The sequence below is a fragment of the Mustela putorius genome, unplaced genomic scaffold (assembly GCF_011764305.1).
Source record: "Mustela putorius furo isolate JIRA1106 unplaced genomic scaffold, ASM1176430v1.1 tig00000788_pilon_pilon_pilon, whole genome shotgun sequence".
NCBI lineage: Eukaryota > Metazoa > Chordata > Mammalia > Carnivora > Mustelidae > Mustela > Mustela putorius.
Window position 1 is genome coordinate 10472011 of NW_025421481.1, and position 576716 is coordinate 11048726.

A 576716-nucleotide genomic window follows, 5' to 3' on the forward strand; every position below is an offset into this window, starting at 1 on the left:
TCTCTCTCTCCCTCTGTCCCTTCCCCCTCCTCTGAAATAAGTAAATACATTTTTTTTTTTTTTTAAAGAAGATGTAGAAGGTGGGACACCTGGGTGGCTCAGTCAGTTAGGCATCTGCCTTTGGCTTGGGTCATAATCCCAGGGTCCTGGGATTAAGTCCCACATTGGGCTCCCTGCTCAGTGGGGACCCTGCTTCCGCCTCTGCCTGCGTGTCCCTCTGCTTGTGCTCTCTCTCTCTGACAAATAAATAATCTTGAAAAAAAAAAAGTTACAGAAGGTACAGAGATTCCCCATCATCCCCATCCATACACCTGCATAACCCCCTGCTATCGGTGCCCCCCCACCCGCCGAGGGTACATTTGTGAAAGTGATGGCCTGTAGCCTGCACGGATGCGTCACTGTCACCCAGAGTTCACGGTCTGTACAAGGGTTCGCTCTTGTACATTCCATGGGATCGGACAAACGTATAATGGCATGTGTCCGCCAGGCCATTAGTATCACACACACCAGTTTCACTGTCCTTAAATAATTCTGTGTGCCACCTGCTCATCCCTCCCCCCTCCACAATAGCCCCACCACCCTGTAATCAATTTTTAAACTAACTTCCAAGTCTGTTGCATAGAAAGTTGTTGGTGTGGGATGTACGGCCCATTCCTTAATCCCCGCGAGGAAAGAAGGCTGGTTCCTTCACAGGGCCCGGAATGGTAGGAAATGTGACCCAGTGTCGTGGAAGCGGGGAGCATGGAAGGATGCTGAGGACAGGGCAGGAGCCTGCGTGTGTTGGAGTAAGGAAGAGGGCGCAGCTCGGACAGCTGTGTGCACAGCGAGTGGGGGAGGGGCAAGCAGACTCCTCCGGCTGAAGCAGTCTGCCTAGTGGGGTCTCTCGTGGGTGTGGTCGGCTCATTTGGACCAGTCCTATGATGTGAGGACCATCATCCCCATTACCTGGATGAAGCTGAAGCTCAGGCATGTGAGCTTTCCCAGAGACCATAGTTAGCGAAATCCGGAGTCAGGATTCTCGTTGCTTTTGCTTCGGATCCTGCCTCGTTAGCTCTCTGCTGCCAGTTGGCTCCGGGGCTGGAGCCGTTTTCTCCTGGTCATCCAGTACCCACCCTCTACAAACAAAACAGAATGCTTACATGATGGAAAAACCCGGAACAGCTCAGCCCATCCCCTACCCTAGAAAACAGAGCACGCTTGAATCTTAGGAAACCTTACAGGGTACACCGCTCTTTGGCACAGCTGTTGCTATTTGATCTGAAGATGGAAAGACGGGACATGGGAGTGATTGCATTAATGCGCGTCCAGACCAGCATATTCCTAAATGTTGCTTTAGGGAAAACACCTTACCAAGTCTGTATTGCCTTATAAGGGAGATTGAGAGAAAGTTTAATTAGTGGATTTTAGCTAATAATGAAAATAATGCTATGGAATAAAGCAGTGCTTTCTAAGGTGGAGTAACGTGTAGACTCCCACCCCCAAATTTGGGATGTCTGGGGGGTGTGCAGAGTCACAACTTGATGAAGTTACTTAAAGCCTAATAACCTTCCATAAAAGCTTTTCTTTTCCAGAAGTCCTACTTGCAAACTTACTTTTCTTTCTCTTTTTTTAAAATTTGTTTTAAGATTTTATTTATTTGGCAGAAATCACATGTAGGCAGAGGCAGACAGAGAGAGGAGGAAGCAGGCTCCCTTATGAGCAGAGAGCCAGATGCAGGGCTCGATCCCAGGACCCTGGGATCATGACCTGAGCCAAAAGCAGAGGCTTTAACCCACTGAGCCACCCAGGCGCCCCTTTTTCTTTTCTTTTCTTTTTTATTTTTTTGAAAAGTTACTTTTCTTTTTAAATATTTTATTTGAGAGAGAGGGGGGCAAAGGGAAAGGGAGAGAGAGAATCTTGAGCCCGATGCGGGGCTCCATTCCGCACCCCCTTGCAGAGATCATGACCCGAGTTGAATCCAAGAGTTGGACACTTAACCGACTGAGCCACCCAAGCACCCCACAAAGTCACTTTCTCATAGGTATGGCTATGAGATGGAGAAATTTACAGGACAACAGGACGAGAGCCAACAGCAGCTCTCTGGGGTTTCACGGGCTGGGAGGACTGCTCACAGCTCAGGTTCTCTGAGCATTCACCGTGTACTATGATGCTATGTGCCGAAGGCTTTGCATGTAATATCACACGTCATTTTTCCAACAACCAGTGAGTTAAGCGCCATTACCCCTGCTTAACAGACGGGGAAACAGGTTCAGAGTGGCTATGACAACTAACCATCTCTTTGGCCCCACGCTCGCGTGACCTGAGAGTCTATCCGGGGAGCCACTACTCCGTGCTGTAATCAAAGGGATTGAGCAGTCAGCTCGCAGCCACTCACTAGCTCCCAGCTCTGCGAGCCGTGGGAGTCACTTGGACTCCTAGGACCCAGCAGTCTACATGGTGGCTGCTGACCGTGCATTTACACGTTCGCCTTATTGGCACGCCGTGTGGAGGGCAGTGACCTGGGCTGACGGATCTGTGGCTTAAGAGAATGGAAAACTGCTAATTAAAGAAACTTCTACACTCCTCTGGCTTCCTGAGCTGCTTTCGGTGTAATACAGGCAGTTGGCGTGGCTGAGTATTTATCAGCTTTTTTGCTTAGCTTTGAGACGGCAAGGCCCCTGGTAGCTTCTGCTCTGTGCTCCGTGACATCTGCTGCTGCCTTCGGTGACTACCTCTTGCCACGGTTTTCCGTGCAGAACTGGCCAGAATTTCTCTCCTGCCAGTCCTTGAGCTTAACTAAAACAGCTAACGGGAATGAGTGTCGGCCACGTTAACAGCTGTTTTGTTAGTGGTTGTTTGGCTCTGGCCCAGGCATTGGGAATTGGATTTCTTTCTTTCTTTTTTTTTTTTTCCCCCTGTTCTGCTTAAAAATAAGCTACTGAGTAGTAGAAAAAAGCAAAGTCATGCCTCGATCTGTATGAACAGTTAAGGGACTCCAGTTAGCAAAGAAACTCATGGACACCTGGATTCTTCTCTGATTCTCGGGCCGTCCATTTACAAGCAGGGACGCTGACTGACTGAACCCCAGGTGTGTTCCCTCCCCAAAGTGACTTTGACAACTATTCACTCATCAGACTTCCCCCGTAGTTTGAAGCCCAAACCCTCTAGCTGTGGGCAACAGACGTATAACACAGACAGCCAAAATTGAGGTCTCCGTGGGGACAGGTACACCCCCCACACACACAGCGGCTCAAGCCAGCAGCAGCCCAGACACAGGCCCAATTCCCTGAGCGGTGGCCTTCCTCCGATGGTGTGGTCAGAGTCGTTGCAAGGTGACTTCCCGCTGGATGTCAGGTCTCCCCGTGTCAACAAGACACAATTACCAGAGAGACCGGAGGAACACTGTGTGCAGAGTTGGAATGAAGGAGCCCCATTCAGCCGCTCAAGTCTTTTTCCTAAAAGGAGGAGCTGGAAGGGTGGAAGGAGACTGCAGGCTGGTGGCTGGCTCTCTCGGAGAGCTGGGGAGTGGGCTGCAGGGACCCCGACAGGCCACCGGCAACAGGTCTTCTGTGTGTCCAGTTCGCGGAGCTGGCGCACGGGCTCCTGGAGTGTACTCGGCTGTGCCGGCTTCTGGCCACCCTGAGGGACATTTGGCTTTGTGAGTGACCCTGTCCTCCCGGGGACGGACTAGGCTGGCCAGCTGGCCAGAGTGTTTCAGCTCCTTGGAAGCTGTTTATGTTTGAGTGGAAATCAGTACATTTGTCTTCTCGTGTCAGGGATGTCCTTGGCAGGGTTGGGTTAGCAGGAATCGGTTTCACGGGAGGAGTCACCTAATAAACTCTGAAGCTGTTTCTGAACGACAGCACGACCGTGTGGGAAGCCCAGCTTGAAAAGGCAGGAGGCTTCCCCCTTCCCTGCGATCTGATTAACCCAGGGAAATGTTCCACCTCTCACGATCTCCCTTTCCTCAGCGGTGAGGTGCTGAGGCTGGGAATCATCAGAGAAGGTTCTTGCAAGCGGAGTCGTCATCATTTCATGTGTTTCTTAAACAACGGTCGTGTGTCAGGCTCCGTTCTAGGCACAGGCTTACCAAGAGTGTTCCTGTCCTCGTGGGGCTTACGTTCTGGCAGGAGAAGATAGGTGATAAACAGAAATAATACTTGACAGTGGGGGAAGGCTATGCTCGGAGCACTTAACCTGAAATTAAAATTGACCTCTGTATTTTTAGAGCGGAAATGAACTTCCTGAGTGTGTGGGTTTTTTTTTCCTTCTCAGCTCAATTTCACAGACAGCCATGTGGGCTTGACTGAATAGAGCCCTTTAAAAAGGAAATATGTCTAAGTCAGAGAGACTCAGCCCAGCAGCAGGCGCACTCAGAAGATCTGGGGTGGTTCTGTTTGGAAAGGGGGTGAGATGCTCCCGATATTCCTGCTCATTTGGGCTTGAAATGAATAACATGCAAATGTGCACCTGGGTCTGAGTCAGCAGTGAGTAACCCCCTCTGCTGGGTGCTGAGCTGGGAGCACACAGGGCCTCCCTGCGGGCTCCTCTGAATCCCCAAGAGCTACTGTCCCAACCCCCGCCCCATCCCGGACTCCAGCCCTCACCCTCCCACACCCTCCACGCCACACCCCTGCACAGCGCCGCCTCAGGCCACCTGCTCCCCGCACCTGAGCCCAGGCCTCTGCTGGAGTGATTCATACCTGGGAACCCTGGGCCTCTTCAACACTGGGGCATGGGTGTGCCCTCAGGCAGCAAGTGCCAAGGATAAGGCTCACTCCCAGAGCTTCCTTCCCTATTAGCTCGCCCTCCACAGAGGCTGGGAACCCCGCTCCTGGGGCTTAAGCTCTCTCAGCGGCTCCCTCCTTCTCCCCTTCTTTGCTCACTCCCAACAGTGGTCCCGCCTCCTGCCTCCTCCTAGAGCTCGCAGGAGAGTCAGCCCGCCCCCAGCCACCCTGCTGTCATCCCCGAGCCACTGCCTCCGGCCCTTCCTCATCTGTCCTCTTCCCCTTCACCTCCTTGTCCCAGCCCCGTCTTCCAAGACGTCTCCGTCCACTGAAGCCTCGCGTCAGCCCCCGGAACTCCCCTGGAACTCGCGTCAGGGGTCACCAGCGACCCGTTTCCGGCTCTGGCCCCCATCCCACAGCGCGGATCTTCACTTAGCGCCTGTGCCTTTTGCCTTTGCGCCGCTCCCGTCGGTCTGGGGCCTCCTGCTCCGGTTGGTCTCCCCGCCGCCGTGCTTCTGGCTCTCCCCCCACCCCTTGACCCCTCTGCTTTGTGTCCCCTCACCTCCTTTCTACCGACCTTCATCATTCAGCCGCCAACCTTGAGACCAATAATCACCATCTCAGGCAGTGAGTACCTGGCTCTTTTCCCAGCCACAGACCCATCTTTCCAAGATGCACCTACCCCTCGTTTCTACATTGGTACCTGCAGGGCCCCTCAAAATATAAACCCCAAACCGTTGTTTTGCCCTTGTGTCAACTCTGCTCTTCCTGTGCTGCTGTTAACAGCCCCACCCACCCCCCCACTCCCCTACCTGGACTAGGACCCTCAGAGCCATCTGTCCTCACTAGCATCAGCCTTCCAAATAAACCCCCAAATCGCCCCCCTCGCTCTACCCCACCTGCCAATACCATAGTTCAGGGCACCATTATTTCTCCCTAGGACAGCCATAATAGCCAGTTTTGCCCACACCCAGTCCATCCCCCTTGTGCCTAGATCTTCTAGAATACAAATCGGAAGGTCTTGTTACACTGCTGAAATCCTTCCATGGTGTCCCACCGCCCACCGCCAAGTCTGAATTTCCATCCAACCCAGCTTCATCCTGTTCTCCTGCCCCACGCCCCGCACGAGCCCTTGGAATCCAGTCTGCAGTGTCACTCCCAGTGCCGCCTCCTGCCTGGGGTCCCACGTCTCCTGATTATCAGTCTCCTGGACCCTCTCATAGTTTCCCTCCTCGAGGTTTCCTGTGAGGGAATGCTTTGGTAGAAGACCTTTATCCTGAGGCTTGGGAGGTGTCTGTGTTCTGTCTCTCTCCTGTGGTAAACCGTGAGTTTGTGGCCAAGCCACACCCCACCCCGAGGACCTCACCCAGTGCCCGGCGCAGGGGTGGTGGTCAAAGACGAGACGAGTGTAGGGATGGAAACTCTCTGGCGCTACCTTCCCTCCCCTCTATTCTGGGAGCTCTCGGGCTGGGACTGTAGCTCTTTCTTCTTTATCTGCCATTCCTAGACTGTTGTTCCATAGCCATTGTTGAACCTGGACTGGGTTTGCTCAAACTTTCGACCAGAAACTCTTGCCAATGTGAAGGAATAAGGATATCTCACTAGAACAGTGACACTTCTATTTTTTTTTTTTTTGAGATTTATTTATTGATAAGGGAGAGAAAGAGAGAGGAGGGGCAGAGGGAGAAGGAGAGAGAGAAGCACACTCCTCGTTGAGCACAGAGCCTGATGCACGAGGCCCGGAGCTCGGTCCCAGGACCCTGAGATCATGACCTGAGCCGAAAGCAAGAGTCGGCCACCCAACCAGCTGCGCCACCCAGCTGCCCCGGAACAATGACACTCCTTAAAAGTCTTCCTTCAGCTTCACTTTCCCTGATACTGACCTTTACCTCACCCTGTCCCAGAAGAAAGTCTAGGACCATAAAGCAGATCTCATAAAACCTCGCTGGGGTCAGAAGTTGCTCCTGGCTGAAAAGAGAGCACACCTCGGAGCCAGGCCTAGGCTTCTCACTTTTATCTAAATGGCCAGCCACATTTCTAGACCTAAAACAAGGAGATGTGAACTTTTTTTAATTTAAGATTTTATTTATTTATTTATTTGTCAGAGACAGAAAGAAAGAGAGAGCGCACAAGCAGGCAGACTGGCAGGCAGAGGTGGAGAGAGAAGCAGACTCCCCGCTGACAAGGAGCCGGATGCGGGGCTCAATCCCAGACCCTGGGATCATGACCTGAGCCGAAGACAGCGGCTTGACCAGCTGAGCCACTTGGTCATCCCAGGCATCCCAGAAATGTGAACTTTTAACTGATAAAGAAAAACAGTTCCTGTTCTTAGACCTTGTCATCTACCTGACTCAGGGTGTGGGGGCTTTCCGGTTTTGTGCTTTCAGCAACCCCCTGCCATGGCCCTGGGAGAAGCAGTTGCCCTTCAGTGTGAAGTGCCAGAGGCACAGCCCCAACAGGGTGGAGCTGGGACGCAAATCCTTCGCTGTTGGCCTCTAACCCCTCAGGCCACCGGAAGAGCACGAGGCTATCTGTGTCCTGAGTTGGGGATCCTGAAATAGGAGAATCTTTGGGATTTCAGTGACTTCTGAGGACCATGGGACAGAATGTTGGAAATTTTGAATTTATGATAGTTCTGAGTTTTCTAGGATTTTTGGAAGCCTTCAGAGGTGGGTGTCTAGGTGCTACAGCAGGGGCCAGCCTCCAGCTGCAGTCACCTGGCCCTCCCAAGACCGGCCCACCTCTCTAGAACTCTGGAACCGCAGGGGCTTGCCAGCCACTGTTTTCTCACCAGGAGGTCCAGGTCTGTCTCCAGGCCCCAGAACTACATGTTTACACATGTAGCATGTTCTGAGGCTATCAGTGTGTTAATATGTAGTATATAATCATATATATTACATATTTAGGGGTATTTAATTCAAATATGTACATAGAAACACTTTCTATGTTTTAGAAATAGAAAACACTATTTTTGTGGGGTTTTTTGATGAGAGAAATTTTTTTTTTAAGATTTTATTTATTTATTTGACAGACAGAGATCACAAGTAGGCAGAGAGGCAGGCAGAGAGAGAGGCAGAAGCAGGCTACTTGCTGAGCAGAGAGCCCAATGCGGGGCTCGATCCCAGGACCCTGGGATCATGACCTGAGCCGAAGGCAGAGGCTTTAACCCACTGAGCCACCCAGGTGCCCCGAGAATATTTTTTTTTTAAAGTAATTTATTTATTTGAGAGAGAGAAAGCACAAGCAAGGGAAGGAGCAGAGGGAGAAGCCAACTCCCTGCTGAACAGGGAGCCCAACACAGGACTCGATCCCAGGACCCCAAGATTATTTTTTTATAATTTTTTTTAAGATTTTATTTATTTATTTGACAGACAGAGATCACAAGTAGGCAGAGAGGCAGGCAGAGAGAGAGGGAGGAAAGCAGGCTCCCCACTGAGCAGAGAGCCCAATATGGGGCTCGATTCCAGGACCCTGAGATCATGACCTGAGCCGAAGGCAGAGGCTTAACCCACTGAGCCACCCAGGCACCCCAAATTTACTGTGTTTTTTTAAAAATATTTTTAAATTATGAAAGGATCACAAACTTAGAGAAAAGTTGGATATTTACTACAAAGAATTATATTTTTCCTAAACCTCTTGAGAATAAGTTGCCAACCTGATGTCCAGTCACCTACAATACTTTAGTGTGTAATTCCTGAAGATAAAGACATTCTCCTCCATACAAACATCAACAATCAGGACATTAGATGCATATATTACTGACATCCAACTCTCAGACCTCAGTCAAGTTCAACTATGTCCTTCATAGCCAAAACATCCCATTCAGAATTATGAGTTGCATTGGGTTTTCACTTTTGTCCTCTTCCTATCCTTGATTTTTGTGATTTTGGCACTTTAAAAGATGACAGGCCAATTACTTTGACCAATGTCCCTTCTGGTGGGTTTGATTCCATTCAGGTTATCTATCTTTGGCAGGAACATCACAGAAATGGTGCTGTATCATCGTATCCTCTCATATGGGCTGCAATTTTGGTTTGTCCCATTACTGATGATTTCACTTTGATACCTGGATTAAGGTGGCATCTGCTAGGCTTCACGGCAGAGACGTTTTCCCCTCTAGTAATTAATAATTACTTGTGGGAAGGTACTATGTTCCTCCTAGTCAGTATCAAACTTTCAATTTATTCACTTCTTATATCAGTATGAAATCATACTTCCTCTTTGAATCTAAGGGTTAAAACCCATGATTATTATTATTATTATTATTATTATTATTTTGACAGAGAGAGATCACAAGCAGGCAGAGAGGCCGGCAGAGAGACAGAGGAGGAAGCAGGCTCCCTGCTGAGCAGAGAGCCCGATGCAGGGCTCGATCCCAGGACCCCGAGATCATGACCTGAGCCGAAGGCAGTGGCTCAACCCACTGAGCCACCCAGGTGCCCCAAAACCCATGATTATTAGTCTTCATCACAATGGCCCATTGTCCCCTGTTCCCAGTGAGAACTCACTCAAGCTGTCTTTTGTGTCCTTCTGACAGTCCTTTTGACCACACCTTGCTTTTCGCTCCAGGCTCATTTTGTGCTTTCCCTTCCTAGAGCTGGAAAGGGCCATTTTCTGCACGGAATCCGGCTTTCGTAGAGTAGAAAATTATGTAAAAGCCAAGATTTGGGTGATAGCTTGGCTCTTTGCTACTGAGGTAGGCCCCGTCATTGTCGGGGGGCAAGGAACCCATGTGGTGCCTGTATATGGATTGAGGCATGGTATGTAATATAAAATATGATATATGTTCACGCCTATACATCTGGTGGACTGAATGTTGGTGTTCATATGTTGAAGCCCCTACCCTCCAGTGTGATGATGTTTGGAGATGGGGCCTTTGGGAGGTAATTAGGGCTAGATGAGACCGTAGAGAGAAGCCCTCCGGATGGGATTAGTGGCCTTATCTACACCAGACGTGAGAGATCTGTCTGTCTGCACCTGGGTATGCTGAGGAAAAGCCAGGTGAGCTGAGAAGGTGGCTGTCCACATGCCAAGAAGGGCGCCCTCACCAGGAGTCAGGTCTGCCACAGCTCACCCTTGGATTCACAGCCTCTGGAACTGAGAAGGAAACGCCCACTGGTTAAGCCACCTGGTCTGTGATGCTTTATTTTAGGATCCCAAGCTAAGCTACATCTCTGTTTGCTTAAACACAAATTCGTATAGATACACACTTAGTTCTAAGCTTGTTTCTGCCTCTATCTGAATTTTGAAAACTACGAGCACACGCCCACATCTCTGATCCCCATAACACCCGTGAACTCCTTCTCCTCTTCTTTTTCCTGTTTGCAAGTCCCTTCTCCCACGGTGAGACGCAGGCTTCCATGGCCTCTCCTATACTCGCCCGCTTGCCCACCCCTCTGCGTGTCCCTGATTTCTGTCTCTGCTCCCCACACCTCCCCCACGGGTGGTTTTGGGTGCTGACGCTCCTTGACAAGCCGCCTCACCCTCCCACCCCCTGCACTCAGAGCACCCTGGCTGCCCACCCCCCCACCCCCCCCCACCCCCGCAGGGATGATCCCTCCCTTCCCGGGCAGGCTTTGAAATACGAGGAAGCTGTCTTCACCTCCTGGGCTCTTGTGTCCTCCACCAGTCTACCGCCAGGCTATGTCCTCTCCCTCTGCTTGGGCTCTGCTGCCCCACTCAGGGCCATCCACCCCCCGCATCCCCATCCTCTCTGGTTTTCTGCCTCTCATGGCTTTAGGACTCAGTTGTTCAGTTCCTGAATGGGGCTGGGGGGACAGTTTTATCGTGTGTGTGTGTGTGTGTGTGTGTGTGTGTGTTTATTTTAGTAGTACATAATGATTTGGAGATATAGAAGAAACAAAGAAAAAGACTTTTTTTAAATGCCCCTTAATTCTTCTACCAAGGGGAAAAAAAAGTTATTATCCTTTTCCCTCCAAAAATGTCAACTTAAGAAAAAAAAACAAAACCCCAAACTCACTGACCTTTTAGTTGAAAAAGGAACACTTGTATAACACCTGGGTGACTCAGTCAGTGAAGCATCTGCTTTCGGCTCAGTTCATGATTCTGGGGTCCTGGGATCGAGTCCCATATCTGGTTCCTTGCTCAGTGAGGAGCCTGCTTCTCCCTCTGCCTCTGCCTGCCGCTCTCCCTGCTGGTGCTCTCTTGCTCTATCTCTCTGACAAATAAAAAAGTAAAATCTGAAAAAAAAGAAAAGGAAGGAAGGAAGGAGGAAAGGAAGGAAGGAAGAAAAAGAAAAGAAAAAGGAATACTTGTATACAGTTGAGAACTTGGGAGGTGAGAGTCACCTCCCCCATATACCCGGGCGGGGCAGGTGTCCACCCTGCTACTTTCTGTGCAGATAGAATGCACCTGTGTTACACTTGCCACCAAACTGGACTTTGAACTTTTTTTTTTTTTTACGTATTTCCTGTTAGTCTTTTTCCTCTGACTGTATGTAATTTAACAAAATGTGAACCTCGTCCTAGGTCCCTGTGTTTAGATACTTCCGAAATATTGTTTTAAATGGCAGCGGAATTTCCCATCCTATACATGTTTCGTTGGTTTCATCTCTCGTCGGACACTGACCGTTTTCCTCCTCTTACAAGCTACCAGCTTCGACTTGACTGTGTCAGGAGTGTCGTGCAGCCGCTGGGCCTGGCAAAGTTGCTGGGCGGCTTTCTGGGCAGCCAGGTGATTAACGCGAGCTCAGACACTAGGGGGTTATTTTTCTCAGTAAGAAGCATTTCAGAGGGGGGTGGTTAAACCCCAATTTTGAGCAGGACACCAGAATACAGAAGGTCACACTGCAGAGCCCGGCTGTCATGGGCAGAGCTTCCAAAGAGGGTGGCGGAGGACCTCTCCAGAAGCTCTTGAGCCACTCCCAGGATGGAGAACACAGGAGGATTGAGAGGGGAAAGACAGAGCATTCTTGGACAGTTTTTCCTTCAGATTTTTTCTGTGGTGGCTAGGGTAGGGGTTCTACCATTTTTACCTTAAAGCAGGTCTCAAAGAGAGTTTTTTTTTTTTTTTTAAGATTTTATTTATTTATTTGACAGAGATCACAAGTAGGTAGAGAGATGGGGGAAGCAGGCTCCCCGCTGAGCAGAGAGCCCGATGCAGGGCTCCATCCCAAGACCCTGGGACCATGACCTGAGCCGAAGGCAGTGACTTAACCCACTGAGCTACCCAGGCACCCCTCAAAGAGAGTTTTGACTGACAAGTGAGAAAGCAAAAGAGGCCTGTGGCTGGCAGAGGCTTGTGCTGGGGTCAGCCACAGGGTGCCCAGGGCTTCCCCTCGGTCTGCCATGGGCCCCACAGGAGGCAGATTGGCCTGGGCTGACTCAGACTGGGTGATGTGGTGGGTGGGGGGAGTCACAGTGAAGGAAGCTAGAGGTGGGCACAGCCTTGGGGCCGAGGAGAGAGACCCCAGCACTGATGCCTCTCCTCAGGTCAAGGGGACCCTCAAAGAAGAACCCTCAGATAGGGGAATATTCTAGGACTATTCCGCCCTCAGAGGCACCTGCAAGAAAGTCAGCTTTCACATCTGCCTTGACCAGAAAGCCTCAACCTACTTATGGCAGGACCTGTTCACGAAAGACCCTCCCATTCCCTCAGGGATCAAATGCACCTGTGAAGGCTGGTAGAGGCGAGTCGGATGCAAAGAGGAGAAATAAGAGGTAGTAAAAGAGAGAAGCCAGCGATGTACCCCTTTCCATCTTAGGCTTTGGGCCTGACACAGGGCTGGTGGTGGAGGGGAGATTTGATACAAAATCAGGTTGAGGTTTTTTTTTTTTTTTAATATTTAAATTAATCTTGGACCATGTGAATTCCAGAATTGTGACTGCATTTGTTGAAAGTGACTTCAGACTGTCTGTCACCTAAGGGTCTGCCCTAGTTTTCATCTAGGAGTATGGAGATGTGCTCTCCTCTGAGTAGTTTCCAGGGATGCTGAGAAACAACTCTAAAGTCCATTTTTATCCCATCTCATGCACAGTACATTCAACACACCATTCATAAACAGAGTAATAGGGGCGTGAACAACAGGGACTTATTTTCCTCACTTAAAAAGAAGCGGGGAGGCAGGTGGCTGCAAGGTTAGTTCATCAGCTCAGTGAAGATCAAGGATCGAGCTCATGTCATCCTTCTCTGCGAACCTCAGTGTGTTAATGATGTCTCCCCTCCCGGTCACAAGATAGCTGCCCCAGCTCCGATCATCACATCCTCACGGAAAACCACAATAGGAGCTGTAGGCTCTCCTTAATCCTTGCCTTTTACTGGGGGGGGGGGAAGATCTCTTCTATAAGACCCTCAACAAGACCAACCTTACAATCCCTGGGCCAGAATGCTCATGTGACCACACCTCTCATGTTTCCCGAAGAAATATGTTCTACTATCTCATTTCCTAAGACGTCTCAAACCATTAAAAAGTAGAATCAGTGCCTCCTTCCCATCAGTGCCTCCCTCCCCCAAAGAGTGAATTTTTTGTTGTTGTTGTTGCGAAGTAGTGTGTTTAAGAGATAACGGACCCATCTCTTGATATGAACCTTCACGCAGTCCCTGATTTGTCCCTTTAACTTAAAACTGCTTTTAAGTTTTAAGATAAAGCAGCATTTTGAGTAATTTCATAGAGGGTGTTATAAAACAGCCCCATCTCGTGGGTCAGAATGGTCACATGGAACAGGCCTCCCTCAAATGCGCCTTTGAGGTAAAGACGTGCAGAGGCAGGAGTGCATGGAGTCGGTTAAGGCTGTAGCGAGTTGTCCCCTTTGGCCAAGTGCACAGGCCCTGAACCTGGAGAGTGGGTGGGGTCCTGAACCTGGAGAGTAGGGGGGGTCTATCTGCACTCAGAGAATAGGTTATCTGAGGGTAGGCTGGGAGTAAACTATGCGGAAAGCAGGGCTTGGGAAAGATAGAACCCTGCTTTCCCAAGTGGGGTGCGTTCTTGGGCTCCATCTCATTTAGCCTCTCTGTCCTCAGTGTACCTCCTACTTGACTTCTCCCAGGTCACCCATGGGACACCTGAAATGTGGCTGTCCCCGTGTCACGCAGGGACCATGTCAATCTCCTGCACAAGGTCTGAAGTCCAGCTTGGGGTGTAGGAGCGGTGATCTGGTCAGGAGCAGGACTGAGACTTATCTTGAATCTCTCGATGTTTCTGGAGGCTGCTGTTGGTTGCTCAGGGGACGCATCAAGCAGAATCCCTACTGCACCACAGGCAGAGGAGATGCAAAGCTGACATCCAGCTCAGGGAGAGAAGAGAAGCAGCAGAGGCCACTGGGGACAGTGCAGAACTCTGAGCCCCTTTGGAAGCACGCCTGCTCATATTCAGAAGTGTCGATTGATTCGAGTACGTGTAGATAAAGATGGTGGGCTGTCCTGGCATCTTTACCGATGCACGAGATTGGGAAGAGAGAGTGAGGCCTCCATCACACAGTACAGAATCTCTGGGGCCAGCAGACCCCTCGGTCCTAATCACGAGACTGCCCCCCCCAAAGACAATGGTCCTTGTCCCCACACTTTACCACTCCTCAAACTGCTCTGGCCACGTAGCTGTTCTGGCCACAGTATTTTCCAGGCTTTCTGAGGCACCACTCATTGTGGCTGGTTAGTTATTGCTGAAGAAACTGTTTCGAGTGCCAGTATTGAAGAAATGCCCTTGAGCAAACGGAGAGAAGTACACTTAATAAATGTTCAGTTATTAAACGTTGTACAGTTAATAACTGTTGGCCACTGGAGAAGTATCATATTTGTTCACATCATTTCTTCTATTGTTTATCTTCCTCTTAGAGAAGGGTGCTCGGGGGATGGGTATTTCCCCCTTCAGACCCGCCCGAGCGAGAACTGCATGCGTGTGTAGACTGTGCGTGATCTCGTCCCGGCTCAGCCATTTCCGTGTCTGGGGAACCAGTGGGTTCTCTGGGCACAGCCGTCCTCATAGCTGAGCTTGCAGCAGCCTCTAGGGGTTGCCACGGGCTACTGAGTGCTTGGGACTGGTGTCTCCGATGGGTTTGAAGCAAGAACTGTCAATCAGTGTCTCCCCCTGGTCTCCCCAGGGGGCAAAGCCGATCCCATGGCTGGACCACAGGACCATCTCCGCTCACTGACGGGGCCTGGACCTGGTTAGCAAAGGTGTAAAGGAAGGAAATAGGCAGAACCCATGGACAGTCAGCTCGCCAAGATCCACCTGGGAATTACTCCAAATACACGTGCATGTGCCACCCCCGTCCCAGCACACATGCACATATACATAGACATGCACACATGTACACGCATGTGCACACACAGGCAGGCACACACGGCATTGTGCACATACAGCAACCTGCTCTGAATGGGGCACACATTCAAGGGTCACCCCTCACCCCTCCCACTGAGGCCCCTCGGGCTTCCCCAGTTCCTCCCCACCCCAACCCCCCGGGATGCCAACCTCCCCATTCTCCAAACACAGGCCGGCGAGGCTCCAGAGAGCTAAGCAGAGGGGCGTTGAGCTGTTTCCTGAGTGTCATTCCTGGGCTCCAGTTTTTGTTTTTGTTTTTTAAGATTTTATTTATTTATTTGACAGAGAGAGATCACAAGCAGGCAGACAGGCAGGCAGAGAGAGATGAGAAAGCAGGTTCCCTGCTGAACAGAGAGCTTGATGTGGGGTTCCATCCCAGGACCCTGGGACCATGACCTGAGCCGAAGGCAGAGGCTTTAACCCCCTGAGCCAACCAGGCGCCCCCTGGGCTCCAGTTTTTATGATTTGTATGATTCATCTCAGAGTCAAATCTAGTCCTGTCCCTCCATGCTTAGGGGCCTTCAGGACTGTCCCCTGCCCACTGGGATGGCAGTGAGGCTCCTCAGTGTGACTTCTGAGACCCATTTTCCCGACCCACCTACCTACTGGGCCTCTAGTCTCCTGACACCATCTCCACATCTGAGTTGCTCTCCTTCCCCGAGCCTCCGCAGCGCAGCCCCCTTTGCTCACGGCTCCATGTGCTGCACAACGTTATCATTATTAGGGGCGTGTGTGTGTGTGTGTGTGTGGTGTCAAATATTTGGCAGGACACCTGTGATTTGCCCACTGCAGAGTCCTGAGCACCTGCTCTAGTAGATATGAAAGGAATTTTGTGTTTTATTAAAGATTTTATTTATTTACTTGACAGAGAGAGAGAGAGAGAGATTGACGGAGTACACAAGCAGGGAGAGCTGCAGGCAGAGGGAGAAGTAGACTCCCCACTGAGCAGGGAGCCTGACTCCGGGGCTCCACCCCAGGACGCCAAGGTCATGACCTAAGAAGGCAGATGCTTAATAGACTGAGCCACCCAGGTGCCCCCAAAAGGTGTTTAAGATACAGCTCCTGCTTCCATAGAATTTCACCTCCTTGTTGTGTAAATAAGATATGAACACACGAAACAACTAGAAAAACTTAAGTGTTAAACCAGGGATTGCAAACTGGTAGCCCATGGGCTCCACTGAGTCCTTAAATGTGTCTTATTTGGCAATAACAATTGCAGCCAACAAAGTCTCCCCCACCTTTTTTTATTCTAATAAAATATACATACCATACCATAAAATTTACTATCTTAACCGTTTTTAAGTGTACACTTGATCGCTATTAAGTGCATTCATAATGCGCAACCATCACAGAACTTTTCTGGTCTTGCACAACTCTGTGTCCCACTAAACACTAACCCCCCATCCTTCCCTCCCTGCCCCAGCCCCTGGCAGTCACCATTCTACTTTCTGCCTCTATGATTTTGACTACTCTAGGGATCTCACATAAATTGAATCCTGTAGGAGTTGTCTTGTTGTGAAATAAAATAATAAGCCCAACTCATTTCACTCAGTGTGTTGTCTTCCAGGTTCATGCATGTTGTATTCATCCAAATGGATGTGTTCCTCCATCTCCTTCCTTCGGAAGGCTGAAGAATATTCCATTGTATGTATACACCACATTTTGCTTCTCCATTCATCTGTCAGTGGACACTGGATTGCTTCCACCTTTTGGTTATGAACATGGTTGTACAGATATGTCTTTGAGACCCTGCTCTGCTCTCAATTTTGAGTATATAGCCAGAAGTGGAATTGTGGGATTATATGGCTGTCTTATTTTTAATTTTTTTAAATGTATAAATGGTTTTACTTTTAATTTATCTTTTATTACATTATGTTAGTTACCATAAAATACATCATTAGTTTTGGATGCAGTGTTCCAGAATTCATTGTTTATGCACCACACAGAGTGCTCCATGCAGTACGTGCCCTCCTTAACACCGACCACCAGGCTCAACTATCCTCACACCCCCCGCCCCTCTAAAATTCTCAGTTTGTTTCTCAGAGTCCACAGTCTCTCTTGTTTGTCTCCCCCTCCGATTTCCCCCAACTCACTTCTCTCCATCTCCCCATGTCCTCCATGTTATTCCTTATGCTCCACGAGTAAGTGAAACCATATGATAATTTCTCTGCTTGACTTATTTCACTCAGAATAATCTCCAGCCCCATCCATGTGGATGCAAAAGTTGGGTTTTCATCCTTTCTGATGGAGACATAGTACTCCATTATATATATGGACCATATCTTCTTTATCCATTCATCTGTTGAAGGGCATCTTGGCTCTTCCCACAGTTTGGCAATTATGGACATTGCTGCTATGAATTTTTGAGGAAGCTTCATGCTCTTTTCCTTAGTGGCTGCACCATTTTATATTCCCACCAACAGAGCACCAGAGTCCCGAATTCTCCACATCTCTGTCAATACCTTCGTCTTTTGGTAGTAGCCATCCTAATGGGTGTGAAGCAGCTAGCACAGGTTTTAAAATTTTTGAATAAGGTGTCAATATTAAAAAAAAAAAACAGATTTCCTGTGTTTTGTTTTGTTTTGTTTGAATGGAAATTTCTAGCTTCTTTTGAAAAACTGGAATATTGGGGCGCCTGGGTGGCTCAGTGGGTTAGGCTGCTGCCTTTGGCTCAGGTTGTGATCTCAGGGTCCTGGGATGGAGCCCCAGGCTATCTGCTCATTGGGGAGCCTGCTTCTCCCCCCAACCTGCCTGCCTCTCTGCCTACTTGTGATCTCTCTCTGTCAAATAAATAAAATCTTTAAAAAAAGAAAAAAGAAAAACTGGAAAATTCTAGCAGCCCTGGTGACAACTGGTTGGAGCCGAGCAGTGCCTGCCCCTGTGCCTGGCTCACCTCGGCCCCTCCCACGTGCCCCTGCACCTGGAGGATGGGAGAAGGGCCCTTGCTCCCCTCCTTCTGCGGCTTTGACCCACAGCACTGCCAGGGAAGGAGAAGAGTGTTTCTTGTACCCGTCCTCAATGGGAGGTGAGGAAATGGAAGGCAGACGGGATGACTGGGAGCAAGCTGCTTTTTGTGACCATGTAGATCACATAGGTGCGAATTGCGCACATGGCAAACACCGCGTTTCTTGTACTTGGCCACTTTACTTCCTGGCCCCTGTAGGTGATCCTTGTGTTAAACTGGGGTGACTCTCAGCCACCAGGTTTTCTGAGACAACAGTGTCACTGTGATCTGGGCTCCCCAAAGGCAGTTTGTGAAGGGGGTAGAACGTCACTGCCCTGGAGGAAGGTGTATCTGTTTGCTGCCATAGCAAATACCCAGATTGGGTGACTTCAGCAACAGAGATGTCGTCTTGCACCGTTCTGGAGGCTGGAAGTCAGAGAAAAGGTGTCTGCAGGGCTAGTTCCTTCTGAAGCTTCTCTCCTTGGCTTGGAGATGGCTATCTTCCATGTCCATTTTCATATCACCTTCCCTTTCTACGTGTCTGTGTCCTAATCTCCTCTCATTGTAAGGACATGTGCCTGGCACGAGGGGCCACCCCATGACCTCATTTTACCTTCACTCTGTCTCCCAGTATAAGCCAAATACTCCATATACAGCTTTCTGAGGGACTGAAGGTTTGAATTTCAACCCATGCATTTGGGGGACACAATTCAGCCCACAGCAGGTGGGTAGGACTAGCGGGGAGCAGGGAAAAGGCCCCGTGGGCTTGCATTTTATCATCTGCTCAGGAACTCTATTAGTTTCCTTCTGCTGCTTTAACAAATTGCCACAAACGTGCTAGCTTAAGTGACATGCATTCATTTTCTTACAGTTCTGGAAATCGTAAGATCCCATGTTGGCAGGGCTGCAGTCTTTCTGCAGACCATTGGGAAAAATCTGTTCCCTGGCTTTTTTCCAGGTCATGGCAGCTGCCAGCATACCTTGGCTCAGGGCCCCATTCCTCTGATCTCTGCCTACAGCAGCACATCCCCTCCTCTTTAACTCTCCCGCCTCCTTCTTATAAAGACCTCCTGGGGGCACCTGGGTGGCTCAGCTGGTTGGGCCTCTGCCTTTGGCTCGGGTCATAATCCTGGGGTCCTGCTCAGCGGAAAGCCTGCTTCTCTTTCTCCGTCTCCCACTGCTTGTGCTCTCTCTCCCTCTCTTAAATAAATAAATGATATCTTAAAAAGAAAAAAAAAAAAGAGACCTGATTCTATTGGGCCCACCAGAATAACCCAGAATAATCTCCCCATTTCAAGATCTTTTGCTTAATCTTGTTCACAAAGCCCCTTTGCCATATAGGGTAACACATTCTCTGTTCCAAGAATTAGGGCTTGGACATCTTCAGGAGACTGTTGTTCTCTCTACCACAGCACCCCCTCCCTTCTTCCCTACTCCAACCTTGAATGTCTACTCGGGAGCTACCTCTCACTGTCCTGGAATGGCCACGTGATCCACGCTGGCCGAGTCTGAGTCCCTTGAGGGTTTCCCTCTAGTGGCCGTGCTCTGGGGTTGCTGGAGATGAACGGTCCTCTGAGGGCGAGGCATGAGTCTGCGGTGGTGGAGACAGAGACCGAGCCGTGGAGACAGTGCTGGGAGCATGTAATCCCTGGTTCTTGTTGTTCCCGAAGCCCGAAGTTTAGGAATCAGTGTATCCTTTGTTCAGTTGGTTTCAGTTGGATTACTGTCCCTGGAAATCAAAACCGTCTTGACATGTACACAAGTTATTTTGCATGATGGCCAGACAGTGGGGGCTGGGGGTCCAGCAGGGGCAGAAATGCCTCTCTCTGGAAGCTAATGTGGTGTAAGCTATAAGGCCTCTCATTCAGGGGAGACCCTCCACAGCCCTGGCTGGGACCCCAGTTCATGTGTTCCTGCACCACTTTTAGGAGATACCTTAGCTGCAGTGAGGAGGACCTCGTCAGTTTCCATCTCCACTTCCCCGCTAGGAAATCCTCCCTCCCCCTAGCTTGGCCGTGACCATGGGCATTTTTGAAAACCAAGGAAGAGGAAGTTGAGATGAGAATACATTTACTGTGTGTTAAATGCTATATGTTTCTATGGCCTCCAGTTGTTTTGTTAACTTTGCCTGTTGGCCGGGTGTAGGGATGGTTTTTAGGGTTACTCTCACGGCACTGACTCCCCCAGCCTGGTGACAACAAGGAGCAGGGCTGGTGGTGGCACTGTGATATCAGGGTGTACCATTGGCAATTGCCACCAGAAATATGTGGGGTGGGGAGGAGAAACAAGTTGGAAACAAAGAGCCAAATGTTAGTCCTTTGAAAAACTCTTCAAATCATCAGATGTGTAGAATCATAAAATGAGGGACTGAATTCTTGACTTCTGGCCAAAATTTAAATTCTCCTCTATCAGGAATATACCACATAAAGCTACATCAACACACTATACATGCTTTGCTTTTTTAATGGAAATTGTGGAAGAATGGAATTTTTCAGGATTCCTGTGGATTTAATCTTGCAAGATTAAAACAAGAGTGAGCGTGCATGACTCATGCATTCTAACGTATTGGACCTGGTCTTGGCAACACATCACCAAAAAAGCACTTTTCTAAATGATTAGCCATGCTGGAAAAAAGCCAAAAGTCTCTCTCTATGCTTCCTACTGATCATGGTATCTCACACTTACTGTCATTGTCATACAAAGAGACAAAGAGTCTGTAGCCAAAAGGGAGGGGGAAAAGTGTTTGTTTGTTTGTTTGTTTTAGATTTTATTTTATTTATTTGACAGAGAGAGAGAGAGAGACAGTGAAAGAGGGACACAAGCAGGGGGAGTGGAAGAGGGAGAAGCAGGCTTCCTGCTGAGCAGGGAGCCCAACGTAGGGCTCGATTCCAGGGTCATGGAATCATGACCTAAGCCTAAGGCAGACACTTAACTGACTGAGCCACCCGGGCACCCCAAGAAAAAGTATTTAAGAAGCATGTCAGACAACCAGCAAAAACTAATATGTAATTCTTCTGCATTTGGTATTTTTGTGGGTTTTCCAGCTTTTAAAACATTATGGTTTTTGTTATTGTTCTCCGCCTATGTATTTTCATACTTAATTTTGGACTGGTAATTGTATTCATCTTCTTTAAAAGAGGAACATGACTCAGACCCCAGTGAACCTGGGTGAGCCCCTACGCATGAGGAGATGGAATGGCCAGCCAACTGAGGGCAGAGGCTGCGAATGAGGGTCGCAGCAGGGAGAGAGGGGGAGGGGGGAACTCCAATGATGGAGGCTGTGGAATGCCAGGCACGGGGAGAGTGGGCCCACTGAGGTGACAATAGGTGCATGGTGTGTGCCTTGCATGGTGTGTCAGGGAGAGTGACGTGGCGGGTGGGGGGGATCCTTTTCTCTGGGAACAGATGCTCTCCAGCTGCTTCAACCTTCTGCACCTGTAACGACTAGAGAGATGATTAAAGACCAGAGCAGGTGGTACATTCTGGAATCCTGAAAAAGAGTAAAAAAAAAAATGTCACTTTCTGAAACAGAGATTTATAAATGCTAACATCAAACAGATGAGAGTTACCACAGGTTGGGTACTTTCCAAAATCTCAAGATTCTTCAAGATATAGAGTTCTCAGTTCTTCAAGAGTTGAGAATCCTAAACCCTATCTGGGAAGCACCAATTTCAATGTAATTAATAAAAGACGCAGCTTTCAAGAATACTGCTAAACACAGAATGACACCCAGTCAAGGATTTAAAAGGTAAACTAGAAGGGAGAGCTCTCTCACACACACACCTATGAATGCAGTAGGCCCCAAGTACTCTGTAAGACAGAGAACCATGGCTTTATCCGAAGGCACATGGCATCTGGGGGAAATATTTGTGTCCTCTACCACAGCCAACGTAAATTTTTCTAATACGTCAGTGTTCCTATCGATTGATTTTTTTTTCCCAAAAACCAGCCGTCTAATAGAAAAATGGGCAGTTCATAAGAAAGGAAATACAGATGCCTCTCAGATAATTGGAGAAATAGTGACCCTACTCAAGAAGAAAATGCAAAATAAGATTACACTGCAGTATTTCTTATTCAACTATCCAACTGGCACAGATCAAAGAAAGTTCGGTGAATGTGAGGGGAAACAAAGTCCCTCGTGAATTGTTGGCAGGAGTATGGATAGAGTTTCTGTCCAGAGCACTTTGGAAATATCTATCCACATTACAGGTACACATGCCCTTTGACTCAGCAATTTGACTCCTAAAGATCTATCCTATAGATGTGATCATATGTGCACAATGTATCATCTATACAAGATTATTTGCAACATTCTGCAACAACAAAAGATGAGGGACAGCCTGTGTATCCATCTGACCAAGCACAGAAATTCCTGCACTGATGGGCAGGAGTGAATTCCATACACTGGAACATTGCTCAGCCATAAGAAAAAAGGAGGAAGCTTGATTTGAGCTGATGAGAAATGATCTTCAAGATATACAAAGTGAGAAAATCCAGATGTAGAAGAAACATGCAGTACTCTACTATTACTTTTTTGGAAAGGACAGTTGGGAAGAATATAGCTCTGTATGTGTGTTTGTTTGAATAAACATAAACTATCCTTAAAGATACACCAGAAGCTCCTGCATCAGCTCCTCCAGACTGAAGCTCCAGGTGCCTGGGGCGTGCGGATGGAAGCCTTGCGCCTTCCTGGACCAGAACAGAAGCACAGGAATCGTGACTGACTCCACAAATGTGGGTTGAGGGCTGGAAGTGGCCGTGCTCCGGAAGGAAGGAGGGAAGGAAAACTCAGGGACTTTGAAGAATGTTAAAAATGGCATGTGGGGAGAGTAAGTGGGGGTGGCCGATCTGTTATTTCAAGCAGGGCAGGGTGAAAGAAGCTCTCATGTCCAGATAACCCAGGTAGGGGCATCAAGGGGACACGTGCCAAGGCCTGGCATGGGGAGTTTTGAGGAACAGTAAGGAGGCCAGTGTGACATAAGCAGAGCAGCGGTGGGGGGGAAGCGGGGGGCAGAGGGACAGCAACAGGTAGTTGAAATGTGTCCCCCCTTCAGGAGCAGCACAGCCCACCTGGCCTGCCAGGGGTGCTGCCTGCCACTCAGGGATCCCCAAGGAAGACAGTTCCCCTTCCAAGCTTCAGACATGCGATCAGGACAGCTCTCAGACTATGGGAGATAAGTGCCTTGGTGGTACAGTCCACATTCTGGGGCGATGTCTATCTTTTCAATGCTGGGAATGACTTTTTTTTTTTTTTTCCTGAAATAGATCAAGGCAGCCCTTTGACCACTCCAGTTCCACATCCCAAACCTAGTATTTTGCCTTCATAGCACCAAAGCAGTCCTCTGTCATCCTCGAAGTCCTGTGTGCCTTAGAAGGAAACAGATGCAAACATGTAGTACAATGGCGGCCGGCCGTGAGCCCGTGCATGGTGCGCAGATGCGACAGCCATCTGCGCTTCCAAAAGATGACCAGGCCCCCGTGGGACCGCGGCATCCCCAGTGGGAGCATTTTCCCTGTAGGACACATGCTGTGTAAACTCTCTGGTCACACTGGGTCCTTGCTCTTAAAGACAACAAATCCCCAGAGGACGAGGCTTACATCTCGCCTAATTGGACAGTTGGCTGTATCCGGAGAGAAGTGTTTGCAGAGCACGCTGGAAGGCAGCCCGGGGACCCACATGTTTGCTCAGCATCCACACGGCAAACAGCGAGAGCCTTCCCTGAATGCAGGGGTCAGGAAGGGATTTTCCTCAAATCTGAGCAAGCCTCTGGGGTGATGGCTTATTCAAAAGGCCGTAGTATAGGGAAGGGTGTTCTGGAATATTGGTGCCAGGCCTTCCACCCATCTGAGATGGACACAAAGAATCTTTTCTCATTTTGCTTTCTTGCAGCAGAGTCCACCCTGAATTACTGAGGGGGATCCCGGGCCTTTTCCAAGGTCCAGGTGTCTGGAATCAGAGCCCAAAAGCTGGCTGTGGGGAGCGGGGGGTGGAAGGAGGGGGGTGGCCCACTGGCTGTGTGGAAAACGAAGACCCAGGGCTTTTATGCTCATGATTAGTGATGAGGAGCTAGTTGCCTGGCAACGGCAGCCCCTTCCTCCTCTATCCGTACCCCTCAGGCTGTGTGTAATGTTTGGTGACATTTTTCTTTTCATAGCAGAGACAGGGAGTCGCCCCCTTAATTAGCTGAAGATGCCCCCCCCAACTAGCTTATTGATCAGACTCCTGTTTAGAAATTATCCCCCCAAAGCACTTAATTATTAATTGCACATTAATAATTGCTGTACCCGGATAACTCTACAGATAGCTGTTCATATAAGTGAAGAGCTTAGACTAAGACCTGACACATGGAAATGCTGTTAAAAAAAAAAAAATTAGCTGCTCAAATAATTAACATTGTCTCTTTCTTCTAGGAGGTTCCAGTAGTGAAACCTACACAGGGCAGATTTTGCTGTTTTCAAAGAGCTTTGCTATTTTCTCTCAGACTCTCAGAATGCCACAGTCAGAAGGGCCCTTAGAGAAACCCTCCCCCTCCCCACCCCTGGCCCAGCTGCCTCCTTTTGCAGCTGGGGAAACCGAGGCCCATTGAGGTGAAATGACTTTGCCAAGGTCACACAATTCACGATGCCACAGAGACTGAATCCAGACCTCCTGGTCCTCAGCCTCTGTCCACTGCTCCTCTGGCCTTTCCAATCCAGTGCTATGGAGAATATTGCCAGGAGTCCGTCAGGAATGACCATGTGTGGTCACCACCTTCCTTCCCTGGCCTTCCCTGGCCTTCCCTCAGGGACTCTGCCCCTGCAGCAAGTTCCTGGACCCTGCCGTGTGTGGGGAGAAGGCTAGAGCAGGCTCAGGGGGCCACCGCTAAGTCTCGCTCAACCTTTGCAAGTCAAGGATGCAACCACCAGAGCAAGGTCACTGTTTCCATTTACAAGATGGGAAACTCAGGGCCAAGGAAGGTGAATTTCTAGTCTGAGAGTAGGACTTGAAAGCCACATCCCTCTTCCCACACAGTCCAGGAGAGTCCACCCCCTTCGCTTTCCCACAGGGAGGTTTATCCTAACCAATCTGCTGAGAAACACTTTTTAACACATAATAAGATGGATATGCTAAATTAATTTCAAATACACGAGCCAGAAGCAACATCTGAGCCTTTCGGTCGGTTATCTACACAGAACAGGCTGATGGGGGTTAGGGGCTGGAGAAGACGGAGTGTGGAGATGACAGGCCTTCTCTGCTCATGTCCTAGGAGGAAAAAAAATGACAAAGGAGACTCTGAGGCGCGGGTGCCCGAGTGTGAGAGTGAGCACTAGGGGGCGCGGTTAGTCCAGGAATGGGAGCGCCAACGCACTTCTTTGGTTTTCAGGGAGGTTTTGAAAGAGCATGCTTGTAGCGTGAAGGGTCATTGCCTTTAGTACAGCCTTAGTCAATAGGTTTCTAATTGGGCTATTAATCTGGAAATAAGTGTAAAATAAGAAACCCAGAGGGTGGGTTGAGCGTGGATGCAGTGTGAATAATGAACACCCCAGGAATGATTTTTTTAAAGGGTCAATAGTCCCATAATCTTTGTTCTTCTTTAATGTGAACTGACTCCTGACCACCACTTGGCAATCTGTCATAAAGCAGTAGGTCTAAGTATGAAGAAACACGAGATAATATTTTAAGAGTTTTCTGGTACATGGTCTCTGCAAGTAGAAAACATAAACGGTAATTGTTTTTTTTTTTTTTTGGCAAAAGTAATGTGTTTGTACCAATCCGTAGCCACTCCTCCTCGAATCTGCTCCCACCCTGTCTCACCATCAAGCAGGTGGTGAGAAGAGGTGAGCAGAAGGTCACCACAGAGGTGGAAGGACCTCAACAACACACCAGGTCCCCCGTGAGGGAGTTAACCCCGGGAATACGACTCAACCCTCTGCAAGGCGGTGACATTTGGACCTATGTGAGTTCAGCCATGGCCTAAGCATAGTTGCTTATTTAGAACAACAATAACTACTATATAACTATAGTTAATAATATTGTATTGCATATTTGAACATCGCCAATAGAGTGATGTTCAAATATGCAATACAATATTATTATCTTTAAAGTCCTCATCAGGAGGGGCGCCTGGGTGGCTCAGTTGTTAAGCGTCTGCCTTCAGCTCTGGTCATGATCCCAGGGTCCTAGGATCGAGCCCCGCGTCAGGCTCGGTGGGAAGCCTGCTTTCCCTCTCCCTCTCCCCCTGCTTGTTCTTGCTCTTGCTGTTTCTCTCTCTGTCAAATAAAAAATAAAATCTTAAAAAGTCCTCTTCAGGAGGTTTAAATCATAACTATGTATGGTAACTGATGTTACTGTGGTGGTCGTTTGGCAGTATATACAAATATCTAATTACTACATTGTACACCTGAAACTGATGCTATGCTGTATGTCAATTATGCCTCAACACAAAAACAAAAGCCAAAATGAAACAGCTGCCATCAGTGAGAACTCATTAGGTGTCAGGCCTGGGCTTTGCTTACGTGGTCTCGTTTAAGCAATATAAACCTATAAGACAGATACTGTTGTTATTCTTCTGATTTTACAGGTGAGGAGACTGAAATCAAGTTAACTAAGTTGTCCAAGATTGCCCGGCTAGATAGTAGTAGTTCATCCAGGACTCAGATGAGACCTGACAGCAAAGCCCAGGTTCTCAGTTCTGATCCTTCTGGAAGCCTGACCAATCCTATCCTGATGGAAAAATCCTGGGTTCTATACTCTGACACTAAATCCTTTTTTTTTTTTTAATTTAAAATTATTTATTTGGGGCACCTGGGTGGCTTAGTAGTTAAGCGTCTGACTTCAGATCAGGTCATGACCTCAGGGTCCTGGGATCAAGCTCTGAGTCGGGCTCCCTGTTCAGCGGGAAGCCTAGTTCTCCCTCCCGCTGCCTATGTTCTCTCTCTCACTGTCTCTCTCTCTCTCTGTGTGTCAAATAGATAAATAAAATCTTTAAAAAATAAATAAAATTATTCATTAATTTGAGAGAGCACGCGAGCACGTGCCAGAGCGTACAACCCGGGGAAGAAACAGGTAGAGGGACAGGCTGACTCCGTGCTCCGAGGCTTGGGGAACTTGTTCCCAGGACCCTGTGATCATGACCCGAGCAGAAACCAAGAGTCAGTTAACCAGCTGAGTCACCCCGGCAGCCCCCTCTACTTTTTTAGATTATTCATTTATTTATTTATTTGAGATAGAGACAGAGAGCAATGACACCACGTTCTAATCCGAGCATGGCACGGATTGGGTGGGTGGTCTTAGGAAAGTGACTCCGCCTCTCTGTCAGATCTTAAGATCTTATAGTGAGTTACTTAATCATGCAAGTTGTCAAAATCAATGTACTGTGGAGACATTTAGAGCATCAAGAGCCCAGATGAATGTACAGAGCCTGGGGTTACCCCAGCTCTGGGATCTGCGGGAACCTGGCGCCGGCGTCTAGCGGATGGAAATGTAACAGGATGGTGTGAAGCGACTGGGGTCACCCTCTCAACCTCCGGGCTTCAGAATAGGGATGGATCCTTCTGCTCACAAGCCCTAGAGTTGGGGGCCGTAGACATGCAGGAAGACGGCCACACGCTGGGCAGAGCCGTGCTCATCGGAGCAGAGCTGCACAAGGCTGTGTGCTGGGGGCAAGCTGGGAGAGGAAGCCACGTTCCTCAAGGGACAACCGGAAGCTGCTCAGCACTGAGGGGACCACTTGGTGAGCCATGGGGGCTCACAGTTCTGCCACAGACCACAAAAGGCCATATTCAGCTTTCCCCAGAAGCCAGAGGGGTAAGCAGGAAGGAGAGGAGTGGGAGAGAGGAGGCCATGACCTCACTCCCCTCCCCACCCCCAACTCTCCTAAAGCCTGCAGCCTCTCCTGCACTGGAGGCAAAGAGGAAAGCTTTGAATCAAATAGAAGACTGAAATTTTAAATTGGACAGAGCTGAATCTTAATAACTGGGGAGAAACCGTTTTGATAACTAAAATGATGAAAAGTTGTAGAACCAGACTGGGAGATACACACACACACACACACACACACACACACACACACGTCATGACCTGGGGGCTGCTACCCAGCGGGAAAGGGAGGTTTCACAGAGCATAACGGATAGATTTGAGGGGGGGAATCTATTTCATGTTTATCCCCCCAGAGAACTGACAATCTTCACTAAACCTGTTACTCAGAGGAAAATCAATAAATATTATATATTCTGCCACAGGTGAAAGACTGCAGTGCGCTGCTAGGTGCTGGGCGGACAGCGGTCACACGGCTCGCTGGGACTCCAGTCTGGCCGGGGTGCCCCGGGTGCATCAGACAGCTGCGGGAAAAGCCGTGTTTCTCTCCTTATCAGGATTGTAATTATGGCCCTTTTTTCTGTTCTCCCAATAAATGCTAGGTGAGGATACTCATCTTTTTTTTTTAAAGATTTTATTTATTTATTTGACAGAGAGAAATCACAAGTAGGCAGAGAGGCAGGCAGAGAGAGAGAGAGAGGAGGAAGCAGGCTCTCCGCTGAGCAGAGAGCCTGATGCGGGACTCGATCCCAGGACCCCGAGATCATGACCTGAGCCGAAGGCAGCGGCCTAACCCACTGAGCCACCCAGGTGCCCTGATACTCATCTTTTTAAGTGCTCTCCCCCTGCTCAAAGCCTTCTGCCCTCAGAGAGGTCTGGATGGATCCCCCCTGTGACTCCCTCCTGAACTTTCAGAGCTCATCCGGAGTCTTCAGAGAAGCTATGCAGTATGACCTTCACTTGCAGACAGAATGGCGATGATCTCACCCAACCCTGAGTTCCTTCCACCCCCTGCCTGGGTAGGTTTGGGCCATGCAAGAACCCACAGACAGATACGTCAGTGGAGCAAAGGCAAGAACCGAGAACCAGACCTGAGGACTGTATCACAATCCACTCTGTGATAAAAGGTGATACCACTAATCCACGAGAAAGGGAAAGAATATTCCATTAATGGTGCTTGGATAATTGGTTAACTACATGAGGAAAAGCCACCATTTAAATTCTTACTTCACATTCATCAATTTCCACTGGATTAAAGACTTAGAGATAATAAATGCAAGAATGGAAATCTAGAAGAAAACCCAAGAGAATATGTATCAGACCTTGGAACTGGGGAAGAACTTTAACAGCATGACAACAATAAAGAAATCGCATAGGGAAAAAACAATAGCTTTGAATATATAACACAGTTAAATGTAAACCAAAAGACAATAGAAATGCAATTAAAAAAAAAAGGGTATGGTAGTAACACTAGCCAATAATCCTCATTGCACCAACTGGCAGCGAGCCAACAGCTGATATGTGAGTGAGACCTTCCTGGATCATCTGTTCCCTACCCATACCACCAGCAGACAGCAGATGTGTGAATGAGCCCAGCAGAGATCAGCCATGCCTGGTCCAGGTCATCAGACCCATCCTGCTGACACAGATTCATAAGCCATAATAAATGTTTTTTGGTTTAGAACACTGTTTTAAGGCAATTTGTTATGCAGAATTAGATAAATGATGCAAAAGGGAAATGATAAATTGGAACAAATAAGTGTAACAAATATGAAAGATAAAGATTAAAATCTTCAATATGTAATAAGGCCTTATAAATCAACAAGAAAAACAAGATCTGCCTTAGAGCAGTAGATAGAGGACATGAGCAGACAAGTCATTAAGAAAGAGAAATGGCTAATAAATGAATAAAAAATATTAAATCTCACAGAAGTAAAAGAAGTGTAATCCAAACATTAAACCACACACACACACACACATATACATATTTATATATATATTTTTTACTTAGGAAATAAGCAGCACTATAAAAATATTCAATAAAGATAAATGTGGCAGTGTGACAGGCACTCTCAGATCTGGGGATGGAAGTCAAATTAAACCCTTCTGGAAAGTGATTTAGCAAGATTTAGAAAAAGCCTTTGGGGCAGATGTCGTTGGTCGGCGTGGAATATTGTGGTATTGTTCCCAATTCTTCATCATGTTCTTTGCATGATTCTGCAGTTCCTTTCCCTAGAAACAAAGTGTATTTTCTGGCAGGTTGATGTCGTCCTTGGCTTTATGGCTGTTTTTGGGTGAAGCAATGTTAGTAGATGTGTGCTGCAAGCAGAGGCTGAAGCATCCTCTGGCTTGCAGTTTGCTCTCCTGCATTTCTGCTTTTACCACAATGGCCTGTGGGTTTCTCCGTGTATATTCCCGCCCCTCAGCCTGGGCGCCAGAGTGAACACAGGGATTGGGGAAGACGAAGGGGTAGGGTCAGAATAGTGTTTAGTACTTGCCTAATCTCCACAGAAAAAGAACAATTAAAGAGCAAAACCAAAATCCACAGGTATGGGGCACCTGGGTGGCTCAGTGGGTTAAAGCCTCTGCCTTCAGCTCAGGTCATGATCCCAGGGTCCTGGGATCGAGGGCCCCCCACCCCCCGCCCCGGTCTGGGCTTTCTGCTCAGCAGGGAGCCTGCCTCCCCCTTTCTCTCTGCCTACTTGTGATCTCTGTCTGTCAAATAAATAAAATCTTAAAAAAAAAAAAAATCCACAGGCATTTCCAATAGAGCCAGGTGGGAAGGGGTTCCTACGAAGTCTGAAATACAGGCAGGTGGGGCTAAGTCATTGACGGTCACAGGAGCCACGTGGTCTCAGCAGCCTTGTGCCCGAGGAAGCAGAGGGAAGCAGCGGGCCATCTAACAAACCTGTCAACAACGCGCCACGACCCCCCCCCCCCAAATATCCAGGACACATTCCCTGGAAAGCTCAGCAGGCTCATTTTAGAACAACAGCTGAACCCATTTTGCCTGCTCCAATTAGCAGGTGTGTGCAGGGGGCCTGCGGTAAGGTCTAGAAGTCTGGAGCAGCATAGCCCCAAGGAGCAATCAGAATTCACTCGCTAGGGGAGCTGGCCTTTCAGGACGCAGCCCGTCCCCGAGGATGCTGCTGGGAGCCGAAAAGCCATGGTGGAGATGAAGGAAAGGAAGGTCCCAGTAAAAGTGGCAGAGGGGAATATGGCCAGGAAATCTCACAAATGTTGCGCTACATGGAACGCAACAGAATAGGTAACTTTATGGAGTAGAAAACTTATCCTGAACGAGGCTTCCTTCTGAAAGTTCGTACTTAATTCGTACAAAAATGATCAGCAGAAATGTATTGAGACTAAATCTCATACAAAGTTATCCTAAGAAAAATGAGAATAAATAATATCACCACGGATAATGAAAGCAGGCATAAAGACTTGCTTTAAAACATGAGACAGAAAAAGGAAAAATGAAATTAATGAAGTATTTCAAAATGAGCTGAAAGACTAATATCTTCAGGAAAGAAATGTCCTTAATAAAACATGAAAGAAAAAATTAATGAGAAATAGAGAAACTCAGAAGTGAAGGGAGAGAGATCAAGAAAAATACAGAAAAAAAATGGGTACTAAAGTATGAAGAATCCAGTGAATAAACACACAGATATGGCCTTAAGAGAAGTAGAAGATGAAAAGAAGGGAATTTTTAAAAAAACATTTTATTTATTTATTTGAGAGAGAGTGAGAGAACACAAGATGGGGGAGGGTCAGAGGGAGAAGCAGGCTCCCCACTGAGCAGAGAACCCGAAGCAGGGATCGATTCCAGGACCCGGGGATTCATGACCTGAGCCAAAGGCAGATAGATGCTTTATGGACTAAGCCACCAGGTGCCCCATGAAGGGAAATTTTAAAAATAAAAGATAAATTAGAAAGCGATAAAGAGTTGAAAACCAACACAACTATTGAATGAGTTTGGGAAAAGAAGATCCAACATATGGTGAGCAGAAGTTCCTGCATAAGCAAACAGAAGCAAGAGGATTGAACAAATACTACATGGTATTATCGGAGAAAATTTTTCTGTAATAAAATAGATTTGAAAGCACATATTAAAAATGCACACTAAGCATATGAAAATATTGGACTGAATGGTCAACACTAAGACATAGTCTAGTGAAATTTCTAGACTTTAAAGAAAAAGGCTCTTTAGACATCTAGGCCAAAAGAACATTTGGTTTATAAAGGAAGGAGGGAAGACTTTAAAAAGATTTTTTAAAAAAGATTTTATTTATTTACTTATTTGACAGAGAGAAAGAGATCACAAATAGGCAGAGAGGCAGGCAGAGAGAGAGGAGGAAGCAGGCTCCCTGCTGAGCAGAGAGCCTGATGCGGGGCTTGATCCCAGGACCCTGAGATCATGACCTGAGCTGAAGGCAGAGGCTTAACCCACTGAGCCACCCAGGAACCCCTAAAAATTTTTTTTTAATTTAAATTCAATTTAGTTGACATAGAGTGTATTATTAGTCTCAGGGGTAGAGTTTAGTGATTCATTAGTTGCATTTAATACCCAGTGCTTATATCAGGAGCCCTCCTTAATGCCCATCACTCAGTTATCCCCCCCCCCAACGGCTCTCCAGCAATTTTTACTTTGTTTCCCAGAGTTCAGCATCTCTTACAGTTTGCCTCCCTCTGAATTTTCATCTTATTTTATCTTTCTTCCCCTTCCCCTATGTTCATGTTTTGTTTCTTATATTGCATATATGAGTGAAATCATATGGTATTTGTCTTTCTCTGACTGATGTATTTCGCTCAGCATAATACCCTCTAGTTCCATTCATGTCATTGCAAATGGCAAGATTTCATTCTTTTTGATGGCTGAGTAATATTCCATTGTGTGTGTGGGTACCACATCTTCTTTATCCACTCATCTGTTGATGGACATATCAGCTCTTTCCATAGTTTTGCTATTGTGGACATTGCTGTTATAAACATTGGGGTTCGTGTAACCCTTTGGATCATTACATTTGTATTTTGGGGGTAAATACCTAGTAGTGCAATTGTTGGGTTGTAGGGTATCATTAGACTTTTTAATGTGATACTTTGTCAGAAAAAAATATTTGGATACTTAAGAAAATGTGACATTCAAGTATAAAGGACACAGACAAGCTGTTATGAATATGCAGGCACTTAGGGAATATTATTCCTGTGAGTACTTCCTGAGGAATTTATTAGAGAATAAGTTTTAGGCAACCAGGATAACTAGAGAGTTTTTTATTTTTTAAGTAGGCTCTACACCCAATATGGGGCTTGAACTCATGACCCTGAGATCAAGAGTCACATGCTCTATTGACCAAGCCAGCCAGGCATCACTAGAGAAAGTTTGAGAGAAGGAATTGAACTGGCAAAGTTCTATTTCTTAACCTGGTTGGTAATTACATGGATGTTTATCTTATAATAATTCATTAAGATAGATATAGCTATATCTATATTTGTTTTGCATTGTTTTCTTTGTATTTTATTTCACAATAAAAGGTAAAAGCAAAACAAAGTGACCATGCATAGAACAGACCTGAGCCCAACCATAGACAAGTTTAGCAAAACCCAGCCTAGTTTAGTCAGTTTTCAATTGTTCCAAGATGTGAGCAAGAAAAAAAAATGCTTATTATTTTTTAACCCTAAGTTCATGGTGATTTGTTATCCAGCACTACTGTGAGTTTTGCTATCTAATGTAATTGAATCTTCAGCAGCTCTATCAAACCTCTTATTTCTTTATTGAATCTGGAAAGGACCAGGTCCTTGTTTTCCTAGATTCCCTAACAGTTAATAAAGGTTATGTGACAAATATTGGAAATAATCCAGTAAGAGAATTCTTCTAGGTTTATAGGGAAGGTTTTCTTTCCTAATTAAGGATAGTGGTGTATGAGGAGTATTGTCTCTATTTCGTCTTCGTACACCTCTGCTTTCCTGAGTCTTGCTTATGTGACCATGGGAGAATTGCAGCCGTCTTGCTACCATAAACAATAAGCACATAGATAAAAAGTCAACATCCTGAGGATGCTGGAGCAAAAAAACATGAAATTCTGATTTCTCTACCTTCTTTCAGACTTCTTGGTTATGTAATAATAAATATCCCAGCTGTTAGCTAGCTTTTCTGTTACTTGCAGCTGGCTTTCTATTATTTCCTAACTTAGCTTTAAAAATGATTGTTGTCAAGATGTGGGGGGGCTCAGTTGGTTAAGCATCTGCCTTTGGCTCAGGTCATGATCCTGGAGCCCTGGGGTCGAGTCCCATATCAGGCTCCCTGCTTGTTGGGGACCTGCTTCTCTTTCTACCTGCTTCTCCCTCTGCCTGCCTCTCCCCCTGCTTGTGTTCTCTTTATCTCTCTGACAAATAAATAAATAAAATCTTTTTTAAAAGTTTATTGTCTTGAAACCATTATTTCTGGATCCATCAACTTAGATTAAAGAAGGATTCCGAGATACAGTAAAAAAATATTTATCAAAACATTATCTATAGAAAAGCAAAATAGGAAATGATCTAAAAGTTCAATATAAAAGGATGATTAATTAAATAAAATCAATTCAGTGATACATTAAGCATCTGTTAATATTCATGTTTTTTGGAGAATATTTGAGTATGGAAAATGGTCATGCATAATAAAAAATTAATATTTAAAACTGTATAGGTGAGGGGTGTCTAGCTGCCTCGGTCAGTAGAGTATGTGACTCTTGATCTTGGGTTTGTGAGTTTAAGCCCCACAATGGGCTTAGAGCTTATTTAGAAAAAACAGTAAAACTGTATGGGGTGATACCAGAGAAAATGGCAGAGTAAAAGTATTCAAAATCTTCTCTTCCATAAAAGCCATGAAAAAACTGGCAAAATTGTTAAAATCAACCAAATAATGCTAGTTCAAGAAAAATGATTGGATTGCAATAAAAGCAGTGAGCTTTGTGGCATTTTAATTTGCCCGATTCTCATCCTCCTCTTCCTAGTTCTGCAGTTGCCTTGAAAATGAACACCCACAATCATGTTGAAAACCAGCAGACTGGCAGCCACCAAGGAGAGCAGAACAGTATTGGAGTTCCTTCATAGACCCAAACCCAGAGAAGTGACATTATTTGACCTGTCCGGTGGTTCCCTGGAAGATACTACTCACAAAGCTGTGTGATGTGACCCAAAGGTAAACCATTGTTAACAGCCTTTTCCCCAGAGGCATTTGTCTAGAACAATCAGAGATAATTGCTTAACATCTATGGGTGCCTTAGTTGGTGGATTAAATTGGGCAAACAATAGGCTAACCAAAAAGCTTAAAAGGAAAATCTAACATATGAGATTATCATATGGGACTTCAAAAAGTTCCAAATATTTCTGGGAGTCAAGAAGGCTGTATTCATGCATATGTCTGTGCATATGACCAGGGCTGTGTGCATGCTCAGCAAGACACAAGAAAGGCCTAAGCTCTCACCTCTGGCTAACCTTAAGGCTCTGTGAAAGCAGGAAGTGAAAGCTGAGGCAAGAACCGTAAATTGCCTTTCCACTGTTTGAATGTTGAAAGCATTCTCCCCAATATACACACAGAGACCCTCAACAAAAATTGGGCAATGTGTTGGTTTCAGGCATTTTTGGGGGGGGGGCATGTAAAGATTTTTTTATTCATTTATTTGAGAGAGTCAGAGAGAGCATGAGCAGTGGGGAGGAGCAGAAGGAGAGGGACAAGCAGACTCCCTGCTAAGCAGGGAGCCTGATGCGGGGCTCTATCTCAGGACCCTGGGATCATGACCTAAGACAAAGGCAGAAGCCTAACCCATTGAACCACCCAGATGCGGTTTGGTTTCAGGTACGTCAAGAAATTGACCATTAAGCTAAGCAGACATTGCAGTGGTCACACACAACAAAGAAATCAGACTTTACAGAATTAGGTCACAAAGCCACTAGACAAACAATAACAATCAGAAGCAATGACACCAACAAAACTTGGGATTTCCAGAGTTATCTCATTATATAATTTTGAAGTATGGGTTTGGTTATCAATAAAAAAGGAGAAACACAAAAAACACACCTAAGAAAATATAGCACTTTTAGATATATACTTAAAAAAAATGAAAACATACGTCCACATAAAATCTTGTTTATGAATGTTCATTGCAGTTTTATTCATAATAGCCAAAAAAGTAGAACAGCCCAAATTTTCCTCAGCTGGATGAATGGACAAATGAAATGCAGAATATCCTTACAATGGAATACTATCCACCCATAAAAAGGAATGAAGTACTGATAAATGGTATGGCATGGATGAACCTGGAAGATACTACCCTTAGGGAAGGAAGCCAGATACAAAAGGCTGCATATTGTGTGATTCCATTTATACAAAATGTCCAGAATGGGCAAATCCATAAAGACAGAATGTTGATTAGTGGTTTCTGGGGATTGGAGGGGAGGGAAAATGGGGTGTGATTGCTGATAGATATGGGAGTTCTTCAAATTGATGAAAATGTTTTGGAATTAGGTAGTGGCGCTGGTTGTACCACTTTGTGAATACACTGAAGACCATGGCACTGTCCACTAAAAAAGGTGAATTTTATGGTATGTGAATTATATCTCAATGATGTAAGTAACCTGTGTGGTATGGTCCCAATTTTGTTTAAAATACTGTTTTTGATACAAATCTTGTGCAACTTCTGAAAATCTCCTGACTGCCTTCCTTCATTTTGTTGATTGGTTCATGACACGAAGTGGCCTCTTCACTTCCAGACTCTGTTGAAATGTCACACCATGAGACATAGGATCTGGTTTCACGTGTAGCCACTAAGGGGTTGTTTGATGTAACTTGGAAGTTGTGGAAAGTTTGTTTCACATGAGTGGAGCTTGATCAATAGGAATTAGGTGACAGAAAGGAGTGAGGCAGTAATTTCCCACATTTCTCCATTCCTTGGACTACTCTGAGGTGTAAACCTTTGCAAACCTCCCAGAGTCCCTCATGCCGTGTGAACACATCTGCCAAGTGACAAGCTGGGACTCTGTCATGGCTTGTCGTGAAGTGGTGGCCAACATGATAAGGCCTCACAATGAAATACTTCACAACTCCCCTTGCCTCACTCATGTCCCCTTTTCTCTTCATCCTGCAACTCTTCCAAATAAAATGTCAGCATTTCAATACTTGTTTCTACTTTTCAGAGTACTCAGACTAAGAAAAATGCATTAAAAACTTACATTAAAAAACTCGTGTTTATCTGTGTGTGTGATGTAGGAAAATGATCCAGTTTCATTCTTCTGCATGTGGCCCTCCCATTTTCCCAATACTGTTTGTGGGAGAGACTTTCCTTTTTCCATTGGACATTCTTTCCTGGTTTGTCAAAGATTAGTTGACCATAGAGTGGAGGGTCCATTTCTGGGCTCTCTATTCTGTTGCATTGATCTATGTGTCTGTTTTTGTGCCAGTACCATACTGTCTTGATGATGACAGCTTTGTAATAGAGTTTGAAGTCTGGAATTGTGATGCCACCAGCTTTGGTTTTCTTTTTCAACATTCCTCTGGCTATTTGGGGTCTTTTCTGGTTCCATACTAATTTTAAGATTATTTGTTTCAGCCCTGTGAAAAAAGTTGATGGGATTTTGATAGGGATTGCATCGAATGTGTACATTGTTCTAGGTAGCATAGACATCTTAACAATATTTATTCTTCTAATCCATGAGCATGTAAGGTTTTTCAATTTTGTTGTGTCTTCCTCAATTTCTTTCATTAGTGCTCTGTAGTTTTTAGAGTACAGGTCTTTTACCTCTTTGGTTAAGTTTATTCCTAGGTATCTAATGGTTTTTGGTACAATTGTAAATGGGATTGACTCCTTAATTTCTGTTTGTTCTGTCTCACTGTTAGTGAATAGAAATGCAACACAAAGATAAACTCAAAATGGATGAAAGTCCTAAATGTGAGATAGGAAACCATCAAAATCCTAGAGGAGAACACAAGTAGCAACCTCTTCGACTTTGGCCACAGCAAATGCTTGCTAGACATGCTTCCAAAGGCAAGGGAAACAAAGGCAAAAATGAACTATTGGGACTTCATCAAGAACAGCCTTTGCAGAACAAAGGAAACAGTAAAAAAAACTGAAAGGCAACCTATGAAATGGCAGAAGATATTTGCAAATGACATTAGATAAAGAGCTAGTATCCAAGATCTGTAAAGAACTTATCCAACTCAACACCCAAAAAACAAATAATCCAGTCAAGAAATGGGCAGGAGACATGAACCATGTGGACTTTTGGTGGTGGGAGTGAGGATGGGGGAAATTCTAGGCAGAAAGAATAACAAACACAAAGGTCCTAATGTCGGACAGTGCTTGGCACGTTTGAGAGGGAGTGTCAGTATCTTAATTGAGAAATAGCAAGGAGGTCAGTGTGACAGGCAGAGAGTGGTAACCGAGGAGGTCAGAGTGGTAGCAGGAGGTAAGGTTTTGTAGGCCTTGATGAGGACTTTGGGTTTGACTGTAAATGAGATAGGAAGCCATTAGAGGCTTTAGAATTTCTTGAATAAAATTTACCATTCTCACCATTTTACAGTATACAGTTCAGTGACATTAAGTACATTCCCATTGTTGTGAAACCATCATTACTATTCATCTCTAGCACATTTTCATCATCCCAAGTTGAAACTTTGTACCCATTAAGTAAAAACTTTCCATTACCTTTCCCCCCAGTCCCTGGTTACCACTGTTCTACTTTGTGTCTCTATGAGTTTGACTATTCTAGCTACCTCCTATAAGTGGAGTCCTACAATATTTGTCCTGTGTATCTGGCTTATTTCACCAGGCATGATGTCCTTAGGGCTCATTCTTGTTGTAGCATGGGTCAGAATTTCACTGGAGGGTTTTGAGCTAAGGAGTGGTAGGATTTTATTTACATTTCAGAAGGATAACCTCTGGATGCTTTGCAGGAAGAGATGGTAGGCAACAAAGGTGGAAACACAAAGATCAATTATAAGGCTGCTATGATCATCTAGATGAGAAAGGACAGTGGACTGGGCTTGGGTGGTAGTGGCAGAGATGGTGAGACATTTCAGAATCAAGCTCTTCTGAAGGCCGAGCTACCCAGATTTGCTGATTGATTGGATATCAACTATGAGAAAGGGTACAGGTGAGCATGACCCAAGGAGTTGTGCCTGACAACTGGTAGCATGGAGTAGTAATTAACAGAAATGGCCAAGAATGCAGGTGAAGTAGGCTTTGGTGGAGGTGGCATGTGTGTATGTGTGTGTATGTGAAAACTCAATACTAAACATACCAAGTTTGGAACAGTGATTAGGCCTCCAAGTAGAGATAACGAGTAGACAACGGATATACAAGTGTAAAGGTCAAGGAAGAGGAGAGAAAAGTTAGGGCTTGAGATACATAACTTGGTGTCATCCGCTCATAAAAGCCCTGGATCTGGATAAGATCCTTTGGGACTCGAGAACAAATCTAGACAACAAGAGGCCTAAGGATGAAGGCCTGGCACCATCTGTTGCTCAGAGGCCAGGGAGATAAAGATGGAGTGACCCAATGAATGAGACTGAGAAGGAAGGGACCATTCATTAGAAGCACAACCATGAGAGAGAGAGGGTCAGTGAAGAGAATGTGTCAGGAAAAGGGAGTCATAAATAGGTGAGAATTACAATGAGAAAGTCTTCTGGGACCTTATCAGGAATGGTTATTCATTACGATTCCACATTCCTCATGAAGCCCTTTTGGGAGCTTTTCTTCATTCTCCTACAGCATCTTCAGAGAGAGCTGAAGAGGGTGATAAAATGTCCTAAATCTAATGAATGCTACTTCCAAAGGTCCCCCCACCTTGCACCCACTTTGAGTTGCTTGAGACCTTGCTGCTGAAGTCAGCAGTTGCGTGATTCCCTCAACTAGGTCACCTAGCTTCTCCTTCCCATCACTCCATGGATCACAGACTATCCAGTATGTCTAGAGCTTGTCTTTGTGTCCCCTGCCCCTTGCCTTGTCAAGTTTGACCTCCTCCAACTCTGTCTTCTTGGCTATTTACATCCATTCAATCTTTTCTCCTCTCTTGCCTCTGACCAAATGTCTTCTCATAATTTAAATTGTAGTTTTGCATTCATCTCTATTTTCTGCCACCCACTGCCAAACTCGGAAATGTCTATTAGTCATTCTGTGAAAATGTTTGAATGTCTACCATACAGAACCCTGTCATAGATGCTACACACTACACCAGTGATTTTGACAGTCTTTGTCTTCAACTTCCTTTCAAGGTAGTTTGGGAAAGCAAAAAATTAACATGTAAAATGAGAGGTAATAAAACTAGACAATAAATCATGTTTTCCAAAAATTACCATCAATTCATATTGATACCAAATGAGAGTCAGGGAAGATGGCAGTTGAGCTGAGACATTGAAAGATGAGAAGGATTTGAATAGTAGGAAGGAAAGGGGTGGGCAACCTCAGAGAAGGGTTTTTACAGAAGTAAAGCCCTGTTGACAGGAAGGTGCAAGGAATGGTATATTCAGTCTGTATTGTGGAGCTGGAGGCGAGTCGCACAAGATATTTAATGATGGGTGCTCAGGAGTTCTTGAAGCAGCGCTGGGAATAACTGTGGTCACCACAAAGAGGAGACAAGGGGACTGGTAAAAGGACTAGTGTGGTGGTCCATCTCTGACAAGATAAGAGTCTGGGTTTGGACTGGTATAGACTGAGAACACCTCTTTTCCTCAGAGCTCAGCACCCATTTCTCACTGGTCAGGATTTGGTCATGAGCGCATCCCTGAATAAATCTCCGTGGCCACAGATATGTGGTGATCTGACGGGCGAGATGCTGGACCTGGAGGTACGGCCAGCTCTACCCAAGCAAGGTCTGAGAGAGGCCTGATCCCAAAGGATAATCAAGATGGTGTTTCCGGAAGGGAAGATAGATGCTGAGAATTAAAACCAGTCCTCCTCACCATCCTCCATTCATCCTTCAGCTACGCCAGGCGAACCCACACTCCACTGAAACCATTCTCACCAAGATCACTCCTAGTTTACAAAGCCGAAAGACCTTTCCAGGCTGCCAGAGGACCTTTCATAATCTGACTTCTGGGCTGCATTTGACGCTGTTCTGCCCTCTATTTCCCAAGTTTCCATTTGCGGCTCAGGCAGTCTTCTCCTGGTCTCCCCATTTTTCCGTGCTTGCCTCCCTTGGAAGAATTAGGACACTCCGTCCCGCCATCTTGGATAAGCCTCTACTGATGCACATTGCCCACTGTATTGTGATTATCTCTGTGTTGCACAGTGTATCTTTGTAGCTCCAGCACCTGGCAGCAGGGGTAGAGTCAATGACTAGAAGTGGGGTAGGCAAGCAACAGGGTGAATGAAAAGACAAAGACGATGTCACGATTTTGAGCCTGGGACTCACTACCAGAAACAAGGAAGTCAGTTTTGGAGAAAAGAGAGTGAATCTGACTTCAGAAGTGTTGTGTCAGGGATGGTGGCCCCACCAGACAGAAACAAATGGATCGGAGACCATTGGTGATCCTGTGCCAGGAGCTGCTGCAAGTTTCCTGAGAGTAGAGAACTTGTCTATCTTCTTCTAGCTTCTAGAACATGGCACAGAGTTAAGTGCTTAATATACATTTGCTGAGTTACCGAATATATACATTTGCTGGTAACTGGTGAAGCCACGTGAGTGACTGAGATTTCTAAGAATGGGCACAGAGCCAGGCCTGGCACCAGGGGAAGCCCTGAATGGAAGGGATGAGGACAAGAGGCTCCCAAGGCATCTCCTGCCGCCAGACACGTGTCCAGCAAAGAAGGAGAGAAGCCTTTCTTTCCTTTATCCATCGCAAAGAAACCTTTCTTAGATGCCCTCCGTCAGATCTCCCCACATTGCACTGCCCGGAATCAGGTCACATGTCTGCGCTCGGCCCCAAGAGAGGCTGAGGAGGCAAACGCATCTGAGGCATTTTCAGACTCTGTAAAGACTCCACCCTTTGGTTTGGAAAGCCAGGAGGAAGAGGGGAGGTGCGGAGATGCCGGAAGGGTTCGATCTGCCTCCCAGAGAGAAGGCAATTTTTAAATAAGGAGGAGGAAGAGGTACAGAGTTTTTAAAAATACGGACCCCCTTTGGGGACATTCTTGCAGTTTCAAAGGGTTCTTCCAAATGACTTCTCCTCCAGTAGACCACGTGCAAATGACCCAGGGGAAGAGACCGCCTCTGCTATTTACATCCTTCTGATCCGGGGCATCAGGGACTTCGTGGGAACCCTTAAAGCAGCACTACGATGTTTGTTTTCCTCCAGGTCGGGGAGAAAGTTGAATTTAAATATCTCCAGTTTGGAGCAGTGGTGCACTACAGAGGAGTTGACTTAGAGATTCGCCAGATGGGTCAGGCCTATTTGCAGTCTTGAAAAGGCCCGAAATCCCAGCCTCGTCGCAAAGCTGCAGGGAGTAGCGAGGACAGGCTTCCGCTCCTAAAAACAGCATTAAATAAAACCTTACCGCAAGAGAATTCATTTTCCTATTCCTTATCCCAGCTTGCGGTTGGGTCTAGACTCCTGTTCCTGGGGGACCTATTACAGCTGTGGAACATGGGAAAAGGAGAGGAGCCAATGACTTTTTAATGCTGTATTTATGAACCGAAGAAGGCTATGATAATAGCTAGAGACAAGAAAAAGTGCCGGCCGCAGGAAGCAACCAGGAGAACCACCGGCCTGGCTCAGGCTGGGGAGAAGCCACTCCAGACTGACAGCAGGACAGGAAAAGTCCTCTGACCCCGCCAGGGAAGGGAGAGACAAGCAGCCATCGTCAAGGTCAAGGTCAAGGGAGCTTTCGCTCCCATCATATATGTGGAATCTTAAAAAAAACAAAAGCTGAACTCATAGAAACAGAAAGAAGAGGGGACATTACTGGGGGCTTCTGGGGGGTAGGGGGAAGGGGGAGATTGGTTAAAAGGTACAAACTTCCAGCCATGACAGCAAGTCCTGAGGCTCTAATGCACAGCATGGCGACCGCAGCAAATAATACTGTAGTCTACGCTTGGAAGTTGCTAGGAGAGTAGATCTTACATTTTCTCACCATACACACACAAAAAATCATTACAGGATGGGATGGGGGTGCTAGCTACTGGTATGGTCAGTCATTTTGCAGTATATTAGTGAATCAAGTCAACATGTTGTACACCTTAAACTTACAGGATGCCGTATATCAGTTCTACCTCCGGAAAGCTGGGGGAAGAAAAGACGGCCTCCACAACGTCAGGCTTACAGCGGAAATGTCTGCCCAACGCAGCAGGCTTCACTGTAATAGCATTTTTGGAGCCCTGACTATGCCTGGCACCGTTCGAAGTTTTTACTCGTATTATTTCTCTTACTCAGTAGGTAGTTTTATTTCTCTTATGTTGCAGATAAAGAAGCAGAAGCAGAGAGAGGTTAAGAAGTCACTAGCTCCAGGTTTCCTAGTTACCGAAAGGGGGAAGGCAGGCTGGGAAGGAAGGCTGTCTGACTCGTGTTAGCACTTGTGAACAGCTCTGCGGCACTGCTTCCAGCTTGGTGGCGAGGCCTCCTTATCACCTGACAGAGGCTTTGCTGGTCACTGGGGTCGGGGGCTGAATTCCAGGGGGGAAATGAGCATCCCCCCTGCCGGTCTGCCTTCCTTGCTTATGGCTGTGGAAGGGCAGATGGGGACGCCAGTGCCTCCTTCCAGACCAGGCGCAGAGCGCGGGCTCACGTTCCGGATCTCACTTGACCAGTGTTTGTACGGGAAGAGGCTCCAACGTTGTGCTCAGGGACACGGGCTCTGGGGCCACACCGCTCAGACTGAAGGCTGCCTCCACCCTCCTTAATTCTGTACCCCGAGCAAGTTCCTTAAGCAGCTGTTCCCTAGTTTCTCATCTGTAAAATGAGGTTGATAATAAAATCACCTGCCACATAGTGCTGCTGGGAGGATGGACTCATCTATCTCTCCATATTTTATAGAGATAAAATGATACATATTTTATATACTGTATATTTATTAGTTTAAACATATATATATGAAATATAGAGATTCTACATATAAAATCTATTTATATGTATATGTATTAAATTATATTTTTATATACGAATATATATGTAAAAATTCAGAACAGGACCTAGCACATTGTAAGTGCAATGTAAGTATTAGGTTTATCATCACTGGGACATTCTTACTCTGAAGGGACCAACATTGTGGAGGAAGCTTGGAAGTTCCTGCACGACCCAAGGACCCCACTTCTCTGAGCCCCTGAATAGTTTCTTCAGCAGACGCAATGTGGCCGCTGTATCGTTGCACGAGGATTCTAAGTGACTCTGAGAGTTTAGCTGGTTTGTGTCTCCGGCAGAGGTGCTAATGGTAAAAGCACAGACAGGATTCTCTCTGGTATTTGCTCCTACGAATTCATGTTTAGAAATTAGTTCTTCAAGATGGTGACTTCCCAGGCATCATTCACATTCCAGGCCCGGCTCTAACACCAACGTTTCCTTCAAAGCTTTCCTGATTCTTGCTTCGAAAGAAACTTTCCGTATTCGGGGCTTCATTCCTTACATCTCTTGTGGCACCCATTATCATTTTAAAGGAAGCTTTGAACATTTTTATACATCCTTTGAGGTTTAGGGAGGTATCCTTTGGGTACAGGTAAAACTCATCCTTTTTAGCAGACAGCTCTGAGTTTTGACAAATACCTACAGTTGCCAACAGCAGCAGAGTCACGTGGTGGCAGGCATCCAGGGCCCCAGAATTCCCTTGTAGGGAGTTGAATATAATTTCTTTTGTCGTCAACCCCTCCCACAACCTGCCAGCTCCAGGCAGCCAGGGATCTGTTTTCTGTCACTGAAGTCTTGCCTCTCCCAGAACGTCATAGAAGAGGAACCGTCTAGGGGGAGCTCTTCTGGGTGGACTTCTTTCACGTGGCCTGGTGCCTGAGAGCCCTCGCGGTTGGTGCAAGCTCTAGCTCCGTGCTGAATGGAATAGTAGCGCGCTCCGCCGGGTGGATGCATCACAGCCCGTTTACTCACTCGCCTGTTGAAGGGCATCTAAGTTCTCTCAGGTTTTTTTAAGCTAATGAGTAAAGCTGCTCGTTTGCAGACAAGTGTTTGTGTGAATACGTTTTTCTTTCTTTTGAGGAACTCCTTGGAGTGGGATCGCTGGATCACGTGGTCAGTGTATGTTTCACTTGGTAGGAAACTGTCAAACCATTCTCTAGAGTGGTCCTACCATTTGGCAAGTCTGTCCAGCCCAGAATTCCAGTTACTCTGCGCACTTGCCAGCACTTAGCATTAGTCACTGCCCTTCCTCCCTCCCCCTCCGACTCCCTATACCTCTCCCCTGCCCCCTCCGCTTTCCTCTCTCCCTTTCCCTCTCCCCCTCTTCCCATTTCCTTCATTGACACTGTACTAGGTGTGCCCGGCAGCAAACTTTGTAGAGGTATAATATACATATTATATGTACATATATGTATTACATAAAGTGCACACATCGTGTGTCAAACTTGATGAATGTTTGTGGAGTGAATCCCCCCTCTAACCACCACCCAGATCAGAAACCAGAGCATTACCAGTACCCCAGAAACACCCCTGTGCCCTCTCCCAGTGTTATGGACTGAATGTTTGTATTCCTCCCCCCAAATTCATATGTTGAAATCCCAATTCCCAAGGGGATGGTATTAGGAAGTGGGCCCCTTGGGAAGTGGTGGGGTCATGAGGGTAGAGCTCCATGAAGGGGATGAATGCTCCTATAAGAGATGCTACAGAGCTTGCCTCCTCTCCCTCTGCTCCATGCCAAAGGCAACCTTATTCAAACTTCTGTCACCATAGATTAGTTTTTGAACCCCCGAGAAATGAAATCAGACACTATGTACTCCTTTGTGTATATTCCCTTGTTCAATATTGCGTTTGAGAGATACATGCCTATGGTCCCGTGCAGTTGTACTGTTTATTTTCTTGCTCTAGAGTACTCCGCCGTACGAACCTCCAAGTTTGGTTTATATATTCTACTGCTGATGGTCATTTGGGTTTTCCCCCCAGTTTTTATCTGTTACGAATAATGCTTCTGTGAACATTCTTGTTGCTCTCTGAGAGGTACCCCAGACCCTCCTTGGGTTCAACAACGCACTGGCAGAGCTCAGAATTCGGAGAGAAAGCTGTTATATGCACAGTTATGGTCTACAACAATGAAAGAACAGAGACTAAAATCAGCAATGGGAAAAGGGTTAGAGGGCAAATCCAAGAGCGTTCCCGGTGGGGGCTCATAGTTGTCCTTTCCCAGCACTTACTTCTCTCAGCAATGACGGATAACAACAGGCATGGAATATAGCCAGCCAGGAGGCAATAGCCTTTGTGTCCAGGAATTTTTTCGGGGGGGGGGGCGGATAAGTTATGTAGATATGGTGACTGCTGTGTGGCTCTTCCAGATGTCAAGCTGATACCAGGTGGCCTAAGGCCCTAACCATAAGTCACACTGCTGGCATAAGCAAGCTGGTGTGGTCCAAAATCCCCAGGAGAGCACAGACACTCTTCTCAGGCAGGACATTAGCGGAGCTTAGAGGTTACCTTCCAGGAGCTGGCGAAGGACCCAATCTTTCTTTGGGCAAGGTCAATCCTTCACTGCACACTTTTTTCTATGTGTCTTTTGGTGAACACATCCAGCATTTCTGTTGGATGCACACCTAAGAATAGAGTGTGTGTCATAGCTTAAGCATATGTTCCACTTTAGTAGTTCTTATCACCACTTTCCCAAAGTGGCTGCATCCATCTACGTTCTCGGCAGCGAGTGTGAGGGCTTCAGGTGGGCCGTGTCTTCTCTAACACTAGCTATTACCGGATCTTCATTTGATTTTTTTTTTAGCCATTCTGGTGGGTGGGTGGTAAGTTCTCACCATGCTTTTGATTCACATGTCTCTGCAGAGTCATGATGATGAACATGTTTCTGTGTGTTTATTAGTCATTTGAATATCCTTGGCACTTATCAATTTCCTGTATTATAATTTGTTTCTTTTTTTATTTTTCATTTTTATTAACATGTAATGTATCCTTTGTTTCGGGGTACAGGTGTGTAAACCACCAGTCTTACACAATTCACAGCACTCACTACAGCACATACCCTCCCCAATGTCCATCATCCAGCCACTCTATTGTAATTTCTTTTTTAAAATGTTTTATTTTTTTTAAGTAATCTCTATACCCAACATGGAGCTCGAACCCACACCCTGAGATCAAGAGTCACATGCTCCACCGACAGGCACCTCTCCTATATTGCAATTTAATTAGAGTCATTTTGTCCCTGGCATGTGCCAGACCCCCTATGAGGCAATGAGGAATGTGACAGTGAACAAAATGTAGCTCGGGCCTCTCACCCACATGCACGCGCGTGCACACACACACACACACACACACAGACATGCACACAGAAGCAGCTCCTTATGTATTGGTATAGAAAGACCCCAGAGGGACTGGGTCGATTAGGTGACCAACTCTTGGATTTGGCTTGGGTCATGATCTTGAGGTCATGAGCTTGGGGTCATGGGATCATCCCCATGTCAGGCTCTGTGCTCAGCAGGGGGCCTGCTTCTCTTCCTCTTCCTCTCCCTCTGCCCTTTCCTCCACTGTCTCTCTCTCTCTCAAAATAAATAAATAAAATCTTAAAAAAAAAAAAAAAGAAAGCTCCCTGAGACATTCTAAGTGAAAAAAGGTACAGCAAAATGTGTATGGCATGCTAGCATTTGTGTGAAATGTTTATAGGAGAAATGAATACACACGTAGTCTTGAATATGCATAAACAGTTTCTAGGAGAGAAACAGAAACTATAATAGCTTCTTGTAGAAGAAGAAAACTAAATGCATGGGAAGTGGTGGGAGGAGGGGAGAGAGACTTTTCCAGTATGTAGTTTTATACTCTGATCTGTAAGCACTGTCAATTTTCTTTACCTTTTAAAAATCATTGTATAGAAATATTTAAGGAAAAAAAAACAAATATTGCTTGTGTTCGGGTTTATAGTACAGTTGGAAATGGTTTGTGGTCCAGTTGGGAGGGATTGTGATGGAGTTATGCACGCTAGTGTGCTGAGTCCTGCCGAGGGGAGAATTCAGGATTCCTTTGGGAAAATAGATACGGGCCACCTAATTCAGGATTTTTTGGAGGCAAAAAGTTCCCAAAGGAATACACGTCTAAGGTGGGACTGAGGGGCCAGTGGGACTGAGTCTGGGACAGGAAGTGGGAAGAGGAAAGGGTGCTGTTGATGGAGAACCCACACAGGTCTGAAGCTGGGGTGCAGGTCTGTGGGCTCCAGGCCGGGAGTGTCCCAGGTCAGGTCAGCCGTTGAGCGGGGAGGAATGCAGGCGGGGGAGGGGTAACAGTCAACTCAGGCCACGTCTTCACAGTTCTGTAGACTCTGGAGGCCGGAGGCTTAGGGAGCCACTGTAGGGTATTTAAGCAGGAGAATGACAATGACAGAACTGTGGTTGCAGAGAGCACAGATGGTAGGACAACGGGTAGGAGAGGCTGTCGGGAGTGTGGCATCGCAGGGGAGTGGGTGGGCTTTGCTGGCAAACCCACTTCCCCTGCTTCTGTAGGTGGAAAAAAATAGCAACTTCCTCAGAATTATTAGGGAAGTAGAATGGGAAAGTACTTACAGGGCCATTACCGCAGTGCCTAATACACAGAGTGAACTTACAATGAATATTAGCTATTACTGTGATACTATCCTGAGTCTGACCCCTTGTCACCATCCTGACCCTCCATTTTTAATCCCAGCTGGCATCTTCTTTCACCTGGAGCATTAGCGTGGCAGTCGGCCAGCTCTGCTGGATGCTTTGCGTGGCCCCGTCGGTCTGTTCTTTACAGAAGCCAGACTGATTTCTTTCAACGCGTGATTCAATCACAGCCAAAGCCTTATTTTCTGGTAGGTGAAGAACTACAAAACGACTGACAACGCAGCAGAAAAGTAGGCAAGTCACAGAAAAGAAATCCTATTGGCTTTAAACTAGATGAACAATTGTTCAACCTCACTCATAATAAGAAAAAGGCAAATTAGGGGCACCTGGGTGGCTCAGTCTGTTAAGAGTCTGCCTTCGGCTCAGATCATGATCCTGAGATCCTGGGACTGAGAGCCACATAGAGCCCCACATCAGGCTCCCTGTTCAGTGGGGTGTGCCTCCCCCTCTGCTCATGCTCACTTCCTCTCCCTCTGTCTCTCTCTCAAATGAATAAGTAAAATCTTTGAAAAAAAAAAAAAGAAAAATTAAAACCATCTTTTTGGGGCACCTGGGTGGCTCCGTGGGTTAAGCCTCTGCCTTCAGCTTGGGTCATGATCTCAGAGTCCTGGGATCGAGCCCCACATGGGGCTCTCTGCTCATTGGGGAGCCTGCTTTCCTCTTTCTCTGCCTGCCCCTCTGCACACTTGTGATCTCTCTCTCTCTGTCAAATAAATAAATAAAATATTTTTTAAAAAACACCATCTTTTCACCTATCAGATTGGCAAAGACCAATAGCTTAATAATAACCCTATTTGTTAATTGCAAGTAACATATTTTACCAGTGGGATGATAACTTGTTACAATTTGGTAATTGTAATTAATACCAAAATACCAAAGGGCAACCCTTACGTAGGATAGCACAGATCCTCAGCCACCTCTTTGACCTAATTTCTTATTGCTCTTTCCCCTGGAGCACTAAACTCGAGCTACTCTGACAAACTTACTATCGCCGAACTTGCCAAACATTCTGCCTCAAAGCTCTTCACATGCTTCCCTCTGCCTGGAATGTTATTCCCTCCCCCTGAAACTCTGTTCCCTCAGAGAGCCAAATGGTTTAATCTCTCTCTTTGTGCAGCTCTCTGTTCAGATGTTCTCTCTTCAAAGAGGCCTCCTCATCACTGTTGATTTCACTGTAACACTCTCGCAGCTAGCTTTTGCCATGTAACAAAACATAACCCAAACCTACTGGCTGCAAACAACAAATATTTATTATTTTTTTAAACATCCTGTGGCATGGCTGACAGTTTTTCTGGCTTGGGCTGGCTTGGCTGTGCCTGGATCATCTAGGGACCATATTCACGTGTGTAAGACCTTAGGACAGCTGAAATGGCTGGGACAGTTGGGACTAGTTGACATGGTGGCAGAAGTATTCTCAGAAGCAAGAGAAAGCAAGTCCAATATACAAGTATTTTTTAAGCTCTTGCTTGTGCCATGTTTGGTGATGTCACATTGGCTAAAACATGTCCAGGAGTTAAGCCAGAATCATTGTGGGAGGGGGAATACCTAAGGCATGATTGGGGATCATTACTGCAATACTGGGCCAGTGCTTGCTCGTAGCACTGATCACTGTTAGACGTTATATTATGTGCTTGTTTGTATATTTATTGTATCCTTCTATGACAATGAAGTCTTCATGAAGGAAGGGGCTTTGTTTTGTTTACTGTTTACCTCTCTAACACCTGAAAAAGTGGTTGGTATATCCTGGGCACTCAGTACATACTTACTGATTAACTGAATTAATGAATAGAGTTAGGAGGCTTTTGCAATCAAAGAAAAGGGCTGGAGAGGTATTACGTGGAAATATAAACAAAATGTTGTGATTGCTTGTTTGTGGGAAGTAAGAGAGAGAAATCAAAGATATGCCACGCTTCTGACATGGCCAGTATATTTATTAATAAACGCCCTTAAATGCCAATGACACAACTCCATCTTGAAAAGTCCAAGCAAAAGGGAAACCCATTGGGAAGATACTGAGGCAGATCAAATCACTGAAGGTCTTATAACCATATGGCAAAGGGGAGGGGATGAAATTGTGTCTTGGGAAAACTGGATGTGGCTTCAAACATAACCATGCCCCTCTAATTCTCTTCACTGTATGTGTTTTTGGGTATTTTCTCTCACTGCCAATTGGTTCCCTCTTGATTGCCACTGGCAGTTCCTATGTTTCACAATGTAGGGACAAGGGCTTTTTCCTACTTTCAGTTATAAAGAATTCTATGGTAGAATTCTTACTCTCCTATTCCTCCACCAGTCAGCTGTGGCCAGTGGGCTGGGGTATCATGACAGGCCCAACATAAGTCAGTCACCCACTGCAGACTAACAAGGGCAGGGGGTTGGGACCATGAAGAATTTGGTAATATAACTGTAACCATATGGTTGGTGTAAGAGGGAGAATTTCACTGAAGAAGGGGCTGCCATGTACAGGCTCAGGAAGCTCAGGAGATTTTGGATAATATATGTGCACACTGAAAGACTATCTGATGCTGGGCTCTGAGGCAAATTCTGTGCCTAATTCATTCCTCACAGAATCTCTCTCTCACATACACACACATGCACACTCTTCATTAAAAAAGAAAACTTAGGGGCGCCTGGGTGGCTCAGTGGGTTAATCCTCTTCCTTTGGCTCAGACCAAGATCTCAGGGTCCTGGGATCGAGTCCTACATCGGGCTCTCTCCTCAGCAGGGAGCCTGCTTCCCCCTCTCTCTCTGCCTGCCTCTCTGCCTACTTGTGATCTCTCTCTCTCTGTCAAATAAATAAAAATTTACTTAAGTAATATTAATAGTAATAGCAGTAAGTAAATTTACCAAAGTAAAATTAAGAAAATTAATAGTGATAGTAATAAGTAAATTTAAAAAAAAAAAGAAATCTTATTGTCTTAGTTCTTGTTTCCTTTTTTAAAAAAGTAATCTCTACACCCAACATGGAACTCAGACTCAACCCCAAGATCAAGAGTTGCTTGTTCCACCAGCTGAACCAGCCAGGCACCTCACTTGTTCCCTAGGATACCACTTAAACATTCTTCTGTAGGGTTTGAATGGCAATAGTATTCTAAAGTGTGGCTATACCAGAATTCATTCTACTCATTTTCTCTTGTTTGACAGGCGGTCTCTAAGTTTTGTTTGTTTTGCTGTTATAATATGCAATATTATGTGCAATGTTTGTGGCTTCCCAAGGCCACTGTCACTTCTGATAGCAACTGTAAATTTGGGAGCCCACAAAACTACTCTCAGTTTCAAGAATTTGCTGGAAGGACTGACAGAGCTCACTGAAAGTTGTAGTACTCATGGTTACAGTTTATTACCATGGAAGGATGCAGATTAAAAACAACCATGGGAAGAGGTGCGTGCGCCAGAGTCCAAGAGTGTTCCAAGTGGGAAGCTTCCAGCTGTCCTTCCTGGTGGAGTCGTGGGCAGCCCTAACTCCTCCCAGAAACAATGCACATGATAATATACATGGAGTGCTGCCAACCGGAGCAGCTCTCCTGAGTCTTCGTGTCCAGAGTTTTTACTGGGGCTTGGTCACAGAGATATGGTTTACTGCCTGCTTGGCTGACCTTAGCCTCCAGCACCTGCAGACTGAGCTGATTGCATGTGGCTCCAGGCCCCCTACCATCAAGGCATAGATGATCTGGTGTCGCCCAAAGCCCCAGGTGAACAAAGACGCTCTTAACAGACAGGGCATCCCGGGAGCTTAGAGGTTACTGCCCAGAAGCCGGGATCAAAGGCCAGACCTCTCTTTGGTTATGGTTAATTCTTTGCAGCACAATATGTAATATATTAAAAAGTATACATATAACACACACACATATATATATAAACATCCTAATATTTGTATCTTTAAAAAAAACAGCTTTGTCTTTATAATAAAAGAACACATGCCCTTTATAAGAACAACCAACATAGTAAAGTGAAACAATGAGCAAAGTCTATCCAAACTCAGTCACTAGGTAATCATAGTGATCAATACATTAGTGTATGTCCTTGCAGACATTTTATATGCTGTTCATATGCACAAAAGGTATAGTTTCATGTGAACAAAATCATTCTATTTATGTTGACTAATGGCTGTTTTCTGGATTTTTAAGTTCTATCGTTTTTTTTTTCAAGATTTTTACTTATTTATTTGACAGAGAGAGAGAGCACAAGCGGGGGAACATCAGGGAGAGGGAGAAGCAGACCCCCTGCTGAGCAAGGAGTGGATGCGGGACTCCATCCCAGGACTTTTGGGATCCCATGATCAGAACCGAAGACAGACACTTAATGGACTGAGCCACCCAGGTACCCTAACTTGTTTTTATAAACCATTGACTAGATACAAAAAAATTTTATAAAGTAAAAAGAAGCACTTTTATCACCAAACACCCTTAACTTAACACCAAGGGGAAAAAATTAAACATTTTTGTTACCTTTAGAGCCCCCTGCCTGCCTCCTCCTCCCTCCCCTTCCTCAGGGGGAACCTCTATCCTGAGTTTATGTGTCTCATTACCTTGTTTTCAGTTTCACCACATATATGTTCCTATAAATAACATATGAATGAGATTTGCATGTTTCTGAACTTTATACAAGTGGAATCGTGCCGTATACATTATTGCTGCTGCTTGTTCCTGAGGTCACCTGTGTCGTTGCCAGTGGATGTAATTCACTCTGTGGCATTGTTGATTGACAGCTGGGACTGTTTCCGTTTTCTTGGTCTTACAGTGGGGATATGAGCACGTGTGCAAAGGTTTCTCTTGACTGTGTGCCCAGGCGTGAAACTGCTGAGTCATAAGAGAGGCACGACTTCAGCCTTATCAGATCATGTTTGGAAATGGTCATGCTAGCTTATCTTCCTGCCAACGGTGTAAGAGGGGTTTCTTGTCTTTGCATCCCGAGTGACGCTTGATATTGTATGTTTGTAACTTGATGAACTACCATGCTGTTCAGAGAAAAACTGGAAACTTATGATAATTATTTCTAAATTGCTCCTCAACAAAGTCTTACCAGTTTATACTCCCATTAATTATATGAAAACCTGTTTCCTTATACCATAGCCAATGCTGAAATTGTAATTTTTTAATATTTGCCAAATGGCGAGGTGAGAAAGTTACTTAATTTGAGTTTGTGATGAAGGCGCGGGAGGCTGGCTGAGGACAAAGCAAAAGCTGGCACCTTGCACCCCCTCTCCACCCACTCCCCTCAGTAGTATGTGTGACATTCCCAGGCACCTTTGGCTGCCCTAAAAGAAAAACAAATAGTTAACTTGCAGAGATCGCAGTCCTGCAAGACAGGAGTCTCCCTTGGTTTACCAATGTCCTAGAGATTTACAACAAAGAAGCTATCTAATAATAGCACAAATAACTCAGTTCCTCAAGCCCTAAATAAAGTTAAATTTCTTCTAAACCCAAATCTCACTAACAAGGACACTTGATAGGAGAAATGTGAAACTTTATCTCTAGATCTCCAAGATAGTGTCGAGATTCATTCCCAAGCATATGGCCCACGGACAGACATCTAAAGGGTCTCAGAAGAAGATTTTTACTACTAGTAATAAATAAGCTTTCTCCCAACAATAGCTAGCCCCTCAAGGTCCTGGAGACTTTGCTTCCAAAATTCCTTAGAGACTAACATCACCCTCTTTGTCCTCACCTACCCAACTCCTGTGTATATAATCAGCCACTCCTCAGGATAACGGCGCAGCATCTCCATCTGCCCATGGGTCCTGTCCCCGTGCTCTAATAAACCACCTTTTTGCACCAAAGACGTCTTAAGAATTCTTTCTTAGCCGTCGGCTCCAAACCTCACTCCATTGAACCTCACCTAGGTTCAAGAACTTCATCATTTGCATTCTTTGTTTACTAGAGAAATTATACAGTTTTAATGTCTTTGATGTCCTTATTTCTTGTGATACATCTATTCATATACAAATGTGTTTATAGATCCAAGGTCAGGGACATGAGAATTGAACCCCCTGAGTAATGAGAAATTTTCAGGCAGAGAGTTAAGAGTCATGGTTTTGTGCAGCAGAAAAAGACGCAAAATTAACTCTGGAGACTTCATTATTTCAGTTTTCCTATGGCTCTTTCACCCTAATTGAAAGGAAACTAGAGATATTAGATTTTGACAAACTAGCAAATTAAATTTTGTTTTCACTGTATGAAACTTATAAATCATATAGTACAGAATTAGAAAGATATTTAAAAATAGCATTTACATAATTGGATTTGATATGAGTACATCTACAAATAATCTAGACTTATCCATTTTCTCCAGTGATCCCAAAATAATCTCCACATTATTTTTATGTCTTAGAATGAAAAGACTGAAAAAAAGAAGATAAATGATCTTTGCAAGGTCACAGCAGGTCAATATCAAGGTCAAGGGTAAAGTTAATTTTCAGTCTATCACTATGGTCCAAACTCTTCCAAAGCCTTGCTTTTTTTTTTTTTTTTTTTTTACTTATTAGGAATTTAAGCGCTTTGAAAATGAATGATGTCAGCCAAAGAATTGTTAGTTAAAATAGAAAACAAAAACATTAGCATTGAGAGTTTCTAAAGTGTGGAAAGCTAAGTGTTTTAATGCTAAAATCCTTGACATTTAAGATGCTCAGGAGCCAAGCTTCCTGAAAGCCAACTAACATGCAAATTATAACAAATTATTTCTCTCAGGTCTTGGCATGCTTCTTTTTGGTGCTAGAAGTAGAGTGAGGTATTTGAGATTCAAGCTCTTTGGAAACTTGTGTAAATTGGAGCTGTATTCTCTGTGGAAGAACCTCTTTTTTCCTATTCCCTCCTCTAAGGAACTGGAATTTACAATCAATTCTGGGTCAGTATGGAGTGCTCAGCTGTGAGCAAAGTCCATGATGAGGTCTGGAACGTGCTAACGCAAAATATAGTGCCTTGGCTCATTGACTATTTTAAGCTGCAGAAATGTGAGAAACAGCCTGTGCAGGAAGGACTTTCTAACCTTCTCCAGAAGCAGGTCATAAAACCCTTATGTGGAAGGTGCCTTCCCTATTATATCATAAGGAAAGGATCATCCCTGTCTCTGAAGACAGAGGGACACAGAGGAATGGGAGGGAACCACTCTTGCTCTCTTGTCATCCCTTTCCTCACTGACCACAGTTCATCAAACCTGAGGTGAGAACACTCAGGTTTAATCGTTTTGTTGGCTCTTCATTTTCTTTTGAAGGCTCTTGTGTCATGTAAACCGTATTTAATATACATTGATATGCTTTTCTTTTGTTAATCTGTCTTGTTCCACTCCCCCCCACCAAAGAATTTAGAAGGGTACAGGAGAAAAAAAAAAACATTTTTCTTCCCCTCCATCTAAGTTTCCTCAGGCTACCCTCCCAGTGCTTCCGGTGTGAGTAGCCTGTGCTGCGGCCTTCTGTCCTCCTTCCTTATAAGTTCCTTAGACATCATCTTAGTGCCAATAATTAATGAGTGACAATGAGATGCAATGTCGATTCTATCCCAAGAGCTAACGTTTTGGAATCATGTTTGCTCTAAAACAACTTTCTGAACATCTTGAGGACTTGGTGGGCAAGGATGTGACCGGGAGTATGTTTTCCTACTTTCCAGGATTTAACCGTCACTCCTGAGGGAGTCAACACCATGCTGTAGTGGTCTCTATCTTTTGTCCTCTCCCCAAAGCTAAAGGAGTTTGCAGGAGAAGGTAGGTTTGTGGTTACTGGGGGACCCTTCCAGTTCTATTCAATCCTGGCCCATCTCTTCTGCCCTCATCTCAAACTTAAGGTCTTGGGAAATTCAGGCATCAGTCTAGAGTCAGAACGAAATCACCTAACTTGGAATCATCTCGAAAAGCTAAAAATAAGGAGGTAGTTAAAAGAAGTTTGGTGCAAAATAATTCTGGGTTGGGAACCTGGCACTAAATTTCTTTCCTCCCTCCCTTCCTTCTTTATCTTTCCTTCCTTCTCTATTCGTGAGTGTTGATTAAGCACCTCCTATAGGCTCCGAAGCTTTGAGAATGTAGAGATGAGAAAGAAAGGTATGATTCCTGACCCTATGAAGCTTCTAGTCGCTGCGGGCGGGAGAAGAGAGTAGATTACGGAGGCCATAAGTGCTTTTAATAAAAATGATATGATCAACTGAGAGATCCAACAGGAGGCCACTTTAGATAAGGCAGTCTCTAGGAAAAATGATATTTGAGCTGAAACCCAAAGGATGAAAAAGAGCGAGCTAAGAAGATGAGCGGAGAGAAGTTTGAGATAGTTCGTACTGTTTATGCAGCAAAGTCCCCAAGGCCAAAAGGAGCTTGATGTGTTTGAAGTGTTGAAGACAAGACAGCAGGTCTCAAATGGAGTCCATTATGGTGGGCCCTATGTCACCAAACCAAGACTTAGCTGAATTAACATTTTTGGCTGCTCCCAGAAATGGAATCTTAACCTAGTCAGTTAGGAATTAGCTGATCAGCACTAGTGAGGTCATCAGCCCAACGGACCCCCGACATCCAGCCCCTAAAGGAAAATGACCTCGCTGCAACCAGCCCACTTTTTGCTCATGTACTTCCTTGTCCTGTTCCCTTCTGCCTCTAAAAGTCTTTCATTTGGTTCAGCTCCTTGGAGCTCCTTTCTGTCTGCGAGATGGGATGCTGCCTGATTCATGAATCACTGAATAAAACCAAAGAGTTCTTTCAAATGGACTCTGTTGAATTTTGTGTTGAACAGAGGGGAAGGAAAGAATATTGTGAATATTCCAGCAGAATAATGGAGAAGCTGGGCAGGAAGGAGGAGCTAGCCCACGTCGGGCCTTCTAGGCTGCTGCCACGAGTCCAGATTGTATGTAAGCAATAGGGAAGGCATTGCTAGCTTGGAAGCTAGGAAAGTCCAGTGTATGGTTTCTGAAAGCTCATTCTGGTTGTTCTCTGGAGAGTAGAAGCAGGGGCCTTGGTTGGGAAGTCACTGACTAGGAGTCGAGGGGTAAGACAGTGGTCTTCATTACAGTGGTGGTAAAGGAGATGAAAAGAAGTAGATTTAAGATAGATCTTGGATATAAATGTGACTGATTTGTTTCTACATTAGCAGCTGGGGCGGGAGTGGAGCGGAGGAGAAATCAAGGAGCACTCAGGGATTTGGGTTCCTGTATCCATTTGGATAATGCTGCCATTTACTGAACAGGAAAGACTGAAGGACAGGAGTTGTACAAGATTTATTATCTTTGAAATATTTATCAGATATCCAAGTGTCAAAGAAGCAGTTGTAATGCATGGGAGATGTCTGGGGTGGGATATATACATTTGGGAATTAGCAACACACAGAAAGCATGTAAAGTTGCCGGACTGGAAGAGATCATCTGGGGAGAGAGTGCCCAGGCCTTAATCCTGGGTGTGCCGGCATTTACAGGTCAGGCAGAAACAAAGGAGCCGACAAAGCATTTGCTCGGTAAAGTGGGAGGAAATCCAGAAAATTAGAGAAGTGTTTTAGCAAGTGGTCAACCGTGTTGAAGGCTTCAGTTTGAGTACTTCTTGCGTAGCTTACTGTAAATGGCTTCATCTCTCTCTCTCTCTCTACACTCAATTTCGTCGTCAGTAAAATGTGGACAAAAATAGTATCACACTTGTAGTATTGTTGGGAGTATTTAAAAAAAAAAACACCCAAATGTATGTAATGTTCTATGTGTCTCTCGTCTAGTAAATGATAAATGGTAATTGTTATTAGTCTACAGCTGTTGAGTTCTGAGATCTAGAAGGGGAAGTCTGTGTCAGGGAGAAGGGTACATGTATTTAGTGGGCAAGTTCTGAATAAGGGATACCCAGTTTCTTCATATCCTGCAGATCATTCTTTCATGTTCCTTTTAGTCTTTGTGTCTTTTTAGCTCTTCTGGAGTCGGGCTTAAGATATGAGAATTCCTTCTTCTCCGGGTAGTCAAAAGTTGCTATGACAACTGCCTGGAAATGAAAGTCCTGCACTTTATTTACTTATCTGAGGGTGTTGGGCTGCAGAAAGAGGGAAATGTGATTGCCACAAACATTGCCTCACAACCTGTAGAAAGAGGACACGCAAGGACCGTGCTCTCCTGTTACCGTCCGTGTCCTTTATTATTTATGTGAGATTTCCTGTCTTGCTCTTTTTCCACAAAGTATTTGAAGTCGTTGATGATATTGAGTTACATATAAGTTGAGGCAGTTTAAGAAAGATACATCAAGAAGATTAAGGGCTATTTGGAGGAGAAGTAATCTGTAACAAACCTACCAAAAAACCCCAAATCTAACTTCAGGTATTCTGGAAGTAAAAAATGGAAAACATGACGGTTTAAGGAACTGTCAGTTAAAAATCCGCTTCAAGGTCACAGGCAGGTTCACCGGGAGAGAGAAACTTTTCAATGGATACATGTTGCTACTTCCTGCCCTAATAATGGCTGACACTTGCATTCTACATGACAGTTGATAAAAAGCACTTTCATGCTTTAGGGAAGCTGGGGTTGTAATGGTCTTTTTTTTTTTTTTCCCCAAAACCATACAACGGGTTAACACAGATAAAGAGAACTTGAATCATTAATTTTTTTTTAAAGATTTTATTTATTTATTTGACAGAGAGAAACACAGTGAAAGAGGAAACACAAGCAGGGGAGTGGGAGAGAGAGAAGCAGGCTCCCTGCTGAGCAGAGAGCCTGATGTGAAGCTCGATCCTCGGACCCTGGGATCATGACCTGAGCCAAAGGCAGACTCTTAACAACTGAGCCACCCAGACACCCCGAATCATGAATTTTTACTTCCAAAGCCTTGCTCCTTTTAATAAGCAAGGAACCAGCTTCCTTAATAGCAATTTTAAAAATCATGAAATACAACATTTACAAAAGTATGTAAAAGTATTATACATACTGTAAGAAATAACTGCAAAACAAACATCCATGTAGCCACCATAAAACTGAGAAATAGAACACTTCTGGAATTCTAGAACATGCTCAACATGTTTGGTCCCGAGATCCCCTTAAGCTTTTACAAATTTTGAGACCCTCAATGACTATGATGCCCTGGGATCATGACCTGAGAGGTAGACAGATGCTTAACCCACTGAGCCACCCAGGCACCCCCTTTTAAGACCTCATTAATAGTTTATTTACTTTTAGGTAAGCCCTATGACCAATGTGGGGCTCATACTCATGACTCCAAGATCTAGAGTCAGATGCTCTACCAACTGAGCCAGCCTGACCCCCCTTTAATATTCAGTTTAAGAGGAGACAACTGGGATTCTAATCCCCGATTCTGCATTCTGTCTAGTGTGATGTGTTGTTTGGTTTGGGGGAGGGGGGTCTGGGGCAGGCTGCCCTAGAATGTGCCACTTTGGCCTGGATTATTTAGACCTAAGAACAGACTCAGGGAGAGCTACTCATTTCCTCCTTAACTGCCTAAAAGAATCCAGATAGGGAACCTCTACCAGGAAGACAGCTCTTACCAAAAATAACTTTTTAGATCTGAAAGACTTGTCTGCATGGCCCGGCATGGCAGACATTTGTTTACCGAACATCTGCTCTTTTCACCTTCCTGTGAGTTATCTCCCTCCCCTTTTCAATCCCCTACTCCTTGGCTCAGAATGGTATATAAGCCTCAATTACCAGCCTGCTGGAGGGTCCCGTGTCTTCGTGTGGGCTCCTATAAGCACAAAATTAAATTCGTTTTTCTCCTGTTGTTTTTCTTCTGTCAATTTCTTGGGCCAAAGAATCTGGATGGGAGAAAGGGAAAGGTTTTCCACTCCTGTAGGTTAAGGTGTATGAAGAAAATCTGGCGTACAGCTATGTAGTTGAAAAAAGGGGATGGGGTATTTTAGTGGCCTTTTCAGCTATCTGTGGATATTCTTCGTGCTACACCAGAACTCCATAGGTAGTGGTTTTGTTTTGTTTTGTTTTTAAGGTTTTATTTGAGAGCGAATGAACATGAGGGAGCGCACAGGGCTTGACCCTGGGCTCCATCCCAGGACCCCGGGATCATGACCTGAGCCAAAGGCAGATAGATGCTTAACTGACTGAGCCACCCAGGTGCCTCCATGGGTGGTAGTTTTTGAAGGTTAGTCGCAGTGTGGAATCTGAAACCTTACAGTACCCTGTTACCTTAAAATCAGTTGGTCTAACTCATTCTTTGAATGGTTCTATCATCCATACATGATTTTGTAACATGATACACTATTCATCTGGAGAATACTGGCTGAGTTATATGAATCGCCAAGTGTTAACACATTTGATTACACAATATCTCCCAAATCACATTTATTAATATCACTACCAATTTACCACAGAAATCTCTAATATTGGTATGGAGTCAAGCTCATTATGGTAGATACAAGTTTTCCAAATTTCAGTTTTCCCTTGAAAACTCAGATTTCACCATTGGCATCTAATATTGTCACTTGTTTTCCTCAAAGTGACTGGCTCACTTTATTTTTGAGAGGCTGTCTCCCAAATACCCAAGTCTAAACAGCCACTGTGTCAGCATTCTTTCAAGTAAAAAATGGTGTTCTATAAAAAAAGTGACAAATTTAGCAGTTCTTTTTTTTTTTTTTTTAAGATTTTATTTATTTTAGAGAGAGAACGCAGGCTGAAGGGCAGGGTTAAAAAAGGTAGACTCCCTGCTGAGCAGGGAGCCCAAAGTAGGACTTGATCCTGGGACTCCAAGATCATGGCGGGAGCCAAAAAGGTGGACATCAACCAACTGAGCTACCCAGGCGTCCCTACACTTGATTATGAAATCAGAATCACAGGGTGGGGCCCAGACTGTCAGTATTTTCCTTCCCTTTGGAGTCCAAAGTGCAGCCACTGCCTTCGGCCATCTTTCTCAAACCATTCTCTTGTCTGGTACTGGGCTGCAGTTCAGTGAAATGGAGATCTCGGACAACTTCGCCGAATGTTAATAACTAGTCTACTGCTGGTCGGAGAAAAGTCGATGTGTTTTCAGACTCATTTTCCCATCTTGAATACTCAGGAAATCCCAAACGGTGAACAAGAACATGTTCTAGGAGGATTCAGGAAGACTTCGGATTAGTTAAGCTTCTCTATTAGGGAAAGGGAACTCCTGGTGGGCCTGGGTCTCTGATTTGGTTCGCACCGATCCCCCTTTTCAGCCATGGGGGCTTGCTTTTCTCCATAGCCTTCATTTTCCCACAGACTGTCTTGTACTAGCAGTTTTCACCCCTCCAGGACTCAATATTTCCACTTTATCATAAATATTTGTAACACTTCTTCACCATCCTCAAATGCAACAAGTATATATAAAGCAACCTACCTCTAATCATTAATATATATGCATATAAAATGCCCTAACTGTAGTATAAGGGATAAATAAAATGAGGTTAATTTGTAATAAAAATTCATATTGCAGTATGTAAATTCATGGGGAAAATTGGCAGACATAATGAAGTTGTCAGGGGCTGGCATATGAATTTTATAAAAAAATTTTATTATGAAGAAGGTTAAGCACATGCTGAAGTAGGAAGAAGAGTATTGTGATATTATGAGATAGGGTTTCTGGCATAGAGCTCCTAAAACCCTTGGGATTTCTTAAGGGAGGAGGGCAGCGAAGGTGTCTTTTGTTAATATTAATGGGGTGACTTTGGCAATGCATCTAAGGATGGTGGTTGGTCACCAGAGGAACTATGTGATCAGAGAGTTGGAACTTACTTCATTCCCACCGCTCCCTCCTCCCCAACCTCAGGGGAGGGGAGAGGTGCTGGAGGTTGAATCGATTGCCAATGGCCAGTGATTTAATCAATCATGTCTATGTAATGTAATAGAGCCCCCACAAAAAGGGTGGGGTTTGGAGAGCTTGTATGTTGGTTGAGGGTTGAACATGTGAAGATTCAAGGTGTGGGGGCCCTTGAGAGGGCATGGAAGCTCTGTGCCCCTTTCCCATGCCTTGCCCTGTGCATCTTTTCCATCTGGGTACTCCCAAGTTCTATCATTTTGTGATAAGCCAGTAATCTAGTAAGTAAAGCATTTCTCTGAGTTCTGTGAGCCACTATTGCAAATTAATCAAACCTGAGGAGGGAGTCATGGGAACCTCCAATTTATAGCCTGTCAGTCAGAAGCACAGGTGATAGCCTAGACCTGTGATTGGCATCTAAAGGGGATGGGGTTGGGAACTCAGTCTCGTGAGACTGATCCCTTAACTTGTGGAATCTGAAGTTGTCCCCAGGTAGACAGCGTCAGAATTGAGTTGAACTGTAGGCCACCCGGTTGGTGTCTGGAGAACTGCTTGGTGGTATGGGAGACCCTGCCCTCCCCCTCCATATGCATGTTGGTTCAGTTATATTCAGTATAATGAGCTATCTGCTGGGGGTGCCTGGCTGGCTGAGTTAGTAGAGCATGTGGCTCTTGATCTCAGGGTTATGAGTTGGAGCCCCACATTGGGCACAGAGCTTACATTTAAAAAAAATTAACTGCATGCATAATACCAGCTTTTTCCGTGATCACTTATCGATAACCAATCTTTTTCGGGCACCTGGGTGGCTCAGTGGGTTAAAGCCTCTGTCTTCGGCTCAGGTCATGATCCCAGAGTCCTGGGATCAAGCCCCACATCAGGCTCTCTTCTCCGTGGGGAGCCTGCTTCTTTCTCTCTCTCTCTGCCTGCCTCTCTGCCTGATTGTGATCTCTGTTTGTCCAATAAATAAATAAAATCTTAAAAAAAAAACCAATCTTTTTCATCCTCCAAAATGAGACCCTGGGACATGCAGCATCAGTGTCACATGGGATATTTTTAGAAATGCAAATTCATCGGCTTCACCCCAGATTACTGAATCAGAATCTCCAAAGTAGGGTCCAGGGATCTGGGTTTTAACCATCTATCCAGTCGATTTGTACGTCCACTAAGGTTTGAGAACCACAGATCTGTATAACATCCCACTTGTTCCGATTATTTTAAGACAAATCCCAGATAGTACCCAGATGTATTATTTCATTCATAAATAATTATTTCAATTTAAAAACAACCACACACCACTGTATCACTTAACAAAAGTCTATAATTCCTGAATATAATATGTTCAGAATTTAAATAATTTTCTCAGATTTTCATTTTTTGTTTTTTTACAGTTGTTTGAATCAGTTTAAACAATTGCTTTGGTTGATATATCTCTCAAGTCTCTTAATCTATCGTAATTCTTCCCTTTTTTATTTCCTGCCATTTATTTGTTGAAGAAACTGGGTCATTTGTCACATAATTTCTCGCATTCAGGATTTTGCTGATTATGTCCCTATGTTGTCATTTCGTCATGTTCTTTTTACCTTTGTAATATTTACTATTATCTGACTGTTAGATCTAGAGGTTTGAAGATATTTGAATTTTATTTTGGGGGGGCAGGAGTTTTTTGAAAGATTATAATTATTTATCTGACATGTAGAGATATTGTGAGAGAGAACACAGGCAGGGGGAGCTACAGGCAGAGGGAGAGTAAGAGGGAGAAGCAGGTTCTCCACTGAGCAAAGGAGCCCGGCTCGGGGCCCGATCCCACATGCCCTGAGCTGAAGACAGATGCTTAACTGACTGAGCTACCCAGGCACCCTGTGGGGAGCAGGAATATTTCACAAATGTCGCTATGCCCTTCTCACTGCATCGCAGCAGTAAGCACATCAGTATCTGGCTTTTTATTTTTTTCTGATGTCTTAGCAGATACTGACAATCTTTGCCTTGGTCCATTATTTCATTAAGAATTGAAAAATGGTGGCATCCCAAATTTTATATATTTTTTTCTGTATTATTTGAGATCTAAAGAAATTTCTTTGGGGTACTTGGCTGGCTTAGCCAGTAGAACATGTGATTCTTAATCTTGAGTTGTGACCTCAAGCCCCGTGTTGGGGTATAGAGATTACTTAAAAAAAATCTTTGGGGGTGTCTGGGTGGCCCAGTTGATTAAGGGTCTGTCTTCAGCTCAGGTCATGATTCCAGAGTTCTGGAATCAAGTCCGCATTGGGCTCCCAGCTCCATAGGGACTCTGCTTCTCCCTCTGACCTTCTCCCCTCTCATGCTCTCTCTCTCTCAAGTAAAAAAAAAAAAAAAAAAAAAAAATATATATATATATATATATATATATAAAACTTTTAAAAATTCAAATTTTAAAAAAATATATTTACTTATGTTAGAGAGAGTGCAGAGGGAGAGGAAAAAGAGAATGGGAGAGAGGGAAAAAAATCTTAAAAAAAACTTTTAAAAATTCAAAATTAAAAAAATATATTTACTTATTTTAGAGAGAGAGTGCAGAGGGAGGGGAAAAGAGAGTGGGAGAGAGAAACGTAAGCAGACTCCAAGCTGAGTGCAGAGCCCACAGGAGACTCAGTCCCACAACCCAAAGATCACAATCTGAGCTGAAACCGAGAGTTGGACGCTTTACTGACTGTGCCTCCCATGTGTCCCTCTTTGAATATTTATGTAGGGAATATAATTTTCAAGGATAGGCAGTGTAAGTGCTCAGTTTAATTCCTTTTACTTTATAAACTAGTCTTCAAATAAATTTGTACGATAAAATTTTACTTTTTTTTAGAAAATATTTTATTTATTTATTTGACAGACAGAGATCACAAGTAGGCAGAGCGGCAGGCATAGAGAGGGGGCCGGGAGCAGAAAGCCAGACACGGGACTCGATCTTAGGACCCTGAGACCATGACCCGAGCGGAAGGCAGAGGCTTTAACTTACTGCGACACTCAGGTGCCCCCAATTTTACTTTTGAATATCATTATGTGTTTAAGGATTTTATTATTATTATTATTTATTTATTTTTTAAGATTTTATTTATTTATTTGACAGACAGAGATCACAAGCAGACGGAGAGGCAGGCAGAGAGAGAGATAGAGGGAAGCAGGCTCCCCGCTGAGCAGAGAGCCCGATGCGGGACTCGATCTCAGGACCCTGAGACCATGACCTGAGCGGAAGGCAGCGGCTTAACCTACTGAGCCACCCAGGCGCCCCTGTGTTTAAGGATTTTAAAACAATTTATATTCTTAATTTACTTCAGTCATTATTCATTATGATGCTTACACTGGCTCATTTTTTGGTCAGATGGAGCCTCTTTAAGTTGGCTCCTGAGTTTTTCTGAGGTGACTTTAACAGTCTTCACTGCCTCCCTTGCTTTCGGGGATGAAAAGGTATTTCAGGCTCATTTTACTTTTCCCCCAACCTGGAGTCAACTGTTTCTCAAAAGAGTCTTGGTTCTACAGAGAAGGATTTTCCTCCGCTTGTCTCAGGTTTCTTGGCTGAGGCCCTGCAAATTTAGGCAAAAGGTTAACAGGAGTAAGACAAGTTTATCAACAAGTCTGCCACACATCCATCCTCAGTGGGAGTACTCAGCGGCGAGTAACTCGAAAGGATTGGTTAGAATTTGAGTTTATAAATAGCATCTTAGCAAAGAACGATACTTTCACAGAAAAGTGACAAGACAAAGGAAAAGGACTTTAAGCTTCTAAGGGTGGCAAATTGTGGGAAGGTATTTATGGGGAAGCTAATGGTAGATAAGGGCTGGTTTTAGCAAGGATTGTTCTATATGATACTTCTGGTGCCTTCTTTGGGCTGATAAGGGTCTGGAGTTGTCTCTGAAGATTAACTGAAGACGTTTTCTTGGTAGAGGAGCGGGGAGGGGACACCTTTACAAGTTTATGTCCTGCTTTCAGACAAATAGGGAAAGAGCAGAGAGCTTTTCTCATATCGCCTTTTTCTCAGTTGTCATCAGGTAAAAATTATCCTTATTCTTAAGTAGCATATTTTGGGATGGCATATTCTGCTATTCTTCCTTTTATAGGAAAATAGTTTTTAAATCATAACCTGGGTGGTGGGAGGGCTCATTGAAATAGGCTTTTTCAGTAGAAGGAGCTAGGAAATATATATTTTAAAATAGGAAATTATATCTTAAGAACATACTAATGCTTCTAATTTAAATGTAAGATTACAGAAAATTTTCTCCTCTTTGATTTTATATTTGTATATCTTCCCTAACACCAAAATTCTTAGTTCCTTTTAAAAGATTTCATTTTATTTGAGGGAGTAAGAAGGGAGGGACAGAGGGAGAAAGAATCGTAAGCAGACTCCACACTGAGCCCAGAGCCCAGTACGTGGGGCAGGTGGGTGGGGCTCTCAATCCCATAATCTTGAGATCAGGACCTGAGACAAAACCAAGATTTAGACCCTTAACCAACTGAGTCACCCAGATATTCCCCAAAATTCTTAGTTCTTTTAATGATACTAGCATAATCACTTATTTGCTTTATATGTATATTTGCATAGAACTATTTTCTAAACAACATCAGTATTGTTAATAAAAGTATAAAAGTTAATAAAAAAAAAAGGAATACACTACATACCACTGTTCTGTACCTTGCTTTTTTTTTTTATAACTTATCATGTTCTAGGATCATTCCATAACAATACATATAGTTATTACTTTGTAATAACTGCATAATATTCCATGTGTAGATACATTACAATGTATTTCAACCAGTCCCCCACTGATGAACATCTGGATTGAAAGAAGTCTTAGACTATAAACAAATATCACTGTAATAAATATCCTTGCATTTTTGTAATTTGGTATTTTTTGTCGTGTTTTCTTTGGGATAGATTCCTAGAAGTCGGATTCTGGGTCAAGGTAAAAATTAAAAGGTAATTTTTTACCCTTTAAGGTAAAAATTTAAGGTAAAAATTAAAATGAACTTTTAATTTTGCTAGATATTGCCAAATTCCCTCTCTGGAAGTTATATCATTTATATGCCCACCAACAAGGGTGAGAATGCCACATGCTTAAAATAATTTTAGAGTTTAGAGAAAACAATATTCAAAGGAATATTGTTAGCAATTTTGTTTATGTTTATATCTTGAAGTAAAGGTTAAGAAAGCATATTCACATGTATACATGAGACAGGCACGAATTCAGATAAGGCATATTGTATTGGTGATTCAAATATCAGATCAGTGTTGCCGCTGATGTAATTTTTCAAAATGGGAAAATAACTGGTAAAGGACAACAAAACAAACCAGTTTTCTCCTCGTGTGGGGAATATCCTTGCCTGTATAATGATTCAGGTGTTTGAAAGACATGGGGAGAGCAATGCTTAGAAAGACAGTGGAGTTGGTCAGTTATTACTAAGTCATACTGATGCCCTGCAGAGAGAGATGAACAATTGGGGGCTGGACAGCCAAAGCCCAGTTGTGACAGCAAGAGGACCTCTCTCATCTTACCTTGGGGGCAAAATAGATAGGCAAGAATGGAGGTGCGGTAATCTCAATAAAAAGTCATAATGTGTTGCTGAGTTTCTGAATTTGAGCCAATTTTCAAATCTGGAGTCCACTGACTGTATAAGTGACTGGAACCCTAGGAGAAGGACTCTGCGACATCACGAAAACTACATATTTTAACTTTTCCTCATTCCCCAGAGGGACCCAAGACATTTATTTGAGTGGGATACTGAGCATGGGTAAAGGGGAATGCCCAGTCATTTCAAGGAGCTTTAGACTTAGGTTCTGAGCAGAGTCTGATAACTGGAGATCCAAAGTGTCATCAGCACGCCACGGGGTCCATGTAAGGCCTGGCTTACAGAAGCAACCAGTAGAGTCCTGGTTAAAGTCTGACCCACCTCCTGTTCGTTTCCCTGGTACCTGAATATATAATTGCAACAGACGTAATTGACAGTTGAAGGATTGGGTCCTTAGGCTGTTAGATAAGAACTAACATAGTGAGGAAGGCCAACGAGTATTTGAAACTGTTCCCCACCTCAGTTAACCTAATAAAAAATGATATTGTGTCCCAGGGTTGATGGGGGTGATTAGTGCCACTGTGTATCCTGCAGCACGAAGGTAGACTGGCACAGCAGGCTTAAGTGAGCAGCAGTCCCAAGTCGGGCCGTGCTGGGCATGTTGTAATTGTGGGGGCAGATTAAGAAGGACCCAGGTATCCTGGGATCAAGTCCCAAATCGGGCTTCTTGCTCAGCAGGGAGCCTGCTTCTCCCTCTGCCTCTGCCTGCCGTTCTGTCTGCCTGTGCTCGCTCTCTCCCTCTCTCTCTCTGATAAATAAATAAAATCTTAAAAAAAAAAAAGGACCCAGGTACATGGTATGTGGTCACTGATTTGGTGAAAGCATTCCTTTATATTCCAGTCAGAAATAAGGATAAGAAGCAATTCACAGTCGGGGCGTCTGGATGGCTCAGTGGGTTGGGCTGCTGCCTTCAGCTCGGGTCATGATCTCAGGGTCCTGGGATCGAGTCCCACGTTGGGCTCTCTGCTCAGCGAGGACCCTGCTTCCCTCTCTCTCTCTCTGCCTGCCTCTGTCTAATTGTGATCTCTCTCTGTCAAATAAATAAATAAAATCTTAAAAAAAAAAAAAGAAGAAGAAATTCACACTCATGTGGAAGAGGTCAAGTAACACTATGTTACTTCTTCTGCCCTCTGTTGTAATACAGTCCAAAGATCTGGACGGTCTGGGTATCCTATAGAGCTCTACACGGATATATTATACCAATATATTTAGGGTCATCTACTCGGGGGTAGGATGAGCAAGAAATGGCTTGCACGCTAGAGGCCTTGGTAAGATAATATGCCTCCCGAGGGTGGGAGATAAACTGTAAGAAGATTCGGTCAAGTTTTCAGAAGTCCAATAGTCAGTGACATGTGGAGATATGCGCTCCAGAGTAAAAGACAAATTTCTGTATCGTGCCTCTCCTTCTATAACAAAACACAGTATCTGGTGGGCCTCTTTGGGTTCCAAAAGCACAAATTCCACATCAAGGAATACCACTCTGGCTCAGATCCTGGGGTGTGTGGAAGGTTGCCAGTCCTAAGTGAGGCCTGGAACGGCAGTGCACTCTGCAGCAGTCAGTGTGGAATTTAAAGCAAGTCCCAGTAGGAGATCGCAATATAGTCCTCTGGGATTTTGGAGCAAGGCCAGGCCATCTGGAGCAGAAGATTTTACTCCTCTCAAGAAACAGCCGCTGGCATTCTTCTGGGCCCCAGTAGAGGCAGAAAGCTTGACCATGAGGCACCAAGCAAGTTACCATGCGTCCAGGAGTGCCACCGTGAGCTGAATTCTGTCAGACACACCCTGTCGTAAAGTTGATGGGCCCAGCAGTGGTTCATCATAAGATGGAAATGATGCATTCATACTCAAATCTCAAGGCATAAACAGTAGTCCCCGCTCCACATAGCCCACTATGCTTGTACCAGCACCCCTTCCTCAGGCGCTATGGCCAGCTGAGGAGAAGAAAAAGTTCAAGCTTGATTACCAATGAGTCATCTTGGTACGTGGATGGAAACTAAAAAATGAATGGCGGTACATTATATCCGTATTCTGGTGTCCCCAAAAGACAACAGAGAGAGAAAAATCTTCCTAGCGGGCAGAGCTTCAAGCAGTATAGTTGGTCATCTGCTTTGTTTGAAAGAAGCAGCACCTGTGATGGGGATTTTGAAGGAAAAGCCTGGCAGATTGGAGACAGGGAGGTCTGGAGTAGAGGTGTGTGGACAGACATAATAGAGTGGTCACAAGGGTAAAGATTCCTACTTCACATGCTGATTCCAACATTGGAAAGGGTATGGAACAGTCAAGTAGATATCAAGATTCTACCAGTTGATGTTAGCCAAGCTTTGTCATGGCCTACCTCAAAACTGGCACAGTGGGCACATGAATGGAATGCTCATGTTTGCAGAGACAGAGGTCACGCATGAGCCCAACGGCACGAATTCCCACTTCAAGGCCAATCTAACTGCTTCTATCTCTGGAGGTCTAACTTGCTAGCAACAGAGACTAACACTGAGTCCCTAAGAAGGCATTTTACTTAAGATTAGCGAGCCATTTGGTGGCAAGTCAACAACACTGAGTGCTTTCCATTCTGTAGTGACCAGTAGTTCATCCTCACAGGGATAAATACCTATTCTGGGTATGTGTTTGCCTATGTTGGGGTCGATTCCACGTTAAAACATGTTAACCCCCTAGGGCCTGCCTGGGCCTACTTAGCCATAGGGACTCCATGTTGCCTAGGTAGACATTTTGTTGTTTAATAAATGCCTCAACAGTTATTGATATCAGTTCCAGGTAACTGTTACTAAAACACACACCTAAAACAAGGCCATTTTGTTGTTTAATAAGCACCCCAACAGTTACTAGTATCGGTTCCAGGTAACCGTTACTAAAACACACAGGTAGGAGACATCCAATCAGCCAAAGCCACATATGCAGATGTCTGCGATTGTGCCCTATAAAAACTAGCCTGTAAGACCAAGGGGCATCGCTCTCTTCCGAGGCGGCCCTGGCCACTCAGTCTGACTTCTAATGCTTGGCATAGAATAAAGCTTTACGTAACTTTTACTTTGTCTCAGCCTCGTTCCCTGGCTGGTCAGTCTAACTTCTAATGCTTGGCATAGAATAAGGCCTTGCATAACTTTGTCTCAGTCTCGTTCCTTTGATAACGGACCCAACACCTATTGTGCTTGCATAGCCTCAACATCTACTACTATCTAGGAGCTCACAGAAGGCCATATCCACTGGCATGGGATTCAACTCAACATAGCATCCCAACAGGAAAACCACTTCACAGTAAAGGTGATGTAGGTATGAAGCTCATGTCCAGGGCATCTACTGGTTGTACCACCCACTGCACTACCCAGAAGCAGCCAGCCTGATGAGAACACTAGACACCCTACTGAAGGCACAGCTAAAGTGGCAGTTTAGAGGCAATATTCTGTGAGGATTGAGTACCTTCCTTCAGGATGCAGTACATACACTAAATCAGAGAACTTTGACGGGCACCGCCCCTAATAGGAAGAACATGTGCGTCCAGGAACAAGTGGAGGGAGCAAAAGTGGTCCCACTTACCATCTCAGTGAGTCCATGGGAGATGTTGTGCTTCCTGTTCTCAAAACTCTGTGCTTTGCAGGTTTAGAATTTCTGGTCCCCAAAGGAAGTACACTTTTGTCAAGGAACACAGTAAGAGTCCCACTGAACTATAAGCGATGGCTACTGTTTGGGCACTTTGGACTTCCTGTGTCTGGCCACCAGCAGGCAAGAAGAGGAGTCCCCATTCTTGGTAGGGATAAATGACCCAGATCAACAGGAAGAGGAAGGGTTGCTTTCCTATAAAGGGAAAAATACATGTGGATCCTTGGTGATTCCCTTGGAGGCCTCTGGGTATGTAATTGGAAATGTAGAAGGGCATGTGCCGCAGTTCCTGCCTGAGAAGGGTATAGTTGCCAATAAACATACATTCTCACTAAGAAAAAGGATTTGGGTCACATCCAGGTAAGCTACTAAGACCTGCAGAGGTGACAGGTAGAAGACAGTAGGATTTGGAATGGGTAGTGGAGGAGGAGGAGGAGCAGATGTAGCCCTGAGACTAACTGAGTGATGGGGGTGTAGTTTGTCCTCGGAATCTCCTTCTAAGCGTTAGCTCAGGAAGAGAAGTCTAGGGGAATTTTAGAGGAGCCGCTCCCAGAATGTGAGTGGAGAAATCGATCAGTGTGGTGCAAGGGGTATTTTATGGTGGTCATGGGATACACTGCTCGGATTTTTGAGAGGGAACTTGCTGGAAAGACTAGAAAGAAAAAATAGGATCAAAGAAATCATAAAGAGGAGAATCAATAATAGATACAAGTTTTTCCAAATCTGCAGAAATATCAGGAAATGATACTTATGAAGAAGATGAAGCAGATGACAAATATAAAGGAACCAAAAAGGAATCCTTTGACAAAATGCCTCGGCAGCAATTAAAAATAACATCAGTTTACCTCCAAAAATCAAGATACAAATTAAAAATCATGCCAAGAAAATTCCTCCAAGCTGGCCTGTTCAGAAGCACCTGCTAGCCACATAAAGAAACCTGTAAAGTATTTGTTAATGATGATGTGAAGATTCCCACCCATAGTAACTCTGCCTATAGCTCAGGCAAAGGGTTGCAGACCATCAACTAAAAAAATGGTCAGCTGCAGTGTTAAAACTGTAAACGTGAATGAGGTTGACAGTGAAGTGAGAGCCTCAGAGTCTGAACAGAAACCACACGGATGGATCTGTGATAAGATTATTGATACTGTAAGCCAGATGGTACCACCTCTTTTAAATTTTGATGCTATTCCTCTTGACGACCATATGTAGAATTTTAAAGATGACATATAGTTTTCCCTAAGTTCCCCAACACCTTTTGAGGTCAAAAGAAGAAACAAACCATTGCGAATTAGAAATGCAAATAGTCAGGCAGCCTGGGAAGTTAATTCATCTTATTTTCCATGTTAGATCTCAACTTTCAAGACTTGTCTCTCCAAATTTATTCTCTGTCCAACTTTAACCTGGGGAAAAAAAAAAAAGGAAAGAAAAATTGTCAAAATCATCACCTAAGCATGTCTCAGAGATGTTCTTGTTTATATCATCTTGTTTTCTTGCTTTACAGACAAAGATTTCTGGGTAGTATTATTTTTTTTTTCTTTATAAAGGAGAGAGCAAGAAATAGCGAAAGCAAGCACCCTTGAGTGCCTACTGTGGGGCTTGTAGTCCGTGGGCCATCTTCTAGTGCCATACTTTGGCGATTCACCCCAGCATTTATGCTACAGTCTTACCTTCCTTGAACTACCCCCTGCTCCCACTAGTGGCTGAGCACAGGAAGGTTCTAGAGCCAGGCCATGCCTGCCCAAATTGGGACCCCTCAAATGAGGATTAGATTTTGCTCCAAGGTTCCCTATTGGCATGGCCAAGACTTTCTCAGAGCTGTATTGCAGCCTGAGGCTCTTCCTACCTAACCTTGATTCCTTCCCTCTCTTTCATGAGTAGCAGAACTACATCAGCATGAAGGCACTCCTGGCCTACTTCTTCCTTTCTCCTTTATTCTTAACAGCCATTCTCCTCAATAAATCTCTTGCTCATCTGATTCTGTCCTGGTGTCTTCTTTTCCAAGGACCTGAACTGACCAAAGTCCTGTATATTATGGGATGTTTAGCATTCCTGGCCTCACCCACAAATGCTGGTAGCATTGTCCCCCTCATCTTGAGGCAACTAGCAACATCTCCACAGATTGCCAAATGGTTTTATTTTGAACCACTCAGAGCATAACCATCAAGATCACAAAATTTTAGAGCTAGAAGAGCTCTTACAGATAAAAAAAGAAACAGAAAAGTGTAACGACCTCTATTTCTTTTTTCTCTCTCCCACAGTGCCTCCACTTTCTTTTCATCCTCTAATGTTTGTACCTCAGCTGAAACTGATAAAATTGAATAATGGAATAGAAGTACCAAAGATACTTATAGCATCAGAGATACAAAGATACTTATAGCATCAGAGATACAAAGATACTTATAGCATCAGAATTTAGTGAAGAATTTAGGCAGTGATCAGTATCTGAAACTGAAACTAGGAAAAGAACATTAATTATGATAGATTAAATTAGCTGTGTAACTAACCCACCCTCAGAACCGGCTGCAAATGCACTGCTTTTGTGACTAGAGTGCTTTCCAAGTTTCTACCAAGTCACAAGGATATAGTCTCAGAAACACATTCTTGGAATGTGGAGGCATTGTTCAGTAATCAGCAGTAGGTAGCATTGTCTAAAAAAAGATCCAAGAATATTAGTTTAGTTGGATGATAAGTTTGTAGCAGAGATCATTTTTCACTTTTTACCCAATGAGTATTCATCTAGTATATTTATTGATTCCCTACTATGTTCCAAAAATTATACTAAGCTCAAGAGTGGACAGAGGTAAACCAAACATGATTCCCTCAAAGAGCTTATTATATGGGGCATGCATTCTTGATGGGCAAAAAACCCCGAGATATTACAATGGTTTGTGGTCCTCCAAAGAGCCGCTGTATATAAATAGACATTTGAGATATCTGTGCTTTAAGATCTCATAGGGGGCAGAGGAAGCAGTTAGGAAAAGAAATATCTAAACTGGCTTCTTAGGGAGTCAAAAAAGGAAACTAAGGTTGAGAAACCTGATCTTCAGGAAGAAGAAAAAATGAAGGTGATGAAACAGAAGAAGAGGGAAAAGTAGAATGATAAGAGGAATAAGAGAGGAGGAGAGATGAGAAAAGGAGAAGGTATGTGAAATTTTAAGAGACAAAAATAGTTTTGTCTGCCACTGAGCCATATGACATATAGCTTTTTTTTCTTGACATTCTGAAATACAAGCTTATTTCTCTACATCAGTTCTGGCTCTGGCAACAAAGTATTAAATGTGAAAAGCAATACTGGAATGCTTGTTCTTTATTTAAGGAATTCCCGTATCCTAGAGCATTTTTTTCTTGCTCAAATACTCCAAACAGATGTCCTCACTTTTTCTCATTTTAAATTTAAACTTGTAAACAATTTCCTATTAGTTTCCTAAAGACCCCATTATTCCACTTACTCGTAATGTGAACTTTGTTAGCTCCATAATACCCAAACCTTCAGTTTTACGGTAATTCTTTCTTTCATTTATCTGCCACGGCAGACAAACCCATTTGTTGTTTGACAGCTTATGGAGCTTTTCTGCAGTTTGGATTTTATCCCTCAGGATCATATACCTGCCTTTGTTCTGAGTGTGGGTACACTTTTTGATTACTAGTTGCGTTTCCAATTCTATGTTGAATAAAAGTGGTGAGAATGGGCATCTTTGTTTTGTTTCTGATCTTAGAGGAAAATCTTCCAGCTTCTCGCTGTTAGGTATGATGTTAGCTGTGGGTTTGTTATATGTGTTATTATGTTGAGATATATTCCTTCTGCACCTACTTTGTTGAGATATTATCTTCAGTGTGTTATTGTTCATAACTTAATTTTTTACTAACTTATAGGAGTTCTTTATATATTCCAGATACAAGTTCTGTGCTAGATACATGTGTGGTACAGATTTCTCATTCTGTAGTGTAATTCTGTCTTTGAAGAACAGAAATTTAAGTTTTGATGAAGTCTAACTTTGGTCAAATTTTTCTTTTATGATTAGTGCCTTTTGTGTCCCATGCAAGAGATATTTGCCTACTCCAAAGTTATAAAGATGTTCTTCCATGTTTTTTTTTAGAAGTTTTACAGACTTGGGTTTTATATTAGGCCTATGAACCATCTTTAATTAATTTTTGTATATGGAGTAAAATAAGGCCCAGGTTCTTTTTTAAAAAAACAAATAGATATCAGATTGTTTTAGCAATATATTTTTTTAAGACAACAGGAACAACAACTTTCTTTCACATTTAATTGCTTTAGTGCCTTAGTCAAAAATGAAATGACTGCATATGTGGAGTTCTATTTGTAGACTTGGATCTGTTTATTTACTAGCCTATCCTTATGTAGTAACACACTATCTTGCTTACTATAACTTTCCAGAAATCTTATAATCTGGTAGTATAAGACTTCAAACTTTGTTCTTTTTACTTATTGTTTTGGCTATTCTATGTCCTTCAGCTTTTAAGATACATTTTAGAATTAATTCATCTATGTCTAAAAAAAAAAAACAAAAAACTAAAGAGAGCCTGCCGGAATTTTGATACAGATTGGGTTGAATTTACAAATCAACTTAGGAAGAATGGAGAACTTAATGATACAGTTTTACCATCCATGGATATGACGTATTTCTCTACTTATTTAAGACTTTAAAAATTTCCCCAGCTAAGTTTTGTGGTTTTCAATATAGAGGTCTTACACATCTTTTGTCTCCTTTATCCCTAGGTTTCTGATGTTTCTGTATACATTATAAATGGTATTATTTTCAATTTCAATTCCCAGTTGTTTGTTGCTGGTATATAGATCTAGAATTGATTTTTGTATATTGGTGCTATAGCCTATGACTTGCTAAATTATTAGTTCTAGTAGCTCTTTTGTGTATTACATAGGTTACCACATAACCTATGTGGTTACCACATGTACCCTGTGTATGCACTTATGATAATAGGTATTATCATATTGTCTATGACTATTATTGATATAATCCATACACCATAAAATTCACTTTCCAAGTGAATAATTCAGTGGCTTTTAGTATATTTGCAAAGCTGTGCAACCTCATCACTATCTGATTCCAAAATATTTTTATCACTCCCAATATAAACCCTGTATTCATTAACAGTTACTCCCCATTATCCCCAGCCCCAGCCCCTGACAACTACTAATCTATTTTCTTAATCCCTATGGATTTTCCTATTCTGGATAGTTCATATAAATGGAATCATGTAACATGTAGCTTTCACTTAGCATATAATGTGTTCAAGGTTTATCCAGGTGGTAGCATGAATCAGTACTTTTCAGTTTTATGGCTGAATCATATTCCATTGTATAGATATACCACATTTTGTTTATTTATTCATTAGTTGATGGTGATTTGGATTGTTTCTACCTTTTAGTTATTATGAATAGTGCTCTATGAACACTTGTATCCACATTTTTGTGTAATCATAGGTTTCCAATTCACTTGGGTATGTATCTAGGAATCTTTGGGTCATATGGTAACTATATTTTAACCTCTTGAGAAAATGCCAAGTGATTCCCAAAGTACCATTGTACATTCCCACCACTGGGGTATGAGGGTTCCTATTTCTCCACATTCTCACTAATGCTTGTTAATGTCCACGCCATGGGTATAAAGTGGTATCTCATCACGGTTTTGATCTACATTTCCCTAATGACCAATGATGTTGATCACCTTCTCATGTGCTTATTGGCTCTTTGTATATCTTCTTTGGAGAAGTCTCTGTTCAAATCCTTCATCCATTTTTAAATTAGCTTTTCTTTTTATTGTTGAATTGTAAGAATTTTTGATATATTTTGAATACAAGTTCTTATCAGATGTGATTTTCAAATATTCTCCCCTATTCTATAGGTTGTCTTTTCACTTTCTTTTTTCTCCCTACATTCTTCCTGTTTATTTCATATAAGTTTCTGCAGAGGATGAAATCTGTGAACAGATCGAAAGGAAAAAAAATATACGATTTTTAAAAAAAAGCTTTTATTTAAGTAATCTCTACACTAATGTGGGGCTTGAACTCATGACCCCAGGATGAAGAGTCTCATGCTCTTCTGAGCCAGCCAAGTGCCCCCAAAACATACAACTTTACACAATATCTAGCTATCAACTTGGATAGGTATACAGGTACAACATGATACAGAATAGGATGAAAGAAACTGAGGCTGCTAAGGCTTTAGAACATGGAGGGCTTAAGGACATCATCGTTTATGCTAACAAAATCCAAGTGCTTTGAAAACCCAACACCAGGCCATTTCAAGGATGTCATTCATTTCAAGGATGAGTCCTGATGTGGAGTGCCATGATTCTGTAGATTTCTGGCTGCTTGCTAGTCCCTTCTCTTTGTGGTGCACTCACAGGAGCGGTGCAGGCTGCAGGATGAGAGGGTCCCTCAAGAAACACAGGTAGGGAGGAGGCAGGACAACAGCAGATCAGGAGGGTCTTTTGCTGCTAACCCCACTGGGGAGGAATTAAGGTAACTCCTTCCTGAACCCACAGCCTGGCCTAAGCAGGGCAGCCCATCTCTACCCTACATGCTTCTGTCGGTAATAACTGTCACCCTTGTCAGACCTTCCCCGCCTCAAGGTGGGTTCACCATAAGGCTGAATATAAAAGTATGAGTATGGGGCCCCAGCCACAAATACCCACAGGGTCCCCTCGTTAGAGGGCTAGTCCCAGGAGGAGGCTGCTACTGTACTCTGGCAACCACAGCACTGAGGAATGTGGCCCACTGTTGTCAGAAAAGCTGGAAATCCAGATTTGTATATGAGCCCCTGATTCCCAAAGGTTGCAATTTATTCATGTTCTCGCAAAAACATTTTCAGGAATGATGTAAGTGGGTAAAAATTAGAGCCAGATCAGGTAGACTGTGGAGTGTGACCCCACAAACCCTGCAGCCTGCTTGCTTCCTATCTTAATTTCCACATCAAATCTGAGGTACATGAATCTGAACTTCTGGGGTCTTATCTCCTCACAGGACATTTTTGGGATTTTTTTAGCCTAAAAGATAGTAATCTACATTTATTCTTGTTCTTCAGGATAATTTTTGTCTTTTTTTTTTTTTTTTTTTTTTAAAGATTTACTTGGAGAGAGACACAGTGAGAGAGGGAACACAAGCAGGGGGAATGGGAGAGAGAGAAGCAGGCTTCCCAAGGAGCAGAGAGCCCCATATGGGGCTTGATCCCAGGACCCTGGGATCATGACCTGAGCCAAAGGCAGATGCTTAATGACTGAGCCACCCAGGTGCCCTATTTTTTGGTCTTAAGCTAAAAGGATACTTAACTTGGGGCAGTCCTTCTCTTATTAAAATATTCCAGTCACACATTATTACAAAGGTAGCACCAAATCAAACTGACCGAGGGAGCCACCAACAATTAGGGGGTAGAGAATTCTGAAAAAACAAAAGTGATAACTGAGAAGCTGAGTGGTTTTCCTCCTGGGTCTTTGATGCCCACACTCAGCTCTTCCTCCCTCCTTGGGCAGCTGATAGGACCTGCCTCCCAGCCTTTTCGACCTTTAGCTCTTGATGTTTCCGGTGACGGCAGAGAGCCCTGGGTCCTGCTACATTGTGTGCAGGGCTTCCTGGGCTCCAGGGGAGTTGGCCCTGTTCAGGCGCTCCTGGTATAGCTCCTGCATGTGGGCGCTGATATAGGGGCTGCACGACGAGGTCAGTGTTGATACCTTCCATCTGCCACAGCAGCACCTTGTCTGCATGCCCATCCTTGGTCTAGGCTGGACCTCTGTCATTTAAACATCCACTGGTCCAGGCAAGCACTTCCACCAAGTGGCATGGCAACTTGCCCTTCTCCAGCTCCAGAACCATATCCTGGATGTTTCGAAAGCAGTACCCAGAAGCAAAGCATAACAAAACCTCCCCATTCTTTTCAGCGGTGACCTCCTGGAAGTCTTTGCTCCTCAGGGTGCAGCAGGTGACCTCCCTCACATCCTCATGAAACAGCTGCTGGGCCACAGGTCTGAAGCTGTGTGCCAGATATCTGCTGGTCCCAGCTCCATCGTGGTGTCAGTGCCTCACCTTCTCCTACAGGCCTGAAAACGGGGTATACGTGGCAGTGTCATTTCACCAGAGGTCACTTTGCTCCATTATCTGAACAATTTCACCTGAGATTAATACGCACTCAGTCAGTACCCCAGGAACCATGGGAAGCTATGGGAAAATCTTCTCGAAGGGCCTTCAGCTTATTATAACAGAGACCATAATAATGTGGAAAATCTTGTCTGAAGCCAGGTTCTGCTGTCTGGTGAAGTAATCTTTCACCAGAGAGCTCATGATCTGATGGGAAGACTTGGTGGTATAGAGGTGGTGGTGGTGGTGGGGTGACAGGGTGGCCCAGCACACGTTCCAAGTAGGGGACCCAGCTGGGATAGGTGGAGGTGAGCTTGGGGAACACTGGCTCTTCCTCACTGTGCTAGTGGTATTGAGGCACAGGTTCTTTCTGACTCTCCAGGAAGCTGAAATCCCCAGCTATCCTATCAAAGACAGTGCACACCCCCAGACTTTTGAGGAAGCCATAGCATCTTCTGGATGCATCAGTCACACTGATGCAGAATTTACTAGCAAAATAAGGCAGAGGCCGTGGATATATCGGCACTGCCAGCGCCTTGGGCTGTGAGATATCACATTTCTTAAGGTTCAGAACGCAAAAGAAGTCCTTGGTGTTCTGCTGGGAAACCTGGATCCCTTCCTCCTCAGTCACACAGTTGTCACACACCGATTACTCAGAAATATCTTGGTATCAACCAACTTATGGAATCTTCTTCCACATATGGTGTTCACACTTCATTGGTAGCCGGGCAGGTGTGGGGGCAAGGCTTGGCTTGAGAGGCACACCAGGAAATGTGGTTTTTTCACTTTCTTGATAGTGTTCTTTGAAGCACAAAATTTTTAAATTTTGATAAAGTATAATTTTTTTTTCCTTTGGTTGTTTGTGTTCTTCGTGTCACATCTAAGAAACCATTGTTATGCCATGAAGATTTATGGCTATGCTTTTTTCTGAGTTTTAGTTTTAGTTCTTACGTTGAGATCTTTGCTTCATCTTAACATTTGTATTATGTATAGGGGTCCAAGTTCATTCTTTTCCATGTTTTCCCAGCATAACTTTATGAGAGGACTGTTCTTTGCCCTATGGAATTGTCTTGGCACCTTTGTCAAGGTCAATTGACCATAAATGTAAAGGTATTATTTACGGACTCTGAATTGTATGTATATGTATATTATATGTATATATATGTATATGTATATTATATTGTATTATATGTATGTTTTTGGCAGTACAGCTGTGTTGACTACTGTAGTTTTTTTGTAAATTTTGAAATCATAAAGTCCAAGTTTTTCCAATTTTTATGCATTTTATTATTTTGTTACATTGATTACATCAATTATGTTTTGTTACATTTTTACATTGATTAAGACCTTCAACATACCCCTGAATAGAAGTGGTGAGAGCAAACATTCTTAGAATCTTACATTGTTCCTGAACTTAGGGGGAAAAGATTTACTATTTCAACACTACATTTTTCAAAGATGATTGTTATACTAAGGAAGTTCCTTTCTATACTTAACTTGCTTAAATTTTTTTTTTTTTAAGTGAATGGGTTTGAATTTTGTCAGATGCTTTTCCTGCATCTACTGAGACCATTGTTTTATTTTTCTCTTCCATTTTGTTAGTGTAGTGAACTAACACTGACTTTTCAGTGCTAAACCACACTTTCCTTAGCATCACATCCTTTATATTGCAAGGTTCAATTTGCCAATATTTAATTAAGCATTTTATCATCTATATTCATGAGGGTTATTGGTTTGTAATTATTTTGTAGAATGTCCTGGTCAAGTTTTGATATCAGGAGTATATTGGCTTCATAAAATGAGTTTGGAAGTGTTCATTTCTGCTTTATTCTCTGAAATCTATAGGATTAGTATTTTATCTTCTTTAAAAGTCTGATAAATTTACTGGTGAAGTCATCTGGCCCTGGAGTTCTCTTTGTAGGAAAGTTTTTGATTAGAAATTGCATTTCTTTAATAGATATCGGTCCATTTATCTTTTCTTTTTCTTCTTGTGTCGGTTCTTTTTATCTTTTTAGGAATTTGTTCATTTTACTTAAGTTGTCAAATTTATTGGCATAAAGTTGAACTATCCCTTAATATTATCTGTATAATTCATTAGCATTTTGACTGCTTTAAAAGTAAAATTTCTGCATAAAAAATAAAATAGATGACAAATAATGTATCGGGGAAAACAAATATATAACATATGGCAGAAAAGGATACATATTATAGGAGCAAATAGTCTAGTGACAGAAAGAAGGAATTATAATTCAGTGTGACAAATACCATGAGAAGTACACAGAGAACAAAACATAGCATGGATACAGTGGCCAATTTAAGAAGTCGGAATCATCATGTCCAAGTGATGAGTTACATTTACCAACTTGAGGTAAATTAATATCATCAAATGTAGGATACTTAAAAAGCTGAGAATTTAGCTCTCAGATATAATTATTTCACATTGGTCATCTAACTATGGGCGTCTACAGTCAACTGGCTCCCCCTTCACTGGCTTTAATTAAAAATAGGGGCGCCTGGGTGGCTCAGTGGGTTAAGCCGCTGCCTTCGGCTCAGGTCATGATCTCAGGGTCCTGGGATCGAGTCCCGCATCAGGCTCTCTGCTCAGCAAGGAGTCTGCTTCCTCCTCTCTCTCTCTGCCTGCCTCTCTGCCTACTTGTGATCTCTCTCTGTCAAATAAATAAATAAAATCTTTAAAAAAATAAAATAAAAATAAAAGTTTTTTTTTTTTTGTAAACATGATACAGACATAAAAAAATTCAAACGAGATAAAAAAAATCCAAAAGACAAAATAAAAATCACTTGTTTTTTGGCCAACATCTCTCCAGATCTTTTTGTATATTTATACACACATATATATTCATGTCAAGAAGATGCTGTTCCTGCTGATTTATAGTCTACTTTTATGGGAGGGCCTATATGTTATGAACATATTTTCATGTAAATAAAGATTCATCATGTTATTAATAGCATAAGGGTATTCCATTGTGCACATGCACGGTAATTTAACTAGCATCCTAGTGATGGCACTTATATTGTTTCCAAAAACACTTATTACAAAAAAGAGAGTGAGGAACATCCATATGAATGTTTTCCTTATGAATGGACCAGGAAATGAGATTTTGGGGCAAAGGCTAATGAAATTTTGGTAATTAAGACTGTCCCAATTTCAACCTTAACATCAATAGTGCACAATAGTAGTTGTAACCCCATATCCCTATATATGCAGAGGGACAAAAAGGATCTGTTTGGAATGTAGAACATCTTTTTCATTTAATTAGATGTTTGTTTTTCTTGATTTAAATATGTCCTATTGATTTCCTTTGGTAATTTTTTTGTGGTGTTTTGGAAGCTTTTTTAAAAATTAAAGATTGGAGACAGCACACATGCATTCATGGGGTAAGAAGGGGGTGAGAAGGAGAGGGAAGAGGGAGAGGGAGTGTTAAGCAGACTCTGCACTGAGCACAGAGCCCACTGAAGGGCTCAATTTCACAACCCTGAGATCACAACCTGAGCTGAAACCAAGAGTGGGATGCTTAATAGACTGTACTACCCAGGCACCCCTTAAAATTGATATTCTATGAGCTCTTTGTATATTAGTATTTTTCCTTCTTTTTCTGCAAGATACAAATGTAGTTTCCGGTGGTTCATTATTTGTATATAGAAGATTACAACTTGTATATAGATTATCATCTTCATGTTATTTTTTGTTATGATTTCTGTTGTTTCATAGTTAGCAAAGGCTGTTCTGTTCTTCATCCAATTTTTTCTGTTATGATTTCCGTTTTTCATTTCATAGTTAGCAAAGGCTTTTCTCACCTCAAGATTATACAAATACTCTCCTTGATCTTCTTATAGTGTTTTTTATGGCTTCATTCTTTACATTTCTTTAAATTTTTGATTCATCTGGTATTTATTTGAGAAAGGAGATCGAGGGCCTGTCTCCATTGGTTGTTATTTCTCAGATAATCTTTTCCCCACTTAGCAGTGATTTATAGCATATAGTTTACTGATGACCACCAAGACTTCTGGAGTTCAGAAGTCTGGCGTCAACATTTACCAGTAATGGCTCTGGGTAATGTTCTAAAGTCAGATAATTGCACCTGGCTTAGTGTTAACTAATACAACCTGAAAAAGGCCTCTTGTACTTGATACCTAAATGCTCAGCAAATGTGAGCTCGTATTATTAAACACTTGTACAAGGTACAGCAGTATGCTTCTGGATTCTATGTTCTGTTCACGGATACTGTATCCCACACCTTTGTAATCCATGTGCTGACACTCCATTAGCCAGCGCATCCTCTCGTGGAATGGCTCCTCTTTCCCCATTTCAAAAAAAAAGATGGTCCCCCCCCAAAAGGTCCTATCTGAGTTGCCTTTCCAATCACGGCTACAGCCTATGTAAAAATGAGCTGTGCTTTACAATGCAGGAGAACCGCCACCCCAACCCAGGTCACTGAGCAAACGTGGGAAAGGAAGAGCGCCTGTTTCTTCCACTACATATTCTTAGAGACTGAAACCACCTTATTTCAGCCCTTGGCATAGAACCGACGCTCTCAAAAACTGGTACCTTCTCTTCCAACTTTAGTTTGCAACCTCAAGATAAAGAGCTCACAATGTTATCCCCAGTGGGCACCCTCACTCCCGAGCAGGATGCGGGGGGCGGGGAAGTATTCACCCCGGGGGCCCTGGTGCTGACCCGGCCGGTTCCTCCAGGCAAGCTGAGCGGACTCGCCGCTCGGGAGCTCCTGCTCCCAGGCTGACGTGGCAGGCAGGCGACTCCAGAATCATGAAATGTGCACGATCGGGGACGAAGGCAGAAGCAGGACCTCCTGCTCTGGGCGAAGAGCCGGCAAAGGGAAGCGCGAAAAGGGGGGAAAATCCCCCTAGAAACCTAGCGCTGCGAGGAGGCGAGGGAGACCGGCTCCTCGCTCAGCCACGCACTTCAGTCCGGCTGGTTGAAGCACGTGCCCGCTCTCGGCTGGAGGGATCTCTGTGGCCCCCCGGCGCTCCGCCGTAGCGCTGCCTCCACCCGGCGTTCCCGCCGTGGTCGGCCGTCGCTCCCGCTCGAACTCCGCTCGTCTCCTCCCTCTAACGGCTGCCGACCCGGGCCGGCGTCCGCGGCGCCGGTGACGTCGGCGTAGGGGCGGGACTTCCTGGCTCGCGCGCCCTCAGGACTCGCGACCGACGCGCTCCGCGGGGCTGGACGGGCGGCGGGCGGCGGGCTGAGGGTGGCGTGTCGGCCGGTCGGCAGCCACTGGGCCGCCTCGCTACCCGGAGACAGCCCGTCCACCCGGGCGCAGCGAAGCTCTTCCCTCCACCGCCGCCCTTTCGGTCCTCGGAGCTCTCCAGGGAAACCTCACCTTTTCCCTGGAGTGGGAGTCCGAGGGGCGCGCTCGGCCCTGCTTTCCCTGCTCGTCCTCTTCAGCCTGCGCCGCGAGCGGCTGCCCGCCGGGCCAGCACCCCGCGTGTGGAACTTCACCCCTTAGCCCCAATGCCGGGGCGAGGAGAGTCGAGCGGGTGCCGGTGGCTGGAGCTGTGCCGGTGTTCCCAGGTGGCGAGCGCGGCCACAGCCCCGGGCGCTGTTAAGTTTTACGCGCGCAAGTCGCAAGGACTGTGTGTGAGTCTGGTACGTAACCTCTTTTTGTGGGGACGCTGTCTGGTCCGTAGTTTTTTGGGATGCTCCCCTTTTCTAAACAACTTGGCTTTGAATGTTGTGTTGTTACTTTTCCTGTAAAGTAATTGGAGCGGGTGTTAGAAATGGAGGCGCTGAGACATGTTCGGTGGCGAGTTAAGTGCACATGAAACTTCTTAGGGACATTTTTTTTTTTTTTCCCTTCTCCTTTGTTTCTTAAGTTTATGTATGTATGTAAATAATCTCTGCACCCCGTGCGGGACTCGAACTCACCACCCGGAGATTGCGAGCCGCGCGCGTGCTCTTGGACCTGAGCCAGCCAGGCGCCCCTTTTGGGTGTTTTTGGATGCACTCTAGCTTGGCGCTTGTGTAGCTAGTTTAAGTGACTGGACGTGTGGTACCACCAGTTTCATTTGTGATGAAAAAACTGTGCTACCGTTTTCCAAGACCCCGCAGACAATTTTAATTCCAGAGATAAGGTCTAGACGGAGTAAATGAATGCCTGGCTTAAATGGACATTTCGATAAATCCTTATACCAGCTTTTGACCGTAATAAATGGGCACTTAGCTCTTAAAAATGCCCACTGCCAAGTATTTTTAAAGCCTTAAGTTACAGTTACATTCCTTGTAAAGCTGTTTTGGTTGTGAAGCTGTTTCAGTGAAGGCTCAGAGATGTCTAGGATGGCAAGAAGCTTGTTCTTAATTTCTTATATATGTTACAGTTGATAGTGTTTAGACTCTGAGCAGAGAATACTTGAGATCTAAAACTGAGTAGGTTGTGAAAGCAGTGCTTCTGTCACCCAGCAACGTCTCCGTAAACAAGTCCAATACTCAACTAGAATATAATTAAATGTAACTATCCTGCAATTAACCGGATTCAGAATTCTGTAAATTCATGGGTTTAGCCTGTAGGTGGTTTTAGTTAATACGCACCTTCTGTATTGAGTTTTGATTTCAAAATCATTTTGTGTGGAATTACTAGAATGTTTTGAATATTCGTGTCATACAGGACTCTTCAAAGTGGCAAGTAAGTGGCTTTGAGTTACCCTTTGGTTATATAGGACAGTGTATGTCCAGTATTCTTTCTTTTGAGTATTTTCTAACCAGATGAAGTGTGCAGGCTATATTCAGGAATTTTTCAAATAAGAAGATAATACCAATTTAGGGCATAGTGTGTTGGGAGATTGAAACACAATCTACAAGTGGCTTTTAAGCCTTGGTCAAGCCAATAACCTTACTCTTTCCCTGCTCATTGAACCCTTATTGATACAATTTGTATGACTGTATGGCAGTAGTTTTCAGAGCACTTTTTCATGATTTTTTTTGAGTTCTATAAACTTTCAAGTATGTAAGAAAGGAAGTGAGAACATTTGAGACACTATGAGACTGAATGACTTCTTTGAAATCAAACCATTGGTAATGGGAATTGGAACTTGAAGTTGCATGTCTTACTACATTGCAAAAATCTGTTGACTTCATTATAGTTTCCTCCCCCTTTTTCTTTTCCATATGCTGATGTTGAAGTAATGAAATATTCAAGAGTTGGGCAAGACAAGCAGAGAAGAAAAATCAAGAATGACTCATGTTGTATAATAAAGTTCTTAGTAATCGGAAGTCAGTATTTTGTAACATGGAAGTTCTAATTCAAGAAGTTTAGAAGAATGAAATCTTAACGGAAAGATTAGTTAATTGTCAGAATTTTTTGTGTGTTTTCTAGGTACTATCTCTGTCTAAAGTAATTGAATTTTATTTTAATTTTGTCATACATAATGTATTAAGTTCAGTGATTTTTTCAGATTGTCTAATCTGTGTGTACTTGTAGGGCATGTGTGTATGTACATTTGTAAAAAATTTCCTGAAGTACTTTTTTCTACCTAAAGTTCACATTTCTTAATCTGAACTCTTCAAAATTTCCTCTCAGTCTGCCATTTCATGTTCATGTTCTTCATAGAAAAACTGTGTGTCCAGAATGACTTCCTCACTATCCTCTAAAACTCCTATGTGCTTTCTCCCTTTCTTCCAAGCCTTTGTGTTATTCTGTCTACCGTCCTGATTTCTTTCCTTCTTTCCTAAAATCTGAATTGTTCCTTTTCTATGAAGTTCAACTCCACTGTAATCTCTGCCGGGGAGGAAAAGTTCTCTACTCTTAGAGTCTCTAGCTGGCCTAAGAGTTAAATTGACATAAAACAGATTAACAGAGGAAAGCATACAAGTTTAAAAAAATTTTTATGTGTACTTGGGGGCCTTCACAGGAGAAAGAAGACTTGAAGCAACCAGAGCAGAAAGCTTTTTTTTTTTTTCTTAAAGATTTTATTTATTTATTTGACTGAGAGAGAGAGCACACGTAGGCAGAGAGCGGTGGGGGTAGAGGGCAGGCTCCCTGCTGAGCAGAGAGCCCGATGCGGGGCTCTGATCCCAGGACCTGAGATCATGACCTGAGCTGAAGGCAGAGGCTGATCCCACTGAGCCACCTAGGTGCCCTGAGTAGAAAGCTTTTATATCTTTTAGATAAAGAAACAATAAATTTGTGTAAAAAAGACAAGTCATGAATTGTGGGGAAGTGACTAGGAAGATAAAGATTAGTTTAATAAGGCTTGTTTGTACATATTTCTTGGCTTTGATTCCCTATCTCTGGGAATAAGAATGTCTTCTTCACTTCTGGTACAGAGTTTTTTTCTTCTGGGATATTTATTTTCTATTTTCAGGAAGAAAAAGAAGGGTCAGAGTGCCTCTCTTGCATTTGCTGTTTGTTAAGTTTTTTTAACTCAAAATAATGTGCCAAAGTGGAATATTTTAGGGTAACACGTTCTGAACTCTTTCTTCTCTGAAATTCTATAGGATGTTTTTATTAGCCATTCTCATCTGAAACTTTATATTGCATTTTATCATTTTGGATATATATGCCTTACCTTCCTAATTAGATTGTAAGCTCCTTAAGGGCAGGATACCAGATCTCACTGATGTGTATCCTTAGTATCTTCCAAATAGAAGTTGCTGAATAAATGTTTCTTAGAGATGAGGAATGCGCATTTGTACTTTTTCCCCCTTTTATAGTGTAGTAGAAGTAAAAGACAATCTTTGAGAGAGTAGCTGAGAGAGGAAGGGCAACTGTAAATCACAAGAAAGGGAATTAAAGAGCATGAATTCATGGGGATTGGAAGGAAAGTTTGTATTCCTAGAAAGTGTGATATTTGAGAATTTCCCATGACAGTATCAGCAGTAAGAACTCTCTCAGGAATGCTGGCACTACTCTCAAGTGGGCTTGGGGAGTTTGGTCAGTTTCCTGGTTCTTCCTTAGTAGAATCTTGATTTTAAAAACACTTCCCCAACTCTCTCCTCTCTCTACCTCCTCTACCTCCCTTATATAATCCCTTTCTCCCTATCTCTCCATTTTCCTCTATTCTATTTTACTTTTTTCCTGGTCAGGTCTGATTTATGAATTATGTCAGTACTTTTATTTGGCCCTCATAAAGTAATAGTTATCTTAATTTTTATGTTTTTCCATTGAGGCTGCCTCTGTAGGTCATGGAGAGATCACAGGCTGTATAGTCTAGCTAGTCTAGCTAGTCCAGCTTTTTTTTTTTTTTTTTTTAAAGTAACTGAGATATAATCCAGTAGTAAAGAAATTAAGAAAGCAGGATGTGCCAGTTACTTGTTTTCTGTATATTATAACTTTAAATTTATTTTGCACTAAAATTCATAGAGATGGGAGGAACCTAAACCTATCCATTTCATTTTGGAATGTGCCCGTCACTTCCAAAATATGTCTTTAAATAAATTCTGGGTAATTTTTGTAGTCTTGCTGTAAATCCTATGTCTGATGCTTATGACAGGAATTGTTTCATTTAAAGGTATAAACAAGTAGAGTCTCAGTATTTTTATAAATCCTGGTTTGGGTCATTTGTTTTTTTGTAAGCTTGCTATCCTAGCTTCTGAGTTGTTGCCCAGTAACACAATTGCAGGATAACATAGCAACCACTGAAAACGTTAGCAATGGACTATAGGGATTTTTCTGCTAAGTTGAAGTGCTTATCTTTAGCATTCACGTTCAATATGTTTTTCACCTCTGAATCACATTTTGGTTTAAGGCAGACGCTTGAGATATTGTTAAAGAGCATATGATATAATTAGATATTTTTGGAGTGCTGACAAATTGTAACTTGCACATTATTTTTCACATACAGATGTGTGATATATATTGAATTATATATGAAGGATATGTGAAAAGACTGGTTAAATTAAAGATTAGTCTATGTTGAACAGAACAACTATTAAGTAATAATTAATATCTGAGTTACCTACAGCTGACAAAGCCAGCAAAAGCTGGGGTGGATGCATTTGAAATGGTTCTTCTCCAAATAATATTTTTATGTTACTTTTGGAGGTTAATGGGAAGCTTAGATCAGTAAGCATGAACTAATAGGCATTATGATTTTGGGGAAGATTCAGGAGATGAAGACTTGACTGAGTTAGTCACTTAACTTTTTTTGGCCCGTTTTCTCTTTAGAAAAAATAAATTACTGAAAGTGTTTTTCAGAGGTAGTGTGTTTACAGTTTATTTTTCATTAATTTTTTAAAGGTTTGTTTTGGATAGTGCAAGTGCATGTGTACGTGGGGGAGAAGTGGCAGAGGGTGAGGGAAAGAGAGCCTTAAGTAGACTCTGTGCTGAGTGCAGAGTCCAACATGGGGCTCAGTCTCATGACCCTGAGATCACAACCTGAGCCAAAGCCAAGAGTCGGACACTTGACAAATGAGCTACCCAAGTGCCCTATATGTTTACAATTTAAAGCACGTTTAATTTCTTCTGTTTATTGGTTTAGTCAGTATTTGAGTGCCTGTCATGGGTCTTGCACTATACTAGGTACTGGGAAGATTGTTAATAAGACATAGTGCCAAGTCTCAAGCAGTGCCTGGTGGGAGAAAATGAATGGTTATTTAAAATTTATATGTAGTTATTTGTAATATAAATCGAAGGTGCTATAAAGATAAATGAGAGTGTAATTGGTGGCATGTTGGAAGGACACCTGACCTAGAACTGCAGAGAGAATACATTATAATTAAGGAAATGTCAGATTAGAAGTATGTAAGTGTAATCTGAGTGTATACAGGTAAGTATTAAACCTAACCAGGAGGGAGTTAACGAATCAAGTAAAATTGGGGAGAAGTTTCTCTGAATTGGAGAGAGAGAGAGTCAGAAGTCATCAGCAATACTGGTAATTCAGATCCTGGGTGTAGGTGGGATTGCTAAAGAGGATGTGCGGAATCAGAAGAGGGCTGGTGAACATCACATGTAGTGGGTAGGTGGAGAGAGAGAGTATGGAGGAAAACCAGGAAAGGGTAGAATCCTGGAAGCCAAGAGAAGAATGCTTATCACCTTTAGTTTTTTGATTAAATGAAAATTGTTAGTCAAGAAACATTGTGTAGCACTATAAATGTAAACCCATCTATACAAAGATACTCTCTACAGAGATGTGAACTTGCAAATGGTGATAGGTCAAGTCTTTGGTTAGCATCATAATATAGAGAAAGAATCTATGGTTGACCTTTGAACAACATGGGGGTTGGGGGCTCCCAAAACTCTACTTGTGATTTTAATTTGCATTTCCCTAAGTATGAATGATGTTGCATTTTCTGTGCTTATTATTAGCCTTTTATAAGTCATCTTTGGTGCAATTCTATTCAAATCTTTTGCCCATTTTTAACCTCTGTTTTTTTTGTTTTATTATTGAGTTGTAAAAGATCTTTATATATTCTGTGTTAAAGTCTTTTATTAGAGATATATTTGCAAAGATTTTCTCCCGGTCTGTGGCTTACTTTTTCTTATATTTGTGTCTTTGAAGTACAGAGGTTTTTTTTTTTTAAAGATTTTATTTATTTATTTGACAGACAGAGATCACAAGTAGGCAGAGAGGCAGGCAGAGAGAGAGGAGGAAGCAGGCTCCCCGCTGAGCAGAGAGCCCGACGTGGGACTCGATCCCAGGACCCTGAGATCATGACCCGAGCCGAAGGCAGCAGCCTAACCCACTGAGCCACCCAGGCGCCCCAAAGTACAGAGGTTTTTGATGAAGTATAGTTTATAAGTTTTTCCTTTTTGGGCTTAGGATCTTGATGATGTGTTTAAAGAACTTTTTGCCTGATCCAAGATCACAAAGATTTTCTCCTCTGTTTACTTTTAGCTCCTTCATTTAGATCTAGGACCCATATTGAATTAACATTTGTGTATGGTCGAAGTTTTAAACATTTTTTTTTTTTAAGATTTTATGTACTTGAGAGGGAGAACAAGTGTGCGTGCATCCATGCGCACAAGTGGGGGAAGGAGCAGAGGGAGAAGAAGCAGATTCCTCACTGAGCAGGGGGCCCTACCTGGGGCTCAGTCCCAGGACCCCAGAATCATGACCTGAGCTGAAGGCAGATGCTTAACTAATTGAGTCACCCAGTTACCCTAAAGTTTAAAAAAAATTTTTTTTATACCAACTGGACATCAAATTGCCCTATCATTATTAAAAAGGCTGTTCTTTTTCCCTTGAATTCTATTGGCATCTCTATTAAAAAAATCAGTTGCTTATATCATAAGGGTTTATTTATAGTCTCAATCCTGTTCTATTCATCTAGATTCCTATCTTTACTCCAGTACCACACTGCCTTGGTAACTGTAGTGTTATAGTAAGTTTCAAAGTGTGTAGTTCAGGGTGTCTGGCTGGCTCAGTGGAACATGCGACTCTTGATCTTGGGGTTGTGAGTTCGAGCCCCACATTTACTTAAGAAAAAGAAATACAAATAAAAATTCAAAGAAAAAAACTCAAAATAGGTAGTGTAAATCTTTCCAACTTTTTCAAAAGTGATTCCAGATTCTTTCCATTTACATACAAAATTTAGGACCCACTTGTCAGTTTCTACAAAAAACATCTGTTGTGATTTGATAAGATTTGCATTGAATCCATAGATCAGTGTGGGAAAAATAGCTAACTCAAGAGTCTTCCAATTCATGAATATGTTATGTCTCTCTATTTAGGTTTTTAATTTCTCTCAATTTTTTTTAGTTTGCAATATATAATTCTTGCACTTTCATTGAATTTCACTGAATTTATTCTGAAGAATTTGGACACAGAGGGAGAGGGAGAAGCAGTTTCCCCACTGAGCAGGGAGCCCTGTGCAGGGCTTGATCCAGGACCCTGGGATCATGAAGTGAGCTGAAGGCAGACGCTTAACTGACTGAGCCACCCAGGTGCCCCTACTTTATGTCATTCTTGATGTCTGCTGGTTTTATTTATTTTTTTAAACCTGGCTTCCTGTGTCTGCATACCTTAGTGTTCAAGGATTGGTCAGAAGTTGTGTTCAGACAATTTGACTATTACAGGGAATGCTTAATACTAATATGGCTAGTACTGCTGATGGATCTAAATGAGGGTAACAGAGTGCGTTCAGACACCAGTCATTTTTAGGCTTGCCCTGGCTTTTACTTTGCACCAGCCTCTCTTGCCATATGTATAGCTTTGTTGGCCAAGGATGTGTGAGTGCCATGGACCTGCTTCAGTCTCCAGTACACAGTCTTAGTGTAACCTGTAGTAGTAATATTTTATTGAGTCTCCCTTGCCCCCCCCCACCCCCCAGCTGTCTCAACCTCCAGAATTCCTGTAAAATCCCCAGCTAGCCTGCTAGTTTGTTGCTTGCCACATAGAGTCCTACAGACTCAGGCTAAAGGTGCCACTGGCTCTCACAGTTAGGTGACCACAGAAATCTCCACTTTAACTCATGGTGCATCAGATCAACAGATTACCCTCCAGCAGTGGTGATCCTGCTCTTCCCAGTTTGCCTTACCCTTGTTAAAACTCCTACACTTACAGAGGTGGGAGGAGATGGGAGTAGCCAAGGGTAAGATTGCTGTAGACTCATGTCCTACCCAGTTGTTTCATGAGTAAACACTTTTCAGTTTGTTGAATGCCTTTGATTGAATTCCACATCACTGAAATGGTTGTTGTTTGACTCTTGTGAAGAGTATTTATCAACCTGCTCATTCTCTCATGCTGGAAGCAGGAGGTCTTTTTTTTTTTTTTTTTTTTTTTTAAGATTTACTTATTCTAGAGAAAGAGGAGAAGGAGGGAGAGTGTGAGCAAATATGAGTGGGGGAAGGGCAGAGGGAACGGAGAGAGAGAATCTCAAGCTGACTGCCTGCTGAGCACAGAGCCCAACTCCAGGGTGAGCTTATGACCCTGAGATCATAACCTGAGCCAAAACCACAGGTGGGACACTTAACTGACTGAGCCATCCAGGTGCCCCAGGAAGTCAGTTTTCATGATTCTGTATGGAACTTTTCTCTCTGAAGGATGAAACTTGACCTATACTGCCTCTTTTTTTTTTTTTTTGGAGAGAGAAGGAGCATGAGTTGTGGGGAGTGGCAAAGGGAGAGGAGAAACAGACTCCCTGCTGAGCAGGAAGCCTGCTTGTGGGACTTAATCCTAGGACCTGGAGGTCATGACCCAAGCAAAAGGCAGATACTCAACTGACTGAGCCATCCTGGCACCCTGACCCATACTTCCTTTATATCACTCATTAATCCTTTGCACAATATTAGGCATTTATTAGTTACTCCAAATGTACTTGTTGAGTTAAATTCCATGATTTTCCTTAGGCATCAAATTATAAAGCTTTTGGGGTTGTGGAATCCCAAGACTTGTGCAATTTCTTGCTTTTACTGTCCTTTTCTTAAATGGAAGAATGCTTAATATTCATTCAACATGTGTTTATTGACTACCTGACATGTACCAGCTATTATGTAAGGTTTGGGGGTATTAAGATGACTAAGATGTAATCTTTGCTCTTAAGGACGATTTAGCCTAGTGTAGGAGATCGGAATACAAATGGCTGATTAGAATATAGTGAAGTAAATAAATTGATATGGATAAATACATGGCATTATGGAAGAGCTCACAATGACTCTTAACTCAGAATGGATTAGAAGAAAATAAGGGAAACATCTAGAAAAGACTTTCAGAAGGAAGTAGTGACTGAGTTGAATATTAAAAATGACTGAAAGGTGAGATTAGGAGATTGCATTCTAGGCAGAGGGATCAATATGAGGTGAGCAAATGTGAGTTCAGTGACCTACAAGCAGGTTAGTTTTATTAGGGTGAAAGTATATATCATAGAGTTGTGAGAGATGAGAATAGAAAGGTAAAGAGGGCTTAGATTGTGAAAGCTTTTGTATACTATGTTAATAAGCTTGAAATAATCATTATTGACGAGTTTTGCAAAACTGTTGAGTGGGATATACTTTAAGATTCTGCCGAATTTTGTTTTGAATGTTGTTTACCTATATCTTCAACCATTTTAAGTCACAATAAAAGATAAATATATCCAAATGGGCTGTAAACTGTATTTTAAAACATTAGAGACCTCCAACATATTAGCTAAAATGGAAATAAAGATCTGACATATATCTTTGGTATAAAATACTCTGAATTAATATTTTTATTTTTAATATACATGAATAAAATGACAGTCTTTTAAATATCAGAGTTCTATAAGATTTAATTTTGAAAAAGATCATTTGCTAAAATTGTTTGAATACTGCTGTTTTATTTATTTTATTTTTTCAAGATTTTTTTCTTTTATTTATTTGTCAGGCACACACATACACACGCACAGAGCAGAGGGAGAAGCAGGCTCCCTGCTGAGCAAGGAGCCCAATGCTGCACTCTATCCCAGGAGCCTGGGATTATGACCTGAGCAGAAGGCAGATGCTTAAATAACTGAATAGTGCTGTTTTAGATAAAACCGGATTACACTGATAAGGCCTTTAAGTGATGTCGTAGATGGTGATTTTGTAGAGTGGATTTGGGGCCAACAACAACCAGTTGTTTTTGTTGAATATGTTTTTGAGTATTGCATAAACTTGTGTGAAAAGGAATGGAATTTGAGGACTTCTGGGTTATTTCTTGAAGTGGAGGCTTTAACTTCAGTCTTTTTTTTTTTTTTTTTTAAAGATTTTATTTATTTGACAGAGAGAGATCAGAAGTAGGCAGAGAGGCAAGCAGAGAGAGAGGAGGAAGCAGGCTCCCTGCTGAGCAGAGAGCCCGATGTGGGACTCGATCCCAGAACCCTGAGATCATGAACTGAGCTGAAAGCAGAGGCTTAACCAACTGAGCCACCCAGGTGCCCCCAGTCTTAACTTAAGTCTCATTTTCTTTTGTATTTGGTCACTGTTTTCTGATGTGCAAAGGACAGAAGGAACCCTTTTACCTCCTCCATTGGTCTTCAGGTGGGCTTGACATTTTTCCCGTGGTTTTAAATATAATTTATGTTTGTTGTAAAATAAGAAAGGTACAGGAAATGTACAAGCAAATGATAAAATCACACCTGTCTTCCATATATAATATTTTAGTGCTTATCTTTTGTTTTTTTTCTATGCATATATAGGCATATAAATAGGCTTTTTACAAAATAAGGATTATATAATGCTGTATTTTGTAGTCTGTGTTTGTGTTAGTAGGCTTCATGCCCAGCATAGAATCCAGCATGGCGCCTGAACTCATGACCCTGAGATCCAAGATGTAAGCTGAAGTCAAGAGTCAGACACTTAACTGACTGAACCACTTAGGCACCCCTGCATTTTCTACTTCTGTAACAAACATTTCCGGATGTTATTAAGTACCCTTCCATAACTTTTTTTTTTTTAAAGAAAAACTTTACTGTGACATTTGGACCTAAAATTCACTTTTAGGAAAATTTTTTTTCCTGTAATTTACAATGTTTATTTTTAAAAACAATTTTATTGAATATAAATATAATAAATAACAAATTGTACATTTTTAAAATTAAGTTTTGATGTATGTATATACTGTGAGACTATCACCATAGTCAAGATATTGAATATATCCATCACCCGCAAAAGTTTTCTTATGCCCCTTTGTGATCATTCCCTTTTGCTCCTACCCTCTCCAGCTGCTTACTGTCTTCCATTTCCAGGCAACCATTCATCTCATTTCTGGCATTTTGACTGGTTTGCATTTTGTATAGGTAAAATCATGTAACAGGTACTCTTTTTGTTTAGATTTTCTTCACTTGACATAATTATTTTGAGATTCACTTATGGTGAGAAATTCATGATTATTGAATAGTGTTCCATTTTATGGATATACCTCAATTTGTTTATATATTCACTTTTTTCTTTTTTCAGTGTTTAAATATTTTTAATTAAAATTCAATTAATTAACATTTAATGTATTAATTGGTTTCAGAGGTACAGTTCTGTGATTCATCAGTTTTATATAATAAACAGTGCTCATTATATCCATGCCCTCCTAATGTCCATCACCCAGTTCCCCCATCTCTCTACCCACCCTCCCCTCTAGCAACCCTCAGTTTGTTTCCTAAGATCAAGAGTCTCATATGGTTTGTCTCCCTCTCCGGTTTCATGTTGTTTTATTTTTTCTTCTCTTCTCCTATGCTCCTCTGTTTTGTTTTTTAAATTCCACATATGAGTGAGATTGTAGTATAATTGTCTTTCTCTGGTTGACTTACTTCACTTAGCATAATACTCTTTAGTTTCGTCCACTTCATTGCAAATGGCAAGTTTTCATTTTTTGATGGCTGACTGATATCCCATTGTGTGTGTGTGTGTGTGTGTGTGTACCACATCTTCTTTATCCATTCATCTGTTGAGCATTTTGGCTCTTTCCATAGTTTAGCTATTGTGGACATTGCTGCTATAAACATTGGGTACACGTGCCCCTTCAGATCACTACATTTGTATCTTTTGGGTAAATACCCAGTAGGACAGTTGCTGGGTCATAGGAAAGCTCTATTTCCAACTTTTTGAGGAAACTCCATACTGTTTTCCAGAGTGGCTATACCAGCTTGCATTCTCCCCAGCAGTGTAGGAGGGTTCCCCTTTCTCTGCAGTCTTACCAGCAACTGTCGTTTTTTCACTTGTTAATTTTTGCCATTCTGACTGGTGTGAGGTGGTTTCTCATTGTGGTTTTGATTTGTATTTCCCTGCTGCCGAGTGATGTGGAGGATTTTTCCCTGTGTCTTGGCTGTTTATGTCTTCTATGGAGAAATGTCTGTTCATGTCTGCTGCGCATTTCTTGACTGGATTATTTGTACGTTGGGTGTTGAGTTTGATAAGTTCTTTAATGATTTTGAATACTAGCCCTTTATCTGATCTGTCATTTGCAAATATATTCTCCCATTCTGTCAGTTTTTTGTTGTCTGTTTCCTTTGCTATGCAAAAGCTTTTTATCTTGATAAAGTCCCAATAGTTCATATTTGCCTTTGTTTCCCTTGCCTTGGAGACATGTCCAGCAAGAAGTTGCTGCAGCCAAGGTGGAAGAGTTTGCTGCCTATGTTCTCAAGGATTTTTTTTTTTTAAATTTTATTTATTTATTTGACAGAGAGAGATTACAAGTATACAGAGAGGCAGGCAGAGAGGCAGCGAGAGAGAGAGAGAGAGAGAGAGAGCAGAGAGCCCGATGCGGGACTCGATCCCAGGACCCTGAGATCATGACCTGAGCCGAAGGCAGCAGCTTAACCCACTGAGCCACCCAGGCGCCCAATGTTCTCTAGGATTTTGATGGATTTCTGTCTCACGTTTAGGTCTTTCATCCATTTTGAATCTATTTTTGTGTATGGTGAAAGGAACAGGTCCAGTTTCATTATTCTGCATGTGGTTGGCCCATTTTCCCAACACCATTTGTTGAAGAGACTGTCTTTTTTCCATTGGACATTCTTTCCTATTTTGTCGAAGATTAGTTGCCCATGGAGTGAAGGGTCCATTTCTGGGTTCTCTATTCTGTTCCATTGATCTGTGTGTCTGTTTTTGGGCCAGTACCATAATGTCTTGATCTTGATGATGACAGCTTTGTAGTAGAGCTTGAAGTCTGGCATTGTGATGCCACCAGTTTTGGTTTTCTTTTTCAGCATCCCTCTGGCTATTTGGGATCTTCGCTGTTTCCATACAAATTTTAGGATTATTTGTTCCAACTCTGTGAAAAAAGTTGATGGTATTTTGATAGGGGTTGCATTGAATGTAAGATTGCTCTAGATAGCATAGACATTTTAGCAGAATTTGTTCTGTTCATTTAACAGTATATGTTCCAGGAGTTATATGAGGTTTTTCCATTTCTTTGTATTTTCCTCAGTTTCTTTCATGAGTGTTCTGTAGTTTTCTGAGTACAGATCCTTTGCCTCTTTGGTTAAGTTTATTCTTAGGTATCTTACGGGTTTTGGTGCAGTTGTAAATGGGATAGACTTTAATTTTTCTCTCTTCTGTCTCATTGTTAGTAACAGCTACTGATTTCTGTGCATTGGTTTTATATTCTGCCACTTTGCTGAATTACTGTATGAGTTCTTGCAATTTTGGGGTGGAGTCTTGTGGGTTTTCACATAGAGTATCATGTTATCTGCAAAGAGCGAGAGTTTGACTTCTTCTTTGCCAATTTAGATGCCTTTTATCTCTTTTTGTTGTCTGATTGCTGAGGCTATGGCTTCTAGTACTCTCTTGAACAGCAGTGGTGAGAGTGGACATCCCTGCTGTGTTCCTGACTGTAGGGGAAAAGCTCTCAGTTTTTCCCCATTGAGAATGATATTCACTGTGGGTTTTTCATATATGGTTTTATGATACTGAGGTATGTTTCCTATTTTAATCAGTAAAGGATGCTGTACTTTGTCAAATGTTTTTTCTGCATCTGTTGAGGGGATCATATAGTTCTTGTCCTTTGATTTATGCAGTGTATCACATTGATTGATTTACAGATATTGAGCCAACCCTTGTGGCCCAGAAATAAATTCCACTTGGTTTTGGTGAATGATCCTTTTAATGTACTCTTGGATCCTATTGGCTGCTATTTTGATGAGAATTTTTGCATCCATGTTCATCAGGGATATTGGTTTGTAATTCTCCTTTTTGGTGGGATCTTTGTCTGGTTTTGGGATCAAGGTAATGCTGGCTTCATATAAAGAGTTTGAAAGTTTTCCTTCCATTTCTGTTTTTTGAAACAGCTTCAGAAGACTAGGTATTCTTCTTTAAAAGTTTGATAGAGGGGCGCCTGGGTGGCTCAGTGGGTTAAAGCCTCTGCCTTCGGCTCAGGTCATGATCTCAGGGTCCTGGGATTGAGCCCCACATTGGGTTCTCTGCTTGGTGGAGAGCCGGCTTCTCCCTCTCTCTCTGCCTGTCTCTCTGCCTACTTGTGACCTTGTGTCTGTCAAATAAATAAACAATAAAATCGTAAAAAAAAATAAATTAATTAAAAAAATAGTTTGGTAGAATTCCTCTGGGAAGCCATCTGGGCCTGGGCTCTTGTTGGGAGATTTTTGGTTTCTGCTTCAATTTCATTGCTGGTTTTGGGTCTCTGCAGTTTTCTGTTTGTTCCTGGTTCAGTTTTGGTATTTTTTATGTTTCTAGGAATGTATCCATTTCTCCCAGATTGCTTAATTTGTTGGCATATAGTTGCTTATAATATATTCTTATAATTGTTTGGATTTTTTCAGCATTAGTTGGGATCTCTTCTCTTGCATTCATGATTTTATTTGTTTGGGTCCTTTCTCTTTTCTTTTTGGTAAGTCTGGCCAGGGTTTTATTGGTCTTATTAACTCTTTCAAAGAACAAGCTCCTAGTTTCATTGATCTGTTATATGTTCCTTTCTGGTCTATGTTACTTATGGGCTCTCTCTTTGCATAGAAGATCCCTTTTAATATTTCTTGTAGGGCTATTTTGGTGATCACAAATTCTTTAAGTTTGTGTTTGTCCTGCAAGCTTTTTATCAGTCCTATGTTGAATGACATCGTAGCTGTATATAGTATTCTTAACTGCATATTTTTCCCATTTAGCACACTGAATATATTATACCATTCCTCTTTGGCCTGCCAGGTCTCTGTGGATTGGTCTTCTGCCAGTCTAATGTTTCTCTCCTTGTAGGTTACTGACCTCTTGTCCCTAGCTGCTTTCAGGATTTTCTCTTTGTCTCTGAGATTTATAAGTTTCACTATTATATCTTGGGGTGTTGACCTGTTTTTATTGATTTTTGAGGAGGATTCTGTGTGCCTCCTGGACTTTGATGCCTGTTCCCTTCCCCAGATTAGGGAAGTTCTCCCCCACTAATTTGCTCCAGTATACTTTCTGCTCCCCCCCCCCCTTCCTTTTCTTCTGGGATCCCAATTATTCTAACATTGTTTAATTTTATGGTATTACTTATCTCTCGAGTTCTTCCCTCATGATCCAGTAGTTGTTTATCTCTCTTTTTCTCTGCTTCTTTATTCTCTATAATTTGGTCTTCTGTATCACTAATTCTCTCTTCTGCCTCATTTATTCTAGCAGTTAGAGCCTCCATTTTTTATTGCAGCTCATAGTACCCTTTTTTAAATTTCGACTTTGTTAGATTTTAGTTCTTTTATTTCTCCAGAAAGGGCTTCTCTAGTGTCTTATAGGACCTTTTTAAGCCCAGTTAGTTTCTTTATAATCATTATTCTTTTTTTAAGATTTTATTTATTTATTTGATAGAGAGGGAGGGAGCACAAGTAGACAGAGCAGCAGGCAGAAGGAGAAGCAGGATCCCCCCTGAGCAGAGAGCCCAATGTGGGGCTCAATCCCAGGACCCTGGGATCATGACCTGAGCTGAGGGCAGATGCCCAACTGACTGAGCCATCCACATGCCCATATAATCATTATTCTGAACTCTAGTTCTGACATTTTATATAACGTCCATACTGAGTAGATCTCTGATAGTCAGTATTACCTCTTGTTCTCTTTCTTTTTTATTTTTTAATTTATTTACTTGACAGAGAGAGCACAAGCAGGGGGAGCTGCAGGCAGAGGGAGAGGGTGAGGAAGAAGCAGACTCCCCGTCAGGCAAGGAGCCTGACATGGGGCTTGATCCCAGGATCCTGGGATCATGACCTGAGCTGAAGGCAGATACTTAACTTAATGAGCTACCCAGGCACCCTTTTGTTCCTTTTTTTTTTTTTTTTTAAAGATTTCACCTATTTATTTGCCAGAGAAAGAGAGAGAGAGAGAGCGAGCGCGAGCGCGCACAAGCAAGCACAGGCAGACAGAGTGGCAGCAGAGGCAGAGGGAGAAGCGGGCTCCTGGCCGAGCAAGGAGCCCGATGTGGGACTCGATCCCAGGACGCTGGGATCATGACCTGAGCCGAAGGCAGCTGCTTAACCAACTGAGCCACCCAGGCGTCCCTTTTGTTCCCTTTTTTGAGGTGAGTTTTTCTCTCTTGTTATTCCGTCCAGAGAAAAATAGATAAACGAGAGGACAAAATACTAAAATGGCAACAACTAACCCAGAGAAATATGTTCTCAACAAATAAGATGAGACCCAAAACAAGGGGGTGAGGGGGCTGGGGAAGAGATTATAATCAGAAATATGAGCATGATAGAGCAGTACACTGGATTCTGTGTGTATTTTGGTCTCTTTTTTTTGAAACTAGATCTCATAATTTTTAAAGGAAAAACTTAAATATGTACAAAAATAAAATTAAATATAATGAAGGATAGACTGTAACTGTGAAAATGGAAATTAAAAGACAAGAAAGAGCAATAAAGAAAAAAAAAACAACAAAAGCAAAGGAAGGGATATAAACAGGTGAACAGAACGGAACAATACACTATCTTGTGAGTATTATATGGTCAGTTTGCTAGAAGAAACTATATCTCAAAATAGTAAGGAAAGAAAAACATATATATACAAAAATTAAATACATTGGAATGATAGAATGTTAAGATGAAAAATTTAAAAAGACTTTAACAAAACAAAACAAAAAAGGAAAAAAGGGAGAAGAGAAGGGGAAAGAAAAAAGAAGAAAAACAGTAACAACAAAAAAGTGAATATGATCATACAGGAGTCATACACTAGATTTTGGTTGTATTTTGTTGCGGAACCTGGACTGGATCCTCGCAGAAGAACCAAATAGCACTCGGAGACCTTGGAGGATTGGAGGTTTGTTTAACACCGGCGGTATCAGAGGAGAATGATCTCCAAAGGATTGAGCCCTGAGCACAGACAAAGGGGTAATTTATGCCCTTCCATTTCCGCATACTTGGTACTTTTGGCATGTGTGGGACTAGGTTAGGGAGAAGAACCCAGAAGAACCCTGCAGCAGGGGCTAGGACTCCTTTGCTGACTCAATCGGCCATTTTAGAACACACATTTTCCCTTATCATTCCCCCCCTTTGATGACTCTTTAAACACCTAGTTTACAGGTTATCATTATCATCTACTATGGACTGATAGCCCTGTGAGATTAATATCTGGGCAGTGGCTTGCCTGGTAAGTGTTTTCTATGGACTTAAAGTCCTGACTCCTGAGGGATATTGTGCCGATGTTAGGCAGGGACCATGGTGAACAGATGTCCATCAGTCAGTGAGGTCTTGCTGAAGGTGGAGCTGGAGCGGGTCCATAGGGTCTGGTTGAGTTTTCTGCTGATGTGATTCCTCTTCTGACTGGGGAGACTTCTTTACTCTGGATTGGTGGACCAACGGGGTGACATCTGAGACCTTGAGGACATTAGGGGTGATTAGAACAACAGTGTGGGGCCTGGTCCACTGTGGTTTGAGGGTGTCCTTTGTCCAATCTTTGACCCAATCTGAGTCTCCTGTTTGGAGTGAGTGTACCTGAGACCCTAAGGAAATTGGTGCCCTTTTGGTGGTATATTTCTGTAGCTTATTTAAGATGGGCCCCAGTGCCTGAAGCTTTTCCCCTATTTCCTTACCTCCAATTTGATGTAGGTTCCCTGAAAGGCTTCTAGGCACGGGGGAGGCTGTCCATACACCAGGTCGGAAGGGGAGAAGCCTATTGCTGCAGGCATGCAGCAAGTGCCTAGGAAGGCTGGGGTAGCAGATCTGGCCATGGAAATTTAGTAACCTGGCTGAACTTTGCTAAGGTTCCCTTGAGGCTATGATTCATCCATTCTACTTTGAGCTTTGAGGCCGGTAGGCCATGTGGAGCTTCCAGGTGATGTAGAGAGATTTGGTTAAGGTCTGTACAATATCTGCTGCAAACGGGGGTCCCTTGTCACTGTGGATTGTTAATGGCAGACCAAGCCCGGGCACAGTCTCTCGCAGGAGGACTCTGGTTACTTCCCGGCTCTGTTCCGTCCTGGTCGGGAAGGCCTCAGTGCAACCAGAGTATGTGCACGCTGTCACTAGGAGATATTTGTACCCCTCGCTGGGCTGTATCTCTGTGAATTCTATTTCTAGATCTTCAGAGGGGTTGCTCCTATTCTCTGGACCCCAATGGGGGCCGTGGTATAGTTCAAGCATTATTCTTAGCACACGTTATGCGCCGTTCACTCGTTGCTCGGCATAGTGCCGGCAGCTCGCTGATGTAGGAGTGCTTCTTGAGGAGGGCCTCTACTGCAGTTTTTCCTAGATGAGTAAGTTGGTGGTACTCCTTCACTAGATGCCCTCCTGTTGCTGTTGGAACGAAGACACACCCGTCTGGCATCACCTCCCATCCCTTTTTAGTCAGGGTGGCCCCTCAGCCATGGCCCATTTTCTTTCTTTTTCAGTGTGACTGGGAAGAGGGACTTCTTCCAGGGGTGTCAGGGCCATTGTGAGGGAAGGAACCTTGTCCCTCCTGGCTGCAGTCTTGGCCGCTTCATCTGCTAGACGATTTCCTTGTGCTCTGGGGTCATCTCCTTTCTGGTGTCCCTTACAGTGCAGGATTGCTGCTTCCTTTGGAAGCCAGACAGCTTCAAGGAGTTTTAGTATCTCCTCCTTGTTTTTGATAGCTTCCCTGCGACAGTAAGGAGGCCTGTTTCCTTAGAGATGGCCCCATGCATGTGCACAGTAGTGAAGGGAGACGAGGAGTCAGTATAGATGTTGACTTGATTGCATCCATGAGGGTGAGGGCTCGGACTTAGGCATACAGCTCAGGGTGAGGGCTCGGACTTAGACATACAGCTCAGCCCATTGTGCTGACCATCCAGCAGTTAATGCCTGGGCTTCTAGGACTTCAGTGGTTGTGGTCACTGCATAACCCACTTTCCGGGTACCCTCTTTTAGGTAACAGCCTCCATCCCTGCATAGTGTGAGCTCTGGGTTCTTTATGGCTTGATCCCATAGATCCGGATGGCTTGCATGGACTTCATCATTTACCTCGGATCAGTCACGATTTGGCTCCCCATCTTTCATGGGGAGAAAGGTTGCTGGGTTTAATGTCCTTACTATCTCGAGGCTGACCCTTGGGTTTTGGCAGAGGCGCCCTTGGTATTGTGCTAGCCAAGAGTTGGAAAGAAAGCAGTGCCCCTGTGTGTTCATGAGGGACACAACCGCATGAGGGACTTTGACGTTAAATTCTTGTCCCAGGGTGAGCTTGTTGGCCTCCTTGATGAGTTGGAGTGAGGCTGCAAGTGCCCTGAGACACAGTGGCCATCCTGCTACCACAGGGTCCAGTTTCTTTGACAGATATGCAACTGGCCGTTGCCAGGGCCCAACAGTCTAGGAGAGTACCCTGAGCACTATCTTTTCTTTCTCAAGTACAAAGAGATTTGAAGGGTTTTTCTCTATCTGGTAGGGCCAGAGCTGGAGCCTGCCCCAGAGCAGACTTCATCTCAGTGAAGGCAGCTTCTGCTTCCTCAGTCCAGGCAGGGGGTTTGCGATCTGGACCTCCTACAAGATCATAGAGAGGTTTCGCTATTGCTGAGAACCTAGGGATCCAGATGTGGCAGAATCCTGCAGCCCTTAGGAATTCTTGTACGACTTTTTTTGTCCAAGGCCAAGGCAGAAAGATGATGACTCTCTTTCTGTCCGGCCCTAATTCACTCTTCCCTTGGGTGAGGGGGAAACCAAGGTATTGGATCTGTCTTTGGCAGTTCTCTGCTTTCTTCCCTGAGACCCTGTATCCCCAGTCTGTCAGAAGCTGTAGGAGGGCCTTGGTGCCCTTATTACAGTCTTGTGTGTCACTGGCAAGGAGGAGGTCACCCATGTACTAGAGGAGGGTATACCGTGTGGCCTTTCTTGGGAAGCTGGTGAGGTCTGCGATCAGTACTTCGCCAAAGGGGGTTGGTGAATTCTTGAGCCCCTTAGGGAGGTGTGTCTAAGTTGTTTGCATCTGATGGCCCACATCGGGTTTAGTCCATTCAAAGACAACTAGTGGCTGGCTCTGGGGAGCTAAGCGGAGACAGAAGAAGGCATCCTTCAGGTCCAGGCAAGTGAACCATCTGGCTGATCCCGGGATTTGGCTGAGGAGGGTGTATGGATTTGGGACCATGGGGTGCAGAGGCATGGCCACCTTCTTGATGGCCCGCATGTCCTGAACTGGTCGGTATCCCACTCCTGGTTTCTTGACTGGCAAGAGTCGGGGTATTCCAGGCTGATTGACACTCAACCGGGATGCCTGCCTCCTTTGAGTTTGGCTGGGTGTTCTTGGATGCTGATCTCAGCTTCTTGCGGAAGGGGATATTGCCTTTGTCTTTGGGGTTGGGCTCCCGGGATCAGTTCAACAATGATAGGGGCCCAATTCTGGGCTAGTCCAGGTGGGTTGTCCTCAGCCCATACTGTAGGAAAGGCAAGTCTGAATTCCGGCGGGCTGTTCGCTTGTGCCCGAGCACAAAACAACTTTCATTCTTCTTCTCTTGGCATGGTGGTCGCTAGTACCAAAGACCCGCCTCTTCTTGTCTTGGGTTTAATCAGAGGCTAGTATGCCTGGTGGGTTCAAAAGTTATTTGAGCCCCGAGCTTAGAGAGTTATGTCTCTGCCCAGGAGGGAGATAGGGCAATCAGGCAAATAAAGGAACTCATGTCGGACCTTGTGACCTCTGAGTTCACATTGTTGTGCTTGGCAGGAGGGTTGCTGTATTGCTTTCATCCCAGTGGCTGCAATGATAGTCGCAGTTCTTGTGCCAAAGGGGGCCACCAAGGAGGGGACAACAGAGTGTTTGGTCCCAGTGTCAACCATGAAAGTCATTGATTGGCCCCCTACTTTCATTCTCACTGTGGGCTCATGAGGGCCAAAGAGGAATGAGCCCGGTTCCCTACTTCTGCCAGGCCTATGAGGTCCTCTTCTTGTAGGAAGAGGCTGGGCTTTGGAGCCTTTCCTCTGTCGGGACATTCATTTTTCCAGTGTCCCTTTTCCTTACAGCAGGCACACTGGTCTTTTGCCAAGGGGCTTCTGGGCTTCCCCCCTTTTGGTGGAGGGAGCCTTCCTGTCTTTGCATTGTCCTTTTCCCTCAGGGACGAGGAGAGGAAGCTGACTTTTTTCTTCATTTTCTTTTCTGCTTCCCTCTCGGCTGTGACCTCTCTGTTCATGAAGAAGTTATCAGCAACCTCTGTTAGCTGGGTGATGTTCATCCCTGCAAATCCTTCCAGTTTCTGGAGTTTCTTCCTGATGTCTGGGGCGGCTTGAGCCATGGAGGAGGGGTTTACCGTTTGTTGGCTGTACCGTGCCTCGGGGCTGAACGGAGTGTACACCTGATAGGCTTCACACAGTCTTTTGTAGTAGTCCCCGGGGGACTCCCCTGGTGTTGAGTGACTGTGGATACCTGGCCATGTTCGTGGTTTCTTTGCTGCTGCTTGGGTTCCCTGGAGGAGGGCTTCTTGGTATCGGCGGACATGGGCCTGTCCTTCATCCTTGTTCAAGCCCCATGTGGGGTGCTCCTTGGGTGCTGCTGTTCTAGCCCAGGCAGCAGAGTCAATAACTCCCACTGGTGCGCATTCCTCTAGGGTACTGTGTGTTCTGTAATGCTTTCTGGGATTTTCAATGGCATTGCATTGATTTTGGGAGAAATGAACATCTTAACAGTATCTTAACAATCAGGTTACTATCTGATCCATGCATATGGCATAATTTACTATTAAACATGCTTTTTAAAAAAATCCCATTTTCCTGTAATAAATAGCATGCTGATGTAAGCACCGTGAAGGCAGGGTGTCTTCCACTTCTAGCTGGCCCTTGGAATGTACTCAGTAAATATTCACAGAATGATAAATGAAGGTGATCCCTCAACACAAACGTTGGTACGCATACCTGATTAGTTTCTTAAAATTAATTCCTACATGTGGAAGTGCTAGGTCAAAGGATCTGTTCATTTTTTTTTTTTAAAGATTTTATTTATTTATTTGACAGAGAGAAATCACAAGTAGATGGAGAGGCAGGCAGAGAGAGAGAGAGGGAAGCAGGCTCTCTGCTGAGCAGAGAGCCCGATGCGGGACTCGATCCCAGGACTCTGAGATCATGACCTGAGCTGAAGGCAGCGGCTTAACCCACTGAGCCACCCAGGCACCCCGGATCTGTTCATTTTTAAGGCTTTTGGCTACCATACTGTACCCAGAATTTTTTTCAGCTGCAATATGTTGATGGATAATTGTTATAAGGCATGCATAATTGATTTGCAAACATTGTTCTTGGTTACATTCCTCCCCATCTCTGAAATTACACTGTAAGGCTGCCGGAAAGTAGGATTCACATCAAAGGAATTTTATGGTTTGCTTTTGTCATTAACTAATTTTTAAAAAAAGATTTTATTTATTTACTTGAACAGATATCAGTAGTAGGCAGAGAGGCAGGCTGGGGTGTGTGTGTGGGGTAGTGGTGGAGAAGACTCCTTGCTGAGCAAAGAGCCTGATGCAGGGCTTGATCTCAGGATCAAGAGATCATGACCTGAGCGGAAGGCAGGGGCTTTGACCCACTGAGCCACCCAGGCATCCCTCACTTACTAATTTTTAAAAGAACATTTTATTTATTTGACAGAGAGAGCACAAACAAAAGGAGGGGGAGGCAGAGGGAAAGGTAAAGTAGGCCCCTTTTTGAGCAAGGACCCACTGCATGGCTCATTCCTAGGACCCTGGGATCATGGCTTGAGCTGAAGGCACACACTTAAACGACTGAGCCACCTAGATGCCTCATTGTTTGTTTGTTTGTTGTTTTGCCAAAAGCCTTTTTAATTAAAACCTTTCAGTGGAAATACACTTACTTTCCATTTTGGAGATGGTGAGAAGGATATGAAAAGTTTGATTCTACTCAGGGCATTCCTGTTTGTTGTTGTTGTTTTTTTAATTTCTTTTAATTTTTCATTTTTAATTTTTTATAAACATATAATATATTTTTATCCCCAGGGGTACAGGTCTGTGAATCGCCAGGTTTACACACTTCACAGCACTCACCAAAGCACATACCCTCCCCAATGTCTATAACCCCACCCCACTTCTCCAAACCCCCCTCCCCCCAGCAACCCTCAGTTTGTTTTGTGAGATTAAGAGTCACTTATGGTTTGTCTCCCTCCCAATCCCATCTTGTTTCATTTATTCTTCTCCTACCCACTGAAGCCCCCATGTTGCATCACCACTTCCTCATATCAGGGGTATCATATGATAGTTGTCTTTCTCCGCTTGACTTATTTTGCTAAGCATGATACGCTCTAGTTCCATCCACATTGTCGCAAATGGCAAGATTTCATTTCTTTTGATGGCTGCATAGTATTCCATTGTGTATATATTCCACATCTTCTTGATCCATTCATCTGTTGATGGACATCTAGGTTCTTTCCATAGTTTGGCTATTGTGGACATTGCTGCTATAAACATTCGGGTGCACGTGCTCCTTTGGATCACTACGTTTGTATCTTTAGGGTAAATACCCAGTAGTACAGTTGCTGGGTCATAGGGCAGTTCTATTTTCAACATTTTGAGGAACCTCCATGCTGTTTTCCAGAGTGGTTGTACCAGCTTACATTCCCACCAACAGTGTAGAAGGGTTCCCCTTTCTCCGTATCCTCGCCAGCATCTGTCATTTCCTGACTTGTTAATTTTAGCCATTCTGACTGGTGTGAGGTGATACCTCATTGTGGTTTTGATTTGTATTTCCCTGATGCTGAGTGATATAGAGCACTTTTTCGTGTGTCTGTTGGCCATCTGGATGTCTTCTTTGCAGAAATGTCTGTTCATGTCCTCTGCCCATTTCTTTCTTTTTTTTTTTTTTTAAGATTTTATTTATTTATTTGACAGACAGAGATCACAGGTAGGCAGAGAGGCAGGCAGAGAGGCAGGCAGAGAGAGAGAGAGAGGAGGAAGCAGGCTTCCTGCTGAGCAGAGAGCCTGATGTGGGACTCGATCCCAGGACCCTGAGATCATGACCTGAGCCGAAGGCAGCGGCTTAACCCACTGAGCCACCCAGGCGCTCCTCTGCCCATTTCTTGATTGGATTATTTGTTCTTTGGGTGTTGAGTTTGTAAAGTTCTTTATAGATTTTGGACACTAGTTCTTTATCTGCTATGTCGTTTGCAAATATCTTTTCCCATTCTGTCAGTTGTCTTTTGATTTTGTTAACTGTTTCCTTTGCTGTGCAAAAGGTTTTGATCTTGATGAAATCCCAATAGTTCATTTTTGCCCTTGCTTCCCTTGCCGTTGGCGATGTTCCTAGGAAGATGTTGCTGCGGCTGAGGTCGAAGAGGTTGCTGCTTGTGTTCTCCTCAAGGATTTTGATGGATTCCCTTCTCACATTGAGGTCCTTCATCCATTTTGAGTCTATTTTCGTGTGTGGTATAAGGAAATGGTGCAATTTCATTTTTCTGCATGTGGCTGTCCAATTTTCCCAACACCATTTATTGAAGAGGCTGTCTTTTTTCCATTGGACATTCTTTCCTGCTTTGTCGAAGATGAATTGACCATAGAGTTGAGGGTCTATTTCTGGGCTCTCTATTCTGTTCCATTGATCTATGTGTCTGTTTTTGTGCCAGTACCATGCTGTCTTGATGATGACAGCTTTGTAATAGAGCTTGAAGTCCAGAATTGTGATGCCACCAACGTTGGCTTTCTTTTTCAATATCCCTTTGGCCATTCGAGGTCTTTTCTGGTTCCATATAAATTTTAGAATTATTTGTTCCATTTCTTTGAAAAAGATGGATGGTACTTTGATAGGAATTGCATTAAATGTGTAGATTGCTTTAGGTAGCATAGACATTTTCACAATATTTATTCTTCCAATCCAGAAGCATGGAACATTTTTCCATTTCTTTGTGTCTTCCTCAGTTTCTTTCATGAGTACTTTATAGTTTTCTGAGTATAGATTCTGTGCCTCTTTGGTTAGGTTTATTCCTAGGTATCTTATGGTTTTGGGTGCAATTGTAAATGGGATTGACTCCTTAATTTCTCTTTCTTCTGTCTTGTTGTTGGTGTAGAGAAATGCAACTGATTTCTGTGCATTGAATTTATATCCTGACACTTTACTGAATTCCTGTACAAGTTCTAGCAGTTTTGGAGTGGAGTCTTTTGGGTTTTCCACATATAGTATCACATCATCTGTGAAGAGTGATAATTTGACTTCTTCTTTGCCGATTTGGATGCCTTTAATTTCTTTTTGTTGTCTGATTGCTGAGGCTAGGACCTCTAGTACTATGTTGAATAGCAGTGGTGATAATGGACATTCCTGCTGTGTTCCTGACCTTAGCGGAAAAGCTTTCAGTTTTTCTCCATTGAGAATGATATTTGCGGTGGGTTTTTCATAGATAGCTTTGATGATATTGAGGTATGTGCCCTCTATCCCTACACTTTGAAGAGTTTTGATCAGGAAGGGATGCTGTACATTGTCAAATGCTTTTTCAGCATCTATTGAGAGTATCATATGGTTCTTGTTCTTTCTTTTATTGATGTGTTGTATCACATTGACTGATTTGCAGATGTTGAACCAACCTTGCAGCCCTGGAATAAATCCCACTTGGTCGTGGTGAATAATCCTTTTAATGTACTGTTGAATCCTATTGGCTAGTATTTTGGTGAGAATTTTTGCATCTGTGTTCATCAAGGATATTGGTCTATAGCTCTCTTTTTTGATGTGATCCTTGTCTGGTTTTGGGATCATAGTGATGCTGGCCTCATAAAATGAGTTTGGAAGTTTTCCTTCCATTTCTATTTTTTGGAACAGTTTCAGAAGAATAGGAATTAGTTCTTCTTTAAATGTTTGGTAGAATTCCCCCGGGAAGCCGTCTGGCCTGGGCTTTTGTTTGTTTGGAGATTTTTAATGACTGTTTCAATCTCCTTACTGGTTATGGGTCTGTTCAGGCTTTCTATTTCTTCCTGGTTCAGTTGTGGTAGTTTATATGTTTCTAGGAATGCATCCATTTCTTCCAGATTGTCAAATTTGTTGGCGTAGAGTTGCTCATAGTATGTTCTTATAATAGTTTGTATTTCTTTGGTGTTAGCTGTGATCTCTCCTCTTTCATTCATGATTTTATTTATTTGGGTCCTTTTTCTTTTCTTTTTGATAAGTCGGGCCAGGGGGTTATCAATTTTATTAATTCTTTCAAAGAACCAGCTCCTAGTTTCGTTGATTTGTTCTATTGTTTTTTTGGTTTCTATTTCATTGATTTCTGCTCTGATCTTTATGATTTCTCTTCTCCTGCTGGGCTTAGGGTTTCTTTCTTGTTCTTTCTCCAGCTCCTTTAGGTGTAGGGTTAGGTTGTGTACTTGAGACCTTTCTTGTTTCTTGAGAAAGTCTTGTACCACTATATATTTTTCCTCTCAGGACTGTTTTGTTGTGTCCCACAGATTTTGAACCATTGTATTTTCATTATCATTTATTTCCATGATTTTTTTCAATTCTTCTTTAATTTCCCGGTTCACCCATTCATTCTTTAGAAGGATGCTGTTTAGTCTCCATGTATTTGGGTTCTTTCCAAACTTCCTCTTGTGGTTGAGTTCTAGCTTCAGAGCATTGTGGTCTGAAAATATGCAGGGAAAGATCCCAATCTTTTGATACCAGTTGAGTCCTGATTTAGGACCAAGGATGTGATCTATTCTGGAGAATGTTCCATGTACACTAGAGAAGAATGTGTATTCTGTTGCTTTGGGATGAAATGTTCTGAATATATCTGTGATGTCCATCTGGTCCAGTGAGTCGTTTAAGGCCTTTATTTCCTTGTTGATCTTTTGCCTGGATGATCTGTCCATTTCAGTTAGGGGAGTGTTAAAGTCCCCTACTATTATTGTATTATTGTTGATGTGTTTCTTTGATTTTGTTACTAATTGGTTTATATAGTTGGCTGCTCCCATGTTGGGGGCATAGATATTTAAAATTGTTAGACCTTCTTGTTGGACAGACCCTTTGAGTATGATATAGTGTCCAGATGCCTCATTGTTAACTAATTTTACTGGAACTGAGAGTTAGGAAGATGACCCAAAAAGTAGAAGATTATCCTCTTTCCTTCGAGGTACTTACAGTTTCTTTAAACTTACAGTTTCTTTAAAAAGATAGTTTACATAATTATAAAGCACTAGTGGAGAAAAGTGCAGATGTGATAGAATACAGAATAAATATTCTGAAGTAAGCACAAGGAAAGCAGAAATCAGTGGAGCAGAAAGACAGGGAGAACCTATTTATGTTTACTTTTAGAGTAACTATAAGCCCTGAAAGTAGTATCTTGATTGTTTAGACATAGGGTTTCACGTTAGTCTGATCTTGCTTTGTGGATTAATGGAAGAGATTTAAGAAGGTATTTTAATTTGGCATAACTATTTGAACACAGTTGTCAAGGTAAAAGTAAGCGACGTGTATGAGGGACTGTTAAGCATGCTTAACTTAATAGACTCTAGCAGAGGAGTGTTAGGAGGCAGCAAAATGAAATGTTTGCTTTTGTAGGGGGAGTTGGCTAATCCAAGGTTTTGAGTTTGAGAAGTTTAGCTTTGATCCAGTAAACAATAGGAGGATTATAAAAGTGCAATTATAGTAATGGACACAGTGTAGGAGAAGGATTGTCGTGGTGGATATTTGTAGGTTATATAAGAATGAGGAAAGACCAAAATCTGGCACATGTTTAGGAGGTTTCTCTTAAATCAAGTGTAAAATATTTGCGGTTTTGCTCTAGAGGGTGATGGCTCTAGAAATGAAGAAGAATGATTAAAATCAAGAGACAAACGAAGAAGAATCAGCAAGATTAATAATTTATTACTAACAGGAGTCGGGGAATGAGTTGTGTACTAAGAAATAAGGGGAGGATAGTGGTAATTTTTTTTTAAAGGAGGCAGATGGAAATTTGCAGTTAATGAATGTAATTCTTATGTTGAGCTTCCGTTGTGGATGGGACATGTGATTAGAGTGGGAGTTATGTGCTGCATTAGGAATGTGGGTGTAAATTTGAGTGTCATTCAAATAGGTGTAAAAAATGAAGTAGTCAGAGAAAACTTGACTTTTCTTATAGAGATGCATAGTGGATCAGAGATTCTCATGGTGACTGAGAGAAAGGGAACAAATAAAGGAGAGAGGTCAAAGAGATAAGAGGTGATCATGGTACTGTAGGTGCTGAGGGAGAAGAATATTTTGGAGATTCATAAAGGTGATTGTGTGCAAAGTGTATTAATAACCTTTCTTTATGTTTACTAGTGTTCAGCATGGTTTAGTAAACCAAGTCTTGATGAAAGATGATTGTAAGTTCTGTTAATTGGATTAATCAAGATTGAAATTTTTAATGTATTATCAATTGAGAAGAAAGGAGTAATGACAAAATTGTTTTCATAGTTCATAAACTGTATGTCAGTCAGTATTGTCATGTAAAAGGGTTGCCCCAGATTTCAAAACTAATTTTAGCTTAATTGAAAAGAATAATATAATACTTTATAGTTTGTAAGGTGCTTTACCCTATATAATATGATGTTATGTTTTTATGATTTTATTTATTTATTTGACAGAGATCACAAGTAGAAAGAGAGGCAGGCAGAGAGAGAGAGAGAGAGAGGAGAGGGGGGGGGGAAGCAGGCTCCCTGCTGAGCAGAGAGCCCGATGTGGGGCTCGATCCTAGGACCCTGGGATCATAACCGGAGCCGAAGGCAGAGGCTTTAACCCAGTGAGCCACCCAGGTGCCCATAATATGATGTTATTTAAAGTTTGTTTTTGTTTTTTTTTTGTCCTTAATTTTCTTTTCTTTTTTTTTTTTTAGATTTGTTAAGTAGTATCTGTACCCCACATGGGGCTTGAACTCAGAACCCTGAGATCAGGAGTCACATGCTCCATCAACTGAGCAAACAGGCGCCCCTTCATTTCTTTTTTTAAAAATTCAGTTTATTTAAACAATAAACACAGGTCATTCATTTTTCCCCAACCTTCATCTCCTGCCTCTGGTAACCACCAGTCTTTGGGGTTGGGGTGTCTTGTATGTCGGGGGTGGGGGGCACTTATTTTACTTATTCACTTACTTACTTCTGACTTACTTCACTTAACATAATGCTCTCACAGTCCTTCCATGTTACCACAAATGGCAAGATTTCATTCTGTTTTAATGGCTGAATAATATTCCATTGTGTGTTTTTGTGTGTCTGTATCAGTTTTCTTCTCCATTCATTTGTTCACGGATACTTAGGTTGTTCCTGTATCTTGGCCATTGTAAATAATACTACAGCACATGTCAGGGTGCTTTTATCTTTCCAGGTTTGCATTTTCATTTCCTTCTAGTAAATAGCAAGAATGGAATTGCTGGATAATATAGTAGTTCTATTTTTAATTTTTAAAGAGTCTCCGTTACCTTATTTTTCCAAATGGATTATGTTACATGTTAATTCCACCTCAGCATATGATCTTGGTCTCTGCTATTTTCCAAACCAATTTTATTTTATTTCTGGTTTAAAAATATTTTCCAAGGTAAGTTGTTGTTTAAAAAGCCTTACCACAAGGTGTCATTGTAACCTATAAAAAGAATTTCCATGTAAGTGTGTGCAATACCAATTTTTACATTTCCTTGTATTTTTAAGTCTATTTTTTTGTTCCATATTTTGCAGTTATCTTTATTTTGCAGTTAGGGTGTATTGTGAATCTCTTATATTAAAGGGAAAAATAGAGTAGTCGTGTTCTTGAGTTCACATATTTTTGCAAAAACATATGCTTTCCACCCACGAATTTCTTAAGAGTATGTTGCTATAGAGATGATTGTTTGAAGGAAAGAATGAGGAGGAGTTACAGGAGGTGGACATTTAAAGAACAAAATACTTATTTTATGTCTTTGTTCCTGACAGAGCAAGCTTTAGTGTTTATCCCTCTGCTGGTGAAATCCCTATGGAAGAAAGGTAGATATTTTGAGTGTTGTACTATGATGGTATTTGCGTTTACTAAGATGCTTTTGCAAAGGTTCCTTGCTTGATTCTTTTTTCATATGGAGGATTAGTGCTTGTAATCTTTGAAACAACCTTTCTTCACTTTAACGGGATTCCATTTTGCTTTTGCTTTTGCTTTTCTGATTTTCTGATTGGTCTTTTAACTAATATTAAAATAGTTTTTATTTTATTTTATTTTATTTTTTTGAGGGAGGGGGTATCAATATCTAACTACTAATTTATTTTACTGCTACCTCTAAATTTATTTTCAGGACCATCCCTGTTGACTGCTTGCTGCCGGTATTTCAGTTCCGATCTTTATCATTACTTTCCCAGCCTTTCCTTTTCTCTTAAGGTCTCCCCTCTACCCCACCCCAGTTTATTCTACAAACCTTGGATAACCTAGTTATTTTTCTTAAGTACAAATCTGAAATCACCCTATACTGTCCCTCATCCACCCACAAGCTTAAAACCTTTCATTGGCTGTTTGAGACCCGAGGAAAAACTTGAGTCAGTGTACATTGCATTGCCTTCAAGGCCCTGCCCTACCTCTGCAGGCTTGTCTGCTCCCCACCCCTTTATTCCCTACCCACACAGTTGTCTTCCATCTCCATGCCTTCCTTACTGGATATTTCTTCTCTGCTTCTTTCTTTATCTCAGGATTACCCTCTTTGTGACGTCTTCTTGACAACTTCTCTAGCAGAATTAGGCCTCTCTTTCCTGTCATCTATAAATACATTACATTGCTTTATACTTTATAAACTTTCCAAATTTATGTATTACTTAGAATTGGTAATATATGTACATGGCAAAAAAATTTTAAGTACAAAAAGAATTTAATAAATAGTAAAATTTTCTCTTACCCTTGTTCAGTCAGCAATTATTGGTTAACATGTATGTTTCACTGACCAACATGAACTCATTGAGGGCAAGGATTTTCATTTATTTACTACCGCATCCCTATACCTAACAGTGTCTAGCATTTAACAGACACTTAGAAAACGTCTGTAATCCTTTTTTTTTTTTTAAAGATTTTATTTATTTATTTGACAGAGAGAGATCACAAGTAGGCAGAGAGGCAGGCAGAGAGAGAGAGGGAAGCAGGCTCCCTGCTGAACAGAGAGCCCGATGCGGGACTCGATCCCAGGACCCTGAGATCATGACCTGAGCCGAAGGCAGTGGCTTAACCCACTGAGCCACCCAGGCGCCCCTTGTCTGTAATACTCTTAATATGGGCAAGCTCTTCCTTGCTAAGTCTGCCTGACTTGATGGTCTGCTTATTTCTGTATGCCCCTTAGAGCTCTCTTAGTATAAGTGGATCACTCAGTAAATATGGTGTGGTGACCTCTCCATTCAATAAATACTGATTGTTTAATTGCATTTTTTTTTTTAAGGTTTTAAAATCAATCTGTGTCATGAGAATGACTTTTATGTATTTCCCTTTTCTGGTTCTGAAAAATTTTATACTTTCTGGTAGATCCTCAAGGATGGAAAAGAGAATGTGTTAACTTGAGCAAAAATACATTACTTTGCTTTATGTAACTCATTTGAACTCATCAATTTTTTTTTCCTTTTTCCTTTTTTTTTTCTTTTATTTAACTTTTCAGACTAAGGCATAAAGTTCATGGAAATAATTCAGATTTATTTAAAAAAATAATTCCCAGGATAAGTTGTCAGATCAATAAAAGGGCTTCATTTTGTATTACAAGCTGTATGGTAGCTTTATGTGTTTCAGGTGTATGGGCCTATTAGCAAAGAAGCCTCTACAACTTGCACAAAGGTAGTAAGTACTGATAAATCTTTTGGAAAGTCCCATGTTATATTTAAGAGAGCCTACACTAAGAAACATTAAAATGAGTTTGAAGTATAGTTTAGGCAACAGTCATCTTTGTTTTTCTGATCAGAACTTTTCAGAGACTTGTGTAACTTATTTCTGAGGTTGACTGGTTACTATATCCTGTTTTCTAGAATTCTTTTGTATGAATTAAGCTGTACAGAGGCAGACAGTGCAATTATAAGAATAACATAACATTTTAATTCAGAGTGGTTGGTGGCTGATTGCTAGCCACTCTAATACATATCTTCTTCCCTTCCTCTTTCCTTGCCCTCCTGTTTCATTCTAAGTCACAATTACATTCTTAGGGCCTGGCACCTTACCAGGGTTTTGAAGGGTCTCTTCTCAGCTGCACTTGAGGTTTTGGCAGGGTGTCAAGTTGTGACATTTTTTGGTATACAAGATACCCTGGGATGGCTTTCCAAAGGCTGTTTCGGTGACTGTTGTAATATTCTTTCTGGATTTCAAAGGCATTGATTTCTAACATTTTGTTATAAGTGCAATGTAAGCCTGATGTAGTTCTCCTTAGACTTCTAATGTTTTTAAAAAACAACAATCACTTTAGGGGCATGTAGTATTTAAAACAATGTTTTGAAATGTTCAGAGGCATAGCATGTGCTTTTTAGTGGAGTGTGTTTTGGAAGCTTTCCATGAATATCAGCAGCTGTGCTTTTAGAATATTTTGAGTTTCCATCCTTTGGGGTAGACTTTGTACCACTACTTAAGAAATACAGCCCCTGTGCAAAGAAGATGTCATAGGTAAGTCTCTAGAGCTGGGACTAGTCAAAAGAAGTGATGGGAAGGACAAGTGGGTATGGTTATATGATAGTAAGAGCTGCAAGGTGAGGAAGATGAGGTATTTGGAGAGGGGTTGTGCTGAGTCTTTAAAAAAAAATTTTCACAGAGACTAGTTCATTTAATAAGTGCTCCTTGATTAACAGGCTGATCAAAGTAATCTGTTTAACCAGCCAATCTCCCTCCCATCTTTCCTTTCTCTGTAAAGAGTTTATTTATTTGAGAAAGAGTATGAGCTTGAGAGAGAAAGCACAAGTGGGAAGCGGGTTAGAGGGATTAGCAGACTCCCTGCTGAGCAGGGAGTCTGCTGTGAACTCTATCCTTGGCCTCTGGACTCTAGGATCAGGACCTGAGCCAAAGGCAGACCCTTAACTCACTGAGCCACTCAGGCACCCTGACCTTTCTTTTTTAAAAGTTTGTTTCAACCACGTACTTTTAAAAAAATTTGTGTTGTGAGTTCATTTGGTAAACTCTGTACAATAAGAGTTGTTTCTTTTATTATATCGTTTGAGTGCCTAATAACATTTCTATGTTTTGTAATTTATACATGTATGTTGACTGAAATCAGAAAAGCCTAATTATGGTAGGAATTTAAATTTTTGATAAAATTCTGTTTTTGGGAATAATAGAGAAAAAGGAAGCCAGTGTATTAGTTACCTGTAGCTATTGGAACAGATACTGACTGGGCTTAGAACAACAAAATTTATTCTTTCACAGCTTGGCTACCAGAAGACTGAAATCAAGGGCTGCACTTTCTCCAAAGGCTCTAAGGAAGAATCGTTTCCCTCCATCTTACAGCTCCGAGCATACCTTAGCTTGGGGCAGCATCTCTGCCTTTTTGGTCACATTGCTGCCACCTCTTCAGTCTCAAAACTTCCTCTGCCTCACTCTTAGAAGGATACATATGATTACATTTAGGGCCCACCCATACCCAAGATAAACGCCTCCTTTTAAATCCTTAATTTAATCACATCTATTGGCTATACAAGATAATATCCTTAGGTTACAGAGATTAGGAAGTGACATTTCTTCCTCTGGGCCAGCATTCAGCCCGCTACAGTCTGGAAGCCACAGTTATGAAAGTAGATGTAAAAATTTTTGGACCTAAAGCAGTGTTAGAATGGTGAACATAACTTTTTATACTTAACATAATTATTTATATTTAATTACATATTTAATTTAACATAATTATTTATATTTAATTATATATTGTATATTTAATTTATAATTATATAATATATAATTATATATTATATTGTATAATTATTTCTATATAACATGATTATTTTGATATTTTTGAGCTGATATTTTTGAGCTGATATGTGCCTGTGTTTGTTTTAGATGTGGGGTTATAAAGATGAGTAAGACCTGTTTCTTGCCCTGGAAGATGTTACACTGCATGTGTTATGCATACTAAAATATAGGATAGAAGACAGAATGGTTACCTAATTATGTTTGGGAAAGTCAGGAAGTACTTCATGGAAGAAGTTATGTGTTCCTCAACAGGGTTTTGAAGGCTGATGAGGAATTCACTAGAACAGATTACAGAGGGATAAGAAAAGGCCTTCCCCACAAGGAAATTAGTATGTGCAAAGACATGGAGGTAAAAAACAGCAGTATGTGCTCAGGAAGCTACAAGTATTGCATGAGATAAATTTTAAATTCGTATTTGTTTCTAGTATACAAATCACTATTATTTTACCAGTTGCAAAGTAAACATTCTTTGTTGCAAACATTTTTAAAGCACAGATCTTTTCCTAGATTGAGAAGATCTTTGGCCATTAAATATGGGAGTCGGGGTTGGGAAGTATTTCAGGGAAACGCAAATTGCAGCCATGATGTTAATCACTCTACATCCCTTAGAATGGCTAAAATTAAAAAGACTGTTAAAGTAATTAAACGAGGACACTCTTGGGCTGAGGTGGCTCTAATTCCTTTAGCCTTTGTGACCAAACCAGAGCCTAAGCCAGAATCCATGCACTCGAATTCATGAAAATGAATCTTAAGAACAACTAATCACAGCCAACTAAGCTTTCTTGATTAAGGCAACTCTTTAAGCTGTATATTCATCACATAATTTCCTTCCTTTACTTCCATATTTTCTGTATAAAAATCACTCCACTTAATCCTTTTGGTGGTGTGCTTCTAACCACTTTCACTCTGGCACTGATTGAAATTGATGTAGATGCTCAAATAAACTCTTGAAAATTTTGTTTCTCTTAGATAGGGATGTCCACTATCACCACTTTTATTCAACATAGTAAAGAAGTTCTAGCCACAGAAGTCAGAGAACAAAATAAATAAAAGTCATCTAAATCGGCAAGGAAGTAGTAAAACTTTCATTATTTGTAGATGCACATGATGCTATACATAGAAAACCTGAAAAAGTTCACCAAAAAACTGCTAACCTGATAAATGAGTTCAGTAAAGTTGCATGATACAAAATCAATATACAGAAATCTGTTACATTTGTATACACCAATGATGAAGCAGCAGAAGAAATTAAGGAATCAATCCCATTTATGATTGTACCAAAAACAGCTATCTAGGAGTAAAGCTAACCATATACACAATGGAACATCTATCTATCTATAAACCATATAATCAGTGGAATATCATTCAGCCATAAAAAGAAAGAAAGCTTGCCATTTGCAACAACATAGATGGATTTAGAGGATATAAAGCTAAGTGAAGTAGGTCAGAGAAAGACAAATACCTTATGATTTTATTCATATGTGGAATTTAAGAAACAAAGCAAATGAGCAAAAGAAAAATTTAAAAAGGCCAACCAAAAAAAAAAAAAAAAAAGACTCTGAACTATGGAAAGCAAACAGATTGTTACCAGAGTTGGAGGTTGAGGGGAATGGGTGAAACAGGTGAAGGGGATTAAGAGTATATTTATCTTGATGAACAAAGAGTGATATGTAAAATTATTGACTTACTGTATTGTATACTGAACCTAATATAACACTGTATGTTAACTACACTGGAATTTAAAGAAAGTGAAAAGCAGCTGGTGAACTTTTTAAAGAAGATGGTATTTTTTAATTTTTAAAAAGTTTTATGAGAGTTCCAGTTAACGTACAGTATGGTATTAGTTTCAGGTATAGAGTATAGTGGTTCAGCACTTCTATACATCACTGGTATTCATCACAACAGGTACACACAGGTAATTGGTTTTTTCAAATTTTCTGTTTCTTCCTAATTCAGTTTTAGGAGGTTACATGTTTCTAGGAATTTACCAGTTTTTTTTAGGTCGTCCATTTGTTAGTACATAATTTTTTTATAATATTCTCTTACAACTGTTTGTATTTCTATGGTGTCCCTTGTTATTTATCCCCTTTCATTTTTGATTTTGTTTATTTGAGTCCTCTTTGATTCTTTTACCTTTTTTTATGAGAGTGGCTAAAGGTTCATCAGTTTTCTTGATCTTTTCATTGAACTGACTCCTGGTTTCATTGATGTATTGTTTTTTTTTTAGTTTCTGTTTTCTTTATTTCTGCTCTAACCTTTACTATGTCATTCCTTCTACTCAGTTTGGGTTTTGTTCTTTTTCTAGCTCCTTTAGGTGTAAGACTGTTATTTGAGACTTTTCTTCCTTCTTGTGGTAGGCCTATACTGATGTAAACTTTCCTCTTAGAACAGCTTTTGCTGTATCCCAAAGATTTTGGATCATTTTTTTCTTTTTCATTAGTTCTCTATGTATATTTTATTTTCTCTTTGAATTCTTGGTTGACCCGTTGTTTAGTAGCATGTTATTTAATCTCCATGTATTTGTGCTCTCTCCAGATTTTTTCTTGTGGTTGTTTTATTTTTTCATAGTATTGTGGACAGAAAAGATGCCTGGTATGAATTTAATCTTTTTTAATTTGTTGAGACTTGTTTTATTATATTATGTGACCTGTTCTGGAAAATGTTCTGTTCCAGAGAATGTGCACTGGAAAGAACATGTATTCTGCTATTTCAGGGTTGAACGTTCTGAGTATATCTGAATTTATCCATGTGGCCCAGTGTGTCATTCAAAGTCTCCATTTCCTTGTCAATTTTCTTTTTGGAAGATCTGACGTTTGTGTAACTGGGTTGTTAAAATCCCCTACCCTTGCTGTATTACTATCCATTAGTTCTTTTCTATTTGTTATTAAGTGTTTTAATGTATTTGAGTGCTCCCATGTTGGGCTTATAAATATTTACAATTGTTATATCTTGTTGGGTTATCCCCTTTATGATGATATACTGTTTTTCTTTGTCTCTTATTAGTCTTTGTTTCAAAGTCTCTTCTGTCTGATAGAAATATTTCTCCTCTGGTATTTCTTCTCACATCCATTTACATGATAAATGCTTTTCCATCCCTTCATTTTAAATCTCTGGTATCTTTAAGTCTGAAATGAGTCTCTTGTAGGCAGCAGATAGATGAGTCTTATTTTTTTAATCCATTTCATCACCCTGTGTCTTTTGATTGGAGCATTTAGTCTATTTACATATAAAGTAATTATTGATAGGTATGTACTTATTGCCATTTTGTTATTCGTTTTATGGTTGTTTCTGTATTTGTGGGACAGGGTGAGCTCTGGGTCCTCATACTTTGCCATTTTCCCCAGATGTCTTGTTTGTCTTCTGACAACTGGCAACACAGTTTTTGGCAAAATTTTGGCAAAAATGTGGAGCAAACAACTCTCATATTTTTGGTTGGAACAGAAAATAGTATAACCACAATGGAAAAAAATTTGTCAGTTTCTTATAAGCATATACTCCATGATGCAACAATTATTTACACTTATATTTTTACCCCCTCTCCAACTGAAGACATGTCCACAAAAAGTTTTGTACAAGAATGTTCCTAGTAGATTTATTTGTAATTAATATTCATAATAACCAGAAATAATCCAAATGCCCATCAGTAAGAAAATGGGTAAAAATATGATACTTAAACAGTAGAATACTCTTGGATTCTTTGTGAGCTCATGGAATTATATATTTAAACTTGTGTATTTTATTAAATGTAAATTTTACGTTGAAACAAAAAGACTAAACCTAGGAGAACTGGTGGATTAATGGTCTGTTTTCTGGAACCATGTGATGTCTGAAGTTGTGATAGCTTCAGAACCATAAGGAGAGTTAAACTTAAGGATGTGCTGGCAGAAGTATGGTGTCAACCTTGAACATAAAATATCCAGTCATTTCACTAGCAAAAAGAGTTTATTCAGGAATAGTAGAACAAATACCCCCAAATGCAATTCGGGATATAGAAACTATATCCCAAGTTCATAAGCAAGCCCAGAGAACAAAGGAGAGGAGTGTTATTTTATACAGGAAAGGAAGGATTTGGGAGAGGTTGTTAGGAAAGAAAGTCCATTAGAGAGGAGTGAGAGTTTGGGGTTGTGGTAGCTTTTCAGTGGCTGAGTTGTAATTCTCATTGGTTGTTGTGTTGCTGGAAGGAGAAGATCTTGTTTCCTCCTGCTGAAGTAGTAAAGTAAGCTTCTTCCCATTGGGAAGAACAGTAATATATAAATATATAATATATATTATAAACAACAGTGAGTGGTGGTGTGTGAGATCTCTCCCTTCCAGGCCTCCTATTTCTCTCTTAAAGGAGGTTTTCTGTACTCATTTTCAATGAAAAAGACCAGGAATCTTGATGATACTGAGCCCAATTTTTGAATAAAAATTTAAAACTTTGAATTTTAGAATTCCGGATTCTGAATGCTTTAAAAAACAAACAAACCTGAATTATAAAAAGCAGAAAAGTGCACAGAAACTGTCCTTTTGAATGATTTACAAAGTAAACCCCCATGTAACCATGAGTATTAAGAAGTAGAACACTGCCAGCCTTTCTCAGGTTATACTATCCTGACTCTTATGTTAATAATTTTCTCTCTTTATAGTTTTATAACCTAAACAAACCTAAGCATGCATCCACTAAATACTAGAGTTTTGCCTGTTTTTAATTTTTTCTGCACTTTATGTTTAGAATAATTTTATATGCTTTTGTGCCTGGCTTCTTTCATTTGCACAGTCTGTGTTTGATGTTCACCTGTGTAGAATATATATGTAGGTCCTTTTGATTGCCGTATAGTGCTAGTTTCATTGTGCCACAATTTTTGTCATCATCTGTTTTAATGGACATTTGGTTTTTTTCTAGGTTTCATTTGGGAATACTACTGTTATTAACAGTAATATTACAACAGAAATCTCTTGGTGTACTTGTACTAGCATTTCAGTTGAGTATATTTCAAGTAGAGGAATTGTTGAGTCATAGTATATACAGATCTTTAACTTAAGTAGATAATGCTCATTTTTTTCTAGCGTGGACATGCCAGTTTACAGCACAGCTTGTTGCTTCCCATCTTCTTCAAATGTGTTATTGTTAGTCTTTTTGGCTTTCTCATTATTATTTTAATGAATATGTAATATGTATACATGAATATGCAAACAGTTTGATAAAAATAATTGGGCAAAAGGTTCAAATACACATTTCACAAAAGAGGATATCCAAGTGGCCTGTCAACTTTTTCTTCTCCTCCTTCTCCTTCTTCTCCTCCTTCTCCTTCCTTTTTTTAAAAGATTTTATTTATTTATTTGACAGAGATCACAAGTAGGCAGAGAGGCAGGCAGAGTGAGAGGGGAGAAGCAGGCTCGCCACTGAGCAGAGAGCCCGATGTGGGGCTTGATCCCAGGACCCTGGGATGCCTGAGCTGAAAGCAGACGCTTTAATCCACTGAGCCACCCAGGCGCCCAGCTCAGTCTTATTTTACAGGGAATTGCCTTTTAGCTTTCTTTGTTTTTTTTCCCTGCCCTGAGTTATTGAAAATACTCTCTAGCTTTGTTATTTTGCTTTTTCATGTTTAAAGCTTCAGTCCAACGACAGTTAATTTTAGTGTTGCAAAGTTGGGCCCAGGTTTCTTTCTTTCTTTTCTTTTTTTTTTACATAAAGTGATCTGGTTGTCCCAGTACCTTTTATTGCAGACGTCTGTTTCTTCGCTGATGAGCAAAACTGCCTGTGGTTTTAAATATCTTACATCGGTGGATGTGTTTCTGGGCTGTATTCTGATCTGTTGATTTCTTTGTCTATAATTAATTCAATGCCATAACAGCTTAATTACTGTAGATTTAAAATGTCTTGATATCCAGTAGGTTAAGTCCTCCCATCTGGTTTTTTTAAAATTGTTTCTGCTGTTCTTTAAAAATATTTCTGGCTTTTGCATTTCCATGTAAATTTCTGAATCAATGTGCTTAATTTCACATGCACACACACACATCCCTGCACACACATGTGCACACATACACCTACTTGCTAGGATATATTGATTGGTGTTACATCTATAGATCAGTTTGGGGGAGAATTTATATCTTTAAAATATTATTTTCCAGTGTATGGTACATATCTGTTTACCTAGGTATTTTTTAGTTTTTCCAATTGTATCTGTATAATGGTTTGCACATCTTTTGCCTAGGCATTTGTTGTGTTTTGATGCTGTTAAGAATGTCTTTAAAATATTTTGTTGCTGATACATAGGTACAATTAATTTTTTATATATTCCTCTACCTAGTAATCATATTAACTTACAATGATTTCTCTACAAGTTCTTTGGATTTTCTACATACACTGTTAGAACATCTATTTATAAGGAAAGTTTCATATTTCCTTTTCCAATTATTTTTACCTTTTATACTTTTGTTCCACATTTTTTGGTACAGTGTCAAATGAAATTGGTGATAATGGACATCCTTGTTGTGATCATGTTTTGAAAGGAAGGCACTGAAGATTTTAGAATCAAGAGTGTTTCTTTTTTTTTGTTGTTGTTGTTCTTTTTGTTGTTGTTGTTGTTGTTCTTTTTTTTTTTTTTTTTGATTAAAGATTTTTTTTTTTTAATTGAGAGAGAAAGCAAGAGATTGGGCGGGGTGAGGGGTGGTGGGTAGGGAAGGAGAGTCCTAAGCAGATGCTGCATGGAGCCCGACGCAGGGCTCAATCTAATGACCCTGACATCACGACCTGAGCTGAAACCAAGAGTCTGACACTTAGCCAACTGCACCCCTCAAGTGCCCCAACTATATTCTTTTTGTATACATCTTTCACGAAATTGGTGCCTTTCAGTTCCCAGTTTGCTGTTTCTTCTTCTTTTTCTTAAATCTTGTGGTAAAATTCATATAACAAAATATAATGTTTTAAAGTGTGCAGTTGGGTGGCATTTTGTGTGTTCATAGTGTTGTATGTCTACCACCTCTGTCTAGTTCCAAAACATTTTATCACCTCCAAAGATAACTCTTGTCCATTAAGCAGTCACTCTTTCTGTCTCCCTGCAGCCCTTTATAGCTACCAGTATACTTTCTATCTCTGTGGACTTGGGATATGTTGGATATTACCTATAAATGGAACCATACTCTGATGACACAAATGGTAAATGTTTTATTCTAGTCCAAGTTTATGAACATCTATTATTTACTTTTTATGTTTCTTTTCTGTTGTTCAGGTTCGGTAATCTCTATTCTGTCTTCCAGTTCATTAATTCTTTTCTGTTTCTGCTATTGAGCTCATAGTTAGATTTTTATTTTGGTCATTATATTTTTACAGTTCTATAGTTCCTACTTGGTTCTTTTTTATATCTTTTATTCTTTGCTGACACTTGTATTTCTTTGCTGTGTTTCTCTCTCTCTCTCTCTTTTGTTTATTTCAAGCTTATTTGCAATTGGTCATTGAAAAATTCTTTTTAAAGATTTTATTTATTTGACAGAGAGAGAGAGATCACAAGCAGGCAGAGAGGCAGGCAGAGAGAGGGGGGAAAAGCAGGCTCTCGAGCCACCCAGGCGCCGCACTCATTGAAATATTTTTTAACATGACTTGTTTAAAAGCTTTGTCAGCTAACTTTAATACATCTGTTGGCTCACTGTTGATATCTTTAAGTTCTTTTACATTCAATTTGAGATCTTCCTTGTCGGTCTGTCTTTCTTTGTTTCTTAATTTCTAATATTTATTTGAGAAAGGGGAGAGAGGGAGAGAGAGAGAGACAGAGGAGAGAAGGATGTGTATGGGAGTTGGGAGGAAGGGCAGAGGGAGAGAATCTTCAAGCAGACTCCCTGCTGAGTGTAGAGTCTTACTGTTCCATTGCGTGACCAATGAGGTCGTGAGTCGTGATCTCAGCCAAAACCAAGAGGTGAACAGTTAACTGACTGAGCCACTCATACGCCCCAAGATCTTCCCTATTCTTGGTTTGGATAGTGATTTTCTATTGAAACCTGGACATTTGGGAGTATAATGTTATGAGACTGTGTTTCCTGTTCTGGCTTTTCCTGACATTTCTGGCACAGGAAAGAGGGGAAATGCTACCTCATTATTGCCAGATGGGGGCAGAAGTCTAGGTTCCCCAGTTGGCTTCTGTTGACACCTGAGTTGTGGGAGATCATCATCATTGCTGGGTGGCATGGAGTTTTGGCTCCTCATGTGGTCTCCACTGTCATTCCCTAGAAAGAATAGCCTTGTTACTGTTGAGTGACAGTGCCAGACTTGTCTCTCTACTGATGGTTATGATGGTACTTCAGCACGGTGAGGTAGGTGTTTTTCCTTTCTCTTGGTAGGGGTGGAAGTTCGGGTGTCCAAGTAGTCTCCCCTGATATTGCAGAAGCGTGGCGCTGCATTTCTGCTCAGCAGGGATGAGAGTCCCAGCTTTCTAGTTGGCCTTCTTGTATATCATCCAACCAGGATATTAGGGTACCTCATTCAGTCTGGCCTTTGCTGGCATGGTTGGTGGTGGAGTCATAGTGTTTTCTGTAGTATTTTCCTGGAGTAGATCGTTATTGTCTAAAACATTTTTGTCTTGCTACTTGCTTGTTACTTTGACTAGAGAGCAGACTTTTGTTAAGGCATTTTTCCCCCCAGTCAGAACCCATTGCTAGCTTCTTCAGCTCCAGGTTGGAGATCTTGTATTAAAAGATTACCCTGGGAACCCACCGTCTGTCAATTCTTATATTCTGAGGCTATTAGCTGGTTTGCCTCTGGTCTCCCATTTTTCAGAGGAGAGGTGTTATATATGTCCTGTACGTGCGCGCGCACACACACACACACCCCATTCAGGACTTTTATTTGTATTAGTGGTATTAATATGGAAATGTACCTCTGCTTCATCATCCCAGAAGTAGAAGTCTTATTCCAAAAGTTTTAAGTTGTATTATCAGTTATCATTTACTTCTGGATATTTTCTGATTTCTATTGTGACCTTCTCTTTAATTCATGTTATTTAGAAATGTCTTCTTTGTAAGCATATGTAGCTTTTTCTGTTACTTTTTTTGTTTTGAGTTTTAGTTTAATTGCACTTTGGTCAGAAAAATAGTTGTGTAATTTTGGTTTTTAAAAATGTTTTAGATTGGGACGCCTGTGTGGCTCAGTTGGTTAAGCAGCTGCCTTCGGCTCAGGTCATGATCCCAGCGTCCTGGGATCGAGTCCCACATTGGGCTCCTTGCTCAGCAGGGAGCCTGCTTCTCCCTCTGCCTCTGCCTGCCATTCTGTCTGCCTGTGCTCGCTCTCTCCCCCCCTCTCTCTCTGATAAATAAATAAAATCTTTAAAAAAAAATGTTTTAGATTTTTTGAAATACCCAGTGTGTGGTCAGTATTTATAAATATTAAGTGTATGTTTATAAGGAATGTGTATTTTCTAGTTACTGGAAATTGTTTTCTAGATATATCTTTATATTTACAAATTTTACAAATGCCTTTTTTTATCTTTACAAATGCGTTTTTTCATCTCTAGAACTGTTTCTATTTGGGTTTTTTTTTGTTGTTTTTTTTTGGTCTTAAAATCTACTTTATTTAATATTAGTGTAGTTCTGTTATCTGTCTTTAGATTAGTGTTTAATTATGTTTTTGCTTTTTTTCTTTCAACCTTTATGCCCTTCCCTTTTAAAAATCTGTTATAAAAAGTTATATAGTTGGTTATATTTTTCTCTTAAATTTCTGATTATTTGAAGCATTACTGTATATAATTTAATGTAATTATCCATGTATCTAAGTCTATTGCTTTACTCTTCCTATTTCCCTACTTATTTATGTTCTATTTTATCTCCCTGCTTCCCTTCTTTTAAATCGAATTCTCAATGGAGGGATGATTCTCAAAGGAGGGCCGGAAGTGATTTTTGCCCCCCTAGGGTACAAATGTGGAGAACTTTTGTTTTTCCTTTTGGTGGGTGTGGTTCTACTGGCATCTAAGGGGTAGAGACTAGAAATGTTACTAAATATGCTACAATGTATAAGATAGGCACCCCCACCCTGTCCAAAGAATTATCTGGTCTAAATGGTCAGTAGTGCAAAGGTTGAGAAACCCTTTTTTCGAGTGTTTTGAGTAATGCGAATTTTCCCTCTCTGTCTGCATTCTTCCATGGTTATCCTATAGGAAGGTTCAGCATATTTTATGTTAAGTATTTTAGATTCTTCAGGTCATGTAGAGTTTCTGTTATGTGTTCTTTCCATTTTTAGAGCTGTTTTAGGTTTACATAAAAATTGAGCAGGAAGTACAGGGTTCCTATATACCTCCTGCCTCCACACGGGTACAGCCTCCCTCACTATTGCATCCCACAGCACAGTGGTAAATTTGTTACAGATGATGAGCCTACACTGACATGTCATTATCACTCATAGTCCATAATGTACATTAAGGTTCACTCTTGGTATTGTGCATTCTGTGGGTTTTTTTTTTTTAAAGATTTTATTTATTTACCTGACAGAGAGAGATCACAAGTAGGCAGAGAGAGAGAGAGGAGGAAGCAGGCTCCCCACTGAGCAGAGAGCCCGATGCGGGACTCGATCCCAGGACCCTGAGATCATGACCTGAGCCGAAGGCAGCGGCTTAACCCACTTAGCCACCCAGGCGCCCCCATTCTGTGGGTTTTAACAAATGTGTGTTGTTATGTATTCTGTGATTATAGTATCATACAGAATAATTTCACTGCTCTAAAAATCCTCTGTGCTCTGCCTGTTCATCTCTTCTTCTTTCCTAACCCTTGGCAACCACTAATTTTTTAAATGTCTTTATAGTTTTAATGTTTCCAGAATGTCATAAAGTTGGAATCCTATAATATGTATCCCTTTTGAATGGCTTTTTTTCATTTAGTAATATGCACTTAAGGTTCCTTCATGTCTTTTCCTGGCTTGATGGCTCACTTCTTTTTAGGGCTGAATAATACTTCACTGTTAGGATAAATCACAGTTATCCATTCATCTGCTGAAGTACATCTTATTGCTTCCAGGGTTTGGCAATTATGAATAAAGATGCTATAGCCATTCATGTGCAGTTTTTTTGTGCGGTAATTTGGGTAACTATGAAAGAGTGCTGTTGTTGGGCTGTATGGTAAAACCAATGAATTAGAGTTCCTATTGCTCCACATTTTCACCAGCATTTGGTGTTGTCCTAATAGTTTTGTAGTAGTATCCTAATAGTTTTGTAGTAGTATCTCATTGTTTCAATTTGCAATTCCCTAATAACATATGATGTTGCATATCTGATTTTCATATGCTTATCTGCAATTTATGTATCTTCTTTGGTGAGATGCCTGTTAAGGTCTTTGAGCCAGTTTTTAATTCCATTTTTTTTCTTACTCAATTTGACTTTGTATATTTTGGTTAACAGTCCTTTATCAAATACGTCTTTTTCAAATATTTTCCTCCCAGTGTATGACTTCTCTTCTCATTCTCTTGGCAGTGTCTTTCATAGAGTAGAAGTTTTAAATTTTAATGAAGTCTAATTTACCAATTATTATTTTTTTGTGGATCTTGCCTTTGGTGTTGTATCTAAAAAGTTACTGTCATATCAGAGATTTTTTTATCTTCTAGGAATTTGATAGTTTTGCATTTTACATAACCCATTTGAGCTAATTTTTGTGAAGGGTATAATGTCTGCCTAGATCCACTTTTTTTTTTTTTTTTTTGGCATGTGCTCCTGTGTCAAAGATCAGTTGACTATATTTGTTTTAGTCTATATATGGACTCTATTCTATTCCATTGATCTATTTGTCTGTTAAATTGCCAATAGCAAACGCTTTAAGGATTTGTTCATTTAGGGTTAGGTGGCTCAGTGAGTTAAGTCTCTGCCTTCGGCTCAGGTCATGATCCCAGGGTCCTGGGACTGAGCCCTTTGTTGGGCTCTCTGTTCAGTGGGGAGCCTGCTTCTCCCTCTCCCTCTGCATATCTTCCTGCTCGTGCTCTTGTTCACTCTCTCTCTCAAATAAATAAATATTTTAAAAAGAAAATTTTTAAAAAATTTATTTATTTGAGGGAGAGAGAGAAAGAGAGGAGAATATGCACACAGTTGGGGTAGGAGCAGGGGGAGAGGGAAGAATGTCAAGCAGACTCCCTGTTCCTGATGTGGGGCTTGGTCTCATGACGCTGAGGTCATGACCTGAGCCTATACCCGGAGTCAGATGTCAGTGCTTACCTGGTGGAGTCAGATGTCAGTGTTTACCTGGCAGAGCCACCCAGATCTCCCAATGTTATACCGTCTTAATTACTCTTGCTTTTATAGTTAAATGTCAAAGTCAGATAGTGTCAGTTTTCTGACTTTGTTCTTCTGCAGTACTGCATTGGGCTATTCTGTGTCTTTTGCCTCACCACATAAATTTTTGAATTAGTTTGTTGATAAGCATAAAGTAACGTTTGGGGATTGTATTGAAACTGTAGATCAAGTTTGTAAGAACTTACATTTTGACAGTATTGAGTCGTCCTATCCATGAACATAGAATAAATACCCTTTCATATATTTAGTTTTTTGATTTTTCCTTGTATCAGAGTTTAGTAATTTTCTTCATGTTAAAAAAGCACATATTAAATTTAGAGCTTTTTCTTTTTGGGGGGTTACTAATGTAAATGGTATCATAAATCTCAAATTCCATCTGTTCGTTGCTGATATATAGGAAAGTTATAGACTTTTTGTATATTAACTCTATATCATAAAGCCTTGCTGTAATTGCTTATCATTCCAGGAGAATTTTTTTGGGGGGAGGGGGTCTTCTACACATACTGTCATGTCATCTACAAAGAAAAATGGTTTTATTCCTTCTGTATTTACATGCCTTTTATTTTATTTTTTCTTACTTCATTAGCTAAGACTTCCCACTATGATGTTAAAAAGGAGTGGTGAGTGGAGACAGTCTTTTTTGTTCTTGATCTTAGAACATTTCTACTTTCTCACCACTAAATACAATGTTAGCTGTAGATTTTTTTATAGATGTTCCTTATCAAGTTGAGAAAGTTCCTCTCCATACCTAATTTGTTGAGTTGTGTTGAATTTTGTCAAATGCTTTTTCTGCATTTATTGATAAGATTGTGTGATTTTTTTTTGCTTTAGTCTTTTCATGTAATAGATTGCATTAATTGATTTTTCTAATGTTCAACCAGTCTTACTTGCTTGGAATAAATTCTACTTGGTCATGGTGTATAAATCTTTTTATACATTGTTGGATTCGATTTGCTAATATTTTGTTGAGGATTTTTGCATCCATAAGCTTTTAAGAGATATTATTCTTAGCTTGGGGCCATTCAAAACAAGGCTGCAGGCCAAATTTGGCTTATGAGTTATAGTTTGTCAGCCTCTTTCCTAGAGATTACAATATGCATTCTTGATTTATCAAAGTGTAATATTTGTTGATACTTTTAGCCTTTTCCCATATAGTACAAGGGCTCTATAACACTTGTAATTCTACCTTTACTGACTTATAAGCCATTTCTTTATTTATTTTAAGTCTATATATGTTAAAAATCCCCAAGATACTATTTTATGCAGTCAGTATTCAATTAGAATTATGCACATATTTCCAGTTTTCATTTATCTTTTGTATTGTCCACATCTAAGATAAATTTTCCTTGTGTATGAAGGAGTCCTTTATTGTTTCTTTTATTGTGCATCTTCTGGGATGAGTGTGTTTTGTTTATCTGAAAATGTCTTTATTTTACCAGTATTCTTGAAAGATTATTATTATTATTATTATTATTATTATTATTTTGCTGTATTTATAGAATGTTAGTTTGGCAGTTATTTTCTTTCAGCACTGTAAAGGTAATATTACATTTGTTCTGACTTTCACTGTTGAAGTCTGTTTGTGTGTGTGTGTGTGTGTTTAAGATTTTATTTATTTGAGAGAGTGAGACAAAAAGTAGAGAGCATGAGCAGGGGGAGAGGGAGAAACAGGCTCCCTCCTAAGTAGGGAGCCAATATGGGGCTCGATCCCAGGATCCTGGGATCATGACCTGAGTTGAAAGCAAATGCTTAACAGACTGAGCAACCCCAGGCGCCCTAAGTCAGTTCTTTTTGTTGCTTTTTTTTCAAGGCACTTTGGTTCTTTAACTGGCTGATCTTAAGATTTTCCCTTTTTCTTAATAAAATCTTAAGATGATGTTCTTAGATGTGGATTTCTTAATGGGATGCATGTGATTTCTTTTTATTTATGTGCTTGTGGGTTATAGAACATTTTTGGGGGAAGTTGGCAAGTTTTTGGGGGGAGGGCAGGTATTGTTTCTGTACTGTTCTCTCTCCTTTCCTTCTGGGATTCCAATGGCATATCTGTTAGAATGACATTTTAACTTTATTCTTTGTATTCCTTTCCTTTTTTGTATTTTTCTTATTTATCTATTTATTTTTATTTAAATTCAAGTTAGTTTACATTTAATATAGGATTGGCTTCACTAGAATTTAGTGATTCATCACTTGAAAGTAACACCCACTGCTCATCCCAACAAGTGTCCTCCTTAATGTCCATCACCCATTTAACCAGTCCCCCACCCACCTGCCCTCTAGCAACCCTCAGTTCTCTGTATTTGTCTCTTATGCATTGTCTGCCTCTCTGTTTTTTATTTTTTCCTTTCCTTCCCCTGTGTTCATCTGTTTTGTTTCTTAAATTCCGCATATGAGTGAAACCATATGATACTTGTCTTTCTCTGACTTATTTCATTTAGCTTAATACTCTAGTTCTCTCCATGTTATAACAAATGTCAAGATCTCAGGGTCCTGGGATCGAGTCCCGCATTGGGCTCTCTGCTCAGCGGGGAGCCTACTTCCTCCTCTCTCTCTCTCTGCCTGCCTCTATGCCTACTGATCTCTCTCTGTCAAATAAATAAAGTCTTAAAAAAAAAAAAAACCTTTAAAAAAAAAAACCTTTAAAAAAAATGTCAAGATTTCATTCTTTTTTTTTTTTAAAGATTTTATTTATTTATTTGACAGACAGAGATCACAAGCAGGTAGAGAGGCAGGCAGAGAGAGAGAGAGGAGGAAGCAGGCTCCCTGCTGAGCAGAGAGCCCGATGCGGGACTCGATCCCAGGACCCTGAGATCATGACCGGAGCCGAAGGCAGAGGCTTAACCCTCTGAGCCACCCAGGTGCCCCAAGATTTCATTCTTTTTGATGGGGGATTAATATTCTGTCACACACACACACTCCATGTCTTCTTTATCTGTTCATCAGTTGCTGGACATTTGGGCTCTTTCTGTAATTTGGCTATTGTTGATAGCACAGCTGTAAACAATGAGGTGCATGTGTCCCTTTGAATCAGCATTTTTGTATCCTTTGGATAAATACCTAGTAGTGCAATTGGTGGGTCATAGGTTAGTTCTATTTTTTTTTTTTAAAGATTTTATTTATTTATTTGACAGAGATCACAAGTAAGCAGAGAGGCAGGCAGAGAGAGAGAGGAGGAAGCAGGCTCCCTGCTGAGCAGAGTGCCCGATGCGGGGCTCCATCCCAGGACCCTGGGATCATGACCCGAGCTGAAGGCAGAGGCTTTAACCCACTGAGCCACTCCGGCTCCCCCAAGGTTAGTTCTATTTTTAACTTTTTGAGGAAACTCCATACTGTTTCTCTGTACTAGTTTGCATTCCCACCAACAGTATTAAAGGGTTTCCCTTTCTCCATATCCTCTCCAACATTTTTTGTTTCCTGAGTTAATTTTAGTCATTCTGACAGGTGTAAGGTGGTGTCTCATTGTGGTTTTGATTTATAGTTCCTTGATGATGAGTGATGTTGAGTATCTTTTCATGTGTTTATTAGCCCTCTGGATGTCTTTTGAAAAGTGTCTATTCTTGTCTTCTGCCCATTTCTTAACTGGATTATTTGTTGGGTATTGAATTTGTAAGTTCTTTATAGATTTTGGACACTAACCCTTTATCTGTTATGTTATTTGCAGATACCTTCTCTCATTCCAGTGGTTTTCTTTTAGTTTTGTTGATTGTTTCCTTCACTGTGCAGAAGGTTTTTATCTTGATGAGGCCCCAATAGTTCATTTTTGCTTTTATTTCCCATGCCTCTAGAGACATGCCTAGGAAGAAGTTGGTGTTGCCAAAGTCAGAGAGTTTGCTCCCTGCTTTCTCCTCTAGGATTTTGATGGTTTCCTGTTTTACACTTAGGTGTTTCATCCATTTTGAATTTATTTTTGTGTATGGTATAAGAAAATGGTCTAGTTTCATTCTTCTGCATATTGCTGTCCAATTTTCCCAGCACCTTGAAGAGACTCTTTTTTCCATTGGATATATTTTTTTTTTGAAGTTTTTTTTTTTTTTTTAAGGTTTATTTATTTATTTGAGAGAGAGAGAGAACATACATATGCTCATAGAGGAGCAGAGAGAGAGAGAAAGAAGGAGAGAAGCAGACTGTCCACTGATCATGGAGCCTGAAGTGGGCTTGATTCCACAACGTAGATCATGACCTGAGCCAAACCAAGAGTCAGATGTTCAACTGATTGAGCCACCTAGACCTCCCTCCACTGGATATTATTTGTTGCTTTGTTAGAGATAGTTGGCCATATAGTGTTGGGTCCTTTTTTCTTGTATTTTTCATCCTTATTTCTCTTTCTACTTCAGCTTGAATATATTCTTTTAACGTATCTTCTAATTACTTCTTTAAGCTATGTCTTATGTAGGCTATTATACTTGCTCATTGAGGGTTTTTTTTTTTTATTATACTTTCTCATTTGGTTTGTAGAATTTTTCAGTTTTAGAGATTTCCTTTGGTTTCTTTTTATGGTTTCTTATTCTCTCACAAAATTCTCAACCTTGTTTTCTATTGTCTTGTACACAATAATAAGAAAATTTCTTTTAGAATCATTCTCTAATAACTCTAATAGTGAGGCCCCTTTGTCTATTGTCTTTTTGGTTCTTGTGACTTTAATTCATGTCACTTTATATTCACTGGGCTTGAGTTTTAAAATTAAAAAAATTATTGCATCACATTTATTTGTAAAATTGTTTTTTAGAGCAAGTTGCAGCCTATTCTAGTATCATTCGTCTGAATTATCCTTGTTAGGAATAATAAGGCTTAAACCTTTAAAGTCTATATCCAAAATGGAGGGGGTGTTCACCAGGGCTTCTTGACTCCTTGCTGGTCTAATCTGTGTATCTTTGAATTTGAAGACTGTCAGAAGGCATTCAGTCTTCCAGCCACCTCTCTGGAACTGGCAGATGCCTGTAGGGGAATAGTGGTTCCAAATCCAAGTTTCATCTTTCTGCATCCATAGCCTCTCCTGTTCCCATTTCAGAGAATATTTATTCTCTTGTTAGTTTTCCAGTGTCTTTAAGCAGATTATTAAAACACATGTCTAGCTTTTCTTGTCCTAAGCAAGAGGCTTTATCTAAATTACCTTTTCCTCTAGTACTGGAAGTGAAGACTATCTTCAGATTTCTTGGTGTAAGAGATTGATAATACATTTCCCACAGCGTTTAAGGTAACTGGGGTTTTTGTTTTTAACCAAAAGCGTCTTTATGTAATTCACATAAAAGATACAAGTTTTTTCCTTGTAAGCTTAAATATAGAGTTGTGGAACCACATTTGAAGGTCAGAGAAAGAATTGAGTTTTATGAGGCCTTTCTTTATGTTACTAGCTATCTCTTTGGAGGATACTATATTTTCCAAGATTATCATTGATAAATTAATCAGTACTGAACCAGAAAACTGAATTTATGTGCAAACCACCTAAAAACAGATACAAAATTTATCCTGACCTTGCCAAGAGTTTTGGAAATGGACAGATAGTTTTCTGTGATTCTGAAATATTCCTAGAGGAGAAAAGTCTGAAAATGACTATTGGCATATGCAACCCAGGAGTTCATAACTTTGAGTTAAGAAGATCCTGGAGGGCAGTACACCTGTGTTTATAATGGAACTAGAATTGGCAATGAGGTTGTGAAAATTAATAATGAGAAACCTCATTAAAATGGAGTTGGGAGATGTAGCACGGGGAGCTCTCACTCCTACCACTCATAGTCAATTGTAGACCCAACAGGAAGATATGTACTTCATCTTGCACCTGGATGCTCCTTTACTATCCCATCTGGAGGAAGAAACTTTTTTTTTTTTTTTTAAGGTTAATGAGGTAATGGTGGTGGTGATTGAGAAATGGATATGCTGCAATTAGTCCTGGAAAGCACTTGTAGTAGATTTTAGTGCAAAAAGGGGAAGGATTTAAATCATTTTTAACCGTGTTTTCCTAAAATGTCCAGGTCTTAGTGAATTTTATCTGCATGGGGACTGAACTTCCATTTTAAAGTAGGAGTTAGAATATTTACTGTCAACTGGAATAAAAAAGAAAAAAATTATTCATTTTATCTAGAAAATCTTTGTTTCATTAGTAGTGGGACTAAAGGATATCTCTTGGTTGTTTCTTATGTAGTTTTAGCTTTTAGCTAATTAAAGTTAAAACCTTATAATACCTTTTGGGGGTATTATTAGAAAATATGAGGTAAGTTTATTGTATGTTTCTATCTTCTAAAAATTAATTTGGATAAAAAAGCAGAGCTGGGGCGCCTGGGTGGCTCAGTGGGTTAGGGCCTCTGCCTTCGGCTTGCGTCATGGTCCCAGGGTCCTGGGATCGAGCCCCGAGTTGGGCTCTCTGCTCCGTGGAGAGCCTGCTTCCCCTCTCTCTGCGTGCCTCTCTGCCTACTTGTGATCTCTGTCAGATAAATAAATAAAATCTTAAAAAACAATGCAGAGTTAAAATTACATGCCATTTTTATGATCCAGTTAATTAATTCCCTGACAAGTAAATACTTTTGATAGGATAATGTTGTGGCAGCTGTTACAAACAGTGCACTGTTGCACATTCAACATGAGTAAGAAGTAAAGTTTTCGTGGAAGACGTTGTCCCTTGTATTAAAATGTGATTTGACAGGAAACCAGAGTAACTTCAATTTTAGTTTAAAAGTCTTCTTAGGTAGTATTTAATTTGAAATTTGATGGTTGGTTTTCATGTGCTAAAGATCTTGTAGTAGGAAAAGGTATTTCATGATGACTCATGACTAAGGGAAATGCTATTAGGAAAAGATACATGTAATAGTCTTGACAAAGATTAATGAAGCTAAAGGGGAGAGAATTATTTTGATGAAAACTTTTGTCTTTATTTACAATAAGAACACTGTCATCGTTTTTTAAAAATTCTACATATAATAAACATTTAGTTACTTTCATAATTCTGAATCAGTGCTTTTGGGGATAGCTGAGGTGAGTTACTTTCCTTTTCTTAGCACAGTGCATAACACATAGGTGATTAACATCTTTGTGTTGACTGATTCCTCATCTGAGTCTGCAGTCTACCTTGTGTCAAATAAAAGAACGCTTTGTAGCATTAATCACATAGTTAACTTGCTGAAGATCATCTTTGTGAAGATTATCATTTTCTCCAACCACTTGTCAAGTGCTAAATGGCTTTTCTCTGATTTCAGAGTATAGATTTTGTACTAGGATCATTCTGTGATGTTTACCCCAGTAGCTTCAGGAAATATCCAAAGTTTATGAATCCGCGAGTACCTGAACTAGAAAAGTCAATAATTCTAGTTAGGTTAATACTTGATGTGATGTTGAGGGTCACAGAAACTTAGTGTGGAGAAGAGAAAATGTGTTAAGGTGCAATTCAACTTTGTTCATTTTGTTTGATGAACAATTAAAAAATCTGAAAATTTGGGTTTTGTTATAGAAAGGATAGACGAATAATAAGAAGGGATAAAAAGAATAACACTGAAGGAGTTTAATTCATCGCTAACTAAGTGCATTTCTCTGCAGGTATAATTTGGCATCCTGAGAGTCTGTCTTAGCAAGAAGGAAGTGGAAAATACCCTTGAAAAGAAAACTAAAACAAAAAGGAAGCCAAACTTACTTTTACATGGTTAATTGCTCACTTGCCAATATGGACACTTTTCCCACGATTTTTCCTTCTGGTGGAGACGGTGGGCTGACAGATTCTCAATCTGAGTTTCAGAAAATGTTAATTGATGAAAGGTCACGATGTGCACATCATAAAACTAACTATCAGACTCTTAAAGCTGAACATACAAGGTAAATTGCTTAAATTTGGAGGTAAGGGGCTTTATTAAGAAATTATTTTTGTCTGGACATTTGCGCTGGAACATACAGTATAATTTTGTTAGTTTGCAGTATATATATTTAAAACTTCCTTAATACAGTGAAATTTTTGCTTTAAAATTATTTTATTTAAAATTAAACATGGTCTCAAGTATGCTATGAATTTGTAAGTCTTGCTTTGAAAGTAGCAAAACATATAAAATTAAATGTATCTAGGTGGTTAAGTGTGTTTTTCCTTACCCCTAAGTAAAATTGTATTAATAAAATAGTGTTAATAATTAAACTCCATAAAGAAAAGAGGTTTATGAATTTAATGGAGTGTATGAAATTGGTCTTGTTCTGTAGTGTTGGTTGACTTTACATTAAATAATGCAGTTGGCAAAGGAAGTCCTTAACATTGAATTTTTTCTTTTTTAAAAAATCAGATTGCAGGATGAGTACATAAAGTCACAACATGAACTAAAGCGCCTGTTAAATGAAAAGCAGACTGACCAGGAAAAATTTCATATGCTTCTTGAAGAGCTAAGAGGGGAATTATTAGAGAAAGCTAAAGACTTAGAAGAAATGAAACTGCAGGTAAGTAAATATATTTCATTTAATACTCTCGGTGGAAAAAGTTTTCCTCTGCTCTTCAAGGTCCTTCTAAACCAGACTAAGAATCAAATTGTCATGAGATAGATTAACAAGAGAAAATAAAATTAATTTTGGAAGTATGCAGAATCCACACAAACATCACAAACATGAAATTGCAAAGATAGGGAACAATAGGCTTGTATGACATCCTGAGCTAGGGAGACAGGCAGAGTCTAGGGATACAAAGGGAAAGAAGATCATTAGCAGGATGGTTGGAGGAGATATTTGGAAAACAAATGTTGCCCTGTTAAAAGCAGATAGATTTCTTAGGTAAACAGATTAATAGCTCTATTCTTGATGTAGGCTCTCCTTTCCAATTAAATTAAGGCAGTTGAGAGGGAGGTAAAGAGCTTTTCCTAAATCTGCTGGGTTTTGATTGCTTTTACCTCAAAGTAATCTTCATGCCAAAGCAACATATCCCAAGAAGGGGAGGCCTGCCTTTTGCCCCTGTGGTACAAAAGTGTCAGATGTTGGTAAATTTGGCAAATTCTGCCTATATTCGTAATGAATATTTTGCTGTTGTCCATGTGGTATAATTTAATATTCTTTCATATATTCTGGAATACTAGCTACCATGTGGAATTTAGCCATGAAGTTGTTGTTTCATGTAAATTTCTATTAAAGTACCTGTTCTGATTTAAGTATTTCACTATTCAGAATAACTGGGGGAAAGGCCAATTTGAATTGATGCATATTCAGAGTTAAAAATATTTTTTTAAAGAAAGTTTTACTAATTTTCCTTTAAGTATTATAAGTGAAACTGAGCTAAAAAAGACTGATATTTATTTAAAAAATTTATTTATTACTGTGGTATGGTTGATAAGACTGATAGTTTTTTTAAGGGACTTCTTGAAAGACTATAAAAATAATATGTGCACATAACTTATGTGTGCATTGTAGGGTAAATGGAGTTTCTAAAGCAAAGTATAGTACTGACTATTGTTTCATTTCTCATTTGCCTGGAAAGGGGACCAAAGCTAAACTTCGTGTAGCACCAGTCAAACTTATTATAAATTTCAAATTAGTAGATATTAGCAGTTATATTTTCCTGTATTCATTTAATCTCTAAATGGCGCCAGCTGTGTATTTCTGTTTATCTAGTGCTTGGCACAAATGATAAGGTATTTTTAATACTGGAGTCATAAATTGATAAGAGTAAAAAGCTATGTTTTCAAGTCATCTAGTATGACATATCATCCAATTCATGGATTCCTTTCACAGCAGTGTTAGAAGTCGGTTATTCAGTATCTTCTTGAGCTGTTCCATTGTTTGGAAAAGTACCACTAAGCTTAGGTTAGAGCCTGTATGGTGGTGTTTTATTCCTAAGTGTATTGGGGACATTTTAAACAAACAAAAATCTCAGAAATATGAGTTGAATAGGCAAATGTAATGTAAGCCTATAGAATTGGTAGATATATATGTACTGCAAAAATTGAGAGGCCCATAGAAATGGGAATCTGTGAGTACTGACCACAAGGAATTCAAAGTATTCTTTTGGCATTGTAGATATAAACACTGTAGTCTTCTTTAGCTTATTGTTTGCATGTGCTTGGTACAAATAAGCATGTCTACTTGTTACTCTGAAAAAACAGAGTAATTATGCTAATATCAGATAAAATTTACTTCAAGACAAAAAATGTCATGTAAGATAAAAAGGTCATTTTTATACAAAAAAAAGGTCAGGTCACCAGTGTTGAAGTGAAGACCTTCAACAAACATCTGTTTTTATGTCTTAGTTTTGTCATGTGGTAAAGAGGATAAAAGTTGTTAACGGCGGTTTTTGTAGGACTAATGAAATAACATGTATATTTTTAGTACAGTGTCTGACACATGTCGATACTCAAAAGTGGTGGCATTTATTCTGTTTGAATGTGTGCTCCATAAGGGCAGGACCTCTTTTCAGTGTGTCTCCAGTGCTCAGGTATATTTGTTTGTATTTATATATTTTATAATATATTAGCAAATATTTGTTGAATGAATGACTTGAAGAAATAGAATAAATGAATGATTCGTAATTGTTGTTCTCTTCATATGTATAATAGTGTTATTTCTTATCTCATATCTACCTAAAGCTTAAGCATCTTAGAGTCAATGATGTTGTTTCCTATCTGTAATGAGTTAACTTGTGTCTGCCAAAAAAATATGTTGAACTTCTAATATCTAGTATCTCAAAATGTGTTTGAAAATGGTCTTTGCTGATGTAATTAGTTAAGATGAGGGTCATACTAAAGGATGATGGGCCCTTAATCCAATGTGACTGGTGTCCTTCTGGAAGAGAACAGAGACAAAGACAGAAGCACAGGGTGAGGGGCGAGGGGTGGGGGACCGAATGTCCTGTCATGACAGAAGCAAAGATTGAAGGGCTGCAGCTGACAAGGAAGAACAGGGATCAGCAGCACACTGCCAGAAGCTAGGATGAGGCAAAGAAGGATCCTTCCCTTTAGGGCGTGTGGCCTTGCGGACAACTTGTTTTGGGACTTCTAGCCTCCAGAACTGTGAGACAATAAATTTCTGGATTTTTTTTTTTTTTTTTTTTTTAAGATAGCCAGTTTATGGTATTTTGTTGTCAAAGCTCTAGGAAACTCATACACCATTCAAAGCCGAATTCCTTTTTGGAACATTTGTCACACAGGATCTTTATTCTCTGCTTCAGTGCTTTTGGTGGGAGAGAACCTCATAAATGTTTAAAGTGATCCAGTTCCATTCATGGATTGGAGTATGTGAAGTATTTTCCCTCTCATGTTGAAATGAAATCATCTTCCATGTAGCCTCTCTGTTGGTTTTTACACTGTTCCTTGGGTCTACACAAAATAACTTTGGACATTTCTCCATGGGGTAACTTTGCCGGTGTTTGCTGACAAATCTAATTTGTCTGGTAAAGTTTCTTTTTTTCAAGATAAACCATAAGTGGTTTCTCTATGATATTTATCTGGGAAAGTTAAGCTAAAATAAAGATTTATATATTTATATATTCATGTTGGAACTAAATTTAGCTATTTGCTCTATGGGTGTTAGCAATTTATACAAATTGCGAATTGAATAAAATTAATTCAACAAAGTAGAATCAATAATAAAAAATAATAAATGTTTATGAAAGATGATTATTTTCAGATGATTTTCAGTTGAAAGATGATTATATTTCAGATATCAAAGATGATATACATGTATTATCTTTTTTACCTACAAAATGCCTTTTCTGAACTTAGATTTAATATCCCTTTGGCATTTATAGAAAAATGATATCAAAGATAGTCAGTTAAAGAATATTGCTGTGTCACTGCTGTAGTTGTAGTGAATGGAAATAATAATAGTGCCTAACTTAGAGGGTGATGGTAAAGATGACATGAAACAGTGCATAGAAAGTGTTAGTATAGTGCTTTGATGTAGAAAATGAATAGAACATGTTAGCTATTTTTATATTGTTATTATGTACCATGTTAGCAGAACCTTTTTTTAAAATATGAGTTGTTTGATAATATTTCTGTTACAAATTTTAAAAGTTACTTTACCAAAAATTCATATGCTTTCTTTGTGCCAGGCAATGGAAACTATATAACCCAGTATGTTTCCCATTTTCTTTGGCTGCCAGGAAGCTCAGAACTAAATTTATTATTCAGTTTTTCATTTTTTAAAATAATCTCTGACACAACAATATCTGCCTTCTTAGATTAAAATGTTCTTTGAGGGACGCCTGCGTGGCTCAGTGAGTTAAGTCTCTGCCTTCAGCTCAGGTCATGATCTCAGGTTCCTGGGATCAAGCCTTGCATCAAGTTCTCTGCTCAGCGGGGAGCCTGCTTCCCCCTCTCTCTCTGCCTGTCTCTCTGCCTACTTGTGATCTCCCTTTCTGTTAAATAAATAAATAAAATCTTAGAAAAAAATTCTTTGAAAAACAGTGGTCTATTTTATATTCTTAACATGATAATTGTTGGTGTAATATAGATTTAGTATAGGTCATGACACATGGACTATTGTATGATAAAGTATTCTTATAAGTTTCTTTTGAGATAAGTGGTGGCAGTATTCCATTAGAAGTCTAGGACACAGTGTACTTTTCTCCTAAAATGACATGAAGAAAATAATCTAATTTTTTGTCTTTGTTGTATATGTGCTTTGGCAGGGGTTTGGAGGGAAGATGGATTTTTCTTATGCATGTGTGCTTGTTTTTTGTAAGATTCTTAGGAGATTAAAAAAAAATCTTGTTGAGAGTCTTTTTTATCAGAGACCTTATAGATTATAAGACTTTTGGTTAGTTACTAACTTCAATTTTCTTTTCTCCTTTGTGTTGATTTATATTTCCATTGGTACATTTTCCCTGTTGACTTAAGGACTAAAGTAAGAATACATATAAGTTTTGCTTTCAATCTTTTTTGTCTCCTTGTTGCATTTTGGGTAGATTCTTTTGACATGTCTTCAAGTTCACTGATCTTTTTCTTCTGCAGTATCTAATCTTACATTAATCCCATATAGTATATATTTTTCAGCTCAGAAGTTGTAGTTTTTACACTTGAGGTCCGATTTAGGTCTTTTTAATAATTTCCTTATATCCACTTACCATGTTCAGTCTTTTCTCTAGCTTTTCGAACATAGGGAATTCAGTTATAATAACTATTTTAATATCTTTGTTAATTCTAACAACTGTATCCCTTCTGGGTTGGTTTTGGTTGATTTTCCTGTTTGTTTTGGGTAATATTTTCCTGCTTCTTTGCATGCCTGATAAATTTTTATTGGAGGCTAGACATAGTAAATTTTACTATGCTAGATATTTTTGTATTCTGATATTCTTGAGCTTTGTTCTGGGACAGTTACTTGGAAACAGTTTCATGTTTTGGAGGTTTGCTTTGAAGATTTGCTAAGTGAGAGCAGAATAATGCTTAGTGCTCATTACTTGCCACTGCTGAGAACCTTCTGAGTACTCATTTCTCAATGAAATGACAGTTTTCAGTCTGGCTTTTGGAAAAAGGAACTATTCTTGGCTCTGTGTGAGGTCAGATTACTCACCTAATTCTTTCAGGTCATTCTTTTCCTGGCCTTAATTAAATATTTTCCTTACATGCATATGCTGATTTGGGTACTCTTCTGAATGAGCCTTTGGCAGATCTTCATAATTTTGTTTTTGTGCCACGTTCTTTTCTGCTACCCTGCTTGTGATTCTAGCCGCATTGCTCTCCCTGGATTTGTAGTACCATTTGCTTAAATCAGAGAGTCATCAGACCCTGCTTGGATATCCCTTCCTATACATGGCCTGGAAGCTTAGTTCTCTTTGTTGTTTGTCTCTCAAAGATCTTTGCTGCTTAATTATGCCCAGTATCTGGAAAACATTTGATTTCTGTTTATTCTTTTGTTTGTTTTATGTAGGAGAATAAATCTGATCTCTATTATGCCATCTGTTGGAAGTGGAAGCACTTTTATTTCTAATTAACCTTTAATTACAGAAATCTCAAACAAGTACCAAAGTAGAAAGGGTGGTAGTGTTGCATCCTCACATACCCGTCAATACTTACCATCTCTTAGCCAGTCTTGTTTTATCTTCTGACATCCCTGCTCTGTCTTTCAACCCTTCTGGATTATTTTGAAGCAAATTGTGTTATCTCAGCTCTAGTAGTTTAGTATATGTATTTCTATTATATAGCAAGACAGTCTTTCCTTTAAAAGCATAGCCACAGTACCATTATCATACCTTAAAGTATTTATTCCCTAATATCTTTTAATACTATATCTTTGTTCACATTTCCCTAATTATCCCACAGTTTTACTTATTTTTTTTTTAAAGATTTATTAATTCAAGAGAGAGAGAGTGAGCAAGAGAATGAGAGAGAGCACTAGCATGGGATATGGGCAGAGGGAGAAGCAGACTCCCCGTTTGGTAGGCACCCTGACCTGGAGCTCCACCCCAGGATCAGGATCCCAGGATCATGACCTGAGCCAAAGACAGATGCTTAACCAACTGAGCCACCCAGGTGCCCCCAGTTTTGCTTATTTTAAAAGTTGGTTTGTTTGAAACAGGATCTAAATAAGGTTTATCTTGATCTTTATTATTCTTTAACTTTTAATTACTACCCCTTCTCTCTTTGGACTCTTGATACTCTCACCCAGACTCTTGACATATTAAACCAGATTTTAAGAAGAGCTTTCTATCTGATTTCCCAGCTCCATTCACTGCCTTCCTCTGCCTCCTCCTCATCACCTCCCACCCCAGTTTACTCTCACCATGGTTTTGATCCATCAAACTTCTTCCTAAAATATAGATATGGTGATGCCCTTCTTAAGCTTGAATACCTTCAGTGAATAAGCAAGGTACAGAAGAAATAATGTGTATAGTATGCCTTTCTTTATGTAAAAATTAAAAAGTGATATATATATATATATATGCTTATATATTGTTTCAAGAAAGATACATAAGAAATTTAAGCTATGATTGTTTCCTAAAAGGGAAACTGGATAAATGAAGGAAGATGACTTAGTTTTTTAATACTTCCTTTGTTTGAATTATGTATCTAATTATATTTATTCATTTTAAGTTAAAAAAAATTTTAAGTAACTACTGTTGAATACTAAGTAGTTTATAAGAGTATGAACGTGATACTTGGGAATCCTCTGCCTGTGGCTCCCACCTCTTTCCCTTTTTTCCCGGCCAGGATTTAGCTCTGGAGCTAAATGACATTTGGAAATGTTTCAGCGCAGCCTTGATTGTCACAGTATTTAGAGAGCGATAATGTAGAAGGATCCAGGATTCTAAATTGTCTGTAGTGCTTAGTGCAGTTCAATGCAAAATGCCTGTAAGTTACCTTTGAGGAACATTTTTTTCCCCAGAGAATTTAAAATGTTTTCCATTCTTAAGTTTCTGTTCTACCTAAACTTTAGTTTTCCCATTCCTTTCATGTGCCACTATTTCTCTACTTAATATCTTTTCTGTTGGTCTTTACCAGTCTGATAAGCCTATATTAGTTATTTTTATAGTTATTTGTATGTATGTTATTTTCACATGAGTTTGAACTTCTTATGGGGCAGAAATGCTTCTTGTGAGTTTTTGTGATCTTTAGAAAGTAAGACTCTGTGTATGCTTCCGTTTCTATAAAAAAGGGGGATGATAATTTAGCTATGTTGAGGATCATTGCAGGGATTAAATTAAGTTAGTAAATGCATGGAAGGTATTTAGAACAGTATGTTATATAGATTATATAGTAAGTTGCAGAATGCTTTATATATAGCAAGTATTCATTCAGTGAAGTTTTTGAACTATTTGGAGTATTGATGAATAAATGTTTTCAGAGGTTAGTATAAGTACAAACCGGATTTTTGTTTGTTTTTTTTTATAGCCAGTATTTGATAATTGAGTGAGCCAATGTGCCAGGCAGTAGTGTGAGGTGTTGGGAACACATCATGGTGAATAAAGACTGTGTTTGTCCTTCAGGAGCTTATGTAAATACTTAATCACTTTTTGAAATATGAGTTCTGTAAGACAGCTTAATAGGGAGGAGCCTTATTTTGGTGGCTAGAGTAAAAGTCAGCCTTTTCTGATTGAAAATAAGTCTGAATAATTCTCTGTGGTGTACCAAATTATTATACCTTTATTTTGATTGCTTTAGGAAATGGAAATATAATTAGCCATTATATAAAACATGATAACCTTAGCTGCCAACATAGTTATCTCTAATAATAATAATAATAATCAGTGACTATCTTTATCTCATGTTAATGGAATTGTTGATGTCTCTTGAGAGCCTGAAATTGAGGCCTTCAAGTATTCTTTCAAATGATGGTTCTGTTTATATAGTGTTACTGTAAAATTAGGTATATAGTGAAATTTCTATGAATTGGATTTTATTGTTATAATTAAGCATTAAAATTTGGTGAATTCTTTAATATTGTGATTTTATATTTAGAATTCTTTGTTTCTCTGCATTACTAGGTATTAACTCCACAAAAGTTGGAGTTGTTACGAGCCCAAATACAACAAGAATTAGAAACTCCAATGAGAGAACGTTTTAGGAATCTGGATGAAGTAAGTAATTTATATAGAAGGAACTGTGCATTTATCTTTATGTGACTGATCAAAAGCACCATTCCCCTATTCAGAAACCCTGCAGTAGCTCCCGTTCTAACTTAAGGAGCTTTTAGGGCTGCACAAGATCAGATCCCATTATCTGTCTGACTTCCTTTCTTCCATTCTTATTGGCCTCTTTGATGTTTCTTTGGCACTCCAGAAATGAAACAAATCAAGAATCTTTGTATAGGGGCACCTGGGTGGCTCAGAGGGTTAAAGCTTCTGCCTTCGGCTCAGAGGGTTAAAGCTTCTGCCTTCAGCTCAGGTCATGTCCCAGGGTCCTGGGATCGAGCCCCACATTGGGTTCTCTGCTCGACAGGGAGCCTGCTTCCTCCTCTCTCTCTCTGCCTATCTCCTCTGCCTACTTGTAATCTCTGTCTGTCAAATAAATAAATAAAAATCTTAAAAAAAAAAAAAAAAAGGATCTTTGGTATAACTGTTACCTCTGACATGAATAGTATCTTTCCAGGTATCTCTAAGCCCATTTCCTCTCTCTCTCTCTCTCTCTCTCTTTTTTTTTTTTTAAAGATTTTAAAAATTATTTATTAGAGAGAGAGTGTGTGAGAGAGCACAAGCAGGGGGGTAGAGGGCAGAGTGAGAGGGAGAAGCAGACTCCCTGCTGAGCAGGGAGCTCAACTTGGCCTAGCCAAAGTCAGAGGCTTAAGCAGCTCGGCCACCCAGGTGCCCCTTCCTCAACTTTTTTAAGTCTTTGCTGAAATATCACCTTCTCAATGAGGCCTACTTTGTGAACAGTGTGTGTCTCTATTTAATATTGCTTCCTGCCTCTCCCTTCACTTCTTAGACCTTTGGATGTTCATTTACCCTGCTATACTTTTTATTTTTCTCTATTACTTATCCTCTAATATGCTGTATATTTATTGTGCTTATTTTTTATTTTCTTTATTACCATCTCTAGAATGTAAGTTGCATGAGAGAAGGAACCTTTATCTGTTTGGTTCACTGTATATTCTAAGTTCCTAGCATACAGTAGGTACTCAATATTTGTGGAATGAAAGAGTGTTTTCATGCAACCCTAGAAAAATAGAAAATTGTTACAGTTTTCCTTCAGACTGAAATGTTTCCTTCCTCTTATGAAATTTCATGTTTGTAAAATATAATTAACTGTTTAATAAATGAAATAGGAAAAGATGGCCTATATTAAGTACTATGCCAGACATATATATATAATATATGTATATATATAATGCAACTTTATTTAATGAATAGCCTGGGTCTTATATATAGCACATGAATATTGTCCCCTTCAAAATGGACCTCCTTTGGAAAGCTGTAGTCTAGTGATGCTGCCATTGCACAAAACAGGTTTGTTATGTAGATTATATAGTATGTTGCAGAATGCTTTGTATAATAGAAGTATTCATTTGATGAGGTTTTGGACTCTTCCCGAGCATTGATGAATAAATGAATGAATTAAACTGAATATTACTCTCCATTTTTATAAATTTCTTTTTATACATGACTTTTATAAATGACTTACTGGTTTGTAAGGTCATCGTTTGAATATCCTCCTGGTGGGTAACCAAAGCATTATGGTTGGGAGTAGACTTAAATTTTGGATTTAAAGCCACTTAGACCTAAGGTAGGTGATCTAGTTAAATAAAAGGTTTTGTTGTTGTTGTTTAAGTATATTTTTAATAAAATCATAAAACCCATTTTCTTGGTTTGTATACTGGCTTAGAGAAATCATTCAACCAAAGATTTACAGTGAGCTGAATATTTTAGAAGGTGTTTTTATATCTTAATTTCCTGATGAATGCTGAAATAGTGTCTCCTTCATCTTCTCTACTGCCTAAGTTCTTACTGACTTTAGAATGCCAGCAACTTTTGTAGTGTTAGCAGAATTGGGGCATATCAGAGATCTGCATGTGTTCCTAGTTAGTCAGGAAATTTGGTGCTACATATATTCTTCAGACTGGTATGTTGAACTATCATTATAATACTTGATTGAACCTTAAGTTGTTACACTAAATATTCAAATAGTCTTTTATCTACTTAGAATTCATCCTGTCTTTTAGGAGGCTATTTTATATTTTACTATAGAGTTAATTTTAAAAAGTTAACTAATTTAGAAAGGTATACTACATTATTAAATATTATTTTATTAGGCTTACAGGTCAAAACTTCTGATGTGCTATTCATTTTCATTATTATGAGAATCAGTGAGGAAATAGGGTAAATTGAATGGTAATGTGTTTTATTGGCACCTTCTCAAGAATGTACTGATTCTGTATGTAGGATACTTGTCATAAGAATTTTCTGGGATTTATTTATATTTCTGTTGAGCTTATTTTTTGCTTTTTAGAATGGCTTTCAATATAATGTACTTCAAAATTGTATTTGCAAAAGTGATTTTTGGAGTGAGTACAAATTTCATTTATAAACTTGTCATAAATTATAGTCTCCTTTTAATTTAGGAAGTGGAAAAGTATAGAACTGAATATAATAAGCTTCGCTATGAACATACATTTCTCAAATCAGAATTTGAACACCAGAAAGAAGAATTTGCACGTATTTTAGAAGAAGAAAAAATAAAATATGAATCAGAGGTGAGTGGTTATACTGGTTTAGTTATTCTTCTTCTAGTCAATAAAATTTTATGATTTTTTTGTAAATTCTAAGTTAGTTAATTGCATAATTAAGTTTCATTAATTAGTGGTGAAGTATTTGGCATGATATTCATCTGTTCTATATTAAGATTTTTATTGGTGAACTTTCTTTTTGGCTGTTAGCTTTTCCTCTTTTGTTCCTCCTTTATTTTGCCCCAGTCAATGGAGGTAGACAGTCTCTTATCTTCCATAGCCAGAGAGTTAAATTTCTTTTTGCACATATAGTTTGTTTATATGAATTTTTATGTAGCACTGTCCCCCTCTACTTTTTTGGAACAAAACCACATGAGGAGAACTCTGGCTATCAGCCCATGTACCTTGTTTCTACTGACAGAAATAAGGGGCTTATACTTTAGAGTGTGCCCATCACATTCAAGAAGTGTATTTTGTTCTTTCTGATTTCTACAACTGCAGAATTTTCTCTCTGCTGCCTGTAGCATGTTCCCCTACTCTATCTCTACTGCTTGGGCAGCCTTTCTACTCATTTTATGTTTCATTTCCTAATTTTTGTCAAAAATAAAATTTGTGTTTATCATTCTTTATGGACTTTTATGTGATTTTTCAAGAAGAAAGAAATATATCAGTTCTGTTATATTGAAATAAAAAATCTAATACTAGTGGAATATGTTAAAAAAAGCTTAGTATCTATAGTTATGTGAAATATTCTATGTGTAAACACACCTGCATTATTTATTTATTGCATCATCTTTATTTGGAATTAAGAATGAGAATATACTCACCTTTCTTTACTAATTACTAATTGGATCAAACAGATCTATTCTTTTTATTATTTTTGAATTTAAATTCAGTTAGCCAACATTGAACATATTAGAACATTATTAGTGTCTGATGTAGAGTTCAGTAATTCATCAGTTGTATACAACACCTGGTGCTCATCACATCCTATTCGCTCTCTTTTTTTTTTTTTTTTTTTAGTCATGTGGCCTCCTTAATGCCCACCACCCAATTACCCCACCCCCCACTGCAGCAACCCTCAGTTTCTCCCCTATAGTTAATTAAGAGTCTCTGATGGTTTGTCTCCCTCTCTGATTTCTTCCCATTCTGTTTTTCCCTGCCTTCCCCTATTGTCTTCTGTGCTGTTTCTTAAATTCCTCATATGAGTGAAACGATAGGATAATCAACTTTCTTTGACTTACGTAGCTCAGCATAGTACCCTCCAGTTCCATCCACGTCAATGTAAATGGTTAAGATTTCATCCTTTCTGGTGCCTGAGTAATATTCCGTTGTGTATTATCTATTCATCTGTTGATAGACATCTCCACTCTTTCCATAGTTTGGTTATTGTGGACATTGCTGCTATAAACATTGGGGTGCATGTGCCTCTTTGGATCACGACATTTGTATCTTTAGGGTAAACACCCAGTAGTGCAATTGCTGGGTCATAGGGTAGCTCTGTTTTCAACTTTTTGAGGAAACTTCATGCTGTTTTACCGAGTGGCTGCACCAGCTTGCATTCCCACCAACAGTATTAAGAGGGTTCCCGTTCCTCCGCATCCTCGCCAACATCTGTCATTTCCTGACTTGTTAATTTTAGCCATTCTGACTGGTGTGAGGTGGTATCTCATTGAGGTTTTGATTTGTATTTCTTTGATGCCGAGTGGTTTTGAGCATCTTTTCATTTGTCTGTTGGCCATCTGGATGTCTTCTTTGCAGAAATGTCTGTTCACTTCCTCTGCCCATTTCTTGATTGGATTATTTGTTTTAGGTGTTGAGTTGCATAAGTTCTTTATAGATCTTGACTACTAGCCCTTTATCTGTAGTGTCATTTGCAAATATCTTCTTCCATTCCATAGGTTACCTTTTAGTTTGTTGACTGTTTCCTTTGCTGTGCAAAAGCTTTTTATCTTGATGAAGTCCCAGTAGTACAGTTTTGCCCTTCCTTCCCTTACCTTTTGATACTTGTCTAGCAAGAAGTTGTTGCAGCCGAGGTAGAAGAGCTTGCTGCCCGTGTTCTGTCCTCTAAGATTTTGATGGATTCCTGTCTCACAGTTAGATATTTCATCCTTTTTGTGTCTATCTTTGTGTATGGTGTAAGAAAATGGTTCAGTTTCATTTTTCTGCATGTGGCTGTCCCATTTTCTCAACACATTTCTTCAACACATTTGTTGAAGAGACTGTCTTTTTTCCATTGGTCATTCTTTCCTACTTTGTCGAAGATTAGTTGCCCATGGAGTGGAGGTTCCATTTCTGGGCTCTCTGTTCTGTTCCATTGACCTATGTGTCTGTTTTTGTGTCATTACCATACTGTCTTGATGATGACAGCTTTTTAATAGAGCTTGAAGTCTGGAATTGTGATGCCACCAGTTTTGGTTTTCTTTTTCAATATTCCTCTTGGCTATTCAGTATCTTTTCTGGTTCTGCACAAATTTTAGGATGATTTGTTCCAGCCCTTTGAAAAAAAGTTCATGGTATTTTGATATGGATTGCATTGAATATGTAGATTGCTCTAGGTAGCACAGATATTTCCACAATATTTGTTTTTAATCAGTGGGCAAACTGTTTCATGATTGTTTGATATATAAGAAGCTATATGAACATTGGAACATTTGAGTCCATTGGTAATACAATACTAGAAAACTATGAATATTTAAAATAGGCTTTTTTTTTTTAAGATTTTATTTATTTATTTGACAGATAGAGATCACAAGTAGGCAGAGAGGCAGGCAGAGAGAGAGGGAGGGGGGAAGCAGACTCCCTGCTGAGCAGAGAGCCCGATGCAGGGCTCGATCCCAGGACTCTGGGATCATGACCCGAGCCGAAGGCAGAGGCTTTAACCCACTGAGCCACCCAGGCGCCCCTAGGATTTTTTATTAAAAACTTCTTCAGGGCGCCTGGGTGGCTCAGTGCGTTAAGCCGCTGCCTTCGGCTCAGGTCATGATCTCAGAGTCCTGAGATCAAGTCCCGCATCGGGCTCTCTGCTCAGCAGGGAGCCTGCTTCTCTCTCTCTCTCTGCCTGCCTCTCCTTCTACTTGTGATTTCTCTCTGTCAAATAAATAAATAAAATCTTAAAAAAAAAAAAAAAACTTCTTCACAACTTTAAGTTGCTTAATGACCTCTTGTTATAATCTCTTGTTATGATCTCTTGTGATCTCTTGTTATAATAGTCACTGTGATGGGACAGAACTGTATTATTTTATCCATTTAAAATGAGGATACTTGAAGCATAAGGTAAGCAACTTGCCCAAAATCTAACAAAAAGTCAGCAGCCAAGTTTATGGTAGAACTCAGGTACCCCAACTACCAGCACAAAGTTTGTAGTTTGGTGTGGCAATTTCAAATCTCTGGTAGTTAGGAGCCATCCAGCAACTAATTTTGTTAAGAGATCTGTCAATTTATACTACTTGTGATGACAGAAGGTTTTAAATCTGTAATCATGATAGACATAAAAGAATTACATTTAAAAATTTTCTTGTGGAAAATAGGAATGATAAAGATTTTCAGTCTAAAATGTTGGTTTAGTGTATTAAAGAATAACCACTGAGGTTAAGGATACTGGTGCTTTATTTTATATTTTGCATTTAAATCTAATGTTGATGTTTATCTGGCAATAATTATTGGCATTCTCTAGTTTCTTAGTTTTATTGTTTTTCTAAAGAATGAAACTTGCATCTGAAATCTGATGACTAATCTATTTTTCACCCATGGAAGACCAAATAATATTCACTAAAGTTTTTAAGGGGTCAGTGGCATCATTAATTTTCCCAATTTAAATATCTTTTATGGAGAAATCTGAAGATAAACAGCTAGCTAAGAAGCCATTATTAATAAATAGAGTCTAGAAAAGTAAAACTTTCTGATAAGATTAAAGTTCTTTTCTTTATACTTCCTGATTGGTTATGCAGGAACAGTATTAATTACTGGACAATTGGATATTTGTCCTTTCATTCCATTACTTATGTTTATACACTAATTTCTGTACACAAGAGCAGTAAAACTTAGCGATATGATTGGGGATCATGAAATAGCAGTAACTTCAAAGAAAAGCCTACTCTTAACATCTTCCAATTTTACAGTTAAAATTGGTATAAAATATGTTAGTTTGTACTAAAAATAATTGGCTTTTTTTTGCATTAATTAAGGATTCACACAATATTTGTTCATTTTCACTTCTACAGATGAAAGAAGTAACTGAATATTCTTTACTGTGTTCTTAGGTAAATACTTCAGGAAGATTTTGTTAGTGTTTTCATGAGAAGCACTCTAGTGATACTCTGAATTAAAAAGAACGTATGAGGGGTGCCTGGGTGGCTCAGTGGGGTAAGCCTCTGCCTTCAGCTCAGGTCATGATCTCAGGGTCCTGGGATCGAGCCTGGCATAGGGCTCTCTGCTCAGCCGGAAGCCTGCCTCCCCCTCTCTCTCTGCCTGTCTCTCTGCCTACTTGTGATCTCCCTGTCAAATAAATAAATAAAATCTTAAAAATATATATATGAAAGTAGATGTCTTTATAAGTAATATGAGGTCATGATTTCTCAATGCATTTGGCTATAAGAACATACTAAGTCTGGGACTTCATACAGATGAAATTCTAAAGTTGTATATATAGGCACTATTCAAAGTGGTACGTGCTGTTGTGTTTTCATTATGTTATTTGGCGTCTAATTTTTGTTCTGCAAATAATGAACAATACAGAGAGTTTTAGGTATAGTTGATTATACTGGTCTACTGAACTCTAGTGCAAGAAGCAAGAGTAATCCAGTGGGGCAAGTGTGAAGATTTTGAAAGAGGGGCAGTGAGCACTGCATCATATGAAAAACTTTAGAGTGACAATATATAATGACAAGACCCTGAGATTATTCCATCTGGCTCTCCAAACTGAGCTGTACCTTGTTTTTTTTTTTTTTCCCTTAAGATTTTATTTACTTATTTATTTGAGAGAGAGAGAATAAGTGGAAGGAGGTGCAGAGGGAGAAGCAGACTCCCTGACTCCCCATGGAGGAGGGAGCCCAAGTCCGGATTCAGTCCCAAGACCCTGGGATCATGAACTGAGCTAAAGGCAGATACTTAACCAACTGAGCTACCCAGGTGTCTTTTTTTTTCTTTTTTGAAGATTTATTTATTTGAGAGAGCGAGAGAGCAAGTGAGAGAGACAGAAACACAGCACAATCGGGGTGAGAGACTGAGGGAAAAGCAGATTCCCTGATGACACTCAACCGATTGAGCCACCCAGGCACCCCTGTACCTTGGTTTTTATGGGGCTGGTGAGAAACCAAAATTCCTGTGGCAGAAAGGAGAACTTTTCTGGGTCCTTGTTGCCATATTGTATTTTTTTCTTACAACACTGGTAACATAATGATTTCCAAGTTTTGGTCTTTATCCTGATACAAATACCAATAGACATCATGAAACCTCTTAAAACACTTCCTAATTTTGTCCTTGTGTGTTCTGAAGCTCTAGGTGGCCCATATGGCTCCTTTATCTAAAATATTCCAAATTCTCTGACTTGCACCCTTCTCAGAGTACTATAAACCATATTATAATAGGCAGAAGTCTCCCAAATTAAAACTAAATTACCTCCCAGTGGGAATTCTCTGAGATGAATTTTGGTAAACCTTTTAGAAGGGCTCTGTGAAATCTTACTCATTAAAATTCTCTGTATGGGGACGCCTGGGGGCTCAGTTGGTTAAGCATCTGCCTTTGGCTCAGGTCATGATCCTGAAATCAAGCCCTATGTCACGCTCCCTGCTCAGAGGAAGTCTGCGTTTCCCTCTCCCTCTTACCCCCTCCGCCGTATTCGTGCTCTCACTCACTCTCTCTTAAAAATGAATAAACAATAAAAAATAATTCTCTGTGGATGCAGTTTAAACTATCTCAAAAACTAAACTTTTTACAGGTAAAATTTAAAACGTTCAAGATGTTTATTTAATGTGACATTGAGAACTAAATTGAACTTCTCTGTGCCTCCGTCTCCTTATCTGTAAAATGGTGTTAACAGTAATATATATCTCATGGATCTGTAAGATTTAATAAATTGGGGTATGTAAAATACTTACATAAGTACCTAGCACACAGCAAATATTGAATAAATGTTAACACATCCTCAACATTTTGGAGTATTTGATTCTCTTGCTTAGCATGCTGGAGTCTTCAGTGTCAGGTCTATAATTCAGATGATATAAATAGTTCCAGGGTATCTCTAATTTCAGTTCCTGTGCCCCCCACCTTCATCTCACTCTTAGCATTTGGACTGCTCTGCTTTCAGGTGCCCTGTGCCCTGGCAGCATGTATTTTATTTTCCGTATTCTCTTGTTCTGTCTCAATTCAATTCTTTTTAAGACGAAATGAACATAAGCTCATTTCCCAATAGTTCTTGTATTCCATTCCCTAATTTTTCCCTAACTGTGTCTGGGGGGCAAGTACGTAGTTCTGGGAATTGCTTTCTCCCTGTGACTATCTTTCTTTTAATAGGAGAAAATATGGATATAAAGAAAGGGAACTATAACATCCATAATTAGATTAAAATATGAACTTTAGATTTGTAAGTAATTTAAGTGTCACTTCCATTAAGTATAAATAAATCACAGTGTTTTTGTATTCCATCATTAGTTTAGGAAAAGTTCATTCTAGTGCATATAGGAGGAGAGGAGAAACTTAGAATAGTAGTAACATAAAAAAGGTGAGCTAATTTGATTTTAAAAACTGAGATCTGAGAACATGAAACTTCATGTGCAAAATATTTACCATAATAGCCCTGACACACAGTAATGGTGTTACTACTATTAGGACCTGATAGCATTAATCATAGTGCTAATTATCATAATAAACATAGCAGATTTTTAAAATAGGTTTCAGATTTGTAAATCACAAGTTGCAGAAGTTGAAGAAGTGAAATACATAGAGGTAGAATAAATTCATACTTATTGAGAGAATCACTTTATACTTACTTGAATTCTGTCAGCTGTGGGAATTAGATAATCATTATTCCCATTTTATAAATGAGAAAACACTCATTTCTGAAAAAGCACTCATAAAGTACTGAGATTAGTCCACGGTCTGTCCATCTACAGATAGTAGATGGTAGAACCATGATTCATATTGTCTAGGAGTTTCTGTTTCTGGCTCTGATGGAGTAATAGGGACTGAATTTTTCTAAGGTCTTGCCTGAAAACTGAGACAAAATACAGAAAACAGTGGTGTCCAGACACTGAGAAACAGGTAGTACAAGGTGCAGTGATCCTTACAAGAAGGAAAACAAATGAAGTCAGCCCTACGATTGTGCCATATTATGTCCATCAGAGTGGAAAGGCTTTACCATGCATGGTGCATTGAGTAGAAGACTCAGAAAGGTTTTACTTCAGTAGTAAAGCCAAATTAGCCCTACACTAAAGGCTGCTCTGTTTCTCCCTAACAAGTGTAAAAACAAGATTTGCAAGGATCAGACTGTTTCTAAGTAACTTAAAAGCATAACAGAATAAAGATTTAAAAGTATGTAAAGGAATCCAGAAGACTCCAGCAAGGGGGGATGGGGTGGGGGGGGGGTCAGGGAACTACTCCAGTAGTTAAGTGAACTTTCCCCCATAAAATTCACAATGTCTGACATCCAATAAAAAATGACTGGGCAGCCCAGATGGGTTTATAAATGAACTCTACAAAACATTTAGGGAAGAAACATCAGGTCTCTACAGTCTTTTTCAGAAAATAGAATGAGAGGTAGTATTTCTTACCTCATTCTAAAGGCCAGATACCTATTACCTTTCCTTATACCTAAACCAAACAGACATTATAAGAAAAAAACAAAAAACAAAAAACCAACAACTATAGATCACTGCCTCTCATGAACAAAAATTCAAGAATCCTGAACAAAATATTAGCAAATCAAATCCAACAATGTATAAAAATAATATACCATGAACAAGTAGGGTTTATATAGGCATGAAAACCTGGTTAAACATTAGGAAATGAATTAATGTAATCCATCACCTCGACAGGCCAAAAAAGAAAAATTACATGATCATATCAGTAGATGCCGAAGAATCATGAGAGAATCCAATATCCATTCTTGATACAAACTCTCAGCAGACTAGAAATAGAAGAGGGAACTACCTTAATTTGTCTAAGAATATCTACAAAAAATCTATAGCTAACATCATATTTAATGATGAGAAATGTAGAGCTTTCCCACTAAGATCAGGAAGAGTGAGGCATGGATATCCTTTTACCTTGCCTTTTCAACATTATGCTGGGTGTCTTATTCAATATGGTTAGACAAGAAAAGGAAGTAAAAGATACAGATTTGATAGGGAGAAATAAAACTTTTTGCTTGCAGATAACTGATTGTCTATGTAGAAAATCTGAAACAGTGAACCAAAAGCTCTTGAAATTAATAATCAGTTACAGTGAAATTACAGGAAACAATGTTAATGTACAAAAAGACGCTTTCCTGTGTAAAAGGAATGAATAGGTGAAATTGGAATTTAAAAGCGTAGTATCATTTATGTTAGCATCCCCCAAAGTGAAATACTGAGATATAAATCTGAAAAAAAAATGTAGAAGATCTGTATGAAGAAAACTACAAATCTGATGAACAAAATTAAAGAACTAAATAAATGGAGTGATAGTCCATGTTGTGGATAGGAAGACTCAATGTTGTCAACATGTCTGTTCTTCCTAACTTGATCTGTAGTTTCAGTGTAATCCCAATCAAAATGCCAGCAAAGTATTTTGTTAATATCCTCAAACTGCATCTAAAGTTTATAAAGAGAAACAAAGGACCCAGAATAGCCAACACAATATTAAAGAACAAAGTTAGATGACTGACAATGTAGACGTCAGGATTTACTATAAAGCTATTTAACCAAGTCAGCCATTGGCAAAAGAATAGACAAATAGATCGATAGACCAGAGAGCCTAGAAATAGACTTACACAAATATAGCCATTTGGTCTTTGACAGAAGAGGAAAGACTAAATGGAGAAAAAATATTTTCAACAAATGGTGCTAAAACAACTGGATATGCACATACAAGAAGAAATGAATCTATAAAAAACAATACACCTTTCACAAAAAATTAAAAGTAGAACATAGACCTAAATGTGAAACTTAAAATTATCAAACTCCTAGAAGATAATAGGGGAAAACTTAGATGACCTTGTTTAGCAATGACTTTTTAGATACAACATTAAAAATATGACATACAAAAGAAGTAATTAGTTAGACTTTATTAAAATTAAAAACCTCTGTGAAAGACATTGTAAAGAGAATGAGAAGCCATTGACTGATAGAAGATATTTACTACAGGCACATAGGATAAAAGACCGTTATTTAGGCTATACAAAGAATTATGAAACTTGATGGTAAGAAAACATACTTAGTTATAGTTTAAAAATGGGCCAAACACTTGAACAGATATCTCACCAGACAATATATAGATATATTATATATATATATATATACATATATATATATAATAGATCTATCTATCTATCTATATAGCAGATATATCACCAGATATCTCACATGGCAAATCAGAATATGAAAATATGTTCAACATTGTATGTTATTAGGGAATTGCAAATTAAAACAAGACACTAAAACACACACATTGAGAATGGCCAGATCCAAAACACTGGTGATACTAATTGCCAGTGAGGATGTGGAGCAATGCGACTTCCCACCGATAGTGGTGGGAGTGCAAAATGGTACAACAACTCGAAGAAGACAGTTTGGCAGTTTCTTAGAAAACTAAACATAATTTTACTACACATAATTTACCATAAGATTTAGCTCATACTTCTTGATATTTACTTAAAAGAACTGAGAATTTATTTCTGCACAACTTTGTGCAGTTATTTTTAGCACCTTTGTTCCTAATTGCCAAAACGTGACCAGTATGTCCTTCAATAGGTTAGTAGTTATGTGAACTGAAAAGACATGGTGGAACCTTTATTACTTATTACTAAGTGAAAGAAGCCAATCTGGAAAGGCTATGTACTGTAGTATTCCAATGACATGACATATAGGAAAAGGCAGAACTATGGAGACATTAAAAATATCTCTGGTTAGTAGGGATTAGGGGAGAGGGAGGAATGAATAGGTGGAGCCCAGAGGATTTTTAGAGTACTGACTGCTCCGTGTGATACTAAAGTGGTGGGTGCACGTCAGGATACATTCATTAATATCCATAGAATGTACACCAGGAGTGAACCCACCTGTAAACTATAGACTTGGTCATAATGATACATTACTGTATGTTCATGAGTTATAACAAATCTACCCCTCTGGTGTATGATGCTGATAGAGGGCGAGGCTGGGCACATGTGGGAATTCTGTACTTTCTGTGCAGTTTTGATGTAAACCTAAAACTGATCTAAAATATAAAGACTTTTTTAAAATATTAAGATTTTTAAAAATTCCAGTATAATTAATATACATTGTTATTAGTTTTAGGTGTACAGTATAGTGATTCAACAGTTCTGTACATTACTTAGTGCTCATCAGAAGTGTCTCTTAATCCACTTTACCTTTTTCACTCATTTCCCCACCCATCTCCCCTCTCATAACCAGCTTGTTCTCTATAGTTAAGAATTTTTTTTTGTCTCTCTTTTCTTTGTTCATTTGTTTTGTTTCTTAAGTTCCACATATGAGTGAACTTATATGGTACTTGTTTTTCTCTGACTTATTTCACTTAGATTAAACGCATTAGATCCATCCATGTTGCTGCAAATGGCAAATTTCATTCTTTTTTATGGCTGGGTAATACTTCATTGTATTTATACATAGCCTATTATCTTTATCCATTCATCTATCAGTGGACACTTGGATTGCTTCCATAATTTGGCTGTTGTAAATAATGCTGCGGTAAACATAGGGTTGCATATATCTTTTCAAATTAGTGTTTTCATTTTCTTTGGGTAAATACCCAGTAGTGCTATTACTGGATTGTAGGATAATTCTATTTTTAGCTTTTTGAGGAACCTCCATACTGTTTTCCACAGTGGCTGTACCAGTTTGCATTCCCACTGAAAGTGCAATAAGGTTCCTTTTTTTCTACATCCTTGCCAACACTTGGTTCTTGCATTTTTTATTTTAGCTATTCTGACAGGTGTGAGGTGATATCTCATTGTAGTTTTGATTTTTATTTCCCTAATGATGCGTGATGTTGAGCATCTTTTCATGTGTCTGTTGGCCGTCTGTATGTCTTCTTTGGAGAAATATCTGTTCATGCCTTCTGCCCATTTTTAATTAAATTAAATTATTTGTGGAGTTTTGGAGCTGCATTGTATATTTGGGATACTTAGCCCTTTATCAGATATGTCATTTGCAAATATTTTCTCCATGATTCATCAGTCTTACACAAGTCATAGCACTCCCCAGAGCGCATCCCTCCTCAATGTCCATCCCCCAGCCACCTCATCCTTCCGATCCCCCTTCCCTCCAGCAACCCTCAGCTTGTTTCCCCAAGATTAAGGGTCTTTATGGTTAGTCTCCCTTTCTGGCTTTGTCTTGTTTCATTTTTCCCTCCCTTCCCCTATGATCCTCCGTCTTGTTTCTCAAATTTCTCATATCTGTGGCATCATTGAATAATTGTCTTTCCTGATTGACTTATTTCACTTAGCATAATACCTTCTTGTTCTATCCATGTCATTGCAAATGGCAAGATTTCACATTTTTTGATGGCTGCATGTTATTTCATTGTGTATATGTGTATACACACACACAGACACACCCCCCACATCTTCTTTATCCATTCATCTGTTGATGGACTTCTAGGCTTTTTCCATAGTTTGGCTATTGTGGACATTGCTGCTATAAACCTTGGGGAGCAGGTGCCCCTTCAGATCACTATATTTGTATCTTTAGGATAAATGCCCAGTAGGGCAATTGTTGGGTTGTAGGGTAGTTCTCTTTTCAATTTTTTGAGAAACCTCCATGCTGTTTTCCAGAGTGGCTACACCAGCTTGCATTCCCACCAACAATGTAGGATGGTAGAACTCCTACTTCTACCCAGCATGGTGTCATGAGAAGCCTGTCCCATCCTGGGTGTCCTAGAGCTAAGGTGGGGAATCCGTACTACCTCTGCCTGGTAGTAATGAGGTGATGACACCATCCTTTCCCTGGCAGAGCCATGTCCTAAAAAGCCAACTAAAATAAACTTTAGATAAGATCCAGAGTCTCCTAATACAATACCCCAAAAGTTTAAATTTCAGTAGAAAATCAGTTGGCATACCGAGAACCTGAAAGATCTCAAAACTAAAAGACAACCTATGAAATGGGAGAAGATATTTGCAAATGACATATCTGATAAAGAGTTGTGTCGAAAATCTGTAGGGAACTTACAAACTCAATACCTAAATGATAAATAGTCCAGCTAAGAAGTGAACAGACATTTTTCCAAAGAAAGCATCCAGATGGCAAATAGACACATAAAAAGATGCTAAACATCACTCCTCATTAGGGAGGTACAAATCAAAACCACAATGAGATACCACCTCACACCTATCAGAATGGCTGAAATTAACACAAGAAGTAACAGGTGTTGGCGAGGTTGTGGAGAAAGGGGAACCCTCTTGCGCTATTGATGAGAATACAGACTGGTACAATCACTTTGGAAAACAGTATGGAGGTTCCTCAAAAAGTTAACAGTAGAACTACCCTGTGACCCAGCAATTGTACTACTAGGTATTTACCTGAAGGACACAAAAATACTGATTTGGAGGGCCACGTGCACTCTGTTGTTAAGATTATCAATAATAGCCAAACTATGGAGAGAGCCCAAATGTCCACTGACCAATGAATGGATAAAGAAGATGTATGGTGTGTGTGTGTGTATGTGTGTGTAATGGAATATTACCCATCAAAAATAGTATCTTGCCATTTGCTATATGTGGTTGGAGCTAGAGTGTATTAGGCTAAGTGAAATAAGTCAGAGAAAGACAATTATATGATTTCACTCATGTGGAATTTAAGAAGCAAAACAGATGAACATAGGGGAAGGGGTGAAAAGAGAGATGGGGAAGCAAACCTAAAAGACACTTACCTATAGAGAACAAACTGAGAGGTGGTAGAAGGAGATGGACGGGGCATGGGCTAAATGGGTGATGGGCATTAAGGAGGGCACTTATTGTGATGAGTACCAAGTCTTACATGTAAGTGATGAATCACTAAATTCTACACCTGAAACTGGTTTTACCATACAGGTTAACTAGAATTTAAATAAAAATTTGAAGTAAAATATCAAACTAGATGAAAAAAGGCAATAGATGCTAACACTGAGATGACAGTAATCTTAGAATTATCTGGCAAAGATTTCAAATCAGCCATGGTAAAAATGTTTTAATATACAATTACAAACATGAAACAAGTGGAAAAATTAGAGTTTTAGCAAAGAAATAGTGTAAAGAACCAAATAAAAATTTTAGAACTGTAAAATATGTTCATCATTGAAACCCCGCTCCCCAAGACAGAACGAAAAACAAACCCTCAGTTGTTCTTAACAACAGAAGAGAGGGGATAGAGGAAAGACTCTGTGAACTTCAAGACAGAACATTAGAAATTACCCAATCTTAACAAGCTACAGAAAATGCATTAAAAAAAGAAATGAGCACAGAGAGTCAAAGGTACCTGTGGATCATCTTGAAAGATCAAAGATTTTTGTTTTTGAAAGGATAAGAGAGGACAGTCTTGAAAAAGTACTTAATGAAATAAAGGCTGAAAACTCCCCATATATGATAGACCCAAACATAGATTCAAGAAGCTGAGTGAATAGCAAAATAGGATAAAATGAAAGTAATCTACCTGAGAAAGATCATACTCAAATTTATAAAAACTATAGGGAAAAAGATCTTGAAAGCAGTGAGAAGTATGATGCTTATGGGGGAAAACAATTCCAAGACATTTCTCATCAGAAACCATAGAGGCCAGAACAAAGTGCCGTGACATTATTAAATGCTAAAAGGAAAGAAGTATCAACTCTTAATTATCCAGCAAAAATGTCCTTCAGGAATGAAAAGTAAATCGAGATATTCTTAGAATAAGGAAAACTAAGACAATCTCTTACCAATAGTTTCAAAAGAATGCCTGTGGGAAATTCTCTATACAGAAAGAAAACAGTAAAAGAATGAACCTCAAAATATCAAGAAGTCTAAAAGAACACATTTAGAACTCTGGGTGTATACAATAGATACTCCTTTCCTGAATGACTTTTCTAAATTTTGTTTGATGGTTAAAGCAAACATAATGCTGTCTGATGTAGTTTTAAATGTATATAGTGGAAGTAATTAAGACGATCATAAACAAGGGCAAAAAGATGTAAAAAGAGGTAAAGTTTTTAACTACCACTTGAGCTAGTAAAATGAAACCAGTAGACTGTGACAGGGTATGTATGTATAACGTCCAGAGCAGTAACTAAGAAAGTTATACAAAGAGATATACTCAGGACATTATGAGTAAATCAAAATGGAATCCTAAAAAAAAATGTTTATGGAGACCATAGGAAGGCAGGAAAAAAACATCTTAGAACAGGAAATAGGAAAAGAAATGAAAAACTTAAAACCATAACATATTCATAGTCATAATAAAGGTAAATGGTACAAATAGAACAAAGAGATTTGCAGAGTTGATTTTACTAATTTGTTTTTTAAAGATTTTGTTTAGAGAGAGAGAGAGCGCAAATGGGGAGAGGTAGAGGGAGAGGAAGAGAGTCCCTGACACAGGGCTTGATCCCATGACCATGAGATCATGACCTGAGCCCAAATCAGGAGTTGAACGTTTAATTCACTGAGACACCCAGATATCCCTGCAACGTTGATTTTATTTATGTTTTTTTAAAAGATTTTATTTATTCATTTATTTGTCAGAGAGCACAAGCTGGCAGAGTGGCATGCAGAGGCAGAGAGAGAAGCAGGCTCTCTGCCAAGCAAGGAGCCTGATGCGGGACTCGTTCCCAGTACCCAGGGATCATGACCTGAGCCGAAGGCAGTGGCTTAACCAACTGAGCCACCGAGGTGTCCCTGTAGAGTTGATTTTAAAAACAAAAGACCCAACTGTATGCTGTTTATGGAAATCTTCAAATATAATATGTATAGTTAGTAAGTAAAAGGGTAGAAAGAGGTATGTCTTGTAAATATTCAAATATTAGTTAAAAGAAGTAGAAATGGCTATATTAATAGTGGATAAAGTAGACTTCAGAGCAAAGAAAAATACCAGAGGTAGAAGATAACATAATGATAAAAAATGTCAGTCCATCATGAGGACAGGAATACTAAATGTGTTTGAACCAAACAGAACTGCAAAATATGTTAAGCAAAAACTGATACAACTACAAGGAGCAATATTTAATTATTGTTGGAGATTTGGCACCCATGTTTCAACAATTGATAGAAAAATTAGAAAATCAGGAAGAATCTAGAACTCAAAAACACCATTAACCAGAAGAATCTAACCGACATTTATAGAACACTCTACCCAACAAGAGCACCTGAACTCATTTTTTTCAAGTGGCTACTGAATATACACCCAAACAGGCTGTATCCTAGGCCAGAAACAAACTCTACAGATTTAAAAAATTGAGATTATGCAGAGTGAGTTCTCTAACCACAGAAATAGCACTAAATGTATTCATTAGAAAAGAGAAAAATAGATCAAATCCGTAATCTAAGCTTCTACCTAAAGAACCTAGAAAAATAGGATCAAAATAAACACTAAGAAGAGGGAAGGAAATAAGAAAGATGAGAGCAGAAACAGTGAAATTGAAAACAAAAGCAGTAGAGAAAATCAGTGAAGCAAAGAGCTATTCTTTGAAAAGATTAATAAAATTGACAAACCTCTAGCAGGATTGCCAAAAAAGAGGGAAGAGACAGATTGCCTATATCGGGAATAAAACAATATCACCACAGATCTTGCAGACACCAAAAAGGTAAAAAGCTAATCTGGTGAACAGCTCTATCCAAATAAATTTGTCAAACATAGATGAAATGGATCAAAAGGCAAATACTACCATAACTCACCCCATATGAAGTAAATCATGTGAATACTATGTATCTATTAAGAAAACTGACTTCATATTGAAAAACTCAGCAAAAGAATGGTGTCACTGGAGAATTCTATGAAGTGTTTAAAGAGGAATGAAAACCAGTTCTGTGCAGTATCTTTCAGAAAATAGAAGAGGAGGGATGTACAATTGAATATGAATCTACCATCATCGAAAAATATGGTTAATTAAAAAAAAAAATACGGGTGCCTGGGTAACGGAGTTGGTTAAGTGTCCAACTCTTGGTTTTGGCTCATGATGTGATCTCAAGGTCATGAGTTAGAGCCCGTGGTGGCCTCCAGCCATAGCTGGAGTCTGCTTGAGGTTCTCTGTCCCTCTTCCTCTGCCCCTCCTGCTTGTGCATATGCTCTCTCTCTCAATCTCTCAAATAAATCTTAAAGGTAAAAAAAAAAAAAAAGTATTTTCTGCGTCTGAAAACAGATTTCCTTTTGGAAATAATATAAACCGAAAGACAGTAGAGAAATATCTTTAAAGTATTAAAAACAACAACAACAAAAACTTAGGCTGTTTGATTCCAGAGCCTGTACTCTTAACCATTTCTCTATGCTGTGTCCTAAAGATAATAAAAGCAGAGATGGATGGAGCAACTGCATATACCACTTTCTCCTTTTGTGTGCCTGGGGCGTTAGAATGGTACAGCCATCCTTTGGAAAGAAGATAACAATTATTCCTAGTTGTGGATTTGTTTCTTGTTTCCTTTACTTCAATGATCTTTTAAAAGTAAAATACACCATATTTCATATGTATTTCAATACAACATATTTCCTGTCAAGTAAGCTTATATTCTAGAAGAGAATAAAGTAAATGTAGAGGTAACTGTAATATAGGCACATTTGAAAAAATGTCATAAAATAGAAATTCAGACAAAGCCTTTGGGAAATTTAGAGCAAGGATTGAGAGTATAACAAATTACGGGTATCAAGGAAGAGTAGAGGAAGAGGAAGGGCTGAGGATGTGTCTAAGATCTGTGTCCTGATGACCCGGACGAGAGCAATGTCATAGTAGTGGTTAAATAGAAGTTCTTGGAATGCACAGATTTTGTGATTGTTTGTCTGTCTGCTTGGTTCTGTAGCGTATCTTTACTACCTAGAACAGTGCTGGGTACATAGTAAGTACTCAGTCAATATTTGTTACATGAATGAGCAAACAAATCGAGAAATCAGAAGGCAGCAATCACCAGATTTTGTAGGAATGCTTTGATAGTGAGCTCTAGTTGGGAGTTATGAATGTGGGATCTAACCTTCACTATGCTGTTAGCCAGCTCTGACCATAGTTTCAGCTACCACTTCGGCTGTCCCATAGGTTGCTCTCAAAACTACTGGAGAGAGCAATAATGTAGGAAACATGCTAATCCAGAACATTAGCTGTCTGACCCCATATGTAAAATGAAGAGGAAATGATTGTTAGTAAATGAAATTATATGTCTAGTGTACTTAGCTCAGAACTTGGTCCATCATACTCAGTAAAGGGCACTGTTGTCTGAACTTGAGTTACACATGGACTCCTGATGTAGATGAGCCACCACACCTCTCATATAGCACATTAAGACTGTGTTTGAGATACCTCATGCAAAAAGCTAAGTGGTATTTTAAAGACATCCAGCCCAAGACCTTCATTTTAATTGGTGCCACAGTGAAAAAGTAACTTGCACAAAGTTACACCACTAGCTGAAGAAAAGAGAATGTGGAGTGGGGGAAAATGTAGTCAGGGACCAAACCTGAGGCTAATGTTGTCATGTAAAGAATGGCAGGAAAAATAGGAGAGAGACACTAATTAGCTGCGCTTGATACTGACTTTTATAGCTGCCTTCTACAATGAACTTTATTTTCTGGAAAAAAAATGATATTTGCCTGGTAGATATCTCTACCTGCATTTCCCATTGACATCTTTATTTCAACATGTCTGAAACCAAATTGGAATCACTGGATTTTAAAACTGAAAGTGATTTTTGAGGGCTTCCAGTCTAAACTCTCATTTTATAGATGAGGAAAACAGATTCTGTGCTGGGGTGGAGGTCTCACCCTTCTTAGATTCATTTATAGCAACGTGAGCCGTCAATCATCTCTTGGGTCACTTTTGCCTAGGTTGCAGAGCATGGGGTCCTTTTGGCTTAGAGTGATCCTTCTAAGATCATCCTGGCTAGTTGTTAAGAGCAGTGGTTTTTTTCATTCGTTTTTCTTATTTTTTTCTTCAATCAGCTGAATCCTTTAGTTGAATCATATGAAGAGACCCCATATGTAGAAAGAGACTTAACAAGAGGAGCTGCTCTGATTAGCTGAGATGTGGTGGTGGGTGAGTAGGAGGGGATCAGGAAAGAATGAGTTTTACCGTGATAACTTAGCCCTCTCATTCCTGGAGGCGAGGTTTCTCTAGAGTGTCCCTGAGGTTAGGAAGCAATTTGAAACTAGTGGATTCGGAGGCTTCTGGGATCTGGCAGTGGTGGTTGGCACAAATGAGAAAGTCCTTAGTGTTTTTGCTCATCAGGTTCCCCTGTGATTTCCACATACCCTGGTAATGATTTTTACTTCTTTCTTGAATGTAAGAAGTAAGAATGAGGCCATTAGTGCAACTAGGATTTTAATAAACTCCCAGCTATCATTTAAAAACTCTCATCAGTCACATTTGTAGTTATTTACACAGACAAGCAGCTTTTTTGTGAATTAAGTGACTTGGAATAGATAATTTTATTAGTATAGATATAGCCCAAGAATTATTGTCACTTGTGGAAAAGCTTAGCAGTCAGCATATTTTTTTCAAAGATTTTTTAATTTGTTTATTTGACAGAGACAGCAAGAGAGGGAACATAGGCAGGGGGAGTGGGACAGGGAAAAACAGGCTTCTCGTGGAGCAGGGAGCCCGAATGGGGCTTGATCCCAGGACCCTGGGATCATGACCTAAGCCGATGGCAGGAGCTTAATGACTGAGCCACCCAGGCGCCCTACAATCAGCATACTGATCTTGCATAAACCCCTTAATGTTCTGATGAATTATAAAATATACTTGACACATTTTTAATTGTTATAGTATTATTTATAATTTTGAATTTTAGTCAGCAGTTGATGAAACCCTGTTCTAGATACCATGGGGAGATAGAAGAAAAATAGGCCAAGGTCCTTGCCCTCACATTTGAGTCATGCTGAGTGCAGAATGAAGAACGTGATATTTTAGGTTTTTTCCCTTTGTACTTGATTTCACCACCTGAGCTTTCTTTTTTATATTGTGTAATTTTAAATTTTAATTTATTGACTTGTAAAGCTTATCCATGACTGAAAATTCAATAATTTAAGGTTCTGTGCTTTCTTTCAAATTATTATTAGATTGCAAGCCTGAGGAAAGATAAAGAAGAACTACATAATCAACTGTTTATGGTTGAGCCCTCAGGAGACCGCAAACGAGCGGAGCATCTTCTTCAAGAGAAATTTCGTTTGTGTCAGAAAGTAAAAGGTTTAGAGGCTGAAGTAGCAGAATTAAGGGCTGAAAAAGAGAATTCTGGTGCTCAGGTAGAAAATGTCCAAAGAATTCAGGTGCGGCAGTTGGCTGAGATGCAGGCTACAGTCAGATCCCTGGAGGTAAGATTTTAATTGCTTCCCGGTAGAGTATGGCATGCTTTTTTAAAAGTGCAATTGACAAGCCTTTGATTTTTAGAGCATAAATGTATGCTTACCAGTCTAATGCTGACGCATTTGTAGAGTCCCAAGAGTATATATTCTTTTTGTAAAGAAGAAAGCTATTGATTCATAAGCAATAGCTATGCTACCACATTTACAAAGGGATTATTTATTCTTTGGGAGTCAAGACATCTAGTTGAAATGAATTAACTCTTGAAATACTGGAAAGTAGAATATGCCAAATTTTTAAAATTTGAATTTCTGAGGAGGAAAGTCCTCTCAAACCAGAAAAACAGTTTCTTCCTAAATAGTTATTTCCTTACATGGAATTCAAGATATTAAAATCCTAAGTCCTGTATAAATAAAAATACCATACTTTTACATCTTAAGACAGCTTCTTGCCAGAGCAATACAATTCAACTTGGTGCTAATGTATATAAGTCTTCAGTGAAATAGTTCTTTGAGTTCATTAGAGAAAGATGAGAGCTGGCACAGGTAGGCTGATACGCCTAGAGGTATTCTCTGAAAATTCTTGGTTTCCATTGTTGGAGAGGAAAAGCTTTTTCTTCATCTGCCTACGTTCACAGGTTGGAGGTTGTGAATTAAACTGACAAAAGACAGATTAACAAGAGAAAAAATATTTATTCAAATATGTGTACAGGAGTTCACAGAATAATGTCGCTCCACGTGGTAGTTAGAATTTGGGGCTTACATACCAGCTTACTAGGGAAAGGGAGGGGGAGAAAGGGCACTTATAGGAACACAAATGACTTTTAGGAAAGACAAACGAACCTTTAGGAAAATAGGTAGGAGATATGACAGTTTTGGGACAATGTGTAGGTGATTTCTTATCTTTTTACTGATTTCTCCCTTGATAGGAGTCAGTCTTCACTGGCTATGAAACCCCAGGGGAGGGGATTTATAATTCTTTTTGGAGGCTCTGCTTTTCGGCAGCTAAGACGAGTTCAGGGAAGAACCTTTTCCTGTGTCTATTGATTATTAAATGCCTTCAGTTCAAAATAATTTTTATGCCACTGTGGCATATTCTGCATCCCTTAACTATCTTGTTTAGGTGTGCTTACTTTTCATAGTTCTTAGTGTCTAAGATGTAATGGATAATGCCAGTTGAATTGTTTTGATTTATTTTGAGCAATCCAGAAAGAGAGCGAGAGAGCACGTGTGTGTGTTAGAATAGTTGTGAAATGATTAGAGTTGTAGAGAAATTAGTGGGCACCTAGCAAAATATTTATTTATTTATTTATTTGCTGCCAACAAAGTGGGTACAGGGAGCACATTGATATGTTTTGAAGAGTAGAAGTCACCTTTTTATTTTTTGGATGAAGCCTCTGACAGTATTTACTGGTTTCCTGAACTAAAGTTCTATCATTGGACCTTAGACATGAGGCAATTCAGAATGGTACTCTTATGTTGCTACCCTTCCATCCTTAATGTATTTATAGTGACAGAATAAGTGGGATGATTGCAATTGAATATAGCATATGATCCCAATGCAGAGCTTTCATTCAGGTCATTTAGAATGATGATTTTCAGGACAAGTTGAATGATTACAAAAGATGGGAGGTTCATTTGTGACATTTTCAAAAGAGCCTGTAGTTAATTTTATCATTTGTCAGATGAAATGAAAAGAAGCATTTCTTTCTTAGATTTTTCTGGCTGTCATTGTGCCCAAAGAGTATCATTTTATATGTGAGGAAAACAGTTTTTTCCTGAATTATTTGTTGAATATACTCTTGTCATATTTAAGATATGTAGGAAATGAGATCTTATAAAACTGTGAAGCTTATTCTTAAATTTCAAACGTTTTAATTTTAACTATTTTGAGTTGAAATTTATTTTTAAAAAGCATTTAGTTTTCTTTCTAATGAAAGAGTACTATGAGTGTTATCAACCAGAAATTTTCTTGACAATTTACAGATTTAAGAATCTTTATAATATGATGGGTTCAAGAGCTGTGGAGCTCTTTGTTCGTACTTCCAGAGTCTCCAGATTAGTTGAGGATTGTGAATTTTTAAATCTTGTGTTTTTATTTGTTAATCTACTTTGATTTTCAGATTTTTAGTTCTCACTACTACAAATGAACCCTTTCTTCTACTTTCTATTATGCTTTTATATTTCTGTTATGCATTGAAACCCCCCCAAAATGTTTGTTTGAATTGTGTCAACAATAAGAGTAAATCGGTATCAAGTGAGTACATTAGGTACTCTCTTTCATGAGAGAAGTATATGTTTTATTTTGTTGGTGGCTATCGATACGTCATTTCTCCAGAGACTGTTGTTGTATATTTCCTGGATCAAATATCTTTCATTTGAATTCTACCAATTACTTTGAGAAAACTCTTGTTGCTTTGGTGCATGTTAATATTATTGAGGTTTTGAATAATTTGAGGTAGTATGATTATACATATATTAAGTCAAGCAGAGAGAGTCAATTATCATAAGGTTTCACTTACTTGTGGAGCATAAGGAATAACATGGAGGACATGGGGAGATGGAGAAGAGAAGTGAGTTGGGGGAAATTGGAGGAGTCCATGAGAGACTGTGGACCCTGAGAAACGAACTGGGGGTTTTGGAGGGAAGGGGGATGGAGGGTTGGGTGAGCCTGGTTGTGGGTATTAAGGAGGGCATGTATTGCATGGAGCACTGGGTGAGGTACATAAACAATGAATTTTGGAACACAGACAAACACACACACACAAATTTATTTTAAAAATAAATAGTGTTTCTTTTTATATAATTATAAAATTATGAATAAATTTAAAAATATTTTTTAATAAAAGGCTGAAAAACAGTCAGCTAAACTACAGGCTGAACGTTTGGAAAAAGAACTACAATCAAGCACTGAACAAAATACTGTTCTAATCAGTAAATTGCATAAAGCTGAGCGGGAAATAAATACGTTGACCAGTAAAGTAAGTCATTTTAATGTTTCTACTTCATTTTTTGGAATGCTTGATTCTGCATAAGGACAAATTTTATATTGAAATTGTTTACTTCTCTATATTGAAATCTTTTTTTATCCTATCATTCTGCCTTCCAAATACATGTAAAATCTGACTAATTTTTACTACTTTTCCTGTGACTACTCTTCTCCAAGCCATGATTTCTCTAGGTTCAATTTTTACAGTAACCTCCTGACTCTCTACCTATTCAGAGCTCTGCATGAGCTGCCTCTGCAGTCTTTCTAGAGCCATCACAGTCCATTTTCCCTCCTGTCCACTTTGCTCCAGCCTTACTGGCTTTCTTCTCACTCTTACTTCTGTCCTAGGACCTTCGCACTTGCCTGCTGACATGGTCTTCCTTCAGATCCATGTAGTTTGCCTACTTGCCTCTTTCAGACATCGCATTCTCAGAGAGGCCTTCCTTGTCTTCACTTTGTGAAATACCATCTTCCCTCTTCTGCCTCACTGTCTGTCTTTTTTACCAGCTTTATTTTTCTTCATAGCTCTTAACAGCATTTGGTATATTTATATTTGTTTATTTTTTGTCTCTCCTTTTCTCTCCCACCCCATTTTCCTTTAATCAAATATAAGCTTGTATCTCCATCTCCTGGAACAGGCACTCTATAAATACTTGTTAAATGAGTGAATTAATAATAGCAGCATGGTCTGCATTTATGTTATTTTTAGTTATTTTTTAAAAAAATATTTATTTATTAGAGTGTGTCAGAAAGACACAGACTGTGTCAGAACGAGAGGGCAAGGGGCAGAGGAAGAGAGAGAATCTCAAGTAGACTCCCCACTGAGCATTGAGCCTGACATGGGGCTTGAGCCCAGGACCCAAAGATCATGATCTGAGCTGAAGTCAAGAGCCATCCACTTAACCAACCCAGCCACCCAGGTGCTCTTATGTTATTTTTGAAAGAATATATATAATGGTTTGCATGTCTTTTATTTTTTTTAATTTTTATTTTTTTTAAAGATTTTATTTATTTATTTGACAGAGAGAGATCACAAGTAGGCAGAGAGGCAGGCAGAGAGAAGGAGGAAGCAGGCTCCCTGCTGAGCAGAGAGCCTGATGCGGGACTCAAGCCCAGGGCCCTGAGATCATGACCTGTGCCGAAGGCAGCGGCTTAACCCACTGAGCCACCCAGGCGCCCCTGCATGTCTTTTATATACTAGGTTTTCTCAGGAGCTTACAGTTTTTCCCCTCATATGCTTTATGTATAAAGAATCTGATAACCAGAAATAGGAGAGCAATGATGAAAATATTTTTTAGAAGACTGTAGTGAATAACAATATCATATCTTCTCTGGAGTTAAGACAGACTAGATTCAAATTCCATTTCTTTTTCTTACTAGCTGTATGACCTTGAGCAATTTACTTTCTCCTTGAAAATTTGTGTTTTTCTTTATAATGCAAGACTAATATATACCTTATAGATTATGGCAAAATTAAATGCAATATTATGCACAAAGCACTTTGCATAAGGTCTAGTAGATAATTACCCAAATATTATTAATAGCTATTATTAATGTTAGTACTTGGGGGCATCTTCAAGATCTTAGAAATAAGTGTGGTTTCTGAATCAGTGAAATCAATTATTTTTCATCAGAGCAGAGTTATGTAAAATTACCTTGAAAAACAAAAGAGGTCCCAGATCAGAAGGAACTTACTATAGCCTAGTAGAAGTGAACTTATCTAAAGGAGTAATGTAGTCGTCATAAATGACTTGGCCAAGAAATTACTTGAGAGAACTTAGGCAGTGTTCATAACAGAAGTGAGAGTTTTAGTAGAATCTATGAATTCTGTCCCATTGAAGAGATAATTCTTATTGTGGGAAGGAATTCATCAATCTGTTTTAAATGGTGGGCATGAAACTATCAATTCATTTCATTCCATTTGTTCTGATTATATGATCACCAAACAACTTTCTGTTACTTAATTTCCCATGTAATTTTGTCTACAGGGAGAGAATGCACACTGGTCCTTCAGACTTAGAGTGTTCTGTTTTCCATTATAGTTTTTTCTCACAGCTCTGATTTTATAAACCAGTCTTTATAAACTTTATTAATGTGAGTCCAGCCTTGAGAGTGGTGATTTCGGTGTCCAAAAGGCCATAAGCCATGATACTGCATGTATTAGATGCCACCCTTGGGAGATAGTCTACCCAGTTTTTTCCATGGCAAACACATACTCTTATGTTTGTAGATTCTGTCTCTAGTGACGTTTACAATTCTTGTTTGAGTTTTTTACTTTACAGTTTACGAAGTGGTTTTGTAGCCAGTGTATTTAATTCATTAGACATAGCTGATGCTAGAAAGAATATGTGAAAATTAGGCAAGAAGATTTTTAATTGTTGAAATAGTTTAATTCAGGTGTTTTCTAGGCTAGCTTTTATGTTGAGACTAAAATGTATTTAGAAATTAAAAACTGTCATTTTGGAGGGGGTAGTGAAGTACAATAGAAAAGTTCATGGACTTTGAATCAGATAAATCTGTCTTTTGATCCTGACTCATTTATCTCACTCATTACCTGTGTGACTTCTAATTCGCTTAACTTTTAAGTGGGAACAATGCCTTTTTCTGTCAGGATTTTTCTAAGATTAAAGATGGTATTGAATGCAGTAGATAGTAGCCTATGATGAACATAATAGCAACAGTTTTACACTAGTGATATCCTTAAAGGAGAAAAAGATATACATGAAGAACATGGAACTTTAAGCCTATGACAAATTCCATTCCTCATTATATAAATCTGTAGAACTGTAAGCAAGTTTCCTCATAGATGAAATGAAACATCATTCTGGCTCATCCCTAGGAACTCATCCAGCCTACTAAGATTGTAAAATAAATTAATAATTTAATTGCTTCCTGATTAACCTAAGTAGATTTTTTTATACATCCAAATGTATACATATTGAGATAGAGTTCCTACAGTGGTAGAGTATACAAAGAAATGGAATATACAAAGAAGTAAATTCAGGAAGTTCTGCCATGCCTTTTTTCCAATTCTGATATTGCTAAGAGTTTCCTAATTTTAAGGGCACACTTGTGTTTTTTGCATATAAATGGCATATTAAAAACCACCCTTCAGCTTTAGACAAACCAAGTTTTCATTTGGAATCATGCATGTAAAAAGATTTCATTGGAAGGATAAATTTTAAAATGATATTTCAAACATGATTGTCACAGTTTTCTTTGCAACTTGAGATTTTCATCAATATTTTGCAACTCTAGCAAATGGTTGTTTGCAATGCAAAGGAGCACCTGGGGTGTATTTGTCTAAGTTATTCAAATTTTGTAAATGTTTGTCAGGTTTTGAACAGAATTATGTCAGTGTGATTCAGTGTCTTGTATTAAAAAGTATTGCTAATGGTGGCCTGAAAATGGCAACCTTGAAGGTATTTTACATTCAATGAGATAAATTCTGGTTTCCTCAGGAAGTGTTTGATCTTTAAAACTCCAATAAAATATGCAGTTTAAGGAAATCATCCCACATAGTTATCCTTATTAGCTACATTAATGAGGTCATACCATCCTTCAGACCTTTGAAAAAAGATCAGAGTTTAAGTACTATCTCTTTGGAATTTGTGTCAAGAGCTTCTTGAATAATACAGTTTTCCAACTCTATCTTTCTTGCTTACATATGTTTTCTTGCATGTCTGTGTATATGTGTATGTGTAATTTTAACAAATTCTGAACCCTTGTAAAATGCCTAATACTGCCATTTTTTTATGGTTCTTAAAGTTAGTAGTACTGGTAGTACTTTCTGGATACTGAGCTTCTGTTACATCAAAAGCATAAAGCAAATTGGCAGCATGAAGGCTCAAATGGAAAATGTATTGTGAGAAAAAACAAGAGAGACAGGATATCTTGGCCCCAGGGGAGCTTCAGAAGACTCTGTATCTCTTGAAATTATATGTAACATTGTAACCTTATACATTTTGTTTAGGAAATGATCTCTAGTTTTCCTAGGAATTTTGAGGCCTGATCACAAGAAAGGTAAAGAACCAGGGATCTAGGGTCAGAGAGAAATGTTTATTGTGACTAGTTGGGATTTGATTCAGATTACTTATAGGAAGTGCTACTGTTTGTCATAGCTCAGTAATACAATTCATGTAAGTTTTTCATTTTTAATCCTTTTAATATATTTTTAAGAAGTTAAAAATTACTATAAGTGCATTCATTATTTCAGGATTATAGAAACATGGCACTAAAGGAAAACTGAAACTCCTATAGATCCATAGATAAGTAAACTCAAATGCAGCAAGGACAAATACTTTGAGTGTATACCACTAGTTTAATAATAAAAGTAGGCCTGAAGTCAGACTTCACTTGTTTGACTTCCTGTCTACTGTTCTTTCAGTTTCAGTAATTACAATTTAGTAGAACAATATTTTCTCAGAAGAAATAGGTTTTTATATATTTCATAGTTCTTGTTGAAATGAATGAAATTTTTGCAAAATAAGATGGCTAAAGTTTTCCACCTCATATTTAGAGAGGCTACAGTGTGGCTTATTAATTAACTGCTATGTTATTCTTAACCTTTTACAGCTAGTATATAATAGCAGGTTATAATTTCATTTGTTATAGAAATTGGATTTTCATTATAGTTATATTTCTTCAAAATTTTAAGACATTTATAGTTTTAATTCTGTCTGTCCATGAAATTAAAATGTAGTAGAGCCCAATCCACAGAAAGTTTAAGTTGTTAAAATAAATAAAATTTCTTAGCTGCTTTCATGTAGTTGAAAATTGTTCTGTGAGACTTATTTTCAGTAATGTTTAAAATTGCAAGCCTGGTGTCAGCACAATGTATTCATTTTATGTAGTGTCATTAAAAAATCTGTAAGTTTATTTGGAAGCAAAACATGCATCTTAAATGTGGTTAGCAGTACAAAGGCAGCACAGTACTTGCTTTTCTATTTTTCTTTAAGTGAGAATGTTGACCAAACCATTCCTTACAGTGTTCTTAAGACCTTTCATAGATGGAATCTCCTTTGGTAAAACACTTCTATTTCTCATCCTTACCCTCTTTGGCTCTAGAAGCTTTTTCTCATTTGTTTCTAACTCCCATCTTCAGTTTTTATAGATTTCTGTTGCACTGAAGTATATGATCCTCTACCCTCCTGTTCCCACCATCTGACATATTTGATTTGTATATATGTGTGGTTTTCTCTTCTAATTTCACAGTTTTATGCATTAGTGTGTCAGAGTACAGATTTATCAAATTTTTATATCTGTATTGGTTAAATCCTCGTTATAGGATTAACTCTAGGACTAACTTTAGAAGTACCTTATGAAAGGGAAAGGATATAAAATAGTAGAGGGCAGTGCAGATAGCTGGAAGGATGAAGCTTTCTTGTTTGCTTCTGTAACCCCAGCTCCTAAAACTGTACTGGGGCACATAATAGGTACTCAGTAAATATTTATCCAATGAATGAATACTACTCATGAACTAAAATCATTCCGTTTTCTGAAGGGTTGTCTCAGAGAAATCTAAAAATGGTATGTGATTAGTTAATCATATGGAAGATACTGACAATTATTTCTCTTCACTCAGGGCTTTTCAGAGAATTAGATTTGGGCAGTAAAAGTTTAAATTAGATTTATATGTTTTGTACTCATTCTTCCCACTGCCACCACATCCACACATACACATACACACACACACGCACACCAAATTCAGCTGATTCTTCCTTCTTGCCCACTTTGTCAATCCTTTGCCTTCTAATTGGCATCTTTACTTTCATTTTCTCAATCTTAATTTGCAATTAGAGTTAATTTTCTGAAACAAAGTTGACTGTGTCACCTTCAGTAGCTAACAGGCTACGCGGCCCTTTTGTGCAGCAGATAATGTTTATTCCCCGCCACTTCACAGATTGATTGCATGCCTTCCTCTGCGTGAACGCATAGCTCGTTGCTTTCTTGCAAGGATACTGTTGTGACATTATACCTTTATAACATTTTATGTGCTGTTCCTTCTACCTAGAATGCCTTCTTGGCACCAGCACTTTTATTAAAAGGAGGTTTTTGGTTTTTTTCTTTGAAGATGAGCCGGTCATTGACTATTGGATTTTAGGTACTTTTAGGTAAGCCTTTTAAGGCAAGATTAAGCCAGGTGACCCCAGCCTGATGTTTGTAAAGAAATAACTCGATTCTGTTAGGAAATTCTGTTTTCTTGGTACCAGATACTGTTCAAAGCCCTGAAGCACCTTCCCTCTTGGAAGGTGCTTATACTGTGTACTCTGCTTTCCAAAACATTTTCTCATTTCTGCTGATGTTTTTGGGTAAGCAGCTAATGGCAAGAAAATGACCTATAGTAATTTCAATTTCTAATTATCAACAGGTAAAAGAACTTAAACATTCAAACAAACTAGAAATAACAGACATCAAACTGGAGGCAGCAAGAGCTAAGAGTGAGCTAGAAAGAGAAAGAAATAAGATTCAAAGTGAACTGGATGGTAATATATGATTTCCCATGCTTTTTACTATTATTTTTGCATAGAAACAAATTATTAATATAGATCAAACTAAATTTTTATTTTTGAGCCTAACTGAATTTTAATCTTAGAGCACATATGGATTGTTTTTTATTTATGTTGAATGTTCATTTTGCGTTGTATCTCTTAAAAAAATCAGTCTTATGTTTATACAGTTATTTGATTAACACATAAATTAAGTGAAACTTTCCAAATGGGATTCCATACTTTCTGGGTTTATAGTTGTGAATCTGTTTAGATCATGTGATTATTAGTCCCAGACCATTTTAGTGATGTGAGACCATTTTAAGAACGTAAGGAAGAGGGACATCTGGGTGGCTTCTCCTTCTGCCTGTCGCCTGCCCTGCTTGTGCTCTCTCTCTCTATTCCTGACAAATAAAATCTTAAAAAAAAAAAAAAATAACATAAGGAAGATAGGTAGATCGTAGGCCCAATTTTTGTTTTTACGTAGACACTAGGCTAGTTACTGAGCCTCATTTGTTTTTAAAGGGTGTTTAAATCAGCTGTTTTTGACCTATAACTGTTCTCAAGTTGGTCTTTAGCTGAACTGGTCTCTGTGGTTTTAGGCAGAGCTTATGATGAATTAGTGTTTGTATCATTAATCTCTACTTGATGTTGATTCATGAATTTCTATAGAATTTAGGGAGTAATTTTTCAAGGGATGTAAAGTGTTTGTGATCTAGTTTTGCATTCTTTTAAAATTTTGTGTTACATATGAATTTGTCATAGTTATTCCATCTGCAAAATACTTGACATATCAATGTAAGGAAAATTTGTGAATTCGTTGGATAAACTTGAAAGTTTCGAATTTCTATTTCTTTTTTTTTTTTTTTTAAGATTTTATTTATTTGAGATAGAGAGTGAGAACAAAAGCATGAGCTGGGAGGCAGAGAGAGAGGGAGAAGCAGACTCCCCATTGAGCAGAGAACCTGATGTGGAGCTTGATCCTAGGACCCTGGGATCATGACCTGAGCCAAAGGCACCTGCCTGACTTAACTGACTGAGCCACTCAGGTGCCCTTCCAATTTTTATTTCTATTGGTAATCCAACAGTTCTGTTAGAATGATAGGTTTTGAAGGGTTCCATGATTTTATTCACTCTACTTTCAACCAGCTTTATGATGATGCTGTCTCTGGGGCTAAGATTACAAAACCCTTTTAGAAGTGGAGTAAATATTTATATCTCTTTGGATATCACCTAGGTTGATGCCCCCAGTTCTCAAGAGTCAAGCGAGTAAATATATCTAGTCTTTTATTAAAGTGTTTATATATGTATGCTAAATAAAATGACAGAATAGTTAACTGAGTTTTAGTCTATTTCATTCTTAAAAGGCTTACTAATAACGTAAAGATCTTTGAGAATACATATCCAGACTTAAATTTCTGCGGTCTTTTAGTTGTCTTACCAGCTGATGGATGCTTGCTGTTATGATTTTCAGCTTGATAACTTTGAATACAGCATATCTTTTTCCTTAAAAAAATATTAGGATTACAGTCAGACAATGAAATTCTCAAGTCAGCTGTCGAACACCACAAAGCTCTCCTAGTAGAAAAGGATCGTGAATTAATACGTAAAGTACAAGCTGCCAAGGAAGAAGGTTATCAAAAACTTGTGGTATTACAAGATGAAAAGTAAGTACTTAATTACCTTATTTTGTGTTCAGTCTCCTTGCAAATGAAAACATTTTGCTGTCATAGCATCCTCATTGTAGTTTTTGTAACATAATTATCATCTGTTGTTTTAGGATAGAACTTGAGAACAGATTAGCGGATTTAGAGAAAATGAAAGTGGAACATGATGTCTGGAGGCAATCTGAAAAGGATCAGTGTGAAGAGAAATTGCGGGCTTCACAGATGGCAGAAGAGTCGGCCAGAAGGGAACTTCAGAGTATTAGGTTATCTATGCATATATATATTTTAAACTTCATTTTGGAATGAATGATCTTAGAGCTATCAAAACATTATAAAAGTCATACACAGAATTCCTACCTGACCTTCACTGAGATCGCTAAAGATTGACATCCTATATAGCCATATTACAATAATCAAAGCTAATATACTAACATTAATATAATCAGGAAATAAATAGTACTGTATCAAACCTATAGATTTTACTCAAATTTTACCAGTTGTCCTACTGATATCCTTCTTCTGGTCCAAGATCCAGTCCAGAATCATACATTGCCTTTACTTGAAAATTGCTAACCAGTTATTTTAGAGATTATCCCTCAATTTGAGTTTGTCTTAAATTCTTTATGATTAAATTCAGGTTATATATTTCTAGCAAAAATAACATCAAAATCAAAGTCATGTTTCTTCAGTGCATTATATTAGGAGGTGTATTACTTGTTCCCTTACTAGTGATGTTCACTTTGGTTAAGGTGATGTTGGCCAGATTTTTCCAGTATAAAATGACTGTTTTTTTCTCTTTGTAATATATAATTACCTTATGGGTAAATACTTTGAGACTATGTAAATATTTTTTGTCATACTTTGTCATCATACATTTTTCCACTAATCTTAACACCCAGTGACCAAATCTGAGACAGTTTGAACAAAGAAATAAGTTATAATATAATGTTATAATCCATAGGATAAAATAAAAATCTATGTGTCTAGATGACATAATGTATAATATTTAGAAGAAAAGCTCTTTTCAGGAGAATTCCAACTAACAAACATGGAGAAAATGACAGAAATAGGAAAAGATCATTTGGCAAACACTATAGTAGAAATGATAGGCATGATGTCACAAATTTTCAAAGGTTTTCATCATCTCTGCAGACAGTCATAATTTTTCCTCTCTTGCACTATTAATATTGTGTGTTAATGGATTTCTTAATCTTGAACCAACCTCCATTTCTGGAGTAATTATCTGTTTATTCTATAGAAAACAATCTGTTAAAGCTCTCTGTCTCTATTGTGGGATCAATTTTGATGATCTGTGTTTTCATAAGAAATTACTTCATCTTGGTTTTCAAATTTGTCTGCATAGAGGTCTGCAAAATAGTTTTTATTTTTCAATTTGTTCTGTTTTAATGAATGCTTACTTTCCCTAGGTTATTTCTTATTTATATATGTGCTTGCTTCCTCTATTTGTTAATCTAGTCGGCTAGTGCTTTGTTGATTTTATTCTTCTTATTGTGATAAAATATACATAACAAAATTCACTGTTTTAATCATTTTAAGCATATAGTTCCATATTTTTTTAAACTAGGAATTAGATTTATGGAGTCAACTGTTTTTCTATTTCCTACCTCATTAATTTCTACTTTCTTCTTCTTTCTGTGTTGTTCTGCCACTAAGAAGTTTTTATAGTTTTATTAGTGTTTAATGTACATAAAATAAAATTCACCCATTTAAATAATGTGCAGCGTGATGCCTTTTGGTATTTGTATAAAGTTTTGTAATCATTACCACCATAGTAAAAGCAAAGAACAGTTCTGTTACCCTAAAATTTTCCCTGTGTCTCTTTGCACTTGACCTTTCCTCTGATCCCCAGCCTTTATCCATGTTGTTGCATATATCAGTCTTTTTCATTCCTTTCTGTTACTGATTAAGATTCCATTGAATGGATGTAACATGATTTGTTTATTCATTTTCCTTTTGATGGGCAGATATTTGGGTTGTTATTAGTTTGGGGCTTTTATGATTAATGTTACTATGAACATTCATGTAGAAGTCTTTGGGCATACAATTTTATTTCCCTTGGTTAAATATCTAGGAATGACATTGCTGAGTGATGACATATAGCAGTACTGTTCTGCAACATATATAGCAAAACTGTTTTACAGAGTGATCATGCTGTTTTTCATTCCCATAGCAACGTATGAGAGTTCCCCTATGACAGTTCCATTTGATTCACACATCTTAACTGACACTTGTTATTATCAGTCTTTTTAACCTAACTCTAGCGGATGTGTAGTAATGTATCATTGTGGTCTTAATTTGATTTTCCCCAATGACTAATGATGTTTAGATTCTTGTAATATGGATTTTTGAAGTATTCATCCACATATTTTGCCCATATTTAAAATTAGGATGTTATTTTCATATTGAGTTGTAACAGCGCTTTGTTTTGCATACAAGCCCTTTGTGAGATACATATTTGACAGGTATGTTCTAAGTCTGTGGATTGCTTTGTTTATTTTAATTGTGTCTATTGAAAGCAAAATTTATTTTGACAAAGTCAATTTTATAATTTCTTTTTCTTTTCTAGTTTGTGTGTTTTTTTTTTTTTAAATTTTTTGAAAGCTTTGCCTGATCTTGTGTCACAAAAATTACTATTTTGTTTTCTTCTAAAAGATTAGTATTTTGTTTCTTACATTTGGGTTATATGATCCAGTTCATGTTAATTTCTGTGTAGTGTGAGGTGATGGTAGACAATCATTTTTTATTTCCACATAGGTATCCAGTTGTTCCAGCATCATTTGTTAAAGCAGTCTTTTCCTCCATTGAATTGTTTTGGTTCCTTTGTTAAAAATCAGTTGTCCATTTAAATGTGTGTATTTCTGGACTCCGTCCCATTGTATTGATCCATTTGTCCGTCTTCATATGAATATCACACTGTCTTGACCACAGCGGCTTTATAGTAAGTTTGATGCAGGTAGTGCAAATCCTCCACCTTGTTCTTTCTTTCTTTCTTTTTCTTTTTTTTTTTTTAAGATTTTATTTATTTGAGAGAGAGAGTGAGCATGAAAGGGGCGAGGGGCAGAGGGAGAAGCCAGCTCCCTGATGAGCAGAGGGCCCAATGCGGGACTTGATCCTGGGACTCCAGGATCATGACCTGAGCTGAAGGCAGTTGCTTAACCAACTGAGCCACCCAGGTGCCCCACCTTGTTCTTTCTTGAAAGATTGTTTTGGGTCTTCTAAGTCCTTTGCCTTTCCACATAAATTTTAAAATCAGCCTATCACCTTTTCCCAAAAAGGCTTGTTAAGGTTTTGATTGGAATTATAATGAATCTGTAGCTCAGTTTGAGAGGAGTTGTCATCTCAACAGTACTGAGCCTATCCAATCCATGAATATGGCATGTCTCTTCTTTAATCAGATCATCTTTAATTTCTATCATCAGAATTTTATAGTTTTCATTGAATATGTCATGCATATCTTAATGTTACATTTTATTCCTCAGCATTTTTATGTGATTATAAATGGGAGCAGTTTTTTTAAAATTTCACTTTCTGGGGCACGTGGATGGCCGGTGGGTTAAGCCTATACCTTCGGCTCAGATCATGGTCTCAGGGTCCTGGGTTCGAGCCCCACATTGGCTCTCTGCTCAGTGGGGAGCCTGCTTACCCCCCCGCCTGCCCCCGTCTCTGCCTGCCTCTCTGCCTCCTTGTGATCTCTGTCAAGTGGATAAATAAAATCTTAAAAATAAAAAAATTCACTTTCTGTTTATTGCTGGCATGTGGAAATATAGTCAGTGGACTTTTATGTAAGGATCTTGAGTCCTGTGACCTTACTAAACTCATGTATTTTCTACTAGCTGCTTTGTAGATTTTGAGTTTTCTAAGATCATGTTAATATACTTTATGCTTTCTTTTAATTTGTTTTTTTGTTTTATTTTGAGTTGGGAATTTACTCAACAAGTATTCTTCATTTTTGTTAGTAAAGTTTCTAGTATGAGATTTTTCTTATCCCTGTTTTAGGTATATTAAGTATATTCTCTAAGGTTTTAATTATTATCTTTTAGGACTTGTAATTTGAGTTTACATTTTCCTTTTCACCCAAGAATTAATAGAAGTATTAATAGAAGGTGTAGTTGTTTAATAAGAGAAGAAACTAATAGTTAGTTAGGACTGTCAGAATAAAGTACCACCATCAAGAGGGTTTAGACAATAGAAATTTATTTTCTGATAGTTCTGGACATTAGAAATTTGAGATCTCAAGGTATTGTCAGACTTGGTTTCTCCTGAGGCCTCTTTTGTTGTTGGCTTATAGATGGTTACTTTCTTGCTCTGTCCCACACTGCCTTTCCTTTGTGTGCCTGTGTCTAGTACCTTTCCGTCTTCTTATGAGGGTACCGGTCATATGGGTTAGGATTCATCGAGATAGCTTTATTTAACCTTAGTTACCTCTTTAAAGGTCCTCTCTCCAAATGCAATCACATTCTAAAATACTCCTGTTGAGACATCAACATACAAATTTGGGGGAGACACAGGTCAGTTTGTAGCAGAAGGTTTTTTAATTTCCAGCTGGGAGGCTTTTTTAAATTTATAGTTTTATTGCATTATAATCGGAGAATATTGTTTCTATTAGTTCTAATTTATGGAATGCATTGATTTTGTGTGTGTGTGTGTGTGACATAATATATTAGGGCCAGGTCTAGGATTAAGCAAGTGAGACACCCAGGATAAAAAATTTTGTGTCAACACTGAACATGCTCTAAAGTGAGCTTTAAATTCCAGTATACTTAATGTACAGTGTTTTATCAATCTCATTACTTGGGAAAAATTAATTCAGGCAGAGATATATGTATTATTTACTCATGTCAGTTTTTATGAATGATTACTTTAAATGTTGACTGCTACAATTCTGGAGTCATAAATCTGTAGTGGATTTGGAGAGTCAGTTTTGTCGTACTCTTCGCTTTTAGAGGAGTAATTTTCTTTTCTTTCACCATTCTACACAGGTGAAGCTTTTTTTGTTTATTTCTCCTTGACAATATCTAGAAAGGAGAGAGATAATTTCCCCCAGAAAAACCCCTACTTTAATGTTTTATCCTATTATGATTCCACAGTTTAGCCAGTTAGAATGTTTTCTGTAAGAATTTAAACCTAATTCTCCTGGTTTGGTTTCTGTTGACATTGTGATAGAGGTCAAGCAAACTGTTACTACTTGGAGACAATAACAAACATAGCCCTTAGGGCTTTTTGTTTGTTTGTTTTGCTATATAAAATAGCATTCATTTCTTCAGCTTTTCTTTAACAGAAATAATTTTCTTTTCCATTAGTCACTTTGATAATTTTTTTGATTTCTCTTCAGTTTCTCGAGATCATTTCTAATGTATAATTAACCCCAACTTATGTTAAAATGAGGACATAATAACTAACATAAAATATAGCAGAAAGAGTAATTTGCAAAATTTATATGACATTTTTGAAAAAAAGATTTTATTTATTTGACAGAACACAAGCATGGGGAGCGGCAAATAGAAGAAGAGGGAGAAGCAGGCTCCTCAAGGAGCAGGGAGCCTGATGTAGGGCTAGATCCCAGGACTCTGGGATCATGACCCAAGCTAAAGGCAGTCACTTAACCAACTGACGTGCCCAGGCGGCCCTGTACCACTTCTTTTTTTTAATGGTCTGCAATTGTGTTTTTCTCATGGCAGTTCTGATTTTCTAATTTATAAGTCTACCTACATAAACTAGATCTATTTTGGTCATTTATTAAAATAATCATGATTGTAAGCTTGTCTTATTTAGAATTTATAATAAGTCAGCAAGAGACTACCTGTAGAGAAAAAAGTCTTGCTTAAGGAGCTGAAAAGTCTCAGTCATATAAACCAGAAGTATCCATTTATTTACAAACAACAAATATCTGTGATAAGTAGGATTAATTACTGCTTTTGCAGATGCTTTAAATTATTAATTACATACTAGTATCCTGTCCTCACTGAAGTGGTTTGTTCTTAAATTACATTATTAAATAACAAAATTGTTACTCTTTTTTTTTAAATTTTTTTAAATTTTTAATTAACATATAATGTATTATTAGCCCCCGGGGTACAGGTCTGTGAATCGCCAGGTTTATACACTTCACAGCACTCACCATAGCACATACCCTCCCCAATGTCCATAACCCCACCCCCCTCTCCGTCTCTCCCTCGCTCTCTCCCCACGGCAGCCCTCAGTTTGTTTTGTGAGATTAAGAGTCTCTTATGGTTTGTCTCCCTCCTGATCCCATCTTGTTTCATTTATTCTTTTCCTACCCCCCAAACCCCTCACGTTGCATCTCCCCTTCCTCATATCAGGGAGATCATATGATAGTTGTCTTTCTCCGACTGACTTATTTCGCTAAGCGTAATACCCTCTGGTTCCATCCACATTGTCGCAAATGGCAAGATTTCATTTCTTTTGATGGCCGCATAGTATTTCATTGTATATATATACCAAATTTTCTTTATTCATTCATCTGTTGATGGACATCTAGGTTCTTTCCATAGTTTGGCTATTGTGGACATTGCTGCTATAAACATTCGGGTGCACGTGCCCCTTTGGATCACTACATTTGTATCTTTAGGGTAGATACCCAGTAGTGTAATTGCTGGGTTGTAAGGTAGCTCTATTTTCAACTTTTTGAGGAACCTCCATGCTGTTTTCCAGAGTGGTTGTGCCAGCTTGCATTCCCACCAACAGTGTAGGAGGGTTCCCCTTTCTCTGCATCCTCACCAGCATCTGTCATTTCCTGACTTGTTAATTTTAGGCATTCTGACTGGTGTGAGGTGGTATCTCATTGTGGTTTTGATTTGTATTTCCCTGATGCCGAGTGATGTGGAGCATTTTTTCATGTGTCTGTTGGCCATGTGGATGTCTTCTTTGCAGAAATGTCTGTTCATATCCTCTGCCCACTCTTGATTGGATTATTTGTTCTTTGGGTGTTGAGTTCGATAAGTTCTTTATAGATTTTGGATACTAGCCCTTTATCTGATATGTCATTTGCAAATATCTTCTCCCATTCTGTCCGTTGTCTTTTGGTTTTGTTAACTGTTTCCCTTGCTGTGCAAAAGCTTTTGATCTTGACGAAGTCCCAATAGTTCATTTTTGTCCTTGCTTCCCTTGCCTTTGGCGATGTTCCTAGGAAGATGTTGCTGCGGCTGAGGTCGAAGAGGTTGCTGCCTGCTGCGTTCTCCTCAAGGATTTTGATGGATTCCTTTCTGACATTGAGGTCCTTCATCCATTTTGAGTCTATTTTTGTGTGTGATGTAAGGAATGGTCCAGTTTCATTTTTCTGCATGTAGCTGTCCAATTTCCCCAATACCATCTGTTGAAGAGACTTTTTTCCATTGGACATTCTTTCCTGCTTTGTCAAAGATTAGTTGACCATAGAGTTAAGGTTCTATTTCTGGGCTCTTTATTCTGTTCCATTGATCTGTGTGTCTGTTTTTGTGCCAGAACCATGCTGTCTTGTTGATGACAGCTTTGTAATAGAGCTTGAAGTCTGGAATTGTGATGCCACCAACTTTGGCTTTCTTTTTCAACATTCTTCTGGCTATTTGAGGTTTTTTCTGGTTCCATATAAATTTTAGGTTTATTTGTTCCATTTCTTTGAAAAAGAAAGGTGGGCTTTTGATAGGGATTGCATTAAATGTGTAGATTGCTTTAGGTAGCATAGACATTTTCACAATATTTGTTCTCCCAATCCATGAACATGGAACATTTTTCCATTTCTTTGTGTCTTCCTCAATTTCTTTCATGAGTACTTTATAGTTTTCTGAGTATAGATTCTTTACCTCTTTGGTTAGGTATCTAGGTATCTTATGGTTTTGGGTACAATTATAAATGGGATTGACTCCTTAATTTCTCTTTCTTTTGTCTTGTTGTTGGTGTAAAGAAATGCAACTGATTTCTGTGCATTGATTTTATATCTTGACACTTTACTGAATTCCTGTACAAGCTCTAGCAGATTTGGAGTGGAGTCTTTTAGGTTTTCCACATATAGTATCATATCATCTGCAAAGAGTGATAGTTTGACTTCTTTGCCGATTTGGATGCCTTTAATTTCTTTTTGTTGTCTGATTGCTGAGGCTAGGACTTCTAGTACTACGTTGAATAGCAGTGGTGATAATGGGACATCCCTGCCATTTTCCTGACCTTAGCGAAAAGCTCTCAGTTTTTCTCCATTGAGAATGATATTTGCGGTGGGTTTTTCATAGATGACTTTGATGATATTGAGGTAAGTACCCTCTATCCCTACACTTTGAAGAGTTTTGATCAGGAAAGGATGCTGTACTTCGTTAAATGCTTTTTCAGCATTTATTGAGAGTATCTTATGGTTCTTGTTCTTTCTCTTATTAATGTGTTGTATCACATTGATTGATTTGCAGATATTGAACCAACCTTGCAGCCCTGGAATAAATCCCACTTGGTCGTGGTGAATAATCCTTTTAATGTACTGTTGGATCCTATTGGCTAGTATTTTGGTGAGAATTTTCACATCTGTGTTCATCAAGGATATTGGTCTGTAATTCTCTTTTTTGATGGGGCATTGTCTGGTTTTGGGATCAAGGTAATGCTGGCCTCATAAATGAGTTTTGAAGCTTTCCTTCCATTTCTATGTTTTGGAACAGTTTCAAGAGAATAGGAATTAATTCTTCTTTAAATGTTTGTTAGAATTCCCCTGGGAAGTCATCTGACCCTGGGCTTTTGTTTGTTTGGAGATTTTTGATGACTGCTTCAATCTCCTTGCTGGTTTTCTATTTCTTCCTGGTTCAGTTGTGGTAGTTTAAATGTCTCTAGGAATGCATCCCTTTCGTCTAGATCATCAAATTTGCTCATAATATGTTCTTATAATTGTTTGTATTTCTTTGATGTTGGTTGTGATTTCTCCTCTTTCATTCATGATTTTATTAATTTGGGTCCTTTCTCTTTTCTTTTTGATAAGTCTGACTAGGGCTTTATCAATCTTATTAATTCTTTCAAAGAACCAGCTCCTAGTTTCATTGATTTGTTCTGTTGGTTTTTTGGTTTCTATTTCATTGATTTCTGCTCTGATCTATATTATTTCTCTTCTCCTGCTGGGTCTAGGCTTTCTTTGTTTTTCTTTCTCCAGCTCCTTTAGGTGTAGGGTTAGGTTGTGTATTTGAGACCTTTCTTGTTTCTTGAGAAAGGCTTGTATCGCTATATATTTTCCTCTCAGGACTGCCTTTGTTGTGTCCCACAGATTTTGAACTGTTATGTTTTCATTATCATTTGTTTCCATGATTTTTTTCCAATTCTTCTTTAGTTTCCTGGTTGACTCATTCATTCTTTAGAAGGATGCTGTTTAGTCTCCATGTATTTGGGTTCTTTCCAAATTTCCTCTTGTGATTGAGTTCTAGTTTCAGAGCATTGTGGTCTGAAAATATGCAGGGTATGATCCCAATCTTTTGATACTGTTTGAGACCTGATGTATGACCCAGGATGTGATCTATTCTGGAGAATGTTCCATATGCACTAGAGAAGAATGTATATTCTGTTGCTCTGGGATGGAATGTTCTGAATATATCTGTGATGTCTATCTGGTCCAGTGTGTCATTTAAGGCCTTTATTTCCTCGTTGATCTTTTGCTTATAGGATTTGTCCATTTCAGTGAGGGGAGTGTTAAAGTCCCCTACTATTATTGTATTATTGTCGATTAGGTTTTTTTTTATTTTGTTATTAATTGGTTTATATAGTTGGCTGCTCCCATGTTAGGGGCATAGATATTTAAAATTGTTAGATCTTCTCATTGAACAGACCCTTTGAGTATGATATAGTGTCCTTCCTCATCTGTTTTTATAGTCCCTGGCTTAAAATCTAATTGATCTGTTATAAGGATTGCCACCCCAGCTTTCTTTTGATGTCCATTAGCATAATAAATTGTTTTTCACCCCCTCACTTTAAATCTGGAGGTGTCTTTGTGTCTAAAATGAGTTTCTTGTAGACAACATATTGATGGGGGGTTTTGTTTTTTTTATCCGTTCTGATACCTGTGTCTTTTGATTGGGGCATTTAGTCCATTTACATTCAGGGTAACTATTGAGAGATATGAATTTAGTGCCATTGTATTGCCCGTAAGGTGACTATTACTTTATATTCTTTCTGCTCCTTTCTGATCTTCTACTTTAGGGTCTCTCTTTGCTTAGAGGACCCCTTTCAGTTTTTCCTGTAGAGCTGGTTTGGTGTTTACAAATTCTTTTAGTTTTTGTTTGTCCTGGAAACTTTTTATCTCTCCCTCTATTTTCAATGATAGCCTAGCTGGATATAGGATTCTTGGCTGCATGTTTTTCTCATTTAGTGCTCTGAATAGATCATGCCGGTTCTTTCCAGCCTGCGATATCTCTGTGGATAAGTCTGCTGCCAGTCTAATATTTTTATCATTGTATGTTACAGACTTCTTGTCTGGGGCTGCTTTCAGGAATTTCTCATTGTCACTAAGACTTATAAATTTTACTATTAGATGATGGGGTGTGGACCTATTCTTAGTGATTTTGAGGGGGTTTCTCTGCACTTCCTGGATTTTGATACTTGTTCCCTTTGCCATATTAGAGAAATTCTCTGCAATAATTCTCTCCAATATACCTTCTGCTCCCCTCTCTCTTTCTTCCTCTTCTGGAGTCCCAATTATTCTAATGTTGCTTTGTCTTAAGGTATCACTTATCTCTCGAATTCTCCCCTCGTAGTCCAGTAGTTGTTCGTCTCTCTTTTGCTCAACATCTTTATTCTCTGTCATTTGGTCTTCTATATCGCTAATTCTCTCTTCTGCCTCCTTTATACTAGCAGTCAGAGCCTCCATTTTTGATTGCTCCTCATTAATAGCTTTTTTTATTTCAACTTGGTTAGATTTTGTTTCTTTTATTTCTCCAGAAAGGGCTTTTATTTCTCCAGACAGGGTTTCTCTAATATCTTCCATGCCTTTTTCGAGCCTGGCTAGCTCCATGAGAATTGTCATTCTGAACTCTAGATCAGACATATTACAAATGTGCATATTGATTAAGTCCCTAGCCTTCAGTAATACCTTTTGTTCTTTTTTTTGTGGTGAGTTTTTCTGCCTTGTCATTTTATCCTGATAAGAATATATATGAAGGAGGGAATAAAATACTAAAAGGGTGGCAAAGACCCCAGGAAAATGTGCTTTAACCAAATCAGAAGGGACCCCAAATCGTGGGGGCAAGAAAGAGGGGAAAAAGAACTTTAGAAAAAAAAATTAAAAAAAATATATATATAAAAGAAAAATATATATATTAGACTGGTAAATAGAACAGGGTCACCCACTTAATTTTGGGAGTTTTTGGTCTCTTAGAAGAAACCACCTCCCCAAATTTTAAAGAATGTAAAACATATATAAGGGTAAACACAATGAAGGGATAGAATATGACTATAAAGATGAAAAAACATTTTTTTAAACCATTTCTAAAAAAGGAGTTGATATGGTAAGTTGGTTTGGAGAATAAAGAAAAAGAAAATGGAGAGAATTTGCTCAGGCTGGAGACTAGAACAAAGCCCTGTGTAGATTTAGGGACTATTTTGATCTATTAGAAGAAGTTGCATCCCAAATTTTTTTAGAAGAAATAAAAACCTATGTGTATACAAAAAATAAAGTTAGATACATGAAGGATAGAATATGACTATAATAATGAAGGTTCAAAAAAGATTTTTTTTTATGAAAGGTATTGGTAAGACAAACTAGTTAAAAAGTGCTAAAAGAGGAAATGTTAAAAGTTAAAAAAATGTAGCAGAAGAAAAAAATAATGAAATAAGATAATAAAATAATAAAATAAAATAATAAAAAATAATAAAATAAAATAATAAAATAAAATTAAATTAAAACATTTAAAAAAAATTAACTTTGCAAGACTAAAGAATCATGGGGAGAAAGCCATGAATTCCATGCTTTGCTTTCTCCTCTGGAATTCCGCTGTTCTCCTTGGTAAGTGAGCTTGGTCTTGGCTGGATTTCTTGCTGATCTTCTGGGGAGGGGCCTTTTGTAGTGATTCTCAAGTGCCTTTGCCAGAGGCGGAATTGCACCGCCCTTATCAGGGGCCAGGCTAAGTAATCCGCTTAGGTTCGCTTTTGGGTGCTTTTGTTCCCTGAGTGCTTTCCCTAGAGTTCCGGAGGACGGGAATGAAAATGGCGGCCTCCCAATCTCCAGCCTGGAGGAGCCGAGGGCTCGGGGCCCCACTCCTCAGTGTACCCTTGGAGAAAAGCGCTCAATCACTCCTGTCTCCCTGGCCTCTGGCTGCACTCCGAGCTCACCCAGCCTGTGACCAAGCGTCTCTGTCTCTGGCACACAGCCCTGCCTGGAGTCTCCAAACCCTGCAGATCCCTATGCTCTTCGGTGGGGTTGGGGGGTCTCCCCAGATCTTTTGGGGTCTCTCCTCACAGAGCAGTGGCCTGTGCCATGGACCACAATTTAAGGTAACCCCAAGTTGAGAGATCACTCCTCAGCTCCATCTCTGTAGGCGGCTTCCCCGCTTTAAGACCTGCGAGCTCTGTGGCACTCAGACACCCCCAATCCCTCTGAGACCACGCTTTCCCACTTGCCCCCCCCCCCCCCCGCGCCCGGCTTAGCTTCTGGAGCAATGTCCCTCAGTGGAGCAGACCTTTAAAAGTTCTGATTTTGTGCTCCCTTGGTCTCCCACTTGCCGGGAGCCAGCCCCTACCCCTGTGGTCTATCTTCCCATCTCTTTGAATTCACTTCTCCGCTGGTCCTTCCTTTCAGAAAGTAGTCGATTTTCTGTTTCTAGAATTGCCGCTCTTCTCTTTGATCTCCTGTTGGGTTTGTAGGTGTTCGGAATGGTTTGATAAGCTATCTAGCTGATCTCCTACTACCTGATGTCCTCCCAGCCTGATATTTCTCCACCATCTTGACTCCTCCCCAAATTGTTATTCTGACAGTATTCTGTATTTCAGGAGACTGTCCCATACCACAATGAGTTTATAAGATTTACAGTTACCTGTAAATTAAAAATATAGAGAAGTTATTTAAAATATTTTAAGAAGGATTTTATTTATTTTTAAAGATTTTCTTTATTTGAGAGAGAATGAGAAAGCACAAGCAGAGGGGAGGGGCAGAGGGAGAAGGAGAAACAGGCTCTCCAATGTGGGACTCCATTCCAGGCCCCCAGGATCATGACCTAAGCTGAAGGCAGATGCTTTGTCATCTGAGCCACCCAGGCATCCCTTAAAAATGATTTTAAGTAAGAAACTAGTCAACTTTTGATTGTGACAGTAATACAATTCCAGCTAACAAGTGAAGAAAGGGTCTTTATTAGCAGACATAGATTGTGAAAAGAACAGAGATTGTGCTGGTCTCACGGACATCTGGATATAGAAACCGTCTTCCCTCCTTTCATCTTACTCCTCTCCTCTGACCCTTGTATCTGTTTCTCTCTTACTGCTTTCTCTGTGAAGCCAAGACTTTATTTTTGAAATCGAAGGAGATAGGATTCTTATTTGATGTAAGTCAGAAAAAATCTAGAAAAGAAGTTGGGCCTGGTTCACATGCCCATCCCTGGGTCCATCACTACGACGTGGGGAATAGTGGACTCTGGCTTAAACTAGGTTTTTTGCCTATTTCAGAGTGGTGGGGGTGGGGAAAGTACGGTTTTGTTACCGGAAGTGAAGAGGAGGTATATTGGGGAAAGAGCAGCAATTACCAGCTCAGGGAGAGGGAACATGATCATTTAAATTAATCCTATAGTGAATCCCTTGTTTTTTGCATTGCTTAAAGCCAGAGCTCTTATTTTCCACTTGTGGCTTTCTGATTTTTTTTTTTTTTTCAGAAACATTGATAAAATAAATCGGTTACTTAATATGCCTCCTTTCTATTTATATTTCATCTTCAGATGAATTATCTGTTGTGTATCATCTTCTTGGGCAGGAAGGGACAATACTTGGGCAGTTGGACAAGTTCTGTTCTAGAATTTGAACTGCAGAGTCAGTGATAGATGAATATGTGGCAACATTTGAAGAGCAGATTATTCTTTAGTATGCCCTTACTGGTGCTTCTGGTCAATTATTTTAGCCTGGTTCTGGTTCTCTAGTTTCCTGTTGCTTCAGTGAGTCTCATGCCCTCCCAGGGAAGTCTCTTTTTGCTAATAATGGCTAGACTCAGAACTTGGATACCTGATACAGAATTAGTAGTGATGTAGAACTATTTAAATCTAATTTTTAAATTAATAAAAAATTTTTAAAATTAAAAATTTAGTTCTTCTGTTACACTGTTTGAAATGTGCACTATTTGAAATAGCTACATGTACTGAGCTAGTGGCTATCATATTGAGTGGTATCAATTATAGAACATTTCCATCATTAAAAAAAACCTTAATCAGATAGTACCATTGGACTAAAAATTCCCTAAGGATAGGGATTCTGTTTTTGTTATTCTCTGGTATATCTGTGACACTTAGGATTAAGCTTAGCATTTGTAGGTAGTCAGTAAATATTTGTTGAATGTTGAAAAGACACATATGAGCTGCCTATCACAGAAAACCTAGGCAATAATCATCATAATTAGGTACCTGTACTCTGAAGAGAACTAGGAATGATTCCATCTCATTGTTATTCCTATTGTCTCTGTTTAAACTTTTATATCATTCCATTTTCTGTTGTACCTTGGCCCTCTGGTCTATCAGCTATCTATCAACTGTTAGCTGGTGTACCAACTATTTCTCCTTCAATTATTTCCATAATTACTTAAAAAATATGAAGTGCTTGATCTCATAGTTTCTCATTTGGCGACTTATTCATCCTTTTTGATTTCTGCTCATGGCTGACCCATTAAACTCTCAACAATTTTTGCTGTAGCCTCTAAAATCTCTATTCCATTACCGATAATTTTTTTTTTTTTTACCGTCTCCACATTTTAAAAAAATATACTCTCACTGAAACCTGACCTTGTCCTGGCAACCTTTTAGAAGGTTTTTAAGTGGAATTATTCTTCCTTCTTCGTTCCTGCAACTGGGGACCAAAGAGGAAATCTGTGTTTGTAAACCCCACTTTTGCCTCTAGACAATTGTTTGACTAACTTGGGTTAAAATGGTTTTGCTTTTGATAATCGTTGTGTCCATCTTATTCCCATTTTCTTTTCTGTCAATGACTAACCTGCATGATGTTCCCCAATAGTTGCTGAAGACCTTGACTTCTCGCTCAATTTGTTTTTATTTTCTATCCTTTGTCATTGTTCTTTGTGACTGCACCATTCATATTGCTGATCCATCTAACACCTTAGCCTTATAGTTTATCTTCTGTCTGGTATTCTTTATCTTTATTCCACTTTAGCAGGCCCTACACTTAGCCATTTCTTGGACTTTGCCATCCCTTAGAACTGACCATTTCAAGGACATAATTTCTTTCTCTTATCCACTTCAATCTCACTGAAGACACTGCAGTTTGATACTCAAATTGATATTCAAACGAGTTCTTGTACTTTCTTTCTTTCTCTAGTCTGTTAGCCTGCTTCCCTTGCTTCCCATTCAACTTGGAATCTATTTCTCCACCATTCAACTGTGCTCTTACTTGTACCTGAAAAAAAACTCGTGGACATAAATTCTCTCAACTTCTCATGGCGAATTTCTATATCCTCATCTATTCTTTCCTCCCTTTCTATTTTTTTTTTAAAGATTTTATTTATTTATTTGAGAGAGAGACAGTGAGAGAGAACATTAGAGGTGAGAAGGTCAGAGGGAGAAGCAGACTCCCCATGGAGCTGGGAGCCCGATGCAGGACTCGATCCCGGGACTCCAGGACCGTGACCTGAGCCAAGTTGCTCAACCAACTGAGCCACCCAGGCGCCCCTCCCTTTCTATTTTAATGAAGATACCCATTTTCCCTTTACTTCTCAAGAGCTCTGAATCCCATCCCTTTTGTTTCTCTAGAGTCTTACTTCATTATCTTCTTCATCTGTGTCTGATTTCCAAGGTCCAGTCCAAATTGCATTTGTCTTATGTAGCCTTTACTGATACTGATAGTTTTTTTGTTTTCTTTTGTTTTATTTTTTTTAAGAGAGATTGGTGTGGGGGACTATTGAGAGAGAGAATCTTAAGCAGTTTTCACAGTGGCATGGAGCCTGACACAGGGCTCAGTCTCAACAACCCTTCAATCATGATCTGAGCTGAAATCAAGAGTCGGGGGCTTAACCAACTGAACTACCCAGGCGCCCTGCTTTTACTGATATCCTAATGAAAGTTAATTAATTGCACTTTCTTCTATTACTTTTTAGTTCTATTTTAAGACTTGCTTCCTTTTGATTTGTTGTGACATACCTTAAATATTCAAAATCTTCTCCTCAAAAGAGATACTATACTTTGTTCCTTTTGAAATAATTTGTTCTGAACTCTTTTGTTTCTGAGATTAAGACCATTGAATTTATTCACTAAACCCTAATCAGCTCTATTAATTTTTATTTATGTTCAATTCCATTATCCCTCATAATCCTAACTGTAATGATCTCAAATCATGGACTAATTATTTTTTTAAAAAACCCATCTAATCAGTTATAGATTCTGACCCTGCACTGCTTTAGTGAAGTGAACTGAAGAAAACTTTGCATGTTATCTTTTATAGTCTACCATAATGGTGTTCTTACTCCTTTCATATTTTAGTGAAAGTCAAATACTCTTTATCATTAGTTTCTTTGACTTCAGTTTTTATTTGTAGGGCATTGTTTCCTTTCTTATCTATATAACTTATTTAGAAAACATTTAGGCCACATTGCTTTCTGAACAGGATTTGCTTTCCTGTTGATTCATCAGGTATATCCAAAATCTTGACCAGAGCTAAGATTTACTTTAGGCCTAACTTTCTAACTCTGGACCTGAGCTGGGACCCACAGTGTTTTCTCCTCTGTTTCTATCGTCATGACTTTGTAGAAAGAAACCTTTATTAACTCCATAATCTAAAAGCACCAAGTTAATAACATCCCTAAAAACGTAAGGGTGAAATGCATGGAAAGTTTGAGAGAGTAATAATATAGTTGGAATTGTGAAATAAGAGTATGACTGGTACTATTAAAGAAGCAAAGAAAGAGCCAGACTGTCTCTTTTCCTTTAGAGAAGGGCGTTTGTGTTTCTGGCATTTGTGTGTAAAAATCTCAGGAAGCATTGGGTCTTTGGTTTCTGTCATGTCTTATTGTCCCTTACACATTTAAATGTCTAACCCAAAATTTGGGTTGATTCATTCATCTACAAATATTTATTGACTGCTTATTAGTGTTTAAAGCACAGCCCTAGGCTCTTGAGACTGTTGTCTTTCTAATAAGCAGTTCTTTTTTTTTTTTTTTTTTTAAAGATTTATTTTATTTTATTTTATTTGACAGAGAGAGATCACAGGTAGGTAGAGAGGCTGGCAGAGAGAGAGAGAGGGAAGCAGGCTCCCTGCTGAGCAGAGAGCCCGATGCGGGACTCGATCCCAGGACTCTGAGATCATGACCTGAGCCGAAGGCAGCGGCTTAACCCACTGAGCCACCCAGGCGCCCCTCTAATAAGCAGTTCTAATTAGATTGATAAGGCATGCTAATAATGCCAAACTGTATATACTAAATGCGAAATGATTTGTATTTCAGTAAGTGTTTAAAGAATTTTAAAAAATGGGGGGCGCCTGGGTGACTCAGTGGGTTAGGCCTCTGCCTTCGGCTCAGGTCATGATCTCAGGGTCCTGGGATTGAGCCCCACATCGGGCTCTCTGCTCGCAAGGAGCCTGCTTCCCTCTCTCTCTGCCTGCTTCTCTGCATAAATAAATAAAATCTTTCTGTCAAATAAATAAATAAAATCTTTTAAAAAATTAAAAAAAACACAAACGGAGCGGTTGAGGACATATCCTATCACATATTGGCATATCCTGTTAGCTTTAAGTCTTTCTCATGTGGTTTGTCATTTGGTACCAGAGATACTCTACATTTTAAGGTTCTCATTGAAAATGTATCGTTCCTTTTGAAAAGGACACGAATTGTGTAAACATTCACCTCAGGGATGAAAGGTTGTAATATATTTTATAAAATACACTATGGTGTCTTGTACTAGTTACGGTTTTGTTTCTTTTTGTTTTTGGTTTTTTTTGGGGTTTTTTTTTGGTAAATTTTGAACTTAAAATCATTAAAATTGATGCATAATGAGATGGGAGAGAAACACTTACTTGGGTTAAAAGACCCGAGTCTTCTCTTCATTTGACTGGTTGGTAGCCAATATGATTTGGGCCTGAGCCTCAATCTCTTTATCTGTAAAATTGAAATGACTCTACTTACTTCCATAGAATTATTGTGAGAAATTACTCTTGTTAAAAATGACCAGCCTTGGGGTGACTGGGTAGCTCAGTTGGTTAAATGTCAGCCTTTAGCTCAGGTCATGATCCCAGGGTCCTGGGATTGAGTCCTGACTTGGGCTCCATGCTCAGCAGGGAGTCAGCTTCTCCCTCTCCCTCTGTGCTCTGTCAAACAAGTAAATAAAAATTTTAAAAAATGGCCAGCCTTAATTAAATGCCTGTTTTACTATAGATATCAGAGTGAGCATTAAAGATACAATGAGGAGCTCCACAACCTAGTAGGGAGCAGGTGAGGTAGCAGCGTATCTAAAAGCTATGAAATACTGTATGGTGATAAAGATGGCTTCTCCCACATTGGATGATTTTCTGAGGCCTTAGTGATACATTGTTCACTCTTCCACCAAAGGCCATCTGTTCTGATTGTTCCCTATGTTTATTAAAATCCTACTCATCAAATTTATATCTCCATGTAAACAGTCTCTCATCTTCTTAGACATACTTGATTTCTCATTTTCTCTATGCTGGTAGTTTATAGTTTTTTCATAGCAAAAGCAGAAATTTGTTACATTTTAGTTATATGTGAACACACTTCACTGCCAAAAGTCAAAATCTTTATCGTTTTATCTGCTACTTTGCAAGCACAATATCTGGTGTTAATATGGGTACCCCCAAATGATTATCTAATTAATTCATTGAAATATATGAACTATGGATTCTTAATAATGATGTTTGTTGGGTTGTGATATTTAGGTTGAAACTTCAACAACAAACTGTGAATATTGAAAATGCAGAGAAAGAAAAAAATGAAAATTTTGACCTGAAACAGGTATGATTTTAGCAGACATTTTCTTTTTATTTCTTTAAGTGCTTCTTTAAGTCTGTATTTTGAATGTGTGTTCTGATATTCTTTATTGAAGTCTAAGTAACATACAGTGTTACATTAGTTTGAGGTGTGCAATATAATCATTCAACAATTCTTTACATTACTCAGCACTCATCATGATAATTATACTCTCCCCCCAACCCCCAGTATGGTTACAGTACTCTTAATCCCCTTGATTTCATCCATCTTCCTCTCTGGCAATCACCAGTTTGTTCTGTGTATTGAAGGGTCTGGTTTTTTGTCTTTTTTTTTTTTCTTCATTTGTTTTGTTTTATTTCTTAAATTCCACATGAAATCATATGGTATTTGTCTTTGTGACTTATTTCACTTAGCGTTATACCCCTACAGCCATCCATGTTTTTGCAAATGGCAAGACTTTATTCTTTGTTAGGGCTGAGTAATGTCCCGTTGTATGTATATATCACCTCTTATGTATCTATTAATCCGTGGATGGACACTTAAGGTTGCTTGTGTAAGTGTTTTTTGAATCTATTGGAATTTCACATATCAGTATTTTGAAAATATAATCATTACAATTGATAATATATTGATGAGGTTGACAAAGATAAAATGTTTAAATCTCTTTAAGCTCTAATTAGTAAGCTGCTTTTCCTAACTGCTGTTTTTCTGAAGGTCTTTATATGCTGTGACTGAATTTATATGCTGAATTTAAAATTAATTTTTAAAAAATGAATTTTTTAAATTGTAGTTTAAAGAACAGTATTTTAATAATCTGATTTTAAAAATTGATTAGAAAGATTATCTAGGTTTTAAGTTCCCTGTAGCATTGATTTGTAACTTTATTTCTTGCTCCATGAGCTGTATCTTATTATATCCCTATGAAATGTGAAATCTAAGGGTTGTATTTGTTGGAAGGAAATTTTGTATTTTAATTAAAGTTATTTGAGTTTAAGAAAAATTTATATGGGTAAAACATGGAAGAGTGTTCTTTATTATTATTTTTTTGTTTAAAGTTATGAGGTAGTGAAGATTCCATTTTCAGGATTTATGCTTGCAAGCTAGCTGGTATTACTTTCCACATGCAGTTGTGGTTTCTAAGTCTCAACTAGGCAGACATAATATTTGATACTCTGAGAGAAGTTATTTAGTACCAGGGGCATTGGGCTTTCTGTCCTTTGTTAGATAACGAAAGATACTAAGCTCCTTAAAAGTTACTTGTTCAGTCAACTGTAATACAGATTTAATATTTACAACTCCAGTTAAAAATAAAGACTGAGTAGTTCTTTGTGGAGAAATTTATTCTGAAGTACAGATCTGAGACATACCATTTTACTTTATTCTGACAATTGCTCTTTCGATATACATAATCTTGTCTTATTTGGTTTGCTGCTTTTAGGAAATACTGGAATTATTTTGCATTTATTTAATTCATTGAGTAAAGAATCTGGTTTCTTTAGACTCTTGAGTCTTATAATGGGTTCTTTTGGTCCTGTGTCTCTTGATTCTCTCCTTCTGAGTTTTCTTAGAGGATGGCTAAGAAGTAAGACAAGGTGAAAGAAAATGAGTATTTTCTGGGGTACCGGGGTGGCTCAGTCAGTTAAGTAAGTATCAGCCTTTGGTTCAGGTCATGATCCCAAAGTCCTGAGATTGAGCCCCTCATCATGCTCCTTGCTCAGCTGGGAGTCTGCTTCTGCTTCTCCTCCCCCCTCCACACACACACTTGTGCTCTTGCTCCCTCTCTGCCTCTCAAATGAATAAAATCTTTAAAAAAAAAATAGAAAATGAGTATTTGTTAATTAATTGATAAAATGGCTTATGGAGGAAATAAGTATAACTGTTCCAAGTGAAGATTATTCGATGTATCTTAAAAGTGTGTTAATTTGTAACTAGATAATTAGCTACTTTTCATGAGAAAAAATATTCCCAGATAAAGGTAAATTAGGATGTAGAAAAAGTCCGAGTGACATATCATAGTTTGATAAATGGCTCTAGGAGCCAAGGAATCCTTGCCATTCATTAAATTTCTTAGAATATCTTTCTTCTGCCCAACACTGGTTGTATGGAGTGCTTTGAAACTACTTAAAAACAATGTAATATTGATCCCTTCTGTATTTATGATTCCTAACTATTTAAAAAGCAGAACTCCTGGAAGGGTTGCTGATCATAGGGTATATGGAAATGGGAGAATGGATCTCCTTAGCAGCTTTTCCATCTGATGTGCTTTTAAAATCTGTTCTTTCCTAGGAGGCTATAGGAAGTCCAATGGAAAATCTCTCTAATGGTTGGATTCTCCTTTCTCGCTTCTCTTATTCTCCTTTTCATAACCCTTTTCCTATTCCCAATACCTTTTCCAACCTGTTTATTTTGGGAAGAAGGGGAGAGGACTTAGTGGCAGACTAAGGTATCTGGTTCTTGATAGTCTGGTTATATTAAGAAATGATCCTATACTATTGGATCCTAATGCTGTTGCTGTTCATTATTTAATTTCTGAGTGTCCTCAAGGACACATGAATTGGGTGGGGCTTTTGAGAAGGAAGAGCTTACTATCCTCTGCCTTTCTCATACGGTATTACGTATATGGCCTTATGTTTCTCTTCTTTCTTTTGTTTTAAGCAAATCAGTAGTTTGCAGAACCAAGTGACCTCGCTTGCACAGTCAGAGAATGAGTTGCTGAATTCAAACGAAATGCTGAAAGAAATGGTGGAGAGGTTAAAACAAGAATGCCGAAATTTAAGAAGCCAAGCTGAAAAAGCACAACTGGAAGTTGAACGGTAGAGTTTGCTCTTTTTTATGTACAAACTATTTCTTCTTTCTGTTATATTATATGTAGTTCTTTTAGTGATGATTCCAATGTTGATGTGTTTTGAGTACTAGTTACAAATACCCTTTGACATTGTACAATGATATTAGGTAATGTACTTTCTAGAGAATGAGCTTTATGGACTTTTGAATTTTATTTATTTATTTATTTATTTTTAAAGGCGTTTAGGGTAGAAGACTTTTTAAAATTCTGCCTAACCACAATATTCTGAAAACCCTCAGATAAACAAACACTTCTTTATTCATTGAGAAAACCAATACAATGATACATTAAAAAAAATTTTTTTTTTAAGATTTTATTTATTTATTTGACAGAGAGAGATTGAGCACAAGCAGGGGGAGCAGTAGAGGAAGAGAGAGAAGCAGCTTCCCCTCTGAGCAAGGAGCCTGGTGCAGGACTTGATCCCAGGACCCTGGGACCATGACCTGAGCCGAAAGCAGAGGCTTAACCATCTGAGCCACCCAGGCGCCCCCAGTAATACATTTTTTACTTCAACTATCCAAATTATCCTTCTGAATGCCAGAGAACAGAAAAAAAATTCTGTGACTTGCAAAACTTCCTAAAATTAGAGCTATAATTTCTCGGATTTTTCCTTTGAAAAGTTCGTTTATTTGTTTATTTTTTGGCCTTGAAATTTGTTAGTAATAGTGTGTAGTAAACTGGCAAGGATGTGATTTCAGTGATGTTTAACATCTTATATTCTCTGGAAAATTTTGTTTAGATGTGTTAGAAAGCTGCTTTTTTGTATTTGCTTTATCATCATAATGTTAGTGTTTTTGTTTGAATTTTCTCTTCTGAAGGTTACTTGTCCACATAAAACTTTTTTTTCCCTTCAGTTTCTCATGATTTCATATTTTAAGGCTTTCACACATGAGATGTTTAAGAAAGTAAGCAAGGTGTTTGTCCATAATACCTTGTGACATTCCACAGGGTCCAAATTATTTTGCTTATATTTTGCAAAAAATAGAAATGTATATCTTGGAATCCTCAACTGTTTGATTAAAATGCACTTAAGAATTCTAACAATGGTATGGCTAGCAAATTTAAGTAATTGATCATTGATTTCTGAATGTTACTTATAGGATTATGTAGTAAAAAATAAAGTGTTAATCAAATACGATTTAGGTTCCAGCTAAAACGTAGAACATCTGGTATCTCATTTTATAAATCTTATTTGTACTGCCATATTATATGTAGTAATGATACTAAAAATTATGCAAGGTATGCAGAATAACTTCAAATATATATGTTATGTTATCTTAAAATACCATTTATATGAATTTTATTCTAGTCAGAAAACATCCTACTTTAAGATTTGATATCTGGGTTGATTTTTAACCAGCTTTATTAGACCCAGTTTTTTTTTTTTTTAATGTTTCAAGTTTTTATTTAAATTCTAGTTAGTTAACATATAGTGTAATATTAGCTTCAGGAGTAGTTTAGGGATTTATCACTTAGATATAACACCCAGTGCTCATCTTAATGTGCCCTTCTTAAGATTAAGAAGGGCACATTAAATATAATATACTTAATAAGGGTACTTCTTAATATACGCACACTTCTTAATATACCCATCACCCAGGCTAGATCTAGTTTTTCTTAGCTTGGTGGTTATCATGGTTCAAAGCTGGTTATCAAGTGTTTGCCCTGCTGCTGAATTTTAAAAAGGTGTAAGCCTTAAGCAGACTCCCTGTTGAGCTGAGAGCCTGACCCTGGGGCTCTATCCCAGGACCCTGAGATCATGACCTGAGCTATAGCCAGACACTTAACCCACTAAGCCCGTTAGGCACCCCCTATGTATAAGTCTTTAAGCAAATTTGTTAACTACTTTCTAGGCTTCAGTTTCCTTATCTGTAAAATGGAGATGATAGAAGTACCTAGCTCAAGGGGTTATTGTGAAGAATAAATGGCATCGTACACACGCTGTTGTAAGCACAGTGCCTAGTTCACGAGAGGTATTCAGTAATGAGAGAATTAGCAAATATGCAGGAGAACCTACAGTTGGATACTTAACAGTGTGGTGAAGCAGGTAGTGAGTTTGATTATACTTGGGATACCATCTTTTTAATCTTATGAGTTAACTTCCATGTTTTGTGTACATTCTTTTGACAGGACTTTGGAAGGAAAACAGATACAGTGGTTGGAAGAAAAGCATAAGCTTCAGGAACGTATCAATGACCGAGAAGAAAAGTATAATCAAGCTAAAGAAAAACTGCAGCGAGCTGCGGTTGCCCAGAAAAAGGCAAGTGGTTCTTATTAAAGTGATTTCTGTAGAGAAAAACGTAATTAACTATTCTGGGAAGATAAAATGTAATTAAAACTGAGATTTTCATGTATGTTTAATTTGATATTTAAACATGACATTTTGCTATCAACCTTGCAGAGATAAATAGGGAAAATGCAAATTGCTCAACAGGTTTATTTCTAAATTTCATGTTCCAAGTTGGTTTTTCAGAGCTGACATGTGTTTACCCACAGTGGTTTTTCATTGATAAAGTTTCTAGACTAGCCCATATAAGCCAAGCTTAACTCATTCTGCACATAAATTACAGGATGATTGCGTCTGTTTCAACGGTGTAACATCCTTCTTGTTTAAAATGTTTTTTTGTTTCCAAGTTAGAAATGTAGGAGCAAGTATCTCCTTGCCCACGAGGAGAAAGTAGGCCCCATGGCTTCTCATACAGCCATAATAGTTACCACAGCTGTGATCTTTTTTAAGTTTCACTTTTGCGAGCATATTTGCTTCGTAACCTAAAACCTTTGTTTTATTGGAAATAGTTCAGAGCATCATGGAAATAATGTAATCAGATGATTCATCTAAGACAGTGGTTTACAACTTCTTTTCTACTGCAGCAAACCCAAGGAATGTAGCATGGCCCCCTCAGTAACTTTGACTCATGGTGTGGTGATTCAGCACTTACTTCCAACAAGATCTGGTGCATGGGTATGGAGGTGGAGGGTGGGGGGTGGTGTTAAAAAAATCCCATAAATGATGTAATATGCCTCCGTTTGATAAGTTCCATTAGTAAGGCCATTTGTTTTGGGGAGGTAAGAAGGTCTGAAATGAGACGAAGGCCCTTCAAGGCGTAGGCACATCAGTATTTTAATGTCTGTATATTTAATTGGAAAGGTTAGTTCTTCATATTTGCATATTGTATATCATTTACATATAAAGAATTTGGACACCAAAGACACAGTTCCTAGTCACCCACTTATGGTTATTGGATCTAATGGCCAAATGCGTCCTGATAGCTGGAATGACAATAGGAGTCTACAAGTCATTGCTTCTTGGTTTCTGAATATTGCTTTTTCTCTTCCCGTAATGCCCAAAGTAGTATAACATTGAGATTAGAAAACAGCATTTACTATCTGGGAATTCTCAGTGTTTTATACTCAAATATAAATACTGTCTTTATATAAGTACTCAGTACTTACACAGAGAGAAATACTGTCTTTATTTTTCCCCCTGTGTCTATCATTTATTTTTCTTTCTGTCTGTGTAAATACTGAGTACTTATGGTTATTGATGGGATTTCGGTGAAGTGTTTTACGCTCGGGATGATTTTAGAAATTTTACTTATGATTTCTTGTACTGTTTGAAGCTTAGAAGCATGTAAAGCCATATTTTAGCCAAAAATCTGTAGAAATTATAAGAGCTGATTTTATCTTTCACAGAGAAATGTTTATGTTAAGGTTTTAGAAATAAGTTTCTAGAGATCAGATTCTAATTACTACTGAGGTTAGTTTGGGTTGACTTCTTTTGGAGCAAAGGTGACATCCAGTGGTGAGAGAGATTACCAACTAATTGTAGGTACACTAGAAAGAGGGGAAGAGCTGATAATTTAAGAAACCTGGCAAAGTAACCTTTCATCAATGTTGTGATGTGGGGTGAATTTTTTCTTCTAATAAAATACCTGCCAAATGATGGGTGTGAACATAGGAAGTATCTGTATCATTTTTAAAAATGTGATCTGTGGGTTATGATTTTAAGTCATAGGAAATTGTTAAGTTCAATTCAGCGAATAATTATGACCCAGAGCTGTCTCACCTTATGGGACACTTCTTTAGAGGCTTATAACTTTAAAGTGGAAAAATAGACAATATATGTGACATAGAAATACTATAAAAAATTTTTGAGTATGGATAATTTTAGGGCTGGGGGATTTTAGCATTCAGGTAGCTTTTACAGATTAGGAAACTAAGGCGGTAGGTAGCCAAGATTACTTGACTAGTAAGATTCAGTGCCATGACTATAATTTACATTTTTCTGTTTTTTTTTTTTTTTAAGATTTTATTTATTTATTTGACAGAGAGAGATCAGAAGAAGACAGAGAGGCAGGCAGAGAGAGAGAGAGCCCTATGCGGGACTCGATCCCAGGACCTTGAGATCATGACCTGAGCCAAAGGCAGCGGCTTAACCCACTGAGCCACCCAGGCACCCCATTTTTCTGTTCTTAATCCTGTGTTCTTTCTGTGCTTTTACTCTTTTAATTTCCCAATTTCTTTTATTTTAAATACATAACTGCTTTTTTCTTCATTGTATCCATATGAGTCTTATTTCTTATAGTAGAATAATCACTATAAAATTAATATCTTTAATTCAAACTCTTTCCTGTTCAAGTTAAAGATAATGCTTCTATATGAAAATTTTGGCTGTGAGATTACATAAATATAATTCTTAAGAACTTTTTAAGATCTTTAGATGACAAAAATAATAACTTTTTTATGCAGTAAGACTTAAAACAAGTCACAAAATATTAACTATAGGGCAGAAATCATAATCCTTTAGAGTTGCTTTCCTGTGAGTGATTATTATAACTGGGGAGTAGCAGCTTCATTTTTTCCCCCAAGGCTAGAAAAATGGCTCACTGCCACCTGTGTATGTTTATTTACAACTCCTATGCACAAAGCTTATGTCATTTCTGTTAAGTGTTTTTAGGTAAAGTCTTGTGTAATGATATTTTGCTGTATGGATTTGTTTGGAAAAACTTGACTAGGTATCTTGAGTTGGAACGCCTTTCTGTGACTGTTGACTTCTGTGTATGTTTTTCTCTATACATTGTTGAAGTATAAGTATAAAGAGAGACCTCTTGGTCCTGAGCACAATGGGTTGTACTTTTCCTTTTGAGACACTTGAGATGACAGCTTGTTATTTTTATTCTAAGGTATATTTCTCTGAAATTATTCTTGATTAGATTGTTATTATGAATGTTTTTTGGGGAAAAAATGAACTGTAGTCTTGAAGTTGTAAAATACCTGTTGAATATGTTGTGTGGCCTAACATTTTATTATACACTTACGGGAAAATAGAAGCCATGACCATATAATCTAGCTGGAGAAAGAAGATAACATGCAGTACCTAAAGAATACTAATAGTGACTCCCAGGTGATCTGTGTGGATGCTGAAGTTTGAGACCAGTGTCAGGAGAAGGAAGCCTGAAGACAGGGAGACCAGTTAGGAAGCTATTTTATTTTATTTATTTATTTTTTAAAATATTTTATTTATTTATTTGACAGACAGAGATCACAAGTAGGCAGAGAGGCAGGCAGAGAGAGAGAGGAGGAGGAAGGCTCCCCGCTGAGCAGAGAGCCCAACGTGGGGCTCAATCCCAGGACCCTGAGATCATGACCTGAGCTGAAGGCAGAGGCTTTAACCCACTGAGCCACCCAGGTGCCCCGGGAAGCTATTTTAATACATTGAGGCAAGAAGTGTGGAATTTGGGCTTGTGATATAGGAATAAAAGTGAAAAAGTGACTCTTTAGAATTATTTTGAAAAGTTATAGGATATGGTGCTAAATAAGAAAGAAAAATATGAAGTGTTGTAGCTGTGAGAGGATGTAGATGGAGTTGTCTTGATGGAGTGAAGAACACATGTCAGCTGTGGAGTAGAAAGAGAAGATATGTTCCATTAAATGCATGTCAGATCTGGAGTGATCCAGAGTGTGGATTCCCCGTACTCATGTCCCAGCATCTTCAGTCAGGGTGCCGTGTAAGTAGCTAGAAATATTGGAAAGGAAAGCATAGAGATCGGTAATTCAGATTATAGATAAAGAATTAGACCCTTGAGATTTTGGAGATGATTGAAGAATAAAACAACTAAGAATTAAGTTGACTTAGAAAGAGGAGCTAGATTTAGTAGAGAAATGGTCATGGAGGTAGAAGCTATGATATGGTATTGTAGAAGTCACAGGAAAAGAAAGGTATCAAAGATAAATTGTCATTTAGCATGATTACTGAAAAGAGTTCATTGAATTTGGCGGTAAGATGGTAAAAGAGGAATCCTAGGTTTGTGTTCTTTTGATTTTTCTATTGTTCCTTTGTGTTGAATAATACTTTTAACACTAAGACATCCACTTGACAATCCTTTGATTGTATTGGACCACTAAAGTCAAAATTAAAATCATTCTTTACAGCCATTTTCCCCTCTGAACTCTCATTTCTTTGAGGTAAAATGTATTCTTCCTATCACTTAGGCTTCAAACCTTTGATTCATCCTCAGGGCTCCCTTCCCTCCAGATCTAGTCACTGTATTGGTTTCCAAGGGGTGCTGTAACAAATTACTGCAAACTCTGTGGCTTAAAACATCAGAAAGGTATTATTTCATAGTCTTAGAGGTCAGAAGTCCAGAATCAAGATGCCTGCAGGACCATACTCCCTCTAAGGCTGGATCTGTTCCACACTTCTCGCCTAGCTTCTGGTGGTTGCTAGCAATCCCTGAGTTTTCCTTGGCTTGTAGGCATATCATTTCATTCTGTCCCTCTGTCTTCATCTGGTGTTCTTCCTGTGTGTCTTGTGGAGTTTACAGTACTTTTAGAGCATGAAAGATATAAATCAAAGATGACAACTATTCATTGTTAGTCTATGAATAACAAAGGACACTTCTGTCACTCAGGAAATTCCAAGGATTTTAGGAGCTCTGTGCTAGAAACCCAGGACAAAGACCAGATAAATTTCTTTCTGTATAATGGTCACATTCTGAGGTTCTCAGTGGACATGAATATCTGGGAACACTGCTCAACCCAGTACACTTATCAGGCTTACAAATTTTTCCTTTATAATGTGTTTGCATTTTTTCCCCTCCTCACCTCATTTCCTTTTATTCCTGTTGCTAACACTCAGCTCAGGATCTATCCACGACCAGATTTCTCTGTATTAATTTAACCAATTTACTCAACAAATTTATTGAGTACCACTTAATGTATCTGGTAGTTTTGTTCACTGGAATACAGAAGTAAAGACTGTGCTGGGGAGCTTACATTGTATTGGGTGGGTGACAGATTAAAGAAACAAATATTTGTCAGGTGGAGATGTATGCTAAGAGGAAAACTAAGGGGGATAGAAGGGTCTCTTTATTTATTTATTTGTTTGTTCTAAAAGATTCTATTTATTTATTTATTTATTTATTTATTTATTTATTTATTTGACAGAGATCACAAGTAGGCAGAGAGTCAGGCAGAGAGAGAGGAGGGGAAGCAGGCTCCTTGCTGAGCAGAGAGCCCGATTCGGGGCTCGATCCCAGGACCCTAAGATCATGACCAGAGCCGAAGGCAGAGTATTTAACCCACTGAGCCACCCAGACGACCCAGAAGGGGCTCTTTAAATAGGTAGTCAGGGAAGACTTTTTGATAAGGTAACATTTGAGCAGGAACCTGAAGGAAAGGACGGAGGATGCTGTGTTCTATATGTAGGGGAACAGTATTCCAGACAGAATAGCAGGTAAAAGAGAGAAGCAGGGGTCTGCTTGGTATGCTGAAGAAATGCAGAGGGACACCTAGGTAGCTGGAACGGAGAGAAGTAGTAGGCCAGGTGATATTTTTATTCTTTGGTTTTTATTCTAAATGTGATAGGAACACACTGGAGAGGTCTAAATTGAAAAATAATATAATCTGCAGTGTATTTTAGAAGAATCTCTGGCTGTTATGTAGAGGGACAAATACTGAGTGGTAGTCAGTTTCTGTATATATTTTAAAGGTGGAGTTTGCCATAGTTGTAGAGCATGAAATATGTAAAGCAAAGATGACCAAGATGCTGGGCTTGAGCACTTAGTTAAAATAGACTTGCTACTTACTGACATGGGAAAGATTTTAGAAAGAATGGGTTTTTGCAGTAAAATAAAGACCTTTGGGACATGTTAACTCTTGGAGATACCCAATAGACTTCCATGTGGAAATGTTCAGTAGTCTGGTGGATCCATGAATTGGTAATTCAGGAAGGAAGACTAGACTAGAAATAAAGACTTGGGAGTCCACATCACATAAATGGTATTGAAAGCAAAGGGATTGAATGAGGTCAACTAGAAAGAAAAGGAAGATTAAGAGGAGAACAGGTCTGAGGATTGAGCTTTGAGGAATGCCGAAGTTGAGAAGTTGAGAAGAAAAGGAGGAAACAGAGAGGGAGTGGCCAGTATGGTAGGAGAACCAAGAAGATACTAGGTGCCAAGTGAAGAAAAGTGCTTCAAGAAAGATCGACTATATCAAATGATGTTGAGAGTAAGATGATACAATAGCAGTATGAAGACTAGGGATTCATTTGGCTATGCAGTGACTGTTGGTGGCCTTGTCAGGAGTAGTTGCCAGATTGAAGTGGAAGATAGAGTTTGTCTAGGGAATTTCATTGTATAAAGTAGAGAACGGGGATGGTAGCTAAGGAGGGTTGTGAGTTCAAAGAATTTCTTAAAAAGGAGGGGTGAATTATAGAATGATTCCGCAGCAAGGGGAAAATCAGTAATGCAGGAGAAAGGGGGCAGTTACAGGAATGATATCCTATAGTAGCAATTCAGAGGTGGAAGGCATAGGAACATGGTGTATCTATTATAACTGGGAAAGAGGCAAAATATATGATTATAAATTTCTGGTAAATTGATAGATGTGTGGAAGTTTTCTCCTGGTGGGCAATTTTCTAAGTGCAAAAAAGATTCCACATCTTTAGCTCAGACTCTGCAGAATGCAGATGTTGGATACCTGAGGAGAGAGAAGAAGTTGTAAAAGAATGTAAGAGTTTGGGGGCGCCTGGGTGGCTCAGTAGGTTAAAGCCTCTGCCTTCAGCTCAAGTCATGATCCCAGGGTCCTGGGATTGAGCCCCACATCTGGCTCTCTGCTCAGCAGGGAGCCTGCTTCCCTTCCTCTTTCTCTGCCTGCCTTTCTGCCTGCCTCTCTGCCTACTTGTGATCTCTGTCTGTCGAATAAATAAATAAAATCTTAAAAAAAAAATAAAAAACAAACAAACAAACAAAAAGAATGTAAGAGTTTGGAAGAGTGATTGGATTGGGGAATTAGGAGGAGGGTCAGGTAGCATAGCACATAGTTGTGTGTGTGTTTGCCAACTGTGTCCAGTTTATAGGTCCAGACAGTAGAGCATCATATTTAATAAAGATCCAGGTTTTTCCAGGTGAGTTTGAAGAAGAAGGAGATTTGGGTCAAGGTAATGAGGGTGTCTGCAAAGAAATGATTTTAATGAGGGGGTCTAAGGCATTCAATAGGTCTTTTAGTCAACTAACCAACCAGTGCTTTTATTGCATTCTGGCTCATTTCCCGGCACCTGGCAAGTGCTCAGTAAATGATTGGTTGTTTTACGATGATGAGGATGGGGACAGCATTGTCCTGAACCCTGGCTTCAAGATTTATATCTAGATTTTCCTCTGAAGAGGCAAACTTCAAAGTCTATCTCATACACTGATGCCATATCAGATTTCTTAAAACAATGTCTTTTTTACTTATCAGTCCCTTGCTGGAGACGCTTCAGGCAAATCCACATCCCCATTGTACTACAGATTCTCCCTAATTAATTTCTTATCCTTTCTAGAAAGCCCTTTCTAATGATTTGGTACTTATCAACTGGAATTCCCTTCAGAAGTCCCTGTATTTTGTATTGTATAGTTAATATAGGGCCCAGTTAAGCATGTACTCGGTGTGTGTGTGTACTTAAGATTTGATGATAAAATAAATTTTGTATTATAGTTTAAATGAACAATAAAAATGGAGAAATATGACTATTTGGAGATAAAAGGGAGAAGTTTTAAGATTGCAGATTTATACAATAATACAATGATGAAGTATTAAGCATTTTCATCTTTAAAATGTCTGCTGCTAGTTGAACTAAAATTCCTAAAAGCATATGCTTTTGATAATGACAGACATATGTCTGTGGATCAGCTCACCACATAAAAACTAGAAGAACTGGGCAAAGTATTTTAAAAAAATACCTCCACGGAGGGCAGCAAAGAATTAGGAGGCCAAGATCTTGGAGAGGTAGGAAACTGAGAGAGATGAGCATGGCACATGAGGTTGCTTTTTCCTTAGAGGAAACTAGACCAGGTAGATACATTAAACTATGTGATATTCATAAGGACAGGACAATATGTGGCAATGAACAGTTACTGTAAGCAACGACATGAATACACCTCACAATCTTGAGAGAAAAAAGCCATTTGTAAAAGAATTTCAGAAAGACTATGATTCTGTTCATATGATATTCAAAAATCAGCAAAACTATGCTATAACTTTGGAAGCAAATTAGCTGGTTGCCTTTTCAGAGGACTAAAGGGAGTAGAGAGTGAAAGGAGGAGGGGTCGGGGCACTTCTCATAAGGCAGTGCTCCTGGCCTTGCGAGGTAAGAGGGTCGGCATTTGCTTTGTGCTTTTACATTTTGCTTTATATTTACGTTCTGTGCATTTTTCTATAAGCCTGATATACTTCAGTGAACGAGTTACAAAACAAATACTTGAAAGGCCTATAGCTACTAAATGAGTTGCAACATTTATACATATTTTTCTATAAAAAACAAAACAACCTCTTTATAAAAATGAAAAATTAATTACCTTTGTTTTTATACCACTTTGGCATTATACCCTGATTTTTCCATACTAGAAAATTTTTCCTTTGTACAATTTAAATTTTTTTCTTTTTAATATTTAGAAGGGCATACTTTCAAACTGAGATGCATCTGTAATCTCCCTTAGCTTTCTGGTCCTTTATTGCTTTGGTAGAAATTTATCAATTGTAAGCATGCTTTTAATTTTAAATTTTTGGTTCTTTTATAAAACACATATCTTTTGGGAAAGTAAAGAGCTTGTGATTCCTTATCTGGTGACAGGTAAGCTCATTAGTAAATTTGACTCCTTCCTTTTTTAGATATTTTATTTGCAGCAGTTTAGTTATTGATACCCATTTTCTGGTTTGGCATTCATAACAGTTCTATTTGTCACAGTGAGAATATGAGGTACATCTGTGGCTCAATATCTTTGCATTTTTCAATAAGAATCATATCTACTAATCTTTCCTGCTAGTGTTCACTGAAAATACTTATCTCTAAGGAAAATTCTTTTGTTGAGTAAAATATTCTCTCTGTATTTTGTTCAAAGAGGAGATTTTGTATTAATGTACTTGCTCATATTTTTTTTCTAGAGAAAATCTCTTCATGAAAACAAATTGAAGAGACTACAAGAGAAAGTAGAAGTGTTAGAGGCAAAGAGAGAAGAATTAGAAACAGAAAATCAGGTGTTAAATAGGTAACTGTATAAATACATATCCCATGTAGTGACTTTGACATTACAGAACTCTGATACTGAGTGTATGTACACACTTTTTCTTTTTAAAATGTACTTTCTTTGTTTTCTCTGTAATACACTTGTTTTCTTTTATGTTTGAAAGAATTCTAAAACTGTTCATTGTGCTCCTAATTCATTTCCTTATTATTATTTTTTTTAAGATTTATTTATTTATTTGAGAAAGAGAGAGAGAGCATGAGAGGGGAGAAGGTCAGAGGGAGAAGCAGACTCCCTATGGAGCTGGGAGCCTGATCCTGGGACTCTGGTATCATGACCTGAGTCGAAGGCAGTCGCCCAACCAATTGAGCCACACGGGCGCCCCCTTATTTTTTTTCTGGTTGAATGTTCCTTCAAACCAAAAGGTCTTTAACATATGCCAGGCATTTGTGTTATGGTTGGGACTGACAGGAAATGTCCCTGCCTTTGGTAGCCAGGAGTGGTGTGAGTTCTTCTTAGCTACTGAGACAAGAGAGTTGTAGCATTGCATAGTTCCAAAAATGTGGCTGGAATTTTGAATCAAGATTTTTGATTTCTTGTTGTAGAAAAATATTATTGGCCCAAAGCTTCTGATTTTTTGTTTACACACAAACACAGCTAATCTGCATGATGAGCATGTTTGAGCAGAGATGATTTGCCGTATTAACTTAGTGGTAATGGCGTTGTTGACCCTTTTGATTCAAGGTAATACAAACTTTTCAGATTCAGCTAATTTCAGTGGTAGCCTTCAGCACAAGACAGTGTCAGACTCTCCTGTAATGGAAATTGCCTAAAATATCAAGCAGTGATGTTTCGTAATGTGCACCTGTCTTCCTTGGGTGTAATTATTACCAAAATGTGAAAGTTGTTTTTTTAGAACACCTGAAGTATATAGACTGTGGAATTCTTGCCTCTTCTTTTTCCTTTCCTTTCTTTCCCTCCTTCCCTCTCTCCTTCTTCCTCTTTCTTTCAGAGAAAGATCCCAAGAGTGGGGGGGGAAGCAGAGGGAGAGAGAGAATCTTAAGCAGATGGTGCTCAGTCTCATGACCCTGAGATCATGACCTGAGTCAAAATCAAGAGTCAGATGCTTAACTGACTGAGCTATCCAGGGATCCCAAATTCATGCCAGCTTTAGAATTATTCTGACCCAAAGTAAAAAGCCACCAAATTTATTCTAAAACAAAATTCAATTTACTACCTCTTCTATAACCATTAATTTTGAAATATTATCCATTCAGGATTGGGCACCTATGTGGCACTGATCATCTAGAACTTTGAATGGTTTTGAAAACTGTATTTAATTAGTGGTGTGGTTGATGGTCAGGAAATTCATGTCCAAAAAGGAGATGGTATATAAAGGCGTGAAAAGTTCGCTTTTTTATCCCAGATCCTTTTTCCCAAAAGTTAATGGGTAGCTTTACCTTTGTCATTAGTTACATTTCTTTTTTAAGATTGATTTATTTATTTGAGAGTGTGTGTGTACATGTGTGTGGCTGGAGGGGGGTAGGAGAAAGAGAAAGAAACTTTAGCAGGCTTCTGCTCAGCACTGAATCCCACGTGGGACTTGATCTCATGACCCTGAGCTGAAACCAAGAGTTGGCTTAACTGACTGTTCTATCCAGACACCCCCATCAGCTACATTTTTAATAATTAGGCTGTAATTCCTGTATTGGGCCGTATTTCACCTATAAAAATGATAATTTTGTAAGATTCAACCTAGTATTTTCTCTATTTCTACTTGACTCCTTTGATAATAAAAGGCACCCTTTTAGTTTAAGGAGTCTTTTAGTTTCAGGATTCATGGGTTGGTGGAGTGGAGTGGAAATTTTTACTCTTCAATTAATTAGCAAATAAAACTTGAAAATGAGTTAATAATTGGGCTGCCTGGGCAGCTAACTTGATTAAGCAGCTGACTCTTGGTTTTGGCTATGGTCATGATCTCAGGGTCATGAGATCAAGTCCTGAGTGGTGCTTCCCATTCAGTGGGGAGTCTGCTGGAGATTCTCTCTCCCTCTTCCCCAGAACTTCCTGCATGTGTGAACACTCAGGTGTGTGCTCGCTCTCCCTCTCTCTCTCTCTCAAATCTTTTTAAAAAAGATTTGATTTCTTTAATTTACTTATTTCAGAGAAAAGGAGAGGGAGCATGAACGGGGAAGGACAGAGGGAGAAGCAGATACCGAGCAGGGAGCCCCTGGGATCATTACCTGAGCCAAAGGCAGACTTTTTTTTTTTTAATCTTTTTTTTTTTTTTAAGATTTTATTTATTTATTTGAGAGAGACAGTAAGAGAGAGTATGAGTGAAGAGAAGGGCAGAGAGAGAAGCAGACTCCCCGTGGAGCTGGGAACCCGATGCGGGACTCGATCCCTGGACTCTGGGATCATGACCTGAGCCGAAGGCAGTTGTCCAACCAACTGAGCCACCCAGGCGTCCCCAAAGGCAGATGTTTAACAGACTGAACTACTTAGGCACCCCTAAAATAAATAAATCTTTAAAAAAATAAAAATGAGTTGAAAGCTTGCAGAACTAACAGTAATACATGATCAAGATGTCATATTTCTATTTATCTTTCTAGATAGAATTTTATGTATAAATCATACAAGATAAATTTTATAATTTTGAAGTCCATTTTATTCCCATTTGAAATTCTGTGGATCATACTGTTCTTCAATAGAGTGTAACTATTAAAGAACAGAAACACTTTTTTTCTTTTTAAGACAAAATGTTCCATTTGAAGAATATACAAGGCTTCAAAAAAGATTAAAGGACATACAGAGAAGACATAATGAATTTCGAAGTTTAATTTTGGTTCCTAACATACCTCCAACAGCATCTATCAATCCTGTTACCTTTCAGTCATCAGCCATGGTTCCAGGCATGGACCTATCCTTTCCTCCTCATATGCAGGTACGAGCATTTATGTTTTTGGGCTTTTTGTTTGTTTTGTTTTGTTTTGTTTTAAAAAAGCACAAACATTTCTGTAAGTTTTTGCCCATTTAAATTCAGAGTTAAAAACTCAAATCTTTCTTTACTATAGAAATTTGCTGGTAAAAGCAAAGTGGATTTGAATCTATTCTGTCCTTTAGTGATGATGCTAGGAATGAAATCCCCTGGACAGTTGAAAAGAAGAAACTTGACTAATGAGTCTTTGAGTAACCTGGAGTTTGCTGCTCACTCCATTACTAACTGCTGCTGAGCGTTTACTAATGCTGTGCACTATGCATTTTTCCGTATAATATTTTATTTAATCCTAATGGAAAATATTTTGAGGGAAGATGTTATTCCAATTTACGGATGAGGAAGCTGAGTCAGAGGTGAAGTAACTTGCCTAAGGTCGTAGCTAATAAGTCACAGAACTGAGTGTCAAACCTAAATCTGTTTGATTCCATATCCTGGGCTCATTCTACAAAGTAGGTCCCTGAGATACTGAAGGAATCAAATTGATGGGATGATTTTCAAAAGATGATATATTAAGTAATTACATTTTATAATATTATAAGCACCAAAGATTTTAGTCACTGAACTGAATCTCAGACCAAATGCTTTGTTTTTAATAAACTACTAAACTCCAGCCTTGTTAAAACATCGGCATGTAAGTATGTCTGGGCCCTGCATTAGTATTTTCCAAATCACTCCCTGGTGAGTTTTATATCTAGATAGACGAACAGACTTTGGGATTTGCCAAGGGCTGGCGCCTGAGGCAGAAGAGAAGCAAGGACTAGTTAGTAGTCTGGCCCGTGATGCTGTCTTCTCAGACTGCTAAAATGGTCATCCTTTCTATGCCAGATGTTGTGGCCTGAGTGAAAGAGCTACTCAGGCTGTTGCCTACCAGTTACTTTTCCAGCTGTTTTTCTGAGCTTGCTTCACCCCCACCTTTTTTCTCTACTTTTAAGGAGGAACAGCATCAAAGGGAACTCTCTCTACTTCGCAAAAGACTAGAAGAACTAGAAACAACACAAAGGAAACAACTAGAGGAACTTGGCTCTCCTGGGGAATGATGTTCTTGGAGAAAAGGCAGATAAAAGAGATGAAATCAGCGTGACTCAATAAAGCTTGAAGTTTTAACATATGTGGCATTTAGATATTGTATTACTGTTTGCCAGAACATTTGAATGTGCTTCGAGAAAAGGTACTGGCTACATGCTATATTGCATCAGTGTCAGGATTTTAGGATTATACTAATGATAAGCGAAGCATTAAAACAGCTCAAGAGATATTTAGAATATTTATTGACAACCCTTTGAGAATGTTAAAAAAAAGGGGGGGGGAATCAAGTTTTTAAATTATTTTATTAATTTCACTTCAAAATTTTTTGACTTTTTTTTTTTTTTTGGCATTTTGCCTAAAATATGCCCATGTTGAATTCCTTCAGACTCTTTGAGATGGTTGGCAGTAACAGGGTCAGTAAACATTTTCCAGTTTACTTTATACAGGAGTTCTAAACTTCTAGTTCTTGAAAAAAGATGGCAATTTAAAAGCATTAAAAAACAAAACTTGAAGATATCTAAATATTACAAAATGCTACCATTCTAAAAGCTGTGTGCACATAATTAAAGAACTTAATATTTTTCTATATTGTTGTGTGTTTAATTTTATTTTGACCATACAGTGTGTATTTAGCAATGTAGAAGATCTCATTGTTATTTTCTATTCTAACCCAAAGCCACAAAGTACAAATAATTATATCCTATGACCGTATAAAACAAGGGCCATTCATTGTAAAATTTGAATCCCTTGGGGTCCCTTAGAAATACTATTGGTATTTAATGTTGGCCCCCACTGTTGTGGATCTAACCAAGTTATTATAAATGTTTTATTTCTGTGTATCCCTAACCTCTTTTAAAGGAATTCTGCTGCAATAACTTCACATCAACAAGGCAGAGCTCAAGTCCGCCAAACTAAGTGGAATGTTCATTGTCCAGAAGTCTTCAGGATCAAAAGTCCCGGTAGATAGTGGAGGCCAGGGTTGTACCTGAGCAGTCCTTAGCGTCATTTAGAAGAAACTAGATGTACTTACTCCATTACAGAGCTGCTTATTCACATATGCACTGGCACCCAGATAATTTCCATGGAGCTACTTAGAATAAAAACTCTACTATAATAGAACATTTGAAGGAAAAAAAAAAAAAGACAGTCCACATTTACATCAAAATGTTTATTTTTGGATATAGACATTTAAAACATTCATCTCCAAGTACAGCTTCAATCAGGTATACAATAAGAAATAGACTTTAGATCCCTAATACAGAAAAGGTAACAGAAATAATTTTTAAATGCTGCTGTAGACACTAGTGTTAGAAAAAAAAGTTTATAAATGAATTGTTTGCACCAAAAAAATATGCAAAGAAACTTGAAAATAGAAATTGTTTGCCATTTGTTTCTCTGGTTGCTGTTTAATATAGACCCAGTGACTGATTGTCTTCAGCACACATCTAATTTGGCCATTTACTGCATTTGGCTAATGTGATCCAAAATGTGATCTAGATAGTGCTTTTCACTGGAGGATTGACAAACACGCTACATACATTAGTGAATCTTCACACCACCTCAGTGAGGTAGGTTAGAAATATTATACAGAAATTGAGGCACAAAGAGGTAAGTGACTTGCCCAAAGTTCCCAGCAGCATCGTACCCGGAAGAGGAGGTAGGTCTCCCCATGGGACTCATGTGCCAGAGAGCTGGACAGGGACACCCTCATGTAGCATTTACTGAATACTTAGATAAAGCTGTAGCTGATCCTTTTCTTAGCATTTCTGTACCCTAAAGAAGGGGAAGTCTTTTGGGCAACTCTCCTACCCTTGGCTCTCAACTGTCCTGTTATTCTCTTATGAATGCCTTCACATCAAGACTGTCGCAGCCTTAGATGGGGACCAGACCTCTCACCTTTATACTTGTAAGTAACCTATTTGGTAGTATTTTTGAGGTGTGTCCATTGGACAGACAATGGTCAAAAGTGACGTGATTAGGAAGGGGCCTATCAGGGTAATAACTGCTTATTTGATCATTCTGCTGAGGTATCACCTCTTACTCTTTGCTAGATACTGAGGAGCACAAAGAATTTCATTTTCGAAGACAAATTCACACTGATATCCTGATATCCCATACAGTGTTGGTATAAGATTTTAAGGAATAGATGATCAGTGTTTTATTTGCTACTTGAAAAAATGTCTTTCCTTAATCTGGGATTCGGAGCACCAAGGGTAAAAGGTGCCACAAGGAAAGTTGAGAGTTGCCAATTACATTTTTTTACTTTTGATTTAATAGAAGGAAAACACAGTGGTATTAAAATTGGTCATGAGCAGCAAAAATTCAGGAATAAAAAACCAGCAATAAAAAGACTACAGTGTAACTGGATAGGGGATTCTTTAAAAAGAAAGGCATGAATAAATTGGGTATTTTGAATTCTTTCTTTGTGAGGAATACTTTCAAAAAGTACATAGTAAGACTAAGATACCAAGTTGTATACTAATATTTTTCAGGCCTTGGGCCTCAAATATATATATTCATATATAATACTCCAGTGTGAACAGCAATTTCATGAAATGTAAAATGTATCTTTTTTTTTTTTTGTAATCACACACAAGTATTTATAATCACAGGGTTCACCAGAAATCTAAAGCAAGGAGACACCAAGTACAGAAATGTAGGATTAGGGGAGGAAGTTACTCTTCTACAGTTAGTTCTGATCAAAGTTTTTAGACAGAAATAAACTAATGGTGTTTTGTTTTGTTTTACAACAGCCAACATGTCCACTATCAAATACATTTATATGAACAAATGAAAAAAGGAACATATCAGGACAAAGTGGGTAAAATGCTGTTGCATTTTAAATAAACCTCCTCACTCTCCTTGCTTTAGAGCTCCTTCGTGAGATGGAGGTGAGTTGATGGAGTGTAACTGGCGACCACTGAAAAACACGAGCCCTTTCAACAATGTTGCAACACTGTCAGTTTTTGGTTTAAAAACACACACACACTCACAAATGCTAAGTGTACACACTACCAAATTCTGCGGTCAGCTTTTCCAAGAACTACTGGGGAAAGTTTCAATGCCGCAAATCCTCGAGGTTGCCCTAACACTCCCGCCTTGTTTCCAAATGACTCATTTCACATTTTCTTGTCATCACTGGCAGTGTCCCTTTTCTGCAGAAGTGCAGTGTAGTCACAAGTGCTACAGAACTGTAGTTTTCAAACAAAACCACTGTTGTCATTGTGCTTAAGTGGAGACTGTAGTTAACAATACTGACACTTGCTTACTGGCCCTGTATTCTCTGTAAACAAGGAGGCTGTTTACAACAACCACTTCGACTCTATTTACAGAAAGGTTCCCACAGTATATGCACAGGCACAATGGTGGGTATGCTTTCTAAAAGCTGTGCATGTGCCTTGGTCTCTGAAAGACTGTGCTCAAAGTGGAACCTGTGTGCAAACTTTAAAAAATTAACGACACAGAGTAGCTCAAGCAGCCATTTTGCTCCCAAGTCGTCTGAAGAATTTTGCCAGATTAAGCCAGTCCCCAGAGTGCTTACATCCACTTGCATTTCTTCTTTTCATCAAATAAGACTTTTACATGCAAGAGTTGTTTCTGAGCTTCTTCCAGCCCTCGTTCTCTTTCTAGTTTATTTAGAATCTGTTGACAATTAGAACAGTTATTTTAGATATTGTGGTTTTAACATTACAGTTCTGGGGTTTTGTTTCTTTTGTTGTTGTTTTTTTTTTTTTTAATTTTGTTTTGTTTTGTTTGGGGGGGGTTGCATTCCTGTTGCTGTGAGTGGTAAAATCTGTATGAAACAGATGCCAACATTTTCTTCCATCATTTACATACTCACTTTGCAAGTTGTTTTGCTAAGTCATTATCACAGGATCAACAACACTTTGGCTTAAAATAGAAGCTAGCAAGAAGTACCAACTATTTGCTTACAAATATGGGGCCAGACTTCCAAGGCCCTGTTTTATGCATTATGTCACAGCCATTCCAAGCACAGCAAGCATTCTGGGCAGCCAACATGCAGGCAAGTATTTCTTCTTAAATGCAGCAGGCAGGGGCATCCTGGTCAGTTAAGTATTTCCCTCCCCTCCCCTCCTGGGCAGTGTGGTGCCTCCTTTCCCCTCCCCTCCCCTCCCCAGTGCTTCCCTTCTAACCCCTGGCCCCTGGAAAGAAGGATGCTTATCATGTGTAAGGAACTCATTGCCTCTACCCTACCTTAGCGCTTCACTTGATCTTCAAGTAGCAAATGGAATTGGTGAGCTATTCTCACCATTGACATGGATAGCCTGTCCCAGCATGACTGAGTGGGGGGAATCAGGGAAGGGGGAATTAACATATATTTGGAAACAGCGCATCTGATGACTGTGTCTGTGTGAATTCCCAAAGAAAAAAATCCAGATTAAGGAGAATTAATCAAAGGAGAATGGTTTATTGAAATAGTTGCTTAAGTTAGAAATATGTTATACTTTCATATACCTATTGAATACAGAATCTAGGCAACTTAACAAGCTTAGCTTTCATTTTAGCAGATTACAATCAAGCATAAGCTGGCCCTATTTAATAGGACCACTGCTTACTCATCAAAGTTATCCTGAAGTCAGTATGGCTACAGACCCCATTAACTCAAATGTAAATTCAGGCTGGTCCGAAGGTGGGCAGCATGATAAAACTAAGAAGGGGGCAGCCACGTGCAGGGTCTGGCTTGGTGCCAGGATCCCACACCTCAGACAGGCTTCCTGGCTTCCCTGTCTGGCCGTTAGGGATGCCAGAGCTGTCCTGAAACCTACAGAATGCTTTACACCCAAATCTTGGAGGCTAATATCAATTTTTTAAAATGTTATTTAAAAATCTTACCTCATCAAAATATTTTACGATGTATTTGTAGATTTCTGTCAAGGCCACTTCTTCATTAAATTCATTTTCATGTTTCTTAAAGAAAGAGAGTCTTGTTGAGAGATTCTGAAATGACTTTTTAAAAAAGCAAATATTTTCTTATTTCGATTTTTTTTTTTTTTTAGGAGGACAAGAATCTTAAAGCCAGGTTCCACGTCCAGCATGGAGCCTGATCCCAGGACCCTGAGATCACAACCTGAGCCAAAATCAAGCCTGGAAAGCTGAACCAACTGAGCCACCCAAGCACCCCTCTTATTTCTGCTTTCTAACAATACCTTAGATTCCTGAGTTAAGAATTCTTCCATTTCCGAAGATGACAATGGAGGCAAATCCCTGATTGCTTTGTAATATGATTTTACTTCCTCTTTGTAGGTTGGGATATCCTTGGCATAGAGAAGTTTATTAGTTGGTGCTTCCTAAAAAAAAGAACAGCCACGGCCAAGAATAAAAAACCATGGGGAATTTTATAACAATACCAGTGTAGCTGAACTTCCACCATTATTATCTCCTAGTAACAAAGCTTTCAAAGCTTTTTGCATGCAGTGGGCCTTCATAAATGTTGACTGAATGACTGACTGCTATCCAGATAGTTCTGGTGAGTCACTGTTCTTTTGAGGCGGATTAAATGCTAATATATTCTGCCTTCCTCTCATAAAAGAACTAAAATTATTATTTTTGCATGATTTTGAGTTACTGTAACAATGGAACTTATTTCTATCATAGTTCATTACTAATGGTTGTAAAAAGCCTGAATTAAAACATTTGCTCTCATCCTCACCCACCAGTGAATTTTGGCATTTATGAAAGACTTGATTGTAGGTCTGATTGAGCCCTTTATATAACCATGAAAGTGGTAAGTAATTGGCGGTGGTGGATTTTTCTGCTTGTCCCTTTTATTAGATTATAAAGCTCTTCTACTGTTCTCAAGGAAGTACATGGTCATTAGTACTGGGGGCTCTGATGTCTGATTTTGCAAAAGTTCCCTGTCAGCTTGCATGCTTTTATGTAATTATAATAGTGATAATATTAAAAATTAAGATTTTATTTTTAAAAGCCATTTTCCACAAAATTTTTGAAATTCCTACTCAGGGAAAATGGGTGAGTTAATGATAGGGCTGATGTCCCAGTACATTTTTCAATGTATTGAGGGCACGAAGAGCCGTATCGGTGGCTGCATCATTGTGAAGGATGCCTACACTGAGCTATTACTGAGATGCTTGCCATGTGGTAGACATTGAATGTAAAAGGGTAAAGATGACCAGTACCTGCCTTTAAAAGACAAAGGTACACAGTGGTTACTGTGATACCAATAATTAGTGGCAGGGTGTAAAGAGAAACACCACGGAGCTGGACAAATCAGGGATCCTAACAACTTGGAGGGATCTTAACCAAGACCTGCAACCTCTCAGAACATCAATTTGCTCACCTATAAAATGAGGGTAATAATAACTACATTATGTGGTTCTTGTGATGATTAAGTGAAATATAACAAGAACATAGTAATGAGTTAAGAGTCATTTTTCTTCCTGTGAATAAAGAAGCATTTTCGTTGCATTGGTCAGATGAAGAACAGGTGTGGGCAGTGTACAGGGAAAGTCCATAGAGTAGTTACATTTAGACTGATCATAGCCTCCTGTAGCTCCTGGTACACATGAGGAAGCTGTGTTTGTGGAGTGAATGAATGAATAAGAGTTTTACTAGACAGAGGAGTTATGAGACAGAAAGGGATATGAAAACAAGTTCATGGTAAGTTTGGGAAAAGTAAAAGCTGTAGCATAGAAAGTATATGGAGTTTGCCAGAAAAGAGACTTGACACCCAATCAGGAAGAGCCTTGTGGCACTGTGAAGATTTTACCTGGTAGGGAATGGGAAGTATTTAAAATTTTTAAGCAGGAGATGGAGAAGACCAGATTTTTGTTTTAGAATGACAACCCAAGACACAGCGAAAAAGGAGAAGGTAGCGGATGAGACAGCAGGGACCAGGAGGCCAGTTCTGAGGCAGTTCTCCCAGGGAAGGGGATGGAGGGATAGAGTAGAATGAAGGGGAAAAAGACACTTTGGAGATGGCAATGAGTAGTACCCAATTAGGGGCAGGGAGGAAGGAGGAGGAGTCAAGGATAACACAAAGAATTTTACCTTGAGAGACAAGGTGATGCTAGGAAGACAAAAGTGAGGACAGGTCTGTTTTGCAGAAATGGTGGTGACAGTATAGATTTAGACTAGGAGGCCGAGGCACCTATGAGACACCAACCACATTTCATTCCAGGCACTCTCTCAAACCTTACACCAAAGGGACACTGCTCAGCATTAGAAGATTTTCTGAAAGCATTTAGGTACTGATACTGCTCAGTTTAATACATTTTGGAGTGCCTGAATAAGACCAAAACATCCCTTTCAAAGTTTGCTCTGTATTTTTATCTTTCTTTGATTTCCTGGGGCTTCTGCTCAGCAAAGCCAAAAGAAAAACAGTATCGATGTTTTGATTATGAATTGACAAACCAGTGGTAATAGAAATCTCAGGCCAGATCTTCTTCCCCGTGAGCAATTTGTTATATTCAGATAGACTGAGTGTACAGTTGACCCTTGAACAACACTGTTGAACTATGTGAGTCCGCTTTACTCTTTGTGGAGTTTTTTCAACATGATTCAGTACTGTAAATATATTTTCTCTTATGATTTCCTTGATGTTTTCTCTAGCTTTAAGAATACAGTATATAATACATATAAATATATAAAATATGTGTTAGTCAGCTGTTTATATTTGCAGCAAAGCTTCCGGTCAGCAGTGGACTACTAATAGTTAAGTCTTGGGGAAGCCAAAAGTTACAGGGTAATTTTCAACTCCATGAAGGATTGGTGCCCATCATGACCCATTATTCAAGGCTCAACTATATTCAGATGGGATTAATTTAGCTAAGCTGATTTCAGTAGTTTCATAGTTTAGTAGTGTCTGCAGAATGTTTTTCTAGGAAACAAAATTTATACTTTGTGGTAAAGGTATTCACAGGCAGAGTTCGGCAGTAGGATGGGGAGAATAATCTATTTTTTAAAAAACTAGATGGAAAATGAGAGCTTTTAAAGGAAAGCAAATTTTCAATGACTACCAATGACTCTTTATTGTTTAGATGTTTAAAAGAAAGAATGCTACAACTCACAGGAGTGCATATAAGAAATACCAAAGCTAGGCCTTACCTTCCCGAGTTGCTGCTCTGTGAGAGAAAATGCGTCCATGAATGCCTGGGCAATCACAGATAAACAGCCGTCTATGTGTGGTGTCTTCTTAATGTCAAAAACAAACTGAGGGTTCTTCAGGATGTTTACCCAGAAGCGAAGAGGAAGGCTGTTCCAAAGAGAAATCTCTTCAGATACAGCCCTTTGTAGGAGGCGGCTGCTCTGTTTATCACAGTTTGTAAACGGGTGTTTTTGCCCTTGTTATTGAAGTACGCAAGTCTGCTCTGCCAACTATGCCAAGTGACAGATGGCAGCGTCACTCGGAGCAAGAAAGGGTTAAACTGACAGGCACTGCGGAATGGGAGGGCTGGAGCAGGAGAAATGTGAAAGTGGCCGCTGACAAGACTAGAATTTTCTCCAGATCTAGATCGCATTAGTTGATGGCCACCCATGAAAACATTTCATCGAGTCTCCAGAACTTGACCTCTTCTCACCCCAAGTGCCACACCCTGACCTAAGGCACGGTTGCCTGGGTTATTAACCCCCCAGGGGCTCATTAATTCTCAGTTAATTCTCCCACAGCACAGAGTAAGATCCTGTCTTTCTGCTCAAAACCCTCTGTGCTGTCCACGGGCCTTGGGATGAAGCCCCTGCACGATCTGGGCCCAGGCTGTCTTCTGCGAGCCCTCACCTTATTCCAACTCCACCACTGGCCTCTTCACTGTTCTTAATGCGTATCGGGCAAGCGTGTGCCTCAGGACTTTTGCTTTTGTTGTCCATCTTCCAGAAACTATCTTCAAACAGATAGTCTCATGGTTTATGCCCTCACCTCTTTCAAGACCTGACTTGAATGTCATCTCTGTGAGCCTCCTCTGACCACGGCCCTATTACTCTCCATCCTCCTTTCCCATGCTGTCTGCTCTACTAACCTTCTAATATACTATAATTTGCCTATTTATGGTCTCTTCCATCCATCTGAATGCAAGCTCTGTGAGAACATGGATTTTTGCCTATTCAGTTCATTGCTGTATTTCCAGCACCTAACAGCTCAAATATTTGAATATGAACCTGGGAATATTCGGAGTCCTTCCATTATTATCTCAACTCGGGCCTAGCAAACTCCCTCCATCGTAAGGCTGTTGGGCCTCTCTGTAGCTCTACTGTCCTGACTCCTGCCCCTGCTCAGATGCCACAACCTTCCCAATAAAATGGGAGCTTGAGGCACCCAAGCCTGGTGTAGGAGTGGCAGGACTGGCAAATCAGAGGCTGGGACACAGGATGGGAGTGAACCAGTATAGGTAGTTGGGACAGACCTGGGTTAAATGGGAGGAGATGAGACCTAGAGCTCTGGAACTTCAGATTTTAATATTTATTTAAAATGCTCTGCCCACCGTCAGTACTTAGGAGGGCTTGGGATGACCCTGGAAACTTCTATTACTCCTTAACACCGTCTTATTCACAGCTCATGGACAAAGTATTTCAAATAAAGGTAATGAGCCATGTTTCTTTACTGAGAAGAAGTTGAGAATAGAGCTGGATACCTCGCCTCAGCTTTAGGTAAAATGTTAGAAAACAAAACACAGTCCTTTGGAAAACTCTCATAGTATCTAAGTACTGCATTTAATCAAATAAAAATAGAAATATCCATGCAGAATCAGAGTACAGACAGATAGCTTGATAACTGAAAAATGATTAATCTCTAATGGGAAATCATCATATAATAAAAAACCACAAAATACTGATTTCTTATCTTTTGCTGGTCAAGCTAAATTTAACATTCTATATAAGGTCTTTGCATGCATTAAAGAAAATAAAGTTTGTTTGTTTTGTCCTAAAGAATAGGATCTCAGCATAGGAAGAGTTTTGTTTCTTGTTTAAAAATAGTAACAGAGGAAGAATCTGCTCTGACATGATAGCACACCAAGCCAAAGGATTCTGATCTAAGAATAATGAATCCTTTCGTGACTATCCATGCCCTCCTTTCAGTTAAGATTCTGTCCCAGATTCTTGAAAATAGTAATATCACCTACTATTTGTTCCCACCTGTTTGTTTTCCAAATATGTACGACATCAGGATCTGTGATTTTTTTGTTTTCAGCCTGGGCATCCAAAAAGTCAAAGAAGTATTTTATAGCAAATGGGGCTCTGCTGTTGGGTAAACTCCAAATGCTTCTAAAAAGTTTCTCAAGCACAGAATGAATTGCCACCTGAAAGACAGAGAACATCAGACTTGGGAGACTGGAGGAAAAAAAAAAAAAAAAAGAAAGATTGGTTTTTGAATACAATGGAAAAATATGATCCTAGTTCAGAGAAAACGATGTACAAAACAGAAAAAACAACCTGAAACGAAAATATGACAAATTATCAAATGAGGCCAACACGCTCACAGTATGGGACAAGGGCCCTGAAAATCCATGCCCAGGATTACATTTGGTTCACCAGCTTCTTGCTGATAACATTGTTCAGTCAACAGAGAGGATATCTTACAAAAATCTCTAGCAGTTGAAATGGCAGTTGTAGGGCTGTATACATAAACCAAGAAGCCACGGATGTTTAGTTTTAATAGTTATGTTCAGCCTGGAAAAACTCAATGTTGCTCAGTTCCCAGAATTTTTTCGTTGCAAGTATTTCCATCATAGGTTTTTATTACGTACTTTCCAAAGCATTTTGAGTGTTTTACAAAAGCCAAATAGGCAGAGCTCTGTGGGACAGATGAGAAAATCAAGAGGCTCTGGCTGTCCTCTACCAACTAAACAAATCTACTGAGCTCTAAGCATACCTTCTGCTATACTCTGAAGAAGAGTGCCCACCCGGAGACCAGGGCCAGGTGTACATAATAGCGTTTATATTGCTAGTCATTTCAAGGTGGGAAAAAAGGATCACCACAGACTTCGGCTAATCCCACTATAAACCAGATAAAGTAAAATTTGCTTTAGTTTTAGTATTAGTATTAATACTAATAAATTTAGTATTAGTATTCCGCTGGCTTTTACACCTGACACTTTTATAGAGGAACAGCATTCTTGACTTTAAAATGAAGGAAAAAAAAAGATATACTAGGTTTATAGACACTGACCCCACCCTTCATTTATCTGCAATTCAGAGTGGGAGTTTTATCACTCATCTATAGTAAGTAAACAAAATGTACCATCAACCTAAAAAATAACAATAGTGAGATGGTGGGTAAAGGAACTGGGAACAATATTAAATCCCTGATTGAAGATACAACAGTCAAAATTTGTAAAGTGCTGTTATCTTTGTGGCTTATAAGAAAGAGGAGGGTAGGAAGTGTTTACAATTTAAACTTTCATTTTGCTTTGCTAGAAGGCACAAGGGATTTGTAACATTTTCACACTTCAGTGGAAATTAAGTCAAACACATCATACACCCCCAAGGTAGCCGTAAAAGCACTCCCAGAACAGTAAGTGTACCTTGGTCGACAGCAGCTTTGTCAGATACATTTCTTTTACTTTGAACTTGTGCTTCCCTCGATGTCTTTTTCCTTGCACATCTTGGAATGCTTCTGAATCTGGTAAAATCTAATGGAAAACAGTAGAAGCGTTACCCAAGGAGACCGTTTCTACTACAGAAGGCATCCAACTCAGGGGCAAGCACAAGAAAGACAGCTCACCAAATGGCAGTGGTCTTCTGAGTATTCCACATCTGAATGCCGGAGAAAGGGAGAGAAAACGGTCTATTAAAAAAACAACCACGGGCTAATTGGCCTTCTCATAAAACGCCCCATTTGTGCTATAAACAGAAGAGGTTACTTGAGCTCTTCATAGGTACATTTTTTTTCACCCTGCTGCATCTCAAGATCTTAACAACGTGAAGACAGAACGGGCCAGGGCCTGGAGTAGGAAGCAGGTTCCCAATAGGCTGAACGGTCCCTTGCTGGGGGCGGGGATAGGAGAGGTTCAAGCCTTCTCCGTTAGCAAATGTACCCATGGCACCTACTGAGTGCCAGAGGCACTAGACAGACCTAGTTCCCACCCCACCCCCAATGGAGTTTACATCCTAGCCAATGAGGGACTTTTTATGGTTAATTATACAATTAATTATATAACTAGAATTGTGATAAAGCTTGTGAAGAAGTATATGCTAAGAAAGTAACTAACGAGGGTCCACCACCCTACTCTGGGAGGTTTCTCAGAAGAAAGCATTGGAGCTGAACCTAAATGAACGACTGGAGTTAGCCTGGCAAATGGAGGAGACCCAAAGACAGGAAGAATGCACCCCTTCTGGGATCGGAAAGGACAATGAGTTGGAGCTCCTAGAGCAGGTGCAAGAGTGGCACAGAGTGGGGAGAGTCCTGAAAGAAATGTGGCAGTGAAGGGAGTGGTGAATTGGGAAAGAGGGATTAAGGCACTAGGTTTTCTGTACTGAAGATGAGGGAGACTAGAACATCTTGGAACACTAAGGGAAAAACTGCAATAGGTGAGGAGGTATAGACAGTTCAAATGAGAGATGATTATCTGTGGTGTAAGAATGTACAGCAGGTTGGAAAGGATGGGATCAAAGGCACAGGTGAGAGACGGGCCTTGGAAGAGAAAGGCACAGCTCTGGGATGCCAGGGAAGGCACAGAGGAAAAAACCGGGCAGACACAGGACGGGTGGGAGGTTTGGTGCTGGACATTGAGAGAGTTCTGATTCCAGTTTTCTCTGTGAGGTATGGGATCAAGTCAGCTGGTGATAATGCTGTGTGGGTCAGAGCTTTGAGGAGAGAAGGCAGAATTCTGGAGAACACAGAGCGAGCTACCTAGAGAAACACAGTGGAGGCAGGCTGCACTGAGGGTCCTGGTCCTGTTGGGCACCAGGAATTTATAGTGACTCCAACTGTACTTTCCTCCAGTGGTTGCCTGGGTATAGGTTCAGAAAAGGCCAGTAGTTGGGTTCATCCAGGGCTGGGGTTGTGACTGAGAGGGTGGGGAAAGGGGACAGGCCCAGGAGGTTTGAAGGATTAGCAGGGGAGTGATCAAAATGATGACTCTCAGCTGAACTGGACAGAGAAGCAGCAGAGGCATTGACTGCTCTGAGGTCCCATGAAGAGACCCAAATGCAAGATCCCCAAACAGTAAGCTCTACAAAAGGCCTGATCTTTGAAGCTTAAAATACAAAGCTCTTCCACTTTTTAGAAGGACACCAATTCCCCTCTGCCAGAATGACAGTCACCTTCTGGAAGATGCCTTCTCTCACTATAGCCAGATATAATGATGGACTGCGGTGGGGGGGGGATCCCTAAAAGGGTATTCTACAACCTACGAAATTATCCTTTCTATTTAATTGGAGTCCCTGCATTCCCTATTTGCAATGACTAGGTCTTGGGACCTACCAGGCTGCTCTTAGTATTAAATCTAGAAATCAGGAAGCCTCCCCTCCAGAGGTGTGTGTGTGTGTGTGTGTGTGTGTGTGTGTGTGTGTGTATATGTATGTATGTATGTATGTGAAGTCCTGTTATGAGGCCCGGAACCCTTCTAAGAGCTGAACTGACTGTCTTGGCTGGGGTGTATTTTCTCTGGAGACAAACCTGGGCTAGGATCTAGGGATTTTCTCAAGGCACCATCACAGTGTTTTCCTGTCCGGAAGTGGTAGAGAGGATAGAGACTAGTTTATAGACTTTCCCATAAAATCTCCCCATTTAGTTTGCCTCACTCACTTTCTGGGAATCTTGCAGAGGCTATCAAAGGAGATTTGGATTTCTAAGTGGATTATCTTGTTTGTTCAGCACTTGCAGGGCTGTGTGATTATCTACAAGCTTCCCCCTCATTTTGCCAGAGGAGTTCCTCTCTTAGCCCCCATCTTACTGAGAAGTTGGCACAGAGCGAGGAAGGCTAAGATTCTGTCCCGAGTTTAGGGTTGTTGAAGGCAGCAACTTCCTTAGTGCTGGGCTGTCCCAGTCAACCACTGGTTACTGTTTCCTGTCCTCCTCGCATGGCTCACATTCTTCAGAATAGAAACACATTAAAATGGCTTTTCTCCGATTTCAAAGAATTATATAGCAACAACTCAATCTCACTTTTGTGACAATACATCAGAGAGGCAAAAAGCAATACTTTATAAAGGTGAGTAAGAACAAAGGGTGAACATTATATTGGTTACCTGAAGGAAAATTTGCTATCTTCTTAAAGACCTTTATAGTGGATCCATTTGATATCTGAAAGCAAAGATAAAAAATATATGAGTTTTCAAAATTTAATGTATTTCTCCACTTCATCCATGAATTAGATAGCTGGATGGTTCTTGCATTCTCTCACTTATTAAATATTTATCAAGAATTTCTACATGCTGGGCACTGTCCTGGAGGCTAGGGCTATAATGATGACCAAGACACTCTCTCTGCCCTCAATGAGCTCACAGTCCTGTGAAGGAGACAGACAAGGCAGTGAGGTGTAGTGAGGCTGGGAGGGGCAGGCCAAGACACTGTAGGGCCAGTGGGACGTGGACCAGCCCTGGAGGAGGGGAAGACAAGGCTGTGCTAGGATGTACCCTGGCCTCTCAGGGGTCAAGAGAGGGCCACTAACTTTTTGAGGTTCCTACTATTTTAAGAAATGCTGAAACAGGTGTTCAAAAACTTATCTACAGCAGGTATCTAATCCTAGGACAGCGATTTCACATCTAAGTATATACCCAAGAGAAAGAAGTCCGTATCGCGAGAGTTAACTATTTGTAATTGCCCCATATTGGAAACAACCAGATATCATCAATGATGAAGTACTTTGGGGGTATGTCCGTACCATAGAATATTAAACAACGGAAGTGAGCAAATTATTTCTACAAACTGCATGGGTAGACCTCACAATGATAACGTGAAGTAAAGGAAGCCACACAAAAGAAAATGTACTGTGTGAATCCATTCACATAAAGCTAAAAAGAAAACAAATGGACACCAAAACAGTCAAACTATGATGTCAGATGTTTGCAGGAGAGGAGTTAGTGGTAAGGAGGGGACTTCTGAAGAGCCCGTAATGTTCTCCTTGACCTGAGTGGCGCTCACAGGAAGTGCTCACTCTGTGACCATTCATCCAGCAGTATACTTAAGATTTATTCTCTTTTCTGCAGCTATATCATATTTTTTTAAAAAGCTTGTAAAGTCATAAAAATTGCATATACTTTTAAATAAAAACTTTAACATTTAAGTATGACTTACAGGAAAGCACTAAACATTCACTAAGTGTGCAGCTCAGTGAATGTTCATGTATGTATATACCTACATAAACACTACCCACATGAAGATATGAAATATTTCAAGGTCCCAAGAAGCACCCCCATTTTTGCTTCCCAGTCAGTAACCACTGCATCCTCAGGTAGAAGTAATCACTAGTCCGACTTCCACCTGCTCTTGAACTTCATATAAATGGAATCATATAATGCAGCTGACCCTAGAATAACATGGGGGTTAGGGGTACTCCCCCACCATGCACAGTTGAAACTCCACATATAACTTTTAATTCCCCCAAAACTTAACTGCTAATAGCCCGACAGGAAGCCTTACCAAGACCAGTCAATTGACACATATTTTGTATGTTTTGTGTATTATATACTGCATTCTTGCAATAAAGCTAGAGAAAAAAATAGTAAGATCAAAAGAAGATACATTTATAGTACTATACTGTATTGACTGAAAAAAATCTGCATGCAAGTGGACCTGTGGAGTTCAAACCTGCATTGTCCAAAGGTCAACTGTTATATTCTTATGTCTGGCTTCTTAGGGTCAATAAAAGGTCTGTGATGTTTATCCACATTGTTGTAGCCACCAGTAGCTCTTTCTTTTAAAATTACTTTGTATTATTGCATTTGTGAATCTACTACAAAAAAACTCCCATACAATAAAAAGATAGAAGTATTGATACATCCACAGCATAAACCTCAACATTATGCTAAGTGAAAGAAGCCAGTCACAAAAGACCACATAGTGTACGATCCTATTTATATAAAATGTCCAGAATAGACAGATTTATACATACAGAAAGTAGATTACTTGTTGCCTAAAGCAGGGGTTGGAAGACTGAAGAACGACTGCTAATGAATTCAAGGTTTCTTTTTGGGGTGATGAAAATGTTCTAAAATTAGATTGTGGTGATGATTACACAACTCTGTAAATGCACCAAAAACCATTGAATTGTACATTCTAGAAGGTGACCTTTATGGTATATAAATCATCTCAATATAGAGCTGCTAAAAAAAAAGTGCCACAGATTTTAAGTGCACACATTTGACAAATAAATGCTTTTACCACACTGACACACTATTGTAATGCCCATGCATACTCTCTTTCATCAATAAAGTCAAGAGTTCTCACCTGAGGCCTTTTGGGACTGTGCAACTCAGGGCCAAATGGCCCTCCGGTGCAGCCCTCCCCTACAACCAACCAGGAGAAGAAGCACCTTTCAGGCCAAGGGGACTAGCTGCCAAGATGCAGAGGGCAGACCTCACTGTTCAGAGGGGCTAGTTTACAAAACTTTAAGACAAAGGGGCCTTGAGGAAGAGGCAGGTCAGGGATACACAAATCCTTGCCTTCATTCTGGGATTGTGGAGGGAGGATTAATGCTATTGTTTTGGAACATGGTCAGCTAAGTGCTATTCCCATCCATTCTCAAGTTCTCAGTCTTTTGAATTCTAATACTACTTTGGATCTAGCCTTCCCCAGTTTGGGAGAAAGGAGAAACCTAGAATTTCTCTTCTGGGCTGCTGCACATTGGTTATCAGAATGTACAAACCTGCTTAGCAAGCACCGAAGGATTAAAGCCGAATCCCCTTCAGGTCGCACCACAGAGGAAGGAACACAGAGCAAAGCCAACCCTGCACAGACACCCTGACTGCAGCTGTCCAGCCAGCTGTGTCTAACCAGCTGCTACACTGAGGCCAGAGGCCGCCAACCACTGGTGTTCACGGCATCTTAGAGGGAGGGGGAGTTCTAGGTGCGGGGGCTGGCTGGGCCATCAGGCCTCCGACAAGTGTCTCCAGCATGGGTTCTGAACTCTTATTGAATTCTGCTCTGCTGTTATTGCCAAACATCCTCTCCTTTCCACTTGAGCCATTCATTGTTTCCTGGTTGATTTTTTCCATTCTCTTCCATATTTGATGCAATTAAAGTAAACACTCTGCACCAGCACCCCCTTAGCAACACTCAGACACCAAGTTTATGAGACCGTTTGAACAGCATTAAAAAATTCCTCCCCAGGAAGTGCTGGATAGGCTCTGTTTCTAAGCCAATAAATATCTTTTTATAAAAGGAAGCTGGTGGCTCATTCTGGGTAATTGTCAAAGAATGAATCCCAAATGGATCCTGTTGAGTGTTGAGCCAATACTCCACTACTGTCAGACGCTTTGTTTGGCTAAGCGTGAGCACCCTCGCCCTGTAAGCACAAACACCACGGATGGGCCTTCCGATAAGGAGCGCTGCCAGAAGTTCAAACGTCTTCTCAAGAGCTGGCAACGACTCGCGGCTGGCACTGAGCTCAGGCATTAGAAGAGCGCAGACGCAGCTTGTACCAAGGAAATTTTACTCTGAAATTATCTCCCAAGAGCAAGTGTAAAGCATTTTATTAGTGGATGAGTTGTGTGTGTGTGTGTGTGTGTGTCTGAGCCTGCGTGTGTGAGTGTATTTCTAACTTGCACAGCTGCTCCAGGGCTGGAACATTTCCCCCCACGTGACACTTTACCGCCATTGTGAGACAGAAAGTAGTTTATTTACAGATGTTGAGGAGCGGGGCGGGGGGTGGGGGGGAAGGTTTCCATTTTCTATTTTGCACAAGTCAGCTGCTGCCGAGTTAAGGACAGAAATGTCTTTTTGTAAAGGGCCACAGAATCTAAAGTGTTAAAAATATGATGCTGTTTGTTCCATCTGAGGAGCTCCAAATGCTTTCCTAAGAGTGACTCATTAATCCTCCTGTACTCCTGTGAGGCAGGGAGCATCCTCTGGGCCCCTACTTTAGGAATGAAAACCAAATTAAATCAAAGAAAGATTAATGTCACTAGATGGATCTTCGGCAGGAATGTTTCCCCAGCCCAGAGCAGAACTGGTAACACAGGGCTATTTCAAATTAAATTCCCTCCAGCCTCACAGTGCTCCAGGATTCAATGAGACAAGAAGGCTCTACCCCTTCGGTGATGACTGGCCCATGTTGGAACAGGGTGGAGGAAACTAGAGACTCCTCCGGCAGCAGCATTAGGAATTATGACCACACAGGGCTAAAAGGACTCATTTCAACAATTTCAAGTCACTCCCGAAATAAACAGAAGGTACACATCCTCCAAAGCATGTGCAATGAAGGTTTTCTTGTTGTAAAATATTTCTCTGAAGCCTAAGTTGAAGAAAATTCCATAAAAATAGATTTTCTAGATATATAAGGTTGAACTTGGATTTAACCTTACAGATCTGCCATTTTTGTAGGTAAAAACGGTCAAATATTGACCATTTCATATTGTTTAGCCTAAGAGAAAAGCGAGAATTTTAGCCTAAGAATTTTATGGAAAATTATGAAATTTTGTGATACTTTTTTTCTTAAAGAAAAAAAATTGAAAACACAATAATCAATACAAATCACCATGTGGAAACCCATACTGGTATCTCTCATTCCTAAAATGATATTCTATGGAAAACAGAGATCTATTCAACTAGTGTTGCCCCTGCAACCACTCATCAATTCTGTTCTCCCCGTCTACTGCTTTGGCTCTTCCCACTGACATCCCAAGGCTGGAGGCAAATGAGAAAGGAATCTAATTTCTCAGGGCCAAAGGGATAACCTTGTTCAGTCCATGAGCAAAGGAGGCTCAGGACTCATCAGAGTGTTTAGAAAGGACCCACCAGAAAATTCTCAACATACAAATCACACACGTGGTTTTTGACACCCAGGACAGAATGCTAAAGGATTTTCTTGCAACTAGTTAAAATGCCAGTAGGGCTCCTGCTTCTTCTTTGGTACTTGGAATTAAGCCTGGGCCAGTAGCAAACTCCCTCTGAGGATTATCAGAGAGAACCCTAACCTCATCCTCTGGGAGTGAGCTTGGCCTCCAAGAGGGTGCCTGAGTTTGGGAACCTAAGTACTCCCCTGCTTTTCTCGGGCTGGAGTTGTGAGCTCTTTGATGCCTGAAAGAGGCTTCCTATCTGAGGGAGGCAACCACTGTGCTCTCCAAGGACTGCTGGCCTTTAATGATACTAAGGTAGGATTAGAAATAAGGCACCATTCTAATAAACTCACTGACACAAGGTCTGTCAGAAGATTTGATAAACTCACTGACACGAGGTCTGTCAGAAGATTTTAAGAGATGTTACCTTCTTGACTTTGACATCAGAGACAGTAACTACCAGCATCTCTCATGACGCGGTCCAGTTTCCTAGCCAAGGCTGCCTTCGAGGCTGGGGCCACAGGCTACAAGCCTGCTTCCAAGCAAGGACAGGGTGCAAATGATTCCTCTTGCATCGGCTTCTAGCCTTGGAGTACCCATGAGAAGAGCTATGTGAACTTGGTCAAGTTCCTCAGCCTCCCTGTGCCCTGACATGGGAATGACAGGATCTTCCTTGCCAGGCTGTAGCGAGGACTAAAACAGTTGCCGTTTGTAAGAGCTGCTGGAACAGTGCCCAGTGGGCAAGAAGCGCTCCCCTCATGTTAAATAAATAAACAAATCAATCTCTGAAGTCACCCACACTATGAGAGACCTTTAGTCAAATCCCTTTACCACAGTGTCACGGATGACACACCTGACTGGAAGGACCCCTGACTTTACCTGGCAGACACTTTGGAACATTCCATGAGCTTTAAATGTCATCTGAATGACAATTGTGGCATTAGCAGAGACCGCAGTGGCATTAGCACAGGACTGTTGTGAGAATATTCTTCAACACCACGAGTGGTTAGTCGTCTTTTCTGCCCTCAGACTCTCGCAGCTCAGAATGAGACGTGCGATGTTCAGAGAACATTTCCTGCCGGACACAACACCTGTTCTGCACCCTCGATACCACCCTCTCGCAGGGTGTGAGGGCCGTGACACTATCCAGTGAAATGTCACATGGGGGTAGAGGGGAGGGGAAGAGAGAGCCTGGACCCAGAGACACCCCCCCCCCAACTCCTCAGCTCCGGAACACACCGAAGTTTCCTTCATTGTAAATGACACACAGCGACGGCCAGTTAAGGAACCGCTTGGGGAAGATGTAATTATAGGGGAGAAAGATGCCTCTGGTTTAGTGTGTTTGTAGAGATGCTGGTTTTACCCCTTGTTTGCATGGTACAGAATGAGACCTCAGCAGACATTGGCCCTCCTCTGCTCTCATCTGATGGAAAAGGAGGGTCAGAAGAGCACCTTCGCCGTCATGAATGTGATCAGTGCTCATGCATGCAAACAGTGCTGTGGTCCCTGTAGAAAGCAATCCTGCGCATGTCTGGGGTTGGCGAGGACGCCTTACTACAGAGGACAGAGCACGGCCAGCAACAGGGTTGTGGAGATTGCATCTGGCCCACGAGATGCTGTATTTTTGCCGTGTCTTCAGATCCCCTCCAGAAACCTGTTCTTCAAATATTTGGACAGTAAATCATTCAGAGACCAGCTACACTCTATTTGCCCTAAGGACAGAAGAGGCAAGAAGAAACAGGCTCCCACTCCAGCAACAGGACTTTGTTTAGATAGGAGGAGGAACTGGCCGTCACTAAAGATTAACTTTAAAACCTAACTAATTTGGGCTAATTGGAGGGAGATGAGTCTGAATCACTTAAAATTCTGAGTTAGACCCTATTTTTAAATGAAATATAGTTTTTTGCTTTCAAGCACTTACAGTGACTCAAACTAGGGTACTTTAGTAAATGAATAAGAGTGGTAATTAGCATCTTGTCTCTTTGGAGGGAAAAGCCAGCTCTAGGAGAAAATTTTTTAACGAAAGGGCAAAAGTAAGCGTCAGCCTACCCCTGTCAAATTACTCCAGATTTTAAATCTGCGGGGAAACTACTAAACAGAGTACAGATTTAGGCGGCCAAGGGTGATGGAGGATACTTTTTTCTGAGCAGTCTTTGAAAAACAGGGCATTTGAGATGGTCCATGCGTAGAGAGCACAGGGCCGATGACCTCCCCAGTTTCCTTCAAGCTCTCTGAGTTTATTTGCCTTACGGCTTAGCTTTTTAAACATAAGGAGAATCCTTTAAACCCTTGTGTCCTAGTCTTGTCATTTATTACCACCATGTGGCAACGCTAGGGTATGAAGCCAATAAATCATTTGGACGGGAAGTGACTACAGGCCGGATTAATTTCATTATCATCCTTAAGCAGATAGGTGTCTAGCACAGCCGATGTCTCCAGTGAAGACTGATGTCCTATCTCTCCTGACAGCCTTCCCCTGGCCTTCCAGACAGCTATGGTGGCTCTTCCCTTTCGCTACTGGAGAGTCTAGTCCTGCCTTCCCCCCGGCCCCAAACCCCTTCCTTTGTGGCACACCTTGTGCCCTAGCTAGGGTTGCTGGGGGACGCCAAGAAGCCTGTCCAGGCTGCCCCCCCCAACCCCCGCACAGCTGAGAAGGCAAGCACCCTAGTCAAGAACATCAAAGGAGGGCGTCGGTGATGGGGTTCCTTCCAGACTGGCCAGACACACACTCACTGCTCGGACACAGGCAAGGAAGGAGATGGCTCCCAGGCTTCACTGAACATCAGACTGAAGCCATACTCAGCCCGTCTCTAAGGACTTCTACTTGCAGAGCAGCCGCCCCGATCTAACCACCTCCTCTCCGTTAAAACAACACCCATCCCCCACCCCCAGCAGTGTGTCTCGCAGTGCTGCGCGCGTGGCAGGAAAGTCCCCTGGGGAGTTTCACCAACTCCACCAGCCAAGAGCTCTTGGCAAGAGGACAGCAGGGCGAGTCCAGAAGCAAGCTGTGGCTCTGTAGCTCTCTCTGCCAGGTGCTCTCCAGCAAAGGCTCTGGGGACAGCACCCAGCCAGGGGTCACCCCAAGCAGCTCTTCCCAAACTGGCTCTGAGAACCACTCAGCCGGAGGGCCCAAGGGAGAGGGGTCCTCTGTCCACTGCTCTCTCAGGAACAGTCTCTTCTTCCTACGGGGGGAGGGGGCAGCCCGCAGGCTCCATAGGCCTTCCTGTGCCAACCACGTGTTCCTGTGACTTCGAAAGACAGGAGGCGCCAACTTTCCAAGAGGTCTGGGAAGCTGCTCCTGCCCTCCTTTACCGCCGGAAGAGCTCCTGCGTCGGGGCCTCTGCTCGCCGCCATCCCTGAGCGCCATCTTGACCTTCCATCACCCAGAAGCTCTCCATCCCCTTCCCATCTCTGAGTCCCTCTGCTCGTCTCCATCTCAACAGCCACTACGTCATCAATCCTCACCTGAAATTCTTCTCGTGGCAGCTTCCAAGGGCCCCCCTGTTACCAGGTTTGTACCTCCTACCCATGTTCCACACACAGCCGCAGGCATTTCTGAGACACAAATCCCTCAAGATCCTCCAGTGGCTTCTTTGGGGACAAAAGTCAAATTCCTGAAGAAGCTGACAGAGCCGCACAATAGGTCCCCCTCTCCCCACCCATGGCTTCCCACCCCACTTCTCTGCCTTCCGCCTTGACAGGCTGTGGTGAACCCTGGGGCCCAACTCTCTTGGTCCAAATCTTGGCTCCGCCGCTGGCTAGCTGCTGGTAAACCTCCCTGTGCCTCAGTGTACCCATCTGTAAAGAGGGTTAATAACAGCCCCCACCTCAGAGGTCTGCTATATAAAGGATGGAGTAAGCAAAAAGGAGGGGCAGGGCGGAGGACAGCGTCTGGCACGGTGAGGCCTCCATCGCGTTGGCTGCTGTTGGCTCTCATGGCCACCCTCACACCTCTCGAGTTTTAGAGAGTTGAGCAGTCTTTCTGTGGAAGAACTGTGGGGTATGCAGGCGCCCCACCCCAGCCCAGTTAAGTCCTCCTCTGCCTTCAGGTCTCTGCTGAGTCATAGCTTCCCTCCAGGAAGCTTTCTCTGATGCTCCAAGCCACAGCCCCGTCTCACCGTACATGTTGCCTCCTTCCTTGTCTCCGTCCCCTCTTCCCCGTCCTTGAGGCAGCAGGCTCCTCGAGGTCAGGAACCTGCAAGCCCAGCACTGGGCACAGAGCCGACAGTCCACAAAGACCTGGGTAATGTGGCTGAATAATCCCCACCGTCCCAGCGTGTTCAGGAACCTTCCCTGCCTCCTTTCTCTTTTTCTAGATAGGCTTCTCTGGCACACAGCTCTCTGAGAGGGCACGTGCACCCCATACCCACCTTGGCACTCAGCCAGCATGTGGGTCATGGGCCCCAGGAGGTTTGACTGAGGACTGTAAACAAACAAGAAATGTCGAACTTCCTCGGGGGTGGGGGTGGGGGGGGACAGTACACAAAGGTTACAAGGTTCTGTGAACATTGTGGACAGCCGTGAGGCGAGGTTTCCCATCCAAACTGCAGGATGGAAAGCGATCCGTCAAAAGAAAATCGACGGCCTGGCAGAGGAGGATGCTGGGGGAACCACAGGCCACGACAGACGGGGGTTCCTGGGAGCTTCCGAATGAGCAATGAAGGACACAATCAGCAAACTATGCCAGAAAATGGTGGGAGTTGTGTAATTTAAAAAAAAAAAGAATTTCCATGGTATTACCTGGAGATGATCTAATCCAGTCAGGACGGGGCTCGGGGAAGATGTCAGGGTCTCAGCCCTGCTCTTACCTCGTAGTGGCCGATGGTATTTAGCTTGGTTATTCCATCTTCGAGAATCACAGACGAACTATCAATATCCAGCAGCTCTTTCTGTCGTGTTCCCACTTGTAGCTCTGGGAAGGAAAACAAAAAAGTCTATTTTGTTCTCTGACATTATAGTGAGAAAGTTTAAATGTTCCTCTGTAATAACAGTAGCAATTATTATTTATGGATACAGCTTAAATAAAGTGGTTAATATTAGTTTGAAGGTTCGGTGATATCTCAGCCAGACAGGGAGCCCGAGTTTTGTTTTGTTTTTGTTTTGTGTTTAGGGCTTTGACTTTTAAGACAATGTTTCCCTGAAGCTTATACTCTGAGGCTAAGCCTGGAAGTAAAGCCAATGAAAACAAAATAATGTATCCTTAGAGAGATGAAGCTCTGCAGAAAATTCTAACACCAAATTTGTATGTTCCCAAGCAGGTGCGTTGGGGCCAGTCTCCTGTCCATCCCTGCGTGGGGGTGGGAATGGTGGGCTAACACCCCAAGCCACAGGTCTCAAGCTCTTTCATGGAGGTTTCCCACTTGTGCCCTAGGGCCAGAATGTGGCCCACTGATGTGTATTTTCTTTTGTGAACCTTCACAGTGTTTCACTTATTACTAATGTCAATTCAACACCAACAGTCAATGATCAGGAGATGGCTCATAAAAATTCAGACTGAGTTCTCTTTAAAAAAAAAAATGGGGTCATCTGCTAACACTGACCCCCAAAGACCCACATGCAACTATTGGCTGAGGGTAAGTGGGACCTGGCCCCTTCGATGCGGAGTCCTCCGCCAATGAAGGTGGGTCCCATTTCCTGGTGTCCTAAGTGGACCAATACAGTGGTTGCCCCTCTGGGCCTCTGAGTTTGTGAGCTTCTGCTAGAGGCCGTCCCACCACAACTGCTCTGGGATCGGATTCTAGTACAACTGTAAGGCTGGTTCTGAAGGTTCGCCTTAGTTCCCCAGGCCAACCCGAGGTGGCCCACAAGATCATCATGAGAGCGGAAGCCTGGCAGGCTGGGAGGCTGTGCCTCCACTTCTCATCAGGCTACAACGTGAAGCTTCTAGTTGACTTGCTCTGCTCCCTGCCTTGCCCTATCAGGAGGAACTGGTGGGCTCAGGGCACGGCGAGAGGGTGCTGCCGCGGACTCCTCGGTGACAGGACTGAGGCCACCAGGCTGTCCTCCCTGTGGCTGTCGGCTCCCCGCACCCAGCTCCTGGCGGCCAGAACCACACACTGGCCAGAGGGAGGCTGCTGCAAGAGGTTGATGCTTCTAGTAAGGTTGACCACAGTCTCCCATCTGGGTCTGCCTCTTTGACCCGGCCGCTAACCAGGTGAGCTACAGTGGCCTTCAAGCATCTGACAGGCCACCCACAGGACACAGAAGAGAGGCAGAAGAGAGGCCCCTCTCTCTGAAGCCACGTCACACAGCTGCCACACACCTGTACGGCTCCTTGCACCTGCCAGGCCCCGCCCCCTGGCTGCTCTCAATGGCCATTTGGTGGGAGGTTTGGCCTTGGAGGGTCGGGCGGGACGACTTCAGTTGCCTGCTTCACCGAGGCTACAGCCGTACCTCGAGGGGAGATGAACCTGGTTACGCTGTCTGTCACCGCTGTGATTTTACTCTTCTTTCCTGTCCCATTATCTGCTATAAAATCCACGCGGCGGTCTCTGGGGAGGGCCGCGGGGAGCTCAACTTGAAAATGTTGACGAACATTTGAGTGCAGCGGAGCCCGGTTAGCTCGCTCATGCGGACGCTTGCCTCCGAAGTGTACAGCTAGAGCCCCAGAAAGAATTCGCAGCAGACGCTGCTCCGGGCTGGGGGGCAGGACGCAGACCACGCTTGATGCAGGATGCAACGGGCAGCGAGGAGGAGGACCTTTCCAGGGCGCGGGAGTCAACCCCAGGGTCTGAGCCACCCGCTAATGACCCGCTCGGTGTCACAACCAACAAATCAAACGCCAGTGCAAAACGCAACACAGAGAGCGGGCGCGGGGTGCCCGCCTTTCTGTACTTCCCGATGCAAGGTGAATCCATTCTGTCTTGGGGCGAGCAATCTCATGAATCTGATTTACAAACATAATGTTTTTTTAAAAAAACCAGCGTCTTTGAAGGATAATGCTTCCTAGGAGGACTCATGCTGCTCGTGGGGGAGCCGTGCAGGCTCCGGGCCCCCAGAGGTGCCCGCTGGGAGCGGTCTGGGGGAGTAAGCTTCCATCCGCCGAGGCTTGTGGGCGGTGGGCGGGGAGGAAGGGGGAGATAGTGGGGGAGACGTGCACCCGGGGGTGGGGGCAAAATAACTCCCTCATTGCCTTACCCAGGCCAATTTCGTTCAGCTGAAGTCCATAAGGAGAGCCATTTTTGCTTAGGAAAGCCTGGAAGATCTTTTCTTTGGCTTGGCCTATGGTGTCACAATCAAGAACATTGACTGAAATGTTCCGACAGACATCTGCACTCTCATTTTCCGGGATCTTTTCAAAGACAACGTTTAATGCCTGCAAGAACACAAACAGGTTTCCCAGTCTATTAGATAATTGCCATCTGAAAGGCATTCATAAAAGACACAAACCTTGGCGAGTCCTACTAATACCTCTGACGGCACCTTAGCAAACACTGTGTCGCATTATACTACGTTAATCTCTTCCCCGTAACCCATTCTTTTCAGGGATAATGGAAAGGAAAACAGAAAAGTGAAAACTCTCATTACAGAACCAGTATTGAATAAATATATCCGAGAGTAAAACATATATACCCATAAATATTCTAGAAGTCGTGACTTCTAATTTCATCCTCCCCCTCCAAAAGGAAAAAAAAAAAGGAAAATGTTCCACAGTAGATGAGGGCAGGCTGGTGATTATTGTTTTTATTAACAGGACCACGGAGTCCCAGAAGTGAAGTTCCAGGTGACAAGAAAGGTCAGGAGGTCCCCATATTGATCCTGCTGGAAGAGGTCACTTTTCAATGTGCGTATTAATGACAAGAACATTTATCGCCCCCTTCACTTGGACATCCTCAGTCAGCTTCCCGAGTCTTCATTAAACCCCCCTGAGGCCCTCACCCAGCACTACTAGTCTCACGTGCTTTATTTTACCTCTCAACGCCCGTTACTTAACACTTCCTCAGTTAACGCTCTCCCAGTATATCAAACCCTCAGAATGGGACACCTGGGGGATGGAAGGCCTTGGTGAACGTGTGAAAACACAGAACTAGGGAGCCTTTCAGGTTTACTTTGAGAACCGACTCACGTAACACAACCAAGTTTCCCTACTGCAGCTCCTCAGGGGGCTGGGAGGGATCCCACTCAGAGAAAGGCTGGGAGTGTTCCTGTAATTAGCATAGCACACAGTTTGGATCTGAAGGCACCTTGGAGATGGCAGAATCGAGAATCTGGTGTGAAATTCCCAGTCATTTAACATTGTTGAACCTGGTTGCCATGATGGAATGTAAAATGATTACTGGAAATGTTAAAAAAAAAAAAAATGAAAACACAATTAAGGGGAAATCGGGGATCCTTGGGGTTCACTCAACTTTCAAATGGGTATAGTAACACCGTGGGCCTTCTAGTGTTGTGACAGAGATTAAATGAGATGATGCCTGTCGCTCGCTTGGCACAGGGACAGGCTGCTGGGACGGGCTGGACACTGATGCTGAGGATGACGAGGACAGCGGTGAGCGACGGTCTCGCGTCACTTCTCAGAACATTTACTATAGCTAGTGTCATGTGCCGCCACAAGGAGACGCAGAGAGCCCGCTGAAGCCGAGCAGCCAGGGCTCAGACTCCATGCTCTGTGTCCAGCAGGGCAAGGATCGTGTTGCCTGCGAACAGGGGAACCACCCGCTCTGGGGACGGAGTTTTCCGTCAGTTTTCCGCTCAGTTTTCCCTGCTACCCAGTGGGAGTCACAATGGCAACTGCCCCGGGCTCTGGGACTGGCAACTAAATTAACCTCGGGGCACAGAGCACGGGGTCTGGCTGGCGAGCCCTTGGGAAATGCGATGACAGAAGGACCAGGGTCATGGGAGAGGGGACGGCAAACCCTGGGAGGGTTCTTGTCAAGGCCTTCGCACCTTGCTTCTACACTCCTGCTGACAATTACACACAGTCCACTTCGGTCCAGTCCCAACTACACGATAAACACTCTGAGGCTGTGGGGTCTGAACTCCGCAGACCTACAGGACAGGACGGAAGGCAGGGTGTGGTGGCAGGAGGCCAAGGGCTGGGCGGACCATCTAGAAGGAATCAGAGGCCACTCCTGTGCCAGAGTCCTCTCCCTTGCCTTCCCGGTTCAGCACATTGATGGACACCCTGCCAACTTCAATTCTAGACACACTTCTTTTAATCTTCCCAACATCCTAGTTAGGGGGCTGTGTTCTTATTATCCCCTCCCCCTTTTTTTTAAAGTAGGCTCCAAGCCCAGCGTGGGGCTTGAACTCATGACCTGAGCTCAAGACCTGAACTGGATCAAGAACCAGCTTAACTGACTGAGCTTAACTGACTGAGCCACCTGCCAACCTCTGACCCCCACTGACTTTTTAAAGTAATATTATCCCCACTTTTGAGTGAGGAACTGGAGGTATAGAGGGGTCAAATAACGCCTGCCGGAGACACAACTCGTAAGTGGCAGAGCGAGGAGTGGGCACTGTGAACCACTCAGCGACGGGGTTCCCCACACCCAGTCCCCTCTCACCCCTGCTTCCACCCACAGCCCAGGAACCCTGGGCCTCTGGGACAAGCTCGAAGCAAAGTCCTGAGCGAAACGCCCGCCACAAACGGGGCTTCTAGAGGCGGAAACACGGGTCCTGCCCTCACAGTCCAAGTAGACCTGTCCCTGTCTCCCCACAACTCTGCATGCTGCTGTCGCACCAGGGAATGAGGGTGGTTACACTGTTTCATGGGGCTTCCAAAGATAAAGACAACTGGAAAGCCCCTCTTAATCAGAGCTCCAGCGATCCCAGCTTGTTTCATAGTTTTATAGGTATTTGTGAAATAACACTGTGACTACCTAAAGGGCACAATTGTCTTTAACAAAAACACCCCTTTAGAGGCAATAAATGTTCTACTTAAAAACATAACCAAAAGGAGAAAAAAAATCTTAACTGGATGTAAAATAATGTAAATCCGCCACTACCTCCATAGCTGGATGGGTGGGAGAAAGGTAAAATGGGATTTGAGAGAGGCCACAGGGAATTCAGAGAGTCAATTCAGACACAAATTGATTTTTTTATACTGCAAACCTTAGTTCCAACAGCAATTTCCTAATGCCTTACCTGGCATCAGGGGCTCCCGAGTGGGCCCCACCTTTTCACCCCACCCCTACCCCCGGGGCTCAGGGAGTGCACACTGGGCTCTGATTTCCACAGGGAAAGATTCCCCCATGGAAGCACCATCTCTCCCCTTACAAACCCATTTAGCCAGAATCTTCCCTGTGCCCTACTCGGTGTTAGGGGCAGGGTATAGGAGGGACCTTAAGATATAGTCCTTGTTTTTGGGTAATTCACAGTGTGTTTGACAAACTACAGCATCACCTTTGAAACAGTATTTAGCCACTAGGTGCAAGGGCATCCCCCTCAGTCAGTGTTGATAGAAAATTCAAGAAGGGAGGCTAGACGGGCTGAGAGCTCTGAGCACAGGCATCAGACCATCTGGATTATCCCCTTATGCTACTTAACTGTGGGAGTGTGGGTAAGTCATCTAATTTCTCTGAGCCTTAACACTCTCTTCCTTCCTTTCTTTCTCTTTTTCTTTTCTTTTCTCTTCTCTTTTCTTTTTTCTTTCTTTTTCTTTTTTCTTTTCCTTTCCTTCCTTCTTTCCTTCTGTACCCACTGTGGGGCTTGAACTCACAACCCTGAGATAGAGTCACATGCTGTATCGACTGAGCCAGCCAGGCACGCCAACACTCTCACTGTTTCTATTTAAAAGGAGTGACAAGACCACCAAATAATGACATAATAATAGCAAATTAAGGAGTGCTTCCTGTGTGCCAAATACTGTTATAAACTATGTCTGTGTATTTGTATTTAAGAATCTCAGAAAGCTTATCTCATAGATTCTATTATTTTCATTTTACAGATGACAAACTGAGGCACAGAGAAGTTAAGGAAATTGCACAAGATCACCTAGCAAGAAAATGGTAGAAGCAGGCACTTAAGCTTCAGGTTCTTAAAACTTTGGTGATCCTGCCTTTCAAAAGATGAAAATGTTTTGTAAACTAAGCATGGTCCAGATCTATAGGATGGCAATTGGTCTTCAGTACTCACAAAAGACTAAAGTGCTTGAAAATCTATGCTGGTCTTTTCTCCAGAAATCTGTCCCTGAATAGCTCTGGCTTTCCCTATTTCTTTGGCATAAATGTATCAACAAAGCTGAGACAACAGATACGGTTAGTGGTATATGGTCGTTTAACCCAGTTTTGGCCAATGAGATAGAAAGGGAAAGAGTTTCTACTCTAACAGAAGGGAACTGTAGTATTTGGAGCTGTGGCAGCTATTTTGTAATTAGGTGGGAGGCCAAAGAGGAGCACAGAGATAGTGACCCAGATGATTTATCCCTGGGATACAATGGTTGTTCAACATTCATATATCAATCAATGTGACAGAACAAATCAATAAGAGAAGAGAAAAGAACCACATGGTCCTCTCAATTGATGAAGAAAAAGCATTTGACAAGATATAGCATTCATTCCTGATTAAAACTATTTAAAGTAAACAAACAAACAAACAAAAACTCTTCAAAGTATGGGGTAGAAGGAACATTCCTCAAACTCATAAAATCTATCTATGAAAAACCCACAGTGAATATCATTCTCAATGGGGAAAAACTGAAAGCCTTCCTTTTGAGATCAGGAACACAGCAAGGATGTCCACTCTCACCACTATTGTTCAACATAATACTAGAAGTCCTAGCAACAGCAATCAGACAACAAAAGAAATAAAAGGTATTCAAATTGGCAAAGAAGATGTCAAACTTTCTCTCTTTGCAGATGACATGATACTTTACATGGAAAACCCAAAAGACTTCACCCCCAAACTACTAGAACTCATATAGAATTCAGAATAAACCTAACCAAAGAGGTAAAGGATCTGTACTCAAAGAACTACAGAACACTCATGAAAGAAATTGAAGAAGACACAAAAAGATGGAAAAACATTCCATGCTCATGGATTGGAAGAATAAACATTGTTAAAATGTCTATACTGCCCAAAGCAATGTATACTTTCAATGCCATCCCAATCGAAATTCCACTGGCATTCTTCAAAGTGCTGGAACAAACAATCCTAAAATTTGTATGGAACCAGAAATGACCCCGAATCGCTAAGGAAATGTTCAAAAAGAAAAAAAAAAAAAAAAGCTGGGGCATCACATTGCCTGATTTCAAGCTTTACTACAAAGCTGTGATCATCCAGACAGCATGGTACTGGTACAAAAACAGACACACAGACCAGTAGAACAGAGTAGAGAGTCCAGATATGGACCCTCAGTTCTATGGTCAAATAATCTGCAACAAAGCAAGAAAAAATATCCAATGGAAAAAAGAGAGTCTCTTCAATAAACGATGCTGGGAAAACTGGACAACTATGTATAGAAGAATGAAACTTGACCATTCTCTCACATCAGACACAAAGCTAAACTCGAAATTGATGAAAGATCTCAATGTGAGGCAGGAATCTATCAAAATCTTAGAGGCGAACATAGGCATTAACCTCTTCTGACACTGGCCATAGCAACTTGTTTCAAAACATATCTCCAAAGGCAGAGGAAACAAAAGCAAAAATGAACTTTTGGGACTTTATCATGATAAAAAGCTTCTGTACAGCAAAGGGAACAGTCAACAAAACAAAGAGGCAACCCACAGAATGGGAGAAGATATTCAAAATGACACTACAAAGGGCTGATATCCAAGATCTATAAAGAACTCCTCAAACTCAATGCCCAAAAAACAGACAGTCATGTCAAAAAATGGGCAGAAGACATGAACAGACACTTCTCCAAAGAAAACACACAAATGGCTAACAGACACATGAAAAAGTGTTCATCATCACTAGCCATCAGGGAGATGCAAATCAAAAGCACATTGAGATACCACCTTACACCCGTTAGAATGGCCAAAATCAACAAGACAGTAAGCAACAAGTGTTGGAGAGGATGTGGAGAAAGGGGAACCCTCTTACACTGTTGGTGGGAATGCAAGTTGGTGCAGCCACTTTGGAAAATAGGGTGGAGATTCCTCAAAAAATTAAAAATCAAGTTATCCTATGACCCTGCAATTACACTATTGGGTATTTACCCCAAAGATACAGATGTAGTGAAAAGAAGGGCCATCTGTACCCCAATGTTCATAGTAGCAATGTCCATAGTCGCCAAACTGTGGAAAGAACCAAGATGCTCTTCAGCAGATGAGTGGATAAAGAAGATGTGGTCCATATATACAATGGAGAATTATGCCTCCATCAGAAAGGACGAATACCCAACTTTTGTACCAACATGGACAGGACTGGAGGAGATGAAATAATTCAAGCAGAGAAAGCCAATTATTGTATGGTTTCACTTACTTGTGGAGCATAAGGAATAATATGGAGGACAATGGGAGAAGGAAAGGAAAAGTGAACTGGGGGAAATTAGAGGGGGGAGATGAAACACGAGAGACTGTGGACTCTGAGAAACAAACTGAGGGTTTTGAAGAGGAGGGGAGTGGAGGGTTGGGTTAGTGGTGAGTACTAAGGAGGGCACATATTCATGGAACACTGGATGTGGTGCATAAACAATGAATCTTGGAACACTGAAAAAAAAATAAAGATGTTTAAAAAAAAAAAAGAAAAAGAGAAAAAGCAAGAAAGAAAAAGAAAAATAATAAAGATGATGATCCTGATGAGCAGATGGACCAGCCTTAGGCTGCTCATCTCCTAACTTTCTGCACTGGAATGCAATTCCCTTATTCTGGTTTTTCTCTTACTTACAGCTGAATGTATCCAACCTGACAGAGCTCATTGTTGATGCTCAGGTAGCTAAATTCACTCACTAACACCCAGCTATTTGGCTCACCTATTGGGAACAGGGCATTGCAGAATATACAAAATAGAAACCTAGCAGTGATCCTGACTGGGAAGTATTTGAAGACTGGCAGAAAAACTGTGGAATGTATACAAAGAATTCTAATACCAGGTAGAAAATAGTAGGTATAGGTAGAGTGCTTAAGGGGTTCAGAGAGAATTACCTCTAGCTTAGAGGAGGTTTTTCAAAGGGAGAGAAATCAGGGAAGACTTCATGGAAGAAGAGACATTTGAATTGGGTCTGGAAAGGAACTGCACAGGCAGCAGTACACGAGGAGGCCTCTGGACCATGACACAACTGGCTTCAGTTCTAGCTAGACTGGTGAGTAGCAAGCTTCAATCCTCTATTTGGGCTACTAGGTCAGGAAGTCTAGATTAAAAAAAAAAAAAATCCCACTTCCTTTGAGTAGAGTGGAGGGTGGAGGACTTGAAGAACTGTGTTTGCCCTTTCAAAATCACCATCTGCCATCTGAGGGTTTCCATTATTATTTATGGAAACAAAAGCTGAAAAAAAAAACCACTGTTTTAGGTTTCTAATAATCACAGCGCTCACATACAGCATGCCGAGCAATTAACCATTACTAGGACTTGTCCCACACGCTGTGCTAATTCATTTACTCCTGCTCTGTGCATTGAAGAATTGCTCAGTGAAGTGGACACTATCATTAGCTTCACTTGACAGGTGAAGAAACAGACAGAAAGATGCTCAGAAATGTGTCCAAGGTCACAGAGCTGCTGAGGGTCATCACTAGGCTATGTCCACCCTCTTAACTGCAAACCCCAAAGGCCAGTCAAGGTGATAAACGTCCAGTGGCAGTCCGGGTGGGCCTGGGGTTCTCGATAAATGCTCTCAGAGAAGGCAGGCTGGATGCAGACAGCCTCGAAGAGGAGGCTTGACCTCCCTAGCTTGGCTTGGCCTGGAACCCCATGGAAAGCACTCAGTCTGGAGAACCCCGTGGGCTGGTGCGAGTACCACCCACAGATATTTTTCTGGAGCTCACACTCAGCCAGAGGAAAGAGGACCTTTCCCAGCCTCTGTCGCAGCTCGGCATGGCCATGAGACTGCACGCTGGCCAATGGGATTAAGAGGACGTGTCCTGTGGTGGCCTCTAGGAAGCTTCCTTACAAGACAGCTGGTGACCATCTGTCCCCTTTTCTATAGCCCTACTTATGTCCTGCTGTCTGGAATGTGGAAGAAGGCTGTGTGGGGGGTGAGAGAGCACTTAAGACCATGAGGTGGCCTGAGGACCAGAGAAGGGTATTTGGAAGACGCATGGCCCAGAACCCAGAAAAAGGACCAGATGGGAAGGACTTGGTTCTTCCGTAAGTGGGTCACACACCAGCCTGTGTAGGTAGGTCATTGGTCAGATTCATCACTGTGGTCTCCTGTTCACACCTGTCCGGTGGGATGTTGTGTGCCACAGACTATAAACACCGATTACGGGTAACGTCTTTAACAGTAACATGAGGTTTTAATGACAGTGGATTCAGCTGATCAACTCCCTGTATCACCCATCACCAATAAATCAGTGACCAGGAAGAAGGGTGAGAGGACACTGTGCTTAGTAGACCTTACAGCGGACAACAAAAACTGCCCAGACAAGAAAAACTGTCAAAAATAAATGATGAAAACTCCTCTGAGGTGTGGTGGCCGGCCATCTCACATAGATTAGTTTCTGACCTCATAATAAGCCTACAGGGTTAGGTTTTCTGATCACCTGTTTATAGTGGAAGAAACAGGTTTAGAGAGGTTTGGTGACTTGCCCAAAGTCACTAACAGCCCGTCAGTAAAGTGGTTGAGCTTGGCTTCACACCCAAGATAGTCAGACTCTAAACCCCTGCCTCTCAGCACTAAGCTATGCAGCAGCTAGACGGACAAGCACATTCGGGGTTCACTAGAAGGTCTGCCCACCATTTCTTCACACAACTTGGTGGGTTAAGGTAGCAAGGAGAAAAAAAAAAAAACAGAATTAGAAATAGAAAAAATAGAAAAAAATAAGGCTGGGGTGGGGAGCTGGCGGGATGAATCAAAGGCAGGGGAAGAGGCATTTCCCTCAACTTCTTGCACACTTCGGTGGGGAGAGGCTGACCCAGCTACCTTATAAATTCCTCAGCCACAGGCTTGGCTCGAAAGGGCAGGGCTGTTGCTGCATCCTTTCTGTAATGCCTTATAATACCTAGAAAATAATTTCTAAAAAAATTTATTACAAGCCAGCCACTTTATTACAAAAGGTCTTAGGTCAATAATTGCTTTCATTAAATAAAACCTATAAAATATACTTTTTATAATTTTATTTGAAAGCCAAATGAAGGTCAAGAGAAAAGTCTGGGGGCACCTGGGTGGCTTAGTCGGTGAAGTGTCTCCCTTGGCTCAGGGGTCATGATCCCAGGGTCCTGGGATCAAGGCCCGCTGAGCAGGGAGCCTGCTTCCCCCCTCCCTCTGCCACTCTGCGCCTGCTGCCCCCCGCCATGCCCCAACTTGTGCTCTCTTGCTCTCTGTCAAATAAATAAATAAAATCTTTAAAAAAAAAAAAAAAGAGAAAGAGAGAGAGAGAGAGAGATCTGGTTCTTATACCAACTGGATTTAGAGGGGTTTGGGGTGAGAGAGAACACGCTTCCAGAGGTTCAGTAGAAGTAGCCTGAGCCCAGAGTTACAAGTCCAAGTCCCAGAAGCTTCTAAGCTGAGGTCTTCCTTAAGCTGGAGTAGGCAGCCCTGGGACGGCTACCACATACCCCCTCTAATGCTGCTCTTGGCTGCCCTGCATCCCTGCTCCCCTCCTTCCCCTTTCCCCCCAACACAGCCCAAAGCTTTCTGGGTCAAGGAGTTTTCCCCTCCAGCCTAACAATGAGGAAGGGAGGCCTTTGCCACCTTGAAGAAAAAAAATAAGTGAATGAAGAGAATTTCCTCAAATGTGAGTTTCTATCACAGAATTTCTATATTTGCTAGCATTTGTTCACAATAGAATCAAGCAAGAATCTGTCTTACTTAAGCCCAGAATGACTGGTTTCAGTACTTTAGGCTTAATATGAATATGTCACGGTTTGGTTTTTGGCAAAGCACTCCCATGAGTTTCACATTGATGGAGAGTGGTAAGGCATTTCCACTGATGTGTCCCCAGAAAAAGAGGAAAGAGACCAAGGCTTTCAGGGTTTTAGGGTTTAGTGGGAGGGCAGATTCTAGTCCTTTTTCTCTTTTATGTCAGGCTCTAGAATAAGAGCTGGCAAACTTCCTGTAAAAGGCCAGATAGTAAATATTTAAGACTCTGCAGCCTGTACAGTCTCTGTTACCACTAGTTGACTTTTCAGTTGTAGCAGGGAAATAGCCATAGACAACAGTAAATGAATGTGCATGGCTGAGTTTCAATAAAACTTTATTTATAACAACAGACAGCAGGGCCACATTTGGCCCACAGGCTCTTGTTTGCTGATCCCTGCTCTAGACAATGGAGCCTTCAAATGAAATGCTGACTTTGACAGTGTCAGAAAAAACATATGGAAAAAAATGCCTTTTATCTCCACCATGATGTGCTATAAAAGTTACCATTCTCTGAGGAGTAGAAGTATAAATAAGGATCCTTAACAATGAAGTAATAAAGTAACATTTGAGCTATAAAGAAGAAAATTAAATACTTTCGTATTTAGGTAACTAAATTATTTCCTAATCCCAAGATTATGGGTATGAGAAGAAAAAGTATGAAGAGGAAAGTCATTTCAAGCACTCATTTAATGTTAATTTTTCATTTTCCACTGCTTGCCATCGACTAGGGAATGACTTACCTAAAATGATTATAAAAAAGTGGTTTCACTTCTTTGATCAGGAAGCTCAGAACAGTAACTACGAAGTTAGTAATGGTTTCAGTATTATTGCAAGTCATAATGGAAATGATTTGTACTATGGTAGAGAGAAAAAGGAAAAAAAAAAAACGCCCAAGAATTGTTAATTAACTTCACTGTTTCTCCACAAATGCTAGGAGTATTAAAAACAAGACTGCTGAAGTACAAACATCAGGATTTAATGAACAATGGGATGTAATTGAAGTAACAGAGAATGACTTAATCGGGACAGTGGGTTGTTTAATTATGGGGATAATGGATCTTCTGAAAGGGACAAAGTAAATGGAACAGAAGGAGCTGGGGAGTAGTGGGGAGAGCCGCTGTGTTAGAGCAAGCTTGGAGACGTGGAACTCTCACGAGAGACAGCGAGGGCTCTGTTACAGAGGAAACAGTTTATTAAACATGACTGTCCCCGAAATGTAACGACCGGGTGAAAAAGACCCAGGGGGGGCAGGCTGGCATCAGCCGTCACGGACCACAGCGGAGGCGGGAAGATTTCTACAGGCATGTATCTGCACTTTTTCTAAGAATTTCTAATCATCTTAAAGACTTTCACACAGATATGAGAAGGAGGGCAATACTGTGTTTGTCAGAACACTGTTCCCCAGGGTGCCAAGATGCTATCTCTCAGATACAGCAGATTGGCAGGCTCATTTCCTGGGTTTAAGAGTTCAAAAAACCATTTCTCGCTTAACTTTGATTACAAGTCAACCTTCTCTTGCTAATTCAGCACACTTGCTACGAGTTATTGGTATTGGGTTTTTTCATCTCCTCTTGAAAGTGAAGCCCAGGTCCCTTCTTCCGTGTGGTGTGCTTTCCTAGAACTGAAGTGCTCGCGCCTTCCCTGGCTCCCAAAGTTCCAGGGGCTCTGCTCCGAGATCCTCCTTGCGGCACAGGACACGTGCGCATGGAGACGGGCTCCAGAGTCACCAGCCATGAAATCAAACATTGCCTAGAATGTTGCCAAGGGAGAAGAACCACAGGGTAATAAGCCTTACTCCTCTCCCACCGTCCTATCTGAATTCCCTGCTGGTGGAGGAAGGCAGAGTCCCCCCACACACCATGCATGGGGAGGATGCCCTCCCCGGGGGCATCCAACATTCCAACAGTGGGGGATGAGCCTGCAGGGACAGACTCTGCCCTGAGGGCCACCCTGCAGGGCTCGGAGGGAGGAGAGTGATTCTTGCCGTGCTAGAGCAAGTGTGACTGTGACTCTACGGGGCTTTGCTCAGATTTGAGGAAAGAGAGGAATTCTCCTCCCAGAACCCACCGAACGAAGGATTACTGCTCTGAGCCTATTTGTGAGTATAATGATTTCATGGGTAAGAAATTGGCAGAATGTCTCCATGTTCTAGAAAACACCCCACACCTCAGGGAGAACACATCCTAATCTTAGAGGTGTGAAACCCAACTTTCAGGTGGCTGGGTGAGGGGCTGTGTTGCTGAGCACTGAGCCACACAGGAGGTTGGAGCCTCTTCCAGATGTCTCCCTGTCATGGCACCAAGCTCTGGCATTTCAAGTTGCTTATGTGACGGCTCTCGATTTTTTTCTCTGACTTCTTTTTCCTTGAAAGAATTTACACACACACACACACACACACACACACACACAGAATGGAGTTTGTTCAGCATACCTTGGTTTTCAATTACATCAACCACCTCAGGCAAATTTAAGAAAATCAAGATCGCAAACCACTGTGCATACATGACTGGGGTGAGGGATTACCTTGGAGGTGAGAGAGAAAGAGGGAGGAGGAAGAGGGGGAAGAGGGAGGAGGGAGAGAGAGGAGAAAGGGGGAGGGGGAGGAGGAAATAGGGGGAGGAGGGAGGAGAGAGGAGGAGGGAGGAGAGAGGAGGAAGGAGAAAACTATAATATGATGCTTAAGACTGAGGGAACTTGCCTGAAAGGAAATGAAAAACCTTAAATTTTTTTATATTGACCTTCTGCTAACATTTTGTCACGCCAGCATCGCCCAGGTCAGTGCCTCCTCTGGAGTTTCTAAGGTAACCCTCTACCATGAAACAGTCAGGTTGGGACAGGTACAATAAAGCATTAAAAATCATTTTGAAAGCGAGGACCCTAGAAACCAGTGGCCCACCCCTTTTCTAGTCTCTGTCTACTGGCAAATCTGAATTTGTAAGGGAAGATTTATCTGGATTTCTAAAATCCTAATTTCCCATTAGCCTTTTCCCCAGGGACTATAAAGGAAAAAAGAATCCAAGAGTCCACAGGAATCCCTTCAACATCAAGAAACATTTTGGTGAGGAGCTGGGAGTTAACAAATCCGAAACACATGGTCTTAATGGACTGTGAAATAAACAATGTTTCAAAATGAAAGGCGGAAAAAGTGTTGCCATGTCAAGCATTAAAGAGGACTCAAACCTCAGAAGTTGCTTCAGGCATTTGAGTTCTTCCCCCCCCCCCCCCCCGCTTCCAGTCTGGCCCCCTCCTTCCCTCTCCTTCCTGTTGGGGTTCAGGGGTTTACGTTTTCATGAAAGGAAATTACTGCTGGGTCCCCCCAACCTACATACCCTTGCAAATATTTCTCTTTGGGACCCTATGGGGCTTCCAAAATGTTTCAGAGGAAAAGCATACACATCTTTGGGGGTGGGACCTGCATTCCCCCGGCCTAGGTTGAGAAGGATGTCAACAGGTCCTGAGGCAAAATTTGTCTTTTGTTCTCCAAGACAGCCGGGGGCTCTGTCCAAGAAGGCTGTGCCTTGGTCATGCCTGCGCCTGTGTCTGCCTGGGCTTCTTCCCCAGCAGCTCTGATTTCACAGTCCTGAGAAAAGGCCCAGACATTGGTCTGTCTGGATCGGCATCTCTTTTTTCTTTTTTAAAGATTTATTTATGTATTTTAGAGATAGAAAAAGAGAGAGTGAGAGAGAGCATACGCATGTATGAGAGCAGGTGGAGGGGCAGAGGCAGAGAGAGAGAGAAAAAATCCCAAGCAAGTTCCACACCCAGCATGGAGCCCGACACAGGGCTCAATCCCAGGACCCTGAGATCATGACCTGAGCTGGAACTATTTAGTAAAGCTTTACACAGAAAGCCATGGCAGTCAATGTTTTTTTTTTTTTTTTTTTTTTTGAAGACTGTATTTATTTGAAAGAGAGTGAGCCAGAGAGAGAACAAGCAGGGGGAGCAGCAGAAGGAGAGGGAGAAGCAGACTCCCGGCTGAGCAGGGAGAGAGGGGGGACTTGATCCCAGAACCCAGGGATCATGACCTGAGCCGAAGCAGGTGCTTCACCAACAAAGCCACCCAGATACCCCACATTCACTGTTCTTAACCCCTGCGATGGCCCCATGAAACTGGCACTATGATCATCCTTCCCATTTTACGGGTGAGGAGACTGAGGCACCGGGAGGTTTGGAAACTTGCCCCACACCACGCGGATGGGCGCAGGCAGATCACAAACACACCGGAGTCTGTGCCCTCCGCTGCGTGCTGGTTTATAACCACTGCTCCTCGCCGCCTCTCAGCCGGGGACAGTTACATAAACAAAAATCAGAACATCGAGAAATGTTAACTCTCTACTCAGGCTCCCGCCTTGCAGACGGCAGTCCAGCGCGGTACCATCTTCAGTGGAGGGTGAACTACCTCTGGCAGGGACTTAGAACTGGACACGGCTGATTTGTGGTCTATCGTCCCACCAGAGAGCATAACCATAACACGGCCCACAGTGACATGGTGCCTTCCCCAATTAGGGAGTGAATTCTTCCAGGATGATGCCACAGGTCTCACCATCTAGAGCGAAGCCACAGGAGACTCAGCTCCCTTACTGAGTAATACCCAAACCCCACTGTCTTTCTTCCCTCCTCCTCCACTAATGAGATTGTGAAAAAGCCCGAGTCTCCATAAAGCTAAAGACCAACCTGAATGACAACGATCTCTTTCCCCAGTCCCTACGAACAGAAAATGCCCAAGTAATTTTGGAGATACTTGTCACACTTGGCCCTGTCTCTACAAATCGTGAATGTGCAAGAAACTGCTCTCTCTTCCTTTAGGAAGGGAAGAGGCTGGGGGTGGGATGGGGATGGGTGAAAAGAAGTTCTCGAATGGGTGAAACCCTCCGGCAGCCAGGCAGCCGTCTTCCTGTAGTGATTTACAGCGTTCCTCTAAAAATATCTATGAGATCACAGAACATTAAGTGCGTGACACCAAACATTTGTAACTAATCCATGAAAATAAAGTAAGGGTGTCATGTTGCACGGGGAACACAGTGGAATTTGTCTTGTGTTATCGTTCTAAAATAAGACGGCCTCAATTTGGTTGAAATATATCTTCACACATTGTCTTCCAGAGCAGAGCCGTTTGAGAAATTCTGATTGCAATTATAAGCGCTGAATAGGGAGTACTTTGCATTTCCTTTGACGATGCTGAAAGCTATAAGCTTTCCTGATATTAAAATCTTTGGAAATTGATGAGTACCCCAGGCATCATTACAGTTCCCCCCCACCCAAGTAATTAAAATCTATTATGTGAACACGTGTTAATATTTTATCAACTACTGTTTTTAATTAACTCATCGTCTGAGGCCTCCCGCAGTAGGAACCATGTCATTTTGTTTTAAGTGACTGCCGTTAAAACCCCCATCACCCCGAACGCCGAGCTCCCAGCCCGGCTCCGTTCCAGGGCGGGGTGGGGGGGTGGAAGGCGTCCCAGCCAACATACCACGGTACTGAATTCCGGAACCTGCCACAGCAGCCAGTCCTCGTTCAGGGTGTACAGGGCTTTGCAGGTGATCACATCCACAGGACCCTTGTTTATTTTCTGGTTCAACGTCGTCACCAGCAAATAGAATGGCTCTCCAACCGTCTCCTTGGAAGAGACACAAGAGTGACAGTCAGCGGTCTGCGGAATCCACTGTACTTTCCAAAGAGTTAAAGTTTCAGTTTATGGCAGTGCGACAGGAGACAGGAGGCAGTGTTTTCTAACAGTCAACATGAGACTCCCAAGAAAACACACATCGCTCCACTCAGGATTGGGCGCAAAACGCAGGCGACGCGTCCTTGCCCCGCTGCATGCGTGCCCAGACGCGCACATGCACACACGCGCACAGAGTCCCAAGTCCTCAGCGGGTGGTTCTTTGATGTTGAAGCTTCTGGAGGTCAGACTGATGCTCATCGGCTGGCTAATGCCTAGAGTAGAGGTGAAGGGTTAACCTTTGCTTACATCCCTATTTAATTGCCTTTCTGAGCAAACCGAAAATAAATGTCATTTAAAGAAAAATACACAACAATTAGCCTTGGTAACCAGAATAAATGTCAGAACATTTTGTACATTGGCCAGGGAGGAGGCTTTTTGGTGGTAAGAGGTTCTAGGGAAGGAAGCGGCCTTTAGTTATCACAACTTGCGGCCATTCCGGCCAGCTTGCTGTGGTTTGCAGAGCTGTGGGTGCACAGACACCCCTGAGCACCTTGGTTGGGAGGCGGCTCTTGAACTCCCTTCCCTGGACCAGAGCCACGTCTATGGCTCGAAGGCTTTCCCTGGGGTTTGGCGCATCCCGATCGCATCTGTCTGCAAACATCTGCTGTGGGCACTTACTCCTCGACCGGGGCTTGCCCTCTCATGCTGGCTGAGATGCCTCCAACCTTATAGCCGCCCTCGCTTGCTCACATTCTGAGCAGCTCATGCGGGAGGCTTGTGCGTTCTGCTTCCGCGGACGCCTCCCAGAGCAAGCAGCCCTCCATCGGCAGTAGCACACTCACCAAATAATCAGTGTCTGCCATCAGCGGGCATTAACCAAGCACATGGAAGAGGAAGAGCTCAGGCCAGAACCTGGCAGTCAAACCCTTGGTGATGAAGAAGCCAGCCAGACGACTGAGGCTTGAAGCACTGTTTCCAGTCAAGCTTCACCGTCTGGCTTTCAGAGGAGGGCTCCCTGAGCTCTCTCCCCTGCTCTGCCTTGAACAAGTCAATGGAGACCTCTTGCAAGACTCCTGGCATCCCGCGTCCCTACAAGGACACATGTCCTCCCCAGTTCCAGGGCTTCCTTTGACCCCCTCCTGCCACCCCATTCCCCACTGGCTTCCCATCACTTTTCCTGTGACCTTTTCTCACTGAATCGTCTCACTTAATCCTGTGAGGGAAATACTGTTATGACCATTTTGCACAGGGGTGTGTTGGGGCACACGGAATAGATGTGATTTCCCCAGATCCCACCGCTGACGTGGGATTTTTATCCTTTTCTTCCCTGCTGACAGATCCTTGAGTCTCTTCCTTAGTGTAGGACAGAGGTGGAATGTTTGAAAATTTCCCAGATGGGGAGAGGGTTGGGACTAGCACCTGACATTTCAGTTCTTATGGGACACTTCCTTTATTTAGTGGTTCACAACCACACTGCTCTCTTCTCTTTCCCTCTGCCCTCTGGGGTAATGTCCTGACTGCAAACCTAGAACTTCTACTTCTCCTTTTTCCTCCAGCACACATCAGAGACAGGGGTGGGTGTCCTTGTGAGCCTCGTGGGCCAGTTGGGCCACCAAGGGTGCAGCTGGGGACCACAGGTGAGTTCTGCAGGCCTGTGAGGAGGGGTAGCTACAGACTCGGAGTCTCTGCAGTCAGGAGTTCTCCAGAATTCTCCGGAAAGCCACCAGCCTGAGAGAAGTGATATTTGGCCTTATACTGTTACCCTACTCATGGTTCCAACCCTGGGTAATCATTAGCAGAACTCCCCGGGGGCTCTCATAAAAAATTCAGATGCCTGGGCCCTACATTAGACCCCCAGACCCAGCATGTCAGAGCGGAGGCCAGAGCTTCTGTGGTTTGAACACCTTCCCAGAGGGCTTTGAAAGCCATGAGGTTTTTTGCCACTATTAAACACTAGTCCTCAGTTAGTCCTACCTGCTGGGGCCTTAGGTGTCTTATTAGAGCAGGGAACACACAGCAGCTTAGGTGGCCAGCTGTAGCCAAGCGCACCTGGCCGAGCCCCACCCACCCCGCCCTACCTGGATGGGAACGAAGCTCCACCCCCTTCACCTTCCTTTCCTTTGTGAGACCAGACTCCGGCCCTGGCTGAGCTGAAGACTTTCATGCCCGTGATCTACTTCCAGCCCTAAATCCTCCCTAAGCCTCTAAGAAGGTACCTACCTCCCTGGGGAAGTGGTAGCTAAGCGCTCTCAAACCCTGGTGCCGTCCCTCGCCAGCCATGGGATCTGGGGAAAGTCACCTCTATTCCGCGTGCTCCAAATCCCACCGCCCCCACCAGCCCGTGCAAAGTGGCCATGACGATCCCTCCCTCACAGGATTAAATGAGAGGCTTCAGTGCGAAAAAGTAAGCAAAACTCCTAGCATGACGTCTGGCACATTCGACAAACAGCAGCTGGCATTACCACGGCACTCGCAGAGCCCTGGAAGCTCAGAGGAGGCGGGCACCTGAGGGTCACCGAGCTAGGGGCATCCGGGCAGATGTCTGTGGAGGCAGGGCAGGGGGACCAAGGCTGTCAGAGCCCCACATCCCCTCAGGCACTGGTTGTGGGAAGTCAGACCCCCCTGTGCCAGAGGGAATTTTTCCACCGAAATTGAAAGCACCGGGCGGCTTGAAGTCACTTCCTCCTGCTAAGCGTGCCGCCGTCATGCTCAGGATCCTCCTGAATCAGACTGCAGGATCGGGACCCTGAATCCTTGGCTCCAAGGAGCCATTTGGGCTTAGGGCCCGGAATTTTGGACCATCTTACCCCTTGTAGGCTCAAGGGCAGCAAGAGCAAGGCTCCAAGCGCAAGATCACAAGAAAGGGCTAGAAAGAAATTTAAAACCAGTGACGAGGCCCTTCACTCTGTGGATAGAAAACATTTGTCCAGAGAAAAGGTGCCATTCCCAGAGACACACAGCCATCTGGGGCTGAGATGAGTTTAGAGCCCGAACCTGCTGCTTCTAACCAAGACTCCCAGTCCAGTGCTCTTTGTACCACCCCAGGATTCTCAAATGCAAGGCATGGGCAATTATCCTGAGGAGCTTGGCAAACATCGGTTTCTGGCTCCCCCTGCCGCCCCCTCCCCCCACCGCCCGCAACCAAGGGCTTCTGATTCAGTGGTGCTGGTGGTGGGGCAGGAGTCTGACTTTGAAGACCAAGACCCAGCCCTGGGTGTGGGTCTTGCCGGCTCTCTTTCGATGCGGTTGTGGCTGAAGCAAGGATGGTGGGAAGCGAAAATATGAAAATATTTGCCCCAGAAATAACTGCTCAACACCTCCCCAAAGCGTATGATGATTTATACCAAGTAAACAGAAAAGAAGGCAGATTTCATTAATCTTAATAAATGGGTAGTGCCTTGGGAGAGGACGGCGTTCGTAAAAAAAAAAAAAAAAAATGTGCATCTACTTGTAAGATTGCATTAAACATTAAACTAAGCACAGTCTATTTAAAGTGCTGCTTTTGGATCCAAACTTAAGTAGCACTGTTAAAACCTGTGGCATAGCAGTGTATCTTATTCAAAGTTTAATTAGATTTTGGAACTGGCTACAAATACACAATTATGCAGTTTTGCTGGAATCTGGATGGCTGGTGAAATTAAACAAGGATAAGAAGCTTCTGTACCAGGGGCCTCGGAGGGGCTGAATGATCGGGTTCAACGGGACACTCCTCTTGTCCTATTAATATTTTATACCAGTAAAGGTCAACATATACGGAGTGCTTTCTTGGTGCTAAACCACTGCACCCATTCTCTCATCTGGGCTTCAGAGTAGTCCTAAGATAGGGCTCTCGGCTATAAACCCAAGGCTCAGAGAGGTGCAGAAGCCTCCTCTAGCGGGGTAAGGGGTCCAGGTGCGGACCGGACAGCAGGCTCCAGGAGCCATGACCTTGCCTGCTGAAGTCTGCGCCAAGTTGGCGTTCAAAATGATTTTAAGATTCAATCAGACTACGACCACATTCATACAGTGATTCCAACAAAGCAAACTTGAGGGGCAGGCGGCTCTTTGGGGACTTGCTAAACAGATGGAATAATGTGGGATGACTAGTTAGAACTGAGCATAAACAGCTTCCAGTATGAGGAGGTAAATGGGTATTTCCAAGATGTTTCAGAGGCCCTGCACGCACTGGGTTCCCTTCAATATCGGAGATATCCCCTCCACCCAGGACATTTTCTGGTTTCTGGTTGTCAATTACTGATGTGAGGGTGGGCTAAAAGTCAGTGGCATAAAATCTCAGTTATGCAAGATAAGTAAGTTCTAGAAATCGATCGTACCACGTCGTGCCTACTCTGTGGGGCACCCCTTAAAAATCAAGTAAGAGGATAGGTTTCATGTTGTTTTTTACCATAGTAAAATTGTTTAAAAGTGAAAAAGAAAGATCTAAATGAACTGCATTTCCATAGGCCAGTTCCAGCAAAAACAATTTTATTTTCTCCTCCATGTGCTCCTCGGAAGGACCGTGTCTACAAGAGGTTAAATGCTGACACCATGGAGTGCTCAGGATTTATCCTGGCAAAGACATCAGCATCTGTTAAAAATAACCACCTATTGTCTTACCTCTGACCCTGCTGCGGGAGGTGACACTTACCCGCAGAAAACCGGAAAGGCAGACGGACATCCAGTTTGTGAGGAGTTTCTCGACCACAGACTCTGTGCGTCTTAGCATGAGTTTCGGCTGCATGTTGCTGGACTGTTCCATCAAGTCCCTGGTCAGCACCTCCAGGATGCTGGTCAGATAGACCAGCTTGGTTTGCAGTGCAATGGTCAAGAAGGAGGCAAACAGACACCTGTTTAAAAACAGAGCCTCGGTTACAATACTCAAGACATCGAGACAACCCACTGTCCGTGAGCAGATGAATGGATAAAGAAAGTGTGGTGTATGTGTATACACACCCCGCCACACACGCACCCCAGAATGCTGTTCAGCCATACAGGAGAATGAAATCTTGTCATTTGTGACAACACGGATGGATTGTGGATGGATTGTGGACCTTATGCTAAATGAAAATATCAGAGAAAGACAAATACTGTATGATCTTGCTTATATGTGGAATCTGAAAAAAAGAAGAAAAATAACCAAGCTCATGGAAAAAGAGATCAGATTTGGGGTTATCAGAAGTGGAGAATGGAGGGGGAATTGGAGGAAGGTGGACAAAACACAGAAACTTCCAGCTACAAGATAAGTAGATGCTACGGACGTAACATACAACACGGTGACTACAGTTAACACTGCTGTATCATTTGAAAGTTCTAAGAATAAATCCCAAAAGTTGATTTTTTCCCCCTTTTTCCTGTATCTGTATGAGATGATGGTTGCTGACTGAACTTGTTATGGTCATTATTTTGCAACAGGTGCAAGGAAGATCATTGTGTCATACATCTTAAACTTAGAGTGCTGTATGCCAATTCCATCTCAATAAAACGGAGAGAGAAGAAAAAAACAAGATATACAGACGACAAAGAACCACATAAACAAAGGGCCTTGGTTAATGAGGTTAACTATCAGCCGTGACTAGGTTGACGCTGATGGGAATTTCCATGGAAGCTGAGGGGCAATGGGGTGCTGTCCTATGGGCACCTGGGTTCTTTTTAATGTCTTAGGTCAACCACCTTTGTCCTCAACCCATAAAAACCATGCACCGGTGTTAACCCAAGCACATTTTATGTCTTTATGGCTCTTAAACTTAAGCCAGAGTGGTAAACAAGAAGTGAGTATCTTTCCCAAATTTTTAGGTGTTTTAAAGACCGAAAATAGCACTTCTGCTTTTTTGAGTCAGGACTCGTGTTTTTTCTTGGTGTTGGGGTTTTTCAGGGCTTTCTTTGTGGGGAAGGAGGAGTGTGTGTGTGTGTGTGTGTGTGTGTGCGCGCGCGCGCGCACATGTCTTCAAAACAGAATTGTATTGGGGTCATGTGACCTAAAATGGAGCTATCATGGTTTCATGACCCCGATTAGACAGCCTCTAGATGAATCCATGTTTTCAAGGCATGTGGACACCAAGTTCAGGTTGTGGTCCGAAAATAAAATAAGGAGCTCACATTTTTATTTTCTGTATTTAATGACTTTCAAAATGTAAATAAATTGACTAATACCTGTCCTTCACTGAAAAGTTCTTCTGCTTCTCAAGGGTGTGGATGACAGTCACAAGGAAACTTTTATTACAAATCAGAGCATCCAAAGCTGTGAGACTTTCATTCTTGTCAGTGGCATCTCTATTCTGGAAAAAATAAATGAATATGCTATGATATGATATGATGTGATATGATATGACATAAAATAATATAATAATATAATGTTAAAAACTTAAAGTTAGAAGGTAGATCCACAATGGGTTTTCCAAGACAATGAATTATTTAATACTGAATCCATGATTCCAAAAAGCTCACAAAAATTCAACAGTGGAGATGATGATGAAGGGGAGGACACTATGAAAGGCAGGCAGTCATGGGCTAAAAATGAAAACTTATAGACTTACATGCATATCTTCAGTGAAGATGTGTGTGAAGCCACCTGACTGAGAGGAAGGAGACACTTTTATTATTCATAACATCCAAAGGAAATGAATAGTGTATTTTTGTTACAATACCCAAGTCCATTTTAATAAAGCAGAGACTCTGTTTGCTAATCTGAAGAGCCCCGGGCTCACGTTCATTTTATATCCTCTAATACATAATAAATAATTATTCAGCTCTCAAGAAGCCCCGGTGAGTTCTGAAAGCCTCTAAGAAGCATCGTTACCATTGCATCGGTTCCAGTTTGGGTAGAGGAAGGCATCTCCCACTTTCAAAGAACAGACTCAAAAGTGAAAGAAGTGGTAAAGAAGATTATGCAAATGTGCAGACCACTCCTGAAGCAGTTTGCCCCCTTGGGATAAATACTGAGTTGTGTCCCGAAGTTTCTATAAGTCTTAGTTTTGTAGTATCCAGTGTCTCAAGAGACTGTGCCATGGAGATGGGGTAAGCGGGGCAGTTATAAGTTAGAAATCTGGAGCTGAAACTTGGGTTTCAGTCTTGGTTTTAGCACCTACTGGTCACGTGACTTTGGACAAGTTATATAAGCTCTCTGTGCCTGACTTTGCTCATCTGCAAAGTGGGGACACTCCTAACTCTCATCTCCTAGACTTGGTGTGAAAATAAAATGAATGCATGCACAGTAAGTTCTATCTCAGCCAAGTTTATTGCTTTTATCACTAATTTATGGCAAACTAGATCACAGTGTTATTGTCCTGCTGGTTTCCACAATTATTTTTATGTGCTATGCTACGTTGCTCCTGGATATAAACTTTTCAATTTGAGTTTCCCTTTTTAATGTATCATAAGTCTTCTTGGAATTAAAGGATTAAATTTTAAAAGCATGCTGAGTAAAAATGAGTCAACAGAATGAAAATAAAAACATGAACATTCAGGTTTTTCTCTTCCTCTTTTTTGGGGGTAATATTTGAAACTTTAGTCTATTTTCATACCTCATTAAAGTAAATTTCTTCTGCAGAGAATTTTTGCTTTATAGTTTCAAATTTGTTAGCTTAAGCAGAAGACCTCAAACTATTTTGGTCATACCCTCCCTTAGTAATATGCAGAGAACTCATACCCTGGGTTTGCATTTTCTAGGTCCTAACATTTTTCTGCTGAACCAACTTGATATGGACGACAGTTTAAACAGATCGATTCCTGACCTTAAATAGGGAAATGCCACCACAGCTCCCTGTGTTCTAAAGCTCCTTCCTCCTTTCATTTAAATTTCCCTCTTCTAGGAGATGGGATGCACTGCTCACCCTTATTTTTGCTCCTATTCTAAGCAAAACAAAGTAGTCAATACAATGAAAAGGAAAACTGTGAAGAGCCAAAAACCAGCACAGAGCCAGAATGGGTCATACGTCGGCCTCTGCGAACCTACCATTTCCTCTGGTTCTGTCTACTGGTGTCCAGTAGGTGCTGACTGCTCAAGTTCTCAGTCTACCAGCTGTCCCCAGGCCTAGAGGATGGGGTTCCTGATCTATGACATCGCAGACTATGTTCCTCCATCCTCTAGACCTTTCATTATAAAGTCCATTTTAACTCAGGTCTTGCTAGGGTTCTGATAGTGATGCCCGTTTTTCCTGGTCTTCTCCTTTACTGACTCCTCCTGACTTCAGTCTTCCTGGCTTTCCCAGTTGCTCTTCGAGATTACACAGAACCCTGAGTTAAGTCTGTTTGGCTTCCTGCAACTACAGATGACCCTTGATCAATGTGGGGTGAGGGGAGGAACACGGACCCTGTGGGTAGTCAAAATTGGCGTGTAACTTTCCCCCAAAACTTAACTACTAATACATTGCCTGCTGCTGACCAGAAGCCTTACCAATGAACACACATTTTGTATGTTTTCTGTATTATATACTGTATTCTTACCATAGAGTAAGCTAGAGAAAAGAAAATGTTACTAAGAAAATCACAGGGAAGAGGATATACATTTATAGGACTGCACTATTTGATTGAAAAAAAAATCCATGTATAAGTGCACCTGTGCAGTTCAAACCTGTGTTGTTCTAGGGTCAACTGTATCTCTCTTCTAAAATAATACAGCCTTTTACCCGGGATTTTCTTTTTCCCTCAAAACACTCAACTTGCAATAGCGTCTTTTGCATTCATCACTTATCTTGCTCTTGATTACTGAATTTAGAAGATAGGACAATTTCTTTTTCAGGCCACAGATGACTCTCTTCAGCACTCAAGGGCAATCATTAACTGTAAAAGCCCACACAAGCTTCGTGTGGATGGTAGAAATCGCTGTTGTTTTATTCCTATTAAATTCTTAATGGGGATCTCAGATAGCTGGGAAATAGGACTCATGATGTCCTGCATAGTCATCCTGATTCAGGGAACTGAACTTTCTCCCTCAGTGGTGTTCTGCCGTGGACATGGGTGGGTGAGGGGGCAAATACAAGCCTTGGTGCCTGATTCTCTGGGAGGAGAAGTTTAAAAAAGTATATTTACAAGCACAAAAAAATTGAAATCTTATTTATAGTTTTCTTGATTTACAACACCCCCCCCCAAAAAAAATATATATCAATATCATGGGTGTTTTATTTGGTGGACATTTTATGGAGCTATCCCAACCTCCAGACACAGCATCACATATCATGGTGTCCGCTTCTAGAAATATAGAGAAGCTGGAAATTGCTTACTGCATGTGTCTGAGTTTCTGAACCCTAGGCTTTGGGCCCAATGTAGCTGAGAAGCTTCAGGTAAGGTGATACAGCTCTGTTTTGACCTGGCTTTGCTCAGAAGTCTAGATTGAAATATGATCGTCTGTGTTGATGTTCCAGAGTTTGGGCCCTTCTGTGGTCACCAGTGAGCGGAGTGGGGCAGGGGTGCAATCAGGATGTGAAGGTGGGGACGGGCAGATGAGTGTACTTTGCTCAAGACTCGGGAGTGTAAAGGACAAAGGCTGAGTGAGTAGGAGACAAGATGGAGGCGTCAGAACAGAGCAAGATGAAAACCCAAAGGGCTAAAGGAGACTGCTCCTCGGGGTCCCAGGATGCATTCGTCAATCATTTCGTGCATCTATTTCTATGAAATGAGGATGATATGGACTGATCAGCAGAGAACAACTGGTGGAGAGAACCATGAAAAACTCAACATTGCTAAAAATGGCTGCTATCAACTCAGATTCCATACATGTCTCCCTCCCTTCCTCCTGGCCCACAATACTTTTCATTTCCAATTGAGAAGTAATAGTGAAAAATCTAGTAGCTGCAATGGAAGTCATGCAGATAAACACAACAAATTGGCCAGCCCACAATTTATTGATTTTTAAATAAACTAGCTCGCTTCCCAGCTACAAATTCAGCTCTAAACAGGTAGTAAAATAAAACAAAAATCATCACTCTGAACTTCTGTCCCTCCTAGGTTTTTGTTACTGGACAAAGAATAATCGTCAGTGACCCATCACTGCTTTATGCCCTAATCAATCCAATTAATAATTATCCTTCTCCCTGCTCTGCTCAAACTGAAGCCCTTATTTCATACCAAGCACATTATCTATAGCTGCCTTGGAAGAAAACACCCGTTTTTTGATGAGAGCAACAAGCTCCTTCATTATTATTCAAGACTCAACCTTAAGGAATATGATCAATGCTCTTTTACCTCGGGGAAGAAAGTTCTCAGAGCAAAATGTTTGTAGTCAAGGAAGGGAACGGTTCCAAAACTATCAACCACATCCAATTTATCCATCTGCAGCTCAGCAAAGCCTGCAAAACAGAATCCCAAGAGCAATATTTTAACTCAACAAACAATGGATAAGATCTTCTGCTGTTTTGTCTAACACGGAGGATGACCTTGGTTTTCATTAAAGAAGAAACAATGGATAATTACTTGGTTGGCTGCAGAGCAGAGCTGAAATAAACACAGAGCCAGGCCTAGACCCCACCGCTCAGATGTCTTCTATTATACAACAGTTCTTGTTACTCTGGCCAGCTCCATTTAACGGGGCGGGGCATGGTGGTAGTGAGAAGATTGTTTAAAAAAGGAAAAAAAAAAAAAAAGCTCGTTTTTCCACAAATAAAATTTTGGAGCCTACCATCACGTATCTCTTTCCGGAGCTCACTCTCCAGGAGCTCCAGCTGTTGGCTCTGTTTGCGGCTCAGCTCCTTCGATTTGTGCCTGGTTACCCCCACGGCCGCTGAGAAGACAGAAATCTAGCATCAAATTGACACGTTAGCTTCAAAAACAAAAAGGAAAACGAAGCCAACCTTGACGTTTCTTTTACAGAGAAAGAGAGAGAGAGACAGAGACAGAGACAGAGGAAGAGAGAAAAGAACAGCATTTAAGAGGTGGAATTTATAAAGGGAAAAAGTCCCAGTGAGGGGTCACTCTAAAGAGGAAGATGCTGAAATGTAACAGGGAAACAGAAAACCACCCACCTTAAAAGTAAGAACTAAATCAAATAACCTCGCTTGTAACCAACGATCCCAGCTGGCTGAAAAGTAATGAAATAAGCCACGTTTTCCCTGCAGCCACAGTGGCTGATATTGTTCCATTCTTTTTTTCAATGTTTCTAAACATCCCTGGAGAAATAAAGTCAAGCCACAATTGCAGAAGGAAATCACAGATCCACAGCGAGCTCCGTAAGCAAACTTGCATAGATCAAGTCGGCTGACATTGGGAGCGGTCCACAATGAGCCCTGGCATCTGGGACATGGTTTCTTCCCCATTTTGTCTTGCTTCTAACTGTGCTGTTGAGACAGTGCCCTGAACACTCTCAGTTCACATCCCCACTCTGCCAACTATGAGCTGTGTGACCCCGGGGTAAGTTCCTTAGCATCTCTGTGCCTGGCTGCTTTATTGGCCAAAGGGCTCACACCTCACTGTGATGTTGAGACGAATGCAAGAAGTAACTCACAGAAAGCATTCAGAAGTTGTTTTTTTAAAAAGAATATTCAACAATGGTCAACTGCGTTATTATTCTGGAAAGGTTTCCCTCCTTTAATAGCAACTGCATGATCGAAGGACCCGTAGATATGAAGGATCCTGGAGGAAGCAAAACTCAGTGCGGTTCTTCACTGGATCATTTCACAAACTCAACAGTCTTCACCCTAACATGCACTATGCATCTTCAAAAAAGGATGGGGCGCACAGTGATTTCCAAACTTATGTGGCCACGGAACCTCTTCCTCCAGGAGCATGACTTAGGGTCAGCATCCTTTGGGCCACATTTCAGGTTACAAGGGCTCAGGGCAGGGAAAGGCAGTGAGGCTGTGGCACCCACCCAGCAGTAGGTTTTTATTGGCTGACAACTGGGGAAGCCACAGTGGAGATGTTCAGAAGGTGGCAGGCCTTGGCCAGGACGCTTTGTGTTTTCACTAATGACGTGACCGATGGGCTAAAATACTTGTACACTTTACACCTGCTCAAGCTGCTGGTCACCCATAATGGCCTAGAATCATGGCAAAAAGGGGATGAGAATTTTAAAGGGCACTGCCACTACCAGTGGAGCCAAAGCTATGGGTCAAAGTGAGCCCACCTCACCGTAAAGAGCACAAACAACGTCTATGACACAGTGAGGGGACAGGAGCGCTGAGTCACACACGGCACAGGAAGAGATCAGCGGCTGCTAGTAAGTCACAAAGCGGAGAGGACTTTATGGGGAGACTGCGGTCTACAGCTGCTTGCCACTGGCGGATTCTCAAAATAGAGCTCAGTGTTTAGAATTTATACATAATCTTCTTACTTGTAGGCAGTGCCAGCCAGGACTTTATTAAAATATCAAGCCCAATTCTGGATTCCAGCTACAGAACAGGGGTGGACAACGTGAGAAGAAGCCCCAAGACAATACCTGAAATGACCATCTACAAGCCAAAATAGGGCCTCTGCAAAATGAATTCATTCCATCGGGCCAGTTAAACACACACAGAAATCTTTCCCTCTCTGGACTGAGAACCCACCGGGAGAAAGGGCCGGGCCTTCCCTTATGCTCTCTAGCTCCGGAGGCTTGCACTGTTACCGACAACACATGTGTTCAGTGGGTGTGGGGATGGATGAATGAAGGAGTGGATGGAAGGAAACAGTAGCAACTATTAACAGAAAGTGCTAGAAAGGCAACACCTGTGTGAAATCAACAGATGGGAAGTGCTCTCTCAGTTGGTGGAGAGGGGTTCTATTTCTGAGATGGGCAAGGGGAAACAGACTTTGGATGAAAAGCAGCTCAGAACCAGGTCACACACTAAATTGTTACAGGGGTCTGGTATGCAGGTGAGTCATGTGGCCCAGGTGGAGACAACAGGGAGTGGTGGGGACTGTGGCAAAACCCCAGTGACCACATGCCCTCCCTCATGGTTCCACTGCTATTCAGCTCCTGTAAACTGATGCTATGGAAAAGTGGAGATGCAATGAGCCAGATCTTTCAAATTTTCTAGAGATATTTTTAAAAATGTGACTCAACTTAAATTATTTTTTAGTTGAAGTACAGTGGACACAAATGTTACATTGGTCTCAGGTATACAACATAGGTGGCTCACCTAATTTTAAAATGCTATCAGCTACTTCATAGTTAAAAAAATGCTGTGTGGGCCAAACAAAACAGATTGGTGGCCCAGATTCAGCCAGCAAGCAACAACCCTGAGATTGCTGTGCTCGGATGAGCCTTGCGACATTTTAATAGATGGTACAGATCGCGCTTCTAAAAGGTAGTTCTGCCAGGAAAAGCAGAGCTGGGGTGGGAGCAGGGGGTGGTATTTGGTGAGGTGAGAAGGCAGGAGGAGATGACCAGATCCTGAAAGTCCAAAATGCCAGAGGAATTCTGAAAGAATAATGTAAATGGGACATCTGTCATCATGATTCACAGTATTGGGGAAGAAAAGTGGACGATGTATCTCAAACACCAAGATGCCACCTTTGTAATCCAGCTTTGTATTGATGAGGCATCCTAAAGAATGCTTCGAAAGCCCTCAACATGTACCTGTGATTCCTTTCCCAAAGTTGTGATTTGGGTTTTCACCCATTAGTACTTAATTGAGGCAGACAGTTCCTGAAAGCTGAGTCTGCTGGCCTGACGAGAGGCCCCAGGGAATCATTTCTCTGACAAAATCGAATAGGACACTTACCAAAGATGACAATCACTAGCAAGACGGGAAGGACAATCAGAAAATACCAAGTGGTAGGAACTGTTTCCTGCTCAACGTAGAGCTCCAAGTTTCCCAGTTTGACCTAATGGGACAGAATGTCATTAGATTCATTGAGTTCAGCACCATATTTATGGACACATTTTTTCCTCCAGATCATTTCCCCCAAGATACAAAAAGGTGACAAGCTAGGTGGGATATATGAATTGAAGTCCCACCTCAGATGGGTTGGTTATGTGAACTTGAGCACATCGAGAACATTCACTGTGCCTCACTTTCCAAATATGTCAGTTGAGGAGCACTGGACTGCACCTGAAGATTTTAGAATTGAGTCCTCTTTGCCCTAGGGGTTTAACACAGCCTTACCTTATCTTTACCTTCCTCATAAACCAAGATGCCACCTTTGTAATCCAGCTTTGTATTGATGAGGCATCCTAAAGAATGCTTCGAAAGCCCTCAACATGTACCTGTGATTCCTTTCCCAAAGTTGTGATTTGGGTTTTCACCCATTAGTACTTAATTGAGGCAGACAGTTACCTTATCTTACTTCCTGTGGATAGTGACTCTTCAGAAAGTTGTCTCGAAGACTAAATGCATCAATTGAGTGAATGGGCTCAAGATAGTCCTAGCCAAAACTCCCTAGTGGCTTCCCAAAGCTCAAAGCCAAGCCCTCACAATGGCTCGCACGTTTTTTTGTTTTGTTTTGTTTTTTAACTCCCCCCACCAAGATGTTATTTATTAATTTGAGAGAGACAGAGATCACAAGCAGGGAGAAGGGGCAGTGGGAGAAACAGACTCCCCACTGAGCAGGAAGCCCAATGCGGAACTCAATCCCAGGACCCTGGGATCATGACCTGAGCTGAAGGAAGGTGTTTAAACAACTGAGCCACTCAGGCTCAGTAGGCCCTGGCCCACACGTTCCTAATGATCTGTTACCTCTCCCTACTCCCTTGGTTACTTCTCCAGGCTCCTTGAATACTCCCCCGTGTTCCCTCTGCCCTAGCCACACTGGGCTGCTTGTTGCTCCTCAAATGCACCAGACAGGCTCCTGCCTCAAGATCTTTGCAACCTGCAGGCCTAGAACTCTCTACCCCAGAGAGGTCCTGGCTCATTCCCTCTCCTCCTGGAGGTCAAATGTCATCTTCCCAAAGAGTCCTTGGCTGCCCTCCCTGCACACCCTGCAGCACTGCCTGCCCCTGCTTCATGCTTCTCCATGGCGATCACCACAACCTCACACATTTTTCATGTACATTCTTCGCTCCATGTCTCTTTAGGTAATCCCCACAAAGGTAGAACCTGGGGGATCTGTTTTCTTCTCCCCTGTGTTCCCATCACAGAAGAGGCACTCAGAGACCATTTCCTGAATAGAGATGGCTAGCCTTGCTCTCCTCAGCCAGTGTGACCCGTGGGGGCGCTTGTGAGTTCAGCTGTCATTACTGATGATTGTATTGACTGATTGTCATGTTGATTATCGATTATCCTCTTTACCACACAGATGGACCATGGGAGGCTCAGCTAAGCCAAGTGACTTACCTAAGGCCATGCAACTATTAGCTGGCACAGCTGGGACATGAACACATATTGTGTATGGGGGGGGGGTGCTCTAGTCTGATGCTCTTTTTTCTTGACCTTTATTCAGTATTTATGACTACAGATCATAAAGCATTTTTGGGAGGGTATAGACTGTAGAGAGCCTCATATGGCATGAACAACATAAAGAAAGACTTCTAATAGGTTTCTGTTCCCAAGGGTCTCCCATCTTCATTATGGGACATAAATTTACCCGTGATGGGCCCTTCAAAACATGTCGGGACAAGAACTGTGGCAAGCCTGACTCCATGACGGAGGAAGCAGCCCACGGCCCAGAGATCATCTGGTCTCCATCAGAATCGAATGTTACTCTGAGTGTTCTGGGTTTCTGCTAAGACATGTCATCCTTACATTTGGCAAAAGAACAGTGGATCATTCATCCGAGATCTGGAGATTCCGCCTGCAGGTGCGACTGTCTAAATGTATGGCTAGAACAAAAGCTATCAAGGCTCGTTAGCATTATAGACAATGGTGCATTCAATGCTTTAACATTCGAATAGGCATATGGATGGGTTCCGCCAGTTATTTTGGAAGAATTGTGAGTGCGCCTGCAATAGCAGCTTTGTTTATCTGCTATTTAAAGCTAAGAGCTAGAGATCTGTGACAGATGCCATTCTGGCTCCTGTGTCGCCAAGCAAGTGCCTCAAATAAGGTATAATCAATAGGTAGGACCCTCAGGTAACTTACACGAACTTTCTTGGACGAGGTGTCGATGCTGTTTGCATTATTGATGCCTTTGATTTTGCAAAGGATGATGGTGAGATCTTGATTTCTCGTAATGTTTTCAAAACTGCAATTTAATTGCTCGTTTTCCCCGTGGAAGAGAGTGATTTCAATGTCTGTCTTGGAGATGTTGAACTCGTCATTTTCTTTCTGGGAAGAACAAAGAGGAGAAGAAGAAATCAGGGCACCAAGGGAACCCACAGACCCAACCACTCCTTGTCCTTGCCCGTTGAGGTGGGGGGTGCATCCCACCCAAAGGAAGCAAGAAACCTACTTGAATTTTTACTTCCAGCTCTGTGTCCCCCTCGGGTTCGACCCGACACCCCGTGAACCTAGGGTCCTCAAGATACTGCAGACTTCCGCAGTCCAAGAAGGTGTCCTGGACTCTCAGCTTCACGGTGACGTTCGTACGCGCTTTTGAACTCTTTAAACTGGGGGCTAAAAACCTGCAGGAATCTGTCACACAATATTCAGAGACCTGAGGGAGGAGAAAAGAGCATTTTTAACAACTTCGTTCCGGGCACCTGGGTGGCTCCGTCGTTAAGCAGCTGCCTTTGGCTCAGGTCATGATCCCAAGGTCCTGGGATCAAGCCCTGGGCTCCCTGCTTGATGGGAAGCCTGCTTCTCCCTCTCCCACTCCCCCTGCTTGTGTTCCCTCTCTCACGGTCTCTGTCAAATAAATAAATAAAACCTTTAAAAACAAACAAACAAACAAAACCAATTTAAAAAGCAACAAAAATCAACTTCGTTTCTGAGCCCCAACCCTGCATAGGAGGAGTGAGGTGACCCGGGCAACTGAACTTCTCTGTGCTTCTAATTTCTCATCTGCAAACTGGGGAAACTGATACTACCTCCCTTTACAGGGCTGAATGAACCCGAAATCACATTAAATGTGATGAGGGCTCATTCGACTAAATGGGAATGAAATTACATGGGGTTACATGTGCAGAAATGCTTCCAATCATGCCAGGCACACAGTCAGCACTCCACAGATGCTAGCTGCTGTCCCTGCAAATGCTCTTAGCGATTGCTCCTGGGGTCACGCGACGGAGAAAGGAGCGCAGACAGAAGGAGCCGAGACAAAGAGGGATGCTTGGCACCAAAGACTTTGCAGGGTCTGTGTGTCCCGAGAGTCCTCAAGGTGGGTTGGGAAATGCAGGCAGGGAGTGGACGGTGCCCCAGGGAGGCTGTGGTGACCTGCACACCACTGGCCACATCCCTCCTCGTCTAGGGAATGTCTGTGGCGCTTAGCGGAGATCACTGGCCCCAAGTGAGGAAAAGGTTTTGCAGGCCTAACAGGAAATCAGGGAAACAAAAGCAAAAGGGACAATGTGGCCCCATGAAAATGCAATGCATGAAGGCTGGAGAGAACACAGAAAGTGTGGCCTGTTTTACAGGTTTAGTCACAAAAAATGTCAATACTGTCATTTTTAGGGGTGCAGAGATATGGGCACAGAAAGCCCCTGGAAAAGAGATTGAGAAAGGTCTTGAAGAAGAACCGTAAGGGCTCCTGGCAGGCTCAGTCTGCAGGCTGTGTGACTTGACCCTGGGGCTGGGAGTTTGAGCCCCACGTTGGGTATGGATGCTTGAAGATACAATCTCAAAACAAAACAAAAAAACAAAAGAGATCAGTAAGACTTGTGAAAAAAATCTCAGGTGGAAGTTCACCTGTTTTTGACTTTCTACTATTGGAGATGAAAAGAGCGGGGTTGGGCGGGGTGGAGAGCCCCTGTGTGGCTCAGCTGGTCAAGTGTCTGACTTGACTTCAGCTCGGGTCATGGTCTCGGGGTTGTGGGATTGAGCCCCACACTGGGCTCCACATTTAGCATGGCATCTTCTTTGGACTCTCTCTCCCTCTGCCTTGTACCTCCATGTGCTCTCTCAATCTCTCTCTAAAATTTAAAAAAAAAAAAATCTTTAAAAAAAAGAAAGAAAAAGAAAAGAGAGGGTAGGAAGAGGCCCTAGGTGGGAAGATCTGACACAAAAAGCTAAGACAGACAACACCTCCCTCCCCCTGAACACCTCTCTAACTCTGGAGCTCTTATGTGCATTTCTGGCGATGTGAAGAACCAAAAACCGGTGTGCGTCCACATAGAGAAGTCATGGCCTAGAACCAGATAGGAAGTGAGGCCAGGAACTGGCTCTGGCTGTGTCAGGGGGCAGATGTGTGTTGACGACTGTAAGGGTGACTCAGGAAGGCCGTCTGTGCCCAGGCCCCAAGCCACACAGGTCCAAAGCACGGCCATATCTGTGGCCACGAGCACACCTGCCCACTCTGGCAGGAAGTGGTCAGGTGGGGCCCGGAGAGGCTGCTTCTCTCACATCTCTCGTTAAGGAAGGAGAGAACGGAGAAGAGAGAATGGGGAGAGCATTCGAGAAGAGGGTCGGAGTGCCCTCAGAGGCCCAACCTGTATCTGAAATGCATCATTTTGTGGGATGAGGCCCTTCTGGGCCTCCTGTTGGTGCTAACGAGTGGACAAGGACTGGAAACCAGACCCCCGTGTGGGGAAAATGCCAGGTAAGAGGAGGCCAGGTCAGCAGGAAAGGGACCAAATCAGACAATGGCAGGAAAGGGAGGAGTCCATGGCAAGATTTCGGGGACTCGGGCAGGTCACTTGGCCTCAGAACCTCAGCTCTGTCCACACAATGGGAATGCCATCACACGCTCACCCCTCACAGGCATTTTCACACTTATTTCTAAACATTGTCCCATTAAAGTGCCTCCCTACAAAGCCCACATGGCGACAATGGCAGACCTTGTCATACCAAGCTCATTCTCTCTCCTCTGTGCCACAACGGGAAATACTGCACCGCAAGGACAGGTCTTATTACTGCCCTCAGAGCCCAGATGCTGTATATCCCCCAACAGGTAAAAGCTTGTAAAGGCACAGAAATAAAAGATACTCCCCAAGGGACGGTAGTGTGATGAAAACAAAATCATCCTTGAAAATTACTATGATTACAAGGTAGCTGAAGACTTACATTTATGTTTCCTTTTAACTCGTGTGAAATGATTAAGTTGTCAATTACGTCAAAATTTCTGCCCACGATGGTTATATTTTGACCACCACTGCAAAGAAAAAAGCAACAAGAGGAGTTTCATAGTAAACAGGCAGGCATTTTGCATTTATGAACAAAGCTATCACTTTATTCACACTAAATATAAAACTCAGTTATGTGTGAGAGCCAAGTAATACATTTTAATTTCAAATGTGGGACAATTCTATAACTCTTTTAATGATACCGGCCACAAACGTATAGTTTTTAAGATACATAAATATAAGAATTCAGGTCAGATCCGGCGTTAATTCTAGGAAAATGCCCAAATTCTTTTACAGAATTTGGAGCCTTGCTGTGTCACGTTGCCACATATAATCAGATCATTGGCTATACCCTGAAAAGGTTTCACTAAACAGAATTTTGTTTGATTGCTGTTTAATCTATATTAAGATACTTCAATCTAACAATTTTCAAAATCAAACTCCCAACCTACCAATTATACTTTATTTAGGGAGATAGGGAACATTTTGGACAAGGTAAAATTATAAATGACATTAAAACTATAAATTCCCATTTGGTAGGCCATATAAATAACAGTTCCATTCTCTCCAAAACCAAGCCAAATGATTTCACATATTCTCAGCACATAATCGCACAGAAGCCAAGTGGTCATTAGATGTGAAATAAACAGCTGTCCCCAGCTCTGGCGCCCTCATCTGCCCCCCTCCCCATTCATGTAGGTCATTCCAGGGGACAGGAGCCTGGGAATGTCAGCTCTGTGCACCAGCCGGGCCCAGGGTGACAAGACCGCGAGGTGAGCATGAGGAGGCCAATCTGTATAGGGCAGAAGGAAGACATGAAGCCGTGACCCAGTCACAAGGGGGAAAAGGCTGAGTTGGCCTCATGCCAGCCTGTTGCTGTTTCTAGAAATTGGGGCTGAGCTGCCTAAGAGCCACATCCCGGCCCCGGCATAACTCAGGGTCCTGGGCTCAGATTAGCACAGGTGACTGGACACTAAGAAGCTAATCAAATCACGATGCTGTGCACCTGAAACTCTTGTAATATCATATGTCGATGATACTTCAATTAAAAAGATAATAAAGAAGCCTCTTATTTGATGGCAAAGCAGAATGCTGGTGGTTTGGTGCATAGCAGCCTAGGCCAGAATGCCTGGGAGGCCAGGCAAGTCGTTGGAATGCTCTATGCCTCAGTTTCCTCTTCTGCTAAAGGGGCTACTCCCTTTGTGACAATAAACTGAGTTAATAGATGAAACACACACGGCATGTGGGGAAGGCCATGTCACTGTTTCTGTTTATTTGTAGGAAGGATTTAGATCCCAGCGGAGGTGGTTCAATGCCAGAGGCTTGGTTTGGAGAGTTCACTTTTTCTCATACCACTGTTCGGGGCAGAACTGTTGAAGTCCCAAGCCCCCGTCTCTTATATTTGGAGACAGGGTCTTTAAAAATTAAATGAGGTCATTGGGGTGGGCCCTAATCCAGTAATATGACTGGAGTCCTTATAAAAAGAGGAGGGTAGGACCCAGACAGTCATAGAGGGAAGACCATATGAAGACACAAGGAAGAAACCATTTACTTACAAGCCAAGAAAAGAAACCAACCCTGACATCCACCTCTGACTTAATCTTAAATATGAACACTGGACTAGAGGTGTTTTTCTCCCGTTTCTTTTTTTTCTTTTTTCTTTTAAAAACAAAGGTTCATCTACATTTTCATCTAGACAGTACTTTGAAAATCAGCTTCATGCTGTGTTAGGTGAAATCTCTTACTATGAAAATATCTTTAGGGTTATATTCCAAAATCTGAATGAGAATTTAAATTCAACTAGACAAAAATTTTTTAATATATTGGAAGAGTTTATTTTGGAATGTCAATCTCTCTCTTAGGGAGGATCTTTGAAATGCAGATACTGCTTTTCATTTAGATAGCTCCCAATATTTCCTCGAATTATTCAAATCAGCTTATTCGAAAGGTTATAAAATGAAAGATGTAAGAGAGAAGCTTTGTGTCACGGGCAGAAGTGAGATGTCATGTATATGTACCAGAAATGCAGGCTAAGCATAGGTACTGCAATGGAACGAACATTGTAAAGGGTGAAAGACATACAAACTGAAGAGAAACCACAGTATGAACATACAACTTAGCTGTGAGCTTCGTGGTAGCCACAGCTCAGAGGAAAGCAGGACACGCTCGCAGTTTTGAAGGGAACAACTACTGGTCGGGTGTGTGTGTGTGTGTCTGTGTCTGTTTGTGTCTGTGTGTTTTCTAGGAATAAATCCTAAGGGGAATTCTGTGAGAGGAGTTTACATAGGACTACTATTTCTATCTTTATTTGAGTGAAATCCATGATCTTTATGCATATGACCCCTTTCTTTCTTTTCTTTTTTTTTTCTTTTTTTTCTTTTTTTGAGAGAGAGGGAGAAAGAGAGAGTGGGGCAAGGGGGAGGGGGACAGAGGGAGAGAGGGAATCTTCAGCAGGTTCCACGCCCAGCACGGAGCCTGATGTAGGGCTCACTCTCACAACCCTGAGATCATGACCCCTTTACACACAATGACAGAAAAATATGAATCTAGAAAGCACCTGATCCAGGTGGTGGCAGGGTATATGAGGGAACAATGTGGCAGAGCGATGTACGACAAGGGTCCCACAGATGTACAGTTCCCGCCATCGAACTGGATACACACGTCCTTCATTTCTTTCCGGCTTGATGGTAGAGAGAATTTCATATGGGTGTCATTTAGCACGTGGCTAACCTGGATCCTAGAAAAGGGCAGAAAAACAACTCTTAAAGGACCCAGACGCTTAGCACAGCTGACTTCTGAACATGACCGTGTATGACTTTTATTTGAACTGCAACAACCCACCCACTATCACAGCAGTTGGAGGCAACTGCTGCTTCATCAGGGACTGCTGACCACTGTGGGCATCACCTGGGGGCAGGGTTCCTCTTTCTTCTGCGCATGTGTATGTTTTTATTTGCATTTCCCATGGAAGTGGGGCAAGGAGATGTAACCATTTCCCTTAAGAACTCCTAACAGAAAGTGGAACACGGACATGGGCCTAGGTTATGTTAAGGAATTCTGGTTAATTTTTCTGAGCGTGAGAATGGCACTATCCTCATCTGTAGGAGACATATACTGATATATGTGTGAGGGAAAGGATATGGAGTCCGCAGCACGGTTCTAAAAACCCTAGCCACCATCCTTCCCTCCCCTCCAAAAATGAAATGAGATGGGCAAAATGTTGCTAAGTTTTGAAGCTGGAGGATGGGTACAGAGAAGTTCGATGTACTCTTCTCTCTTGGGTATGACTGGAAATTTCCATGGTGGAAAGCTTAAAAAAAAAAGAGAAGTTCCAGTAGAGCAGGTTAGAACCCCATCCTAGGCAGAGATAGATGATTCTGACATTCAGAGGGCAGACAGCATGCTCTGGCATGACCAGAGCCCATCCCAAGAGCCTAGGGGTCTCCGGGTTCAATCAGCATCAAACCAAGCTGCCTCCCAAGGAGCTGCAGACAAGAAATTGCTTGGAAGTATCCTGGGTGCTTCTGATATCCAGTGGGGCCTGTCCTCCACAGCCTTCAGGGGTCAAAGCAAAGCCTTCTAGAATATTCCCTCTGCAACCTGCACTTCCTCTGTACATCATGTTTACAATGACTCTGTAAAGCAAAAAATCATTAAGACTGGGTTGTGCTGAATAACGCTCAGTGTAATTAGGCTACACGTGACTTTATTGACACTAGAGGATATGTGCACGATTATTAACGCTTACACACATATCCTGTAGGTAGTAATAACAGATCCTAACAAAAAGCAAATTCAAAAAGCATGTGAGTCAGTGTGCATTCACCCTCCTCGGATTTACATTCTAAGCTTTATATTCAGAGCCAAGCTCTAGGAAATTCATTGTCAAATGGGTGATCATTAAAATCCAGACTTGTTTACAAATTTTGGAAGGAGACAGGCGGACATGTGGGTCATTCTGCTATTATTCTTGTATTTTTTCCCTTCAGAATAATTAGGCATTTGAAAAATACCATAGTAAAAGAGTTCGGGATTACGGCATGAACTCCCATATAGGATTAACTGGGTATTATGTTTACTCCTCGTGAACTTGGGTTCACCACTCTGATGTGGTTACTGAAATGCTACACGCAGAAAGGCCTCAGAGTCATTTAATCTAATAACTGCAGTCTCTCAAGACACATTCGGAATTGAAATGAGAGCATAAAGAGTCAAAAATAGGGTAATGCTCTGAACACCGACTTATGTTCCAGTGACGATGATTGCCTTTCGGTGAATACATAGGTGTCTAACTTCACAGATTTTGCTACACAAAATGAAAGATTTTTGCAATAAGGTATTTAGCTGGGATCAACGGCACAAAAATGCCTATGCCGCGTAGATATAGCCGTTAATGTGTGCTTGATAATTCTGGTAAACAGCAGAGCCTCCCACAAACAGCTTTCTCCATCAAGATGACAGACATCCCAAATTTACTGCGGGGAGGGGGAAGAGGATGGCAGTGATATGCAGCAAATGAATTAAAACAGAAAATTCAGTAAATAAGTATGGCAGATTAAAATGCCATACAAATCTGTTGTAGTAGTTAAAAACCAAAACATCATGCTTCAACACGTTGGCTCCTATGCATTTCCACGATGTGAACGAGCTCGGTGTTATACTTCATAGAGATTGTGGATGTCTTTTACTTCAATTTAACTCAAAGTTATAAAAGCTAACAAGCAGAAAACTCAAATTATCTATTGAGTTATTATTACGATTTCTCTCTTGGGGGGTAACATTTGCACAAGAATGTTGGGGAGACACTGAAAAATTATTTTCTCTCTCAAAGTTTCACTGAAAGGATGAGTTAGGGGAAAAGAAATCCCAGAAATAATGATGTTCAAACGGTACACTGACCAGATATCTGTGTTGGGGAGTTTGGTCTTTTTTTCTTTAACTACTAACATATGTTCCATTTAGTTCATGTAGCCTGACACCAATCCAATGAAGAGAAGGCTATAACGAATAAAACAGATCAGGAAGCTTCTTTTTTCAACTTTGGGTGATACATTGGAAGAGCTGTTCTATTTTATTCAAATTCCTAAGAATGCAACTGATTTCCTAAGGGGATCATTTTCAAGATCATGTTTGTTATCCAAAATACTTGATTTTATTAATGGATATGAATTAAGACCTCAAATAGGCAAGGCCCTAAAATTAGTGGGTTCTGAGGTTTTGGGGGTAAGAGGGAACAGATTCTCTCACAATTAACTTCAAATGTGGTGTTTAAATTATTCTCCTTCTTGAAATTACGTCTTATCAAATATGCAGACCAACGGCCCATTTTGGCACATGGCAATACTTTGAGAAGATCGTAATCACCATGATATGCCTCTGGCATAACGTTGAGCTTTTTCTATATTATCAAGGATAAATGACTATTATGTCAACTCACACATCCTTCTCGCAAGTACTGGTTCCTTTCAGGATCATAGTAATTTTGGATGCCTGGGTAAAGTTTGCCCCCGTGACGATCACGTTGCTTTTCCCTAAAGTTGATATCTTCCGTGGCTCAATGGACTTAATGTAAAAGACCTGTTGGAAATAAAGTTTCACACACAAGATCAAAGCTAAGAAATGGCATTGTTCCAAAAAATCTGTTTATGTGCTGCCGTTCGAAGAAATCACTGGGAAATTACGACATTTTGCAAACACAAGCAGACAGTGTTTAATGAAATCAATGAATTCAAGGAAGAGTGCTGAAGATTCATGTCTCTCAACATGCGACAGCATGAGGTCAAACCAATTAGTCTTCGTCTCACAAGACAGTTGAAAATACAGTTGAAGAGTCTGACATTCTGTCTGAAGGGTGAGATCTCATCAGAGTCTTGCAAATGCTCAGTGCCTTACGGCTCCCCATCCAACAACATGAAAGGAAAGACAAGGCGTCTGCTGAAGCTAGGCCAAGAAGCGTTATCATTAAGCTGGAATAAATGTCATTCTGGATAAATTTAATTCCCTAGAAAGCAGTGCCTATTTTTTTTTTTTTTAAGAGTTTATTTATTTATTTGACAGAGAGAGATCACAAGGAGGCAGAGAGACAGGCAGAGAGAGAGTGAGGAGGAAGCAGGCTCCCTGCCGAGCAGAGAGCCCGATGCGGGACTCGATCCCGGAACCCTGAGATCATGACCTGAGCTGAAGGCAGCGGCCCAACCCACTGAGCCACCCAGGCGCCCACAGTGCCTATTTTTTGTTTGTCTCAGTTGGGCTATTTGAAAATCAACCCAATCTGCCACCTAATATCCAATAGTCAGAAGCCAAACCGGTGTGGTCAATTGTGTCTTCTCCACGGTACCCATTCATGTACGCGTAGACACCTTACTTCTCTGTTTGCAATGTCTAATCAAAATTTCCTCAAAAGTCTGACTCTTGGTTTTGGGTTGGGTCACGGTCTCGGGGTCATGGGATGGAGCCCCGTGTTAGACTCTGCACTCAGCGTAGAGTCCGCTTGGGATTCTCTCTCTCTCCCTCTCCCCCCACTCATGCTCTTTCTCTCTCTCTCTCAAATGAATGAATGAATGAATAAATAAATAAAATCTAAAAAAATCAGAAGGGTTCCACACAGGTAAAGAAAAAAAAATGACAAATTCTCCTTAAAAGAAAAAGGCCTTCATGTGATGGCAGAATCACTTTCCCTTTCAAAGATGAGACAATTCTGATTTCTTTCACTTTTCTCCTACAGATGCTACCATCTATCGTTTTGATCATTTTGTCGTTCTTTCGTATAGACCATTTCCTGCGTGTCTGTGTTCTTCTATGACAGGGTGATCAGAACAGGACAGAAAATTCTGATTCTGGCCGATATAAAGTACAGCAGATCTCTAGCATGACAGCGTTTCATACTCGCACAGTTGATGTTTGAAAACAACCTCCAGGGCTAGAGACACAGAGTCATGCGAAATTCGGCTAAGCTATCAATGCCAGTGTATCCATGTGGAGGACCCAATCCAGAAAGAGGCCACCAATGGCACTGGGAGAGCATCAGTCATGCCCAACACCTGCCTACCACCTGCTTCCTGAAGCAGCCTCCTGTTCCCCGCTCCTTTATAGGTGTGATGCTTGTCACGGTGGACTTTTGGGGCTGTTCGGGCGGAGCCTCCTGCTGAGAGGGAGGTGTGATTCTGCTCCTCAGCAAACACAGGTGTTATATGACAGAGCGGTCACCAACACTCATTAGCACTATGGATTGGTTCTGTGGGTTGAGGTAAATTCATCGTTCGTGTCATCCCAGCAATGATGTCATGTGACAGAGAATTGATTTCCGTGGCAGAATTTATTTTAATCACTTAGTAGAGGACTTTTGCCCCATATTTATAGAATCACGAAGGGTCCGAAAGGGTCACTTTAATTACTCTGTTATACTTGACTGCACTTTATGGGGGAAATTAGCTGCAGGAGTGGTACTTGGAGTGGGGGGATTAGCAAAGACTTCAAGATAAATCCCTTGCAAATGTCAAGTGTGTGCTCTATGGCTAACGGCTTACTCTTCACTCTGACACGGTGACAGCTAAGTGAACGCATATGTATTGAGCATGTAGGGGTCCCCAGAACTGCAGCAGGTGTCGTGGGGGCACATGATCTCTGTGGGCACCAGAGCAGGAGTTAGCTGACTAGTGGATCTGCCTGTAGCAAGCCAAATCCAGCCCATCGCCTGCCTTTGTATGACCCATGAAAGAAATGTCAAAGAAGTAATAATGTTCCATGACATGTGAAAATACATGAAATGCAGATTTTAGTGTCCACCCCATTCAATGATGGCTCGCCTGTGGCTGCTTTGCGCTACAGCGGGGAGTAGCTGTGGCAGAAACCGCGGAGCTCACGAAGCCTAAACCTTACACCATCTGGCTCTTTGGAGAAGAAACATGCCAGCCCTTGCACGGGGGAAGTCCGCTGCCGCCTTAGGGTGGCAAGATAGCCTGTGTTTTGTTATATGTTAATCCCAACAAAGACTCACATTTTCGCCCAAGTCTGCCACAATCTCCACGTTTCTTTCTGGACAGCCCTTCTGGATTCCTGTATTTATACTGGGATATCTGCTCCAACCAGAGTCTCACACACCCCAAAGAAATGCTACTTCTCTACCCTTGGGAGAGGATAAAAAGAACCTTATAACTAATGTAAAAATATATATATACATTTTTGGGGGGGGGTTGTATTTTGCTCCTTAAACGGTTCTGTAAATGCCATCGGAAGACCCACCACATTGCCTTATTAACTTTTTATTTCTCCCTGAGCAGAGAGAGCCCTGCTACTTCAAAAGGATTTTATTTTTAAACCTTATTGTTTAGAGAAGTTTCCATCGGCGGTCTAGGATGAAATCCAGCCCCGGTCAATCTCCTGAAAGCAGATGCTTCTAGTCTGTTTGCAAAGAGGGTCAGATTAGTTGCCCTTTGTTTGCTTGGAGAACCTCTCTTAATAAGTGAGTTAAAGAGCTAGCAAGAGGACCTCATCGAATACACTGTGCAGGTATAAAAAAAAAAAATGCGGGTAGCTATACGGCTGTACCATGGGGCTGTAACAATTCTTAGAAATATAGCATTTTCTATTTTTACTGATAAAGGTTTTAAAAATCCTGTACAGACAGAAGGCAAAGAATGACCTCCCAACAAATGTTTCACACACTTACTTTAAACCTATTTTTATATTTTAATCAAGAGTTAATCTCACAGCCCAGTCGGAAGTCATGGGCCCCCCGAGCTGACACACAGAACGGGTTAATTTAAAAACAGAATCTAGTTTGATACAAAGAGATCCTTTCTTCCAGCCATACAGTAGGACTCCACCCTCATCTTAGGACCAAGGATTTCCAAACGCCAAATCCAAATACCCCTGACGGTAACCTTCACAAGCTGTGTTGTTCGGCAATTAACCTCAGAACAGTCCACTTCTTGTCAGTTACATTTTAAAGACAGAAGAACGCTTTTTAAATGGCTGCCCAAGTTTAAATTATTTAATAAAACACTATGAACTCTGGTCGCTCACCAGTTTGAAATTACTTCCCATTTTGTATATGAAAGCACATTAGAAACTGGTTAATTAGGTGATTACAGAATCCTCGTTTGTTTTTATTTTCTTAAAGCGAAGTCACTGCGGAAGATTGGAAACAGCACAGCCCTTAATAATAGCTATCTCTGGAAAGGTCTGAGAGGGTCGCTGCTGACAGAGTACGGTTTTGTGAAGTCTGACGTCAACACAATTCAAATTACTGTGACATTAATGGAGAAACTACTGCCATGATTGAAAAGAACATCGGAAAGAGGTGCATTACGAAGGCTCCATTTATTAAGACCAAATTGTGCTCTATTAATCTGTTTTAAAAAAATCTGAATATAGCAAAGCTCTCGGTAGGCCTGGACCCAAATCGACGCTCAGAAAAACGTCTCTCAGAGTTTCACTGGCGAAATTAGTTCAAACAGGACTGGATGAAAAGTCACATGGATTCAAAACCAGCTGGAAATCTGAAACCAAAGGACATTAGAGAGATGAAAGGTAGCACAACTAATTAAAGGAAAATGTCCTGTAGGGCTCGACAGGGGTGAATATTTGGTTCAGAATTATTTAACATCTTTATTAATGACTGAGAAGGACAGAAGTAATGTATTCATGAAATGGAGAAAGTGAAAAAAAGCGGTGACCAGCAGAGGGAATGGGGCGGTATAAAAGGAGGTGAGATCCTGAAAGAAAATACAGTCCCGCCGAAGCAAAAGGAGAGCACTAGAGAGAACAAGGGGGTCACGCTCCCTCCCGGCAGCCCTGGGACAGGCCCCAGGAAACTTGGGATGTAACCTCCGATCTCCAGGGGGTCCCGGGACATAGCAACAGTCAGAACGACAACTGAGATAGACCAGAAGATGACAGACCAAGGTCCTGGGCTAGGCGATCAAGGCTCGCCTCTCTGACACGGGGACTCTACGGGGAGGCTGATACGGCCCCAGGAGGGGCTGCCAAGACCAGTCCCCATAGTAGTCACTCTTGGCCGCTAACCTTCCGAGTGTGGCAAATCAGAACTGGCTTGGGTGACTGGGACTCCGGGACCAGGGTGGGCAGCTCCACGCCTGGAGAGAGGCCTGACTGTAAATTAGACTCAACCTCTCCAAATCCACCCCTCTGCTGGGTTTTGACTCCAGCATGATGCTCGTGTGTAAATTAGACTCAACCTCTCCAAATCCACCCCTCTGCTGGGTTTTGACTCCAGCATGATGCTCGTGCCATTCCAGTCTCCTCTGGGCCTCAGTTTTCCACCTTGGGCCTCTTTGGCTCTCCTAGTCCTGGAGAAGATACCAGTTTTGCTGGGGTCGGCTCCCTCTACTCTCACCACACCCCAGCCTCCCCTCTTTGGGGGCTCGGAGGCTGATACCCCCACGGCCCTGGCTGGAGGTCTTCAGCCCACCCATGTTTGTGCCATGGACGGGCCAGGCTCTGCCAGTTAAATGCCAAGAGAAGCCAGTGTTAGTTTTCTCCCCTCCAGACTGACTCTTACCATGAACACCACATCATTTCATGCTTCTTTCCCTCCTTCGAGGTCCTACAGAGTAGCGTAGTGGTTAAAACTGTAGGCTCCGGCATCAGAACTGCCTGTGTTCAGAGCTCTTGACTATCATTTACTAGCTACCTATCCTCTGCACGCCAACAGCTCTCTGTCTGTAAAATGGGGACACTGTGAGCTCACGTAAAGAGCCACTCTGTGTTCAGGACACAGCACAGGCTCAGCAACTGTGGGTCACCACCGTGCCAGCTAGGACAGCCCGGCGGTCCTTCTCATTCCTTCTTCTGTTGCACGCACTGAACTGCTTCACGAAAATGGATTTTATTTCCTCCAATATACTCTAAGTGCTGCAATGCAAGTTCCTTGAAGGCACAGGTTTTGCCCCCCTGTCTAGCACACAGTGTGCTCAATAAACACGGTTTGAATGACTGGATCAATAAACATTTGCCGGTGCCTTCAACGGCACGGAGCCCAAGCCACGCAACAAGGTAGGTCCTAAACTTCATCTCGCTGCTAAAGGCAAGGTCTGTGAAGGAGTCGATTCGAACTGCCTGTGAGAAATTAGGATGCACGTTCGGAAGGATGGAGGATGAGAAGAGGAGGGGCGAGGAAGACAAAGAAAGAACACGGGGAACGTAGGTGAATGCTCGGGAGCAGGAGACATGGCTTTGTAGGGCGTGTTTCCACCCGACCGAGATAAGCAGACAGCGAAGAGTAGCAAATATTAGAACAACATCATATCATAGACCTTCACAACCTTTCCGTGAGAACAGGAAAGGGAGAGCAGCCAGCGCTTCTCTCAGCAGGTGGAAGACTGTTAAGAAAAGGAAGAGAAGTGAGTGCAGGGTCCCCGGGGCCAACCCCCTGGGAGAGACTGGCTTCCACAGCTGAAAGCACTTCTCAGCCAAAGGGCAAACATAGAATTTGGAGTTCACTTCCCTGTTGTGGTGATGCCTTTCCTTAAGGCAGCCCCCTCCCCGATACATGACCATATTTGTAGCTCGGGTAAAGGGACTAGGGATAGGTGCCTGGACCAGCATGACGGCAGGAGGCCCAACCCGAGCCTGAACCAGGAACCCTGTCTCCTAAGTGCCACGTCCTTGGATGAGCCAATTCCCAGCTTAAAAGATAAATGTCTCGAGTAGCATTCTGCAGCTGTTGGAGGACAAAAGCCAGGCTCCTCGGCCTGGTGTGGAAGGCCCCACAGATGCCGGCTACTGGGTCATGTCAGCCCTGTGTCCCTGGATTTCCTGCACCCATCTCTGGTCAGACTGAATTACTTGGGGTCTCCCAGCCACCAGGTATGGATGCCCTGGAATTTTCTGGTGACCCATTATGCTTTTGCTAACACTAGCCACTCTGCTGAGAACACTCAGTCCTCTGTCTCCATGTGTTTCGTCCCTCAGCGGTTGGCTGAAGTTCCATCTCTGTCCATCAATCCATCTGTCCATCAAAACCTTCACCAACCACGCTGATTCAGTGCCGTCAGCTGCCAGGCACTGGGCATCAATAAATAGGAACAACTGAGCCAAGGCTGTGGGCACAGCCAGGCTCTCTGAGTTGGCATACTTTCTGGTGCTTCTCCTATGCTAATATTTTTATTTTATATTCTTTCTTATGTACTCATGTACAAGATTCGTGAGACTGATGGCAAGACATGTGCTGGGTTCGTTTGTGCCCTCCTCATTACAGCTACGAAGCTCGATATAATGGCATCAACCAGATGCTCAAAACGACACCTGTAGGAAGTGTCAACTCTAGCTCAGCGTCATGAAGCCAAAGAGCATGTCTGCACTGTTGCCATCTCCTGTCTCCAGCACCCGGCCCACGGGAAGCACTCGGTACAGGGGTGACGCAGAAAGATGTATGGAGGGAGAGCTCTCAGTGGCTTCTCTGCTAGGAAGAGCGTTCAGTACTTCAATCAAGGCTAACACAGGACCCAGACTGGAAATGTGGGGTTACACATCCCCAGGATAACAAAAGACAGTCGTATATGGCAGAGCAGGAGAAATCCCTCCTGTGACCAATACTACACCATTCCCTATGATCCTAAATTGGGATTCTGCCCTGAGCTATATATTTAAAGGAAACATTCCAGTATCAACAAAATACCTTTCTCCAGACTAAGAAGGGTCATTCGCATAGCAGCCCTCGAGATGGGCCTGGGCTCCCAGTTGTGTTCAGCCTCGCTCTGCCCTCTTGGTAACCCAGCCAGTTCTTTTAACAGCCCAGTGTCAAAGGTCAAAAGGCACAGGAAGACACTAATATAGAAGAAATTTTAAAAGTCATTGCCTGGATTACCACTCAGCAATAAAAAAGGAACACACGATTGATCTGTAAAAGAACTTGGATGAATTTCCAGAGAATTATGTTGAGTTAAAAAGGCCAATCCCAAAAGGGCATGTCAGGATGATTCCATTTATACAGCCTCGTTGAAATTACAAAATCATAGAAATGGAGTACAGATTAGTAGACACGAGGGGCTAGAAATGGGGAGTGAGAGGGAGGAGGAAAGGGGGTATGATGATAGAGCTGTTCTGTATTTGACTGTTATCCCTGTCAATTTCTTGGTTGTGATATTGTGTGATGGTTTTGCAAGATGTTACAACTGATGGAAACTGGGCAAAAGATATGGAAGATTTCTCTGTATTATTTTCTTAAAAGTACATGTAATCTATAATTACCTCAAAATAAAATTTAACTTTTTCCCAAACAGTCTTGAAAAAGACAAATAAAGTTGAAGGACTCACACTTTGTGATTTCAAACCTTATTACAAAGCTACAGTAATGAAAACAGTGTGAGAGGGGTATAAAGACAGACATATAGACCAGCAGAACAGAACAGATGGCCCAGAAGTAAAACCTTGCATATCTGATGAAATGATTTTTGATAAGGGTGCCAACACCGTTAAATGGGAAAAAGCCAGTCTTTCAACAAGTGGTGTTGGGAAAACTGGATATCTACCTGGAAAAGAATGAAGTTGGATCCTTACTCTATGCCATATATGAAAATTAACTAAAAATGGACCAAAGATCTAAAGTAAGAATTAAAACTTTAAGACTCTTAGAAGAAAACATGGGCAAAAAGCTTCATGACATTGGATTTGGCAATGATTGGATAGGACACCAAAAGCATGGGCAACAAAATTAAAAAAAAATAAATAAAACTGGACTTCATCAAAATTAAGAACTTCTGTGCATCGGAGTCTACAATCCACAGAATGAAAGGGCAACCTATAGAATGGGAGAAAACATTTGCAAATCATGTATCTGATAAAGGGTTGATATCCAGAATATATAAAGAACTCAACAACAACAAAACAACCTGATTGAAAAATGGGCATAGAACTTGAACAGACATTTCTCCAAGAAGAAACACAAATGGCCAATAAGCACATGAAAAGATGCTCAGTATCTCTAACCTTTAGGGAAAATGACTCAAATCTACAATGAAATACCACCTTAATACCCACTTAGAATGGTGACCATTAAAAACAACCACAAAAATCACAAGAGTTAGAAGGATGTGGAGAAACTGGAATGCTTGTACACTGTTGGTGGGAATGTAACATGGCAGAACACCATGAAAAATAGCACGGCATTCCCCCCAAAATTAAAAATAGGATTGCCATACAATTTGGCAAGTCCCCTTTTGGATATATTCCCTAAATAATCAAAACAGGGTTTTCAAGAGGTATCTGTACACCCATGTTTATAGTAGCATTATTTACAATTGCCAAAAAGTAGAAGCAACCCAAGTGTCCATCCACAGATGAATGGATAAACAAAATGTACTATATGCACAGAGTGGAATGTTTTTCGACCTTCAAGAGGGAAGAAATCGTGTTCCACGCTAATAATATGGATGAACCTTGAGGGCATTATGTTAAATGAAGTAAGTCAACAAAAGGACAGTTCCTATATGACTCCCCTTAGATGAAGTACCTAGTGTCATCAAATTCATAGAGACAGGAAGTAGAATGGTGGTTGCCAGGGACTGGCGGGGGGCAGGGTGGGGGGAGAGAAAATGGGAAGTTATTTTTTAATGGGTACAAAGTTTCAGTTTTGCAAGGTGAAATCTGTTCTGGAGAGGGAATGTGGTGATGGTTCTCCAACAGGGTGCATGTCCTTAAAACCACTAACTGTATACTTAGAAGTGGCAAAGATGGTAAATTCTGTTAGGTGTGTCTTGCTAAAACTGAAGGAAACAATTAAAACAGCAACAAAAGAGAAATTTAACTCTTTTAAGAAGCCACTGCATTCTTGGGGTGCCTGGGTGGCTCAGTGGTTTGGGCGGCTGCCTTCGGCTCGGGTCATGATCTCAGGGTCCTGGGATCGAGCCCCGCATCGGGCTCCCTGCTCTGCAGGAAGCCTGCTTCTCTCTCTCTCTCTGCCTGCCTCTCTGCCTACTTGTGATCTCTGTCTGTCAAATAAATAAATAAAATCTTTAAAAAAATAAAAAAAAATAAAAAAATTTTTAAAAAAAGAAGCCACTGCATTCTTGATCCAAATACCTGTCATTCTGTCTTAGTTCTATGAGCTAATGGGAAGAGAAGAGTAGTAGCCCACCACTTAATAAAACCTCAAAGACTTCAAATCTGGAGAGACTGGCACACCAAGGCTTTCTAATGCCTTTAATTAACTTCGTAATCCATTTTGATTCACAGTCCCTCTGCCTGGTAGTTATTCACCGGAAGTTATTATCAACTTTTCAGTAGCGATGAAAAATGTGCTACTTATCTACTATATTGGCACTTGACCTTAAATAACAGCAAATGGATAAATCAAAGCCATAGATTAGTCGTGAAATAGAAAACAAAGTCTTTTTTTTTTTTTTTAGAAAAAGAAATGTCGTGTTTTAATTTGTCTGCCCCTGCTGAACCTCCAGATTCATAAGAGCAAGAACCTATCCTTTTCTGTTTGTCACCACCTAGTACATGCTCAATTAACTCCTGTCGGCTCAGTGAAGTCAGCCACTGGGCACAACCACTAGAACATTCACATTGTCCTATCCTTACTTTTCAGACATGTCTGCTGGTTGAACTTGGTGATTTGCAAGAATTTCCAAGAAATCCATGGAATTTCCAAGAAAATTTGATGGAAAATATTTTCCCATGAAGAAAATTTTTGGGGAAAAGTGTATGTCATAAGAAACAACTCTTTGTTTTGACACAATTAACTATGGGTCACGTCACCTCTGCAAAGTAAAGAGAGGCAATCTGAAGGAAGTTAGTTGGTATATTTTGCATAGACTCCCTTCACACCAATAACCCCCAGGAAAGTCACCACAATGTGTCGAACTGAAATCCCCTCAGTACTGTGCGCTCTCTGCTTCCTTCTAACTCCCTCAGAGTGAGCTGCCAAGTCACCTTGAAGATTTTACTCCTACTGGAACGATATCATTTTTCATAATTACAGAATTTTAATTTCTTTTATGTGAGTGCACAGCCTTTGATGTATTGAGCCAATTAAGTGAAACTTGGTTAAAAATCGAAGGTAAAAAAGGGAATTTTGGTGGAAAGTAAAACAGGGCATTTTCAAAAGGAGCTCAAAGTGGGAGGAGTTGTTATTGTCATTCAAAAGGGGAATTTTTTCCATTAGGAGTCCCAAACCGGGTCTGACCTGCAAGCCGGAATGGGTCCTATTACTCCTATTCTCCTTGAATCTTCCTCCTCCTGCTGTCTCGGGTGGTGTCCGTTTCTCCACAGTGACTGGACAGTGCTCCTGGAATGAAGAATAGCCCTTCAACACCCAAACAGATGGGACACTTACAGTTTGAAAGAAACATGAAAGACAGACTGGGACTGGGGGGTCACAAACATTTATTTATTTATTTTTTAAAGATTTTATTTATTTGACAGAGATCACAAGTAGGCAGAGAGCCAGACAGAGAGAGAGAGAGAGGGAAGCAGGCTCCCTACTGAGCAGAGAGCCTGATGCAGGGCTTGAGCCCAGGACCCTGAGATCATGACCTGAACCGAAGGCAGAGGCCTAACTCACTGAGCCACCCAGGTGCCCCACAAACATTTATTTTTTGGTTAAACCTTGTAACACCAAAAAATGGTACTTTACCTGGCTTCGCTTGTAATCAGAAGGGTCACAAGCTGTGAAGGGATGGATACACTTCCTCTCACTTTTACACCAAGCACAGCCAGTTCCAATACACACTGGACACCTGGCAACACGGAAAACCAACTTAATTCCTGCATTTTTAGGAAAATGTCCATAACCTAGAAATTCCCTCTATGATGCGGGGTGCGAGCATTTAAAAAACGGGGGGACCCCATATCCTGTACAGACTGATGAACCCCCCCCCCACCCCTGGGGAGAGAGGACGGTCCTCTGAGGCTAGGCTACAGCACTGACTTCGTGCCCGCTCTGGGCAGCCCCGGGGGCTGATGGACTGTCATCACACCTGCAGGGCTGTTGCTATGGAAACCGGAAGCTTGGGATCACCTGCTGCGCTGGTAGATAACAAGAACCCACAGGCTCTGTTTCTGATTCTGGTTCTGCGGTTTGTCCACCCTCAGGTAAGTTCCCCTCTGGAGACCGACCTCCCCGTCTGCACCCTGAGATCAGCACGCCCTCACTCGCTGGAGTGGAGACACCCCTCAACTGCCCAGAAGATGCGAGACCGTAAGTATCGCCTGGCAAGTAAAGGGAAGGGGGTGTCAGAATTTGATTTTAGTCAAATTAAGGAAGAACTGCATCTACTACTCATCAAATAACCTATCACGTGGGGATTAACAGCAGAGGACCTGAGAAGCTCGTCATAGGAAAATCAGAGTTGAAGGAACAATAGAAACAGAAACTGAGGTTGGTCTGGAAACACAGCTGCAGGAGGTCAACCGGGACTGCAGGACAGCCAGTGCAGGGAGAGGGGACACACTTCGTATTTTAAGGTCTTCAAAAAAAAAAAAAGAAAGAAAGAAAGAAAGCCAAAGTGTTCTGTGACTCTGATCTAGAGAAATGGCCGCTTCGATGGGAGAAGGAAACACAGGCTCCCTGAAGTGTGTATGCAGCCACCTAAGTGTGCTCGAAGCAGGCTTGTGATCTGCATTCCCATCACGGCCCCTCAGGAGTGGGTCCTGTACTGAGCCTCTTCCTAAGAGAAGTAGGTGCTCAAGGACAGGGCACCCTCCCCCTCTGGGGGGACGGCGGGTCTGAGCAGCTGGTTCTTAATGACCTAGCTGTGGGCCGGGGGCCAGTCACCTCCTTCCTCCTGGCCTCTACACGGGGGAAGGGGTACCTGCTTTCTGTTTCAGCTCTCACTGAGCCATCAAACTCTTTGTAACTCTCCCCCCATTTTTCCCATTTTCACAGACTTCTGAGGCTTTCTGTTCCAAGCCTGGCTTCTTCCCCCTCCCCAAATGCAACCAGTTTATTAGAAATAACCGAACTTGATCCCTCCTTAAGAGTGCCACAGTGGTGAAAATGGGGTCCCGGCACTCCTGTTCGGCTAGCAGTAGAGAGGCTCTCCGACTCTGTTTTGAGCCTGAACTCATCCCCCCCGCCCCCCAGCCACAGTGGTTCTCAGGCCAGGCCAAAAGAAACTCGCATTCGATACCCACAGAGTTGGTCAATCAAACGACTGAATGAACTATAGAATCACTAATAATACAGCTTCCTGTTGTTTCCATGGGAACCTCCAACCCATCTTTCAACTGGAAAATCAGGAATCTGAGAAACACATTTCCTCCCTGTCTTCTCTCTGCTTTAGAAGCAAGGAGTGAGGTGTGGCCCTACCTCAGGGGGGGTTACGTAGCCCAACACGGCCAAAGGTGGTATGAAAAGTTGGCGGTGGGGGGTGGGAATGAACACGGTCTTTCGATGAAAGAGATTTCATCTGGCCCTCCTCCTTGATGACTTCCCTTGGCTCATGCTCCCACCCTCTCCCTTGACTCAAGTTCCCAAAGCCGTCCTTCAGATCAGGGGAGAACACTGCGGCCCCCCTCCCACCAAGCCCCTCCCTGGACTCACTCCAAGGCGCCTCTTGGTCTGAGGAAAACGTATTTCCCTGTTGGTAGGATCACTTACGCCCAGTTTTTCTCCTCAGCTGCTTCACCTTCCTTACTAGGGCTTGAATGAGACAGGTGATGAGCTCAGCGGCCCCCCTATCTCCCGTTAGGCCATGCTCCAAAAGGCACTGTAGAAAGTTCTACCCCACAAAAGAGTTCTTTACGGAGGAGATGGAGGCGTAAAGCAAATAAATAAATTAAAACCAATGAGAGAATATTTAAATTTCAAATAAAATCTTACTCTCTTAATGATGAGCAGTTGGTAAAGTTGAATCTTTTTGATAAACGCCAAGAGCCGACGGAGAATGTCACGTTGACAACCAAAACATCTGGAGCAAAGGGGAAAAAAATGTCATTTACGGTGGAGTCCCGCTATCGTCAAGCAAAGCTGTAAATGCAAAAAATAAATATTTTTGCCTCCTTTGCATAGAGGGTGGGGCTGTGCCAGCTGCTTGCCAGCATTTCAATCAGTATGTGGTTCCTTCCCGTGGGCCATTCACATCAGGCAGCCAAAGTGCACAGCACAAGCCTCCAAACAGACCCGGGCCCACCTCGCGTTCCAAGCCTCCCATGGATAATCACTAGGAAAAAGCCATTTTACAGCCCATTTACATCTCATCCTCTCCCCGGGATCACTATCTCAGCTTGTAATTGGCCACAGCATAAGAATAAAACAAGTCACCGAGCAAGAACTGCCTAGAACATGCTAACCAGAATGTTAGAGATGAAAATCCTGTAGCTTCAGCAACATCCACACTACCAATATTTGCCCAACAGACTCGAAGTGTGCCTCCCATGGGCCGGCTTCCATGAGCCTCTTAGAGTCAACTGTTGCCAAATCTATGATAGAAAGTTCTCTTATTTGCTTTGGAAAACATACTCACTGGGTAGAAGCCCCTCAAAAAAATAAAGTAACAAGAAAGATAAAAACCGTGCTCAATCAGCATTGGAGAAATGTCATAGATCATGTATGTCCTTAACTTCTATATTGTATCCAAGGCGACTCCCCAACACTGTGGTGTGTCAGAATCACTTGAGAAACAGATAAAAACAGATCCCAGGACCATGCTCCTTGATATCCTGACGAAACACATGTCGAGAGCCTCTGGGACTCTGTGGTGGGGCATGTTCCCCCATGACGTGACTGTGTACAGCCGGGGCTGGGTGTCACAGCCCAGAGTGGCCCCCTCAAAGCCCACCGTGTCCAGGAACCAGTGCTCCTCTGTGAGTTTTTCACTGACATCCGGTTGGTAGGATACTGTCTCCTTTTCTGAGTTAATGAAGACAGAGGACAAGCCTTTGAAAATAAAAGCCTTCACTTGGCCAAATAAGAAGTTGGCGTAAGTTGGTTGGCACTCCTTACTTTTCTTCGTGAACTTTTATTAGCGTGAGATTCCCAAAGTCTGAAAACCCTTACCTTCAGACACTTCTCTACAGCAGTAGAGTTCATTCTGGAAGTCAGGATGCCACACACAATTCTGTCCACATAAAGTGGTTATGTGGGAAAGGATAACCCCCGGCTGCAAAGACCCGGAGGTCTGAGGGCTAGAGTGACCTCCCGGCAAGAGTATTGGCACAGCCACTTGTAAATGTCGGTAGAATGGACATACAGACAGGAAGCATGGAAAGACTCCCAGGGAAAACACATTTCAGTGGAATCTACAAGGTTCAGTGATGAACACCAGGAAAAGTTGCACTTTTCTTCATGTCAGCTGTGCACAAAACACTACTGGGAAATATCCCAAGGAAACGTATATATTTGATCTCTGCTCTGGTAGGATTTACAGTGATTCTATGAGAGATTAAATGGCTTAGGTGGAAAAACCCAACAATGACAGGACGGACACTCAAGGAAACAGCCTATGAGTGGTCTGAGTTCCACGTAGCACCTGCCTACCAAGATGGGGGTGCCTGTGGGGCCTGTGAGGGGTGCCCAAACTGCCTGGACTGTTATGAAGGAAGTGACTCTTCCTCCAATGTTTCAGAGCAGAAGGGCAACAGGATTTGATGAAAGGGGTGAGGGCACAGACAGGACATTGGCAATGACCATGGGCTGGGTGAGTACAGGAGGTGGGACTGGAGTGAGTTTGCTGGCTGAGAATATGCAAGGCATTCCAAGAAAAAGGCAGGCAGAGGTCAGGTGCAATGGAGAGAAGCTGTAAATGCAACCAAAGAGCTTTACAAGGTGATTGCAAATACTTGAAAAACAGATTTTATATATGCGTTATAATGACCACATTTAACTAGAAGCATATCACAAAGGCTGCATAGTGTAAACAAAGAAAAATGGAGAACTGGAATCATTTTCCAAGCTATCTGATCCCAAACAGTCACCAAGAGCCCAGAGGCTGAGAGGCATTTTTTAAAGCTTGGGGCTCTGGTCTGGTGCACTAAATTCCCTTCAGAGAGATTTGGGATTAACTGAGTAATACCAGCTCTCACCCCAAAACTCCATTCCATCATGATCTTGTCCCATGTTAGGAGGCCTGTACCAAAGATGTGACCCTACTTCTCGTCTTTCTTGCCCATGGAGATTCCTGAGTGTGTCCACAATAACTCCTAGCTATCTCTGGAATCTGTCCACGTCTCTCCATCCCTATCTGTCTCGGCACCCGCTTTCACGGTCCCCCCCACTGGGATCACCCCAACGGCTTTTCTTCTATCTGATTTTTCACAGCTCACTCCTTTCCTCTTCTAGACATCCTCCACCTGTGGCCACATTCATTCATTCATTCATTCATTCAACAAAAATTTATTGATTGTAAATGGCTCTTTACACCAGACACTGTGCCTTCTTTGGTGTCTATTTTCTATCATTCTATCATTCTGTCCCTACCCCATTTGCCTGAACCACATAGAAGCTCTTTTGGCTCTTTTGGCTTTTCTCTCTTACTAGCCATCATAATAGTTGGTCTCTGCCTGGAACACTCTTCTCCCTTTTCTGTGGCTCCCCTCTGTTCATCCTCCAGGAAGATTTCTTCATTCCGTCAGCCACTGCCCAGGTTCAGTTAGGTGCCCCTTCCCTCCACTTCCCACGGTTCTCTGTGCATTCACACAACCGCATTGTAACAAGTCGTCTACTTGTCTCCACCTCCAGCTGTCTTTCGGTCACCATATCCCCAGCACCTAGCACAGTGCCAGGGCCATAGTAGATACTCGAAAAATACTTCCTTTCTGAATGGATACAATGATGTTAAGGTGATAGAATATTAGCTGTCCTATTTTCTCATCTTATCCAGGGTGTTCCCAGCTTTTCCGATCTCTGAATTACCTGAGCCCTTTGGGTAGGGTCAGCCCAATGGTCTCTAGCTTTACCCCATGGGTGTCTCCAGCACCCCCTTCTGCTGTCATCCTCCACTCACACGGAAGAGGGGGATGCTGGAGTCCTAGGAGGAGGGAGAGCCAAGGGGAACAGCCAAGGGGAGGGGGGAGGTAGAGCGGGAGGTAGGCAAAGACTGAGTCTATGTGGGAGGGAGGCTAGACACTCTCCCTCCCATTCAACTTGCTTCCTGAGCCATCTGTGCTCAGGAGGATCTCTTGCTTTCTTCACTTAACAAACAAAAAAAACCAGCCAAAAGTCCACATACCTTTGTAGGTCGCTCTCGTGGGAATGCTGCAGGTGCAGGGCTTGCTTGGTGGACTTTTACCCCTACAGAGCTGCCTGCCCGTGTCCGCGCTCTTCACCGCGCACTCCCACTCTGCGCGCCTGGGAGGGAAGCTTCCCACCACAGTCACTGTAGTCTGTGTGGGGAAGAAGAAGATTCAGGAACCACGTCGTTGTTTTCATACCCTCTCCATCCATCCTCGAGCCTTACATGAACTCACCCTCTGACATGCCAGACAAGGAGAACTTCTCAGACCGGAGAGGTAAAGAAAGAGAGGTTTCACCCACTATTTGCTTTGCCCTTCTGTGAATCTCATATTCCTATTCTCGGACCGTTTTTTCTGCTCTGTGTGTATTTTTCTTATCAGTTTTCAAGAGTGCTCTGTAGAGATAGTAATCCTTATCTGTCCATATTTCTGACACATTTTCTCCTAATCTCTTTGTCTTGCAACTTGTACATGTGGTTATCTTTTACCCCACACGACGTTTTTATGGTATCATGTTTTTGTCTTGGTTTTAAAGTTATTCCCAAACTTTAGCTTATAGACAAGTATAAAATTGTTCCACCATCTTTGTTTTTGTTTTTTTTTTTAAACTTCTATCTATAACCTATCTGGAAGGTATTTTTATGTAGAGTATGAGATAAGAGTCCATCTTTACTTTTATCCAGATGGTTAATCAGTTATGTCATAACCACTTACTTAAAAAATACCCTCCTTTTCTCACTGACCTGAAATACTGCTTTTGTCATATATTAAATTACCATGTATCTAGAATCTATTTCTGAATTCTGCTCTGTTCCAATTATCTATTGATTTACTTCTATCCCAATGTCAAGCTTTTACTACTGTGATTTTAAATATATTTAACATCTGAAAAGGCAAATCTCTATTGTTATTTTTGTACTTTTCTTAGCATCTCGTAGACATCGCTCTTCCATATAAATTTTAAGATTATCTTACCCAAACTGGGTGGGGAGACAATGAATTTAATTGGAATTGTATTAAGTATATGCATCAGTTTTAGGAGATCTTATATATTTGTGATATTAAGTATTCCCATCCAAACACGTGATTTTTTTTTTTTTTCATTTGTTTCTGTTTGGGCCAGGGTTTATTTAAGAAGTTGGACCTTGATTTCTTGGGTGCTAAAATACATTTTTCATTTCTTTATTTCTTACCAGTACTGTTATTAGATTATAGTTAAGGAAGGAGACCTATGAAATCTATTTAAAATTAAGGATTCATTTGCGGGCAAACATACAATCAGAGTTTTGGGGTGGGAGGCTATATGTATGTGTGTGTACACAGATGGACACAAAGAGAAAACTTTGAAATTTCCCCTAAAGCAACTTCTTCCCAAAAGGAATTACCTAAACAAACTAGGCAGCCAGTGCTCACGTTGAAAGAGGAAAGTTATCCTACCACAAAAAAGTAATGCGGTGTGATGAGATAGAGATGTTAATGTTACAGTGGTAATTGTATGGCAATAGATCAATGTATCAAACTAACCCATTGTATATCTTAAATTTACACAATGTTAGGTGGTTGCATTTCAGTTAAAAAAAAAAAAAAAGAAAATGAAAGTCAGGGGAAAAAAAGGAAATTCAAGGAATTAATACACCAGTGGTAGACTCCTTTGGCAGCAGGTGCATGAAAGGGATCTGGTGGGAAGGTGGGCTAAGCATTAGAAAGATGGGAGCAGGGGAGTGGTAACTTGCCACCTATGACGAAGAGCCATAGCCCCAGACACCCTGGGAGGTGTTCATCTTTTGTTATACCTCTGACTTTCACCTGGACTTTCCAAATGGCCAGCTTCAAACTCTGCTGTCTCTTGTCCTCAAATAAGCTTGCTACATCTAATCTAGTCCTGGGGTCAGCACCATCTTTCCATTTTCAAGACACTCTGTTTCTCAGCCGTAAAAACTTGCCAGAGAAGGAAAGTTCTTATAATCCAGCCTTACCTAGACTGAAACCCAACCATCTCTAGCAGACTAGAGCATAACAACAAAACGAAACCCAGACTACTCCCACTAGCTCACCTCCAATAAATGGCTGAGCTCTCATTCATGCTGCTTCCTTCGACCCAGATGCACACACATCTCAACACATGATCATATATTATCCTGTATGCATACAGGCCTTAAATTTATTTCATTACTCAAATGCTACAACAACAGAATCAGAAATTCTTGTGAAATCAAATTTTCCATATTTCCTTCCAATTCTCACATAGCTTTTATGTAACCATAATCATTGCATTTATTGGTTCCCTATTTATCAATCTCTTAACACACGCCAAGGGCGGTGCAAGGTATTAAGTGCTTTAGTGAACAAAATAGCTGTGGCTCCTGCCCTCGAAGAGCTTATAGTCTAGCAGAAACATGGGGATGTCACCTTTCAGAAACTGGATGGCCATCTGGTGTGAAGAGATCTCCAAGCTGGGATAGAAGCCTGGGCTAGGATGGTACAGTAGAGAAGGAAAGAACTGACAGATTCAGGATACTCTTTAGCAGTAGCATGGGGCAGGACGAGAAGTAGAGCCTGTGGATATGGAGGATTTGGGTAAGGAAAGCAGATGGAAAGAAGTACCGTGTACTGAGATGTGACACACCGAGGGAGAGGCAGACTTTGGGTGGAAAATGCAAGATTTCAATTGTGTTTGCCTGTAGTTCAAGATAGTTGTGTAATAATCAAGAGATAGGTCAAGTTAGATATGGGCCTGGAACTCAGAGGGGCAATCTGGGCTAGAGATAAAGGAGACAATGAGCACAGAGACGAGATATGAAGACGAGGGAGTGGATAAAATGGTCTTTAGAGAAAGTAGAGAGCTAACCACAGGAAGAGTCCAAACGGGGTCTAAAACAACTCCAGTATTTAGAGTCAAGGAGAGATGAAGCCAGCAAGGGAGGCTGAGGCATGGCCAGAGAGAAGGAAGAGAGCATGGACAGGGTGTGCCAAGGGAGCGAGGGCAATGGGAGAGGTTTCAAGAACACAGCCAACAGATGAAGTAAGAGGAGGATTTACAGTGTCTGCTGGAATGGCTACAAGGAGTTCGCTAGTGATCTCAGCAAGAACAGTTACAGGGAACTCTGGAGCAGAAGCCAGGTTGGAGCTGACCTGAAAATAGCAAGTTTTTTCAAGTGCAGTGGAAGGAGAGGGTAGGTAGCCAGGGATCTGAAGGTATTTTTTGTGTGAGTGTGGGTTCCAGGCAAGTAGGGATAAAAAGCTGACACCTGGCTTAATAAACCTGACTTGGGAATCCTTATCAGGTTGACAGCTCCTTCCCCAACTAAGCTGGATAGAGAGGGAATGAAGACACAAAGAGTCAAATGAAATAGAGAGTTTGAATGTCAATTAGCTGGTAATTCCCCCAGAGCCAGAGAGCTTGCTGCACAACATTCTAGCAGGTTGGCAGACCTTATTTTACTTAACCATTCTGCTTATTGCCAAACAATGTGGTTATTTCCAGGTTTCTCAGTCTACAAAACTACCGAAATGGCATCTGCATGCTTACATTTTTGCTTCTTTCAAGTTACTTCTTCAGAATTTAAAGCCTGGAATTAGTGTTTCAAATAAAATGAATATACTTATGACTTTTGAAACAGAACAGCAAATTGCTCTCCAAAAAGGTTGTACTAATTGGCATTGCCAATGCCAGATGTTAGCATATCTTATCACTTTAGTTTGTATTTATTAGATAGCTAGTGAAGTTGAACATATTCCCCTAACTATGTCTAACTCTTTAAACCTCCTCTTGTGAGAATGTAAGCTTTTGTCCACTCTTTGGTGTTTATCTTTTTAATTTCTCCTGGATTTAATATCTTGCAATGAATATCTTGCCTGCTGCAAATGTTTTCCTGAATTGTGCTTTAGTTATCTTTCTTGTTATATATTTTGAAATGACAAGTATATGAATGTTTTCCCTTTGTTAATGCATACTACATTGCTTCAGAGCTAAGGAAATTATACTTCCAATTATCTGATGCCCATTTCTATTTTCTGTTTTTTAGGGTTAGCTTTTTCTATGAATTTCTTAATTAGCTTAAATTTTTATATTTAATGTAAAATACGAATTGTTATCTTTCCATATTGTAAGTCTGTTATCTCAGCCTCTTTTAGGAAATAATTCTTTTGTTCCTTCTTAGTTTATGATATCTGATCTTACAATTTTTACATTTATTTCTGAGCTTTGTAGCCTATTCCCATGATCTATATTCCTACTTTTAAACAGAATCATGGGTTGAGTTATTGTTGCTATCTACAAGTTTATAATTGTATGGAAATGGTCTAGCTTAAATACATTTCTGTTTTTCCAAAATACATTTTGGATATTCTTGACCAGTTCTTAGTGCTCCAGCTGAAATTTATATTACTTTTAAGAAAAAGTCTAATTCCAATCTTCACTGGGATGACATGAAATCTAGAAAATAGGTTGAGGAAAAAATGACATTTTTATGATAGCTTACTGTGTCTGGATGTATTCAAGATGTTTTTTCCTAACTTCCAAGAAAATACTTTGTGTGTTTTGCTTTTATTTTTATTTATGCTTTTTTTTTTATTGGTAAGGTTTTTCTATCGTGAGTTATAAACAGCTGCAATAGACCACTGCCCCACTAATTACCATTAGAAAAAACGTTTAAGGCAAGCTATTGCATAGCCCAAATTTCTGTTTTTGGTAGCTGTCTTCAACATGTATCTTCCAGTGAAAGTGATTTTAAAATATAAGGTATACACCTCACCCTTTAAGTTCATGCCTGAGTATTTTGGTTATTGTCGATGAATGGGATCTTTTATTAATTGACCTTAACTCCTTTACCTCACTTGATGTTATTGATATTTGAATGTTTGTTGAACATTTAGCACTTTTATTTTAATTAGAGTAATTTTAAAAGCTAATATATTTAGATTTGGAAGATATACAACCACTTCAGATGAGCAAATAGGGATACTTTTTAATCTATTCCTTTCCCATAACTATATCTTACTTGTCTCTTGTGTTACTGCACCAAACACAACTTTAAAAACAATGCTCGTTGCATCAGTGATGGTGGAAGTCCTTGTTTTCAATCTGATTTGTAAAAGAATGTTTTTGGTATTTCTGCCTTAAGAGTCCTGTTGTTTGTAGGAGATACTTCTATTTCTGTCTTTTCTGTTTTTATTAGTATTAGCCATTTTCACTGATTGTTACAATCTCTTTATAGGTAAACAAATGATTTTGCATAATGCAAAAATGGGATGTCACACATCCTTTTTGTGTTTGTGTATGTGAGAATTTCATTTTTCTTTTTTTTTTTTTTCCTACTTGTCTCAGCCTTCCCTCTCACCACATCATCAGTCCCGCCATCAGGAGAGCCCATTTTTACGACCTAGTAAGAATTCGTTCATATTTTTTCTTCATGCGCAAATAATTATATAGAGACATAAACATATACAGTAGATCATGCTATATCAATAGCATATCATATATGCTATATATATCAATAGCATATATTGAGTTTTTGATCAATACAAGATCATGCTACACATACTTTTCTGCATCTTGCTGTTTTTGCTCAACAAAACCTCACGAAATCCCTCCAAGCCAACTGGAATTGCTCCAATTATTTCTTGTTAATGCCGATTCTGTAATGAGGATGAGGATATACAATCTTCTAATTGATTTGTGTAAAGAGATGATGCTTCTTGGAAGCAGAGGCTCTGCATTATATCAGGGTCTTTCTGGACTCAGAAAGCTACTAGAATGTTACTAGGCATATGGTGGGCAGGTAGCCAACACTCTTTGACCCAAGCTATAGACAGCCATCTCTGTAGATCAGGATCCGGTATTACTTAAATCAACAAAGATCTGGAACGTTAGGGTAAGTCACAGATGACCACAAGAGTAGGAAATATTTTCAGACAATATGACTAAGCGATGGTATCACGTCTTATCAATGTTATTAAAATAATCAGTCCAAAGTTGGTTTCAAAGATGAACTTTACTCAGATTACTAAATTCTTATCTCCTTTACCTTGAGAGCAATGGTAGCTGGAGAGCAAGGTAATGGTTATGTGGGAAGCTTCTACAGGGATTTGGGTAAACCACAGTGGGATTTGGGTAGAGAAGAAAGCACTAGTGGTTGTCTGGGTGGTAAATATTTTTTGCAATGTTCCAAACTAGATAGAAATGGTGATTAATTTATACCAACGAGTTCAAAGATTGGTAAGCAAATTGCATAAGCAGCATCTTTTATACAATAAACAAGATACTTTCTCTTACTACCCTGGCTGAAGTGGCACCCTTAAAATTTTCAAAATGATTTAAAAAAAAATCTTGCATAATCTTAACCATTTATCAGAGCCCTGGGTGTATTCAAACATCATTTTTAAAAAAAAATCATTCTCTATCAGAACCAAAGTTAGCTATTTTTAAGACTGATAAGAGAAAAATTTGACCACACCTATGCTGAGATACCTAAGCATCTTCTTCACACAATTTTTTCAGTCTGACTCAGGGCTGGTGGAGTTTTGGATGAAGGCTTTGAAAGTTCTTTTTTCACAGCCTCCCCCCCAACCCCAACCTGCCGGAAGGCAACAGAAAGTGGTAACAGCCAAATAACTTTAAATCCGTAAGTTCTGATCAGTTATGACTTGAAAGCTTTATTCTTTTATTATTTATCACTCATTAAATGCTCTGGCTCTCCTTTATTAAATGTTAAATCATCTTAAGTGGTATGGTTCTTGCTATTTGAAATGGCAAAGTGTACGGGAAAAGAGAAAGTGGCCCATTTCCTTGTTAATGTGGCATTCAAATAAAACAGAGCAAGCTCAACAGACAGGTCAACTGGCTGCTGATGGGGATTCTGTACAATTATTCATAATACAAGAACTATAATTAGGGAGAAAATGTCTCCTTACAGCACTGCTGAAATTACAAGGCAGGAATTCCATATTCCCATAGGGCATGGACCGTGCGTGAATGAGATGTTTGAGTCATATGCTTCTCATTGCGTCCTTTCTCTTGGCCAGTGACAGGGCGGGGGGCCTGCCAATGGTGGTATGGCCATAACAAGAGCCCACTGGATTTCCAAGGGACCACATTTGTAATATTCACTGGCCATGGTGGTTTCTTGCCCTCTCTCCCAGTACTGCTTAAAGCCATATATATAAGACAGTTACTAGGAGAAGCCTGCATGCATTAGGGGAAGGGCCATAAAATAACATTCTACCCTTAAGTCACATTTAAGTAATCTTTTTTTTTTTTTAAAGATTTTATTTATTTATTTGTCAGAGAGAGAGAGAGCGAGCACAGGCAGAGTGGCAGGCAGAGTCAGAGGGAGAGGCAGGCTCCCTGTGGAGCAAGGAGCCCAATGTGGGACTCGATCCCAGGACGCTGGGATCATGACCTGAGCTGAAGGCAGCTGCTTAACCAACTGAGCCACCCAGGCGTCCCTTAAGTAATCTTTTTGACCATGAATCTGCACTCTCTTCTTCTTCTTTTTTTAAACAATACATTTTTCTACTACATTAATAGTTCTTTTTTTTTTCTTTAAATTCAATGAATGAGGGTAGTCTTCAGCTCTACAAGACAACAGACTCCATGAGGGCAGCTCACCATCTCTCTGTTCTCTGCTATTTCTCTAGCATCTCGCCCAGAGTACGGCATCTGCCAGGCATTCAGTATAAGTAACTAAATGAATGGACTCTCCTAACTAAGCTTCTTTAATGCTAGAAGATAATTCACACACAGAAGGAAGTTAGCATCAATTGTGCAAAATGAGACAACAGAGACAAATTATAATCTTTCCTCTTACCTTATCTTTACTGCTTCGGAATAGGTTAATTTGAGGGCACTTTTTAGCTCCCGACGAAATATCCAGCCAGTTTTCATGGTTCTCTGGGTGTACACAATCTTCTTTAAAAGTACACCTATCCAAAAAAGGAAAAGGCAACAAAACAGCAACCCCACACATGCATTAGTTAAAATATCTCATACTTGGCTTCAGTACAGAACGGCAGGCTCTGTGCAGAGGGTTATTGATTTTGAGCGAGAATGGGAACGTGATGCTAAAACCATGAAAAGCAATGGGACCAGAGCAGAGCATTTTTTCCATCATGTCTACAAGCAGAAAACCAATGCAGAAAACACGCTGAACTTTGGCTCCTGTGGCCTCTCTCAGGATGACATCATTAAACACACCCAAAGCACATCCTCTCGTGGATTCTAAAATTAAAGAGCTCCCTTCAAGAAAAACCCGGGTGCAAAGGACAAGTCCAAGAAATGGTTTATATATTATATAAATTTTAGGTCTGGGGCTCATTCCCAGAATATCAACCTACTGTGGGAATCTTTCTGTTATTAAGACACTAATAAGGCCATCTTCTGCTTTTTAGTCTGAGAATTAAATATAAATATTTCGAGGGCAGAGTCTTCCCCAAGAATGTGATAAGCCATTCTATAACCATCTGCTACAAAGCATTTATTTAGACAGACACCCAATTATATCGAAAGATATGGGAACAACACTTTCCAGGGCCACTTTCCCAAGTCTGGCAGCGCAGAGGATGTCCCAAATAAATCTTAAGCTGTGGTTGGGGCCAAGTCCTCTAATAAACATGACCAGGAGCTAAGGGGGGGGGTAGAGTGGGGTGCACTCTTTTGCTGGCTGTCTCGGCCACTCTAGGTCACGCTCACTTGGGAGCTCCTGCCTCACCAGAAAGGCCAGCAACCTGACAAAAAGAAGGAACAGCAAGGGCTGTGTTATGCTCAAAAGCCTTGAACTCCACAACTATTCCACTGGATAATATCAAGAGACCAGAACATCCTTGTTATCTACGCCTCCTCAAGGCCTGAGGTTAAAATGGAGGGGTTGAGGAGACCCAGCAACCGTGAGTTTGAAAAGAAATGGAAAATTCATGAATCACAAGATCGAAAAGCAGCCAAGTGATGAAGGCATTCATCTGTCCCTCCAAGGGTCGGAGAGGGGTGGGATGTGGTCCCTGAAAGGGCATCAGACTTCATAAGCATTTTACTTCCTCTTCTTCCTCTCCTCTCCTTTTTCAATTTGTACAAATGTAGGCCCCGTGGCTTCATCTCTGAGCTCTATGCTCATTTGAATATGACAAAAATAGAACAGGAAGCCGGTGAGTTTCATTAAGCATCATCCTCGGGCACAGTACTTTGAGCAAGGGTTGGGGAACCCTGTTTGCTGGGAGCACATCTGCGTCCAAACTCCCCTACGTCTGTGTGGGCTCCTTCTCCAATGTCCTGACCATGGGGATTTTCATCAGCACTTTTCCAAAGCCATCAATTCATCCGACCCTTGATGGCTAGCTCGTCCGTCACGGACATTAAGTTCAAATTAAATGGCCTGTCGGTATCAGGGAGCATTTGCCACCGAGGGATAAGTGCGGCTGGATTGAAAAACAGGATGACGGAGCTGGTTTCTTATTCTATATTGGAAAGGGGTTATGACTGTCAAAAGTCCCAGCCTCTCCTGGGCACTCTGGTTTGTCTAAGACTCTGTCTGTTTGAAAACAAAACAACAAAAAGCCAGTTCTGGGGAGACTGGAGTACAAATATTGTCGTGGGCTCTTAATGCTGCCTGGAAGTCAAGGCCTAAGGCTGCCAAAAAAACAAGTGTAAGATATTTCATACAAATAGTGCTGTACTGTGCCAATTTGTAGGCAGAACACAGTACTGCCACTGACTTGTCACCCCCCCCCTTGCTGAACTCATAGCATTTCTTGTTGGAACTATACATTTTGGTATTTAATCATATGCTGTGTTGAATTACAACTTAACTGTTTCATATGTCGCTGTCATCTCCCCCCCACCCCCAAGTAAGCACTAAGCTCCTCAAAGGAAGGGAGAATGACTTTAAGATTTCTTCTACAAATCCCTCAGGGTCTGGCAGCACAATATGCAAATACTGGGATCTCAATAAATATTTCTGAATGGACAGATAAAATATGAAATCTCTATAGGTCCTTTCTGTGCGTGTTTTTCTTTCCAAAATTTTCTTCTAATTTATGTTAGACTCTTCCTTATGACAAAGAGACTGTTTTTAATAGAAGCTCAAAGGTCCAATCTGGGGCCAGAGAGGAAAAGATCAGGAGTTTCCAGTTTATCTTTGGGGGGGAAAAAAAGAAAAAAATATATAGCCAACCTTTTACTTCCCATTCTGTACAAGGTAGAAACAAAATCTAACCATGTTAAGCAATTAACCTAAATTTCTTGCTTCTAAAACACCTCTGAAATTTCTAAACTCTCATTACTTGCTTCTCGTCAGTAAAAATAATAAATTTTAAAAAATGAAATAGCAAACTGTGACACCAAGAATGTACAACCAGATGGTCAACCAACAACAACATCTTATTACTTCTCCAATATTGCAGATTATAAAACCTTCATGACAGCACGTTACCCACACATTCACATTTCTTCAGGAGCGGGAGATCTTATAGCCCCCACATCTGAATAAAATAAAAGCAGTTATTTTGAAATTATCCCCTCCTATGTGTCACAAAAGCAATGGTCAGGTGGTGTAGACACTTAAACCTTTGCCCAAATGAAATTAAAACCTCGCAGTCAGACACAGCTCTCTGTGAGGCTGATCCTCAGTGACGTGCTCTCAGGTAGGCTGATCTCTTAAGTGGCTTCATTTCAATTTCTTCAGGCGACAGATAAGGGGACAATGGGATTTGGATTAGACTGGGCATGGCAGGCAAATGACACATTTGCTTCCCTTCCTCTGTGTTACCGCTCAGGCCCCATCCTCTACTGAGGGTCTCCCCGGAAGCCCTTAGACTCCCAGTCACTGTTCTCTTTTTCCAGTCCTTATTTCCATCTGATCTCATGCCTACACCATAAAGCCAATACGTAGACATTCGCCTGTTTGCAAATCAGGAAACACTGAAGAACACAAAACAAAATTAAACCCAAACCAAAAATTTTTTAAAAACAGAAAACCATTTTCCTTAGGTGAAAAACACAGTATGTGGAACCACCTTAGTGAAAAAAAAACTAGTTAAGAAGGCTTAGTCTGATGAGTTTCTATGAAATCTGCTGTAAAGCTTCATCTATTCAAAACAATAACAGAGGGGTGCCTGGGTGGTTCCATTGTTAATCCTCTGCCTTTGGCTCAGGTCATGATCCCAGGGTCCTGGGATGGAGCCCTCATCAGGCTCTCTGCTCAGCCAGAAACCTGCTTCTCCCTCTCCCACCCTCCTGCTTATGTTCTTCCCTCTCTCGCTGTGTCTCTCTCTGTCAAATAAGTGAATAAAAACTTTAAAAAAACAAAACAAAACACAAGAAACAAACAAAAACAAAACAAAACAATAACAGACTTTGACGTTGCCCACTCAACTATATGAGTGCATGGACCACCCCCTCCGTCTCCCCCCAACTCATGACAAAACTATGTTCAAAACCCATCCAGGCTTCAACTCTTGAACAGAAAGGTCCCAGGCACTTGTTTCTAGGTTTGCTGCTCAGAATCCAGAAAGTACTTTTAAAGTACGGGTTTGCTTCCCGAGTTCATGGAAATCTGTGTGAACTCAAATATCAGTGAGAAACACGCCCAGCAAGCACCTATGAGGAGGGAACCCTGTTCCTATCCCAGGCACTGGCCCGCATGCTTACAGGCGGCACTCCCACATTAGTCCTCCCAACCACCTCCTTCTTAAGGCATGAAATAGAGGCTTGGAGAAGTGAGATAACGTGCCAACGTCACACAGCCACAAGCGACAGAAATCTGCCTACAGAGCCACCCACTTGGTCACCCATCTGCGTGGCCTCCTATGAACCTTAACTACCCACTTAATAAGGTGTGAAAGGGTAAAGACATTCAGGGTGCCTGCTGGCTTCCTGGGGCCCCAGTAGGGGTGGGGGAGGGTGGGGCTACGCCAGGATGAGCACCCCGGGGACTGACATTAGAGAAAGTCAGGCAGAGTCTGGAGGTTGAAAGGACAGCAAGGACTTGAGGGGGATGGGGGGATTCTGAGAGGCCTCTGATTTTCATCTATCCCTAGCCCTGAACACAAAACATCCATCTACAGGTTAAAATCCCAGGAGTCCCCCAATTTACAAACCTATTGTGCCCCCCCATTTTGCTTGTTACCCACCTGTCTGTAATATGGACTACATCTTTCTCCCCACAGAAATAATGTTATAAACAGTGATTAGGTCCCCGGTTTAGCCCACAAAACCTATTTATCCATAATGTAACTTCAAGGCTGTACATTTGCAATAAAGAGTAGCAGGAAACAATGTGACTGTGGCCATTTGCATCCTATAACAGTTTTCTCCTACCTTACGGATTTGTATTTTTGCTCAGCTGGTAGTCTGGGAACACTGCCCAGCTGGATCGACTTTTAAATTTATTACTACACTATTATATTTATACATTATTTCTGGTTTTTTAATGGGTAGGATTTAAATTATTAATTGTCTTCATGCCAACATAAAGAACAGGGAGACCCACTTCTGAAAAAAAGAAAAAAAAGACCTAAAGTTCCCAGGCAGATAAAATGCCTATGGGCTAGGGAACCTTGGAATCTGACTCTATCAGGCCAGAAAATCTCTCTCTCTTTTTTCTCATTCAGTGAGAGGCTATTGGTCCTTAGCTACCAAGGTAAATGTCACATACACGACTGCTGGTAAAAACTTGTAAAATAATATAAAAATAAATGGAAGGCTACTTTTCTCTAGTCACCAAATGAAGCAGTATAATCAATACTACAATAAGCAAAAAGCTTCAGACCCACAATTCAGGTGTCCCTGAAATTACTTACCATAGTGTTTGTAAATATGAGTTTTAAAAGTTAAGTGACAGATATCAGAGCCCTGAAAAACTAGGATAAAAGTGAATTTGGGCATGTAAGTGAGCTCCTCTGTCATTAGTATTTGACACCCTGGGACCATGGAGGCCTTTTCTCACCTGCTCTCGGAGTTATGACTATCCAACTAGGTCAGCAGCATGCCAGAACACTTCATCGTTTACAATCTTTGAGTTAACACTTCCCTTTTGAGAAGCCCAAAGAGCAACCCAAAGCTTATTACCGTGCAAAAATTGCCCCAAATCCTAACAGAATTTAATAGGGAATTTTTTCTTGTGCCCCGCAGGGTACAGTATCCTGGCCTCAGTTCAGAGAGGGCTCCAGGGCTTGGATGGTGCCAACTAGACACCTTGCCAGCCGCCCCTCCCTAGGGCGATCCCTTTCCTAGGACTTCGGCCTCCTTCCAATCAAAAAAAGAAAAAAAAAATCCCACATCAACACATAAACTATCCCATAACTTGCACAACTTCAACATTATCACACTCACTCTTGCTGACAGAAAATGTAAGCTGCTAATAACAACATTGGCAAAAATACATGGAAACCCCTGGAGGACTGTCCCCAAGGATCTACCACACCTGAGTCTCTGCTGGGTCCCGGACATTCACTCCGAATGTCAAAATCCACAGCACAGTGTCATGGCCCTTCTTCTGGAGACAGCCTATGACCCTGTCCTTCCTCTAGGAGCCCCCAGGGGAATCAGGTGGACCTCAAACTTCCCACTCAGAACCCACAGGTGCCCGAACGGGCATGGTGGGGGAGGAGGCATCTTCCCTGCCTCCATCCTCAAAAAGCTCACTCTGCAATAGAACCCTGAAATGGAAACTCTGAACTCAGAAATGTAACTTCTACTTCCTGCCGCTCGACTTTCAGCAGCATCCCCTAATCTAATTGTTCGCCAAAAGCAGACAGTCCCGTAACTAAATACCAGGTAATTGGCTTGAATGTGGGGTTGGTGTGACCTATTCCAAAGATTCTATACTGATATCATATCAGAAAACTTTTAACAAGAAAACGATCCAGCCTCTGTCTCAGGGAGCAGGAGGCTGTGTCCATACCGGGGGGGGGGGAGGTTTGGCTCCAAGAACATCCCAAGGTCTTCTGCTAAGGGATTTCAAGCAGATGCCTGCATTTTTAGGAAAGGCACAGAGGAAGAGCTAGATGGTCCCCAAAATATGGGGGCTCTTATTGACATCATCAGTCCAAGAGACAAAGAAACCAAACTCGACCAAATAGAAGAGAATAGGATGGCCCCCCGGGGCAAACTACATGCTGAATCCAGGCCCCCATAGTCAGGAAAGGGGAATACCAAAACACCAGATCCAAATAAGTGCTGGGGAATCTGAAAAATTGGACCTCCATCACTGGAGCCAAAAGGTAATCTACATGATCAAATTATGCTAATTCCAGAAGCAATTTAGAAGACCTTTTTTAAAAAAAAAAAATGAAACCATCTCACATGCTAGGGCCACCTTTCATGTAATGTGATTCATTTAATCTTCATAACAAACCTATGAAAAAGAACGATCATTGGCCCTGCTTTACAGATGAGGGCAACTGAGGTGCAGAAGGCACCATATTGCTTTCCCAAGGTCACGGGGTTAGCAAGCCGAGTGCCCAAGACATGAAAACCAAGCAGTGCCATTTCCTACATCTGTGGTCTCATTTATACGCCTCTATGGCCTCGCACAGAAACTAACACTTACTGAGCTCTTCCTGCAGGCTAGGCACTTCTCCTGGGGCTTCCCAGAAAGCAACTCACTGATCCTCACAACCACCTCAGGAAGTAGACATTATTATTATCAGCTCCCCTGCAAGGATGAGGAAACTGTAAGGCAGAGTGGTCAGGTGGCCCGGTGTGAACCTCAGCAGTCTTTACTCCTGTGCCAAATTCCTCAAAGTTTCCAAGAACTTCCCAGGATAATGGCATCATAAATGCCAAGATAAAAGTCAACAGGTCCTCCTCGAGCACGGGCCACATAGGAAAATATAGGTTTTAGTCACTTCTCAGAAAACCAGTATTCTTTGGGTTGTTCTGGAGGTATCTAAAGTAGGGTCCTGTTGTTAAGAGGTTTGGGAGACACTGGGCAAATAAAATTAAACTAATCTCTCTGCTGCAGGACTTCTCAGAGCCTTGGCTATACTGGGGTGCTTTGTAACTTTCCAAGACAGGAATGAATGATGCAACATCTTCTAACTTTTTTAGAAGTTCTCATCATGCACACTGGGAAATATTGCTTGAACTTGGTCAATGAACAGTAATTCAAACAGTGGATCAAATTAGAAAATTTGGGTCTTCCGGCTTTTTTTCTCAACTCTCGGATTCAGCTGGTAATGACCTATTAATTCTAAGCATTCCTCTATGTTATCTCCTACATTCTACCCTCATCCATCACCTTGTAGCTGGGCTCCTACCTTGCCAACTCTAGTGCCTCCAATCAGCCTCCAGACAGACATCTAGGTCATTCTCAAGCACAGAGCTGATCATAGCACTTCCTACTTAAAATAACCTTCAATGGCACTCTTTTGCCAGCATCAAACTCCTCTTCCTATGGGTCTTTTATGACCAGGAGCCTAGAACACACATTTCCACGGTCATGTCTCTACCCTGGCACTAGTATCTAGCTCCTGCCTTCTTCTCCAAACTCATCCCTAGGCAACTGTGGATTGATGAGTCTGTCTATTTGATTAACATGTGCACTGCAAACACGCCTGGCTGTCCCTAGCATATGCTGCTCCCACAGGCCCCAGAATGCCCTTGAGCCTGCAGTATACTTGGTGAAATGGTGTTCCTTGTTCAAGGCGAGTTCAAAGTCACTTCCTCCATGATGTCTGCCCAAGCTCCGGGCAAAGCAGTAGCTCTCTCTGCTGTGTTCCTGTGGCCCCTTACATGTGCTCCAGGTGTATACAGCACATCGCATTCACCGCTGATTGCCTGTCTCTCCCACTAGACAGCAGGTCCCCCAAGGGAAAGACCCACCTCATTCACCTTGCCACCCCCCCAGGACCTAGTGCTGTATTTGGCATTTGCACCACAAATATTTACTGAGCACCCACCAGACACCAAAGACCATAGTTGGCACTGTGGACACATTAATGTATCAACCCATTAGAATCCCCCTACTAATGAGTTTACATTCCAGCGAGAAAATAAACAGTAATTTAAAATAATTTTAAATTAAGGTAGGTCTTCTGCAGAAACCAAGAACATGGCACAGAGGAATTACTTCAGATTGGCCAGGAAAGGTGACATTTTAGTTCAGAGGTCTAGGATGAAAACCATCAAGTCACATCAAGAATAACAGGAACAGCATTCCAGGGAGAAGGAACAGCATGTTCCACTTAAAGCTTGGAACTCTATTCTCTGCGAGGAATTGACTAAAGGACAGACTGGCTAGCACACAAAGGGGATAATGCTTCTGCCAGTTACACACCAGTGTCGTGGCAAGTCATGTGCCCCCTCTGTGTCTCGGGCTGTCCACCTGCAGAAATGCAGATATTAATGGTTTCTACCTCATGGGATTGTTAGCAAAATGTGCATCTATTTAATTGAGGCTTACAATACTGCCTCAGTATATAGTAGTCATTGTTGTGATACTTATTACTCCGGCAAGTGAAACAGACTTCACGCAAGCATTTGGATGACATTAAGCTATGCAAACACAAAATGGTAATGACGAGGCAGGGATCGGGGCAGTGGGGCTCTCCGGACAGCCCTCCGGCATCACTCACATGTGCCGGGTCAACATGCAGCGTACCTTTCCTCCATAAGGAGGCAGCCCCAGTTCAAAGCTTCTTGGAGGATTCTCAATCACATTGTGCCTTCCTCCCAAGACAAAAGGGCTCTCTGGGGTCTCCCCAGCCTCAAGCACCGCCTAGAAGCCCTTTCCACGGTGTACGGACAGTATTGGCTTGGTGGACGCTTTCCGCCCTAACCTGTGAGCTTCTCCGGGGCAGAGCCTCATTCGTCGCTTTTCCCCAAGGGCCTCGTTCAGGGCCCGACCCACAGCCCGAATGCAACAAGCGTTAGCCCCACTGAATTAAGAATTCAATTTTAAAGTGACTAAAATTCTTGACTATGTCTCCATGATACCAGCGTAAGTTGTTTCATTGATTTTTGTTCACTGGGCTGGCCTGTTAACTGGCCTGGTGGAAAACCAGCCTTTGTCTTAAAACTCAGAGCTATTTAGCACACATAAGACACATTTGCAGACTGAAACCCTCACACAAAAGGGATCTGTAGCCTGCACCCCATGTGGTTCTTTTGTGGGTGATGAGTTTACTGAAGCTGGCTTTTTTTTTTTTTTTTTTTTTTTTTTACTTCCAAACACAAACCACGAGCTGAAGAATTTAAGGGAGGGTTTTTAAAAATACATAATGTGGAAATAAACATGGGAAAAGGGTGCCTTTTGAGTCAAGAAGATCTGGGCTCAAAGCTGCTCTGCCCCCACATGCCTTTGCCACTCTGGGCCTCCATTTCTCCACTGGGAACGCAGGTGGCCCCTCTTCCTGGGACAAATACCGAAGGCCTCATCGGGCCTCTCTATACAGCCAAACATAAGCACCTCAGCTTTACAAAACATTACAAAAGCAAAACCATGAAAGGCCGCCTGGAAGGCTTCCAAAGAAGATGGGAACATTGTGTTTGAAGCTGGAGAAGGTGCTGGGAACAGGACATCTTCTAGGTCACAGAGACAAGTGAAAACATTTGAGGAATTTTTAAAAGCCAATCAATACATACTTATGAAAGTGCCTGCTGCCTGAGATAAGGTCATTTCAAAAAAAAAAAATCTATTCCATTAAAACATGTATTTACTAAAAGGGGCGTTCCTAATGGTCCTTGTTCCAAGTCAGAGAACATCAATTAAAGAGATGGTGTGGGTAAGCAGTTTCTTTGGACCTCGGCGGCCAGCACTTCCAAATAAAACTGGCTTCTGAGTAAAGTGAGCCTTCTCCCTGGTCGACCTCTGTCAGCTCTCAGGGTACCAAGGGCTGTGCCCCTCGATGATTTCATCCTCTCTCCACCTTCTGCTTTGAAAGGAGTAGGATTTGTTCACAGCTCCTGACAGCGGAGGTGATCAAGAAGAACCCAGGGGATCTGGGTTCACCTGGGACCCCCCCCTCCACTGTGAGAAGGCCCCCAAATCCCTTTCAGCATTCTTGCTAACCCAGATGCATGGGTTGGGCCTCGGTCAGGGTAGTTCAGGACTGCCCTGAGGTCCAGAATCATACTCCTCTTTACTCCCCACTGTTTCCACCCTACAGAGAGTTGTCCTACTTGCTTCTACACAATTAGTCGGCACACTGGGGTCCTCACCCAAGAAGGAGAGGTTGCCGCCAGATCCCATGATTACCATGATCGCTGCCATTCGCATGGCACTGGACCATCAAGGAGGGTCACTGTCCAGGCTGCAAGCACGAGGACACACCCCTGATCAGGAGGAGAGGGGAGCAAACACAGAATGAGAACAACCTGTCTGAAACTCTCTTCTTGGCCACGTGGCTGGTAGTGGCCATACCCACGAAGGGGGACATCTCCAGCTCAAGTCTTGGCTCAGACACGTCCTTCCAGTGAGGCCTTCGGGGACCACTCAGGTTCCAACGGCAACCTCTGGTGCCTCCAGCCAGGAGCCCCCTACCCCTGTCCTCGGCTGTATTTTTCTTCAGAACACTGATCACCATCTGACGTGCTCTCTCTTTCTTCACACTCACACAGTCCCTCTTCCCTCGCGTGGTGAGTTGAACCACGTTCCCTCAACATTCACGTCCACCCAGAACCTCAGAAGGTGACCTGATTTGGAACGAGGGTCTGTGAAGATGTAATGCAAGGATTCCAGGAGGAGAGCCTCCTGGATTCAAGGTACCCAGTGACCGGCGCCTGGAAAAGAGAAAGTGGGGGGAGGTCTGGAGACACAAAGAGGAAAAGCCCGTGTCATGAGAGAGCCAGGAAACACAAGGAACCCCCTACGGATTTCTAGGTGAGGGAATGCATCTGTGGTGTTGTAAGCCCTTACATTGTGGTCCTAGGCTAGGGCAGCCTTAGGAAGGCAACACCCCGTCAGAAGGACCTCCACGAGGGCAAAGACTTACGGCTGTGCCATTCCCTGTGGCAGAATCCTAGTGCTTAGAACAGCGGCGGCCACACATTAGGTTCTTGACAGATACTTGCTAACTGAAAGCAGGGATGCTCACACTTTGAAGGTGGAAGGCTTTCTACAAGTCAGGTAGGCTCTGAGTCCTGTCGTCTTTGGTAGGCAGAGCCTGTCATCCACCAAGGGTCTTTTTAGACCTAGCTCTTCCCTCTACTGCCACAGGGACAATATCCCTTCCTTGTTCCCCTTCCCTTTCCCTACAGCGGTAGGTGAAGGCACTGACTCTGGAGATTGAGCTAGGTTCTGCTACCTGTGCGACCCGACATCAATGGAACCCCCAAAGACACCCACGTCTCCATCCCTGGGACCTGGGCATATGTTCCCCTGAACAGCTAAAAGGACTTTGCAGATTAAGGATCTCAAGATGGGGAAATTGTCTTGGAGGATCAGTGCGGACCCAAAGTAGTCACAGGGGGATCGAGCGGAGGCAGGAAGGTCAGAGTCCGAGAAGGGGACATGACGATGGAAACAGATTTCAGAGCCCGAGAGATGTGAGGGACTATGTTGCCGACTTGGAAGACACAGAAGCAGCCATGGGCTAAGGTGGGCAGTCTCCTCCAGCAGCTAGAAAAGACAAGGACATGAATTCTCCCTCTGGCCTCCAGAGGGAACACCACCCTTTCATCACCTCGATGGTAGCCCAGGGAAACCCACTGCAGACTTCTGACTTCCAGAACTGTAAGGCAATAAATGCCTGATGTTCTAAGTCACTAAGGTTGTGATCCTTTGTTACCGCAGTAGTGGGAAAGGAACATACAACCTGAGGCTGTTTCCTCCTCCCTAATGTGGGGATGGTCCTAGTACAGACTTCACAGGGCAGCAGGAGGACTACAGGTATAGGGCACGGGGCGCAGGGCACAGTGTCTGGTGTAGAGTGAGCACGTCCCCCCACCCACCCACGAAGAGTGGGCCTGGAGTCGGGGCAGGCTTCTCGGAGGAGGCGCACTGCGACTGTGTCCTGAAGGGTCTGTGGGCACACCCCAGGGGCTCCTCTACAGAAAGCCCTCAGTGGGCATCTCTGTCGCGCACTGTCCACCGCCCAGGAGGTCAGACCCGGCCGCAGGAATGCCGACCTCGCAAGAGTGTGCTTGTGGGTTGCCATGCCCCAAAGGTTACCTCGGTCAAGTTTTTGAGCAGTCACAGCTTATGGCCCTTAGAGTCAAAAAAATGGCCGGGGAGGCTTGAGGTGAGAATGTCTTGGAGGAGCGAGGGCAGGCAGACCCAACAGGACAGCGGTGTAAGGAACTGGATAGGGCCATAAGCCAATCCTATAACTCTTTCTTGCTTGTTTATTTGTTACTCCAGGCTACTGGGGACAATTTCGTTTAGCAGTCACATTTCTGTTTTTCTCTCTTGTATTCAAAATCCCCTCTGGTACTCCCACTCCTTCAGGAAGGCTGACTGTGGGACTAGCCAGAGAGCCCCATTGTCATGCCAGGTCAAGGAATGATCTACCAGCAGCAGCTGGTGGGGGCTGCTCAAAGGTTTTCCACGTGTCTACATGGAAGAAACCTGTAGAAGAATATGGGTGAGTGTCAGGTTTACACGAATCCTCCAGAGGCACTAAGACACCCTTTAGTTAATGTGCCTGCTGATTAGCAGCCTGACCCTACACAGTCCCTGTGCAGAGTGGGGCATGACAGGGTAGGACAGAAAAGAAGCCTGGCCTTTCCTGCACAGCCCGTTTTCTGAAGAGGACCAGCCCTGATTCCCTTATGTGACTGGGACCAGAGCACGCTGAGCCCCATGGTCATGCTGGGACTGGTGGGAAGTGCATGAAAGCTGGAGAAGGAGCGGCCAAGTGGATGACTCAGGAGGAGACGGGAGATAAGCTCGTTGGTTATGAGACAGACATGCCGCAGTACAGTGGAGCCTGGAAGGTATGCGGCTGGGGAGTCTGATGAAGCTGATGCTTGGGGTAGTGCTGGACCCTGCCATCAGGATGATCTTTTTATTATTTTTTATTTTTTTAAAGATTTTATTCATTTATTGGACAGACAGAGATCACAAGTAGGCAGAGAGGCAGGCAGAAAGAGAGGAGGAAGCCGGCTCCCTGCTGAGCAGAGAGCCAGAATCGGGGCTCGATCCCAGGACTCTGGGATCATGACCTGAGCCGAAGGCAGAGGCTTAACCCACTGAGCCACCCAAGTGCCCCAGGATGATCTTTTCAAAACACAAAGATGATGCTGTCCTCTGCTGAAAACCCTTTCATGGGTCTCCGGAACCCCCTAATATGCAGACCCCCTTCACACCCTGGTCCCCCCCAAACCCCCATGCCCTCTGGCTTCTAGGGCTACTATCCAGCCTGTCACTCCCTCAGAAGACCACTCCCTGTCCCGGATCCTCTAAGATGCCTTCCGTTCCCTGTTCCCTTGGGCTTCAGGGCCTCATTTTTTGTTTAATCTTTTTTAAAAATTTACAATTTATAATTTACAATTTACGATCTAGTTAGTTGACATCCAGCTCAGTGTTGGTTCAGGAGTAGAGTTCACTGGTTCATCATTTACACATAATACCCAGTGCTCGTCAGGACGGCCCTTCTTCAAACCCATCCCCCATCCATCCCACCCCTTCCCCCTCCGTCAACCCTGCTCGTTCTCTATCATTGAGTCTCTCATGATTTGTTTCCCTCTTTTTATCTCCCTCGTGAATGTTCATCCATTTTGTTTCTTAAATTCCACGTAGGAGTGAAATCAGATGGTATTCATCTTTCTCTGATGAACTTATTTCGCTTAGCAAAATACATTCTAGCTCTGTCCTTGTCTTTGCAAATGGCAAGAATTCATTCTTTTTGATGGCTGAGTAATATTCCTGTGTGTGTGTGTGTGTGTGTGTGTGTGTGTCTGTGTCTGTGTCTATCTGTCTGTCACATCTTTATCCATTCAGCAGTCGAGGGACATTTGGGCTCTCTCCAGAGTTTGGCTATTGTTGACAACGCTGCTATAAACACCAGGGGGCATGCATTCCTTTGGATCTGTATTTTCACGTCCTTTGGGTAAATACTTAGTAGTGCAGTTGCTGGACCATAGGGTAGTTCTATTTTTAGCTTTTTGAGGAACCTCCACACTGTTTTCCAGAGTGACTGCACCAGCCTGCGTTCCCACCAACAGTGCAAGAGGGTTCCCCTTTCTCTGCATCCTCGCCAACACCCGTTGTCTCCTGTACTAATTTTGGTCAAGGCCTAAATTTAATGCCACCAACTCTGTGAAGCCTGCCCCAGCCTTGGTTACAAGCCACAGCTCCCTCCTCTGGGCTTCCACCATCACCAGAGCTAGCATTGCTTGAGTCCTAACTAGGACTCTGGCATTGTGTGTCCAGGTCTTTTTGTGCATATCTGATTTAATCTTCTCAGTCCCCCTTTAAGGTATTATTAACCCTACTTTATTGAAGAGGAGATCCGCACATGAAGATAAGAAAACCTGCAGGTCACAAAGAAACCTGGGTTCAATCCCAAGCAAGCTGACTCCAGGCCCTGTACTCTTCCTCCTTGGCTGGACTCCCCTCCGCCAGAGCGGAAGTCACCCCCAGCATTACCGTGCCTCCCAAACATTCCTGCTCAGTAATGACACTGTTCACTCCTTCCTCCACCATCTCAACACCAAGGTCACTGTGTTGCTGGGAAAAGAGCAGGAACTCACCCCACAGAGCCCTCTGACACTCAGCTCTGACATCACTCCCAAGTCCTCCCGCTCTGACTTCCGGGTTCATCCTTTGGGCTCCAATCTAATGCCTACTCCAATGCGTGGGACGGTAGGAATCTATCCCTTGGGTGGCACTTCTTTATTGTCTTTATGAGGACTTAGATCAGAGAGAAAGAACACATATTCCAAAAAAACCAGTAGCTGTGGCCACCTTGATATTTTATTTTTCATTTTATAACCCTATTTTGACTGTGTCAAACTCAAGGGGGAATCTAATTAAATGCCAAATTCTGTCAATTCTATCTCCCAAAGAGCTCTTGAATCGGGAGTCCTGAGTCTTGAGCTCTTGAGATCTTCCCATCGCTACTATCAACCCTCTGACCAGTTCCCCATCTCTTGCTGGTTTACAGTCACCTTTTAAGAGGTCCTCCAGCAACCAGCAGGTCCCCTGCAATCCATCTTCACCAGAATGTTTATTCTAAAACACACAACCGATCTGGTCATTCTTCTAATCAAAGCTCTGCAATAGCTCCCCAAAGTCCTTCCAATAAAATGGAAATTCTTTACACGGCTTATGGGACCAGTCCTCCACGGCTCCTGTAGCCATGCCACTTTCTCAACAGCTCCCCCTCCAACCCCCCACCCCAAGGCTGTATGCTCCATGCACACTGACCACCAGACCAGGAGCTCCTGCAGCCGCCGGCCTTGGTGCACCTGTTCCCTCAGCTGGTCACCTGGCTTGGCTTTACCTGGCTGAAATCTGCTTGGGCCTCAGGTTCAGCCTAGACATTCCTTCCTGCAGCAAAACTTGCCTCACTTTGAAGATGGGTTAGATGTTCTTTATGTGCCCCCATGGAATCCTCCCCTGCCTCTGTGGGAACCCTTATCATATACACTATTTACTTCTTGGTGGATGGATAGTTCTTTTCCTTGTTGAGGTAGACTGGATTGCTGTGTCCGGTTCTTCAGGCTCTCCTGTACTGGAAGGACCCATTCCTACACTTTGCCTTCTTTGCATCGTCTCCCACGGGAGTAGGCAGACCATATTCCTACCCCACTGATGCTGGGCTTGGCTATGGGCTGTGTTGGCCAATGGAGCCCCAGCAAACACATGAGCAGGGGCTTTGAACGTGCTGTCCAGCTTAGCATGGCCTCTGGTACTTCCTGGACAATGGTATGTACAGGACGGGAGATGTGCGAACACAACCGGAATCTGCCTCTCAACCTGCACTTTGAGGCAGACGACATCCCTACCCCCATTGGAGTGGACCCATGAACAAGAAAAACAAGTCTTCTAAGCCCTAAGAGTTTGTTAACACAGTATCACTGGAGCAGAAACCTGACTGATACACTTGTCTACACTCTTCACGAGACCGAAGGCTCTACATAGGCAAAAAAGAACTATAACCCGAGCCCCCAGCAAAGGCCTCATCACATCACAGGTGCTCAATAAATATTTGTTAATTGGATGTATGACTGAATGAATGCATATGGGTTATTGACATGTCTGTCTCCCTAGCTGGCATGAGAATTCTTAGGGCCAAGAATGGCATCTGATTTCTCTCAGTAACACCTAGTTGTCTCATTTCCCACACTGCGTTCTGGGTAGATACTTGATAAATATTTGTTGAAACTAAATAAATTGCACTTCGTGGGCTGGCTTGGGACTTAATTTATGACATTGTTTCTATGGGAAAATGCGTTCTGAGTGCCAAACAAACTTGCAAATGAACTTTTGGAACCTCACCCGTTCATTGGTTCAGGATTGCCAGTTTTGTGGAAATCCATAACTGAACACATGTGCTATGCTTTGCAATATGGGAGAAACTGAGAAACTGCTTCCAAACCCAAGATATTCAGCCTGCAAAAATTCACTTTCCACCCACACAGGCAAATTCAGCACAGGTTGGATTTGAGGTTCCAACAATAAAATACTAGACTTTTTAGAGCTCATTGTTTATCTAATTGCTTTTTATCTGCTTATACTAGATGCCTATTCTTAACACGCAATCAAAAGGAAGTTAAGATAGTTTTCTTGCCCACCCCCCGTGCCCAACAAATCCATTTTCTAGACACATATGCAAAAAAGTTCAACCTTCTCAAAAGGGAAAATAAATTATTTTTCTAAATAAATCTGTGACATTTAAAATAAACACAGTGGGATGCTCTACGGTTATAAGAAAAGATCCCCCTTTAGAATTCCTAATTTTGAATGGTACTGGGAACTCAATATGAGTCACGGATCTGAGGCTTAGTTTTATTTCGTCTTAGGCCAGAATCAAGCCACTTTGAAACTTAAGTGATCCGATGTGGCTGGGAAGGGCCATCAGTCTAGAAAATTCTATATGACTTAACACACACAGCTCAACCCGCCACGGGTAGAGTTTCTCAATCACTCAATCTACTTCATTCACTTAATGTATATTTTTTGAGCACCTACTCTGTGTCAGACACTGTTGTAGACTCTGGGAATATAATCGTGAACAAGACAAGGACCCTATGTTCATGGAACTTTCATTTTAATAAGAGAGGCAGAGAAAGAAGATCACTTCTTATGACGGGGCCATGATGAAAATAAAACAGTGAGGTGATTATGAATGAGGTGAGGCCATTTCAGACTGGGTGATCAGCTGTGGAAGGATCTGGGGAAGAATATTCTAGACTGAGGAAACAACAAGTGCAAAGTACCAGGAGTGGGAACAAGCCTGGCATATTCCCAAGTCAGAAGGAAAGCTGGTGGGGTGGAGTGAACAGAGGAGAGACAGGCATGAGAGGCACGGAAGAGTCAGATAATGTACTCATCTTGTAGTCAGACAGTCAAACTGGATTCTAGGAGAGAAAGCCAATGCAGGTTTTGAACTGGGGAGTGACATGATCTGGTTTAGATTTAAAATTATCCTTCCTCTTGGAGAGTACTGGGACAGGGGTGAGGGAGCAAGAGGAGAACCAGGGGAAGCCTGAGTCATACTTTATAGAAGGCTAGAACTTCTAGCCCATCATCAATAAATGATGTGTCTTCAGCCTCTTCTTGGATCATTCCTCTTACCTTCTTGTGCTCACGAAACCAGCCTCTGCCCAGGGGAGAGTTTCTTCAAAGCCAGCTCAGGGGCTGGCTGCTTCCTCTCACTCATGTGTAAGTGTCCTGCTTGCGTCTCGCTGCCTTTTCTGGATGCTTCTTCTTTCCTCCCCCTTTCCAAGCCTGTCCCCCAAGCCAAAGTGCCCCAGCTTGGAAGCTCAGGCAGTCATGCCATCAGCCCACACCACCCCAAAGTTCTCCTTGTTGCAACCATCTACAGTGCACCCCCAGCCCTGCCAATTCCTTCCTTTTCTGGACTATTTTGCTCCTCACTCCAACATTGTTTCCACAGTTGGTCTTGGCGACTATAATTTCCAAACAGATGGTTCATCCAACACTGCTACCTCAGTTCCTTGACCCCCTCCCTGCCAACGATCTTGTCTTCCATCTTACTTCATAACCTAGACTTAGCCATTACCAATAGTGTCACCGCACACATGACCTCCCTACTACAGTCCAGCTACTACCTCGTTCCAGTTCCCCAGGTCCAACAAGTCTTAAATCCAACCACAACCTCCCAAGCACAGATCCCATGCCCTGTTCCCATCTCTCACTGCCCTCCTTAGAGTTGCTTCCAGCAGAGAGCCCAGGGTCCCCTGGTACTAGTTTAAGTACCAATATCCATGACAATACCATCATGCTTCCCTTGGATACACCTTCAGTCCCCAGGTCCCTCCCCCGCCCACTGTGTATTTCCTGCAAAGCCCTACCTTGCTCAACCTAGTTCTCCCCAACTCTGTGACCACACCAGCAGAGCTGAACACAGCCTTCGAAAGCAAAACCACACTGAGTGTTCTCATTCCAAAAGCAAGACCACTGGCCTCCACAGGGCCCTGCTGCTGCCCAGGGATCACACTATATTTCCCATCTCCATTACCTGTCCAACTCTCTTTCCCACCTTCTCTCCCTTCTCTCTTCAAACCTCCAGTACTTCCTCCCCCACCTCACTCTGACGGCTCCGAAGTCACTGAACATGATGTAAGCAATATAAACTGATGCCACTTACCCTTCCCCCACCTACCTGCCCCAGGACCCATGTTCTGCACCTTTCCTCCCGTGACCAAGGCTGACTCGCATACCTCCTTCCCAGAGCCTTGCCTCCCCTCGCGTGCGTGTGTGCGTGAGATCGCCTTTCCTTTCATCTTCTGAGACACAACTGCGCAAGGGCCCTTTCCCTTTCTTGCACCATCAGTTTCTCCTTCTCCACTGGAACTTCCCCAATAGCCCCAAAGCATAGTGTGCTTTCACACACCTTATAAACAATAAGACCCTCTGGATTTTACTTTCTCCTCCAATGTCTGCTCCATTTTTCTGCTGTTTTCCTCAGCAAAGCTCCTCTGAAGAGTCATCTCTGCTCTGCTCTTTCATGTTTCTCTTGCAGCATTAGCACCACTTGCCACAACGGCCCCGGTCACGGTCACCAGTCATCACCTGCTAGGTCCAATGGATCAGTTCTCTTCTCTTGCCCAGCCTCTCAAGCACCATCTGGCACAGTGGACCACTCCCTTCTTTCTGGCCTTGGCAACCTGGAGACCACCTCCTTCAGCCTTTCCTCTTCCCTTTCTGGCTGTTCCCTCCCCCTCTTCCTCTCTCTGCCCCCAATCGCGGTGCCACCTCCGTGCTCAGTTCCCCAACTACTCCTCCCCTCAGTCGACATGGCCTCCCGTGACTGGTCTTCAGGCTTCTTCACGTCCCATCTAGATGCATCTAAACCCCAAAGTCATCTCACCAGCCCGTACACTTCGTCCATGAACTCCAGACCTGTGGTTGCCAATATAGTAGCCACTAGCTCTGTGTGGCTAATGAATTCTCGGTGCTGCCACCAAATGAACCCCTGCAGGGAGCTCTGCAAACACAGGGAACCGACCTAAATGGAACGGGTGGGAAAGGAGAGGGCAGTTGTGCGTCCTAGTGGGTGTGTGGCGATGACACGCTGTGATGAGTGGTTAATTTCCTTAAACCCTAGACTTGGGTGAGCCACGCGAAGAAAACGTTCCTACCCAATTACAGTTATTCATGAGCATTTTCCCGGCCCTGCTCCTTTTGTCTGCCAATGATTCTGACAGAAACAGCCCCGTGAGGAAGCGCAGCGAAAGGCAAGGGCGAGTATGCGTCTGGGTGCGTCGTAGCTTTCAACTTCCTCGGCGAACTCCTAATGAATCCCAGCCCCACGTTTTTCGCCTGTTTCCTGAACCTCTTGGTTGGGCCATTTTCTCCCCATCTCCCGTCACTGCCCTGGGCTTCCTTCCGCAGGGGCTCCCCCATTCTCTCCCCAGTCTTCTTTTCTTTCCCCCAACTGCCCTCTTGTTCAGCCTTCAGCTTCTCTGCACCTGTTCCACTCCTCCTTATCCTTTTTCACCTTTAAAAACTGAAAGCACCGAACTGACAGACACTGTTATGTTTTTTTTTTTTCTTTTCTTTTTATTTTTTTTTTTCCCCTCTCCCTGCCGGAGCTACCGCTCAGGCGCTCTCCTCCTCGCTTCTGTAGCGGGAGCCCGAGTACTGGGTTGCCATGGCAACAGCCAATCCAACCAGCCCGGTCCCAGCCAAGCTAGGAGCTGCCATGGCGAGGAGGAAGCCTCTACAAGTCGCCCCAGAGCCCGGATGGGTCGTGAACATCGTAATTCAAGCCCAGGCCGGGCCCATTCTGCTCCGGGGACCGAGACCGTACACCAGACCCCCAGCCGTACGGCACCGCAGGGGACAGCGCCATCAATCCCCAGGCTTCCACCCAGCCAGCCAGATGCGTGACAGTATGGGGATTCAGCTGAAAATTTTCAAACCTCCCTATTCTTTCATCTCCTCTGGGGGGGGAACCTTTTGCCTCTCTCTCTCTCTCTCTCTCTCTCTCTCTCTGGAGTCCTGGGGAACTCTGTAGAAAGTACAAGCAGCACTGACAACCCCAGCCTCCCCCGCTCCCACGCCTGGGCACGGGCAGCCCTGAACGGTCCCAGTCCAACCGTCTGGTGGCCCTGGCACAGCTGGGAACATCGCTGACAATTAGGATTCCACCGTGATACTCCAGTGGGCAGCGAAGGGCTCCGTTCCCCCAGGTCATCGGAACGGATCCTCAAAGTAGGGCAACAAGTGTTCTGCCACCTGACACTCCCCCCGCCTCCCTGAACATGTGAGTTAGTGAGAAAGAATCAGGGAATACCTTTGTAGCGAATGGCACCAACCACAGTGAGGGTCTGCAGCCGTTAAACACTCCGTGCAGGATGGATGTCTACTGCAGTTGGCAACACGAATTCTCCTCACCTAAAAATAAAGACACCCGCGGTTCAGACGGAATTACAGGCAATGCTGGAAAAACAACAACCCCTTATCTGTTGAGGGGCCAGGAAGAGCACACTGATTGACTTGAACTCCAGATATCTCTGCGATGATCTGGGGCAGTGGTCCTCAGAAGCCCCCGGGGAAGCCTTGCAAGTGTGGATCCCCAGATACCCTGCTAACCCCAGTGCCCAGACTCCTGCCCATAGGTCTGAGACCCAGCCTGGGAATCTGAAATTTTTAGGGGCTCACTCAGGTGAGTCTGAGACACAGTCAGGTTTCTGATTGGTTGGTGTTGATTTCCAAGGGGCTTGTAGAATCGGGTCACCTGGTCTTCCAAAAAAAAAAAAAAAAATCAGTGTGGGGTCAGTGGTGCTTTGGAAATGAGCGTCTGGGGATGGCAAAGGCTCTGACCCAGGAGCGTCAGCGTGAGGCTGGCACTGGACATGGACATGAGGACAAACCCACATCCCTGCCAGGGTAACTCCATTGCTTCAGCTCCTAGTTCACTCACTCACATTCCCTCCACTGGAGTTGAGAATGAAACAATCAGGGAATATTCAAATCACTGCCTGCCCCTCAAGCCACCTCTTCCAGTTGTCAGGGAAAAAGCAACCCACAGAGCAGGTGCCCATGCTGGGCAGACCCAGGCATCTGAGACAGTCAGTAGGAGCCTGGAGACGGGGTGGCAGGAGGCAGACAGGTCCTCAGTGTTGCATGGCATGTTTTCTGCAGGCAAAATCCCACAGCAGGCAGTAAGGAAACCTGGGGAACACATTAAGCTGGGAAGTTATTCATGCTAGAAGGTAGAAGTAACTTCTTTAAAAGGTTAGAGAAACAGAGTTCTAGAAAGGGTTGGTGAGGAAAATAGGCTATCCTGAGGAGTATTCTTCAATTCTAAGTTGACTTCATGGGGGATAAACCTGTCCATTTCTCATAGTCCTCGATGCTGCTGAAAGATGCAGGGGCAGACCACCAGCCTGAGCCAGAATTAACCAGAATGTGGCTATTTCCTCGTAGCTCACACAACATCTTAATTCTGGAGGGGTTTTCATAAATACATAATCTCTCTAACCTTGTTTCCTCATCAGTGAAATGGTGATGGTGCCGCTGACTCCATGGGGTTACTATATGTGTCTGGCATACACTAAGTGCTCAATAAATGTTGGTTATCACTACTGTGTGGGGAAAGGGTTCCACAGCCCAACAAACATGTGAAATCTTCCACTGAAAAGGCAAATCAGTTTCCTTAGAGCAAGGCTTCTGAGAGCCTTTGAATATGCTGGGCATCGTGATACTCCAGGAGGGGTACAGTCAATACCATCTCCTCCTAGGGCCACTTTTGCCCAGAACACTTAGTGGAATAATCTCTAGAACCTTCTGTGAGAACCTTTACACAGTGTACTTAAACATACAAACAACATAACTCCGTGCAAAAGAGAGAACACTGTAAGTACTTACATTGGACCTGCTTCTCTAACTTAATAACACATTATAGTGACTAACACAGCAATGCATAAATCTTCATATGGTTATTTTTAATGGCCACATATTTGATAGATGTACCAGGGCATATTAGTTTGGCTGTTACTATCTCCCCAAGAGTCCAGGACAGAACCTTCCCTAGGTTTTGGCTCTCTAGGGATTATACTGGCTTAACCAGAATCTAATAGGATCCACAGCAGTAAACCTAAGTGAAAAATGTACGAATAACCAGCTTTAATGCCCAGTCAAAAACTCTCCCTTGGACTTCAGACTTTGAATGACCAGAGGCTAAGCAGTCTTCAGCTTCCAGAAAATGAGGACCTGTCAGCTATCTGTGGCTCTCCCAGTGGTTCCCAGCTTACGGTCGTGAGTCCCAAGGAAAGCAGTCATGAGAACTTGTGAGCTATTTGCAATGTTTCAAAGAGCTGAATGGAAAAAACATGCATGGGTCAAGCAAGACTTCAAGAGTCTATGCTTTGGGCTGGAATTTTATTGGCTCCGTGTGGTAGCACAGTCTGTTCCCCGGCTGGCAGTTTCCAGATGCCCTTGATAAATAAAACCTGGGAATGGGAATAGTTACTTAATACAGGCAGTCTGTGGAATAGACCAAAGTCTTTCAAATGAAGGAAGCCCAGGGAAGAAATAGAATGGAAAGTGCTGAGTGGTGAAACAAGCCGCTCGAGAAGATTCTATTGGGTGGACAACTGGTTTACCAGCGCAGACCAGGTCCACCATCCATCACCATGTGCTCATTCTGCGTAACTGACTTCACAACGTGCAAAGGGCAATATGGCCTTTCTAGGAATTCTGGAGACTACAGAGTGCTCGTGTACCTACCTCGTGACTATAACAACCATGTGGCTTGATATCATTACCATTCCCCTTAGACTGAGAGACAGAGAATGGAAAGTGGGGGTGGGCCAAGGGCAGCTGTTATCCCATTGTAGAATTCTGTAAGTCTCATTGATCTTCTTTGCACTTTGTATGTTCCAGTGGCCACGGAGCCAAATTACTATGCCAGAATAGGCTGCTAGTTTTCACAGGTTTAGGATTTGACCTTGTTTATCTATATATAGGCATATATATTTATCTAACATACACACACACACCCTTGAGTGAATTATTTAACCTCTCCAAGTCTTAGGCTCTTCCTGTATAACACAAGGGTAATTTTATCTCATTAAATTATTAACATATTTCAACAACATTGTTTTTATAGGTGTGTGTGGATAGACACAACTGTATGCACGTAGAGAGACCCTATTTAGAATAGTAACTAGCACGTGGTCAGTAGGGGCTGAATGAAAATTAGTTTTCTTCCCTTCCCTTGGTGAAAGCACCTTGTAAAAAGGAAGAAAATGGAGAAAGATATTCTCTTTATTTCAGTAAGCAGAAGCAAGAAGAAAAACTAGAACAGACAAATAAATTAAGGGAGGGAGGGGGAGTGCCATATATTTCCTGGTTCATGAATGTGTATGAGACCATGGCCTGATATTAACCCCAAATTCCAAAGCCAATCCCATTGGGTATATTCATAAATGCATCTAACCGTTCAGTGCCCGCACAATAAATGTGTAAATTCAGTTACCTAGCTGATTATGCACCCATTTGCAAGCACACCCCTCCCCTGAAAAACGTAGCATTGGAAATATAGCCAATAATAAAATTGTCTAAATAGGTAATATTTCTTGCTTACTTACTGACAGCAAGGTTTTTAATTCCACGTCCGTGAACCACTGCAGGTCTTCTTGAAGCCTGCAGCAGTGTTTAAACCCGATAGTTCAAAGTAAAAGCTTCGCTACTAGATAATGACGTTAATTAAACACTTTCTATTCGGAAGTCAGAAGCAATAGCTGGTATTTTTACCTACCTCTTTCCCGGCCGTTAGATAGATGTAGATATTCTTCTTAGGATGAGGAACCAGTTTGTAGAAAATGGGTGTCTCTTCTTTAATTTCATAGATAACCTCTGGACAATTTGAAGTCAAATTCTCACCCAGAACAACCTATTTTTTTTTTCAAAAAGAGAAATATGATTTCTATTAAATACGTCAAATAGCGGGGGTGGGGGGAGGCAAGACTCGTAGCTTAGTTCTAAGACCACGTGCTTCTTCACTCACTACATATATGGGCTGCGGTACCGTGTTCCTCAAGCATCTGCTGTCTCAGTCTTCCGTAAAGCCGGTAAGAACAAGTACAGTCACGCACACACACGTGCGCACACACACACATGCACAGCCAGCCTTCGGTCCTGTGGCAGTAACCTCATAGGTGGAAGCTTGACATCCATAATTCCTTAATACACCCGGCTTTACAAGAAGCTACAAGCGACAGCTTCCTTAATACTACGCCAAGTGATCCTAAGACCAAAGGAAGTCAGTTTGATGACTTGCACAGTTGACTCTGATTCTCCTATACAATTTGACATACTTAAACATCTTAATGTAAGCAGGACAACTGAACAGGCCCAAGCAGGTGGGTATGTACTTATATATAAAATAGAGCCAAGTATAGCTTTGAAAATGGACATACCCAAGTTTCACTCATCTCAATCAATAAATATTTACTGAATAGCCCCTATATATCTGGCATGTTCTAGGTGTTTGGAAAATTGCCCTGAACAAATGAGTGGAGGGAAGGGGAGTAGAAACTACCCTCATGGAACGTGTGTGTGTGCATAGGGGAGTGGTGGCCGACAATGAGTAAATTATAAACCCTATTAGAAGGCGATGTCGGTCAAAATAAAGTGGGGTAAAGAGATAAGGATGTGTGCTCAGGGTAGGTCTCACTGAGAGGTGGTAGTTAGGTAGCTACATGCAGGAGATGCTGGAGTGGGTCACTTGGGTGTCTGGATGACACATGTTTGGCCCCTTGGTCCCGATGCCCTACAGTCTGGGGGTGGGGGGGGCAGTGGGGCACGAGCAGCACCAGCGAGGCAGAGTGCAGTGGGTAGTGAGGAAGGGGTGTGTAATGTAGGTTCTCGTAGGCCCATATAAAGACCTTACTCTCACTCCAAGTGAGAGCGAGGGAGCCACTGCCCATTTCAAGCGCTCGCTAGCCGCCTCTGGCTAGTGCCTACCTGGAAGTGCAGGACTGGAAGTGCAGACACAGAGCATTTCCATCATCATGGAAAGTTCTGTTGGACAACACCAGCCTACCGAGAACCGTGAAAGCAGGGAAATATCAGACAGGCGCAGCCCAAGTGTGAGCCTGCCAGGTTCATGTCTCCCCATCTCTAATTCATAGTCCTTATTAATCAGCTCAGAGACAAACAATTGATCAGGTTCTAGAAAGTGGTCATAGAGAAGAGAAGAAACAGGAAGCCAGTTAAAAAACATTGATAAAAATATTCTCAAGCGCAGCTCGAGAGAAGACAGGCTGCTGTCCAGGAGGAATCCATCACGTCAAAGGCACCATTGGGCACAACCACCTTTGAGGCATTCGCGCCAACCAAATGGACCTCGAATCTAATCAAGCCTTTAGTGCGAACTTTCATTTAGCATCAGGAAGCAGAAAGGGGAGGCAGGAGCTGAACGACCCCATGAGGAAACAAACAGCCAAATCTACAACGTGAGGCATCTGACAAGACAACAGGCTTCACTTCCTCAGTCAGTGGCAGCAGATAAAGGCTGGAAGGTGGTCACTCCAGACTGAGAGAGACAAGGCAGCCCACAGGTGATTGGAGGACCTTGTCTGGATACCAGTTTGAACAAAAATAATTTTCAAAGACATTCTTGAGCCAATGAGGAAAATGTAGCTCTGCAAAGGCAATAGTGGATAATTCGAAAGGATGACTGGATAACTTTGTTGTGGTAACAGCATCATGGGTACAGTTACTTGAGAAACAGCATTTTTTAGAGATGTGTAACGCAGCACGGAGGGGTGAAATGCCACTGTCTGGGATTTGCTTCAGAAGAAAAACACAATTTACAAAACACCACCGCTCATCCATTTTAAGTGAGTCAGAAGCTACGTTGCAGTTTTTATCAGGACTTAATTCTTGGAGCATGATTGACGCAGATGGGTAAGGGCTGGAAAGATCCAGTTTGGGGCAACTTTGATTCACCCATACATGATGAGGCACCAGGATTTTCTCTGGAACTCCAAATTGCAGCAGGAAAGCCTTTCTGTGGTACTGGGTACCAGGCTTTGCCAGCCAGATTCCTAAATGAGCTACCTAGAGTGGCTAACACGGAGAGCTTGTCCTAGTAACTACGGATGCTGGGCTGAAATTGGTTATGTTTCACTGATGGTGGGAGTGAGACTTCCCTAGAAGGTAGCTTGGCATTATCTATCAAAATTATAAAGCACATACCCTTAGACCCCACAGCCCCTCACATCTATATTGAACGACATATGTACATGGAGGTTTAGTGCATCACACATTATAAACAAAAGATTGAAACAGCCTAAACGTCCAACCATAGAGAACTGATTAAACACAGTATAAACAGTATAGTACTATTTAGCCATAAAAGTCATTAGGAAGCTCTTTCTATATACGTTTAACACATTATATTATGTATATCTACATATTGCATAAACATGTTTATATACATATATAGCATGTTTAATATATTGTATATTTGACAAAATGAGAGAAAGACGATCTTTCCCCTTTTGCTTGCAAACATATATAAAATATCTCTGGGAAGATACCCAAGAAACTCACTCCCCTCTTTGCCCCCTAGGTCAGGAATGTGTAGTTTTCACTGTATATTCTCTTGGTTCTTTTGAATTTGGAACGATGTCAATGTATTATCTTAGAAAACAAATACATACGATTTAAATGTGAAAAGTGAGGATGAGTGGACCCAATTGTTTCATTTTATTTGTTTGTTTTTTGGTTTTGGTTTTTTTTTTTTTTTTTTTTTTTGCTAGATTCCACATAAAAGGATCTCCATAACCCTGAGGACAGGACAATAGGAACTTCTCATTTTCATCACAAAGAGACCCCAACATGTGACGTGGAGGGGTCTGGGTACTGTGGTCCTCACCTCTCTCAGGTGACTCTAGGACAGGAGAGACATGGCTTTCTTTCCTGCTAGATTTCTATTAATATCACCTCCCCCCACACCAACCGTATAGCCCATTCCCAGGGCATCAAAGCAACACTTGGATCTCCTAACTGCAAAATTCGTGTCAACATCAACACAGAGAAGAAAGCCAGCCAGACTGGAGCCCAGGAAATGTTCCCTCCTCAGCTCAGTTTAACTGGGCAGCTTTGGGGAAAGAGCTCGATCGGTGAAGTGAGGCAGGAAGTAACAGTGAGTCACAGAAACCCAAAATGGGTTGAGTTTTGTATAAAAGCCACTCGTCTAATTCATACGCGTTCCTTGGGCATGATGTGGGTTTTCATCTCTTGCTTCCAGAATTCTCCTTAATATAGCTCGAATCTGGAGTCAACCCGAGTCTTTGCCATGCATATGCTCATTTACCCCTTCATCTTTTGAGTCTCAGATGTCGCCTCCTCTGAGAAGCCTTCCCTAGTTGCCTTTCTACCTCACCCCGCTGTCGTGGTCTACCCATCAGTCTGTTTCTTTCAGAGCACATACTACTGTCTGAAATGGCTTTATTGCTGGTAAATTCAGTTACGTATCTTCTGTCTTTTTCTTCCCATCACAAGAGCAGGGGGTTGCCTCTTTTATTCATTTTTGTATCGGCACCCAGAATAGTGTCTGGCACATAAAAGGTGCCCAATAAATATTTATTAAATGAAAAAAATTCTATTAGCATTCAAGATTTTTATAAGGCTCTTCAGATTTTTTTTTTTTTTTTTTCCAGCTGAAGCCTGTGTCGAAAACAAATTTTCCCCAGTGGAGAATTTCAGTTTGTGTCAACATATTGTTTCTGTCGACATCTTCCTGAAGCTTCATAGTAAGCTATTAACTAGCCTTGGGATTTTTGTTGCATACAAAACAACCTCCCAACTCCAGTCCTGAAATGTGTGGTGTGTGAGACTTCTACATCAGACAGATATGTTACAAGTTCAACACCACCCACGGAAAGGACAGCTTGCTGAGGAAAATGGGGGGTGGGGAGGAGAGAAAAAAATTTAAAGACTATTTCTTTTTTCTTTACCATTACCATGACATGGAAAAGCCATGGGTGTTCAAAAAGCTAAAATATATACTTCAAATTTCTTTCCAGTTAAAGGGCAACCAAGCCAATCTTCTCATTTTTAAAAAAAATAAATAGTTTCTAAGAAATGCTGCAAATGGGGACATAAACCACACATACACACACACGAGAAAGCAAGGTAATTATCCAACAGTGTTTAAAGGGCTTCAGTAGTTAGGAGTAATAAAGGTGAAATATAAAGATTAAGGCAAATTCCTCTTTTATTTCCAGTCTACTTATTTCAGTGTAATAGTAAGAGAAGGCTACAGCTTGAACCACAAGTTCTCAGTTTGGGGGTTACCTGGCACTAATAGTTCTAAACTGGGGAGTCCCTGCAAACTCACAAACTAGAAAGAATGAGATGGAGGTGAACCTGAACTCACTTCATATGACACTCCAAGCAGCCAATCACGGAGGCCATTTCCAATCATAAGACGCTCCAAGCAGCCAATCAAGGAGGCCATTTCCAATCATATGACACTCCAAGCAGCCAATCAAGGAGGCCATTTCCAAGTTTTGACACTTCCTGCTGTTTTGACCTCAGCTCAGCCAACCCCACCACCCTTACTTCCGGCCCCAGGTCCTGTCCCGGGTTCTGCATGGCCTCCTTTCCTTTATTTGAATATTCTCTGGGAATAGAAAGAGAGCTTGTCCTTATAAAGTATCTTATTATTTTTGTTATGTCTTATTTTCCTTTGACAACTTTAAGACCAGGATCAAGGCAGACTTCAGGTGTCACACACTTTGCCTCCTGCAAGGATATGGAAGAACTTTCTGGAACTGGTCCGACTTTTTGCTCCATGGTTGGATAAATGAAATCCGCCTGGGGGAATAGAGTTTTGAAGGCCACAGGGATAGCCAGTCCTGACTTGAAGCAGTGCTTCTCTGCTCAATATGGGAAGGGACACACATAATAGGGCTTCTGTTCCTCTGAAACCTACTTCAGTCCTAGGGATGTTGGAGAAACCCCACACTAGCCGCCTACCACAAAATCAACTTGAACACAGATTTTCTTCCTTTGCTCTCAAAGAGCCCACAGGGGAGAAGCTGGGGTCCCATAGGAGATTCAGAGGCTCCCATGAGCCCCTCGCAGCTCTGAGAGGAGGAGCCTCTGCCCTCTAATACAGAGGTCTGCACCATGCCGGGTTAGGATGCCAGGCGCTATCCTCAAATAGGAACAAACTAAAACCACAGAAGCCAGAGCCCTTCTCATGAAACATCAAATACCTGCAACTTGGTATTAACTCAGAGCCGCCAATATTTGAAAGAAAATTTTAAAAACAAAACAAAACCAGTTCTACAAATTCCACTAAGCTCTACAGACTCCATTGGGGACGAGTTGCTTCAGTTCCAATCACCTTGAGCAAGTTGTGTAACCTCTCCGAGCCTCAGGTCTTTCTCATTTATAAAGTTGGGGATGGTAACACGATTGACGCACAAGGATGAAATGAGTTAACCCAGGCAGACCCTTGTTCTCATGCCCGGCACAGAAGTTAGAGCTCAGAAATGTTGGCTATTATTATGCCTCGCCTGCTGCCTTATCTTTTATGCTTACAAGAAAGGTTAATGGGCATGCATAAAGTTACAAATTTCAAATTTCATGCATATTCCATTATTACTTATTTTACCACCTGGAAGAAGCTCAAAATAGTCAATTCTGCCCTTGAAATAAGGACAATTTTCTACATGCGACAGTCAGCTCAAAGGAACCCAAACCCCACAATAAGCTGTACCACAATCCGGACAAAGATTCGGCGCATGTTTATAAAAACAGGTACGCCCTGCAGGGTGCGGGTGTGCAACACGTGAGACGTGAATCCCCAAAAACTGACTTCAGCGTGGCCATCCTCGCTCAGCTGATCGCAGGGGAGATGCTGACAACCAAGGAAGTACAGCATGCGATCTTCCTCAGAAAGGAAGTAAAATGAGGAAATAACCCTGGGGGATAGGGTGACAACACAACCCAACTTGCAGCCACTAGGATCACACTTCAATAAAACCAGGGGGAGGACTGCACTGTGGAAAGGACCCTTTCAAGTTCTAAACTTCCATTTTTCCAGAATCTTACAAGGAATCTTAGGAATAAACGCAGGAAAAAAGGGCAGTGCAGACATTAGCATATCACAAAGCTTTCCATTCTTCCACTTCTCAATCTTACCTCTGTAGGTGGGGCCACATCACCTGGAGGCAGTGAGGGTCTTTAAGGATGATTCAGTATCCCTGGCCAAGCCCAGCATCATGTTACCCCATTGCAGAATATGACCCAACTATTTAAAAAATACTGTTTACAAAGAGTTTTCCATAACACTTTAATACAGGCATTTTTTCCCTCATTAAAGGGAAAAAAATGGGTGCAAAATTAGATAAAGTCTGACCTCAACTACACACACACACACAAAAATCTAAAATGCTGCCATCAGTTGCCCCTACACAACAGAACTAGGGTTTTTTGTTTGTTTGTTTTGTTTTTTTTCTGTTTTCTCCTCACCCCCTGTTACTTTGTAACTTTTTCTAGGAACATATATTACTTTTGTAATAAGAAAAAAAATATTTAAATAACCTGAGGTTTAAAATCGCACCGAACAATGCTAAAATCCCATGAGGTTTTTGGAGATTTAAGTTAGAGAGAGAGAGAGAGAGTGTGTGTGTGTGTGTGTATGCATGTAGTGGTAAAAAACAAAAACAAAAACAAAAACAAAACAAAAAAAAACAAAAAACAAACCCCAAACCAGCAATTGGCCCCCAACTGCTGTTTCCTGCCCCTCATCCAACCAGGCATATACTACAGTGCCTGGCATCTGTCAAAATACTGCCAGCTCTTGATCACTGGGAAACTGATAAGTCAGGCTGTGGGTGATCCAAGCCCTCTTTCTTCTCCTCCTCCCACCGGCTGCCTTGGGTTGGGTTGTGTTTTGCGTTGCTTATTAGTACCTCCACTCTGTGGCTTCAGAAGCCAAGCTTGTGTCTATCGATGTTCATCTTTTCTAACAGTTCTGGTGACAAGTCTGGCAAGGGAGAAGCTTGAAGTCTTTGAATAAAGGCATTCGGGGATTATCTATGCCTTCCCAATCAGCGACACAATCCCGGGTCTTGGGACTCTGGGTAATTTCATGGGCCGCGTCTAAGACATGGGGAAGTCTTGGGAATTACTGGGCTGGTCTAGGGAATCTGGCGTGGCCAAGTCAGTTCAGCTATTTCCCTCACAATTTCCTCCTGAGGAAAGGGACCTTCCTGAGTGAAGCCGGGAGCAGGGTTTAACTCCCCGGAAGTTATCATGCCATACAGGTATTCCTCTAGTCAGATGGTCTGCCTCCTCCCAGAGCTGGGATTCTTCCTGGTGCTTCTAAAAACCCTGACGGACACCCTAGGACCATGGGTTCCACTGTCCCTGTCCCTCTGTGGATCCCTATCAATGTGCTTCCCGTCTCCCCGCAGGGAACCTTCCAGGAGTGGTTGAGCCAGACATCACAAACTCAGGGTAGCTCGGGGGACATTAGTGCAGACGCAGGAGTCCCCCCACATGCAGATCTCTCCTGTGCCCTGTGTACCTCGGGCAAATCATCCACGTTCTCCGGGCCTCCCTTCCCTTCTGGGTAAAACGGGCCTAGTCTGTAACTACCTCACGGCGTCGTGGAGAGGATGGAATTCGTTAGAACACGGAGAGGGACAGGCACTAGGGAAACAAAGCACAAATGCCAGCAGTCACCAAATAAGCCCCCAAACCAACCTGCACGTGTTATTGGGATCCTAAAAACAAGGCCACAGGGAAGGCTTCTGAAGGCGTGCCTCTCACAGACACTGAGGAAAGCCCCGCTTCAGTCAGCTGCCTCCTCCTCATCAGCTGGAAGCAGCAGCCTGGGCCCAGCCCTCTGATGCCACAACAACACGGTGACCTGGCCAGCTGCATGCCAGCCCCGGGGGGTGAGCCGACAGGACAGGCGAAACCAGGCCGTCCCCCGGGGAACGATTTAGGGCCAAGTGTTCCCTCACCTCCTGTTTACCATGTAGCCATTTGGTTGGCTCCGTTTTGGGGAAACAGTGTTCTCGTCACAAAATTCATCAGAAAGAGCCTCCATCTGAAGAGATAATTGGTGAGGAGGCCCCAGGAAGGACGGATGGCCGCGTCCTGTGCCAGGTGAAATGGGTCCAATCCGCCTGCCCAGGGTTGGTGGAGCCACATGTGTCACCGCACCGCGCCAAGCAACTTGCGTAGAGTGACGGATGGGTGTTTACCTTTCCCCAGGAAATCAAGCTCACGCAACAGGAAAGATGATCAATGTATATTTTAAAAGAATGTGTATACAAAGAAACTCCCTCCCATATGTTACTGGGTTTCCTCCAAAGAAAACAGATTAAATCAAATGCCTACCAGGCACGCAGCATTGTATTAGTCTGTGGGGATTCGGGACCCCCTTCTCGAGAAGCTTAAAAAATGAAGTGGGGGAGGCAAGACCAACAGGAGTGAAAAGGCTGGGCATCAAAGCAAGACATCTGTAAGGAGCCAAAAGAAGGAGACAGCTAATGAGTATTTCAGAGGAGGGGAAAACATGGTCACTCTGGGCTTTGGAGGCCTCAGAGAGCAGGTAGAGCATGAGCTGAGCCAAAGCACAGACACATTGTAGGTTTCAGTAGAGAAAAAAAAACAAAAGAAAAAACAAGAAGGGGGCACAGCATGAACCTTTAAAGGTGGGGGGTGGGGTGACCAGAATACACAATGCACATCAGGGAAACAAGCAAATAGTTTTGGCGAAAGTGGGAGATAAGTGCACAGAAGGCGGAATTAGAGACTATCAGGAGAGAAAGGGGGTTTCTAGGTTGTCTAGCGCGATCTCATTTTACAGATGAGGAAAAGGAAGCCCAGAGAAGTTAGGCGATTCACCTGCAGTCACACAGCTAGTTGTCGATGGGAGATCAGTTGAGAAATCAGATCTGTTTGTACTCAATTTAGATTCTGAGCTGACAGTAAATCAACTGACTACCGGGAGGCAGAGGAACATCAGCCTAAGGTGACAGAAACTGCGCCATTCCCAGCCCCGACGTTGACGGAGGCCGTGGGACGTGTTCAATAAATGCTTGCTGATGAAGCTAAGAGGCCAGCCACTCTATCACTCCAGACAAGTCATTAGGTAACCCTGGGTTTATCTTCTCCTCCTCCTACTGCCTCCCCGCCACCCCCAGGGAATCATAACCTCAACTTGACCCATGGTATACCCATACAGTGGGGAAAAAATAGTCCTCCAAGATAAAAGTCAGGCGGGGTCTCAAAGGATTTTGGGTCTCTAACCTCTCCCTGATGTGGGCACAAAGGGCATAAAACAAAACCCTTCCACAGGTGGCAAGTGGGTTGGAGGGAAGGAACACCTGTTCTTTCTACTTTTCAAACCATACCATCCCTCATCTGTTTCAAGTTATCAGAAATCAGGTACATTGTACATTTCCATTACAAAGGAGACAAGGAGCAAAGGGTGAACTGTCTTAGGAAAGCGGGGAGCGGGAGGGCCAGACCCCCCATTTACCTCCCCTCGGAAGCGTATGAGTAAAGGAGGGAGAATAATTTGGCATGCTCCTGGGAAGCAAGGTGGTTCGAGTTTCCTTACACATGGCTAGGGAGGCCATCACATACAGATTTCCAGAAATCTCTTTGTGGTCATTTCTGAGGGTCTCGGAGCAGTTCACAGAGCAGTTGGTAAGATGTCGTGTATAACCCAGAAACAATAAAAAAAAAAAAAAAACACAAGTAAATAAATTTAAAATCACAAAATGGATCACGATGAAAATTGACATTGAAGAAGGCACAAAAAACCAACCTTAAGTAACTGGCCATCTCCAGTCCCCAAGAACAAAACAGTCCTGTTCATTACCACGGTGCCATAAACGGATGTCAGGTCGGAATGGATCAAGGTAGATGAGGCGATTGGCTGGACTCTCTCAGGTTGCTCGCCTTCTTTCTGAACATGCACACAAACGCACAAATGAAAAAAAGATCATTTTTAACAGCGGTAATCACTCATGCCCACCTGGGAACAATCCTCCTTGAGCCCCAAGCACATTTTCTTAGACAAGACCCCCAGGAGCAACTGCTTAGCCCCGTTTTCTGCAGGATCACCACGCCTGCCCAACGCACAGAAAGCCATTTGTTGACTGTGTATTAACATGTATTGATCGCCAGCAGTGAACTAGCCATCCATCCAACACTCCCCCAGCTGATAGATGAAATCAAGTTCCACTCTATTGCCAAGAAAGAGCCCACTGCTGAATTAGGAGGGAGAAAATCCCATGCTTGGCGGTTTGCAGGACCCTCCTGCAAATTATTTTAGCGAGGGATTGGCTCCTGTGAGGTTAAACAGGCCACTTCCCAAGCTGTGAGGTGGACCATCCCATTGGGTGTGAAGGCAGAGAGGAGGGACTGCGGATTTACCAGATGCCTGCAATGTAAAGCCCGAAGACAGGGTAATTAATTCAGAGGGTAAAAAGGGAAAGATACATTCATGACTGGTGGGTAGGACAGAATCACAGAGCTAAAGAGGAACTAAGCAGGAGGGCTGGACATGGGGCTGATGCTCTTGAAGAAGAAACAAAAAGTTCAGCTTCCAGCCCGAAGGCATTCTGACGGTCTACAGCACTGAGCTTGCTTGCTTCCACTCATTAGTTAAAGCCCCTCTTTAAACGCAGGGCAGAGTGAGTGTCCACCAAAATGTCTTGGTCTTTCTTGGTTCAAGGCGTGAAGAGTTTCACGGTGCTTCCTGCCTTCAACGACAGGAAACTGAGTTTGTTACACAAATGTCTGGAAGATACAGCGCTAGAGCAAGCCGTTACCATCTGCAGCTACTAAATACGGTGTGATAGCATACTTTATCGGCCAGAGCTCAGTTCCCAATTGTACTAAGGTTTCCAAACCCACATTTAAGTTTTAGCCAACAGGAGAGCCGGCCAACTCCCGTAAGCCTCACTGGAACTCTTCAAGTTGTCCTGTCTGGGGGGAGGGGAGGTACGCAGGGGGAGGCTAAGACTTATTAACTTCATTATATTATTGCTGACAGTGTTTATGTCTTTCAATTTATGTCTTATTAAACATTCATTATTTTTAAACCCAAGTTTCATTAACATCTAAAGTAATGGATTCATGGACTAAATTGATTTCTGAAGCCTTTAAACTGCCGTCTATATTTCTTTGTTGAAGTTGCGCTGGGAAGAAAAGATAAGCTAGCAAGGATTTCTCCAATGCTGTGATCACTTTTTAAGGGAAAGATGTCATAACCTAAGAGAAAGTGACTTATTTGCATAAAATATTCCATAGTGAACTCAGTTTAAGAAGATTTTTAGAGAGCCCATAGAGACTTTTCTCCCCCCTGTTAGATACTTTTCATGCCGTCGGGGAAGATGAGGAAGTATCCTGTTAAAATTGAAGTTAAGAAGAAAAAAATTCTGTGGGTTTGAGAATCAGAACAATAGATCACTGTTTAGATAAGGATGCCTCATGACTATAAGCAGAAAGAGAAAAATCAGATGACCTTTAGATTGAAAAAAATAATAAAACCACACCACACATCTTCCTTTAAAATAAAACCAGAATTGTTCAAATTCAGATCAGCTGACCATGCCTATTACTCTTATTAAATATTTGAGCATTGCAGAGAGGCTAACTCAGAGAATTAGGTGTCATATGTCTGGGCATCTGGAATGTTCTAGTACTGTTCTCTTTGACTGGAGGACTCCATTCCCCCTCAACCCATGGCACAGAAAAAGTTATGGCTATCGGTTGCTGATTATTCATCCACAAGGACCACATGGGACAGGGTATGCCTACGCCTGGTATACAATAAGTGCTTGATAAGTGTAGCCATTCTGACTAGCCAAGAACCATGACATCACAGTAAGTCTTTGCTGAGGCTGGATGAGAAATTCTGCTTGTGATATTCTGCTTAGACCCACAAAAAAACAAACAAAACAAAACCAAAAATAAAAACAAAAAAATTCAGAAGTGTCTCAAAAGCTGTAAAGACATAAGGACAAAAATTGCTTCCAAATTACCATCCCATCTTTTCGAGCACCCTTCCCTGACATCTGACCGTTCCTTAATAATTGTAGTTTTCCAAATGAAGTCCTGGATCAGTAACACAGGTAAGTAGTAGAGCCATGAAATCAACACTCCTGAACTTGGGAGCCGGTGGCATGAACAGCCCTCCTGGAATTAGGTGGTCAGAGAGCTTAGGTCTGCATTCAAGTTCAGTTCTCACTCCCTGGCTGACCGGGGCAGTTTGTGTGACCCTGTTGGGGGCTGGCTTTCTCATTTGTGAATAAGGCTTACGATTTAGCCTTATTGGTAGGGGACAATAGAGAAGAGTGATAGTAGAAGTACACCAGTGATAGCAGAAGTCCTAACATGCTGGTCCCTGTTTGCTGGTCTCAGTAACATGCACTGACTGTGTGCTACACGGACTATTTTATCACCTTACCTAATCCTGACTCTGTCACTTCCCAGCTAAGTAATTTTGTGCATGTTATTTAACCTCTCCACGACTCAGTTTCCTCCTCTATGCGATGCAAGGGTTGATAATAACTCTAAGTATGCAAGCCCAGTGAACCTTGGAACAACATCCGGTGCACAGAAATACAAGATCCATATTTGTTTTCATTACCTCATTTTAAAACACTAATGGTTGCTGCCACACTCAAGGCAGTTATTCCTACCTTCTTTGCCACAACAACCCTGACTTTGACCTGGTAGTCTGGGAAACTATGATGGGTCTAAGCCACGGGGTAATCTCATTCTCCACCGCCAAGCATTTGCTTTCCTACTCTTTCGAGCCTGGTCCAGTTTGGGCCAGTGAGATGGGGGAAGTTCACTGAAGGGGCTTCTGAGAAGAAATCTCTACGATAAGCAGCAGCTCTTGAGAAGAGTCCATCTGCCCTCTCCCCTCACTTGCTCCTTTTGATAACTGTTGTGTGAGGCCCCCGTGCCCAGAGTGATGGCCACTTTGCTTCCATGAGATTCAAGATGGTGGATGAAAATCAACATGCTAAAATCGGTGCGGGGGTAAATAATGGCTCTAGGTTCTTGAGAACACCATGGAGCACAGCTTTGAGCCTTTAAACATTTACTAACAACAGATGCTATGGTTTAAGTTGCTGTTGAATGGGTTTTCTGTTACTTGCAACCAAAAGCAAGTCGCTGCAAGAAATGAGAGTTGTGTTGGACGTGACACAAGACTCTAGCTTTTCCTCAGCTACGAGGGACCAAGAACTGGCTGACGCTTATTCCCCTCACCGTGGAAGACCTTGGCCACGGTCAGGATTGCACAGCCAATTACATCAGTGAGCCTGGAAGAAAATAGGAAAGAGCCGGCTTGGACCTCACGTAAACTCTAAGGGCAGCTCTGGCTGAATGGAAATGGATTCTTTTGTGCTACAAACACACAGAAATGGACAAGTCCCCGTGAATGGAAAAAGGGGCCCTCTGAGTGGCTTTCTTATGCTCATTTCAGCAAATGAAAACAAAAGAGAGACAGCCTTCAGAGACACCTCCTCATAGAAGTGAAGTTAATAGCCAGGGAGCCAAGCCGAAAAAGGGGTGAAATGTGCAGTCGGCCCCCTGTTTCCAGAGATTATTCTTACTCTTTTTTTTTTTTTTTCTTTTTTGGCCTATTCTCTATCTTGCCCTTCTCTCCCCTTAGGGCGTCATCGCTAATGTGGCTCTCAGCCTATTCTGTCTAGTTTATTATGTGTAATTTATTTCTGAATCCCAGCCTCTGCTTGTTCGTCTTTGTGTAACAAGGTTAATGCCTTGTAATGATGCTTTTGCCAGTTCTGCCTTTCATGACAGAATCCAATCTTGATTTAGCTCTACACCTTGTCTCCCCTTTGGGCTTTCTTGGTTCCCTCAGAGTTGTCATTCTGCTTCTCCCGCCTGCCATGTCTCACCACGACGTCACACCCACGCTTTAGCCTGAAGAGGGAAAGTTTCCTCCGTTTGAGGGAAAAAGCTACCTGGTCTCAGACAATGTTTGGGCTCAAAAAGAGAGAGCCTTGGGCTCCACGTACCAAAGTGGAACCAAGGCTACCCAGAAGGGGGAGGGCTGGAGGCATGTGTGTGTGAGAGAGAGTGTGTGTATGGGAAGCAGTGGGCCCATCGCAAGCGGAAACAGCTTGACCTCCTGGCAGCACCCTTATAGGACCTTTCATTGACAATACACACTCCCAGCGTACAACTCCAGGGGGCTCCAGTCATGTATTCTGGGGTGAATGGCACCCTCCAGAGCTGAGTAACACCGTGGCCTTGCTCCTACCATGCAAAAGATGGCCTGACTCATCACACCTAATGGAGGCTGTTCCCAGCCCTACTTGAGCTGTTATGGGGACAGCAGGAGGCAATGTGCATGAAAGAGGGGCCTCAAGTGTTAGGGACCCAGCAAGAGTCAAGTCTTCTACTCACAAGGTGCTGAAAAGACTCCCTCAGTTTGGTGTTTCCAGGAAAGATACCAACAGGGGGCTTATTCACTACTTCTACCTTGAGAAAATGCCTCTTGGGCAGTTACTTTTGTATCCAGCTCCTCTCCTTTGGCATATACTTATTTTGAAACAGTTTCTTCACCATTTCCTAGAACTCACCAGGGGTCCACTTGTGGTTGGGAAACCTCAGGTGGAGTCCTACACTGGAGATTTGTGCAGACACACACACACACACACACACACACACACACACACACACCCCTCCTCCCATTCTGCCCGCTATGGGCTGCTTGATTTTGAGATGTCCCTGAACCTCAATGACCAAATCTATAAAATGGACAGACTAATATATATGCTCTGCCTGTTAGCATTGTTGTGAGACTCAGATAAAACCTTGTACGTGAAAATAAGTAGATGATCTTTATTAAGGTAGAGAGATGGAAGGAACAATTTCTCACCCAAGTTCATGATTTCATTAGCCATTAAGACTCCTGTTGCTTCTCTTTATTCTTCTAGAGTACACAACATTGCTTGGGTTCTAAGCTTACGGCATCTCTCTGATCCTCTGAAGGAAGAATTTACCCTGAGGACTCAAATGATCAAAAGCAAAAGTTCAAAGCGTGCACAAGGGGTGAAGGGAAGTTTGGGGACATGGCTGGACAGTGTGTACACCAGCAGGCATCAGGCAACTAGCAGTCGAACCGCAGGAAACACAGAATGAAGTTTGAATTTTGCCTGTTCCCACTTGCTCTTCTGTCTTCTCTCCTCCCTCTGAACCCCTCAGTGTCAGCCTCGAAGCCCTGCCCACCATCAAAGTCCCACTCTCCAGGATTTATCCTTCCTCCTTCATGCTTTACACCTCTTCCTCCATCAAAATCTCCATCTGCTCCTTGTGGCTAATTTCAATTAGTTCTGAAAAGAACCTGACTCAAATAATTCACAAAAAGAGATGAATGGCTGACAGTGGGGGAAAAAAACACATTTTTCTATATTCTTAGAGTTGAAAAGCTCTCAGTCCACAAATGTTTTTGGACAAGGAAGCTGCTGGTGTTCTAGATGGGGTATTTCGTTATCATGGGAGCAGTCCTGTGTGATACAGGACTTTCAGCATCCCTGACCCTTGTCCATAAAATGTCAGTACTGTCCCCATCCTGTCATTTGATTAAGTATGAAAGCTCCTTCCCCCACATCTCTACATACTGAACAAATAGCATCTTTCTCCTTGAGAACCACTGGAATCTGTCACAGGTTTTGGAGTTGCTGGAAAACGCTTATTTAGAAGTTTCTTGCCTCCAACCGTGTTCCTCCCCAGTCTTCCCCAACATGATGAAAGGTGTCACCAATCACCCTCAGCTCCTTTCTGTCACTCCCCACAGCCATACATGAAAAATCTCAGCTGGATTTGCCAACAATCCCATTGGTCTTCTCCATCTCCATAGTCTGCCCCCAGGCTAAGCACCCTCCATCTCTCTCCTGATCTCTCCCTTTCAACTTATAATCTTTCTCTGACCAGCAGTCAGAGTGATCCTTTAAAACATAAAGCAAGTGATGTTACTCTCTTGCCTAAATTTCTTTATCACCTTCCCATCACACTAGAACTACATCCAGATGTCTCCCCAGATCCTACCTGAGTTCATCCCTGTGGACTTCTTCTCATTTATTCCCACCAGTCCTCTCTTTCATTCCACCTCAATTCCCACAGTTCTTTGAGACTTTTTAACATGTTACCATATTTCTGCCTTAGGGCCTTTGCACATGTTATTTCTAGTTCCCCTTGTATGCTGGATCTTTCTAATCTTTCAGGTTTCAAATTCAATGTCATCTCCTTGCCGACATGTAACTATAGACCTTTCCATCCCTATTCCAATTATTATGAATCATAGAACTCCACTTTTCCCTGCAAGATTGTTTCAAAATTTTATTTATTATCTGTCTCCCAGTAGACAGACTCCCAGCTCTAATAATAGTTTCTCTGATTCTGCATTTTGAAGGCAGCATACACCTAGGCATCTGATATGTGGTAGGTTGTCAATAAATGTTTATTGAATGCATGAATAAATATGTGGATCAACATTTGAATTCTTTCAGTCAATACCTTGGTACATGGATAAGTAGGTCTAGTAATTACCAAGTTCTGCAGTTGAGCCAAAATTTGTCCTTGTGAACAGTGGACCTTGGTTCTGCCTTAGGGAGCAATACTAACTACCCTACACCTCTTACCACCATACATCTTGGCCTTCTCCAAATTTTACATCCATAGTTTCTCCATAAGTCATAAGAGAAAGTTCTGGGTCTCTTGCCCTCTCAGTCCATAGGCAGTCTACAGAGTCAGTTTGCAGAAAATATGGTCCTCCCATGGGAACAAAGTACTTTGGGTTGTTCTCTGACCAAAAAAGAATAATTGGACTGTTTTTTCATGATTAGAATACCATAATTTATGAACACAGCCTTGCATTGGGCTAACTCTTTAAAATGAAAATAGCATAATGGTACCATGGAAGAAGAAACAGAACAAGAGATTTAGAGTTAAAAAAATGTGGGTTCAAGTTCAAGCTCTATTACTTATGGGTCGTGAGTCTTTAGGCAGGTCATTTAACCTGTCTGAGACTTTTCTCCATCCACCATCACCTGTCTCCCCATCCACCACCAACCGTCCACCTACCCACCCATCATTTATGGAGCACTTGCTCTTGGAAAAGAGTGTGATCTATAAAATACAAATGGGAATAAACCCCCTCTTATCAAAATAAGCCAAAGAAATAGGCTTTGAAAGAAAATACATTATATTTTGTGTTGCTGGCTTCAGAAATAACAACTGAAATGAATGGTTTCGGGAGGGGATCCATTGACATCCACAGTTCATGGATAGAATTCAGGAATTAAAAAAATAAATTTACAGTTGAGCCTCGAGCGGCACAGGTGTTAGGGGTGCCAACCCCTCATGCCAATGAAAATCTGTGTATAACTTTTGACTCCCCACAGAGCTTAACAACCCATAACCTGTTTACCTGAAGCCTTATCAATTAACATGTATTTTGTATCTTATATGTATTCTATACTGTATTAAGATAAAATAAACTAGAGACAAGAAAATATTTAACAGAATCTAAAGGGAAATACATTTACAGTATTGTATTTATAAAAAAAAAAAAATCCAATTGGACCTGCCGAGTTCGAACCTGTGTTGTTAGAGGGTCAACTATATTTCACCTAACTCCAACTGAAATACAGCATTTTCTTTAATTATGAATGCAGGACACAGTAGTATTAATGGAAACTGTGACTTTGTCACCAAAAGAAATCAGATTATTTTCATATCATTTTATAGTTGTTCAGATATCTCTAAATATCATCTAGGCTTATCTCTACTTTGAAATTATGGGAGTTACTACTGCTAGATCCTGCTAGTTAATGTGTTAAGATATATTACTACATCTCAGGGCACCTGGGTGGCTCAGTCCATTGAGCACCCGACTCCCAGTTTTGGCTCAAGTCATGATCCCATGGGTCATGAGATCGAGTCCCACAACAGGCTCCTAGCTCAGTGGGGAGTCTGCTTAGAGATTCTCTCCCTCTGCTCCTCCCCCCACTTGTGCACACATGCTCTCGCTCTCGTTCTCTCTAAAATAAATCAATCCATATTTTTAAAAGAGACGTATTACTATAGCTCAATTTGAAAAACACAATTTGCTCTATCTCTGTAGCCATATAACTGGTTCATTTTGTAATTCATTTCTATTTTATGCATCTAAAACCGTTATTTGGAGAAGGGTCTATAGGCTTCACAGAAGTCCATGGCACAAGGGCTCCAAGGTGGTTGGAGCCCTTGGGGTCGATGACATAGAGATGTTGCTGCACACAGGAGGCTGGCCCTCCATGACACCTACAACCCTTGGGTGCTCTGGGCTAGGTACTCCTCCTGTTGCCTCAGAGAAGGAAGGGTGAGCACTTGGAATCCAATTCTTAAGACTGGTCACTGCTGAAAATGGAGCCTCGGGAAGATGTCAGTGAGCAATGATTAGGAGCAGCTGGTTGTTTGAGCAAATGCTTCTCCAGCAGACTCTTCCAAGACCAGGTCTGGGTGAGGGGGTGATAGGGGAGCAACAAGAAATCCAGCTTCATTCCCTCACAGGGAAATGTCCCTCCCTTTGGGCTCCCTGGCTTCCTATCAACATAGCTCCAGGTATCACCTCTTCCTGGAAGCTCTCAGTTCACTGTGCTAGAATCACCATCTTCTCCGTGAAATGGAGAACACCTTTCCCTTTGGACAAATGTGTATCGAGGGCCCACTAGGTGTGAGACCCTTTTATGACGCTTGGGAAACAGACAGACCTGGCAATTCCCCTGGAGGCACATCCAGCCTCAATAGCACCGAGTCGAGCTGAACACTGAGCCTGGCACATCCCCAGTCCCTAACTTCTCTGTCCCCCGCCTGCATGGTGGCTCTTCCTGGTTGTCCCAAAGGCATCACCAAATCAACTAAATTCAACTTGTCTTCCAACTGGTCGCCAAACCTCTCAAGTCTACATCTTTAAAAAGGTATTTCATTTAATCCCTCCCTCTCCACCCTCACTGCCAACACCCTGGTTCATATCGTCTACAGGGTTATCATATCGTCAGCTGGGTTATTGCAATCCACAGAATCCATGTGATTCTCTCCATGTTCACCATCTCCACTCTAGACTAAGGTGACGTCATTTCCCGCCTGAAGCTTTTCCTGCTTCTACCAGAGCCAACCTCCCATCCATTCCCCATGGAACTGCATTATCTAGAGACTCAATGCCAATCGTGTCACTTCCCTTCCAAGGCTCCTCCATGCTTTGCAAATAAAACATCCTCTCCTTCCCACGGCCTGTGAGGCCTACAGGATCTGGCTACTGCTGCCGCCTTCTCCAACCTCCTACCGCAACCCTCTCCCCTTACCCCCTCCCCAGTACCCAACCAGGCTGACCTTGTTCTTTCAGCCGGCCAAGTCATTCTCCTTTGAGCCCTTGCACTTGCCCAGTGTGCAAGGAGTACTTGTGTCCCAGTTCTCCAAGGGGCCATCTACAAATACCCTTTCTCATCTTCCTAGTGTCGACTCAAACTGCTTAAACAGAACCTTCACTAGTACCAGCTAAGCTCACAACCTTAGCCTGTGCCTCTGCTGCTAACGTGCTAGAACACCACTGGTAACAGTAGGTGCTCCATAAATGCTAGTTATTATTCCAATGTAAAAAAAACAAACAAACAAAAAAAAAACTCTTTACTTGCTACATGTTATCTCTTCTATTTACCACTGACAGAAGTATTTTAGCACAACACATGGCATGTAATAGAAACCCAATAAATTGTTGGTTTGAACCAGGGAGCATCCTTCTGATCCGTGGTTTTGCCTCTCCACTGTTCTGAGTGATGGCTCTAGAACACCATCAGATTGTGTCTGCGTATCGCCCCGCTCTTGTCTTCCATCAGCCATGGCTATGGTTTTCACACCCTGTTTGGCAGAATCCTAGAAGTCCCTCTGAGATGCCTCAGGGACAGGCAAGGTGGTGAAGGACATGCCACAGGGTTCTCGGAACCTCCAAACCCCTGCTGCCCCCTGTGTCCCAGCATTTGACCAGGGACTCACCCAGTGCAGCAAGTCAATGATGAGTACTAACCACTCTCTCATACGGGGCTCCTGGTTAAGACTGATTGTTAAGAACTGCGTTTGGAAGATCTGAAAGCGACTGACCATCAGGAGAAAGTCCAGCCGTCTTTGCCTGTCTCATTAAGCCTGTAGCCATCTGGCCCTGCCTGCTCATTTCTGGATGCTTCCCAGCCAGGGGGAGCTACCTGCGGTTTGCAAGCTTATTCAACATCCCGCCTGTGTGCAAGCTGTCCCCTCTCTCTGCAACTCCCTTCCTTGCCTCCTCCACACAGCTTCGAGACACAGCTGTAGCATCACCTCTCTGAAGCCTCCAAGATCTTTCCTGGCTGAGTCTGACCCTCCATCTAAGGGCATCCACTGGGTTTTTTGGCTACCTCTCACCGCGTCCCCTGACATTGCACAGGCTTGCTTTACCCTCCCCCTTGCCATCAAGGGTAGGAGGGTGGGCGGCTCCCACCTGTGGGCCAAATCTGGCCGACGCCTGTTTGGGTTTTTTTTTTTTTTTCTTTGAATGGCCCAGGAGCTAAGAATAGCTTTTACATTTTTAAATGGCTGGGGGATAAAAATGAAAAGGAGATTTCATATGTGAAAATTATATGAAACTCAGACTTCAGTGTGCATAAAGTTTTATTGGCACGCTGTCCCATTTGCTCACGTGTGTATCGTCTACAATTGCTTGCACACAACAGCAGCACACTCAGCAGCAGGTGTGTGGCACATACAGCCCATGATTATCGATGGGCTGACCTTTACAGGAAAGGTATGCTGACGTCTGCTGAGACCACCGGCCAGCGTAGCAAGACCGGGCTTCCTGGGGTCAGATCCCCACTGTAACTCCTCTCAGGAGAGCAGTATCTGCAACTCTGAGGCAGACAAACCAATATAAAACTCAGCCACAGACTGTGGGGGGAAAAGGTCACAATTCTATTTAATTTTGTGACAGTAGGAAAATTACCGTTTTCCTCAAAACAGAATATTAAGACCAAAAGAACCCCACTCTGGGCACATTTCATAAAAAGCGAAACAGCAAACTTAATACTACTTCTACAGTAGTAGTTCGCTCCTACAAACAGGTTAGACCCATAAGTCCTCCAAATTGCCCTACCCCCACTCCCACCCGACCCCCCACCCCACCAGCAGACTTTGGGATTTCCCAGAGCAGGCCTCAGTCCTGATCAGCCACGGGCCACCACACGTTCAGGGAAGACAGAGAACATCAAGAAGCTTAGAGGGAGGAGAGATGGTACCGTGTTATTATAAACGACATGGCGTCCACAGCAGGGCTCTTCACCATTCCATGTGCAGGGAATCTGCCCTATTGACCTCCTCCTTCTGACTGGGCCAGGCATCTTGCCCCAAGAACCAGAAATCCCTACCCTGAACTAGGGCTCTAATTTGGTGTGAAAAGGTGAGCTGGACGCTTGATCTCTTTCATGGAAATCTGAGTAAACAATACAGATTGTTGTTGCCAGTGGGGAGCCAGAGCAGGTTAAATGCTGTTGAAACGTAGAGTGGGTATCACAGCAGGCTGCAGCATTCATGTGGAGGGCTGGAGAGGCAGATGTTTGAGGAAGAAGAGGGCACTGGGGGCAGGAGAGAGGGAAGTAGCCAGGCTAAGCCATGTTGACAGTGGAACCTTAGAATGAGCAACTGTTACTTCCTGCTGCTGAGCTTCTTTGAGCTGCCTTGGGTCCAGAACCTCCTTTCAACTCCGTATCGAGGAAGCCACATCCTGTTACTATCAATAATCCTGATGGTGAGGACAGTAAATACATACACAGCATTTCCTAGGGGTCATGTGGGGTTTATCCAAGACATATTAACTTCTTAGTCCAGACAATAGTCCTATGAAGCAAACAGGATGCCGATTTATAGATGAGGAAACTGGGGCACAGAAAGAGTAAGTAATTTGCTCAAGGTCCCACAACTTATACATGGCGCCTTTGGTCCCAGTTGACCTGGCTCCAGAGTTTGTGCCTGAAACCCCTACACAGTCCTGCTCCTATTCCCAGATTTCCATGGAATTCCGCCTAGTTCTTTCCACTAAGCCCTCCGCCCCCTGATCTGAGCTTGCTCAAGTAGATGCTTGTTTCACGTAACCAACTGTGCCTAAGACAGAGATTCGTATGAGCCCTGACGCTCTAAAGAGTAGATGCTCAGAGAATTTCAAGGTGTGGAGCTGGTTCTGATGTACAGGAGAGCGGAAAACTCTGGAAATCCTCCCCCCAAATCCTGAAATGAATTGCAAATAGACTGCTGTATACAAGAGTGGAGGGGCTAATTAAACTGTGACCTCTAGGTTCGTGAGACTCAGAATACAAGCTCAAAAATGGAAAAAGTTTAGAAGGTTTTCTAGGCATTTGCTTTGAGCAGTTAGAAGAGGATCAGGGGTTCAAGAGACACATGAAAAGATGCTCCACATCACTCACCATCAGGGAAATGCAAATCAAAACCACGAAGAGCTAGTACCTCACACCTGTCAGAATGGCTAAAATCAACACAAGAAACGACAGGTGTTGGTGAGGATGGGGAGAAAAAGGAACCTTTCTGTACTGTTGGTGGGAATGCAGACTCGTGCAGCCACTCTGGGAAACAGTATGGTAGTTCCTCAAAAAGTTAAAAACAGAATTGCCGTAGGCTCCAGTAATTCCACTGGAATATTGGGTATTTACCCAGAAAAAATGAAAATGCTACCTACCCACTCAGTTTCTGATTTAGTAAATCTGATGGGGGGCCCGAGAATGTGCATTTCTAACAAGTTCCCAGGCAATGCTGATCTGATGCGTTTGGTCCAGCGACTGCGCTTTGAGAACCACTGCCTTGCGGCATCAGGCCCTTTCCTCCCATCACGGAAAAGCACAACCACACATGCTATGAAATTATATCATAGGAATTCCAACCATGCTGGGTTTCCATGGTCAAAGTTAACTCGCAGATTGGTAAAACCAGAAGTCTGACTTTTCCAATCAATGGGGATTTCTGGGAAGGCCTGGAGGGGCGGAGGAATGCCAGATTGCCTGGGATTCAGGAAGAAAGAGGTTCTAACACATCAGACATTAAAAAAAAAAAAAAAAAGCCAATGGTTCAAGCAGTTTGAAGTGGACAGACTCAAGAAAGTGTTGCTCCTAAGCAAGGAAATATTTCCAACAGGATCCTCTAAGACCTTGCATTGGCTCATTCCACAAATATTTCTCAAGTCCTAACTACACACCAGGTACTAAGCGAAGTACTCTGCGTTCAACAGGAAACAAAATGCTACCAATTCCTGAACCTTCTGGGGCTCGCGTTTTAATTGTGGATGCTAACAGAGAGACAAGAGGTGCCATAACCCAGACTTAACAGGCTGAGCTCTCTCAATTCAGGACCTGAGCTGGGTTGTGTCCAAGAACAAAGACCAGGAGAAGCCCCTTGAGGCCTTGTTGGTCTTCTTGAGGTTGTTTGTGAGCCTTAATATAAAGAATGTCAAAACAGTCCAAAAGTTGACAGAAGAGGAGCTACGGCCCTCTTAGAGTCTGAACTTTCTTGGTTGTACAATCTGCAAAAAGAGAAATGCCATTCTTGGAGCCATGGATGCTCCATTCTTTCACATCTACTGTCCGCAAACAGCTGATCTTATCAGAGCAGTCAGGAGGGCCTGACTTGCTCCAAACAAGTTAGGACTGACACCAGAACCCAACAATCACATCCTGGGTGGCCTGCGGCGGTGGTTCACAAGCTCAGGTCCACGAGTCAGCCCTCCCACCCCCGCTGGTTCTAAATGTTCTGCCATTTCACAGCTGTGGAATCTAACCAAAGCTCTCCAGCCTCAATTCTCTCACCTATAAAATCACAGTAGCAACTTCAGTCCTTGCCCCAGAGGAGGACTGTGAGAATCAACCGAAAATAAGGCATGTCAAGTGCTTAGCCCAAAGCCTGGCCATTAGAACAACCTAGTAGATAGTAGCTATATTGCTTTTCCCCTCTAAGTCGGTACTGGGTTTTTTTAGGGTTTTTTTTTTTTTTGCTTTGTTTTTTGGGTTTTTTTGTTGTTGTTGTTTTTTGGTTTTTTTTCTTCTAGATCTACCCTTGTGTTTCAGATGTGTGTAGAGGGGGAGAATTCACCAGCTGGTCTGCAGATTGTGAAATGGCTAGACAGGATCATAACAGAAACTAAAGGAGGAATAAACATCACAGGAAGACTGTGGATTTTGAGGTCAAGAGGCAATGCACAAGTCTGCACTGCGGAGAGATCCTGGGACAGTACTTCTGCACACCACCACTAGCAGGATCTTGGGTGACTGTCTGCTGGAGAGCACGTGAGTGTCTTTGTGGTTGTCCACATGACGGTTAAATTCTATCAGGCTTTGGACGTACGGGAGTGTGGAAGGGCCTGTGTTTCCCCATAAGAGCTAAGAATGAACTACAAGCATCCACCCTATTAGCCGACGGTTATGAAAAACATACCACCCTTAGTGTCTATGGAGCAGGTGGACACCATGTGTAGACCACAAGCAACCCCAGGACCCAACCATGGTGACCACGCCACTGTGGGAACAGCCAGACTTGGAAACGTGCATCCACTTTTCTTTGGGTGTGTTGGTGTGGCAAGAGAAGCAGGAGTTCAGAGGGGAAGGAAGTTCATGAACTTGCATGTAATTTAACAGAATGAGCTGGGTGGGGGGAGTGTGGGAATCACATGAAATTTTAAAACACTTTAAAGGGCACCGATCAGCTTCAACCCCACATTGTACGGGAGGTTGGTGGCTGCCTCTTTCAAGAGAAAGTTTGAGAAACACTAGAGTGGTGGGGAAGAATACAGAGGTAGACTTTCAAGATCTGAGTTTAAGCCAGAAGGCTCAGGCACTTATTTTGTTATCTTGAGCAAGTCACTTCTCTTCAGTTTCCTCATCAGGTAGATGGGGCTGTTCCTCATAGAATCAACTTTAGACTTGATCAGGGGCTGAGAAAATATATGGGGAAGTGCTGTACCAATACTTATTAGGGTCATCAGAGAAAGGGGCTGCGGAAATCAGCTCCCTTGACGTGGGTATAGGCTGAAGGTAACCTGCTCTAATTGTGAAAGTGATTCAATGTTGGTGCCAAGGCAGAAAAGTTAAAGACCCAGCATGTGAACAGCTGGGTACACACTCATTGCACAAGCACCTCGTAAATTAATCCCCAGCGGAAGCCACTGACATAGGAGAACCAAGAAAGGAGAAAACACAGCCCAGTCACTCCTGTCACTTTGCTACCCATGGCTGGTTGAAGATGGAAAAGAAGAGAGAGCCACCTAGTAGGAAAGGAGAAGGCCAGCCAACTCAGCCGCTTGTGCCTCACTGCCTCTGGGTTACTGTTAAAATCCCTGGGTCTGCTCTGAAGGAATCGCTGTTGGAGTCTATTGAGGCTCCCTCTAGAGTGTTTCAAGTCAGTCTCTGGTTTTAGGCACCTGTAATTCAGTCTGCCTTTTCCAAAATGCATTGCATTCAAAACTAGAAAATAAAATGCAGAACAAATGCAATCAAATGACATCATTGTTCTGAGTGACAGTTGGGGGCACGCTGATCCTGTGACCCCATTAAATGGGGCTGCAACCTGCTATTGTCCTTTCAGTGGCAAATCCAGTAGCACCCAGCACGCGGCATTGTTTACACAAGCAGGCGCCAAGCAAATAGCTGTTGAATTAAGTATCTTATCTGCCTGTTTAATAGGTTCGAAAAATTGTCAGCTTTTTCATCAAACCTACCACCTCCCCCCCCCATTCAAACCCCTCTTGAAATTTACTTCCATTAAGGCTCTTTAATGCATGGTAGCAGCAAGGAATTTACTTAAATTAGAAAAAAAAAAAAAGCAAAACTCCAAGCTCCCACCTGTGCAGCCATGACATGCTATTGTTTGAACCAGAGTATATTATTTAACTTGGATGACAAGCTCAGAGGGTAGGGACCCTGTCTTTCAGAATCCACAGCTCTCAGCACACTGGGAATTCTTGGTAAATAACAGCAGCAAGAAAGGCTGCGGAGGGACCCCTTTTAATTATTTATTTTTCCGGTTCCAGATTTTTGGCAGCGTGTATTTATACCTGGCTTGATTTCCAAGGGAAAGCTCTCTCCAGAAGCTCCCGTGAAGAGGGATAAACAGCTCTCCGACTGCCCCCCCCTCCCTTCCCCTCCTCATCCCAGAGCAAGTAGGAACACCTGATCCAGCCAAAACGTGGATTCGGAATGCACTTGGGATGCCTGCTGGGTTTGGAAGGGAGCGAAGTCTTCCAGGACCCAACGGGTACAGAGAGGCAGTCAAGAGAATTGTTTTGGCTCCACACATCCACACAGCTGTCAGATGACAGAGCCTGGACCTCTACTGTTATTACCCGCTGTGGGCCTCTGAGCTGTCTTGTCATTAACTCCAGAGACCAAGGATGCCTAAAGCTTGGCACTAAGTAACATTTGGAGGTGCGTTCAAGTCTTTCTATGGAGAAGTAGAAGGCTACGATTTCTGCCCCACTTGAACTCTCAGATGCTAAACATCTAATAAAAACATATGAAACAGTATATGTGTATGGCAAGACGAAGACATTTAGGGAGCACTAGTTATAACCTATGCTTTAAAAAATTATACCAGTAACTAAATGAAGGCATTACCCGCAGGTCCCAGCACACAACTGATAGGCAAGGAGGGAGAAGCAAATGACCATCTAAGGAACCTTCGAAAGGACCTCCGTTTTGTTTTTTCTTTCTCCCTCCTTGGAGAACAGGGCGAATATTTGGTAAGATGTGCTTGGCAGAGAAAAGGGTGGGTGGGGCTGGGAGGGTCTTTCTGTACACACATTACCATACCTAGAGCCCAGGCTCCCCTGTTTGCACAACAATGTATCACTACAACACGTTTTCCAAGTGGAGACGTCTTCCCTTCCTCTCTGACGCATTTTACCCCAAAACAATGGCAACACCTGTAGCCGTTAATTTCTGCTCTTTGATTTCTGTCCAGTTATAAAGGAGGCTCTCAGCAGGCTCCCCTCTCAGGGGCCATATGTGGAGTCGACGTGCCAGCAGCCTTGGAAGGAAAACGGCCTCTGAGAAGTGCACAATGGCTCCCTAATCCCCATCAACTGGACCCTCTTGAACCGCCGCTTTATTTTCCAGTCAAAGAGCTGCCAATCTCAAGAGTCAAGCTGTGGCTGCCCTAAGAACCCGGGGGCGGGAACCTGGGCTCTGGCTGGGTGGGCACAACACAAGGGTGGTGTCCCTGAGCCCCACAGTCGAGTCCGGTAACATGCAGCCTATAAACTGTGCGGCATCCCAACCTCTTATCTCACTCTCCCCTCCAGGCTGAAGCTTTTATCCACAAAGAGACCTCAGCCTCCCCTGCCTCTCCCCCCGGAGACCACAGCGCACTCACAGCACAGCCGCAGCCCCGCCCCCTCACACCGGGTCACGCCGAGGGTTCTGTTCCCCCAAGCGGGAGCCCCTCTTCTAGGCTAGCACTGACCCATGCTGAGCAGGCTAGCAACTCTTCGGACCACATCACGTGTGTTGCTGGTTGGGGGGGGGGGCGCAAAGGCTGGGGTGTGGCAGCGCGCCCTTTAGGTTCAACCGCCTTCTCTGCCTAGGGCGCCGTGTTTGGTAACCGTGTAGAGAAGGGTCAAACCCACACGCCTGCTAAGCCCATGCACCCGGGGAAGCGATTAGGGAAGCGGGGGGGGGGGGGGTAGGCTGCCTGCGGAGGCTCAGCCCCAAACAAGCGTCGTTTGCACAGAAAAGGACGGCACTGGGGTGCAGCACTAGAGTTTTCAGCCAAACTCCTACCCTCTCCACCTCCCTTTTCCACTCCCTTTGGGGAACTCCGGCTGTGCTTTAGGGCAGCCCGAGGTCTCGGAGACCGTAAGAGAACGGCTCTTCGGCAGCCACCGAGCTGTGGGAACCCGGGACTTGGTGAATGGCAACCGGGTCTCCCTCCCGCTCGGTCTCGACCAACACTCCCCGCGGCGCCCCGGAGGCAGGACTTACGCAGTTCTGCTCGGCCGTCTGGAAGTCCCAGGGGCAGCTCTTGGCGCGCTCCTGGATCTCACTCATCCTGAAGAGGCAGAGTGCGGTGGTGGCGGGGGAGCGCCTCTCCTGGCCCTCCCCGGTGGCCGCGCTGAACACGCCCGCCCAGACGCCCAGGGCCTCCACCAGGCTGGAGGAGAGGAGCAGGCGCCGGCCGTCGGGGTGGCCGTGGCCGCAGTCGAGGGCCGCCTGGCCCTGGAACTGCAGCACCTTGGCGCTCTGCGCGATGCGCACCATGCTGGGCCAGCCGGTGGCGGCGCCGCTCGTGTAGTTGTAGGGGTAGTAGGGGAAGTAGACGCTGCCGTTCCAGAGAAAGGCGTCCACGAAGTGCAGGCTGCCCGCGCCCCCGCGCAGCTTGAGGCGGCCCAGCTCCTCCGTGGCCAGGCTGCGTCCCTCCGTGTCCTTGAGGGCGATGGCGGTGTCGCGGTCGGACGCCGCCGGGTTGCAGCGGCTAGCCGTCTCAGGCTCCGGCAGCACGTAGGTGGCGGCCACCGCCAGGTACCAGCGGTTCTGGTCCCCCGCGCGGTACACCACGCCGGCCGTCGAGCCCTGCGGGTGACACGACACCACCTCGGTGCCGTTGCGCAGGGAGCCGTGGCTCAGGTTGCCCAGCAGCCGCACCTCGCAGGCGCCCCGGTCGAAGGTCCAGCCGGTGAGCAGCAGCCCCTGGAGGTCGCCCGCCCCCTCGCTGTAGGGCAGCAGCAGCTTGCTGAAGCTGCTCCCCGGCCGGGGCCGCGCGGGGGGCGCCAGCGAGACGGGCTCCGTGCAGTTGCCCGCTTGGTCCCGGTACAGGCGCGAGAGCCTGTGCTCCAGGCTGTAGTCCAGCTGGTCCAGGCAGCTGCCGCTCGCCACGAACACGCCGTCCTCCCGGCTCGCCGCGATGGCTCCGATGGCTTGCTCCGACCGCCACACGGGTTCGTCCGCGCCCCGGCTCGGCGCCGCCAGCGCCAGCAGATAAGCGAGCAGGGGCAGCGGCGCGGCTGGGCGCGGGGGGCGCGGCGGTGCCTTCCTCCGGGAGACCTCCATGGGGCTGGGGGGGCCGCCCCCGGGCAGGGCGCGCGGCGGCGACGGCGGCTCAGGCGCGCGGCGACGGAGACGCGGGCGGCGGCGGCGGCGGCTCCTGCGCGCGCTCTGGCTCCCGCGGCCGCCCCATCCCCGCGGCTCGCCCGGGAAGGAGAGCAGGGAGGGCGGCACGCGGCGGGGCCGCTCCGGCAGCCTGCGCGGCGGCTGTGGCGGCTGCGGCTGCGGCGGCGGCGGCGGCAAGCCCTGCGCGCTCCGGAGCGGCTTCCTCCTCGCCCTGCTTCTCCGGAGAGTTCCTCTGTGCAGCGCTGGCGCTCGCGGGGAGGCGCGGAGGGTAAGGGAGGGGACGGGCGGAGGGGAGCGAGGCAGGCGGGGAGGGCTGGAGAGGTTGGGTGCGCTTGTGCGTTTCACTTTCCCATTGTGAAAGTGGGATGCAACTGGCCCCCTTCCTCATCCTCTTCCTCCTCCGCCCTCCGCCTCCTGCCCGCCCGCCCTCCCTCCCTCCACGCCCATCTCCCCTCCCCTCTTGATTCGGTGAGATAGGGAGGAGGAAGGTCTCGTAATTTGGGTTACTGTGTAGGTGGCCTCTTTCATCTATTCATAACAAAGCTGAGCCGCCTGCTGTTGCCGCCGCGGCCGCCACCATAGCCCCTTGGCTCTCCCGGGGCTCCCGGGGCGCGCTAGCAGTATGCCGAGCGGGCTCCCGCGCGCGTCCGCCCGCGGGGCTGCTCCAACGCTCGGGTTTTGTTTATGAGAGCGGCCGGGGGATGCGCCAGGCACCGGGGAGCGAGGACCCAGGGCGCCGAGGGTTTGCAACTGAGGCCCAGGGCTCAGGCCACAGGGAGGCTGCAGGGCGGCTGACAGGTGTGGAGCGGCGGGAGGGAGGCCCTGGGGAGGCGCGCGGGAGACGTGCACGAGCCGGAGGCACAGGGGACGGAGGCGTCCCTGCCGCAGGGGTTGGGTTTCCCCGGGTCAGAGGAGCGAGGTGGGGGAAAGGCAGGCGCCGAGACTCTGGTTCTGGACAATCCCCAGGGCCAGAGCTCCCATATTTGAAAAGGTTCTCTGATCTCCCTTGGCAACGGAGTCCCAGGCTCCCAGACCTGGCACTTAGAAAGTTCTACTCACCATCTAGCCTTAATGTTCCTGGCTAACATTTATTGAGCACTTACTATGTGCCGGCTACTGTTCGAAATTTACCCCATGGATTAAGACTCATTTAATACCCTAATAACCCTTTTAATTAGTGACTGTTGTTATCATCATCCTCACTTACTAGTGAGAATGATCATGGTTGAGGTTATGGAACTCTCCTGGGCCCTAGGGCTGGTTAACAGTAGAGGTGAGTTTCGAATTCCTGTCTAGCTTCAGGGCCGCTTACACATCTCTCGCTCTAGCCAGGTGCCACCTGTGGCCAATCCAATAAGGCTGCGAGATCATTTTCAGCAAGTGGGCCTGCAGAGTTCCCCAAGTGAAATGCTCCAAGCTGCCCTCCCCAGCCCAGCCTTTATTCCCTAGAGGTACCCTTTATTCCCTAGAGGCTCTCTCTCTCTCTCTGCCTCATTCTTTCCCACTTCTTTTCTTCAGGCCCTCTGAGGTCTCACCAACCCACCTAGGGGTGCCCCCAAAGCCACCAAGAATTTCTGGAGCACAGTGAATTTCTGAATCATTGCACGTGTGGGGCTAGGTTCATGATCTCTCAGAGGAAGCACAAATGCCTCCCAGCTTCCTGAGGCAGCTGATGGCACCAACAACACACTTCAAGTCTGGCAGGTGACCCCGAGGCGGGGGGTGTAATAAGGGGCTCCCCAGGACCCTGACGCATCTTTGCAAAAAGATCTCTGTCCCTTCCCCGGCTGCTTCTAGGCCACAGGGCCCAGGGAGAGTAACAGGATACATCATCTTTCTTCCTTCCCTTCCTGGCTCCCCAACTCTAGATGGACTCTATTTTGGTGGGGGGAATAGGGTGAATGGGCTTCCTCCAGATGCTGAACCCTCTTGAAGGAGCAGCTGCCGCAGGTTTCCAGCTTCTAAAATAGCGCTTCAAGTTCTCCCCCGTGCTGATGGATGAGGCAGGAGAAGGAGCCTGGGGAGGCAGGAGGGACGGAGGGGGGCTGAGGCAGGAAGCAGAAGAGAAACAGAAGTTTCTGCCCTTGCCATGCAGTTAAAGGATCCCGCCATCCCAGCAGTGGCTCTCGTATTCTGCATTCACAGTGGTCATCGTCCCATTCAATAATTTCCTTGTCTGCAATTGGATGACATTATCTCTGCCTGCCAGTGGGCAGGAAATACTTTGCCCTGAGCTGTGTGGCAGTGGCAGCCGGGGTACTGGGGAGGGGGATGAGTGAGGGAGAAAGCCTGGGCCCCCAGACTGACGTTAGTCGGGAGACTGTCCATAATGCACATCAGATATGCTATCTGCTGCAAGATAATCAGGCCCCACTCCCCCATTCTCTGCCTACCTGAAATGTTTTAATCACTTTTTTGCTCTGCTGGAAACGGGAAAAGTAGTACCCAAGTAACACCTGCAGAAACTCACCGAAGCCCTCCCAGCATAGGAGCGGATTCCCGTTGTGGACACGGTGACACTTTTCCCTGTGAATGATGAGGAAAACAGCGATCATCACTGCTGCCACGAACCCGCCGCGGCATGGCTGTCGCTGTGCTGAGACGCAACAGTCCAATTCCATTCTGGAGATAGTTTTACTTCACTGGTAACCACGTAATTTCTCTTAAGTCCTGCAGAGCTGTGACAATCAGGAGGAGACCATCTTGGGAGCTATTTGGATTAAACATACTCTATGGTTGGCATTTTGATCACCACTCAATTCGTTGCCGCCTCGTTCTGAGAAAGAAACATCTGAAAAATACTAGCAGCAAGGAGCGTAAATGGCTCTGATGGCTACAGTTTCTCGCCATTCTAGAATCCGGGACGACAAGCCCCACTCCTGGAAGCACGCCTCCTTTTCTTCCATCCTTGAATTGTCTGCAGGCGCCTATGGGGAAGGGAGTCAGAAGCTGTGCCTACTTTTTGGCATAAGAAAGGCAGGAGACTAGGGAGCATGTAAATATATTCTTTGCTGAGTCTACCCCATTTTGTACAAACATGTTTGCCCCTTTCCAATTTTCCTGTGTACTAAAGCTCCACCTGGAGGACATAATCTCACACTTGAAAAGCGTGGGAAATACAAACAACAGAAATCAGTGGGCATGTGGCTCAGCTCGCTTCCCCCCTGGACTCTGGCGCCCAACCCGGGGGGGGTGCGAGTCCCACCGGTGACACGGCGTCCCTCTCCCACTGACGGAGCCCATGCTGGTGGGTGTCACTCGCTGCACATTTGGAACTCCTTGTCACACCACTGGCTGAAACCCAAAGAAAAAGAAGACGGTGCAAATTTATCCTCCAGACAGAGGCCCGCTACCACGGAAACAGGCAGTTCAGACTGATTCGGAGCCGTTTTATTTGTAGCATTCACTAGATGGGAAAGTCTTCATAATGAGAAAGTCAGCTCCCCCAGGCAGCTCCGACAATCTGGGTTAACCAGACCATCCACAATCAGACTCATTTCTGCCGGACCGGACTTTATAGATTCAATGGTTTCCTGCTGAGGCTCAGGACATGAAAAACTGTTCAGCAGACAACTGGTCACAGTCACAAGACAGCTATCATTGGTGTTCTCAGTTTTCTTTCTGACTTTAAAGAAAAAAAAAATCTGACAGTGATCTGTAGGATGACTAGGCTGACAGAGATCGAAAGCACCGAAGATACCAGTTCTGGTGGCCAACAAATTCTCTGCCTCGTTCAAGGAGTTACAACCCCTCCAGCAGCACTTGGGTACCCCGGTGGGTCCGATCATACCAGTGCTATCCTGCTAGGACTTCAGACAGGCTGCTTCCTTCCCCACAGCTCTGCTCAAGTCTACATGGTCTTCCGCATCCAGGTCCTTATCAAAGCTCCTGGCCCCTTTTGGTGACTGACAGGAAAAAAGACATGAGCCAGCCTCCTTTCTAGTCTGCTGATGAGTAGATGGTTGAAAGCAGATAAGATGGAGAGCCATTTAATAAGTTTGAATTGATGCTGAGAGACGAGTTGAATGCAATTCAATCAACATGAAAAGTCAGTCAAACGCAGCGCAGTTAAGATGTGGCTAAAGGAACACAATGCTTCGTCTTCTTGCCCGCCCAGCATGGCCCCAGACAATTGTTGAGCGTTCTTATGCTTGGGGATACCGCCCCATTGCCTTTGGTTGAAGCGATGAAGGCCAAGGGCTGTTCCTTCCGTAGGGAGGATACGATTTACCCCAAGCATGACTTCCATCCTCTTTTCTCTGTCCCGGCTTCATAGCTCATGGTCGTTCAGCAGCAGACTCACAATTGTAGATGGGAGAATGATTTGGAGGTACAAAAAGAAACAATTCTTGACTCAAGGTCCAAAGACTTCCCTTAAGCTAGATAAGAGCCTTCGGTCAGCTTTGGGGACCCATGAGTTGTTTCCTAGAGAGGGGATGTCAACTGTTGGTTGTTTTTAAGAGGCTGGTTCTAGGACATCATCTGGACCCCTAGTGCCGCTCTTCTCAGGTAATACACTCAGTGTCAAGAAGTTTCTTTTGAACCCTTTCTCCAAAACATTCCCCCAAAGCATCAGTGGTTAAAAGTCTGAGACCCTTGCCGGTTGAGAGAAAAATATGGTAAATCATCAGTGTTTTCCCAGACCAGCTGGGGGTTCACCCTGCATGAAGTACACAAAATCAATGGTTAATTATTTCTTCCAATTTGGGGAATCTCTGTCACTTGCTGAGTAGTTTCTTGGTCACAAGCCTTTGTCTGAGTTTCACAAGACTCAAGTCTGCCCCTGCTTATATTTTTCTTGCTGTTCTTTCGAAATATGGAGCCAAGAGAGCATCAAGGACTAGACACAAAATGCGGATCCCCCTTTAACACGGTGTGTTTTCCTGTGTCTCTGTTCTGCCACCCCGGTTCCGAGGCTCCCTGCCACCATAATCCTAGGCTCCGAATCCTTTGATAACTGGCAACTTGGCACAAACCCATTCAAAGAGAAGAGCTGCCAGAAACAGGCCGTCATATTAATAATAACTCAAACTCTTGAAATGAATAGCAGAAGATAAGATAAACACACAGATAACTTCACAGTCACTCATACTTCCATTTCCTTGAGATCTTGACAGGGGGAGAAGCTCTGAGCTGACAATGAAGTTTCTGGACCTGGCGGTGAGAGGCCAGTGGCTCGCCACCCCCCCCCCAAATGGTACCCCTTCTGATTCTTGTGTTCTTGCCACTCCCTGGAAAATACTTCTACCAAGGTGGGCCAGAAGCAACTGGCATCAGCTTTGAGCATGAATGGCTGTCAGGAAGCTCAGCGTTTGGTCCCGTGGTAAGGACATCCGCACCCGTCCCCCCATGTGAGGAAGGCACGGGGAGCATGGAGGTCCAAAGAACTTCTCCCAGACCCTGGCAGCCTGCAGATCCCACGGAAGACCAAGCTTTCAGCCCGCCTTCTGCACGCTTTCTAATTCTTCCCATTTCTGTGTTCTTCCCCATCGGTGCTGGATATCCTCCATTTCTCTCCACAACCCATTTCCCCACTGTCTCCCATCCCGCTTCATGCCCAGGGGCTTGACATGTATGGACATCTCCCTTGCCTCTTGGCTTCCAGTTGGATTCAGCCGGTGGAAGGTGCCAGCAAGAGATCCAGAGGTAGATGGCTAGGGGCGACTTCCAGATAGTTCTTCTCCCAGCTCCTTCCCTGCTACCCTGTTTATGCGATGTGGCTGTGCCCTTTGAAGACCACAGATCCTGTGAGCAGCCTTCTCCCAGAGCCTTCTCTGGCTTACAGCGACGGCCTCAGCCTCAGGCCTGTGGCAGCCAGTCCCTTTCTCCGTCACCAGCCCTGCCCTTTCGCACACGTCTGCCATGGGCCCTTCGTTAATGTATCCGTTTGCATGCGTCCCCTGCTTCCTGTCAGAACCCTACCGCCACCTCCCTCCAAACATGGATAGAGAAGTGACTTAGCGTCATGTCTAAACCCAGATGTTCTGTTTGTCCATCCGTGGAAAGCATGAGAGACCGTCAGGCACACTGGAACTCCTAGACTTTCCAAGTGTTTGGTTCTCCCCAAACCTGGCAAAAGAAAAGCTCTACTTTTCTTCTGTTGGCACAGACTTTCCTACACTCTGTTCACCCTGCTGATACAGAGAAATGGAAACTCGACTGGGTAGGATTATATTTTTTTTCCAGCTAAATCATAAAACTGAAAGCTTTCCCTTAAAAGTAAACCAGGAACTACTGGGAGCTAAGGGTTCAGAAGGTGACGTGGAGACAGGGGTAGTTATGATCTCTAAAACACTGCTGAACGTTTGAAGTATATTTTCAAATAAGACACAAAACTGAACATACTGCTTTTTCCTTTTTAGACATTTCTCCTTAAGAGTGAGCTTCAGCCGTCCCTTCAATTCAGTTGAGAAATTCCATTTTTATTCATGATTACTGACACAGGATTATTAAGAGATTGCCAAATTTCCTCATCTTCAGACCTTGGCCCATCCACCCCCCACTAACCTTTAAAGATAAATTGGTTATTCTTGGCTCCCTCATGGCTCAAGGACAGGTGACCCACACAGCTCTCTGTGGAGTAGAAATAGAAATCATCTTGAGTTCTAAAGACGGTACTTTTTTTGAGGGTACATTATTTTTTTACCCTGCTATGATTTTTGTGCTTTAATCATCTGAACCAGCCAATCTGAAACCCAACTCCCCTCATTTATTGAGCATTCTTAATGGTGATTAAATATTTACACTGTCAGAGGCCTTTCCCCCACCACCATGAAAGCTGCACTTTGGAACATTCCGGAGCTTTAACTGTCCAAAAAGGCACACTTACATTCATAGTCAAAATAATCAAAGATGCGCTTGTCAGTCTCTTTGATTGGGGGTGGGGGAGAGATGTCGGGGACAGGGGAGGTGTGTGATCCCAGCAAGTTGGGTTTTTTTGCTGAGTGAGGACTAAAGACAGCTGTTCTGAGCCCAATTAGCAGAATCAGGCTAGATAAAGGACCCCCCCACACACACCTTGTGGCTGCAGGATCCCAGGAAGCCCACCGGCTAGGACTGAAATGCAGCCCGCCCCTTCTGCTCACTGCACCCTGCTCTCTGGCATGGGGTTGGGCATGTCCAAACGAAGAGATGATTTTTCTATGTATAAAGACTATGTAGGCCAGCTGTGGCCCTAGTCAGGCCTAGGTTCCAGACCCAGAGCCATTGCTCCATGACGATGCAGACTTGGGCTCTCTGAACTTCTACCTCATGGGGTTTCCAAGCACGTTAAATGAGATCATATGTACAATTTCATATAATGTCTGGAACACAGGAAATGCTCAATAAATAATAACATCATTATTATTATTACTGTTATTAGATACCAGGGGGCTCCAGGGCTATGTTAGCCCATTGTAGGAGTTTTCTAGGACTGCCAAAACCAAACACCACACATGGCGTGGCTGTTACAACGAGAATCTATTTTCTCCCAGTTCTGAGACCTCCAAGTCTGAGACCAAGGTGTCAGCCCGATTGTTTCCTCGGAGGCCTCTCTCCTTGGCTCATAGATAGCCTTTCTTATCCCCGTGCCTACACATATGGTCTTCCCTCTGTACACAGCTGTGCCCAGATCTCTTCTTCTACGGGCATCAGTCCAGTGAGAATGGGACCCACCCTGACCAAATTCATTTTACTTCTGCAAAGACCCCATCTCCACATACAGTCACATTTTGAGATAGGGGGGGGTTAGGACTTCAACCTATGAATAGGGGAGGGGAGAGACCCAAGGTAGCCCACAACACCCATTTCAAATCCTATCCTTAGGAAGGAATTTTAACTAGAGTTTCTGAGGCACATGCCTAGTCCTAAGCATATTACTTGGGTTGGACCAACACTTAGGACGTCTGGTCATCTTTTGGCTCTTACCACCACTATTATCAAAAACAACAAGTAGTTACTAAAGGACTCCCATTTACAGGGCTTTATGGTAAGAGCTAGGGGTATACTGGATACTATCTTTCATTCTTAGCAGTGGGATATTCTGTAAACCAGCCAAGCCCTAACATGCCTCCATGCTCTTGCATATGCTTATACGTTTTACCCAACATATCCTTCCCCTCTTTTCCACCTTGCAAACTCCAGATCATTCATCAAGGTTTAGTTTAAAAGCCACTTTCTCCTGGCAGTCTTTCTTGAAAATATACTAGAAGCTCTCTACTGGACTATGAGCTTCTTAAAAGATTAAATTAAAAGAGAAATCAAGTTCTCGTTCATCTTGGTGCCTCCGGGAATGAGCACAGGACCTGGTGTATAGTAAATGTTCATTCATTTATTCCAGAATGATAATGAGTATCTCTTGCTTGTCAGGCTCCTTTCTAGTACCGTACTCAAACTTGCCTGTTGAATTTGTTTAACCGAACTGATTCCTCCAGTTGGTTACAAATTCCCTCCTCTGACCTTGAATAGCACCTTATTTGCCAGTCTATGATAGCCTTTACATCTTACAACTTCCGTTACACACCGTACATTAATTGTGTATCTATCTTTTACTCGATTGTAGATTCCTTGAGGTCAGGGGACGGTCTCTCAGGCAGTTTCTCTCCATGATTTCTTGCAGGCTTCAAACTTTTTGTTCATTTACCTTCTCATTTCTTTAACAGATACTTTCTGAGAACCTAGCATGCACTAAACGCATGCTGAGAGCTGGGGATGTGGCAGTGAACTAGACTGACTGTTCTATCTCTCTGCAGCTTACTGGGCCCCATATAGACTCAATATTCAAGAAACATCGGTTGAATTGTGCTCTAAAGACTAAAGTCCTTAGGGACGGGGGTCATTCTTCGGGGGTACCCACAGCCCCAAATACAATGACTTCACCCGGCAAATGCACAATATGTATGTATCAATTTGTGAATTGATTATCTCTGTTAAAGACAGTGAAGACAGAAGGAGAAAAGCAATATCCCACAAAAACGTTATTGACAAAATGGAGGAAAAAACCCACTGACTTTGAGCATTGCATTTGATTATTTGTTAATTTACAGCACCTTTCAGACTTTGAAAATGGTTTTGTGTTGAAAAGGGAAGAGTCTTATACTGTAATTATGTTAGACAAGCTTATAATAATTATAATAATTATCAACTGAGTGCCAATAATACTTTAAGAATTCCACTGAGCATTAAGATCACACTAGTGTCTAACAGGTATTTAAAATTAAGCTCTTTCAAACTGAAAGGGCACAGATTCAACATTTTCTATTTTTTGATAAGCAAAGATTCTAACAAATAAAAACCCTCCTTTAGAAATGTCTGCTTCCAAGAAAAACTTTCATCTAAGATGGTTAGTGGATCCCCTCTAAAGCCAGTAAGAATGTAAACAATTGATTTTCTTGAACCTACCTTGAATGATATTTTCTCATCTGTTGGAAAAATATGACAACATGCCAGATCTCTGAACCCTGTCGAGGAGGCACCCATCAACAGACAAGCAAGTTTTCGCGGAGATATCATTCATTCCTTACACACCGAGCCAGCTTTTGATGTGCACTACGGTTCCCCCTAGTGGATATAAAAGGTACTTGAAAAAATGAAGACTGGTTTATCAGTACCTGAGGGGAGTTGTTGGGTACTATGGTTTCCAGCTTCCTTTCTTTCTTAGCATCTGTTCTCCAAAAGTGGAAGTATGTCACCGATTAATAAAGGTTTGATTAGGCCTCCTCTTTCACTGTGGCATCTGCAGTAATTAAGGTGCCTGCCTGCAGGCTTGCATATGCAGCATGAAATTACAGTCAGCCCTAGAACAGAGCAATGAAATGAACATTCTTCAAAACAACGCCACCTGATTTTCATAAGACACTCCCCAAATCACATCCTCAACTGTAACTGTTTTGGCCCGAATTGATATAGAATCTCCATCCAAATCATGAAAAAAGGCAGCTCTTTCCAGAATATCTGGTAATGACTGTGTCAGCGGTGACCAGCCACTTTTTTAAAAATGTGCTTTTGTATATTTAACAAATCCAATTTCTGGTTTTACTCTTTATGTCTTTTGACAAAGCCGTGCTACTTATCATAGGGAGTGTTTGTAAATTCAGTCTATACATGCTTGTTGATTACAGACATAGCGCTCGGTGCCAGAGAATGGGTGGAAGGAGGAAATAGATATGAGGAAGACACAGGTCTTGGTCTTTGTAATGCTGAGGATCTACTCTGAACATGTCAATTTTCTGTCTCCTTTACTGGTTCCTCTTCTTCTACCTACCTCTTTAAATGCTGATGTGGAAGGAATCATGGTAACTGTACTTATCTGCGCAGAAAGCTTTACCACCCCCTTTGGCTGCTAATGGAACTGGCCTCTAAGGCAGGCAGATGTGGGCACATGACCCAGTCTGGCCCATCCAAGCGCTCCATATCTGTCAGTTGTGTCTGGTCTAAGCATAGGTCATGTCATCCAAGCAAAACCAATCAGAGTTCTTTCTAGAGATTGTTGTATGGATTGTGGGAGGAAAAATGCCTCTTACTGAGGAGGCTACTCTGGGGCTACCAGTGACTTTGTTCTCTGCCCAGTAGAAAAGTCCTGTCTGCAATAGCAGACAATGGGGCCAACACTTCAAGAGAAGCAGAGACAAAGAGAATCACTGAGAGAGAGAGAGAGAGAGAGAGAGAGACAGAGACAGAGACCAAGGTCCACTAGGACTGGCCCTTTGACTAGCTGGTTAGGGCTTTTGTCACCAGCTCTGTCTTTGGCACTCTCCTGTCACTGTTCTTCTCTCCCTGATCAATATCACCAATGCTCATGGGCTTCTGCTATTACTTAGAAAGACACAAATTCTAAAATCTCTACACCAGTGTGATCTCTTGAGTGTTAGATCCATGTGTCTAAGGGTCATCTGGTCATCTCTCTTGACATTCCCCAGCATCTCAAACCAGCTTTCTTCTACACACCCCCTACCATGTTCCCAATATTGACGATACCATTGTCCACCCATGTTCTCCGTCCAAAAGCTGGAAAGTTATCTTGGACACCTCCCTCCCTCTTTATATCTAACCAGCTAGTAAATCCATTGATTTTTATCTCCTTAAGGGTTCTCATATCCCACATCCCTTCTGTGTTCCCATCTCTACTCCATAATTGGGTCTGTCCTCATTTCAGACCTGGGCTGTTTTAGGTGAGATCAGCATTCCCGGTCCCATGCGCCCTGTCCACCCCTCCTATCCACTGCCCTCTCATTTTCTTCCAAAATGGCAAGTTTATCAGACTGCTACTTTTTAAAAATCCTTCAATGACTCCTCATTGTTTTATAGTCTTTTTTTAAAAAAAGATTTTATTTATTTATTTGATAGCCAGAGATCACAAGTAGGCAGAGAAGCAGGCTGGGGGTGTGGGGGGGTGTGGAGGAAGCAGGCTCCCTGCTAAGCAGAGAGCCTGCCGCAGGGCTCCATCCCAGGACCCTACGATCATGACCTGAGCTGAAGACAAAGGCTTTAACCCACTGAGCCACCCAGGTACCCCTGTTTTATAGTCTTTTTTATGTCATGACCCTATCAAGCTCCACTCTGCCTCACCCCACCCACCCTCCTAGACCCACACAAGGCCACTTGCTGCTGGAGGTAACTGGACTAGGGGCTCTGGCTGCTAGGCTCTGCCAGCAGTCCTAGGGGCTGAGAGAGTAGGTTTGTATCTCAACACACCAGATAATGAATATACTTGTTGGGAATCTCTGGTTTAGAGATTATAGCTTACACTTCTTAGCTTGATATACAAGGCCCCTTCCTGCCTGTCTTTGGAATATTATGTTGCTATTCCTTCACAGACACATGTAACCACACTCTGGGCTGAGCTTATTGGAGAGTAATCTTGCAGGGCCAGTGAACCTGAACTCTGAGGCACCTGTTGGTATGGACTGATATGCCTGGAACTGTGTTGCTTTGTTCTGTCTAAAGGAGGAGGTTGATGCTAGGCTTCTGTGAAAAGACACAAAGAAAAGTAGACCTTCCCCAACAGGGAGCAGGGGTAGGCGGGAGCTGGAAGGTGTGCTTTGACCAAGGCTTATGATATTCAAGGCATTCACGCATCATGGGGTCAGTGACATACTGAACACAGAGGCAGAGAGTAGGGCTTCCTTCCTGCCTTTGCATAGAACACGGCTTCAGCACGGGGCAGGGTGGAGGGGTTGGTGATACAGAGTGGCAAGGAAGAAGTCACTTCTCAAAGATGTTTGGCTGTGGTCTCCCTACAATGACTGATGAGATTGAAGAAGGAAGGAGTTGAGTCCTAGAGCTATACAGGTGGGGGATAATCAGCCAGTAAAACTCAGGAGTATTAGTCACTCGATCTCATTGTTCCCCATCAGGGAGACCCATGAAAAGTAGCTAAGGGGAGCTGTGGAAATCAGTTATGAAGAAAATCTAGCTACTTGTAGCATAGACAAATAGGGGTTAAACTTTTGTACACAAGGAGCCCAGTTGACAGTATTGGTTGCTATTCAGTGTTAAAATCAAAGAACCCCTAAGCTCTTATTATCTTTTTGCTCTCACAAGACAGCTGCCACATTTGCAAATATCAAGCCAAGAAGGGGAAAGCCGGCTTTCTCCCAGCATGACTTTGTCTTTTTATATCCAAAGCAAGGACCTGAGTTGACTTCCCCTTATTTCTCATTGACCAGAATGTGATCACATGCCTGCTTGAGATCAGTCGCTGGCAAAATAGAAAGGAATGGCCATGATTGGTTCCTGACTGGCTCAGGAGCCTGGATGAGGGGGGTAGGGGGTGAGGAGCTTACCTCCCTTGAGGTCATCCCAGATCATTCCAGATACAAAACTAAAGTTCCAGTAGCAGGGAAGAAGGATGGAAGGGGAGGAAATGGGTGATGGGTAGGTAAAGAATGATGTGTGTGTTCCTCTAGTAAGATATGTGGTTCCCCATTTCAGGAAGGTCTCCAAACCCCTCTTCCTAGCAGCTAAGTCTTACTCACGGGATTCCCAAGTCTAGCACCTTCTCTGACTTTCATTCTCCAGAACTCACCACTCCCCCCTTGGTACCACTAACACTACCAGGTTCCCACCCTTAACTCTGCCATCATTACACTCCATTGCAATGGAGTGTCCCGATGGTCCTAGCATTCTTGGAGGAAGTGGTTCGATTGTATTCATCTTTGTCTCTAATGTCTAGCATGAGGCCTGGCACATAGTAAGTGTTCAGTATTTGCAGAATAGCTATTGCATAAACAAATCCAAGGTAGAAAATAATCCTCTTAGCACTGGCCCACTAAATGTGCTCGGTAGACAACCATTCAATTCAGCCACACCTCTTCCCAGCAGGTCTATTGTCTGCCAAGCACCGGAGCTACCCAAGAGGATAACATGGGTTCCATGAACTCAGAGAGCATGTGCGCTGCAAAGATAAGTAACAATACAAAACAGCATCTGATAAGTGTCTCATTAGAGCTACGGGGGTGCTGTGGTGGGGGGGGGGGGCGGGAGACAGAGGGCACGGGGACAGGAATGGCATAGTAATTAAAATCCGCAGGTAATCCCAAATCTTAATTTAATCAACACTTGCAACCTCCACCCATCCACGACTTCTTAGGGATGTAGGAAAATTGTCACATTTGAATGTCACTTCCCCCAGGTGCTGTGCCTGTCTGCCAGGGCACCTGTGACCCATCGTAAAAACTGTGTGGTGAACAGCCAGAGAGGAAACCAGGGAGAAAAGGGGGCCTCAGTCAGTCACAGCTCAGACAGTCAGCTCTGGAACAGCTGAAAGCTGATGCGGTTTAAACCAGTGATTTGAAGATCAAATGACTCCATATTTCACAATGGTACTGCATTTGAGGTTTTTGTGGAGGTGTGTTATTAGAAAAGTGGGAGCCAAAACCATGTGAAAGGCACAGTGAAATGCACCAATAGATTGATTTTATAGGCCCCTCGCTGCGTGGAAGCTGGGTTTTTGCAATGGGGCCATACTGAAGTCACCAAAAGCAATGGGAACAACACCGAGAGTCTTTTAAGTGGTTCTTAACTTTTTTTTTTTTTTTTTTTTGGTAGGGAGTGGGATGTGGGCATGGACTTCTTTGACAGTCTGCTGAAATCTATAGATAGGTCTCAGAATGTTTTTCAATTATTAGACTTTTTTTAGAGAGAGAGAGCACATGTGGGTTGGGGGGGTGAGGGGAGGTGGGGAGTGGACAGAGAGGGAGACAGAATCTTAAGTAGGCTCCACGCGCAGTGCAGAGCAGTGCAGAGCTCAGTGCGGGGCTCGATCTCATGACCCATGAGACCATGACCTGAGCTGAAATCAAGAGTTGGTGGCTTAATCAACTGAGCCACCCAAGCACCCCAATTTTGAAACGATTTTTAAGAAAGTTAAAAGAAAAAAAATACATAGAACTACAAAGGAAGCCGACTATGTTGAAATACTGTTACAAAATAATAACATTACGACAAGGTAACAGATGCGCTTCTTTAGTAATATTGTAAATAATAAGACCTCGTGGCATCTCTAGTATGTAATCGTGACCTGCAGTAGGGATAAGTCTAAATCCAGAGATCTGCAACAGTTGTCATGGGAGTTGAAGACCATCTGTGGTTTCTCTTGGTGACAAAGTCATAGGTGCTTCTATTACTATTCTAATTCGTTGCCTACATACATGATGGCAGGAATGTTACATTGCAGTTAGGGAAAATGAAGAAGTAATTAGGTTTTTACCATCTCAGTTCATAGACCCAGATTAAAAACTCTTGTCCCAAGGCCCCTCTACCACAGAGGGACCAGGCTGAAAACCAGGGTCAGTATGGGTTTCCCTGCTGTCGCGGACACAGGCCTAGGATGTCGTTTCCCACCTACTCGAGGCATTACATTATCATCTGTATTCCGCTGCTTAAAAAAAATTAGGTTCTTAGATTCAACAACAGAAAGGGGATAGGACCCAATCAGCTTGCTGGTCGGAAAGATCTTTTTAAAATACACCTCCAGGAACCGTCCTTGGAATGTGGTTCTTTAATGTGGGTGTTACTGTGTTTTCCACTGATTTAGTAGCTGTTGGGTCCTTTTTCTCCTCTGGGATATTCTTGCCTCATCAAATGTGGACATTTCAGAGATAGGAGAGGGCTCAGGGAGCCGACATCATGCTTTCCCCCTAGAGAGGCAGTTTGCCCATCGCATGAAGTCCCTCTGAAAACGGATCAAGAAGGAACCCAGGTCCCCCTAGAAGGGGAATTTTCTGCGCATTAAAATACAAATAAGAAACTCCTGTCATTTTTCTTTTTTGCAAATAAAAAGCTGTAATAATTGACTGGGCTGATTCACAGTTCCCCTTTCCTGTTTATTTTAGGACTTACCTAAACGAGAGGCGGGGGGAGCACGAGGGAAGGGCAGATCACTATTTTATTGTTGCAAAAATGAATTTCTTTCTCAACTTAGAAATAAGCACACCGGGCACCAATTCTTTGACAATTACTATTTCACTTATTAGAGCTTATTAGTTTCTGTACACATGATTTTTTTTTTTTGAAAGGGAAGTCTCTATTTGACTAAATCTACATATGCACAGTAGGGACTTAGGAGAAAATGAGGTGGCTTGGGTGGGCAGAGAAGCAATTCTCAGACAAATCAGATTAATAAGGGCAACATGTTCCAAAATAGGGAGTTGTTACCTCTTCATGTTGAAAAGGGTTTTGGCCAGCTACACATGTAGTATTTGTACAACAAGAAAGTGAACTAAGGTTGAGAACACACCTGCTGGGCAGTTGGCTACTTGACCGTCGGTCATATTTTTCCTAATCCACAGCCACGGACTCGTTTCCTCATTTGTATTTGGTTTTCAATGATGAGACAAGGAGGGCATAGATCTTATTCTATTACAGCTATCCCTGTGTGTGTGTGTGTGTGTGTGTGTGTGTGTGCGTGTTTCCTTGGTTTTAAATTTCTAGATCTGGGGCGCCTGGGTGGCTCAGTGTGTTAAAGCCTCTGCCTTCAGCTTGGGTCATGATCTCAGGGTCCTGGGATCAAGCTCCACATCGGGCTCTCTGCTCAGCGGGGAGCCTGCTTTCCTTCCTCTCTCTGCCTGCCTCTCTGCCTACTTGTGATCTGTCAAATAAATACATAAATACATAAAATCTTTAAAAATAAATAAATAAATTTCTAGATCTGATCCTGGCATCCAGGGTCACATTGGACAATTAGTAGGTTCTCAAAAAGCATTTATAGAATTGGCTAGAACTCGAAGAAGTACGCCAGCTAGGGAGGACACAGCAAATAATTTTTCTGTAAAGCCTGATCGGCAGTGTGAAAAGATTTCCCACCTATGCCTTGAACAATGGATTTTAAAAACAAGCTTGAAATTTGCAAGTCACACAGAAGACAGCCCAGGAGGGAGGATCTAACTGGGTAGCGAAAAGGTCAGAAATGAATAAAATGCAGTCTTCCAGGAACCTGACAAGGCTCAATATGGCATGGCTGAATAAATTACTAATTTTAATATTAATACTGACTATTCTTGCATACTGCCTCGTGTAGTTTCCTCATCTGTAAAGTGGGGACATGCATGGTACCTCCATCTTGGCGTTGTTAAGAGGATTCACTGAGTTAAGGCACGAAACACACTTAAAATCGCCGCAGGCACAGAACAGGTGTTTGTTACTATGTATGCCTGGAATGGCGCTTTCATACTTTACTAGGAGAAATCACAAAAGAGCCAGGATGGAGAGAAACCTGAGGAGGGAAACATATATATATATATATATATCCTGGAAATATATCCTGGAGGTTCTCTGTTCTCAGTCTCTGTATTACTGTCCTTGCTTCTGGAACAAGCTTCCCAGTTCTCTCTCATTCTTCAGATCTCACAGCATCTGCTCACACAAGCCTTCCCTCACTCAGTCTAAAGTAGGTCTCCTCCTAGTATTCCCTCTTCCAAAGCAGGGCTCGTTCCCTTTAGAGCATTTAACGCAGTGTGCTATTGCTTGTGTCATTCTTTGTTTACCCTTCTATGGAATGTCTCCTCTTCTAGACCGTTCACTCCCTGCAGGCAAGAGGCTGGCTGTGTTACCGATTTGCCCTCAACTCCTAGCAGAGTGCCCAGCACGTAGAGATGCTCAGTGAATGAATGATCAGTGTACCTGTTGTGCACACACGGAATAAATAAATGAATTGGGGTTCCCGCTGTAAGGCAGTGTTCCCTCCAGCCACCACGGCATCCACACGAATCCTAGGAGTCGTGTGTCCCTCCTTCAGAGAATTTTAAACTAGCCCTACCAGCACATACTTCCTCATTCCACTCTGGTTTACAAAGAGAGGTGTGAAGATGAGACGGAAAGGGAGGTTGTTACCCTGACAGCAGCTGGGGTGTGAAAGTGGAGGGCAGGGGCAAGATAGAATTTGAGGGTCCATCAGCTTTTCACTAAGAAACACTTCCTTTTCAGGGGCACCTGGTGGTTCAGTCAGTTAAGCACCTGACCCTTGGTTTGGGCTCAGGTCATGATCACATGGGTCATGAGATTCAGCCCCGCGTGAGGCTCCTTGGTCAGCGGGGAGTCTGCTGGAAGAGCCTTCCCCCTCTTACTCCCCCACTCACGTGAGTGTGCGCACACTCTCTCTAAAATAAATAAATAAATCTTAAAAAAAAAAAACCCAACAACCAAAAAACCCTTCCTTTTTGATAGTTCCTTGGGAGGAAGGAAGTGTAGACCAAACCTCAAAGTTTTGGGGTAATCAACAGTACCCTAAAATCCCTGAACAGGGACGGTTCAGGCACCCAGATAAGATGTAGGAATAGTTTGGATGTCTTGAAGGTAAAGGCCAGATGTTATGGCAAGGAAAAACTGAAAACCAGTTCAAGAGAGGGTCTTTTTACAGCACAGGGGTAACCCAAGCAGAACTCAGGGAAGAAAGGAAAGAAAGGGGTGAGGTCTTCTGTTCTTGCAGGGTAACTCAAGGAAAACTGGCCACACCTGGAAACTGACCAGTAAGAAGCCAGACTGCTTACTTCACTTTTATGCCAGCTGGCAGTGCACAGGGAGCCTGCCCTGGGAGCAGGTGGAGGGGCTCCTGGGCTGTGAGAGTCAGGCCACTGCACACTTAGCCCTCCCAGAGGCAGAAGCAGCCCTTCCTCCCCCAGGCCAGGGATGATCAGGAAAGAAGCCAGTGGAAAGGAACTGAACTGGGCTGGGGCTAGCCCAAACTGCACTTATGTATGAATTACAAAAGCAAATCTTCTCCCCTTCTTCAAGACCTTTTGCTTTTATCTGTTGGAAAATTGTCATGAGCTGATTCATTGGGACAGGACCCATAGTGCCATCAGCCAGAAAAAGTGTAGTAATAAATATACACATCAAATGCCTTTGCTATAAATGGTGGTTCTCTAGAGGAGGTCCTCTTGTGCAGTGCTTAACTTGAGCAACTGTACTGGGCAATCCTGTCAGAAATCCAAAGTTCCAGTGTGCTTCAGTGATCTATCAGGAAGACAGAGAGATGATTTCTGGGGTCCCTCTCATGTAAGCAGCCTTCAGTGTAAAGTTTTCCAGGAGTGCTCAGATGGGGACTGGGATTTCTCTTGGTTTATTTACCCTATCACACTTTGATACTCCTGAAAGGCTCCCTGCAGGCATGCTAGGTGGACTGTGTTTTTAACACTTGTTTAAAATACAGATGACTCAACCCCCATCCAATAGTTTCTGGTTCTCTAGGTCTGGGATAGGATCCCAACAACTATTTCTTATAGTAATTTTGATAGAAGATATAGTTTGAAAATGTCTGTCTTCGCAGAAAGAATTTGAATTTACTACATAAGAAGTCTGACAGTTGTGTTGGGGCCAATCAAAAGCTTGACTTCGTCTTCCCAGTATCTTTATCAATGTAAAATCCTTAATGCATTTCTTTTCCTACTATGGCTAATTTGTGATACACTGAATACATAAAATGTAATTAATGGAAATGACACAGATCTGTTTGGCGTAGAGGTAAAACCATGAAGTTTCAACAGAAAGTACTGTCAGCATCTTTGAGTGTTATGTAATCTGTAATTTGTATATAGCTAGGGTTCAATAACAGCCTAATTCTGGACATTTAATGTGTGGTATGTGTATGAATGTGTGTGTGTTCCTGGAAATGAAGAGTAAGGGGGTAGTATCTTTCCTGCATTTGATTTCTCAGATTAAAATGTTTCCACATCAAATGGCTGTGAGTTTACCCTGAGTATTAGCTCTGAGGTCGGGCATAAATAATTGTGTATTTCTGCCTTCTGATTCATTCCCGGAGCTTTCTAATCCCATGGCCTGAAGGTCTCAAAACAGATAAAACCAAAATGTGTGTCTGACATTCCTGGGGGCTCTCACAGCTATTTGGGAAATAAATATAGCTTCCTGCAGGCGAGCTTCCATTTGTCCAGAATTACCTAGCTCAAGTGGAAGCTGCCCACACAATTACACTCTAGTTAAAGTATTTTGAGCTCCACCCACCCTCTGCCCATTTTTAGCATGGTGTGATGGAGGCAAGCAGGCCATGGGAACCCATGGGGAAATGTCACCCGTCCACTGAGCGCCGGGCCTGTTTGCAGGTGGGGTCTGCCTGCTGGCCACGAGCTCCCTAACCAGTGTAAATACACAGATTACTTTTCAAAATTCTTTCGCACAAGCTCACATGCTTCAAACTAATCAAAGTAAGACAGACCTCATCTCTCTCCATTTTACAGACTAGGAAACAGGCTCAGGGAGGCTAGCGTGTGGGAAACGGGAGTGTCCTGATTACTGGTCCAGGAGTCTTGGTTCTCAGTTCTAGGAGTCTTGGTTCTCAGCGGTGGGATCATCTGGGGGAGCTTGGAGAAAAAGCAGATGCCCAGCCCAACCCCATCTTCTCAAGGGGTGAAATTTTGTGCTGTTCTTTTTTAAAGCACCACCAATTCAGATAAACAGCCAAGGTGGTGAACCCTTAGCCTTATTCATGCTTCATGGTAACACCCAGGAAAAATAATGGGAAAATGAACTGAAGTGGAAAGACAGGAACCTAGTTTGTCCAATGCAGGAATAAAGTCCGTTGTGTAATACGACTGTGCTGCGTATTGTATCATACATGAAGGCACCCTTTGGAGTTGTGCAAAGGGCAGACGATCTGCTAGGAAGAGATTCATTAGTAAGATCCCTAAGAAAACAGTAAGAAAGCAAGAGGGATCAAGACGACTCATTGGGGTTCTGGAAAGCAGATTCCCCACCCGAGTTGTGGGAACTCATTTGGGCTTCTACAGTGCTAGACAGTGAAACAATATACGGGTGTCCAGTGTGGCTCTCTGTGGGAGTAAAACAAAAGAGCCCCCATTTAAGACACTATCAAATTGTCAGGGTGATCGTGGCCTCTCTCTTCTCCCCTCCATGTCCCCTCTCTAAGCAGGGCCAATTCAGATGCCCGAGGGGTGAGGCGTTAGGAGTCAGACAGCTGGTTCTGGTCTCAGCTCTATCATTACCTGCTCTAGGACCCCCTTGACTGGACTGACCTTCAGGTTTCTTATCCTTGCAATGGGGAGTCTAATTCTTGCTCTCCTTGCCTTGCCTGAAGCACACACTGTGATGACGTCCTCACACGTATATACAAGTGGGGGACAATGCGTTACCACTATTCGTATAATAGGACCCATGACCATATTCAACAGCACCAAATAGTGCATTCTATCCATCCCATGTATCTTTAACTCTTCCATTCCCTAGAGGCCTCACCTCTTGTGTGTCCCTGTTGTGAGAATGTTTGGAAAGCACTGGGTTCCTTCCCTTTATGCACCCAAGCTGGAACACTCTGGATTGAAATACAGAGGGAGAGCCAGGCAGCTCAGCTCATGACAAGTGTTTGGGAGAAAGAGGCTGGCGTTTGATCGGACCAGTGCAGGCTTGACACAATGTCCTAAGGGCTGGGAAGAGTGGCCAGGCTCCAGGCTTGTGCCATCCAATACAGGAGCCACTGGCCACATGTGGCTATTTAAGTTAATTACAATGAAGTCAAATTTGAAATTCAGCTCCTTGACCACAACAGTCTCGGTTCTAGTACTCAGCGGCTCTGGGCGGTGAGTGGCTGCCATGTTGGACAGCGCTGATAGACAACATGCTCATCACCGTAGAAAGTTCTGTTGTACAGCTGTTCTTGACCTTCTGAATGGTCGACAGTAGTTGACTTTTTCCACACTGTGGCCAGATTTCGGTCTGAGGACAGCATTCTAACGTGCATGCTCCAGGAGGCCCGGGAAGGCTAGGATCTGTGTTCTTTCTGGCCTGCCCCACCCCTACCCTCCGATTCAGCCTGGAGATTGGGAAATACTGATGGGAGTCGCTCTCTAGGTAAAGCTAGAGTAGGGAAGTGCTGGAAGGGACTTAACTCGTGGTAGCATGGAGCAAGAAGCCCTTCCTTGGACCCTTGGGAACAGCCAGGAGGAAATGCGAAGCATGTGCTTTCCTTCACCACCAGCCTTCTAGAGACACCAGCCACAGCTGCCAGGTGCTAACACGCCCGTCAGCCTTGCAGGACCCACCCACCAAGGCTGGGTGGGAAGAGAAGCCCCAGGAAATCAAAGAGGTCATCAGGGCAGGGCCTCCCTGCTCCTCTCCTGTGCCCCCTCCCAACTCCCCCACTTCTTGGGAGCAGACACAGGCCAGTTTGGTCAGACACAGCACTTGTGTCTTCTCTGGATGGTGAACAGCAGCCATGAGAGAGCCCCAGGTGGTGCTGTTGGCTCTCCCCCTAAACCCCACGTCCTGGCTAAAGGGAGGCAAGCTTCAAGCCAACATCTGCCATGCTTCCACTTTTAGACAGCATTTCTTTAGCCACCCAGGCAGAAAACCTTGATGACATAATCCTGATGAAGTTCCAGCTCTCTATCCTTTCTGGTTCCTAAGGCACAATGCTGGGCCCCCGGCAGGCTTGGTGCCATCAGACATCCCCTCTTCCGGTGGCCAGAAGCTGACTCGGGGTCAAGCCTCAGGGGCTGTCCCAATGGTATAGGTCTTAGGGGCAGGCTGGATTCTTATTCCCTCATCTTTCCAGGTGTGTGTGTGTAGGGGGGGAAGTGGGGTACGGGGGATGGGGCTGCCTCTGAACCATTTTAGCCCCATCATACGTCTTGACTGTCTTTGATGAGAGTTGTTTCCAACTTGCACTATGCAAATTAACAAGTCACTAATTTCAGCAATAAAAAACGAATTCTGATATTCAATACGCTAATTAACACAGTACTGGTGGTTGATGGAGATATTGATTGTGGAAAGATTTGCAGCTGCCCCCGGATTTGGCCAGCCCTACTATAATGCTAGTAGACAACCCCCCACCCCCATTCGGCATTCTAGCAGCGTGACCACCTAGCAGGTGCCGCATGTCACCCTGATCATTACCAATGAGAAAAGGAGGAGCATGCTTCCATTAAAATAGGGAAACTGAGGCACAGTGAATTCAATTAACTTGAAATCACACAAAGAAACAGAGCTGAATAGGTCCCAGCTGCTCTGAATCCGGGACGTATTCCTCCCCCCACCCCCAGTCCCAACACCAGTCCCCCACCCCCCATCCCAATGCCAGTCTGCATGCCCTCAAATGGTGTGTAGGGGGTGTGTGCAGGACCCACATCCAAGAGGTCATCTCCTTGTGGTAGCCTCTGCTAGTCTCCGCTGCTTCCCACTCTTCGGGTCGTAAGTTCAGGTAGAAGGGGCACCTTTCAAGATGCCAATTTGTCTCGAACTCTTTGGGGGACTGAACCTTGTGGACTGAATCTCGAATAACGCAATGCTTTGTTCGGCATTGGCCTTCTGCTTATTTAAACAATTATGTGATGTTTGCTTAATTTAACCTTGTAATTATTTAAACAACTGTCGTATGACATTTACTTAACCTTAAATTCCAAATCAACTAGGGATAGGAAGCTTTTTGAAGGGCGAAGACACTTTCTTATTTTTGTGTGTGTGTTCTAAGGCTCCGTGTAGTGCCCAGCACTTATGTGACAGTAATAAGGAATGGATAAAAGGAATAGGACTAATATTATCATATCCGGGGTACAGAGTTAGAACTTATCCCAATGGGAGTTCATAAGAGGGAAGACTATTTATTACTCGTAGAATAGGCCCACACGTTTGCAACCCTTACTGTGTACCAGGCTCTATTCTAAGCACTATATATATATTTATTTCCTCTTCATACAAGTTCTGTGCTACAGATAAGGAAACAGAGGAGAAGAGAAGTTAAATGACTTTCCCAAGATCTCACAGCCCATGAACGAGGGAATCAGGATTGGAACTCAGATACCCTGACTCCAAATCATGCGTCCTTTCCCTTACAGTATGGTAGCAGGAAGAAAATGGAATTTTTACGTCCACGACACATCCTACCCAGAAACAACCTATAAGGCAGTTTCAAATGATCCTGCGCCAATCACGAGGCTGAAAGGCAATCAGTCGTCATGCTGGGAGTCATCAGTGAATCTGGGCCACCATTCAGGCAAGGAGAACCCTGGGCATCAGAGGTAGAAGAGAGAAGTTTCACTCTCGCAGCCATTTCCTGGAGATGTATTTATGCGTGTGTGGGCGGGCGAGTGGGGAGGGATTGCTAGGGAAGAGAGGTGAGGCAGGAAAGAGAAGGATGAGAAGCAGAGGAAGAGAAACCTGACAGAAGAGGAAGCCTCTTTTTACCCTTAGTCTTGGGGCGGCTCCCGGGAACAGAAGCACACCCACAGGACCTTATGTCAGAGAACAGCTCTCCCCGGGGCCGGTGGTCACCTGATTTTCTCGGTACAGGGGTTAGACCCAGAGCACCAGAACTTCCAGTTTTTAACCCACTGAGCCACCCAGGTGCCCCCAAGAACTTCCAGGTTTTTTTTTTTTTTTTAATTTTATTTATTTATTTGACAGGCAGAGATCACAAGTAGGCAGAGAGATAGGCACAGAGAGAGAGAGGAGGAACCAGGCTCTCTGCTGAGCAGAGAGCCCAATACGGGGCTTGATCCCAGGACTCTGAGATCATGACCTGAGCCAAAGGCAGAGGCTTAACCCACGGAGCCACCCAGGTGCCCCAAGAACTTCCAGTTTTTAAAGAGGACCACAAACCTGCATTTTTGTGCGAGAGTGCCTGGTTTTGAAAACAAAACCCCTCTCCCTGATGGAGATGAAGTCTACCGGCTTGAGAACTCAGCTCTTAGACCTGGGGAAGTTCTGGGATTCAGAACGGCAAAGGCTTCTGGGAGCTCCAGGATGAATGCAGATGTGTGCATCAGAGTTACCCTAGGGAACCAGGAGAGTTTTCTGGCCCTTCCCCAGGAGGCGCCTTGGATTTGTGGCAGAATTCCCCCTCTAGTTCTCATGTACCCCACATGCCCGCCCCATTTCACCCATTTTACCACCTTTGCATATCACATGTATCACAATATATTTAATCGTTTTTCTCTTTATTGGCTCTCTTTATATTAACTGACTTTTTAAAGCGTAGGCTGCCAGAGCCTATCATGAAATCGTAGGTTGGACGTGCTAGACGCAGATTTTCCTAAGTGCATTAAAATAGACAACGAGTAGTAGAATAAGTATTGCCCATTCTGTCTACCGCTTAGGCTCATTCTCGGGTGATACACTCTTCACTGTCAGGAAGACTTGCCATTCTGAAACAGACTCTTCCAGACAAGACAAAGATGGAATATTGGAGAAGCAGGAAGAGACAAAACAGCTAGGTTGGAAGAGGAGGAAGAGAACCACAGGAGAGAGAAATTCTATCCCACTTGAAGAGAAATATGGAACTTCATAGTTTACCAGTTCATACACGTGCTGGGCTTTTATTAGAGAACCCCTCGCCCCGGAAGAACTCCTCAGTGGTTCAGAAAAGTCTCTGTCCATCTCCCATATCTCATCTGCCTGTTATCTCCCTTCTCCTGAAAACAGATTCTTAGTTTACGGGAGAATCTCAGGCTCTGACTGGCTTCTTGTTCATACTGGCTGGTGCTTTTGCTGTGGTCTGATCACAAGCCCCCACTTTGGGCACTGTTAGGAACAACAGGTAGGCTGCTAGGCTTCAGACGTGGGAGGAAGCTTCTCAAATCTCCGAGGCCTGATGACAATGGAACAAAATCCCTGGAAAGGTCCCCCACGGGAGGGCTGGAATGAAGTGACTGCAAGCGTCTGGGGAGGGGGGACTAAATTTTATAAGGTGGTGGTACAGAGTTTTCTACTCCAGAGTAATAGATGCTGACAGGAGGGAGTTCTTGTTCCCAGCATCTTGCCTCAGGCACAAATGACAAATGGACGGTCATCAAGGTTCAGTCCTTGGCACACTTTGCTGGTAACGTCAACATGCTGCTGGATGGTTTCCCCACTGACATCCTTGGGAGGAAGCACTTTTGAGTGGTTTTCTCAGAGTGATATTTTTAAGTCAACTTGTTTCTAAAAAATTTTTTTTCTTTAATTTATAAAAGTAATTCTTTACGACAGACATGTGTGTGTTTTGTCCATCACTGAATTGGTAGTGATGCCTGGCGTGTAATAAGGGCTTCAGTATTAGTTCAATTAAACTAACTAATTTGATAAAGGATTTATGAATTAAATTAGTTAACCCATTGAAGGGGAAGATGGAGCAGTATAAAAAAAGAAATTTAAACCATGAGTAGGGGTGCCTGGGTGGCTCAGTCCTTAAGTGTCTGCCTTTGGCTCAGATCATGATCCCCAAGTCCTGCGATCAAGGCCCGTGTCAGGTTCTCTGCTTGGCGGGAAGTCTGCTTCTCCCTCTCCCACTCCCCCTGCTTGTGTTCCCTCTCTCGCTCTCTGTCGAATAAATAAATAAAATCTTAAAACAAAATAAAATAATAAAACCACAAATAATTCTACCTACAGAGATATCCTCTCAATACAATGCTGGATTTGTTTCTGGTCTTCTTTTCCATGTAAATTGAGATTACACTTTAGGATGAATTTTACATTCTGCTTTTAAGTTCCTGTTATATCATGAGAAATGTTCAAAATCATTTGTTTATCTAAAACATCATTTTAAATGACTGTGTGACCCTCTAGTATATGGGTGTGACAGTCTACCCACTCCGATGTTGGGTATTCACAATGCTTTCCAGTTCTCCGTTGGAGCTCAGAACAATAAATGGTCATTGCATTCTTTCGGATCCTTCGACAGGCACTGCACCGGACACCAGGGGACAGGAGCGTCAGAAAGTTCTAAGTTAATGCCTGCAGTTTAAGAGGCAATAGTGGATGAATCTGGATGAATAGGGACAGCCAGGAAGGAGGAGGAGAGCCAGGACTGAGCAATTCTTGGACTCGAAGGGAAGCAGAGACTGTCAGAAAGGAGAAACTGGATGAGTGGATAAGATGTCAAAGCGGGGAGAGAAATGCTGGCTCTTATTTATAAACTATCCTGTGGCCCCTGGTCATGCTCTACTTCCTCTGATGGGCGCCCTGCCCCCCCTCCTGCCACAGGGACTTTGCACATGTTGTTCTTGCTGCCTGGCTGACATCCCTGTCTTTCAGCTCTTAGCTCAGTCTCACTTCCTTTCACTGCATTCCCTGACTCGACTGCTTCCCTCTATTATACGCCCACAATGAATGCTCTTCTTTGTACATATTTTCTATTCATTTCTAGAATCCTTGATTACTGCATGCCTCCTTCACTAGAAGCCTCACAGATAATAAAAATAGGTTGAATGAATGAGTGAAGGGGCAGGGCTGAAAGATGTGCCTTTTCTTTGTAAAGCTATGATAGATGTAAGCACAGAGAAACAGAGAAGAAAACAAAAGAAAAGGCAAAAAAGGTTATCCTTCCCAGCCCTCACCTGTGCCCATGGACAAGCGCTTTCTCCACAGGCACCTGGATACAGACGGAGCAAGGTGGGCTGGCCCACAGCAGGCAGGGCTGAGAATCAAACCCATGAACTTGGCAATCAGTAGCCCCCACACCACTCCTCTGACATGGAGCAAAAATGAAAAGGAAGGAAGGTTCTGGGCACCTCTTCTTGTCTCCCTGCTGCCTGTTTCCATACTACTGAGATTAGAGGGGGAGATAGGGCACCTTCGGAAGGCTCTCCAATATGCATGGCAGGCGGCCCCGGGGGGTAGCGTGCAGAGGAGGGAGATCTGTTCCTGCTGCAGATAAAATGACTAAGGATTCAGGGACCTGTCTGGTGGCGATACCGTCAGCCATGGAAGAATCCATTTCTAACAGCTCCTTCTTATACATTATTCATGAAAACAGGAAGACAGTGCCGATAACATCAGAATGATGCCGCTGTCCAGCAAATCTAATGACTGTAGCTTAAGGGCATTTTAACTAGCATGGAAAAAAATTATTGTTGCCAATTTGAGGTCCCAGTGGCTCGGAGAGCTAACTCAAGCTGGAAGAGCTGGTGTGAGTCTCCTATTTGGAAAAAGGCGTGGCCTTCCACGTCTGTTTCTTTGTGGTTGTCTGGGGCCTCCCCACCCTCTCATTTCTTAGTTTCTAATGGAGAGATTAATGCTGCTCCAGCCAAATAGCCTTAGGTTTTTCAAATCAGTCCCTATTTTCATATCCGTCAGTCAAAAGATGGGGACCGGCAATAGCACTTTGTGGAGGGCTTCGTGGGATTTCAACATAAATTATTAGCCTCTAATCTGTTCAAGCCTAAGGGACGAGAGCATGTGAAACAGCGAGGATTCTGCTGTTGCCGAGATCTGATGTTTGTGCCCAGTTTCTGATTCATTACAACTGCAAGACTCATTCCATTCCCAAACTCCATCCAACTTGCTGTCAAATAAGCCAGGAGTTTGGTTTTTTAAAAGGGAGAAAGAATGGGGAGGGCAGGTCAGGTCAGTTATCCGAGAGGCAGAGGCTGGGAGAAGCAGAAGGCAGCTCGATGCAATTTTTAATTTGTTCTTATTTTCTGTCCTTCACCTGGAATGCTCTGGCTTCCTGAACATTGGCTGATGCATTCAATTTACATCCATTCATTCATTCCCCACATACAATTAGTGAGGGCATACGGCTTGTCGAGGGTACTTGCAAATGAATCGCAACACTTAAAAATAAGCCGGGCTTTGATGCCTGCCTTCATGCAGTTTAATTTCCGCAGGTGGATGGAAGGAGACTTCAGCAGCCTTCCTCCGGGTGTGCTGGGAGAGGAAATGATTGTGGCAGGTCTTCAGATGATCAGATTTTGTCTGAACAATTGCATATTTTATTTTCATCTGTATTATAGAAACATAACTAGCCTTTCCTACTTGCCCTTTCACAAACACTTGCTCGGGGAAGCTGGTTTTATGTTTTATGGAAGTATTATTAATAGACCAAGTGGTATGGTGATATGCACAATCACAAAGCTGGTTCATAATAGTAGTAGTGATAGAGATAGTAGTAGCCACCAAGAGTTCAGAGTGCTTAGTAGGGGCCAGGTACTTTTGGTAAATGTTTTACTAATATTTTTCTTATGTAGTCTCCCCTCCTGATTCCTGGAGAAATGCTGCAGTGGTTTGACCCCCGTCCCTCTGCAGGTAAGATTGTAAGCTGCATGAGGGTAGGCACCAATGCCTGGCTCATTATTTCATTTGCAACTTGTTTGCAAGTACCCTTGACAAGTCATCTACCCTCTATAATTACTTGCGGGATAAATGAATAAGTGGATGTAATTGAATGCATCAACCAGTGTTTAAGAAGCCAGAACACACCACACAAAGGACAGAAAACAGCAGGTCTCCCCCTGGCTGCTCTCTTTCCTGCTCCCTGGGGCTTCCTGGTATCACCCAGAGCCAGGTCCTGGGGTGCAGAGGGTGGAGGCAGGGAGCCCAATTTCTGCCTAAGTACCATCTTATTAACCTGTCCAGCTGTACTGATAACAAGCCAGTTGCTGCATTTCAATCTCCATCTGGTTCCTGATGTGGTTTGGTTAAGATTCTGGAGGGGAGGAGGCAAATGATTAATTCACAGCAATAACCGTTCACCTTCACCATAACCTCATGCATCATCATCATCTCCATTTGCATAGGGGGAACAGGCACAAAGAGCTCAAAGAACTTGCTGGAGGTCACAGCTAGTGAATGGCAAAGCCAGGATTCAAACAGATGTCTTCCCTCACATCTTTTAAAAAATTCGTATTTCAGGTAGCTGAGCCGGCTTTCTTTAAAAATCTCTAACAGGCTCGTATAATAGAACCATTAGAAATCACAAAGTTTAAAGAAATAGTCTCTCTGCACAGATTTTGATGTGTAACTAAAATCTTATGAAATGAAACAATCATGGGAATGATTAAATTATAATTATGACAGACCATGGCTGCCCATTTGGAAAGACTTAAACATTTTATAGAAACTCAGTGTTCACACTGGCCAATTTTTTCCCTTGATTCTTCTCTGAGTTCCAATGAATTTTTCATCAGCTTATTAATTAGCACAAATCATGGATTGTGCTATGTAATTAAGGTCTTATGTGTTCCTCCAGATCTTATGTTTGAGTTAAATGTTAATTTTTCACAGAGAAAAATTAGGAATTTGACAACCGCCTTCCTTCCTGGCAATAGACTCTACATGCTGCCTGTCAAAAAAGATTGAGTGCCTGAGTTTCCAAGATACGGAATGATAGATTATTCAGCATGAAATTGCAAACTCATTTGCCCGAGATCACAATCAATTGCTGACAGCAGTTTTTCCCCCCAGAAACCCATTTGTGAAAGCATTTGGTAGTCTAGTCACTGAATGTTAACTCATACGCCATGACTTGCCATTAGTCTTCGTAACTTTACTTTAGTCCCTGTCTTGGCTTTCTTTCTTTTAATTTCTATCCATCTCAGAGTCACCAGAAGAAATGTAGTTATGTTGTATGGGTCCATTTTCTGTAGTAGTCTATTTATAGTAATAGTAGTTCTTACCACACGCTCTTGGGAGACAATTCCCAGGGATCTCTTACACTTCCTTACCTCCCATACTCCGGGGTCCCAACTCTTTGTTCCAGATGATCTTTTCTGGAGCTGTTGGTTAGCAAAGACCCTTGGAAGATAGAGATAGTGTCTCCTGCAGAAGCAAAGAGCATTACTTACTGCCCATGATAAAATATTTGACTCCCCAAGCTCAGGGCTCCATTCCTACCATACAACCTGCTGTACATGGTAGTGTTGTCTTTGCCTGGCTCCATGAGAACTGGGCTCAGGGACCTGGCACAAATGTTGACATTCTGGCATTGCTAGTGATGCAAGCAATAAAGTCCTTCATCCTTTGCCCCTGACCAGAGTCTTGCGTCATCTGTCAACATTAATGAAAGGGTGTTGGGGTGACTTATGAGCTCATGAGTAGGGTGAACTCTCAAACCTTTCATAGCTCTTGGCATATACCAGAAACTGTTAAAAAAATGTGTGTATGCACAGGCAGCAACCTCTTCGATCTCAGCCGCAGCAACTTCTTCCTAGGAACATCGCCAAAGGCAAGGGAAGTTAGGGCAAAAATGAACTATTGGGACTTCATCAAGATCAAAAGCTTTTGCACAGCAAAGGAAACAGTCAACAAAACCAAAAGACAACTGACAGTGTCTGTCATGGGAGAAGATATTTGCAAACAACATATCTGATAAAGGGCTAGTATCCAAAATCTATAAAGAGCTTAGCAAACTCAACACCCAAAGAACAAATAATCCAATCAAGAAATGGGCAGAGGACATGAACAGACATTTCTGCAAAGAAGACATCCACATGGCCAATAGACACATGAAAAAGTGCTCCACATCACTCGGCATCAAAGAAACACAAATCAAAACCACAATGAGATACCACCTCACACCAGTCAGAATGGCTAAAATTAACAAGTCAGGAAATTACAGATGCTGGTGAGGATGTGGAGAAAGGGGAACCCTCCTACACTGTTGGTGGGAATGCAAGCTCGTGCAACCACTCTGGAAAACAGCATGGAGGTTCCTCAAAAAGCTGAAAATAGAGCTACCCTATGACCCAGCAATTGCACTACTGGGTATTTACCCTAAAGATACAAACCTAGTGATCCGAAGGGGCACATGCACCCGAATGTTTATAGCAGTAATGTCCACAATAGCCAAACTATGGAAAGAACCTAGATGTCCATCAACAGATGAATGGATAAAGAAGATGTGGTATATATCTATATCTATAGATATCTATAGATATAGATATATACCACATATAAAATATATATATGAATACTATGCAGCCATCAAGAAAATGAAATCTTGCCATCTGTGATGACGTGGATGGAACTAGAGGGTATGATGCTTAGCGAAATAAGTCAATCGGAGAAAGACAACTATCATATGATCTCCCTGATATGAGGAAGTGGAGATGCAGCTTGGGGGGTTTGGGGGGTAGGAAAAGAATAAATGAAACAAGATGGGATCGGGAGGAGACAAACCATAAGAGACTCTTAATGTCACAAAACAACTGAGGGTGGCTGGGGGGAGGGGGGTTGGGAGAAGGGAGATGGGGTTATGGACATTGGGGAGGGTATGTGCTATGGTGAGTGCCATGAAGTGTGTAAACCTGGCGATTCACAGACTTATACCCCTGGGGCTAAAAATACATTATATGTTTATAAAAAAATTTTAAAAATTTTAAAAAATTACTGACAAAAAATGTGTGTATGTGTGTACACACACTCACACACACACACACAAATATTAATCTATTGCATGTGTGTTAAGTATATACATATATTATATATCTGCTCACATAACAACCTTAAGAGGTATTACAATTTTCCTTAGTTTCCAGATGAGGAAACTGAGGCACAGAGGTTATCCAAGTAGGCAGTGGATCTAGGGTTTGGGCCAGGCAGCGTGGCTCTGGTACCTGCTCTCTGCTTCCTTGTCCTCCCCTCTTAGCAGAAGACCCCAGACCTAGCCTCAGTGGCTGAGATCCATGTTGAAAATGAAGAGCTGTTGGTTCATGTCCAGGAACAGATGAACCAGATGTTGGTGTTACTGACGCTCTTTCAAAGGTTCCAAGAAGTTCCTGTACAATCACGTCCCAAGTGTTAACAGAGCACCAGTGTATGCTGTCCCAGGGACTCTGGGAGGAGAGTCTCTCTGGGCCACTGCTTGCGCTGAAATCCATGCTTTTGGTGCCCAGAGGGCTGGGGGTAGCGAGTAATCCATGCCAGGGAGTGGTGGGGAGGACCCTTGTTCCCTCTTGTAGTTACCACTGGAAATGCATTCAGGGTGTCCTGCCTGACCACCTACCTCCTGCCCTTGTCCACTCCTCGCAGGACAATTGCTCCTTACCTTCTGCTTTCCAATATACCACTATTAATAATGATGTAAACAACGATGATAACACAGCAATTCAGTGAATAGGTATCGCGTGTCCACTTTGTGCCTGGTGCCATCATGGGCATTTGGGATACACAGTGATCTAAGCTACACCCTTGCCCTCCTGGCGCAGACGTCTAGCTGGGGAGGTAAACTATATGCAAGTGAACAAATACGTCCACCAGGTGTGGACAAGTTTGTTGAAGGAAAGCAAAGCAGAGCGTGGCTAGGGCTCCCTCCTCGGGGGGAATCTGCTTCTCCCTCTGCCTCTCGCCCTGTTCATGCTCGCTCTCTTGCTCTCCAATAAATAAATAAAAGTCTTTAAAACAAAACAACAGAGTGAGGATAGAGAGGGAGGGCTATTTTAGGTGGTGGCAGTGGGACTCCCTGAAGAGGGGACATTTGAGCCAAGACCTTCATGAAGGGATCAAGGCAGGTCTTACTGAGCGCGACCCTGCAGCCGAGTTCTGAAGGAGGGACGGGACAAACCACGGGGATGACGGGAACAAGAGTGTTACAGGGAAAAGAGGCATCAGGAACAAAGGTGTGGAGGTGGGAGGTGGGAGCTAGCTGGCCATGCTTGATGAACTCCGAGACCCATGCGGTTGGAGGGAGGCGCAGAGGAAGGCTCAGCTCCTAGTAGAGGACCTCGGCTCTTACTCTGTGTGAGGTGGGAAACGACCAGAAGGTTCTGGGCAGAGAGGTGCCGTTACCTGGCTTGTAAAATAACAACAAGGGTAACCCTGGGAGAGCTGCTGCTTCTCAGTGCTTCTGAGGCCGATCCCCACGCAGGTGCCATCCCACAGACCCTAGCAGCGACCCTCTGAGGTAAGCTCACTAGTTCGGGACTCCGGTCCTTTACTCCCAGCCGGGCCCTCCACAGAGCTCAGCGACCCTTTGGCCTGTGGGCCCTCCTCTTTTCCCAGCTGCCTTCTCCACAGGGTGAAGCCTGTCTCAACTGCACTCCTCTTCCTTGCCTCATGGGCCCAGCCCCACACCTGTAAACCTATCTGTACCTTCAACCTTGGGCCCCTAGGTACCCCATCTTTGAGAACCTCGGTCCGGTTCGGTGGGCACTGGGGGGCCCAGCCAGAGCCACGGTGGTGGTGTTGGCCTGTGTCTAGGTTTGCACCAGTGGATATGAGGGGAAGGCTGTGGACTCTTCAAGGCACCCCCCACCCCCACCACCGATTTCTCTTTCTCCTCACAGTCATGATTCTGAAGAAGAGTCCCTACTTCCTGCCCGAGGTGGTCTGGCCTCCTTTGTCCCAGCGGGGACCCTCCGCCCACATGGCCCCCGCCCCCACTGCCAAATGTCCCTAGCTAATCTCACCAAAATGGGCCTCACCCATCCTGCCAATGAGCAGCTGGCAGCTAGGTCTTGGGGTACGTTCACACCTTCTCCATCTGGACTGCTCCAAGGCCAGCGACATGGTCATGGCCGCCTCCCTGGCCCTCCGCCCTTCCCAGCATGCGGTCAGCCTTTCTGACGGGTCCATTTGAAGTCTATCCCTGAGCACCCTCTTACTCCACAGGCACCGTCCCGCGACTTCTTATCCTTGCAGACTTCCAAAATTCCAGCCCCAACTCACCTCCTGAATTTTAGTCCTTCTACCTGTCTACAGGACTTTCCAGCGGGATGTCCCACGGATGCGCGGACTCGCAAGACCCAACCTGAGTCAATGTCACCACCTCCACCGACACCGCCCCCCTCCCCCCCCACCAAGCGTCCCGAGCTAACCCTCGGACTACATTAGCTGGTTCTGCAGGTCTTACCGGCTTCACAGCCTGCCGCCCTCGTCCCGCTCTCGCTGCCGACCTCCTGCTTGAGTCTGTCAGTCTCTCGCTCTCACCCACGCTCTTACCAAGGCCTAATTATCCCATAAAGGTCACCTGGGAAGTTTCTGAAAGTGCAGATTCTTGTGCGTCCCCCCCCCTTCGCCCCCACCGCCCTGAGAGTCTGATTTAGTCTGAATTCAAGGTAGGACTCAGGCGTCTGCATTTTTAATAAGCTCCCCAGGCCATCCCACAAGGTGGTCTCCAACCACGCTGTAGGAAACCACATTACTTAGCCTCTCCTTAGTCTGGTCCATCTGCACATGATTAATTGGTACAGCTAGGACTACCCACTATTTTTGGAACACTTATCATACCTCAAGACTGTGTTGAACCCTCCATAGGCATATGTCCCATTAAACAATGCTTTGTTTTAACTACTAGTCTGAGCCCCATTTTACCTTTGAGAAAACTGAGATACAGAGAATGAAGTTAACTAGCCCAAGAGCACAGTCCCTCTGACCCAAAGCCAAATTCTCTGCATTACATTTTGCCACCTCTCTTGCTTCCCACACTTCCCACTCACCTATCCCGAGTAACTTCAGTTTTCCAAAGGCACCTTGTTGCTTTATGCCTCTGAGCCTTCGTCCATGCTGTTCCTCTCTTTCAGATGGCCATCTGTGTTGGTTTCCTACAGCGATATAACAAATTACCACAAAGTTAGCAGCTGGGCAAAATACGGCTGCTTCTTTGCTCAGGTTCCCACAAAGCTAAAATCACCGTGTTAGCTGGGGCTGTGTTCTCACGTAGAGCTCAGGGTTCTCTTCCCAGCTCACTGGTTGTTGGCAGAACTCAGTTTCTCCTCTTTCTCTGCTGGCCAGGGGTTGTTCTCAGCACCTAAAGGCTGCTCACCTTCTTTGCGGTGTGTCCCCCCTTCATTTCTAGAGCCGGCAGATGAGATTCTCGCCTAGGATGCATTCTTTCCGTGCTTTAAATCTCCTTTGCTGGGACCAGCCTAGTCTTATCAAAGTGGCCTGATTAGGTCAGGCCACCAAGGATAATTTCCAGATTTTAAGGTCAGCTGATTGGTTAATCTTCATGGCGTCTGCAAAATCTCTTACAGCTGAACCTAAATCCGTGTTTGAGTAGCTGGAAGAAGGTGTGTGTACAGAAGAAGGGGGGCTGGGAACCTAGGGGCACAGACTTCTGCCTACCACATCAGCTGATATACACAGCTGATGAATCACAGAATTCCCCCCTGAACCTAATAACACACTAGATGTTAACTACCTGGAATTTAAATAAAATTGGGGGGGGGGGGCAGGACCACTTAGCCCAAGGATTGTTGCCTTCCTCTATGCCTCCAGACAGAATTGAAGTCCCCCTCTGTTTCCTGGACAGCATCCAACAAACACTCAACATCTGTCCAATGTAATGTCATATTTGTTTACAGCTCCATTCCCCACAAGCTGGGCTGTCATTTACTTGAGGGCAGGGCCCAAGCTTCAGCTATCTTTGTATCCCCAGCCCCTAGAACAGCAGCCAGATACAAACGCACTTGCTGCCCAAGAGTGAGGGATATGCCCGAGCCAGCTGGACAGACAACAAGGCAGGAAAAAGGCTGTGGGCAGAGCCCGGGAAGTCCCAGAAAACGTCCTCGGTCAGCGCTGGCGCTTCCAGAGCTTTTAGCTGGGAGTACCAAGGACAGGCAAGTGCGGCTTCTGAGACCCCAGAGAACCAGCACGGCCGTGACCGTGAGGCGCATGAGCCACTAGGTGTCACTCCCGATTCAATAAAGAGCGACCGGGCCCTTAAGGAGGGCCCTTCCTGCCTTCCTGGGGAAGGGAGCTGGTGACTCGGTCCCACCCACTGTTTTCTTCTGGGTCACACTCCAGACCTTCCTCTCTGTTCTTCAGCAGCCCCGACGGGCACAGTCGGAGTCTAAATCAGAACAGACAACAGATCAGGGGCTCGGGGTCGGGGCCACCTGACTATCTCATTCAGCCTCCGGATTCTGCAGATGAGCAACCAGAGTGGGGGCCTGGTGAGGCGGGGGACAGAGCCGGCCTCGGCCCCCACGTGGGTCAAGGGCGCTTCTCCCTACCTCCGGGCACCCCCCCCCCCGGAGGTGCAGGGGTCCAGACTCTCGGCCTCAGGCCTGTCCTGGACGGTGCCGGGAGGCTGTCCCGGGGGTGTTCCCCCCCAGGACCTGCTGCAGGCGCTCAGGCCCTACTCAGTCCCCTTTCCCACGCGGAGATCTCTCAGCCCTAGGGGGTCTCCGGCCCCTGCGCTTCACAGCTCGGGGAGGGAATGGGGACGTGGCCCAAAGAGGGTCCTGCGGGTCCTTTAAGACCTGCCATTTCCGATCCTTTCAAGCAATCTCGTCTTTCTTTGGGACTTCAGGGTTGGGAAGTGGGGAGCGCCCCAGCTTTCTGGGACCAGGGCGATCAGTATCTGCAGTGAACAGCAGTCCTTCCCCTCGAGCCGGTGAAGAGTGGGGCTGTAAGGGCGGGGGTCGAAAAAGACGTGTGAAGAACACCTCCCCTGGAAGAAGTCGGTGTCCCCTCCCCGCGCGTGCGGGCGCCTCTTCCTTCACCCCCGGCAGAGGGCGCCCTGCCCGCGCACCCGCTCCTCGCCGGGCGCACCCGCTCCGCACCCCACCCTGCTCAGCCCCTGGCGGTGCCGCGTCCATGCCGGGCTCCCAAGCCTGGGCCTAGGGATCATCTCACAGTCATTTCCGTCTGCCTTTGGGCACAGCCTTTGATTGTCCTGTTCCTTTTGCTCCCAACTGATTTACTGGTCATTTTTATTTTAGGCGAATATTGAAAATCATTCGCATTTCCTGGAGCACTGGGTGAGAAAGATTACGTGGCTGGATAGGACTCCGACTCAGGAACTTGACTCAGGATCCAAGCTCCCACCAGGGCTCACCCACCGAGTGACAAATCTTATGTATCAATACAATAATTTCCTTAAAACTTGCAAAGGGGTTTTCCCATGGACAGCTTGACAGATTCTATCAGTTAATCTCTTTTCTCTTTGCCTGAAAAGGTTGACTCATTTATTTTCCAGACAGGATTTTATTGAGCACAGAGGTGCTTCAACCTCTTCTTCAGGGTGAAGAAGGCAGGCTTGATTCCTGAGTTAGTAGAGGAGGCCTATTGAACAAGACGTGCAGGAAACATGAATTTGTGGTAAATGGGATGTATGCTACCGGAAGAAGCAGCTCGGGGAGGGAATGGGCGAGTCATCTGAAGCACTCACCTGAATCTTAGCCACAGCTTGAATTCCCTGCTCTTCCTGCTGTTAATGGATGCAAATCAGGGCCCCCCAGGAGTACATGAGTCAGTGTTTTCAAGGCTGCCTGTCTCCAGGTGAGGGGACCTGAGTCAGTCTTCCTGGAGTTTCCTCCCTACTCATTTACACTCCCCGGGTGTAGGCACTTGGCAAGGCGTTAACTGTTTTGCATGATGAAATTCCCTTTGCAAATTTCTTCTGCGACCTGGTGATTAACAAGGTCTGAAAACAAGAAAACAGCCCTGGGTACTGCATCCTGCCCCTCCTCTCCAGTGCTTATTGAGCATATACTAGGTACAGGGCATGTGCTGGGTGCCAAGGAGCCAAAAAGACACTAGAGACCAAAGGAGGATATGCTAAAAGCTGAGGGGGTGGTACAGAATACTGGCTCCCAGAGTCTGGGATTTTTATGAACAGGTAAAGATGAGAGCTCAATTAATTAAAAGGTTAAAAGGGGTCTAATATAACAGTGTCTTAAATGAGATAGAAGTTTATCTCTACCGTGAAAGGTAACTTCCATATTATTTCTCTTCTATGTTTGACCTCTCTTCCTAAGGTCATGGTCCTCTCACGGTCCAAGATGGCTGCCCCAGTTCTAGTCATCACTTCCGGTAGGAAGGAGGAAATGATGAGGAAGAAGGGCAGAGGGTAGAGAGTGGGTAATTCACAAAGACGGCTCCCAGAACCCTTATAGTTGCAAGGAAAGTGGGATATGCAGTTCTTATTTTGGGGAGACGTGTGCACAGCTAATAACTAGAAATTCTGTTACCTTAGCCTTTGCCGTGGAGCCTGACTTAAGGTGTCAACATCTAATTGGCCAGTATGTATAAAATGCCCTGACAGCCCTTTCTCACTATATCACAATGCCACCCTCCCTGCTACAGGCTTTTGTAATTTCTCACCTTGCATTAATGCTACAGCCTCTCTCTGTTGCCAGGGTGATCAGCCCAACATGTAAATTTAATCATATCAGCCCTTGGCTTCAAATGTCTTGGTAGATCCCTATTGCCTTGAAAGAAAATGTAAACTCTTAAAAAGACCGAAAGTCCTGTTATCACCCTGGTGTCTTCGGGAGCTGATCTCACATGACTCTCCCACATGCCCTCAATAGTCCGGGCATGCTAGACAACAGGCTGTGGCCAGGATGTTCCCTTGCTGTCCTCTCTGCCTGGAATAGGTTCTCCTCCACGCTTGGCAACTTGGCCGATGTCTACAGAACTTCACTGACGTTAATCCTCATTGGGAAACCTTTGCCGAGTGTGCGTCTGACACGTCTCATATCTCCATCTCCTTCTCCTTCCTCCTCCACCCCCACCTCCGTGCACAAAGCCAGACCAAGTCAAAAGAACCGGATGCCATTGCCTCAGACACATCTCTTGTGTCCCTGGACATCACAGTTCCAGCCAATGGTTAAAGCACCAGCCACATTTGCAGGGGGGCTTCTGGCCGTGAATGTCTGGTTGGTACTGCCGGCCACACCCTTTCTTGAAAGACTCCCTCTCCTTGCTCATGCCTCTCTTTGGCCCTCTCTGCCATTTCTGTTTCCTCTTATTCTGCTCACCCTGAAATGTTGATGTCTCTGGAGATAGGCTTTTGGTCTTTTCTTCTTATTCCACGGACATTCTTCCAAGATTTTTCATGCTCTTTTATGACTTCACGTGCCACCCGTTGAGTTCTAAATCTCGATTTCCGGATTAGATTTCTCTTCAGAGCTTTGAACGTGAATGTCCAGCTATCTACAGAACACGCGGGACAGGGATTGATGCAGCTTTACCCTCCCACCCCCAACCCTACACCCACCCCAAAGTATCGTTGCCTACTGCAGGCCCGGAGCCTAGAAAACGACCCTCTGCCTTTGCTTGCTCCTTGGCTCAGGGCGTGCACCCCATTTAGAAAGGGAAACTGGCCAAGATTTTTCCCTTCCTCCACTATTGTGTTCTGCCACAGTTGTGTGCCTTCTTTCCACTCCTTTAACACACTGAGCTCTTTCTAGATATAGTACCTGCCCATTCACAGGTTCCTCTTCCTGGAAGGCCCTTTATGGCTCCGCTCCAGGCTTTCCTCCTAAGAACAGCCTTACCTGATGGCCTGGTCAAAAGGGACACTCCCATTCCTGCCCCCAGCCACTCCCCGTCACCTCTCCTCAATTCTGTCCCTGGTAGTCACCTCTCCTCAATTCTGTCCCTGGTAGGACTTGCACGCTCTGAAGGCATCTTGTGTATTTCCTTGTTTATTGTTTCTAAGTGTGCAACTTCCTTCCCCACCTTGCTCGCTTTTGTAATGCCACAGGCTCTACAGATATGCAGTAAATGAATACAAATAGGAAGGAAGGAGAATTCTCCCCAAACTCCCCCTGGCGGTGTTAGTCAATGGAGTTTAGGTTATTGCTGACTTTTACTGACTTGGATAAATATAATATGGTAACAAGGTTGGCGTGTTCCACAACCGATGCGTCTTATTTACCGTCTGTTTACATCTTCCTTCCCACACTTCATCCCACACAAGCTCCGAGAATGAACAAACAACTTCCCTTGAGACAGGATCCAAGTCAGCTTTGAGGCAAACCTGATGCTGTGATTTGGGGCTCAATTGGGTGATACAGAAATAATCTCTGGGGTATGAAACTGTTGATGGATGCATCTGCATCCTTCCTTTAGGCTCATGTCCCTGTCGGGTGTGCGGGTGTTCTGTGGACGTTTCTGAGACACTGCCGATAAACCCAGGTTTGACCAAAGGTCTACCTCCGCGGATGTCACCTTTCGCTTTGTGATGGCAGCAGATCTCCCAGGCTGTATGGGCAAGAGGTGCGGGCTAGCTCACGGGCCATGAGGGAAGTTGGCCCCCATCCTCATCAAGACTTTAAGTTTAAATAGTTTAAAATTAAATATATTAAATTAAATTAATTAAATAAATTAAAATTATAAATAACAATTTTATGAATTATAAAAATTTATAAAATTATGAATAAAATTGATACTTTATTTTTATATTTATATAGTTTATATATATTTATACATTAAATATTTATATAAATGTATGTATATAAATATATTTATATATTTAATATATTTGTTTATATAAATATATATTAATATAATTAAATAATTATATTTGTCTAGACATATTTATATAGTTAATATATTTTTCAAATATATTATTATATATTATATGTTATATATAAATATATTTAAATGTATTTAACATATATTTATAAATATATTAATAGAGTAATATATATTAATATTCATACATATTTATATTTTAATGCATTTAAAAATTTATGTTTATATAAATATTTATTTATATTATATCTATTTTTAATATATATTTATATATTAATATAATTAAATATATTAAATAAATAGAATATTAAAAGTTAAAAATTAAATATATATATATATAAATTTATATTTCTTTTAAAAATATATCTGAAACTGAACTGTCCATTAACAGATGGATGAATAGACAAAATGTGGCTTGTCCCCCTGGAGGAATATTACTCAGCCTTTAAGAAGAACAGAGTTCTGGCACATGCTATGACATGGGTAAACTTGGAAGACATTACCCTAGGTAAAACAAGACAGAGAAGAACAAATATTGCACAATTCTCCTTATGTGAGGTGCTCAGAATGACCAAGTTCATAGAGACAGAAAGTAGGGAGTGGTTCCCAGGGTCTGGGGGGATAGTGGGATATGGGAGTTTATTGTTGGATGTTGAGTTGGGGGTGATGGGAAGGTCTGGAGCCCCACTGTGGTGCTGGGACCATAACAGTGTGAATGGACTTAACGTTACGAAGCTGTAACTTTAAAATGGTTAAAATGGTTAATTTTATGTTATGTATATTTTACTACCACACGCCAAAAAATGTATGTCAGAATGTGTTTTCCAGTGTGTCTTTGACTTGTCTACTGTTACTCCAACAGATTTCAGAAGTTGTACTTGAATTGCATTTTATTTTATTATTTTTTAAAAGATTTTATTTCAGGGCACCTAAGTGGCTCAGTGGGTTAGGCCTCTGCCTTCAGCTCAGGTCATGATCTCAGGGTCCTGGGATCGAGCCCCGCATCAGGCTCTCTGCTTGGCAGGGAGCCTGCTTCTCCCTCTCTCTCTGCCTCTCTGCCTCCTTGTGATCTCTGTCTGTCAAATATATAAATAAAATCTTTAAGAAACAAAAAGATTTTATTTCTCTTACAGACAGAGAGTGAGAGACAGAGACAGGGCATGGGCAGGGAGGAGGAGGCAGAGGAGAGGGAGAAGCAGACTCCTGCTGGTGGGGCTCCATCCCAGGACCCGGGGATCATGACCTGAGCCAAAGGCAGACACTTAACAGACTGAGCCACTCAGGTGCCCTTTGAATTGCTTTTTAAGTATGTGCTATTAAAACAATGAATCATGGAACACTACATCAAAAACTAATGATGTAGGGGCGCCTGGGTGGCTCAGTGGGTTAAGCTACTGCCTTCGGCTCAGGGTCATGATCCCAGGGTCCTGGGATGGAGCCCGGCATTGGGCTCTCTGCTCAGCAGGGAGCCTGCTTCCTCCTCTCTCTCTGCCTGCCTCTCTGCCTGCTTGTGATCTCTCTCTGTCAAATAAATAAATAAAATCTTTAAAAAAAAAAAACTAATGATGTACTGTATGGTGACTAACATAATAAAAAAAATATGGCTATGAATTTGTTTACTTCAGGGGGTCCATCGGTCCTAAAACAAGCTCAGGAAAAGGTGTGTGTGTGCACGTGTGTGTGTGTGTGTGCGTGTGTGTGTTGGGTGTGAGGGGCTCTAAGTCATAACCATTGGTATAAAAAGAGCCAAGGAGTTAGAAATCGAGGTGGAGAAGTCACCCAGCTGATGGCTTCTCTCTTTGCTTCCCCTGCATGGACATTTTGTAGAAAATAGTAAATGTCCTATTTCACAAAATTCAAAGTCTAAGGCACAGATGTACCAAACTTTATAAGCCTCAAGTCTAAAACTTTAGGTAAAAGCGGAGGTATGAGCATTTGTCGCTCATACAACTGTCGAAGTGAACTTCATTCATTTCAGAAATATTTATGAGCACATACTGTGTCAGACTCTGGGGACAGAAAATGCATTCAGCATAACCCCTCCAATTCCAGTAAGCAGGACTGGCTCCATGATTTATGGGGCCCAGCACAAAATGCAAAGGCAGAATCTGTTAGAACAGTAGGAAGAATTTCAAGGTGATGACAGCAGAGGACTGAGCCAAGTGTGGGGCTCTTCCAAGTGCAGGAGTGGGGGTGGGGAAGGGGTAGCCACCTGCAGAGGGCTGGGCCCATGCAGCCACAGGGTAACAGAAATGCTCCGGTCAGCCTGTGGAGAGCATCAGCAAGGCCCTGAGAACAGGGGCTTCTCCTTGCCACTTTCCATTGCCCCCACTTTGGTTTCAGTAAATCTCCTTTACCATTTAACATGCACTTGAACACCTGTCCATAGCACCGTTCAATAAACGTTCTTACACTATGATTGTCCATTCAAACAGATGAGACTCTTGTCCTCTTGGATGCTTGGGTCTCCATCTCTACCCGCCCCGTAGTCGGTAGCATGCTGGGTAAATATATAGGTATTCAATATGTACTCATTAAAAGATGCCGTGACTGATTCTGGAGTAAAATATGGAGACCGTAGAATGATTACGGAAGCTGATTTTCTACTAGGATAAGGGTGAGTATGACAACTATGCTTTGTACGGCCTATAGACTAGCCACCGAAGGAAGTAGTGCTTAATAGAAACTTCCTGATTTAATATTCTCACAAATAAACTTATAAAATAGGTAGTTTTCTCTCTATTTAGAGATGAAAAACTGAAGTTCAGAGAGATGAGGAACTTCCTCAAGGTCACACAAGTAGTCCGTGATGGAACAGGGATTCAAGCCTCATTTTAAAGCCTTTGAGGTGTCACTAAGTCACTAAGCTCTGTTCCCCAGGCCCCCCCAGCCCCCACATGCCTCTATGCTGCCTAAAATCTGATGAAGAAACCAGAAACCATTCTAAAAACTGAAGAGAAGTTTTCTCCCTTGATATCATTTGGAATGGATATTTCAATTTCTGAACGTAGGATAGAAAATATCCGGGAAGGGGCGCCTGGGTGGGTCAATGATCTCAGGTCCTGGGATCGAGCTCTGCGTCATGGGGCTCCCTGCTCAGCAGGGAGTCTGCTTCTCCCTCTCCCTCTGCCGCTCCCCTCTATTCGAACTTTCTCTCTCGCTCTCTCTCTTAAATAAACAAATAAAATCTTTAAAAAAATAAATTGAAAAAAGAAAATATTTGGGAAGATGGTGTTTCGGTGCACATGATTAGTAAAGTACTTCAACTCCAAATCAATTCAATTTATCGAACCATTCCTAAGGGTAAGACACTGGGCTACACGCTGAGGGGAATCCAAGAGAAACAGAGAAACTGCCCACAGAGAGAAGGGTAAGACAGGCACACCGATGGAGAGAGAACAGAATGGGAAACGGTGTTTCCACACGTGAACACCCAAAAAAAGTGTGTCTGCCTAGAATGACAGGGGAGGTTTTAGAAGAAGGTAGTGTTTGGAGGTGGCCTAGAATGGTGGGGAGGATTCTGCAGGGAGAAGGAGCTGGGGGCTGTCCTGGCAGAGGAGAGAGGGGAACAGACACAGTCTGACCTCTGCGCAGAGAGTAAGTGCTGGGGGAGGAGGGGTAGCAAGCTGCAGGTGAAGTCCAGAAAGTTAGGTCAGTACTACTTCACGGTGGGGACGACAGGGCGGCGGGGGGGCTGTGCTTGGACCAACACTGGGGTCCTTGTACTCCATTCAGTGAGGCGAGCCTCTGGCAAGTTTCAACCAAGAGACACACAAGATTAAAACTGGGCACTAGGAGACTGAAGCCGGCAGCTGTGGACAGAGAGCTGGAGGTCAAGAGCGTGGAAGGAAGGAGGGGCCAACCCAGGGGACAGACAGCAATGGCCTGAACTTGGGTGTGCTAAGGTGGTGTTGTAGAGACTCTTTACAGGATTGTGTTTTTCATCACAATGAAGACAAAAGAAAAGACCACTGTGAAGCCAAGATCATGTATATGGAAATTCCCCTTGGTTTTTATGGAATTTCTGGAAGCGAGATGAATTCAAGATACTTGAAGGTTACTCAGCCTGAGTAACTTGGAGGTTACTCAGCCTGAGGATATTTGCCTACGAATCTTGTTGGCTTCTGTGGGATCTGGCTCTCCTTGACTCCCGGGCAGCATCCATGGGAAAGACAGTGTTGCAGAACCCACTGCGTTAAACCTCTGCACTCATGTGGCCCCTTCTGTCACCTTCCACCCTGCCTGGGCAGCTGGACAGTTGAAAATGCACAAGTATTTTAAGTGCAAGATCATTTATGGTGGGTAGAAAATCACATCAACCAAACCTGGGAGTCACGCCTGTTTTAAACATCTTTGATGCTTCAAGGCACCCAAACCAACCCACCCCAGTGCAACACTGGGCCGGCACCAGTTTCTTAAGATCCTGAGGTCCTGGGAGAGGCACCAGAAGGCCCCTGTCCTTGGCCTCCTCTGGAAGTAGGTCGTTGCAGGAGACAGTGCAGTGAGGAGCGATAGATAGGGGTTTGGGGCCAAGGAGGAGAAGAGGCAGAGCAAAATAGACCCACCTATAGCCAAAAGTAATTAAAAGAATGCTTTGCTCGTGAAATGCTAGCAGATTGGAAAACACCACACCAATCAGAAAAGCATGTGGAGTCAAGGATGCTATAATTTGCACCCGGCCCAATCCGCTAATGCATTCTGGAGCTACAGCGACCCCAGAGTAGTGTCTGCAGCCTGTCTCTTACCCCGAGACGGGAAAATGCAGCAAATTCAGGAAAAGCAATCCTTCAAAATGTCAGCCTCTACTTCGGGCTGCATAATGCTTTCAGGAGAGGGGACACAGAAAAACAGCCCCCCGGGCACAGGCTGGAGAGCTCTGACAGAGGCGATTTGGATCCATAGACACTGCTGTGTCTGGCTATTTGAGCCAAGAGCTACAAAGCAGGTCAGCTTCTTGGTGTAAAAAAGGAGACCTGGGGCCGCTGACAGATGGAGACGGTGTGGTTGCTGCAGAGGTCCAGATTGGGCTTTCCTCCTCAGGGTCTTCTACATGGCCTCCAAAATTAGAGGATCCTTTGTCTTTGTCTTCAGCAGTCTGTTAGGAGGGAACCTCGTGTGCTCCACTCCTCGTGATTCCTACAGAATAGGGTCCCCCCCTTCCCGAAGAGCTGAGACCATTCTTCCTTGGCTTCCTGGGGAAGATGGGGAAAGTGCATGAAGCTGACCTTGCTGAGACCGTCTGCCCGCCTGCGGGCTCCCCATACTGTCTTCCCTGCCACTCTGTGTCATGGGAGTCCTGCGTGTGATTGCCCCACTCCTGTGCCCTCTGGGACAGTCCACAGTTTCAATCCAGGGGGAAGGGAAGCCAGTCCTGCTGCCCTTGGATCCCAGCCAAGTCTTCAAACCAGGCTTCTCAGCAGGAACACCGTTCACGTGATCTTTGATTCCCGTGAATTATTTCTCCATTGGTTCTGAATCCAGAGGGGAGGAGAAAAGTGATTCCATAACACCCTCAAATCCCCAGTGCCGTGGAGAAATCCGTGATGTGAAATGCCCAGCGTGTGTGTCAATGACATCTTCCTGGTTTCCCTGCCCTGAGTGGCTCTTAAAGAGCAAGACCAGAATGCAGCATTGCGAGCGCTTGCTCTAGACACAACATTGTACCACGTCGCAGGCTGAGAAGGCTTACAATGGATGAATGTCCTCAGGACAGGAAAGCCTAGAGGGCGTAAGGCAAGTCCAGCGGCTCTGGAGTGAACAGTGCCCCCTCATTCTTTAGGAAGATACAGTGCTTTTGCCCCCTACCCACCACCCCTATCACATACCGTTAGCAGTGGTCTACCACACCGGGTTGCCCTGCAACAGGTGCTTCCATGGTCTGAGAAGGTAGTACCTTTTCCAGAGTGATGCAGAGCATTGTCCTCACCTAGTTTATTGGGCTGGGCCAAGGGCCCATCTGGGTCACCCTCCTGTGTAGGGATGTCTGGCAGTCAGAGTCCCCAGCTCTGAAGGCTTATCCTGACAATCACAGATGACGAGAGCTCACATGGGAAGTCAGAGGGAACGTCTGAGGACAGATCTTTAATCTGGGGGCAAAAATCACTCACCCCTCCTAGCTCTCCTGTTATACGTTTTCTGTTCCTTTTTCCCCATGATGTGCCAATTTGTGGGGAGGGGCTGAAATTAAGACAAGACTGAAAAATGTCACAGTGAGATGACCTATATAAATTATGGCTTACTTTTCATCTTAGATGGCCTGTTGACTTTAGGGAGATTAAAAAAAAATCTACCAAGGGACAGGGATCTGGCTATAGCTTTGTGGTGATTAAATTACCCCCAGTCACTTGAGCCCTTAGCTTTAAGGGCAGCTTTGGAACGAGTTACGTCATAAGAGAGGAAAGGACATAGGCGTTGGGGCTGAACAGACTTAGATTCAAGTCCACGTTTACCACTCGCTAATTCAGCTAAATTACCTAAACTTTTGAACCTCAGTTTTCTGGTCTGTAAAATGGGGATAAGAATTTCCATACTTCAGTCGGTTTATGATTAGAATCAAATGCCTAACATTTCCAAGTTCTTAGTACAGTGTCTAGGACACAACAAGCCTTTAACTTTTAACAATTTTACTATTTATTTATTTTATTATTTATTTTAACTATTTCTTGTTATTGTTTCCATAAACAATTATATCCCTTCTCCATTAATACTCGTAACCAACAATTCTCAGTGTTGATTAGCTGCCAAGTTGCTAAGCAACAGTGACTGCGGAGTTTCCATAGATCAGATTTTTCAGAGGGGCTGGGGAATTTGTCCTTCAGCCTCTTCTGCACGTTCTTTAGTCCAATATTGAGGAACATGAACACACTGCCCTTACACAGACTCGATGCTCATTCGTGGGTACTTTGCAAGAGAAGATAGTGGAGATTATTGAGGGACCTAAAATTCTTTACAGAGATCATCTCCATCACCGTGCTTTAACATCATGAGAAGCTGATTTCTCCCTCACTTTAGTCTATTCTGAGTAATCCTGGGCAGGCCGCCGTCTGTGTAACATAGGAACCGAGGTTCCCTTTACCTAAGCTGTGACCCTCCTCCAAGAGCTTCCAGTTCTGTCCCTCCAGCTGTTGGTTGGGGAAGGACTTGGTGGGGGATTCACCTCCGCTTCACCTGCTCTGAGCAGCAGCAGTCACCCCCACTCGCATTCCGCTGGTGAGCATGAGACATGGGTGGCCGCAAGGCGGCCGGGAGCATAGCTCCCCACACATGGGGCAGCTGGGTGCCTTGACTGTGACTGAGCCAGCCAGCTGCCTCTGCCACAAGAATTATCCCTATTTACAGTTGGAGAAACTGAGGCTTCGGGAGCTTAACTAGCTAGTCCCAGGGCAGAACCAACTGTGGGGATAATGGTAGGGCTTGCCGTTTTAATGATCATTCCAAACTGCTTCGAAAAGCAGATACTGACAAGGTGTGAGGAAAGAAGAGAATGAATTAGGAGAAAATGTCCCTCGGTTCATCTCCCTCCTGTCTGTGGGCACTCGCTGGATGGAGCTCTTGAGTGCCATGCATTCTCCTTTCTGTCGGGGTTTGCCATTGAATTCCCAGGATGCAGAAAACACACCTGCAGGACTCCATAACCTACTGCGACCACATTTCATCTGCCTGTCTCTTCATGGCAAGCCCACTTATTTCGACTCTGCCAGACAGGTGAGTTGGTTCTTTTTCTTTTTAAGATTGATTAATTGATTGATTGATTGATTGATTTGACAGGGCAGGGAGAGGCAGAGGGAGAAGGAGAGAGAGAAATCCAAGTAGACACTCCGTTGAGTGGGGAGCCCAATATGGGGCTCCATCCACAACCCCGAGATTGTGACCTGAGCCAAAATCAAGATTCTGATGTTTAAGCTACCAATCAACCCAGGGACCCCAAGTTGGTTCTGTTTTCCAGTGTCCCTAGAGAGGTGGTCAGATACTTCCTCCATGACCTGCCTCTACTGTTTCAGTGTTCTGTTCCTATAGTAGACACTGAGGTACACCACCAGGTCCATTCACTGGGCCAGTCCCTCTATCCCCCACCAGCTGTTAGTGTTGACTGCTGTCTGGGGTCAGCTGCACGCTTTCTCAAGAATTGTCCTTGCAAGCGAGAGCCTTCTCACTCAGAATCACATGAGATTATATTTTCCTCTCCTTTCAGGGGTGGTCTACACCAGTGACTGACTGATAATAAGCCTGGTCCTCTGACCTTGAAGTGGCAAATTTCTTGGTGCTAGTCAGGCTCCAGAGTGCCCCCTGCGGCCAGGGTGAGGCTGGTCTTTTCCTGAGCCCGCATCTCTCTGCTTCTCAGGCTCTGACCTGCTTCCCTAACTTCCCTTACATCCTTCTCCTGAAATCTCTCATGTAAGAATACCAATCTCTGCTTCTGGGGAACCAGCTCCAAAACAGTACCCAACTAGGAAATTCTCACTCTTCTAATCACAGGCTATCCTTGGGGGTTATAGAGAATAGCTGATCACTCTTTGCAACTCTCTCTCCTTCTCAAGACCGTGTTAATGACTGCTTCTCTCCCATCATCTACTCCCCTGTTAAACAGTTCTAGCTCCGTTAACTGCTGTGGTTTCATCTTAATGTCAACACCAATGGCCAGGACATGGGAGTCTAGAATTGGCTGCATTTGGCAGGGATAACGGAGGGGGTGTGGATTATTCCATGGTCCATCATTACCACAACGAACCATAATAAAGATGAAGGTTTTCACCATCTTGAAGGACTTCCCCATGGGCATATCATAACTCTGTGGGAGGAAGTTCTATTTCTTTTTTAAATGAGGAAACGTAAGTAAATAGAGGTTAAGTGGGTTACTCAAATACATAAAGCAAGTTAAAGGCATAACTATTGTAGCAAAGACCAGAAAGAAGGTTTCTGAGCTCCAGGCCTGGCCTCACTTGATGACCTTCATCCCTGCCCTGATCTATGACCTTGTAGGCCTCATTTTATGATGTTGTATCAGTGAGGAACTACGTCCGGCTGACAGTAAGAGAGACCCCAGGATGGCGGTTTGAACACCCAAGCCTTTAATGCTTTCACAAAAAACAAGAGGCCTGGGAGGGAAACTGCCTGGGGTTGTAGGCAGCATCACAAAATCACCAGAGACTTGGGTTCTTTCAAATTTGTTTCTCACTCTCTGAACTATGACCTTCATTTTCTTGGTCCAAGATGGGTGATGGAGACTGAGCCATCTTGGGTGAGTTCTAGGCAGCAGAATGGAGGAAGGAAAGACAAGAGGCCTTCTTCTCCCTTTTAAGGAGATTTCTGGGAGGTGTCACATAGTACTCTTGTTCTCTTCTCGTTGGCTAGAATGATAACTACACATGACCCCACCTAGAGGCTAATAAAACTTACACCTCAGAACCAACCATTCATTGCTAGGGTCTCTTCCCAATGTTAATGCCCAAGTTTGTATCCCTAACTTTGTATTATTTTCAGTCATCTTCAGGTGCAATTTATGAAGCCATTACTGTGTGTACATCACTATCCCAGGCATAGAAAGATGAACAAACTCAGGGATGGGGGTAGGTTAAAATCATAAGGGACTCTTGGCACAGGCCTCAAGGACTCCTATGTGCTTCTCTAGGCACATGCACTGCATTTCCTCTTGCCTCCACCCTCCTGCTTGTTTGTTGTGAGTCATGAGGGTGTCACACACATGTAGATGCAAAACCAAAGATCAAGAATCCCAGATCTAAGAGGGCATTTCTGTCCCAGCTCGTGTATTTTAGAAGACCTGCATATTCTACTTGGTGAGTTATGCCCCACTTTTGAGAAAGAACAAAGAAGAACCTTCTTCTCTGTGATCAAACAGGGGGTAAAGATGGTAAGTGGAAGTTCAAAAGAGAGAACCCAGGTTGAATAAGACTACTGTAACTTAGCACAGGACTTAGCTCTGAGCTTCTTGGCTGTCTTCATCAAAAAGAAAGGTTACAAGGTTCCATGCCCATGGCTATCCAACAAGAGAGGCATGGCAGTTCGGGAAGAGACACAAGGGCTTTCCTCAGTGCAGAACTCTGAGATTAATTTTGGCAGAGTTGTGTTACAGGCCCCAAATCCTAAAACATATGATGCATAATAATAATTCTGTAGAAAGTGTGGAGGTGGTATTCAGATAGTTATTATTTTTTTTTATATCAGGCTTGGAAAAGTCTAGAGTTAGATTTTTAAATACCATATTTTGTTGGCTCTAAGACACCATTGGTAATAGCTACACCATTATTTTATGTATCACTAAGAAAGGGAAAACACTGCCAAATAACAACTTCCTATAGACTCTAAAATGCATTCTAATTTACAAGATGTTAAAAGGTGAAAAAAGTACATCTTAATACCAGTGATATATGGTACCCATTTAATGAATACATTTCTTCAAGGAGATAAAATAAAATAATAAAGAATGCAGGCTCTCTCAGGACATAATTTAACACCGAGGTAGAATTTAAAGAATATTCTTTTGAGACATTCAGCCAACTAGGAAGAGATCTTTAGCACCACAGAGGGAAACACACACACACACACACACACACACACAACCCTGGGGAATACTCTACCTAGCTCTGGACCAAACTATCTGAAGAAGCTTCTACAGGTCTGAGTTGCCATGATGACATGATTTCACCAGCTATGATTCTTGGGCCAAGAAGATTTTGGGGAAGACCGCCTATTAGACTTGGGCTGACCACAGGACTAGGTGTGGGGCCCTAAATCACACTGGGAGATCTTGTCATTTCCCCCCTGATTTGTGTGGGATCTTAGGTTACTTAACTTAGTTCTCTGAAAAAATACCTATTATATCTCATAGGGTACTGAAAAGATCAAATAAATTAGTTGCCTAGAAAAACTTGAGTTAGAAAGGAGGGAGTAGGAAGGATAATCAAACTGCTCTTGTACAATATAATACTTACCATGACAACATCCAACATCAAGGAGGGCTTTTCTTGTGCCAAGCATGCTTTAAAGGTATGTATGTATGTGTGTGTGTGTGTGTGTGTGTATCTCTAGTGAACATACAGATCCAACAAAGCGTACATATATAATTATTTCAAGATGTTATTCGCTTTCTCCCCATCATCTTTTGCACCAATGTTGCAAAAGCAATGGTGGTTAAAGATTGCTGGTGACGTAGCATGAATCATGGCACTAAAAGTACTCCCTGTTTTCTTCACCACCACACAGAGTAATACAAAAGCATTTTACTTGAGAATGTCTCCAAAGTGGTAAAAGTTATTACTTTTATGCTTCTCCACCCTTGACTTGGGAAGTACGCAAGAAGCGGTCCTACCACAGAGCAAATGCTGGTTGTCCCAAGGGAAAGCATTTGTGCAACTGTTTGAGTTGCAAGCTGAACTGGCTGGGTTTTTTTGGTGCAACATCACTGTTACTTAAAGCAACAAGTGATGAAAGAACTGTAATTATCCAGGCTTCGGGATTTGATAGAAATATTTTCAAAAAATGAAGTGAGTTAAGCACATCCAAGAAAACAACTGGTCATATTTGTTGCCAGTAATAAACTGTAAGCTTTCAAAGGAAATTAGAAGAGATTGGTAGTGATATTAATAAATATGATATTTTTATATTGTACAATGAAATGTGTCAACGTGGGAAAGATATGTATAACTCAGTGAACTCATATTTTCCAAATGACTAATGCATAGGTTACAAAGTTTGAAGTACAAGATTTTAATGTAGTCAAGTATGGAAAATTCCTCGGTTATGTTTCCAGATTCCACATTGCAACTAACATTTAAGAAACTACTACTTCTCAAGTTTTGGTGCAATATCAAAGAAGAATATTCACAATTATCTGAAAAGCTGTCAACATACTTTTCCCTTCCCAAACTATATATCTGTGTGAGCTGGATTTTCTCTATAATTTTCAGCTAAAAGAACATGTCACAAGAGACTGAGTGCAGAAGCAGATAAAAGAATATAGCTTTCTTCTATTAGTTTTCTTAAACTAGACATTGAAGAGATTTGCAAAATGGAAAAGAACGCCATTCTTCCCACTGAATTTTTCTTTGGAAACTATAGTTATTTTTCATAAAAATATTTATTTTCACCTGTAATGCATTTACTGTTGTCCTTTCTAAATGAATGTTTTTTAAAATGTCATAGTCTTAATTTCTAATATGGTAGGTATGTGTAGATAGAACACAAAAACAAAAGCTCTTTAGGGTCTCCGATATTTTTTAATAGTGTAAAGAGGTCCTGAGACAAAAAGCTTGAGAACCCTGAGCTAGGAGACTGTCACATGATTCTATCCATAGGACCTGAGACTAGATGGACTGGTTGGATGGGAGTGGACTTCTGTAGCTGAGACAATTGTCTTACAACGATGAAGAGGCAAGCTGAGCATTAAAGCCAAACAGCTGGTGACTCGGGTCCCACCCAACACCAGAGCCCAAGTGTTGACCGTTATACTCTATCATTGCTCACTAGAAGAATGGCAGGTAAAGGCCTCAAGAACCTGAAAGGTAACAAAGGTTCATAGAGACTGTCTCTAACAGCGAGCATTGTGATGGCCTATAGAAGTGGTTTTAGAGCACTTGGGAACCATGGGATCATCAGCCTCAGTGGACTGGCCTACAATTTTAGGAACATTTGGAGATGGGCTGGATTGGCCTGAAGAGTGTCCCCTCCTCTCGTCCCCTCCCCCACCAACCAACTCAGGTCCATCTGGAAATTCAACATGTGACCTTATGTGGGACTAAGGTTTTTGCAGGTCTAATTAATTACCTAAAATGAAGTTGTACTGAATGCGGAAACAGGGCCTTAAATCCAATGACTGGTGTCTTAAAGATACAGGGAGGAGAAGGGGGCAGAGTGGACAGCAGTGTTGCTCCAAGCCAAGGAATGCAAGGATTTCCAGGGCACACCAGAAGCTAGGAAGAGGCAAGGAAAGACTTCCAAGGGAAGCCTGCTCTGTTGACCTCTTGAGGTCACAATTATAGCCCCTAGCACTGTGAGAGGATGGATTTCTGTTATATGAAAGCCTAGTGGCTTATAGCATTGGGTGATGGCAACCCTTGGAAATGAGTCCGAGACTCAAAAGAGAATCTTCATGGTCATTGAGAGTAGGAAAACAAGTTGAGACTCTAAAGCCGAGAACCAGAGGAAAAAACCCACTTCTTGTCTTTGAGTTCAAGCTTGACGTGCTTTCCATAAAGGAAAGTAAGCAGCTGCTTTCTGTGCCTACCCTGGAAAGAATGGGAGGCGGCCGCCTGGCAAGCTTTCCACTGGGAGGCTGGTTCTGCTTTTAGTTCTGCCTCTTGGTTTCTGTTCTGTTGGGCCGTTGGGCTGTAAGGAGGCATCTTCACCATCTGGTACTTTAGTTTTCTCATCTGTTACATAAGGGGGGTTGGGCCAGATGGGCTGTAAGATGTCATCTAGCTCTAGATGGTTTATTTATGGTGAGGAGAATTTTCTGGATGGAAGAGAGAGGTTGTAATGTTCGTGTGGCTTATCGAATAAGATGGATTTTCTCTTTGGAACTTTGTGAATAGGGTCAATCAAGCTGCAGCTTTAGAAATCAACTACAAGCTGTGTAATATCCCTTCAAAACAGGAATTGCCACATTCAAATGCCTTCAGGAACCAGAGAGTAACAGAAGTAAGTCAAACACATGAGGTGTCATAAGGAAGAAGTGGCGGGCACTATGGCAAAGACTGGGCATGTTAACTTGAAAGGGGGGGACGCTGTGGGAAATGAGAGCGTCCCCTTTGTCCTTCCCCGGAGGCAGTCACTGGTCAGCTGCTAAATGCCAACGGGCCTGGAGTGCCAAATCCCCAGATCTTTCAAAGGAAGCCAGGATTTTAATGTGAAGTCTCTCAAAGTCTAAACGTTTTAGTGACTGAATTACAATTTAAAAAACAACACTGCTGGACCAACAAAACACTTTTTTGACTCAGTAGGGTCCCTTGAGCTACCTATTTGTAATCTTCCCTTTAGGACCTTGGATTCAGTGTTTGCTAAAACTAAGAAAGAGATCATGAAATACCCAAGTATTTTAACGTCCCTTGTTTGCTCATTTATATGGGAAAAAAATCATTTTAGGGGGCGTCTTAAGAACACATGGTATTATCTCCCTCTTGTGGTTAAGGAACCAAAAGGAAACAAGTTTCCGTTACTTGAAAAGAGCTGCAAACACAATTTAGATTTAGGACTTAGATTTCCTGACTCTACCTGGTGTTCCTTACATCACCTCCTCCTGCTATTCATACTGAGGAGAAGGTACAAGGCAAAAGCTATTTGCATCGACACATCCACACACACGAGGATCTCAGTGCTGGAGGCGGCCCAAAGGTATAAATGTTATCTTAAGAGCCGTGGTAGGTTATATCTGAGCCTTGTTATGTAGCAGAAAAAGAAAACAATTAGGAAATTTGGTGTTCGTTCACGTTATCTTTTAATTACAGAATGTGGTTGAAATGGTGAGGACCAAAATATCAGAAGAAGTAGAAAAGGTCATATGAAATAGTAATTAGAAAACAACCCAAAAAGCAAAAGGGAAGATATCAAAAGGGATTCCAGAAGCGATTATGTGTGGTTATTACTACTTACAGATGACGATATCTAAATGGGTTCATCTTACGTGTCCACTTGACTGGGCTAAGGGATGCCCAAAGAGCTGGTAACACTACTTCTGGGCATGCCTGTAAGGGTGTTTCTGGAGAAAACATGAATTTGAATCAGTAGACGGAGTAAAGAAGACTGCCCACCCCAACTGGGTAGGTACCTTCCTTTGGCTGAGGGCCCAAGAGGACAAAAAGGCAGAGGAAGCACAAATCTGTTGTCTACCTGAGTTGAGACCTCTGTCTTCTCCTGCTCTCACACCTGGTTCTCAGGCCTTTGGACTTGGTCTGGGACTTACACCATTGGTTCCCCTGGCTTTCTGGCACTTCAGGAATGAGCTGGAACTACACCACCAGCTTTCCTGGGCCTCCAGCTTACAGAGAGCAGACCGTGGGACTTCTCAGCCTCCATGATCACATGGGTCAATTCCTCATATCACAATAAATCAATCTCTCTCTCTCTCCATAAATATATATATATATATATATATATATATATATATATATATATATATATGAGATACACACACACATACATATTAATATACCATCCTTCCATTCATTTGCTTAATAACTCCTGTTTGGGTGCTATTATGATCCACATATTATATATAAGCAACAGAGACACAACAGTAAGCAAGACACACATGGTTCCTTTTCTCCCAAAGCTTTGTATATGGTGGAGGAAACAAATCAATTGGCAGGAAGTATAGACCCTAAATACTGAAGTCCAAGAGATGAATTAGCACTTACATGAGTTCACCTGCCCAGTATGTGACTAAGTAGCATCTCATTCACTTTGTCACAGTTTGCTTCTCAGTGGAAATACTAGCCTGCAAGTCTCATAATCCTCTGCTTAGAAATGTAAACTTGGCTTTGGGGAATGAGGGTAAGTGTGGCATCTTAAAAATTAGCATTAGCGTAACTGAGAAAGAAGCAAGACCTAGGTTCTTGTCTCTCCTACTTGATAACTGTGTGAACTTCGACAGGGCACTTGCCTCTCTGAACCTCAGCTCCTTTTCTTTAAGCCAGAGTCGCAGCCTATCTTTCAAGACTGTTAAGATGAGTTAATGATGTATCCAATGGTGCCCAAGGAAGGCCTCTGTATAAGGTTAGCTTTATTATTATGACTTCCCTGCTTCTAAAACACACTGAAAGGCTGTTCTGGATACAAAGAGTGAACGTACATAAAGTATAAATCAGAGTTAAAACTAACGTGTCAATATTAGTTTGTCAGTTGTAACAAATGTGCTACATTTGGACATGCAAGATGCTATTAATAGGACGAACCTGTGTGTGAAGAGGGGGAGAGGAAAACATGGGAACTCTGAGTACTATGTGCTCCAGTTTTCTGTAAACTTAGAAATGCTCTAAAAAAAAAAAAAAAATCCATGCATTAAGAAAAGGTAAAAAAATTCTTTAGTACCACCTGTCTGTTAAATTTATAACCTGCTTAGGAAAAGTCTATTTTGTTAAAGACTAAACTGAACTTTTTTACCCTGTCGGTTTGCTAAGAGAAGATTTTTTTCAGATAGAACAAAGAAAGTGAGCTTTGGTCCAGCCTCCCGATAAATCAGAGATCGCACATCGCTGGGGTCAGGTAAGTGTGATTCCCCTATACTTGCCAACAGAAGGCACTCACCTTTTGTGACCTGACATGGAAATAGGTAGTTGTCAGTTTCTCCCACTCTCAGAACTTCCTGGTAACTTCACCAGGACTAGCAAGGGTGGTCAGTATCTGAGAACTTGCTTTTCCTCCTGTCTGAAATCCTGCTACTCTCTCTAGAATGTGCGCAGCACCATTTAAACCAAAGTAGTTTTTCCCCTTTATTTGAACTCACTTTGGGAGTAGAGAAGTTTTGCTTTTCTAATATAGGAAAAAGGCAGTGGGAAGGAAAAGCTCTTAAGTGTTTCCCACAGGATATATGCTTGGTTACAAAGGTTTTTTTGGTTTTTGTTTGCAATGTTTTTATAGCATTTTCCAATGCTTTCAACTGCTGAGATGAGTTAATACAAAGGAGATTACTATGTAATGCCAAGTCTCAGTTGTCTAGAATTAACTTCCTTCTCAATCCAGGTATGAACAAAGTAAAGATTAAACTGCACTGTTTAAGAGTAGGGGTCAAAACAAAGTTTAGCATCGCCAGAAGAGGCAGGAAAGTCAAATCTGTGACTCCCTGGGAGGTCCGCCCCAAAGCCCCTCCCTTTTAACTTGATAAATTGCACAATGTAGAGAGAACACAACAAAATGAGACCTCTCTCTTTCCCCACTTCTTAGTTTCAACGTCTTCTTGTTGATGTCACTTTCCCGCCACTACCCATCCTTCCACTCATCATATCCCAGGGCTGCTTGTTCAGAGCAAAGCCCAGTGACAGCCAAGTTCCTGTGTTTTTATTTGAAAGGAATATTTGGTCTAGCAAACTTACCGGATGACTAGATCAGGGACTCTAGATGACCCCATGAACCAAAAGCATGTCCCCTAAGTTCATTTCTGAGACCTCTTACTGACTCTCTTGTCGAGTCCACTCCTGTTACTTATAAGACTTATGTTCTATAAAGTCACCGTGAACACTGAACCACTCACTCTGGGGGGAAATACAGGGTTAGGTTTCTAAGAGTCTCTGGCCACATCAATACATAATTAATACATAATCAGTCAATACATAACCTAGTCGCACCTGGGTTTCTGTTCAAAGACCCTTTCCTTAAAATACACTGTTGATTCATTAACATTGAACTCACAGCCAACAGCACCGTAATTCAAGTCTGAAGGAAACGTATCTAACACTTGTTCTCTGCCTAAAGCACATTGTAGCCTTCTTGCCCTCAGGAACCTTAGACACCACTTTAGTCATGCATGCAGCAATTTTAAACAGTGACATAACCAATTTAAAAAAAAAGAGCACACAAAAGCAGGACCCAGAGCAGCCTGATGAGGGAAGCAAGTCTCAGCACTGCCTTGCTCAACCTCAGCTGGGAATACATGCACTGGGGAAGTCAAACATTTCGCTTTTCTGAGCACGTGCATGTTCGGGAATGACCAGGACAGCCCTGCAAGGATTGCTTCTGGAATTACAAATAAATCTGATGAAGTAGGAGAATTTGTAAATCTGGAATGCAAGAATAACAGAGCTCCACGGTACTTTCAGTTCTTCCTTTCTCCCCTTCCTCCAGCTCAGCAGCATCTCAATATTCTCATTTTTTATATGTTAAAACAAACAAACAAACAAACTTCTGCCTCCTGCTTCCTTCCAGTTACTGCCTTCTCCCTTTGTTCTTCTCAAAGTTCTCATGAGAATGTCAAGTCCTCATCTTGAGAGAGAGGTCCCCATTTGCTCTCTCTACCTGGCATCTCCGGCTTCTTGCTGCATCCCTCAGGGTTTTTCATCCGAGACTGACACTGCTCCTAGCAGCGTTGGTGATGGCCTCCAAGTCCATGTCCTCATCTCCTTCAACCTCAATGAAGCATTCAGGACCATGAGCCAGTCCTGTCCTTGAAACACTCATTTCCTGGATTCTGTGCCAAGCTCCCCTGGACCTTCTCCTCTTGGTGTGGTTAGCCTCAGTCTCCCTTTTTTGACTGTCCTCTCTTCTTCTGCCTGACCTTAGGTCATTGACCATCTTCTCCTCTTGCCCTTTACTCTCCCTAGGTGATCTCATGACTTCCACAGTTTCTAAATAGACCACCCACAGGCTGGTGATTCTCAAATCTTTGTCTGCAACCCAAATCTCTCTCCTGAGCTCTGTACACACTGCAAACTTTACGTTACCACTTGAAGGCCCTATAGGACTTCAACGTGTTCAGGCCAATATGTCTAAAGTGAAGCACGTCACTGGCCGCTCAGACTGCTGGTTCCTGTATTTCCTAGAAGGCAAACCTGGGAGACAGGTTTCCTCTCCCCTTCCCTTACCCTACAACTCAGCCTGCAGCTCTATTGCTCTGGTATCTCTAAATCTATCTACCCGTGATCACACCATTGTCAGTACCTTGGCTCCATCATCCATGACTGTCCATGAGAATTACTGAGGAAGCCTTCCAGTTTGTCTTTTAACTTTTGTCTCTCTTCAACTGCTCCCCTGAGAGTAACCTTTCTAAAGTTCACATCTTATTACAAAACTGTCTTGCTTCAAGACTTTGAAAAGCTCCTCACTGTCCCAATCCAAAATTCTAACTCCTTATCATAGTTCTTAAGCTACTCATTATCTGAATGGCAAATCTCTGACCATCTCACCTTCCCAGGCCTGGTCCTATGTATTAAGCTTGTATGGAGTCTCTCTGGTTCCCTAAAAACACTACTTGCCCTTGACCTCAAATCTTCAGTAGAGCTGGCACCCCCTAAAAGTCTCCATATCCCTATCCCTTCCTCTGGGACATGACCACTCAGACATCTTAGAGGTCTCTTTCTCCAGGAAGCCTTCCCAGGTGCCCCCTCCCCTAGACCTACATTTAGGTCTCTCCTATGTACATCTTCATCACACTCTACCTACCCTAATTGTAGTATGTATCCTGCCGTCTTTAATGGAAATCTACCATGTCTCTTTACATCACTAGACTGGACATTCCCTGAGGACAGGGAAGAGATCTTGTTTATCATTGGGTTCCTTGTTCCTAGAAAAGGGCCTGGTATGTAAAAGGCACACAATAATTGTTGGCTGAGTGAATCAGTGACTGTATTTGGCCCTTATTTTAGGCTACTTTCTCTTACAGCTCCTTAAAAGAAACTGAATAAGCCATGGAGCATCTGGGTAGTTCAGTTGGTTAAGTGGATGACTCTTGATTTCATTTTGGGTCATGATTATGGGGTTGTGGACTCAAGGCTTGCATCAGGCTCCACACTCGGCACAGTGTCAACTTGAGATTCTCTCTCCCACCCTCTGCCCCTCTCGCTGCTTGAGCACTCTCTCAATAAATAAATAAAAATCTTAAAAAAAAAAAAACCAAACAGAATAAAATAATGGAAGTGTATTAAAAACTACTGCCTTTCATGTCAAGTCTTCTAAGTGGGTGGTTCCTCCACCTGTCCTCACTTTTTTTTTCCAGAATAAAAATAACCATGATAAGAATGCTAATGGCTAGCTTGCCAAGCACCTGACATGTCAGGCACTTTATTACGCTCTTTGAAATGCATAAAGCATTTATTGCTTACAACAACCCTACAGGTAGGTGTTATTCCTGTCCCTATTTTACAGGTGAGGAAGAACAGAGTCATTTTCCCAAGATCACAAGTCTAATGGGTGGTAGAGTGCTTATCAATTTTCATAATTCAACAGAAACGAAATAGGTAGAAAACAATGTTTATTCTTGGGAAGATGTAAGAACTTGAAATTGTCTTTAAGCTCAGAAATTGACCTGTTGGCTATATTTGGACTGTGAATGAAAGTTTGGGGAACCTGGATTTCTGGGCCTTTTAGATGTCTAGATGATTGCTATCCTTTCTCTCTTTCCCTGAGGGAGTTCTTACAACAATGGAGCTGACTTTTGGGGGTTGGGGGTAGACCCAATTGTGTTGCGGATATGACAAGATGCTCAGAATAGTCAGGAGCAAGTCCCCTCTAAAGACCAGCTGGCCAGGCAGTCCTGCTGTCACTGTCCTTCTGAATCAGCATTTGCTGCTTTGCTTTCCCCTCACCTCAGTCCCTTGCCCTGTGGAAATTGTATCTGGGCACAGTTAGCCGTGTCCCTGATCTCACATCTCTTTTCATGACTTCACCTCCTGCATCACGGGACCTCCAGCTTGGATCATAATAGTAAGCCTTGTTTATTGAGCACTTACTGCATGACAGCCATCCTTCTGATCACCTCAGAGAGGTCCCGATAATTCAGGATAATCTCCCCATCTCAGAATCTTTAACTTAATCACGTCTCCAGAGTCCCTTTTCCGATGTTAGGTAACCTACTTTTAGATCCAGTGATTGGGATGTGGAGTTCTTTGGGGGGCTATGATTCACCCTGCCACAATGTCACAAAATGTAACTGTAACTTTCCACTATTGAGCCTGCATACTTCCAGCGTGATTTTTCTTCAGAGAAACCTTCCCAGCTTATTCTCTATTACACAGAGCATCCTAGTTTCGAGGGAACGCCCGTTTCTGCTTGTATCTCTTCTGCAGCTAGGAGGAATTCTCAGTGCTGGCGATGTATTAGAATCACCTGGAGAACGGAGATATCTCTGAGACACACCCCAGAAGGCAGAAGCACTGGCCAACTCTCCGAGTGGGACACTGAGTTTAAGAAGGAAAACTTATCAGGGACGCCTGGGTGGCTCAGTTGGTTAAGCAGCTGCCTTTGGCTCGGGTCGTGATCCCGGGGTTCTGGGATCGAGTCCCACATGGGGCTCCTTGTTTGGCAGGGAGCCTGCTTCTCCCTCTGCCTCTGCCTGCCTCTCTGTCTGCCTGTGCTCACTCGCTTTCTCTCCCTCTGTCTTTGACAAATAAATAAATAAAATCTTTAAAAAAAAAAAAAAGAAGGAAAACTTATCAATAGATAAATGGTAAGAAAATGAACTTTGAAGTCATTTATCCTGGTTTGGCATCCTTACTTGTGCTGTGTCTTAGCTGCACGGCCTTAGGCAGATTACTTGATGTGTCTGGTCTCCCTAGTGTGTTTGTCTCAAAACTTACTAATGGCTCCTGTGGGTTGTACAATGGCAATGGAGAACATGAATGAAAGCCCTTGGCTGAACGCTGGCAGCCCCCCGATAGAGGGCAGTGAAGCCTTCTTTGCGACTTACCCCCTTCCTGCTTTGCAAAGAGGTTCTCTGAACAATAAAATTCCCTTGGCTCTAATTTTCCAGCTCAGAGAAGACAGAATTTGCCTACTTTGGTTATGTCCTCCATCTTTAGTCCCAGGGGGCTTTTTGCATCTCTTGATGAGGCTGAGTCCAGGCCACAGCAAGAAAAGCCTTCTCTGATCTTCCTGGGCTGCTTTCCCAAGGTCAGGATGTTCCTGTGTCCCTTGGTTGATGTCAAGCAATCAAGCTGTACACTGAGAAGAGTGAGTTCCACCCTTAGAAGGGAATTGCTCCCTGTTTAAGTGGTTGGGGGCGGAGAGCTGACAATTTCCTTTTGGGTTGAGGATACAAGGAGAAGTTGAAAAGACGGCTGTGGTGGAGACATGTTTTTAACGGAAAGAGCGGGCAGGGTTAGAAGGAATGGGCCAGATTGCTTCCTACGGAGGATTTGCTAAAGTGGGCTGGTCCCTGGTGCTCCTCTCCCCTCCTCTGCTGCTTCTCATTCTTGAAGATATGAGAAAGGGCGACACAGAGGAGATGACTCAGCACCTGGAACGGAGCACGTTTGGCCGGCCCTGGCCACTCCTGACCACTGGGTCGGGTTAATAGCGTTAATGGAAAGCGTTCCCGGACTGAATGAGGGAGCCGGGCCCTGGCAGGGTCACTTTTCACCGGGGACTGCCAAAACTGATGTCACCAGGGGCTTTCATTTGCTCTCAACCCTTCATTCCTTTAGGTGCAGAATCATGGAATAATCCTACCGGGCTCGTTTTGCCAAAGCTTGTTTCTCATCATCCATTCAGGTAGTATCTTATTTTCACAAAGCCCAGTCGTATTACCCAACTCGGTTTTTAAAGAGGATTTCCAGGTCCTAGCCCTTGCTAATGAGTCAGCAGGCATGAGCGAGTACCTGCCGAGGCTGAACACCATCACGCTAGGTGGTGAGGGGGACAAAGCAAGGACACCTAGGCGTGGTGCCTGCCCCCAAATCTAATTGGGAATGTGAGAGTCACATGCACAGACTAATGTCGGAGGCACGCCCCTGGCCAGGGCGGCCTCCGCCATTAAAAGATGGCGCCTGGCTAGTTGCCAGGTTAGGATTGCCTCCTGAGACTAAGCGGAACGCCCAAAGAGGAAGTAAACAGCATTGGTTGCTAGCGAAGTTGTTCGTTTAGGTGCACAGCCTGATTGGCTCCCTCCTGTACCCTGCTCGCTGATTGGTCATGTAAGCGTATGTGTGTAGGCTTGCGGAAATGAGAGAGAAGATGCATCGGAACCAGGGTTCTTGTCGTCCTTGCGGGGCGAGGGCGATAGACTAATGCGAGGAAGATGACTGTTAGAACCTCGTGGAGCTGTGTGTGTGTGTATGTGTGTGTGCGTGTGCGCGCGCGCGCGTGAGCGCGCCCTGGAAGACAGCCTAGAGGAGGTGACCCCTGAGATCATGCGCAGAACTTAGGGAGAAGAAGGGCATTCCAGATGCGGGGATGCTATGGGCCAGGGCCCCTGCAGTGGGTCCAGGGCAATTATGATGATAATAACACCAAGAACAATAACAGAAACCAGCCATCTGTGGGAGCATCCTGGTTCCCCATATCTAGAAAACCTCAAAGCATGCACACACTCAGCACCCTTCCTGAGGCTTCTGTGCCTCCTGGGCAGAGATAGCTCCCTAAGGTCACCCCAGGCCCTGGGCTCCACTTTACATGCAGGCTATCAGCTCCACCTCCCCTTCTAGCAGTCACTGAAAGGCCCGAGCTTCGCAGCGGCTGTGCACTGCACACGTGCCTGTAGCCCTCCACGGAGCGCGTGCATGTGCGTGTGCACGTGCGATGTCCCGGGAGAGAAGTCCCCAGTCACCTCCCATCGGACCACAGGATCCGAGCAGCAAAGGAGCTGTGGCTGACACACAAGGAACAACCCTTCCCCCGCCCACCACCACCACCACCACCACCAAGAGCTGCAGGTCCTGCAGCCTGCCTGCCCTTTCCCTCTGCCACATGCTCAACGTATTCCACATGGATTCCGCAGCATCTGTGTGTCCACAAAGCTTATTGTCTCCTGAGGAGATGGGCGAGATGCCCAACTGAAAACTTCGGGGCTGGCAGCTGTACTGATGGGCCTGTGGGCTGGTTAAAAGATCGCGGGTGGAGGGTTCAGAAACACTCCCCGACTCCCACCCCCGTGCCCATCTGGCTTGTGGAAGCATCTGGGGCCTGCCCAATCAGTGCACTTTTAGAACTTTAGGGCCTGCCCTCATCGTGGACCGGCTGTCCTCTGGGCCCGAGCCCAGATCTATAGCGCAGGTGTGATGGCTCATTTGGCCATGGTGCGGGCATGGCTGCGGGAGAAAGGCTCGGTTCTGAAATGCTGGCATAAAAGCAGTGAGTCCTTGATTTCGTGATACTTCGCAAAGTACCAGGAAAAGCCAAGGCTGAGTGTTCTGGGGGCATAGAAACACCTGGAAAGAACACTGGAGATTCATCTCCAAAAAAAGGAGAGAAGACTCTGCATTAACAATTTCGCCTCAGAAGGGAGGCTTATAACAATTCACATTGTCTATTTAAAATCCGGACAAGCCGCCTCACCCAGCTGTTTTTAACCCAACTCTATGTGCCACCCACTGGGAAGATTCAAACACAATGAATTAGGTCCATCATTATATTGTAGGTTAGCACCTATCTGAATGCCAAGGCTCTTTGGGGGCTTAATTACCCTTTATCCCTTTTTCTCTTCCATCAAGGTTAACTCCTGGACCAGTGTGGGTCTAAGCTCTATTGTGTTTAAGGATTAGGTAGCTGGTGGGGAGGGAGGAGGCTTGGGCTGGACCGGGCTGCAGAATTCAGCATTTCATTAAGGAACCCCAGATGATCCTGAGGAAGGAAGTCCCCAGACAATGATTTGAGATGGAGCAGAAGACGAATGAGATGATGGTTTATGCACTGGGACTTAATAAAGAGCGGATTTCACGACCTGTGACATGGGACATTCACCTGCTTTCTCTAATCTGATTCTCCGTGAGGAGCGGGGACAAAAATTATGCCTATTTTATGGCCAAGACTCTAAACGTCAGAGCAGCTGTGATTGGGACTCACAGCTGGGAAGCACCCAAGGCGGGAGGCTCCTCACACAGTGCTCTTTCCTCAGGCCTCTGCCACCCCACCTCCAGCCCACGTGGCCTGCTGTGTGATAGCATCAGCATCTCTTCCCATCTCCTTGTCTGCATACTAAACTGTGAAGGGAGGGGAAGGAAGGGTTTCTCCATTCTGTTATTTTAGAACTAAATCTTCAGAGTGAGGCCATGCTTGATACATGTTCAAATTCTAGTAAGTTCAACCCAGTGCTTTAAGTCAGGAGAGAAGAAGGGTCTAGAGCACGTTGTTCTTCCCTGGAAGGTGGCCAGTACCAAATGAAAGTCACTCACGGGACCGCCTGCCCCTTCTCACCAAATACACATGGGACCATGCCCCCGTTCCAGAACTCCCTCTGGCTCCTACGACAGAGTCTCTTGGTTGAAGAAAATCTTCTTCAGTGAGATCCAGTATAATTAAAGTGTTCGAAAATGGAATGCTGTTCCCAGGAATGACTGATTGACTAGACACTGTCCAGAAAGCAGGGCAAGAGAACATGGTGGAAAGAACAAAGCAATGGGGGCCAAGGGTCAGGTTCCCATTCCAGCTGTGGCACTATCTTAGTAACCTTTGCTGCTACCGACTAATTCCTGGGCCCCAGGGGCTGCGGTCCTAATAGTGACTCGGGTATCGTCCATCAGTGTCTCCCTTCTACAGAGCAAAGATGTCAGGGGCATTGGCCCAGGCCACGCAGCAAATGAGTGTCAGAAGCAGGAGGTTAACTCCAGGAGGAGGTTAACCTGGCTGCTCCCTCACCTGAGCCCTGGAGTTTGGACCGGTGAGGCCTTGATTGCGAGGTGGAAATGAGATCATGAACGAGAATGTGTCCCGTAAACCATGTCAACCAGCTTTAGCTCAGGTCCCAAGCCTGGGAACCGTCCTTGAGTCTTCTCTTCCTCCCACACCCCAAGTCCAATCCTTCAGCAAATCCTCTTGACCCTCCCTCAAAATATATCCCTAATCCAACGAATTCTTCCTTTGCCAGCACCCCCATCCTCTCTTCCATTGTCCCCAGCCTGGATGATTCTAGAACCTCCTGTCTGGTCCCCAAGCTTCCTCCCCCGGTCCCTGTGGTTTTCCCACAACAGAGCGGCTACAGAGCTTCTGTTCACATACAGCTCATCTCTTGGAACTCCTCTGCTCAGAAGTCTGCAGTGGCTCACCATTTCCCGAAGAGTGAAAGTCAGGTCCCAGCAAGTTCTGTGCCCTTGTCCCCCACGCACAACCTGACTCTCTTCTTCCTTCCTGGATTTCATCTTCCCCTCCCTTGCTCTGCTCCAGTGTGTGCTGAGGGCTGAGGGGGAGGTGGACAGACCACCCTGTCGCGTCTCAGAGCCCCCGTGCTTCACCAGACCTGCTACGAATACCGCCCTCCCACCCAGCACCTACCGAACAGCGCAGTTTCCTCTCTCCCTCCTGCTCAAATGTCTCCTCAGGGAGGCCCCGCTCCGCGGCCCCGTTACCCCCTGCTCTTTTCATTTTATTTTTCCAGATCGGAGGAGATACGCGTCTATGTGGTTTTAAAAAAGCGACAGAATAAACACGCTGCCCGCCTGTCTTTACATAGTCAGAGCTTGGTGGCATTACGGGACATCCCCACCGCTGCGCACCCATCACCACCCTCTGTCTCCAGAATGCCTTTCATCTTGCACAAGTGAAACTCAGTCTTCATTAAACCCAACCCTTTCCCCTCCCACAGCCTCTGGCACCTACCATTGTATTTGTTGGTCTCTATGAATCGCCTACCCTCAGGATCTCCTCTAAATGGAATCATACGGTATTTGCCTTTCCATGGCTGGTTTATCTCACTTAGCATGATGTCCTCAGAGTTCATCCATGTTGTGGTGTGGGTCAGAGTGTCCTGCTTCTTCAAGACTGAATAATAACCCATTGTGTGTATATATATATAAAAACAGACTCACGAGGATTCAGGAACTAGCAAATCCAGCCACCACTCATGGACTGAATGCTACGATGTTCCAGGTACTGCGACAAAACACCCCAGTCAGTGTTCTCTCTCTCTCTCTCTTTTAAAGTAGGCTCTACTTCCAGCACCGAGCCCAACATGGGGCTTGAACCCAGGACCCTGAGATCAAGAGCCAGATACCTAATTGACTGAGCCACCCACGTGCCCCAAGCCGGTGGTAATAGTGATCATTTTCTCGGTGATAAAAACAAGGCTTTCAAAGTTTAGTTTACCCATCCCTTATCATATAGCTGTAGTGGCAAAGCCGGGACTCATGTCTCAGTGCTCTGAGATACGTCAGCAAACGGCCCAGATCTTGCCTGTTTCTGCACCACCCAGGAGCTAATAATAGTTTTTACAATTTCAAATGGTTTAAACAAACCTCTTACCCCCATACCCTCATCCCCCCACCGCCCAACACACACAAGGGAGAATAATTTGCCACAAAGACCGTATGTAGCGTATGTAGAGTGTAATGCACTGTCTGGCCCCTTATAGAACACAACTCGCCTGTTGTCAGCCCCTCCTTTATCAGGAAAGGAGAGCGTTTACTATCTCGCCTTCCTCGATGCTTTCCAACCCTCAGATCTGTATTTCTAAATATTACCCAAGAGACCCGAAGCTTCTTTTGCTCTTGTTGACAGCACCCAAGTGTGGGATTTCTCCCCAAAACCCCAGGGGCCTCTCTGTGCCCCTCACTGAGGGTGAAGACTATGGAGTCTTCGGTTTCTGTTTGCTTCTCTTTTCATTGGCTTTCAGGGTTCATGGAACATTTGCAGGTGCTGAGGATTTCTAAAAGCCTAATCACTTAAGGAGAGAGTGATCTGCAAAATTAGCCTTACGACGAGTATCATATTTTTGCTAAATAGTAAACAGGCAGGCATTTAAATAATGCCCACTCTTCCAGGATCGTATTTCTAGGAATGCCAACCATCCAGCATCTAGAACTGCACTTTGAAGTCCAGGGAAAGGGTTTCGAGGCGCATAGTTATAGTTTACTCAAAGCCAGAAGAGACAAGGACACATTCTTGGACCTAGATCTAAGCAATGAATGTTCATTAGGGAGTAGCTTAGCAGCCACGCGCAGTGACAGCAGGAATGGGCAGGAGAACAGACTGGCTGGCCTCACAGCTCAGCCCGCTCAGGCCATGGAGTGTGGGGCCTGCATCCCCACACAGCCCAGGGGCACCCAAGCAAGGGAAGCACACAGAATCACTCAGGCCCCGCCATGAATGGGGGTGTGGGGGGCGTAAGGAATAAAAGAGTAATTCATGTTTTGTACAGTGTGCATAAGAAGGCAAAGTTAAAATAAAAATGCATCTGTAGCTCTCAGTTGGATCCCAACCTAAAAATGGGACCCTTGTGAGACAACTGCATGCATGCTGCATGGGGACACTGAAAAGGAGACAAGTGGTAAAAAGGGCCGATGAAGGTACTGAAATAAATAAGGAAACTGGTCTCAAGATATCAGGGCCATATCAGGGATATGAGGGTCTATCAGGCCTCAGATATCAGGGAATTTGTTCAAAGTCACCAATTTAGTCACTGACAAAACCACAGTTCTCTTGACTTTCAGGTTAGTGATGTTTCTTTTTCCCGCAAAGGAGGGATCAGCAAATTCTAGCCTGCAGGCCAAATTCAGCCTACCACCTGATTTGTCAATAACGTTTTATTGGAACCCGGCCCCACACATTAGTTTACTGTTGGCCCTGCTGCTTTTGTGAGTAGTGGCCACAATGATGTAAGGCCCGCAAAGCCCAATGTATTTGACTCTCTGGCCATCTACAGAAAATGTTTGTCAACTCTTGTCCTAAACCATAGATCCAGATTTTTGTCCCAGCTCCTCTAGGTACTTCACATTTCCAGATATTTTTCTCATCTATAAAACAGACTTGATATGTATGATCGGTTTAAGGATCTACTCAGAAATGTATGTAAAATGCCCATTGGAGCTTCTGGTATATGGCTGACGTTCAAAGGATGCAGGTGATGGAAAACCAATTTTATCACTAATAAGGAGGGGAAGTCACTGGCTCATGCAGGTGGAAAGGAGAGTGGGGTGACTCAGAGGACTGAAGGGGGAGAATGGGCACCTGGGCCTCCAGGACCAGAGCAGGAAGTTGAAGTCATCAGGACTCACTTTTTAACCGCCACCCCCGTTGTCTCTTGATCTCTGTCTCTCTGTCTCTCTCCTTCTTTCCTTCTCTGCCTGACTTCATTTGCAGACTGTAACCTCACAGCAAAGAGCATGGCTGCAGAAGTCCAAATTCAGATCTCCCCCACACTCACCCCCTCAAAAAAAACAAAACAATAATCTCTGTTTCTCCAAGCTTTCAAATATCAGTACCACAGGTGTTCTTTGGTTGGTCCAGTTTTGGTCATGTCATGGGTCTGGTCTACACTTTGACCCATCTAAGATGGCTAATGGTCCAACAAGATCTGTGTTCCCTTTTCCAAATTACAGAGCTCAGTCTGGGAAGCAGCAGCCCAGATAAGGACTTCCTTTATCAGCCCCAAGTGCACCTGAGGCCGTTAGTTCCATGGCCTTGTCTTCCCTAATTCTTATCAGAGGAATGTGAACAAAACTAATATGTCTAACTCTCCAGACAAGGAAGTTATGAAACACTGCACCTTTTCCACCCCTTCATCCCCTTTTATCACTGGATACTAATGCCCAGGGATATGTTGGGAGTATTTGTTGAAGGAGACACTGACAGTTGATCCCTGAGTGACTGTATGGAGCAAAACCGCCTCCTTTCCCAATCTGATCCTGATGGCTTTGGACTGTTTATGTGACCAAGAAATAAACTTCTATGATAGTTGAGCCATTATACATTTGGGGGCCTGTTATGGCAGTTGATTGGCCCCAACTAGAACAAGTACTGTGATTGGGCTGGCCTGGCCTCATGCCCGTTCTTATGACACGGGAATGGGAAACAGAATCTACTACCAGGAGAATGGGGAGAGAAGAGATAGGTAGGAAACATGATAAATGAACTAGGAAATAACTAGTATAATCTACAAAAATTAGTAACTATTTTGTGGTTTATTACGATCAATGAAACATTTACGAATGTTTCATCATCATAAATGGGGCTTAATTTGAGCCCATCATCTGAATGAAACTGTTTCATCAGTCTTAAAATCTTTCTCAAGTTCCCTCTTAAGGGAAGGATTCTGTCTTAGAATAAACAGAAGACCTGATCCCAGGGCTCAGAAGTGATGCTGTTGGGAGTGTTTGACTGCTATGCCCTACTGATCCCTTTGCGGGGGAGCAGCAGGGGATTGATAATGGACTTTCTTAGGACCCCCAAACATCCTGAGGCCTCTCTCATGGTCTTTTTTTTCACAGGCAGGACCAGGGGTTCTGAAGACCCAAGGGCCTTTAGATGATATTCTGACATCAAGTGGTACACTGAAATTCAATTCTGGTACTACCACATGGAGTTAGCATCAGACTGCACAGGTTTCAGGACACAGTTCCAAAAGGACGCCCCCACTTCAGTTCTAAACCATCTGCACTTCTGATCCATAAACTACAGGGGTGGCACAGTTGGTTAAGCATCCATCCCATTCTTGGTTTTGGCTCAGGTCATGATCTCAGGGTTGTGAGATCGAGCTCCATGTTGGGCTCCACACTCAGTACAGAGTCTGCTTGAGATTCTCTCTCCCTTTCTCCCTGCCACCCCCCCCCCACCATGCTCTCTCTCTCTTTCTCCCAATAAATACTTAAATCTTAAAAAAATACAAATCTGGAGGGTTCTTAGAACACTTCACCTTTGATGGTTCACTAGAATGACTCACAGAACTCAGGAAGTACTGTGCTTATGATTTTAGTTTTATTATAAAGGATGCAAGTCAGGACCCATCAAAAGAAGAGACACAGAGGGCAATATCTGGGAGATCTTTTGTGCCCTCTCCCTGTGGCATCAGGGCACGTCTTCCTCTTGACATATCAATGCATTCATCAAGCACATTTGAAGCTCCACCAATGATCTATGCCCAGAGTTTTTATTGGGCTTTCGGTATATGGGCATTATTGATTGAATCATTGGCCATGTGATTATACTAAGCCTTTAGCTTTCCTCCTCTCTCCAGAGGCTGGACTGTTTCAAACCCCCAAACTTCTATTTACACAGTTAATCTTTCTGGTGACCAGCTCCCATTCTGAGTCATCTTATCTTTCAGTTCAAACTCAGGTGTCATCCAAGAAGCTCATGAGAAACAAAGACATTTTTATTACACAGGGGAATTCCAAGGACTTTGAAGCTCCCTCCCAGGAACCAGAGACAAATTCTGTATTGTACAAAAGATGGGTTATCTATACACAGGTTTTATTTGCTTGTTTGTGATTAGAATTGGGTAAATTAAAATTTGTTTTCTATTTAATCAGGTGAATTAATACCAGGAAATAAAACAAGGGGTCATGAAGGGTAATGCTGTTGGAAAGTTGCCAATGCGGTTAACACAGTTTTCTATCAGAGATCAAGCTATTCCAGTGAAACCAGAACCGAGTAGGTACCTTTTCTACACATAAACAAGAAGCCCTACATTCAGCAGTCTTCTGTCTAAGTGGGAATACCATTTGAGCATATTGATTTTCATAAGGGAATGTGAACCCTACTTTGGACCCATGTGGCTCCCGAAGTAGAAATACATACCTGTGATCCAAGAATATGCTACTGCTACTAATTGCCAACATTCCTGAGTGCTTTCTATAAGAGCTTCATGGACATGATTTAATCCTCACCACCAACATCTGCAACAAGCATTATAATCATCCTCATTTTATACACCAGTAACTTACTTGCTATCATGTGGCTCAGAAGTGGTAGAGCCTAAATTCAGACCCAGATGTCTGTCTCCTTTAACCATTGCACTTGAGCTCATTCCTGCAAAGAGCCCAGTGGAATGGAGACAAGATTACAGGGAAGGAGTGGAAGGGATGTGGTATCTATTTATTCATCCATATGTTCTAAGTGCTCTTGGGTGGAATGTTTCACATCTACACCATGCACCTCAGAAACGACTTTCACTAAATTGTGTTAAAAGCTGTTGTCTGACTATTACAATGCTGGTACAAGAAAAAGCCAAAAGTCCTTGTCTGAATTCTTGGTGAAACCATTGTGGAAGACACTGAATGATCCAATGGATAACTGTGCCCTACAGATTGTGCCCTGTGGAAATTTCCCTGGGTTCTCTACAAGGCAAAATTCTTCTGCCTCCAGAAAAATTGCTTCGAATCTGCCTCTCAGATTCCATTGTTTCAAAAAATCACATTGTGTGTATCTGCCGCCGTGTTGCCCAAAGTTTTAAACACAATTTTATGCTCTAGTAGAGCAATTCTAGTGACTCCGATGGTCAGAACATTTGCTTTATTTTTTTATATTTGTTTAATCCCACTTTATCTGTTTTTATTCTCATTTTATTGAAATCCTATTTTGGGCACATTACTTAAACCCTGTGTTATTTTAGACTAGAGTAAAAACAAACATTCTTGATATTTGGTGATTATTATAAATCCTACCTATGAGTGACCAAATTTTATATTAATAAAATAAAATCAACATTAAAATCATACTGAACTTAGTGTAATCTTTGTCCAGTTATTTGAATTACATTTTAGGATCTTTCCATCATTCCAGAATATTACTATTAATATGAATTGTTATCTATCAGCTCAATATTAACTAATATCAACTATACAGAAGTATAGATATGCCAGTTAAATATTCCTAATTGATAATGAGAATGATGTTGATATAATAGAAAGGATGAGGATTTGTATACTGATTCATTCAGTAAAAATCGAATGCTTCTATATACCAGATAAAGGAAGTTTATATTCTAAGGGGGAGTTGTTACAGTCTGAATTGTAGCCCCACTGAATGCCCATTCTCATGCTGAAGTCCTAACCCATAATACTCAGAACATGATCTTATTTAGAGAAAGAAAGTCTTTCCAGAGGTATCTAAGTACCAATGAGATCATTAGAGTGGGCCCTAAAATAAGGCAACTGCTGTCCTTAGAAACAGGAAATTCCAGACATATCTAGGGAGGCACACATAAAGTGAGGACGTTTGGAAGAAGCACAGGGAGAAGAAAACCATCTACAAGCCAAGGAGAAGACTTAGAACCGATTTCCATCACAGCCTCAGAAACAACCAACTCTGCCACCACCTGCATTTTGGACTTCCAGCCTCCAGAACAGTTAGACAGTGTATTCCTTTTGTGTAAATGACCCAGCCTGTGGTCCTTTGTTACAGCAGCCTCAGCAAATCTATATAGGGGGAAAGGGCTCTGGGGTAAGGAAGAAGCTAACGAGTTCAAGGAACACAAAAGCAGCCCATTTAGCGGGAACCCAATAGGTGAGGGAGAGAGAGGAGAGCAAGGTTAAGGGGAAGTGTGTAAACATGACTTGAGTCCAAAGCCGGGCCTGTGAACATGGTCTGGGATGAGCTACTATAAGAAAGGGACCTTAAAAATATCATGGCGTAAGTAGGAGAAACGTTTGTTTTTCTTCCATCCAACAGAGCAAAGGAAGATTTGCTCTGGATGCAGCTGGAGAGATCTGCCCTTTTCAATGCATGGGCTTCCTTCTCTGGTCCCAGGAAGTCATTCCAGTTGGTCCATGCCCCAGCCAGGGACAGGAGGAGGAAGAAAAAAATGAAATGTGAAGCTTTTGGACCAAAAATGTGATTTGGAAGTTGGACAAAGGGTTTCTGCTCTCCACTCATGGCCAGAGCTCAGCTGGGTGACTACATCTGCTGCTAGGGTGGGTGGTTGCTAGTTACCCCTGGAGGAGTCCTACTTCTGAGAATTCCTTGCTATCTTGGAAAGTTGTGTATCTAAAGGTAAGAAAGAGGGGCACCTGGGTGGCTCAGTTGGGTTAGCAGTTTGGTTTTGGCTCAGGTCACGATCTCAGAGTGCTAGGATTGAGCCCCGCATCTAGCCTAGCAACAGGATCCCTGCTCAGTGAGGAGTTTGCATAAGGATTCTCTCTCTCTCTCCCTCTGCTTTCCCCCTGTTCTTTCTCTGCCTCCCTCTCTCTCTAGAATAAGTAAAAAAAATCTTAAAAAAAAAAAAAAGGAAAGAAAGAATAGAAATAATAGCTCCCCTTTGGAGAACAATCAACAATTTCTGTCCCAGCCTAACCTTAGTTAGCTATAAGGCTGGACACATCTTAACCTCTTCCCTCAAGGCTCCAAGATAGTAGAGCTTACATTCAAAGGGAACTGTCACTTGACTCCTATCATCTCTCCAATAATTTTCCAAGAATGATTCTTCAAACATTGGTGACCAGACAGCAGGGGTCAAGGCTTGTCACTCTTGTTTCCAGCACAGGTCTGGAAAATCTCTGCCTCACCTGCAATGACCCCTCCCTAGTCACTGTGTTTTCTGCCATTTGGGCCTTGTCTTGTGTCCTCTGTGTCTGGGAGCCACCAGAGGCCGGAAGTTTATGTGTTTGGCAAGCTCTCTGCAGCTTTCCAGCACACTGAACCTTGTGTACATGTCAGAAGCATTTATTAATATCAGTGCTAATAATAGTACCTAGCAGGGCTGGGTTGGCTGGAACTTGTAAGGCAGAGGCGTTTCCCATTACTGGGCTTTCATTGTTCGCTGGAACATGACAGGCAGGGCTAAATTCAGACTTGCCTTTTCAGTTCTCTTACTTGGGTTACTGATCCCATTACTAGAAGTCCTCCTTTGCTGGCATCCATAGAAACATGCAGCAAATACACCCCGCAGGGTGTTCTCATGGCCCATTTATATGGGCTGCAGTGGAAAAGTCTCCTTTCTGGGAAAGCGAAAGTTTCCAACTCTGTAGCCCGAGGTTGTCTTGAAATGGGGCGGACATGAAGGCGGAGTGCAGGCTGAATCTTGCCTTCCTCCTTGGTGGCAGACTGGAAAAGGATGAGCCGAGAAAGCCAAACGGCCCGCCTTTGAGATCTGTGCCCTTCCCTCTCATGCTTTAACTTTGAAAATTTTCTCCGTCTAAAACTGTCTACACTGATAGAAATCTCTGACCTCACTGAACCCAGGTTGATGTCAAAAACTTGGCAGGGAGCCTTCTATGCCGGCAACTTGTTGCCGCAGGTGCTGTTGTTAACCTATTTCACAGATGAGGAAACGGAGGCTCAGGGAAGTGATGGTTGTGTGTTCAAGGGAAGGGCAGAACCAGCATTCGAACCCCCTTCTCTGTGACCCCAGAGCCTGCAGGGGTAACCCCGATACCCTACTGCTTGTTCCCATGGGCAGTGGAGAGTTTGCATGCAATCTCGGGGGGGCTCCTCCCCCATCATGGCCGTCCGTGGTGTGGAAAGCAAATGACCCCCAGCTGGGGGAAACCCCTGCCTTTCTCCTAAAATAAGCTGACCCCCACTTCCCCTTCGTGGGTCTCTGTCACCCCTCTGATTCCTGACACACCAGGTTGCTGGTTTTCTCCTTGGGGAGCTACCGGGTTCTGCAAAGCACTGTCTCCTCCTCTTCTCCATCAGACCTTTAGCTGCAGTATGGGGTCGACTCAGTCTTGGTTGGCCGGCCTCGAACCCCCAGTACTGGGCACTGGGCTCTGGGCTCTGAAATGGGGATCCACAGCAAATGAAGAGAGCCCCGCTCATTCATTGTTGGGGTTTCCTCTAGACTTCCCATGAGAAACTGAGTCTGCAAAAGCTCTATCTTGCAAGATCTGTGTGTTGAGATGGAGGTACCCGTCACGTGGGAAGAGATGCATGGCCACGAGAACATGGTAGAAGCAAAGGGCCTCAGCCTGGGATTCAAGGGAGGCATCTTCCTCCGAGCACCCCCGTCAATGAAGGCCCAGGTTTGACTCTTCTGCCCGCCTGACCTCAGGTAAGCCTCAAACTCACTCGGTGACATGGGCTGTCTAACGGATATTTTACCAATGAGGCCACTCAGGCGAGCCTCTCTCCAAGGCTATTTGGCTTGTGCATGGAATATTCAGTCTCTAATTCCAGTGTTCCTTCCTCATCTCTGTTACCAATTCACCCTAGAGTCTTACAGGTAAAAGTTCTCAGCCCCGTGTTCATGTTTAAAATTCAGGCATGAGATGGGACCAGTGTTTCCTAGGTGTGCTCTAAGGTGTTTTTATAGCCAGAAGTGACTGAGCTGCTCAGCTTTGGATTTGGGCCTCAATTTTTAAAACCACTTAAGCATTTAGCTAATTTGTTGAGCAACTACTGTGTGTTGGGCATTATTCTAGCTGAAAAGGGATAAGTCAAGAACAAAGTCTCTGACCTCAGGAAGGCTTTGGCAGTGGTTGGAGGAGAGACAAAAACATACAAGTAAGAAGATAATGTCAGTGTTAAACCCAATGAGGGAAATAATTACGGTGCCATTACATCATTAAGGTGGCTAGGAAAAGCTTCTTTGAGTTAAAACTTGAAAAGAGAGGAGCTGGGTCAGGAGCATCCCTGGCAGAGGAAACAGCATATGCCAAAGTCCTGAGGCAGGCCATGGCCCGGGCCAGTCAAGAAATAGAAATAAGCCCTTTATTGCTGATGCATAGTGGCTGAGGGGGAAAGTGGGTGGCAGGAAGAGAGAAGAAACCACACAGGACCTGTAAGAACTTGGGACTAAGGAGCAAGGGACAACTTTAATAATTACGGATGATACATTTACTAATAAAATGACCAATAAATTGCAAAACCTGTGCCTACCACAGAGGCAGAAAATGGAGGTTCTCACTCTCACAGCTTCCCTTGCAGCACTGGCAATGTCACGTGACCCAATATCAGTAGAGTAAACCAGAAGGGAACTCTGCTGGGGGAATTCTGGGCAGATAGAATCTTTGTGACCAAAGAAAAAGAGGGAAGCTGCATCTCCTTCTTCCTACGTCTGAATGCACTTTTGTCAACATGTGTCATATGGAGCCTTGGCAGCCATCTTGAGATAATGAAGAAGAGTGCTAAGAAGATTCCCAGAGAAGCCCTCACATGGTTGAGCCACTGCTCCTGCTTGGAATCACCTCCCTCTGGACCATTTGTTACATGAGAAAAATAAATCTCTTTAATTTAAGCCCATCATGGCTGGATGCTTTGTTATGGGCAGTTGGGAACATTCTAATACATCTCTGCTCCTGTTCACTTCCTTCCATTACTCTCACCTTTGGAAAGAATCAGAAACCTCTCTGTACCTGCTCAGTGATGCCCACAGTTCCTCCAACACAAGACAAGACCTTGCATTTCTAGGATGACCTTACGTCTAGCTTGCCTGGGATTCTTCTTGGATAGTTCTGGTTTATTCCTGTTGCTCTCGTGTAATTTTATTTTATTTTATTTTTACTTTTACTTTTTAAGAAATTGATTTATTTCAGAGAGAGAGTGGGAGAGGGGGCAAAGGTAGAGAGAGTCTTTTTTTTTTTTTTTTAAGATTTTATTTATTTATTTGACAGAGTTCACAAGTAGGCAGAGAGGCAGGCAGAGAGAGAGGGAAAAGCAGGCTTGCCGCTGAGCAGAGAGCCCGATGTGGGGATCCATCCCAGGACCCTGGGATCATGACCTGAGCCGAAGGCAGAGGCTTTAGCCCACTGAGCCACCCAGGCGACCCGGTAGAGAGAGTCTTAAGCAGACTCTGCACTGAGCACAGATCTTAACTTGGGACTGGATCTCATGACCCTGAGATCTTGACCTGAGCCAAAACCAAAAGTGGGACGTTTAACCCACTGTGGCACACAGGTGCCCCTGTTTTGGTGTAACTTCGAAGAGCACCAAAAATATTCCCAGATGGATGATAAATTATATGGCCACTCTATTCCCTTTGCAAAGAGAAAAGGTTTAAATGTGAATACCACTGTAAAGGAGAGAGAGGACCTAGCTTTCATTTCAAAATAAAAAGGTAAATGGCTCACACCATGGTTCTAGAGGGGGGAGAGAAAAAGGGTTCCCTGGAGGAGGGAGAGGGGCTAGAAATAAGAAACTGGGAGCTCTAATGGTGAACTTCATCCGCTTCCTAGATTTTCCAGCAATCCACTCTGCTGCTGAGGACATACAAAGCCTTTGTTGCTGTTTTTGTTTTTTTTTTTTAAAGATTTTATTTATTTATTTGACAAAGAGAGATCACAAGTAGGCAGAGAAGCAGGCAGAGAGAGAGAGAGGAGGAAGCAGGCTCCCTGCTGAGCAGAGAGTCTGATGCGGGACTCGATCCCAGGACCCTGAGATCATGACCTGAGCCGAAGGCAGCGGCTTAACCCACTGAGCCACCCAGGTGCCCTGTTGCTGGGTTTTTGTTCTTTCTTTATTTTCTCTCCACACGCCCAATCCACCTCCCACCAGTGCCCAGGGGCTCACTGGAGCCCACCTCTTGCCAAAGGAGTCTAGGACTCTCAAACTCTCCCCTGTGTTGTTTTGTTGTGTGTGTGTGTGTGTGTGTGTGTGTGTGTGCGTGTGTGTGTTTTGTCCAAACCCTATAACTCCCTGTTTCTCTGGAATCTTTCCAAGGTCGCCACAAGATTGACACAGGTGTATAGAGAGTGATAAAGTCCCTCTCACTCATGCTATTTCAAGTCTGTTTCTGTCAGACCTTTCAGACCCCTCAAAGCTTCAGAGTGCATGCCATCCCTGTTCCCTCCTTTTCAGGCACATTTCCTGACCCCAAATAACTGAAAATCAGGTCTGCTTCTGCCCCTCCCCCATTTCACTGAGGATGCTCTACCTGCCTCCTTTGCTCCTAAAAACAAGCCACAAACAGGGCAGTTTATGGATGCTGGCAACAAGTATTTAAGTGCATAAATCAGCCTTGATTGAAATTATGCAGGCTCATTATCTGTGATAAAACCCGGCAGCTGCCCTGTACACCTTTTCGAACGATGAGCTTTGTGGTTGCAGCCTCATGAGCTATCCCTGGGGAGCCGAGTCCAGGAATAGAAGGCGCCCTTGTCCTCTCAGGGAGCAGCACAAAGAATTGAGACAGCCAGCTAGAGAGGCTGTGGTCTCCAGCTGACCTGCTGGGACAGGGGGCTGGCAGGGGACCTTGGGGGGGAGGGGTGCCAGGGCGGCGGGGGGGTGGGGTGGAGTCACCACCAGATTCTTCCTCATTCTGAGATGGAGACAGTAGAGGAGGCAAGCTTCTTTCATCTAGCTTTCTGCAGCTGAGCATCCCTGTGACAGTCAGAGCTCCCTGTAGCAGTAGGAAACAGGAGAAAGATTTAAGAGGCTGGGGACATCAGTGGCGGGGACACCAGGGGCAGGGACACTGGCTGGGGTGGGAGAGGGAGCTGGGCTGTGATCTGCAGTTGCTGCACAGATTTTGCATCACTTATAACCTGATGTAGGAGAAACTAGTAAAGCTCCTTGGAGGAGGCACTTTAATCTTTCAAGAGAAAACCTTTTAGTTCGTCCAGTAATAATTAGCTGCATACCTGCCACATCCTAGGCACTGAACTAAGACCAGAGGCTACGAAAGTGAACAAAACACATTCCTGGCCTCTAAAGAGTTTTCAGTTGGCTGGGAATTTCCAACAAGATAATAAGTCATTACAATAGTTAATACACACTACTGGTAAAAAAGAAAAAAAGAAAAAGAAAAAGAAGTCATCCAGAAGGATGACTTTATGCCCTTTCAATGTTATATAATGTCATTGTCTAATAGGCCAGCCCAAAGGCCATCTGATACCCTTAATTTGGCTATTACTACTGGTTAAGGTCTAGACTTTGAAAAATTAGAACTTAATTTGCAGGAAATTGACAAGTTGTGAATGATTTTTGTCTGGTGGAGATGTAGATGTTTCTGTCTATTAGAAAACACATCTCCTAAGGGTTATGATTTTATTGTCTACAGGATGTTATGTTACATGTAGTTTTGTCTCTAAATTAGCACTCTTACACCCGTGTTCTTTCTTTCACTGGCTACATATAATCAGTTTCTCATATGTCCCTTTGATCTGGCTTTATCACCCTGCTGGTTCCCTTGTTAATGAGTTAACTAATTTGGCATAGGCTCATGATGTGTTTTATGAGTTGTGTTCAACTTTCTGGAAATCTTAATTTGCCACTACCTTAGAGGGAGGGTGCTAAGGGGTCACAGATGAGGGATACCAAACCCAGTCTTGCTGGTTTTGAGATTTCTCAGACAGGTCATCTAAAGTGAGACAAAAAGGCTTGAAGGAGTTGGTAAGCAACTATGGAAGGGAGGAATAGGAGAAGGAAAGAGCTTACACAAAGGCTGGGGGGGGAGTCACCTGCATTAACACATCATGAAGCCCAAGAATGTGAGTGGTGAGAGGCAAGGCTAGAGAGGTAAGCAACAATCAGATCAAGGAGGACCTCAGTGCTATGCCAAAGAGCTTTGGCTTTATACAGAGGGCATGGAAGAGTCACTAAGGAATTTTTAAACAGGGACAAGACATAGCTGGATTTGACTCCTGGGTTCACTATTTCAAAACCCAGGTGGAAATCACAGTCGTCTGCAGACTAATCGCAGCTTGCTGAGGTTTCTAACAAAATTCCACACAATTCTGACTCACTCCAGTTGGCTCTATAACTAGAATTAAAAGACATATCAGTGAATAGATTCATGGAGAGATTTCTATCCTCTAACCTTTAGCTAGAATGCCCAACAATGGATATTTACCATTTATAAGGGTTTCTTTCTCTATTCTGGGCAAAAGTAAAAATAGAAAAACAGACGTGCCAAAAAAGCAAGGCTGACATATTTCAAAATAAAACTCAAAGCCACGGACAAATCAGAGCTGAAGGAAGAGCCTCCAGAGACAAGCTATTAGATGAAATTGCTTTGGTCAGAAAGGTTGCTGCTTCCTTCAAGTTTCCTGGGCCAGATGTTTCCATTTCAGCAATAAATTATAAAGCAATTTTGCATTTTAGCACAAGGGAGCATTTATCTGGCTGTGATGTAGCTTGCCAAGGACTTTTCAGCAATCATAGCACTTTTGTTTCTTCTCTTGTTTCATCTTTACAAAAGCCAATGAGGCAGAGAGAATGAGTGCTATCAGGCCCATTTCATAGATGGAGAAGCCAAGGTCCAGAGAGGTGGGTGGTTTGCCTGGTTATCACTTCAAGTTAAATTCAGAGGCTGGAAGAGGGAGGCTGTGTTGCCAGTACCCTGACACCTCCATAGGCATTTTACCTGGTAGGTGTTTAATAAATGCAATGAAGGAACAGTTCTGTTTCTTCCATCTTAATATGTATCAAATATGTAATTATACTTCTATGTTTCTATTTACTTATTTATTTAGGTCACTAAATTATGAGTTCTATTGGGGCAGTTTTCTACTGCTGTATAATAGACAGCCCTCAAAATCAGTGGTTTGAAACCAATAGTTTGTTATTTCTCATGATTCTGTGAGTCAGGAATTTAGGCAGGGCTCACAGGAATTTGGTTGGTTCCTATGTTTCCTATGGTATCAACAAAGGCTCACTCAACCGCACTGTGCTGGTGGTTGGGTTAGACTCCGTGGTTAATTTAATCTGCCAACTTGGCTGCAGTGTGGTGCCCAGAGAGTTGGTGAAACATTATTCTGCTGTTCCTATGGAGGTATTTTTGGATAAGATCAACATTTCAATCAGCGGACTTTGAGTAAAGCAGATTGCCCTCTATAATGTGGGTGGGTCTCATCCAATCAGTTGAAGGTCTGAATAGAACAAAACACTGACCTTCCTCAAGCAAGATGATAATAGTCCACCATATGTCATTAGAACTTAAACTTCAACATCTATACTTTCCTGGGTCCTGCACTAGCCTGCTGGCCCACTCTGCAAATCTGGACTTGCCAAGTTCCATAATCATGCAAACCCATTCCTTAGATCAATCTCTTGATTTAACACACACACACACACACACACACACACACACATCTCTGTCTATACACATGCGTGTATATGCATGTATATGCCTTTGGTTCTGTTTCTCTGGAGAGGCCTAATACAGATGGAGCAATCCATAATACTTTCCCCAGATGCCTGGTGCCTCGGTGCCCCCCTCATGGGCCCACACTCTCGTCACATGGCTAGCTTGGGCTTCCTCAAAGTGTGGCAGGGTCAAGGTGGTTAGACTAATTATGTGGCTGCTGAGATGTAAGCAATGTGAAAGCTGCCAGTCTTCTTCAGCCTCGGGCTTTGAAATCTCAGGATATCTCTTCTACCGTAATCTACTGAGCAAAGCAAGCATCCCTGGCAGCCCAGATTCAAGGTGAAGGTAAATAGGCTCCACCTATCTATGAGAAGGTTGACAGATGGAAGGGTTGAAAGATAGTATTGCAGCCATTTTGGGGAACAATGTGCCCCACGTAGGAACCATATTTCTTCCTAATAAACTTGAGCTGTTAACAATGTTAAATACAATAACATATACAAAGAGCAGAGCACAATAAATATTCCTTAAAAAAATAAGTGTTTATGTATGTATGTATGTACATATATAGGGATGCATGGATGGATGGACGTAAAACATGCCCACTCTGTAAGGTAGTGTCTCCGAAGACCCACTGTGGCTTCATATCCTCAGTATCTATTTAGTCATTTGGAACCTAAAAGCTTGAGTTTCAGCATGAGACTGGATGGCTCCATATCCAAGCTCCACTACTTATAAGCTGTGTGATTCTGGGTATGCTACTTACCCTCTCTGTGCTTCGGTGTCCTCACCTCTGAGAAGCTTACATTACTAACATCGCATCAGACTTAATAATACAAGTGAGATAAGAGGAGTGAAGGGCATAGTACAGATTTAGCAACTTTAAATAATAAATTCTGCCACTGTATAAATAATTATTAATGTTATTAGATTTGTGCCCATGTTTATGGGCTGCCTCCTCTGGTATATATCTCGTCCTCTCTGTCTAGGCATCATCTTTCTCTCTCTCTGAACCCTGCTATTCAATCTGTGATCACAGTTTCTTGCGGAAAGCCAGCACCCTGCCACATTCTTGAGGGCTGTGTAAATGGGGGGCTTGGGCATTTGGAGAGTCACAAATAACAGTTGGTGCTACTCCTTGTCATCCTTTCCTCTGACAGCTGCTCGGGCACCTCATATAGCTTCTCACCTGCTCCCATTCCCCATGGCCGCTTCCTGGAGCTGCTTGCTAGCAGACGTTACAGGGTGGGGGTGGCTGGCTCTTGGCCAGGACCTCTGTGGGGCTACCTCACAAAGCCTGCATCCTGGATGGCCCCATCAGTTGCCTGAGGAGCGTGATGGGCTTCTGGAAGTTGGTGTGGCTCCAAGGGAAGCAGCTTGTCTGCATTCCTGAGCTGCAAACCTTCGGGTCTTTGTAGTGTCGTACTCTATATTTCAGGACTCCAAGGGCACTCTGGCTTTCTGGGTTAGGCACTCAAGTCAAGATGAATGAGTTTGGCTTTGAGCTATGGCTTTGGCTTGGATGCCGTCTGCCTGGGTTTAGTTGGTTTCTAGAGTCCATTATGTCAGACAAAGTCTCTATCGGTCATTTGTTGTTGGCGCCAATGGTTGTTTCTTTCATCTGGATTATACAAAGCTAGGAGATTTTGAGAATCCATTATTTGATTTATGGTAAGTAGCCCCCTAATTATCAAGATTCCCGTGTTCGCCAGGGTTAGACTCTAATATACAGAGTCACCTCCTCTCTGGAATGTAAGGTGCCTGGTGGTAGGGTTACCATAGATGGTTGTTCATGCTGGGCACTGCACCACGGTGCCCAGCCAAGAGGGTTGATGTGGGCTGAACTCCAGCTCATGCTCAGTTTACCAACTCATGCACCCTGGCCCAGACTGAAGGAGCAACTTTTTCTAATTTGCCAAAGCTGTGACACCGTTGCTCGGCAGCCCTGATTGGTAAGATATGGTTTAGTCTGTACAGGAAGTAGAAAATTCTGTTCAGCATGTTTACTTTCAAAAGGAGACATTTGATCTAAAATAGCTCAGTTCAGAGGTAGAAAGACCTCTTTCTACCTTTCAACCTCACTGCCGATGCATCTCTGGAAAAGCAGGAGAGCAAGCATTTTTCCCAGTCTGTCCCAGAATGAGTCTCCATTTCCTTCCTCCACCATAAATACTTCCTGGTGGGCTTGGTGACCCAGGCTAAGTGCCCACTGCCTTAAAAAACAAAAGCCAGGCCTGTGAAAATTGCTATGTCCTTCATGAGGAACTGAGGTTTGGGGAAGTGTCGCGAAGTCCCTCACAGGAGCGAGGCGGCTCAAACTCCCAGTTCTTCCCAAGTGTTGCAGCCAAAGGGATGGTGGAGTCAGCTCTGGGTCTACAACCTGCCGTCTCCTCCTTTCTCCAGAGTTTCAACTCATTCTTCTATGCAGTCGCTGTTTATCACAGCAGGCAGCCTGTCTAGTTTGGCATCAAAGGACCTGAGTTCATATATGGGCAAATTATTTGGCTCTTCTGTGCCTTAGTTTTCTCTTCTGTAAAATGGTGGTAATGATAGTTCCTACCTCCTGGGGTGGCTGTGACAATTATATGAATTAACTTGTGTGACCTGTGCCTGACACAGTGCAAGCCTTCAATAGCTTTTAGCTTTTTTTTTTTTTTTTTTAATTTAAGGATTTTATTTATTTATTTAGCAAAATGAGAGAGAGAGAGAGAGCTTAAGCAGGGGGAGCAGGAGAGGGAGAAGCCCGCTCACCGCTGAGCAGGGAGCCTGATGCAGGGCTCAATCCCAGGACCCTGAGATCATGACCTGAGCTGAAGACAGAGGTTTAACCCACTGAGCCACCCAGGCACCCCTAGTTATTAGCTCTTGTTTATGAGCACCTACAATGTGCCACGTTAAGGGCAGTCATCGAGGGGATCTAGGCAGCCATGGAATGCTATCCAGATTGGCCGTGGCCTTATCATCTGGTTGGGCCCACAGACAGGTAACTCAATCACCGTGCTATAGGGCAGTATGTCAGAGGTTCACAAACATCATTGAATGTAAGAAGCACCTGCGCTAGCCATTAGGGAAATACAAATCAGGATGAAAATGAGATACTACTTCGTAACGGTATCTCAGAAAGCTTAGATACCCTGGCTAGAATTTAAAAAGGCAGGTAATTACACATGTTGAGGATAGAGAGAGATCTGGGCCCTCATGCTCCATGGGTGGGAATGTAAAATGATGCAGCCACTGTGGAAAATGGTCTGATGGTTCCTCGGGGAGCTGGGTGTAGAATTACCATGTAATGTAGCAATTGCATTTCTAGGCATAGAGCCAGGAGCATGAAGACAATGTCTGCACAAAATGGCTACCCAAATGTTCACAATGGTATTATTTATAATAGACAATATGAGAAGTGGTAGGACAACCCAAGTATCTGTTGTTTGGTGAATGGGAAAATGAAATGTGGCATATCCAAATCATGGACTATTACACAGGCATGAAAAGAAACGCAGTGCCGTACACACTACGACATGGCCGAAACTTGAAAATGTGATGCTAAGTAAGAGAAGCCAGTCCCAAAGCACCACATACAGTGTGATTCCATTTCTACGAGAAGTCCTGAGTGGGTAAGTCTACAGCAACAGAGATGGACCAGTGACCTCCCAGGGTTAGGGAGGGCAGCAGTGGGGAGAGGTGGGTGTGAACTAAAGGACAGAGTGTCTTTCCAGAATGATCACAGTGTTCTGAAATTGACTATGGTGAGGTGGGCACAACTGGGAACATGCTAAAAGCTATCGAATTGTACACTTGAAATGGGTGAATGGTATAGAGTGTGATTTCTGTATCAATAGAATTTTTTTTAAAGTTCCTGACGTGTTTGTCTAAAGTGCATCTTATCGGCACCTTCCTTCAAAGTCTGGGGTGAGGCTGTATAATAAACCTTGAATCTTCCAGTCTGTCCTATCGGCAGTTGAGACATGTGATTCGTTCAGTGTGAATCATGAACAGCTTCCTGGATGAGGCTACGCTGGCCTTAGATCTTACAAGCTAAGGCTAATGGGGGGAAGAGAGGCTTTCCAGAAGCAGAGAACAGCACAAATCATGTTTCTGGGTCAGAGTCTCTGACAGAATTTATGTTGGTGTCTCCTTGGGAGGAGCATTTCACTGAGGGAGGGAATCAGGAGAAAGAACAACATTTGTCTTCTTACCGAATGGCTCCTTTTTCTCCGTTAACCCTCTGAGCTGCCACTGTGCAGGTATTTTTAGACAGTTCACACAGAGTAACTAATAAGCCAGGGCAGGAATGTGTCAGGAAGGGGCAAGGCAGTCAGCAGGTGAGTGACAGCGGTTTTCCTACAGCTGAGTTCTACAATAGCTTCTGTGTTTCAAACTGTCACTATTGAGTTAGAAACAGGCCAAAAGGTAGCTATTAACAATCCACTGAAGGTCTGAGTTTAATGCCAAAAGGGGTTTTTTGGAGCTGGCCCTGGTAGTTTGCCCCACAGAAGTCTTTTATGTGGTTCACTCTTCATGTGACCTCAGATCAATAGTTTTCCCTTGAAAAAGGGTGAAATATCAGAGTCTCCCACAGTTCCCCTAGTGGGCTGGGAAAGGGAAAAGGTGATCTGAAGAGATACAGCTCATATACTAGGTAGAACCAATGACATCTGCAGTATTCATAGGACGAGGGAGGGAAAGGGGTAGGAGTGTGGGGACCAAGGAAGCTTCTAGAAAGAGAGGAGGAAATGTAATACCCAAGTCTCACTTTGGAGGTTAAAGTGAAACCCCTCTTAGATTAATATGAGCTCCAGAATTAAAGTGAATTTTGAGATATAAAGACTGGTGTTTTCCCCCCATAGTCCTTGGTAACCAAGGTTCTCTGTAACCAAGGTGACCAGCTTGTCCTAGAATGTCCGGGACTTTCCTGGTTTTCAAACTGAAAGTTTCCCATCCTGGCAAACTTAAATAGTTGGTCACTCTATTGGTAGCAAAGTCATCCCAACCTCTATGCCTCAGAGAAAGATGACCCCATAAAACACGGAGAACAAGACAGTCAGTTCTGGCTTTTGAGTTTCAAAACCTGGGCTTAGACATGAGGTAGGATGGTTCTGAGATGAAAAGATCTTATTAAAGCAAGGCTTCCCCACCACCCAGATAAAGATTCTGAGATGAAGAGGATGGGAAGGCCAGACCAGTAAGAGATCCTAGACCAGTGTTGTCTGATAAAACTTTCTGGGAACATTCTAGAATAAAAGCTGTGCTCTCCAACATGATACCCACAAGACACATATGGCTCCCAAGCACTTGAGATGTGGCTAATATAATTTATTCAGCATATTTTACCTGGCTATTATATTGAACAGCTTAGTCTTAGAGACTACTGGGACCTTTCATCTGAATAGAGTCAAGAGAAGAAGGGAATCTGTTGATGCTGAATGATGGAATCTCCAGATAGGATTGGATAACCAGGAGCAAAAAGGACGTGAGCTTCATTTTCGTGGGGTGTGGAGACTCCAGAAGTCCCTAAGCCAATAAAGCATGAGAAAGGAAGGCGTATCTGGGCAATGAGTCAAGACAGACAGGCCCAAGACAACCTCATAGATGTTTCTAGGGCCCTAGGATGATCTGAGCAATAGCGTTTCTTGCACACTGTGGAGTGACCCAGGCGTGACACATGGAGTGGGCAGATCTGCAGATGCTTGGTGGTTGGGAACAAGCAAGGGCACAGCTGTGACCCAAATAGAACAAAGACTAAATGATATGCAAAATCATCTCCGGGGATGCCACCATAGACAAGGAACAATGTGGAAGGACAGCTGCCTACCCTCTCACCCCTGCCATTTTGGATCCACATTAGCTCCCTGGAACTTACAAAGATCCTGGGAGAGCCTATGAATTGACTGAGATTAAGTTTCTGTTGTCAGAAGGAAAGGGGGATTTAACAAGACACCAAGTTCAGATATAGGAAAATAAAGTTAAATTTCCTGCACAGCTAGGTGTCTGGACTGAGGTTTCTACCTTCTACACTATCATATCCTACTGTTCCTTTTTCATAGTATTGTGTTAAGTATGTGACAAACGTTAAGTGCACAATAATCTTGAAAGGAGTAGTGTTATTACCTCCACTTTACAGATTAGGCAACTGAGGCTCAGAGAGTCAAGGCTGATAAGTGTTGAAGCCAAGGTTTCTTCCCAGGTTTACCGGTCCCGCAAAATACTTAACCTCTAACCAGTCTGGAATCTATTTCTTTGTCTGCTTTGGATCCTGTTTTCATCTAGAAACAATGCCCCTTTTCCTTTGGAGATGCCTCACTTTATTCCAAATATTTGCTTTGAGTGGAGGCTTCCAACCAGGATAACTATCTACCAGGCAAGATGAAGAAGAAATCATGAAAAGGATTTAAGCTCCATTTCTGTTTCTTTTTGGACACACAGGAAGACCCTATTTTCTAGCCTCCATTGTAGTGAAATGGACCATGTGAATGAGTTCTGGTCAATAGAATGTGGGAATGTGGGAAGATGTGATTAGGGCCATTTTCTAAGGGGGTGAGGAGTGAGAAAGAGAGACAGACAGACAGACAGAAGGACCAACTGGGGGGTGTAAGGAAGCAAAGACACAAATGAACTCTGGGAATGATGTCGAGCAATGGTTGTGAATACAGACCCTGACACACAGTACTGACCAAATGCAAACAGAAGATCTACCACATTTCAGCCAAAGAAATCACAAATCTGAATTTAAAAGAAAAAAGTCTTTGACTGTTGGAGTTGTAAAATAACCTCAGCCTCAAAACTTGGGAGAGGGAGAAGCAAACTCCCTGCTGCTGGGACTTGATCCCAGGATCCCGGGATCATGACCTGAGCCCAAGGTAGACGCTTAACCAACTGAGGCACACAGGCACCCTGAGTCTCCTCTCTCTAATTTGCACAGGGGATCATCCCGGCCAGAGCAGTGGCTCTGTCTCAGCAGTTTGGAATCAGCTGGGGGCTGCCTTGTCGGGCTTTCTGACCACGTCCCCATAATGATCTGGCTTTTGCAGGTGGTGGAAACAGGGCACCTGTGCTTTTTGAATAGCTGTAATTTGAAACCAAAAGTATAGCCTTGTTTCAGAACGTTGAGTGACATTGTCTATTCTCCCCAGCTTCTTCCTACCATGTATGGAAGGCTCACAGGGACTCTGAGATGTTCTCTGAGTGTTCTGACAGCTCTTGGGACTACCAAGAACTGCTGAAAACTTACACTCATCCTTGTTAGGATCATTTCTCTTCTTGCCTCCTTGATTTGTATTTCTAGTAAACCTCCTCATTAAAGCAGTATTAAGCAAACTCATAAATATGTATAGAGTCTTCTTAATTATCTGTTGATAGATATGGACTCTGATACATTTACATAATGAGCTTTTAAAACATGCAGGCGCATTTTACAATGAGACCGAGGCGGGGCTGCGGAGGGGGAACTGGGAAGGAAAAAACTAGCTTCCTCTTGGCAATGCCAAGGGCTCCCGTTTAGAGAAAGCTTGAAGTTGAAAAGAGCTAATTGGTACTGTTAAGGAACTTCGTTCCTCCCCACAGGTTTCAGATAATATTAGGAATGTGGTGAAGTTAGAAGCACAGCCAAGGGAAATGGAATTACATCCTGTTCCAAACGCTGACAGAGAAGCTAGTAAATTAGAACAAAGGCAGAAACACGGTCAAAGGCTTGGAAGCCATAACTGCTGTGGTAAAGCACATTTGGGGCACATGGGAGGGGTGCACTCCCCCACTGTGAAATTAGGTCTGGCCATGAAAGGTGAGCAGAGGGGATGTTAGCCATTTGGGGGCAAAAATACTTTAAAGCCACTTTACAATTTTCCATGTTCTTTGCATTTTGCTGTGAGCCTGGAGACATTCCAAATGGCGGCACTTTTGTGAGCCTGTGTCACGATGAAGGGGACGCCATGGAGCCAAGACCACTGTCAGTACATGCGGCACCAACTAGACATAAACCTTTGCAGCTTTAGGTATTGAAACTGGGGAGGGTTGCTTATTATAACAACAAACAAACAAACAAACAAGGCCTTCCTGACTGATAAAATTGGGACCCGGGACTTGCAATACTCTTCCAGAAACAACCTTCATTAGAAACTTAAGTCTAAGAGCCAAATTCTGAAAAAGGAGTTCTGGGGTCCAGAAACAGATGAAGGAAGCTAAAACAAACTCCTTTTCCCGGTTTGCCCAAATGGACCTTTCAGGAGGGATCACTCGTCTTATGACTAAAAGGTAGCATGGTCTTTCCACTTCTACTGTGCTAACTGATGTTTTTCCTCAGCTTGAATGGAGCTCCCAGGGGGTTCTAGAATTTGATGTTCCACATAAGCAAATGCAATAAATGTATCTGATCCATCTGTGGGTCAATTTTGAAGGTGAGTGGTGCTTTGATCAATTCATTCTATTAAAAAAAATTGAACTCCCTCAGATAAAAATTGTGATATAAATCCTTACTTGATAATAATATCCTGATAGAGGAGAAAATGAGAAAGTAGTGATACCAAAAGAGTCCCAAATTAGAATTTGGTTTTCATTAACAGAAGCAACAGAGAAGGGGTTATAGTTTTAGGACCCTTAAGAAGTCCCAGAGTGAGAGAGAGATTATTTCTGTCCTTGCAATGTAAGGGTGATAAAAGTAACAGACTTAAAAAAAATATGTTCCACACACTTTTCTAAATGCTTTGGTTGTGTAACTGATTTATTCATCCCAAACCTGTGAGGTATCCACACCTTACAGGAACCTGAGGCACAGAAAGGTCAGCAGCTTGACTAAGATTTTGACTGAATTTTGAGCTCAGGCAGTTCAGTTCCAGAACTTACCCTGATAACAGTATTGGAACTGTAGGATCTTCTGTGTCTACAAAATGTGGGCAGAATGAAGGGAGTGCAGATTCAAAAACCAAAAGGTGGTCAGAGAGATGGGCCAGTTATAAGAAAAATGACTGTGAAAGGATCATTTTCAAAATAAAATACAGTCCTGACTCTCATCCAAGTAAAAAACAAACGTATGCCAAAGGTTTTAAGGAACCATGAAGTAATGGAACCAGCAAGGTTTTAGAACCTTTCTTGCAATGTACCATGTATCTCTATGGTCCAATAAGGAATTTGAGAGATGCATTTACAAATGGATGTAAGTCTAGCGGAAGGGGTGACATACAGAGTGATACCAGCTGCATCCCGCTGGACACAAGAAATTTCATTTCTGTGACAAGGATCGCCTACATCACTATCCGGACTCTACAAGCTCACTTCTATCTCTGCAGGGCTGTAGAAAGCCTAGTCAAAGACAGCGATGCACATACTTAAGGAATCTGGTAATCCCCAGACTCTCCACAGAAAGGATAGTCAGAGGGCGCCTGGGTGGCTCAGTGGGTTAAGCCTCTGCCTTCGGCTCAGGTCATGATCTCAGGGTCCTGGGATGGAGCCCAGCATTGGGCTCCCTGCTCAACGGAGAGCCTGCTTCCTCTTCTCTTTCTGCCTGCCTCTCTGCCTACTTGTGATCTCTCCCTCTCTGTCTGTCAATTAAATAAAATCTTAAAAAAAAAAAAAAGGATAGACAGTAATTTCTTTCTTCCATTTCAAAATCTCATACCATTTTTCTCTCTAATTTTTTGTTTTGTTTTGGGGCTTTATAAGTACATTGAATTTTTTTCAGCTAGGATCCGGGAAAAAAGAGATGGGTTCTTTATTTCTGCTGTCATCTAACTGAAAAGGTCGTTTCTAATGTATGGTCTTTTTGATAAACATTTTACAAAACAAACCTTCATGTTCTCCTTTTATATTATTTAAGGTTTCAAGTCAGGTGTCTTCACCAATGGCAAACTGAACAATGCTTCGCTCCGTTCTGTTATACCCCCTATGTCATGCCTTCCTCTCCTACACTAAAAGTCATGAATCTCGACAGGTGGACATGAGAGGGAAAAATTTGAGGACGGGCTAGCCATTTCTGAATACCTCAAGGGCTGCTTGGGTAAGAGAACAGATTTCTTTTGGGGCTCCAATGAGTAATGTTAACCAGGAGTTAGAAGCCACAGAGATGCAATTTTTGCTCAACAAAGGAAATGCAGCTTTGCTTCCAGAGATCTTTCTATCAAAGAGTTAGGCTGTCTTTTTAGATAGCAACGTCCCTCCCCATCATCTGAGTGGCTCACAGAGGCTGTCCCCCTTCTGTTGGCATGCTCTCGAGGCTAGTCCTGCCCTCGGATGCTTAAAAGGGAAAGATGGACTTTCTTAGCACCCAAGCTTTAAAACAATGGAACGAGGTCTTCATTCTGCCCACATTAGAGCTCTCAAGTTTTAGTAAGCAGAAGAATCATGGGAGAGCTTGGAAAACACCCAGATACTTACCACCTTACTCTCCATTCCCAAAGATGCAGATTCAGTTGGTCTGGGGAGGGCCTGGGAGTCCACATTTCTAAGCAGCTCGCAGTGATGCTGATGCGGCACCCCTGAAACAGTACTTTGGGTGGCCCTTCCACTGACCTTCCTTCTGCAGCATTCATCCTTATGTGGTACAGCATCTCTGGGCTAAGAGGATGTGCCCATCCAGAGCTTATACACCTCCCATTCTTATTCTTCTTTTTTTTTTAAAGGATTGATTTATTTATTTTAGAGGGGTGAAAGGGGCAGAGAGGAGAGGGAGAGAGCCCCAGGCAGATTCCGTGCCAAGCGTAGAGCCCTATGCAGGGCTTGATCTCACAATCCCAGATCACGACCTGAGCTGAAACCAAGAGTCCGACTCCCCTAGACTCCTCTGCTTCTCCACCACTCTTAGGTCCTTCCCAGAATTCCCTGACCAAAGACCTTCAGCTTCCTTCCTGGGCCCTGCAGAGGCTTCTTCTCTTGATTCAGTGACACAAGGAGACTGTATTTTTAACTCAGAGACAGGAATACAGAGAAGGTGAGAGTTGAACTGTGTCTGCCAAAACATATGTGGAAGTTCTAAAACCTGCTGCCTGTGAATGTGGTCTTATTTGAAAAGAGGGTCTTTGCTGATGTAACCTTGTAAAACATAGAGTTAAGAAGAGGTCATGAAGGTCTGCCCTCATCCAATATGATTGATGTTCTTGTAAGAAGGGGGACATTTGGACCACAGATCCAGGCAGAGAGGAGAAGGCCACGTGAAGCCGCAGACATGCAGGGGGGACACCGGGTGATGGCAGAGGCAGAGATTGGAGTGATGCCACTGCAAACTGAGAGACATTGGGACTGATGTCCATCAGCAGAAGCTGAAAGAGACAAGAAAGGATTCTTCCTTACAGGCTTCAAAGAGCTCGGTCTTGTCAACACCTTGGCTTTCGGGTTCTAGCCTCCAGCACTGTGAGACAGTAAGTATGTGTGGCTTTAAGACCCCTAATGTGGGGCTTAGGTTCAGCAGGGACAGGAAATAAGTACAGGACTCTGGTTCCACAGAGCAGCTTTGCTAGAAGGCAGAACTGGTTGACTACAGAGTAGACTCACTTTGGGGAGACAAGGGAGGGAGTGAGGAAGGGTTTTTCATGCCCCAAATGTGATGACAAAGAATAGACAGAGACTAGAAGTGAGTGCAAACCACAGTCAAGAGGAAAGTTTGGATTTGCCATGAGATGGAGACATGCAGGTTAAAAGCAGATGAGAAGGTAAGGAAGAAAGGAAAACCAATTTCATGATGGCAGAAGAAAGAAATGGCCACTAATTAGTTAGGTAACTGGGAGTTAGTTACCTGCCTGAGGCTGACATTGCTGTTACATTCCTTATGAACGTTCCCTATGTTACATTCATGGCACTGAAATGCACACACATGTGTGCACACCTGTGTACACACACAACAAACCCATGTTTTGTGTTTGTTCTCCACCGTTTACTTTCTGGTCCCAAGTTTATAAAAGCATTCAAATACTTGTTAGGACCAGACCAAAAGGCCAACCATCAAATGTCTCACTCACACTGTGCTTGTTGATTATGTGGTAAAAGATCAGCTCTCTCCGTGTACCAAAAGGGTCCTAATGGAGTGGTTAAAGGCTTCAGGAATTAACTTCTAGATGATTATTTATCTGACTTGCTCTTGTTATTCTTGTCTATTTTCTGGTCTCTCGTGAGTCCTTCTGTTCCTCACCTCTGGACATGTAATCACACTTCAACACCAATAGACACAAGTTCCCAAGAATTGCACTTCCAACTTCCTCCCAAAATTCCACTCTGGCTCCCTAAACCCCTGGATTCTTACAAAAATGCAAGGGAGAGCCCAGGAGTCAGTGTTGCTTACAAAGGAAGGTCTGGCTTGCCAGTTCCAGTCTGGGCAATAAAGGTGTTCGTGGTGAGGGGTAAAAAGAGAAGTGGGAGGAACCTGTCCTCTCTCCTTGCATCAAAGAGAAGAGACAAGCAGATGTAATCTTAAATGATCTCTCATGGATCTGTCTCTTTCTGGCACTCTGCAGATGGAGGGGAGCAGAATTCATGAAAGACAAATGAGGAGCAGTCAGGAAAGAGATGTGGTGGAGACAGCTCCATGGGGGAATCTGAGCCAGAAGAACAGTGGAAAGAACCAGAGGAGGCAGGGTTTTGGGAGCTGAGCCTGGGCTGATTCTGTTTCTTGAGTCTTTTTACATCACCTGCAATTCTAGAGAATAGAATTCCACTCCAGAAAACCAACCTTTTAGGATGACACTTGGTTTCTCAAATGCTTCCTCTCCAAGGATGGGGAGAGGTGGAGTTTTAGCAGGAATTTTGGTGAAAGGGTAAAACCTATATTGCAAATCTCTCTCCCGCCCAGAAGTAGATGCTTAATCTCCGTTAACTGAGAACCCTTCCCCAATCCCTAGGTTGTGTTAAGTTTGAAGGTTTCCAAAGTGCTGAAATACAAAGGTTAAGGGAGGGGAAGTGGCTATCCTCCATCTTCCATCTCCATCTGTCTGTACTCACCTCTACTAAGAGGCCATCCTTCTCAAGTGGCCTCCTATCAAGAGTCTATTCAGACAGCCACCTGTCCTTATGCCTAGGCACCTCCCTCAGCTGAGTCTACTGTTCAGAGGCCAGACTCAGGGCCAGGAAACTCTCCCAGGAGCTCTGTGTTTCCCCTACTTCCCCCAGCCCTGAAGTTATGTGCATGTCTCTCTGTCCTCTGATCCCCTAGACCCACCTGGAGTTTCTATAGTTCCTCTCCCCAGGACTGGGATGGGGACAGCAAGTCAGGAAGCAGAGCCCCTTCTCAAGGACACAGTATCTTAGATCTTATGCTTTCCTTCTTGATCAGTCTCAAACTCAGAGTGATGACTTTGACAGTGAGTTGGCTTTCCACACCCCAACTGTGAACATGAGTGAGAAACGAACTTTTAGGATCATAACGCATTAGGATTTGGGGATGGATGTTACTGCAGCAAAATCTAGTCTATCCTGACCAATATTTCAAAATGGGTCCACATTCTTTGGACTTACTGTCAAGTCCTTTCCCTTGGTTTACTGGATTTTAAGACCCTTATCAAATGGTTTTCATATGAGCTTCACTTCTTAATACTGTCACTTGGTGCCACAGAAACAAAAACAGATCTCTTCCTGTGTTATTGTTTGCCCAAAGGCTGAATTTGGATTGTGGTAAGATAGGATGTCTCAGATGAGGGCCGTCATTTCCTGGCTTTTGAGGGACCCCGCCCCAGTGGGCTGAGTAATTTGTTAGAGACTAAAATGGTGGGGACAGGATGAAATGTCACCAGCAAGCAGGAAACATGCTCACATGGTTTCTTCTTGTGTATCTGGCAAGACTTTTAATTGTTTCTAAAGAAATAAGCTAACTGATGTTAACCATATGGAACTGTTAATACATGGGGTACCAGAATAATACAGTTGGATCATGTTTCTTTTGTTGTCTCTAAAGTGGCATGTAATCTGTAAACCAAAAATGGTGCTTAAAGTGACAATCATGGCAAAGTTCTTAATTTGGCATGTCTCAAATTTTTCCCCAAATGATTCCAAATGGATGTCACTCTTTAAAATACTTCATTTTAATGATGTTCCTTTAAAACCATTGCAATTGTAATTAATTTTTTAATAAACCTAATCCTCTGCCTAATTCTATTGATTATGGGTCTCTCTTCCCCTCCCACACTCCGTATTATGTAACATATTTTCTTTCCTGTTAGTGCTCCAGAGACCCTGTTTGGGTGCCATCTCAGTGGATGTGACATGTATCTGCTCTGGGCAGCACGACACTGATTCTTGTATCTCTATATAAACATTCCAGAAGGTATTCTTTTAGCTTGGGTTTCATGAAGACTTAATTTAGGAATAAGGATAAAACCCACATAATGGAGGGAAATATATCTATATACCCAGATATCTAGATATTTATCCCTCCATATATATGCATATATATTTTCCTCCATATATATCTAGATATATATCTAGATATCTGGATATATAGATATAGTTAAGTAATAGTTAAAAAGAATAAGCTGTATACAATAGACAGCAACTAACACATGGCTTTAGATACAGTGGGATTCCGGCACTAATGACCACCTCTTCCTGAATTGCACGGGGGACAGATCTTCCTCAGGAGGTCCTGGAATGAAGCTTCAGTCTTGCTTTTGCTACAGCAGTTCTTCTTCTATGGTCCCGGGTCTGTCTGTTTCTTTGACTCTTGTTTAATTCTGCTGCGATCTGAGGCTGTCATCATGAGTGTCTGGATGGGCATGTATTTGGATTACGTCTGCTGAATAATGACAAAGGGCTTCTGTCTATCTGTCTGTCTGACTCTATGTTTCTCTCTGCAATGATTCAAAGTTTTGGTTTTAACACAACAGAGACTGAGAGCCTTTCAATCTCAAGGACTGATGAAGATTTTTTATTGCATGGCTCCTTCTATTCCTACAGCATGGATCAATGGGGCCTCTCAAATTAAGGCAACATACTCTTCAAAAAGCATTCATACTCTACATTCTGGCCTCTCTCACTTCAGTATACTGAAGAGTCCCCTGGGGTGCTGGTTAAAAATACAGATTTCCATGTCCTACCTCAGACTCCTAGATCAGAATATCTGAAAGTGGAGCTCAGGACTCTACTTTTTATTTTATTTTATTTTATTTTATTTTATTTTATTTATCTGAGAGAGAGCACAAGTGAGGGGGGAAGGGCAGAGGGAGAAGCAGACTTCCTACTGACCAGGGAGCCTGATGAGGGACTCTATCCCAGGACCCCAGGATTATGACTTGAGCTAAACGCAGACGCTTAACCAACTGAGCCACCCAGGCATCCCAGAACTCTACATTTTAAAACAAATTTTTGAGATAATTCTGAGGCTATCAGCTAGATAACTCCCACCCCTGTGAAAAACACTACTTGTAAAATGCCTTCCCCTGCGATGTCAAGATTTTAGAGCATTTCTCAACTTTGGTTGGGGAATAAATCTATCCTAGCTTCAGTGACATCTGAAAGTCTCTCTTGTGTTACTCAGAGCCCCCCCCACCCTTAGGTGATTTTCTTGCTCCAACTTTCAAACGCATTTCCCTAAGTTCTTGCTGTTCAACTGGGTGTTATATCCACTTAACCCAAGTCACAGTGACAGTGCTGCTGCCTGTAGGGACAGGGTATGGATGAGCCATAAAACAAGTCATCTTGTCCCACTTGAGTTGTGTCTGGAAGAGCTAACCTTTGAAGGATTATGGTGGTAATCTGAAAGCTCTTCCACTGCAACACACTTGGATAAAGGAAGTTGGATAAAATAAAATGTTTTCTCAAATGCAAAGGTGGGAATGAAAAAAAGGAAGAGAAATCCTTGGGGGTCCAAAACAAGAAGTTGAAATCCTAAGCTCAGAAGGTATTTGTCAATCTCACAAACAAGGCACAAGCTTTCACTGGCTCTATGGGGACAAAAACAAGATCTTAGCTTTGCAAAAGTCAGGGATGGGACTGATAAAGCTATATAAATCTGGAATGCTTAAATGTAAATGCTCAGTGAGAGTAGGCTAAAAAACATTTTTCCCATAACGGGAGATGAGAAATTAATGTGTCCATCTTGGCAAAAGTTCTGAGTGAATAAAAACAATTCCTCAAAGTTAGTGACTATAGATCTGTTAGCACATGGGTTTGGATTCACATTTACACTACCTAGTTCTGGAAATTCCAAAGGTAAAAATTGATATAAAGTGACCACATCCTTATAGTATTTCTGGGCATGTAGCAGAGGAAAAAAAAAGTCCTTCCTAGAGGGATAAACTTTCAATCCAAGATTCAGAGGATTCCCATAGATAAAACTCAATTACATTTGTGTTTGCAGTCCAAAATTGCAAGCATGTTATAAGCAAGCTGCAATCAGCAGAAACAATAAGTAGCAGGAGGACCGTACCCCTTGAGATGTTTGGGAAGTAGAATTATCAGCTATAAGATATGGAAATTAATTTAAAATAAAGTGATGGTCATGTCATAGCTGAAGTCCAACAGTCATCTGCTAACTGGTCTCCCTTAGGAGAGGGGAGACTCTGCCCTCTCAGCTGCACACCTATTACACCCATAGCTTAACAGACCTCCTATTCAACCTAATGAGGGGCAGAAAATCTTGGAGCTTCTAACTCTCTACAAACATTTTGCTCACACAGTTTCCCTCCATTTTTCCTTATCACTTGGAAGAGTCATGGACTTGAAACTAAAATAATTGGACCATGTCTTTGATCAGGTCACATAGCAGTATTTTCTAAAATTCTTTGACACTTACCAAGTACCTACTACATTCCAGTTCTTGTGCAGGTAAATAAAATACTTAACTTTATATTGTTTGCTTTGTCTTGTTTCACTATTAAGAATCACTATAGTGGTATCTGGGTGGCTCAGCTGGTTAAGCATCTGACTCTTGGTTTCTTCACAGGTCATGATCTCAGGGCTGTAAGAGCAAGCCCCATACTGCACTCTGCACTGGGCATGGAGCCCGCTTAAAATTCTCTCTCTCCCTCTACCTATCCCCCAATCCTGCCATGTGCTCACTCTCTTTCAACAACAACAAAAATCACTGTAGTACAGTCTTCTAAAAGAGTGTGAACATAGGGCTGTGGGAGCACAAAGGAGGGAAAGCTTTGTCCCAGAGTAATTGGAGAACTTGAAAGAAGATGTGACATTCGAACAGATGTCAAGCATTGCTAGAGAAGAGGAAGGATGGCCATTGTGAGCAGAGAGAGGCCATCCTGGGAAGAGAGCTCTGCAGGCTTCAGGGAGCTGTCATCAGAACTGGGTGGTAAAACGCAAATCCTGGGAGCCATGTGGAATAAGCCTTGGAAGAAGGAAAACGTGGTGGCAGAGTAAATGAGGAGTAGAAGAGGGTGGTTGTCCCCACGAGAGAAGGAAACCAGCTGCCTTGGTGCTTCCAGAGTAAAGCAGGTCTGATGGGGAGAGAGGAGGGAGGAGTGGGGAATAGGGAGATGCAAGCATGATGTGAAGGATATGGAAGACAGAACACACCCATAAAAGGAACCAACCTGCAACCATGTCTAGCTGTATGGTTAAAAAAATTAAGGCACAGAGATGAGGAGTACTAACCTTGGGCTACCTCCTAGCTATTCCAGGGTCAGAGCCAGGGCTGACTCCTTGTTTAGTGGGCATTTACCAGCACCAATAATAAGAACCAAATTTCTCAACATATTAATAATACCAGCTAACATATCTTAGGGACTTTCTATGTGCCCAGCATGATGTGGTAGATACTGCATATGTACCCATTTGTTCAACCTTCCCAGTGATCCTAGGAGGTGGTGAGTGCCGTTTACAGATGATAGGTCAGGGAACTGAGCTGAGAGAGTGAATTTTAAGTAACTCCTCTAAAGCCCCAGTAAGTGAGCGTGTAATTAAATCTGGCTTTGTCACCAGTCTGTGGGACCCCAAAGCCTGTGTAATCATTGGATCATCAGTGATTCCTTTGGGATTGCTTGTATAAACCGGAGTGACTTTGATACGCTGGGGCCCATTGCCGTGGGTATTATGGGACCTTAGCACAATTTTAGCTCTACCAATTTCTTCATAGCTTACTTGTTTCCACTTCAGGCAACCTGGACTTTGACTTTTGTTTGTTTGTTTAAAGATCCTATTTATTTACTTGACAAAGAGAGAGAGACACACACACAGAGCATGGGCAGGGGCAAGGGGCAGAGAGAGAGAGGGAGAAGCAGACTCCCTGCTAAGCAGGGAGCCCAATGTGGGGCTTGATCCCAAGACCCTGGGATCATGACCTGAGTCAAAGGCAGATCCTTAACCGACTGAGTCACCCAGGTGCCCCTTGGAGCCCTGGGCTTTGAGTCAGAAGATGCCATGTCTAGATTTTCTATAGGACCTTAGGATTTTTCAGCCACCCACCTTTTCCTTAAATGTGTGAAAAAGCACTTGACATTAAAAAAATAGTTATTTTCTAGGAAAATTATTAGGCATAATCTAATCACTAACTGCTTTTTCTCCCCTACCTCCTAAATGTTTTCCATTCTGCGCCTGGAGTTTCTATTTATTTCCTGAGTGTGTTTGTGATCCTATATACACCTTTTTGTTTGGGTTCTGTATGAAGGAAGTAACTTTGTATCATACCTGGACTCAATGTATTTGTGAAAGTATTAGAGCCTTGAAATGGATATTTCAGATATACAAAAAAATACGCTGGCTTAATAATTCATACCCTGTCTGAGATTTGATAAAATATGGTAGCAAGAGTGTGATACATATTTGTTGAATAAATGAATGTTTTTACCATCTATTTGCATCTTTAGTATGATACCTGTCTACTTGGTCTTTTGCATCTCTAGGGCAGCACTTAGCCAATATGGTCCTGTAAGGCAAGATCCATATCTCTCCATATAAAAGTTCGCTGCGTGTTTAGACCACCCAACAATGGACACATGTGTGTCCAGGGACTTCTGCCTTTCTCTCATTCTTGGCTGGGAAAATTTCATTTTTTTCAACCAAGCCAGGCAGCATCTTCACACACATATACACAAGCACACACCCGCACACACACCACACATACACACACACGCACACATGGTCCTCGTCTCCCAATGCTTCTTACTGATGTGTTCCATATGTGTAAATTTTACTGTGGTAAAATATACATAACATAAAATTGACCAATTTGGCCACTTTAAGTGTCAAGTTCAGTGGCGTTAAGTAAGTTCATAGAACTACACCATCAGGGACGCCTGGGTGGCTCAGTTGGTTAAGCAGCTGCCTTCAGCTCAGGTCATGATCCCAGCGTCCTGGGATCGAGTCCCACATCGGGCTCCTTGCTTGGCAGGGAGCCTGCTTCTCCCTCTGCCTCTGCCTGCCATTCTGTCTGCCTGTGCTCGCTCCTCTCTCTTTCTCTGACAAATAAATAAATAAAATCTTAAAAAAAAAAAAAACTGCACCATCATCACCACCTTCCATGTTCAGCATTTGGTTTGGTCTCTATTTTACAATTAGTTTGGCTAGAGTCAACAGCAGTGGCCTTTACCACCAAGAACCCAACACTTTATCCGTGACCTTGGTTGAGGCTTAGAATTGAGTGAATATTTGGATTTCTTGGTGGCTGCTACGTGTTGGTGTCTGCGGGAAAAGAGAATTTTTACAGCAAATCTTCAAATTCTTGAGGGAAAGCAAATAAAAGGAATTAATAGCTGACACGTAGCTTCAAAGATTTTAGAAGTAAAATCCCATAATTTCCAGTGAGTTTGTTAACCTTATAAATGACAAAGAGATCGACAGAGCAAAATGATTTAGAAGGAAGAAGAAATGGAAGGAACTGTAGAAGAGGTTTGTGTTGCTAGGTGATGGAGTGGCACTATCAGATTTTGTACGCTCGGCGTAAGACAAGGTATATTGGCTCTGAAAAGAAATTCAGGATGTATGTCAAGTATGCGAACTGCAAAAAAATGGAAATGACAATCGGACTTGAACTAAAGCATTTCCTGCCATTGGCCCGGGGCCAGCAGGGCAGCCACTGATGCCTGATGCTCAGTGTACCATCACAGGCGACCAGGCTGACCATCCTCATGGAGAAGCATGCCATCTGTCACTTCTTAAGAGAAACCATTTAGTTTTTGAAGCTCAGGTAACAGTCACAGAGTACATTCCTTTTTCAATAAATGTGCTTTTCATAGGAGTTACAGTCTTTGGTTGCAAAAGAAATGTTGAAATTCCTCAGGGTTGCAAAACCATGATCCCTGTGGCATGAGGGACAAATCACACCCCTGAAAATCACGATTTCTTTCACAGCCACTTTTCTTTCCAGTTGAATTCACTCCACCGAAGCTCTAGGAACAAGAGGCCCAGCTGTCCCAGGCCTATAAGAAAACAGCAGTTGGCACGGTTTCTAGAGTTTTTAGCTTGGGAGTGGCGGGTTATTTCTGTGTTATAGATACAGTGGCTCTACAAGTTATTCCGATGGGCACTTTTGAGAGTGAAAGAGGGCACGGTTGGTAATTATGTGAGGATAACAGTCATAAGCTGAGACTGTCCTGGGTAAATTAGGATGTCTAAACGGCAGGAAAAGCATTTGGGGATGTGTTCAATTAGAGCTCACATCTATTTAATGACTGTGCCACGAATATGGTGGGGCATGTCAATAAGGCATCAAGGTAAGAAATCCACGTACACGTTTGTCATCACCATCACCCCTCTACCCTCCCATGGAGGAGCATCCCTCCATCAGTACGCTGACCTGCCAAAGGTTGTAGCCAAGGAATCGGATCTGAGGATCCAGGTCAATAGGGATTAGATTTGAGAACTCAAAAAGGAATGACCACTCTTAAACAGAATTCCACAATCCTGCCTCGCAGCAGGATGAGTCTACTCCATGTCTCCGTGGTATTACAAATGGCTACATGCCGTGGATTTTCAGGGAGCCCTTCCCAAGCCAAACCCAAGAACTGGACATCGGATGCCAAGGATCAATGGGGTCTACCAAATATAATTGAGGAATTTCAAATATTCAGAACAAAGGATTCATCCCTGAAACGTGACACAGAAGAGCCGGTCATACTACCAGCATTGCTTGTGTGTCTGCTGGTGGTAGCGCGCAGTGTGGTACTAGCTGGGTGTTTCAGGGGAAGCTCCTTCACTACTCTGTGCCCCAGTTTCTCTCATCTGTACAATAAGGTTGTTAGCTACGAGCTAGTGTACCTACAGAACTTTAGTGCAGTGTCAGAACATCAGTGCTTGCGTTGGAAATGCTGAACGGGGCTTAGAGTTACAGAAAGGAAGAACCTGTGCTTCTTATGCTTACCTAGGGCCAGTCCACCTCAGCCAGTCCAGGCTCCCAGTGGAGCTTTGTGCCTTGCATCCCTCCTAGAGTCCCACTTTGGTGCCCAAATTCAATGACAGCAAATGTCGGGCTTTGTATACCTCATTAGCCACCCCCATGCACTTCAGCCATTACTATCTCTCCCTTATTTTTATTCATAGGGATTATTTATAGAATTTTTACACTGCCCCCCCCCAAAAAAATGAGCAGATGGTACAAAGATTTACCAGCTGGCACACAGTCTCCCTATTATTAAAGTTTCACAACATTGTGGTACATTTGTTGCAAATAATGAATGAAAATTGGTATATTACTATTGACTGAAGTCCATAGTTTTCTCTGATTTCCTTAGTTTTTACCTAATGTACTTTTTGTGCCCCAGGATACCACTTTTCATTTAGTCATCATGTCATCTCAGGCTCCTCTTGGCTGTGACAGTTTCTGAGATGCCCTGTTTTTGATGGCCTTGATAGTTCTGAGAAGTACTGGTTATACACATCATGGGATGCCCCATTATTGGGATTTATCTCATGTTTTTCTCATGACTGCATAGGGTTATAGGCTTTGGGAAGGAAGACCACAGAGGTATAGTGCCATTTTTCATCTCATCATATCAGAAATATATACTACTGAGGCACCTGGGTGGCTCAGTCAGTGAAGTATCTGCCTTAGGCTCAGGTCATGACCCCAGGGTTCTGGGATCGAGCCCTCCGTTGGGCACCCTGCTCAGTGGAGAGAGCCTGTTTCTCCTTCTTCCTCTGCCGCTTCCCCTGTGACTGCTCGCTCTCTCTCTCTCTCTCACCTGCTCTATCTCAAATAATAAATAAAATCTTTTTAAAAAGTACATACTATTAATGTGATTTTTGATTATTGATACTGACCTTGATTATGTGGCTTGAAGTAGAATTGACCAGCTTTCTCCACTATAAAGTCACTCTTTTGTCCCCACTTTCAATACTGTATTTTCGGGAAGGAAGTCACTATATACAACCCACTCTACTGGAGTGGGACTCCTCCCTTTTTAAGGGCACAAGAGACGACATTGCCTTTGACTGTATTTACATACATGTATTAGAAGTTGGATATTTTGTGATTGTGAGCAAGGGCTGTCAAGGAAGGAAGTGATTGTCTCAGTGGAAGGCTATGCTCCCTTCCTGAGGACAAATACCGCCCCCTCCCCAGATGGACTGGTTTTTCTCCTAAAGTGGTCAAAGCCATCAAATGGGGTAAAACAATAGGATAAGAGGAAGGCAGAGAAGTGGGTGGTATCTGATGGGGGAGAAGTGGAGGGGAGAACATCCGCCAGCAGAACCCGATGAATAGGATACTCCTACATGATCTAAAGGCTCTTCTTCTTTAAGGGATTTAAGGTCCGTGATAATTCTCTGAGTTCCAATGCAATTGTTATGCATTGACTATTTAAGGGGATTAAAAAAAAGGCTGTCAGTTTGATTGAGGAGGATTAGAAAAGAAGAAGAACATCTTTAGACATTTTTAAAGAACTCATTTAACTGCTTCCTAATTAATCAGTCCATTTTGTGAGAGCAAACTGCTGTATAATTACTGGGGGAAAATTACTCTTAAAGAGAGCCCCCCGAACTGTCTACAGGAAAATGTGATTTCCTCACTGGTGCTCTGAAAGTCTTAGCCTGTTTAAGATGGATGAACAGCTTTATTAACAAAGTGATTTCCCATCATCTGGTCATTAAGGGTCAATCCTATTTTAGAGCTACTTCTTTAGAGGAAGTGTTGATGAGGTAGTGTTGATGCGGACAGAAAAAACTAATCAGACAGACAAGCACTGAATCCAAAAGTCTGGAACACCTACCAGACTAGCCATTCTTACTATATTAATACTTTTCTTCCCACTGAGAGCACTGTACTAGAAGTCCCCGGTAATTTTATAGTATATCTTGAGATAAAATCTCCCATGCGATAAATGCTAAGTTTTATTTAACAAGCGAGCAAGTCAGCATCTGGAAACAAATCTGCAGTCCGATCTTTAACTTCCAGGAATTCTGTTGGGGATTTAGCGTTTCTATAGTAACATTTTGTTGTGGCATAAACTAAGTTTGAAGAATGCTGTCGGATTTGCTTCTGAAATGTTGTGTTTCTTTCTTCCCCATACCACACGTTACAGAGAGTCTCAAGATTTTACATATTATATATGCGCCTGTTTTAATTGCATTTTCTAAAGTTTTTCTCATCCAAAAAATTGCCTAACAACAGAGACTTTAATCTTTCAAATGATTTCGGCAGAAAAAGATTGTAATGAAATGGCCTTCTCCTGTGTGAAACTGAAATTTTTTATGCAAGGCGTTTTAGTTCTCCAACAGTAATACACTTCCATCATAGGAAAATTGTCTAAGTTTGAAAAAAACAATGAGAACATCATTAAAACTATTAGTAAGGCTGGAAACAATGCAGTAATTTTCAACCTAATGGTGCCCCAAGAGTAGCATGAATGGTCTTGATTATCCAGCCTTTGTTGATGGATGTGGGTCTTTTTAGTCCATTTTCATGACTAAGATTAGGTTGCTTCAAGAAAAAGATTTGAGATATGGGGGGGGGGGGTTCCCATCTACAGGTTCCTGAGAACTTTCTAGGTAACCTTGAATGTTAAGTTGCCTGCAGCTTCATTTTTATAGAAAATTAGTTTTCAGCAGGTGGAACTGGAATTATTGTCAGGGAAGAATGATTTCCAGTGGAGCTCACATTTTATGTTTCTGCTGTTTACATATACCTCTTCCCCTTCTTATGACCTTAAGTCATAATCTTTCCATGGTGATGTTATAGTCATTGCACAATAACTAATAAAGATTTGACTCCCAGTCATACAAAGGCAAAAAAACTGGACTGTTGTCTCATGGCTTTCCATTCATTAAAGCAAAGATGAAAGAAGCATAAGATAATACAATTTCAGAAACAGATTTTCTCTCAGAAATTTCCTGTTGAAATGGACATGCTCCTTAGGTATTTAAATTTTTTTTCTTTGTTGTATTAGTGAAGTGTTGGAGGCTACTGTATGGTTGGAGTCAAGGATCAAACCAGGCCCTGACTGTGTTTCCTTCAAAGTCTGGACACCTTGACAAGGGGTTAAGGACAGGAAAGTTGAGTAACACTGAGAAAGGGTCTGTGCTATGTGTCTTGTGCTCGCCTATGTGACTTCCCACACGCTCTCCCCACAGAAGGGAACAATGCGGTCAGGGTCATAAATTCTTAGTTGGTCCTTGTTGTTCCTGTACTTCCCATAACCCACCCCCTGCTTGATTGTCTTGCTAATGGCTTTAGCTGAGACTATGTGGCATCACGAGGGTTGCTTGTAGTTAATGTAAACTAGTTATAGAAACTTGCAGTCATCTGACTAGGTACTGGTGTATTACTCCTGCTATTGTGTTCTGCCTTATAAATGCTTGTAAGATGTGGAATAAAATCAGCACTGTTGGACATCCTCCTCAGTGCCCCTCCTGCCCCCATCTCTTTGTCTCTTAATTTCTTTTCACCATCCTTTTACCCTCACGTTTCCTGGTCAATTTGTCGTGCCAGCCGCGACAGTGAAGGTTTAACCTTCATTACTAATTAAGTTACAAGCTATTCATTAGGCCAAGTGAAACATCCAAAGTTTAGGCTGACTATATCCAGAACCTTATTCACAACTAAATGATGAAACTGACAAGGTTTCTCAGGTGGGTAGCAGGAAGGCTAGAGAACATGGGCTATACTGGTTTCAATACTTTGAGTGGGATTACTTTTTAAGGACTACACTTCAGAGCTAATCGAAAACAGTCCTAGTGTAGTCCCTAATGTTTCCATTTACAAAAGGAACAGTTTACATGTGGCTTTATGAAAAAGGCAGAAGGGTGGTTTCATCTTTTGAACATTCCAGGGTGGTTCTATCCAATGCCTGAGAACATATTGTGGTGTGACTTTGGGAAAAGAGCAGGTACCAAGCACTGTCTTTTAACCATGTCTACATATCTGAAAGTCTAGTCTTAAAGTAAATGAAGAGGGAACCCAAGTGTAGGGAGATGGTACCAACTTCGGAAACGAAACTCAATTACTAATCCAGAATCCACACTTACCAGCAGTAGGGACTTTGAGCAACATTAACCTCCCTGTATATGGGAGACAATGAGATGTGGGGAGCCACTCTTCCCTAAATTCTTGCTCTCTTATCTCCCTTGCAAATAGTAGTAGCCAGGTAAGCAGCTGTGGCCAATGAGAAGTAAATGGAAAACTTCTTGGGGCTTGTGGGAAAGTTTTGCTTCCTTTTAAAGGAGTTAGGGTCAGAGAAATTGTTCGCTGGTGTCCCCTCTTTTCCTTTTTCTCTCTGAAACCTGGGGCTTCACTATCCACCCTACATTCATGAGGAAACAAAATAAGGATGAAAAGCCAACACGTTAGATATGGCAGAACAGAAAAATAGAAAAGTCTAGGAGTCTTTGATGGCATCATCTGGCCAGAGACACCAACTTCTAGGTTTAATGTAAAACAAGAAAATTAACCGCCCTTGTGGCTGAAGCTGTCACTGGTGAGATATTCTAATTTTTGCACCTGGATGCATTCCTATCTGCCCACCTCACCAGCATAATGATTAAATGAGATTATAAAACCCTAGCATAGGGCTTGGTGCACAGTAGGCAGAGAATATGTGTTAGTCATTTTCTCTACCCAATGCCCTCCGTATGTCATTAAATACAGAAGCTCATTAATACAGTAACTCATTACACGGATCATACTACGCTATTAGTGTTGTTAGTTGCTTTTCTCTTTAGGTGAGGATCTATAGCACCTTATAGGCTATGTTGAGTTTGTGTTAGAAATAGGGAACCCTGAAGGATATTTAAGTGAGGATACTATTTGGTGAGACTCACATTTTCAATAAGTCAATCTAGAACTTTTGTAGGCTATGTTTGGGGTAGGATGGGGCCGGCAGCAGAAAGAAGGAAAGAAAGTCATGCACCTTTGTACTAATCTGCTATAGATGAAGAGGGTTAAAACTGGGGCAGCAACAGCAGCAACTGAGAAGATGGGCTGAAGGCAAACTGTTTGGAAGGTAAAATAATCAGGATTTGGTGTTTGATTGGATATGGGAGTAGGGAGAGGTCAAGGATGAATTCTAAGTTTTTAGCTTGAACAACTACATGGATAGTGGTACAAATAAATGTAGTTATGGTGGAGAAAAAATATTGTGGTTTTTTTTTTTTTAAGATTTTATTTATTTGACAGAAAGAGAGAGATCACACATAGGCAGAGTGGCAGGCAGAGAGAGAGGAGGAAGCAGGCTCCCCGCTGAGCAGAGAGCCCAATGCAGGACTCAATCCCAGGACCCTGGATCATGACCTGAGCCGAGGGCAGAGGCTTTAACCCACTGAGCCACCTGGGCGCTGCTGTTATTGCTGATTTAAAGAAATGTTACCAAGGTCAAGCAAACTGAGCTAGTTATATCTGTTGGCATGTCAGATATCTGGGACTGTAGCCCTTGGGAAATTTGGAAACCACCCATTTAAAAGTAGTAGTTTAAGTCATGGGAGTAGAGGAGATGAACAGAAAGGGAACTTTTAAGCTTAATTTTAATGACTCTGAAGATAAAAGGTGTGGGACAGTGATTAAATTGTTATAACAAACTACCAAGAAAGTAATGAAAATGGGTCTATTTATAACATAAGAAATGAGAGACTGCTGAAGAATTTATAGTTGTAATAGTCTTCTTTAAGAAGATAAAACATTTGGGGCACCTGGGTGGCTCAGTGGGTTAAGCCACTGCCTTCGGCTCAGGTCATGATCTCAGGGTCCTGGGATCGAGTCCCGCATCAGGCTCTCTGCTCAGCAGGGAGCCTGCTTCTCTCTCTCTCTCTCTCTCTCTCTCTGCCTGCCTCTCCATCTACTTGTGATCTCTCTCTGTCAGATAAATAAATAAAATCTTTAAAAGAAAAAAAAAAGAAAAGAAGATAAAACATTTGCCCAAAGATAGCACTTTCCTTAAGAAACTAGAAAATAAGCCAAAAATGAATAAAGACAACAGCTAAAATTACTTCATCAGAAAGCAAAATAATAGTAAAAGGAGAACTAAATTCAGGAGCTACTTTTATCAATAAAATAAGTATGTGACTCACAGGTGTGAGTATAAAAAAGAATGTGAGAAGGTTCAAGTTTGGAATGAATAAGCAAGACATAATCACAGATATAAAATAAATACAATAAAATGTACATGCAACTCTTTGATAACATATTTGAGAACCTATGATAAAGATTTTCTTATAACTTTTGAGTTCCCAGAAATGACCAGAGAAGGAGTAGAAAACTTTAATAGATCAATTATCATCAAATGTTTGATAGATGGTTAACAAATAATCATTTTAGAAGTCACCAAGATCAGGTAATTTCAAATCTGAGTTCTAGACAGATTTAAAGAATGGATAATTCAATAAAAGATTGTAATCTATAAAAATAAAGGTTAAAAGCTTCCCAATTCACATTATGAAGCTAGTATAATTTAATACCTAAGCCTGAAATTGAACCAAAAAAGATTATCAACTAATCACACTAATGAATACAGACGCAAACACTGTACATTTTATTAAATGGTAGTCATTGGACTATCAAGAGAATAGTCCATAGTTACCATGTACAGTCTATTCCAGAAATTAAAGGATAGTTAAACATGGGGAAATTGGTAAATATTACATCAACAAATTAAAGGAGAAAAAGCATTCCATCATATCAATGGATGCTGGAAAGCTTTGGATAAATTCAGCAATGCTTTCTTAAAATACACACACACACACACACACACACACACACACACACACACAGTAAAATAGGAATAGAAGGAAACTACTCAGATTATAGACAAAGACACTACATGGAAAAGTAGCAGCAAATATAAATCTAAATGGTGAAATCCTATGGTAGTTGATAATCTTGTTCTTAATTATTTGTTGCCTTCCAAGCAAAAGGATTACTCTTCCCTGCCCCACTGACATTGTGACATCATGGCGCTAGGTTTTGGCCATTTTATCTACTTTGAATAAAGCAATGACTATGAGAGGAAGTGATGTATGTCACTGTGGAGCTGATGCACATGGCGTGATGATGGATAGATGATACAGGACCACTGTATGAATTGACCATTGCTGTTTTCCCTCTTAAAAAAAAATGGCAAATGTCAGTGGAATACTGGGTCCCTAGACTGAATCTCAGAATAAAAAGATAAAAGGGCAGAGCCACAGTTTACCCACAGCCTATCTGTTAGGAAGTAAAAAATAAAACTTTGCTCTTTGTTGTAAGCCACTGAGATTTTATTATTTTTGCAACATAACAGCCAAATCAAAATAATATGAAAGTTATGACCAGGAGTAGAATGATGCCAAAAACAGACAAACAAAACAACAAGCAATCAACAAAGAAGACTTAAATTATAGGGTATTGGCTCTCAGGGCCAGGCAGTTATGGCAATGAAATTGTCAGTGGAGGCTGGAAAGACGGTCTGTGATGTAGTGGCCATTCTCAATATTATAACCAAGGGTGTCTCCAAAGGCAGAGAATGTACCAAATGAGCTTATGAATTTATATGAAAACTTTGGGAGTAAAATGCTATTAGTATGTACTGGTTGCTATTGTCTGGGTGTGTTAAATTATTACAAGGAGGAGGTAAACTCAGGAAAGAATTGGCTGGTTTGCAAGTATGATTAGAAAATGGAAATGTTCATCATCTCCAACCGGTATAAAATCAAACTGAGAAGGACTCTGAGCAACAAGGGCCAACTGAGAGAGCTGTGTGATAAGAACCAAATCAAGACTAGGGCCATTAGGCCTTCTGTAATAGCTTCTGATCCAGTGAAGGTAGCACACAGTTGGAAAGGATGGCTCAGCCAAGAATGACTATTTCATGATTTCCCTACAGGAGTTCATAAGCTCAAATTATTCCAAACAAAGTCAAGAGAAAATAGGGCAACATTTTGGGGGAAGATGTACTACTAAAAGAACCATCAACCCCAGTGGCCATGGGCTGTTCCAGACTTGAAACAATTCTGGAATCTCCAAGCTTCTTTGGACAGAGAGCAAGATAAGGGGAAAAAGGTGCTGAGCCCCAAGGGTAGACATAATCTCTAACATCCTTTAAGAATGACCAAGAGAAATAACAGAAATAGAAAGACCTCTGAGAGGACAGAGCCTCTCAGCTAGAAAACAACAACCTGGGAGAGTATTTGTAGGGAGCAGAGATTAGGACTCATCAAGGAATCCCTCTTTAAAAATTGGACACTCATCTGCAGAAGGATGAAACTGGACCATTTCCTTACACCACACGCAAAAATAGACTCAATATGAATGAAAGACCTCAATGTGAAATAGGAATCCATCAAAATCCTTAGAGAACACAGGTAACAACCTCTTCGACCTCAACAACAGCAAGTTCTTCCTAGAAACATTGTCAAAAGTAAGAGAAACAAGGGCAAAAATTAACTATTGGGACTTCATTGAGATAAAAAGTTTTGCACAGCAAAGGAAACAGTCAACAAAACCAAAAGACAATGGACAAAAAGGGAGGAGATATTTCCAAATGACATATCAGATAAAAGGCTAGTATCCAAAATCTATAAAGAAATTATCCAACTCAACACCCAAAGAACAAATAATCCAATCAAGAAATGGGCAGAAGACATGAACAGACATTTCTCCAAAGAAGATATCCAAATGGCCAACAGGCACATGAAAAAGTGCTCAAAATCACTCTGCATCCGGGAAATACAAATCAAAACCTCAATGAGGTCCTTGCAACATTTCCTTTGTGGAATTTCAGAATTGCCATGCATCGGTGACTGCTGTGTACCTTCGGTTCTTCCCCCTCTGTTTTCTACCATTGCCCATTGCGGATAGTAGAGGGTATGCTCTTTTTTTTGTCCCATTTTGGTTTCAAGATAAAGAGGAACCCCATCCAAATAGGATAGGAGGGATATTATAAATTCTTGAATGGTCTCGTCATTCAGAACTGGCTAGGATGTTTTAGGGGTTTTTCTTTGGGGAAAAGAGATGTTTTTATCTTGTGAATGAAAGAAGAAAAGAAAATGTTTTTGACCCAGGGCCAGACTGCGGTAGATTGTATTATTAGTTCCAGTTGTTTGCGGCTCTCCCTCCACAACACTGCCATTAGGCTTGGCCTTGTGACCTGCTGTGGTCTATGAATGTGATTGGAAGCCATGTATGTTCCTTCTGGGCGGAAGCATTAAGGATCAACTTGTGGTATGGCCACTGCACTTTTTTGTCTTTCACAGAATGGCAGATCCCAGACAGATGTTCTACCTTTAGTTTAGATCCAGAAAGAGCAGGACTACAACCTATGAGCAGCCAGTAGGTGATGTGAGCTAAAAATAGACTTGCATTGCTCAAGGCCTCCATATTTCTGAGTTGCTTTGCTGCCGCGTAAGCTAACTGGTAAGATGTGACTCATAGGGGCACCTGGGTGGCTCCGTCCTTAAGCGGCTGCCTTCCGCTCAGGTCATGATCCCAGGGTTCTGGGATCAAGGCCCACATCAGGCTCCTTGCTAGGTGGGAAGCCTGCTTCTCCCTCTCCCACTCCCCAGTGCTTGTGTTCCCTCCCTCTGTGTCTCTGTCTGTCAAATAAATAAAATCTTTAAAAAAAAAGCAACCAATAGATTTGTATTCAAGTGGTTAGAGCTATTTCCATTAAAATCAAGAACAAGATGGGAATGCTTATGATCAACCATTATTATTGAGTACTGTTTGGAGGGTCTAATGAATGCAATAAACATGAAATGCACTATGTTAATATCGAAAGAAGTGAAATTTCTGGCTGATACTATCATTTCATACGTGTTGTCACCAAGACACTCTAGTGAAACACAAGCAGAAGTAATAAAAGAATTTGATAAATGAAGTAGCTACAAAAGAAAGATATAAAATTATTAGCTTTTTCTAGGTGAGCAGCTCCATATGAAGATGGAAATGAGAAAAATATTCCACTCGTGATACTGACAAAAATGAATTTGGAATGAATTATACAAGAGAGGAATAGGATCTGTATTTAAAAAATCATACTAGAGGGCAAAAATATGATCTGAACAAGTAGAAGTCTAAAACTAGGTTCTTGAAAAGGAATATTCTGTATTATAAAAAAGTTTTGTTCTCCTGAAGATAATATATAAGTTTAGTACAACCCCAGTAGAATCCCAGTGGTACTTTTAATTGGATAAAATGCTCTTAAACTGATGAATAAAGAATAGCAGCATAAAAATACTACATTAAAACTACTTAAGAGCCACTATAATAAGAAAAATTACAGGGTGGCCTAGTACTGTACTAAAAAGTCAGTAAAAATAATAGAGAGCTCAGAATTAGGTATCTGTGTGTGTGTGTGTGCGCGCGTGTGTGTGTCAGTGGGCATGCACATGTATGTACTGGTGTGTATTCTATTCTGGAGAAATTTAATTAACAGTCTCACCACAATTGGATATATTCCTAAAACAAAATAAATAAATTTGAGGTCTCTCCTTTACACCGTTTACATTAATTTCAAAAATAAAATCCTGAGTAGAAATTAAAAATGAATATCAACGATTTTATAAAAAAAATTAGAGTACTTTCAGTACACTCATGAATTGGAGAAATACTAGAGAAATCTTTTAAACTAAGACAGGATATGTGATAAATATATATGACATATATACATATATCAAATATATATCATACATACACACCTAAAATGTTAAGGTATTAAAGCTTTAAGGTGTTATTTATAGAGCAAAGATATAAAGCCAAAGTCACTAGACAAACAAGTTAGGGGAAATATTTTAAATTCAAATGATAGATAAAAAATTACTATCTATACTATATGAAAAGCTCCCTCACAATTTATAACATAAAGATAATCAACCCAATAGCAAAATGTGCTGGAGACATGAATAAGCAATTGAGAGAAGAGCAAGCATGATAAAATGTTCACCCTTCCCCCAGGAGGCAGAGAAATGGAAATTAAAATTGCCATGATAATACCCATCATTGTAGCAAAAATAAAAGTTTAATAATAGCACCTATTATTAGCAGAAATGGGAGCAGGGCAAGGGCATGCTCAGACATCACTGGCAGAAATGGGAAAAGGCAATTCATGATCTCTATTAAAAACTGTAAATGCATATACAATTCAACCCAGCAATCCCACTCCTGGGAATTTATATTATATATTATATTACACTATAGAAGTAAATGCTCTAGTACATAAGTGTGTGTGTGTGTATTCAAGGATATACATATATCTATATGATTATTGCAGCATTATTTCTAGTAATAAGAAGTTGGTAGGTAATCAAAAGTTCATTAATAAAAGAATAGCAGAATGAATTATGATAATCTTTTCAGCAGACTATTATATAAGAATTAAAACTTAATGATCTATATATTCTACTTGACCCGGAGGAACTTCCATTATGTGAATTATTAAGACGCAGAGAATCATATATCACCAATCCCTTTAAAAACGCCTTCTTACACCTTGTGTGTACAAGTGTGTGCAGGTACATGTCTGTGAAATTATACATCTGTGCACATAACACAAAGAATTACAGGACAGGATAGGCATTGAAATGTTAATAATCATTCTCTTGGAAAGGTGGATTTCAGGGGCTTCTAGTTTTCTCCTCAACATAGTGTTTGAATTCTCTCTTTTTTTTTTTTTTTCTGCAATGGCTATGTGCAGTTTCTATCAGGAGAAAAAGCAATAGACTTTTCACTGTGGGAAGGAAGAAATTGGACAAATGCTTAGAGCTATCTGACTAAGTTAGAGATACCTTATATATTATGCATGAATAGTGAAAAACCTGTAAAAAAAAAAGCAAATGTCTAAAAGATTAAGATTTGGTTAAATAATCATCTGTCTGTGAAAATATTGCAAAATAACCACCTAAAATTACACTGACATGCAAAATATTCACGTTTTCTTGTTAATAGAAAGCAAAGCAATGCCATCTGGGAGGTTTATATGTGTATCTAGGTAGACATAACAATATACATTTGTACATACTGATGATATATATAAACATTTTGAAGAAGTTACACCAAAACATATTAATAGGGTTTATCTCTTACTGCCAGATTTTAATTTTATCATCTTGGGTTTCTAATTCTTCCTTTTTTACATCATGTGTGACTGATGTCAGCAGAGAAAGGACTGAATTTTCCTTGTCTTCTTTCATTGCCCTTCCCCCAGTCTGGGTTGGTTATTCTTCAATACTGAGGAGGAGGAAGAATTTCCCACAGAATGGAATGCTGTTGGGAGATCTTTCTGGCTCTCCGTTCTAGAAGTTTGGGTTGTGCTGGAATTTGGCTTTCATTAGAGGAAATAGAAATGCATTCCTTTCTTCCATTTGTCCCTTGTTGATAAGCCTTAAAGTCAAACACTTAGAAAAGGTGATGTTGACCTTATTAGCTCCAGTCCTGGCTCTATGCCATTAAACTTCATATTTTCCTCACTTCTTCCCTTCCTCTCTCCCGGGACCATGTTCCATGTACCTTAATGAGAAGGTGTATTCATTCCTATAGGGTCTGCTGTTGAGCTTGAGGAGAAAGACAGACTCTTCAAAGTCATAACTTGTTTTAACTCACTTGACCTGATTCACCCTATCTGACTCCAACAGAATTCTGGTCATTTCAACAAATAAAACCCATCCTCAAAGGACAGAGATTGTCACCTCCAGAGAAATCCCAAAGACTCTGCTGCAGGCACCAACTGAGCTTGTAAGTAAGAAGTTCCAGAAAAGGCCATGAAGGAGCATTCGGATCACCTCCCAGCTCAGTTCCTGGGGGCACAGCCTAAGCCTGGAAGCAGCTTGCTGTTTATCCCTTCAGAACACAGGGATTTAGCCAAACTTTTCCTCCTGCCAGCTGCCAATTCTGGCCTGCCTTTCTCACAGGACTGAAGAAGTAATAAACTCATTTCTCAATGCATTCAATAGTTAGATTCCTATACACACAGGGAAATTTTTAAATGCTTGTATAAGGGATGCCTGGGTGGCTCACTGGGTTAAGCATTTGCCTTCAACTCAGGTCACGATCCCAGGGTCCTGGGATTGAGCCCTGCATGGGGCTCCTTGCTCAGGGGGTGCCTACTTCTCTCTCTGCCTTTGCCTGCATCTCTGCCTGCTTGTGCTCTCTCTCTCTCTTTCTGACAAATAAATAAATAAAATCTTCTAAAAAATAAATAAATGCTTATATAAAAATGAACTTTCTCTTATAAAGAAAAAGCAAGAAATATCTTCTGGAAGTTAAAATTTTTTTTTCCTATTTCATATTACTCGAGGGATAACTAGTGAATGGGAGAAAGTTAATTATGCACCAGTGACCAAAAAGTAATCATTAGATAGTGATTAGTTGAATTATAGGCAATGGGGGCTTATAAACAGCGGCTACGTTTTCAAATGCCTCCATTATGGAAATTCTTGCCCGTGAAGTCTCTATCATGCTCAGTGATGTCCAGTTGGTACCTTCTTTAATCATAGGAGGATTTTAGTGGACTATTCTGAATCTGCGAATGTCCGTATTTTATTCCCTTTTGCAAGATAGACCAATAACATCCAACTTGATAGACTGATAAGATTTCACTGCTTTTTCTTATGGGGTCTCCCTCCACTGTTAATTGATAATTAGTAGTAACTGTTTTACCTAAAAGAACTAAGTTGGAAAACACAAGTTCATGGGGCCAGAATAGTACAGTCTGACATGGCCTCAGAAGGAGAGGAGGAGATGGCTAAAGCCAGGCCCTATATCCTGATGAGACTAGCTTCACACCAGTTGCACTTGGCCTTGTTCTGTGTTCCAGTGAAAGGTTCTTCCAAATCCCCGGCAGTCATTTAATATCATGTTGCATGTGCACATTTTAAAACAATGTTAATTTGATCTGGGGGCAGATGAAGACTTAATCCCCACCACTGGTCACTTTTTTTTTTTTTAAAGATTTTATTTATTTATTTGACAGAGAAGGGGAGAGAGAGAGATAGAGCACAAGCAGGGGGAGCAGCAGATGGAGAGGGAGGAAGCAGGCTCCCCACTGAGCAAGGAGCCGGACACCCAGCTCAATCTCAGGACCCTCGGATCATGACCTGAGGCAAAGGCAGTGGCTTAGCCGACTGAGCCACCCGGGCACCCCAAGTCACTTTAAAGTATGAGTAAGGCTAGGCCTATTTTTGCACAGCTGTGTTGCATGGTTCCAATCGGAGAGCTGGTTCGAGGTGTAGGATCCACTCTGACCCAACCCCAGATTTGAGTGTTAAGTCAAGCGGTTTGGACTCAGGCCTCCAGGGGCTTTGAGTTCATGTCGCTCCCGAGGAGCGTGGCTTCTCCACCTCTTTATTATTTATACTTGAGTCACGTTCATGAAAACACGAAAGAAGGCAGTCAGCCTCCCAAAGTGACAGGGCATCCTGCGTGGAGGTCCCAGGCTCCGTGGATCAGTAAGAGGTAGCCTGGCCTGGGGCAGGTTGGGTTGCGATCAGCAGGTCATCGGAAAGGTTGGGGTGGGAGGGGAAGGGCTGGAATTAGGTCTAAAGCAACAGAGGCCAAGCCAAGGGGAGGCAGAATCAGCGCCAGGATGGGGTTGGGGGCAGTGCGTCTCCTCAAGGCAAAGAGAGGAAGAAGGCTGGACTAATCTACAGGGGTCTTACAAGGGGTCAGACCAGTGCTTGCAGAAAGCTGCACTCAGGTGGAACCAGGGGCTCCTAGTTGTTATATATACTATATATATAAAATATTTATATGTATATATTGTATGTGTATAAATATATTTATATGTATAAATATATATTTTATATATAATACATAAATTATATATTAATAAATTATATATTAAAAAACAAGAATTTAATTTAATAAATAATAAATAATAATAAATTTAACTATGTATTATATACAATTTACTAAATTATACATAATATATATTATATATAAATATAATAAATAATAAATATATAATATAATAAATATATAAATCATTTCATTTATATATTATATATTATATAAATATATAAATGACTGCCGGGGATTTGGAATTATATATAATATATATTACATATATTATATATAAATAAATAATAAATATATAATAATATAATAAATATATAAATGATTTCATTTATATATTTATATAAATATATAAATGACTGCCGGGGATTTGGAATTATATATAATATATAAATAAATAATAAATATATAATAATATAATAAATATATAAATGATTTCATTTATATATTTATATAAATATATAAATGACTGCCGGGGATTTATTTATATTTATATAAATTTATATAATATATAAATAAAATCATTTATATAAATGACATATATAAATATATATTTATATAAGTCATTTATATATTATATAAATATATATATTATATATTATATTATGTATAAATAACAAATAATAAAAATAAATTAATAAACTATATGTTTATATATAACTTACTAAATTATATATATTATATATAATTATATATATATAAAGATGTGATTAGACATTGGCCAAAGAATAAATGCCCAGTATAAATTTAAAGTAATGTGCTTTATAGATACTAAACTACATATAATTATATATAATTATATATATATAAGTCCCATGGCTTTCAAACTTGTGAACTGAGTCCCATGAAGAGAAATATGTCAGAATGCGTTACACTCACCTATTCGTTCTTAACTGAAACCCGAATTTCATAAAATGCTGCTTATTATTACACCTGACCCTCTAGTACTTGCCTTGCTTTGTGCCCACTTCCCTTCCCTCTATTGTCTTTCTAACGATGCTGGTTCTGACCCCCCAAAGTGACCCCATGACTTACTTACTGATGGACTGTGATTGCAGGAGGCGTTTTGTAGTGTGGGTCAGGAGATCCCCCCCCCCCACTGTTGTCACTGTTCCCTGCGTGGAGGCCACACCGGCTTCCTCAAGCACACCCCAGCTTCCCTTCTCTGTCCCTTGTCCCTTCTCCCTGGCCGGTAACGACCACTCTCTTAGCTTCTCTCCCATTTCACTTTGACCTCGTCCCTCAGTTTTAGGGAAAAGAAAAGCACATTTTCCCAGATGGAGAAAACACATCTCTCCCAAAGCCAAGACGATTTTAGGGATATGCTGGTGAACATATTCTTTCACTAGTTCTAGCCTTTTTCTGACTGAAAAAAGGCTTTCTCTTCAGAGCAGGTGATGCTGGTTTCCTCTTTACAATAATTAAAGCTAATAGCTAAATCTTATTTAGCTATTAGTCATAGCTATGACATACCATCATATGTCAGGCACTATCATAAGAACATTACACGTATGAACTTATTTAACTACAAGCCTATGAAGCAGTCACTATTATTATCACCATTGGACAGAAGAAAAAACGAGGCACAGGGAGGTTAAGAACTTGTCCAAGGTCACACAGCCAGTAAGGGGAGGAACCAGGAGATGGAGCTCATTACAAGAAACTCCACTCTAAAAACAGCCTGAATTAGAGTCCACTTTCTAGCTGTATGGTCTCAGGAGAGTTATTTATCCCAGTTGGGCCTCGGTTTCCTCACTGAAACTAACGTACCACCGATTTACGTGCCACTGAGAAAGAATTAAAACTATAAATCGAGTCCTGACTTATATGCTTTCTCATCCATTACACGATGCGTCCCGATAAAAGAATGTTAAAATAGAAAGAAAAGGGGCACCTGGGTGGTTCAGTGGGTTAAAGCCTCTGCCTTCAGCTCAGGTCATGATCTCAGGGTCGTGGGATCTTGCCCCGCATCGGGCTCTCTGTTTGGTGGGGAGCCTGCTTCCTCCTCTCCCTCTGCCTACCTCTCTGCCTGCTTGCGATTTCTGTCTGTCAAACAAATAAAAATAAAATCTTTAAAAAAAAAATAGAAGGAAAAAATTCACACCTTAAAATCAGTGAAATCTACTAATACTATCTACCTCACAGGGCTGACACAAAGAAGAAATGAATCGAATGTGTGCTCTGGTTCCTGACACATAGGCAGTCCTTCCTAAATGGGAGCTAGTTCCGTGTTCCAGTGACAGAGCCTGCTTGCTCCACACAGGAGCCAAGGAGACAGAACTAGTTTCTAGCTCGCCCAGGTAGGACATCAGGGGCTCCGGGAGCTAGCAGAGGTCCTGAACCGTCCTGGGCCTCTGGCTGCTTCTGTCGGGATGGCAGAGGCCTGGCCTTGGTGTGGAAGCCAGACCACTGCACTTTCCACTTTGCTTTTTGGTGCTTTCCCCAAGAACTCCTGGGACCAGTGGTTTCAGGGTCTCCCAAATAGGCTTCGCCTTCCCTCTTTCAAGAGTGCTGAAGGTCATAGCAAAGTGCTACATTCCCTCATGCTCCCAGGAGGGTGTCTAGACTCTCTGCTCCAGGCAAATTACTAAATGCATAAAATGTCCACGCCACTTAACAACCTTACTTCCGCTTTTCACAGACACTCGGATGTGGCCAGAAATAGTCCAAACCCTATAATCTTTCATAGAGCCGAGATAAGTTAAGTGAGTAGTGTTTCTCCATAATTCCTCTTCCAAGCACTTAACACTGACATATGTCCCTCCCCCCTTTTGCTCGCAGAATAGATCTTTGAAAAAATGTCACTTGTCTGTGAGGAAGGGAAAAAAAATCACTAAAATATGGATTTCTACTCCCACTTCCATATGTAAGTTCTTGGAGCCCCTGTCAACCCTCTGTTGGATGGAAGCTTCTCTGATCAACACACACACCCACCCCTCCTTGCCCACACACACACACACACACACACACAAGCATCCCCAACACGGCCACATGCATGAAACCTTCACATGAACATTTTAGTCCCGTGGTTTCTACAACTTGCTCTATAGTCTCAGGTTTAAGTTAATCATTTCACATTTGTTTCCTGTGCACTAGACCTGGCAGTGGGTTCTTGGGGAAACAGGACAGAAGGGGCTAATTTGATAGCAGCTAGTAGACAGAACCACAAGATCCTTGCTTACTTTGGGGGTCCTTAGAAGGCACACTCCTAAGCCTTCCTCTGAGAAGGCTGGTGCTGTCTGTGGTAAGCGTGGACTTCCACACCCGAGGACAACCCTTTCTTGTAGAAAGAGCATGAGGTCTTGGCCATGCCTTAGCCCAGACATCCTCCTATTGGAACAAAGGTTAAAGCTGACACTATTAATTATAGCCTTCCCAGATAATTATTTTCTCTTTTATCCTGTTGGGACGGCTTCTGTTCTCAGAGACAAGCTTCCTGGGGTGAACTCCTCTTCCTTGTCATCCCCCTTTGTCTTCAGGGAGCGCGCAGAGGAGAAATAGGGCAGCCCAGTCATGTATGTACCCTTTCCTGCCTTGTCATCACAACAGTGTGACCCAGGGCACTGGGAGAGCTGAGAAGAAGGAAGAATGAGAACGGGTAGATGGGAAGGTGGGTGTTGAGTGTCCCCTGTGCCTCCCTGGGGAGGGGGATTGAATTTCCACACGTTGACCCATGACCCTAGCTGAGGGCTCTCTATTCATTCTTTCAGTCTGCCCCTCCCCCGCGGTGTTGGTACCCTTGGCTACCTTTGCTGTGAACTCATGCTCATAGGTCCAAAGGGAGTCTGAGGAAGGGACACACTCTTTCCTTAGCGATTTCCTTCCAACTGCAAACAGCCCCTCACCAACCAGGTCAAGTGGCTTTTAGGGTCTTGGTTTGGATCCTGGGCTTTCTGTGTGGCCAAGGCTGGCTTGCTCCCCAGCCCCAGGAAGTATTAGGCTGCTCTATCTCTTGGAGGAGAGGTCCAATGCCCTCTCTCCAGTCCAGAAAGTTTTTTTTCAAGGAAGGAGAATATTTAGTTCCTTTACAGATCCAGATCTTAAAGTATTCCCCTCCAAAGGCAGTTAAACCCAAAGGTCAACTTTTAGTCTCTACCCACACAGGTGTCTGTTTAATAGAATGTTTTCGAACTTCAAAATTCCAAAGATCCAATCTCCCCTAGGAACCCTCATTTCACATCTATTTTGTAGTAACTGAACTTAATTTTTAAGTTTGTTAAAAATTCTATTTTTAACTTGTTATATTATACCTCTATCTTCTCATTATTTAATATTTTTCTACTCTGTAGACTGTCTAAAGTCTCATTGTGTGGTATGTCAGCCAGAACAGGCTGGGTTAAGCTGCAGTAATAAACACTCCCCGAAATCTCAGCGACTTCAAGCCATAATTTTTTATTTCTTGCTCACTTGATGTGCCTGTCATGGGTCAGCTGGGAGCTCTGTCCCATTTTGTGTTCACACCAGGATCCAGGCAAAAGGAAAAATAACCACAGAAAATTACTCACTGGTCCCTTAAGTTTCTTCGTGGAAGTACATGGTATTTGCTTCAGTGCTTTAACCAGCACTAACTAGCTTTAGCTAGTCCTATGGCCTTACTAACATAAAGTGGGCAAAGAGATGTATCCTGCTGTGTGTCCAAAAGGAGAACTGGAAACACTTTGTGGAAGGCACTCATGATGGCCATACATGGATGTAATGTAAGAACCAATACCCTATTTTGGATACACGTTTTTTCCCCAATTCTGTATAAGTGGAATGACTTTTTTAGATGCCTATTCCTTAAAGCTGTCCAATGGCTCCCAGGGAATTTCAGGAGGAAATATAGGCGAACACAGTCACTTATACTGACTTGGTGCAAATCTAATTAAACAAATGACAAGCCGCAGGCAGTGACGTGGGTTTGTGTCTTGGCCTCCAGCGTTGCTCTCAGGAACAACAATTCAAAGTAAAACAAGCAATCAAAGACTCATAATATTCAATAATTGTTTCTCTGTTGCCTTTTTTAAAATTAATGATGAATCTTTCTAGGCACCTTTGCCTAGGAAGCTCTCCAGTGTTATCTCATCTAGCTAAAACTTTACCAGTTTGCAAATTATCCCCCAGCGGCTTCCCCTCCTCAATCTATGCAATGCTTTGGATGCCCAGGGGAGCATTTGTGGTTTCAGGGGATATTTTCCAGATGATCCCAAATGGAAACTTGCTCAGACACCCAGGTACATATGACCTCCAGCGATAGGGCAAGACTATCTACAATCTAATCATACTCGCCATGCCCACTGACAGTAAATTTAACGTAATCGCTAATGGACTACTGGGCTAATCTCCAGCCTTAACTCGGAGCATTAATGAAGAGCTGGCTGCTGTTCAAGGGAAATCAAGATACCTAGGGAGGTAATAACCCAAAACGTCCTGGCAAAATCAAATGCAAGGAGAGCTGTTGCCCAGAACCGGTTTTGCAGCTGGCACCTGTGTGACTACTAGCTGGACAGACTGAGCCGGTGACCGTTCTGGCTCAGTTATCTTATCATAACTACAAGATGAGAGACAACGTGGCACTACTTTCCATGTTTTGTGGAAAGTGCAGATCACATACCCTTCTACCGTTCTATATATCTAAGTGTACCTTCTATGACTTTTGTTATATTTTTGTGTCACTTAAGGCCACTTTACCCAAATGGCATTCTGTGGGTACTTGTGTGTGTAAGGGGGAGGAGGTGGGGGAAAGAACGAAGGTTTTCAAGGATATTTCAGAAATACCAGATAAAACAAAGATAACTGGGCTTCTTTACTATAAGACTTTGCACTGCCTTTTATATGCTAATATGATTGCAAATCTTCAGGAGGTATCAAAATTTTCTTTTTAAGATTTTATTTATTTACTTGAGGGAGAGTGTGCAAGCACAGTGGGAGAGGGAGAGAGAGAGACAGACCGCCGGCTGAGCAGGGAGCCCGCCAGGGCTCCACCTCAGGATGCTGGGATCATGACCTGAGCCAAAGGCAGACGCGTCACCAACTGAACCACCGAAGTGCCCCAAGATACCTAATGTTTATCAACATAAATGACCAATGTACATTTTTTTAAAAATAACCCCCTGAAATATCATAACCATGAAAGGAATGTTCTATCTCTTTCTTGACCTGCACACGTTATGCGAACTTCTTACAACGTTTATTAAGCTTATCTCCTTTAATGTCATATTCACTTCATGGTCCTTCTCAGACAAACCCATCAGTCCAGAGGATAAAAGCCCCAGGCACCTGGAACGGGTGATGGCATCAGATTGGACTGGGGCTTTCTTAAAAGAAATTTTAAGTGTCAGAAAGAAAGGGAGAGAAGAAGAAAGGATACAATCCTATAAAGGTAGAGGATAGCCAAAATAGTTTGTGGGGAGAGTTGTATATAAGAAATGGGGAAAGAGGAGTTTTAGGGAAAACTTGAGATGCATAATCATCTTAGAAGGAGGAGGAGGGAAAGAAATATTTAAGAAATGATGTTGTGAATTATGAACTGGATCTCTTTTAGCATTCTTTGAGAAATGCAAGAAAGGGAAAGATATTGATCACAACTGATTATTGGACTGCGTTTCTTTGAACATTCACCATGTTGAGACTGGCTCCCGGAGCCCCCGGGATTTTTTTCAGGTTATAACACAACATTTCCATGCCAGTCTTCCACAAAATATCTTTAAAGAATTACTGATTAACACTGTTTTTCAGTCCTACACAACCAGGGCCAGCAATAGGGAATTAAACAAAACATTTCTTGCTTTTGGCCCAACAGCCTTTTAAGATTCATAGAACAAGGATGAAAAACAATGCCATATTTTTTAATTGTAAAGACTGAAACAAAACTAAGAATGTATTTTTGAGCCGAGACAAGCTTATATCTTAGAAATTAATCTCACAAAAGAAAATATCAGAGCAATACTTTCCCACCGAATTTTAATTGTTGCTTTGATTAAAACACTCTGTCTGCTCATATAAAACCTTGAATAGGGGCGCCTGGGTGGCTCAGTGGGTTAAAGCCTCTGCCTTCGGCTCAGGTCATGGTCTCAGAGTCCTGAGATCGAGCCCCGCATCGGGCTCTCTACTCAGCGGGGAGCCTGCTTCCCCCTCTCTCTCTCTGCCTACTTGTAATCTCTGCCTTTCAAATGAATAAATAAAATCTTTAAAAAAAAATAAATAAATAAAAAAAAAATAAAACCTTGAATAACTCCACTTGGAATTGACATTAAGCCTAAGCCATCTGTTTGGCTAACTATGGATATTAGTTGTGTTAACACATCATTACTATCTCATCAGACACTGAGGATTCAGTGAATTAATGTATGTGAAACACTTAGAGCCTGTCATGTAGTTAGGGCTCCCTACACTTAGTTGTCATTTTTATTACCAAAAGTCATCACTTTAAAACGTTTTTTTCTTGCATTTTTTTTGCAAGCTCTCTGACTTTGGGAATAGGTGCCCCAAGTGACTGGTAACATTTGTCTTTCTTTCTTACTGGAACATAACAGTGTTTCGGAGAATTGATGGTACATTTGATTGAATAAAATATGTGATTGGCATTTCCCTTTCTCCATTGTTTTTGGATACTTCACTGTGTTTCTCTCTTCCACGAGGATTGCCTTTCTTTTCACACCCTGAGAGTCAAACACTTACCTCATGTATTGTAAGAAGACAAAGTGCCACCAGCCCTCCTCCCCTCTCCCCACCCCCACAAGATTTGTCTGGGTGAAAGATGTTTGTGGATAAGCAAGTTTTCAGGTGATATATTGCCCATTTATTATTTATACTTGGGGAAATATTTGACAAAGGACTTGAAATAAATGACAAATTAATCAGAAAAGAAACTTCAAGGCATGGCTAATATGGAAAAGAAGATTTGGAGTGATGAGCCTTGTAAAATACATAGATGTTTTCTTCACCAGCACTCATGTCATCAGTTTGCTGGGTTCACTCAGAAACTTCATTTCCTTGAATATCTGTAGCAGAAACTTTGGAGACATGAATCTGTATCAATTAGGGGTCTTTGGTTATAAGCAGCAGAAACCAACTCTTGCCAACCTAAACAAAGAGGGGGATTTGGGGAAGGACACGGAGGAGCAGAAAGTACAGGCTCAGAGAACTAAATTCAGACTAGCTGGGGAACCAAGCTTGGCACCAGAGCAACCTTCCAGGTCATATGGTGTTAAGAACATCTGGCTTTCTTTCCTGGGAGCTGTTGCTGGACAAATTTAGTCCATGGATCTACTCTTTCTCCAACTGTTTCTCATCCTGGCCAAAATCAAATGTGTGGGGAAGGAGCCAACGAATGGCATGGGTCACATCCTCATTACTTAGTTGAGAAAGGACAGGACACCTTCATTGCAGTCTTACCAAGCTATCTCCAATGGGAAGGAATGCATCTTCAAGGAATTGAAGGGGAATATGCAATAGATGCCGGTCTGACAAAACCCATAAATATCCACTACCAGCTTTTTAAGATTGATTTATTTATTTGAGAGAAAGAGAAAGAAAGAGAGCACAGAAGGTGGGCACAGCGAGAGGGAGAGAGAGAGAATTCTCAAGCAGACTCCCCACTGATCGTGGAGCCTGATGTGGGGCTCAATCCCAGGACCTGAGATCCCTGAGATCATGAGCTGAGCCGAAGGCAAGAGCTGGCATCTTTACTGACTGAGCCACCATGGTGTCCCTGTCCACTACCTGTTTGAATGACAACAACCAACAGTTGGTCACTCTAGCATGCTAAATTCCACAAACAGCACGAAAATCCCTTGCAAACTGGAAATAACTATAAGCATCCCTTATTCCAGAGGACACCGTAGCACCATAAGTAAAGGAGGACTGGAGGGCAGTATGGCCTACAAGTACCATCCAGCCCAACCTACCATGCGGGTGAAATTGCAGGCCACCAGGAAAAGCACTCCCCAAGGGCATCCCTCGACACACTTATCCACTCAGCTATGAATGCTGCATGAACATACAGGTCACTCTTATTAGTTCATGTTCAGACTACTCAAATTTGTCTTAATGCCCAAGATCAATTATAGCTGGTGGCTCGACCTCTCTATCAGATGAGTCATCACGTGCATGCAAACAGTCTTCCCTGTTCCCAGAGCTGCGTGAGTCAGCGCGCGCTCATTAACGCAGGTGAATGCTGGTTGACCTTGTTTCCATCACCTGGCTGTTCCATGCTCCAGTCGGCTCCCAGGGGCCACTTCTTCCTTCCTGACTCAACTTCATCTCCCGCCTTTGCTTCTGCAGTCCTACTGATTACACAAATGCCTACTCAGGGGGCACATGTTCCTGCCATGGAAGAAAACAAAGCAAAGGAGAACTGCCCAGCCTGACACCTGCTTTCTTGGCAGGACCAAATCATTCATTTTTGCAAAGGCAGCTGCAGTGAGGAGCCTGTCCCTCAGGCTCAGCAGGAGGAGAGGGGCAACAAAGGCTTCATGGGGACCTAATGCGCCAAAGTCCCTGGGGTCGAGTCCTTCTTGTTTCCATCTGGCTCTTTTTCAAGGTCTGCTTTATTACAAGAGTGTGTACTGAGAGCTACCCTTGCTGCTTGGGCTCAAATACATTATTAAAGACGGCTAAATACCAATAATTTAGAAGCTGCCAAGTCAATATTTTTGTGTCACATGGGGCAAGGAAACCGAGAGAAATGGTAGATAGTTCCTGTTCAACATAGCCTTTCAACGGAGGCTCAGACAGCGTTATTTTGATTTATGTGTCTGCTTCTTTATGCATTAATGCATATTACATGCATGGTTCTGTGAATGGCTGGTCGTGCACAGAGGCAGCTCTGATAATTCTCAGAAGTATTTCCACAAGCTCACTTGTGAATCATGTGTCCCAATTTGCATTCTGCAACCCGACTAGCTTCCTAGCCTCTGGCTCCTGAACTCTGGCTTTTCCATCCGTGACCTTGCCTCGCTACTTAGATCTCACACCTGGCACCAGTTTTTTTTTTTATTACAGCCTTCTATTGCCTTGTGTTTTTTGCTACCTTTTTCGATGAGAGTTAGATTTTCCTTCTGGCCTCATTTCCATCATCCATCAGCTCATCCTTCGGCACCTTTAACATCCCCTCTTTGACCCAAGCCCAGGACTCCCCATCAGCTCATCCTTCGGCACCTTTAACATCCCCTCTAAACGGTACCTGCCTCAACTCTGGGAGCAGAACCCAGACATTTAATGAAAAAACAAAACATAAACAGAGGGAGGAACTTCTGGTCTTGTTGAGGAAATAGGGTTTACATATGTTGGACAGCAAGATTTTAGCACAAATATTTAGCACAAATATTCAGAGATGGAAGACACTTAAAGCCCAACCTTTGGAAACAATTTTGTAGGCTAGGGGTGATAAATAAGATTTATCTCTCGTGTAAGTTCCAATCAATGGGTAGCACCCACCGTGGAAGAGAATTCTACAGCTTCATCTAGGCTGAGCAGAACAGAGCATCTTGATTAGTGAGGTTGGCCTTGAACAAGTCAACACACATTTGCTCTCCCTGCTGTGATAAATGACTCACCATTTAAAAATTTGCAAGTAGAAGAGTTGTTTTTTCTTTTTTAAAATGAAATCAGTGTTTTAAAGAGATTAATTTTGCTCTGTATGGAACAGATTAGAGGAAGATAGGGTGTTTTCAGAGAAACAAGTTAAAAGGCCCTTGTACTTTGGCCAAGAATTGACAAAATGGCAAAACGGAGCTCCCCAAAGAGGGCAACACTAATGCTATAAACTGGTGGACCACCGTCCTCTGAGAAGGAGGGGAGCTAAGCCAGGGTCACAGGGAATTGGCTGGCTGTGGACAGAAGGTCACAGCAGCAGAAACAGTGATTCCTTATCCCCTCCTGGGGAAGGACCAATGGGTCAGAATCCCTGTTCCAACAGGCATCTGTATGGAGGGCAACGGGAAGCTAGGTCCCATGCCATTTGTCCAGAGAGCGCGTGATTAAAACCTTTCCTGACCAGGTAAGAGACTATCAGTTTGGGGCTGATGAGAAGAAAACCAAGGACTGGTGAGAGTGTGTATCTGGATGGCAAGAGAAAAGAGAAAGAAATGGATAAAAAATATTTTAAGACCAGTAGTAGAACTGATTAAAATATAAAATGAATGACATTTTATGAGTGGCTGGAAAAGGAAGATGTAGAAGTGACTCCCTAGGTTCAGATCTGAGGGAACGGAGGAGTCCTTAGGGGCTACAGAAAGGAAGCCGTGTTGGAGTCTGACAGAGCCTGCTCCATCTGCCTCAATATCTGTCTTCTCTTCTCCTACAGAACTAGAACTGCACATTTTCAGCTGGGTCCATTACAGCTAATGGGGAAGCTACATTTCCCAGACTCCTTTGCTACTGGATGCCCAAGTCTATGAGTCCTTGCCAATGGGATATAGATAGAAATGACATCTGTAAGTTCAAGGTCTTACGTTTAAAAAGAGGCAGTGTACCTTCCTCCTCCTCTTTCTCCTTCCTGCTACCTAGATGGCATCTGAGTTGATGCAATGAGCCATCTGAACCAAATGGGCCAGGGCCACTCTCCGGAGATGAAACAGGAGTGTGATGGGAGGATTTGGGTCCTGGATGCTGCTGCATGAGCCCAGGACTGCAAACGCTTGGGCTGTTACTGAGCGGTAGGGCTGGGGGAGACCTCTCTTTTCTAATTCGCCATGACCTGGGTCTTTGTTACGACATCTGCACCAATAAACTGACTTCTAATAGGAGTGATTTCTGTAAGGAACGTATGAAAAAGCACATGCCACGTAATCAGGCATTTTGCAACGAGATGACTGAACTGCTCAGGGTCATCTTCCCAAATATCAGAAAAATAGAGGAGATGCCAGAAAACCAGAGATAACCAAAGTTGGGCACAATTTTTTTTAAAAGAGGAAGCAGTAGGTTTTGCCATGAGAACCTAATGAGTGTGGAGCTGCTCCAGGCCAGGTTCTAAAACAGCGGGATTCCTGTGCATTTGGAGCTGGAGCAGATGAACTACAGGAACCAACAAAAGCTCATGAAGGACAAGTATCAGTCCCTGCCGACGCTTTACATGAATCACCTCACTTGACCCTCACAAGAGTCTTATTAACTACTTACAATTATTGTTCCCACTGTGCAGATGAGGCAACAGAAGGCCAGAGGGTCTGAATTACTTGCCCGAGGTCACTGGCTTTGAGTAGTGAAGACAAGAGCCAAATCCAGGCTGTTCTGATGCTAGAACAGGAGCTCTGAGTCCGCCAGACAGCTGCTTACAGTGGGCACAGACATCTCCCTCTTGGGGCACGGAGCCCAGGAGGAGAGATTCCTGGTCATCTGAACACAGCCGGATACTGTCGGGGAAATTACAAGGTGCTGTGGACACACACCGGGGCCAAGGGAAGTCTGCTCAGAAGAAGTAATGTGCATGGGACATTCCCCAAAAAGAGCTGAGGGGGCCAGGAGCAGAGCGTTCTCCAGACAGAAGACACAACAGACACCTGAGTGATAGAGGGGAGAACCTAGCTTACTGTATTAGCACGGATGTTCTAGTACGACTGCATGGTGGAGGGCAGCTTGAGAAGGAAGGCTGGCAAGGCAGGTGAGCCACAGTATAATAGGCCTTGTATGTGCATACAGAAACTTTGGACTTTTGCATGAAAGCAGTGAGAGCCATTGAAGGATTTTTTTTTTTTTAAGAGAAGGAGAGAGGTGGGGGAGGGGCAGGGAGGGAGAATCTGCAGTAGACTCTGTGTCCAGTGCAGAGCCCAATGTGGGACTTGATCTCACAACCCAGGGTTCATGACCTGAGCTGAAATTAAGTGTCAGATGCTCGACTGACTGAGTCACCCAGGCTCCCTGAGCCACTGGAGGATTTTAAGCAGGACAGGGTATGCCCAGATTTATGGATTAGAGAGAGCATTCCATTTGCTGTGTAGTAAATGGATGTAGCAGCCCCCTTCCTTCTTCCTAACAGAACTCTCAGCCTGTTCTGAGTGGTCATGCACATTAGAGTGTTCTCCCAGAGGGCTCTAGAAAGGTTTCCTCACGCCAGACTGAAGCATAGGGGAGAGATTGCCTTTTCTGTCTCAGGACATTTTGGAGACTAGCTATGACACCAGAAAGGGATCCAGTTACCAACCTACAAGGCAGGGGATGAAGCTGCCACATGGGGGAGTTTGAGGCTAAGAGATGCGGAGGGAAGTGGCACCAGAACAATTTAATTTGCCAGATTGGGGCTCCTTTTGCCCTTGCTGCTCATCAGAAGCCTGGAGAGAAGGCTTGCTGCCGCCACACAAAAGCTCACTACTGTCTGTTGGCTGGAGATGTCCCTCTTGCCTTTCCAGATCCACTCACCGTCTCTTTCCTCCCAGTTGCAGGATGCAAGAAGCTGATGTCTAGGGACCACATCAACAGGCTTACCCCCTACACCCCGCCCCCTGGCAGCTGTCCCTTGCATTGGGACAACAGGAGCACCAGCAAGAGATCAGAGGCAGGAAGACAGAGAGGCAAGAGTACTGCTTCCTTTAGCTCCTCTGCTTGGGAGCCCTGCAGAGGGCGGCCCCCCTGCGACAGCTTCCAGCTCCAAGAAGGCAGACTTCCCTCCACAGTCCCCCATTCTCTGAGATCTAGTAATGGCCCCCCTTCTTCCTCCTTTGGGCCCAAGAAGAGGAACAGTGCCTCCCTAGCCCTGAGCAACTTTACATATCCCCCTGTGGTCTCTCTATACCCTTTGGAAATGATTCCTTTATTAAGCTCTATCCGGAGTATCGTGGGATGAGCATGTCATCGCTTTCCTATCGGGTTCCTGACTGTGTCCATTCTGCACTGTGTTCATCGAAGGCATCTGAGAAACAGATGCTGAGGCAGAACTGTTATCTGTGAGGAGCATGATGAAAATCTGACCCCGAGAGAAGAAGGGGAAAGAAGTTTGGAAGGAAGTGTGCTAGACCGCCAGGCAATCTAAAGAAGGTTTGGCAAGGTTGCTGGGGAGTACTCAAGCCAAGGTCAGCCCTCAAAGGAGTCCCCCTGTCTCCCCCTGTCTGCCTCAGTATTCCCACTGTGCTTAGTCACTGGCAGGGAGGAGGCCACGGGAACACTGGTCTCTGTGTAAATACCACATGGATTTAGAGCAAAGCTGCCTCGCTGTGTTGGAGGTCTATGAGGCACATTATGGCGGCCATGACACTCAGGAACATTGTCAGCACCGCCTTAAGGCTGGTGTGTGCCTCCCACTGTCCATGACCAAGACTCTATTCTTAACTTGCTGTATATATTCCCCCCTCAAAAAACAGTGTGTTAAAGCCCAAAATGCGCTTTCTTAGCCAAATAGCGATGCCAGGGTACCCCACCATGAGAAAGCTGGCTGGCTGGCTCCCAAATGGCCTTAGAGGGTGTCATTTGTTACCCTACAAACTTTTACTCCTCAGCAGTTGGATAAGGAGTCTGGTAGATGCAAAACTGGATTTGATCAGCAAGTCTTCTGAATCTAGTGAATCTTCCAGGGCAAGCTCAAGCTAATCCTGTTCAAGATTCACTTTTCATGACAAACCACCTTGCAGAAGGACCAAGACTACCTGGAGTCTCCAGGATCACTGTATCACTTCCCTGTAAAAGCTAGATAATCATGGGAAGAAGGGGACACCAGTTCAGCGGGCATTAAATAAACCAAAGGTTTCCAGCGGCTGGACAAGCTAGCCTGGTGCGCCATTCCCCTGTAAGACCAAGGATGGTCTTACAGAGAGGTTGTGAAGACTCAAAGCACGAAGGTTAGATACATCTACCATTAGAAATGGTATTGCATACTAAAAATTGTTGGCTAAGGCTCCTTCTCCGTGGGATAGGGTTTGAACACCACTAAAACTGATCTCTAGATCTTTTGTCTTTGTCTCCATGCTTGACCATCATAGCCGTCACCTTCCTTTGCACCAGCCTACCTCCAGCTCCCAGCCATCCCAACAGCTTTGTAAACAATTCCGTCTTTTCCCACTGACTTTTTCCACTGATTTTTCCCGTTGACTTTTTACAACACAAAAATATATTGGTGTTAGAGTTCAGCACTCAGAAAATAGTCCCATTACTCTTCCATTTCCAAATTTGGGGAGGCCTATAGTCAAATACTATTAACAGAGCTTCTTTTCTCCTGTTAGGGCCCTAAACTAGAAAAAGGAGCCTTGGGTATATTCCTTGCTCTGTTTGGTTTTCATCTCTGGCAGAAGGCACCCTTCACCAATGTTTCCTTGTTAATGGAGTCCCAGTGGTTCCATTTTTCCAGGGATGTGGTTGGGAAGAGCCACTGGGAAACCCTACCCCTCTGAGTCCCACCTGTTTGAACGGGTAATGTAGTTGGCCGTGTCCAACAGTGTATCCAAGTAATTTCTGCAGCCAAACTTCTGCCTTTTAGGAGCCTTCCCAGCCCTCCTGGCAAGGAGAAATCCTTTCTCCCAATTTGGAAGATGGTCGCAGCCATGATGTCATTCTCTCTGAGACAGATACAGATAGCAGAAACACACTTTTTGCTTTTCCTCTGATCAGACAGGCGTTTAGCCTTAGCCCATGTTGCTCTTAATCTATTTCACTAGACTGTGTTAATAATGTGCATCTCATTTTCCCATTCGATTTTGGGAGAAGGCAGCAAAATGAGCCTTGTGCCCCATGTCCCAACATGATCTTTGCCTGTCTGTTACATCTACCAGCTGAAGGGTCTTTTCCCAGGCCCCCTTTCTCTGCTCCTCAGACTCAGAACCAGAAGACACAGCCTCAAGACTCATTTGTTTTCTGTCAAATGTGGGTAGAGCAGGGATAAAGTTCCAAGAGTCAGGAAACCTGATTTTTAGGCTCATTTTGCTGTGGATTAACTCAGCAGCCTTGAACAAAATACTTAATCCTTCTGGAATGCAATTGCCTCCTCCTGTTCAAATGGTAATGGTGACCTTTGGCCAACTCACCTCCAAGAGCTCTTCAGAGGTAAAATAGGGAAGTGGATGTCAGAGTACAGTAGGAGATGGAAAACATACATAGAACTCTGTGGAAGCAAAGGACTGCATTTGATGTAGGTGACTTTTTTTTAAAGAAGTCTGCAACCTTTAGGTGTGTTGAGTTTAACCCAAGAGGTGTCTTCAGAAAATCTGAGCAAACTGTTCAAACTGTTCAGACTGAGCCACTAACCCCCTGGCTCTCCCCCAGCTTCACATAGTGTGCCAATATTTTTTTTAAAGGCTTGTGACCTCATTAGTTTGGGTCATCCAAGCCCCTAACATCTTCTGAGAAGCATAGGACTAGACAGAGAAATGCTTTTAATCTTAACGCAAAGGGCTGAGAAGTATATTAGTTAGGATTCTTATGATTTCCAGGGATAAAAACCCATCTCTAAATGCCCTGGTCAAGCAATAAGAACTTATTGGAGGTACATAGATTCTCATAACCGTGGAAAGGTTAGAAATGCAGCCTGACCTTGGGGACAACTGAATTGGAGATTTGAGCTCTGCCAGTAAAATTTCTCTCCATCTCTCATCTGCCAATCTACACTTCATTCTCCTAAAAGTACTTCTTTGAAGAGGTGTGCAACATGGCCATTTGGAGGTGCCAGGCCTCCTATCTCATACCTTTATCTCCAAAATGGAGCTAATGGTCTTCTCTTAGTTCCAGCTTGAGAAGTTCTGGGGAATGATTCTGATTGATCTTGTTTGGCTCAGATGACTACTCCTGGACCAATCGACCAAGACCAGAAGGACAAATGATCACAACTGGCTAAACTGAGTTAGGCCCCACCTTGCACCAGTGGCTGGAAGTCTATCTAATTGCACCTAAGGGTAGGAATCAGGGTCAGTGGTCCAGATATGGCCATAGGGGGACAACTCTGTGATTTCGGGTCATTCCCAGAAAAGGTGACACCATTGGAAGTTGTGCAGTCCATCTAATTTCAGGGCGTGAAGGGGAGCTAATGTAAATACCTCCATGTTTGATTTTTTTTCTCTAAATGAAGAGTCATACTTGCCCAAGAAACACAGACACTGAATGCTGATTCCACTTGGCCAAGCCATACTCAGAAGGGGTAAAAACTCTTGGGACCTTGTCTGGTTTTGTTAGATCAGTGTAGACCCAGTGGCTGAATACTCATGTCAGGGGAAGAGAGAGAGGAGGGGACAAAAATCTGCTCAGATATTTGTCAGTATTTCTCTAGGATTTTTGGCTTCACAATGATAGAGATGTCATCTTTTCTCCTCCCGCTGTGAACATCTTAGAGGATACCTCAAACCACCAGCTTTGTATTAATTCATTTCCATGACAACAAATTACTACTCTTTTCTTCTTTCCCTTCCTTTACCACTTACACTTGATATGGCAGGGGCAGCAAATGTCAGTATATTTTCATACCAAGAATAAGAACAAGTGAAGAGGAAAATGTACTTCATTAGTGACTATCAAGTACCAGAAAAAAAGAAATACATACATGAAGAAGTTGATCTTTTCCCCCTAAGGAATACAAATTACACTTAATTCTTCCAAAAAAACAGCAAAGCAAATGTAATTCATTAAAAATGCAATTAATTATAGGTCAAGTCCTTTGGAATTATAATTAGTTTTCTTTAACCACAGAGTATCTTTTATCAAGACTTTGTGTTTTGCATACAGAGACCGCACAGAGAATTTCACAGAAGACCTCAGTCATCCTGGAGTTATGTGGAAAATTTCCATTCTATTCAAAGGCAAAAGAAATATGACTTTTTATAGAGAGAATTCCAAGAAACATCAACATAATCTGTATGATTGATCTCAGCAAAGAGAGTAATACCTAATGAAGTATCAATCACAGGGAAAAAAGAGAGAAAGAGGAGAGGGTACTTTGTTTTTCACCTAATTACTTTTTTTTTTTTTTTCCTTTCTGGTGGGCCACCATGGGCCTACATTCATGCAATTACTCAGAGATACAAAATGATATGGTGGAAACAAATCTTTTCCCTGGGTTCTGGGTTTATATAAAATATTTGATCACTGAAAGACTAAGATTATGGGTAAGATCAACCTCATCCCAAAACAGTAAAAAACAACTGAGCCGTAAACTTTGTAATGCTCAAGAGTATGCGCTTGGCAACGATAGTGGGTTGACCTATGGTCACCCCATAAGATATGTCTATATCCTAATTCCTGAAACCTATGAAAGTGACCTTATCTGAGAAAGGTTTTTGAAGATGTGATTAATTTAAGGATCTTGTGATGAGATCATCCTGGATTGTCCAGGAGGACACAAAGTCCAATGACAGCGTTCTTTTTAAGAGACACAGAGGAACCACACAGAACAGGAGGTGGTAACGTGTTCAGGGAGGCAAAGGTCAGAGGGATGTGGCCACATGTCAAGGAAAGCTGACAGCCACCAGAGCTGGAAGAAATAAAGAACATATTTTCCCCCTAGAAACTGTGGAGAGACTGTGGCCCTGCCAACATCCTGATTTTAGACTTCTGGCCTCCAGCATTGGGACAGAATACATTTCTGTAGTTTCAGACTACTGAGTTTGTGGTAACCCACCCAGATGATGAAGCCAGGAGACATAGGGAAGAATTCAGCTGTTCAGAAGGGCATACTGACTGAAAGTGGGTTCTAAAATGACATCTCAGCTCAACACAGCCCACAGGGCCAGGCTGCATGTTAAGGCCAGACATTAGTGTGGCGCCTCCTTGGACACACAAAGGAGGAAGCATTTCTCCAGTGCTATCCACATGTATGACACTGTCCCAGCACAAGGCCTCTACATCACTTGGGAGATTATATGACTCATCACCCAGATTCACCAGCCCATATATGCCAACATTTCAGAGAAAGGCTACCCCACCAGCTGGAGCCTCGAAGTGAAGAAGGTAGACATATGGTGAGAATACAGCGGGACTGAGGACAAAACCACAGAGTTCCAGTGATTATTTATCATACGAGCACAACCAAGCCTGTCCAGATGGACAGAGAATTTTGTCCAAGCCTAGTGATCTTAGAGAGTAGTTATAGTCATTTTCATTTTAGAAGCAAGAAAACTGAGACTCGGAGAAATCCAGTACCTTGCCCAGTGACACACAACTTGGGAAAGGGAGAACCAGAACTGGTATCTTGAGCTCCAGGAGAACCCAGAAAACCTTTCGAGTGGAGGTGATATGTAAAAACAGGTTTCAGTAATATTCATCTATTGGTTAATCCAGTAATCTATGAAATACAGAGTAATCTGCAAAAAGGGAAAATGGGATGACCATGTAGGAGGCTGGGAAGCAGGGAGAATTCACAAAAGAACTAGGTACACTTCCCCAGGCTGGCTGTCACACAGAAAGCTAAAATACTGTGCCAAGAACGGGTGAGGCATTGACGCAGGCCAGGTTCACGTACCAAACAGGAAGAAAAGAATAAAAACTGGGAACCCACTCAGGAAATTGCCAGAAAGTTCCAGAGTCAGACATGCCTGCATTAGAATCTTTGCTAAGCCCCATATTCTCCCTTGTAAAGTGGGGGTAATCACAGCGCATTCCTCTTCAGGTTGCTGGCAGATTAAATGGAAGGAGGCAGGTAAAATGCTTAGCACAGAGCCTGTACACGTTAAGGGCTCATTAAGCACTAGCTGTGACTGTTGTTATTTCTAAATTCACTTCTGCTATGGTCTCTGTCTTTCTTGTTGAGAGTGAAGCAGGCATTCCAGATGGCAACTTTGTCTAGGAATTTCTCACAGGTATAAGGAGGCTTGAACACTTTTGCAGAGCAATGCTCTTTACAGATGGTCTTAAAAGATCATTAAAACCTCCTTCCTCTCTATTTCATGTCCTTTAAAGGAGTGAATTTCCTTAGGGAGATAAAATCTCTTCACCACCAACATTCATGAGTAGGAAGGATAGACCGGAAAGAAAATGGTAGTCAAGAGAGTTCCATATTCTTCTTAGTACAGGAAGGAAGGAAGGAAAAAAAGAAAGGATGGGGGAAGGGAGAGATGATACCCACTATATTACACGATATTAAATGGTTTCACATATCTCATTTATCCTTCACAACAATACATTTAATCCTCACAAAAATTTATTAGGGTGTCATGTTTCCCAATTACTAACTTCTTTTTAAAATTATGTAAGTGGTCATTTAAATAAACATTCATGAAACGATTACTTGTCAAGAACCTGCTACTGTTGGTCAGGCAGACTGCTGTACTAGGTCCCAGGCACACAGTGGCAACAAAGTATAGTTTCTTCTCCCAAGTTACTTTTGGTTGGTGGAGAAAAGTGGCTTATAAACAAGTAAGCAACATGTAATTACAATTTGGGACACATTCTCTGATGGAAACAAATGGTGCCTTGATCGGAGAATAAGAAGATGGTGTAAATAGGATGTTTGAGGAAGGCCTGGAAGGTGAAAAGGACCTAATCGTGTTGAAAACAGGGCGAGGATGTGTATTAGGGCAGTGACAGGAGCAATGGAGAGCCTCTGGCTGAGAGCTGGCACATTCAAAGGTCCTGAGGCATGAAAGACATCTAACGCCTGAGAGGCACTGGAGGCTAGTGTGGTTGTGACACAGTGAGTGAGAGGCAAGTAGAAAGGATGGTACAGCAGAAGCAAACACCAGATCCAGAGCCTTGAGGGAGGCAAGGAGGGAGGAAGTTTGAATTTTATTCAAACTCAATTAAATAGCAATGGAAGATTTTTAGGCAGGAGAGTGATCTTTTATTTAAATTGTGTATAATATATGATTTAAATTTTTTAAAGTATGCAGTGGGGAAGACAGAATTGGAGGAAAATAGGAGCGTAAGGGGGGAGACCTGTCAGAAGTGTTCCAGCGAATGCTGATGGTGGCTTGAACACCAAAGGTGACGGCGCAGGGAGTGAGGGCTGGATGCGTGCCAAGTGCGCCTACGAAGTTGATGTGGCTGGACTGGTGGAGAGGCTGGGTGAAGGAGTCGGAAATCGAGGATGTGAGTTCTTCAACTGCCAAGAAATATATGTGATGTTCATGTTTTTCACCCCAAAACTAGCTCAGTCGCCTGGGGATATAAAAGTGTCCAATAAATGGTGACCTTAACTAAACTGGATATGTTCCTATGAATCCCAGAGATATTTCTCAATCCTCACCCAAGTTCTTGTCATGACAATCTTCCTTTGTTTGATTCATCCCACAAACAAGCACCTCGGGCACCCTCTCTGGATGTGTTTAATAGCCCCACTGTTCTCTGCGCTGGACATACTGTGCCTGGAGCATCAAACACCACACAGTCAGTGGGACATCGATGAAACAGAGAGTAGCTGGAGAAAGGCCACCGAATGATGAAGAATTGGGGTAGCGTGCTCTGTGGTAAGTAGCTCCAAATGCTTCAAGGGCTTGTAGCAGTTTCCAGTGTGAGCCTACCCAGGCCTGGCCTCAGGCACTGAAGTTCGGCAGCTCAGATCCAGTCTCCCACCCTCCCCCGCCAGTCAGAGCCTGACCTGACTCCGAAATCTGGTCTGAATCGTGCGGCTGGGAGCTCCCTGTAATTTCCGAGGGCTACGAACATAGAGATGTACCTTCTTTTCTTCCCATAGCCATTTGCTCTCCCTCGTGTATGGGAGCCAGACTGATGCCACCTGTCTCCTTTTTGGTGGCGACATCTACTCCTCTTGAAAGGATGGTAAAATCTTTCTTTTCTTCTCTGGAGTGAAATGCTTACGTCGTCGCTGGGTAGAGAACTCTGTACCCAGATCAGGGAGATAAAATTCCAAGTTCCTTCTCCCTTTCTCTGAAGGGGAGGGTGGTAAATGTTCCGCTCCCGCATAATATGGTTTGAGATTTGTAATTTCAGAGTTTGGCTCCTGTGGTACAGACCCCCCCCCCACCCCGCCCCAACATGTATAGGGTCCACTGCCTCTGACCTTGTCATCCCAAGAGGGAAATGGGAAAAGGGGAACTGCCACCAAAATGTGCCCGACTAAGTAATCAGTCTGCCTCTGCCCAGAAACCTCATTTTTACTCTCAAATTAAATAAATATAGGGGTACCTGGGTGGCTCTGTTGTTAAGCACCTGCCTTCAACTCAGGTCATGATCCCAGGGTCCTGGGTTCAAACCCCACATTGGGCTCCACACTCGCCAGGAAGCCTGCTTCTCCCTCTCCCACTCCCCTGCTTATGTTCCCTCTTTCACTGTGTCTCTCTGTCAAATAAATTAATAAAATCTTTAATAAATAAATAAATAAAATATAGATATTAAAAATGTATCTGTGACTTCAGAGATTAGGTCATAAAATACTAAGGCTTCCTTCACTGGGTCTGTCTGTCTCTCATGTCACTCACTCCAGGAGAATCTAGCTGCAATGGCTAGAGAGGTCCACACGGCAAAGAACTGAGGGCTCTTGCCATCAGTTATGTGAGGGAGCTTAGAAGCGGATTCCTCAGCCCCACTCAGACCTTCAGATGACTTAAGAGCAGCTGAAATCTTGACTGTAATCCAAAGAGAAACCTTGACCCAGAATTATCTATAAATTGCTTCTGAATTCTTCCTGACTTACAGAAATTGTGGGACAATTAAAGTTTATTTTCTTAAGCCACTAAGTTTGGGGATAACTTATGATATTGTCAAAGAGAACTAATACTCAGCCAGAGTTGACTTCTGTCTGAGGAACGTTGATGATTACAGTGTATGAGATACTTGGTATAGAACCTTGCAAGTATTCAATATATAGTAACAACCGCTATCATAAGACTAAGGTTACTGTTTCTGTATCACTCCAGAGAGCGGACCTAGAACTAATGGTAGGAAGTTACAGGGAGGCAGAGTTCAGTTAAATGGGAGAAAGAAAGTTCCAGTAATTAGAAGGGAGCAATTTTACCTAGCCAACTAATGAATTCTCCCGGCTTAAAAGGATTCAAGCAGAGGAGGGAATTATGGACGCTGTACTATACAATAACTTCTCTCTTTTGGAAGGAAGTTGAACTAAGCAATCCCTGTAGAATCCAGGGATTGCTTCAAGACTGTGGTGTTCTACAACTCAGTGTGGCCTGGATGCCTGCTTAGATCATCATATCCAACTTCTCCCTTTGCCTGGGGCAATCAGCTATGATATCAACTGAGGAGGTCATTGAGGGAAAAGGAAATAGAATGGAGGGATTTATGAGAAACACACCAGAGCACCAAACCAGAATCTGATGTCTACCTGAAATGTAACAGTCCTGAGATAGCAAGTTTCCAGCAAGTAGGACGTTTAAAAAAATCATAATAATCTTCAGATAAAGAGAAGCAATGAAGCTGACCACATAACGTAACAGGTTAACATGAGACTTACAAAGAAACGGGGGAAAAAAAAAAAAGAATCCTTGAAATAAGACATAATATTTTGGCAAGCCAGTCCTTGCAGACAAAAGGGAAAGGCAGCCAGGAGTCTCGGCATGGTACAGTCAGGGAATGACTAAAGCATGAGCCAGAACCTTGGCAGCTACAATGTCTCTGAATTGTACAGAGGTTAAAGAGATGATGATAGCAAGATTTCATGAACATAGCGATTAAAACCAAGAAGAGATAACCCTCAAACTGCAGAGTGATGTGAGCACACTTGAGTCCCTCCAGAAAAAAGGAAGATGCTGATTGCCAGCATATCTCTATCAGAACCCAAAAGACCATATGAAACCTGAGCCGACCGACCAGCAGTGGTCAGCAGAAGGCACTGGCTAGAACCAGGAGGGATTCTTAACCCAATTCCACTGTTCAAATTGCTGGGAGAAGAAATGTCTACTACTGTATAATCCACAAAAAGATCAAAACAACTATTGTGAAGATTAAAAAAAAAAAAAAAAAAGGAACCCCTCAAGTGGGAATGGAGTGAGCCTAAGGGACAAGGCATATAACCAATCTGCCCTGGCATGGGTTTAGCTCCCTGAGAAGGTACTCTGATCATTTTCCTTTCATCCAAAATGTTTTATTGGGACCATAGTAGGGTGGTTATATAGACAGGGCTGGAATATTTATGATTTCCATAAACTTGGGAGTTTGTTCAATGCTGAAGAGGACGTTCTACATAATACCCTCGCAGCTGAGACCCCTGGAGCCTCAGGAACTATTGGGGCTTTTCCAGGGTGATGACTACGGGTGGGGGGTAGCAAGAGGCTGGAGAACTTAAGGAGATAACATCGCCACACCAGACTTTTCGCAACAAAGACAAACATCTCCCAATGAGGACAAATGTCACACTTCCATTCTTGAGGCGATCATCTTTCCCTACAATAGCCTCAATGCTTCCTTTTGGAGTGCGAATGATGAGGATCATGAGAAGAGGGTCAGATTGAGGAGAAAATTATGAAAAGACATCTAAATGTGGAGAAGAGTCTCTACCTGTAAGAAGCGCTGTGAGAACTTATACCGCTAACTTGAGTGTGTGACATCACGTGACCTCCATTCTGTGCCATGAATCACGTGTCTGCACATCACATGGTATGGGGCTGCCCTGATGGAGCTAATGAAGTCTTCTTCTTTTTTTTTTTTAAGATGTTTTTATTTATTTGAGAGAGTGTGTGGGGAGGGGCAGAGGGAGAGGGAGAGAGTCTCCAGGAGACTCCCTACTGTGCATGGAGCCTGACACAGGGCTCCATCTCTGATCCTGAGATCATACCTGAGCCTAAATCAAGAGTCAATCGCTTAACTGAATGAACTACCCAGACACCCCCGGAACTAATTAAATCTTCTAAGACTCCACTGGTCAGGCCGTATCCATCTTCTCTGTCTTATGCCAGGAAGACCAGGACTCCTAAGGGGACTCCTCAGTAATGTTAATAAAGACCCAGAACAAAAGAGATCAAAGACTCACAGCATCGTCAAGAAATGCAATTTTACAATGAGAAGAAACTGCCCTACATTTTGGAAAAGAAAGGCTCCCATGAGTTCTGTGGGTTATAGAATCATATACATTTCATTTGGAATCCTGTCTTCACTTTCTCCAGGATGTGACCCAAGCAAGGGATGTAACTTTTTGAGTCTCAGTCTCTGACCCTATAAAACAAGGAAATATCATATTGTTCCTAAGGCTGTAATGAGGATTACATGAGTTGAGAGTATTTAACACAGTACTTTGCGAGCAGTAGAGGCTCATTAAGCAATAGCTATTATTTTTATAGGTATACTATAACTGTACCTCCTTCGGGCTCAGTGGGGAGATGAAGGGGACAACCCTCATTACCCACCTCCTACAATCGGAAGACTCTTCCCACAGGTCCCAGGCTTGAGAAGGGGATACCAGCAATTTAAAGACTGGTATTTGAGGACCATTTTCTCCCACTATTACTTTTGTTTGAGGCTTTCATAGTATCTAGAGTCCTAGAATCCTGGCAGGGAAAAAAAAAATTAGTAAATAGTATTCCGGTCTATAATTGTGTGTAGGGTAATAATTCGCTACCTCAAGGGAAATTTTATGATTATTGTTTCAAGTCAGCAACTTGTCATGGCAATAGTTTTGCAAAATGGTTAAGCCAATCAGCTTTGACTGGTTTCTGCCCTTACTTAATTAGCTTGTCTATGTGTCATTTACTGTTCTAGATACTACTCACAGTCAGTTCTATAAAGAAAATATGATCCAGAGGATGGAGGTAGACAGTGAGAGTGAAGGGCAATGGAGTGTGCTTTTTTTTTTTTTTTTTTAAGAGAGAGAGAGAGCACACAAGCAGGAGAGGGGCAGAGGGAGAGAGAGAGAATCTCAAGCAGGCTCCATGCTGGGCATGGGGCTCCATCTCACGACCCTTGAGGTTATAACCTGAGCCAAAACCAAGAGTCAGAAGCTCAACTGACTCAGCCACCCAGGTACCCCTGGGGTGTGCTATTTTAATTAAGCTCTCCTTGGAGCTGAACAGGGGACTACTGGAGGTGAGAGGTAGTGAGGTAGTGAGGCACAGGTGTATCTGAGGATACACCTTTTGAAAGGAAAAGCATGTGCAAAGGCTCAGAGATGAGTGTGCTGACATATTTTGAGCGAAACAGCTGGACTAAAGTGGTGTGAGCAATGGGAAGAATGGGAAGAAATGGGGTGAGTGAGGGAGCAGGGAGACATTTTATTCAAAATGATCTGAGAAGTCATTAGAGGATTTTCCACTGGAGTGGCAGGAGCAATTTTATGATTCTGACTGCTGGATTAAGAATAGATAGAGGGACACCTGGGTGGCTCAGTTGATTAAGCAACTGCCTTTGGCTCAGGTCATGATCCCAGGGTCCTGGAATCAAGCCCCGCATCAGGCTCCCTGCTCAGTGGGGAGCCTAATTCTCCCTCTCCCTCTGCTGTTCTGCCTGCTTGTGCTCTCCTTCTCTCTCTGTCAAATAAATAAATAAAATCTTAAAAAAGAAAAAAAAAAGAATAGATAGAAAAGTTGGGGGGGTCCCTGGGGGGTGCAGTCAGTTAAGCATCAGATTCTTGGTTTCTGCTTAGGTCGTGATCTCAGGCTGGGCTGGCCACTACGCAGGGAATCTGCTGGAAGATTCTCTCCCTCCTCCCCTGCACCTCTCCCCATATCTGCACTCTCTCCCTCTGAAATACATAAATAAATCTCTTTTGATAGAAAATGGGGCACAAGAAATAGTAGAGAGGCATTTATTGCTATCATCCAGACAAGAGATAATAGTGGTATTAGACGAGGATGGGAGTGGTAGAAGTGATTAAACATGGCCAAATTCTGGTCCTATTTTGAGCCATTGGAATTTGCTAATTGATTTGATAGAGAATATAAAAGAGAGAAGTCAAAGATGACTCCCCAATTTTTTTCTCTGGGAAACCATGATGGTTAATTTTGTGTCATCCTGACTGGGCTACAGGATGCCCAGACATTTGGTCTAACATTATTCTGGGTGTGTCTGTGAGGGTGTTTCTGGTGGAGATTAACATTTGAATCAGCAGTGAAAACAAAGCCAGTTATATTCCCCAATGTGGGTGGGCCTCATCCAATCAGTTGAAGGCCTAGATAGGAAAAAAAAAAAAAAAAAAGATTGATCCTGTCTCAAGGAGGAGGAAACTCTTCTTGCTAGACTGCTTGAACTGAAACATTGGCTTTTTTATAGGAACTTCCTGCTGTTTCTAATCTTTGGGTTGGTCTGTCTTCTATTGGCTTCTTAGTTCTTCCATCACCTGGATAACCAATTCCCTGTGTTACATTTCTCATTTCAAATCCCAAGTGGTTCATGTTTCTCTAGTAGGACAATGACTGACAGAGGTTGGAAGTGCCTCATCCAAGAGTTCCATAAGGAGTGAAAATTAAGCTCCAGCTCCCTGGAGTGTCCTGGTTGGGTGGTAATCTAGAGCAGTGATTCTCAAGCCTGGTTGCACATTAGAATCACCTGGGGAGGGTGCCTGGGTGACTCAGTGGGTTAAGCGTTTGGCTTCAGCTCAGGTCATGATCCCAAGGGCCTGGGATGGAGCCCCACATTGGACTCCTGCTTCTCCCTCTCTCTGCCCCTTCCACCAGCTTGTACGCTCCTGTGCTTTCTCTCTCTCTATCTCTCTCTTTCTCTCTCTCTCAAACAAATAAAATCCTTAAAACAAAAATCACTTGGGAGGTTTTTTTGGTTTTGGTTTTGCTTTTTGTTAAAACAAAAACCAAAACCAAAAGCAATGTTTGGTTCAGTTGACAGTCTCTAGGTTTGTGACCCAGGAATTATTTTTCTTAGAAACCACCTACAGATGGCGTCAAAGGCATTTTTTTTCCTGGTGTGATGTAAAGAAAACTTCCTGTCCTGTAACCACAAGGTCTTGGAAAACCAACGTAGACAAAAGATCAGAGGTATATATAGTAAAGATTTTTCCCCCTAATTTGTTTTATTGAGCTGTAATTTGTATGCAATGAAATGTGAAGACCTTAACCATATAGTCTGGTGAGCTTTGACAACTGCTTGCACTCCTATAACCCATACTTGCACACTCTTATCCAGATATGAAACGTTTCATTTACCCTGGACAATTTCCTCATGCCTTTACTCAGTTAATCCCAACACCCTCGAGAAAACTACTATTTTGCTTTCTATCAACATAGTTTTGTTCAAGACTTTATATAAATGGACGCATATGCTATGTACAATTTTGTGTCTTACATATTCTACTCATCAGTGTTTTAGGACTCATGGATGTTGCACATTTCAGTAATTCATTTCTTTTTTATTGCACAGTGGTATTCCATGGTGTGAATAGACCACAATTTGCATCTTAATTCTCCTGCTGGTGGACATTAGGGTAGTTTCCAGATTGGGGTTGTTATGTAAAAGGCTGGTCTAAACTTTCTAAAAATCTTGATTCATAATCATACTGGTCTGTTCCTAAAAAGTCTTTTTCATGTTTTCTTTCTATTCATAGTTTTCCCAGAGTTTCTATAATGAATGGGTGTTGAATTTCATCAAATGCTCTTTCTACATTAAGAGTATCACATTTTTTCTTTATTCTATTAAAATAGTGAAGTATATTGATTAATTTTTAAATGCTAAACCAACCTTGCATTCCTGGGGATAAACCCACTTGGTCAGAATAGATTATTTTCTGTGTTGCTAGATTTTATTTGCTAATGTTGTGTTAAGGATTTTTGCATATATGTTTATGAAGAATATTGGTCTGCAACTTTTATTTCTCATAATATCCTTCACAGGTTTTTTTTCAGGGTTCAACTGGTCTCATAAAATGAGTTGTATTCACTTTTTCTATATTCTAGAAGAGTTTATACAAGATAGGTATTATTTCTTTCTTAAATGTTTGATGGATTCACCAGAGGAGCAAACCTGGTCTGAAATTTTCTTCTTGGGAAGGTTTCATCTATAAATTTGATTTCTTTAATGGATATGGAACTATACAGATTTTAATTACTATGTTATATACATTATTATATTATAAATTATATATGCTATTATAGTGCATAAAATTATATTCTATAATACATAAATTATAATTTTCATTTAATAATCAAATTTCTATTTTTGTGGGTCAGTATTGGTATCTTTCAAGAAATCTGTTTGCATCTAAGTTGTCAAATTCATTGGCATAAAATTTCTCATACAATTACTATATTATCCTTTCATTGTTTGAAATAGCTGAACTGATATTCCCCCTTTCATTCCTAGTATTAGTATTTTATGTTTCTTTTTTTTTTCCGGATCAGCCTTGCTTGGGATATACCGACTTCATTAATCTTCTCAAAGAAACAGCTTTCTATCTTCTCTAGTGTTTGTCTTGCCTGTTTAACTGCTTTCGTTCTTCCTAGTTTCTGTTTATACACTTTCTCTTCTCTGATTACTTTGGGTTTACTTTGCTCTCTTTTTTTTTCTAGGCTTTTAAAGTAGAAGTCACTGATTTTAGGTGACTGATTTTAAAATGGAATTTCTTCTTTTCTAATAAAGTATTTAGATCTAGACATTTTCTTCTATCCCTGCTCTGCTACATCCCACATATTTTGGTGTGCTCTGTTTTCATTATTATTTATTTTTATTATATTTAATTTTATATTTTTATATTATATTATATATTATGTGTATTATAATATATCTTATTATATGTTGTCATTTTTTTATTATTTTCATTACTATTATTATTTTCAATTTTTTCTTGTGATTTCTTTTTGACCCATGAGTTATTTAGAAGTGTATGGCTTGGTTTCTAAAGATTTGGGAAATTTTAAGATATCTTTTTGTTACTAATGTGTAACTTAATTCTCTATGGTGAGAGAATTAAACTCTGTATAACTTAAATCCTTTGAAACTTAATGAACTTGTTTGACAGCCCAGGATATACTCTACCTTGGTGTGTATTCCACGTGCATTTGCAAATAATGTGTATTCTACAGTTTTTAAGCATCGTGTTCTATAAAAGACAATTAAACACAGTGTTGTCCAGATCTTGTGGATCCTTATTGAAATTTTTTGTGTAACTTTTCTATCAGCCACTTACAGAAAGTGTTAAAATTTCTAACCATGATTGTGGATTTGTCTACTGAGCCCTTTCATTGTGTCAGTTTCATGTATTCTGAACTTGGTATTAAGTATATGTGCATGTGTAATTATTACGTATTCCTGATAAATGGACCCTGTTATGAAATGTCCCTGCTTATCTCTGGTAGGATTTTTTGCCCTGAAATCTACTATGTCTGATATTAATACAGCCATTCTAACTTTCTTATGATGAATATTTGCATGGAACATCTTTTTTCATAATTTCACATCTAAGCAATCTGTACCTTTATGCTTAAAGTATATCTCTCACAAGCAACATATCATTGGATCCTGCTTTTATCCAGCTTGAATCTCTACCTTTTGCTTACAGTGTACAGTCCATCTCCATGTAATGTTATTGAGACCATGGGATTTGACTATTGTTTTGCTATTTGTGTTCTATTTGATGCATCTGTCCTTTATTTATTCCTTTTTTGTTGCCTTCACTGGAGTTACACAAATATTTCTTAGTATCCCATTTTATCCCTTCTACTGGCTTTTACCTATACCTGTTTATCTTTTAAGGTGAACTACAATATACATTGTTAATTTATTATAGTCCATTATATATTGTACTACCTCACATATATGCAGTTACTTATATAATATACTTCCATTAACTTCCTTCTGCCTTTGCTATTGTCATATATTTTACTTTGCTTGTTACAACTCCCTACTTTAAATAGTCAATTGTCTTTTTAATAAATTTATTAATAAGTATGTTATATATTGTGTGTTCACCATTTCTGGTGCTCTTCATTCCTCCCTGAAGGCCCCATCTTTCTGACTGTTATCTTCATTTGAGACTGATGGGCTTATGTGTACATTTCCTGGGTTGTGGTTTACTGGAATGAATTCTTTCAGCATTTGTTTATATAGAAAGGTCTCTATTTTTAACTTCATTTTTAAAGATATTTTTGCTGAATATAGACCTGTAATTTGATGAGATTTCCCCCCTCCTTTTAGCCCTTTAAATATTATTCTACAGCCTTCTGGTTTGCAAGGGTTTTGATGAGAAGTTTTATGTTTACCCTCATTCCCCTGGAGGTGATATTTCCCGCGTATAAGAATTTTTTGCCATTGTTGTTCCCAGCAAGTGGACTATTATATGAATAGATACAGCTTCCTGATGTCTATCATACTTGGAATTTATTGAGGCTTTTCAGGGACCACAATTATAAATGTTAGGCTTCTTGATATGGTCCTATGATCACTAAGATTATGCTTATTTTATTTTATTGTTAAAGATTTTATTTATTTATTTGACAGATAGAAACAGTGAGAGAGGGAACACAAGCAGAAGCAGGAGAAGGAGAAGTGGGCTCCCCGCCAAGCAGGGAGCTCAATCCCAGTCCCTGGGATCATGACCTGAGCCAAAAGCAGACGCTTAACAACTGAGTCACCCAGATGCCCTGGTTATGCTTATTTTAAAAATGCTTTAAATTTTTTTGGATAATTTCTTTTGATCAGTCTTCAAGTTTAGTGACATGTTCTTCTGCAATGTCAAATCTGTTAAGCCCATTCAGTGATTTTCATTTCATATATTGTATTTTTCACTGACAATTTACATTTCTTTTCATGATTTCTCTAACTTTGTTTTAATTCCTTTTCTGTCCACACTTAATATCCATATTTTCTTTTAAATCCTTGGGTATATTTATGAAAGTTGTTTCAAAATCCTGGGCCATTAATTCTAACATCTCTGTCAACTCTGGATCTGTTTCTATTAACTATTTTTTCTCTTGAATATGTAATACATTTTCCTGCTTCTTTGTATATCTAGGAATTTGTTATGGTGTGCTTGACTTTTGGGATGTTATTTAGTTGAGAGTGTTCCTTCAGTAAGTGGGTTTTTTTGTTTGTTTGCTTGTTTGTTTTATGTTTTATTTCACTTGCAGTTACTTCATTTGCAGCTTAGACTGGTTTTGTCAAGGTTTGGTTGTAGGCTTTGTGAGGGCAGGTCTAAAGTTGTTCTTACTCTAGGGCTAGAATGGCATATTACTAACGTTGATTATTCTGGAGTATCAACTAATTGCTGTGGGATTTTAGTGAAGTTCACTCTCTGGTTTATCAGAGCCAAAATATATCTGTAATTCCCATTCAGATTACACCTCACAAATAGTTGTTCTCTGTCAGACATCTTGGATTCTCATCCTAAACATGTGTGGCTTAGTACCAGCCAAGACTCAAGGAGATCCTTAATCATAATTTTGGGCCTCTCTTTTCTCAGGTGCCCTAACCTGAAAATGTCAGTCACCTCAGCATCCCTGAATTCTAATCTATCTTTCCTCCACCCAGAAAAACCATTCTGTTTTGTTTGGAATCCACTTTTCTGTGACTTGATTTACAACATAGCCCCAAGCACATTTTTTTTTAACATACTGAATTTTTCATAGGGATGAATAGGCAGTTCATCTGGAGCATTTTTCTTCTTCCAAAGCTTATGCCTCTCCATTGCCTAGTATCTAATGTCCAGCACTACTCCATACCTTTTGTCCAGCATTCTAATGATTGAAAGTAGAAAGGAAATCTGATATCTATTTTTCTATTATGGCTAGAATCTTTTATTTTATCCAGTGAGTTTGTGTTCCTAAGTTTTGCTCTAAGACCCTAGGAGTTTTGTAAGTCCTAGGGAAGGAAGGGCTAGGAGAACAAGGGGAGAAGAAGTCCTAATAATTAAGGTCCAAAATATCAATACTGGGAGAACTTAAGAGCAGTAGTCAGGTTCCAAGGAAGGACCTTGAATTTTCAGATGAATATCTCTTTTGTATAAAATATCTATTGTCTATTTCAGAATGTGAAAATGGATTGTTGAGGGATAATATGAAGGAGATAAGACTTCCTTAGCCTATTTTGAGACATGACTTCGAAACACCTGTTTTTCAAATAGTATGGTAAGCTGGAGAGTAAATTTCAATTGATTGAAGAAAATAAAGCAATGTGGCCTTTCTTTCTTTCTTTTTTTTTTTTTTTTTAAGATTTTAAAATATATTTATTTGATGCACATAGAGAGAGAGCACAAGCAGGGGGAGCAGCAGACAGAGGGAGAGGGAGAAACAGGCTCCCTGCTGAGAAGGGAACCCGACGTGGGGCTCCATCCCAGGATCCTGAGCCGAAGGCAGAAGCTTAACCTACTGAGCCATCCAGGCACCCCACCAAGGTAGTCTTTCTTATACACAGTGTTTGCAGAGTAAGCTTCAATTTCTCTAAAGAAACACTTGCAAAGACAATTAGTTAAATGAGTCTTTGCTGTGGCCATCTGCCATTATGGGATATTTTGTTCTGATCATGAGAAAACTTTAAAAACTACTAGAAACCTAACCAAAGTGTTCCTATAAACTCTTGAAAATCACACTACCAATGATTAAGAAGAAGGGTCTTTCTTTTTTTTTTTTTTTTTAAAGATTTTATTTATTTATTTATTTATTTGACAGAGAGAGAGCATAAGTAGGCAGAGAGGCAGGCAGAGAGAGAGGAGGAAGCAGGCTCCCCACAGAGCAGAAATCCCAATGTGGGGCTCGATCCCAGGACCCCAGGGCCATGACCCGAGCCAAGGGCAGAGGTTTTAACCCACTGAGCCACCCAGTGCCCCAAGAAGAAGGGTCTTTCAGTGTAAAACTGAACCATAAACACTAAAAAGATTACATTTCTCTAGTGTACTTAGAGTAACAAAGAAGAAAAAGTGAGACTAACATCCCTTTTTGACATGTATTTATCCATCTGCAATAATTATCTTGCTTATAACTACAACAAAATGCATTTTGTAAGCTATCAGCTAAGCATACTATTTATAATTCATAAAAGACCTTTTTTTCATCTTTAAAAGAGAAAAATGTACATTTGAAGGCATTCAGTTCTGATCCCAAGTTTTTAAGCTCCTTGAGAACCAAGAAATCCACTGCAGCTCATTTTGGCAGTGAAAGGATTTTATTGTAAAGAGAATTAAACAGCTAAAGTTGAAGGAGGCCCAAAGATGAAGGATTGGAAGATGCCAGGAATAACCAGGAACAATGCCCCCAGCTAGGCTGCCGAGCCGCCTCAGTGAACCATCAGAGGCCACCCCCCAACTGTGGCTGCCATCACAGCCCAGCACTAGACATTACTGCCAGCTACTCTGGGACCAGAGCTTCCACAAAGTAGGGGTTCCTGCATTCGTCCGTGCCAGATGGATTCTGTGCAGAGCCTGTCTCTTGCCACCACCAGTTTTCAAACAAATTCAACACAGATAGGTCTGGTTGATGGACTCAGTTTCCAAGGTTGCACCCTTACTACGTAAGAGTCTGGGAAACCAGATTTAGTCTTCTATGTACCAGATGGGCGATCACCCCAACACAGGGACAAATTTCGTCCATGGCTGCCAGGCAGAAGCCAACAAGTAAAATATGGATAAATAAATAAGGAAAGCAAGGAGGAACCTTATAAGTTATTTGGATCGACTCTCTTATTTTAAAAATTTGAGGAAACCAAGGCACATGGACAGGAAGAGACTCATCACTGATCTACTCGTCCTTACTCCAGATTCACTTTTCAACTCTCAGGGACGACAAGTACCTTGTATACTCCTTTCTTGCACAGAAGACACCTTAAATGGACTACGATACTCATTCTTGTGGCCAGTTGTAAGGCTCAGATCTGGCCTTACAATTGTTCTCAACACAGCCCCTGGAGCAGCCGCAACCACAACTGGCCTAGGAAATGAAACCTCTTTGTCATCCTTGTCCTGCACGAGGCTGACATTCACTCAGCAAATTCTTAAATGAATTAATGAATAGAATAAGATTTAGTATAATTAACACTCTTGGAGTCTACAAAAGACATTTTAGGTTATTGGTTAGATGATCTCTTTGAGACTTAATGTTTATTAGGCCCAATTGTCTCTATTTTGGTTATTGGTACAGAGTCGTAATTTGTTCATGACCATTAAAAAAGAGCAGGCTGCCACTCGTTGTCTTGCCAACAATAGCACCAATCTTCCCATTCATTCGGATGAGTTTTCTCTCTTGGCTACTGTCAAATGTCCAAGTGGGTGAGACGATAGCTTGGGAGGTCTCTTTCTGGTAGGGGAGGCAATAACCACCCAGATGCCGCTATACTCCCACCATTTCCCTGTGGACGTGGGTGGATGGCTAACCAATGCTCTAGCTTCCATCACTGAAATCCAGTGTGGGTTTCACTATGGAGTATTAGCGTGCATCAAATCCAGATATGAAACAGGAGTGGTTCCTACTGAGATAATTCAGTGAGTATGATGTTGGTATAAAATGGTCACAGGTTGGGGCACCTGAGTGGCTCAGTGGGTTAAAGCCTCTGCCTTCGGCTCAGGTCATGATCTCAGGGTCCTGGGATCGAGCCCCACATTGGGCTCTCTGCTCAGCAGGAAGCCTGCTTCCCCCCCTTTCTCTCTCTGCCTGCCTCTCTGCCTACTTGTGATATCTCTCTGTCAAATAAATAAATAAAATCTTCAAATAACATTTATCATTTATTGAAAATATACTTTGTGAAAAAAAAAGGTCACCGGTTTTGTTTTTCATTTTTTTAAAATAAGTTATGCTACTGGATGCAAGGGACAGAAATCTCAATTGTAAATGGCTTAAAAGAAGAAAAAAAGAACTTTATAGTCTCCTTGACAGAAATGTCAAGGAGCAGATCTGCTTCCAGGATCTCAGATGAGGTTATCTCCAGATTTTGCCTTCTTTTATGTTAGACCTTGTCCTCAGGCTTCATAGAATAGCTACTGGGAGCTTCAAATTCCTACTCTCCCAGGCTCAAGTTCAGAGGAACAGACAGCACTTCTTGGGAGTTTCTCCATAAGTATTATTATTCCCTCCAACTGCAACAACTTGGTTCATGTGAATGTTCTGGAACCAGTTACTGTGGCTTGGGTGATTCGGTGCTCTGACTGGCCGTGTCTAGATCACATGTTGCTCCTGGATCTGAGGTTGTAACCAATATTATTACCTAAAAGCAGTGAAGGTCCACTATCAGGGCATCCTCAGACACTGTTCAGCAGGGAAGAAAGAGCACGCTTGACGAGAGTTTAATGAAGGAACCACACATGACGTGTGAGCAATGGTAAGGAAATCAACAAGGGATGGAGAAATGTACAGAACTAGGAAGAGTAAGAAAGCATTACCACCCCTGGGGCTGAAGGGCCAAGGAAGGGAGCTGTTACTGGGACTGGGTGAGAGGCATAGCCCTGGGTACGAGCCACCAGTAAGAGCTGTGCCCACATGTATGCATGGGAACACAGCCATTACCGAGGCACAGCCCAGAAGGGAGGGAGTAGAGAGACCACACTCATCCACCCTCTCTCCCAACTCCTGACCTCCTTCTAGGGCCTTCCATTGACCAAACATAACCAGAAGCCAGAGGGCAAGGAGCTGGAGTGACAGTCTGCAGAACCCAGTCTCTTGGCCCAGAGAGCAGGGTGAAATAGGGCGATAGGGTGAATCTGGAGAGGCGAACTAATAACCAGCACCTCTATTTTCTCTAAACCAAGGGTTAGCAAACTAGAGCCCATAGTCAAATCTGGCCCTCGCCTTGTTTCTATAAATAATGTCTTATTGGAATACATGCAATAAGCGAACTTATTTGCTTGTTGTCTATGGCTGTTTATGTGCTCTAATGGCAGAGCGGAGTATTGTGAGAGAAATTGAGAAACATACCAATTCATGCATGTGTATGTTTCCCCCAACGCCAAGCCATCCTCCAACACTCCGACATTCCAATAGCCAGGTATCCTATCATTCAATTAAATTCCTACCCTAGGGGCGCCTGGGTGGCTCAGTGGGTTAGGCCGCTGCCTTCGGCTCAGGTCATGATCTCAGGGTCCTGGGATCGAGTCCCGCATCGGGCTCTCTGCTCAGCAGGGAGCCTGCTTCCCTCTCTCTCTCTCTCTCTACCTGCCTCTCCATCTACTTGTGATTTCTCTCTGTCAAATAAATAAATAATAAAAACCTTAAAAAAAAAAAAATAAATAAATAAATAAATAAATTCCTACCCTATCTGGACACAGCATAAGATCCCTCAGTTAAAGGCTCAGTCCCACAGGACTATTCCCTTCATCTCCCACTTCAGATGCCACTTGCAGGTCCAGGTTGTCAACTGTGCTGCTGACAGACCAGCTATAGATTAGAGGTTCCAAAGACCCCCTCCTTGCATTACTTTGCTGGAAAGGCTCACAGGACTCAGAGAAACATTTTTTTTTTAAGATTTTATTGATTTATTTGACAGAGAGAGAGATCACAAGTAGGCAGAGAGGCAGACAGAGAGAGAGAGAGGGAAGCAGGCTCCCTGCCGAGCAGAGAGCCCGATGCAAGGCTCGATCCCAGGACCCTGGGATCATGACCTGAGCTGAAGGCAAGGCTTTAACCCCCTGAGCCACTCACGTGCCCTCAGAGAAACATCTTACTTACTGGAATGCCAATTTATTATAAAAGGATATAACTCAGAAATAGCCATGTGGAAGAGATACACAGGGCAAGGTATACATGAAGGGGCATAGACCACCTGTGCCCTCTGGACATGCCACTTTCCCCAATTTTCTTTCTTTTTTTTTTTTAAATTTTATTTTTATTTATTTGACAGACAGAGATTACAGGTAGGCAGAGAGGCAGGCAGAGAGAGGAGGAAGCAGGCTCCCTGCTGAGCAGAGAGTCTGATGCAGGGCTCAATCCCAGGATCCTGGGATCATGACCTGAGCCAAAGGCAGAGGCTTTAACCCACTGAGCCACCCAGGTGCCCCTTCCCGAATTTTCATGTGTTCACCAACCCTGAAGCTCTCCAAACCTCATCCTCTTGGGTTTTTATGGAGACTTCATTATATAGGCATGACTGATTAAATCATGCCATTGGTGTTTGGACTCAGTCTCCAGTCCTTCTGAAGTTGGGGATAGGAACAGAAAGTTCCAACCCTCTAATCACATTGTTGACTTCACTGGAAAAGAGCTTCTATCCTCAGATGAGGTACAAAAGTCACTTCACTAATATTACAAGACTTGTTGCTTTCATCATAGGAAATTCCAAGGGTTTTAGGAGCTCTGTGCCAGGAATGGGACAAAGACTAAATATATATTTCTTATTATAAATCATTTAATATCACAGAAACCATATGACTCACAAAGCCTGTGTATTTACTATCTGGCCCTTTATAGAAAAGATGTACTGATCCCTGGACTGGGCCAACTCATCCACTATGCCTCATACATAGAAGATAGTCAAACAAATTTCTATTGAATGAAAAAATAAATGAATGACTGAAAGCTTCACCAAAAGTCACAATGTGAATGACCCTCAGCCTCAGCCCCATTAGATAACTGAGATTATAAGCCCCCAAGCCTTTTATTCCAGAGCTCCTTTATTCCCTTTATTCAAGAGCTCCTTAATGAGGTTTACTCCCTTCCTCTGTGTCTACTGCTATGGTCCAACCACCACTGTACCTTTTGATTTCTGCTGTTGCCTTGTCCAATGGTTTAGTTGATACTGTCATTTTCTTTCGCTACTGTACTACTGTTGCCTCTTCTAGGAATCTGGAAGTGGGTATGCTCCTAAAAGACTATTATGTCTTTTAGACTTCTAAATGGGAGCTTTCTCTTATCATTTTCATGTCCCCTCTTTGTGCTAACTTGGGACAAGAATGTCAGAGGCTAAGGGTTCATTGCATAGCCTTGTCAGATATCATATTCAAAACTTTCTTGCCTTCCCCAGAAACAAAGGCAACAAGATGGAATTCAGGTGCTTGGATCCCCTTTCCTCTCTCCAAGAGAGTTCCTGGCATATTCATGGTTCTCTCCACAAAACTTGAGACCCTCTGCTTCTATTCAGAAGTGTTAGCCTTAGTGTTGTATCTCCGCAATCCCATTACTCATACTTGAATTCATTCACTCAACAGGAGGTCTTCCAAGGGTCTGCCAACAGTTCTCTTTCCCAGCAGCCTAAGGGTCATCTTTACCAACCCATAGTCTTTGAGGTAGGATGCAGATTGCCCCCTACTCTTTGACCTAACTATGTCCCTTGCCCTCATTTAAACAGGCATATGGGGGAACCTAGGTGGCCCAGTCAGGTTAGTGTCTGACTCATGATTTCGGCTCTGGTCATAATCTCAGGGTGGTGAGATGGAGCCCCACAGTGGTCTCCATGCTGGGCATGGAGCCTGCTCAAGATTCTCTCTCTCCCTCTATGCCTCCCTCTCCCATTCATGTGTGCTCTCTCTAAATACAAAACCAAACACAAACAAACAAGACAGACTACAGGACAACAGTGAGAAAGATGGGTCATCTCTGAACAGCATGGCACATGGCCAATTAAGCCCAAATTCACCCAACACGCTTAATGACATATTAGGGTTCTCTAGAAAAACATGTATATAGATTTCTATATACATGTGTGCATATATATATATATATATATACTCACACATATACACATAGGAATTTTTTTTTTTTTTAATAAGGAATTGGTTGAGAAAGAGGCTGAGATTATGGGGGCTGAGAAGTCCCACCATTTGCTATCCACAAACTGCAGACCAGGAACATCCGTGGTGTATTTGGAGGCCTGAGAGCTAGAGGGCCAGTGGCACAGACTCCATCCCTGGTTGGAAAGCCTGAGAGCCAGGAGCACTGAAGGTAAGGGAAGACCGGGAAGGGAACTCAGGCAAAGATGGAAGGCATTCTTCCTTCCTCTACCCTTTGTTCTCTTCAGACCCCCATGGCCCTCCACCCTGGAGAGCTCAATCCACTTAGTCTACCAGCCAAACGTGAGTCTCCTTGGAAACAACCTCATAGGCACAGTCAGAAATAATGTGTAACCAGATATCTGGGTGGCCTTTAATCCAGACAGGTTGACACATAAAATTAACTATCAAGGATGTACACAGTCATCATGAGCGTGCTGTCTGGGAGTCGGGCACGGAGGGTAGGTTTTCTGTAAATGCTATGATCGCTGGGTTTTACTGAACTTTAATAGGGATCATCGGGAGAGAGAAGGGCAAGTGGGAGGGGCGGGGTTTGCGGAGACTCTGAGTCATCTTTCAGGATTCCTGTTCCCAGGTAGGGCTGGGAGACCAGCTGGGTGCCTGGAGAGAGGAGGGGAAGCCGGGAAGAAGCCAGACCAGAGAGCGGCAGGGCAAGACAGGAGGGTGTTGGTCCCCCCTGCCACCATGGCACACATTGCTCTGGTGAGCTCTCCAGAACCGGAGGGGGAGAAAAGGAAGAGTAAAAGGAAGGGACAAGTCTCCAAAGGGATTCCTCAGGAGGGCAGCAGCCGACTCACGGTGCCCTGCAGACAGTTTCGGCAAAACTCCCGCGTGGGCCTGGTTTCAAGATGTGCCCACTGCTAGTAATAGTCCCTCACGGTCCCATCCGTGATGCTGGGTCCCTGATCGTCAGCAGGAAGCCCGCGATGGCTCGTCTTACCCCAGTGAAGAGCCAGAGTTCAATACCCCGACCGAAAGCAATCAGGTTTCTGGACGGATACTGAGAAGAGAAAGCAGCCTTGCCCTTCCATCTGGACGGGTACATGCAGGCGCAGACGCGACCCAGACGAGAGGCCTCAGCCAACCTCCCTGCCACGCGACTCTTAGACCTCCAACCTCTAGAACTTGTCGAGGCTCAGCAAAGAGGGGAAATCCATTGAGAACAGTCTGTAAAGCGGCCCCCTGGGGACCCAGGTCGTCTTCTCCTCTCACAGACAAGGAAATGCAACCATGGGAAGGGGCACATGGATGGCTTACACACGATCATCCAGTGTTTTCTTGGGGCCGGAACCCAGCGGCCTGTCTTCTAATGCTCTAAAACAACAAACAAACAAACAAACAAAAACAAACCCAACCAACCAACCAAATGAAAAACACAAAAAACCCTGAGAAATAGCCCAGATTGGATAACGGCATATTCACAAGCATCCACATTACAAAACCAACCATCCTACTACAAGAAGAGAAATTCTCATGGCACCTGGAGGAAAAAGGACAGGACACAGGGTGGACTGATGGCCTACAGGCCCCAGCTGGCTAGATGTACATTTTACTTGGTCTGCACAGAATCTGAAAAAAAGTTTAGGTGACACCATTTCAAAGTTGAGGTATTAAAACTAGATGTAGCCATTTCTGATGTTCCCTGGGAGGCTGTGGCAGCCTCTGGCCGTCTTCCCTCCATGGCAGTATTTCCTTGGAGGCTAACCACTGCCTTGTTCCTGCTCCCAGGCGGGGTGCTCGCCATTCCTCGCCGTGCAATTGTTTTAAAGACGAGGAGAGGAAGAGGTTGACTCTGGACTACAGAGAAAGGACTAGAACCCACACTGGGCAAATGGGTTGAGGAGCGGAGGGAGAAACTTTCTTGGAATGTGGACTTTAGCTCAGTATCAGAATGAATTTTGGACACTTCTGAAATGGTCCCAGAAAGGGTTTGGACACAGAGGCCTATCCAACAGGGAAAACGGAGAAGGCATTCTTCCATTCATTACCTTGGGAACTGGGCTCTACCCCCGTTAAGGAATGCTTTTGGAACGTTCAGATTTAACACGATTCTTTTTAATGGGATAACACAGCCATAGTGTTAAAAGATGCATAGTGAGGGGCGCCTGGGTGGCTCAGTGGGTTAAGCCTCTGCCTTCAGTTCAGGTCATGATCCCAGGGTCCTGGGATCAAGCCCCAAATCTGGCTCTCTCCTCAGCAGGGAGCCTGCTTCCTCCTCTCTCTCTCTCTGCCTGCCTCTCTGCTTGCTTGTGATCTCTCCAACTCTGTCAAATAAATAAAATTTTAAAAAAAAAATTGCATAGTGGACTGCCCCTCATGCCTCAGCTCCCCTCTGGGAGGCAATTGTGCCTTGCTTTGTGTTTTTCCAGAAATGTCCTGTGCATATGCACACTTACATAGTTTTCCTTAGAGAAGGAAGAACTCAGTGTAAAGAGAGAGCAAGAACAGCCTTACAGAGAGATTTTCAGATTCACCAGTACACATTTTCACCAGTCCCTCCTCCGGGGACCCTTCAAACACACACATCCGATCGTGTGAGTCTCCTACCTCAAATCCCTCCATGGCTTCCCATGGTTCCCAGAGTACAGGACAAACTCTAGCCAGGCTCCCAAGGGCCCGAGCCACCTGGACGCTGCCTCCCCTGGGTCACCGCTTCTTGGCAGTGTGGTCTTACAGGCCTTGTTCCCGCCAGAAGGATGTCCCGTGCACTTCCTGCTGGGAACCCCACTCTCCCTTGTGTCTCTTCTGTGGTACGTGTGGCTCCGTTGGTCAGTGTCACTGTTCACTTCGGCTTGTCATCTAGGCCGGCTAAGTGTCCTCCCCACCGCCCCCACCCTGGTATCTGCCTGCCAGGTGGTAACACTCCTACAGCTTCAGGTAATTGCTCCCACCACGGCCTGTCTCCCCAGGCAGGCTCTGGGAGGCCAGCGACTCGCCTGCCTTCACTCATCTCTGTGTCTCCGGCCTTCAGCACACGTCTGAAAATAGAGACGACACTAATACACGGTCACGGGAACAATGAAGAAGGTTACCACAGAGGTCAAGAAAGATCCCGGGCTTTACGACTCACATCCCACTCCGTTTCTTGGCACAAATGTATCTTGGTGGCTGGGTAACTTGTTTTCTCAGAAGCGAGAGAACATTTTCATGTTAAGAACACAAATTCCAAATGTCCATTTTCTGATCTTTAAAGATAAGTCACACCGTACGAGACATAAAATAAGGATTTCCTTTGCTCTGTCTGCTGCTTGGCTATGAAAAACTTTGATCTTCTGACAGAGAACTCTGAATTTGCATTAAACAGCCACTAAACGGATCATAATTTTCTGTGCCCAGAACAATAAACCAACAGATGTTTGGAAAGGGCATTTAAGGAAATGAAAAATGATTTATAAGAATACAAGGGTGCCAATAATTTGGTGCCCCCAAAGCAATCATATTTAAGAACTGTTAAAAACAAGACAACAGACCCAAAATGGAGATGCTTATGCTAAGCCCCAGGTCACCAAACCAAGACTTAATTACACTTTTGGCTGTCCCAGGAATGCAAACTTAAACCAATCAGGATTCCCCTAAACAATGTTAAGTCATCTGCCTGGCAGACCCTTACCATCCCCTAGAGGAGAGGAACTTTGCAGTCAGCAACTTGATTTCCTGCCTTGTGTCACTTCCTCGACCCTGCTCCCTTCTTGCCTGTAAGTTTTTCCACTAGTACAGCAACCCCAGGCTCTTTTATTTCTGCTAGATTGGATGCCGCCCGATTCAAATTGATTTTTGCTCCGATAAACTCTTAGAACTTTTAATGTGCCTCAGTTTATCTTTAATTGTTTTGGTGTTAGAAGATGGAAAACCAAAGGAGAGGCTCTCCAACGCCCCCAGGAGGAAGTAAACATGGGTACCTGTCGAGTCCCCCGCCGCCCGGTGCTTTCCCGCTGCCTCAGGACAATGTGGGAAGTCCCTCTCAGATCCTCCGCAGCTCTGGTGTTAGAAGCTTCCAGGCTTATCTGAGCGTTCCTTCCTCTGGACCGGGTCTGACTTGGAAGTGAGACTGGGTCAACTTAAGCTGGACTGGGGGCAGGCCATTGTGAGATCTCAGGTGAATCAAATTTTGTTTTAAGGCTGAACAAGCAGGATGAGCTTACCAAAGATAATCTCCAATCACAGCGGCCGCAGCTGAGAACTTTTCACCCAGATAAGCTTATCCATTTACAAGGTGCCCTGCAGATAAGGGGATCCCATTCCCAGCAAGGGGGATAAGGGAAATTTATTATTCTCCCTCTACAATTTCTGGTGACCAGGATGAGACCTGCTGGGACCCTCCACTCACTCCAGAGCCCTTCGACAAGATTCTAGGAAACAGGGCAGAAGTGGGAAAAGGTGAAATTCTTATCCAAGGGGCTCTCCCAGAATTCTACATGTGATGGCTGGTAGAGAGAAGCTTAAACTTTTGGGCAACATTAAACATCTAGAAAAATGTTCCTGTGAAGAGTTATCCGCACTGCGTTGTCTGCCTTGGCTCCGTCTCAAGGCTGTGGTTTCTCCTTTGAGGCTGGATCACAACCAAGCCGTGATCACAGTCCCCTTCTGGGGCAGAAGATTTAAGAATGAACCTCCAGGGGCACCTGGGTGGCTCAGTTGGTTAAGTGACTGCCTTCGGTTCAGGTCATGATCCTGGAGTCCCGGGATCGAGTCCCACATCGGGCTTGCTGCTCAGCAGAAGTCTGCTTCTCCCACTGACTTCCTCTTCTCTCATGCTCTCTCTCTTTCATTGTCTCTCTCTGCCTCTCAAATAAATAAATATTTTTTTAAAAAAAATTTAAGAATGAACCTCCAGCCTGTTTCCAAGTCGAGGAAATAAAAGGAGCCTGGCAGCGGGAGTTATAGGAATCCAACTTACACTGCTGTGAGCACATTTTCCTCCAGGAAGATTCTGTCCCTTCGAGGACACCCTCTTTCTCTGCCCCCCCCCCGCCCCCTTATGATGGATACTTTGTTGTGTGCTCCAGAGGCCAAGATCCAGGACCTGGGTAGCCCCTCTGTGTTTGCATGCAGTGGGGCAAGACCATGAACCACAGGATGTGGACAGAAAGGACCGTCAGGGGGCAGCACCCCCCACCCCATGCCTCCTCTTAGAAAGCTCCTGTCCCACAAGTTGCCACCTCCCAGTCTCTTAGAAGGAATCAGGACCTCAGGTCCTGTAAGCGTGAGTAGCTGTCATTCCTTCACCTTCCTGATATTTCATCCCGCGGCCACTCCGCCCTTCAAGTGAGGCTGTTTTGAGTTTTGGCCTATGCGCTGGGAATTGCAGAGCAGAAGAAAGAAAACGGGACCCTCTCCTGAGTTGTGTGTGTGTGTGTGTGTGTTTTTTTCCCTTCAAGTTAAGCCCTTAAGAGGACTAACAAGACAACAAAAACCAGAGCAGGCACAGCAGATTTGGAAGAGCCCACGAGAAGGAGGAAAACTTCTAAATGTTCTTCAGATGCTGGGTGGAGGGGGATAAGCGAAGCAGGGAAATCATGAGTGCATGGACAGTGCATAGAACTCTGGCAAAGGGGAGCCTGCATTTTCCTCCTGGGCACAGCCTGGGGCGGGAGGTGCCGCAGGGAGTAGAAATGGCCCAGGGCTGGGTAGATGCAGGAAGAGCCTCAGGTAACCAGGGAGCGTGTCCCAGGTTCTGAACTGACCTATGTGTCCGAGAGTGGTATGCCATCCACACGGCCCCTCGGACAGGCTCCCTGAGTTTCTTGAGCCTGAGCAGGACCCAAGGGAGGCACAGCCACAGCTGAAGTTTAGGGAACCCTGCACTATCGGGAGTTAGAACAAGGCAGGGCTCAGCAGCATACTGTGTGTACCGACACCGACACCCGAGCGCCGCTGGGTGGAGAAGCAGGGACAAGCAGATGGCCCCGCGGTCAGGGAGACTCCGGCTGATGGATGCCGGTGCCTTGGCACTTTGTCTGGCTCCGGGAGTGAGTCGGGCAAGGAGACTGAGCTGAGACCGCCTGTCCATCCCCACCCCTGTCCCCCCAAGGAAATGGAGGCTTAGGATGTAAATTAAGTCAGCCATGTGGGTTGACTGATAGTCTTATATCCTATTGGAGAGAATTCCACTCTAGGGAAAAATGAAGGATGCACGGATCCACTAAAAACCACTGAAAAGATAAATGCCCCACATTCATAGTGGCTACCTGTAGGTGAAACTACTGGATCTTTCTCTTTCTCCCACCTTCTCCCCGTCCGTCCTTCCTCCCTTTTCCTCTTTCTTTCCTTCCTTCTTGACTTTCCTTCTCTCCTCTCTCTCTCTTTAAATGCGTCTTCACGTCTAGTTTTTCATAATGAACTATTTTCTAATTTTCTACAATGAACTTATTTCGTTAGGAAAAAAAACAACGCAACAAAATAAGAAAAACGAGAAAATAATCAGCTTTCAGGGTTTATTCTGATGAAGTTCTAGAACCTAGGTGAGGTTTGGTGGGCTGAGGTCCGGAGCCGATGACCAAGAAAGAATTCTTGAGACATCTTTGGTGCAAAATGGTGGCTTATTAGAGCACGGGGACAGGACCCGTGGGCAGGAAGAGCTGCGGCCGCCCCGGGTTGTGAGGGGTGGTTGGTTATATACGCAGGAGTTGGGTAGGTGAGGACAAAGGGTTATTGGGGCAAAGAATACTATCAGGATATTGAAGGCTTAGTTACTATTAAGTAAAGACAATTGAGAGTCTCCTGGTGGAATGTTACATTCCTGCCATCGAACATCCTTGTTAATGAGATTTAGGTTTAGAAGAAATTTAACTTTATTTGCTTTTCCTTCTACCTCCGCCTCCTTCGTTTTTATGGAGGGGAGGATGACATTAGGCTTGAGAAACTGAGTTCTGTGTCTTTGGAATTTGGGCTATTGATAAGGTAACTTCTTTGTTTGTAAATCTCAAGGATATTTGCAAACCAAGGGAGACTCCTGTCTTGTAGGATTGTGATTTTAGCAAGTTAACTATTTATCATTTTATGGCAGTCAGGGGTGCCTGAGGAATGCTACACCTATGGAGGCGAGCGGATGAAGGGGGGGGGTGCAAGGCGCCAGCTTTTGCTTTGTCCTCAGCCAGCCTCCTGTTCCCTCATCATTCCCCCCTGAACAAATTAATTTTGACCCTTAAATCTTTAAGGTGGTTGAAGGTGGAAGGTCTCATCTTCTGTAACTTCTTCGTGCTAAATAGGGGCGTAGAGCTGTCCCTACCTGCTCGGGTCAATATTGATCAGGGTAGGAACGTATAAGGGAGTTACGAAAGGTGGAGGCAGCTGAATCCAGCGCTGACAGTGAAGAGGCGTCCTCGCGCGCGACAAGGATCGTTTGTCGTGGTGTAGTCATTGTAGCAATGGAGTCTCGGCACCAAGTAGAGAAACATGGAACAAAGCAACATATTAAGGTTAATAAGGCGATAAGAATGAGAAGCCCGAAAAGGAGATTTGGCCATAGCCCTCCTTCAAACCAGGAACTTAGCGATAAGGAGGGTTTTGTAACTTAGGCCCATATTTGATTAGGGAGTTAAGGCTTGACAGCAATCTCCTTTCCTTCCAAATAGCTCCAAGGGCATGTAGTACCAGGAAAGCATATTTGGAGTCAGTATAAATGTTAATTCTTAGACTTTGGCAATTGCAAAGTGCTAGTGAGCACTATGGCACACCTAGCTTTTCTTATTCTTTCTATGAAAACTACTGTCATCAGAAAACCAACTGTCATTCATATTTTTAACAGGGGCATCTTAAATCTGGACAAATAGAGTAAGCAAGATCAATAACCTTTTTTGCTCTATAGAGAAAGAAGTACAGTGGTCAGGTTCAGGCATACAGGTAACTAGGTTTAAAGTTTGACAAGTTTTATTTCTGGCATATCTGTTAATGTAGCCCAGTATTTAATAAGTGGGCCTCCATCATCCATTGGTGGTCTTTGACTTCTAAGACAAATCTGGACCTGATGTGACATCATCACAGTCAAGGACTGTCCCATAGTGAGCTTTGAGGCTCTTTTATTAGGGCTGTTCTATGCTTAGCTAAAGCATCGGTTTGCAATCGCACCTAAACAGAGGTGGCCTCTAGGATAAATATGACCAAGGGATGAAACCAATAAGATGACCTTTGAGTGGTCCAGCCTTAACAATATCCTGATTACAGAGGATCATTGGCAAGTGAGAAAACTTGTCAAGAGATAAGGGGAGTCCCCCATGGATCATCCAATCCACTCATAAAGAAAGTGGGGTCATCCATTATCTCCACAAGTCCATAGTTAATCCTATGGAGTGCAATAGGCTGGCTTTTAGGCAATTTCATTATCCCAGCCACACATAAGGTGTTAGTTAAGTTATACAATTGTAGGGGAATCAATCCCATTTTTCCAGTTGTTTAATCATGTGCCGTGGGGTCTGCTAATATCCCCACAAAATAATAAGATCAACTAAAGAAGCTATTGTGCGACTTCTCTGAAGTTTACCTCAAATTGTTTAGCATAGGTAAACAAACATTTAAAGACAATCAAATCTAGAATTTAACATCCATAAAGGTGTGTTACTAAAACAATTTTTCTCTCTAAAATAACCCTCATTTACAGAGATAGCCAAATCAGGACTAATTCACTTGTGAAACAAGTCCAGTTTTAACAAACTTGGCCTATTATTTACATAAGCTCAGCAAGAACAGTGAGTGTGATCAATAGATCTTTTAGAATCTGCTTTGCTGGAACTTTGTATAAGGAATCTCTAGGTTGAACTTTTAGTAGCCTCTCCAGGCCAGAAGCCAAGCCCTGTACTTGCCATCAGGCATGCCTGCAATACCTGTTGATTTGGGCGAGTTCCTCTTCCTGAGACTGCACCTACCAAGGAGTGACATTCTTTACTCACCTGGTGAGGCTGCTGGGAACTCTGTAAGCAAGGTATCAGGCCAACAGTCCCAAGGGGCTTTATGGCTCCAGGTTTCATAAAGTCAACCTTAGTTCCTTAAAGTTGTCTGGTCATATCTGAGTCTTTTCAAATATGACATCCCAGTCAAAGCCTTGGTAAAATACCGTGTTTCCAATTCTTTCCTGTTACAAGGAGAACAGATTCTTATTGAACTTATGCAAATGACTGATTGCCATGGAAGAAAGAATACTTACTGAGACCTTTTGGTTTCAGAGGGTTCAGATAGAGAGAAAATTTGAATGCTTTGATTTGTTTGCAAATCAATACTTTTACATCTCTGTAAGTTACAGATAACTTAAGGAAAAAGTATCCCTAGTCTGGAAGAGCAAACATTAGAGAGAACCAGCAATGTTTAAAGTAAGATAAAACATTAAGAGACACAACACTATAATCTTTTAGTTCATTTAGTCCCATGTTACTAATTCTGGTGAATGCGGCTTTAGTCCGTTTTGGAAATTCTTACCCATTTCAGTTTTAGGATTTTCAAGTATATCAAATATCTGTATTTGTCCTGAAAGTCCTTTATAGGAATCTTCTTGAAGATAAAACTCATTTTACAAGAGAATTAAAACAATTATAAATGACAAAACTCAGAATGGATATGGTTAGAGCTAAAAAGAGGGGAGTTTACAATTTAGCTGCAAGGAAATCAGGTTATTTCTGTGATACATAACATTTCCATAATTACAGTATCAAGCGATGATCTCTCAAAACGTTAAAACTTTAGGAAGTGCGTAGAATCTCTAGAATAGTTATAGTATTTTCCCAAATGTAATCCAAGGTTTATCATTGGTTCAGTACTACTTCATGAGCAACTTCACATACCAAGGAAAAGCCTGAGTTAAAGAGATTTACGATTTAAATCTTGTCAACATTTGCTAAAATCTTAGAAAGTTTTTAAAGCACATGCCTAAATATAATTAGGGATGTTAAACACCTGATAAAACAAAACATTCTGGGCTGGCAAAGAGAAAACCATTTACATTTTCTTAACAGCAGATCAATTGATCTAAGAAAACATTGTCCTTTTGAACAGAGACAATTTCAGTCTTGTACCAATGTACCTTTAAAACCCATTCATTTCAATCTTAATCCATTCTTGACCATAGCTAAAATTCCTTTTCTGAAGATTTCCCTTCACAAACCTTCCACAACTTTCCTTTGCATTCAGGTTTTGTCCCAAGCCATTTCCTTCTAAACAACCATCTCATTTAGGACAAAATTACCTTCCTTTACCTTCAACAAAATGTATTCCCATTCCTTAAGTCTTTCTTACATATCTCCTACTTTCCTACATACAGTTTCCCTTTATTTCCATCAGTCTTAGTTACACTAAGCAGAACTTTGTATTCTTAGAAACACCTTTAGTTATTAACCAATTGTGAACTGTTACAACAGAATTCTTCAGGTGGCAATTTATGAATCAGTTAAGTGGCAAACAAGTTTACCAACAGATTTAAATACTCTTAGTTTCTTTGCAGTAAGAAGTCAAAAGCACAAACCTACATTCAGTAATTAACGACTTAGCATTTTATCCTGTTTGGTTAAGACCTAGATGTCCACAATTTAATTCCATTTGTCATCCAAGCAAAACTTAAAAAACTTTCAGGTTACCAAAGACTTTGAAAGTTACTTCAGCAATTACCCATTAGAACTTTGAGACAGACAATTAACCATCAGTTTAGTTATTTCTTTGCTAACAAATTTTAATAAATAACACAAGCTTATTTGACCTTCAGTAAACTTCGATGTTTCACATTACTGCTGAGAACTTAAAAGACACGTCTTTCTTAATTAAACCAACAAACTTAACTTAGTTCCAATAGTGATTTATGTTCCACCTGGGCCCACTCCACTTTGAATGTTTACCTGAGACATGCGTGGGAAGATCTGGAGTGGGGAGTGTTAGGTCCAGGGGTGCTTTTCTTGCTCCTTTACAGCTCCTTTACAGTGGAGAGAGAAGGAGCCGTGGTGCATGATCTAGAAGCTAGTCATGCAGGCTGCACGCGCGTTGGTACAGAAACACGTAAGGGGGAAACAGAAGAAACAAAGTGCTGCCAGGAGGCAGAGAAAAGATTCCCAGTTTCAGAGCTCATAAGCCCCAACAGAGGAGCAGACGCCATGCTTTCCCACCAGCAAGGGGGGAGGGGTTAGGCAGTCCAAGTCAGGCCAGAGAACACAGGGAAACTTCCCCGAAACAAAGAGAGTTTCGGCAGCTGCTTGGGAATATTCCTTATAGTCTCTGTCTCGAGTTAGACCAACCCCAGTTGGCTCCAGTTATAGCCATTAACACGGGACGTGAGTGAGGGAGAAGCCCCCACATCTGTTAGGAGAAACAGAGAGAAATAAAGCCAGAATCCCCTTTGCTAGGGATGGCCCAGCAACCTGGGTTTACTAGAAGAAGGCTTATTTACGTAATTACCATCCAATATGTCAGGAGAAAGTTTACTAGCTGACTCATTTGGGCAAACACATTCCGCAAAAGCCCCTTAGTCTGGGGTCCTGGTGCAGAGCAATGAAGGCCTAGGTATGAGCAATGCAGGCACCCTAGGTCCATTTGCCCTGCTTCCTGCAGAGGAGATCTAACTGATAGATCCCACTGAGGCCATGCAGTGTTACAGGAGCTCGGTCCTTTCCTAAGTTTTGCAATCCAAATTATTTCCAGTGGGTTAAAAGGCACCCCAAGGTAGAGTCCTTGGGAACTGAGGAAGCCTACTGAGGCCATGCTTCCAGAAAAGTAAAGAAGGTCCATTACCAAATCCCCCCTGACTCCTGGGTAGCGTCCCACGCAGGATATGTCAGAGGTTCCTGTGTGTCAAAAGCGACCAGAGGCGTCCCTCAAGATATCGCTATTGATCACCATCCTGCCTTCCCTGGGAAGACATTTCTGCCATAAAAGGCCCTGGAGGGGTGCCAGCGTCCCTCCACTTCCCCATCGCATCCTAGGCTACTGATGGGTGCCTGGTGAATGGACTAAAACGCTTGTGCCATGCTATCGTATGTCCTGAAGACTGCATACTGTTTTGTCATATTAACCCATGGAAATACTAGAAAAGTTTTGGCAAGGGAAATTACTCAATTTCATAGCTTTAGGCGGTTTGCAGAAGACACTGACGAGAAACAGTAAAGACTGAAATCCATCATGGTCTAAGCGACATTCCAACACATGTGGTCCGTACAGCCAACTTCCCTAGGAAACGGTCCCCGGTTGCGTTTTAATTCAATCGGGTACTGGTTTCGGCCGGCTCCCAGTGGAGGTCCCGCGGCCAGAAGTGGCTAGACCGGGCATGTGGAGGGGATCACATTAGATCATTCAGGAGGAAACCTCACACGGGAGTCTTAAGATTGGCAGCCGTCCTGGTGACTTAGTTGGCTGTCCCGTGCCCAAGAGAGACAATTTCTATAAGAACAGGAATAGAGTGAGGCCATCAAGTTTCTGGGTCTTATTGCCATTCCGGCCAGGGTACCAGCTTACAGCCAAAAGGCAGACGCTCTCCTCCCCGTGGAGTAGCCACGGGCTAGAGGATTACAGCCTGAGCAATTGACATGCAAGTGTTCCAATAAGACCATACTCCTTGAAAAAGCCCCTGAAATCAGAGTAAAGTAAAGGAGAGAAAGTACTCACCAATTTTGCACCGAAGCTCAGAGTCCAAATGTAAAGACTCACAGCCCCACGTTGGGCTGTGTCCAAATGTAAAGACTCACAGCCCCACGTTGGGCGCCATATGATGAAGTTCTAGAACCTAGGTGAGGTTTGGTGGGCTGAGGTCCGGAGCCGATGACCAAGAAAGAATTCTTGAGACATCTTTGGTGCAAAATGGTGGTTTATTAGAGCACGGGGACAGGACCCGTGGGCAGGAAGAGCTGCGGCCGCCCCGGGTTGTGAGGGGTGGTTGGTTATATACGCAGGAGTTGGGTAGGTGAGGACAAAGGGTTATTGGGGCAAAGAATACTATCAGGATATTGAAGGCTTAGTTACTATTAAGTAAAGACAATTGAGAGTCTCCTGGTGGAATGTTACATTCCTGCCATCAAACATCCTTGTTAATGAGATTTAGGTTTAGAAGAAATTTAACTTTATTTGCTTTTCCTTCTACCTCAGCCTCCTTCGGTTTTTATGGAGGGGAGGATGACATTAGGCTTGAGGAACTGAGTTCTGTGTCTTTGGAATTTGGGCTATTGATAAGGTAACTTCTTTGTTTGTAAATCTCAAGGATATTTGCAAACCAAGGGAGACTCCTGTCTTGTAGGATTGTGATCTTAGCAAGTTAACTATTTATCATTTTATGGCAGTCAGGGGTGCCTGAGGAATGCTACACCTATGGAGGCGAGCGGATGAAGGGGGGGGGGTGCAAGGCGCCAGCTTTTGCTTTGTCCTCAACCAGCCTCCTGTTCCCTCATCAATTCCATTTTATTCTGGAGGAGGAAGGCGATCTCACTGATGAATGTTTGGTTTTCATGTTGGGCCTGGACAAGCGGAAGATCTCTGGTGTACTCCGGATTCTCTTTTGTCCTTCCTCTTCTTCTATAAATATCTGGGATTCTGGTTTTGCTAGAAAACTTCCAAGAGCCTTCTTTGCAGAGGACCTGCCATTTTTATCTACTAAATAGGCTTTTGTCCTTCACAGTTTGGGAGTTTGCTGTTCAAAGAGATTATATTTAAGGCACTTTCCCTCCTCCATCCGAGCAGGACACTGGCTGTCTTATTGACCTGTGCTGGGGAGGCTGAGCTAACTGACAGCATTTGATTCTGAGGGCAAAATCCAAACAATATCAAGGGAATTCATCAAGAGGAGACAATCCCATTAAATTCCAAATCCCTGTAATGTAGAGAAATGGCCAAAACAGTCGTGTTCTGTTTTGATCAGAACCTATCACCGTCACTCAGTTTCATATGAACACCTGATAAGAAATTAAATGAACCATACTAAGTGAACCATATACCGTGTACCTTTCTAATTACCATTTGGAATCCTCACAGAACCCAAGAGGCCTCCAGGATAACCTAGCTCCTGAATCACTTTGTGAGAACTCAGAAAATGAAAATTCATTTAAATCTTGGCCTATGGCTAGGCAAGTAAATTTATTGCCTCCTGCCCACCCCGCCCCCCCAGATCCTATCTGCTCTGGTTTTAAAATTCTAGGCTGAAAGCTTTTTGCCTTTTCCATGCCATTAACTCCTACCCACCCACGCCCCTCCATATGGAATAATTAGAAGAAGATTCAGGGTGAGTCTTTGATGGCCTTCAATATCTAGAAGTTGCAAGAAGGTGATTTCTAAAATCTACCTGATAATGTGCTAAGTCAGAGATCTGATTCCTTCCCCACAACAGCCATGCCCTATTGCTTCGACCTCGTGCCTATTTCTTGAATGAGAACAGTTTTTCTCCATGTTCACAGACACTTCCCCAGGCCAGCCACAGATACTGCTGTCTCAGCTTCCCATCTGGTCTTCAGGAAGTGCCATCCTTCTAAAACACAAGTGCGAGCCTGCCTTTATCTCTTCCAACACTCTGCGATAGATCCCCACTGCTCTTAGGCTAAGACTGAAACTCCTTCTCCTGGCTTTCAAGGCTTCTCATTAGAGGTTGCAAACCAGAAGCCTGTGGGCTGGTAGGTTTTGCTTGGCTCTCACTGTGCTTTTATAAATTTCAAGTAAAGCCAATGTTTATAATTTTGAAAATTCCGCGTACAAATCAAAATGTAAGGCTTCCTTTGGAAAATCAGGGTATCTGCTAACACTGGGCACAGGCTCTCACATGGAAAGAACAGTCTAGGGCTGAGCTGGGGTCTCCCACGTGGACGGAGGCTCTGTTCCTCCGCTCTAGGTCTGCACCACCTTGTCCCAGGTCCTTCCGATGGTTCTTTGAGGTCACCTGGCTGACGCCGTGGCTGCGTGGGGGGTACGTGACTGACCCCCGGACACTGTCCCATTTCATCTCGCGCTGCTCTTCCTCCGCGCATGCCGGTCCAGGTGTGCTAACTTCTCTCAGTTTCCCCACGCCCAGCCCACCCTCCCACATGCACAATCTGGGCTCTCCGTCCCCCCAGCTTGGAGATGTCTGATTCCAACCCATCCTTCAGGTCTCAGTTGAAATGTTCCTTCCTTAGGAATGCCTGCTCTGACCTCACCGACCAGGACCCCACCTCAGGTCGTGTTTTCATTGTCCCTCCTAAGAGTGCCCTCTCGTGTAGGCCCATCAGTGTGTGCCGCCTGGGCATCAGGTGAAATTGGGAGGGTCTCAAAGGGCGCCCCCTGCAAGCTCCCTTCGCCCTCTGCTGCCCCAGCCGAACTAGCCTCCTTACCCACGGGCCAGGCGTGGCTCCTGCCCCTCCCTGACAGCAGGTTACGGTTCCCTGCCCCCTCAGGGAATTATTCAAACAAGCCAGTCACATCTTTGAAGGAAGCAAGGGCACCCCACCTTCTTCTTTTTCTTTTTTAAGACTTATTTATTTGTAAGACAGAGAGAGCACAAGCAGGGGGAGCAGCAGATGGAAAGGGAGAAGCAGACTCCCCACTGAGCAGGGTGCCCCAGGCAGGGTTCCATCCCAGGATCCTGGGATCCTGACCTGAGCTGCAGGCAGACGCTTAACTGACTGAGCCACCCTGGTGCCCCGCACCCTACCTTCTTGATACTGCAAAGCTTGTCTCTCACAGCCCTGATGATTCACTCTCTCAGTGCAACCCTTTTGTGACCTCATGTGACCTGTGGCGTCCTCCTCCCCCAGGCGGTGAGCATATATGTGACCAAAACTGCTGTAGCCCCCGCCCTCCCGCCCCCCCAACCCCCGTCCAGTGTTGAGTGGGATGTGTTCAGCCATCCCTACAGCCTGAGGATGGCAATCCCTCCTTCAGCAACAGGGCGCAACTAAACACCCCCGGGGACCATCACTACTTGCTCACTTGCCGTTCCCGCTGCCCCGGACCATCCGCTCCATGAGGCCAGGAACCAGGAGAACGATTGTTTGCCTCCAAATCCCCAGTCCATACAGCACACAGCCGGGCACACAGAGGGTGCCCTGTAAACTCTTGCTGGAACTGTCTCTGCAGGGTGGTAGGCGTCTTCATGCTGGAAAATTCAGCCCGAGTGCAGAAAATGAGCATCCTTAGGGGACAGCAGACGAGGTGTGGCCTGGATGGTCCTGCACTTCTCGGCTCTCCAGAGTCTGTGATGCCACGGGTCTGTCACTTTGTTTCAGACTCACGCAATTGCTTGTTCTTCTGCCAAATAAGCCAGGGTAGAAAACCAGCCATTTTTCACCGGAAAGCAGAGCTGTCAGTTTTCAAGATGCACTCACTAAAGTTAAACCACCTTCATTTTCCAGAACTAGGAGCCCAGTGCAAGGAGCAGGACAGTGCCGCGTAAGAGACCAAGACAGTGCAGAACTGAATGCCATTTGTTCTGAAGAGCACTGTCACGGCGCCCGGGGGCTTACTGGGAAAGAAAGAAAAAAAAAAAAAAAAAAAAAAAGCCCTACCATCTGCAGATGGTTTAGCAATGAATTTATGCCATTTCCATGTGTTAGTAATGCAGTTCTAGAAGTAAGTCTAACCGAGTCTAACTGTTTTAGCAGCGAGGATGTTCTCACTTAAATCCAGAAAACCATTTCCGTCACTTCCAGATTTTTAAAGATCGAAATCCAGCTGAGTTTCTGTAATATGCCATCTCAACATCTTGGCAATAAATGCATGTATTAAGATAGTAGCAACGCCAGTGGGTCATCACGAAGCATTGTAAAGCATTGCCTTGCAACGTTATGGTACTTTGAAGAGGATATATATTCGCAATTTAAATGTTAAGGATGCTTCTCGGCTTTTTCTTTCATTTATTGAGTTAAAATCCAAACTGTTTTAGAGGCATCAATTTTTGCATATTTTAGAGTTATAAATTTTGAAGTTTATGAAAAATTTATGCCCATCAGACCAATCAGAGAAGGAGCTGGAAATGCTTCATTTCAGATTTATGCCTACACATGAAACTAACTGGACTAAGTTCAATTCATAATTTCATTAAAACTTTGGCTTAAGAAAATTTTAGATTTGTTCAAGCTCTATCCCTGGGGTGAGAAAGGATGTCAAATAGAGACAAATTATTAGAACAAAAAAACCCTGCTTTCCAAGGGAGACATGGAGTAAAGTGGTTCTGAGCTCAGGCCTTAGATCTCACTGCCATAGGTTCTAATCTTGGCTCTGTCACTTATAAGCTGCCTCATTTTGAACAAATTACTTAAGCATCCCCAACCTCATCATCTTAAAATGGCAATAATAGGAATATTTATGTCATGGTAATGGTGTGAGGATTATAGGTGAAAATGGATATAAATGCTTGGAGTGCCTGGGTGGCTCAGTGGGTTAAGTCTCTGCCTTTGGCTCACGTCATGATCCCAGGGTCCTGGGATCAAGCCGCACATCGGCCTTTCTGCAGGGAGTCTGCTTCCTCCTCTCTCTCTCTGCCTGCCCCTCTGCCTACTTGTGACCTCTATCTGTCAAGTAAATAAATAAAATCTTTAAAAAAATAAAAATAAAGAAAATGGATATAAATGCTTAACGTAGCTACTGGCACATAGAAAACACTCCTTAAATGTCTATTATTATTATTATTATTATTATTTTAGATCTGTTTCACAAAATATCCCTGCAATGAAATCTTTGAAAATTCTATTCTCCAACTGGCTATTGGAATCCAGAATTTGCCTTTTGGATAGCCATGGCCATTGGTTCCCCACCAGTTTCCATAAATTAACGTTCATTAACATGTGACTGTGCCAATTCCCAGGAGTGAAAAAGCCAAGGAAAAGTAGGGATGGAATCTGGTACTATAGACAATAATATAAAATCAGAAAAGGACATTATCTTTCAAGTCATTAATGAATCAAAATCCCCGCCAAGGCCTCAGGGTAAGGAATCATTACCACACAGAAAATGGCTGGCCCCAGATTTCCTTGGATCCAAGAGCATCAGCCCCACTTATCATGTGATGTCCTTGGGGGGCTATCATGCCATGACTGGGCTTGGCCATCTGGAGTCCAGGACACAAGGCCTGCAGTGATAATGGCCATCTCCAGTAGTTTCAAGTTTCCACCATTGGACTGTTGTCCCCATGAGATTTGACATGAAAAAGTTGGTCTCGTTACTAGCATGCTGTGTCTCTATCTTCAATGGCTGTCCTCTAGCTCTAATTTTCTGCAGCGGAAACATATATCACTTTGGACATTGGTCAAGTAAGATAGACAAGATTATCCAACTTCTTCAGAAAAGAATAATCATTTCACCTGGATAGAACTAACTGTGTCCAGCATTCTGAGGATTATCTCACCATGACTTAATTGTAGGAAAGCAGGTACAAAAGCAAATTCTCCTTCAACTCCCAAGAGGCAAGTACTCAATGTGCAAAGGGCACATAGTTCGCTTATCGTTGCCTTCATATCTAAACTGTTGCAGGTTAACATGATCTGCATGCACAATTCAAAAATATATAAACATCCTGTGGGCGGTAATCATGGCAATCATCTTACTCACTGTGGTACGTCTAGAATCTAGTCCCATCCCTAGAACACAGTGGGTATTGGTGAAAATTTAATGAATGAATAAGGGATAAATGAATATATATGCGCTCTCTCACTTCTGTGCCTCAGTCTGAAATCTCTTGCTACCTTTGTCCATTCAGTAAACTTCTACTCATCCTGAAAGTTTCTCCTCAGTTGCCATTCATCCTATAAAATCACTGCTTTTATTTATTTATTTATTTGACAGACAGAGATTACAAGTAGGCAGAGAGGCAGGCATAGAAAGAGGGGGAAGATGCGGGGCTTGATCCCAGAATGCCAGGACCTTGACCCCAGCTGAAGGCAGAGGCTCCAACCCACTGCACCACCCAGGCGCCCCCAAAACACTGCTTTCATTTCAGGTAAGGGAAGTCTTCATTTCATCTGCCCTCGTATCCAGCTCATATCTCCATGCCAAGGTTTCTAGATGCAAACAACAAAACCCACTGTGGCCGGTTCAAGCCGAAAGAGATTTGTTAAAGGATCTTGGGGGGCTCACAGAACTTTGAAGAAGGATAAAGAACCAGGTCTCAGTGCTGCCTCACTAGAAGTACAGCAGGGGAAGAGCCCGAAGACTCTAGCTGCTTGAGGAAGAGGGGGCAGTTACTGCTGCTGATCCCCAGCTCTGATCACCCAGAGCAGACCTGAGGAGATAGGCGCGGTTCCAGGCACCCCGGAACTAAACACCCCTACCACTCTTCTCATCAGAAGAGCCCGCCTTGCCTCGTACGGTTGCTGCCTCATGTTGATCATTTCTGCCTCCACTTCTGCTAGAACATGTTGACTGGAAGAGTGCAGGCTGCATACTTGAGCTCCAGCTTGCAAGTGCTCTGCGAAGCTCAAGTTTTACTTTTCCAGACTGGTTGGGGAGGAAGGAGAGCTAGAAGCTGTTGAGTGAGCTATCTCACCTCGTGTGCCCTGCTGCATAGCACCACTGTCTCCTTCACTTGGTAGGAGTTCCTTAAAATCTGAGAGACAAAGAAAAGCAGCGTGAAGATGCGTGCAGAAAATCCAACGTCTGACCAGCAGGAGTGCCAGAAAGAGAAAACAGAAAAAGGGGAGAAAGAACTTAATACCAACGTGTTTCCCAAGAGGAAGGATGAGAATAGCTATGCTGAAAGGTGTGAATTTTAAAGGTTCCCTCCCAGACACATCTTCAAGAAGTTTCGGAGCACCAATGATAAAGAAAAGACCCTTAAAACTTTAGAGAGAGAAAAAAGTCATCTACAAAGGACCGAGAAAGAGAAAGACTGGCACGCCAATAGCAGATGCTGAGAGAAAATGGAACACAACCTTTAAAGCGAAGAAAATATGGTCTTCGGTTTGCATTCTATCCCAGATAAAATGTCATTAAATAAGATAGATTTTGTTGTATGCAAGATTAGGAAGTTTACCTCCTATCCATTGTTCACATGGGAGTTACTAGAGAAGATGTGCTCCAGTAAAACGGGGAAGTAAATCAAGAAAAAGGAAGTCATGAGATCCAGGGAATGGTGAGTCCGATTTAGAGAGAACAGAAGAGAAGGAAAACACCAGCTAATTATCAGTCCCAGAAGGCAATCAGTCCAAATTATAGGAGGCAAATGGAAGAGTCCCAAGAGGAGGTCTCTGAGGAAATACTGTGTCTATAAACTAGGTCCTTTGCTGGAGACATTTTAGGAACATAAGCAGATGATAAAGGCAGAAAATACAAAAAATTAAGGCAATTAGAAATTCCAGGAAAAATTAAAAGACTGAGATGAATGTTATCATAATGCATTACTCTTCGTCCAGAAAAATAAAAAGGACTGCTTAATGATTTTCATTTTTAAAACCAGCAAAAGACAAAGCCTGCACAGCAAAGACTATAAATATTATGACTGTTGTTAGTGTAGAGCTACAGATTCAGATGAGAGATGTTAGGCAGGGAGGGGAGGTTACGGGAAGGAAAGAATGACTGTTTACTAAACAGTATGTTACAAAGCAAGAAGCACAGCACCCAGCCTCCTTATCCCCATCTTCTAGTAAGAGCACCTCAGTTTTCCTTTGGTCATTTTTCCTCCCCCATGCATAAAGTCTTAGTGAGAGTATCAATACATGTCCTACACTTTCTAGCCAATGGGTGAGCATATGGTCCATTATAAGCCATTCAGACTTACTCTTCCTGGTAAATTAAGAATCTTCATTAATTCATATTGGGCAGTGCCCTAAAGAGACACTGCAATAATTCTCAGAACAACCTTCGATTCCTAAAACACCCCTCCCTATTCATGGCTTTTCTGAAGCCCTACTCTTCAGCTTCTTTGACCTATGGGTATCTGTCCTCTTCACTAACCCCCAACCCAATTTTTGCATAACTTAGCAAGAACTGGTTTCAACTGGTAAGGTATAATGAGATAACTAGAAATTCAATTACAGTGTTTTAAATTACAAAAGCTGGAACTGAGAACAGTGACCTGAGTGTGTTAAGGGTCAGGGGGTTAGAGGAGGGATCCAGGGAGCAAAACTCTTCACCTGTTGGCAAGAACTCAAAGTCAAAAGTGTAAAGCTGATAAGTCATGAAAGGGCAACATAGCACATTAGCAAGAACCACCATAATAAAACTAATGAAATAAATAAGTAAAACTTTAAAATTAAAAAAAAGAGAGAGAGAGAAATGGTCTCTGGACAAAAGGATCAGGTAGGGAGACGTAGGATAAGAGACTATTTCTTTTTATTATAAACTCATCTTAATTTTTCCCTGTGTTTCTATATTAATTGATAAAATTTTTAATCTTCAAAAGGTGGGGAACAAAGATTGCTGGTCTGTCTATAATGAAGATGGTCTGGAATGTCAAAGCCTTCTTCTCAAAATAGTCAGAAATCAGCCCTTGGAAGCTGTTTTGGAAAATGGTACATTCTAGAATAGCTCTGTGTCAGATTCTGAGTGAGGGAGCAACACCGCCTTCATAGGTGGGTCACCAGGGGACATTGGACTGGGTGGGGAGGGGCTGTTGCTTCCTCTGATGCCCTCACGGAATTCCCCACCTACTAACCATCCCAAGCCTGTCTGCCTTTTCTTGACATACCCTTGCCAAGCTCAGAGTCACTGGCACAGGACTTGGATACTTTGACTCATTCTCTGCCCATCTCTTTACCCAACTTCACCCTGCTTTCCTGGAAAAATCAGAACTAGTCTTATCTCTAGTCTCAAGAGATAAGGACAACATCTCCCTGTCTTTAAGACCACAAAGGAAAAGTGAATTGGCGGAAATCAGAGGGGGAGATGAACCATGAGAGACTGTGGGCTCTGAGAAACAAACTGAGGGTTTTGGAGGGGAGTGGGATGGGGCGGTTGGGTGAACCTGGTGGTGGGTATTAAAGAGGGCACGGATTGCATGGAGCATTGGGTGTGATGCACATTACATCTTGGAACACTGAAAAAAAAAACAAAACCAACCACACGATCTGTTTTGAATGTGAGGCAGAGTTTTCACTGTTCTTGCATGGCATTTTACTGATAATACAAGGACAGACCCTGATACGGAAGGTGTGGAGATGGCGCTGTTCCTGGCGTTGAATTAGGGGAAATCAGAAACTTCAAGGTGTGTTTGTTTTTCTTTAGTGAGTGAAACTCTGGAGATGATTTAAGCCATGCATGGAGATTATTAGGCAGGATAGACTCTGTGGAAGCAGATGAGAGAGGGAGGAAGAATCCCACAGTTCTCAGGCTAACCATCCAAAAAGGAGATTCATGTTGCAACATTAGCATCAAAAATGACCCGGGTTATCGCAGGAGGGAAAAAGCAGCCATGCGCATCCTTTTCCATCTTCACGTTCCTGTACCTTTGGATGAGAGGGACCATCTCCCTTTTTCCACATCCCTCTGTGATGCCTGATCCTTGGTCTGAAAGACGGGGATCCAGGGGAGTGGAACGAAGGAATCTGAGGTTGGAAGGTCTGGGGGAAGGAATGAGATCAGTTAGGAGTTCTCTGGCTGCAGACAGAGTGGAGGCAGGTGGGGAATCACTCACATTTTGAAGGTGAGCTGCTCTGTACCTTCATCATGTCACAGAGTCATATTTGGGAAGGCCCAAAGGTGTCTCATATGTGCCCACAGTCACGTCCCTCATTCTCTACTTCAGTTCTCTCGTTAAGATGTGTGCTTCTTGGCAACTGTAAATGCCTTCAGTTAGCAGTTGTAAAATGGAAGGGATGATTCTGTCCCATAAGAAAAATGGATGCAATCACTGCATGTCAGATAAAACCAAGATATTACGGTCCTTATCATAGCATAGTGCCTCAAACAGTACTAGGAAGTACTGATATCAATGAATTGGTCTTATAAAATGTATCCAGTCTATCACATGGGCATACCACTGGTAGATCCCAATCCCAATCTTATAGACCATTATTGGTCTATTGGCACAAACTTACATGTCATAGCACTAGTTTAATAAATTACAATGTAGTGTTATGGTGAATTTAAAATCAGTTAAAATTCCAAATGATTTCTGTTTAAATTCTGGCTCTGGTACTTAGCATCTCTGTGACCCTATAGGGACAGGTCTAGATTTTGTAGGGCCTAAAGCTTGTATAACTTGGGCAGCTCCTGAAGAAAAAGAATACAAAGGCATGGATCAAAATCAATACCAGGTCTTGTAAAGAACCTCATGTAAGTGAGAGGCCCGAGCTTAGACTTCATTAGCGTCATGGTAGACCTGGCTCCAGGTAGACCTCGCCTCTGGGAAAAGTTACATGATCTTTCCGGATCACAGTATCTTCATCTATAAAGTCAGGATAAGGATCATCACTTTGTAGAATCCAGACAGATAGATAGATAAAGATACAGATTTATCTTGCATTGAGAGTCAGTATTTTAGAACTCAAAAATCCATCTCATGTTAGGAATATTCAAATGTACAGAGACCACATACTGTAATGATTAGATTGAGACTTTTTTTCCCTGAAATCTATCTGATTAATTGTGTATGTAGGTAGATCCCAAGGGACACAGGACTACGTGATCATCAGTCAATAACACGAACTCTCAGCAACACCACCAATGGAGTGCAATGTGGAAGCCGTCATCAGACGGGATCTTGGCAAGGACAAGGGAAGCAGTCGGAGAGACTGAGGCAGGTCGTGTGAAATGCTGCAGGTCTGAATGTTGACCCCACCGACCACATCACCCTTTTGGAAAAGTAGTTTAACAAACACAACCCTGGGGCGCCTGGGTGGCTCAGTCAGTTAAGCCTCTACTTCTGGCTCTTGTCATGATCCTGGGGTCCTGGGACTGGGCCCCGCATCCCACTCCCTGCTTGGTGGGGAGCCCACTTCCCCTGCTTTGTGATCTCTCGTGCTCTCTCTGTGTCAAAGACATAAATAAAATCTTTAAAACAAGAAAAAAACAAAATCAACACAACCTCATTTAAGCCTCATGGCAGCTCTGGAGAGCAGAGAAACGGTGATAAGCACCCTTCAGAGGGCCTTTTTTGGCAAGCTCCTACCACAGCCCACTTCACAGAGCAGCCAGGAGTCAAGCCTGCACCGTCATCATCTCTCACTGAGTGTCTCCCAAGTGTCAGATATTGTGCTAAGTACTCCACATGTGTTTCCTCATGTAACCTTCTGTGTACCATTATGTTCATTTGACATTGAACCATCGGAGCTGAGGTTCAGTGTCTTGCCAAGGACTTGCAACTATTAAGTTATGATAGTTTTGAGCATTTTTATAAGTATGTGAACAGATTTGGAGCCCCTTTTGGAACTCATAGCAGGTTTGGATCCTGTGGAGAAATTACCTAAGGGCCCTGGGCTACATCTGGAACTGAATCTGCATCCTCTCTAAGAATATAGTCTCCTCAAGGATTAACACGCATAACGGCGCCAAGACTGCAGGTAGATTCCATGGTTTCTGGGCTGTGTCCATTAATCTCTGTATAGCTAATGTCTCCTACAGTTGACAGCTAAATGTCGTGAGATGAAGAAGTGAGCGAATGTTTTGGTCGTGTGGCAAATGAGGGGCAGGGCCAGGAAACCTCGGTCTGTGGACTGCTAGCCGGGGTCCTCTTACTATTAACCCAGCTGCTCCCTCTCTGCGAAGGTTTGGTAAACTTACTGTAACAGAGACCCAGAATACGAATGGCTTAAACAACACAGAAGTTTGTATCCTCCTTATGTAAAAGTCCATGCAGTCATTTCAAGAAAGGGAGAGGTGAGGAAAAGCCTTCCTTGTACTCACCTAACCAGGAAGCTTCATAGCACTTGCAGGTACATCCTACGAGCCAAACTAGTCACGTGGCCACACCTAGCCACATGGGATGCTGGGAAATGGACTTCCTTATGCCCGTCTAAAATTTCTATTACTAACAACAGCAGGGGAATGGTAGTCTTTGCCAGAGGGTGAGCCAATTTGTGCAGTGGGAAAAGCACTAACAGGTGTACGGGTTGCCAAAGGTGGGGGGTGCTCCTCACCTGCAAAATCCAACAATAATTATAACTACCCTGAATTTCAGGTTTTTCAACTCTAAATAAAACAACAGCACTAATTCATTTAGTGAGCAAGCTCTGTGCTCTGAATGCTATACCATATACTTACTTTATGTATGTGATTTAAGGGCACCTGGGTGGCTCAGTCAGTTAAGTGTCTGCCTTTGACTCAGGTCATGATCCCAGGGCCCTGGCTGGAGCCCCGCATCGGGCTCCCTGCACAGAGGGGAGTCTGCTTCTCCCTCTGCCTCTCCCCCAGCTCTTGCGCACTCTCTCACCCCCGCCCCCCAACATACATACATACATACATATATATATATATATATATATATACATAAATCAATAAATGAATCTATCTATCTTGATATATGTCATTTAATCCAGTCTTCCCAACACTTCACACCAGTGTTCTTGTCACCCCTTTCCTTTTGGAGAGAAGGAAACTAAGCCTCAGAGAAGTTAAATAAATTGCTCAAGGTGTCACACAGTGAGCGGGCGAGTGACGCAACCTGAGCTGGGCTCACTCACGGACTCCACAGCCCGAGCAGGAAACCCTCCCCCCTCCGCGCAGCAATCCTAGAGCTGAGGCTGTCCTTGTCTCAGTGCTGCATCTGCTTTGCCCCCTTGTCGCCAGCATGAAAGGTGACACAGTGGATGGAGCACCCGGTTGGTTCCCTCCTCTTTCCTCAAGGAGGGCAGCGTACAACGCTGGGGCTTCAGGCCTCCTGGTACAGAAGCTGGCTCCCCCACGGGGGCTGTCCAGAAACAGTTCATGGTTGCTGGAGACAGGCTGGAGCCGAGAGGAGGAGGAATCCAGGTTTGAGAAGAGAAGAGGAAAAAGCAATAAACTGAAAAATCACAGCTCTGCAGGCAATGGAATCTATTACTCAGAGATTAAAATGTCACAAGGAGTACACGTCAGCTCCAGACCTTGGAAAAGGTTTTTTCCATCATAATTACGGCTTGCCACCAACACAGGACTATTTCCCTTCCTGGGGAGGAGACTGCCCAATTTGATGTCTTTCTAGCTTTCTGCAGACCTCAAAAGTTGCCGCTTACGTTTATTCGTCGTATTAACAATGGTCCACACCAATGGGCACTTACTGTATGCCAGCTACCTACAGCTTATTATGCCTTCAATAACCCTGTGAAATGGATACTCTTCATTCCCGCCCCCCATCTTACAGATGAGGAAACTGAGGCACTGAGACATGGGTTAATGTGCCTAACCTCACACAGCTGGTAAGAGGAAGGTCAACATTTGAGCCCAGCCCATCTGTTTAGAATTGTGATCTTAAACACTCTTGGAAACTGCCTCTTCACTGCCCTATTCTATTCGTGGGAAAACGGGAACTAACACAAGTCCTCCCAGAAAGAAACTGGCAAGTCATTCCTTTTTTTTTTTTTTTTCCCCCTTTCACATTCAGGCACAATACGAGCCAAAAATCTAAGGCATGGAGAGAGGAGCAAGAAATGTCAAATCCAACCCCAGCAGGGATTTGTAAACTAAATTAAGATTCACATTCAAGGGGATACTTACTAGTTAACCTTTAAAAATGATGTAGAAGGACATTCTTAAGTTTGTGAGGTCATAAACCATTTGTACCGTGTGATTTGCACTAAAAAAAAAAAAAGGGTTTTGATCATACACACACACACCTAAAAGTTTGCACATGAAATCACCTCGAGTCCTTCTACCCAAGTAGCAAGGTTATGTACAAACTTGTTCCTCTGATATCCCTCCATCCCATTTCCACCAATGTTCCTCTAGGAGTTCTCTTAGAGGTGATTAAAGTTCAAGGTTTTTTGAACTCAAAGTTCTCAGGCTCGTGCTTAAAAACACCTGAAAACCAGGCTCAGCGACCATGGCCTCCATCCCAACCAAACATGACACCGTTTCCTCTTTTTTTTTCTTTTGAGACAAACTTACACATGTAGAAGAGCTGGAGAAGTGTACAAAGAATTACCTTTTTTCCTAAAGATTTGGTAGAAAATCACCAGTCTGATGGCACATCGTCCCTGAATACTTCCGTATGGGATTCCTTCAATCAAGAACATTGTTCTGTGTAATCGTGGGTCGGCTTCCATCCAAGTCAGGAAAGAAACACTGCTGTACTGCCGCAGTCTAGTCCTCAGCCTCAGCTGAGTTGTGCCAATTGTCCCAATCATGTCCTTTATGGCGAGACAATCCAGTCCAGAACCAGGTTACCATGGGTTGTATCTTGTCTCCTTCAGTCTGGGATAGCTTCTTAGCTATCTTCCATGACCCCTGACGTCTTTTGAACAGTTCAAGGGTAGTTATGTAGGAGGATGTCCCTCAGATTGGGGCCGTCTGTATGCTCTGACTTTGTTCAGTGGACCCCAGGGTGGAGAAGGTAAGCTGCGAGAGAAACCGAAACAGGTTTCTGACTCACAGGTCCTGAAGCGAGTACACGGCACACCTGGAGGGTTCACACCGGGGGCTCAAGGCAGAGGACAGACAAAGATAGAGACAGAGCTTGGACCACATGCCTTTCTCAGACTCCATGGGTGTGGTGCTTTGGGGTCCCCCAGGGAGGACCATATCGCTTAGCGCAAACCAAAACAGTGGGCAGCTACCAAGGGCCCAAACTCCTTAGGTCTTTGGCTTGGCATGGGAACCCATCCCTTAGGGAAAGGCTGTTCAGATGTGTTCAGATGGGTTGCTGCTGTGGGAGAAAGTGAAAGGTGCTTTGACCGTTGCTGAGAATGTGTGTTCTTTCTGTGTGGGATAAAGAGCAGGCCCAGGAGTTGCTGAGAAACAAGAGGAAAAAGGCATTAAAAGGAAAAAAAAAAAAAAAAAACAAAACACAAAAAACAGAAACAAAAACCTCAGGGACTTCAGCCTCCCATTTGGAAATCATGTTCTCCTCCATTATCATTACTGACAAGGGCAAGGATGCTGGGCCTGCATTGCAGCTCTGGCTTTCAAATGCTGGCGAGGCCAGGAGAGCTTTCATCGGAGTCCGCAGGCACATTTCTGAGGGGGCAGCAAAAGGAAGCTGGTCTTGCTAGCCCTGAGTCCTGTCTGCCCCGCTCCCTCCGCCTCCTCCAGCTCCCTCCCTTCGTCTCTCCAACAGCAATTAGCCAAGATTTCAGTGAGACTGAACTTTAGGAAGAGTGGGAGCCTGGGAGCCCCCTAAGCTTTTTTTTTTTTAATTAAGTTTTTATTGTGTAAAATACACATGTCATAAAATTCACCATTTTAACCATCTTTTCAATTGGCATTAAGTGCAGTCACACTGTTGGCAGCCATCACCACTCTCAATCGCCAGCACTCTTTTCATCTTGTGAAACTGAAACTCCGTACCCATTAAATAATAACTCCCCTTTATTCCCTGCTCTGGCCCCTGGCAGCTACCATTTTTCTTCTGTCTCTGTGAATTTGATTACTTGAGATACCACATCTGAATGGAATCACAGAGTATTTGTCCTTTTATGATGGCTTAGTTCCCTTAGTGTCATGTCCTCAGGGTTCATCTGTGTTGTAGCATGGGTCAGAATTTCCTTCCTTCTCAAGGCTGAGCACCCCCCCACCCCGAGCTCTTAAAAGTTATGTAACTATATATGTCTTCTGGGGCTGCACAGCAAAATACCACAGACCCGGCGGCCAAAACAACAGATACTGATTTCCTTGCAGTTCTGGAGGCTGGAAGTCCAAGATCAAGGTGTCATCTGGTTTCCTCTGAGGCCTCTCTCCTTCGCTTGGAGGTAGCCACCTTCTGGCTCTGTCCTCACACGACCTTCCATGGGGTGCATCCATCCCTGATTCAGATTTCCTCTCTCTGGTTCACCTCTCAAATTGGATGAGAGCCCACCCTAATTTTAACTTACTTACCTCTCTGAAGGTCCAATCTAATAATACAGTCACATTCTGAGGGACTGGGGTTTAGGCCTTCAACATATGATTCTGGGGACACACTTCAGCCCATAACCTTCCTGAGAAACACATTTCTCCTCATGGCCCCCCTTCTGGGTGCTGGTTTGGCTTATGCCCATGAAGCATGTGGCGTGCACTGGAGCACAACAACTCTTCTGTGGGACCCGCTGGCATCCTTGCTGTGTTTTCCCACATCTTCGTGTGCGTCCTTCTAGCACCTACTGGGTGCTCACTTGACAACGTGTGTTACGCTTCCATCTTGGGTTGAGTGGGGGCTGAGGCAGCTAGTGGAAGAGGACTCAGAATCACCTCACTGTGGGAGAGAGAAAAAACAGGGAGGCAAATGCAGACTTCATCTGCCAAACGACCCTGCCCCAGCTGACCCGGGATGACAAAACTGACTCAGTTCATGATGAATTGTCGTAGCGGTTACAAGTGACTGGGTGCCAGCCCTTGAACCAGCCTTTCTGTAGGTATCCCATTTAACCCTCAAGTAGCTAATATTCTCATCCTTACTGCTCAGATGAGGAAACCGAGGCCCATAGAGTTTATAAGTAGCTTGTCGAGTCATGTAGATTGTGTGTGCTAGAGATAGTATTTAGGCCCAGAAGTTCCGCGAGGTGAGCCAAACAGCCTCAGAAGACAATGGCATAAAAATTACTTATGCCTGTGAATAACGATGATAAAAAACCACTTATATAATAATGGGGTATGGTGAGAGGATTGGATGCAGGCTGTTTTTCTTTCATTTAAAATTCTCCACTTCTTGGGGCACCTGGGTGGCTCAGTGGGTTAAGGCCTCTGCCTTTGGCTCAGGTCGTGATCCCAGGGTCCTAGGATCGAGCCCCACGTCGGGGCGGGGGGGGGGGGGTCTCTGCTCAGCAGGGAGCCTGCTTCCCCCTCTCTCTGCCTGCCTCTCTGCCTGCTTGTGATCTCTGTCAAATAAATAAATAAATAAATCTTTAAAAATAAAACGAAATAAAATTCTCCACTTCTTCAATTGTGTCTGTGACATTTATTATTTTTGTTTTAAGAAAAGACTTTGCATGTTGAGGTGCTTCTCCCTTGAGGATGAAAACAAAATCATACATACTTCCTCTCTGGTGTTGTCCATAAAGAGTTGTCCTGTTTGTCCTCACCTGGGATTTTAAGAGCAAGCAGCTCCCTTGGTCCTCATCAGTAATAGATTTTTGAAACATGAAGCTTTTTTCTTTTAACTTTTTGCTCTTCTCTTTCTCCATCTCCTCTTTTTTCTCCTTCTCTTTCTTTTTAAAGCAACACATGTAAAAGAGTTTGTACCAGCTTATCCTTGGAATATGTGTGTTGCAAGCTCTGGGTCCATCATGTTCCAAAGTGAAGATGGATTATCTTGGATTTGAAGAGTTCTGAGAAGAATCACAGAGGGCTGGGCTGTTTTGTTTGTTTTCTCAAGCTCTGAAGGCAGTAAGAAAACCCTAACTTCATCACACTCTCCCTTCCAAACTGATTTCTAAGTTGTTCTTCTAAGAAATCAGTCAAGTCCTGGTTGCTGGCGGGGGGCGGGGGGACAGTGGTAGGGAGGGAGGTGGGATTATGGACACTGGGAAGGGAATGTGCTATGGTGAGTGCTGTGAAGTGTGTAAACCTGGCAATTCACAGACCTATTTCCCTGGGGCTAATAATACATTATATGTTAATAATAAATAAAAAATTAAAAAAAAAAAGAAATCAGTCAAGTCCCTATAAAGGACAGCAAGAAAATCCCTCCAGCCACACACTGTCTAACTTCCTGGTTCCATTAAAACAACTGCCCTTTTCATAAATAACTTCTGGTGTCTTTGCCCTAAACCTTGGACAGATTTTGATCTGAAATGATCAAATTCATATGAGATGTAGAACAGCAGGCGTAATTAAATATATCCTCGATGCTCTCCACCAAGACCCAATCTTACTTTGTAGCTTAACCTAGATCTCAGTGACATCTCCAACTCACTCACCATGTCAACACCAAACTGGCCGTGAAACCAGTTACACAGCACTGTCTGAGTCATGTGGGTCTCCACACTCTGCACTGGGGGACCACCGTGCCAGCCACAACTGTTTGCTTAAAGACATCTGATGTGGGCTGGACTTAAAGAGGAGACTGTGAGGCAGCCTGGGCTAAGCATGTGGCCCCGCTGGAAAGCACGAAAGCAAGGCCCAGAAAAATAAAGAGAAAGACAGGTAGGAAGAAGAAAATAGGGAAGAGAGGGAAGCAGAGACAGAGCGTGTCCTAAGCAGGGAAGAACTGCTAAGTACAGAACAATGGTTTTTCCTCTTTAGAGGAGACCACACTCCAGTAACTGGAGTTGCTATGGTTTCCTGAATGGTTTTCCAATTTTCCATGAGGCCTTAATATGTCACTTCTGAGATGGTTTTCTTTGCGAACTCACTGCATGTAAGTGTATCTCTTTCAAAAAACCACAACTGCTGAGGTATCCTCAAGTGTATCATCGGCTTGTGGTTCTTCTGGGTTTTTTTGTTTGTTTGTAAGTGGAAAAAGCCCAACACTTTTGTCTAAAAATGAATCCATAATTTTGCCTCCCAGACCTATTCTTTCTCATGGGTTGCCGACTTTTGATATCACTATTCCAATTGTTAGGTTTCTCCCATTACCTCAGTCTGTCTCCAGTATGTGGAATCTGTCAGTCCATTTGCCAGACCCAACAAATCTATCTCCATGATACAGCTCCAAAATCTCAGGGTTGGTAAATAATCTTCCCATAAAGGATTCCTCTCCCCATGGCACTCTTAGCAGACATTACTAATAGATCACCGCACTCTATCTCATGTCCCTTAGCAAGGCTAAAAGCAATAGTAGCTCTATTCTTTGAAGGCTTCTTATACTACATACTTACTGGGTATAAAACATTTATAGCTACTGGGCTAAACATTTTGCATGCCTTAACTCATTTAATTCTCGTTAAAAAACAAACAAACCTGTGAAAACATACTATTGTTTTTTTCCATTGGACAGGTAGAGAAGAGACTGAGAGAGAGGAGAGAAATATCCTGGCTTCTCCTCGCTTCCAGCCCTCCCGTCTTTCCCTATGGCCTCCCACTTACTGACTCCAGCTGCAGCCAGTTGGCAGGGCAGTCAGAGAAATGTAGTTTGCAGGAGTCAGCTTCTTGCAGGGCTGAGCAAAGCGCAGGACGGGATTGGATCTGAGACCAAACAGAATGACTGGCAGGGGGCCTCTCCTGATTTCACAGCAGAAAGGAATGTGTCCTGACTCTGAAAACGCAAAGCATTCAATCCAGAAATTTCCTTCTGTACTTAACACTTTTTTTATCGAATCGTTACCTATTTGCCTTTGTGTAGAACAGGTTCACTGGTCTTTTCTTCTTTGGTCTGTAGGCTCTCTAGGTCTACTGGGAAGACACAAGTGTGAGTTAGTGTTCTCTTGTCATATTGCCTAACCCTGTGCTTTGCTCGATAAATATTTGTTAAGTGATGAATGATATTCAGTGCGTGTGCTCCTTCAGACTGAGGTGTGTCGTGGGGTCTCAGGGGGTATGCCAAGCCACAAGACAAACACCTTACAATGTCCTTGGAGAGTCCGTTTCGCAGTAGGGTAGGTAATTTTAACCATAATTTTTATATAAAAACAGCCAAAAAACGAAGTCAAATAAAATTTACATGGTTTTTTATAAAAGATAAACTAAATTCATTTAAAAATAATATGCTCTTCATGTATTCATTGTGTTTGCTTGTTTGTTTGTTTTCAACAAATATTGGCTGAGCTTATTCTATAAGCCAGGCACTGTTCTAGACAGACATGATGCCTGCCTTCCGAAATTTTACAGTATAGTGCAAGCATCAGCAACATCCCCTAGAGGACCCGAGAGCAAATGTTTTAGGCTTTGTGGGCCAAACATTCCTTGTCGCATGACTCAACTCGGGCAGTATAATAGAAAATCAGGGCAAAGGAGGGCTGAATGGGAAGAAATCAGAGAGGGAGAGGAACCATGAGAGACTCTGGACTCCCAGAACCAAACTGAAGCCTACAGCAGGGAGGGGGGTGGGGGGATGGGGTAACCGAGAGCTGGACACTAAGGAGGGCAGGTGTGGTGATGAGCACTGGGTGTTATAAGCAGCTAATGAATCGTTGAACACTTCCACAAAAACTTATGATGTACCATATGCTGGCTAACTGAACATAATGAAAAAAATAAAAAGAAAGAAAGAAAAACCTAACTCAAAAAAAAAAAAAAAAAAAAAAAAAAAAAAAAGAAAGAAAAGAAAAGAAAGGCAAAAGAAAAAGAAAAAGAAAAGCAGCCATAGGCAGGAGAGAAACAAGTGGGTGCTTTGGGTTGCAATAAATCCAGATCACAAAATCAGGCAGCAGGCTGGATTTGGTTTGCTGACCCTGCCTAGTGGGGAAAAACGACACCAAATAATGTATGATGCCACACTGTCAGAGAATTAACATACTACAATATGCTCCATGGGAAAACCCTGGCAGAAGTCACTCCATCCAGGAACAGGTCAGGCTCCAGGGGCGTGCACCCTGGACAGTCTCAGGGAGCCCACTCAGAAGGGACACTAGGTGGGTTTAATGCTCTCTTGTCATAGTCTGGATATTCTTTATCATTTTATTTTTGAATTCGTGAAGTCAGAAGGAACACGGGAGAGTAAGCAAGTATGGAGAGGCGCTATGCCAGGCATCAGTGGACCCATGGGCCGACTCCAGCCTGCACGCAGGCCAGTGGGCAGCGCCAGCGGCTGGCCCCGTAATCAGGTGACAGTGGGCACCCCTGTGGCTGGCAGGAGCCCTGGGGGTTGACAGCAACCGAGCAGTAGCTGCAGTACCCGTTGCCACAGGTGGCGGCAGCGGTGGCAGCCGTGGGGGAGGGGCCGCCCTGGGATGCACCCCAGAAAACCGGCTTGCGGCTTGCGTGTCCGTCCCCAGAGCCGGTCCCTGGAGCACCTGCAAACATTAAGGGTCTTCTGGCACGCAGGTAGGCAAATCTGTCAGCAAAGTATTACAGAATAAGTGTTTGCAATGACGTTGTAATAATGGATATCCAGGAGTTATTAACATTGTTCAAAGAATTTAGAATTTCTAGCTTTGAAAACAGTTGCAGCATTGCAGACCAAATATCCATGGGCCGGGATATGGAAATTAATTTTAGAGCTGGTCCTAGTCGGGGCGCCTGGATGGCTCAGTGAGTTAAGCCTCTGCCTTTGTCTCAGGTCATGATCTCAGGGTCCTGGGATTGAGCCCTGCGTGGGGCTCTCTGCTCTGCCGGGAGCCTGCTTCCTCCTCTCTCTCTGCCTGCCTCTCTGACTACTTGTGATCTCTGTTGGTCAAATAAATAAATAGGATCTTTAAAAAATAAAAATTTTAAAAATAAAGATGGTCCTAGTCAACAGAATAATAAAGTACTATCTTCATAGAAAGTCTCAGATAAACCAACAATAATAAGGAAGATAGTCTTAATTTTCCTTGGATTTGAAATCCAGTGATAGAATGCATAAGAGGACATTTTGAATTATATAAAAATCATGAAGTTGCTTTTGGTTTCTTGTATGTCCTCCACAAGCTGCAGGAATCGTCAGAGGAAATGGCAATATTAAAATATTAAATTTGTATGTAAAAATCATATAATTAACACGAGTTCAATAATATAATACTACTTGACTAGTATTACTTATTATATTCATAATATTATAAATAATTTATTATTTACAAATAATATAAATTCATATATTAAATTCAGAACATAAAAGTGATTTGTATGAAGAGTTAACTCTTTTTAGAAAAATGGTTCCACAGCATCATTACCTCCAGATGTACTAAAATTCATATTTCAAAATAATTTATGAAAAATGTATCCCAGTGTTGTCACAGCCTATAAAATATGCTGCCCCAGCCATAGTCGCCTCTGTAGATCTGATTTCAACTGTCAAAATTAAATTTATCAAAACGTTTTTGTGACCTTGCATTTACCAACGGCCACTAACATCACTTTTCATTGCATGAACTGAAAATGAAACTGCTGAGAGTAAAAATGTTTACAACCTAATGAATGAATATGTAGGAAAACAAACCAGAAAAATCTTGATATCATATCAATCCATATTATTTATTATATTATAAAAATTATGACATCAAAATATGTTTTGGCCATATTGTTACTCATATATCACTACTGTTTTTATTACATTTTATGAAAAATAAAATATTTTTAAAAGAAAAGCTTTATATTTTACCTTTGTCCTTTCTTTCCTACTTTTGAAACAAGGGGCCTGTATTTTCATTCTGCGCTGGGCCTCACAAAGGATGCGGTCAGCACTCTCCAGGCATCCAGGCACACTTTCCTGGGGAAGCAGAAAGGCCCAAAAGTGAGAGGGAGCTTGTGGCACCAGACTGGAGTGTGGCCCCAGTACCAGCTGCATCACCGTCACCTGGGATCCTGTTAGATTTGCAGCCTCTTAAGCCCCAGCAAAAGACTCTGTGGGGGGACCACAGCAATCTGACGTTAAGCCCCCAGGGGATTCTGATGTACCCCCAAGTTTGAGAACCACCGCTGTCGGGGACTGAGAGGTGTGTGTGGGCTGGGAGTATGTGAGGAGGCAGGACCAAGTCCTGAAGGCCATAAGGAGGCAATGGAGCTTTGAAAGCAGGAGTTAAAAGCAAAGTCCTTACACAGGTCACAAGGCCCTCAAGGTTCTGTAGATCTTGTCTTCCACCACTGTCTACCTCAGCCACACAAAGCATCCTTAGACTTTCCATAAGGGAGAAATACACCTTTGCTGGGATAAATCATTGAGATTTCATGGCTTAGTTGTTACTGCACCTCAGCCTGGCCTAGCCTGCCTAGCCTTACTACTAAAGTCATTATCAAGAAGCAGTGATCGGTGGGCGCCTGGGTGGCTCAGTGGGTTAAGCCGCTGCCTTCAGCTCAGGTCATGATCTCAGGGTCCTGGGATCGAGGCCCGCATCGGGCTCTCTGCTCAGCAGGGAGCCTGCTTCTCTCTCTCTCTGCCTGCCTCTCCATCTACTTGTGATTTCTCTCTGTCAAATAAATAAATAAAATCTTTAAAAAAAAAAAAAAAAGAAGAAGCAGTGATCGGGAGGAAACTCAGAAAAAATGAATCTTCTGAGTAATTCTATTATGAAGGAAGAGTATTTGGTAGTTGTAAGGAAGATCCCGTACCTTCTTCACAGCTATTAAGTATACAAAAATGCTACCAGCATAAAGTCCCAATGGTAAAACCCAGAAACCACGAGATGAATGCATAAAAGTAAACAGATAGGAGGCAGAATCTACAAGTATGGGCTATGAATTAGTCTGTCTGCGTTTGGAAACTCAGCTCTCCCACTTACCTTGAACAGGTTAATTAGCCCCTCTGGGCCTCGGCTTCCTCATAGGTAAAAAAGGATAATAGCATTAGCTACTTCACAGAATTGTTGAAGCGTTGGATGCTGTCAGGGGAGTCAGTCCCGGGTTCTAAGGGCCTGACATGTACTAACTCCTTAAATCTTCAGAGCAGCTCACTGAGATAGATACCATTTTATCCCCGTTTTATAGACAATGAAACATGCACAGAGAGATTAAGTTACTTGCCCAAGGCCACACAGCTAGGGAATAATGGAGCTGGGATTTGAACCCTCAGTCTGATCATAGGGGCAGGGATGAATCGTGAGCTGGGAGTCGGGCAGACTTGAGGCAAATCTCAGCCCCAACACCCACCAACCGACTTTGAGTCAACAGCTTAACTTTCGGCAGTCATGATTTCTTCCCTCACAGTAGGAAAAGATTAAAAATATACATATACTTAAAATCTACATCAGGGTGGGCCAGTTGGGATAATGTATATAAAGTACCCCCAACTCCCACCCACCTGGCCCAGAGTAGACACTCAGTAAATGTTCGTTGTTGTTGTAATGATAAAGTTCTGCATGGACACAGCCTGAGCATGTGTCTGGAATAGGGTCATGATAAGGTGGAACATTTGGTCTTTGTGATCTGCTCCCCACTGGAATTTATGGAAAGACCTATTTCAAAATCCCCACTCCACTAAGGACAACAAGGTAGGTGTGGGTGTTGGTGTTGGGGGTATGGGTCTGGGGGTAGGATACAGCCTCAGGTTTGTGTCTACCTGACCCCACGGTAATATTGGTCCAGCTGCCGCCACCCCAGCTTAGAGACCTGTTTCTCCTGAGTGGCCAGTGTTGGTTTTACCTGATCGAGCAAAGCAGCAGAAGATCCAGGCGAAACAGGCAGCCAAAAAAGCAGTATTTCTCAGGGAAATGACACTATGGAACAATCCTAATTCATCAAGCATTTTAGGCCCTTCAGAAATGTTCGTGTTGTCCTGTCTCTTCAGCACTTCCTGTTTCTCTTTCACTTCCACCTTTTCCTCCTTCACAATGTGTATTTCCCTTTTTTCCAATCTTTCTCCTTCCTTCTTCTTTCCTACCCTCCTCCTTCCCTTCCCAGCACCTCCCCCGGCAACTGGTATGGTTTTTCCCTTGTGTTGAATGTTCCCTGATATTAATTTAACAACTATGTCAGTGTACCCCCAAGTAAAATGTCACGTTGAATAAATAAAAACACATGACGCCCAGGTCAATTTGAACTGCAGATAAACAGCTAATAATATTTGGAGCATATTTACACACACACACACACACACACACACACACACAAAATTTGTTATCTTCCTGAAAGTTAAATTTATCTGGACATCTGATATCCTATCTGGCACCCTACCCCCAACTAACTGAAGCCCAGTGTGTTCCTAAAATAGCATTGGTCCTGTGAGCCAGTGGTTCTTGGAAATAAAAAAATGTTCCGTACCTACTCCATGATAAGCTTTGTAACTCATAATTGAAAAAAGGCGAGTAACCAACCCTTGTTTGGGGTTGAACACCCCAAACAAGAAAGAGGATTTCATCTCTTGCTTTTATATGCTGCTTACATTTTCAAGCTGTTCCTCTCAGGGCAGCTGACTTTCTTGGGGCATCCCCCAGCCCTGCCAGCCGCTGGGACACCCCAAAAGTTGGAAAAGGCTGTAGGTCAGAGAGTTCGGGTTGGGGGTGGATTGTCAAACTTCAGTAGGAATGTCAGGCCTCTGTTAAGGGAAAAGGTTACTTCTGCAGTGGGGGAGGGGGAGCGGGTGAACCACAGGGTTTTCCTTTCCACATCACATCTTTGCCTCTTACCTGCCGCATCTTCAGAGTGACTGGGGGGCAGTGCTGGGAGGGGTGGGCAGAAAATCCTCCCCCTTTCTGAGGACCCTTTGGCTCCGTTCGGGAGCGAGGCTGACAGGAGGGGCGAGGGCCGCAGCTCCCCCAGAGGCTGAGGTCGGTCCCCTCTGACCATTCATACCCCCCCCCCCCCAGCCCTGTGGCCCTCCCGCCGGCTGGGGTCTGAACAAACACAGCGAGCATGTGAAGGTCACCGAGTCGCAGGAGGCTGGCAGAGACGTGTGACCGCTCCCCTCGCCACTGAGAAGGAGAAAGGCTGCGGACGACTCCAGAAGCTGCGGGGTTGCCGAGGCCAGCGAGCACAGCTCCCCTTCCCCAGGGGGCCGGGGCGGCCGGCCCGCAGCCGGGCGTTGCCGGTTCGGAGCTCCGAGCTCCAGGCCGGGCTTTGTGCTCTCCCGGCTGGAGGCCCGCCATCCTGATTGAGTGAATTTCCAAGAAAGCAGTTGACAGGCTTGGCAGTGCTATTCCTGGAAATGTTCAATAGGCCATCTTCTGGCAGGGGCTGCCGCTGCCGGCTGGGTCGGAAGGGGAGAGCGCGTGCTCCGCGCCCCCTCCGCCCCGCCCGGCCGGTTCCCAGGAGCCCGGAGCCCCAGGCCCAGGCCGCCGAGTACCACGGGCTGCTGCCAGCCGGCCTGCTGCGAAGTGCAGCCAGACGCCCTGCGACTAGAAATTAGAAACCCATCAGCTCCGGCGGGGGACTCTTGGCCACCGCCAAAGGGCACGGGGGACGCGGCTTTAACTCCTGTGGCAGTCCCAGAGGGGAGGCCAAGACTGTGGCGGAGCAGAGGACGCCCAGGCAACTCGGGGGGCTGGAAGCTGCCTCTGCGACGGAGCCCACTGTGGACCCCGGTTTCCGGGCCTCAGCACTGCCCGGCTGTGTGGGGCCGGATGCTTCCTTGCTGGAGCCTTCCACGCATTCTAGGATGCACACTTGGCCTCCAACCACTAGGAGCCCAGGAGCACCTCCACCTGTCTTCCCTCCCCCAGCTGGGACAACCAAAAATACCTGCAGACCTTGCCCTATGTCCCCTGGAAGGCCAAGTCACCCTGCTACACAGGAAAGGAGATGGGGTTTCTTGGGAGGGGGCCGTGACGCCAGTGACTACAAAGACAGTGACAGAATCTCAGAATCTGGTCTCCAGCTGAGCTCTGTGATGCCTGGCAAGTCACAGAATCCTTGGGCCTCAGTTTCTTTGTCTCTAAAATGGGAAGAAAAACAAAAGCAAATGCAGGGAGTGTGGCGATCAGCTGCGGTAATGCCCCCTCTTGCCCTCTGAGAGGTAGAACGTACCACATACAACAGTGGAGCAGCCCAATCCCAATGGTGGGATCCTTCCCTGCCGCAAAGAGAGGGCTCTCTCCCTCTCTTCCAAAGGAGAGAAGAGTTGAATACTGATAAAATTCCCAGGACTCTCAAATTAAAATAAACAAGTGCTTTAGAAAGCTTTTCTCTTTACTTTTTTTTCCCCTTCTGAATTCAAACAAGATTAAGAATGCTATGACTGCCTGAGGTTAATGAACTGATTTCCTTTTGTCTTCCTTGAAGGAGGATTTCTATTTTCTGTTTTAATCAACACCTGAGCAATTGTATCCCTCCAGTGAAAAAACAGAAAGGAAGGGAGCAGGAGTGTGTGGTGGGGTCCTCTGTTTTTTCCCCTCACAAAATTAGTATCTTTTTATTTCTAATTAGTGACAAAAACTGATGAATGAAACGCCACAGCCTTCTAGAAAGATGCTGTTGCTTTAAATGAGCTTTACTGTTATATAATTCTCTGGCTGACTTCATCCCACCAGCTTTCAAGGAACTATAAAGAAATCTTTAAAGGCTAATATTTCTCCTGTTCACACTGGCAGAAAAACACAAAGGAAATGGGTAACCTGAGCTTCCTCAAAGAGCCAAGTCCTTGAGGACAGGACTACACGTATCCCCTACCCCAGTCTTGGGGTCCTTGTCAAGCTCCAGGGAGCCACTGTCCTTCTTTTGCGGCTGTGTATGTTGGAAGACCCAAGGCCACATTTGCTTTGGGAAACAGGACACTGTGATTAATCAAAGAAAACAGAAACAGCTCCGTTTTCCATAATGGGCCCATCGAAGGGCTTTTCTAGGAAAAACCCTGATCAAGCTGTTCCTTCTATTTCCCTAACAGTGAACAGCCGGGAGTGGGGGCTGGCGGGTATGGGAGGAGGTACCCATGGAAGTTTATTCCCAAACAGTCCCTTCCCAGAAAAAGACTTCATTATTCTACCTAGCTCAAAGCACTGGGCATCTACTGACAGCCAGGGCCCTGTGGAAGAAAGTGGGCCTTTTCTTGCTGAGACATCACTGTCCATGCAGCAAGGACTCAGGTCCTCACTGGCATCCACGAAATCACTCTGATCAGACAGAATTCCCAGAAGAGGACTTGGGCAAGTGAGACTCTGAACCAAACTAATGGAGAAGGGTCAGAGAAGGCAGCCAGGCTGCACTGTTATAAAACCAGCTGGCACATGCTCCTCTCATTAAAAACAGATACAGCGTGGTTCTGGAACCAAGTAAGGACAGGGCTGGGATGAGGGTGAGGAAAGTGAGGCATCACGTCCAGGGCAAAACTTAAAGGCACCGGATAACCCCAGCAATCACATAAACCACATAAATGACACCTTGATGCAATAGTTCAACAACTCAAAATTAATGCCCCCCAAATCCCTGATGAACAAAATATCAAAATTTAAAGACAGGGTCTGGTTTCACACACATCATGTATCTCCAATGACCAGCACTTGACTTCAAGCAGTCTCCTGGCTTTAGAGGGTCTCGGTGAAGCAGAGTGACCCAAGGAGCCAGGACTCAGACTCAGGGACAGAAAAGCAGCCCACAGCTACATGGCCCTCAGCATAGCCCCAGGCTCTCTGAGTTTTGGTTCTTACTTACAGAGTGGTCTTAGTGTTGGCCACACATTCCTCACAGGGGGGTTTTAGGACCAAAGAAAATCTTGTTCATGAGAGCATTTGATAAACCCTAACCCATGGTATTCTCGAGATGTATAACAAGGCATAGCAACAAGACTGGTAGAGGCAGTAGTAGGCAAGATGGGACATTTTTGGTGAAGGAAGAGAGAAAAGGCAGGAGGGAGGAAAAGGCTGTGCCCTGGGCCGTGTGTTGGGAGGTGGGAAAAACCAGATTCTAGATTCTGACTCGACTTCATGTCTCGGTTTAGCTATTTTTAACTGTAGAGCTTTGGCCCAATTTCCAAGCTCTCTGTGCCTAAGTTTTCCCAGTCTTAAAGTGGGGATAATAAAGAACTGACACGAAGTCGTGTGTGCATGGCACCTCTGGTCCAAGCTGGGTATTAACCACTTACACACACACACACACACACACACACCTCCCTGTGTTCCCACACCCCTCCCCCCAGGCTTCTCCCATTAAGAGAAAAGAAAAGGAGAGAAGCAGGAGAGGCAGAAAGAATATAACCCAAGATTGGAGGAGGCAAGAGAAGAGAATCAGGGAGGTAGGGGGTAGGGAGGAAACACAGGAAAGGAAGGAGGAAGAAAAGGAAGAGAAGAAAGTGGGGATATTCAGGTCCTGTCCTGAGCTGAGCGCTCTCTTAGAGCAAGTCCCTTCCAGTTGCCCAGGAAACAACCATAGAAAGAATCAAGGGCAACAATGTATTTAAGATTTATCTGTGATGACACACACAGCTCTGATTCACTTGCTTTACCTGCTGTAGAATATTCTCAAACATGCCTGCATTTCTATATCCATTCTCCCAAGGGCGGACATTTAAGTCGTGTAAGGGGTGTTTTGATTCATATCCGCAATGTTTGATTTCTTAAGTTGGGTGAAGGGATGAAGTTCAATCGTTTGGTCTCTTTTTCCCCTTGTCTGAAACAGTTGAACTCATCTAGAACTCCTACTGAATCGGCTCAACTCCCAGGCCTTGTCCTTCAGGTCCAGGCAGGTGGGATTCCTGGGAGTGGCTGAAGGGTTCCAGCAGCCACCGGCCCCACAGAGGGGACAGGGCCTCTAGTGGCTCTGCCTACCCTGGACAGGCAGACGTCCAGCTGCACTAAGACAGGGCTCACAGGCCTGTGGCTTCCCAGACGCACGCAGCTACCTGAGATCTTGCCCTGATCCAGAAGCCCTAAGGCTGGGCCCCACAGGCAGTTCCAGACCCAGTGCTAGGATTTCATAGAAGCCTTGGAGGAGAGATGCTTCAGGGGAAATACTTTTCTCCTTGAACAGCTAAGCTCCTCTGAATGGAATCTCTGTACCTTTCACAACGGAACAAAGGGGAAGGCTGTTTGCAAGCTTGGGGAGGCGCAAGTCACAGTTGATCCCCTGGAAATCAGTTCATGCATTTCCTTACCGAAGAACTGGAGAAAGAAGAAATGCCAAGAATCCAAAAGAATAAATCTTCTGGAAACAGTTCCTGTTTGCCTGTGGAATGTGTTGCTCCTCCCTCCTCTTCTCCAGTAGCTTTGTTTCTTAGAGACTGTTTGCTTTGGCTACGACCGACCGGAACCGCTCTGCATTCCCCAGCGTCCACCTGCTCTGAGCACCGGCCTCAGGCGGCCAGCCTGGTACACAGAGAGTCCACTAAATCATGACTGGGCTGGGTGATGAGAGTGAGGTGCTAGCCTTGGGCACAAAGTTTGAAGGGATGCCCCCAAACTCAGTAGTAACTGACGTGGGTATATATTTTAATGCAGTATTTTAACAACTTGTTAATGCAAAAATAATCCATGACGAACAAAACAATCATATTTCAAGTAAAGGCTGGGTCAGTAGAAACTCCTGAGTTGAGTGCAACATCAAAGTGCTGGGATCAGCTCCTCGTCCCACCTCAGCAGGCCGGGGAAGAGAATGTTCCCGCCAGGCCCAGAAACATCCATCCACCCCACAGCAGGATAACAGGGCCCAATCTCTACCAACCACCTCAACCCACAACCCCCTGCCCAGGGACCCACACGCAGCTCTGGGCCTCTTCCCCCCCCCCCCCCCCCCGGGGGCTGCTCAGCCTCCTGCCCCTCCCCCTCGTACATGCTTCACGCATAACTGTGTGTTAACTATTCACTCCAGTGGCCCCCAAACTGAGCGCTGGAGGACATCTCATTTAGCTCAGACCAATTTTTTAAAAAATCAGTTCCTTGCCAACATTAACAAGTTGTGAGAGTCTCACAAAAAGACCAAGTTGTGGCCTGTCTCTAAAAATCCAAATGTCAGGGTGCCTGTGTGGCTCAGTCAGTTGAGTGTCTGCCTTGGGCTCAGCAGGGAGCCTGCTCCTCCCTCTCTGCCTGCCTCTCCCCACCCTAATTGTGCACTTTCTCTCTCTCTCTCAAATAAATAAATTAAAAATCTTTTTTTTTTTTTAAATCCAAATTTCCAGCTCATCTGGAAAAATCCAAATGCTTGACAACAAACAGAAATAATACTTCTGGTTGAGATTTACTAAACGCCGAGCATAGTACTCCGTGCTGGAGACATTTTTTTCCTGTATCAACGCTCACAGCCATTCTGTACTTACTATCCCCCATTTTGTAGATGGTGAATCAGAGGCTCAGAGAATTGAAATAACTTGTCCCAAGTCACACAACTAATAGGCAGTGTGGCCGGGCTCAGACCAGGGGAGTTTGACCCGACAGTGCAAGTTCTCATTCTTCTGTATCTTCCAGCATCACCAGGGTGGGGACTAACGGACTGTTTTTCAAGTGTGTTCCAAGAAGCCTCAAAGCCGCTGGGCAAAGGGCCTGGCTGAGTGTGTGTGGGGTGAGGGGGCTAGCTCAGCCCCCAGGGCTCCCTCTTTTGTCAGAGAAGTTCTTTTTGTTTTGTTTTGTTTTTTAGATCATCTTATGAACTGGAGTCCCATTCAAGAATTCTTTGGGGAAAAAAGTCCACTGTTCAGAAACAAAAACAAAACAAAGCCCCAAGCCCAAATGATCTCGGTTTCTCTCTTCTTCTTCTTCTTTTTTTTTTTTTGTTATCTCTTCTCTACTTAACACGTCTTCCTGGACCAGCAGGAAAACTTTCTCTCTTCACCTTCGAGCAAGTGCTGGTCGAGCCACCTCTTAAAACCAGTGAATGACCACATGTCCTGAGACTAGGAGCCATGGAGCCAAGGCGTCCCTCCAAGACCGGCGGAAGGTAGAGAGGGGCGCTCTGAAACTGTGCTGAGGGCAACACAGGGTGGGGAATGCCACCGAGAGGACAAGGGGAATGGAGTAAGGACACAGGAGCCAAAACCACGGAGCCTGGCAGATGCTGTCCCCGTGCCTCTCTTAGGTGAAGCCCTTTACAGATTGTCATGAATTTCAGGCCATCATGGCAGTCTGGGAATTGAGTATATTCTTTACAGAGTGTCAGGAAGGGGGACCTCAAGGCCTTATAGTGGGAAGGGCAGAGGGAGGAACCAGGGCTGAGCTCTGTCACAGCTTGGCACTTCAAGACCTTGGACATATATAAAGTGTGCATTGCGTCTCTCTACAGAACTTACCCAATAGTCCTAGGGACACAGGGAGACTACTTTAAAAACATAAAGGGACTTGAGAATGGACGTCTGTCTTAACTATGTGTGTATGGTCTGACACATACAAAGCAAGAGAAAGTGGGAGCTTCCAGACCCTCTCTGAAGGCAGGACTGCTGAAGCTAGCCTTGCCAATGGGATTTTCACCTTGGCTTCAACAGCCATCCATTTGCCAATGACTCAAAACATCCAGAATCTGTTCAAATTCCTCTCCTGAGATGCCAACCCCATAGTTCTTACTCTGTATTGAACAACTCTACTTAGGGGTCTCATACACTCCTCCAGAAATTCCCCAAATGCAACTTCTCCCCATCTCTCTGAAACCTGCTTCTTCTGCAGTGTTCTCATTCAGGAGCTGCTCTCCGCATCCATACATCCCAGAAATTTGGGAGTCATCCTTGACGGCTTCCCTACCTTATTCCTCATGGTTAAGCAAGGAAAGACTCAATCCACCCCTTAAGGAGCTCTTGAATCTACTTCTCTTCAGCTCTAACAGTGTGACCCTGGACTGGACCATCTCATCTCTGACCTGGATGACTACAGTTGCCAACTCTGGGTCATCCTGCTTCTGGTCTTGTCCTCCATCCTATGCCTCATGCTCCAAATCACCACACAGATCCTTTTGAAATACATACACATACACACAGAGTGATGATCATTCTAGAACATAAGTTATGATCATTTCAAATCACGCTTAAATCCCTTGGATGGTTTCCAGATTTTCTTAGGACGAAGTCCCAACTCTTGACCATGGTACACAAGGTTAGCCCCCCTCATCTCTCCAGCCACCTCTATTCTCAGTCCTGCAGCCAAACTGCATCTCTTTCAGTTCCCCAGACACGATCCTCTCTCCACCTCCACTCCTTTTACCTGTTCCTCCATCTGCTGACTATACACCTCCTGGGATGGTCAATTTTATGTGTCAACTTGGCTGCGCTAAGGAATGCCCAGATTACTGGTAAAACAGAACTTCTGGACGTATCTGTGAGAATGTTTCTGGAAGAAAATGTCATTTGAATCAGTAGACTGAGTAAAGATCTCCCTCTCCAATGTGGGTGGGCATCTTCTAATCGTTGGGTGTCTGAACAGAACAAAGAGGTAGAGGAAGGATGAATTTGCCACGTGCTTGAGTTGGGACATCCATCCCCGAACCAGGACTTATACCTTTGGTTCTCCTGGTTCTCAGGCCTTTGGACTCAGACCGAATCATACCACCAGCTTACCTGATTCTCCATAACTTCATTCATGGCCTCCGTAACAGTGTGAACCGATTACTTCTGCTTCTCTTATGAACCCTAATATACCCCCATGAACTCCTATTCATCCTTTAGCCTCAGTGTAGATGGCACTTTATCCAGGAAGCTTTCACTGACTTTTGAAGACTGAGTTAGCTACCTCCCTGTTGCATTTCCACAGCATCTTGTCCTACTTTCACTTTAACTCTTCTTCTAGAGGACATGTTAGGATTCCTTGTTGTTGACTTAACTGCTTTTCCCATCAGGTTGCAAACTCCATGAAAGTTAGCATGTATTCTATTCTGTTTACAGTTGCATCTTGGGAACCTATCCCCAGCACACAGTACGTGCTCAATAAATTCTCATTTTTCTGACTGAAGTGAACAGACTACTAAAAGTATGAGTCTTTCAGTAGAAACATTAAGAATCCTACTGGGAAAGAGTATGCTTGCTAAGGAAAATATTTCAGTCAGATGTGCAAGTCAGACTGTGCTCTAACAGTACCAAGAACTGACTACTAATGCCTTGGCAATTTGCTAACTTCTCTGCTTCCTAGAAGTTCACATATTTTGGATATTTTTTTGTAAAGCTGTAAAACAAAATAGATCTCTATGTATTTGAGAACTTCCTGAGTTTCATTCACTTTCTTCTTGCCAGACTGACATGGCTTCAAATCCTTGTTTTAAGTCCTCTGTGTTTTGTTGTGACTTTCCATACCCTCTACTCATTCATGGTCCTGAAGTTGAACTCTGGTGACTGTGTCAGGAAAAAGAGCTGTCATTAGAAGTGTATCTGTGCCTGGTGTCAAGAAGCAGGAGAAGTGTAAGGATTTTACTTCTAATTTTTCATCAATGTTTTGACCTCCCTTTTACCTGACATTTCCAAGCTCTGGGCAATGGGCTAAGCTGTTTCAGTAATTATATTCCTCTACACGTCTCTCATTTTCAAACATAGGAAACTAATAGATTCAAAATGCTTTGGACCTTCCCTGATGTGGGATGACAGGAAGGGAAAAGACCTGGATTCAAGTCTCAGCTCCACCATTTATAAGCTTGAACCAACCATCTAACCCTCTCAGAACTTCATCTTTCTCCTCTGGAAAGCAAGAATGATACCAGTCTCACTCCTTACTCGGCCTTGAGTGTGGGAAGCACTGCGTAAATGCGAATGTTCTTCCCAAACGGTTCTTCTATCATGGAACACTTGACCATATACTGGTCCTTATGGATATAATATGGATATAATATATCTATGGATATATCTATATCTATGGATATAATAAATCAATATTATTAGCAGGAACAGTTGCCAGTCAGTCACAATATCCATACTCACCTACGAAGCTAAAGCTTTTACCCCTCCAATTAAATGATAGGAGTGTTTGCTTTTCTCCCTCCAAAGTAGTACTCCCATGCTCTACTCATTCTTGTGGTTGTGGAGAAGGGAAAACATCCCATATAGCAAACTGAATCACTGACCTCTCTCAGTATTTGAACTCTGGGTCCAGAATTCAGCTGGACCACCATCAGTAGAAACAAAATCATTCAAGGAAGAGGGGATGCAATGCCTAAGGATGGAAATTAAAAAAAAAAAATTCTAATGGTAATTAAATGTAAGAAGCCAGGGACATGACCATTTTAGCTTGGCAGCTGGAAGCCTTATAGACTTAGTTTTCCAAACACAGCTTCCTTATCTGTGCCTAGCACCTAAATCCTACAGATATTTTTTACAAATAGTATCTCCATTCATCTCTACAACCATCCTGACAGGTTGGCAAATATGACTATACCCATTTTTCAGAAGAAAAAACTAAGGAGACTGTGCCTAGATCACACACACTTATGCAGAATGGAGCTGGCAAACTGGGGTTTCTGATTCTAAGACCAGAGCTCTTTCTACCATTCTCTGCTCCCTCTTGCACAACTGGGAAAGAGGAACCAATCTCAGAGGATACATATGTTCAGGAATCTCTTCATAGGCCACAGAGGAAAAATCATCAGACTGGAGGTGAATGAAGCTCAGGTCTTCATTCCCAACCATGAGCTCCTGAGATGTCAGTTGCCTTACTTCTGAAAAGAAGGGGTAGAGATAATTCCAGTGCCACCCCCATGTTTCTATTTCTTGAACGTGTATCTTTGGTTATTTTAATGTAAAACCCAAATATCTGTCATAAAGAAAAAATGCTAAAAAAAAAAAAAAAAAAAAAAAGAGAGAGAGAGAGAAAGAAAGAAAGAACGAACACATCACAAGTTCAACAGCAATCATGGTATGTTTGACCCAATATGACCAATATGGCTGAATTTAAAAGGTGGGATCTTTGGGGTGCCTCAGTGGCTCAGTCGGTTAAGCATCTGTCTTCAGCTTGGGTAGTGATCTCAGGGTCCTGGAATCAAGCCCCATGTCTGGCTCCCTGCTCAGTGGGGAGCCTGCTTCTCCCTCTCCTCCTCATTCTCCCTACCTGTCCTCTCTGTCACTCCTCTGTCTCTCTCTCAAATAAATAATTAAAATATTTTTTAAAACGTTAGGATCTGGGCGCCTGGGTGGCTCAGTGGATTAAGCCGCTGCCTTCTGCTCAGGTCATGATCTCAGGGTCCTGGGATTGAGTCCCGCATGGGGCTCTCTGCTCTGCAGGGAGCCTGCTTCCTCCTCTCCCTCTCTCTGCCTGCCTGTCTGCCTGCTTGTGATCTCTGTCTGTCAAATAAATAAATAAATAAAATCTTTAAAAAAAAAAAAAAACGTTAGGATCTTCTGTCTTGGCTTCTTGGCAATAGACACATTAAACTTCAGTTAATCTTTTCACATTTCAGTTCCCTCATATGAATAAGAGAACATTTCCTTCATTACAGGAAAAAAGAATTTTCTATTCCTTCCTTCTTGCCATCTTGCTTCTTCCTAGCTTCTTGACCCCAACCCTAGGGTAAATAGAAGACATGCTAATTTGAGTGGCTGGAGTCTGGGATCAGGGCAGGGTTGCTGTCCCTAGGATTGGTTTTCTTTTCTCTTCTTTTTTATGCAGTTCTTTTCTATTTTATGCAGTTGGGTGGACACATGGACTCAGCTCTCTCTCTTCCTCTCTACCTCCTCTATGCAAGTGCCCAAGGAGATAATTCAAATTATTAGTCATCTTGTTTTCCTCGTCATTTTGTCATTTTTACCCCATGCATCCTTCTAGAGGGTACTAAGATCTCAAAATTTAGATTCAGGAAGGAATAAGAGGTTCTGTTTGGGCCTCAAGGCTAAGCCATGTGCTTCTATTCATTTTAAATCAATAACTATAACGGGGATTATTTGTTAATGGCTCAGTTAATAAATGGCTGTACTTTCTTATTTCTTATTACCTCTGCCTATCACTTTCTAGAGAACTGTGGTAGCCAGTCTCCATGACAGTCCCCAGTACACTCTTCCTCCCAGTACTCATACCCTTTTGTAGTTCCCTTCAACACTACACCAGGGTTGATGTAACCAATAGATGATGTGACCAATAGAATTGATGTGACCAATAGAATATGGCATAAATGATAGTATGTAACTTTTGACCTAGTCATACAGAAACTCCTGGCTTCTGTCTTGGTTCTTCTCTCTCTCTTGGATCATTTGCTCTAGAGAAAGCAGCTACCATGTCTTGAGAAGCCCTATGGAGAGGCCTCTGTAATTCCTTTCTAGAACTTACCCCTCTTCTTCTTTCTCTGCTCCCATGCCCCATGGCAAGTAGCACCCATTATATACCATTATCCTTATATGAACACTTGTCTGAATTTCTCTAGCTCCTTGAGAACAGGGATAGACATTTCTTACTTGTCTCTGGATCCTTGGTGCCTAGCACAGTACCTGTCACATGGTAGGCTCTCAAAAAATGTTTTTTGAATAAAGAATGGAAGGAAATTTAGTTTTATATTTAGTTTATAGCCATACCTCATATTTTATTTTTTTCCTTTTGCTCAAGAATCAAGTTTTTTAAAAAAAGATTTATTTATGTACTTTAGAGAGAAAGAGAGCATGAGCAGAGGAAGGGGCAGAAGGAGAGGGAGAGAATCTCAAGCAGACTCCCCATTGAGTACAGAGCCTAGTGCAGGGCTTGATCCCAGTACCCTGAGATCATGACCTGAGCCAAAACCAAGAGTCAGACAACCAGACAACTGAGCCACCCAGGTGCCCCCTCAAGTATCAATTTTTAACTGCTTTATTGAAATATAATTGCTATACAAAGAGATGCACATATTTAATGGGTACATTTTGGTGAGTTTGGACCTATGAAAACACACGTGATACCATCATCACAGGCAAGGTCCTAGACATACCCAACACACCTCCCAAAGTTGTCCTCTGTCCCTTTGTTGTTGTTGTTGTTGTTGTTTAGTTTGTTTTTATGGTAAGAATATTTACCATAAGATCTACCCTCCTAACAGACTTTGAAGTGCACAATACCATAAATACAGCAGATCTCTAAAATTGATTTATCTAGCATAACTGAGACTTTATAGCCATTGAATGACAACTCCTCATTCCCCCCTCCCTCTGGCCCCTGCCAACCACTATTATATTTTCTGCTTCTGTGAATTCGACTTCTTTAGACACCTTATGTAAGTGGGATCACACAATATTTGTCCTTCTGTGACTGGCTTATTTTGTTAGCATCGTGTCTTCCAGGTCCATCCATGTTGTTGCATGGGGAAGAATTTCCTTCTCCATTAAGGCTGAATAACATTCATGTTTTGTTTTATTTATTTTATCTTACTTTATTTTATTTGAGAGGGGAGGGGCGTAGGGAAAGGGAAAGAGAAAATATTAAGCAGGTTCCACACTGACAGGGGGCTCAATCTCACAACCCTGAGATCATGACCTGCACCAAAATCAGGAGTTGGACACTTAACCAGCTGAGCCACCCAAATGCCCCTAACATTCATGTTTTAAATAGCAACAGTGTAAAGTCTGAATGTTTTTCAGGAGAAATGTGGCAATCTGCACTAGATTTCATAGACGTTTAAGATCTCCGAATAAGTTTATGTGAGGAAGTAAAAGACAAGTCTAAGAAACCTCTTGAATTGGGGCACCTGGGTGGTTCAGTGGGTTAAGCCTCTGCCTTAAGCTCAGGTCATGATCTCAGGGTCCTGGGATCAAGCCCCACAACCGGCTCTCTGCTCAGCGGGAGCCTGCTTCCCCCTCTGTTTGCCTGCCTCTCTGCCTACTTGTGATCTATCTCTCTGTTCAAATAAATAAACAAAATCTTAAAAAAAAAAAAGAAAGAAAGAAAGAAAGAAAGAAACCTCTTGAACTGAAATAGGGGTTTCCACTCTGTCTCCAAATTTGGCCTCACGCTTTTAGTTCCAGTGTGTACATTGAGTTAATTCCCTCTTCACAATGGAGAACTTTATTTTCCCCCTTCTTTATCCATATGCCTAATTAAATTGTATCCAGAATTTATTGAATAATACTTACTAGGCTAAATACTTTGGCCCCAAAGTTGTATTAATTCCAAGTCCCTTACTGTTGCCACTTGGGTCTGTTTTTACTCAATTATATAGTCTCTTGAGATTGGCAGATGTTAATTCCAAAGACTGGGTGGACCTCTAAGAAGTTAGAAGATGGAGGGGAAACCACAGAGACCAGTCTGACATTTTGTTTGTCTTCTAAATCTAGATTCTCAGAATTGAGCTAACAGTGAGCCAAAGGCCACAGGAAATCTACTTCCATCTTACTGTGCACTCCTTCCCCTTCCCTCAAAGACAAAGCATTCTTCACAAGCTGATCAGTTGATTTATAGGTAGGTGCTGCAAAGTTCAAAATCCTTAACTCAGAAAAATGCCCACTTTATTTTAAAGATGGATTAAGAAGAAAAATGGGGAGTTATCATAAGGAAGAGGTCTAAATAAACATGAATCTAAGAAAGTTCTGAAAAGAGTCAAACCTCTATATGCAAATTTAGGGGAGTGAGTGTGTGTGTGTAATATACCACTTCTTTGGTACACGGTGAAGCTTACTCTTATCTTCCTGGGATAATCTCTTCAGGGGCCATTTTACCAGAGCACACAGTTCCATTTATCCAGTTTCTGAGGAGTAGTCTCAGGGGTAACTTTATGTAATACATATTGACTACAATACAAGGCTGCTCTAGTTAAATCAAACATCCAAATTATGATGCAGTAAGACAAACAGTACCTTCTCTTCTGCACATGCCAGCATCTGCATATGTGGAGTGGGATATTACTTTCGTAATGAGAGACTCATTTCTTTTGAAAGTCTTCACCCCCTTCTTCTTCCTAGATGATTCTGGGGATTTAGATATGCAACAAACAAAGAAGAGGAGAAAAACGCTCTTTCTTGGAAGCCACAAAAGACAAGTTTCCTCTTTTTGGAGCACTGTAGAACACACGTAAGACAGGACACTGTTTCAAAAGAGTTCTGCCATATTTATCAGCCACGATGTTTTCTCTGTTAAAAGAGAACGTCTCAGAACTACTGTTGCTGCCAAAAATGCACTGCTTGAATCCTTTTCCACTTCCTTTTTTGCAAGATGACTTGGACTTCATTAAATCATCACCAGAAGACAAGATCTCTAGCTCTGGGGCAGACAGGCCAATGGATTGACTTTGTCACCTCCATGTGGTAAGAGGTATCAGATGTTGACCATGCAGCGACTGGTTAAGATGATAATCATCTAAAAAAAGTGCATGAACAGTGTTTACACTTTCTTGGAACTGGGAGTTAGCTTCTTTGGGCCCTTTCCCCCTCCCCCCCAGCTTCAAAACAGAAATTGCTAAATATTCAATTTGGTGTTTGCCTAAGGGTGGCTGAACAAGTCACCTGGGGGAGGGGGTGCTTGTCCTTATTTCTGGGAAGGGAGACTATTACTCAGTTTGGTTCTAACAAAAACAAATCTACTGAAACCAAGTAAGGGAGAGGGGACTTATCAAAAAAGGTCAAGTGGAATCAATACTAACTCTGAAAATAGGGTTTTTTATAAAAGCAACAGAGCAATGGAAATGTATAAAGAGATCTTCTGGGTTCCAAAGAGACCTAAAGAGTCCATGCGCCTGGTTGGTCTCCAGATAACAGAGAGTAAAAACAAAATTTGTAGAGTATTCATAAAAGCTTCTTCTTTTGAAGCATAGCTTGGGAGAAGAGTGGTGGGGGATGTATGAGGGATCGTGTGGGGATCAGATGCTCTTCTCTTCTTATGCTCTGAAAATGACTCCTTCTCTACCATATTTTTAGAGTCATAGTTGTTAAGGTGATCAAGAAGAATGTTAGAAGAAGGAGAATGAAAGAGCAAGCTGTCAAGTTGCACAGTATCACCCCAGGCTTGCTCCCTAACATTAGAATCTGATGAGAACTCTGTAACTTCTTTACAGAGACCCCAAAGCCAGAGCCAGAGCCAGTGAAAGAATAACTCTACTCAAAGCCTTCCTATGGAGTGTGGGAACAATCTATTTTGCTCCTAGGTCATAGAGTATCTGAACTCACTTAGCCATCCCTCCTCTACTTGAAGAAAAAAAGGTGATTAGTTTAGGATAGTGAGACTGAGCCAAATGTCTACTTCTCTTTATTCCCAGATCCCAATAAAATAGGATACATAAAATAAGACTAAGTCCTAGGCATTCCCTAGAAAACGTTGGCTAAATAGAAACAGAAGAATTTCTGGGTGGTAGCAGACTAACAAAAATACCAGAGAGCTGAGAAACATAGCTTAAGTAGGGGGCTGCTGGATGAATAGTTCTGTAGCCTCTAATACAGCTTTCTCGGGACAAATAATCATTGGTCAGATTCATTACTGTGTCCTCTCTGCTCTGTATAGCTCCTGGCACAGAGCAGGTATTCAATAGTGACAGCTAATATGACCTTTCTTAAGAGAAAAAGAAAGTTCAAGGTCCACAGGAGAGGACAGAAGTGTATTGTGGAATGCTTGATTGGGACTTGCTCCTCCCACCCTCCCCAGTGGAGTGTGGAGGCTGGGCACAGAGAAGAGCTAATTATGGGATTTGCCCCATGCTCTCTGAGTAAAGGACCAGCCATAAGAACTCATAGAATGAGGATCAGGACCAGAGAGAACAGAAGAGCATGGTATACAGATTACTAAACTGTTAATTAAGGAAAGGCAACTTGGAATAGATGTGAGATCTCCTGAGGTACCCAAGACAGGGTAACTTCCCTACTTGCTTATTTGAGAAGCGTCACCAACCTGCTGGCCTATTCCCTCTGCCATTAGAGCACAGCACATCTGCCACTACTGGTCATCACATATGGAGGGCGGACCTAGCAAGGGAGGTTGGAAGGTAACCTCAACAACTACCCAGGAAATGATACCAGTTATCAATACTGATCAATTTGTATTGAGGAAAGGAATAACCCAGAATCACCAGACGTTTGGACCAAACCCAAGACCTAAAAACTGAATCAGTAGCAAACTGACCTCCGAGGAAAGAGCAAAAATGCAGGAAGCCAAAGAGAACCGCAAAAATATTTTATTTAGTGTCTGGGATACAATGGATATTACATCATAAAAGAAGAGGAAGCTACCATAGAAAAAGTGACAGTCAGAGAAAAATAGAGGCATCTAAAAAATTAAAAATTTGATTAATAAATTATAAAACTGAATGTCAGGGATGAATTACAGAATAGATACAACTGAAAAGAGAACTAGTGATTTGGAAGATCTAATCAAGGTATTTCCCCCAGAATATAAAGCAAAAAGTCAGGGAAAGAGATCATGAGGGGGAAAAATGCAGAAAATTCCAAAAATCTGTTTAATAGGAATTTAAGACATCATAGATAGGATGACAGAAAGCCATTAATAGAAAAATACTCTCTTGGACTAAATAAGTACTCAAGTTCTTTGGGTTAAATTTAAAAAACCAACAATTCCTGGTCTTGCTACATCAGCAAGAATACTAAAAGGAAAGGTACACAGATACATTCTACTGATATTTCTGAACTCAAAAATTAAAGAAAAAATCCAAGATGCCTGGGTGGCTCAGTCAGTTAAGCAGCTGTGTTCGGCTCAGGTCATGATCCCGGAGTCCCCGGGATTGAGCCCCCCATTGGGCTCCCCACTCAGCAAGATGTCTGCTCCTTCTTCTAACCCTCTTCCCTCTTGTGTTCTCTTTCTCGCTCTCTCAAATAAATAAATAAAATCTCTCTCAAATAAATAAATAAAATCTTTAAAAAATTAAAGAGAAAATCCTTGGCATTCAATGGTGGGGTAGGGTAGAAATAGCTTCCTATAAGAACATAAGGTAATAAACAATAAACATTTCATTTATACTACTGATTTTTGGACAACAGTGAAATGTCTACATACTTTAAAGAAATAGTATTTCGAATCTACCAGCTATACTAGCTTTTAAGTAAGTGGGCAAAATAAAGACATTTCGCATGTGCAAGGATTCAGAATACACACCACAATGGAAATAAAAAGTCTGGAACACTTCAGGTACAACTAAGTTAAAATCATTTCTACAGTCAAAAAATCATTAGCTGCTAGATATATAGAATTACTTTCCTTCCACTCAGAAAGTTTTACCACACATATGTGACTGGAAGAACAAGTAAGGCTATCAGTGGTATAATTTAAACTTAAATGAAGTTTAACAGGCATTTATTTCATGAACAAAAATGACTTCCAGAAAAATCAATCAATCAATCAATCAATCTCATGAGAAGGCTTAAAAATAAATAGGAAGATTTATATCAAGTGTGTTTGTATACAATAAGAAAACTCAAAGCAATAGTGGCTTAAACAAAAGAGGTTGTTTCTCACATAAAATAAGCCTAATGGGAAGTTTAGGACTGGTATAAAAGGAACAGTATTCTGTTCTGTCATCTCCTAACTTTCTGTTCCGTCATCTTCAGGCCTGAATAACCTTCTTCAAGTCATCCCATAGCCCAAAAAGGCTGCTGAATTCCACCGATCATCTCCTTCAGTCTGCAGGTCTGAGGAGAGGTGGGTAATGAAGCCATGGTGGCTCAAGTGCCACAGACTCTCACTGTTCCTGCCAAGACTTAGTAGATTTTCTTGAATAAATATTTCTCTATTTGCTGTATGTTTTTTTGCCCTTGGGACAATTCCCAGAGACTTGGAATGATTTATTTAGAAAGGTATTTCACAAGTTAAATTGTTGTTTTCCTGGAGAGGGGGTCTAGGAAGTCCTGCCTCCACACCCATCCCATTCATCATCACCATTGAACAATCATCTGTCTTTCTTATCTTTATTCTCATATATATGATGTATCTTTTATCTGGCTCTTTTTAAAGATATTTTTCTTTATCCTCAGTTTTTTAGCCATTTAATAATAATGTGCCTTGATATGGAATTCTTTCTGTTTTTTTCTTCTTGGGGTTTACTGAGCTTCCTAAACTTCCTTAAATATTCTTTGCTCTGTTAATTCTCTCCTCTCCTTCTGAGACTCTGGTGGGGTTTTGTTTTATTTTTTCCATTTTTTCCCCTTCTATTTGGTGATTTTTGTTGACTTTTCTTCAAGTTCCCTGATCTTCTGTGATGTTCAAACTGATGTTAATCCTACCCAATAATTTTTCAGGCATTGTATTTTTTATATTTCAGATATTGTACTTTTTTCAGTTTTATAATTTCCATATGGTTTCCCTTTTTTTAGCATTTTCATATTTTTCCTGAAATTCCTATGTATTCACAAATTATATCAATTTTTTCCTATAAGTTCTTTAACATATCTATAATAGTATCTTTAAAACCCTGTATGATAATTCCAACAGCTGTGTTGTCTGTGGGTCTCCTTTTGTTTTCTGGGTTTTGGGGGGTCTCTTTATTTATTATGGGGCATATTTTTCTGCTTCTTTGTGTGTCTGGTAATTTTTATTGTATACTGGACACTGTAAATGATACATTGTGGAAACTAAATTCTGTTATCTTCCTCTGGTGAGCATTGTGTTTTATTCTAGAAAGTAGCTAAATTTCTTGTGGACAAACTTAATCCTTTGCAGGCTTGTTTCTAGGTTTTATTAAATGACTTACACTTTTCTTTTTTCTTCTTAGTCCCAGGA

The 576716-nt window shown here is 42.8% G+C and overlaps 2 protein-coding genes, 1 long non-coding RNA gene and 1 pseudogene across 12 annotated transcripts; 1 reads left to right on the forward strand and 3 right to left on the reverse strand.

Moving 5' to 3' along the window:
- Positions 1–79458: 79458 nt before the first annotated feature.
- LOC101679731 lies at positions 79459–83702 on the reverse strand (annotated as a pseudogene).
- Positions 83703–84561: 859 nt separating this feature from the next.
- CEP83 (centrosomal protein 83) lies at positions 84562–219066 on the forward strand. 4 transcript variants are annotated; one of them, XM_004748538.3, is made up of 16 exons: positions 84565–85032; positions 138693–138965; positions 139418–139568; positions 147535–147627; positions 150105–150236; positions 169619–169870; positions 172708–172839; positions 179218–179332; positions 180858–181002; positions 181116–181265; positions 200059–200134; positions 202766–202923; positions 205086–205215; positions 214377–214480; positions 217211–217400; positions 218387–219066. In XM_004748538.3, exons 2-16 carry the CDS (start codon positions 138793–138795, stop codon positions 218489–218491), a joined length of 2106 nt encoding a protein of 701 aa, XP_004748595.1. In that variant the 5' UTR covers positions 84565–85032; positions 138693–138792; the 3' UTR covers positions 218492–219066. The 4 variants fall into 4 exon arrangements, with proteins under 4 accessions (XP_012909655.1, XP_004748595.1, XP_044940777.1 ...); XM_045084842.1 differs by lacking the exon at positions 84565–85032 and adding an exon at positions 115002–115022; XM_004748540.3 differs by lacking the exon at positions 84565–85032 and adding an exon at positions 134440–134460.
- Positions 219067–219633: 567 nt separating this feature from the next.
- PLXNC1 (plexin C1) lies at positions 219634–362847 on the reverse strand. Its single transcript, XM_045084841.1, has 31 exons — positions 361729–362847; positions 343473–343613; positions 333417–333551; positions 329946–330046; positions 308894–309008; positions 301082–301235; positions 297736–297823; positions 295549–295651; positions 295099–295200; positions 284386–284525; positions 281506–281685; positions 278890–278977; positions 276182–276385; positions 275872–276057; positions 273577–273679; positions 270555–270656; positions 270122–270225; positions 266476–266514; positions 266093–266217; positions 264591–264789; positions 259769–259915; positions 244530–244707; positions 242201–242304; positions 232644–232698; positions 230176–230207; positions 229976–230083; positions 228588–228751; positions 226566–226713; positions 223649–223789; positions 223335–223409; positions 219634–222122 (listed from the first exon to the last, which is right to left on the reverse strand). Exons 1-31 carry the CDS (start codon positions 362791–362793, stop codon positions 222018–222020), a joined length of 4731 nt encoding a protein of 1576 aa, XP_044940776.1. The 5' UTR covers positions 362794–362847; the 3' UTR covers positions 219634–222017.
- Positions 362848–545183: 182336 nt separating this feature from the next.
- On the reverse strand, positions 545184–562452 carry LOC123393292. Of its 7 annotated transcripts, XR_006608044.1 has the most exons (8): positions 556936–558109; positions 554960–555067; positions 552047–552114; positions 549864–550109; positions 548683–549037; positions 546794–547598; positions 546367–546445; positions 545184–545616 (listed from the first exon to the last, which is right to left on the reverse strand). It is a non-coding gene; the product is annotated as an uncharacterized LOC123393292 (long non-coding RNA). The 7 variants fall into 7 exon arrangements; XR_006608043.1 differs by lacking the exon at positions 556936–558109 and adding an exon at positions 562313–562452 and having other exon boundaries at positions 546794–549037; XR_006608046.1 differs by lacking the exon at positions 556936–558109 and adding an exon at positions 558158–559144 and having other exon boundaries at positions 546794–549037.
- Between the last annotated feature and the right edge of the window lie 14264 nt (positions 562453–576716).

Excerpts from the sequence above, each read along its gene's own strand:
- CEP83 (XM_004748538.3), top strand. The coding sequence starts at position 138,793 with ATGGTTAATTGCTCACTTGCCAATATGGACACTTTTCCCACGATTTTT. Across the intron at positions 214,481-217,210 it reads GAAAATCAGGTGTTAAATAG|ACAAAATGTTCCATTTGAAG; the intron begins GTAACTGTATAA and ends TTTCTTTTTAAG. Across the intron at positions 217,401-218,386 it reads CCTTTCCTCCTCATATGCAG|GAGGAACAGCATCAAAGGGA; the intron begins GTACGAGCATTT and ends TCTACTTTTAAG.
- PLXNC1 (XM_045084841.1), bottom strand. The coding sequence starts at position 362,793 with ATGGAGGTCTCCCGGAGGAAGGCACCGCCGCGCCCCCCGCGCCCAGCC. Across the intron at positions 330,047-333,416 it reads ATCTAACGGCCGGGAAAGAG|GTGAGGAGAATTCGTGTTGC; the intron begins GTAGGTAAAAAT and ends CTTTATTTTTAG. Across the intron at positions 223,410-223,648 it reads TCTTAACTCAGGAATCTAAG|AAACATGAAAATGAATTTAA; the intron begins GTATTGTTAGAA and ends TCTTTCTTTAAG.